The sequence below is a fragment of the Eubalaena glacialis genome, chromosome 7 (assembly GCF_028564815.1).
Source record: "Eubalaena glacialis isolate mEubGla1 chromosome 7, mEubGla1.1.hap2.+ XY, whole genome shotgun sequence".
Taxonomy (NCBI): domain Eukaryota; kingdom Metazoa; phylum Chordata; class Mammalia; order Artiodactyla; family Balaenidae; genus Eubalaena; species Eubalaena glacialis.
This window is the reverse complement of record NC_083722.1, coordinates 29,911,309-30,488,024: the sequence shown is the minus strand read 5'-3', so window position 1 is coordinate 30,488,024 and position 576,716 is coordinate 29,911,309. Positions and strand designations below refer to the sequence as shown.

Genomic DNA, 576,716 nt, shown 5'->3' with positions numbered 1-576,716 from the left:
TCATCTTAACCTGATTACATCTGCAAAGACCTATTTCCAAATAAAGTCACATTTACAGGTACTGGGGTTAGGACTCCAACATATCTTTTGGGGGGACATAATTCAACCCATAACACATGGATATGTGAAAAAGCAAAGATGCTATTCATATGATTTATTGCATCTATTGTCACTTCAACTTTGGGTTCATCCTCTAAGAGAGGCAATGGCTTTTTATTTTTGGCTTTAATTTCAAAAAAGAGATAATCTGGTATGATGTAATATAATGTATAATAAACTCAAGTATAATGAAATTATAATACAAATATAGAAGGGGGCTGTAAACCTAAGGGGCAGGGAAGCTACTAGGGACCTAATTGTCACATGAAGTATTCTTAGAAGAGGGGGAGGAGGATTGGGAAGAGGGAGAAAAATGATCAGAGAAGCTTCATGGACTGAATTCCCCCAGTACCTTGGGCAGGTTGTAGCATGACATTGACGAGGGAGCATGGTTAGAGAAAAACAAACAAGGCAGCACCAGCTTACAGTGTGTGGTCCTAACATTCCAGAAGGTCCTAGTGGTGGGAGACTGTGGCGTGCTTACAGAAGTCATGGTGCCAAGAAGAGGACTGAGGTGAGAGCAGGTCCATGGGGTTCCCTCAAGGGGTGCCCGTGGGGCATGAAACACAAAGCAGTGCCTGGTTCCATATCACACATGGGCCAAGTGGGCGAGGCCTTGCAAACCAAGGCTGCCCTGGGATTCCCCACAGCCAGGCATCATCTCTTCACCTGACCTTGGCTCTGATCTACGTGTGATAAAGGGTATTACCTATCGATTACAGTTCTTAACTGAATTCTGTAGAAGGCTCTCTTAGCTGGTGTTTCTAATGTTCCTAGGGTTCCAGGAAGAGGGGCTAACGCTAGCAATATTAAATTAACCACCTGGGGAAGAAAACACATGACAATCGATGCGGATGGTCATGCTACAAGCCAGGTTGAGCACTAAGGGCTGAATCTGGAGGAGAAGCATTATGGCCATTTATAACTTTGCTTCTGGAGCCTAAAGATGCCGTGAATGGTCTTGCTTTAAAAAATAAACCCTATGAGTTCATCCGAACCTGTCCTAAACAGATTTTGACACATATTACCTAATTTTCAAAATTGGTAGGTAGCACTGCAGCATATTCACACGATTCAATTAAAACATATAAAAATGTGTACAGAGAAAAATTTCCTTCCTACCTTTTCCGCTTCCGTTCAGTTCCTATCCTATTTATCCTTCCAAGGAATTATTACAAATTTGCCAGCCAACACAGATATATAATTCTATTTCCCCTTAATTTTTTACACCAAGGTAGCATGCTATATGCTTTTTCCTACAACTATTCATATGAGTGTAAAATGGGGTGTGTACATGTTTATTCATTACAGTGTTGTTTGCAACAGCAAAAATTTGGACGTAACTCCAGTGTCCATCAAAAGGAGACTAATTAAGTTATGGAATAGCTCCACTATGGAGTAATACACAGTTGTAAAAAAAAATAATAATAATGAGGATGAGCCCTATGTACTTATATGAAAAGATCTGTAGGATGCATTAAATAAAAACTTTAATGTATAAATAATGTATTTAGTATGTATTCGGGGTAAGAAAGAAGGAGATAAGAATAGATATATTTTCATTTTCTTGCATCTGAATAAAGAACAATCTGGAAGGATTCACTAGAACCTAATAAAGTCTTTACTTACAGATGGTGAAGGAAGTAAAATGATCAGAGACAGGGAAGGGGGTGAAATTTTCCAATATTTATTTTGTTATAGTATTTTAATTTTTGAACCATGCAAAGTGTGTTTTCTCTTTAAAATAAGACATACAATTAAAATAAATTAATTAAATGCACATCCCCAGCATCTGATAAGCATACCACAAGGAACTTACCCTACAAATATTTCTCACACATGTTCAAAAATACCTTCAAGGAAGTTCACTGTAGCGTTATTGCAACAGCAAAAGACTGGAAATGACCTAAATACCTATTAAATGTAGACTGGTTACGTGAATTGAGTTACATTCAAATAGTGAGACACCATGCAGATACTCCAAAGAATGTGAAATACGTATTGATATGGAAAGCTCTCCAAGATATAAGTAAAAAAAATGCAACATAAAAAACATCATGCTCCCATTTTGGATAAAATAAATTTGATGCATGCACATACTCCCATGTATCTTGTATTTCTATTAAAAAAAAACTTGACGTGCAACGTTATGTGTGTGTGTGTGTGTGTGTGTGTACACACATGGAAAATTTCTGGAAGCAAATACAAGAAATTGCTAATGGTGGTGGCCTCTGGGAAGGGGGTGAGAGTGTGTAGGGTAGGAAAGTCACCTATTTTTCATTGTAATGACTTTTGAACTACATGCCTTTTACTGTGTGCATTTTTTTCCATTAAAAATATTTACAAATAAATCAACAAATAAAGGTATATCCATACAATGAAAACTGCAGCTGAAAAACAAACAACTGAGGAAGATTTTTATGTACTTATACAGAACAGTTTCCAAGATACGTTGTTAAACAATATATTTTAAAATTTTAGCTGCTTCAGGGTTTCCCATACTATGTGTTACTTGGTTGACACTTCTACCTGGTGTTCAACCCACACCAATTTTCATTACTTGGGGTATGAACATGTCATATCCCTGCCTTTCAGATCAAGGATGACTATTTTTTGTTCTGGTATGTCTTCCTCACCTCTAAGACTTGATATCAGTCTTTTGGGTTGAAATCCTAGCTCTTACTGGCTTGTGAACACAAGCGACTTAACTGCTGTGGGCCTCAGATTCCCCATCCATTAAAAAAAAAAAAAAAAAAAAGAATACATTATGGGAATGCTGTAAGAATTTGCAATAACTATTTAGCACATAAGGACCCAAGGGTAAGCATTTTTCAAGATGGTGGCTGTTACCATCATTAATATTCCTTGGGATGTGGCCATCGGAAGTGTAGACAGGAGGGACCACACCCTGGTTTTGCACCAGTAGAGGCAAGGCTTTGTGTGTCATGGCCAAGGCTGTTCCAGAGGAAGCCTAGCATTTGGCTGGTCTTTTTGGCCACAGTAGCCTTGGGCCTGTATCTCAGAGAAGCAGCTACTAATAATAGTTCAGAATTCAATATTCTCTGGGTGCAACTGGGGCTGTGTTTTGCTTATACCGTGCATTTACAGCCCCTCTTAGGGAAGCTTATTCTCATCTTTTAAGCATGAATTGTATCTAGTGGCTCCTCCCCACCCCCGCAAGATGCCTCTTGTTGCCTTCTGTTGCCCTAGGCCCATTAGTCCTATTTGTGTTTGAGTCTCTGTTTATAACAATGTCTTTCAGAAGAGGAAGTGAGGATGCCCATGCTGTCTTTCTTCACTTTTACAGAGTTAAAAAGAAAAAGAACTGCCTCTCCACTGTCTCTCCATTTCATCTCCCAGGGCAGCTCTGGGTCAATTGGTCTCACTGATTATCTAGTAGGCTTCCTGCCTTGATGCATTGACCAGGGTCTTTTATTATCGGCTTTGGAGCTCCTTGTAAGGTACTCCAAAAAAGCATTTTAAAATAGTGTCTAGTGGGCAATTTACATTTTAACTGCTCCTTTCACTACCCCTCACAACACCCTCACGTAGTTCCCTTTTCTAGAATTAAATAACCACATCATAGCTTTTGGGCTCCATGTCTCTTTTAGATGTTGAACTTGGTCCTGTTGTGGTCTTTATTTATATAGTGGTTCAGTTAGAGTCTCATGCTTGTTCCCATTCCTCATCTTTCTCCTAGTTTGTGTTTTCAGGTTATACGGCATCTTGATAAATTAAGGGCCAGATAGTGCCATCTGGGCTTGTTTTTTTGAGAATCCCTCTGAGAATTGCTGACGCTGTGATAAGAGATTGTGCTCAAGGAGTCATGTGATCATGAGAATGTGGTGGGTGTGAAAGGAAAGACTGAAGACCACCGTTTTCCAAAAGTCCTTTGGTTCCGGATGAATGTCAAGTGTCTTTTCCCCATTAATTAATCTAGGATTTAAGATCGAAGATCTGTCTGTCTCTTGGGTTTTATTTTAGATGTCACAGTACTTTGGAGACCATTACCCTAGAAATACAGACCTGGATTTCAGGTTCTCTCTTGTCACTTTCCTACCACACTTTTACAAATCCCAGTGGGGGACCTGCCAACTTGCCATTTTCCTTTCTCTTTACTTTATCCACACTCATCTTCCCTAAGAGTGGGCCCAACCTTATTCTGAAGGTCAAAGGCTCAATGAATCGTGAGAAATTCTTGTGGAAATTTCTAGTAGAAAATAACACTTCACAAGTCCAATACTAATGTTTCCAAAGCTGTAAGCCAGCGAGGACCCCCTGTCTTTCCCCACCACCAACACACAAATACACCTTCCCATATTATGTTCCCAATACCCTGAAGACGATACTGGCAGGGTGTACACTTGGCTTAATCTTATGTGGCCTCAAGTAAGGATGTGTTTTTTATTTTTTAATTTTCTTTTATTTAAAGGAGGAATTCTACATTTTTTCCCCCTTCTACTTTAAAACTATACCAAGAAGTCACAAGGGGATCAGCAACTTCCTCAAGAAACAGTTTATACTCAACTCATTCCATGATGCGGCAGCCTCATGGGTATGTAGCAACTGAATTACAGAGGAAGAAATGAGCACAATTTCTTGTGCTCTCCAAGAGAGAGAAAACCTAAAGTCAGTAAAGAAAATGGAATTGTGCACTTGGGAGAGATCTTCAACAAGTAGATAAATAGATAGCAGTCAGATATATTTCACTTCTCAAATTGAGAAGAATTGAAAAACAATACAACCCAATACTGGCAATGATGTGAAAATACAAGCACTCATATTCTTCTGGTGAGAGAATAAGTTGGAACAATCTGGAGGCAAAGTTAGCAATAGTATATATCAGGAGCCTTAAAATCTGCATGCCTTTTGATTTGGCAATTTCACCTCCAGAAATCTATTCTAAGGAAAAATAGAGGTAACAGAGAATCTCGCCAATTGGAACTTCATTATAGCATTGATTATAAGAGTAAAAAATTAGTAATACCCTAAGGACCAAGTAATAGGGAATTGGTTAAATGGATTATGATACATAAGAATGATGTCATAGATGAAAAGGGGCTTGGAAAGATGTTCTTGCTATATAAGCAAGAAAAAAACATTAAAAAAACAGTATAAAGAGTGTTAGCTGACAATTACACCCCCCCTCAAAAAAAAACCCCAAAGCAAACTAAACTAAAACAAAACAAACAAATAAAACACACTAGAAAAACTTGATTAAGAAAAGCTAAGTTTATTAGATTTATTTCAATAAAGAAGAATACAGAGGCTTCGTAGTAGAGCAGAAAGGGGAAGCTGCAGGAGGAGGATATTTACAGGGCTTTACGCCAGAGCTGAGTGATTGATTATAAGGTGGGTCTTACCAGGTGGGGAACTGGTGGGGATTGAACGATATATGACATAATAGCTTTGGATTGATGGACACAGTAAGGTACGGTCTTGAAACAAACATTGTTGAGCAAACTGTTGATCTTGATAAGTAAGCAAGTATTTTCTGGAGCAGGTTATTTGTGCCTAGTCCTGGTATAGTTTGGCACAGAAACAGGAATATATGTTTTGCTCATAATTGTTTATCATAGAGACAAGAAAGTACTTTGATTTCAGTTGTCAATAATAGCTCTTTTGTTAAAAAAATTGTTTATATTTCAATCTCACTAGAAAATGCCTAGAAAGATAACTATGTGTAAATTAAAGGTGGTTATCTCCTGGTGGAGGGGTTACAGGTATTCTTTTAGTTTCTTCTTTTCTGCTAGTTTGTATTTTCTAAGTTTTCCCTAACTAACATATATTCAGAAAAAAAGATGCATTTGTTTAACTCATATTGAGCCAGATAATTGCAGGACTATAGCATCTAGAGTCACCCTCATTTCAAAACTCCTAATCCATTTCTAAGTACACCAAATCGAGACAGCATTTTGTGGCCAACTTGGGGAACTGGCTAAATCATTCCCTAATCACAACCATGCGATTCAATGTGCATTAGACGGCTTTTCATCTTTTCAGACAGATAAGCGCTGTACAGACTGTATTAGAAGGATCCATTCTTCAGATGTATAATGAAAGCATACTTAACAAACACAGACATGCATTTCTGTCCTGGACTCTGTTATCATTCTATTTTCAGAATTATGATACAGTGGGGATCAGGGACTCCAGGGAAGTGAGGAGTGAGATCCGAGGTGAACCAGAAGTCTCGAATACTGTCTCATGACTCTCCAATCAACCACTGATAAATATTTTTGAGCGTCTAATATTTGCTGAGTGCTGGACAGGTGAGGCATGGCACAAAAATTGGATAACCTACGTTCCAGTCCTTAAAGGAGCTTAGTTTTTCATTGGGGAAGGGGCTATGAGGAGTGATTGACACACAGGGAACAATTCCAAGTAGCTACAAAATGGCATATAACCAAGCCACAGGTGGATCTGGACTTGATTCTATGCTGGTCTCTATTATGACATTTGTATTATGCATCTTGTGTGGTCTAGACTCCAAGTCCTATACAAATTCACTGGTTTGAAGGTTTGGGACATTGAGATATTCTAGTTAAAGATGGGTTAAACTCAAATTTTTAAAAATGTCCTTTCCTTATATTGAAAATCTTTCCAAAACTTGAGTCTGCTTTACTTTCTGCATAAATAACTGTAGCTCAGTGAACCTAATTGCGGGGCCCACAGTCATTCTCATTGCATCTAGATGATTTCATTCAGTGTAGATGAGAAAGATGGGAGGCTGATGTGGATGGGAATTGACTCCAAAATAGCCTGAAATTTACTTTAAAAGACACCCCCCCAAAACACACACACACACACACACACACACACACACATTCCTAGTATCCATGTGTTTTCTGGTGATCATCTCTTTCCATTAAAGACTGCAGTGAGACCTTCCAACAGATGGAAGATTCCAATTGGCCAAAATGTCATTCCACTTGAAATAACCCTTTATTATTCATAAATACTCTTCATCAGGGATTTCATCATCTCATAGGCAAGAGGCCTTAATAACCCCTGGGGGAAACTGAGACTCAGAAAGGGACTTTGTGCCAAGTCACATAGTAACTAAGTGATGGACCTACGATTAAAATCCTGATCTCCTTGTTTTTAATACTCAGCCTCCTACCTCTCTAGTCTGGTACCCCTTGCCTTTCCCCACAAGGCAAAACTTACTGGGGACTCTGGCGATCTTAAGCTACTAGACATAAAAGTAAAAAAGACACGGCTCACAACACCTTTGAGTATATGAGATGCTCTCATCTCCAAGTCCACCTTTTGGAAGCTTCTCTGGAACAAGGCGCAGTTCTCCTCAATGCCAAGCACAGCGATTGCCACTCGCATGCCCCTTGGTTTTGCCATAGCATAGGGAAGGAAACAAGATGCAGAGAGATGAAGACCCATGTTCCCAGCCCTTGGTCAGCCTGTAGAACAGACCGTCTGCACGCAAACAATAGAAACACAGAACACCTCCTGGGTGAACAAACTGATGATCTAACTGGCTATTAACAGCAACAACAAACTTGGTTAATATACCACTTAGGATGTTTTGGCCACTCATAATAATAAACAAATAAGCAATAAACATCCTCAAACAGTCTAGGATGTATTACAGGACAGGAAGTGCAGAGGTAGAACCAGTCTCAAGATTTGACATTTCAGCAGCTCGGGGTCCCATCAAGGACCCAGGCTCTCTCCACTCTTGTTGCATTTTGCGGTGTATTACTGCCTTTGCCTGAGGCTTGCCCCTCATGGTCTCCAGAGGGCAGCAGCACTTCCAGACCTCACACCCACATTCCAAGGGAGCACCAGAGGCAGTGACTTAGGGAGTCACTTTCTGAAAAACAAGGAAATCTTTCTCAGCAGTTCCTGAACAAACCTCCCCTCACAACACTGGGTGAAACTTGGTCCAGAGTCCACTCTGAAACCAACCACAGCCAGGTGGACAGGCTCAGACCATTCATGATTCACCCCTGAACCTGGGGTTGGAACCATTTTCACCTGAGTCACAGGAGGGTGGGGAAAGAGTGGGCAGGTGGGGAGGAGGGAGGAATGGGGAAGTGGACTCCTGACCCTATCAGAGATCACCAGAGGAAGATAGGGGTGGTCGGGATGGAGAGATGACCACCAACAGTGTCTTCTCTGAGCTGGTGGCTGCCTCTCCCACCAGGACTTACTCCCTGAGTCAAGGGTCTGATCTCTTCCAAGGGATGAGAAGCTGTTCTGACAGAGCACGGAGAGCACAGAGGACTTCCGGGAGCTTTGCACCTTTCAGCAGTGTGAATGCTCACAGAGGTCCTCCTCAGGTGCTACGTTGACTACAGGTAAATTCTTTTTTATTTTAATTTTATTTTAATAAATTAATTTATTTTTTGGCTGCATTGGGTCTTCGTTGCCGTGCGTGGGCTTTCTCTAGTTGCGGCGAGTGGAGGCTACTCTTTGTTGCGGTGCGAGGGCTTCTCACTGCGGTGGCTTCTCTTGTTGTGGAGCACGGGCTCTAGGCACGCAGGCTTCAGTAGTTGTGGCATGCGGGCTTCAGTAGTTGTGGCTAGTGGGCTCTAGAGTGCAGGCTCAGTAGTTGTGGTGCACGGGCTTAGTTGCTCTGCAGCATGTGGGATCTTCCCAGACCAGGGCTCGAACTCATGTCCCCTGCATTGGCAGGTGGATTCTTAACCACTGCGCCACCAGGGAAGCCCCTACAGGTAAATTCTTACTGAGGATTCTGGGGACCTTAATCCAGAGTCAGTGACATGATGCTAAGGGTGGGAATTTCAGACCAGGAAAGCTGATAGGGCGAGGCCACCGAGGGCCAGGAGAGAGCTTTGGGTGCAGATAGACCAGTCTTCTAAGGTGTTCCTTAAATCGCACCTACACTGTCACTGCTGGCCCACTCCCAGGTACAATACACATAGGAAATTGAAATAAGACCCATGAAGGAACATCAGTATATTTTTTTCACCTGGGCCATGCACCATGATAGAATTTTTAGCTTTGCTAAAATAAAAATCTGTTTTTGGATGGCTGAGTCACAAGCTTTTTGCTTTTCCTTCTGTTCTTCTTCCTCCTTTTTTTTTTTCTTTTCTTTTTTTTAATTGAAGTATAGTTGATTTACAATGTCGTGTTAGTGTCAGGTGTACAGCACAGTGCTTCAGTTTTATATATATATATATATTCATTCTTTTCCAGATTCTTTTCCCTTATAGGTTATTACAAAATACTGAGTATAGTTCCCTGTGCTATACAGTAGGTCCTTGTTGGTTATCTATTTTATATATAGTAGTGTGTATCTGTTAATCCCATCCTCCTAATTTATCCCTCCCCCCCTACCCCTTTGGTAATCATAAATTTGTTTTCTATGTCTCTGGGTCTATTTCTGTTTTGTAAATAAGTTCATTTGTATCTTTTATTTTTCAGATTCCACATAGAAGCGATATCATATGATATTTGTCTTTGTCTAGCTTACTTCACTCAGTATGATAATCTCTCGGTCCATCCATGTTGCTGCAAATGGTATTATTTCATTCCTTTTATTACTTTTTTTTTTTTTGGCTGCACCATGGGGCTTGCGGGATCTTAGTTCCCCAACCGGGGATTGAACCCAGGGCCTCGGCAGTGAAAGTGCCAAATCCTAACCACTGGACCACCAGGGAATTCCCTATTTCATTCTTTTTTATTGCTGTGTAATTTTTATTTGCTTTTGATTTTTAAGAAGAATGAACATATTTTCTTTTATAATGGGAAAATAAAATAACGTTTGGGAAAAAAGAGGTATTTCGTACACATTTCAAACAGCATAGGAAATCCCCACCTCCAGTAAGAAGTCTGATGATCGCCTTTGTAATATTTGAAAATAAACCAACTTTATTTGAATCAGTCAATATCAATCAAGACTGGAAAACAAATTTATAACTGGTTCAGCTTCATGAGGAAGACACTCAGCAATATCTTCATTAAAAGGCATTTTACATTATTAAGGCTTGAAAGCAAGACCTGTTATTTTATCACCACAGTTAAAGGTCTTGAGAAAATCAAGTTACCATCATTGGGAGTGTCTTTATAAAATGAAATGTTTGATCTTTTATGAAAGCTAGGCTTCTTTTGCTAAATTAGTTAGCTCTCCAGCTTATAAAATGGGGTAGGCAGGTGGTCAGGAAAGATAGACAAATTCAAACATCAGCTGGATATTTTATATTTTAAATATATGCATAGTCAATATTGCAAAATCTCTAATTATACATAAATACCTTAGACAACTGTATCCTTAAAATTGCATTTTGCCAAAAAACAGATTGCTTTTCTACAAACACAGATTAGCCCAAACCCTACAATGAGGCAATTTTTAATTTTATTTTTGGTTGGGGAGGGGAGCATTGGATCCATTTCCTTGAGTAACATTAAGTAAGATTATGCACACTTTGGATCATACCTAATTACGAAATGAAAGTATCCTGAAACTAAACTGGGAGGAGAATATTGACAAAGGGAGAGGAAGATGCATTCATAGGAGGGCACGTGTTGTTTGCATTAAATGCCAAGGGGAGTGGATAGAAGATAATGGGCCTTGTGTGCTAGAAGGGCCCCAAAGCCAATGATGTGATCACTTCTGTCCTAACATCAGAACCAGGACGCTTCACAGGCACACTCCTTTCTCTAATGCTTTAGGTTCTTTTTAATGTTACATAAAAAATAAGAAAGTGATCCCTTGTGAATCATCGAGCTTAGTTTTAACCATGAGTTAATGCTTCATCTTTCCAAGGAGGAAGACACCAGCATCTTGATTCCCTCTGCTGTTGAACTGGCTCCTGGTCAGTGGAAATAGGAGTCACAGACGTACCTACTGGATGTCTGCTGCCCCTAGACCAACTTAATTTCAGACAGACTCTCCCTGTTTCCTCCTGATGGAAAACTTACTAGGTAGACCTGCACTTTGCTGACTCTGCCTCCCTTTTAATTCTATTTGTCCAGACCTTGCTGATTTCTAAGACTCTTAGATCTTCAGGGTCCATTCTGGGCATGATGCATTTTGCAACAATTCTAAGATGCTTGGTCTTGTCTTTCTGCAGAGTGGCCAGTGGGCACAGGTGTTGTGAGCTTCTGTTATTTCATCCAGCGCTAGAAAATTCAGCCCAGGAAACCTCACTCTTGCCATGGCCCCTTTCTAATGAGAAGCTCAAACTCCTCAATGGCCCCACCAGCACGAGAAGTGAACGCTGAAGACAGTGCCATTTCCTAGGAAGCTGAAACCGGTTTGAGATCCTGCGGTCGAACAACCCAGTGGAGTGTGGGTTTCACTTTTCAACTCATGAGCTTGGTGCCAGGTAGCTGTATCCTTGTTCAAAACAAGACAGCCATACTCATGCCTGTGATTCTGAATTGTCAGGTGATGAAGGCGTGCGATAGAAGAAACTATGCTCTGGACCAATCCAGATTTTACTGACCCAGCTCATCTTTTACAGCTATTAAATTCTTATCCCATACCCTCTTGGGGCCACCTGAGAGGCAGGCAGGACTGAGAAGATGGGTAAATTCAACACAGTCGTTCTGAGTATGATTCTTGTTTCTCCCCCACTATGCTACTCCACCAAAAAAAGCCACAGTGATGTGAAAGTCGAAGGACAGCGTTAAATCCAGAGTAAAACAGGATCTTAACCCAAATAAATCCCCTTTCAGCGTCATTGAAATGCTTTCTGAGGCATCGATACGCATTCCAGACCAATGACAAAGGTCACCTCCCATCTTAACACTCTGGAGTCCAGGGTCAAACTGCAGACCATCAATACTCCCTGAGTTGGTTCTGGGGACACCTAAGGACCTCTCCACACTGTTGCTGGGAGATGATAAGCTGTGTACGTGACAAGGTCATGGCCAAAACCCAGGGAGGCTGAAAGATCTGGAGAAAAATCTCTTTGGAAAAAAATAATCGTAAGGCAATATTATTATTATTTAAAAATATTCTGATAAATCTGGTCATAGACATTAAAGCTTTAAATCAATAGTCAGTTGCATCACATGATAATCTCCTGCTGCAATAAAAAGAATCCTGGATTGAGTACCAGAAAGTGCCGTCTATCTATAACTCCTCTCCCTCTTCTAAGTGGTTACGATGGATCATATAACTGTCCCAACCCCACCCCTGTGCCTTAATATTGCTATTTATGTAAAACTAAGTCAACCACAGAAGGAGCATCTAGAAGCAACAATGTTGATTTGGTTTGGCTTGCTTGTTTTTAAAGGCTGTGTTTAAAGACTCACCAATTGCTGAATTCTGAATATCAAAGCAGAGTCTTGGTGTGTAAAAACTCCTCTGGGGGAGCTACTCCACTTGAGCGTCCTCCTGTTTTCTCTGTCGCTGGCTGGCTATGCTTCTCAGATGTGCTTTAAGAAGAGCGCCTCTCTGGGTCTCAGGAAAGTAAACTGCCTCTTAGATCATCATGCCTGTGCTGTGACGTTGAGGGAAGGATTTCTGGGACAACAGGATTGCACACTACTTAAAAGGCCTTTGGGATCATTCAAGCTTTCACCTCCCAGGAGGCCAGTTTGGGGCTTTTCCCTACAGTCAAAAGGACTGTTTCCTTACCAGTTCTTTTCAAACATCTCCAGGGACAAAATTACCAGGGGGTCTGTGGAAAGGTTCCTTAGAGGTGAAAATGCATCCATTCCTTCTGCTTTTTGAAAGGTCTCAGGCTTATAGGATGTCTTACTGAGAAATGTCGTCTTCCTCCCTGGGCTAAAGGAGACCCTCCTGCTTCCTCTCCTTGGCTCTGATCAGTGGGCCCCTTTTATCTCCAGAGATCCCTGGAGGCAGGTAGGTCCGGGGATTGCTTGGGTTAGAATCTGGTGATGTTTCTACAGGAAGGCCCTGTGCCGTGCTGCCCTCACTGAGCAGTGAGCCAAGTCCTGGGGCTTTCGGGCACTTGGAAGCCTCACTCTCCACCAACAAGCAACACAGAAGAAAGGATAGTTGGAGGTGAGGGTCTGTGGCGGGTGGACTTTCTCCCAGGGTGTTCGTGGGAAGAGGGAGCTGATGACTAGTTCATTTTTCTTTGTTTCCTCTGCACAGGTCCCCGTCCTCAAGCAGGGTGAGCTTTTAAGGAGGTGAAATTCAAGGAGAATGACTACAGAGCGAAATATTAGCTAAAAAACAGTTTCTTCTTTTTCATCTGGCAATTGAGTCAGATGGTAGGAAAATTTACCCAGATGCGTATGTATTTTCTGTTCGAGTTTAAACCACATGGTTTCCCAATCAGAAAGGCCCATGGACTTTATTCCTAAGGCTCCGCCCGCGATCAAGCCACCTCCTAAACGTATCTCTCACCCATCAGAGGCTACAGGTGATTCAGAGAGCACCCGGCTTAGCAGACTCACATCCAGGAACAACTTGAAGAGACCGGACAGTCATTTTTGGCCAATTCTTGGATTTTTGTTATAAGGTGGGTAGTTACATGACATCACCAGTTCAAGACTTAGTTAGATCATAAGAGAGAAGACCTATCTAAAAGATTCCCGGGAAACACTGAGCCTCCTAAAGACCTTTTTTGATCCTCACCCATCCCTCCACCCCCCACTCCCATCTGCTTTCTCAGAGACCAAAATTCACTCGTGGATAAACAGAGTCAAACCCAGGCATGTAATCTCCAGTGAAACCACTCCCGTAAGCAAACCCCGTGGCTGGTAGACCCCTTGGGCCTTTTGGCATTGACACTGCTCCCCTCCCCTCCCCTTCCCAGTCACCCCAGCTTGGAATTACATGCCAATTTCCCTTCCCGGCAAGGCCTGGACAGATAAAAATGGAGATCAGCATCAAGCCAGGTACTTGATAGCATCAGACTGTGCCTGGCACTGCAGCGAACTGAGACTGTGTCTGAAATAGTTTTCCAATCTGGCCTTCAGTGCCCGAAGTGACAGGAGTGCCAGAAAGTGGTGAGTGACTGGAGGTGTGTCTGCCAGATGCCCAAATCCACACCTGCTCCATTCTTCCCATTCACTCTCTGTCTCCCCCTAACAAAGCACTGCATCTCTTTCTAATGAGAACTAAGATGGCGTCTGGCCTTGGCCTCGGAGTTACTGACAAAGAGGAGAGTGGACGAGGACAGGGTGTTGCACATGTCTAACGCAGCCTAGGAGATATTTTGATATTGGCAAAAGGGGCCAGTGACAATCCCACAGACGGGTTCGTTCTCCCGCACCGACCCCAAACACACTGAACCCAGCCCAGGCCCGAAAGGCTGAGAGCTTGACCGTTTCTCTCATTTCTGCTTGCAGATTCCTGCCTGATCAGATGGGGATGGTGCCGACCTTCATCAAAGACAGCAGGCTGGGGTTCCAATGATGCCAGCAAGATGCGGCCTGATAAAAACAGAAGTTTCTGGAGGTGACGTGGAAAAGGAGTCCGTGAAGCTGGAGTCCTTGGGGAGATGGTGAGTCTTTCTGCAGCAGTGATGGGGCAAGACGGCCAAGTTCAGGATCGGCTGAGGCGCTTGGCCACATCCGCATAGGCCAACTCGATCTCACTGTCGGCCGCGCAGGTGTTGGTGAACTCGTCGCGGGCGTAGGCGTTCTTAAGGTACCGCCACAAGCCCGTCATCTCAGCCGGGAAATTGTAGTTGCGGTATTTCTTGGCCACAATCTACAACAGAGATGGCAGGATGGAGATGGTGTTAAAGCATGAAACAAACCACCGGGAAGGTGTTAGTGGTGTGACCGAGTGTGTGCACAGCGGGAAGACCCTCCATGCAGCCCAAGGGGCCAGCAGCAAGATGCCTGTCATGCAAGGTGGCAGTGCTGCCTTTTTTAATGCAATTTTGTTTATTTTATTTATTTTATTTACTTTATATTTTATTTATTTTTATCTTATTGTATTTTCTCAAGCAAATATAATTTGCCCTTTGACTTAGTAATTCTGCTTCCAGGGATTTTTTTCCTTAGGAAATACCATGGGTGTACAAGAAGATTTAGCTACACACATAGGACCGTAGGACTATTTGGAATAGCAAAAAATGGTATCCAACACAAATGTCCAACAACACATGAATGGATAAATACATTATCATACATATCTGGAGAGCCATGAAAAATGATGCTGCAGAGGAAATCCCAGTGACTTGGAAAACGCTTCAAGAAAGACCGTTAAGTTTGAAGTGTAGTATAAGGCATTTGGAGAAATACATAGGATGACTAGAAGTATATACACCAATCTATTACCAGTGGTTATGTCTGCTTGATAGAATTATAGACAACTTTTTTTTTTCTTTTTTCCCTATCCACTTTGTTTTACGAAGCATCCTTATTTACAGAAGAGAATACAAAGCATAAAACGTAAGTTAGGTATAGGAATGTATATGTAGGTTCAGGGTATGTGGGAGTGAACAGACAGTGATGTCTGTTCTCTCCTTAGTTTACCACACTCGGGGCTGTGGACTTGGGCGTTCTGAGGGAGTGGTGCTTGTATTGAGAGACACAGTAGCATAGTGGTTAAAAGCGTGGGCTCTGGATCCCAGCTGACTGGATCTGCAATCCTGACCCCACTACTTGACAGCTGTGTGACCTTGGACTAGTTACTTAACTTCTCTGAGCCCCAAATTCTTTTCCTCTAAAATGGAGGTAATAAGACGAGCTACCTTGGAGTAATAAATTAGTTAACACACATAAAATGATTGGGGGGGGGGCTGGCTCATACTGAGTGCTCAAAAAAGAGGACCTGTTGTCGGAATTCATCGAGACCCACCTTTTGCCCATTGCATGCATTTCTTCCTAGGTAGGGGCTGCGTGGTCTCTTTAATAAGGTCTCTCTAGCCAGGGAGGGCTTCAAAGACATGAGACCTGTGAGTCACAGGGGGTCTCACACTCAGAAGGGCCCTGCTCTTGGTTTAACGCTCTGCTGTCAACATCTGGAAACTGAAGACTTTTTTTAACGGGCAGCCTTTTAGTTTCGTTGGGCACTGGGGCCTGCACATTGGCTAGTCTTGCCTCTACCCCTCGGGAACTGGGGGGGAGAGAGCAAAGAGTAGCCTCTCTCCTACAGCACTGACTTCTGACTCCTTTCCTTGCTTTCTTTTTAAAGAGGTCACCAGATCACTGGCCCAGGGATCCTCCCACTCAGGGAACCCCCCAGACCAGCCACTCCGGGCTTTCATCTTCATCTGGGTGCCAGTGCTGTGAAGGGTTCCCCAGAAAGCAGTTCTGAGTGAGCGACACCGATGACCTATTGTATGAACAGCTCAGTCGCATAGACACGACCACGTTCCAGGGAGGATGCATTTCCCCGCTCCGATCTCCTCCATCGGTTTTGAACTTCCATTACGGCCCTAAGCTCTATTCTACTCCGAATCACAGTCAGTTCATATCCTCCCCCTCTTCCCTAGCTTGTGAGCAGTATGAGGACAGGAACCGCAGCTTCTTCATTTCTGTCTACCTTGATAACCTCAGTAATGCTGTTGATAAGAGTAACAACAATAGCAAACATCTATTCCCTCTGTGCTCTGCACCAGGCACTGCCTTAAGGACTTGGCAAGCTACTGAAATCTCTAAATAGCTCTACAAGGAAGAGTGTGTTATAGTCCCATTTTACAGTTGAGAAAAATAAGGCAGAGAGAGGTTAAACAAGCAGGGAGGGATTCAATAAAAAGTTGTAATTAATCTTTACCATCTTGTTATCCAAACATCAGACAGAGTGCATCTAGTGTCAAACGTATATGATCACTTAACTTTAAAGCCTGAAGATCCTTTGCAATGAGCAAACCGGAGTCACAAGAGATTTAGTGGTTTATACAATGTTACACAGGAAAATAATTAATTCAACCAGTATCTGTTATCTGTAATTTTCTATTAATCACTAATATTTATTACAGTCTCTGCTGTCTAATCCAATTCTTTCTACTTTGCCACTCAGCCTTATGTAAATGATAAAGGAATAGCTCTACTCAGAATCCCTCCTGTGCCAATTATTCAGCTACTGTTGCTTTATCTCCAGACGGACTAGTGTAGTTGTACCGGCTTCTTTGTGATGCTGAGACTGGGACTGCAAAGCTTACCTCTGCTTTGCCGGCAACTCCCCTGAGGCTCTGACAACAGGGGGTGCTAGAGAGAGGCTGCGCGTCTGGAGGAGGGAGCAGAGACTGGCCCCTTCCTGTGGGTTTCCTGTTCCTGTGAGAGTCTCCTTTTCTCCAGTAGCAGCAGCTGAATCCAGTTTGCAATTTTGCAAACGCTCGCAGGACCCGTGTCCTCACACCAGCTCAGAGAGGCCAGCACACAACCGTGAGCCCACCACTGAGCTTGGGTCCCAGCCCCACGGGCCGCTCTGAACTCTGTCCTCAGCCCCAGCTAAGCAGCGCCCCACCTCGGAGGTCCAAGGTGTAGCTCTGCAGGATCCCTCAGGGAGTTCAAGTTTTTTGTTTTTTAATTTATTTTGTTGAAGTGTAGTTGATTTACAATGTCGTGTTGATTTCTGCTGTACAGCAAAGTGACCCAGTTATACATATATATTACACATTCTTTTTCATATTCTTTTCCATTATGGTTTATCCCAGGATATTGAATATAGTTCCCTGTGCTGTACGGTAGGACCTTGTTGCTTATCCAGTCTATGTATACTAGTTTGCATTTGCTCATCCCAAACTCCCAGTCCGTCCCTCCCCCACCCCTGCCCTTGGCAACCACACGTCTGTTCTCTCTGTCTGTGACTCTGTTTCGTAGATAAGTTCATTTGGGTCATATTTTAGATTCCACATATAAGTGATATCATATGGTACTTGTCTTTCTCTTTCTGACTTGCTTCACTTAGTATGATAATCTCTAGATCCATCCATATTGCTGCAAATGGCATTGTTTCATTCATTTTTATGGCTGAGTAGTATTCCATTGCATATATATATGTACATATATGTATACACACATATATATATTGCATCTTCTTTATCCATTCATCTGTCAATGGATATTTAGGTTGTTTCCATGTCTTGGCTATTGTATAGTTCAAGTTTGGATCATTCCAACCTCTTCCTTCTGCCCTGCTCCCCTGAAGGAGGAACCTCAAGGTACATTTTGTCTTCCTAGTTCTTAGTACTTAGCACTTCTTCATATTAAATTATCTCAGTTAAAATAACTGGTTTGGGGTGGTCACTACAGAAGCCACCTGGCAATGTCTGTCTAGCATAGGTGGGGCCGATAACACAGGTGATGGAATCAGGGTCCTTCAACAGAGCTCTCTGCTTGCTGCAAGACGGCGGCTCCTTGGGTTTGCTCGCGAACCTTTAGAAAAGGCTGTCTTGGGTAATGAGAAAATCCACCAAGGGGTGGAGGCTCCACCAAGGGAAGCAGCTGGAAATTGCCAGAGTGAATGAAAAAGGCCCACACAATGTAAAGTGATGCAGCCCCTGTGGAAAACAGTATGAAGTTTTCTCAAAAAACTAGAAATAGAACTACCATATGATCCAGTAATTCCACTCTTGTTTATACCCTAAAATAACGAGAAGAGTATTTCAAAAAGATACATGCACCCCAGTGTTCTTAGCAGCATTATTTACAGTAGCCAAGATACGGAAGCAACCCAAGTGCCCATCAACAGATGAATGGATAAAGAAGATGTGGTCTATATACAATGGAATATTACTCAGCCTTAAAAAAGAATGAAATAATGCTATTTGCAGCAACATGGATGGCCTTGGAAGGCATTATGCTAAATGGAAGAAGTCATACAGAGAGAGACAAATAATGCATGTTGTCATTTATATGTGGAATCTAAAAAAGAGAACAAACTAGTGAATATAACAGAAACAGATTCATAGATACAGAGAACAGACTAGTGGTTACCAGAGGGAAGGAGCAAAATAGGGGTAGGAGATCAAGAGGCACAAACTACTATGTATAAAATAAGCTACAAAGATGTACAACACGGGGAATATAGCCAGTATTTTATAGTTAACTATAAGTGGAGTATAACCTTTAAAAATCATGAATCACTATGTTGTACACCTGTAACTTATATTGTACATGAACTATACTTCAATTTAAAAACTGGAAAAAACAGAAAGAAAAAGGCCCACAATAAGGTCAAGGCATCAATCAAAAAATATTTTTCAAAATTATAAACTGATCCATGGGGCAGCCTCAAGTCTCTACATCCTGGAATGTATTTTCAAGTTTTTAAAAGATATATATATAATATGAGCTTGAAAATGGCAGAGATGCAACTTATGAATATATATTTGTATTTATATATATAGCTCCCTTCCTGTTTGCTTCAGCAGCTGAACAGGTCCCTGTGCCATGTGAGGGTCCAGGGGCCGCCACAAGAGTCCCGTGTGTCCCTCCCTGCCCGGATCCGCGCACCATGACCTTGGCCAGAGCTGGTTCTTTCCTCACACGTTGGCTTGTGTGGGGAGATGAGAATAGAAGGCGGCCAGAGAATGAAAGTTCAAACCAGGCTGTCAGTGAGCAGCGGGGCCAAAGCAACTCAGCCCCCAAGGATGCAGACAAACTGAAGGAGAGCCAATGAAAGAGAGAGGGAGAGGATGCACACGGCAGAAGCTCTGACGTCCGCAGGAACCTCCATGCTCATGTTCTGAATTTGCTTTCATATGAAAACAGTCAGCTCCCCCAGCCCAGATTAAGTCTTGGCGTCTGAAGCCAAACTGGAGGTCTGACTTGGCTCCCCCTTCGCGCTTTCCACACTTCAGAGGTTTGCCAGCGCTCTGGGATCTGATAAGCTGGGTCAGCAGAAATCCAAGGAGACGGGAGGTGATGCCCAGCCTTTGTCCCCTCGCAGGCCATCCTCCCTCCGATCCCCAGCTCCTGAAAGTAAATGACACACTGAACTTCATCCCAGGACAGGAGTGTAACTTAGTCGTCCAGGGCTGGAAGGAACTGGAGAAACCAGAGGATGAAGCCCGGGGCCTGGAAGATCCATTTGTTCACCTGATCAGACACATGATTCTTGAGTGGGTGGTGAACCCACGTGTGAGTGAGAGGAGGAGGGACGGAAGTGAGGGGAAGAGGCGAGAAGGAATGTAATCCACATCTCTTCTTTTGGGCATGAGAGAAATGATTCCCCGAAAGGGTAAAAGACCTGCCCCAACTCCTGCTGCTCGTTGGTGGCATCCACACGACCAGAACTTGGGGCTCCGGACTTCTAGAACAGGGTTCTTTCCATTACCTCACTCTGACAGTGTGACTGATAGAATCATATCACCCCTAATGGTGCCACTTGTTCCTCAGGAAATGAGAATAAAAGATGTTTTGGAGGTGGGGTGGGCACGCAGTAATTAATAACTTCAAAGACATATAGCTTGGCTGGACCTACCAGTGACCATTGGCTTGGCCCAAACCCAAAGTGTCTTCCTATTTTTTTTTTTTTTATTTATTTTTGGCTGTGTTGGGTCTTCGTTTCTGTGCGAGGGCTTTCTCTAGTTGTGGCAAGCGGGGGCCACTCTTCATCGCGGTGCGCGGGCCTCTCACTATCGCGGCCTCTCTTGTTGCGGAGCACGGGCTCCAGACGCGCAGGCTCAGTAGTTGTGGCTCACGGGCCCAGTTGCTCCGCGGCATGTGGGATCTTCCCAGACCAGGGCTCGAACCCGTGTCCCCTGCATTGGCAGGCAGATTCTCAACCACTGCGCCACCAGGGAAGCCCTGTCTTCCTGTTAATAGACTGAATTTGCTCTGCCCATCAGCCCTGGCAAGCATGATGCTCTCCCAGCCTCCAGCCCTGACGTGTCCCGCAGGAACACCAGTGTGTGCACAGCTAACATTTCAACTCAAGCTGGCGTGTGTTCTGATTGGAGGGCTCTGATTTCCAGCTCAGGACATCAGCTGAAAACCAGTAGGCAGATATCCAGCTGATAAATGATTGAATCTGATTCTCCTTAGTGACAGGTGGAAAGAAACTGGGGATCACAAGCTAGGTGATCAAATGGTCAATCAATGAGTATTTATTAAAGGGCCACCACGTACCCACCATCATGCTTGGAGAAGACCTGTCCTCACAGAGCTTTTTGTCTGAGACAGTAAGATATTAACACATGTAAAAGTAGAGCGCAGTCTAGCTCTACGATCACACTGTAATTTTCTCTGGTCTCGTGAGGGTCAGAAAAGGATGTGATAGAAAACAAACTTATGGTTACCAATGGGGATAGTTGGGGGGCGAGGGGTGGAGATAAATTAGGAGTTTGGGATTAACATATACACACTACTATATATAACACAGATAGACAACAACAGTATAGCACAGGGAACTATACCCAATATCTTGTAATAACTTATAATGGAAAAGAATCTGAAAAAGAATATATATATAACTGAATCACTTTGCTGAACACCTGAAACTAACACAACATTGTAAATCAACTATACTCCAAGAAAGATGATTTTAAAACAAACAAATAAAATGGTTAAAAAAATAAAACTGAAAAAAAGGATGTGAGAAGAAATATTAGAGTTTAGATAAATGTGGGAGACACAACTGCTCTCTTCAAATGAGATGAAGAGAGCAGCCCTGTTTCGTGTTGCTCCAGAGAACCAAGGGAGCAGGGAGGCACGTTTGGGCTCCATATAAAGGAGGATGGTTTAATAACTGGAACCGTCCAAAATGGTAGGGCTGGCTCTGTAGGCAGAGGGCTCTTCGTCATCAGAAACGTGCAGTCACAGCTGCACAGAAGCCTGTCACAGACACACAGGAAGGGGTCCACTTTGGGGTGGGAGATTAGGGTGACCTCAGAACTTCCCCCTTCTTTCCAATTCTCAGATCCTAAGGCTGGTATAGGAAAGGATTACACTGCAGGTTAACCTGTGATCAGTAAGTGCAGCAGTAGCAAGAAAATGCTGTCACTTCTTGCAGCCTCCAGCTCTTCAACTGGTAGATGAGGAAGATGCCTGCCTGCCCCAGAGAGTGGCTACAGGGAATCAGAAGGTCCATCTGCCCACAAAGCAAACATGCATATGAGGGCACGCTTAATAGAGATGTCGGGGTGGAGGTGTGGCCAGTGAAAACCTATGAGGAAGAGGTAAGGAAGAGGCCTGTGGAGTGACAGGACTATATATAACTATATATAACAGGACAATAATAGCAACTATTACCTATTGAACCCTTACAATATGGCAGGCACTTTCAGGCCACACTTAGTCTCCCAACAGCCCTAGTTAAACAATATATGCCTATGTTACAGGTGTAACCTGGAGCTCAGAGAGGCTATACAGCCAGCACGCAGCGGAGGCTGACTTGGGGTCCCAGTTTGCGTGACTTCCGAGCTCTGACTCTCCATCAGCAGGCGGCACTGTCCTCACCTCACCTCCACAGGTGACCCGGGCCTTTGATGGAGCTGGATCTGGGGAGCATCTGCGGATAGATAGAGCGCTTTTACCTTGACCACATGGAGCTTGGGCAGCAGGTTGCAGTCGGCCAGGGTCAACTCGTCTCCATCCAGGAACTTGCGCCGGGAGCCCTTGTCATCGTCCCCGCGGGTGTTGGCGTCGATCTCCTCTGGCAGAGGGGTGTTCAGGTAGTCATCCAGTTTCTTCAGTGCCTTGGTCAGGCCTCGCTCAAGGGCTGGCGTGGAACAGCAAAAGAAGTGCCTTTAGTCAACCTTCCTGCCCCTGGATACAGCCACGGGGTCTTCAGAGCAAAGGAGCTTATCCAGAATCCTGTCCCCCTCATCATACCGGCTCCCCCCACACTACAGAGTACCTGACAGCCAGGTACACGATGCCATAGAAGAGTATTAAACAGCCTGAAAAAGCAAACCTTAACCAAACAATAAACATTTGCTAATCCTTGTTTTTGGAAAAGATCATATAAATACAGAAATACAACCATCAGGATATCTATCAAAGCTTGTACATACCCCTCTCCAACAGATGCAATAATAATTGTCAGTTTTCATTTTCTTCTTTTGCTCATCTAAATTTTGCCGATATTCCGCAATTAACCCGCATAATAATTTTGTAGAAAGAAAGAACTATTAAATAAGTAAATAACAACTGTATAGAGGTCCTAGGACAGAGATAGGCACCAGATTTGGGGGCAGCCTTAGCTATGGCTAACCCAACCTGAGAAGGAGAGGTGTGAAGGCTTCCAGGAAGACGTGACCTAGGCCAGTGAGCACCCATGTCCGGGGCTGCCCCCAGAGAACCAGTGGGTATCAAGGAGGCATCCTTGAGTTTAATCTAGAGGGGTTGTTCTAAAAATCAGAGCGGTCCAAAATGGAATGGCCAACGCACCGGGCAGCAGGCTCCGCCAGAAATGTGCAACCCTGCCTGCATAGAAACCTGTCATGGATACAGCTCAAAGAGTGACAATCCGAGGGAAGACAATGTGGCAGAAGATTTTTCCAGTCTTGCCCCAGTGATTATCTATCAAATAATTCACTTACGTATAAGAACAGAACAAAATACTCAAAAGAGCAACTATAGAAAATCACTATCACTCAGAGTCATTCCACCCGGGGAATCTCACCGACCACTCCAGTCAGAGAACCCTAACCTAGAAACTGTCCACCTGAGCTGGAGGAGATGGCTGGCCAGGTCATGGGCCAATGCACCTGTGTCAACAGCCCCACCCCCAATGATTGTTTCTTCCAGACTCTGGTTTAGAGATTGACACCGAGATGCTGGGAATCAGTCCGGATGTTAATTTCAGCAGCTAAAAGGAGGGAGCTGCCTCTGGAGGAAGAGCCCACAGGAGCTCAGATTTTTCCCCAACGCGCCTTCTGTTAGCTCCTCCTCACATAACCCATGTTTGTCTTTTCATAGAAAGACTTTGTCTGAGACAGTGAAACAACACCAGCCCAAGATACAGCAACTGAACGCTTACTGGAACATTTGAAAACAGGCTGGAGGTTGGATGCGGTTTCTCAACACTTCCTTCTCCCTGGCATTTGAACTTGGACTTCATCATCTGCTTTGTGTTTCCAGTTTGGGAGAATAGAGTGAGCGGGGCTGGGAAAAATGCTTGTATTCCCCTTAGTAATTGTCTAGACTGGGATGGGACTACAAGCCTGTTCAAGAGCACCGGCAGAGGGCGCCAACAGTACTTCTTAGCACCCCAGCTCACGCCCACGGAAGCAGCTGTGATTCATATTGGGTCTGTTTGCTTCCACAAATCCCGCTACCCCTTTCAGTTATGGAGATGATGACAAAATCTTGATTCTAATGGAGAAAGGAAAAATCAGATAGAATGCCTGCTGAAATTTGATGAGCTGATATCATCCGAGGGAAAGAGACATTGATGGGATACGAGACATTGCAGGTTCTAACCCCAAATGTCCCCAGACACCTGAGCAGGTCCCTGCCCGAGTGCCCAGTCTTGGAAACGTGAAATTGGGTAAGAGAGGCCTGGAACAGCAACTGAAGCTCTTTGGGCGGATAGTTCTGGAGAAATTTCAACTCTCTCTCCAGCCGTCTCTTAAGGTGGAAGGGTAAAGTTTGGCAATGGCAGAGCACGAGAGATTCTAAGCTCCAATTCTGAAGCCCAGTCCCTAGAGGAGGAAATTCAATGGCTTGCAGCTTGGCTTCTCTTACTGACTGAATGTCCAGCCACAGCCCTGTCCCTTACCCTCCCTCGGGATCCTTCTCGGTGACAAGCTGTGTTGAGAGGCAGGGCCAGAGGGAGATAGACTCGACGTGCCTGTGTGCTAACACACTGCTGTGTTGTTGAATGACAAAGGCCAGCACCAATACATTCTCTGCTGGTTCTTTCCCCCCCTACCTGCCAACTCATTCATTCTTCTGACCCCGGCTCAATCTGGCATCCGTAGAATTTAATGATCTCTTTTGGCTGATGGTACCCAGGTCATGAAACCGTTGCTGTTAAACTTTCTGCTCTGGTGAGAGTGAAGGGCATGTGAAAGAAACCAGAGCAACAAGAAGATGTTAATTCCTTCTGTGTTGGCATTTGAAACCCTCCCTCCAAAAGACTTCCTCTGAGTAGCAGGACGGCGTTGGGCGGGGGGGGGGGGGGGGGGGGAACCTCAGAGAGCAGCAAGCAAGCCTGAGGCCAGGGGACCCCAAGACCCGGGACCACTAACGTCCCAGGCACTTGATGGATCCCCGGTCCTTGAACTGCTTTCTTCCCCTCTCCACCCCACCCTTCCCGTAAAGATTTATTCCGTACCACACACAAACACACTGGGTAAAATATGTGATGAGGAAACAAGGGGAATAGTTCATAAATATTCTCAGCCATATGCAAACAATCTCAAATTTATTTTTCTCTTTTTTAAGGAGGAAAAAAAAAATCCACCCATTCCATGATCACTTCCAGATTCACTGAGGTTGATATTACATAAGACCCAATGTTGTTTTCTCATCGTAGAGAAATAATGACTTGGAAACGGCAATTTGAGCTAAGAAAATAATATACTCTTACCCGGGCATGGAGGCTGAATGGGGACCAGGGAGCCAAGACTCAGCCTCCAACAAGCTCCTGCAAACAGGGCTCAGCCCTGGTTTGCTGGCATGCTTTGTGCAGCGGGGATATCAAGGAGCAAAGAGCCATGCAGACCCCTGGGGGCTCAAAATTCACTTGGAGCTGAGCAGATGTCACAGGTGGCCTTTGAAAGGACAGGAGCAGCCCTGTGGGCCCAGGTTGCTATGTTCTCAGTTTCTCGTATGTTATTTTTCTCTGGCACGTGAACTTGCAGACAGATAAGAACCAGGGGTCCACCTCTGACCATGGTCCGCAGCCTGGATGGGGGTCTGTTCACCTCTCCCGTGGAGAAGGAGATGGTGGTCATTGGGAGCCTACCCCAGAGCGGGCACCCCGTACCCTGCTGTGTTCCTTTTCCTGCTCGAATCTTGTTCCCCAGCACCAGCACGAAATACACTTACTGATGTTCTGAAGTGGACCAGGGGTATTTATGCCACTGATCATTTAAATATACACAACGAAGCTATTGAGATGAGAGTTATTATTCATCCCCATTGAACAGATAAAGACATTGAGTCTTAGTCCCATCCAAGGCACACAGGCCTGTGCTAGCAGGCTGTTCAAACGACTCCTGGGACGTACCATGAAAAACGTACCTTGTTTTGTTTTTAACCCCTTTGCTCTTCCTGACAAGCTCCCAACCCGTGGGTCATGGGAAAACGACAACTTTAATTTAGTCCATTCTGGATTAGAATCTAGTTGATGTAATAATCTAAATAGTCCCTCTAGGGAATTCTCAGTATCTTTTGCATAAAAATGCTCAGTTACTCAGAGAGCCTCCTCTCCCCTTCTCTTCCCCCTGAGTAGATGGGGAGGGGGTGGGGGAGGAGGACCCTGGGACCTCCTGGCACTGGGGAGATGGGAATCCTGAGGTCTGTCGGGTGGAAGGCTTGGGGAGGCTACCACAGGGGCTCTGTCTCTTCTCTGTGATGCTGACCCTCCACATCCTTCCAGAGTAACCGTGGGGATGTTGACCCTTGGCTGGTGGTCAGAGGTGGGATGCTGCTTGCCTCTGTCCAAAACTTTGATTGGGAAGAATACCCGAGCAAAGCACCCCATGGGGCTCCCCAGACACGTCTCTAGTTCCCTGTCTCCCTGCCTCTCTCTCCTGCTTCAACCCCAAAACCCCTGTTTCAGTTTCTTATGTCAAAGATTCCATCAACCACAGAGCAGCTATCCTCCCTGTGAGCTGAGTCCTCCAGGCCTGGTTCCTGATGTGCTAAAATTGAGAGAAAAAGGCATTTAGAACATTTTAAGACAATAGCTTGGCTTGCAAGGCTACTGTCTTGTTGAAAATGCTATTTTGAATATCAGAAGCTAAATATTAAATTCTTTTTTCTTTCTTAGAATTCCTTCTATAGAAACCCTCATCTCTCATGGAGTTGATGGAGGCCTAGGACAGATGAGAGTTATGTACTCGGGAAAATATTTTCAAAATAGTAATCCTATCATATGAATTAAAAGCAAAACGAGGATTTAAAACCAGGGCTGCGGGCTTCCCTGGTGGTGCAGTGCTTGAGAATCCGCCTGCCAATGCAGGGGACACGGGTTCGAGCCCTGGTCTGGGAAGATCCCACATGCCGCGGAGCAACTGGGCCCGTGAGCCACAACTACTGAGCCTGTGCGTCTGGAGCCTGTGCTCCGCAACAAGAGAGGCCGCGATAGTAAGAGGCCCGCGCGCCGCGATGAAGAGTGGCCCCCGCTAGCCGCAACTAGAGAAAGCCCTCGCACAGAAACGAAGACCCAACACAGCCAAAAATAAATAAATAAATTTATTTTAAAAAAACAAAAAAAACTTTAAAAAACAAAAAAACAAAAAAACCAGGGCTGCTGGATTCTAAAACTTAAACTTCTTCTACTCTGCAAGGCCATGTCTGGATGCTAAGGACTGGCCCACTGCTCCTTGGGGTTCCACCCAGCCTGCCATCTTCCTTCCATACTGCAGACCTTTCTCACATACGCTTATCCTCTGACAAGAGCGTGGCTGTCAGGATACCATTCCTCATGTCCTAGCTTCCAGCTATTTGATAACATATTTGTACTCTGCTATTAATGGGTTGATTTTAGCTATAATCCTTGGTGCTCTCAGTAACCATGATTGGCTCTAGAAGGAGTAATCTCTGAAGAGAGAGCCTACCAGGGCCCTTTACATCATTCCTCAGTAACAAATAGCAACTCTGCCTGTACTCGGGGCCAATGCTGTCCCATTGCCTCAGTGATAGCAAAACATCTGGGTGAAGAAAGAAATCCATTTGGGTTTTGCCTATGAAGGAAGAAATATCTAGATATTGAGAAATACCTGGCTGACTGAATGAAGTTTTTATTTTCGTCTTCTCATTTGAGACCATGTCAATATAAAGGATGCAAAAAAAAAAAAAATGTTGCTGTGGTTTGAGGGAGAACGCAACAGAGATGTTTCTGGCCATCACATAATCTTGGAGGGAAAATACAAAGATGGCCTCAGCTTGTTGATATTCGATAGCTTTAAGCATGAATGAAATTGTGATGGGAACAACAACAACAAAAAATCAAATAGTCAGAATTTACTATCACTTCTTCCTCACCTTTTGGAGAAAGAAGGCTTTCTTTAGAAACCAAGAGAGGTCAAATTGTTCTTCCGTGAGATGCCCAGGGCCAAAGATCCAGGGGACAGGAGGGGGCGGGAGCCACAGAAAGGCCCAGGAGAGTTATGGGAGGTGGGGGAAGAGGAGCGGTGGGCCAGGTGAGCAGAAACGTAGATGCTGTCATAAAGAATACAATTTTGAGGAGAGAAAAAGGTGTTCTAAGGGCATATTTAGGACTTTCAGCTTTGTGACGGGCAGTGTAATTTCCTCTCACTAAAAACCTTCTTGGAGGGAAGATCCGAATTCCTCTTCCAGGTTTTGGAATTAGAGTCATGTAGCTTTTCTCTGTTGCAAGAGTCCTTAAAGAGAGGAAGGTGGCCCAGTTATATTTGGGTTACATGAGTATGAATGACCAGAGGGAAAATTATAAAGCAGGTAGAAACTGGGGGCCACACCCACTCTGATTCACAGTGACCCTTCTAGAACACAAAGCAGGTAAGGGGTGGCTGATCTCCACGGTCCCTTAACTCTTAAAGCAGTGTCTCTGCCGGGTCCTTAGACCACAGTGAGGCAGAAATGGCAGCAGGGTTGTAGGAGATGGGAACGGCTTTCCTTCCGGTTTGGTGGGCCCTTCTCTGCTGTGCCTGGGTCCTCTGGCTATGTTGGCGTATCACTGGTATCATCAGGGAAGGGACGGAGAGAGCCTGGGTCGGGGGTGTCAGACAGCCCTGGACCAGGCTGCCCGAGAGGGCCTGTGATAACAGGCGTGATACCAGGCAAGGTGGTCCAGAGCTCCGGTGTTCAGGAGACCTGGGTTTGAATCCTGCCACTGGTTCTACAGAGGCCGGTGGGACTTAATGAAACATCATTGTTATTATACTAATTATTATCATTATTATGGCTGTAGAATGTAAGTCTATGAGAGGATGGAGCAAGGACAGAGTGGGTAAAAATGAAGAGCAAGAGATAAACTCAAGGCAGAAGCTGGCTGTCTGAAGTGAGGCTTATCTCATCACCCCAGAACTTCGCAGGTCCAGGGAGAATCGAGGGAGCTCAGTGGGTGAAGCCCACTCCTGCGTTCCCCAACATGCTCGGGACCCCAAGTCTCCTGGAATCATCTCTTTGGGTTGAGCGTTTTTCTCTCTGGGCTATTTGGGTGCGTCCAATATTCTTGGTTTGACGGTTTGGAGAATTCACGTCCACTTTGGCATCAGACCAGGAATGGTGGACATGGCCTCACAGAGTGGAGGGTGCTGTCAAATGGGCTCTGTCTGTGACGGGCTCATATGTGGGAAGCAGTTCCCGGGCCCCCATTTCTAGGCACTGGTGAAAACAGGAAAGGCAGCAAAACAGTGGTTTATGAGAAAGCAAAAAGCAATGACAATTTCAGCAGACCCCCTAGGGTTCCCTTGTGTGGCTTCACCTGGTCTTGAGAAGAGTCTGCAGCTCATGCTGCCATGAGTATTATTCCTCCATTCTAGAAGGGATTTTGGCCTTGAATGAGAGGGATTTTAAATGGCAAATTCCTGTGGTTCTTCCAATAAGAGGCCAGTAGATAATTCTCTACTCCCAAGGCAGGATTCAACTCTTACAACTATGGTGGATTGGGATCTAGGACATCGTTGGATGCATCCTTATCCCCCTTTCATGGAGAGAATCACCCAGTGAATGGGGCACCCTCTGACAGATTTCCAAGGAATTCCAAAGGATTTTCCTTGAGGAAGAGACAGATCCTTTGCATAGCTTCCTCCTCAAGCCCTGTAGGGCATCATTGTGAATAATCATCTTATTTATACAACTCCACAAATCAACTGCATATTTGCCCTTTGTTCAGAAGTATTATTCCCAACAACAACAAACAACGGTAACAAATATTTTTCTTTAAGAAAGATGAGTCTTTGGCAATTATCTGGCTGTGTTTAAAACACCAGCGTGGTAAAGAATTTAGGACAATCCAACATGCCTTTCATAAGCTATGATTTTAAAGTATGAGGGGAGGTATGGATCACATAGACAATTCCAGATTCAGATAATTTGCTAAATCTCCTAAAAGCCGCAGTAAATTTGAAGAGAAAGATTATCACTTAGCTCTTCACATGTAGGTTTCCTTTTGTGGACACAGTCTGTACCATGTAAACGCCCCAAATGTTTATTTATGAACAGGAGGAGAAAGAGAGACAGAGAGACACTGAATGCAGCCAGCTGAAGAGGAAAATGCAGAAACTCACCAGGGAGGGTAAAAACTAGCTGGAGCCGCCAGGAGAGAATGTGGTCCCCATTAGGGATCCTGGCCCCGACTTTTGTGACGGGGAGGTGGCGCCCCCTACTGGCTGAAGGAGATTTAAAAAAGAAAAAAAAAAAAAACCTCTTCTGCAACTTCCACAGAGAACACGTATGTGTGTTTTCTATTAGGCTTTCCAGAAACTCATAAATGGTTGTAAAACCCATTGTGCTAATAGGAAGAGCGACATAAATGCTGACTAAAGCTATTAATGCTGGTTGTACTTTATGCAGAGGACTGAATCAGGCTGAAAACTGGGAGTTTTTTTACAGTGACTTTCTAACAGGTTATTTTTAAGTATCAGGCCATAGATTAGCTGGAGTGCTGATGTTCAAACATTTGGAAGGAGCTGGTAAAGGGAGATTCTAACTTTCTCAGTCATCTGTTCCAGCGTTTAGACCTAGAGACTTTCATTCTCAACTCTCAACCCCTCCAAACAGGCTGAAATGATTTAACCACATTCTGTCTAGCTTCATCCTCAAATGGCCACATCTTTTATGTAAGCGCTATTAACAGCTTTAAAAACGGCCACCCTGCTGTCACAGCTCTGTATTTAAATGATTACTGGTTCTAGTCTTTTTGTGATTATAAATTCCTTTCCAGTTGGCCCATTCTTTCATTTGTTAAACGGGTATCTATGGAGCGCCCTCTATGGGCCAGGTTTGGGACTCCTAGTCCCCCACGGATTGCTGAGTTAGGACTCTAGAGGTGAAACTGGGATGGCTGGGTATATATAGCAAAACATACATGGTAGTTGTTCAATCAGTATTTGTTCTTTTATGAGTTGATTTGATCCCAGTTTGCGAAACGACCTACCTACTCTTGTTCAAAAACTCCGTACCACATGCCTTTTCAATAATGAACTGTATTAAATGTATACTGTGCCCAGATCAAGTGCACAGACCATGGGACCAGCTGCTTGGGTTGGGATCCCAGCTCTGCCACATACTACCTTAACCTCTGGTGTCTCAGTTTCCTCATGTGCAAAATAGAGATCATAGCACAGCACACCTTATAGGGTGGCCATGAATAATGCCTGCAGAAGGCTTGGGGCAGCTCCTGGCATGCAGTAAGTGGTCGTTATGTGTAGTGTGTGATGATGCTGGTGTATAAGGATCAAAGCTACAAAACAGCTAATAAATTCTTAGAGTTGCAAGGAAAGGAACTGCTTGATAAATATTGTGCTTGACTGGTCGTCTGCCTCGAGGAAGTCACCCCGGATGAATTAGGCAGAGTCTTTTTTTCATGTGTTCAGCTGGTCCTTTCACTCTGACTCTGCTGCCGTGACCACAGACCCACCAGAGTGAGCCTTCTGCCTAACAGTCATGCAATGAGGCAAACTTAGAGGCTAAGATGAGCGAGGGTTGGGGGTGACCGACACTTTTGCAGAATTTCCCAGATAGGCCACAATTACACCCGCCCCCTCCCTTGCTCAGAGCAGATCTCTGGGTGCCCGCTCTTGCCCCACCATGGATAACAGTCTTGGGGGGGAAAATCTCCACTGTGTATTATAACTTTTACTAAACAGCTTTTGCTACATGAGTCTTGTATCTTCTAAAGTTTGAAGTAAGAGTATTGCAGATTAAGTGTGCAATTTTATACTTCTGTTGCCTAAAATCTAGGTGGGGTAATGATTCAGAATTGGTCAACCCCAAGGGAGACTTTGAAATAGTATGCTTTTTTTTGGCATGGCTAGCTGAGATATTTTCACCGCAGTTTTTTAAAAAAATCATAATAAATTGAAAGTGAATTATATGCAAGAATTCACTCTTACCTTTTTTGTTACCAAGAGAACCCAGATTTTTTCAGAGTAGCAACATGCTGGGTCACAAATACTTACTTTCCCAGACTCCCAGACTAGAGGAGGCCAAATGATCAAGTTCTTGCCAATGAAATGTTAAGTGGAAATTGATGGATACACTTCTGGGAAAGAAAAGACAAGACATAGCTGGCAGTGCCTGAACTCAGATGTAATGTCTGGAAGTGGAGCAACTATCTTGTGACATGAGGATGGGAGTCACACACTCAAGATGGAGAATCAGGTGCTCTAAGGAGCTGGATCCATGACTTCTTGAAGAACTACAACTGCCTGGAATTCTCTCTTCTCTGGACTTCTTGTGATGTGAGAAAAGCAAACTCCTATTAAGAAGTAAACGTTTATAAAGATAAAGAATAAAATACCCAGGAATAAACCTACCTAGGGAGACAAAAGACCTGTATGCAGAAAACTACAAGACACTGATGAAAGAAATTAAAGATGATACCAACAGATGGAGAGGTATACCATGTTCTTGGATTGGAAGAATCAATATTGTGAAAATGACTATACTACCCAAAGTAATCTACAGATTCAATGCAATCCCTATCAAATTACCAATGGCATTTTTTATGGAACTAGAACAAATAATCTTAAAATTTGTATGGAGACACAAAAGACCCCGAATAGCCAAAGCAGTCTTGAGGGAAAAAAACGGAGCTGGAGGAATCAGATTCCCTGACTTCAGACTATACTACAAAGCTACAGTAATCAAGACAATATGGTACTGGCACAAAAACAGAAACATAGATCAATGGAACAAGATAGAAAGCCCAGAGATAAACCCATGCATCTATGGTCAACTAATTTATGACAAAGGAGGCAAAGATATACAATGGAGAAAAGACAGTCTCTTCAATGAGTGGTGCTGGGAAAACTGGACAGCTACACGTAAAAGAATGAAATTAGAACACTCCCTAACACCATACACAAAAATAAACTCAAAGTGGATTCGAGACCTAAATGTAGGACCGGACACTATAAAACTCTTAGAGGAAAACATAGGAAGAACACTCTTTGACAAAAATCACAGCAAGATCATTTTTGATCCACCTCCTAGAGTAATGGAAATAAAAACAAAAATAAACAAATGGGACCTAATGAAACTTCAAAGCTTTTGCACAGCAAAGGAAACCATAAACAAGACGAAAAGACAACCCTCAGAATGGGAGAAAATATTTGCAAACGAATCAACAGATGAAGGATTAATCTCCAAAATATACAAACAGTTCATGCAGCTCAATATTAAAGAAACAAACAACCCAATCCAAAAATGGGCAGAAGACCTAAATAGACATTTCTCCAAAGAAGACATACAGATGGCCAAGAAGCACATGAAAAGCTGCTCAACATCACTAATAATTAGAGAAATGCAAATCAAAATTACAATGAGGTATCACCTCACACCAGTTAGAATGGGCATCATCAGAAAATCTACAAACAACAAATGCTGGAGAGGGTGTGGAGAAGAGGGAACCCTCTTGCACTGTTGGTGGGAATGTAAATTGATACAGCCACTATGGAGAAAAGTATGGAGGTTCTATAAAAAACTAAAAATAGAATTACCATATGATCCAGCAATCCCACTACTGGGCATATACCCAGAGAAAACCATAATTCAAAAAGACACACGCACCCCAATGTTCATTGCAGCACTATTTACAATAGCCAAGTCATGGAAGCAACCTAAATGCCCATTGACAGACGAATGGATAAAGAAGTTGTGGTACATATATACAATGGAATATTACTCAGCCATAAAAAGGAATGAAATTGAGTCATTTGTTGAGACGTGGATGGATCTAGAGACTGTCACACAGAGTGAAGTAAGTCAGAAAGAGAAAAACAAATATCGTATATTAACGCATGTATGTGGAACCTAGAAAAATGGTACAGATGAACCAGTTTGCAGGGCAGAAGTTGAGACACAGATGTAGAGAACAAACGTATGGACACCAAGGGGGGAAAACTACGGGGGGCTGGGGATGGTGGTGTGCTGAATTGGGCGATTGGGATTGACATGTATACACTGATGTGTATAAAACTGATGACTAATAAGAACCTGCTGTATAAAAAATAATAATAATAAATTTAAAAAAGAAGTAAACATTTATAAAGGGTGCTTAGAGCAGGGCATGGCACATATTACTGATAAAATGCTACATAGGTTTTTGCTAAGTAAAATGAAATAAATATTTGCTTTAGGTTCTGTGATCAGGTTTGTATTATATGCAGCCAAACACAACCTTTGCCAGTACACATAGATATTGCCAATATTTCATTATTACATTATTATTCTAGCACCTTGGGCAGTGTCTGGTACTGAATACGTATTTGTTGAAAGACTGAGCTATTCAGTGGGGTTTGAGGAAAGATGAGAGGCCCTAAAATGTAACTCCATGTCTCCCTATGTTTATGCAACTGGCTTCCTGTCCTTAGAGGACCTAGGATGGCTCCTTTCTTTGTGTGCTGAGAGCCCTTGGTTTCTGGGGGATGGATGCAGGGATTCCATTTGTTTGGCCTGGCATGCCCTCTTGCAGGGTCATCAGAGCCAAATGAGACACAAAGGACATCACCAATCTGCAGCCCCCTGCCAAGTGACGCAAGCAGTATGGAGGCCAGGGCCACACCTGGGCAGAGTGTTGAGGAAGCTTGCTTTGAGGTCCCCACCATGGAAACAAAACATGGGTAACTGTCAATGCAAACGCCAGCGGGCATGTGAACATCAGAGTTAGAGCTGGGTGGGGGGGGTGGGGCTCTGAGAAATCATTGGGTGGGACCCTCTTCTCTGGAATATTCAGGAATGGAAGGCGTTCTGGACATGCGCACAGAGAAACGCATTTCTTACTATGATCCAGATCATTAAATGCTTCTTCAACTAGGAGTTCCTAGAAAAATAATTTGACCCCTGGCTTCTGGCTGGAAGAACACTAGAATTTAGTCTTGGGTGCTTACTCTTCCCACTCTTGGTGACGTTTCACCTTTAACACCGAATATAACGTTCCTTGAATGTAGTTATAAAAATGAGGGTGACAAGAAAAATACCATTTAAGCCAACACCACCACCCACATTGACAGTCTTCGTGGGGGGAACTGTTCAGATTTTTACACTTTTATTGATTGGTTTTAAATGAGGTTCTTCTTTTTTTTTCCTACCATGATACTGGATTTAATATAACAGAGGTTATATAAGCATGACATGTTCTCAGCTGAGAGACAGTTCTAGCCATAGAGTATCACAAAATTTAAAAGGAGACTGGGAAGTGTCAGGGGTAACCAAGAGAATGGCAGGGGCTGTACAGTGGGACAGGCTTAAAGGTGAGTGCGGGACGGGCTGGAACAGGAAGCATCCTTGAGGAAATGCTCCTGACAAGGGTGAAGCAGGGTCAGCCCTTCCATCCTTTCTCAGTAAATAAGCAGAGAGGGTTGGGGCATCTCGAGGTGTTTGTGATATGGTTCGTTCATTCATTTAGCAAATGTTTATTGAGCACCTGTTCTGGGCTAGATGATGAGCTGGGCTCTGGGGATGATGATGATGAATGAGACACAGGCAGCTTGTCTCCATGGAGACTGCTGCCTAGACCCTACTTCCCAAAGCTCCCTCCTAGACCAGCAGCATCAGGACCACCTGGGAGCCCTCAGGCCCCACCCTAGACCCACTGCATCAATATCTGCATCGTCACAAGACCCCTGGGGGATTCAAATGTACGTTCAAGTTGGATAATGGTCTGGATCACAAGGTAAAGTGAAGTGCCACTTGAGCCTTAAGTGAACTTACTTGTCTCTTTAGTTCATGAGGCTTCTCAGGCTGAACTCACCAATAGGCCAGAGGTGGGTTGTGATGCCTTCCGGAAAGACAGTTCTAGAGCAGGGTTTTAAAGAAAGCTAGAGGTTTTAAAGTCAATATTCTGTGTAGCAACTTTGTTTTTCAATAACTTATCCTCGGGACTTCCCTGGTGGTCCAGCCAGTGGTAAAGAATCTGCCTTCCAATGCAGGGGGAGGTGGGTTCGATCCCTGGTAGGGAGTTAAGATCCCACATGCCGCTGGGCAACTAAGCTCGCGCACCACAACTACTGAGCTCAGGCGCCTCAACGAGAGAGCCCGCGTGCTGCAAAACTACAGAGCCCACGCTCTCTGGAACCCACGCGACACAACTACAGAGCCCAGATGCTCTGGAGCCCAGGTACCACAACTAGAGACAAGCTGCACGCCACACGAAAGATCCCTCGTGCCTCAACAAAGATCCTGCGTGCCGCAACTAAGACCCGATGCAGCCAAAAAAATAAAGAAAATAAATAATAAAAAAAGGAAGGAAGAAAATAAAATATTTTAAATAAATAAATAAATAAATAAACAAATAAATAAATAAATAATCCTCTCTAAGTTGCTGATAAATACCAGACTGGATTTAACCCCTGGTTTCAATTCTTATGTTTTAGTATAACTGGTTTGTAGCAAAAGAGTTTAAAAGCTGAGAAATGCCTGGTTTGCCCTGCGTCCATCTCTGGCTCCATCACGTCTTCTGAACAGTTTATCCACGCTTCAGCTTTTCTCGTGTGAAACGGAGAGAATGTTGCCCATCCTGCCTGGATAAGATCGCAACAGATTTGACAAGGAGGATTCATAATTGGGGTGAATTTGAAGTTTTGGTTAGAAGGTTCTGCCCACTACCTGGATTTCACATCTTGTCATTTTCAGCCCCAGCTCCACCACAAATGGGGAACCCATTCTACGAGCTCATTTCCCCGGAGCCATTCTCCACCGAGAGTCAACAGAGAAGAGGGGGACTTTTCCCTCAAAGCTACGTTCTAATCGCAGATGAGGGACTACGTGAGTGCAGTCACCGTATAAACCAGCTACAGCCCTCCAGACCGGTACGCGCACAACGACATGTAGACACCTGCACCCACACGCACCCCACGCTTCTGTGGTCTGAACACCATGGGGCTTAACCGCAAAGCTACCCCATCATGTCCTGGCACTAATACAACTTTACACGCAAGCACTTTTTTCTTTCAGATTAATTGATCGATGACCCTGTTTATTTAAGGAGCTATGTAATGGCCTCAGCTGGTACACAGAAATATCAGAACACACACTAGCTGTTTATGTGTGTGTATATCTGCGTGGAGGGGGAGAGAGAGAGAAAGGTAGAGATTGAGTTCCCACGTGCAGACTGTGAAAGAGTCTGTATCCCTTGCACAGGATAAAGTAACGGTAGCCCGAGGTGCAAGAGCTCTGAACTCGTGTTCGAATTAGTCATTTAATGTTCCTTATTCCCCAGGCCTTGATCCGAGGCCAGGCCAGGCCAGGCCAGGCGAGCTCGTTCTGGTCAGACGGCGGGAAATTCCAGCACATGGAATGGTGTTGGTGGTCTCGGCTCTGCTGCCGGGAGCCCACACAGCTAACGGCGGCTCTCTCCACTAATGAATGCGCCCACCCACGCAGGATCCTCCTCGCCATCCCCCTTCCCCCCTCCTCCCTCCCCAGGCCTGCCGCCTTCAACAGCCCAATGCCACCAACCGCCTTCCTGAAGACTGCCCAAGGATTCATTTCAGGAACAACATCTGTGAAATTAGACATGGCCAGCATCGGCCTTGATCGTAAGCCAAATCAAAGACCCTCTGGAGGGATGCTCTGGGCAACCGCTGGTAGGTGCCCAAAAGGAATTGTTCGACCCTGCCCCTCCCTCCAGCTCTTAGTCTCAAGGACCCTCCGTGGGTGTGAAGACAGCTGAGCATCTCTGCAGGGCGCTCCACACCTCGGAGGTGGGTCCCACCGAGCCTAGGTTGTTTTTCCTCGTAAGACTGTTAATCAAAACAAAACGTTAACCCAACAAACAAACAAACAAAATACCCCAAGTTGGCCCTGGGCACGCAAGGGTGGCCAAGGAAGGCAGCCTGAAGGGCTCCTTTATGACCAGAGGCATTTTTGAAATGAGACAGCAGCGGCCGCTTTGTGAGGAAGTGGGAAGACAGTCCCGCTCGTTATCCTCCGCACCTCCGTGGTAGTCCAGGGACCACCCCGGAGCCGCCCTCGTGATAACAGCCTGGGCTCGGGCCTCCTTCCAGGGAACCCGTTGTCCCGAGTTGGACACAGCTATCTTCCTCCAAAAGAAAACGCTGGGGTTTCTTATAGAATAGATCTGGAAGCCCACGCCACCTCAGGACCTCTGTCTCTGAGCAGCGCGATGACAACGCACGTTCCGTCTCCTTTTGACATATTGCCTTAGCTTTCACCTCTGAGTATGAGGCTGAATAAGGGAGGGTCGTGCCCATCCCCTTGGGAAGGCCTGGCCTCCAGCCTGGGCCCACCGTGACCTGGGGCTGAGGGCAGGAGGGAGGAAGAGGTGAAGGAAGGAAGGGCCTGGGATGGAAACGGTTGGCTTGGAATAATAAATGCACACACTGGCTTCTGAAAGCGGCTTGCCACATCCTGGGGAATCTGGAGAAATGCTCCACCCCTGCCCCCCACAGAAGTTGGCTTTCACGAGGCTGCAGGAAAAAAGCACAGGGGGCTTTGATAGTAAGGGGCTTGTTAGTTCTGGGCTAACAGCCCTCCCAGGCTGCTCTGACTCCTTTCAAATACTTTCCTATTTTAGGTCAAGGAAGTTCATAAAAGCAAAGATTGGAGGTGATGGAGTGGGGAGAGGCAAGGGAGAAAGAAATAGTTGATGGAGGACACCTTATCACCAGGCAACCAGCGACCTCTGGAGGATCCATCAGGCCTGGGAGACATGCCCCATCCTGGGTGCAGGGGACAGATAAAGCAAGATGGCTTCGAGCCCCCGAAGGAGACCTGGCCTCTTCTGGAACTCCCAACTAAAGCTCAGGATAACCGAGTCCCTGAACGCAGAAGATGCTGAAGAGTCCATAGGCTTCCTTTACACTAAAACATGATGAGTTGTCCCTCGCGCTGATTCCTCCACCTGCCAGAAGAGGGCAGCACATACTTCCACATTACCAGGAAAGCTGGACTGCCCAGCCCAAAGGGTGGGTACCGTGGAATCTGGGGGAGGATTCATGAAATGAATAGCAGAAGCAGTAATAGCCATCACCTATTGGTGCCTACTGTCCGAAGTGCTTTAATGCATTCATTCATTTAATTAACATGACAATGCAAAAAAAGGACACTATTATAGTCTCTATATTAGAGATGAGGAGGATGAGAGGCATAGAAATTAAGAGAATTTGCTATTGTAGCCCTGGACTGCCTAAGACAGAGCTCAGCAAATTATAGTCCAAGGGCCAAATCCAGCCTACTGCCTATTTGTGCACTGCCCTGAGGCTACGAATGGTTTTTACATTTTTGGATGGTTGAAAAAAAGTCAAAAGAGAATAATACTTTGTGATCCCTGAAAATGTTGTGAAATTCAAATTTCAGCGTCCATAAATGAAGTTGTATCGGAGCGCAGTCACGCCCATTGGTTTACGTATTGTCCGTGGCCACTTTATTCTTCCAGCAGCAGAGTTGAGCAGTGGCGACATCCTGCAGAGCCTGAAAAGTCTAAAAGTTTGCCAAACCCTGAGCTAAGAGATAAGCACTACTTGTTTCCAGGCAGGAGAGACAAAGGGATATGGGGTTAGGACAGCCATCCCAGAGGGATCTGGAAGCAGTATTGACCTCCATTCACTTTCCTTCCAACAGGGTAGCTCAAGGTCAAGCAGAAGGGAGGATTTGACATTTCATGCTTAGCCTCTAGGAAGTAACGGAATGTTAGATTTAAAAAGGGCTATGGGAATTGCCTTCCATATTTCATCGAGACTAAGATGCACATTTTTTCACATTTGACATCTTTGAAATCAGACTGCGTCTTACCATGAAAATCTTAGAGTTTAAGTGAAAGCGTTTTTTGTTTACTTGAAGGCACTTTTTGTTTCTTAGTGGTACTTAAAATAAGTGTCTTATAATAGTCGACCACTTAGGTTAGGCAAAGGTCCAGCCTCTGAAGGTCCAGTCTCTTTTTGTACCCTTCCATTGACGGGACCCTCTCTTCTTTAGTTGGTGGCCCATTCTGCAGATTTAATTGTAAACTTCTTAATATTGAGCTGAAGTCTGTGATCCTCAATTTTCTATACATCCAATGGGGATTGTCTTGTTTAATATATGTACTTAAGGGGTCTTACAGATCTTATTAAAAGGGAGCGAGGGGCATGTGCTAGGGAAGAGGCACTTTGACGAGGGGGTAAGCAGGGGCAGAGCTGGATGCAGAAGGAGTCTGTGTGTTGGTCTGATGGAGCCAGGCAGGCTGTGGGCAGGGGTGAGCTCATGCAGACATGAGCCCTGGAGAACGTGGCAGGGAAAGAAAGATCGCCAGTGCTACAGGCAGATTCTTTTTCTACCAGCATCTGCCCGGAGCATGGCCCACTTCGGGGGGCACCTCTTAGAAGAGAAGACAGGAGTGATTTGAAGATTCGGGCCTGAATGGAGGAGGGAGACAAGGAAGGAGTAAGGAATCCAGCTGTGGCTGGTTTGCTCCAGCTGCCTTTCTTGAGGGCTCCGGGAGATGCTGGGGGGCGAGAGAGGCAGGATGAGAGTAATTGATATTGTATTGATAACCACCATGTAGGCCTTCAGTCACGTGTCCTTCCAGAGAGAATGACCAGCCCAATGATGAGATCAGCTCACCAAGGTTTCTAGATACCCTGAGGGCCTTCTTCAGGATACGTGGCTGTGACTATCAATTTTCTCAGAATAAACCCAGGGCGCCTGCTACCTGCTTCCAGGTCCCAGGAAGTGAAGCCGCTGACACAAGCCTCAGGAAGGGAGGAAACCTTGACCCTTATTTGGAAACAGAACCAAGACTGCTCAGAGAAGCTTATGGCTAATGGAGACTCATTTGTCTGGTCAAGGATCTGGGGCCAGGAGGTGGCAGGAAATGTGATGCACTTGCCTTCCCCCCCGCAGTGGCAGCCAGGTGTGGATTTGGACTGGGGACCAAAAAGCCAGGTGCTTTTCATTTGGAGACATATGTCCTGGATTTTCTGGGACAGTACTGATTTCTTATAATTTGATTATTTTCAATGAAGGCAATTTGTTAGACATGCGATTTTTCAGTTTGGAAAATATGCCACTGCACTTACAACTAATAAAGGTCAACAGCTAGAGAGACAACTCAGTGCAAGCATGGGACTCTAAACACATAGCACTGGGGCCAGCACATCATGGGTGTCCAAGGAAGGGGCTTTAGGACTTTATTTAGGAAGTTAGAAGTATCTTACTAGGGCAAATATTTTAGCAGGAGTATGTTAGGATATCCCAATGTCTTCCATAGGTAGAAAGGGGGACATCTTTGCAAACACAGCACAGGGGCCCATCAGTCATAATAAAAAGAGACAGGCATGATCCAGCAATTCCACTTCTGGGTATTTATCCAAAGAAACAAAAACACTAACTTAAAAAGATATCTGCACTCCCACGTATATTGCAGCGTGATTTACAATAGCCAAGACATGGACACAACCTAGGTGTCCATCAACGGATGAATAGATAAAATGTGATATATATGTGTATACACACACACACACACACACACACACACGCTGGAATATTATTCAGCCATAAAAGGAGGAAATCTTGTCATGTGCAACAACATGGATGGATCTAGAGGGCATTATGCTAAGTGAAATGAGTCAGAGAAAGACAAATACTGTATGATCTCACTTATATGTGGAATCTAAAAACAAAACAAAAAAAAAAACAGAGCTCATAGATAACAGAGAACAGATTGGTGGTTGCCTAAGGCAGGGGTTGGGGAGCAAGCAAAATGGGTGAAGGGGGTCAAAAGCTATAAACTTCTGGTTATAAAATAAATAAGCCCTGGGAATGTAATGTACAACATGGAGACTATAGTTAATAATATACCGTATTGCATATTTGAAAGTTGCTAAAAGAGTAGATCTTAAAAGTTCTCATCACAAGAAAAAATTTTGTAACTGTGTGTAGTGATGGATGTTAACTAGACTTATTGTGGTGATCATTTTGCAATGAATACAAATATTGAATGATTATGTTGTCTACCTGAAACTAATACAAGGTTATGTGTCAATTAAAAAAAAGGGAGGGGGAGGGCTAAATTGGGAGTTCGGGATTAACAAGTACACACTACTATATATAAAATAGATAACCAACAAGGACCTACAGGGAACTATATTCAACATCTTGTAATAACCTATAATGGAAAAGAATCTGAAAAAGAATAGATATATATACATATATATATATCTGAATCACTTTGCTCTACACCAGACACTAACACAACATTGTAAATCAACTATACTAAAAATAAATTAATAAATAAACTAATTAATTAGTTAATTAATTAATTAAATGCCTGTTGGATTTAGCCCCACGTGCACCACTGATGACACTTATGAAGGTTGGTCTAGGCCATCCTTGATTGGGTTGCATGGAAACTGAATAAATGGAGCTACAGAGTGTGGATTTAAGAATCTGTCTATGGGGCTTCCCTGGTGGCGCACTGGTTAAGAAAACGCCTGCCAATGCAGGGGACAAGGGTTCAAGCCCTGGTCCGGGAAGATCCCACATGCCGCGGAGCAACTAAGCCCGTGCGCCACAACTACTGAGCCTGCGCTCTAGAGCCCGCGAGCCACAACTACTGAGCCCATGTGCCACAACTACTGAAGCCCACGTGCCTAGAGCCTGTGCTCCACAACAAGAGAAGCCACCGCAATGAGAAGCCCGCGCACCGCAATGAAGAGTAGCCCCCCACTCGCCGCAACCAGAGAAAGCCCGCACACAGCAACGAAGACCCAACACAGCCAAAAAATAAAAATAAAAATAAAAAAAATAAAAAAAAAAAGAATCTGTCTATGGGGGACTTCCCTGGTGGTCCAATGGTTAAGACTTCGCCTCCCAGTGCAGGGGGTGAGGGTTTGATCCCTGTTCGGAGAGCTAAGATCCACATGCCTCGCGGCCAAAAAACCAAAACAGAAAACAGAAGGAATATTGTAACAAATTCAATAAAGACTTTAAAATTCGTCCACATCAAAAAAAAAAAAAAAACGTAAACAGAAACTTAAAAAAAAAAGTCTGTCTATGAAGGAGATTAAAAAAGACAGAGAGAGAAACAGGCCTAGGCAAGCTGCTCCTAGTCTTGGAAATAACAGAAAGGAGGCAGGAAAGTTGGTGACACAGGCCTGAGGCTGCAGGGAGGTCTCATGGATCTCTAGAGAAGATGACGAGGAAAAAGAAGAAAATGGATGTCAGGTGTAGTGCGGGCTGAAGAGGAGATGGGCAGGGAGGGGTGCAGCCAAAGGGCGGGGTGAAGACGGAGAAGTCATACTGGCATGAAGTCAGTGGGCCTGGGCTCCAGGAGAACAGGAAGGGGAGTCACAGGAGGGAATGGACAAAGAAGATGACAATAATAGCTCCTCTATGACTAAGACTCAAGCCCCAAATCAGGAATACTTGTCATTCTCCTGGGAGGCTGGTTTGCTTTCATCTTGACCAAGGTCTCGTGGTCTGCCGTCCGCGTTCAGCACTGGGGCTCTGGGAGCTGCCTTTCCTGTCTTGCTCGCCCTGAGCTCGTTTTATGACCTGCCTTGTTTTTCTTTCTCACCTCCTTCTAGGGTATGTTGCTTTGCAGAGCTTTACATGGCCCTGTGAGTGGCTATAAAGCCGTTCTGGGACAAGTGGAGTATACATTTTAAAATTAGAAAGAAAGCCCCCAAAACCGACGCATACAGAGGCGGAAATAAGAGAGAAAGCCAGACTTCAGGGGGGATGAGATGAGGGAATTTTGAGGGAGCGCTGAAAGACGAAAATCGTCCGAATTGGGAAAAACACCACTTAGCACAGAAATAGGTGGTACAGGCAGCCTGTGTCAGATGTGTGAAAAAGGAATATGCAAATGTAGGAAGGAAAAGCCACAAGGTTGCATATGATCTATGGATTAGATACAAACAGAGGGGTTTGGGACTTTTTAGACCTCTTAGCAGGGGAAGAGAGCCCCGTGGACATGGGCTTGTGCAAAGGATAAAGGAACGACGATGGAAAATGGGGGAAAGTACATGAGAATGAGACATAAGCCAAAAATGAGATGGTCACATGGGCAGGGATATTAACTATATCTAGGGACACGTGATAGGGCTGGAGGAATTAAAAAAGGACTTTAAAAATAGCGAATAAGAATAGAGAACTAAAAGCACACATGAGATCCATTTGTTAACTGCCTGGACCCTGCAGTATGTACAAAAAGCGAAATAAACCAGTAGAATGGATAGGATCGAAGCAGAAGGAAAAAGAGAGGTTGGGGGAAAAGAAAGTAAAATATAGTATTTATGCCCGGACTAGAATAAATAGCTAAAATGAGTTTCTTGAAAGCCGAGGGGTTTGGCAGAGGTTTTTAAGAGTCTGTTCAAACAGCAGCTTGAGGGTAAAAAATGCAAGATACAAGATGGATATTCAGAGAGAAAAGCCCAGGTCCTCTTGCAAGATGACAGAGAAGAGTGGGAGTGACAAGGTAAAGTAGGGTGTCAAAGAAACCCCTGGAGGGAAGGGATACACCCGAGGAGCCAAACTGACATCCCAGCGGGCAGAGCGCTGCGCAAGATGTGGGGTTGGGAAGCGAGGGGAGCCGGAACTGATGAGTCTGGGGGCTGCTGCCCGGTCTTGGGTCGCCTGGGGTCTGTGTGCCATGGTGGCATCTCTGAGGAAGGTGAACAGAGAAGTGCCAGGATGGGTACTCGCAGAGAGAGAGGGAGGACATTAGGGATGGGGCCACCAGCATGGCTGAAAGTGGCCTCTGCCAGGCAGAGGCAGGATGCAGGATGCAGGATGCAGGGCAGAGCTGAGCACGGCTAACTCCAAGCTTGTTACCGGACATGCCAAAGGTGGGATGGATGACGCTCGCGCCCTCCCCCCATCCTTCTGCTTCAGAACTCTATAAACCTTCAAGACTCAACAAATGACAAAACCTTTCCCTGCAAGATTGAAACACGAATGTGCGGGGCCCAGGGCAGGGACTCCTGCAGCCAAATCTAAATGCAGGGCTGCTCTCTCCCATCTCCAAGACGCCCTTCCTCGGGCCATGTGGTTTCTTGGTCTCTCGCTGCACACCTCCGAGTTCCAAGGGAGAAGGGCCTGTGCTCCTGGTCAGCCTGACTCTCCTGTTGAGTAGGGTCTGAGTAATGGGCTGATGCAGATGACAAAAGCAGTCGGAGAAGGATGCCTGAGGACAAGTCCAGAAAGCTGAACACAAAAGGCAAAGTCTCCCATGACCCGGGCAGTGTCTTATATCATAGATCGATCTTTTTCGTAAAGTTTTTCTTCCTCGTCTTCACGATCCCCCCAACCCCCTGCCCCCTTCCTCACTTGCTAGTCCTTCTAAATCTTCCTCCCTGGCTCCGCTCCCTCAGATCCTTCTGATTCCACAGATGTGGGTGATCCTTGGGTGTCATCCCTAGAGCTCGTCTCACTCACGAACTCCCTCGGGTATCAAAAATCCACAGATACTCAAGTCCCTTTTATAAAGTGGCACAGGACAGTCAGCCCTCTGAATCTGCAGATTCCGCATCCATGGACCAAGGGAGCAACTGTGTACTTTGGAGAGGAGGAAAATGCACCAAGAAAATGGGAAACAAAATTAAACAAGTAGAAAAGAAACTAAATGTGTGGAAGATTTGGAAGTGCTGGTTAGGGGTCAGAAAGTAAGAGCTGAAGCAGCAGTTTCTGATGCCAATATTCGTGTGTGTCTCATTTTTGCTCTAGTAATAATCAAAGTTAACATTTAAAGAGCATTTATGATGTGTCAGGCAGTGTGCTAAAGGATTTACATGCATTAACTTATAAATACATGACTCTGCATGACAAACCTTGGAGATGCTATTAATGGCCTTATTTGTCGGATTGATGAAATTGAAAGCATTACTAAGTATGTTTTACAGATGTAGAAACGGAGGCTCAGAGAGAAGTCTCTCAGGCAAAGTGGTACAGCTATAAGTGGCAGATCTGGGATTCAAACCCAGGTCAGATCTGGGTTTAACTGCATGTTTGTATGTTTCACGGTCCCCCGTCGATGGTTAGTTTATCGAAGACAATGATGTTGTCTCATTTGTCTTGGCAACTCCAGAACACAGCCCGGTGCCTGGCACACAAGAAACACCCTTTAAACATTAGCTCAGACTTGGATCCACTTCGTGTAATCTGTGTTTGTTGAATGAATAAATGAATGACTGAATGTACTAACTAACGGACAACTCCCTTGGGTGCTAGCTGTGGATGGCTCCTCCAGGATGGGGTCTTGGGTTCCAGTAGCTGGGGTCTTTTTTGAGGATTTGTGAACAACAGGGGAATTTTGAATGGTGGTTTCTGTATCCACCATGGGAGTGGAGAATTGATCCATCATGTAGAACCAGGTCACAGTGTGGGGTGTTTTCACGCTTTGTTGTTGAAAGGGCAGAAAAGGACCAAGAAGACAGTCAGTGTGTTGGGGGGCTGGGTGGAGGGTGCTGGGGTATTATGTGGAGGGAGGGCTCTGCTCAAGAGAAAAAAAAAAAATTGAAAACACAAAAGGGACAGTCTGAAGAGAGGACGTTGGAAAAACAAACGCAGAGCTGAAGATGCAGAAGGCTGTCAGGGGAAGCCTGGGGGCTGATGTTGATGCCCTTGCAGAGACCTGTGAGTACAGAGCTCGGACAAAGCAGAGACAGGGTGTGGATGGTCTCACGGGCCGGCGGCTGGGTGGGGTGGGCCACGGTGCCAGCTCTTGAAGCCCAGCGCAAGAGGGATGCTGTTCTCTGTGCAAGGACGGGCCCACCGGAGCTCCGGGTGCTGGCTGGCTGAGCCTAAGAACTTGTGGAGCCAGCTGACCAGCTGACCATGACTGAGGGTGCGGGCTTGGGGAAGAAAAGTGAAGGGGGCGGGAGGGGAAGCTATAGTCACACTGAAGGAAGAACTTGGTGTCTTGTTAAAAGGCGGGAGAGAACAGCACAGAGGACCGTGATCCGGGGGACAGGCAACCGGGGACAAGAGAAACACTGGCGCGTTGAAATGTGCAAATGAGTTTTAGGGGAGAAGGAGTCACAGGCGCAAAACCCATCACAGAGAAAAACGGTGAAACAGAAGAAGGGGAAACAATGAAAATTGCAGAGTGTTCAGTTTGTGAGAGACTGATACATGATGTTCAGTGGTTGCTTTGGCTTTGGGGGCAGGAGAACTGTAAATACGGCTCATATGTAAATACCACTCACAACCTGAGAAGTCTGGAAGGCTTGGCTAAGACAATCTTTCTGCTGGCACTTCAACGACTATGAAGGAAGATATTTGCGGCTGAAAGGACCCTGGGTGTGGAATCTGAAAACTGGAGTTGAGAGCCAGGTTAGCCCCTGGGGGCGAGGACCAGCCACTGTCGTCCCATTGCTTCTGTGTCTGCAGCAGGGCAAGGGCAGGGGTTGCCTTTCACACGATCGATGCCTGTGAGGGCTGCATTAGCCACCTAGGGCTGCCACCTCAAAGGACCACAAACCGGGTGGCTTAAAACAACAGAAATCTCTCCTCTCCCAGTTCTGGAGACCAGAAATCCAAATCAAGGTGTCACAGGGCTACGTACCCTCCCAAGGCTCTGGGGGGATGCTTCCTTGCCTCTTTCAGCTTCTGGTGGCCCCAAGCGGTCCTTGGCTTGTGGCTGCAGCACTGTAATCCCTGCTCTGTCTTCACATGCCCCCACCCCCATCTCTGTGTGTCCGCTTTTCTTCTTCTAAGGACACCAGTCATTGGATTTAGGGACCACACTAAACCAGTATCATCTCATCTCGAGACCGTTACCTAATTACATCTGCAAAGACTCTATTTCCAAACAAGGTCACATTCTGAGGTCCCAGGTGGATACAGACTCAACACACCACAGGCTGCAAACAGCAATGAAGCAAAAGCACTGAGTAAATTTAAAAGATTTCCCTCATGCTTCTCCTTTTTCTTGTCCCTAAAAGGCCACTCTCCCTGTAGTGCCTCTTCATGCACCTCTAATGACTGCCTTGCCCACAGGATAAAATCCAGTCCCCCAGCTGGCACTGCAGACTCCAGATGCTTCTCCTGGTCTCTGTCACTGGAGTTTTCTCACCCTCCCCACGTCTTCCATCCTATGTTCCCAGCCAACTGACTTCCCCTGGATCTTTACCACTCAGTTGAAACCCCTTCAGGAAATTTTCTCAAATGACCCAAAGGTGAATCCTTCCTACTCTTGAACCCCTTTGGCAGATACTCTTTCCTCCTCTCATAGGGCAGCTAATCAGCTCTCCAGACTCCCTTTGATGAAGCCACCATTTACCTCTTGTCTTGTTATTTTTGTGAACTTAAGCCTTTTCTTCTGTACCAGTCAGGCCTTGAAGACTGGGTGTCTTTTTCTAGTTCTTTTTCTAGAATCTAGTTCTGTGCCTGGCACGATCCAGGTCCACAGCAGCTGTTACTGAATCATTTACTTCCCACCACACCACTGTTCCTGCCAAAAGTTCATCCTGGCTGCCTTTCCTGGTCACTTTGGTCCAAAGAGACGCCTTTCTCTTCTGAGCTCCTGGAGCAGTTAGCTCCAAGGTGGTCCAAACAAATGGACCACCTTGTTTCAGGATCCATTGTGTGTTCATCTGATAGACATTCAGTTCCTTGTTCATTCGTGAAGACTCAAGAAGTGCTGTTCAACCAATCACCATTCATTCACTCACTCATTCACGAAGTTTTCGTGATGCCCTTGCTCTGCCTGGCTCAGCACTGGGCTCCATCCTCCTATTCGGAGGGCAAGCAAACTTCCTCATCCCTCTTCCTTCTCCTCACAGGTACTAACACTGTTCAGAAGTTACACGTGTTCAATGTGACAGTTCTATTCAAATTGCTTCAGCTCATGCTTAAAGGACCAAGTCAAATAAGGGACTAAAAATGCTATCAGCTTAAATGAGGAGCTCAAACCCCTCTGAGAAGGCACCACAAGAGAACCAAGTCTGAGTTCTATGGCCAACGCTAGAAATTAAGGGCCGGGCGGAGGATGAGCCAGGCTTGGAGAAGAGGCTTCCCAACACCTTCTGCACTTGCCGTGGCGGGGAATGCAGAGGGCCGGGCTCTGCCTTGAGCATTTACCACCATGGTGACTGCCCTGTCCCACCATGGGCTCTGGTCAACCCCCTGAGAAGTCTTTCAGGGACCAGAAGGAAGCTGCAATGTGTTGTTCCAAACAGGACTTCCTGTGAGCGCAGCAGGGTCATGAACTGGGGACAAACAGACAGTAGTACGGCCGAGGCAGGACCCTGTGTGCAGTGTATCATGATGTACACTAAGGCAGGCTGAGAACACAGCTGCATCCCTCTTCCAATTCCACAATAAGGCTCACTGGCCGTTTCTCCTGCACTGGCCAGAAAGCAAGATCTACCACCCACTCTCCTGCATCAAGGGGGCCTCAGGGTGAGTGAATAAAAGCACTGATTCCAGGTGCTTCTCTGGCCTGAGTGTCTGAAGATGCCCTGGGCAGGGGACAGTGCCACCAGGGGCTCTGGGTAGAAGGGAACCACTTACCAGCGTTGCTCTGCTGCTTTGTGTTTTTGATGTAGGCGGAGAACTTGGAGAAGATGTCGATGCCCGCTGTGTTGGATTCCCGGTGCTTCGCAGCCAGTCTGGGGTACCTGGAATGCAAGACCAGTGTTCTAGGGTCAGTGAGAACTCGGAGGTCCTTTAAGGGAGAGCCCCTTCCCATCACCTCACGATGGCAACACTCTTGTTTCTAGCAGGATCTACAAATCTTTTGGGGTTTTTCCAACCCATCCTCTAGGGAGGGTAGGCACTTGCATCTCTAGTTCAATGATAGAGGAAACTAGAGTCCAGTGAGGCGTGGAGAACTGCCCAGGAACGCAGTCTGTGGGCAGAGAACCAGAGCACCACTCAGAGGGTCCAGGGTGTATTCTCTTCCTGGGACCACCAACAATGATGCAGCAATGCCCAGGCCTTAGTCATAATTCTGAATGAGTTCGCCTCTGCATCAGGTGGGGTCCCAGACTTTTCCCCAACCCATGTTAAAATAACTATCCACTGCCAGGCCTACGATTATAATCCTAGCTGCATGGAGCTAATTCTGGAAACAAGGAGGTGCTAGGCACCTTGGCACTGAGGCCTCGAAATCATCTCTTGAAAGGAATGCTACTCATGGTCCTCTTGTGAAATATTCTTCTTATTTGTGTGCAGGAATAAGATGCAGAAACTACCAGGCTACGTCAGTGGGACGAGCATTTACAATTGTTTTCTTTCCAGGCGTGGAGATATATTTGCAATGACCCAGCGCCTCTCCCTCACGCATTCTTTCATTTTGAAGCCAGAAGAATATAAGAGGCAAACTGGGGTTAGGGCTCTTTCCTACTGGCCTTGAGACCAAACGAGGCAAACTTGCTTTGACCCCACTGGCACCATCAAAACAAGCCATTCTAATTTTCAAAAAATATTATTTCACAAACATTTTACATGGATGGCCAGGCAAGGGTGGGAGGAGACGGGGGATAATTGCTTGGTCATCATTATCACCAAGTATGTGGACCTTTGTGATCTCTGGGTGAATAGTGTGGGCTGCGAACTATTTGGCTACTTTATGTTTAAAATGCAAAATCCTTTTTTTTTTTTTTTTGGTTTAATGTTTTAAATAACTTGAACCAAAATGCCTGTAACAAGTATTTGTGTTCTTTCATTTTTTGGCTTCTCCACTGACCATTAGCTAGGACCGCCCACTCTTGGGCCACATTAGGTGGCTGTTAAATTTCAGATACTGCCATTGGACGAGTCCACAGAAAGTCACTGGGTCCAGCCCTCTGCCGAGGGTCAGATACAGAGGCATTATCGTCCTCATTTTATGGGGAAGCAACTGGAGACTAGAGAGGTTAAATGGCTATTTGAGGGCTCATGGGTAATAAATAGTGGAGGGACCCTGAGAACCCAGTTTTGGGGCACTGAAGCAGTGATCCTCCCACGCCATCACATCACTTCTCCAATATCAGCAAAAGCTAACTTGTACTGTGTCCACTACGTGCCAGACACTGCTCTAACCCCTTCGCAGTTTCATCATTTACTCCTCACAATTTCATTGGTATCGTCATTAGCCTCATTTCCCACAGAAGACAAACGAGACACAGAGAAGCTAAGCAATTCGTCTAAGTTCACGTGGCCAGGTGGCAGACCCAGGAGCCCAACCCAGGCAGTTTCACTCTGGAAGCCCAGATCTTAAGTTCCATGTCTTGTGGCCTCTCACCTACTCTGCTGTTTACCCTCCAAGCCCCCAAACACCCCTTGGAGCTGGGCTGAGCACCATGGAGGAACTCCCCTCAACCACCAGGAGGGGGCGCTCTGCACAGGTTCTGCACACATATTTTCCTGAATACCCTGGGAATCATCAATTCATCTGCTCTGACTTGGGGTACAAAGCAATTGCTCCTGCAGGATGCTAGGTTAATCTTCCAAGACAAGGGAATTTAGGATCATCCATCCCTATTTTGGCTTTCTCACATAGAATCTGGCATGCTCTTAAAATGGAATGCCTTAAATTATTTTAATGTATACCAAGTGCTCCTTGTTTTTGCTTGATAAGGTAATAATGTAAAGAGAGAAGGGCCTAGATAATGCATTTTTCCTTTGGGTTTGTTGGGTTTTTTTTAATTTATGCCATCATTTGATCAGACGTCCACTAATCTGACCATTTCTTCATGGCCAGTGTGGGCCAAACATGATTGGGTGGTAGCAAATCCAAGACAGGCAAAAAAGGGCCATGTGTTCAGGGAGACCATGCGAGTGCCATCCTGTTTTCTAAGCGCTATGATTCATTGAGATTTGACTTTATAGCATAATGTCCCACTTGAAGACTGTCCTTGTGGGAAGTGTGTCTTCAAATATTAATCTTACAGAGTTTGGTAACTAGATTTGGGGCAGCTACTGTACAGGATGTTAAGTGCTTTTATTTTAGCTCCATATTTACACTGCATTTTAAATATGCAAATAAGTGGGTTCCAGGGTACATTTTGTTTCTCTAAAAGGCTAACAAATAGTGCTTCATTTATAGAAACATCTTTGAAATAAGATTGTGATGTCATCTGGTGACAATCAAAGAGATGGGCAATTTCTCTCACTCAGGGGTGAGCAAATGATGGCCTATGGGCCAAATCCAGCTCAACATTTGTTTATGTACCTCCCGTGAGCTAAGAATACTTTGTATACTTTTAAATAATTGAAAAAAATCAAAAGAAGTATATTATTTTGTGACATGTGAAAATAATATGAAATTCAAATTTCAGCATTCTCAGATAAAACACAGCCACATCCATTTACTTACGTTGTCTATGGCTGCTTTTACTCTACTAAGACTATACGGCCACAAAGTCAAAAATGCTCCCTGGCTCTTTCCAGGAAAGTTGGCCAACCCCTGCTCTCAATAATGAAAATTTCTCCCCACTCTGTTTTTAAGATATCTTATTTCAAATGCATTCATTTTAGATATGCACTTAAGCTTCATTCTGGGAAGTAAAACAGTTGGCCACTCATCAAAACAATTTTTTTTGTAAATAGTAGCAAAAAAAAATAAGATATGATTGCAGATGGAAATGCTCTGATTGGCTTAGAGTCCCAAAAGACGTCTCACTGACTAACCATAGGCCACCACGCCCCTGAACAAAAGGACTCCATGCAACTAAACCAACATGCAGTAAGCACCTACCAGGGGCCAAGCCCTGTCCCTGGCATTGGGGATACACTGGAGAAAAAGAGAAACAGTCATCTTGTCCTCATGGGGTGACCTCTGCTGATTCCAGGGGCTCTTCTGGCAGCCTGAGTGTTGACCCTCTGTTTTCAAATAAGCTAAAAAGTGGAAGGAAGTCCCCTCTCTCCCTCCTCTGTTATTCCTGCTTCCTCACCTCACCAAACCCTCACTGGAGAAGCAGATTAATGCTTCTGACTTTTCTGCTCCTGAACTGTGTGCTTGCCTTGTCTTGTCCCCGCTACTTAAACAAATGATCCCTGGAGGTGGATGGGGTCTGGCTTATTCATAAAAAGACAACCACTGGCATCTGTGGATTTACGACCTAAGCTCACCAATTGTTTTTATGATTACACCTGGGAGACGGTCACAAAAGAGGCACTGACCGCTCTAGCTCTTCAAGCTGCCACATAATGAGCTCTGACTCTATGTCAGGCACTAGGTTAAGCAGTATCATCTTCAATAATAGTCCCTCGAGATCAACATGACGGTCATCAGTTTATAGATGTGAGAATTAAAGATTAGAGACGGAATGAGTAATTTATCTGCAGCAGAGACCACACATGCTCATTAAATATCCATGTGCCTCTCTGCATTTCCCAGCTCCTCCCTCTCAGATAGGTTGGGGTCATGTTGACTGGATTCTGACCAATAGTATGGGAGGAGAAGTGATGTAACCACTCATAACCCTGGGCTTTAAAAATATTTTGCAGGATCCTTCTCCTCCCTCTTTCCCTGCTGAAGGAGTCTTGGAAGAAATGTATTTCAAAAGCTACAAAATGGAAGAGGGCCACACTACCCACTCTGACTCCGCATGAGTGAGAAATAAACCTGTATTCTGTTAAGCTACTGAGATTTTGTGGTCAATTTGTTACTTCGGTGTAGCACAACCTGGTGGTTCAGATTAGAACCCAAGGCATTCTGACTCCAAAGCCCATACAGTAAGTCCCCTACATACGAACCTTCAAGTTGCAAACTTTCAAAGATGCAAACGTGCATTCGCATGTCCAATCACGTAAGTTAGTTCACGTGTCTGGCGTACACTGTCACGTGCATGCATCCTCTACAAGTGGTTGTACTTTTGTGTACTTTACTGTATAGTATTGTAGAGAGTACAGTAGTACAGTATCTTTATTTCAAGCCCCGGATGTCCGGAAGCAAGCATAAAAGCAGCAGTGATGTAGCTGGTACCGCTAAGAAGTGCCAGCTGTTGTATTGTACTACTGTACTTTTCAAGGTACTGTACTGTAAGATTAAAAATGTTTTATTTTTTGTGTTTGTTTGTTTTTTATGTATTATTTGTGTGAAAAGTATTATAAACCTATTACAGAACAGTACTATATAGCCGATTGTGTTAGTTGGGTACCTAGGCTAACTTTGTTGGACTTATGAACAAATTGGACTTAGGAACAGGCTCTCAGAACAGAACTCGTCCATATGTAGGGGACTTACTGTACTTTCAGCCACAATGCCATCCTGTCCTTGGTACTGAGGCTGCTTCTCCACCTCCCAGAGGATCAGAAGAAACTTCGTGATTTTTACTATCGTGAAATATCCATAAACATTTCTTAAAATAATGAATTCACAGTGTCTTCCAATTCTGGTATGGCTCTGAACACTGTTAATACTCGTGTGATAGTTGACTGACTAAATGACAAGACATGTAACTAGACTCTATCCGTTCACTCCCCTGAATTTTTATCACTGTTTATTTCAAACCGCAACCAGCTCTGGGAAAGCACTTTGAAAAATTCGTGGAATCATAGACCTTCTGCTGAAAGGCATCTTAGAGACTATGTAGTTTCAGAGATGAGGGAATGGGGAGGGTCTGAGAGGGCGCGAGGCTTGGCCAAGTTCATACAACAAGCACTGTGTAGAAAGGTGGCCGGACTTTGGTCTCCTGACTCTCACTTCTGGATCCCATTAACTCGGGCCATTCCACGAGGATGAGGATGAAAGGTAAAGGCAGCATGTCAACAATAATCCCGACGCTTCCCTGTGGAGCATTAACTGGGTCAGTCTAAGGAGAAGGATGGAAGTTCGTCTCATTTGGAAACTTCTTGAGACTTCCTAGATTCCTCACTTTGACACCAAATGCTTTGTGGAACCAAATGTGATCTTTTAAAAAGATTGCTGGAGTGTTTGTATGTGGGTTTTTTCCTTTAAAAAATAAAGCTAAGGGGAAAAAGGCTCCCACAATTTCTTGGCTCTCTGGCAGCTTTTACAAACAGCAGTGTGATGAGAAACACATGCCGACCAGCGTTTGTGGAACAGAAACGGGGGTTTTGCTGCCCCCTAGAGGACCAGAAGGCCAGGCTGCCCTCCTCCTGGGGCCTCTGGACATCGGCCACCTGACCGACCTCCCAGCTAGAGTTGGTGGGAAGCCAGCCGAGGTGGGTGGCTTTGCTGTGGGCAGAAGAGCCGGTCTCCCTTTGCAGGGCTGAAGCACAGGTTTGCTGACATTTCCTGGGAGGTAATTATGGCACCTGCCCCAGTCTGATCCATACAAAGGCATCTAAAGGACACTCCTGGGGGCTCTGCAATGGTTGATGGTCTCATCACTAGGGCCCCACCTTGGTGCCCTTCTGGAGTTGTGCATTTTAAGAGTTTTGAGGTTCTGCTACCGGGGCGTGGCGGACCGTAGGGTCACTGACACGTCAGGAATGGACTTAGTAAAACCTCCTACACACACTGCAGTCCAGAGGGACCTGGACCAGATGAAGCAGAGCTCAGGACAGGTGGAGAGAGAAGTGAAGAGGCAGCGTCTATGTCCTGCACAGCTTAGCCTGATTCGGATCATGGAAATTTTCCAGAATCTGGTGATGGCCCTCCTCTGGAAGAATCTACCTGTACACATGGGCATACAATTCCAGCGGGGGCGGGGGGTCTCATGGGCCCCCTTGGTCCTGTTGGGGATGTAGATTAGAGAGCCCTGAGTTAGAGAAACAGCCCCGCAAAGGCACCGCTGGACGGGGATTGAGGGAGCCTGGCTAAGATGGCCGTGAAGGGTCATCCTTTCACAGGGGAGGGCATGGAGGCCGAGAGCAAGAAAGGGACTGGTTTGAGGGGTCACAGTGCATCACTGGCAGATCCAGGAGTGGACCTCAGGCCTCCAGGCCCAGCCCAGCCCAACCCTGCACGCCTCCACCCACCAGTCTGGCTATCTATCCTCCGCATTGTTTCAGTTTCCCATTCCCTACTGGCCTTGATGGAAGCAAGGACTCCTGCGTGCGGGTATTACTTCTAGAAGGGAAAATGTTAACTTCATCGTGGACTTTTCCCTCTGGATCTCCCAGGCAAAGTCCAAACTCTATTTAGTTATTGAAAACAGCATTCATTTTCTGTTGTTGGATTTCAAACCAGAGCCAGCAATGAGGTTAAGTCCCAAGGGAGGAAGAAGGAGCCTGAGCCCACTGGGGGTCTTTTCAGCAAAGTGGCTGGTCTGGTGTTACGGGTGGGGCTGCCCAGCTGATTTAATCCATGCATTTATTTTAAAGTCTATTGGACTTGAGGCAATTTTCCACACTCAGTACGGAGATAAACTGTCCTAATGTGGATGACTGAGAATACATTTTTAGGAAGAATGTATAAATGGTTGAGGCTTAATTAGATCACGACTGGGAGTTCTGATTTAACAGTGATTTGCTAGATGTGTGACCTTGGGCAAGTTACTTAACCTCTCCAATCCTCAGTTTCCCCAGCTATCAAATTAGGATAATGATAGCACCTACCTTTAAGGGCCCACTAAGTGAGGGCTATATAAATATCAATTAAAAAATAAAACTTCTGGGCTTCCCTGGTGGCGCAGTGGTTGAGAATCCGCCTGCCAATGCAGGGGACACAGGTTCGATCCCTGGTCCGGGAAGATCCCACATGCCACGGGGCAACTAAGCCCATGCGCCACAATTACTGAGCCTGTGCTCTAGAGCCAGCAAGCCACAACTACTGAGCCTGCATGACACAACTACTGAAGCCCACATGCCTAGAGCCCGTGCTCTGCAACAAGAGAAGCCACCACAATGAGAAGCCCACTCACCGCAACGAAGACCCAACGCAGCCAAAAATAAATAAATAAAATAAATAAATTAAAAAAAATAAAACTTTAAAATAAATGCAAGATGGTCATTTTTATAGTCAATCCCACTTATTTTACCTACTAAGTATGTCCTAAAATCCTTCCTACCCCTCTCCCCCCATTTCACTGTCACTGCCTTAGCCCAGCTCTCCAGTCTGTCTTACCCGGAATGTCACCAATTGGCTCCTCCTAGTTGATTTCTAGGAGCTTTTCCTCCTCTGCCCTCCCCCTCTTCCCGCATCCCCCAAAGTAAGCCTGAAAACTGATTCTCCAACACTTTTGCTTAAAGCTTTTCAGTGACTATCCTACAGGATAAAGTCCGTGCACACCTTACTCTATATGTAATATTATTGTTCCAGTCTTTTTTAAAACAGTGATTGTTTGAATCCCTGATTTCAGTAGAGTACAATGAACAAGTCTAGTTTCCAGCAGCTTTTAGAATTCACCTCTCTTCTCTTCACTCCTCTTTCCCATCAGGAGCAGCTTATCTACCGGACAAGAACCCACAGCCCTCTGGCCTCTCCTCTCCCTGAGCTCGTTTTCAGAAGAGGAACTGCTTTCAGTCCGTGTTTTTCATGTTTAATTACGGGCTCCGACCTGACAGGGTCAGATTTATGACTCTTATTCATACCTTGGTGTGGTTTTAAGTCATGGGATTACCTCTCTCCTGGCTGACTTTTCACTTCGTCGGCCTTTCAGCTCTTGTTCAGCAATGAGGGAGCCTTTGCTTTCACTCAGGCAGAGGGACCTGGCGTTAAGGGGCATCAGCTCTTGGGGTTGGACTTTGTGGAGCAGGTTTGAGACTGGCATCCCTTTGGGGGTGGGGAGGGCCATGTGGGACTCTCTCTTTGCAAAGAGGGTCCTGGGCTCTGGATTGATGAGGATCCTTTGGAAATCTCCCCCAGGATCTAGTAAAGCACAAGGACCCCCCCCCCGTCATTAGCTCAAGAAACAAGCAGCTCATTACTTTTCGGGGGTCAAAGTCTCCTCAAGGAACTCCTCGATCTTATTGACGTCCGTCTTCACGTCCCCGTTGAAGGTCAGGAAGGGCGGATGGGTGCCAGGGGCGAGGTTGTGCAGGTCGGCTGGCTTTCTGTGGAGAGAGCAAGGTTCAGGGGGTGGCTTACACCAGGGCGCTTCACGGACAGGGAAGCCCAGGGTGTACTGTCCATTAGACGCCCGTCAGCAAAAACAGACCCGGTGTGGGGTGTAGGGCAGAGGAGGTTGGAGAGATTCTGGAAGGATGTGGTGTGACACAGGATATCCGACTGGTGGAATTCAGTGAGAGAGGAGCAAGTCGGGATGGACTTTGAAAAAGCAGTGTGATCACAGGTGAATATCTAAGCTAAAACCAAGCTTCCGATACCCAGGGAGGACGTTGGGCTTTGCTTTCAAAAGGTCCTTCACCCATTAGCTTTACAAAAATGCACGAGGCAGAATCCCAAACTTTAAATATTCATGAATTCAGTCACGCTTTTACACTAAGAACGATCTTCTCTGTACTTTAAGGTTTGCGCAATGGGAAGGAAGTGACCTTGTGTTTGACATGGGCCCCTATTCACGTCCAAGGGTGAGCTTCTGGGCTCCCCACAGCCGGTCAGAATGGAGGTGCAGAGACGGAGCAAAGCAAGGGGAAGAAGGGCTGGCGGATGGATGGAGGGAAGTGGGCAGGGAGAAGGCTGCACAGAGGACAGAGGGAGGAAGAGGAGAAATAATGATGGAAACTTCCCCGGGCAGGGCTGGAACACCAGAGTCACCCAGAACGCTCTCTCTGAGAATGCCACACTCCTTGTGGGAGGCAAGCGTGGAAAACATTAGATGGAGGAACCGAAAAGGAGTAAACAACGGGGAAAAGGAGTCTGTAATGAAACACATTCCTGGCGTAATCAGCTTGGGAGGGGAAGAGAAGAATTTCAATTAAGGTGCCCCTCCCACGTCCTTGCCCAACACACACACTCTCCAGCTGCCTTCTGTGGCACTTGGAACTCCTCAGACAATTGACACTGAAAGCATTTCTAAAATCTAATTTCCTTAGTCCCTGTGTTTATTTTGTGAGTGTTCTTCCTTTCACACATTCTTTACCTTCTCCTCCTGTTTTTGAAAGCTCACCTAAGGCAGCAATGCTTGGGTTCTCAGCAGGGAGGGAAAATCTATACTGATTTTATTTTTCAGCAATGACTTCTCTGTGGCTTAAAGATCCAGAAATTATTAAGGATGTTTTTTTTTTTTTCTAGGACTCAAGAGAACAATGGCCTCTGGAGTCTGGCATCCTTGGGAAGTACTGCCCTGACCGCTGTAGCCCAGCTGACGTTGCCAATGGACACTGGTCAGGGGTGGCCCCCTCTCTTTGTTGACCCTCTTCAGTAGTTATGAAATTATGTAATTAGAACTTAATTACATATTGCCAAGTCTAACTTACAGATTATTTAATGTATATCAGTTCTCCTTCCCTGCCTGGATTGCCAGCTCCATGAGGGCAGGATGATGCTAAGAAGAGCCAACATGTGTGGTGCTCTTGCTAGAAGCCAGCAAAACACAATGCAAGTGGTCCATGGCCTGCCTCATCAGATCCTCACAATAACTCTAGAAACAAGGCATAACTTTTATCCCCATTGTACAGGTAAGGCAACGGACTCAGAAAAGAGAAGGTTCAAGGTCACTCCACCAATACACGGTGGTGCCAGGATAAGAAATTAGTTTTATTAGGAATTGCTAAACTTCACTGTATCATACATTTAAAAAATTCCTTAATTCATATACATATATATATAATATATATATAAATTTTTTTTCCAGTAAGAAATTCTCCTTATCTATAAAACTGGAGTCGTGATACTTGCCTGGCCCACTTCAAAGGGTGTTGGCAGGATCGGACGTGATAACAGCTAGGAAAGAGCCTTGTAAGGATCTAAGGAATGCTGGGGTGGCTCCCTCTCCCATTCTGATCCCCAGCCAAATACGAGTCTACTTTCACAGATGATACTCCAAAGACCTCCTATTCTCCACTGAAGGAAGCCATCCTTTCCAACTGTATGCAAGTCTGCTCTCTTTAGTTGTCACAGACAATATCTGCATTTTGTGTGTGTTTTCATTCATTTGACAGAAATTAGTCAGGGCCCCGAATGAATGAATTGGCTGCTATGGCAGATACAAAGAAACTTAAAACATGATCTCGACTTGCCCTTGAGGAATTGAAGATCTGATGCGAATGACAAAACAAACTTCGCAACTGATGTGTCCTGAAGAACGTGGCATTTGAACCAAGAAGATCGGTTTTTAGTGGCAGCCCCTCCAATTCCAGGTGGGCACCTTGGACAATTCATTTAAATGTGTCTGTCTTGGTTTCCTCATATAGAACGAAGAAATAAGATCTCCTTCACAGGGTTACACTTTATGTGATTTTTTATGGGAAAGCACGTGCTAGTTGTAAAGCATCAGGATTGTAGATATCGTAAATTGGTGAGATGCAAAATGGACCATAGGTGAGTCTGGAGGGAGGCTGAGTGATAGATTTGCCTGAGAGTGGTAGGGTGGGAGGGGGAAGCTTCTCAGGGGAGGGGGTTGCTTCTGGGGGCTGGGCACCATCTCTCCGTTCAGGAAAAACAGAGAGCCTCTGTGAGACAGAGGAAGCATCCCAGGCAACGGCTGGAGGCCAGAGGGACAAGGGCAGCGGAAGGTGGTCCAGCCTGCCAGAGGCAGATAGGTCCTGGGAGATAATGTTGGGAAGAACCAAGGCAAAGACAAAGGAGGGCTGCAGATGCATTTATGCTGCAGGCAATGGGAAATGTCAGGAGGTTTTCTGAGTAGGGTGAGCCACATGATTAAAGGATTATTTTAGGAAGAATATCCTTATGATAATATAAAGGATGGATCAGAGAGAGACAGAGAGAAACCAGAAGGATGAAGACCAGTTTGAAGAACAGAGAAACAGTCCAGCTGCCAGTGGTGGGACCCACACCATGTGTGGGCTTTGGGAATGGACAAGGGAGCCTGGAAGTAAGAGACAGCACGGTGAGAGAATGCCCTGGGCTTGGCGACTGACGGACAATGGGGGTGGCAAGAGAAGGGAGCTGGAAACGTTTCAGTGCCTAGAAAAATGGAAGAACAAAGGAATTCAGGAGGGGACCCCAATTCAAAGGGAAAATGAAGGTACAATTTTTGACACACAGATTTTAAAGTGATAACAGAAAATGCAAGTGGAAATATCTAGAAGAGAGCAGGGTTCTGGGTATGGAATAATTGACATAAAGGTGACAAGGAGAGTATGCTAAGCTCACTGGGGGAAAGCTGTGGCAGGAGATAAATACCCAGGGAGTGAGCCTGAGCCAGTCCACATTTAAAGGACAGGCGGAGGAGAGGAAAGAGAAGAAAGATGGAAACAGTGTGGCTTGTGATGGTGAACAATGCCCGTATTTTTAACGGCCATTAAAACTGCACTTTAAAAGCAGAACGCTAGTAACTCTCCATCCCGGTCGCTAATGCAGAGCTCTCACACAAAGGAGTTCTAAAGATGGGAACATAGTGGGAGAAATGGTCTGGATCCCAACGCCTTGGAAACTCAACCTCTCACACCTGAAGTCCGGCTGGGGTCCCCTAGGTTGGGGGCACTAGTAGGACCAGAATGGCTCACTCCCAGATTTTTAGATGCCGTGCCCATCTCTGTGCCAGACACTCTCAGTCGAGATACCCATTGTCCATTCCCTCCTTCTTCCTTGCTAATCGGGACTTGCTCTGTTCCAAGGGTGTTGCTGGCTTTTGCAGCCTCCCTTGTAACTAGGGGTCTGGCCAACAAGGTGTGAGCAGGAGGCTGCTGGGAGCCTCGAGGTTTTCGCCCTCCCTCATGGAAGAGTCTCTCTTCCTGCAGAGAAACATATTGCTCATGAAGGCAGCATCCTTTACCTTTTCAGATCCACAGTGGTGACATTGAACACAACTCCCTTCAGCCAGAGGATCATGAAGAGGCGCTGAGAGAAGGGACAGTTGCCGATGCTTTCCCCATCGATCCCAGCCTAGAAAGCAAAGCACCAGAGTCCTGAGTTAGCTTGTGCACATTAGCCAGAAGGAATATAGGATTATAACAGCCAGAGCCCAGTCTGAGCAGAACCGAAAGTCCATGCCCCAGCCTTCCTTTAAAGTTGCCCTCTAAGATTTATCCTTGTCTTCCGAATGTTTATGCAAGGTGACACCTGGCACAGGGTGAGGACTCAATAAACACGTGCAGAACTGAATGTGAGTTTCCAGCATGGTGATTATGGACAGTCATAACTTTCTGAAACCATTGAACCCTTGCATCTCAGGGTAAAAAGAGACCTTCAGCATCACATAATCTTAACACAAATGATGTCGGACCAACTTCTCTACTCCCGAGTAATCATCTCGTCTATGCTTGAATATCTCCACTCACCGGCAATGTGTATCTCTCAAATCAGTCCATTCTGAGGACAGTTCGAACTATTTCTAACCAGTTCAAACCAAAGAAATCCTTTTCTTTGGTTATACCTCACCAAAGTATGTTCCTCTGTAGTTTATCTTCTACCCTTTGGTCCTTGCTCCATGAAGATGTCATGAGTACAGATCCTCAGATTTTGACCCTATCGCTTTCTATCTTGTCAGCAGGCTCAAGACTTTAATCAATGTCCCACTTAGTTGTGACTACTACTTGACCTAGTGTCAATAAACCATTCATTTGTTAAATTATCCTTTTACTCAACGAATACGTATTGACCATGTACAAGGCACTGGAAGAAATTACACAGGGGATTCAAAACTGCATTTACTCGGGAGCTAATGGCCTCCCGTGGGGTGGGCTGGGGGATGAGATGGGAACACATAGAAAACCATGACAGATAGCATTATTGAGGACCTCCACACTTCTGCTCCCCACATTTCCCCTTCTCAGTACCCTCCTCAAAACAGCAGATTATTTTTTTTTGGTCTGAAAGGCAGGTCTATCTTTACCTCTGAGTAGGCTGCAGAGATGTGAATTTTATAAAGAATACACTTTCAGCAAACATACGAACAAAAAGTTTGGGGAACTGATCTCTGTGTAATTTTTTTTTCCAGTGAGTGGTTTATTGGCCCCAAAATGGTACTTGGAGGGAGAAATCACCCACTCATTCTAGTTTGCTGTTGGCTCCCCTGGAAACCGTGGTGGCATCAGGACCAGGCTCCACTAACAGGGAGGGTTCAAAGAGGGAAGGCCCCCCAGCCTTGCTTGCAAAGCTGTCAGCAATCCAACCAACATCCTGGAATGGGGGCTTACTAAGATTTCTTTTTCTTTTTTTTGAAAGAGAAGGAGAAAAAAACTACCCTCCAAGCTCAGCACATTAGTTTTCCCCTCGAGGTTTGTTTGCTGTGGGGTTCGGGTGGGAAGGCAGGTTTGTGTCCTTATTTCTACCTGGCTCATCGCTCCCAGCAGAGGCTCAGGTTTATAATGGAAAACTGGCGCCTTTGATGGTATTGCTTGTAGGTAATTGCTATGAAATTACAGTTATTTTACCTCTCTCTTAACTCCACCCAGAACCCCATCCTGATTCAGTTCTCACTTTCCTTAGTGCTGGAGACAGACCCACCCTGAGTGTTTCAGACACCACGGCTAGGTTATAGAAAATCAGAAAGGTGGAGGGCAACAGGGTGGGTGCCACCCCTGCCCACAGGGCTAAAGTTACTGATAAAGCCACACTCAGACAGGCGACTATGAATTTAATAATAGCTCGTTGCAAAACTTGAGTTGATGACATCAGTTCCCTATGACTTTCTTTCCCAAGAAGCACTCATCTGACAGGTTCCTGGTCCTTTAAGACATCCTGACAAAGGAACTTTTCCCCAGGGCCGGTTATGGTGTAAGTGACAAGTGGAGAATTAAAAAAAAAAAAAAAAAAAAGCCACGGTCCACACACTCTCATCTGTTTTACCTCCGGGGGTGGAGGTTGGGGTGGAGGTGGTCATAAGGGGATTGAAGGAGGTACTACTGAATTATTGGAATTCTTATTAGCTGGACCAAAAATTCATATAATAATGTTAATAATACCAACGAATGTCTATACAGTCAGGCACTGTTCGAAGTGCTTTACGTATATTATTAACGCATTTATTCCCCATGCGAAACCTGTGTAGTGAGATAGTGTCACCATTTTACAGATGTGGAAGCTGAGGGGAAATTACAGAGAGGGGAAATCACTGGTCTGAGGGTCCCTGGAATGAACCCAAGCGATCTGGCTCCAGATTCTGAGCTCTTAACTGCCATACTCAGACTCCACCCTGAGGACCCAGCCCAGACGGGTAGCACGTTCACCCAAGGTCACAGAGCAGGAGGCGCGGGTGCTGGATGTGCGTGATGCATCCCAGCCTTCAGTCCATGTGCCACAGCTCTGCGGGCTGGTGGTTGTCACAGCTCCCCACATTTCCACTATTGTCTTATATTATGATTCTAGACCTAGTAGACAAAAATTGCCAAAAGACCAAGAGAAATAATATGCGAGGATTTTATGATTTACCCTTACTGTCTTTGCATCTCTCTTGAAGCTTCCCCTTCCCTTCCCTTCCCTTCCCTTTTCTTGTGCTAGGAACATTTAACATGAGATCTACCCTCTTAAAAAATGTTTCGGTGCACAATGCAGTATTGTTGACTGTAGGTCCAGTGCTGTAAGCAGCTCACTTTGCTCAAATGAAACTGTATTCCCGTTATTAGCAACTCCCCACTCCCCCCTCCCCTTGCCCCTGGCAACCACCTTTCCACTCTTTGATTCTATGACTTTGGCTATTTTAGTTACTTCATATAACTGGAATCATGCAGTATTTGTTTTTCTGTGATCAACTTAATTCATTCACCATAATGTCCTCGAGATTCACCCATGTTGTTGCATATTTTAGAATTTCCTTCTTTTTTAAGGCTGCATAGTATTCCACTGTGTGTGTATACCACAGTTTCTTTATCCATTCATCTGTCAATGGACATTCAGGCTGTTTTCATATCTTGGCTATTTAAATAGTGCTACAATGAACACAGGGGTGCTAAGATCTCTTCCAGATTCCAATTTCAATTATTTTAGCTAACTACCTGGAAGTTGGATTGCTGGATCACATGGTAGTTCTATTTTTTATTTTTTGAGGACCCTCCATACTGTTTTCCATAGTGGATGCACCACTTTGTATTTTCACCAACAGTGTGCAAGGGTTCTAATTTCTCCACATCCTCACCAAGACTTGTTGTCATTTGTTTTTTCCAGAATAGCTACCTTGACAGGGGGCGAGGTGAGATCTCATCATGGTTTTGATTTGCATTTCTCTCATGATTAGTGACGTTGAGAATTTTTTCATATACCTGTTGGCCATTTGTATGTCTTCTTTGGAGAAACATCTATTCAACTCCTTAGCCATTTTTCAATTGGGTTATTAGGGTTTTTTTTTTTTTACTATTGAGTTGTTTAGTCTCCTCTTTTCTTCCTTCACAACTCACCAGTTGCCCATGGAAACCATCTGCTAAACTCATGGGTTAAATGTGGTGAGCTTGTGGCAACCACTTAAAACATTAACCAAAAACTTGGTGGGGCTCAATGGGACCCCAGGCCCTGAAAAGTATGAGGGAAAATCCAGATGGGCTGTGGTCCAAAGAGGCTCTGAGCAATGTGGGCTGGGGACAGGCAAAAACATGGTGTACTGGGTTGAATAATGTTCCCCCCAAATTCATGTCCACACAGAACCTGTGTGCATGACCTTATTTGGAAACAAAATCTTCACAGATGAAATCAAGTAAAGATGAGGTCACGCTGGATTTGGGTGGGCCCTAAACACAACTGGTGTCCTTATAAGAAGAAGGAAATTTGGACACAGACATAAAGGAGAAGGTCATATGAAGAGAGATTGGAGTGATCTGTCTGCAAACCAGGGAACACTAAGGATGGCCGGCAGACCCTAGAGGCTAGAGGAGACAAAGAAGGGGTCTTCTCTAGAGATTTCAGAAAGAGCATGGCCCTCATGACAACTTGATTTCAAACTTCCAGCCTCCAGAACTGTGAGAATACATTTCTGTTGTTATAAGCCACCCAGTTTATGGTCATTTATTTTGGCAGCACTGGGAAACGAAAGCAAACAGTAGGGTCAAAGGAGAATGGTGTACAGCTACTGGCAAACTTCCCAAGTTCACAGTTCTGCTTTGCCATGGGCCTCGCGTGCACACAACTGCCAGCCAGCTATGACCCCAAAGTACTGTCTGTTCCCTAGATATAGTAAATTTATTTACTATTAAGCGTATATACTATACTATACCTTGTTATACTATACAGTATTATATACTATATTAAGTTGTAATAAAACATAAAATATTATACACTGTATAATATTACATACGATAATAGTAATAGCATGATGTAATTATATAGGTTGTATGATTATACTTTATATGTTGTATGCCAGCTAAGTCATATTATATGTTCTGAAATATTGCCTTCCACATAGTCTCTCCCCCATATGGTGAGCTTGGCTTTCCCCAAAACACGACTATGTTTTATTCACGTTACCTTCAGCAGCAATAAGCACAGGTACCTGAAACTGAGTTGATATTCAGTGCCTGTTAGAACGGATACATGTTGAGGGGAGGGTGATATTGTTCCACTTTTGTGGCTTGAGTATCACAAAATTTTGATGTTAGCCCTCTGAAGAGCATCCTGAGAAGAAAGCTTGGGTTGTAGAAGACATTATAGCAGGAGATCACGGTTCTAGACCCACCTCTGCCTGTAATTCACCGTGTGACCCTGAGTCTCAGTCTTTGCGCTTATAACTTCCCTCAGTGTTGTGAATTCAAGTGCCTAATGAAATTAAGCAGCTTACGACAGCAGTTCTCAAACTCTTTGGTCTCAGAATCCTTTTATGCCTTTCATGATTGGTGAGAATCCCAAAGAGCTTTTGTTCATGTGGGTTATAGCTATCGATATTTACTGTATTATAATTAAAGTTAAAAAATATTTCAAATATTTGTTTACTCATTCATTAAAATATAATACTAATAATAAACACATTACATGTTAACATAAATAACATTTTAATTAAAGAAACCATATATTTAAAAAAAGAAATTTAGTAAGTAGAGTGGAATTGTTATATTTTTACAAAATCTTTAAAGTATGACTTAACAGAAGTTGGCTTCTGCATTCAGTCTTTTGCTACTTGGTTGAAGTATATGAAGAAAATCTGGCCTTACCCAGATATGTAGTTGGAAAAGGGAGGAGTAATTTAATAGCCTTTTCAGATAATTGTGGGTATTTTTCTTTTATACCACACCTAAACTCAACAAGTGGTAGTTTCTTAAAGGTTAGTTGATAGGTGGAATTTGAAACCCTATCAATGAAATTCTTCTGTTCCACTAAAACCCATTCATCTATCTCACACTTTGAATGGGTCTTTTACCCATGAATGATTTTGTCACATCACAAATTCATCTTTTGGAAAATAGCATTTCACGGAGTTAAACAGACCTTCCAAATGGTGATACATCTCTTTATACAGTTGCAAAATATCTCATTCAGTAATATCACCACTAAGCTCATCAGAAAAGTTTAAGCAAAAAGAGGCTCTCAAGATCCTGGTGGCAAATACCTGTTTTCCAATATTCTCATTTTCTCTTGAAAGCTTGTCTTTTATCATTGGCAATGAATACTGTCAGCTGTTAGTCTTGAAATGACAAGCTCATTTCCTTGATTTCCCAGGAAATGTCTGGCAAATAAATACCAAGTAGTAAAAACCATAGTTTTTCTTTTTTTTTTTTTAATATTTATTTATTTATGTGGTTTCACCAGGTCTTATTTATTTATTTATTTATTTTATATTTATTTTTGGCTGTGTTGGGTCTTCGCTTCTGTGCGAGGGCTTTCTCCAGTTGCGGCAAGCGAGGGCCACTCATCATCGCGGTGCGCGGACCTCTCACTATCGCGGCCTCTCTTGTTGCGGAGCACAGGCTCCAGACGCGCAGGCTCAGTAGCTGTGGCTCACGGGCCCAGTTGCTCCGCGGCATGTGGGATCCTCCCAGACCAGGGCTCGAACCCGTGTCCCCTGCATCAGCAGGCAGACCCCCAACCACTGCGCCACCAGGGAAGCCCAAAACGATAGTTTTTCTGCTGGTTGTCTTTCAGGCAAAAACTGTTCTGCGAGAGAAACTTCTGGTCACAGCTCAATCGCACAAGTGCTTCTCCTGAGACAACCATTGTGCTTGGCAGGGAGGCCAAACAGCTGGATGTGCATTTCCCATTTCATCTGCCAGAATGTTTAAAAGACATGTACTTGTGAGTTGAGATTTAATTACATGAGATAATTTTTACTGCTTCATCAAGATCATTCACAAACGAGACTGGCTTTTTTTTTTTTTCTGTCCATGCATGACTCCTCTGTTATACCACTGCCTCTATTTGCCCTAAAATGCCAGCAAATTTTACCCACAAAATAGCAACCCCAGGGAGAAATGATGATTTTGAAAACAGTTGTGACCTCTCAGCACCCCCCAAAGGATCTCATGGACCCAGGAGTCCATGAACAACATTTGAGACCTGTTGGGATAAGATACCCCATGAACAGACCAGGTACATAGAGCTTCCTCTCCAGACAATAGAGTGAAGTTGATAATTGCCCCCAAATCATTTGAGGGCACCAAGGTCCAGAAGAGGGAAGAATTATTCAGAAAGGATCCAAAAAGGAATAGCAGAATGGGGAGAGATGACATTTAAGCTTGACAGATGTCGTGTCCCTTATCAATTTATTGTTTCCCAGCTCTGAAGTCACCCTTCAATAAATGCTGGGTGAGAAAGAGTGGCAATTCCTTTCGGCATTTCTAAAGTGAGCATGCAGGTAGGATTTCCCAGAAGAGAGGACTGGAGGGACCCTGCAGGAAGAAGGGGCTCTTCTGCTGCCTCTGGCATGGGCTGGGGGTCAGCAGTGAGCCTGCCCCCGCCCCAGCCCAGAATGTGATCCCTCCAGCTCCCTGTAGCCTCATCCTGCTGCTAGCCCTCTGGACACAGAAGGCAAAGCCTCCATGTAGCCTGCGTTAAGTCTGCCTGCGGCCGGGGTGTCCACACAGATCTGCCACTTACTCTGCAAGCCCCATGTGGCCTGAAGCCCCCGTGTTCCCACTGGCACCTGGACCCCACTGCACACCTATGCCCCCATTGCTGACCGTCTGCGCCCCTCCTGAACTCTGGAGGGTGGCTATTGCTTGCCCAGCGACTCCAAACCAGCTCTGGCCTTGCCAGACCAGTGAACGTCTATGCTTTCTGCTGGGCTGACCACACTTCTCCTGTGAGAGTTGAAACCCTTCTAAGTTTGTCATCCCTTGGCTATTCTCCTTCAACTCTAGGGTACCATGTAGTGTCCTTATATGTAATGGTTACTCTTTTATCATAGTTAACTACTGCTTTATGTTAAACTCCTGCTAAAATCACTGTGTGGTTTCTCTCTCCTAATTGGACCCAGACTATGACAGATGCTTAAATGTCAGATATTTCAAAATGGAAGATTTTTAGGCTATTTGTCTGATTCCCTTAAAAATCTCACAAGGTTAAGTCCTAAATGAGGTACTAGAAGAAAGAAACCTGAATTTTCTCCAGAAAGTTAATTAAGTCACCATTTATGTCACATTTCAACTTTTTGTTACTTTAGTCCATGAAAACTATCCTTGAAGACTCAAGTGATTAAAAATTTTTTTCAAGTTACAGATAAAAATTCTACAACAGTTGGACAAGAACTGACCTCAAGGATGATATGGTCCAGCTCTTTCTTTTTACTGGTAAGGAAATAGGCCCAGAAAGTTTAGACGTTTTGCCCATGGTTGCACAGCCTGGTCCCATGGCAGAATCTGGGATACAATTTTTGTTTTTAATGCTGCGCTGTGGCTTATAGGATCTCAGTTCCCCGACCAGGGACTGAACCTGGGCCATGGCAGTGAAAGCCCGGAACCCTAACCACTAGGCAACCAGGGAACTCCCAGGGATACAATTCTTGATTCCTAATTCCTAGCTTTTCTCTGTGCCAGGCTGGTTTTTCTCTTACGGAAAGAGTGTTGAAGTGACAAAGACCACAGGAAGAGGACTTTCTTTGGATATAAAATGACTCATCTTTATAGCACTAGACTGATTCATATCACGTGGAAGAGAAAATTTTTCTTCATAGTAGCAATATTTGGATCTGCCCACTTTCTCTTATTCATGTAAGTCAGATAATATTCCTTACTATGACTATTTTTTTTAATACCAAATTATCTGCTGTTCCAATAATTTGGTTGGTCAGCCTCCCATGAACAGAGATGGGATTTGGGGCGGTATGTGGTCCGCTTGAAGATGGCGAGTTCTACCCTTGAAGAAACAACATTCTTTTTCTCAGCAGTCACATAAGGCTTAACTCACTGGGGTCACTCAGGCATTTTTCATTCAATAAGCAGTCAGGTAATAAGTACACATTTGAGGCTTCAGAGAGTCTCAGCATTTATCTGAAGCTGATTATAAAGGCTGAATCAGCTCTATGCAGAAGGCTGCCTATATAATGTCATATGAGGAATTTCAGGTGTATTAGTCAGGGTTCTCCAGAGAAATAGAACCAGTAGGATTTGTGTGTGGATAGAGACAGAGATAGATAGAGAGAGAGAGAGAGAGAGAATTGTCTCCACCCAATTGTGGAAGTTTGGTGAATCTAAAATCTCGTGGGCTATGTCATCAAGTTGGAGACTCAGGGAAGAGTCGCAGTTCAAGTCCAAAGGCAACCTGCTGGCAGAATTCCCTCTTCCTCAGACGTTGTCAGTCGTTTCTCTATTAAGGCCTTCAACTGACTGGATGAGGCTCACACACAGGATAGAAGGTCACCTGCTTTCCTCAAAGGCTGCTAATTTAAATGTGAATCTCAGCCAAAAAAACACCTGCCTAGAAACAGTCCGCATAATATTTGACCAAATATCTGGCACCACAGCCTAGCCAGGTTGACACATAAAAATTAAACATCACACCAGATGAATTTAAAAATATTACCTGAGACAGGTAACCCATCAATTTAGTATGTGTCATCTCAGCTTGCCAGATGGTTTTATAAACAACTGAACATAGTTATGTAAATATCCCCTCCCAAAGGAACTCGTAGGCTCCATGCCCAGAAGGCTACTCAGCTCAAGTGTCTGACTAAGAGAGCAGGGTCCAGTGGTACCTTGGACCCTGAGTTACCGGCCTGGTCTGATAGTGGCTTTGGGGCCAAGGCTGCCTACAACCCAACGTGTTGCATAATATTACTGTGCTTGAGGCCTCTTGGGAGTGACCTTCAACCTACGCTGAGCTTTATGGCTTTCTGCACTGAGTCTGTACTCACCCTCCTGTTTGTTCACACACCCTCCGAGAAAGACCTGCCCTCTCCAGCCCAACACCACACCCTAACACCATGCCCCTTCTTTCCACTGCTGCGTGTTTTCCTACCTATTCTTTCATGTCCAAACTATTTGAATAGGTTACTGTGTCTCTCTTAAAATTCTTGCCAGTCCTGCTTCTACTTAACACCCTCTTCTAAAGCGATTCTCTTTCAGTCACTTTCTGGGACTAGGCAATTTCCCTTCCTTCCTTCCCTCCCTCCCTCCTTCCTTCCTTTCTTCCTTCCTCCCTCCCTCCCTCCCTCCCTCCCTCCCTCCCTTCCTCTCTGACTTACCCTCACTTGACTCTGGTAGCTAGAACTTTTGATTATCTCTTCCTCTTAAAACTCAGCCCTCTACTGCCTGCCTTGTCACCTGGTGCCTCTCCTGTGTCCGGGGCTGGCTTCACACACATGCCATCTGTGCGGATGCACGAGACCCTGAGCTCAGAAGGGCCTCACACTTGGCTTAATGCTCTGTTTTCGCTGTCTCGAAATTCTTTTTTTTTTTTTTTTAATTTATTTATTTATTTATTTTTGGCTGTGTTGGGTCTTCGTTTCTGGGCGAGGGCTTTCTCTAGTTGCGGCGAGCGGGGACCACTCTTCATCATGGTGCACGGGCCTCTCACTATCGCGGCCTCTCTTGTTGCGGAGCGCAGGCTCAGTAGTTGTGGCTCACGGGCCCAGTTGCTCCGCGGCATGTGGGATCTTCCCAGACCAGGGCTCGAACCCGTGTCCCCTGCATTGGCAGGCGGATGCTTAACCACTGCGCCACCAGGGAAGCCCTCGAAATTCTTAATCATTTTTGAACAAAGGATCCCTCGTTTTCATTTTGCAGGGGGCCCCACCAGTTGCAGCCGGTCCTGCATGTGACTCTCCTGTTCCTTTACTGACATCCTCCTCTTCCCGACCTTTGCCCTCTCAGCTAATTGCTCTTCCCCCGCCATACTTTGTACCCTTTTGAGAACTCATCTACTCCTGAGAACATGATTATTCCCCCCAAGACAGCAAGAACTCTGGCTTTTCGACCTATAAACATGCTATTTACCCGGAGCTTAAAAAAAAGGAAAAGGAAAGAAAGGGAACGAAGAAAAAGAAAAATGTTGAAATGCTGCAGGGCTTGCTTGCTTTAAGTCTTCCTTGTTAGTTCCTCCTCCTTTCCTAGTGTTCTCACTCTAGTGTTATGTATTATTCTAGAATTTGCTTCATTTCTATTAGATAGTTTTGCAGTTACTAGATACATGAGGTTTTCTTATTAGTAAGTCAGACACTATTCTGTATTATTTTTTTTGATACCAAATGATCTGTCCTTCCAACCATCTAGTTGGTAAGCCTTCCACTAGCATGGATGTGACTTGGTGACTTGTTTTATTTTGGTTCTTTATTTTACGAAACCCTAGGAACCCAGTAAGGGCTCAAGAAATGTAAATTTGATTGCCCTGGTATGTCTTCCAAATGACTCCATCATGCTTAGCAAGGCAGAATGGCTCTCATTCATATCAAAAACCTGCACCAAGGCTTAGAAGGTCTCAAAGTCCAAATCCTCTGCCTCTAAGTTTGACTCTTCTGCTGCCCTGGCCCTACGTGTAACATTTAAAAACTAAATTCCATTGCACTAGAGGCAGGCTTGTGTCCTTGACTTCACAGAGTTCAGTAGTACAGTGTAAAGGGCCTGGTGTAGAGCCATGCAGACCTGGGTTCAAACTCCAGCCCTGATATCAACCAGCTGGATGTGGCAGATTTTATTTTCCCGAAGTGGCTACAGTACTATTTTCAGTCCCATATACTCTCCAGCGGAAAAGCCTATATTTTATTTCTTGAAATTGGGTGGACCTTTGTGGCAGTGTAGATGAATAGAAGAATGTCACAGTGTGAGATCTGAGACCAGATCATTAAAGGTGATGCAGATTCTGCCTGGCCCTTTCTCTCATTTGGGTTGCTTACCCTTGGAACCCAGCCACCATGTTGTGAGGAAGCCCAGAGCCCATGAAGAGGCACTGTGTAGTGTTCTGGCTGATCCCCAGCTAAGTTCTCAGTTGACAGGTGCCCTCAACCACCAGACACATGAATGAGTGAGATTTCAGATGATTCTAGCCCCCAGCCTTTGAGCTGTCCCAAATGATACCTAGTGAAGTAAAATGAGTCATCCCCACTAAGCCCTGGCCAAACTGCAGGTTCATGAGCAAAATACATGTTGTCATTGTTTAAAGCCACTAAGTTTGGGGTGGTTTATTATACAGCATATAACTCACATACACACACAGCCTCAGGTTCCTTATCTGCAAATTGGGGGCAAGAAACGTCTACCTTGCAGGGTTGTTCCACAACTAGATGATAATATGTACAAAACACATAGTTTTCATTTTATAAATTTAGAGCTATTGTCATCATGAGCACAGAAGATAAACATTTAGGAAGATCTAATTAAACAACCCTGTTTGTGAAATGCTATGCCTTAGTAAAGAGTCAGTAGACCGCTCTTTTTTTTTTTTAACATCTTTACTGGAGCATAATTGCTTTACAATGGTGTGTTAGTTTCTGCTTTATAACAAAGTGAATCAGTTATACATATACATATAATATCCCATATATGTATAACTGATTCACTTTGATGGCACAAAAATTCAGCAATACCTCCATGTTCAGGGTTTTGTGTGTGGAGCAATACATTCAATGGAGAAAGTAAACACAGGAAGAACTATGGCCACTGTCCATTGACCAGAGATGGGTGATCCTAAGCTAGGGCAGAATCCCATTGACCATGAAGGGGAAAAGGGAAAGTGATTCATATTTGGTCAGCTGTTGGTACAATGATGGGCACATGCACATCTGTTCTCCACAAGGCCATTGAGTTTCTATGCAGAGCAATATTCTACAACCAAACAAGGTTTTCAAGTAGTTCAGGAACCAGACTCAAAGGTCTGGAATTCAAGGAAGATGGATGGGGTAAAGCTAAGGGATCAGGTCTGTGACAGATTCCTGGCAGTTTTATATTGAAGCCCAGTGGAAGCCTTTGTGTCCTCTGAATATCCGGGAACCTTTGCCACAAATATTTATGGGACCGTCATGCTATTCTTTAGGCCTGATTATGGCTCTCTATGCTCGGATCAGGAGAACTGAAAGCTGGAATTCTTCCACCTCAGAAATGTACCAAAGCACAGGAAACCAAAGAACGACACAAATCTACAGCCTCATATAAACAGAACTCCTTCCCACGTGGGTTTAATTTGAAGAAGACATCTTCTTACTTAAGCCTCCCCTGGAGAATACCAGTTCCTAATGGAGGAAACATGCCTTCCACTTAATTAGGCCGCTGTCAAAAGTTTTGCTTTCCTCCCTTGACATACTTTTTATTATTCAAGATGCTATAGAAACTAGTTCCAGCTTTTGATCATGAATCCATTCCCCCTACATTCATGGAATGAGCCTGCAATTCCTATAATCTTCATACCAAATGAGGGTATCTTGATACTGATTCTCTGACAAACAGAATGGTGTTTGGGATCCTGTGATAACGGAGATTCTGCAATTGTTCTTCATCCTGCCCTCTGCTCTGGTTGTCTGCGTGTTGAGTTTTTAATCGAACATCTTAATATCACAAAATGGTCTGAAAAGACTTTAGAGAAATCACAAAATCTGTCACCGGGCCTCTCAGTTGGGTTCACTAAGCTCTCATCTATCCAAACCTCTCAAATATGAGAGATTAAAAGCCTTGTGGCACTAAAATCAAATCTGAATCATGAGATTTACTAAATAGGGTGATGTAAATCCAGGACCCTATGGAAGATTCTTTGCAAAATTAGTATTTTATAATATGTCAGCGAAGTAGGGCTTATAGAGCTTGAAAAGTCTATTCTAATATTCATTTAATAATGCCATGTCCAGGTCCCATGCTCAGATATTCTGATTTATTTAATCTGGAGTAGGACTCAAGTGAGTTTTTTTTTTTTTTTAAACTCTCAAAGTGATTCTAATGTTCAACAACGCCTGGCCATCTCTGACCCAGTGGTGTTCAAAACTGGGGATGGACAAGAGAATCCCCTAAGGAGCATGATAAAAAAGAAAACTGGCAGAGCTCCCAGAGCCCACTCCAGACACAGGGAGGCCAGAGTCTCAGGAGACACTTGAGGTGCCCTCCGCTCTGTTTGTTCCCTATTTCCCTACCTAACTTGGAAACTCCTTCAGATCACAGCCCCCTTCTACCCCCGACCCCACTTCTACTGCTGTTCCTCCCCACCATCAGTCCTTGCCCTGGAAGAAGTGCACCATTTTGAGTCATTCAGGGAATGGAGGACACATTTTGGATGAGAACATTGGTAGAATCTCAAGTCAACACAGCCACAATGTCAGGAGCTTCACTCACCGACTGACATCTTTCTAGTTGCCCATCCACACAGAGCTCTGCAGGTGGGTCCTCCCTGAAGGTGACAGCACTGTAATCAGGCCCAGAAATCCTACCCGCTTGCACAAACTTCTCACATGGTCAGATGCGCTCAAACACCTTCCTCTCCCCAGGCACTATCCTCTACTATCCTCTAGCCAACGGTGGTGGGAAACTTCACTGCTTCTGCAACACAGGATTCCATCAAGTCCTATGTTCGGCTTTCCTGGCCGTTGGGGGCACTTAGGAGGCTTTAGCTCCACCCTCAACGATGGGCCATCACCCAGCCATTTGGGCAAGGTGGGTCCTCGCAGTGAGGGGGACAAACATTTTCACTAAGGGCCTCCTCGGTGCAGAGCCCGGGAGGGTGGTGCTGAATGAGACCTGGTCATAAGTGGAGTGATAGAGCCTGGGTCGAGTGGGAGCAGGAAGGAGACCCCCTGAGACCTCAGGGAAGGTTTTGGGGCAGCAGTGATCCTTGATATGAGACTTGAAGGGTAAGAGGATTTGTTCAAGCAAAGTGGTGGGGCAGGACATCAGAGCAAAAGTGACCAAGTAAGAATGGGTCTGGAGGCTTGATTACATGATGTGGGGTGTGTCGGGAAGCATGAGCAGGTGCTCTTGTTCTTCGTGCTGTGTCAGGAAAGCCCACACAGGACTTCTCCAGTTCCCTTTCTTCCTCCAGCTTGAGGATGCCAGCCCAACCACACGCCAAGCCACAAAGCAGTCAAAAGCCTATCTTCCGGGAACCACCTGTACCCTGGGTCTGCTATTCCTACCCTCACTAGTCTCTAACCCCGCCAGCCACCCTTGGCCAACATGGCATCTTTCCCACTTTCCTTTCTCAAAGCCAACTCTGAAAGTATTCCCACTGAAGTATGAATTCTGGATAACGTCTCAACGTTGATCGTGGACCAGACGTAAGCAGAGGGGATAAGCTCCAGTGGTAGGGTTTCAGGCCTCTGGCAGGGGAGTGAGGAACCGAGAAAGGAGGAAGAAGGACTGCAGGAGCTTCCTGGAGTCTTGAAACAAGACACATGGGCTCTCACCTATCACATCCTATGTGAGGTCCAGTCAGTTCTTACCTCTGCAACTTACAAGGACAAGCGTCTCTAATGGGTGCCCAGGCCAAAGGGCAGCACTTCTTATTGCAAAGCTGCTTTCATTTCCATTCAAAATTCTCTATTTAAAATCACTTCAGGGCTGGCTGGAAGGGCAAGACTTAAAAACAAAAATAACACATTCCTTTCTAATTAATTTGGAAGTGGGAAACTATAGGCATATTAAGTGTTGCCTTTAATATGAGTACTGTGAATTTGGGATAGTTATGTTTTCCTATACGCTGTGCAGTAAGGCCTTAGTCAGAATTTTTGGAGAAGCAGGATGGTCGGGTGAACTGAATGCCTTAGGTAGCCCTTTAAGCAAAAGAGCGTGTAATGAAAAGCAGAGGATCCAGAGTCCTGTGTTCTAGACCTAGTTTTGGCACAAAGAACTGTGTGATCTTGGGCAAGTAATTTCCCCCTCCCTGGGCCTTAGTTTTGTTATTTACAAAGTGGATGAATTAGAAGAGATGATGTTGAAAGATACTCTGAAATATTTCTGAAGTGTGACTGGGAGAAGGTGAATATCACTGAATCGTTTATTTGCAATTAAGAATTCTGATGGCGGGGCTTCCCTGGTGGCGCAGTGGTTGAGAATCTGCCTGCTAATGCAGGGGACACGGGTTCGAGCCCTGGTCTGGGAAGATCCCACATGCCGCGGAGCAACTAGGCCCGTGAGCCACAACTACTGAGCCTGCGCGTCTGGAGCCTGTGCTCCGCAACAAGAGAGGCCGCGATAGTGACAGGCCCACGCACCGCGATGAAGAGTGGCCCCCGCTTGCCACACTAGAGAAAGCCCTCGCACAGAAACGAAGACCCAACACAGCCAAAAATAAATAAATAAATTAAAAAAAATAATAATAGCAAATGTTCAAGTACAAAAAAAAAGAATTCTGATGGTACACCTGAAACTAACACAACATTGTAAATCAACTACAATGGACCTGCGGGGTAGCGGCCAGCACTGTAGGTTGGAGGGCAAATGAAGACATAAAGCAAGAAGCCTCTGTGACCACCTTCAGAGGCTCCTTCAAGGCTCTGCCTTCTCACAGCTTGCCTCTAACATCTCTCCATAGTATTCTCAGTACATCACCTTCAACAGCAGTTAAAGAAGCATCCCTTTGGGAAGGCTCCCCACACCCACCCTGATCCCTCAAGCTTCATCCAACCCTCTTACGTTTCAGACCCGGCCAGCTGGAGGTCCAAAGACTTCAGATGACTGTCCAAGACACCGACAATCAGTGGGGGTGGAGTTTGCAGTAGAATGGAGATGGTTGAAATCTCAGTCGAAGTCATTAATGTAAGTAATTCAGCCATAACCATCAAAGCCATGAGAACTGAATCCTTTCAAAAGTCATCTTAGAAACATTCCTGCCAGTCCTCCCTTACCTGTCGTCCTTTGATTCTCTTAAGAGTAAAACGTTGAAGACATGAAAAGAGAAGTTCTGATTATTGTAGGCCACAGATTCTAATCAAGGTTTATTCTGCTTTAATGTGGAGGATTCCCTCAAGGTAAAGACCAGAAGCCAGTCTCACACTGAAGTTCCTGATCCCCCAGGGGGCAGATAGAAGAACAGCTGGGTAGCTAAATCCCTCCTCTCCAGAGTCCTTCCTCCCCAGAGGTGATGGGGAAGATTAAGGAGATAACACAAGTAAAACGCAAGGGCAGGGGCTGGAAGAGAGCGAGGGCTCAATACATCAGCTGTCGTCATTGTCACTCTGCTTTCTGGACCATCTCTCCTTCCTCCTTCTCACACCCCTAGGTCACTAAAGGTCATGGGCCTGGAGGCTCTTCTCTGCCACCATGCAAGACAGAAATATTCTACTAACCAAGTGCCTTCTGTCCCATGAGCCCACCCTACTCATTTCTTTCAAGCTCCTGCAGAACTTACTGTAAAGTGTCGTTCTGGATGATTATATTTCCTGCTTCAGAGGGGGGCTTTTTACAAACAGCATCCCAGCTACAGACACAGAAACGGAGCCAGGTTTTGCGTCAAGGAGACCTCATTTCATTTTCTCTGCCTTTAAAAACTTCAGTCTGAGCTTGCTCTTGGCTGAGTTATATATTCAAGCTCAAGCCAAGCTATAATTGAAAAGAAGTCTGTCTTTTGTAATTCCCTAGGCCCAAAGGGAAAATGAAAAGCTTTCCCAAATGGCAGACTAAGGCAGGAAATGTTCTATTTATTGTACTCCCATAAAAAAAAAAAACTCACCCCAGTAATTATGCCACACACACAATAGTCCAGGTCATCACCCAGGAAGCCACAACCTGAGATGGAGTCTGCGTTTCTCTCCAAAAAGGGAATCATTCCAAGACCTACCATATTTATGTATTTTTCACAAGTTCTACAGTTACAAGAGACAGATTGCCCACCCTGCTTTCTGCCTGGCCAGTGGGAGTCAGAAGAATTTTCGGGCTGGTCCCAGATGTTCTGCAAGGTAAATATGCCTTTGAGAAAGTCACTGCCTCAGTGTGGCCTTGTGCATCCTCGCCTGTAAGATGAAGGGATGACTGGACAATGTCTAGCTCTGAATTCTCTGCTTCTCTCCATGCTCACTTGTTCAGCATTATTAATTGGGCACCAAGAAGTTAGAAATAACCCTTGCTTGTGAAGAACTATAATGCAAATTCTCCACTTCACGCCTAGGAGAAAACACTGAAAGTGGCCATCATAAAGATAGAAAACTGCCCCAAATAACTCCAAAGTAAGTGAGGTGCAGAAGTTTTCTCTTCTTTCCTTTCTTTTCCTTTCCTTTCCTTTCCTTTTTCGCAGAAGTTTTCTTCTCCTCTACTGGATCTTTTCTGTACATCTCAGAATTTGGTGTGATGCTTCTGGGTACCTCAAGTTCACAAGTACCACAAAACCCCTTGTTCTGGCTTCTGTATCCTAATACTGGGATCCACAGAGAGAATCCCTCAAATCAGCCATTTGGTAGTGCAGAAGATGTGAAGACACGTTTCCAGCTCTAACAGAGATCATCCATGGAAGTGTATGTCACTGTAGATAGTCATCAAAGCATATCACTTGTATTTCCATTTAGTTTGAAGGTACCGAGTAGAATTGTTGCACCTGTGTGTTAAAAATTGTACTAATGCCATGTCCTCCACACCCCAACCCCCATCAAACAGTATCCACCCTTATAAGCCAGGACAAACCAAAGTCACAACAGCTTCCCTTTACTTGCAAAACCTATCTAAGGAAGGAAGCCTGCTATTGTTGGGCTATGTTTAGACTAGATGATGCTAAGCAATGGCCTGCAGGGATTAATAGCAAATAGTCTTCTAGCTAATGTTTAGGATCAACCCCTTCCAATGATCTTTTGATGGAGGCTCAGAAATGACAAAGACTTTTCAACTTTGCTTCATCTCCCAACAATTGGAAGAGGCTGCTGGAAGCATGATGAAGAAAATTCTGAGGTCTCAGCTAGGATCAGTGGGCAAGAATGTCAGTGTCATTTGGTGATCACGTGTTTTATTGATCATGCTAACATTAGATGGAATTCTGCAGACACTTCCACATGTACATTTGAAGAGGTAGAAGAAACAGGGCAAAGCTAAAAGAAGAAGCAGCATTTTCCTCTGTGTTCTCCCAATTGGCTCTTATCACATCTTTCTTTAACAGAATTTCTTTCTGCTAAGTCATAAAACAGACCCTGTTTTATTTTTCTCTTTTCAGTCACGTGATGTAGTTAAGGGCCAGATATAACACTCTAGTTGTTCAACATATAGCTTACATGCAAAGACCACAGTCTTGGAGACATACGGTGGGGCTGAAGAGAAACAAGACCTTAGGAACAATATAACATGAGTAGAGTATACGATTATCCAGGACTTTTGCTCTGTCATATTTGCAGTTCTGGAACTAGCTTTGAGCATGGCATTTCTTCTCTCAATTGTTTCTCCCAAAGGGGAATAAAAGATGGCTTGAACTGGCCTCAGAGCTCTCTCCCTCATCTGTCACTGGGGATAAAAACAGCTGCCCACCTGCTTCAAGTTCTCTGTGAAGTTCAAATGAGATGATGTACATGCAAGTGCCCTGCAAGGAAGGGGCACAAGAATAACACTATGACCCCACATCTGGTCCTTCATCAGCAATTACAGCTAGACTAGGATGCCCAACAGCTCGACAGTAGGGGAATGAACATGCCCCCAACCCTCCACGGAGTCCCAGTAAGAATGTCCTGTCTCTCCCACAGAATTCCCAGCAATGGCCCCGAAGGGAACAACTGTCTTCATAGGAGGGAATTCTAGGCTGTCTACAGCCATGCTACTCAAAGTTAGGTCCACGGAGCAGCAGCAACAGCCTCCTCTAGGAGCTTGATAGGTATGTAGATTCTCAGGCCCTACCCCAGACCAACTGAACACGAGTCTCCATTTTCAACAAGATCTCTAGGTGACTTATGCCTACTAGCGTTGGTGAAGGCTGGTCTTCAGAACCTTTGGATGACAAAGGCCTCGTAGATCAACAATGCAAAGACGTTCACGATCTGTGCACTAGGTCAGTGATGTCCAGCTTTTCTGTTTGATCTTAAAAGGTACATTTTTGCACATCTGGATTTGACATCACTCCTGTTTAGGGGAAAAAAAAAAAAATCTCTACTCTTGTATCTAGGAATCTGGCCCTACTGGGTTCTAGAAATGTGAGTGAATCTCAGCCAAATTTCCATACCTTGCGCAGAGGAGGGGAGCCTGAATGCAAATAGCAATGGCAGCCTGGTGCTGAAAGTGAACACTGCAGCTGAAACTGGAGCCAGGGCTAAATTATTTATTGAAATTCCATGATGTGGCTTGTCCGTCAGGAGCCAGCAGAGCCTAGAGTCACTGAGCCTATCCATCCCGTGCAGGCCTGATCCCTGTGAAGCCCCCTGCCTCTTCGCCTGTGGGGACCAGTCAGATGTTGGACCCTCTCCTGAGAGGTTAAGTTATGGAAACCTGACAAGTCGTGGTTTGTGACCTGGGCTTTCTGAAGGCGTCGCATCAGCGCCCATTGCTGTGTGGTGCAGGCTTCCTGCCTGCCTGCAACCCCTGGGGCATAAAGAGCTTACACAGAGAGGGGCAGAAAAACAAGAAAGCCAGTATGTTGCAACTTACTCTTAAAAAATAAAATAAAATAGAAAATAAAACAAAACCAAAAAAACATTCTCTGCCTCAGGGTTTCTACTTATACAATGGAGAGAAAAGGTTTCTTGGCCAACCAACGTGCCAATGTTTATAAAACAAATTAACCTCTGTCGATAACTTGTCCTTTTATAGTCACGAATATTCGATCCCCAAAAACAACATACGGTTAACAACATGTCCGTTGATAGCAGAATGGTTGATTACAGGACGATCCGGCCGTGTTTAATGCAATAGCATATGGCTAGTAAAAGGAATGAGTTTGAGTCATAAGTCTTAACCTGGAATATCATGGTGGGGGGAAAAACGCAAGTCCCAAAGTGATGTGAGTAGTATGATCCCTTTTTATTTAAAAACAAAACGCTGTGTTACACATGAACACACACACAGGGCTTTGTTTTTAAGTTAAAAACGTGTACGTGTGTATGTGGTGTGTGTGTGTGTGTGTGTGTGAGAGAGAGAGAGAGACAATAGACGGAGGGGAGTGGAGGGCAGTACTTAACACCAATAACATCAGCTTTTCTCCAGTAGGAGGCATTTGAGGGGTGGGGAAGGGAGAGTCTTCACATTTTCTTTATGTGGTTTATGTGGTTTCAGATAAGGAAATATCTGAAAGCCTTGGGCCGGATATGTTTCAAAATTTTAAATATTTTGGCATGTAGAAAGGTAACAAGATGCATGTAACCTCATCCCATCCTCAGCAGGCTCTGGCACCACCCTGTAATCAAGTCCATTCACATTTCTGCAGCACAGAGTGGGACACATAGAGGCAACAAATAGCCTCCAAAAATTTAGGTCAGTTTTGCCTTCAAATGAATTAGCCACAGATTTACAAAAGAACTTTCAGGTGTCAGAGCTTTTTGAATTTCAGGATTCTGGATCCGTATATCTCTTTAGGGTCTGACTTGCCACACTGATCGTGTATTTGTAATTTAAACCAATAGAATAGAATAAAAGGGAAGGGACAAAAGAGAAAGGAAAAATAAAGGGGAACCCCCTTTGATGTACACTTGGGTACTTGCACTTGTGCCTCCAAAGGGCTCTGACTTAGAACTTGAGAGTGATCCCGTGGACGCAGGTTTGGTGAAACACAGGCAGAGAGTGGGTTTGTGCATTTGAGACATTAGCAAATTCAAGCCCACTGGACTGCTGTGTAGCAGATACAGGAGAACACAAAAGAAGATGAAAGAAATAGTTTTAACAAAACAGAAAAAGTAACTTAGGTGCTAAGGAGTAACCATCTCCTAAGATGTGGTTCCTGTTATTCAATGTGCAACTGAAACCAAAGCACCTGTGTCAAAGTTAAAATGCACATTGTGTGAGGTCAACAGGGAGCGGCCAACATACGTATCCATGGCAGCCCCGGTGCACCATCAACTTGTTCAGTGATGGTCTCAGATTCTCACCGGGGCAGGTAAGTTTTTGCTTTTTGTGGGTCTCCATCAATCTAGACATTTCTTTTAAAAATATAAATAGTTATGCTGTTGATCTTTAAAATATCTTCAAAGGTGCCAAGTGTCCAATTATGCCAAATCACAAAGAACAAGACAGTATTTTAACTGTCAGTCTCCAAGCTGGATACTGGATAAGTCCTGGATAACCTAAGCCAGGGCAGTTGGAGCCTTTGTTTCTCTTACTGTGAAATGGGGGTTAGTACCATTCACCACGCTCACCTGGAAGGTAATCAGTAAAATTGAAAGGTGTTTAAAAGCCTTTGGATTAATACATGTTGTAAGTTCTAAATGACCTATTTCTCTACATTATGGAGGTGAAGGATCAGGGCCTGAATGTCACAAAGGGAATACAAATGATCAGTGGTGGTGAAATCACTGGACCAGGAATCAGAGATCCTAGGTCTGGTCGAGATGCTCCCCTAAAAGTGGGAGCTGCTTTCATACCTGGGTCTCTGACGCCTGCCCTGTCCATCTTTCAGAGTGACAACAAAGGTCAAATGAGACCATGCAAATGGGAAGGGCTCTGATCACTGGAAGTGGTTCCAGCTTCCAGCTACCTATAAAAAGATGAATATAATAGTAATAATAAAGTTATATATAAGGCAGAATGGAATAAATGGTAAATACAGTCCCACCAATGTGTTCTATGTATCCAGGGAAGCAGTGTTTACTTCTGGGTGGGAGATTAGGAAAGTGTCCTTTCATTTTCACCATCTCCTACCTGGATTTATTTCTTGTCTGCTTGCTTGTTAAATGTGTAGGGTGACCAGCCATCCCAGCTTGCCTGAGACACAGGGGATTTCAGAGCCTTCAGGGCTTAAAACTGGGAAAGTCCCTGGCAAACTGGGATGAGTTGCTAACACTACATATGCACATTTCTACTTTCAAAATAGGATTTAAAGGGACATTTAAACATAGATGCTCAATTTAAGAAACTCATTCATACAAAGCCTACGTGTAGACAGAGTTCATTCACTTCAAAGCAGCTTAGAAATTTCAAATAATCCTTTCTTAGCACTTCTGGTCCATCATCCTGCAATTTTATCCTTCATAGGATCAAATCTAGTGATTCTCAGTATTAAGATTGGGAGTTTGGGACTGACATGTACACACTGCTATATTTAAAATAGATAACCAACAAGGACCTACTGTATAGCACAGGGAACTCTGCTCAGTATTCTAATAACCTAAATAGAAAAAGAACTTGAAAAAGAATAGATACATGTATATGTATAAGCGAATCACTTTGCTAAACGCCTGAAACTAACACAACATTGTTAATCAACTATACTCCAATATAAAATAAAAATTAAAAAAGTAAAAGATTAAAAAAAAAATTATTCCAGACTTTGTTTAAATGGGTGATGGACATTGTAGTGGCTCAGACCTATGAGTTTTCCTACAATAACTAGAAGAGATAAAAGACAGCTAGTCAGGAAAACAACAATAACAGATGGGTATTATTGATTCTCTCGAGAGGTGGATTTTCTGAGTGTGCCATGTGTATGTGAGCTGCATATTGTATTGCCATATTCGCTTGACTTTTGACTGAATGGGCAGTGTAGTTCAAACAGATCTGCCCACATATCAAAAGAGGAAGTTACTTCCTTTCAGAGCTTTCTGCTTTGCAAGGAAGCTGTGTTTAAGCTATGTGATGATTGATAATAAATATTTGTAATAAATATTTATTTTAAATAAATAGATTGGGTAATTGCTTTTATTCTACCCTTGAATAACAGGGATTATAGCAACGTCTCCATTCTTCATTTTTGACCCTGTGGCCTTTTGGATTTTGCATCCCTCTTTTCTATGACAGCCCTTCAGGCTTCAGAAAAACCTCATTTTTATCAAATGCCACTGCAAGCTTTACAGACAGGCATATTGTAATTGTTATCACTTCATGCAAACTATAGTGAATCAAAATGGCTATGCGACTCTTTTGGAAAGATTATCTTCTTGCTGTCATGCCAGCAAACTCCCCCAGATCTGTAGTCCAGCTGACTTCCCTCTGTCATCTGTAAAATTAAAAATAACAGACATATATACTAGAATGTTCTAAGTTGTTTCCTTGGCCCTTTGGAGCCCATATTCAGAACCCTCTGATGACCTTTCACTGATAACAGGATAAAGTCCAGCTCTGTGGGCTGCCTCTCAGGGGGTCCCATTCTCTCTTCCCAGTTTTAGCAATAGTCCCCTTTCAGGACCCCTTCCCTTGCCTCCTCACTCCTCCAGGCAAACCGCTTGCCCACCACCTCTGTTGGAACTTGATTTGCTATAGTTGTACTGTTATCTGTACCCTTTCTCTCTTCTGGATTGTATTTTCCCTACATTTCCATTTTCAAATACCAACCCCGATCCTACCCTCCCTGGAAAGCTTTTTATGCCCACTCCTAATAGAATTATTTTGTGAATAGTTCATTTCATTCATTCACTAGACACATATTAGGCATCAACAGTGTATTATGTACTGTTCTAGGGACAAGGGATGCCCAGTAAGTCTCCACTCAGCATCTCTCCCTGTGACTTGCTACAGCGCTGATGTTCTCTGGAAGATGCAGAACACGAGGAGGCAAAATACAACAGTATGTAAGCTCCTGAGCTTTGGAATCTTACTGGGCTTTGCCACTTACTCACTTTGTAATCTTGGGCAAGTTTCCTGGCCTTGGTTTGTTCATCTGTAAAGTGGGAATGCAATGTGGTACACACCTCATAAAGTTCTGGTGAGGAGTCAATGAGATAGTTCATGTAAAGCATTTAGGGATAGTTTGTGGTACAAACTAAGAGCTCAATAAACGTTATTTACATTACGTTCTTCTATCTGGTCTGATTCGCGCATCCATATCGTCTGTGTCTGTGATGCCTTCTTTTCTCTCTGTACCTTCCACACAGAGAAACAGGGCTGGGCCTCGTCTTCACTGTATGATAAAATACTCCTCTCTCCCACTGGGGATTGGTCAATAAGGGGGTGGTTCCTCGAAGTCATTGGAAGTTTTCAAATAAAAATATAAATGGGAGTTCTTAAATATTTTAAACATGTTAATGAAAGACTATTATTTAAACATGCTAATGAAAGGAGTTCTAGAAAGTATTTATTCAACAATATTTATTGAAAACTTTTAGAACAGTGGCCCTCAAACTTTAGCATACCTCAGAGTTATCTGGAAGGCTTGTTAAAACACAGTAGGTTTGGGGTGGAGCCCAAGAATTTGCATTTCTAACAAATGCCCAGGGGACGCTTCTGGTCTAAGATCCACACTTTGAGAACCTCTGTGCTGGTGCCAGAGACAGAAAACAATTCAGCCTTCCGAAAAAGTCACCAGCCAAGGTCTGAGGAAAACGCACAGCAGAGTGGGACGAACCCTGGACTCAGACAACCCAAAGTCTAGCTCTGGTTCCATCCTTCATTGGAATATGACCTTGGACAAGTCATTTACCTCCTCTGAGCCTTGGTTTCCTTATTCATAGAGTTAGGATAAGAATATTCCCTTTATACCTCACAGTGCTGTCAGGACCTGGGACAAATGTAAAGTATTATATGTACGGACTGGAGATCAACTTAAGAATCATGGGAAACACAAATAACACATGTTGGTGAGGATGTGGAGAAAAGGGAAGCCTCGCACACTGTTGGTGGGAATGTAAATTGGTGCAGCCATTGTGGAAAACAGTATGGAGTTTCCTCAAAAAACTAAAAATAGAACTACTATGTGATCCAGGAACCCCATTCCTGGGAAAAAATAAAAACACTAATTCAAAAAGATACATGCACCTCAATGTTCATAGCAGCATTATTCACAATTGCCAAGATATGGAAGCAACCTAAGTGTCCATCAAAAGATGAATGGATAAAGAAGATGTGGTATATATATACAATGGAATACTACTCAGACATAAAAAAGAATGAAATTTTGCCATTTGCAAAAACATGGATGGACTTGGAGGGCATTATGCTAAGTGAAATAGATCAGACAGAGAAAGACAAATACTGTATGACATCCCTTATATGTGGAATCTAAAAAATACAACAAACTAGTGAATATAACAAAAAGAAGCAGACTCAAAGATATACAAGACAAACTAATGGTTACCAGTGCGGAGAGGGAAAGGGAGAGAGGCAACATAGGGGTGGGGGAGTGGGAGGTACAAACTACTGGGTATAAGATAGGCTACAAGGATGTACTTACTGTACAACATGGGAAATATAGCCAATATTTTGAGGGGCCATATCTTCCCCCTTTCCCAGTCCAAAATGACCCCTTGAGTGGAAGAGATACCCTCTAAGCAGGTTGCATTCTTTCCCACTTCACTGAAGTATTATTTAGTATCTTAAAGACCCAACTCCTTGAATAGATTCCCCAGTAACTCAAAACCTTAAAGCAGCTTTGAATCAAGAGCCCCTCTGGAAAGGGACATTTAGGGAAGGTGCGTCCAGGGCTACAAGCAATCGGTCTACCCCTCCGGCCTTCTGCCTCCTCTGGAATCACCTTGCACTGCCAATAGTTAATTAAACACTTCTACCGCATAAGATTAGCACCTGTGAAAATCACCCTCACTAAATTACATTTTAATGTCATGGCCTCAGCCTTTGCCAGCTGTCACTAGACGAAATCATCATACAAAGCCTTCTACTGCATTTACTATTTTTAAAAAGTTGATGACATTATTAAATTCTTCAGTGTTTCCCCACATACAATACATAAAACATCATTTGAGAAATGACCTTAAGGCCCAGTGCCACATATAAAAAGACACTTAATGTTCAGGGGAAATGCAAGTGATATAATGCTGTGAATAAAAGCATCCTGCTAAATGTATAGAATATATGATCCCAATATTAAAAAAAAAAAGACTGAAAGAAAGAAACCAAAATGCTATCAGAAATTATCTTTGGGTGGTGGATTATGAGAGATGGTCTATATATTTATCTGTTCCCAATTTTCTTCAAAGAGCATGAATTACTTTTATAAATAGAAAAAAATTAAATTATTTTTCGAGGTAATGCAGTGGTAGGGAATTTTATTTAGATGGCTTCTTCCACTCTCAAAAAGAGAATTCTATAACTGATTTTGTTTTCTTTCCTCCCCTTGCCTTCCAAGAAGCTCAAAATCATATTTGAAACACACTCTCAATAGCTATTCTCACTCTGCTCGTAGGTTCTTAGAGTCCTTATTTTCATTTTCTATTTTCTTGCAATTTCCTACTATAAGCTTTTACTTACTAGACAAGTAGAACCTTCTTGTCCTATATAATTTCTGAAATTTCTAAACACTCTGGAGTTGAACAAAATGCAATAGGGAGCCACATCAAGTGAAACATTTAATTCAACAAGTTAAATAATGCAGCTTCTAAACACCTGTTTCTTAAAGGCTTATGTTTGCAACCAGGGAGAATCTGAAGCAGTGGGCAAATCTGAGTCAATGTTTTCGATTGTCAGAGGCCACAAAGGGTATAACATTCATCTTCCGTACGCGGGTGATACTCAGATGGGGTACAATGAGGGCTCCTCTGACCATGGACTCTGCGGGGCTGCACGTCGCTATGGCTGTTGAGTTTTGATGGCGTCAGCCAAGAGGACCACTCTGAAGGAAGACCTGCTGTCTGACGGAACACGGAGAGCAGTCAAGGGTGACCCTGAGACTTTGCTCTAGGAACCTGGGGGATGGCAAAGCCAACATGAGGGAGCCTGGCTTTGGGGGAAAGTTCAGACGTGAGATGAGGTGGCCACACAACAAGCAGTTTGGAACAATGAACAAACACCAGACCACAAACCCAGTGGGGGCTCTTGTTCTTGTGCCAGCCCCACCCTACCCATTTGGGTGGCTTGGGGGAAGTCCCTCCTGCCCCCGCCTGGGACTCAGTTTCCTTATGAGTTGAACTAGTTCATCTCTAAGGCTTTTCTGGTTCTTTTGGTGGATGAGTCTATGACATTATATCCATATAAGCTCACGAGAGACTGCACACGTGGAGATGCAGACTTGGGTCCACTCTGTTTGTCTCAGATTGCCTGGCTGCGTAGATGAGTGGTTTAAATAAGAGACATTTAAGAAGGTAATGATTAGCTTTCAGCGCTGACTGGCATTTTTCTCTCTCATTTATCTCAGACTAAATGACAAGCCATTGGAGTTGGGAAGAACTGAAAAGAATAACGATATATCCAGAAATGGAATAGCCTTGGTAAAAGATGAGAAATAATTCGAGGATAAGGTGAATTACTGAGACTGGTTGCCTAATTTTATGGGCTGTCCAGGGAAAAGCCTGCATGTTCTAGGACAGGGAGAAACATGGAAAAGCAATAAAAGAGAGGAGCTGAGCATCCTTATGGCATATATTCGGTGACAGCCCATAATTCTCAATAAATCTGCTAAATACTCAGACCTCTACCCAGGGACTCTCTCACAGCCTGATCGCACCTGATGGAAAGTTCCTGCAGCAGCGCAGGAAGGGAGGAGCAAAGGGAATCACAGGGTAAGGCTTTACCAGCATTCTCACTGGGAAGCTGTAAAAAGCCAGACCTTAGGGAGGGGGTGTGTGCAGTCATGCACCGAGCCACCAAAGTGTCACTGAAAGAGTAATGTCCCTCCTACCCTCCTGAGTGGGGGCTGGGCTGGTACATGAAGTCAAGACAGGAAACGTTCTTGCACAGCATGTGGTCCTGATGCTTTCATCACAGCCTGCTGGGCAGGTGACAGTGGCATCCCCCAGAGCCCAGCTGGGGTCACACTGTTCCCCTACTCAGCTCTCCACAGGGAGTTATGGGATTACGGGGCAGAGGGAGGGTGAAGAGCCACATGGAAGAGTTAGGTATGGACCAGCTGGGACCAAAAGGCAACAAGTAGGTCAAGGTGGGTTGAGGGCATGTCTGATTTAAAAGAGAATACAAATAACCATTCATTCATTCATTCATTTTAATTTATGCATACATGCATTCATTCACCAAACATTTCCTCAGCACCTAATAAGGGCTAAGCCCTGAGTTCGGGGCTAAAATATAGTCTTTCCCAGATAGCTCTGTACCTTCTTCCCCATTCTAAATTAGCCCCCTACTTATTTCCTTCATAGCACCTTATATATATATTTTTAAAAATTTTTTATTGAAGTATAGTTGATGTATATAACATCATGTAAATTACAGGTATACAATATAGTTATTCACAACTTTAAAGGTTGTACTCTATTTACAGGAGGAAGAGGGGAGAGGGAAATATAAGGGTGGGGGATTAAGAGGTACAAACTATTAGGTATAAAATAAGCTACAAGGATATTTTGTACAACAGGGGGAATATAGCAAATATTTTACAATAATATAAATGGAGTATAACTTTTTATTTATTTCTTTATGTCCCATCTCATCCACTAGAATATAAGCCTCATGAAGGCCAGGACCCTGTCTACTTTGTTCACTGCTGTACTCTGGCACCTAGAACAGTGCCAGGCACATAGCAGGCCCTCAAAAAACTGCTTTTTGAAGGAATGACTCACAGAGATGAACAGACCTTGGTCCTTCGAGAAGAGATTCTAAGAGAGTGCGGAAAAGCATGTAGTGAGGCAGAAAACGAAAGGGAAAACCAGCACAGAAACTGAATTCCACCACCCTCTCCAAATTTAAAAAGGTACTTGGCATCAAAAAACAAAACATCAGAGGAATCATCAATGCATTGGTTCCTTGTGTTTGAGATGAAAGGGTTGAGCAGAATTAAGTCTGCAGTACTTTCCAGGCCTCCTGGTCTGTGATTCTACTGTCTTCATCTAGATGATGCCAACACTCTTTCACGTGGCCCGGGCCATCCTTAGACCCACTGTGCTTGAGCGGAAAGGACACTGGCAGAAATCAGAAGGCCTCTATCAATAAAATGGGGATGATGACATTTGGACTAAGTGCCCCCCCCCAAGTTTTGTTTTGAAGGACACATTAGATAATGTAGTGCCTGTGCTCCATAAACTGTGACATCACGTGTAGACAATCACAATTTGACTGTCACCAAGATGCCTTCCCCTGGGACTCACTGCAGGCAGAGCCCTTTGCTAGGGCTGGTTACTCACAAAACGGGGTTCTAAGAGTGGACTTTTAAGGAAAAAAATCATGAGGAGTTGAGTGCCTTTGTTTACAGCCATCGCTCAAAACCACTCATGAAGAATTCATTGAGTTTCCCATGATACTTTGTTTTCAAGGGTGAGAAGACCAGGATGCAGGAAATCCTTTCCGTCCGCAAACGCTCACTGAGCAGCTCTGGGTCAGGCACTGTCCTAATACAAGGGCAATAAGGTGAATAATCACCATCCTTGACCCCACGACTGCCTCAAGGGCAGACACAGAACATTCAGTCTTTGGTACCATTGGACAAAGCCACCCAAAGGATGAAGAGCACTGGCTAGGAGTCAGGAAACCCAGCTTCCAGTCTCACCTTGGCCCATGAGTAGCTGTGTGACCTCAGACAAGTACAAATCCTACTCAGCATCAATTTTGATGAAAGGACTTTGTTGCCTTAGAGGGCAGTGGTATCTGCAATTGGAAAGGGTAGGCATGAATTGAAGGTTTTGGACCATGGTCTCTGGAGTTCCAGTGTTCTGCGGAGGTACCTCAGGGCCCCTTGGGGTCGGGGGGGAAGGGGAGTCAGAGCTCCCCTCCTTTTATCTTTTTTATATATGAGGTTCCATATACGATTTAGTGAACTCCAAAACAGTGGAATCAAAAAAGAATTCCTTGCCACCAGGAAATACTTGAAAAATACTTGAAGCTGCGAGGTCCTTTCTGATTTTTAGAGCTGAGATTTCCTCTGCTCATTCATTGGGTAGAGAACCTCATAAGGATGCAATCTCCTCTACAATCCACAGGTATTGTGGCCAGTAGCTCAAGCATGGATGGCATCACTTAACTGCTTAGATTACAAAGAGACAGTAACTGTGACCTTGCCCAACATAAGGAGGCTTGTGCAGGGACAGACGACCTGGAGCCATATTGTTTGTGCACAATTTCAGAACAGCATTAACATGAGTCATTTTCCATGAACTACTCATACGTATCAGTGGCAGTTGTGTCTTACTTGAAAGTCAATGTGGCTCCAATGATGCCATGAAACTGGAGACCTGATACTCTTCCATTGGCAGCCAGTGGAAGATGCTGAGAATAGCAACATGAGTGGTACTGTGGACTTCACCCAAGCATTTGACCCCGTTAACCTAGCTGGTATGTGGGAAGCTCTGCAAAAAGTTTGCTTCCTAAAGACATTTACTAACAGCACTTCTCACTCTACAAAACCTGTCCTGATAATGTCCCTGCCAGACATATCCTTCTCAATTCAACATTTAGCACGATCTTCTGCTGCTCTTTGCAGTTAGATACCTGTGGGTGTCCATATCCACATTTACCTCTTCTGCTGAACTGCAGTCTCCATTGGAGAAAGGAACATGATGTATACATCTCTATATTCTCTGCAGTGTTTATTGTTTATTGATTTTAGCTGATGGTAAAAGTTGGTCAGAGAGGGACTTATAGAATGCTTTTTTTTTTTTTTTTGATAATCACAACACTAAGGTTTTAAAGGGGTGTCTTATTCTGCTTGGGCTGCTATACAAAAGACCATAGACTGAGTGGCTTAAACAACAGAAACTTGTTTCTCAAAGTTCTGGAGGTTGAGAAGCCCAAGATTAAGATGCCAGCGCATATGGTTCCTGGTGAGGGCTCTTTTCCTGGCTTGTAGATGGCCGTCTTCTGACTGTGTCCTTACACAGTGGAGAGATCTCTCTCTTTCTCATTTTGTAAGGCCACTAGTCCTATTGGACTTGGGACCCACCCATATGACCTCACTTCACCATAATTACCTCCTAACAGCCCTATCTCCAAATACAGTCACGTTGTGGGGTTAGGGCTTCAACATATGAATTTGAGGGGGGCACAATTCAGTCCACAGCATTCCACCCCAGCCCCCCGAAATACATGTCCTTCTCACATGCGAAATACATTCATTCCACCCCAATGGCTCCAAAAGTCTTAACTCTTTGCAGCATCAACTCTGAAGTCTAAAGTCCAAAGTCTCATCTAAATATCATCTAAATCAGATATGGGCGAGACTCCAGGTATGATTCATCCTAAGGCAAAATTTCTCTTCAGCTGTGAATCTTTGAAACCAGACAAGTTATGTGCTTTCAAAACACAATAGTGGGACAGGCATAGGATAGACATTCCCATTCCAAAAAGGGAGAAATACAAAAGAAGAAAGGATGATGGGTCCCAAGCAAGTCCCAAACCTAGCAAAGCAAATTCAGCTAGATCTCAAGTCTCAAGAGTAAACCTCTTTAGCTCGATGTCTTGCCTTTCAAACCCACTGGGGCCGCAGTCTTGCTCCCACGGCTCTGGGAAGCCTCCCTCCCAAGGCTCTGCAGGGCGATTTCACCACCACAGCTCTGGTTGGAGGCTGTCTGACCTGCAATGACTTGGGGAGAAAGCTTAAAGGCCAGTCTCAGTCCGTAGGGCCCTGGCTGTGAGTTCAGAGGTAGCAGCATGAATCTCCGACCCACCTGGGTAGAACTGCTTTGCAGTCTGGAGGTGCTGATGTGCATGGGGGACTTGGTCTGCCTTCCTAGGCTGCATTTGACATCCATTTGAACTTGTTTCATTCCGTCAAAATGTCGGAAGAGGGTATATAAGTATGATTGGCTTTAACTCTGAATACTCTCCCTGCCCCCATGGATGTTTTCCAGGTGTCATTTTACATGAACTGTGTCCCCACTCCTGACTGTCATCATAAGACCTCAGAGACCCCTTTCCAGGTTCTCCTGCAAGTAGCCCCCATCATCCTGCTAAAGCTGTATTGTTCTGTAAATATCCTAATTCCCAATACTACCTCTGTAAAGAAGGAATAATTTTGGCTGACAAAAGTCAGGGTTACTTTGAAATTTGGGGAAAAAGTATTAAGGAAAATACCCAGATTCAGATGTAGATCAATGGAAGTAGTTTTCTAGAGTCACCACTTTTCTGTGCCTAACATCACTGCTGGACCAGTATCTCGGGCGCTGCCTTCACAACATCACATTCACAAAGTCAATAAACATATAAATCAGGTATATAGTATAACCTGAACGGGAAAATGAGAAAGGCCCATCTTTCTCTCTACAAGGATTCTCAGCTTTGCCTCTGTTTTGTAAATGAGGGATATTAAAATACACAAAGAATTAGCTTGAGCAAGCTAGGCATCCTATTAAAGGTACCCAAATCCCCCAAGGATCTCCCAGGGCAAGTCACACTGGCCTCCAGGATGGGAACCAGTAGCAAAGTACCAGACCTGGGCTAGCGTTTTGAGGAGTTTCACCAACAGGATGATGGTTGAATTCTGGGGTCAACTCTTGGGTGTTTCTGTGGGCCCAGGATGGGATTTATTTCACATCCGTAAGCTTTCTTCAATGACATCTCCCCCCATATATCCATCTGTGCTCATGAGAGGGGAGTAGATGGGGAACTTGGCAGTAAATGCCTAGGCAGAAGACCCAGCTCTTCCTCGTACGCACTGTGTGACCTTGGCCAAGACACAGAGCCTCTCCCTGAAACCTTCCCCCATGATATAATTACGCAAATCTTCTTTATAGGCTGCAGTCTGTTTTACAAACAAAAGGTATGATGAAGATAAGCGAAACCAGGTAGATTCTTTGCACTCCTCTAAAAACCTCACCCTCTCTGTCATTGCAGGCAGCACCAGTGTTGGACCATTATTTTTTAAAGTGGTTTCCATTCATGCTTAAGTTACCAGTTTCCATTCCAGCAAATGGGTCAGTGAGTTACAGAGTTGGCTAAAAATATAACTGTCTAAAGCAAACAAAAAGAAACCTACATCTTGACTTTTGTTTCCATTTGAGCTGGCCCATAAGTGTCCGATGGAATGAAGTGTGATAGACAGATGGTGGGTTTAACATCTCACTCCCAACAACTGTACGTGGAATGTCACAGACCCTCCCTGAGCCTGTGGGGGAGTTTCCTGGTAGGGAAAATTTGGATAACAACATTTACACTGCAGAATGTTTATGAGAGAATATATGCAAAAAAAAATAAAAATCCTGTCCCATAGTAAGGGTTTCCTTCCTCTCTCAGAAAACAGATTCATGCCAACTCCAAGGTCTTAGATGCGACCTCATCTAAGCTTGGGAAGAAATATAAATAAAGTTGGTGAGCATCTAGCAAGGTCAAAGTAAAACCCGAGTTTCCAATGCAATAGTGTCCTCTGAGTACCTAAGACTGTCAACTCCCTTAAGAGGCCCATAAGTTTTTGGGTGATTGGCTTGATGTATGACACACCTGAATTCAAGACCAGGTTCTGCCCCTTAGAGCTGTGTGACTTTGGGAAAGGGACTGGATCTCTAAACCTCAGTTTCCTTTCCTATGAAATGGGCCCATATCAATTCCTTCCTCATGCAGTTGTGACGATATGAGAAGATGGTGTATATGAAGTGCTGGGCTGTATTATTATGTGTAGAGGAAAGTAAGTTCAACCTACCTGTGACAGACCCTAAGGTGACAGCCCCATGGCCCCTGCCTCCTGGCATTTATGCTCTTGTATAATCCCCTCCCTTGAGTGTGGATGGGATCTAGGACGTGTTTCTAGCCAACAGAATATACTAAAGGTGAAGGGATTTTGCAGGTGTAATCAAGGCTCCAAATCCGTCGAACATAAGTTAATCAAAAGAGACTCCTAAGCGGACCTCACTTAATCAGGAGAAAGCTCATGAAAGAGAGGCTCTCCTGCTGGCCTTGGAGAAGCAGGCTGCTGTGATGTGAACCGCCCATGTGGAGGCCATGTGGTAGGGAACCGTGAGGAGGCTCAAGGGGCTGGGGGCTTCAGTCCTACTTCTGTCAACCCCCGTAAAGGCTTGGGAAGGACTCTGAGCTCCAGGTGAGATGCAGAGAAGAGGACCCAGCAAAGCAGTCAGACTCCTGGTCCACAGAAACTCTGATATAAGAAATGTATTGGTTTAAAGAAGATGTGGTACATATATTCAATGGAATATTATTCAGCCATTAAAAGGATAGTAATCTGTAGAGACATGGATGGACCTAGAGACTGTCATACAGAGTGAAGTAAGTCAGAAAGAGAAAAACAAATATCGTATATTGACGCATATATGTGGAATCTAGAAAAATGGTACAGATGAACCAATTTGCATGGCAGAAATAGAGACACGGATGTAGAGGACAAACATATGGACGCCAAGGGGGAAAAGCAGGGGACAGGGGTGGGATGAATTGGGAGATTGGGATTGACATATGTACATAATATGTATAAAATAGATAACTAATAAGAACCTGCTGTATAAAAAAATAAAATAAAATTCAAAAAAAGAGAGAAATGTATTGGTTTAAATCACTGCATTTGTGGTAAATTGTTACACGGCAATAGAAAACGAATACACCATTGCTTCTGGAAATCACTTCTAGAGACAGGCTTGGATGGAAGGAGGACAGGGTTTTACCTTTATCCATCTACAGAACTGTTGGGTATAGGGATGAAGGAAAAGAAAGGAAGCTTCCCCAGACACATCAGTCCCTTTTTCAAGGACTGTGCCTGGTGTGGCCGCTGGGAAGACTTCAGCACTCTGGAACCTCACCTGGCCCTTGCCACCCCAGTCATGCCCAGGTCTCCATGAGGCTGCCCAGTGGCCACCTGGCTCTGGTTTGCTGACCTGCCCTATAAAGTTGGGTTAGTCTCTTATTCTCAGCTGTGTGTGGGGGGGGGGTCTTAGTTTCCACATCTGCAAAATGGGTATAATTATATGAATTTTGCTCAGTTCAGAAGGATGTTGTAAGGATAACATAAAGTAATCACTGTGGAAATAGATTTTGTAAAATTAAAATAAAAAAGAGTGGCAGCAATCATTCTTCTGAAGAGGGGGGAGAGGCAATCTCTGGCCCCTTAAAGGGCGGGCTTCTAATGGAACCTGGAAACATCCACTGCTCTCACCCACAGGGGAGAGTCAGGGTCAATAGCTCTGAGGTCTCAGTAACTCAAAGCTAAGTAGAGATAGTAGCTGTAAACTGTTTAGGAAATTTTTAAAAATTAGTCTTTAATTTCATGTTATTGATTTTATATATTCCACCAACTCCCCCCAAAAGTTTTGTGGGCACTCAAAATCAAAACAAGCTATGATCATAACAAAAATAATTAACAAAAATAATAATTCCAAACTCCTCTTCCTTATATTCAAGAACCATCATGACTTGGTCACAAACAGAGCAGATATTCAGGCCAGTTGTTCAAGGGCTGAAGTGTCTGCACTGGTTGGTCAGCCACTGTTGCAGAGCACCTCCCCCCGCCCCGACCCCACTCAGGACCCCCCTGATTCCCCAGCATCCAGCATAAATGGATTAATGGCAGACATGGCATGGGGCAACCCAGACCTTGCCCCAGCGCTGTAACTGATGCTAAACGTTAGAGCATCTATTATCTAGACAACCAAGCTTTCTAAGTGTAGCTCTTACTCATCCCCTGGGCATAACCAAATGGGTTTCTCACTGGAGGCTCCCACACCCACCCCGTGCCCTACACTCTCCTGCTCTGTCATATTTCCACTGCTGCCTCTGCCTGGAATGTCTTCTCTACTCCCCACTGCTCTCTGCCTGGAATCAGTCTTCTCCACCCGCCACTGCTCTCTGCAGACCATATAGGAATATGGCTCTGAGATACCGAGTGCTGGCAGCCACCTCTCTAAGCCTCAGTGTCCCCATCCGTAAAGTGGGACTTCTAAGGGGACCTACAGTGTAGGTGATGCCTGAGCACAGTTCTAGGTGCAAAGAGGTAGAGCGTGGCCTGTTCGTATCATCAGCACTGCTCTTCCCAAGGCTTCTCCTCTAATGCAGGCATCCACGCAGCCTTCCCCCAGCCCCTCAGCCGGAAGTGGCCGCTCCCTGCTCTGAACCTCTACAACCGTCTCCATCGGCCTTCCACCTGGCTCCGGCTCCTTCCATCTCCCAGCGTCAGGCAGGTGTGGAAGTGGTCTCCCCCTCCAGTCTGATCAAGAACAGACACCCTGATTCATTTTGTCATTGCTAAGCCCAGTGTGGTGACCACCTGGGATGTTGAAAGCGCTCAGTGAAGCTTGGTTGACATAAGATGAAATGCCGAGATAAGTGTCTGTTGAAGGAGTAAAGGCCAGAAAGCTTTCAATAAGAAATGCCATGGAGCTTTGTAGACAGGAGAGCAGCACAGGGTCACGGACAAAGCCAGAGACTAATGACAGTCCAGCTCTACTGAGCACTTTCTAAGAGCCAGGCACTGTCTGAAGCACTTGGCATACTTGAACTCACGTACTCCTCCCAACAGCCCTGTGAGGGAGGTCCTGAAATTGTGGATCATCTGCTGCACACCTCACAGGAAGCGAGCTTACTGTGGGCAGGGACCGTGTCCTTCATCTCCTGCCCTGTCTCGACACAGAGCGGCGGCTCACCAGCCAAAGGCAGGCATGTTCCCTTCCACCATCCTGGACGCCTCCCTTACCCCACCTTCAGGGTCCTGTCTCGTGATGCACCTCCCCCACCCGTACCCCACATCTGACTTCAGATGCTCCACTCACACTAAACCACTGAAGTCTCCAAGGGGCGGCAGCACCATTTGGGAAAATGCGGGAGTTTTTCTTTGTGTCCCTGAAATCACACCTATTTTAATCATACGTAAAGCTACTACTGCAAATCCATATTCTATCTACTAAGAAAGAGGGTGCAGGAGCCAGAGGGATGCAGGAGAGTCTGTGTGAATCAGAAGGGGGTTTCTTTAAAGCAACACAATCCTGAACCGGTTTCTAAGAAGGTAAAGGGGAGAGAAGAAGGAGAAGAGCATTTTAAGCAAAGAACAGGGTGCATCGGGGGCCGAGGCTGTCATGCGAAAGTCTGGAATTAAGGCAACAGTAAATACAGATTTGTTCCCATACCGGAGTTCCTGGGTGGAGCACAGAGGCTTGTATTTTTCAGAAGCTCCCTGAAAGGTTCCGATGTGCAGTCATTTGAGGACTTAACGGATTAAACCAGGGATGCCCAACCCTGGTTGCATTTGGAACCCCCCGGGGAGCTTGTAAGAAATGCTGAAGCTCGGGCCCCACCCACAGAGATTCTGATTTCATTGGTCCAGAGCAGGGCCAGGCATTGGCGTTTGTTGAGGCCTCCCAGGTGCTTTCTAAGGAGGGTTGGGAATACAGCATCAAGGTAACAGGCAGGGATGAGTACGAACAGAGGGTCAGGATAATGGCAAAGGAGCTTAATGAGATAGAGTGTGAGGGATTCAACATGGGACACTTGACAGCCTGGTCAAATACGGGTATTAATTGAAACTGTTTTTAATAAGATCTTTAAAAATTTGACTTTTATGGATTTTGCATATACCACCTATTTCCAAAAAGGTATGATCATCGCAAAAAATAATTAACAAGAGGCCTCAGAATAAGGTAGATAAAGAAAGGGTAGTGATGGAAGAGAAAATTGGATCCAGAGTTCCAGAGGATGTGAGGTAAGCCCCTTCCCCTGTCTCGGGCTATTCAAGTCATCAACCAGCCTTCAGCAGCATCTGGGGTGCTCACATCTGTAAGTTCCATCCCTCACCCTCACCCTGCACTGGGTCCCTGACCCAGGGCCCTTGCCCTCCATCTTTTCACGTCCCGTGGGAGACACTGCAACTCCACCCACGGAGGCGGTGCTTGGCAGGTGACTGGTGAAATGAATTGTTGACCCAGCTCATTTTTTAACAGGCAGCCTTTCCAGAGAATGACAGGAATACGGATTATAACATGGATTATCTGCGTTTGGAGACTGTATGCCATGTTAACTGAAGTGTTTGCAATTTAAAATGAGAATGGCAGTTCATGAAAAATCATGAAAGTGAATGCAAATCCTTAGTTGCAGAAAGTGTCAGAAAGAACACGGAATTCAGTCCTGCCCCTGCCACCAATTCAAACTTCTAGGTGAATCTGTTATAGCATGTGTTATCCCTGATAGGCACACATGTATGCATGGTATACATATGGATGCCCACATCCATGTGTATTTATGTGTCAGTCCATCTCCTCTATATCAGTGTGTCTCAACTCTTTTTTTCATTATCACCTCTTCTAAGGAGACTTTTTAGACATTTTTTCCCCTCATTAACCCCCCATGAAAAGTTAATACCACAGATATACTGTCTATCTGTTTATGTGCGGTGTGTGTATTTGTGCTTTATATATAAGCAGAGTAAGATTTTTCACCCCTCAAGAACCAATTTTATCCCCCTTGGGGAGATATTGCCCCCCGTTGAGAATGCGTGGCCTATACGTTCATCTGTGCACACGTGCAAACACACACACACACATGCACACCACTAGCCAGCTAGCTAGCTGGCTCCTGGGAGAGAGACCTGCAAAGCATGTTGAGCTCCTAGAGAGGAGGCTCCCCACCAATCACAGCCAAACCAGAGAGCAGCCCTGGTCCAGTGGTTCCTGTAGGAAACAGACACCAGCAATTAGAAAACCGGGGAACTCTAGCCAGTTCTGAAGCTCACTGGGCATGACCTGGTTTCCGGATCTTCAGAGTTGGGAGAGATTTTATAGGCCACACAAGCAGAAGACATTTAATTGTTTATAAAAAAAAAATACCAAAATTCTAATTTTTGCATTGCCCTTGCAAACTACTATGTTCAAATGCCTATTTTAAAGTAAGCGAACAAAACACATTTGGGGCAAAAAGAACCATCAGCATATTTATCATTTTATAGATCTGATCACCAGGGTAGGCAAGATTTTATTGAACAGTCAACCAGTCAATCTCTGAAAAACTCATTAAGTATCTGTCAAATGTTTAGTTCTGTGCAAAGACTTGCAGGGGGTGTGGAAGTAATGGTCAATGTCTTCAAATGTCTTATAGCCCAATTTTGTTGTAACTTAAACCAGGTATAATATCTGAGGGGTAAGGAGGCTCTCGGGAATTATTGTAACCTGTTTCCACCCAGTGAAAAGGCTTTACTTTGGTGGTACTAAAGGGGGTGAGGAGGGAGGAGAAAAAACTCACAGTGTGATTTGCTTGACCCCAGCCTCTCCCCCAGTGAGTCAGATGCTCCACGTTCATAGCAAGAACTACATAGGATCCTGGATCTACGTTTCTGTCAGTCTCCAATAAAATCACCCCAAAGAATTTACTGAAGTTATAAAAGAAATATTTGGTGTTAAATATCCTAATAGGACAGTCTAAGTACTCAAACTAGGTATTATAATTAATATCGTAGGATCAGTAAGACTTAAAAGAAGATTCTGTTGCACAATTTTTTCTAAGGAAATACTGATAAGGTAGCAAACCACAGGATTCACTGTAGCTAATTCAAGCAGAAAAGGAAATGGGCTAGAAAGTCAATTTCTGGCTTCTGCCTTGAAGAAGCAGGGCCCAGAAGAAGAATGTTCAAATGGTGCTGGGTCGCAACAAAGCAGGACAAATGTCCCCTATACGTGTCAATATTGAAATCAGTTGAAAATACTCTCCAAAATATAAACATATGAGTAGTGAGCAAAAGTACCCTTTATTATTACTTTGTTGGCATTCGAAAGAACCAATTTCCTGCCAGATCACTGTATCTGAGACTGCTGAAAAAAAAAGACCTTGAATTTGAGGAAAAAAGGCATACACGGACATACACACAGACACACACAGATGCACAGACACACACACAGACACATGCAGACACACATTCAGACACATACAGATACACACAGAGACATACACAGACACACACACAAACACACATAATGAAACTGGCCAATGCAAAAGTTAATCAAAATAAGTCAACAGTAGCCAGAGACCATAAGTGGATTCCATGAATTTATATAATTTGAATTGAGGCCAGGATCTAACAGGTCCAGGAATGTAGTTCCACCTATTTCATAGTTGAAAAATTCCCCAGAGAAGCCAAGTGTCTTGGTCAAGGGCCCAGGGGAGTCAAGGACATAAACCACTCCAAGTGTTTACTGTTAGGAATGTTTGCCTTATAAGACAACATTCTCATTTCTCAGAAAATCTACCTCTTGCAGCAGATGTATGAGGCCTCACAGATTGGCTTGCCTGTTTGAACCGCTCACCTATCTCATGTGGGTGCAAAACTAGTTGGGAAATGCAGTCATTATTGTATTTTTATCCAGTGACGTTCCTGGACAGACCCCGTAGTGACTCCCCATTGCCAGGTGGCCGTGTCCTAGCACACAGATGTCAGGGCACTGCCCAGAGAAGCAGCATGTGTCAGCAGCACGGGGCTTGGTGGAAGGCAGGCCAAGCAGAAAACGTCAAGGGGATCATTTGACAGAACAACACCCCAAGTGCAGGGCATGAGAGGAAAATCATGCTGGCGGTGGGGGTGGGGGGGAATGAGTTCTGTTCACACACTGCTCTCCCACACAAGGACTCGAGTCCACAGCCACAGAAACCTTTTCCTGGGTCTGGTAACAAAGTCTAGAGCCTCAGTTTCCATGAATATTTCACCCCATGCAGAATAGGAATATTACTAATTTGGATTCACCCAGGAAGATTCTCTAAGAAATTCAGAATGCTTCATCTTACACCTCCACTCGGGGGTGGCCAGATCTCAGTGCTTAGTGGCAAGGACAGTGACGGGTGAGTATAGGCACCTCCACAGAAGGCAGCCCCTCCAACCTCAGCACATGACAGCAAAGGCCAAGCCCTTTGCTCTGGGTAACACACCACGGTCAGTTCATTTCCTTGTCAGCTGGGCCCCTGGGTCAGGGGTCAGCCCACCACCTGTTTTTGTAAATAAAGTTTTATTAGAACACAAGCATGCCCATTATCTATGTACTGTCTATGGCTGCTTTCTTGCTACGGCAACAGAGTTTGGTAGCTGTGACAGAGACCGTGTGGACTTGAAGGCCGAAAATATTTACTATGTGACCCTTTTTAGAAAAAGTTTGCTGACCTCAATCTAGGTTATGGGAGCACGAAGACCTCTCACCAAGTAGATAGTAAACTGCTTGAGAGGTTCCTTTTGGAATCTCCCACCAGGCCTCCCACGATGCTCAGTACACGGTAGAATCCCATCCAAGAATCAACTTGTGAGCTGAAAGGGACCTCAGATATCATTTCATCCAATCCTCTTATTTTAGAGATGAAGAAACTCAAACGACCAGTCCAAAATCCTAGAGTGGCAGGAAGCAGTAGCAAACAGCAACTTTCCTGAATTCCATTGTATTGCTATGTTCCTCAGTAAATATTCATTAAATAAGGAATAAATGCAAAGATACATGTGGATCTATATAGCAATATCATTAGTTGAGCATATGGTATATACCAAACACCATAGGAATACAGGCATTTCAGTCTTGGACCTCAAACCTTGGGAGAAGAGTGTATACGTAAAAAGTTTATATGTGTATTATATATTATGTATACTATAAATATGATAATATATGTATGTATGTGTGTGTGTGTGTATAAAGCAATAATAAAATGATGGCGCACATGCTCCCTTGTAGCAAACAGCCAGCCATGAGGAAAGGCTCCATCTGATCTGTGACTTCAAAGTAACCATGTCAGTTGGATACTGTCCTCCTTGCTTGAACCCAACAAAAGGAAATCAGCACGAGCCCAGGGGGCAGAACCATGGCACGAGTGACAGTTGTCTTCCATCCCTGGCCTCTTTTCCCAGATCCTTGTAGACCATCCTCCCCCCACATTACAAGTCCTTCGTCATCGAGGGGCATCTGATAACCGCTCCTTTGCCCTCCTCGGCTGATGTCTGATCACACATCGGGAGGTACTCCTTCACCCCAAAGTGTTAACCCGCCAGACTTTCCCTCCGAGGACCCTTTATCTCCACTCTGGAATGAAAGGTGCCTCACCCTTGATAATGTAGTTCCTGGCACACAAGTCGAAAAATGTTTTCTGAAGGGCATCAGGCCTAGATAGGCTCCAATTGCCCTTTACGATGACCTAAAGTGGGAGCGGGGCCAGAGGGATAGGCCTTGGGCTTTCTGCAGCGGTGCCCTGGCTCTCCTGGTCAAGAGCGGCGCCCGGGGTCCTGATGGGGTGGAGAACGGGAGGCCCTTCACTACCTGCTCCTCCAGAACCTGCCCTGGCAGCAGGTCTGTTGCGGGGAGAGGTGGATGGCCTCATCCCCCTTCTTTGCCTCAGCTTAGCTGGGAGTATCCCCTCACACCCTGCCCCTGAACTGAACCCCAAACCCTTATCTGCCTATGCCACAAAGCTCAGCTCAGTGCCTTCCTAATACCAGGTTCCCTTGCTTCCAGCTCCCATAGCCTTGTACGTGCCCTTGGGTCCCAGTCCTCCTGCATATCCAGTGGCTGCCCTGCCCACCCCTCCACCCCAGACTGCAAATTCTGCCCGGGCCCGACTGTGTCTGCCTTGTGTACCTTATTCCCTTCCAGACCAGGGGCTGGGCACCTGGTCGACCTCATGCAACAGCTGCCACGTGGAAGAGTGCATTGCAAGCACGTTTGACTTTAATTTTGTTATTTTTCATTACTAACATATGTTACAAGATGTGGTGTTGTAGTCAGTCAGACCTAGGTTTGAATTCTAACTGTACTACTTTCCATGGGACCCCAAGTTAAGCTCTAACTTTTCCAAGCCCTAGATTTCCCATCTGTAAATCAGTCACAAGGCACCCACCCCATGGCATGTCTGCCTCAGGGATACTGAATTAAATGGAGTGGCGAGCACAATGTCTAGTGCATAGGAGATGTTCAAAAAATTGAATTTATTATAAAAGCCTCCCACTGTGTTGCTACCTTTGACTATGTCATGTGTCTCAGAATGATTCAGAAAGAGCCTAGCATCTGTGAGGCTGGGCCCCCATAGAGTGAACCACAGCCAATAGCTCTATTCTCCCTGCTGACTTCAGTCTGCTGTGTGGCAATATAATAGCCTACCCTCTCTGGGCCTCAACGTCCTCTTAACAAAAGCACCATCAGGCTCCTCAGAAGCTGCTGGAATCCCGTGAGGACTCAATGGAATCCACTGAATTCCAGAAGTAACACTGTTAAATTTATTTTGATGTATTATTTTTCATCTTTAGAGGGCCCTGGCAAATTGTCTGTAATTATTTTTATTGTAGGGCTCTACCGTACCTCTTTAAATGAGTCTAGTTCTTAGTAATGGAGTAGGGGCAGAGTAACTGGAATAAACACAGGTTTCCTTCAAGCCAAGGGTTCCATCCTTGCAAAGATGAGTTTCAAAGCTTACCCTAGAATCCTGAGGCACTTTGGCCAATGGCCATCTCTTGGCAAGGGGACGGGGTCCGCCCTGGGTAGCTACCCCCAGATCGCACAGCAAGCATGACCTCTACTCCTGGCCTGAAAGGTAGCAAGCTCAGTACACAAGCTGTCCTCCTGGTCTCTCTCTGCCCCTCCTTCTGATGCTCTTCCTCCTGCATCCTGACCTGATAAAGCAATCCCAGCCAACGAACGTGGCAGCAGGGGCAAAAGTGTCCAGGTATAGCCCATCCTGGGTAACACTCACATTTTAAAAAGGACCTCTGGGGGACAGGCCTTAAAGCAAAGAGGTTGATCAAAGGGTGGGAACTGATTGACATCAAAGGGTGGGAATTGATTCACCGTGGTAGAGAAATAGGAAGAAGACTTGAGAACAGGTGGGTCTCTAGGCGGCTCTACCTTCCATGTCTGGTCATCGCCTGGTTTGCCTAAGTGTAGAGATCTGACTTGGCCTTGGACTATTTGTTGTCACCTATGGAGAACTAAGGAAAGGCGAAGCCTTGGGCCCCCCACTCTAGCTGGCCATTTAAAAAAATGTCTCTTGACTCAGCACGAGCACTTTCTCTTCACGCAGCTGGGAGGGTCTGGGTGCAATGAGGCAGCAGAAAGCACAGATCCCATTGCCTGGGGATGGGGGCCAAAGCCTAGTTCTACCGTGTCCTAGCTCTGTGGCCTTGGACAGTGGACTCGGTCTCTCTGAGCTTCACTTTCCTCATCTGTAACTGGGGAGTAATAATAGGACCCACCCAGAGAATTCAAGGAGCTAAATAAGCAAGGCATTCGGAACAGCACAGAGCCATGGCTATTGTTATTCAGTTTCCAAACGTATTCTCTGACTTCTGAGAGTGCAGAGACACTCATGGGACCAAAGAGGACTGGGGACTGAGGGTTGATTTTTCTACTTCATAAGTCAAGTCAGCTCCCCTCTGTTTATCTCACCTTATTTCCCCTGACATCCCCCCCACCCATCAATTCCCGACATTTTCCACTTCAAGCGCATTATATTCCGGGGATGGGGATGAACAGCTGTGCAAAAAACACAAGCCCATGACTGTTTTTTAACTCCAAAGGCCATGGAGCAGGTTCTAAAGTCAAGGGTCAATATTTAAGATGATTGGAATATAAGGTACACTGAGGTGACCTGGAAGCAGCTGGAAGACCCGCTGCCCCTCAGATTTCTCTCCAGTGCATGTCACGGTCCTTCACATTCCCACCGTTAGACTCACTTCTCTGGGTTCAGGGTATCCACATGGGCCCTTGTTAAGTCCTGGGCAGTGTTCCCATAATGCACTGTGCATCGGAATCCCTGGGGCACTAGTTAATTACAGATGCCCGGGACCTCCTCCCCACAAGACTCTGATTCATGAGTGTGTGCCAGAATTTGTAAAGCGTCCCAGGTAGATCGTGTGATCATGCGAGGCTGGGACACCCTGTTCTGGTTGAGATCACTCAGGTCTGGGATTAGGATCTCCGGGTTTCTTCCTCAGCTTGTGCAGAAGAAACCAGAATACAGGCCCCAGAAAGTCATCTTGTCTGTCATGAGGATTAAACCTCTTCCTTCCTCCAAGGGACTGTGTGAGGATAAAATCAGATGAGACTCGAAAATGCTTCCGAAACCGTACGGACACATAAGGAACCGTTTTAAGGGAGCATAGGAAATCAGGCTGGGAAAGGGAATGCAGGCCTGGTTAGAGTGTCCTCGATGTCAGGTAGAAGCAGGGGAACTTGATCTAGCAGGTAGAGGAGTGGCTATGACAAAGAGAGTATTCCAGGAAGATTAAGCTCATGGTATCAAACATGGCAGACAGGAGAAGAGAGAGGCTGTCGGCAGGATGCCGTCTTAGGGAGTGATGAGATGACACAGTGGTAGGAAACAAGGAAATAAATCATTTCTACGGTAGAGACTGGTTTGTTGTTTGTCAAGCCTGCTTCCGCTTTTCCTGAAAACACAGCTCCATGACACTTGAGTTCTGGACTATGGAAAGAGGCTGGAAGTGATTTGGCCACTTCCAGGCAGGGACCATGCACGCTCTCCATGTGATCTTCCACCTCTTCCCCATGATGCTCCATCGTTCCCCCTGTGCTGGTCGAATGCAGAGTCCAGCAGAGGAGTTGGCAGCCTTAGGGAGTGGCAGGACCGCAAAGCAGAAGGAGCCAGAGGAAGGCAGATCGTTCACCAAACCCTCCACTGAGCTCTTGTGGGAACAAGGTGATGGGTGCATACCGACCAATACAATGCCCTACACTTAAACAATGAAAACTCTAGTTTACGAAAGGAGTTCATGTTTCTGATTTTATTTGACCCTTATAATAATCCCACCAGACAGATAACACCTTCTACGTACTCCTAAAGTACTCCAAGGAGGAGAGGTCACGTAACCTTCCCCACGTGGCATCCTTCTCTCCCGAAAGTCCTGTGGTCCAGCCCTGCTCAGAACCCTTTATCTCCACAGGAAAAATCTGAGGCATTTGTGATAAAGGACCACAGACATATGGCTCCTTTGGTTTCCAAGGCAAAAAAACAAAGACAGAGTGGATGCTAGATTTTATGATATGACTACAAAACGCCACAGAATCCAAATGTGAAAATGAAAAAAAGGCAGGTGAGACTGCCCCCCCTCCGCTGCAACCACCCACCTGCTGTGTTTCCTGGGTCTCTGCTCCCTGTCAGCTTTGGGAAGCACAGGTGGGCAGTGAGGGGAGAAGAGCCTTGGGCTGAGTCAAGAAGTCTTTATCTGCTGTCATGCCAACCTCCCAAACTGAGTTTTTAAGCAATAGTAACTGGGACGTGGTTTTCACTTCCTCTGCATTCTAGGTAATGGGTTCGCAGTTGGCGTCCATTCACTACACACCCTCCCCTCCTTCACCTTTTGTGTTATCTCCAGTCTGATACTTGAGTCTTCCCCGCTTACCCTAGAATAATGATAAACTGAAGTGGAAAACGTCACCTTGAGCTCCGTAGAGGTTGGTATAGGGTATAGGGTAACCAGCACCAAACTTCTACACACCACAGCCTGGGGGGTCACCCAAGACACAGTGTGATGAACTCCACTTCAGAATACCTCTCCTTAGATACAAAGGGGCCAGGCACGCCACCTTCAGATTATTAAGTACTTTCTTCGCTTTTAAAATATAATTGCCCCACAAGCAGGAGGTAACACATGCGATCTTCTGCATTTTAAATAAAAGCCCAAATCGCTCAGTTTGCCTCACAATCCGACCCAAACTTATATATCTGTCTGCCTTCCCCACATCCCTTCACACGCTTTGCCAAAGAACCGTAGAATGCTTAGTTCTTCTAGACACTTCCTGACACTTCTTTGCCTCTACAAGCCTTCGTCCATACGGTTTCCTCTGTCTGGGACATCATGTTTATTTCCTACCGCTCTGCTTCTTCATCACCTTTGCTAAATCCTCCTGGACCTCATTCCTCCCCCTCACATGGACATTTCCTAAAGCACAGTCCTTACCTCTTTACCCCTTCTCCAAGCTCCCTCGTCCAGGGAACCCGTGCCTTCAACGGTGGTAGGAAGGAAACACGAGTTCAAATCCACACCCCTAGCCTGACCTTTATCTCATTGTTAGTTCTGCTTTTCCAGCACTCCAATGGCCATCTGCCCTCAACTAGCCTGTCATCACCTCAAACAGAACAGTTCTAAAACCAGAAGATTAGTCTCATTACCAACAACAACTCCCTTCCTCGCGGCTCTATTTCTATCCTAGATCCGTAGGGTTTCCAGGTTAAAAAGGAACCATAAAGCTGAAGCTCAATTCGTTCATCTGCACTCAATCCACTTACAGCAGCTTGGACAATAGTGGTCAAGCCCATCAATAGCATCACCATTCCAGACCCGGAAACCAGTCTCTCCAGAGGTGAACTGACCACGAATCTAAACTGGGGCCCCCTGCCTGTGTTTGCACAGGCTTCTTCCAAGGCCTGTGCTCTTTCTGCACCCACGTCACTCTTCCCCAGCAGGCTCTTCCTCTCGGCCCCAGCTTGAGCTCACGGTGGCCTCCCCACAGCAAACCCTGGAGGAGCCTCCCCCCGGCCTCTGCTGCAAGGCTCTCCTTCTTCATAATCACCGTGAGCACAGTCATAAGAGCGAAGGCAGAAACGGTGGCAGTTCACGCGTCATCTCGCTTCTCTTCCTTAAACCCATAAAGCAGGTAACCGGAAATGTTAGACTGTGAATTTATCCGACAAGAGGGGGGTCAGACCACATGACTTCTAAGAGGTTTTTCCCAATCAGAAATTCTATGATTTTATGATGGTTGAGCCCATCTTACAGAAGAGGAAGCTTGGCCTTAAGGAAAGCCACACAACCAATATGCAGCAGAGCCAGACCTGGAATCCAGGTTTTCTTACTTTGAATCCATTAATCTTCCCACCACATCGTGCAAAATAGCATAGGAACCATTCTAACGAAGCAGGGACCAAATCAAGCTCCTACCCTGGGTAGAACCCTCTGGTAGCTCCCCATTACTTACCAGGGGGCAAAAACCACTTACCTGCCATTCAAAACCCCTTCCCACTGCTGTGTTTCTATCTTATTTCCAACTGTGGCCCTCCACATACCACTCCCTTCAGCCAACCTTGTAGACCCACTGGGCCCCGCACATCCTCACCTCCATACTGTTTTTGGACCTGACGTGCTTGCCCACGCCTAGTCACTCAGTGACTCTCATCACTCTTCAGAGCACAACTCAGGCCCCACCTCCCCGCAGACTAGACCTGGAGGCCTCATTTGAGCCACATGGGTCCCTTCGTCAGCTCCCCTCATTTCATTTCCTACCACTCACGGGGCATGATGTTGGCATTTTTACTCCTCAGCTGCAAGTTCATGGGCTGCTGAGACCCCATCTTCTTTGATCTCCCCACCCTGATTTCAGCTTTCACTGAGCCTGGCACAGAGTAGGTGGCTCCATAAACATGTTTGTTAATTGGTTAATTGATTGATGGATTGTTTTTAATCTCTTAACTCCTTCCATTTCTTATCTTACTAATACTTCCTTCATGCCCAGCTTTTTAAATTACTTGTCACTCCTATATCATAAAAAAATTACAAAGGAAGAAAAGCAAGTTTAAAAGAAAGGTCAAAAGCATTCCTTTCCTCCCTTTTCTGGTTTATTTAGGGTCAATCTGGGGTGATTCATGCTAATAAGCATATCTGCCTCAGCCTCCTCCATCCCAAGAAATGCACACTTCCAGTGGGGAGTCGACTTTCTCTTGCCCTTTGGATCCTCCACTGGGTAGGTTCAACCCTACTTACCCATGATCTAGGCCAATGGTTCTCAATCTTTGATGAATCCCAGGATCACCCAGGGGTAGATGCCTGGGACTCACCCCCACCTCCTGAATGTGAATGTCTGGGGACAGGGCTGGGCAGGTCCATATGAAAAAGCTTTGCAGTGACTTTTTCATGCCCCAAAGGTTGTAGGCCAGTGGCCTAGCCATTGTTCAACGTGAGTGCTGCAATAAACATAACTCAAAGAACCTTCCCGTGCTAACAGAGCTAGAGGGGACTTTGTTTTAGAGGTTAAAAACTCCATTTCTTTTTACCAGAAAGAATTCATTTTAGTTCTGACGGCAGATTATCTATCTTATTTATCCTTAAAGCACTTCACATCTCAGAACTAAGATACTCCTTGAATAAATATATGAGTGTGCAAAGTAGATTCTCACTCAGGGAGCTGGCAGAGACACTTCCTTGGTAGTTGGAGCTGACCCCTCACAAGCAGCATCAGATCTAAGATGCCCCCGGGGTGGAGACTCACACCTTCAGGAAGCCCATGCTTTAAACACTTCGCATCTTCACTATTTCTGGTCTTCCAGCTTCGATGAAAAAGACAACTGAGAATGTCTCCTGGGTAACAGTTTTTAAAGATACAAGATATTGAGAGTCTCTTATGTTTTTCCTATAGTCCAGATAGATAATACACGTAAATGTGTGTGTGTGTTTTCTAGGAGAGTAACCATGGCTAGGCAGAGCTTGAAGTTTGCAAGCAAGTGAGAAAATCTGCATAGAAATCCCACGGGTCCTCTTGGAACTAAAGGACCTGGACTCCAGAGCCTTCTCCTTATTGAAGGGTCAAAGTTGTAGCACATACGGATGAGCCGGGGAGGTCCCACCTGGAATCCAGTGACAAGAAGGGGATAAAACCCCGGAAGTATCATCCCCATGGAGCTGAAAGGGGAGGGGCACCCCCAGTGGTTTGATGCATCCTGGTCCAGCCCCTCGAGCTATGTGGGAGCAACTACAGGAGGAATCAACATCCCTTGAGTTGGAAGAATCCACCCATTGGTCAGAGATCTACACTCTCCCTGTGGTTACATTACTTCAGACAGTGGCCTATGGGGGACTCCAGCTCCTGAAGCAGCAGCCCTGTGGGAGGCGATCAGATCCAGAGACAGCTGCCCTGTGCTCGGGCTCCCAGCGGCCTTTGTCCCAGCTCCAGCAACGAGGCAGCAGAACATAGGATTGAGTGTCTGACTTCTGGGACACATCAAGGAAGGAACATGCAAAGGCTTGGCTTCTCACTTTTTGGGCTATACTGGGCCTGCAGAGGAGGCTTTACTTAGACCCCAGATTCATACACAGCTTGTTCAATGCTCACACTCACCGCAGGAAATAGGTATTGCCATTATCAGTAGTGGTAAGAAAACTGTGACCCAGAGAGGTCAAGCAGCCTGTCCTAGCTCACACAGCAGATGACCCTCAGTCTGACACCAAAAACTGCACTTTTCTACTACACCTCCCGTCACCACTCACGTGGGCCCAGCATCTGGAATCTCAAAAGGAACCAAGAATGGAAAGCTTTTGACCTGACCGTCTAAATTGATGCGCTCTTTGCCCTGGGTGGAGAGAGCCACCAAACACCCAGAGAAACAGCCCAAGTCGGCAGAGAGGCAGGACCTGACACCACTGGCTGTGGGCTTTAGCATCTTGAGACCCTCAGCCCTCACTCCCACCACCTGCCAGGGAACCTGGGACGTATATGAGTCGCCCTTTGACATTAGCACTCCCATGGATGTGTTACCAGGTAAGGATGCATTCGCTGACACAGCAGGGCAGATGAATTGGTGTATTGGATTATTGACCGAAGATCAAAACCAAGAGGTAGTGGGAAAGAAGAACAGTGGCATAATGTGATAAAAGGAACTTCAAAACCTGATAAACCCATGCTTGGGCAGGTGACCAGGCAGCCAGTGGGCAGCTGGGGTCTGAGAGGCAACACAACATTTGATCCTGTCTGTTCTGGAAGTCAGATGACCACACCATGGGTCACCATGTCTTGACTTGTGCTCTGCACCACTGTCAGAGCCTTTCGGATCACTCAGTAAATGAAAAGACTAGTCATTTCCATCAGACAATCAGCAGGACTCCGTTCTGTTTCCCCCAGGCTGAATTGATGATTATTTACTAGACCGACCCCATGCACGGATTGTTCTGGAGCCCTGCAGATAGGGCTTTAGAGTCCGTCAGCATCTGTTCACGGAGCACCGGTTGGCTGCAAGCTCTCTATCAACAACGCTCCTGATCGGGATGACCACGATGCCCAGAGGCTGTTAGAAGTTCTAGACATTCATCTGCACTAACAAGGCCGCCTAGTTCAGCTGTGGCAAAGCTGACTGCCTCGGGACCCGCCTCTGATGAGGACGCAGTGGCTCTCCACCAGAGCTGCACGCCGGAGTCACCTGGGGGTGTGGGTAAAAATACCACTTCTGGGTCCCACCCACAGAAACTCTGCTGTAATTGACCTGGGGAGCAGCCTGGCATCAGGAGTTTTAAAATCTCCCCCAAATGATTTGAATATGTAGCCAAACTTGAGAACCACTGGTTTCTGTTGAAACTCACACCCTTGGCCCCAAGAGACATTTGTTGCCAACTGGTGCACCATCATCACTTCACTTTGGTGGCTTTCTACCTCCGGGGTCTAGGGGTGGGACTGGGGGTGAGGGAGTCCATACAGATGGAGATCTAACTATGCAGCACATCCTGTGTTTGTCTTCCCAAATCACTTTCTGTTTTGCTTTTATTTCCGTGCTCTTTCTTCTTTCAGTAAACCACACTCACTGCCACTATCAACTCTAACCTGTTGTCCTCCCTTTGTGATCAAAGTCCCAGCTGTGTATGATCTCATTTATTCTCAAAATAGCCCTGCGAGTGAGGAATCAGCCAGGCCATTGTTCTCTAAGGCAAATCAGGGACCTGCAGATCAAGAAAGGTTCTATCTGCCATGGAACTCATATCCTTATCGAAGTCCATGTGTTCATGGCAATTTCCAATTTACAAGATGCTTTCCTCTATTTGTTCCTGTGGCATCCTCACAGCCAGTCTGTGGGGGAGGTATTTTCATAACCAGGGTGGCCACACGTCCTGCACAACATCGGTGACACCTGTTGTCCCAGCCTAACCATTGGAAGCACCTCCTTTCTCTCTCAGAAGTGTCTTGGTTTGGACAATTCAAGATACGGGCACCTTATTTGTAACCACCCTCTTGTTTTAAGAGGGGTGTATTGAGACTCATACACTTGTTCATACACTCTGAACTTGTTCAGAGTCACTCGACAAATGAGAGGCAGAGACAAGATTTGAACCCAGGTCTCTGTCTCCTTTTTCCCATCCACATTAGTTGGGAAATGAGAATCAGAGCTGACCTCCTCAAACCTCTGTGATCTCTTAAACATCCCCATTAGAATGTTCCCTGGACGGGAGAGACTTGGAGTACAGAGCAGGGATGGGCAGGAACTTTGACAGCATTTTATGACCACATTAGAATGGACTAGTAAGTTACCAGGAAGTGTCATCTTGGAAACACTTGAAAGCCTGACTTGGCAAAAGAAGGTGCAAGACCTGACATATGGGTGTTTGGAAAAGAGTACGAAATTTAGAGTCTAAACTGCTAGTTGAGGACTGGATCTGAATGCTATTTACTGCCATCTACTTCTGGGCATTTCTCATTAGCTCCCTGAGCACCTGAGTTATTCAACCATAAAACGGGACAAATCATCATCCTTAGTTCCTGAGGTTGTTACAGGGAGAGCAAACGGCCGCTTGCCAAGTGCTCTGACAGCATCATGTCTCAAGAGGTACCTGGGAGCCACATTTATTTGTTTACATCACTTTTCCTGAGTGAACCAAGGCTCACGAACAAGGATGCTGGGGATCTGATGAGATAAGGTATTTGAATGTGCTTCCTAAGTCCTAAAACGCTGCCATTTAGTAGTATTATTAGCAGCGGCAGTAGTAACAGATAATGATTATCAATTGATGTGGCACAGAATCGTATGTCCTTGAAACTCTCTGGATTATGGAGGTTTTGAATGACACACCCAGGGGACAGGCCAGGTTTGCGGGGGAGTCCCTTCATGCAAGTGTTGAAGATGACCACATCACAACTCTTACTGGGTGAGGCAAGCCTGCCTGGGAGGCTTCCTAGAAACCAACCCGCTGGGTCTGCAGAAATGACCTCGGATACCTGACCCCTTCAACAAGAAGGACCTTCTTCTGATGGGAATCATACAGCTAAGAGACACGGCAAACTATGGAAATGCCTGATTCTATAAATCAGGACATTGCTTCTCTAACACGAAACCGTTCAAAGCCTGGGCAGTGTCTTTATTTTCACAATTTTTTTCAGCCTTTACTTGTCCCTGTAAATGATAACTACTAACCAGAAGCTCAAAAGGGGGGTGGGGGAATCAAAAGAGCTTTCCTATCTGATTTTTTTGTTCCCTCATCAATCTGGTTTCTGCACTGACCAAGAAGGCCTGCCTGGCTCTCATGGGTTCCTTTCCTTTAGGGAAAAAAAAAACAAATGACAACACAGGTACTTTAGAATTCTTGTGGGCACCGGGGGCTGCGAAGTGAGCTTTCTATACAAATGGAGAAACCCTCCAAGCTGCCAACGTGAAATTTAGAAGGTGCAGGTAGAATGGTCTTCTCACCTAGGAGCGGGGCAAAGGGCTCCTTTGGCTCTAAAAGAGTCAATTTGTGTTTCAAATATCTTTCAGGAACTTGACACCGTGAAACTACCTGCTCCCAAGGAATCTGAGAAAGTCCTAGAATAGCTTTCCTCAAGAAGAACAGCAAGACTCCTTGCTCTGTAAAAGCTCTCCGTATTCACTCCCTAGACCGCAGGCTTGGACGCTGGGGGTCAGGGCAGACCTGCCGGGCCCTGGGTCCAACACTGCCCAGCCTGGGAGGACATGACCTCTTTCATTACCTGGTCTGCCAGAGAGCCTGGAAATACTCCCAGAGGGGTCCCAGAAACCAAATGAGGGAGGCAGAAGCCTCATTTGGGGGGAGAGAAACAGGTTGAGGAAAGTAAGTCTCACTAAAAAACAAATGTAATATCTATGGATAATTTTGAAAAATAACCCTCCAAAATGAAAAAATTTAACAAAGCTTCGTGGTAGGCTGGGCCAACTGAGACAGAGCAATTTCCCAGTGTAAGGTAAGTCACAACTGGTTTATTATTTTTTAGGTGTCAAAAGGTACCGAAGACCAAAAGGTCATACAGATCTTATACTTTCTGTGAAAATCTATTTGCTTAATTAGTTTGTATCAGATAAGGATCCTTTGGCCAAAACAAATTTAAAAGACGTGTATATTCCCCATCCCTGGGGAATATATATGCCTTTTAAATTCAGCCAGGAGGCCCCTGACAGGCACCAAGTTCTCTTCCCTTCTCAGTTACCTGTATATGTCTAGGGAAATTGCATTCTGAGGGTTTTTCCCTTTTGTGAAAGGTCTCAGCGCTCAGGCAGCCTGCCGACGCCCCCTCCCCCAAGTCCTGGCGACTCTCCACCGCCCCGGAGGCAACTTCCCTGCGCCTCAGGTTTCCCCGCTTCTGCTGCACGAAGACCTATCAAATGTTTCTTTCTTATTACGCTCGAGGACCGGGAGACGCTGCCTCGGCCTCCATCCTTCCCCCTCCAGGTTGCAAAGGAAGTGCAGCAGGTTTGGATGTTAGCCCGTTTCTGCCCAGGGAGCGAGGCAACTTAATTTTTTCCCCTGTGCCCCTTCCTCCCAGTCTGCCCCAGGTTACCCTTAGCCTTTCCTGCTACAACCCCGCAGAAGCGTAATTATGACAATTACAATAATGTGGGCGAGTGGAGTGTTTGGTTTCTGCTTTGCAGGTCACAGAGCAAGAAAACGTCTTTGTTTCCTTTTGCTTTTCTTTTAATAGCTCTGAGTAAAAGAGAAAAGGCGGATTTTAAGAAATGTTATTTTTGCTTTGCCAAAGGTCATATTATTAGTAATGCTTTCTTTTCTCTCTCTTCCTTCCCTTCACCCCCCAATTTTAGAAGAAAGTTTCAGGGGTCCAGCCAGGTTCCTGCCATCTCCCTGCACCTGGAGATGCCCCTCAGGACAGGCCAAAATCTCGCCGGGGCAGGGTGACGGCTGGTCCTGCGGTGGGTTTGACAAACTGCCTGGGAGACTCTCCGAGAAGACAGCCACCTGCCAGACTGCAGCTGACTCCATCCCTCCCGGGAGCCCCGAAGCAACAGAAAGGCCACCCAAGGGACCGTCAGGGCTGGGCTGCGCTCCCTGGGGAAGGTCCGGCGTCCCAGAGCGCTACGGCGCCCGGGCACGTGAGCCTCGAGCCTGGCTGGAGGCGCGGCAGGTGCTGCGGCGCCGAGACGCCGACCTACCTTCACGAAGAGTTCGATCTCGGGGTCCCTGTCGTCCCCGTTAGCCGTCGCCGCGTCCGTCATGCCGTCGGAGCCCGGGGCCAGCGTCCCGGGCCGGGGAGGCGCCACCTCTGCGGCGCCCGGGCCAGCGCTCCTGCTCCTGCCGCGGCTGCTGCCCGGCTGGGCCCCCTGCGGAGGAAGTTTATCTCCTTTAATCTATTTATCTAGTTTATCTCCTTTAATCTATTTCTCCAGCCGTTGACAGCGGTGCCTGAGAGATCAGTGCCCCGGGCGATCACACGGAAAGGAGGGAAGCCAGGAGGGGACAGGGGGGCGGCGGGGGAGAAAGGTGGGCTCAGGGATGGGCGGCAGGTCCTGAGAGCAACAAGTGCAGCGCGCTGAGAGGTGTCACCGGATCCGCGCCCGGCAGCGATCCAGCGGTCGCCGCCCGCGCCCAAAATAGCCGGCGCCGCGGGGCGGGGTCAGCCCCGGCGGGCGGGAGGGAGGGGCTCCCCGCGAGCGCGGCCCCCGCCCCGCACCCCAGGCCCCGCGGGGCGCGCGCAGACCCGCCGGGCGGCACCGCCACTGGGGTAGGAGGATGCCCTGGGAAAGGTAAAGGGGGATGGGAGTGGGGGGGTGGAGAGGATGAGAGAAGAGAAGAGAAGAGAGAAGGGAAGATGACTTTAAGCTTTACGTTCATTAACGAAGCATCAGCCCCTCCAAGTTACTCTCCTAGCAGCGTTACCCACGAGGAAAGCCCCTTCTTGCCTTAGGGATGCTCAGAGTGAGGAGGAGCTATGGGTAGCGGGGAAGAGAATGGAAGGACCCTGAAAACCATGCATTGGCCATCCTCGTGCTGGATCGATAGAGTAGGGCTGGGGGGAGAGGGAGGCAGGGGTGGGCAGGGAGTGGTGCGTAATGTAGAGAGAGAGGTGAGCTAGCCCAGTCAGGTGCAGCCAGAGCCAAGATCCTGTCCTTCAACCTTCTGGGCTGGTTTGCTTCCTCTTTCTTTCATTTTGTCTTTTGCATTCTTTTCTTTTTTCTTTCTTTTCTATTCTTATTTTACTTCTTTTCTCTCTCTCTCTCTCTTTTTTTGTTTGTTTTTTTGTTTGTTTATTTCTTTAGTGAAGTATAATACACGTATGGGGGAAAAAATGCACATCTTGTAAGCGGACAGTTAAATAAGTTTTCACAATCTGAACCCATCCATGAAACCAGCACCAGATGAAGAGGTAAAATGTTAGCTATCCGCCCAGAAGCTCATCCTGGTCTCTCCTCTCTAGCTCTCCTCCCTCTCCACGGCTCTCACCCACCTGGGGTGAGACTTGTAACAGCACAGGGTAGTTTTGCCTGGAATCTTACAATAAACGTAGTATATACTCCTCCGTGTCTGGCTTCCTTTGCTCACCAGTACGTTGGTGAGATTCATCCATTCTGCCGTGTGTAGTTGGAAACCACCCATTTTTATTGCCTCAATTTATTTATCCATTCTTCTGTTGATGGACATTTGCATAGTTTCCAGTTAATGACTACCATGGGGCTGCTATGAACATTCTATCAAAATCCTTTCACGACACATGGACACTTTTCTGTTGGCTATATACTCAGGAATGGAATTGCTTGGTTCTAGAGTATTAGAATGTTCTTGAATAAACATTGCCAGACAGTTTTCCCAAGTGGCTGTACCGATTTACATTCCCACCCTCCATTTCTTTTAAAAACAGGTGCTAAGTCTTTTGCATCTGGAATCTGGTCAACTTCTATTTGTGTTCTTTGCCTTCTCTTTAGCTGCTCCTGTCTGTGGTCTTTCTTGCCTTACTTACAAATATATATTTGTTCCACAGCTTTCTAAGAAAAAAAGTAATCACTTAATAAAAATAAGTAATACTTATTAGGTACCAGGCAAAAAAATGCTAAGCACTCTACTTGTCTTAACTTATTTAATTTTTACAGATAGTGTTATTATCCCAATTTTACAAGTGGGGAAAGTGAGGCACAGAGTTATTTAAGTAACTTGCCTGTAGTCATTCAGCTAGGAAATGGTGGAATCAGGATTTGAACTCAGACAGACTAAGCCCATGCTTTTAACTACTCTACTAACTGCCTCTCTCAAACTTCAGGCACACTGGGTAAGGCACTTTGGGGAAACAAAGGCACTGCCCTGGTCTTAATGTAGATTAAAATCTATTTCAGGAGAATAGTCCCATGAGAGGAAGACTAAGGCTGCCACACATGGCAGATGGAGGGGCTACATAAGTCAGCATGTAGAGAGATTATTCACCACAGTTGGAGTGGCCAGAAAGAAAGACCTCATAGAGGAGAAGGCACTACAGCTGAACCTTCCTGAATAGTCAGACATCTGATAGGCAGAGAAGATGGCAAGGTATCCTGACCACCCTTTATGGCAGGCTGTTACCCCATAAACTCCAAGTGCAAATGTCTCCTACTCACTGAAGAAAACAGTCACCAAGCCTAACTTGCAACCCTCATGGTACACTATAGCTTCATCAAGGTGAGGCTTAATTGCTCTCCTCCTCCTTGTGGGCTTACATCACCAAAGCCTTTAGAGAAGCAGTCACCTTCATAGCTGTACATTCCAAGCCAATGACTGCATACTCTGGGAAGGACAAGGTTACAGAGGGAGACTGCTACGTTCACTGCATGCCACACAGATTCATCACTTTCCTGCTCTGGAAAGTGGACAATATTCACAATAGCAATGTGAAAGAGGTAAACAAAATTATATGCTAAAGTGCCTTTGAGGGTTTGTTTTTTTTTTTTTGAATGAACGATGCTTTACACATGTGATTATTTTCTTGGCTATGAGCTAAACAATGTGTGGTATGACCTCTACTTTCCCTAATCCCAAACCTAGCAGAGTTAGCTTTTATTTCATCTTCTCCAAAGATCTACCACTTACTGAAAAAAGGAACAGTTCCCTTTTAATTTCTAGATAATACCTCCCATTTGGACATCCCTGCAGATAACTGATAGTTTTGATCTTATAAACTTTCATTTTGCAAAAAAAAATTTCTTCTTTGGTTATAAAATATTTCTGTGCATATTTCTAGTTTTTAATTCCACATTCTGCTTTAGTTCATGACAAAAAAGACCTTATTTTGTACCCTTTCATGTCAAAGCATAATTGGTTAAGCAATTCTAGCTTTCTTCAGAGAAACACTTCCCTGATCATATAGACTGTACTTCTAATAATCATAGTTTCACAAACTTGTTGCAAGTTTTGGATAAATCCTTAGTAAGAAAGCACTTCAAAAACATATTCAATGCTCACTTTAGCAGCACATATACTAAAATTAGAACAATACAGCAAAGATTAGAATGGCCCCAATGAAAGGATGACATGCACATCTGTGCAACACCCGTATGATTGTTGAAATAAGAAATTATAACATATGTGATTGGGTTTCCAATATATTCGATTTAATGATATGACATAAAGGGTGAAGGCAAAGGAATTTATATAGCTGTAATGTTTCTATACTTTACTTGAAGTGGTGAACTATGAACTTTAAGCAGATTGAGAAAAGTTAGGTATGTATATGGTAACCACTCCTAAACAACAGCTATAAAAGTTACACAAAGAGATATAGTTTAAAAAACCCAATATGTAAATTAAAATGTAATGACAAGAAATATTCAAATAATCTAAAAGGGGGAAAAAGAGAGCAAACAGAAAACTAATAATAAAATGGCACATTACAGAATCTCACTTCAAACATAATGATATAGATAAAGTAAAAAGATGGGGAAAAATACCATGCAAATGCTAATCAAAAGAAAGTTAGTCACCATATTAACACCAAACCAAATAGACTCCAGAAAAAGGAAATCATCATGAATAAAGAGACGGGTATTACATAATGATAAAAGAGTCAACTCATCAAGAAGCTATAACAACCCTAAATGTGTATGTACCTAATAACAGAGCTTCAATATACATGAAACAAAAGTGATAGAACTGAAAGAAGAAAAAGACAAATATGCAATTACATTTGGAGACTACAACACTCCTTTGTTAGAAATTGATAGCACAAGAAGAGAAAAAAATCAGCAAGAGTATAGAAGACATAAATAATACTATCAAACAATTTGATCTAATAAACATTTATACAATATCCCACCCAAACAACAGAATACAAACTATTTGCAAGTACACACAGAACATTCACCAAAATAAACCATATTCTGGGCTACAAAATAAACCTTATTATTTTTAAAAGAATGAAATCATACAACATATATTCTCTGACCATAACAGAATCAATTAGACCAATAATAAAGATACACGGAAAATCCCTAAATGTTTGGCAATTAAGCAATACAGTTTAAGAAATTCACTTGTTAACAAAGAGGCCTCAAGGATAACTAGAAAATATTTTGAACTAAATACAAATGAACATAGAACATATCAAAATTTGTGAGATGCAGCTAATGCAGTACCTAGGAAGAAATTTATATGTAAAGTGTTCTTTTTAGAAAAGAATAAAGGTCTCAAATCAATAATCTAAGCTTCCACCTTAAAAAAATTAGAAAAAGAATGGCCAGCTAAACACAAAGCAAGAAGGAGTAAAATAATAAATATAAGCACAGAAATTAATGAAATTGAAAAAAAGATAAAACAATGGAGAAAATCAATGAAACCAGAAACTGGTTCTTGTAAAACATCAATAAAATTAATAAACTTCTAGCTATATTTACAAGAGAAAAAGAATATATTATTATGAAACAATGATGATCCTTATAAGGAAATTTTCCAAAAATGTTCACCTTACAAAGTACCAGAGTGTATCATTAGTTATAGGCTCTAACTTTTATGTACCTAATGGTATTTAGTTGAATCCGCTCATTCTACCCAAGGTAGCTATTTATATAGGAATCAGGTTGTTCAACCCTTACATTCTCTGCAGAGGATCTCTTGGACAAGCTCAAGGGCTTCAGGTTCAAGCTGAGGAGACTGGCAGATTTTGATGACAGCTGCAGAAGCACCAGTCATATTGTGTCTCTGTAGGAGGATCTAGTGAGGGTAGACACAGAGAGATGAGTGCTTCCACCTGCATGAGGTCACAGGTCGGGCCCTGAGGAGGATGGGGTGGGTTGCTAATTCTGTTCCTTCATAAACTAATGTGCTCTTGGGCGTGCTCAACATCGCCAGTGATCTTTGTTAGAAATTGCCTACTGCCTACTTGTGCTCAGCAAAGGGAGAGGCCAGGGAGTAGGCTGGACTGAAGCCAAGAGTCCTTGTCAACAACTGTCACTCATCCCACTGATTCACTCATTACTCCACTAGAGTTTTGGGAGTGCCATGCTCTTTCTAGAACCCTCTGAGAACATGCAGTGTGCATATCACTTCCTGACAATGAGCAGATTTAGCTCCTGCATTATTTCTTCGTGGAATTCCTTCGTGGATTGAGTCATGTCTTTCTCACAAGAGTGAAAGCTCCTTGAGGAGAGGAATCCAGTTTTATGTCTCTTTTGCACAACCCACAGAATGTAATGGCCCCTGGCTGTAAACTTGCAAACAAACTGATAATATTCCCAGTACAGTGTACATGCTCATTAAATAATGGTTGATGGAATCAGTTAATAGATAACTGGCACCTATTTTATTCACAGCCTCTTCTTCCTCTTGGACTTCTGTACTCATATCTCTCAAAGGCTGACATTAGTGAAATGGACATTACAGTGTGAAGTCTTTATAAGTATTCTAACTTTGAACTGAAACATAGGAAAGGGTTCTGTAACAAAAATAATAGTTAACATTTACTAAAAGGCCACCATGTGTGGGAACTCTGAATCTCTTATTAGCTTGCTTCATCTTCATAATAACCCAAGGCAGGTGCTATTAGTCTCATTTCGCAAATGAGGAAGCTAAGACTTAAAGAGGTTAAGTAACTTGCCCAAGGTCACATAGATAATTATAAACAACACAGCTGGTATTCTGACCCAAGTCTCTCCATCATTAAAGCCTATTATCGTAACCACCAGAATTTACTGTGTATGTGAAGTAGGATGTGGCTGGATGAGGTTGAGATGCTGATAGAGATTTAGAAATTGCTTATTGAATTGGTAGGATCAGTGAATGGCTGGTCTTAGATAAGGAGTGACTGGATTTGGGGACTCTGGAACCCTAAGAGACACCCAGAGATAAGCTGAAAAAAGAAATCGGGACCAAGAAGTAGCACATCAAAAATAAAAAATACCCAGCCCCTAGAGAAAGGAAAACCACAGGAGACAAAAGGCAAGAGAAAAGTGATCTCAGGTCATGTTCTATTGCATCACCATGCATTTCTGACAGGGTTTACTACTCTGGTGATTGTCCTCACTTAATGGCAAAGCTCATACTTCAGTCACAGCAAGATCACATAAAAACACAACTGTTACACAAATGCACTTAAAAAACCTTGGTCCAAGGTAAATACATGTAACAAAATTCCAAAACAACTGTTGACCCATATTACTCTTACCCACACATCTGATTTTATTTTGGCCAACAGGTTCATTTTGCCAATTGACCAGAGACAGCCTTTAATAACTCAAAAAAGGGTGTGCTGTTAAAGAGAGTGAGGGTTGGAGAAGAAGCAAGGTGAGGGACATTGGGGATGGAAAGTCAGCATCTATACAAGTGGGAGCAGAATATAGAATGTTTTGAGGTAAGTGGGCAAATGTCCATTACCAAACAGATTACAGTTCTGAAAGGAAAAGTTAAGTGTTGTTATAATGACTGACAACTAGAATCCATCCTTTTTGTTAAAGGGGCCCCTAATTTTCCTTAAGATCCTACACCTCCTCCATTCACAGCCTGTTAGCTTCAAGTGGAGTTTCAGGGGTGGGTAGGTGACTCGTGTTGGCCAGTGGGAGCCTCTGAATCCCTCTGAGCACAGTGATTGGTTCAAAATGGACACATGATCAACTTGGATCCAATGAGATCCAATTCTGGGACTTTTGTCAGAAAAGAGACAATTTTTTGAGACAATTTTTCCTTCTGCTGGACTTACGGAGAAACTAGGATATGATCCTGGAGCTCCTTGCACTATCTTGCCACCACTAAGATGAGTCTCACTGAGAGTAAAGCCAACAGAGAGAAAACAAGGGCCAAGAGATGGAGAGAGGAAGACCATGTTCTGTGGGGGACTGGACGTCTTTGTGCCTAGAATTTCCTGTCCTGATGGTCAGTAAAATCTCTTTTTGGCTCAGACCATCTTCAGTTGGGTTTTCTGATGTTTGCAACTAGAGATTTATATCCATAGCAGTTAGAACCTGCATAGACTAAAGAGGGCCATGGGCAAGAGATGGTCCATATGACAGAAATAAGATCTCAGCAACAGAATGATGCACTTTAAAAAAGAGGCCACATCCTGAGATGAATAAAAAGTATTATTTTTAAAGGTCTAGTCCTCATAAAAACACTGTGTGGTCTTCTCAGGCTCATAAGCTAAGGTATAAGATGAAAATAAAAATATGTTCAGAAATTGACAAAGTTACAGAGAAAAGTCCTATGTGTAGATTGAAGGTGATCATAGATAGCTACAGAATAAAATGACAAAATCATAAAAAATGTCTCCAGGAATTGATTTTTTTTGAATGTCTTACAATACAGTGAAAAGAGCACCGGGCTTAGATCCAGAAGTTCCAAATTGAAGACTTGGCTCCTGCCGTTTTCTAGCCTTGTAACCTGGTCATCCAACCCCTCTAAGCCTCAGTTTCTTTACCTGTAAAATGGGGATAACTGTACCTTGTCTCAAGTTTATGTAAAGTTTAAATAATTCTATTTATGAATATACATAATGCAGCCAACATACTGACTGACCCATAAACAAAGGACAAAAGAGCTCTTTTCCCCCAAATGTATATAAGGCAGCACTGCATTTCACAGGCAGTTTCTCACTTAATCCCTCACTTCAACCCTACACACAATGTAGCTACTATCATTACTCCATTTCACAGATGAGGAAACTGATACACACAAATTAGTCAGTAAGCATAACTAACCACAGAGATCTAGAGCTGGGGTTTGAATCGGGTCTGTCTGTTTGACTCCCTAGTGTCTACTTTTAATGACCTCAATAAATAAGCACTATTTAATATTATTTTATTATTATACTTAAATGCATAGAAAAGTGAGAGAAAGAGAGAGACAGAGACAGAGACAGAGAAAGGAAGTAAACACCAGGTTGGGAAGTGAAAGCTGAAGATCAGCTACTGGCACATTCAAAAAGCAATGCTCCCAGGTGAAGAGTGGAATTTGTACCCTGTAATTACCCTGACTACGCTTGATGGCCTTCATCCTTTATCTTTATCTGACTGTCTCCCTGCCATCGTGTCAGCTCTTTAAGCTACATAAGGAATTATCTCCTGACAGGCATAGTATATTATCTAGAAAATTACAAGTTCCTTCTTGGAAATGGGCAGAATTGATCTAACTGAATTGTTATTATTATTTTTAAAATAATCTATCCTAAAAGTGGGAGCAGCAGTATGTCTTTTCTTCTCCTAGAATTCTAGGAACATATCTGTATTTGAGTCTTTCTTCCTTTCCATATATTTCCTTGTATCTCTCTCTCTCTCTCTCTACTTTAGGAACCCAGAGAAATAGAACATAACATTTCTGTGCATTATTACCTGGTCATAGCTAGGCAGATACAGAAGAAATTTATTTCTGCAGCACAGTAATAAGTGGTTCTCTTTAATCTATATTCAGGGAGGAAGATTTGATTCTATTTTTGTCATATATTTTCGCCAACTGTGCAATCTTTTACAAGCTGCCAGGAAGATGAACCCTACTCCCACAAAGCTTGGACAGAAAAATCAGAGAATATTACCTTGAATTGCTTCAGTTTTCTTCTTCCAGGGAGAAGGCAGAAAGCACTTCAAATATCTCACTTTGGTTAAATTCAGCAAACATGGTCGGCTGTTCTGTGCCAGGCACTATGCTCAATGCTAGGGATAAATTTACGAATAAGACCCAGCCGCTGTCCCAAGGAACTCACAGTGCCTAAAACAAGTGTGTGTGTGTGTATGTGGGTGTGGGTGTGTGGGTGTGGTAGGGGGGGTGCTCCCATTCCTCAGCCCTTCTAGTTGAGTAGATACAATGTGTTTTTAGGAACACAGAATCAAAATAGATCTGATAGTATTGAGAAAAGATGCTCATTACCTACATTTTTGTAACCAGATAGCCCTTGAATCTATACCAGCTGCCTCATGAATGAGTCCTCTTCCACTGAGACTTCCATGGCCAGGGTTACTTTCACATTCCTTTATCTATTGAATACCTATTATATACCAAATACTCTTGGAAACACTGGATGTACCTTGGGGAAAAAAACCATTGTGCATGGCCCTTGCCCGGTGGGTCTTGCAATTCACTGTGGGAGATAGAACAAACATGTAAACAAATAAATAGATGTATAGTTATAAAATTGCTCAATATTATCTGGGAATCTGGGTTACAATGCTAAAAAGTCCCAGTGAGGAATGAGGGAACCTCCTTCGTAGGGTGTTCCTGAGGAAGGCCTCTCAGGGGAGGTGACATTTAAGCCCAGATCTGAATGATAAAATGGGGCCAGTCACTTGAAGACTGAAGGGAAGAGAGAAAGGAACAGCATGTGTGAGGGCCCTGAGGTAGATAGAACAAAGCATTTTACGTTGAAGAACTGAAAGTCTAGCTTGATATCCTCCATGATATCCCTATGTGACTTTGCGGGGTCACATTTTCACCTTTTCTTATTTAGTTACATTATACAACCTTTGTAATTTCAATACATTATTGGAATTATTGGAGAAAATCTGCCTGGAGGTTTTCATTCAGTGAAAAAGTTCCAGCCTGAAGAAATAATGACAGCTCCACTGAATGTATATTGAGTTTGCAGCCAATACACTTTCTGTATTGCTCTGTAATGATGCATAATTTCCTCAGTTAAATACACTTTGGAAAAGTTTGCAATGCACCCCCATACAAAAGGTAGACATTAGTCTAAGACTCCTTTGCAATATCTGTTTTTCACCTCAAGATCTCTCCCACTTGGTTTGGCTCATTGGCTGCATCTATACCAGGCTAGGACAGGCTAGGGGTGGGATGGCAAACCCACTTCCAAAGGCTGATATTTTATCTAAGTGATTTTATGTTTAAAAAATGCATTGAAATTCATTCAGTTACAGTGGAAAGAATTCTTTTTTACCTTGCTTTTTTGGAATCTTGTAAACCCTACCGTTGTCACTTTTCCTCAGTCATAAAATTAAGCCCCCAAATGAATAGAGCTGAATATGGGCTCAGTCACTGATCCTCTGTCCACATAGCACAGGGTAATTGCATCACTAGACACCAGACTTAATGCCCTTAATGGAGCCTCCCAATGTTTAAGGCCCAAAGGGACAAACGCTGACCTAAGCTCTGCCTTCCTCTCCACACCCGGCTCCCCATGGGAAGTCATCAAATTAAAGGGCAGAGGGATGCAAAACAGCCACGCCAAAGTGGTCTGGCTGAGTTCATCCGTCAAGGCCAACTCCTCTGTTCCTGCCCTCTGGGTGTAGGGCTGCTGTGCACCCAGCCTAGTGGATGCTCTCCACTCGGCACCCCCCACCCCTGTCTCGGAAGGCCACAGGCATTTTGAAGCTGCTCGCCCTGCAGTAAATAAGGCTGAAGGGGGTCCTGTCTGAATGATAAATAGTACTGACCCTCTGCATGCACCTGTCACAAATGAAGACAAAATATCAGAACAACAGAAAGGGAAGGCGCTTGCTTGCACTGTATGCATGCAGGACTTACTCCCGTTTATCGACGTCTGAAGATCTGCATATGCTCCTCTCTCCTCTAGTAAGCTGTAGGGGCCTAAAAGGCACACAGCATCCATTCTCTCTCTCTCTCTGTCTGTCTCTAGGTTCACTAAAAAATTGAGCAGTAAGTACAGAGTTTCCATGAACCCCCTGCCCCCACTCTTGCACAGCTTCCCCACTATCAGCATCCTGCACCAGATCCGTGCATTTGTTACAATCAGAGATGCTACACTGACCATCATTATCACCCAAAGCCCACACTGACATTAGGGTGCACTCCTGGGGTTATATATTCCATTGGTTTTGACCAGTGTATGATGACATGCATCCACTATCGCAGTATCTTACAGAGTTGTCTCACTGCCCTAAACATCCTACGTACTCTCCTAGCCTCTGGGAACCACTGATCTTTTCACTGTCTCCATCATCTTGCATTTTCCAGAATGTCATATAGTTGGAATCGTGCAATATGTAGCCTTTGCAGACGGGCTTCTTTCACTGAGCGTTATGCATTTAAGGCTCCTCCAGGTCTTTTCATGGCAGTCATTCTCTTTTTCACTAGCAGTGAGCACAGAGCCTCACACAGAGGAGGTACTCAACTGGCATTTGTTGAGTAAATGGGTTGATAAAGGAGCAAACGAATGAGTGTAGTTCTTGGAGTTCCTTTGATGACTGCTGACGGAGGCCTGGTCAGTGCAGGCCCTCTGCCGGGCATCTTCAGACAATAAGAATGTTTGCATGGGCCCTCTAAAAATATTTCTCATTTTATCATACCAGCAGTCATGAAAAGTAGGAGAACAGGTATTTTTCTTATTATCCCCATTTTAATGAGATCAGAAAACTCCGATTCAGAGAGGTAAAATAACTCATCCAAATTCCCTGTGCTGGAGAGCAGCAGAGGCAGCGCTGGCCTCTGGAACGCTCTGATGTACTTGATGTCTTTATCCTACACAGAGTCTCCCCTGAAGCCAGGCTCTTGGTCATTCAAACTAGCGGATAGTAAACAAGAAACTAATTCATGCTGAGATAGTGACAGGTGAGGGCTAAAAGCCACCCAATCCCAATCTTGTTATTCAGGGGAGCGCATCTTCTCACAAAAAAAGAGAACCCCAATTTTCCTTTCACCACAAGCAAAACTATTGTTGGGCTGTGGAATTGAGCTCTGGGGAAGGAAACTTGAACAAGGATCTATGAGCAGCTCATACTCATTCAACAGCAAAGAATGCACTGCTGGGCTTCCTCTGCTCGTGTTAGAGATCAAAAGAGCTTCAAGGATCTAGGCCCAAATTCATTTCAGATATGCAGTGTGATGGGCCATCGGGGGACAATGAACTTCTGGGAGTGATGCCTGGTTATGAGTGAGTTATGAATGAGGCTTATGAAGGTCCCTGCCGTGAAATCCAAGGCCATCTGGAGTTCCTTCATTCATTCCCAGATCTTAGCTGTTAGCCTTTATCTCGTCCCTGAGAGCCTCATGCTAATATATAACTGTGCTGTGTAAATCCCGTGGGTATCCCAGTTTCCTCAAAGTCAACATTTCCAAAATACCACACAAATAATCCTCTCCTTATCCTGTATTTTCTTTCCCTGCCAGTGACATCGTCATCTATCCAGTCACCCAAACCAGAAACCAAGCCCATATTTTTGTTTGATTCCTCCGTCATCCCAAATCCAATTAGTCACCAAGTCCCTACTCTCAAATCTCTCCACTTTCCATTTGCATTGTCGCGGCTGCATTGCCTCCTGCCTAAACGGTCATAGAACATTCCTAACTGCCCTCCACCTCGGCCACTCACCTTGCCCTTAAGTCCATCCTCCACCCAGTGGCCAGAGTAAGCCATCTACAAACCTAAATGTCCATCGACAGAGGAATGGATGAAGAAGATGTGGTACACAGATACAACGGAATACTACTCAGCCATAAAAAAGAAGGAAATAACGCCATTTGCAGCAACGTGGATGGACCTAGAGATTCTAAATGAAGTAAGTCAGACAAAGACAAATATCATATGATGTCACTTATATGTGGATACTAAAAAAATGATACAAATGAACTTATTTACAAAATAGAAACAGACTCAGACTTAGAAAACAAACTTAAGGTTACCAAAGGGGAAAGGTGGAGGAGGGTTAAATTAGGAGGTTGGCATTAACCTCTTATAACTACATATACAATAGATAATCAACAAGGACTTACTGTAAAGCATAGAGAACTCTACTCAGTACTCTGTAATAACCTATGAGAAAAGAAACTGAAAAAGAATAGATACATGTATAACTAAACCACCTTGCTATACACCTGAAACTAACATAACACTGTAAATCAAATATACTCCAATATAAAATAACAATTTAAAAAAAAGCACATTGGGTCACACCAGCCCTTGCTCAAAACTCTTCAGTGTCTCAGTGTGGACCATGATGTGACGGGTTGTGACCTGCCTGCCCAACTGGACTCATCTGGCTTCAGGCCCTAAAGATTCCGGGAAGCCTATGATGGTTGATTTCCTATATACACACCCTGCTGTTTCTTATCTCCGTGTCTTTGCTCCCTTTCCTTGAGATACTTTTGCACATTTCCTCACCCAGCAAACTCTTTCTCATCCTTAAACTCATGCTTCCATAACCCGTTACGCAAATCTCTCTTCTTGTTCTACTACATTGAAATTATTTGTTTATGTATCTGTTGCCCTCTAGAGCTAAGATCTTCGAGTACAGGAGGCATCTACTCATCCCTTTACTTTAACCACCTTTTGTATTGTACTCATCACTTTACACAGCGACAGCCCCAACAAATTTTCAAGCTTTGAGAAAGCAGGGTGATGTTTCTTACCTTTGTTTCCCCTCATGCCCAACACATGGTATATGTTTGGATCTATCTGTCCACATCTACTCATTTGTTCAACAAATCCTTATTAAGGTCCTATTTTTTCCATCACTGTTCTTTGCAGAATATAAGATGTTGCTCCAGTTCTTGAAGGTCTTACACACTAAATAATATAAGCAGCGCTTTTTAATACTGAATTGGTGGTTCTGATATCTTGATTAAGTGGGAAATGGCTCCCTTGCCCCTCACCCTCTCCATGGCATTTACTCTTTCCAACACAAGACTATTCACTCTTTGCCAACAGATGCCATAGTGAAAATAAGAAAACACGATGTGTGAAAACACAAAGGTGAGCCTTGACTCTGGGTAAAAGATATGAACAGTTAGTTCACAAAAATAGGAAGTCGGGGACTAATTAATATTAGTCACATTAATGAAAAGGCATACCACTTAGCTAAAAAGCTGAAATTGCACCAATGAACACTTTTTCTCACTTATTTCGTTTGTAAAATTTTTTAAAGATTCATGATAAAAATTGTCGGTAAATATGCAATATGGGTAGGGAGTGTAAATTGGTACATCTTTTTGGAGGGCCTGTTATCCATCAAATTTGAAGACAAATTTGGGTCATATGAAGACCCAACAGGTCCACTGATAGGAAATTCTTATGTGAGCAAAGATGTTCACTGCATCATTGTTTGAAATAAGGGAAAATTGGAAGTGAACTAAATGTCCACCAGAAGGAGACTGGGTACATTTTGGTGCGTCCACATAATGAAGGCTATCACAGGAAAGACACAGATTGTGTGACATGGAAAGATGTCCAGGATATATTGTTAAATAAAAAAAGATAACAAATTGTGGAAAAGTGCATGCATTTATTTTGTTTGTTTATTTTGTTTCTGTAAAATATATGTCATTCTACACAATTACACATATTGTTTGGAAGGCTATACACAAAACTCTAGTGATTATTTCAGAACAGTGGGATGAGGGAGGGAGAAATTTTTTATGTTTACTTTTTACAATTTTTGCTTTGTATGTTGCTGGAAATATTTTTTTCAGGCATGTCAGGAGACTGTCAGAGCTCCCTCGGGCGATGTGGGTCCCCCATTGCTGCAAAGTCTATCACGTTTGTCTTTGGGAAGCCAATTCCCTCTTCTACAGACTTGCCCTGGATTCAGGACCCTCGTCCCCCACAGACATCCTCACACTCGAAGATCCTACTTTCCTCTGGAGACCTTCCCACTGCCCTTGTTCGTACATCTGCGGGCAGCACAGAGGAAATTAGCCAATGGCTCAGTCCCGTCACATCTGCATTTACAAAGGACAATGCAGGTTGATGGCCATAAATAGCACAAAAGCCAGCCTTTCAAGAAGGGCGTGGGGCCAGCAGTTTCCTAGGACAGTCCGTTCCTGAATCACTCAGGGAGCATCTTAAAAATGGGCTCCTCTGAGCCCCTCCCACAAACACTGAATCGGAGGGTGGGGTCTGGAAATCTGCATTTTATAAGCTCCCCCCACCTCCCCTTGTGATTCTCTTGCCCACTGAAGCTCTGTAGCCCCCGCAGCAGAGGAGGGGAGGGGAGGAGAGGGGAGGGGAGGAGAGGGGAGGGGAGGGGAGAGGAGAGGAGAGTGTGGCGGCTGGACACTTTCCCGTGCCCCTCCACAGCTTCTACCTTTATTCTGCACACACAGGAAGACCCACCCTGTTTCCTGATAATACCAGCCCAGGAAGCTTTAAGTCTTGACTTTGAGAGTCCCACAAAGACCCTGTATAGAGAAGAGAGAAGAAATGCCAAAGGGTGGGAAACTAGCATCACTTTGTAACAATAAATTTCTATCCATAGATGCATTTATCTGTAGATTTATCTATATCTGGGGAGCATCTTTCCAGCATGGTCCTTTCTGCGCTGACTTCCATCACGATAGCCAGAAGGGCTGATCACCACCAATTATCTATTTAATAGGAATAAAATTTTAAAACAATCAACATTTGATCCTTAAATGGCATCTGAAGAGCCAGCTTTGACCATAACTCCAGTGGATGGCCATCAAATGCTATGTTAACACAAGAGGCTCTTAGTTTTTAAAGGCAACAATGGCATCTTAGAGTAAGAAGACTAAGGGTAGAGCCCTGGGACTGCTACTCTCCACTTGCTAATATATCAGAAACAAACAAACAACAAACAAACAAAGCTACTAATGGAGATGGTGCCAGAGTAGCTTCTCCCCGTTTCTGGAGGGTCTGGATTGTAAAATACTGGAAGCTCAGATTTGCCCTTGGGGAGAGCCTTCCTTTGTTCTCTAGGTCAGTGGTTCTGAAAATTGGCTGCATTCGGGGCCTATCAAAATATTTATTCCCATCTTCCATCACCAGAGACTCTGATGTCCTTGGTCTGGGGTGTGGTCTGGGCACTGGGATTATTTTTAAAGCTCCCCAGCTGATGTAGTGCAGCCCAAGTTGAGCCAACTGCATTTAAGAGAGAGTCTTTTTAGATCCACAGAAGGAAGGCAAGACGTCCCCTCCAGGTAGCCCTGAGCCAGGGGATAATTCTAACACAGTTGCTTCAGGCTGAGCGGGTGAACACATCGCAGTCCATGCTGGGGGCACTCCATGTCACATCCCAGGAACCCACCCCCTTTTTCTGCTGTAGCTTCATCGGGTAGTTCAGTGTGAACTTGACACTCCCACCTCAAGGACTACACTCTTTCAGCATTCTGTCTCACCTTCTCGGAGCAAAAGAAGCCCCCAGCTGATGGAGGAGAGAGCAGGCATGCAGTGTGCGGGCTCAAACTGTGTCCTTTGGACAATAAAGGGAAGAGTGACTCCTAAGGTTTGGAGAACTGGGGTTGCAATGGCTGTGTGGCTTTTCACAAATCCTTTAACCTCTCCAATTCGTAGTCTCCTTATCTGTGAGTAGGGCTAATCATATTTAATATGGACTCTTGCCTTCAGCATTAAACGACATAAAGAATGTGAAAAAGTACTTGGTTAAAAGGAGGTGCTCAAAACATTAAAAATGTTTACCTTACTTCCAACCCAAATAACCCTGTAAGATAATTAAGGCAGTCCATGTTGTCATCATCTTGTGGGGCTAAAGCAAATCTAGAAAGTTGAAGTGACAGATCTCAAATTTCAAAGGGTATCAATGGCAAAACCAGGTCAGGAACTCAGATCTCTTGGCTACTACCAGTCACTTCCTTTTCCCTATTTTGTATTGTGCTGGGATCTTTTCCTCAAAAGACAGTAGGAATTTTCAACTTATTGACTAATATTAGAAGAAGAAAAAACAAAAAAAGCTAATGGAACAGAAAACATTTTCCTTCAAGTAAAAGGCACTTTGACTAAGTGACAAGTACAGTCATTTGGTTTAGGATATGTTATTTAAACAAACATGCTGTTTAATGAATACCCGGCAATTGCCCGATGCTTCAATTCCTTTTAAATGATATAACCCAGCCTCAACTCCCCTCACAATGCCTCCATCTCTACAGTTCTCTGGGTGTGTTTGCTTCTGGACATTGAATCTCTCAGAATTGTGTTTGAAAAACTAGCATTGACTTACATCAAGCCTGTGCACTATCTGCATCTACCCCGGGCTCTCACTTGGGGCCTTTGGGCTGATGTAACTGGTCAGTTTGCACAATCAGTCAAGTCACTCTAAGGGCCACTTGTCTGATGGGGGCACCAGCCGACCTGGTGGCTGCATCACAACCAGACTTGGCTCTTAATAAGCCCTCTCCACTCAAACAGCCTGGTCTATATCCTCCTTGTGTTCAAATGCTCAAGTCTCACCTCTCCAGAAAGGCTCTCCGATCCCTTCAGCTTGCAGTGATTTTTGCCTTTTGAAACTCAGAGTCACTTTTATTGTTTCATTTGGCATTTATTTAGCATTTGGCGATTTATTTATTTTTACCCTTATTGTTTAATCCTAAACTGTGTTCTATTATTAGTTTTCCTTTCGCTCTGTAAATCTTGTCTCCCCAACGAGACTGCAGTGTTTTTGAGCTTAGAATAATGTCTTACAGTTCTTTTTATTTCCCCACAGAGCACCCACAGTGCTAGAATCATGCTCAGGAAGTACTTGTTGAATAAATGAACGGATGGTGACTGAATTCAGTGGCATTGCAGAATAGCAAGTATTTTATTAGTGGATTCCCAAGGGTTCAAGGTTTATAAACCTTGTGTGTTTTGCAGTATAAGAGTTATGATAGCTTGTTTTGAAAAGAATGTGGGAAGTTTCTTCTTGGAAATCACTGCCCTCCAAATTCTGTCTACCATCTTACTCCAAAATTAAAAATAAAATAACATAAAATCTCCATAGTATATTCTATAAAAGCTGAAAAACTGATTTTAAGATTCCTGCAGAAAAAGAAGCATGGAAAAAAATACCCCCCCAAAATTTTTTCCATTCTCAGTTTAACAATTCTTATTTAACCTCAGGTCTTAACATTTAAAAAATTATTGAGATATAATTGACACAACATTATATCATCTTAATTTCAGGTGTACAACATAATGTTTCAATATTTGTCTATATTAGGAAGATCTTAATATTTTTGCATGTACTATATTTTATCTCCTTTGCTTCCCTTATGAGTATTCAAGGGACCCTCCCCCCAATAAGAAGAACATCCCTGTGATTCTGGTTGGCGACTGACTATGAATTATTCCTCCCACCCCTTACTCAGAACAGTGCTAAGAAGCTCTTTTGCAAATGAATACCCAAACCTCGGTTTGGTTCAAAAATCAAAAGCACAAGCTTTTGATCACAGTTTATCAACTGAATGACATGCCTTGGCCAGTTTGAAAGAACACATTACTTCAGTTGTGATATTGGGCAGAAAGGCCTGAGGGTGTGGGCACATGGGTTGTGCTCACTAAGAAATTAATGAAAGCACAAGGACTAAATAAGTAAGTGCATGGACCATCTGCAGAATTGTCAGAGGGCCCCCCCCCCCCCGGTTTGCTGAACGGTGCTTGCCCATCTTGTGTGTGTACTAGGGATGTGGTCATTGCTGGGTGGCTGAAAGCACAGGGGAGCATATAACTGGAGAATCACAGGAAGGATTGGTATTGGGTTACAGACAGGGATTCCCCAAAAGGCAGACTGCTGAGTCGGTAGAAGATACTGAAATTGTATTGAGAAGATTAAGCCAGTGACAATGAACCTCAGGATTAGAGGCTGACACCTGGGCCTCAGCCCGAGCCCGGGACTTACTGCACTCAGAGGGCCCACTTACCAAGACTAGCTTTTTAATTGGCAGAACGCACTGGCCAGCCCCTCGGGCAGCCATTCTGTGATATCAGACATACTAATTCTAAAGTGAAGGGGACCCAGGAGCTCACCCGATCCAATGCCTTCGTTTCCCCCCTTTCACTTTTATCGATGAAAAAAAAAAAAAAAATCGAAGCCCAGGTCCATAGTTAGTGGCTTGCGAGACTCAGTAATATTTGTTGAATCAATGAATGGATGTTGGACTCATCTATTTTTGCTGTGACTGCAAATCTAGTCTCCAAACTTAAAGACCTTGCCTGTCAGAGAAGCATTGCCCACCCAGGTGGGACCCCATACCCCCAGGATCTCATTAGGACCCAGGGGCAGGGCTCCATCTTTGGGAGAAAGGGGGCAGACAAGGGTGGAGTGGGTTGACTTCTCAGAAGCCCTTCTCTGGAACCATTTTTCCAGCTTACACCCCAGTCTTGACTGTTACTCTCTGCCAAAGTCAGAACACAGGAGCCCCAGACGATGGGAAAGGAGGGAACTGGGATAAACGGAAGTTTAGTGGCATCAAAATCCCACTTCACATCACAGTGTTGTAAAAACTCAGCCCTAGTGGGCTCAGCTATTTACATTAGTGAGTATCCATGTGCCAGGAATCTCTCCCCCCACCACCACCCCCAAATGCCCTCTCTCTCCCAGAATGGCTCATCTGGGGGCCTTGCCTTTCTGAACTATTTTGGCTTTAAAGAAGATGTCATTGCTTTTACTAATTTGAATGTTGTTTTTCAAGAAACACAGAAAATTGTTACAGCATCTGAACCATTTATCTTCCTAGATTTTGCAGTTACAGCAAAAGTTGATGAGCTGGGAACAGATAAATTCACTAAAATTAGTTGTTTCTGGATACTTAGGTGATGAGTAACTTAATAATGCTATAAAATCTATGTACTGTGGTGATAAAAATACCATTAAATGCTCAGATAATAATTTAGCTCCAAATGAGAAAATTATTTTGAAAAGAAAAAAATCTTATAAGAGAAAAAGAATACTATGAATAAATGAGAAATGAAAGCTTATTCATGGATGGAAAGCCAAATATCCTTAAGATAACAAAACTCTATTCATATGATAACAATTTGTCTTCATAGTATTTTTTGATTTTATGTTTTAGATTTTATAAAATTTGAAACACTGGTTTTAAGATTCCTCCAGAAGAACAAGCAGGAAAAATATCAAAATTGTTTTTTCCAAAAGGATTGATAAAGGATTTAGTGTTTAGGTTTTAAAACAAGTGACAATTACCAAAACTATATGATATCGGGTTAAAAGCAAGAAAAAATATGGTATAGAATAGATATTTCAATGGTAAATAAAATTATTATAAGAACTTATTAATACATGAACAAAAGAATATACAAATGCAAGAAATAATTATTATTTAATACATGAGGCAATCAAGTCACAGTAAGGAGAATATATTAGATTCACACCTCATATTGTATACTATAATACATTTTGGTCAAAGTAAAATGATGAACATATAAAGAAAGCTAGAAGAAAGTAAGCATATTCTTTCCAATTAAGAAAGAAATACTTTTGATTCCTAATATATAATTAGATGTAAAATAGTTAGAATATAAAAAAGCAAAAGGGCTTAAAAGATAAAATATAAGTGAGAAAATTATATGTTCTAAATGTTAAAAGAAAAGCTTTACCACAGAAAATGAAGAATTGATCTAATTATTTAAGATCAATATTCAGCTTTCATTCAAAATGAGGTCACAGGAAATAAATGGAGAGTTTACACACAAGGAAATGCAGACAATAAATCACCACATGGAAAAATGTTCAGTCTCCATAGAAACTAAAGAAATGCAAACAAAAGAACTTTGCAACACCACGGTACATCGATTAAAGGAAGCAGAGGCATTGGCTGTTCAGAGAATGGGCTGTGGAGTAGACAGATATAGATATGGATCCTGGCCTTGACACTTTTCAGCTGTGTCTTTGATGAAGGGTCCTAAACTCTCAACATCAGTTTTCTAATCAGTAACAGGAGGCTATTATATACTTACAAGAGTTACTGTGGGGACAAAGTCATTAACGTCAATAATGACTACAGTATTCAGCACATATTGAATATTTCCATTAATAGTAAGAGCAGTGATGGAATATAGTACTGGTGGTATTGGTGCTGGTGCTGGTGAAGGTGTTGATGGTGTTGGTAGTGAAGATGATAGTAATGGTAGTGTTGATGACAATCTTGGTGTTGGTGCTCTTGGTGAAAGTAATGGCTGGTAGTGCTGGTTTTGGTGGTGGTGGTGTTGGTGATGATAGCTGATCATGGTGATGGTGCTGGTGTTGGTGGTGAAGGTGATGGTGGTAGGGGTGGATGAGGGCTAGCGATGTTAAAGATGGTGGTGATGGTAGCAGATCATGGTGATGGTGGTGGTGGTGCTGGTGTTGTTGGTGGATTTGATGATGGTGATGGTGGTGGTGGTTTTGCTGCTGAAGGCGATTGTGGTGATGGTGACATTGGTGCCATGGTGGTCGTTGATAAGGTGATGGTGATGGTGGTGGTGGATAAGGATGCTGGTGGTGGTACTGATGGTGATAGTAACTGATGATATTAATGGTTCTGTTTTTGCTTGTGTTGATGACGGTGATGATGATGGTAGTGGTCGTGATGTTGGGGGCAGTGGTCGTGATGGTGGTGTGGTCAAAAAAATGTTAAAATAACTACCATTCTTGGTGGATAAATCAGAAAAAAGAAGTGTTAAAAATTCAGTGCTATTGGCCTCATAATTTATTCTGTAGTCTTTCTGGAAAGCAATCTAGAAATATATAGCAAAAGATATAATATATTGTACACTTTGATACAGAAATTAAACTCTTGGGAATATACATCAGAAAAATATCTCCCAAATTAAAAATGGTCTGGAAATGGGATAGCAGTGCTCTTTATAACTGGGAACAATCCAAAGCCTCAACAACAAGGAAATGACTAAGCAAATCATGATACATCAAGATGATGGAATAATATCATGCAATTATTTAAAGTGAAACATGAGGAAATATGCATATAAAAAACGGCATTAGACCAACACAAAACCATGTGTTTAGTCAGTGTGCTTTTACCAAAGAACAGAAGAAAATATAAATACATGTGCTTAGAGCTCAATAAAGGTTTACGAATTAAGTTTTTCCCTTTTTATATTCGTGCTCAATAGACTCAATTTAGGAAAGGTCATGATTAAACTCAGGCTATACCTCACTCCAAATAACTGGTCGCTAGCTGACTGGTTCTGGAGTCCATTTACCACCTGTCTTAGTCCCCATCCCAACTCTCATTTTATCCTCACAGTGGTTAGAAAGAGCTTTCAAAACCTAACAATTCTTTTGTTTCAAAGCCCCACCCCAAAAAAAGAGGGCAGAAAAGAACCTAGAGGTATGTATGTATGTATCAATTCAGTATGTATCAATTAATTTGAATGTGAGTTAGGTTTGTGGTTGAATATAAAAATCCCACAGGTATAGCTAAGTTGTGAAATTGGGAGTACTTACTTGACTTCTCTGTGCCTCCATTTCTCCAGCTGTAAAATGGTAATGACAATAGTAGCAAATTCATTGAGCTGTTGCGAGGGTTAAGTGAGGGGCTCCATGTAAAACATGGCAGAGTACCTGGCACAGAGTAAGTTAATGTCCACTATTATTTGTATTGAATACAATCATTGCTATTATTATATGTACTCTTCCAGAAAGTACCAAGAGCTCTAGACCAGAAACAAAAGCCTTGAGTTTCCAACTAATTTATACAATGGGAGGGTTAGTTCAGGTGATTTGTGACATTCTGTGTCTAGGAAAGAATAATGTTTTCTTTCTTTTTGCCTCATGTCAAGAAAAATAATAAACTCAAGAAATAGAAACTAAAATGGACTTCCCCCCAAACTCTTATCTTTAAAAAATTAAATATTGCATTAATAAAATACTAAAGTTTACCTTGATTAAATATTCTGAACATTTTCTTTACTCTCTTAATGGAAGCACCAAAAAGACTGTATATCTTCTTCAAATGTTACTTATCATTGAAATAAATAATAGCTGCTTTCTCTGAGTTGGACTTAATAAGTTTTTTCAATAATTTCCTGCTTGACTTGAGTTTCTGTATCTTCAATTTTTCACCAGAGTTTTTGTTTTTTTCTGGAGTTTTTTAATTTTTCAAAACAAATTCAATTTCAATTCCCATCAAGATAGAAAAAAGGATGCAAGGACCGCTTAAGAAGCAGGCAGGTAATGTAGGCCCTAGGAAGTACGGCGCCCCCAGGTGTTCACCCAGGCGTTTTTCATACTCTTACGTCCTCAATAGAGACATGCCTCTGAAAACCCCTAGAGGGCGCTGTTTTCCGACTTGTTTTCACCTCCCCCTTGTTTTCTCAATTGCAAAAGGAACATATATACACTACCAAACGTAAAATAGATAGCTAGTGGGAAGCAACCGCATAGCACAGGGAGATCAGCTCTGTGCTTTGTGACCACCTAGAGGTGTGGGATAGGGAGGGCGGGAGGGAGGGAGATGCAAGAGGGAAGAGATATGGGAACATATGTGTACGTATAACTGATTCACTTTGTTATAAAGCAGAAACTAACACACCATTGTAAAGCAATTATACTCCAATAAAGATGTTTAAAAAAAAAACGTTGAATAAAATGTTGAATAGGAGCCGAAAAAAAAAAGGGGGGGGGGGAAAGAAGAGTGAAGTAAACGAAACACAGAGACTGTCCACACCCAAGGGGAACGAGAGTATGGAGGCTAAGTTTCTGTTTCCCCGGTAAGGATGCAGAAGCCCAGAGAAGTGCGGTGCTGGGCCAAGGTCACTCTGCTATTCATTAGAAGTAGACAGGAAGCTAGAATCCAGACCTCAGACCCAGACCTTCTCTGCTCCACCACTTGCCCATTTCAATGGGTAACACACAATATCCATCAGGCGGGAACCCTGAACACACACTTTGGGTGCACATTCTCCCTTGCTTTATAGTTTTTGTTTCCAAGGAGCACTGTCGATGACTGACAAGCAGGGATATATTTAAAAGTGTATAATTCACGGGGATTTTCTACCTTGTGACTCTACCCAGCCCGCTCGTAAATCACACCTAATGATTTTGCCTCATTAGCACCAACAGAGTTGGTTGCTGCTACTGGATGGGATGGTGATGATGAGACCATTGATGCTGATGCTGATGCTGATGATGCGGATAGCTAACATGTACCGAGCACCTTCCGTATGCCAGGTACTGGGCTAGGTGCCTTACATACCTCTCTAGAAATATACATAAATTTGGAAATTTCATGCTGTGATTCTGAATCCTTTTGCTTTCGTTACTGTTATAAACTTTCAGGGCACAGGTAAAATGTAAATGGAGACTTGCCGCCCACCTGGAGAACTGGGAATCTAGATTCCTTCGGGTGACCTGAACGAGGATGTTTGGGGAACTGGATTCTCTCATTAAACAGTCATAGATTTCACAGGGTTTGTCCTTGGGGGACCATAGAGGTACTGAAGGTGTAAAAATGCATCTCCAGTAATTCCTAGGGTTACAACACAATGAATAAAAGCTACAATCTAAGTTTTATCCTATTGAAGCCAAAGAAAGTGAGAAATTCTCAGCTTGAATTCGAAATGGATCTGGAAAAATCATCCAACAATGAAAATCAAATGCAAAACTCTCTCCTAAATCATCAAGGCTGTGGGAATTCATTTGCTGTGTTTGAAGACTTCATTCTTGGGCACTCAGCTTCCCCAGAACCCCGCTGGCACCTAGCACACTTTCTATAAATAAATAATTCTGAGTTTGCTGACCTGGAGCAGTGAGGAGGCAGCTGCCCCTTCTCCACCCGGCTCTCCTCTGAGAGTAAAACGCCCTCTTACATTTTTAATGCCACTCCCAAGACTCTGTGTCAAGTTTCCACAAAGTTTGCCAGAGTAATTAGCTGCCTCTTTTTAATAGGCAGTTCCAAGTGTTCAGAAAATAAACAAATTTGACAAGAATTTTTTTTTAATTAAAAAAAAAATCATGACTCAACACAGTTGATTTTACACTTTCAGAAAGATTGGCTTCAATAATTTTACTGCCTGGCCTGACACACTGAAATTTACTTTATTTAATACAATAACAACAAAGTTATTATTATTTTTCTTACTTCCTTCTCTTCCTTCTGCTCACAGATATGGGAAGCATGACTCACCCTAGACTGACTCAGAGCAAGTGTGACCTCATAAAGCACTCACAGAGTCGGGGTCTCAGGGGCTCCACTCTCCATGATGCTGGGTATCAAGAAACCACTGGCCTTCTGGGCAACAAGATAGTGTTATGTGTAAATCTGGGGATCTTATGTGTAAATTTACTTAATGCCGTTGGGTCCATGGTTCCTTGTATATCAAACAAGATAACCAAAATCAGAAGCACTAAGCCAGATAAAATGAATTTCATTATTATTCAAATTCAAGGTAATTTTATTTTATTTTTTAAAAAATATATCTAATTTTAAAAATGTAGTAAGTAATCTATAAATTGTGAATAATCTAAAAATTATAGAGAGATACAAAGAAGAAAAAAATGGCAAGGGCTAACTATGCAAATATAACCCCTGTTAACAATTCTCTCTCTCTGTGTTCTACACAAGATTTTTTATTTTTTTACATGCTGCAAAATTGAAATCATACTGTATTACCAGTTGGTATGTATCAAGATCCCACTATCTTCCACATCTTCTTCTTTCCTATTAAATAGTATCCATAAAATTTCTACCACGCCCTAGACATTGGAAGCCCTGAATAATTGTGCGATGAATATAAATATTTCATTATTAATATTTCATTATTATTATTTCATTATTACCTTCAAATACAAATTTCACAATCACCTTAACTGTGTACAGACAGGTGCAGACACTTTGGGGTAGGTAGGTGGGAGGAGGGGTGGGGGGATAGGGCTGAGAAGAACAGTGCCTGAATTACCCCCTTAGTTTCCTGAATTATCTTCTCTACAAAGACTCTGAGTGAATGCCAGTTTGCATTGAAGGTAAACAAAGTGGACTTGATTTCCAGAGAGGACTCTTGCCTCACTTCCCAATAAGTGTGCCAATTTCGTTAACTCTGACTTGTAATTTTGCCTGTGGGACTTTGGTTCCCTCCACTGTGCCATGAAGATTATCTCCAAGGCTCCTTTCTCCTCTGACAGTCTCTGCTGCCATCTGGTCTGCCTCACTTAAAGACCTTCCTAGTCAAAGTAAAGTTATCAGCAAGACAGGCTCATGAATTCTACCTTAATGGAAACAAAAGAAACATGATGAAGGATTAATACAGTGTCCCCAAGGCAACCTGTGACCCTTGTCTAACAGTGCCAAGAGGGTGGAAAGTCAAAAGCCTCTTTACTGTCTGACCACCTGGGACTGACTGCCTGTTCTGGGATTAGACATTTTACATCAGCCCGTATGGTCATCAGTGTGGTCCCCAGAGACCCCATTGCTCACCTGAAAACTGTGTTTTTTACGTTTGGTTGGGTGTATTCCCCAGGCAAAGCCCTTTGAAGCAGAATCCATTTAAAGTAGTTTTAATGTCCTTCTTTTAATAACAGTGATTTTCTTAAATGGAAGCATGTGGCAGTGAGATCTCTCACACAGGAGGCATTTATTCCTAACAGGCAGCACGGATTCGGGCGGGAGGCACCTGTCTTTACAGCGTGCCTGGAGCAAGTGTGGAGTCCACGATGGCCCAGCCTTCGTGTATGTGATTGTTGAAAGATCAGGACAGAGACAATCTGGGTCTGTATACTGGGTCGGTATAGGAAGATGCTTAGCACCCTGTGACCTAACCCAAGCAGTTTTTATTGTGACACTAATAAAACTCAAAATCCTTGACACCCTCCCCCTACCCCTTGCATTTGTCTCTTCCAAGGCTCAGAAAGGACCTACCATAGTGTTCACATGATCTTGTTTTATAAAATTTGCAAACATAAAATATTTGAGCTGCAATTGGGTGAGACCAGTGTTTTTCCATTACAGCTTCACCTCTGTTACATTTTGTCTAGTATCAGGTGATACTGAAATGGCCACGGTCATTTTGGGGACTTCACTTCATTTTGGGGATATATTTAGTTTGGGTTTAGTGGGAGATATTTGTGTGGTCCTAAGTCATTTCTGGTAATATTATTGTTAGCTCTCCTCATGAAGGACTGGCTTCTAGTAAGACTCTTGCAGTCCAGTGTGCTGACTTACCCAGGTCATGACACAAAGGTGCAAGGTCAGAGGTCATATTGCGATATAAATGTGTGCTAAGGCACCAGGCATCAGAGGTACGCGGGTGATAGAGGAGAATCAAGGTTTGAAATACACAGAGTCACAAGGTAGTCTCTGGTAAGTTCCCCCATCTATCAGATGCGTAAAATTGCAAGCAGAGGACTTTGTTCTCACCAATGCCTGGTCAAACAGAAGTTCTCTCCCATCAGGAATATACTCAATAATGCAGCATATACAATAATAAATTCGCTATACATTTTTAAGGGGAAGTAGCCAAAATAGACTTTATGTATTTATAGCATGTAAACCTGTAGTAGTTCTATAACTAGTTGCATCTTTGCATCCCAACCATCAATACTAAAAATCATATATTGATCGATTGTTCTAGTGGAGGAATTAGATTTTCTTTCATTTCTCCCATAAAAAAGTATATTTACAAAGTCCCTGTCAAACGAGGAAGCAATCAAAATGTGTGCAGTCAAAAAAAACCCAGGGAAAAAAGTATCGTAGGTGTGTGTTAGGGACTTAATAAAACATGGTTACTTTTCTGAATTTTTTGATATCTGTGGTATTTGACAGCTTTTTTTTAAAGTTTCTCATTTGTTTGATTTTTCTTATTATAAATAAATACTCACTTCTGTGTCTAGTTTTATATTTGTAAATTTGGATCCGTTTGTTGAGGACGGTTCCCTGATTAGACAAGCTTCAGGCCTCACGAATCCAGGATCTGTCCTTGCTCCTAACCTAACCCCTGGTGTGGGAATATTTTCAAGCTCAGCCTCTTCTCCATCCTCCCAATTTCAAATGCTCTTTCTACCTTCTCCCTGGCCTCCTGTCCAGCTTACATCTCTCTCCTCCCAGGCTCTTTGCCTCCTTATTCCAAATCTCACTTTTGCTGCCTGCATTGCACCACCCAGCAGGGACCCCTGCCCCACGCTCTTCCCCAGCTCTGTGGTTCCAGTCTAGCTCCTGGAACCCAAGCCCCGGTCAGGGTCTTGGATTCCCTCCTTGCGTGGGAGAGGAGTTCAGGCTGGCAGAGGGGACAGTTCAGGAGAGTTAGCCAATGAGAAGTGGACAGCTTGGTCAGGGGCCACTTGTCTCCAGGGAGAAGAAAGGGCAGAGAGCCTGAAACATCATCTCAGTCGGTCATGCCACGGTGGCTTAGCCGTCAGAATTCGTGGTCCAGACGATGGCAACAGCAAGGACAATGGACGCTTCTTGGTTGCAAATGATGCTAAAAGTCATACAAAACTTAATTTGAGAATTCAAATTTGAAAATTTAAAAACCAGAGTGGTCAGAGGCAAGGGAGGAAAACAAAGGAGCTTGTTGTTCAAAGGCACTTTCCTAAATGCCTCCTGTATTAATAACCGCCGCAAGTCCTAGGGTAGGTAGATTTGATAAAGATAAGAAGCTGATTACATTAATACTATTTTGCTTTGCAAATGAAGGCTGAGAAGAACAGCTTAGGGGCTGCTCCATGGGACAATCTTTCAAGAGTCACCCTAGACCATTTCATTCACAATCATCTTTGCCATCCTCTCCCCTTCCTGGGAAGACAGATGTTTTTCATCCTGTAAATAATGATGTTTTTAACCTATGTCCAAGCATAACATCTCCCAGGGAGTTGTGATAGTTGTTAGAAAGTGTAATAAAGAAACAAATGTTACAAGTGCTCAGAAGTATTCCTGTGGCAAAGTCCTACCCATGCTTCTACAAGAACTTAATCTTCCATTCCTCCCTCCCTCCCTCCCTCCCCCCTTCCTTCCTTCCTTCCTTCCTTCCTTCTTCCCTCCCTTCCTTCTTCCTTCCTTCATTCCTCCCTCTCCTCCTCTCTTCTTTTTTCATTTCTAGCAGGGAAGTTGGATAATGTAGGAGAAATGAAAGTGCTCAACTATTACATGGTCTTCAGAGAGAAGGGGTTTATATGCACCCACATATCAAGTAGAATAACATATAGTTAAAAACATGGGCTTTGGAAACCAACAGATCCAGGTATGAGACCCAGTTTCAATAGAGCCTTCAGACCCAGGCAAGAGCCATCAAGCTGGCTGTAGGAATAGGCAGAACTAATTTCATCAAGTGACAAAACACTGGGTTGGCTAAATCATCTCAAATAGATTTCATGTAAACTAAATTTTCTTTTCTTTGTCACTAATTAGTTTTTTTTAAATATAAATTTATTTATTTATTTATTTATTTATTTTTGGCTGCATTGGGTCCTCGTTGCTGTGTGCGGGCTTTCTCTCGTTGCAGCGAGCGGGGGCTACTCTTCGTTGCGGTGGGCTGGCTTCTCATTGCGGTGGCTTCTCTTGTTGTGGAGCACAGATTCTAGTTGCACGGGCTTCAGCAGTTGTGGCACGCGGGCTCAGTAGTTGTGGCTTGCGGGCTCTAGAGCACAGGCTCGGTAGTTGTGGTGCACAGGTTTAGTTGCTCCTCGGCATGTGGGATCTTCCCGGACCAGGGCTCGAACCCGTGTCCCCTGCATTGGGAGGCGGACTCCCAACCATTGCGCCACCAGGGAAGCCCACTAATTAGTTTTTGATGTGCTGTATAAATAGCTTCAGTCAGAAAGATTAAGATGCATTGATTCCACTATATGGGATGTTATAGTTACTGTTTCCTAAATATTGGGAAATGCTGGGTTAAACAAGGTTCAAGTTTTCTTAACTAATTTTTCTGCTCCTTTATAGGCTAATGTGCACTGTGGATTTGCAAGAGGAGGAAGTAGTAGGTCTTGTTTCTCAAATTTTTTTAGCCAGAGGATCCATTTTTGGGTGGAGTATGTCAAGGATGTGTGTTCCGTGGGATATACCTTCAGACATAATCACCAGTCTTAGGAGATCACACTATGACTATTGCCCACACATATCCTCAACAGTAAACCATTTATGAGCCACATGGATCTCAGCAGGGTATTTATTTAGTTGCCCATTAATCTGTCTCTGTGTTTCTCTGGGTCCCTGTGGGTCCCTGTACCACACCCCTATGCAGAGCCACCAAAACGAATCTTCTCAACTGTCCTTGCTTTGTGGGCAGAATACCGCAGGGTGGTACACCCACCCTTCACACTGTTGAATGTCCTGCTCTGGTTCTGGTTCTTTGGTTAAACTGAATTTTCCAACATAAACTAAAAAGAGGAGTCTTTCTAAAAAGATTTTTTAAGAAATGGAAACCAAGACAATATGCCATTTGTCCAAACACAGAATAAACTTGGCATCCTGAGATGTTCAACCACGTCACTTCATCACAACTCCTAATGGGAGAGAGTGCCCACTAATTGCCAAGATTGAATCATCCCATCTTAGGGCAGAGTTACTAACAGATGCCAAACCAATTTGCTGCTCTGTTTAGAAATTAAAACACTAATAGATGCATGGGCTTTCCAAACACAGGGATAGTATTTCAATACTAAATAAACGTTGTTGCCAGGGAAAGGGATGTTTTCTCTTCTACTTCTTTGCCACAAAAGAAACATGAACTCTGAGGCACTTTGCCTCAGGTGGAAACAAATATTTTTAGGCAGAATGGACTCCACCAGCAGGTCCCCATTTCTCTTGGAATTTTTTAAGGTCAAGAAATTTCCCTTGACATTTACAACAGATTCTTCAGCTTGCATCTGTATACATCTCAAACTATTCTAAAGATAACCAAAAAGGAGAAACAGGAAGAATAATAGCCTCCCAAAATCACATGTGTCCCATATGTATGTGAAATTTAAAAGTGTATATATATTTATATATGTATATAAAATAAAAGTGTATATACGTATGTGTGTATGTATGGGATATATAGTCTCCTCATTAAGGAATCTTTGAGGTAAAGGGAAGAATTTCTGAAAATGGAAAATACCAACTACAAAAAAATTTCCGTCTATCTCAGCTATCAACAATGACCCTTTCTCCGAACTCCTAGAACACTTAACTGAACAGCCCACTTCTGCTCTAGTGTTTGCTGTTACTCTCTCCTCTGAGCACTTGTGAGCTCCTTCAGGGTGGAAACCTTGCTCCACTTATGTGTCCTCCAGCCCCTGGGGCAGCGGCAAGCCAGTACCAGAGGCTGGGTAAATGTTTGCCAGGTTAAGTTATGTTGAACTTGGAGACCTGCTTGCTAGCACTGGCTATCATTATTTCAGTATGATTGGAGGCAAACTCTTTATCCTCTCTGGGTCACAGTTTCTATGCATCTAAAACAAGCAAGTTGGATCAAATGACATCCGAGATCTTCTCTAGATCTGAAGATCCCGGAGTCTGTTTCTCTACCTCAGGGTCTTCACTAGCGAAGTGAGGATGAAGTCCTGATTTAGCTCTGGGTACAGACGTAGAAATGAGTAGGGTTTCTCTCCTCTTTTCCTAAGTGCTTCTCCCTGTGACCCGTGACTCTAGATGTAGGATGAGGAGGTCACCAGCCCTAGGATATGTTTAGAGAATGTTCAAATGTTCCCTTTCACATTCGAACTCCCGTGACATAGTGACTAAATTTCACCACAAGAACTATAATTCCTTGTGTTGGTTTACTGTTTTATATTTTATAAATACTGGCTCATATAATTTATGTTTTGATACTCACAACTGCCTCACAAAGTAGGAAGAGTAGATATTATTCCCAGATATGGAAATCAGGACTCAGAGAAGTTAATTTGCCTGAAGGTACCCAGTAGTTATGCTAGTGAATTCAGCCTGGGTGTCCTTTCCACTGTACTCAGTCTCTGAAGTTAGGCATCATGGCCAGGAAGTAAATCTGTAACTTGGGTGGGGTGAGGGTGGTACTTAGGACCCATCCCCTCAACCTCTTTTTGCACAAGCATTCAGCAAACATTGTCAATGTCTCGTGTATTTCAGTCCCAGAGCTAGTATAATGCCAGTAAATTAATCCAGTATTTTCCACAGTGTATTTCATGAAGCATGGTGAGATTTCCCTGAAAAAAAGAAAACCTTACAGTCAAATAATTGGGAAATACTCCATCTACACCCTTTCTTAGAGCTTTGCAGTAGGTATTTGCAAATGAAAGGGCTGAGAAGTTCTGCAGTAAAGAGCCCTATTTAAACACTTGTAAATTCAATAGTTCCAAACTATATTTAGAACCCTTGTACATGAAATATTGCCAGGTTTCTGCCCACAGACCCTCCTGAGATCCTGCTGAAATAACAGTATAGACCTATGAAAGGGAATAATCTCACAAGAATAAAGGAAGTGAGACAGGATCACCAATGGATAAGGGATTTAGACAAACTTCTGGAGGAGAGAAGGCAGCACATTGACTGATGATAGAGGACAGAGAAAGCTATAGCCCAGAATAAATCCCAAGGGGGCTGCAGAGGAGGTGGGGGCCATGTTCTCTGCCAGGACCCCTGAGAAGCTGTGGGCTTGAACTTGGCCAAATCCACAGCAGGTGGGAGGTATGATGTGGTGCTTAGGTGGAGTGACTCACTAAAAGTCTATCTTAGAACAGCTGTCCCAGCTGGAGGTGGAGTTTAACTCCAGGCTCTAAATGGAAGGTTCTTCTCCACAGGAAGCCATCTGAGGAGCTGGGGAAAGATGCTTCCAGTGTGGGTGTGGCAGCGCCCCCAATCCTTCCTTTTTTTGGCATTTGGAAATCCACTTCCTTCCTGCTCACCCAGAGGTGGCCTCCTCTGTCTCTCTTCCCTTGTAGGGTAGCATGGGAAGCTTTGAAAAAGGAGCAAGTAGAGAATAAAACCAGAGTTATGAGGAATTAAGAATGTCACTATCAAAAATGAAAAATGTAATAGAGGAGTTGGAAAACAAAGAAAATCTTTCAAATGCTGCCTGCCATATCAGTAAACGAAGGATGTTGTAGCCATCAAGCCATCAGCCACTGCAGCCCTGAGGAGATTTAGGATGGAGAAAAGCGGGATACTGGCCCTAGATAGTTAAGGTGCATATCAAAGGAATCATTTCAATGAACCCAGACTCTTGCATCTTCCCATATAGAGAAAAGCGCTAAAATCATTAACTTGAGATGTCTGCGGGGGTTTTGTTTTGTTTTTTGTTTTGTTTTGTTTTTTTAAATTAATTAATTAATTTATTAATTTATTTTTGGCTGTGTTGGGTCTTCGTTTCTGTGCGAGGGCCTTCTCTAGTTGCGGCAAGCGGGGGCCACTCTTCATCGCGGTGCGCGGGCCTCTCACTATCGCGGCCTCTCTTGTTGCAGAGCACAGGCTCCAGACGCGCAGGCTCAGTAGTTGTGGCTCACGGGCCTAGTTGCTCCGCGACATGTGGGATCCTCCCAGACCAGGGCTCGAACCCGTGCCTCCTGCATTAGCAGGCAGATTCTCAACCACTGTGCCACCAGGGAAGCCCCTGTTTTTGTTTTTTTAATTAACAGCAATCTTTTGAGGTTCTGACTACCTGGCCTTTGTTGCAAAAACTCCTATACATCCTGGTTCCTCCCCTACCTCTTGGGAGTAGTCCCCCAGAGCCATCTGAGAGGCTGTCTTCCCGGCTTAAGTCCATGGAATAAAACATAGTTCTCAACTTTTAGGTTGTGTATTTTATTTCAGTTGACAAAACATAGAATAAAAAAAAGAGAGACAGATAACATGCGAGAAGTAACAAGAAGTAGAGGCCAAACCCAGAAGGACAGCACCCAACTAATACAAGTTACAGGAATAATAGAGGGCAGGGCCACGCCTGACACACCATATACTCAGCACAGCCATTCAAGAGCTAGACCCCAAACAGGCAAAGTCCCTGCCCCGGGAGCCAATCCACCTTCTAGTAGGGCAGACCGACAATAACAAAGTGCAATGGCAGGGGCATAAAGCAAACAGGGAATAAGGAAAAAGATTGGTAGAGCTCTGTTGTGGATGGTGAGGAGGTGATATTTGAGCAGAGACACTGAATAAAGGAATTGAGCCTCATTCAATCAATATTTGCTGAAAGAAGGAAAGAATGAAAGAATGTGGATGGAAGACTGATAGGGCACTGAGGAAGGCAGACTTCACTGTTCTCAGGTATAACTGAGCAGTTCCACTAGATAATCACCGAGGCCCGTCCATTGTAATTAGAAAGCAGCCTTCAATCTCACCCAGAAGATCCACTCTAATTGTTGAGGCCGGGCATTAGTGAGTTCAGGGAATATCCCATCTGACGATGTGTTAGGAGACCCGAGGCAATCCTTTATCACAGTCTGGGCTGCTTCTCTCAGCAAATTACCTCCCTAGCAGTCCTGGGAGCTGGGGTTTTATACTGGGGCTATTTTTAGTTGTCTGCAGTGACTGCTGGGACCTACTGCCTCAGGAGGGGCTGATGAGAACTTTACCCAGGGGAGAGGCATTGCATTCTGTAATCTTGGCCTGAAGAGCTCTCTAATGACATTTGAGGATTTATAACCTCTGAGAACTGGTTGCCTCCCTCATGAAATGCAAGATCAGGTAGCTCTGCTGTGTACCCAGTAGTTAGCAAGAAACCGTCCAAAGTTACTTTGGTCAATGGGGCAATAGTTCCCATTCAAAATCTTTTGCTCAGATAAAAAGGACTGTTTTGCTTTGGGATTGATGCTTAGAAAGTCTTGGTTGAGGGTAGGTCCAGAGAAGATGCCTCCCATATTGATTTTTCACAAGGGCACCCCAGAGTCAGTGTCCCAAACTGCATGTTCTTTCCTTACCAGTCAAACAACGCACTGACTGGTGTTCAGAAAAGCAACTTGGAAGGTCTGGTTGGGAGATTCTGAGCTAGGTACTTAATCTGCCAGTGTTTCCACCTCCTTCTCTGCTCCAAGATAACAAGGGCAAGACTGGCTGTAAAACCCATAGCTGCCTAAATCATCTTCCCAAAGCACAGTTCTGAACTTGCAACTTCCTAGTTTAAAACCCTAGATACTCCCTGATGCAGACAAATTACCCTCTAAAAGTCTTAGCTGTCATTCCAGGCCTTCTGTAATCCAGGACAATCCCAAGGTTTAATTTTGCTTCTCCCATGCCTCCACTTTCAGCCCCTCTTATGCTCCAATCAAACTATATCATCGAATGTTCCTTATAAAGGTATTTTCCACCTCCAAGCCTGTGATGGACTTAATTTCTGTGTCCTCCCCAAATTCATATGTTGAAACCCTAAGTTCCAATGTGGCTGTATTTAGAGTTGGGGCCTCTAAGGAAGTAATTAAAGTTAAATGAGATCAGAAGGGTGGGGTTCTCATCTGATAGGATTAGTGTCCTTATAAGAAGAGACACCAGAGAGCCTTCTCTCCTTCCTATGAGGACACAGTGAGAAGACTGCCATCTGCAAGCCAAGAAGAGGGTTATCGTCAGACCTACCATGCCTGCACCTTGACCTTAGATTTATAGCCTCCAGAACTGTGAGGACATAAGTGTCTGTTGTTAAGCCTCCTAGTTTGTGGTGTTTTGTTACACAGCCCAAGCTGACTGATACAATGTCCGTGCACATGTAGTCCCTATTTACAGAGTGTCCCTTTCACTATTTCCATTGGACCAAATCTTTCAAACAAATGCTTCCTTTTCTGTGAAGTTATCACTGATCTTCTTAGCCAATAATAATGCCTTTCTCTTCTAAATTTCAAAAGAACATTGTCAGCACTTCTCTTTTGAAAAATTTCACTTTTTGACTTAGTAATAGTTACTTGTAAATATGAAATCTTTCCTACTGAGCTGAAGGTCCCTGAAGAAAGGGACTGTGTCTTGTTTACCTTTGTGTCTCCTATAATAATCTAACAACATCTTTAATATATTAAAAATGATAGCTGTCCATTACTGAGTGCCTGCTCTATGCATGTGTAGAATGCTTTCCATGTCTAGTTGGAATCCTCACAATCACCTTACTAGGTAGATACTGTTATCCTCATTTTAAAAATGGTGAAACTTACTGTATAATTCTACTATACGAGGTATTTAACACATACAGAGGGTTTAAAATTCATAGGAAATCTCATAAATGCTATGATGAGGTCACAATAAGAAGTGAACAGGATCCCAATTAGAAGGTGAGGCTTGGAAATTCTATTTTTCCCTTATCTCAAGCTGTAAAACCACTGAGACCTTGGGCAAACCAGAGTCACCTCATTGTCACATCCTGGTCAACATGTTCTTCAGCATCATTACAGGGCACAGCTCAGCCGCATCTGGGAATGGGAACTCTTCTGGCCAATCATAATCCAGATTGAGTTCAATGGTTGTTTTTTTTGGCTGAAGGTGTTGTGTCCTGAGACTGTAAGGGCAGTGCGATGCTTTACAAGGTTCCGCTACATATCTTTCCCTTAGGAGAAGCAAAGAAATAATAGACTGGTCTCATTAACCCCATGACAGGGGAGACTGTGCCTGACTTGCTCACCACTGGATCCCAGCATCTGACACTAAGCCAGGCACAGAGGGGACGCTCATTAAATGTGTTGAATTGAATGGAATTGAATTATGTTACCCTATAGGAGCCAGGGGGAGTTAAGCATCACTAGCTCATTTTACAAAAAGAAGTCCATTTAATTCAGGCATCATGGACCAACTAGGAGATGGCAAGTGCTATTCAAGATGCTGGCTGGGCATCCAAGGATGAAAAGGCCCAGTCTTTGCCGTCAAAGAGTTTGGAGTCTGATAGGAAAGAACACTGATGCAGCACAGAGGTCTTCCTAAACCAAATAATCCCTCTTGTATAATTTAGGTATAACCCTGGGAAACACATTAAGACCCAGCCTCAAATTTGGTGATGAACTCGATTCTACCCAGGGCTCCGATGACAAGAGTATTTTGATTAAAAAAAAACCCCAAAACTGAGATGGCCAGTAGTCACATGAAAAGATGCTCAACACTGCTAATTATTAGAGAAATGCAAATCAAAACTACAATGAGGTACCACCTCATGCAGGTCAGAATGGCCATCATTAAAAAGTCTACAAATAACACATGCTGGAGAGGGTGTGGAGAAATAGGAACCCTCCTACACTGTTGGTGGGAATATAAGTTGGTGCAGTCACTGTGGAAAACAGTATGGAGGTTCCTCAGAAAAATAGAATTACCACATGATCCAGCAATCCCACTCCTGGGCATGTATCCAGACAAAACTATAACTCAAAAAGATACACGCACTCTTATGTCCATAGCAGCACTATTCACAATAGCCAAGACATGGAAACAACTTAAATGTCCATCGACGGATGAATGGATAAAGAAGATGTGGTACATATATACAATACAATGGAATACTACTCAGCCATAAAAAAGAATGAAATAATGCCATTTGCAGCAACATGGAAGAAACTAGAGATTATCATACTAAGCGAAGTGAGTCTGAAAGACAAAGACAAATACCATATGATATAATTTATATGTGGAACCTAAAATATGACACAAATGAACCTATCTATGAAACAGAGAGAAAATCAGGGACATAGAGAATAGACTGGTGGTTGCCAAGGGGGAGGGGAGTGGGAAAGGGTAGGACTGGGAGTTTGGGATTAGCAGATGCAAACCCGTATATACAGAATAAACAACAAGGTTCTATTGTATAGCACAGGGAACTATATTCAATATCCTGTGATAAACCATAATGGAAAAGAATATGAAAAAGAATGTATATATATGTATAACTGAGTCACTTTGCTGTACAGCAGTAATTAATACAACATTGTAATTCAACTATACTTCAAAAAAAAATAAATTAAAAAAAAAAACTGAGGCATTCACCAGGACAATTCTGTGGGTTGGTTTGTCCTAAATAAGGTATATTTACTTATTGCAAAAATTAAAAATCAGAAAAACCAAACTGAATAAAGTCAGGGAAATATCAAGTCAATATGAATTATTGAGGCTTCTATTAAAAGAAGAGATATTCAATATAAATATAGGTAAAAGCAAATAAGGCCTGAGAAAAAGAGATTGGAGTGGGAGGGGGCCACTAATAGTTATATGATGTTTATTTTGTACCTAAGACTTTTACATATATGAGCTCATTTCATCCTCATAATAATCCAGTGAAAGGTTAAATAAATGGCCTAAGTCTACATAGCTAATAAGAGACAGGATCAGGATGTGAACCACACAGTCTAGCTCCAAGGTTTCTGCTGTAAGCCACTATGCTAAACTGCCTCCCAGTGACATAGGATTGAGAAGGATGATGTGATTGCTGAGGCCTGGCATCTTGTCCTTCGTCCTGTCTGCAACCTGTGTGCCTGCATTTCCTTCAAAGTTTAAGGTCTGCCCCTTCCATGAAGCCCTCCCTGATAAGTCCAGCACTCTTCCATCTCTGAACACCTTCAGTGCTTACGTGATACCATGCATCACGTATTCTGGCAACTGATTCTCTCTCAACTCTCCTATTAATTTCTAAATGCTTCATGGTGTGTGTTAATCCTTCCTTCTGGCCAGCAGGTCAGAGCCTCACAGAAAAGGCCCCCATCTTAGACTGCTTTTCTACCTCTCACAGCATCTGCACCCCAAGTGCAGTGCAGGCTCCATACTCATCAACCTGTTTATTGGAGATGGATTAAAGGGATACACAGGAAGGAATAGGCAATAGACCTGAGCTCATTCTTGCAGCAATACAATGTTTATTATGGAATAAGAACTCACCACACTTACAAGAGAATTGTTCAGCCTTCACCCTCATATCTTCTCAGTAAGCAGCCGCCTTCCCCCACCCCAGATAACCCTCCCTGCTTTACTATGACAAGTTGTTTTGATTGAGGAGAAGGACCTTGATCTCTGTATCTGGGTTCCAGGCTTAATGCTATGTTTGGCCCAAGTGGCTGGTGAGGCAGCATCTTCAGTCCTCAAAGTTACTGCAGCTTTGATGGATAACATTGCCACAGAGACACCTTCAATGGGTTTGGGCATGGCCAATGGTTATTGACAGATTTACTGAGATTCACAAGTGCTGGTTATGAGTTGTAGAGCTTTTCCTAAACAGTTGCCATTTTAAACCAATTGATTCATATGAACTTGTAGCACAGATACTATTTATCGATGAGAATAAATTTCACTGGTGATTTCTTTATTTTGTGGGCATGACCACTCTTCTGTCTCACTAAACGCAATCATCCTACCTCTTATTTTTAGACAAGGGGATAAAGACCCAAGGAAGGGCCTGTGACCACATAAATGATTGGTCTTCATGCCACATCTGAACCCAGGCCGCTCTACAGTAGCACTGTCCTATAGAACATTCTATGATGCTAGAAATGTTCCCTAGCTGTACTTTCCATAATAGTAGCCAGTAGCCACATACGGATAGCATGACTAAGGAAAAGCATTTTTAAGATTTTTTTCACTTAAACTAGTTTAAATTTAAATAGCCACACAGGGCTAATGGCTAGTGTTTTGAATAGTGCGGTTCTAGAAGAACCAAGCCAGTTTATAGAGGGTTGCTATTGTAAATATAAAAAGGCTATCCACCAAATTCTTTCCTTTCTTGCCACCGTAGGAGAACAGGACAAAAATACTTCTGTAGGGGGAAGAAAATATGCAGTTGTACTCCAATTAACAAAAGGCACTCATGTCAGTTATTCATTACCACCTTACCTATTTACCCTGCAATTGTTATCATTGAAACCTCAGAACGTTAGTGGTTTCCTAAACAATGCATTCTCTTGTTTATTTCAGCTGTTGCCATGTTACTGTTGTGCACCAAGTCCAGGCAATAATGAGAGGCTAGCACTTTTGCAAACCCACAGGCTCAAGAAAGGAAGCTTCTGCTTATAAAGCATAAAAATGGGGCATGGCTTAAAGCCCAGGTTCTTAATCTTTGACCTCACAAGATTACACAAAATATTTGGTTTGAGGGCTAAAATTCATGCTCCACTCACAGGGAGAGTCATCTCATATTTTTAAGGGAGTGTCATTCGGGAGCAGAGCTGCCAGTCAGTGCATTTTCCCACGTACACAATACAATTTATACACAAATCCATTCTGGACACTTTGGGCCTGGGTATTGGAAGGTAGCTTAAAAACAGGATTCCTGGGACCTCCCTGGTGGCATGGTGGTGAAGAATCCGTCTGCCAATGCAGGGGACATGGGTTCAATCCCTGGTCTGGGAAGATCCCACATGCCGTGGAGCAACTAAGTCCATGCACCACAACTACTGAGCCTGCGCTCTAGAGCCCGTGAGCCACAACTACTGAGCCCACACGCAACAACTACTGAAGCCTGCACACTGTAGGTCCTGTGTGCTGCAACTACTGAGCCTGCATGCTTCAACTACTGAAGCCTGCATGCCTAGAGCCCGTGCTCCGCAACAAGAGAAGCCACCACAGTGAGAAGCCCGTGCACCACAGCGAAGAGTAGCCCCCACTCACTGCAACTAGAGAAAGCCCGCGCACAGCAACGAAGACCCAACGCAGCCAAAAATAAATTTAAAAAAAAATTTTTTTTTAATATAGGATTCCCTTTTGATAGTAGTGAAGACCTCTTTTCCTAGGGTCATCCAAGGAACACATGGAATCATCAGAGGCTTGAATGGTAAGAGGCTAAAAGATGAGAAGATGGAATTGTATTATGACTTATGTTGGTGAATGATTAGCTGGGACATTTGTTTTCCTGTCTTGTCATTACTCAGAACTTAAGGTACAAAATAAAGACTTTGCAAAAGACAACATAGCCTTAAAAGAAAATGGAAAGATGGAAGGTCAGCAAGCAGTCTTTGCCTGAAGGCCAACATACTTGCGATAGCTGACTCCTACTATATCACTTTAATGTCATTATCATTAGACTTTAGTCTAGTTGAACTTCATAGCTATATTCCAAACTCCAATTCAAACTTGACTTTAAGGGGCCAATATCTGGAAAGAAAGGAGAAGCAACCCAAGTGAAATGAGGATCTTAAAGTCAATTTTGACAACCTCCATTTCTGGCCAGGATGGATTAAAAGGAACCAGATTTACACTTAACAATTGGAAGATTTCTTTAAACAATGAGTAAAGCAGACAAACTTCACAAAGTGATGGTTTTCAGACATTGGAGACAGGTAGCATAGAACCCAAATAGAGGCTGGTGGTCTTTCTGAGTTGAGGAGACAACAGAGTTTGGTGTTTCAGAAGGTCAAGGCAGCTAGAATTCGCAGATCTAAATACCAGAAGGGATGGAGCTGCAGAAAGAGAGAGAGATTGTGATAAAGTTAGATATAGATAGATAGATAGATAGATGCAAGCCATATTTGCACACTATGGAAAATTAGCTCAAAATGGATCATAGAACTAAATATAAAACCTAAAGCTGAGAAACTTCTGGAAGAAAATATAGGAGAACATCTTTGTGACCATGGACTAGACAAATATTTCTTAGATAGAACACAAAAAGCACAAACCATAGAAGAAAAAAAATTGATAAATGGACTTCATCAAAATCAAAATCTTTAGTCTTCAAAAGACACTTTGAAAATGAAAAGTCAAGTCACTTTGTAAACTATTTCCAAAATACTTACCTGATAAAGAAATTGTACCTTGACCATGTAAGGAACTCTTAAAATTCAATAATATGATAATGCTAAAATAACAATAATAAGCAAAATATTTGAACAGATACTTCATCAAAGAAGATCTAATGATGGCTAGTAAGTACATGAAAAGATGCTTAACATTATTAGTCATTAGAAAAAATGTAAATTAAAGCTGCCATGAAAGATCATTATACATTTATCAGTATACATAAAACTTAAAAGATTGAAAATACCAAGTACTGGAAAAGGAGCAACAAGAAATCTTTTATAAATTCTTACAGCCACTTTGAAAATAATTTGAAAGATTTTTTTAATAAGGTTAAGCATTCACTGACCATATGACCCAATAATTCCACCCTTAGGTATTTGACCAAGAGAAATGAAAACACAATCAACACAAAAGCTTATATGTGAATGTTTATAGCCATTTTATTAATAATAGCCAAAAACTGGGAAAGAACCCGTGTCCATCAACTTCTGAATGAATGAACGAATTGTGGTATATTCACACAATGGAATACTACTCAATAATAAAAAGGAACCACCTGCTGATATATGTACTGACATGGATGACTTCAAAAGCATTATGCTAAGAGAAAGAAACCACATACAAACGATTACAGAGTTTAATTCTATTTATATGATACTTTTGAAAAGGCAAAACTATAATGATAGAAAGATGTGTGGTTTCCAGGATTCAGGGTGTGGCTGGGAGGGGACCCATGGCAAAGGGTCAAGAGAGAACTTTTTGAGATTATGGAAATGTTCCATATCATGATTGTGATGATTGTTACACAACTGTATATATTTGTTCAAAATTCATTGAAGAGTACACTTAAAATTGCTGAATTTAGTGTATGTAAATTATGTCCCAACAAAACTGACTCTCAAAAAAGGAAGGTACATAATAGGATATATAGTATAATACCATCTGTATTAAATAAAAGGGAAAAAAGATAATTTCGAATATACAAACATACATATATTTGCCAGGATGTGTGTAAAATGTCTCAGGAAGCACATACATGAAAGTTTAGAATAAATCACCTCAGAAAATGGAAATGGGATGTCTGAAGGAGTTTGGTGGGGGAGAGACTATCTTTTGTACCTTTCAAATTTTGAACCATGCAAATGGTAAACCTATTCAAAAGGGGAGAGGAGTCAATTGGGCTCCAAAACCTGTTACTATTCAATATGAGTTGAGTCAAAATCCTGTTTCTGTGTGAGAACATCTTTTTCTTTGTTACTCACTATCTCCCTTTTCCCCCATTTAACAAGTCACGGGGCTGTCTAAGAGTATGTTCAGTATATAGTTCAGAGAGCTTGATGATAATATAAATTTAAGCTGTGGCAGGGGGTGTGTGTGGGAGGGAGACTATTTTACTGTAGGGGAGAGTGAAGCTTCCACGCTCCGCAGGTTAGAACCAGTGGGGGCTCTTGGGCTCAACTTATTCCAACTGTTTATTTTACAGGTGAGAAATCTAAGGACCAGAGAGTGCAAACGACTTCCCCAACATTGCATGGTTACCCAGTGTCAGAATCCAGATGCGGACCTTGTTCCTAAGTCCTGTTACAGAGATAATTTCAATAAAGCAGGTGACTTACAGCATATAGTTCAAAGAAAACATTCAGTTAATATGAATTTCTCCTTCTCTTTTCTCCCCCATATCAACTGGCTTCTTACCATGACTCACCATTCACCTATCCACCATCCCCCATCAATGGATGCAGGGACATAGGGCCTTTGCTTGAAAATGCTGATCACATTTCCCAGAATACACTAATAAGCTTTCCCTTCAAAAAAGAACTTAACTACTTTTCCCATAACAAGTTCAGTTTAATTCAATTTGAAAAATATTTATGACTATGGGCCAGCTTCCACACTAATGGTGGGAATACAAACACAGGTGAGTAAGATGTGGCTAGAGAACACCTTCCCTGTGGGGCTTTCAGTCTAGAGGAATGGGGGCAGGGGGAGAGACACACCCTGACCCAGATAATTGCAATATTAGTGACAAATACTAAGATGGAGGTAAGCACTGAGGGAGTATCACTCAGAACAACCTGAAGGTTCAGAGATGGCTTCCCAGGAAATATGAGTCCAGAAAGATGAGGATTTGGTCAGACGACAGAGGGGAGAAGGTGTTACAGGCAGAGAATCTGCATAGGCAAAATCGGGTGAGACAGAACAGCAGCCGATTTGTGGGGAGCTCAGCATTCCTGGGGCATAATGAGTGAGCAGGATGTGGTGGGAGAGGAGGGACCAGAGAGGCTGTTAGGCTGTTGGGGGTGGGACATATGGCCTTGCACATGATGTGCAAGGGTGGACTTGATCGTGTTGCCAATGGTCAAGGCTTAAGGGAGAGGAGTTAAGTATCTGATTTGCAATTTTGTTCCAAAGGTCGGTCTTCACTCCATCAGGTGGGTGAAGGCTACCTGAAGGGTCAGTTCAGTTTGTCCAACATTTATGGAGCCCCCTACAACAAGCCCAGCACCCCACAGGACAATGCGTTGTGGAAATAAGGAAGACATCATCCATTCCGTCAAGGAGCTGACAGCCTGGTGAGTTACCCTCTAAGAAATGGGAGTCCAGAAAAGGATCCATCACCCATGTCACTGTCCCTCTCCCCAAATATTCTGATTGGCAGCCCCATCCCGGTCAGTTGACGTTCTTTCTCCCAGTGTTGACACTACTCACCTTCTCTTGGTCACTGTGTTTGATCTGGCTTTCATGTCTATTGTCAGAACAGTGTTTGGTCAATTATATAGATGCAGAAACACAAAGCTAGACCCAGGAACCAGGACATGTTGAATTAGCTATGGCAACACTGTTTCTGCAGGCCATTCCTTACACTGTTTCACACCAACCGCTGTGGGAATCCTCAAGTCCTTGGACTCAAACATCCCTTCTAAGCCCAGCAAATGACCTTAAGCACTCAGTGGTTGGCTTCCTGCCCAACTTCAGGGTGACACTAGGCACGTGCCAGGCAGTCTCATGAATGCCGCAGAACTAATGAGATGAAGGTGCAAACAGTCCACTGAATTCTCATAGAACCCCTTGCATTGGGTGGGATATGTGGATCCCAGGAGTGGCTGTCCGTGTCCACAGTTCCCATGCTTCAACTCAACTCAGTCCTACCTTCAGGGGCTGTATGTAGTGGGTTGAAGTGTTCCTCCCTCCCCGAAGCTATGCCCAAACAGACTTGTAAATGTGACCTTATTTGGAAAAAGTGTCTTTGTAGAGTAATTAAATGAAGAATCTTGAGATAAGATCATGCCGGATTAGGATGGGCCCTAAATCCATTGACAAGTCTTTATAAGAGAAGAGAAGAGAAAACAGATACAGAGACGCAGGAGAGAAGGCCATGTGATGATGGAAGCAGAGATCGGAGTGATGCAGCCATAAGCCAAGGAATGCCAGGAGCCACCAGCAACTGGAAAAGGCAGGAAGGATTCTCCCTTAAAGCTGTCAGAGGCAGTGTGACTCTGCCTATACCTTGACTTCAGAGTTCTGACCTCTAGAACTATGAGAGAATAAGTTCCTTTTGTTTTAAGCCGCCAAGTGTATGGTAATTTGTTACAGCAGCTCTATGAGACTAACACAGGGGCTTGGAGCACCGTTCTCATTACAGCTGCAGGCCACTGGGACAAGCCTTCCTCCTCCCCCCATTGCCCTGAGGCTCTCTAGGAGTAACTTATTCCCTCCTTCCTTCCTAATTCAATCATCATTTAAGTAGCCACGGACTGTGTATATGAAAATGGATAAAAGACAGATGCTCCTTCAGTGAGAGAGAAAATTATAACATTAAGTGTTATGGGCTGAGTTATGTCTCCCCAAAATTCATATGTTGAATCCTAATCCCTAGTGCCTCAGAATGTGACTGTATTTGGAGACAGGGTCTTTAATGAGGTAATTAAGGTAAAATGAGATCATTAGGGTGATCATTAGAGTGGACCCCCTAATCCAATATGACTTGTGTCCTTATAAGAAGAGGAAATTAGGAGACAGACACACACAGAGGAAGGACCACGGGCAGACACAGGAGGAAGACAGCATCTACAAGCCAAGGAGAGAGGTTTCTGAAGAAACCAACCGTGCCACACCTTGATTCTAGCCTTCTAGCCTCCTGGAGAATTCTGGAGACTTCTAACCTCCAAATTGAGAGAAAATAAATTTCTGTGTACTTTGTACCACCCAGTCTGTGGTACTTTGTTATGGCAGCCCTAGCAGACTGGTACATTGAGGTAAGACCCAACCCAGCCCTTCCTGGAGGGGCCAAGAAAAGCTTCTGGAAGAGGTGACTTCTCGGCTGGGTCTGAAAGGATGGTAGGCTATCCCAGGAAGGGAGAGCACTGAAAGAGAACAGCTTGAGCAAAGACCCAGTGTCATGAAATGGCATGAAGTATGCAGGGAAATACAAGTCAACATTTTTCAAGGCAAAGGGTGAGTGAAGAATAGCAGGTGATGAGGTCTTGGCTAAAAGCCTGATGAGGCATGAAGACCTTTCTGTACATTCTCTCATGCCAGCCTTTTTCCTGGGGGCAGTGGGGAGCCACTGTATAGCTTGAAACAGGGAATGGTGCGTTCAGATGCCATTCTGGTGACTATGTGGGGCTTCTTAGGAGGAAGATAAGTCTAGAGGCAGAGCGACAAGTTGAATAACTGTGGTCAAGATGACCGTGGCCAATGGTGGCCAAGATGGAGAGATGAGAACACTTTAGGAGGTGAAATTGACTGGACTGTTGGGCAGTAAAGAAGCAGAAATCTAAATTACTAAAAAGTTTTAGCTTGTACAATTGGTGACACTGCCCACCAAGGTGGTGGGATGAGGTGTGGTTGAGTTGACATTAAGTTTGCAGTCCCTTTGGGGAAAAAATGTCCAAAATTTCCCTTGGAAAATAAGTGGATTCTAATTTGGTGGTACTTATTTCAGAATATCACATCACCTTCCTTTTCAGAGTGGACATAATCCCCCCATGATGATTCAGGTAATGCATCTTTATTACTCTTTTGTCAGTGTTCCTTTCCATGGTTTCTCAAGTTGCTAAAAGGCTTAGAGCAAGCGGCTGACTCCACAGAAAGGACAGGAGTTAGTTGGGCTGCTCGGAGTCATTCTCCCCCTCCCACATGGAGACACAAGGCATGAGGACCCAGGTAGGGAAGCGGAATGCATCACAGAGATAGACAACAGCAAGGGTTCATGGACCCTCCTGGAAGTGTCTTCCACAAAAAATTTGCATGGAGTTTTAGAATGTTCCTGAACCTCCTGTAGCACATTCATGAGCACCCAGCACCCCAGGCTAGGAATGCCAATAGGAAGGAAAGTGCCCTGGAAGCGGGGGCTGGTCAAAGCCCTGGCTTTGCGACTAATTTGCCATCAGCCTTGGGCAAGTTACTTGACTCATCTGGTTTTCAATATTCTTGTTATAGCACTAGGATTCTGTTCTCTCTTTGACTGATGGCATTGATTCACAGAGCAGAGTAGTTCATACGCGCACCTAGAAAGTGATTTTGAATAAAATTTGGACTTGATTGTTCCCAGTACCCTAATTAAGAGGACATTATGACAAGAAGTAGAAATCTTTGTTCAAACCTGCCCCTTGTTCCATATTCATATGTTTCAAGGGTTCCACGAAAGCATAGTTGGGCACATGCAACAGGCTCAGACTTCCACTTTCTCACAAATGTTCCAAGGACATATTTGATGTGTGCTTATTACTGACATTAGAGCAGGCTGTTCCTAGGGGTTGTGAACAGGAAGCCCCTTGCAGGGCTCCAGCTATTTCCAGGCATCTAAATGTAAAATTTTGAGTAGTCCAGCAGGCTAAGACAGACCTCACAAACACGTTTTTTTATTGGGAACTGTACTAAAACAACATCAATCAAAACTTTGTGCCAAATCCACATTATCCCTCTCCCCCAACCAAATATAAAGTACCTAGATACCCATATAGATAGTATATAAATCAGCATCACATTTGGTAACTTTTTCCAGAAATTTGTCTGTATGAAATCAAGGATCTAAATACTTGGACATATTCAGACAGACAGCTGAATGAATAAATAACTAAAAAATAAGATAGTCATTATACACAATGTATTTACATTCAAATGCTTGAACTAATCTTATAAATGAAAGATGGTAGATGTCTGTTTTGCCCTGTTCTACACCAACAGGTGGAAATGCTTTTTAATTTGCTTATCCGTCACCCTAAACATTGCTTCGCTAATGATATTCTCTTCCAAAACATTCTGTTACGCTTGGTTGCCTTCAGGATAGAATCCAAGCTGCTCAGTTTGTCATGAAAGACTATACCCAATATTTTGCAATAACCCATAAGGGAAAAGAATCTGAAAAAAATTATATATGTATGTATAACTGAATCATTTTGCTCTATACCTGAAACTAACACAACATTGTAAATCAACCCTACTTCAATAAACAAACCAACAACAAAAAACCAAAGATAATAGGAGAATAAAAGATATGATTAAAAAAAAAAAAAAAAGACTGTACTCCTGGTTCTTCAGCCTCAGCCTCTGCTCTGTACCAATGTGGACCTTCCCTCCATTCCAGCCAAATATATCTCCTCACATATACATGCATATTTGCTGTGCCTTTGCCTCTGCTGAGACCACCGCCTGGCACATCCCCACTGCTCCTCACCTGAGTCAGATCTCAACATGCAAATCTAGCTGCACGTCCCTCATTTCCTCAATATGATTTCCTAGTTTCTCGACTGCAATGGTGAATTTTTGTTTGCCTCCAAAACAAATGGACTCAGTGTGTTGCTTATAAAAACTCCCGGGAAGGACCCGGGAGGTGAGGGGACCTATTCTCCCTTGTTCTTGGCTGAGGAAAGAGTCTCAGACCCCAGATGGTGGCAGAAAAGGAAGGAAAGACTATGAGTCAATAAGAGTGTAAAAACTGAGCATCCGGGCTTCCCTGGTGGTGCAGTGGTTGAGAATCCGCCTGCCAATGCAGGGGGCACGGGTTCGAGCCCTGGTCCGGGAAGATCCCACATGCCGCGGAGCAACTGGGCCCGTGAGCCACAATTACTGAACCTGTGCGTCTGGAGCCTATGCTCCGCAACAAGAGAGGCCGTGATAGTGAGAGGCCCCCGCACCGCAATGAAGAGTGGCCCCCGCTTGCCGCAACTAGAGGAAGCCCTCGCACAGAAACGAAGACCCAACACAGCCAAAAATAAATAAATTAATTAATTAATTAAAAAACAAAACAAAAAACAAAAAAAAAAAACCAAAAAAAAACTGAGCATCCCTCTCAATACAGAACCTAAACATTTACCCACAATATATGTATATTTATTCATTTACAAATTATATTCATGTACTACTGCAAGAGTACACTGTACATGTGATGAAATATATAAAATAACATTTAAGAGGACTAGGTTAAATAGAAATATTGCTTAATATTTTTTATCCTAATTGCAGTATTCTAACAGCCCATGGATTAGGTTGAATACTCTATTCGGATACCATGACCCCTGGAACAGCATCAGGCTCCTGTGCTACAGCAACAATAACAATTTCTACTGACAATTCTGTGACTCTTTCCATTATGCTGAACCAAATTATAGGGAGTCACTCTTTTAGACAAAAATACTCCAGGCTATGAGTCTAAGAAACATTTATCAGGGCTCATATGTTGTCTGACTCTAGAAGGACACCATTTATATTTTTTGTGAATGGGGCCCCCTAACTTTGCTCAGGGCACAACCTGTGCAACTCTACATGGGGACTCTGTGAGTGCCCAATCAGAGACAGACCCTGAGGATGCTTTCCAAGGGACAGGCTTCACGTGAGCTGAGGGTGGAAAGGCGTGTTGATTTCCTGCTGGCTCTCCCTACCACACCCAAATCTAGAGACCCTAATCACTATCAAGCAGTCTGCTCGAGTGGATAATAGATGGTGCCAGACACGTGACACTGATACAGAGCTGGAGCCACATAACTTGGTCAAAGACTGTAAGAGCTGGAATGGACTGCATTTCAGAGATGAGGAAACTTGGGTCTAAGAATGTTTCATAGTGAATCATTGACAAAGTCGTGTTAGAATTTCCTGACCAGTGCTCTTTCCACAATATTACACCATCACATTAATATCAGCTAACAGAACACTTATAATGTCTACTAACTATAAGGCATGGTGCCTAAAATAAAAATTATTATTTTACGGATGGTTCAAATTCATCACAATAAACAATAATAATTTAGGCTCCTAAATATTGAGCATTTACTATACGTCAGATACTATACTAAGCAATTTACATGGATTCTCTTATTCAGTCTTCATGACCACCCTATGGGGAACATATCATTATGACATCCATTTTACCAATGAGAAAAGTGGTAAACAATTTAACAGAAATTAATTTGCTAAGCCAGGATTCAAACCATGCAACCTGACTTGAAAACGTGCTCTACAGCATACATATATATACTGCCTTCCATAATCAATGACATCAATTATGTGCAGGACAAATGGTGTTCATTTGTACCATTTTTCTTTGCAACTGTCATCGTCAGAATACTTTTTTCCTTTGTGTTAAATACCAGAATATTTTTTCTCTCTCTCTCTCCCTCTCCATCTCCATCTCCCTCTCTATCTCTTATCTCTCTTATCTCCATCTATATCTCTATCTCCTTTCCTCCCTCAGTCTCTGTCCCTCTCGTCCCTCTCTTTCTTCCTCTTCCATACACACACACACACACAATTAGGAAAACATCTACAGGTCCTTCAATTTTAGCAGAAAGCAGCAAGAAATTCTTATAATCCTATCAGCAAATTCTGAACTGACAACTCCTCTTGGTTGCCTTACGACATGAATTGCAGCTCTCACTAGAGACTTTTCCTTCACTGGATCTCAGCCAATGACCAAGAAGCAGTTATTTCTTTCCTCTTATTATTTTCAAGAATTGTGTGTCTCTGTCTTTGCCCACAGGACAGTTGCACTTGGGTTGTGCTGCATTCATCTCTTACATCCAGTACCTGGCACGTAGTAAATATCTTGTAAATGTTGGAAAGAAGGAAGGAAGGAAGGGAGGGATGGATATATGAATGACTGTGTGAACACATTTTCCGGACCATATGTTCCTGGAGAAGAGGTCCACAGGTGAAGTGAGAATAACATCTCCATTCACTCAGTAGCTCTTGTCTAAACCCCTAGAGTCAAACTTGGCTCCTTCCCTTCCTTATACTACACATCAGACCCACCAGCAAAACCTCTGGGCTCTCTCTTCCCAACAATCCCAATCTACTTGGCACCAGCTCCACTGTTGTCACCATAGTCCAATCCACCGTCCTCCCCTGCCTAGTTTTTCAAGGGCCTCCAACCTGTCCTCCCTGCCTCTACCCTTTCTCTGATGTAGTTTATCATCAAAAAGGCAGCCAGAATTTTCCTTCCAAAATCCTCTGATGACTCCCCTTATCACTCAGAGTAAAAGTGAAAGTTCTGTCAATGACTCATCAGGCCTAGGCGTGACCTGTGCCAACCTCCACCTCTCTGATCTCCCTCGCCACCATCCCCCCCCCACGCCCCAGCTACCCCTACTCCTCCCATCCCTACTCAGCATCATTCTCATCCCACTGTGGGAAGCTGAACAATGGCTCCCAAATAGGCCCATGCTCTAATTCCCAGAAACTTTTGAAGCAAAAGGGACTTTGCAGAAGTGATTAAATTAAGGATCTTGAAATGAGGAGATTAACCTGGATTATCTTGCGGGCCCAAGCTAATCACAAGTTTCCTTATAAGAGGGATGCAGAAGGAGTCAGATTGGAAGGCAAGACGAAGCTTGGGGCTTCCCTGGAGGCCCAGTGGTTAAGACTCTGCGCTTCCACTGCAGGGGGCACGAGTTCGATCTCTGGTCGGGGAACTAAGAGCCTGCATGCTGCATGGTGTGGCCAAAAAAAAAGGTGAAGCTGGAAGCCAGGGAGAAAGGGAGATGTGACATGGGCCATGAGCCAAGAATGAGGACCACCTCTAGAAGACGGGAGGAAACAAATTCTCCCCTGGAGCCTCCGGAAGGAGCGCAGCTCTGCTGACTCCTTGTTTTAGCCCCTTAAGACTCATTTCTGATTGATCTCCAGAAGGTAGGAGAATAAATTTGTGTGGTTTGGAGCCACTGTGTTTGTAGTAATTTGTTAGGGCAGCAGTAGGAAATTAACACACCCGTTGTTTTGTTTTATGTTTCTTTATGGCACTATCACCACTTGGCATATTTTATATTTACTTCTCTATTTGTCCATCTGTTGTCCCTCCCACTACGATGCAAAGTGCTGGGGAGCCAGGCCTTTGTTTTCTTCATTGTTGTACACCCAGAACCTGGCGCAATAACTCTCTGTTGAATGAATAAATAAATGACATATTTTGACTAAGTAAGTAACAGGTCAACACCCTGAAATGGCCGAGCCTCAATAAAAAGTTGGTTGAACACAGTTATTAACCTGCATGACATTTTCTCTGACTTGTCCAGACAGGTGGAAACATACACAAATGAGTACAGGTGTAGCTGCAGCCCAAGTGGTCTACACCAAAACAGCCCAGGAGGAGAACAACCCCAGAACACCAGCAACAAGCCCGCTAGGAAGATGGTGATCCCCGTCCAACGCGGGGGTTCCAGCACCCCCTCTGCAGAGCTGGGAGGAGGGAGGAGCCCGGGCTGGTCACACACACACCCTCCACTCCCACGCAAGCCCTGCAGCCCTGTATCACCTGTTTTCATATTACGCATTTCCCTCCCCATTGAATAAAGGACCGCAGTGGAGGTGGGCTGGGGGTGGAGAAGCCAGGATTATGACTGCCCTTCTTCTCACTGAGTGATGCTGAGAATCTCTAAAAAGGAGTTCACACATAGGAGCTGAGGTTGATGGTACATTCTATGACCACTTAGTTAACATAATTATACCAAAAAGAATGTAAATGTAAAGAGTTAATTAGATCCAATATTTACTTTAGGGAACTACGGATCTTAAATAACTTAGGAACCGCATGGTACTATCAAGTAGTTTTTCCTGTTGCTGGTACCAGCTGGAGATGCCAACACTTCTATTTCCTCCTACTTCTGTTTGGTTCAACGGCAGTGGCAGCCTAATTTCTGATGAAATCAACACTTTGCCAAACATGCAAATAATGGTTTGATGTGCCCGTAATGATGATGATGATCATGACGATGATGATTGATTCATCTTGTCTGTTGCAGGAAGTTGCAGGGATGCCTCTGTCTTGAGGAAAATACACCTAGTCTTCCCTTTTAAAAAGGTGGGGGTTTTTTTTTGAAACTAACACAACGGTCATGTGACTATAATGGCTGGAATGCTGCTTGAATGCACCTGTTTGAATGTCACCTCCTCTGTGGAGTCTTTCCTTACTCCTTCGTCCACCCTTGGGCATTCCCAGAATACCCTCAGCACAACGCTCTCTCACTCCTCCATTTCACCAAAATTCACAACTTGCAAGTCTGTCTCCTGTACCACATTGTTATTTCTTGAGAGCAAGGGCTCTGTCTACACACCCTTCTTTCTCCCAAATGCTCAACAAAATCCCAGGCAAGGTTTGCCAGGTACCTAAATATGAACCAAATGCTCTTGGTGCTTTTGAAAAGGACCTTGTGTTAGAATAAAGGAGACATGATTTATACACCAAACAGCTAGGGAAAAATAGAAAATAATTATGTATTAAATTAGAAAATAAAGTGCATTTCATTAAAGGAGTTAATTGGAAACCAGAAAGGGGAGAAATGAGTGTGGACTGGGGTTTTTATAGGTTCATAGAGTAATCATTTTTGTTGTCTTCACATAAAAATTTGTGTAAATATGTATTTGGGTGCGGAATGTTGGGGAAAACATCATCTTGATCTATAAAGATGATTTGTTTAGCCCTGAAATGATTTTTATGTTTTGATAATATTCATAACCATAATCTTTATTAGAATATCAGTCTAATACAAAGATCACCAAAGTTCTGTGTTTAAATATCCTACGGGTTAAACATTAACACTGACACGAAGTGTCTTACTACTAGAGAAATAATCTTATCTCATCAGATATTTTAGTTATATTAGTGCCCAAAGGGCAAGCTTGGTGACAGAGGTAACATTTATTCACCATATATACGAAGTAATATCTGTGACCTTAGAAACGTTAAGAAGGACCATCGATTTGACTTCAACAAGCATTAGTTTCGTTTTTCAAAATCATGATGATGAAGGAAATTTAACCAGACAGGAAAATGCACTTAACGTCTGTCACAAAGGATTTGAGCAACAATGTCTGCTCCCTCATAAGTGAACTCTTAAAAAATACTTTGCCTGTGGTATAGAGAAGTCAATGATTAGACACACACTTTAAATGCACTTACCAATTCTTGTTATTTTGAGCAGTCCTGGGTGAACTATGGAATGACTCATTCCATCAGCCCTACTCTTTAATATATATTGACCCCCAAGGACCATGACACCATGCATCTTTCCCTGGTCACTCAGAGCAAAATAAAACACTATCTGCGTGTGCAGGTGTGTCTGTCAGAGGCAGCCCTTACCTTCACAAAGAGGTTAATCTCAGGGTTAGTGGCAGCTGATTCGTTTTCTTCTGAAACATCATCAGCAGAATAGCTGGTAGGGGAGTCCTCGCTGGTGGAGAAGGCTCTGCTGTGCTGGATGGTGAAGCTGGAAGGAGAAGGCAGATCTGCTTCCATCTCACTTCCATTCTCCTGGGGCTCCCCAGGTTGAGGATGCTGAGCCTCAGGATATACTTCTTCAGGCAGGAGGTATTCTCCTATTTCTTGTTGAAAAGAGGCTGAGGTGCTCTCCTGACCAACAACAGCATAAATGGCCACAGAGTCATACCCATGGGTTTCCAACTCAGTGGCATATAAATTGTCTTCTGCCTTCAAGTCTTCATGGACATCATTGTAAAGGGGACCTCCGTTTTCTGCTGGCTGGTCTGAATTCTCATATGTCCTCTCTTTTTGGATTCTGTCATAGATGGTGCTGTAGTCTTCATCATTCATGTTTATTGATTTGGTGGATCCTTTTGCAGGCAGACCTGAGTAGGTCTGAAATGAGGAAAGGGATAGAGGATGCTGTATCACCTTGCAGAGGTATCAACGGGCTTTTGAAACACAGCAACTAGCAACAGCTATCAATGACAGGTCTCTAACAATCATTTACCGGAGAATTTAATCGGCAAACCACAAGTCCATTGGACATGAGATAAAGCTTACACACTCAGTTAACTCCTTCACTCCTAAGGATATTTTCAAGCAGACTCTATAGTTTTCCTCATTGCCAGTAACTCCAAAATTCTTCGGATCAACTAGAGGTTGACTTGAATTATCTTCCCAGTATACATTGAAATTCTGAATATTTAGCCATTTGTCACTAAATAGGGTTCCCTCTTCCAATTGCCTCCAAATGTTGACAACATTCAAGAAGTCCCTGTAATTCAGTGGAGCACAATTCTTCACAATAGTAACCCATCTGTGAATAGCTGAATTCATTACACGAAACAGTTGTTTGAGTATTGATACCCTATGATAAATGTGCTACACATGCTCCAGTTAGGTAATGAATGCCATTTACGTTTCTTACCTGGAAACACCACTAGGTGATTAAATAACAGAAGGAAAAGAAGATAAATGCTCTTGTTTATGGTCATATCAGTACAGATCACCCAAACTAAGGGACTCAAAGATTTATGGCTTTGAGTTTTATTATTTTCTCTTCGACCTGTGTGATCATCACAGTCAAGACACCTTCACAAATATCCTCTTATGTACAGGGTACTGAGTTGAGCACTAAACATTTGAGTTAGCACATACATTCTCTGTCCTCAAAGGACTTCTAAAGCAAAGAACTGTATGCACAAAGTTGTCTAGTTGATGTCATCTACAGATGCCACGAATACACGGGCTCTTCGTTTTTTAAGCTGGTACTCTATCCTGCTAATTCCTGCATCCCTTCACCCACCACGTACATCGTTCTCTTTGAAGAGACAACCCAGATGGATTTTAAAGGGACTTTAGTGTCTAGAAATCATGTGAAAATTGAGAAGCAATGCAACTCTGGTTGACAGGTTCCAAAGCATGTGATGAGCATCTTATTGACAAAACTTCATTGTACCCTTGCCTCCAATGTTGCATCCAGGAATCTTCTGGAGCGAACTAAAGCAGTATTTCTAGAATTCAAGCTTTTGGGATAGATTAAAGAATAGATAAAGGGAAAGAGACCAGAGACAGACTTTAAAGTCTATTGATGCTATCCCTTTCTTGTATTGAAAGGTGAGGTTTGATGGGTCCAAATACCTGATAGATTACCATAGTTCCCATAATCAGGTGTTTATAACTCAATGGAGAGCCAGCTCAAATCCTTCTCATAATTTTAGCACTGCAGAAAACCTAAAAGGTCATACAGTCTAACTGATCTTACATTTGAAGGCAGGCTGGAACCTAGAAAGGGGAAGCAAGTGGTCCAAGTTCACAAAGAGAGTTAATGATGGAGCTGCTTTTGGCTGTGATTTCCTAACCTCCAGCTCAGTGATCTTCCTGCCACTCACTCCCTTCTTAAGTCGGTGTTTTCCAACCTTTTTTATGATCATACAACCTTCCACTCCCACCCCATCCCTAAAGGATCCTTTTTAGGTATCTTTCCCATGAAATTGAAATACTGCCAATATATTACATATCTGTTACATACTGTATGTACATCTGTGCTTTATACATCAAAAAAGAGTAAGTTTTTATCCCTTAAGAACAAATTTTCACCCCTTTGGGGATGATATTGCTCCTTTTGAGAATATGTGCTTCCACTGCTAGAACACTTCTAGATTATGTGCCATTCTGCAACAAGATTATGTGTCATTCTGCATCACTTCCAAGGAACAGTATTCTACAACGTGAGCTTATATATACCGCATGCTACCAGGTCCGCACCAAGATGACACAGTGAGTCTGAGGAGGCTAGCTAAGCTTAGGGCCCAATACACAGGTATTTTATAAATTTGGTCCCCCTGTTATCCCATTTCAGAACACACCTATCATGATTTAGTTACAGGTTGTAACATGGAACCGGTCATCCCATTAAAGCATAAATCAGATCATCTCTCTCCCTACTCAGACTCTTATAATGGCTCTCCATTTCCTTCAGGAAAAGCCAAAGTCCTTACAGTGACCCTCAAGGCCCTATAAAATCTCCACAAACTCTCCTACATCTGCTTTTTCCCCCTTGCTTACCCTGCTTCAGAGGATATGGCCTCGTTGCTGTACCTGGGATCCTCCAAAATGCTCCCATATTAGGATCTTTACATTGGCTGTTCCCTCTGCCGGGAGTACACTTCCCTTGGATATCTGCATAGTCAACTCTCCAAAATTCTAAGTTTTTGCTTATGCATCCCTTCTCAGTGAGACCACTCTAACTGTCTTGTGTAAAATGACAACCCATCCCAACTCCTATCTGTACCCCCTCCTCATTACTAAAAACCCTTACCTGACTTTCTATGTCTTTTTCCATAATACATATCACCTTCTAATAAGATATATACATTACTTATTTATTGTACATCTAGAGTTTGTGTTCTGTCTTCTCCCACTAGAATGTAAATCCTGTATGGGCACAGATCTGTCTGCTTTTTCATTACTGTTTCAAGCACCTAGAACAGTGCCTGGCACATATTAGATTCTCAATACATTATTTGTTGAATAAATTTTTGTGATTGTTTGATGTCTTTATCCTCCATTGGACACACAAACCCCATGACTATTTTGCTCATCAGTGCATACCTAAAGTCTAACAGATATCTGACACATAATAGGTGCTTATTAAATATTTGTTTTTATAAACAACTAAAATGGAGGAGATGTATCTAGAATTCAAGTCCTTTTACTCCTGGTCCATTTTCTTCCTGTGTTATGTGCATAAGTGTTATTTCATTACTATATTGTAAACTCCTGCAGGAAGAAAACTAATACCTGGGTCTTCCACAGCACTTTGTATAAAACAAGTTGGCTTGTTTACTGATAAAAGAAAGAGTCTGTCAACCAGTTAATCAATTGAAAGTATTCTGAGGGTTCCATATGGCTGTTACATATAACCTAAGAAAGGAAACAAGACATATATTCACTTGATTGAGAAGTTCTAAGAATGAACTTGTGTGCTTTCTGAAATACAAGTTTGCCTATATCACACCCATGTACGGAAATTTTTGATGAAAGCAGGTACAGGAAGATGTGTGTTCCAAGACCTTTCACAAATGAAACCAAGCCTATCTGTCCAGCCAGCTTCTCCCTCAGCACTCCTTCAAATATCCTACTCTGCAGCAGAAACATTGCTCTTCCCTGAATATACTATGCCATTTCCTGCCCCTATGCTTCTGCACATATGTTGCCTCCACTGGGCAAAATGCTACTCATTCTACTAGATACAGGCTATAAATACACATAAAACGTGATCTTACTTGCATGTACAACTGAGGAAATTTACAAATTAGCTATTCCACAGAAAGGATCCAACTGGGACTACAGCAGCCCTACCCATTGTCTTGGATAACTGTGGGGCCAATGTCTAGTCTTCTGTTTTGCATGTACAAAGACTCAATTTGGTCAGTTTACACAGGGTTTTTCAAACATTGTAGAACTGAGTCACTCTAACTAAACTAAAAAAAAAAAAAAAAAAATTCAGTTTAGCAAAATAAAGGCCAATTTTAAAATTTACCCCCCAAAACATAACTGCCACATTGACTTGAATATTTGCTTGAGATAATAAGCATGATCTCTTCATGGTAGCAAAGTCTACATAGGGAATCAGTTAAGGTAATATCCTCATATTACTTTTATGTGATGTTTGTAGGATCTGAGGCAATACCCCTATTAAAAGTAGGGGTATTTTTAAAACCCAAAGTGATTTGTGCCTTTTCTTCTTACCTTGATCAGTCTTATTAGGGATTTTTAAATTTTCTTCCTTTTTCTTTTGAGAATATTTGACTTTATTAATAGTCTCTAGTGTGCATTTCTTTGCAATTTCATTATATTCTGCTCTTATCTTTATTATTTCCTTTCTTCTCTTTTTGGTTTCACTTGTTTGCTGCTGTTTGCTTTTTATCCCAAGATAATTGTGATGGACACTTAAATCACTGGTCTTCAACTTTTCTTCTTTTCTAATATATGCATTTAAGACTATTAATTTTCCTCTAAGTACAGCTTTATCTGCATCTCACAAGTCTTGATATGATTTATTTTCCTTATCATCCAGTTGAAAATACTTCCCATTTCTGTTTAGATTTTTTTCCTTTATCCATGAGTTATTTATAAATGTATTGATCAGTTGGAGATTTTCTAGTTATAGTTTTTGTTGATTTTTAGCTTAATTTCACTGTGGTCAGACAATACAGTTGTTATGATTTTAATCTACTGAAATTTGTTTTGAGATTTGCTTTATGGCCCAGCATATGGCCAACTTTGGAAATATTCCATGTGCATTTGAAAATAACATGTGTTCCTCCATTGTTAGGTATAGTATTCTGTAGATGATAATCAATTAGTGTTTGTTTATTTTTGTTACTCAATTATTTCATATTCCTATTGACTTTCATCTGCTTCTTCTATTAGGTATTGAAAAAGGAAAGTTAAAATCTTCCCTATGATCATGGATTTGTCTAATTCTTACTTCAGTTATCTCATTTTTTGCTTTATATATTTTTGAGGCTATATTATTGGATGCACACAGATTCAGAACTGTTATATAATCTTGGTAGATGGACTGTTTTTTCAGTAGACAATGTCACTCTTTATCTCTAGCATTATTTTTTGCCTTCTTCTGATATCAGCTTTCTTTTGGTTAGTGTTTATGTATATATTTTCCCAAGTTTTTACTTTCAATTTTTGTGTGTCCTCATATATAAGCATTAGATAGTTATATTTTTATCTAGTCTAACAATCTTTGCCTTTGACTTTCACTAGGAGTACTCACTTGAGTTTAATATCAGTTCATTCCAGCCAATTTGAAATTCATCAAACCATAGACTTCTAGGACAGGAAGAGATAGTGAGGCCAGAGCTTATAACAGGTCCTGGAATGAGTGACTGGGCCCTGATATACCCAGTAAACCAGAGACTTAAAACATGACCCTCTAGGGACTTCCCTGGAGGTCCAGTGGTTAAGACTCCACGCTTCTACTTCAGGGGGCATGGGTTCGACCCCTGGTTGGGGGACTAAGATCCTACAAGCCACGCATGTGCACAGCCCAAAAACAAAAAAGAAAAATGACCCTCTAGCCTGAGATACAGAAATTAGCCAAACGAGCTTCAGGAAAATCAGCACAAATGAAACGGCTGGCCTCAGAAGAGCAAGAAAACAGCTACAGACGGGGAAAGACTGGTGAGTTATTTTAAGAAAGGCAGGTTTATCTCCAATGCCAGGAACTCAATTTGCTCTTCTGCCCTCTTCTCTCCACCTCACCCCTCCCCTCATCTCCGCTTTTCCTCTCTCAGGAGCCACATACTGTCAACAAGCTAATTACTTACTCTCTCAGTAATAATTTCAATGCAAAGTCTAACCCAAAGGAATGAGTGGCTAGTGGTGAAAACTTGTTTTCCACTCTTCAGAGAAGATCTATTTCTCACTTCCTGTCTTCTCTACTTATTCACAGTTGTCTCATATGTAAAGTGAGAATAATAGTATGTGTTATTGAAGGATTTACTTAAATAATGTAGGTTAGAAGCTTATTGCAGTGCCTGGCTGGCTCTTAATTGGCCTTATTATTGGTACTATTCTAGGCTTTATTCCTTAGATAACAATATAAATTCTTCTGTTATCTTTTTTGAGGAATAAGCAAACATTCTGGATTCATCTAAAGATATAAAATCTGAGATTATAAAAGGGCCTTATACCTAAGGGTCTTATACCTAATCTGAGGTTATGAAAGGGCTGTTAAGATATGGCCCATGAATTTAAGAGTTTAAAATCTGACTGAATGTAAGATATAATATTCCAGCAAGAAAAGTTAATTAACAACATGAAGTACTATGTTCAGTGACAAATAAGTGGGACTGATCTTAGGAGCTGTAGGATTTCAGAAGAGGGTGAGGTCATCTCGGCTGGGGGTGAGGAACAGGGAAAGTGAGTACCTTAGGTGGTAGAAGAGACCCAGGGACAATGAAGTGGAGAAGGGGGATTAAGGTATGAAATATGATGCAGAATCGAGAATTCACAATGATGGAGATAAACCAGATTGGACGGAGTATGTGGATTCCAGAAAAAATAGAGAAGATGGCAGTACTGGGCTAGACTGTGGATAGCCTTGAATGCCAAGATCAGAAATCTGAGTTTTATGTTCATAGGATGATATCAAGGATGGGCAGACACATAACACAGAAAGTCGTTCAATTCCACAATCATTTACACTCCAGCTGGCTTCAAGACAGAGACAGGTGCTCGGAGAAAACCATTTCCAGTAGCTGGTGTTGCTTACTGGAGCATCTTGGTCTACTGTCACATCACAACGTGGCAACCACATTTCAATATGGGCACAGGGAGGGGACTGTGTAAAAGGCACCTGAGAACTTCAGATGGTTCTGCTGATTTATTTCAGTCACTGTGAATGTACCCCGCTCCCATTTACCTCTCCTGGCACTCTCTCCTCCTTGGAGCTCCCTCAAACACCATTCCCAGCTGGTCACTGCATAGCTTTATTTTCGTAACCTTCATCTAGTTGTTCCAACATTTTGAATTTCATTCCTCACAATTCTGACTCTTCCATTATACCCACCATAGGTATCTCTTAAAATTTTACTGCACTTTCTTACTTTTCAAATTGCGAACAGTCATCCATATCTTGACTCGTCATTACATTAGTTGGTTCACCTCGGTGCTGTCTACTTTATACAACCTGGGAAAGGTCCTAAAGGTCCTAGAAGCCTGAGTAGAAGTCATTTATGATGTTTTATTACTTAGAGGAAATGAATACAGAAAATAGGAAAAGGGTAATATTAAACATTGGGAGGATGAGACAGATGGGATGCTCTTCACTCAAACAATTTAACATAAATGAAAGGGACAACAAGGTTATTTAACTAAATTTGATTTAAAAAATTGAACATGGAAAAATGACATCATTTTTAAAATTGGATGAACTATATACCCTTAAGCCCTCAGGCAGGGAAACCCTTGCTTCATCCTCTCCCTGCCCCTGGCACTGTCGACTTACCCAGGCTGGGACTACACACTCAACCACAGGGCCCCACCCTCAGGGATATCTCCCAGCTGTCCCCTTGCCCCTCCTCTTTATTCAGACTGGGTCTAGTTTTCTCACTCCACTTCCTCCCTCTGCTGTCTCCAACAAGACCAAAGTCTGACCCCTTAGTAGCTGTCTATCACTTCTCTAGAACCTTCTATCACTTCTCTAGAACCTTTAGTACAGGAAAAAAGCAACTTGAAGCAGATGAATTTGCAGATGTCCAAAGACCGAAATGCCCAGATAGTCCATTGAGAAGAGAGGAAAGGAGAGATGGGCATCCCTTTAGCTGGGCTTTTGCAGACAAGGATAAAGGCGTGCTGCATCAGTGTTGAAGGAACTTGAGGAAATATCAAGTTTACTTAGTAACTTAATGGAGTATTACTGGGCTATTTTTTTAATCTCCATCATTCTGCCTAAAGGGAATGTGCCTTCTTTCCGCCATAGACAACTTGACTCCACTGAGCTCTCTCACTCCACTTTCTTCCAGTACATTTCCCCATCTTTGGAGATTTTACTTTGTGGTTTGAGGGGTTTTAAGGTTTTACCATTTGGGGATTTTTTTTTTTTCTCCAAAGACATCCGGGAAGTTTGATTCTGTATTATAAAACCAAAGGCGATCTATCTCAGTAACGTTCTGAGTCATCACTCTGTATATTGTGTACTTCTCTAGATAGTCATCCCTCGGTATCTGAGGGGATTGGTTCCAGGACCCCTTGGGGATGCTCAAGTCCCTTATGTAAAGTCCCTTATGCTCAAGTCCCTTATGTAAAATGGAGTATAGTCGCCCTCTGCATCCTTGGATTCTGTATCTGTATAACAGATACAGAGCAGACTGTATAACAAATATAATGTAAATTGTTACTCTGAGCCATCCAGAAAAGATGGAGAAAGAGCTGTGGGCTTTGAAAATGAAACTTGAGGAATAATTCCACTGGCTTGGGTACAAATGCCCGAGTAAGCTGTCCTTTCATACTTTGGTTTTACATTTTCTAAACAGTATTGCCCAAGGACACTGCCCTTAAGTTACTCCACAAGAAACACACTTACTGAGAAATAAGTACACAGCGGTCATTTTCAGCTTCTTAGGTTCTTGCTGTGACATCAAAGATGTCTGTGTTCTTTATATTAAGGAGACTTCTTTCCATTATGTCATTCATGCTTATTATAAAAAAAAAGATGATAAGAATCATCTGTAATTCCACTACTCGAAGGTACTTATATTAATTTTCTCTTACTCCTTTTCTACCTGTATGTTTATATTTTCAATTGGAATCATAGTTGTCTTTGTATTCTGCTTTAAAAAAAATTGACATTATACAGTGTATATACATGGAATTTAAGCATATTTATATAAGACCAGTATTTTTCAGACAGTCAACTCAAATATTAGCTGATGTAATTTGTCAGTGTAGAAGATTCAAAGATATTTTTCTTTACTGTCTAGCCGAAAGACTTTTTAAAAGGCAAGGGATTTTGTTTAAGTAAGGGGTTGGCCCAACTAACGGGACAATAACATGGGAAACTCTTTCATTCTTCTTGCCTCCGTGCACTTCCCAGGCTGTGACATGGTGACTCTACAGTAACACTGGGTGATACTCACAGCAGGGCAGGGCTCACTGAATGCTTTGCAAGGGATTTCGAGACTGCCTATGATTTTCCTTTAAATATCCCTATCTGCAGATAACATACTCAATTTAGCTACACACGTTTAAATTCTCTTTTGGTTTTAGTTTACATTTGGGTGCAAAGTGGGCAGACCTGGGGAGCAGAGATGGGAAATTATGGAATTGTGGGGTGAGAAAAAACAACTTGAGGTTAATTGAAGTGTTTCTTGTTTATAAAAATTATGAAGATGAAGGGGGAATGTTTTAGCAACATGCAACATGGGGTAAGGGAAACTTTGGTGCCAAACAGACCTGGGTGCAAATGTAGACTCTGCCACTTACCTTTTCTGAGGCTTGGTTTCTTTATTTGTAAAAATGTAAATAACTCCTTCCTCAAAGTGTTGGTGGAAAGTCTAAATGAAAAAGATACGTGTGAAGCCTCAGAGCCTGATAGATTAGACAGGCGTGTTCAGTGTTAGTTTCCAATCCTTCTCCCACAGCTAAGCTGCATTGGTTTGAGAGCTCAGAATGAAGAGATTCTGGAGGGGAAAAAAATATGTATAAGTAACATCATGACATGTTAGTATGTTAATAGAACTTAGTTCTACTCTGAATTGTATTTATTATTATGTATTTTTGGAGTTATTTTCTTTCCATAACCCTGATACCTCCTCTAAATCATAATTATATTTTGCATTTTGTAGTAACTGCAAACTTAAAAGACATTTACGGACAGTATTTTGCATGATTTGGCCAAGAACGCAGAAAGGCAAGTATTACCAAATCCGTTTCATAGATATGAAAGCCATGGCTCAGGCTGCTTTTCTGGTGCATGTTTATAACACTAAGATTAGGGCCCAGGTCCCCTAACAGCTGCCACTGAACTTCGTCCATAGCTCAAGATTGCTGTGATCATTAAAAGTTTAAAATGTATGCTCTGAAAAGTATCTCTGTAGAGTAAGGGAAAATATCAGCTGTCTATAACTGAACCAGAATGATAGATTATGCAATAAAAATGAACATGTTTTTACCAAAGGCAAACACAATATGCAAGAAGGATCAAGTTGAGAAACCCTCAGGATTTGGAAAACTGAGTGTTTTCTTTCATTCATAGTCCACTAGGGGGCACTGTTACCCGCTCTCAGTGCGGACCTGGCACCACCTCATGAGCTGTATCCTTCTTTCAGTCTAAAAAGCTAGGTAACTATTGCAAGTTTACAGATTCCCTGGTCTAAGGGCTTTTTTCCCATTTCCTTATTATTTTGCTTTGAGGATAAGGTGCCTCAAATTCAAAACATATGTTTAAAATATTTTATCTATATATGTCCTATTAGAGCTCAAGTCCCTCCCTTTAAAAAATTCCTTACAGTTCATTTAACATGTATTAAATTTTAAAATAAAGAAGAAAGGAGCTCATGAGGACCATTTGATCTTCACAACAACCCTATAGGGCAATTCGTTTTTCTATTTTACACCCGAGGAAACAATTTCAGAGAAATTTTCCTAGAGTCAATCTACAAACTCCCTTTGAATGTGTTTTACTCCTGCTCTGGTTCATTTTATTATCTAAGTAACTAAGCATTCATAACATTTTACCCCAAGTCTTAGCTCCTAACACTGATAATGTTCAAATCCAATAGAAAAAAAGTAGTGATAACTGTCTAAATTCTGGATTGTCCACACCAAAATTCGAATGGTTTCATTTTGTGTATGTGTATACACATTTGTCTATATACACATAAAATTACATTTGTACCCAATTTCCATACCAATATTTTGTGGCACTTTTGGTGTCCTGGGTCTTGATGTTTGCAGTTTCTTTACTGTCACTGAAGAAAATCTGCGTGATTTTCTTCAGTACTAATAATTATGGCACATAGTGTCTGTCTTATTAGTTCTACATCCTGAGGTCTCAAACTAAAAGCTAAGGAGTCTCCTTGAATGAATGAACATTATCTATCTATCTATCTACACAATCTTCTATGTGTACAGCGTACAGGATTGGGGAACATGAGGTCACTGTATTTTCCATCTTTCTCTCTTATTTGGACTGTCACTCTAGTCCAAAGGTTGCTTTCTCTCTCTCCTACCACCACCTCTCAATCTAACTCCTGCTTTTTAGCAGGGCAAGTAACCTACAATGCAGCTAAGGTTACGTGTCTTCCTCCCTCTTTCCTATCTATTGCTCATGATCCAGATAGGTGATGCCTTTCCATGAAGCCCTCTCTCATCTCTCCAGACTTTGTTTTCATGTCTGATGGTACAAGCATCATATTCTACCTATTAAAATAGCCTCGCCTTATTTCCCTCCCCAACACCTTTTTTATCCTGCACCACTTCTTGAGGACAATAGCCATACCTTATTTATCTTTACATCCCCTAATGCCATGTTTCTTAAGCTTGAATGTGCATAAGAACTCTATGGGGATCTTGTTGAAATACTGATTCTGATTCAGTAGGCCTGGGGTGGGGCCTGAGACTCTGCATTTCCCAGAGAATATTAGTACTACAGGTTCAGGGGCCACGCTTTGAGCAGCAAGGCACTTGCATAATGTTTTGCACGTGGCAGGCGTTAACTCACATGTACTAGAAAATTAAATGTTAGAAAGCAAATGCAAAGACAATGAGATAGCACTACACAACCACCACTATGGCAACATCAGTTGTTGGTACGGATGTCTGAGTGCCTGGATTCTCATAAAATGGGGATTTAAAATAGCGTACCTACTTTAAGTAAAGATCTGGCTGTCCTTTTTTTTTTTACAAAATTATCATATACTCACCCTATATCTAGTAGTTCCTCTCTTAGATATTTACCAAAGAGAAATGAAAACACACGTCCACAAAAAGACCTGTACAAGAATGTTCAAAACAGCTTTATTCACGACAGCCAAAAACTGAAAATACTCCCGGTGTCCATTAACTGGTAAGTGGATAAATAAATTGTGGTATATCTGTACTGTGCAATGCTGGCTACTATTTCAACACCATGGAATACTGGCTTGGGTTCTCCCATGAGGTTGCAATTATGTAAGGTAGAGCTGCAATCATCGGAAGGCTTGCCTGGGGCTGCAGAACTTGCTTCCAAGATGGCTCACTCATCTGGCTGTTGGCAGGAGGCCTCAGTTCCTTCCCACATGGTGCTCTCCATGGAGCTGCGTGAGTGTCCTAATGACATGGCCACTGACTTCTGTCACTGAGTGATCCGTGAGAGAGGACTGCTGTGGCCTTGCCTGGCTCCAACCTGCTGCCAGGCCTGTCTTGAGGCTTTCTTGGTCAATGTTGGGCCAAAGACTCCTAATAAAAAGGTATGAAGTACTGATACACACAACAACATGGGTAAATTTCAAATGCATCATGTTAGGGAAACAACCAGACACAAAAGAGTACTTATTATATGATTTTATTCCCTTTATATGATGTTACAGAGGGTAAAACAAATCTATAACTTTTTAAAAAGTCAAACAGTGGTTACCTGGGGACAGGGGTAGACAGGAAGGGTTATAAAGGTACTTGTCCAGGGGAATGAAACGCCGTGTGTTTTGACAGGACTTTGAATTACACAGGTGTACGTATTTGTCAAAACTCAGAACAGTATGCTTTAGATTTGTACATTTTAGTCTTTGTAAATTTTATTTAAAAAGAATAACTCTAAACAAATTCTGTACTACCATTATTGATATGCTGCTGCTGAAATGTTTCTAAGTGAAGTGTACTGATAACAATGACAACTGACATTGAAATGCATCAAACAATAAGATGAATTGATGGATGAACAGATGGCTAGATACATGGGTAAAGCAAGTACCGAATATGTTTACAGCTGATTCTTGAACAATGTCAGGGTTAGGGGTGCCAACCTTCCGTGCAGTCAAAAATCCGATTATAACTTCCTTTATAACTGTATCCATGGTTCCACATTCATGGGTTCCATCAACTGCAGATTGTGTAGTACTGTAGTACTATTTCTTGAAAAAAGCCTGTATATAAGTGGACTCACGTAGTTCAAAGCCACACTGTTGAAGGGACAACTATACTGCAGAATCTAGATGGTGGGCATATGGGTGTGTTTTAAGTTTTCTGAATGCTTGAAAATTTTCATAATAAAATGTTTAAAAGAAAACAACCTACAACAGTGAGGAGACACTTCTGCTTATATCTGTACCCCTGATCCCAGCTCAGGGCTGATGCCTCTAACATCCATTTGGAGAGGCCCTGACAGCACTGTGCAGCTCACCACCTGTGCAGAGAGAAAAAAATCAGGTGTGCACTCGGACAGATGGAGAGCAACATGGCAAAGGTCTAGAAATACTGGTCGACGTGGGACCTTCAGTTACTTACAGAGGATCTAAGCCTCCTGAAGAACACAGACCAACATGGACTGAAGCTGTCAGTGGCAACCAGAGTGGCTGGGAGAACAGGAGAGAGAAAATCCGAGACCTGTTCATCATTCCAGGCCGTACATGATTCACAAATACCCTAATGAAATGTCTTGGTGGTTAAAATTTAACATATGTTGACATAGTTAACTTAGAAATGTCTGCAATTCTATGTACAAATCTAACTCTTTAGTACTTTTTGTTCATTTAATCCATAGTCTTTCTGCTGGGTTAATTTGAAATGGCAACCTTCTTTGTTAATTGATTTCAGGTAGATATCAGCGATGTCATTCATTGCTGGATCATCCAATGGGGTGTAGGCGCCTCTTCTTACTGAGTGGAACACTGATCCCCAAAGCTGGCTTACTACTAGAATCACCTGGGGAGTTTTTAAAGCCAGGGTGATGCTGGCCCCCCTAGGACAGTTGAATCCACATGGGAGGGCGGGTAGGAGAGAGGCCTAGGCATCTGTACTTTTAATTTTTATTTGTTTTTTTATTTTTTGGCCACGCCATGCAGCTTGCAGGATCTTAGTTCCCTGACCAGGGATCAAATCTGCGCCCCCTGCAGTGGAAGCTTGGAGTCTTAACCACTGGACCGCCAGGGAGTTCCCTCCCCTGTACTTTTTTTAATGCTCTTCTGGTGAGTTTAATATGCGTCACATAACTAGACCTTAAATTTTCAAAGTTAAAAAGTTTTCAAAGGGACTGCAAAGAAGATAAAATTTTACTTAAAAAATGCTGTTTTGGGTAAAGGTTTTTAAGTTTTGTGGGCATCTTTTTCTTCCAACTCTTAGAGATACATATCAAAGTGCAATATAGGTTGATGAGTTCTCATTAAAACAGAACAAACTTCAGCTTTAGATTCCCAGAATTAATAAGATCTCATTGGCAGAAATTAGTTTAATCCTATGGAAACTGACATCTAGGAGAACGCTACCAGTGTCCCAAATTCTGATGTGTGTATATCTGATCACCATAGCTGGATTACCTTCAAGGTGGGCTCAGCACGTGTTTAGGGCAGACGTCAAAATATATACCTGGAAAAAAATTTATATTCGCTATTTCAAAAGTTGTGTGGGAGGAGTCATTATGGTAAAAAAGAAAAGAATATAATTATATTAGCATTGATTACAGTTATTCTATCTATGGGAGGCTGGGAGGAACCACGGCCGTTGCCAGGATTGTGGACGTGAAAGTTGCCCCCAGCCTGGCTGAGGGAGGGAAGGTGATCCCTGCACCGAGGGATCACCTTGCTTCCCGCCCTCTGTCCTCCTTTGGTCCCCAGACAGGAGTCAGCACCAGTCAATTAGAAAGTCAAAGTACCCAAGGAGGAGGAGGGCGGAGGGAGCTTGCGCCTGGCCCAGCAGGTTTTACACTGTGAACTCGATTGAGAACAATGTGCTAATTGTCCTTTGTTTGCTGAGCAGGGCCTGGAGCCAGTGCAGAGCTGGCCCTGAGAAGCTTCCAGAGCCTGGGGATCAGGTGTGGGGAACTAGCACTGGCTGCCTGGGGGTAGGGGTGGGGAGGGCACACAGCAGGTGTTCCACAGACGGTTAGAAACTTCACGGAATTTACAGGTTTCAGAGTTTCTCTTATTACAGAAAGGGACAGAAAATGGCTAAAAAGTCAGGCCAGTAACAACCAAATCAGAAGACTAAACTCCAGGAAGAATGCACTAAACTCCACTGGACTAAATGTGCAGACACCCCTCCAGAGTTAGGGTTTTGTCCAAATGTCAAAACTCTTCTTGGCCTTCAGGATGTCTGACCTATAGTAAGTAGGAGGGCCAGAAAAACGACCAGACCTAGTTCTCCAAGTTCTCCCTCCCGGACAACGTGGAATAATCCCTTCAACTGCAGGGCAGCCCCCTGTTGTGAATAAGAGAGAGTAAATAGGACTTCCCTGGTGGTCCAGTGGTTAAGACTCCGTGCTTCCAATGCAGGGGATGTGGGTTCGATCCCCGGTCAGAGAACTAAGATGCCACATGCCGCGTGGCCAAAAAAAAAAAAAAAAAAGAGAGAGAGTGAATGAGGCAACCTCCCTCAGAAGCAGGACTTTCTGGAAAGCAGAACAGAGGCTTTGCTCCATTATCACTATGCATTAAAAGGGTAAAAACTGTACAGCTATCATCTTGCTATTGGTCTTTCTGATGTATCAATGCAGGAAAAAAATTTAAATGTATGCAAAAGAAAACACTTTTCAAAAACACACACACACAAAATTGTCACGAGCAGTTATCTTTGGGCAGTGGGATTGTGGAAGAATTGTACTCTTTTTTTCTACATTTCTAGAACACCTTACTTTATGTGTGTACACATGTGTGTATTTATTTATTTATACAAAGACCGTGAACATCTAAAACTCAGGAAAACCATGAAGTTAGTTCTATAGTAAAATCAGTTTAAAAATTGCAGATATATTTACAGCAGCCAAGACCCAGAAGCAACTTAAGTGTATGTCAACAGGTGAATGGATAAAAAAGATGTGGAATATATATACAGTGGAATATTACTCAGCCATAAAAAAGAATGAAATAATGTCATCTGCAGCAACATGGATGGACCTAGAGATTATCATACTAAGTGAAGTAAGTCAGACAAAGACAATTATATGATATCACTTATATGTGGAATCTAAAAAATTGATATAAATGAACTTATTTACAAAACAGAAACAGACTCACAGACATAGAAAACAAACTTAAGGTTACCCAAGGGGAAAGGGGAGGGGAGAGACAAATTAGGAGCTGGGGATTAACAGATACACACTCCTATATATAAAATAGATAAACAACAAGGACCTACTGTATAGCACAGGGAACTATATTCAATATCTTGTAATAACCTATAAGGGAAAAGAATCTGAGAAAATATATATGTATATAAATCACATGCTGTACACCTGGAACTAACACAACCCTGTAAATCAACTATATTTCAATAAAAAAATTGCAGATGTATGCTCTTGCCCATGCATCTAATTATGGATGCATGTATGGATAATTTGGTCTTTGAGCTGGCATTCTCTGGGCTTCCCTCATGAGGAGAGGGAAGGGAAGAATTTTTAAGTGTACATTTCCTCATTAGCATGACTGGCAGAAGAGTGGTCATTTTGATAGTATTTTGTTTATGGAGTTTTCGGATAGAGAGATTTATATCTCAAGAAAAGTCTCCACTGCTTTCCTGTGGTCATTTAAAATTCATAAGACCATCAAAAACAGGGCTGAGCCCTCTCTTCTGCCATTCTGACAAAATGCCACTAGCTTTCTTTTCTTGGAAACGATGGTGTTTAGGTCCTGTTTTTAGCTCTCCGGAGATGCCAGGCAGAAGTAGGTCATTACAACATGTATCAGGTCGTTAACTCGTCCCACCTTGGCTCCAGTCATTTTGTCTGCCTTTGACCCTTCACCTTGTTTCAATATCCAATCACTATGTCCCACCCACAATGCATGGGAATATCAAGTCACCAGGAAAGAACAAAACCAAAGAAAAAAACAAAGCCCAAATCCTGTGAGTTAGCTGGGACTAATGTCATCGCCCCTATTCCCATTTTAAAGATGAGGAAACTGAGGCATGGAAAGGTTCTGGGGGTTGCCCTGAGTTAAGAGCTCCCCAACTCTGCTCTCGTGCTGCCTGCCCATGGTGGTGCCAGAGGCTGGCCCGTGATGCCATCTGCCTTGGCACCAGCTGCAAATTTGTACCCACCGTCTGCCCTGCCCTGCCCCTCCTCGTGTGCCAGTTCCACGCCATTAAGACCACGGTGGCAGCGATTTATCGGGGCCCAAGCAGACCGGTGCTGTTCATGAACTCCATTTTATTCTAATTTTTACAAGTCATTTTATATATTTTTAATTTTAAATTATGTAAGAAATACATGAAAGCAGGCACAATGTAAGAAATTCAAAGGCTATCAAAGAATACAAAATAAAAAGTGAAAAGCCTTCTTAATCATCTCCCTGTGTTCATCTACCTCTTGCCTCAAGAGACATACTCGAAGACTCAGTCTGTCTCCGGAGGCGACCACAAGGTCATTGGTGCGCACTGCCCAGCAAAACAACTGTCAAAACGCTTGCCATGGTGATCGCTATATGCCTCCTGTTCTAGCTCTTTCCAGTTTCATGTTCCCGAAGCATGAGGCCTGGGCTGGGACAGCTCGTAAGGAGGACAAGTCAAGGTAGGGGAGCAGCAATGCAGGTCTGAGCAAGAGCGGCGGCCGTGGAAACAGTGCAGAGGGCACAGGTGTGAACAGAGTTTATTCTGGCGCCGTATGTCTGGGATCACCTCGTGGTCTGCCTCATCTCCTTCCTCTCGTCTCTTCTTTTACCACAGACCAGCCCTGGAACACCTCCTTTCTCATTCTCTAGAACCAAAGCTGGCTTAAGAAGGTTTTTAATGAGCTCTCTCCCAGCCCTCTAAACCTCAGCATCAACTCTGCTTTTGGTCTGGGTCTAACCAGGGCCCAACTCTGATGGTGTACCCTAGACCTGATCGGTGGGTCCATGATACATCGCTGTATTGGTAACATGCTCAGCAAGCCAGATCCTCTTAATTTGGTGGGCTGTCCTGGCCCTCAAATGTCCCCCGCCCTTGAATCCCAGCCCAAGAGCAGAGCCTGAGAGCCTGCGGTGGCCCCAACACAGGGCTCTGTGTGCCACAGTGAACTTCCTCCTGGCATCCACAACCTGGCTTATCTCTTTAGCAACCCCCCACCCCCATTGTGAATGGGTCCAGTTAATGAGGTATATCCTAAGATATGGCAAGTCACTAAAGCAGGAAAATGACGGGTAGCAAAGATACATGCTTCCAGGTACCTTGGCTACATCAATTGACATCACAGGCAGGGGTGGCAGGGAAGACCTGTCCAGAACACTTGTTCTAAAGCTGGGGATGGAGCTTAGGTCACTGGCCACTCTCAGCTATTTCTGTGCACACACCCTGCAGCCGTTGGCACCAGCACAGAGGTGGGGCCAGCTGACCACTGATGTCGCTGGTGGTATTTTTCTTCTCTGTCCACCTGAATCCTGTGGTCCATGCACAGTACTGTGGGACAAGCAGGACATGGTGTGCTAAGACCGGTGTGAGCTATCAGCTCGGGAGCAACTTCAGAGTGCTTCCATCCTAAACTCTACCTTTTAAGATGAAGAATACAACCCAGATCGTGAATCAAACAAGGAGATCTGCCATATGCTTTCTCAGGATGCCTGAACGTTGGTGAGAATCCCCTACATCTCTGCCCTCTGGACCTCAACGTTAGCTGCATCAATACAATTGCCCCAGGGCACTGAGCTATTGCTTAAAGGCACAGTTAGTCCTGAGGACATGGAGAGAGGGGAAGAGGGCTCAGGACTTGCAGTGGGAACCCAGCTGGAGGTTCCGGGTCTGACAGTAATGGGCTGTGAACTCGAACCTGCCCCCCCTGGGCCTCAGCCTCCCTACCTGGACAGCAAATAGGATGGACTCATATACCTTCTAAGGTCCTTTCCAACTTTCACATTTGATGAGTCTATGTTTGCCTCCATTACTGAAACAGGAGAAGCCACTTAAGTTTCTCACCCAAGCCACTGCGCCACATTATTAAGACCAGGAAATGGCTTATTGCCATGTTTAACCAAGATGGTGCACCTGACCACCATCCAGGCATTTGCTTGGTGACAGTCTCCTAGCTGGACTGATGGGTAACTAGACTACAAGGTCCTGGAAGAAGCAAACTCTTGACTATTCTTACCTGGGTTAACACAGAATTATGCACACAGTAGGCCCTCAATAATGCACTGAATGAAAAGAGTTGGATTGAGACATCCTACCCTTCTCACCTAATCCACCATAAAACAAAGAATGTCCCGTGGAGGCTTTGGGGGCTTGAAATGCATCTTGTAGAGGAGAAAATTCTCTGTGCTCAAAAAGCTGACCCAGGGTCCATGTGCACCCCATGCCAATCTGTTCAGTGAACAGATCCAGACACACGAATCTGCCCAGATGGAAGATAGTCGGGTTACAAGACTGCTTCAGTGCTTAGGAAGTTCCTAAAGTACCCAAGAAGCAGGTACAAACATGCCTCAGAAGGCTGTTCAAAGGAGTATGATATAATCTGACAGCTTTATAATGCCCTGAGGGAAGACATGAGTGTTTCAAATTTGCTATTCAGAACTAAGTAGGTAATTAAAGCTTCTTACATGTAAAACGCAGGCTTGAATTCAATAATCTCTGAGGTCCTTTTTGGCTTTAACTTTCTGTAGTCATTCATAAACTTAAACACCTTGGAAATAATCAATTCATACATTACATACCATGCTCAGGTAAGAAATATTTTTAGGTTCATTCCAGATGCGTTCTAGATACATTGAGAAATCAAAAAGAAAAACAAAATGTGTGTGAGTGGGGGTGAAGAATGAGATAACAAAAGGATAAACTCACATCCTAGGTTATTTTAATGTTTTCTGCTTCCTTATTTGCAAAATGACTCCAGCCATCTTCAAGTTATAGGTTGAAAAGAAAGGGCTAATATGTCACAGAGCTCAAAGTGTAGTTGAATTTTTAAATTAATTTTTTAAAAGCATGATTCCAGTATACAAAGGATGAGTGCTGTTTTAACAATGTATTTATATGTAACTTCAACTTATTCCAGAAAGGACTTAAGGTGGCATAATATAAACTAAAAGTAAAAATCAGAGAAAAGAAAAACAAGGTTGGGACAAACTCCAACAGAGAATGCCATACGAAGGGCCAGTGATAATGGTCTCCATCTCGCCCTTATGGATGGGCACACATTCAAATATAGCATGAAATATCCAGATGAGTTAAAATTTTTATCTCTTCTTTAACTTGCTCAATACCCACTCAACGTATTCTCTCATTTGAGCTTGCCCCATGTGTGTATCACACAGCTTCTTAAGGATGGCAAAAAGAAATGCTTCCATTTACAAAGGACTTGGAGAGATTAACTAATTTGCCTGTAGTCACATAACTAGTTTTGGTGGAACACATAATTAGGATCATTGAGGAAAAGAATGGGCTCCTGAAAAATTGTATACAATCTCCCTTTGTGTAGGACTTTGAGAAAGGAGATAAATAACCATCTACCTAGGGTGGCTTAAATGTCATTCTTCTTGAAAAGACCACTCATTAGTATAAATTTTATCCCTGTAATTTTAAGTTTTTACAACACTGCAGTCTTCAAAACATCTGACATTATGAACAACTGTATAAGCTCTATTAACCAAGTGAATTTCTATATAAGCAGAGATTTCATGAGTATGGGGAGAGAGGCGTGTAAAGCTCATGTGGAGGGTGATACGGGCAGTGGGAATGGGGCAAAAGTTTCAGGGTGGGAATGAGATTTGTGTCTTTGGGAAGAAGAGAGGCCCATGTGTCAGGAATGATGTGCGTGAGGCAGTGAGTTGGAGGGAACCGAGGTCCTAGAAATACTCGGGTGGTACAAAGCAGCAGCAGCAGCCCTAGGAGCCTGGATGGGTTCGGGATGTGATGAGAGCCCACTGGCGGGGTCTGAGCCATAGCAAGTGATTTTCTAACCAAAGCTCCAGCTGGCTGCTGAGTGAGGACTAGACAGCAAGGGGCAGGAAGGGAAGCAAGCTGCCCAGCAGGGGGCGTAGCAGAGTCCAGGGAGGAAGAGAAGGCGGCTGAGGTACTGCAGGAGAAGGTAAGAAGCAAACTGGGGGGGGATCCTTCCAAGCAGGTGAGGTCAGGGGTCAGGCTGTGGTGTCAGGAAGCCGGGGGTTTCTTTAGGGCAAAGGTTGGTCACCCCGGCACGGGGGCGGGTTCTGTCACAGGCAGGTGGGTGATGTTAGCAAGCAGCCACATGACCCTGGCCAGCAAGTATGGGACACTGACCAGCAGGTGGGGCACACCTGCAATCAGGTAAATTACTCTGGCAGGTGGACCAGCCACCTCTTTGAGTAGGTTATGAATTGTGTCCCTTGCAAACTCAGAGGTTGAAGTCCTGACCCCCAGCACTTCAGACAGGGCCTTTAAAGAGGTGATTAAGGTCAAATGAGGTCCTAAGGGTGAGCCAAATCCAAATATGACTGGTGTCCTTACAAGAAGAGGAGATTAGGACGCAGACACGCGCAGGGGAAGACCATGGGAAGACAAAGAGAGAGAAGATGGTCATCTACGAGTCAAAGAGAGAGGCCCTCAGAAGAAACCGACCCTGCTGACACCTTCCGACGGCTAGAAGTCCAAGAAACTTCGACTTAACTCGAAGTTTCTCACGGAACTTAAAATCACGAGAAAATAAATTTCTGTTGTTTAAGCCACCCAGTCTGTGGTACTTTGTAATGGCAGCCCCAGAAAACTAATACAGGTGGATAACTTCCCTGAATCTCTGGGAGGTCCTGCATGGTCTGAGTCCCACATCCAGGTAGCTGAGAGAGGCTGCTGAACACATGGAAGACGTGGAGGGGTCATCTGAAGTGCATGCGCTACAGGGGGGATTCGGCCAATCAGTGGGTGGCCTGGCAAACATCCACGATGAGAGCAAACCAGCTCACTGGCACCAACAGTATCTGAGTGTTGCAGGTGCGTTACATGCAGAGGAAAATGAGAAGACACGGGATTTCGGTGAGCAGCACGGTGACTCCACTGAACCCCTAGAGGCTGGACCATAGCAGGCGATCCTTGAGGACATCGGGGCCTGTGGTTGAGAAGCTTGTGTGGGCAGCTGAAAACCATGATGCTGGGTGTCCTGGGGGGAGCTGGGCCTGGATGCCCTGCGGGGAGTCAGTAACGGTACCACTAGGACCTAAAGCAGCAGCGGTGAGGAGTCAGGGTTCCACTGGCTTCTGGAAAAGGGGCCAGAAATCCACCCACTTCCTCTCTGAGGCGGTATGTTGGAGCTGAGTGCATGATCTGACTTTCTCTTCTTCCCAGCTATTTAGCTTTACCACATTTCTTGCTCCCTCACCTGTTCCTGTGTCTGCAGAATCTGTTCGGACCCAGACTGGGCCTGGGAGGGAAGCACAGATGGGCTGCCATGTGCGCTCATCCAGCCCGATGATTTTATAAAGGTCTTTTTTTTTTTTTTCTTTAATTTCGAGTTATAGTATAAAGAGTGACATTTCATAAAAGATTCCATTTTGTTTGTTGGTATGATTTGACTTTCAGGAAGCAATAACCCAATTAAGTTTTGCTAACCAATTTTGTACTCCTTCTAGAAAAGTGACTTCTAGGAAACAGAAGCAGCCTTCAGTTTATTTCCGACAAACTGTGCCAACGGAACAAGTACATCTTTTATTTTAAGGGGTGTCAGAAAGCATCAGAATATCCAGGGCTCCTGTACCTGGAACAAAGATAATTCACCTAACGGAACCAATTACATAACAGATCCAGATGCCTTAGGTTAAGTAAGGCAGATTACATTCATGACCAGTCAGAAATAGGAAAGGGCACAGCCAGTTTTGCTCATGGCAAAGAATAAAGGATAGGTATCTTCAGGAATGAAAATTAGCCTGAAACAATCCAAAGCAGTTCTGCCTGAATTATTTTTGTTAGACTGTGTGCCTCAGCATTTAAGAGAGCTGGGCCCTGACCCCAGTAGTCTGAGCTTTAGTGTAGAGCCATTACCAAAACCCTAGAGTCTGGAGCAGCTGCAGAGACAATTTGGGGCTGGATATTTTCTGTTGATTATTAGTTTGTACCTTCAGAAGTTAATTCCAGTCTCAAAGCTCAAGGCTGGCCTGTGCACCGGTGAATTGGGGCATCTTAGATCCGTGGGCTGCCAGCGCTGGAAGGAGTGGCAGAGGCCACGTTGTCCAGTCCCTACGATCTGCCAGGCCTGAGTTTGAATCCTCACTCAGCAGCTGAGCAATCTTGGGCCAGTCTCTCCACCTGTTTGAGCCTCCATGTCCTCATCTGCAACACAGGCCTTCTTACAGTACTAGCCTCTTCGGGTTATTATCAAAAAATGAGACAAAACAAGTAAAGTACTCAGCACACGTGCTGAGTGTCAGTGGTTGTTATTGCTATGACCAGAAAAATGTTCCTCAACGTGAACAATGGTCAGGGGAAAGCTGAGCTCTGGGGGAAATTACATGACATACAACTGAGTTAAATTGAAACGTCCTGGCATTTGGGGCGTAAGATTATGCATGTCCTGTTTGTTCATTCACTGGGTGCAAGACTGCTTAAAGAGGAGACAGAACTGGCTGCCGTATAGGTCAGATGGTGATGGAGACAGCAGCTGGATGGGCATCAGGAGACAAGGGCTCCCTTCATTCACTTCATTATCAATAAGTAGGAATATTTTGAAAGAAATATTTTTTCCTGAGCAGTTGCTCTCAACAGTAGGCTTAAGGTATTCAGTAAACCATATTTTTAACAGATGTGCTATCATCCAGGTTTTGCTGTTCAATTTATAGAGCACAGGCAGAGTAGATTTTGCATAATTCTGAAGGGCCCTAGGATTTTTGGAATGGTAAATGAGCTCTGGCTTCAACTTAAAGTCACTAGCGGCGTTAGCCCCTAGCAAGAAAGTCAGCCTGTCCTTTGAAGTTTTGAAGTCAGGCATTGACTTCTCCTTTCTAGCTATGAAAGTCCTAGATGGCATCTTCTTTCAATAGAAGGCTGTTGCATTTACATTGAAAATCTGTTGTTTAGTGTAACCACCTTCGTTAATTATCTTAGCTAGATCTTCTGGATAACTTGCTGCAGCTTCTACATCACTACTTGTTGCTTCACCTTGCACTTTTATGTTATGGGAAAAGATTCTTTCCTTAAACCTCATGAACCAGGCCTGCTAGCTTCAAACATTTCTTCTGCAGCTTCCTTATCTCTCTTAGCTTTCACAGAATTGAACAGAGTTAGGGCCTTGCTCTGGATCAGGCTTTGGTTTAAGGGAATGCTGTGGCTGGTTTAATCTTCTATCCAGACCACTGACACTTTTTCCATATCAGCGTTAAGGCTATTTCACTTTCTTATCATTCATGTGTTCACTGGAGCAGCACTTTTAATTTCCTTTAAGAACTTTTCCTTTGCTTTCACACCTTGGCTGTTTGGCACAAGAGGCCTACCTTTCAGCCTACCTTGGTTTTCAGCGTGCCTTCCTCACTGAGCTTAATCATTTCTAGCTTCTGATTTAAAGTGAAGGACGTGGGAATCCTCCTTTCATCTGAACACTCAGAGGCCACTGTAGGGTTATTAATTAGCCTAATTTCAATATTGTTGTGTCTCAGGGAATATGGAGGCGTGAGGAGGGGAAGAGAGATGGGGGAACAGCTGGTCAGTAGAGCAGTCAGAACACACACAACTTTTGTTGATTGAATGTGCTGTCGTACATGGGAGCAGTCGGTGGTGCCCCCAAACAATTACAAGAGTGACATCAAAGGTCACTGATCACAGATCACCAGAACAAGTATAATCATGATTTAAAAGTTTGAAATACTGTAAGAATTACTGAAATGTGACACACAGATATGAAGTGAGCAAATGCTGTTGGCAAAATGGTGCTGATAGAGTTGCTCAACGCAGGGTTGCCACAAACCTTCAATGTGTTAAAAAACGCAATATCTGTGCAGGGCAGTAAAACGAGAGATGCCTGTATTCTACTTATTTAGCTGCTCCTGCTGAAAGACTGACTCTCAATTGTTTCAACAAACGTTTCAGGATTGAATCTTTTTAGTCTGGCCTGGGGCGTGTCCCCACCACCCATCACGGAACTAATTCCTGTGGTCAAGGAAGCAGAATTCGCTCTAACAGGCCAGGCTTGGGTCAGAGTAAGTGTGCCCAGCTCATCGCAATTTGCCTGAGACTTTTCTGGTTTCGGCACTAGAAGTCCCATGCCCCAGGAAACCCCTCAATTTAGGTCTAAATTTGCCCTAAAGAAGTCCATGCCAGAGCAGAGGGGAGTGTTTTCAGCCCCATAAGACTCTAGCGACTAGGAGTGAAGGTGGGATGGTTTTCTGGAGGAACCCCCAGAAGGGGAAATGGATTCTGGGAAGGCCAAGTAACAAAGTAATATCTTCTCCATGTGCCTTTCTGGATTAGAGGTACCTTGAGGACAGGGATTGAATCTTACTTATTTTTGCATCTTTCCTAAAATTTAGCACACTGCCTTCCACATAGGAAGGCCTCAAAAAATTTCTACTATTTCTGGCACAACTTTATTAAATACTTTTAAAAATTCCTGGGCTTCCCTGGTGGCGCAGTGGTTGAGAATCTGCCTGCCAATGCAGGGAACACGGGTTCGAGCCCTGGTCTGGGAAGATCCCACATGCCGCGGAGCAACTGGGCCCGTGAGCCACAACTACTGAGCCTGTGCGTCTGGAGCCTGTGCTCCGCAACAAGAGAGGCCACGATAGTGAGAGGCCCGCGCACCGCGATGAAGAGTGGTCCCCGCTCGCCGCAACTAGAGAAAGCCCGCGCACAGAAACGAAGACCCAACACAGCCAAAAATAAATTAAAAAAAAAAAAAAAATTCCTGTGGAGGGAATAATGTCTAACACTAAGTAGTTCATGATGGATAATACAGGATCACTTTTAACAGGAGCATTTAAAATAGTTTACAGTCTTATTTGATTGAGATTATTCAAATGCAATCTTGCTGAAAATGGGGTGGGTGCAGAGTTTGTGTTAAACTTTCAAAATTATTAAAGTACTATGATTCCTAAGGTCCTTTCCCCATCATATTTAAGAGAAAACCTCTATTATGTTTTCTTTACATTAACATCTAATATATATTAAAAAGTGAAACTTAAAATATATTCCTTGCGACTTGAAATTTGATTCACTAGTTTCAGTTTTGTCATTAAACCAGACTGAGCAGTGGACAGGAATTGTTTTTCTTGGGGCAGGGTGTGACTTTTATTGTGAAACTTTTTTCCTGTAATTTCTAGCTTCTGACCCATTCCTGCCAGCAATGAGTGATGCATCACAATTAGGAGTTTAAAAGAAAAATAACTGCATGAAGAGCTATGTCGTTGATTTTGAAAACAGTATAAAACATTTAAAATATTTTACACTAATGAATAAATGCTAAGTCTTGAGTCTACTTAATGGGGGGAAAAAGATACTCCCTCTAACATGCTGCTTCCAAACTTGACATTGGCCATGGAGGCAAAGACTCTAGTTGTAATTCGTTTGAGTGAATTTAGCCAGGTCGGTTCTCTTGGGGGCACCACATTCATTTGTACATGATGGATTTAGACTATAGCTCCTAGTTCATTTCAATCTCCAACACAAAAATGGGTTTAAATTTCATCCCTATTTCTAAGATTTATATGAAATCCCTTTTTCAAAAGCTGAGCTGAAAGAAAATTATAAATGAATGTTATTATTTTGTCTATCTATATAAAGCAATATATCAAAAAAATCACATTGGAAATGGAGAATTTGTTACTGTTATGTTTTCTTTTATTATCATTAAATGCCTCCAATGACCCTATAGTGGACTCTCTGGTGGCCTTCCCAGCACCCACTACACCTCACTTCCATTGACAGAAGAAGTGCAGTTTGGGAAACAGAACTCAGCTCGAAGTACAGACTGAATTGGTCTGCTGAATTTCATATGCTGGCTTAGGTTTGGGCATATGGCACAATTCTAGAGTGATTGAAGGAGATAGTTGCTGGAGCCAAACACAAAAAACAAAAAAACCTAGAAGTCACGTCCATTGCCCAGAGGAAGTGAAAAATGAATCATATCCCTGCTGCTACTGTTACCTTTACCACTAGAGGAACCAGAAGCCAATTCTGTTAATAGCTCCTTGAGGAGTTAGAAAGAACTCAGGACTGTATATGTATAACTGATTCACTTTGTTATAAAGCAGAAACTAACACACCATTGTAAAGCAATTATACTCCAATAAAGATGTTTAAAAAAAAAAAAAAAAGAGAGAACTCAGGACATGGTGACATTGTTGAGCTGCTAATTCAACCAGTTCTGAAGTCTGCCCTACCTCTGGACTTCCTGTTTTGTGAGATGAGAAATATCCTTATTATTTAAGCATCTGAAATAGGTTTTCATTTGTGGTTGACATAGTAAATATTTGTAGGATAACAGATGCTTGGGACAAAAAGATCCTTATGAACCATTCTATCCCTCTGTTCTTGACCACGTTATCTTACAGAGGAGACCAGGCTGCATAGGACTCCCTGATCTGACCCAGTCACATGGGCAGGGGCAGGGACAGTGAATGAAGGGAGCCCTTCTCTCCTGATGCCCATCCAGCTGCTGTCTCCATCACCACCTGACCTATACGGCAGCCAGTTTCTGTCTACTCTTTATGCAGTCATGCACCCAGTGAATGAACAAACAGGACATGCATAATCTTATGCCCCAAATGCCAGGATGTTTAAATTTAACTCAGTTGTATGTCATGTAATTTCCCCCAGAGCTCAGCTTTCCCCTGACCATTGTTCACGTTGAGGAACATTTTTCTGGTCATAGCAATAACAATCACTGACAGCACGTGTGCTGAGTACTTTACTTGTTTTATCTCATTTTTTGATAATAACCCGAAGAGGCTAGTACTGTAAGAAGGCCTGTGTTGCAGATGAGGACATGGAGGCTCAAACAGGTGGAGAGACTGGCCCAAGATTGCTCAGCTGCTGAGTGAGGATTCAAACTCAGGCCTGGCAGATTGTAGGGACTGGACAACGTGGCCTCTGCCACTCCTTCCAGCGCTGGCAGCCCACGGATCTAAGATGCCCCAATTCACCGGTGCACAGGCCAGCCTTGAGCTTTGAGACTGGAATTAACTTCTGAAGGTACAAACTAATAATCAACAGAAAATATCCAGCCCCAAATTGTCTCTGCAGCTGCTTCCAGACTCTGAGATCTTGGTAATGGCTATACACTAAAGCTCCAGACCCACACGCATGTGTTAAAAAGAAACGCCCATTTCTCAGCTGGTAGCCATTCCTAGTTCCCTACTGCAAGGACCGTGTTTCTGTATTTCTTGCAACCTTACTCATAAACTGCCTAGTACTCAATTCGCGTGTAATACGGTGATCACTTCTCCAGCAACACGGACACATACTGCTTTGGTAGAGCCACACTGTATTTACCCCAACTAACTGGAACTGGCTAAAGCTGCTCTAGACTCGTGCTGGGCCATGGGGCTGCCAAAGTCGCTTTTCCTGCAGACACCTTACCGCAAGATGCATGTTAACTAGGGGCGAACTGAGAATGGCAGTAAGCCTGAGGGTGGCAACAGCCAGGTGCCCTTTCAGGGACTCGCTGTGTTTCAGGTCCCCTGAAGGGCACCCAGCACTGGGACGCTAGAAAATGGGGCGTGGCAGGAGAGTGGAACGAACCTCTCCTACTAGATCCAATTCGACCCCCCCAAGGCCTCTGTCTCCAGGTTGTACCTGAATCCAACCAATCGGAAAGGGAGTTACATCGACCGCGGCTGAGGTGTCCAATCCGAGGACATGTCTCACACTCCGTCGCCCGCTGAGTCCCCGCGAGCTGTAAAACTGTTCCGCAGTCGCGCGCTGGGCAGCGGAGCACCCTCGGAGCACCTCGGGTAGCGCGTAGCTCAGGGAGGAAAGGGCTGTTAACAGCGGGGGGCGCCCGGTAGTGCGCAGGCGCCTCAGGAAGAGCTCGGTCTGGCTCCTGCGCCTTCAGGTCTCCGTCGCTCCCAAGACCCCGGAGCGCCGGGTTCCGCGCGCGCCGGGTTCCGCGTGCTGCAGAGAAGCGGCGGCAGCGGGTGAGTGTGAGCCTAGCGCGCCCGGCGTTCCGGAGGGAAATGCCACCCCCTCCCCCGTCCACTAGGGGCTTTGAAAATAGAGGTGGTGAGATCCCCTACCCTTGATACACACACACACACACATCCCCCTAGCGGACAGCCGCGAGGGACCCCGGAGCGGCCGGGAGGTACCTGGATGGGGGCGGCGGCGGGCGGGGTGGGAAGAGGAAAGGAAACTGAGCAGGTAGGCGCGGCCTGGGCGGGCGGTGGGGTATGGGGTGGAGGCGGGGGGCGGTGGCGGGACTGAGGTGGAGGCCGAGGGGGCGGGCGGGGCCGGCGGGGCGGGCGTTTGATTTTACAGGAACGCGGTCCAAGGTATCGATCGACATGCCTCCGCCTGAGTATTCGATTAGAGTTGATGGGAGTGACACAGCCAAATTTTAAAACGAATTTCCTAGAAAACCTAACAAGAAAGGTAACACTGAAGTGCTTTTTATCGGCCGGACACTGTGTTAAGCGTTTTACAAACAACGCTTCCTTTTCTGGGCACTGCAACCCTGTGAGATCACAGCGTCCCATTATACAGATGGGGAAAGTCCTGCTCAGAGACGTGAAGCACAGCTAGTGACCACGAGCAGATTCAGGTTTATACCAGCCTTGACTCCACTAGGGTTTTTCTTTAACCACCAGGCCATCTGGTGGACCCAAGCCGGAGACCTTGCCAGTACTATAGGAAGTCAACTGCTCCTTTTAATATTCCGGTTTTCTTTTCTTTCTTCCTTTTTTCCAGAGGTTGTTCCAAGCTATTTTAAGGAAATGAAATGAATTTAAAAGCAGGGAGGAGAGATTTGTAACTAAAATATATAAAATATAAATATCTCCTCCTTGCTTTTAAATTAGCTACAAGATATAATTTGGGAGAAATTTGATGAACACAGAAGAAGTACACAAGGAGTTATTTTGTAGAAAGAAATAATATATGTAGAAAGTAAGATTAAGTGTAGCTGTTTTGAAGATGCCGGAAAAGTTTGTATGTGCTGGAAAATTGAAGAATACTTTAGAATCCTAGAGTTGTTAAGAAATAGAGTCTTTCAGAGAGTAGTTTTAGTTTTTCTTTAGAATATCAAGAAAATTAATAATAATAATCTAGGGAAAATCACCAATGTTATCTATGTGCATAGACAATGCTATTTTATTTTTATTTTATTTTGAAGCTGTATAAGAGTTTCATTGTAAATAGTATTTGTGAAGTGTTTAGAATAAGGCTTTTGTATTACAGAGCAGATGGCATGCTAATGGTGGCAAATAGCTTTCACCAATATCCTTTAACTGTCACACTCCCCCAACTTCAGCTAAGAATGCCAGTGAGAATTGCCCGAGATACATTTCATCCAAGTAAGAAAGTCATCCCAGATGAGGTAGAGTGTGTTTTGGCCCCTGAATTGAAGAAAACTACACACAACTTCTGTTGGGGTTATCTGGGTATAGTTCCAGTGACCATGCTTTTTTTCCTTCCCTTTGATATCTTTTTGGTTTGAAAAATTACAGAATTTCTCCCAGTGCTTTGTAATATAGCAATTAGTGATTTTTTTTATTCCTTGGAAATACTTGAGAACTTCTCACTGGTGTTTTGTTTATAGCTTAACACTCCTGTTGGAATGAAACAGAATGCAGTAGACATAGATACAGGCACCACTAATGAAAGCAGGAAAAGTTCCGTTCATAGTTTGGAGATTAAAACTAGACTTGTAAACTCGCTGTCACTAGACTTATAAACTTGTTAAGGACCTGAAATTAGTAAGAGTACAGACAGTAAGGCTACGAATTGCTTCCTGAGTTTGGCCAATCCAGGGACTTCATCTTCATCCTGTGTAAAAAGAAGAGGTTACACTAAATTATTTCTAACTACTTTATAGTTTCACAATAGTATCATTCCGCCTGTCACAGTACAGACTTTTTTCCTAACGTAACAGCTTTGTAACTGTGGATAAAAAAGAAACTAAATTTGAGGGCCTATTGTTTAACACTTTATGTATCCGCATTTTACAAACACGGAAACTGAAGCTGGTAGATCTGCCCACAGTCGCCCGTCTACTAAATGTGAGCTCAAGTTCTGGGATCCTTCTGATTTCAGAGCCTCTAATCTTTCCACTTCGTCTGTGCTTCTAAGTCTGGGGACAAGAATCCAGCAGTGTGCTAAGGGGTTAGTGAACCCCAGGGTAAACAGCACGTGTGCCTTGACCCTCCTATTCACTCAAGATTTGGGGAAGAAAGATTTTGATTTGTATGTATTTTGTGTGAGAGAGGGGCAGACACAGGTTTTTGTTTTATTGTTTTGCATGTGGGAAATGGGGTAAAACACATTCACGTTAGAAAACTCAGGTCTGTGGTATAGAGTACACATTTCACATAATTTTTGAGGTAAGATGAAACATCAGAGGTGTTTCCTGTTTTGTGGCAGGACAATCCAGATACTTTTAAGATTACAATTTCATTTCTCTCTACTCTTTTTTTTTTAACATAATGGTTTTATTGAGGTAAAATTCACATACTGTCTAGTTTACTCATTTAAAGTGTACAGTTTTACGAATTGTGCAACCATCACCACTGTCAATTTGAGAACATTTTCATCACCCCAAAAAGAAAGCTCATACCCATTAGCATTTACTCCTCATTTCTCCTCAACCCCTTGCTCCAGACAAATCTAATATACTTTCCGTCTCTATAGATTTGCCTATCTAGGCATTTCATCTAAATAGAATCATACAAGTGATCTTTTGTGACTGCCTTTTTTTACTTAGCACAATGTTTCAAAGGTTTATCCAACGTATAACATATATTTGCACTTCATTCCTTTTTATTGCCAAATAATATTCCATTGTGTGGATATACCACATCTTATCCATTTATCACTTATGGACATTTGAGATGTTTCCACTTCATGGCTCTTACAGATAATGCTGCTGTGACCATTTGTGTACAAGGTTTATCGTTGACATGTGTTTTAATTTCTCTGAGGCATATGCCTACTAGTAGATTTTCTGGGTTGTATGGTAACTCTGTTTAAACTTTTGAAGAACTACCAGAATGTTTTCCAAGTGCCTGTACCATTCTCATTCTCACCAGCAGTGTATAAAAGTTCTAGTTTCTCTACATCCTTGCCAACACTTGTTATTATCTTTTTTATTATATCCATCCTAGTGGGTGTGAAGGGGTATCTCATTGTGGTTTTGATTTGCATTTCCCTGATGACTAATGATGTTGAACATATTTTCATGTGCTTATTTGCCATCTCTATATCTGGAGAAATATCTTTTCAGATCCTTTGCTTATTTTTTAATTGGATTATTTAACTTTTATTATTGAGTTGTTACAGTTCTTTATATATTCTAGATATAAATCCTTTATCAGATATATGATTTGCAAATATTGTCTCCCGTTCTGTGGGTTTTCTTCCTCTCCATGATATCCTTTGAAGTGTAAAAGCTTTCGATTTTGGTGAAGTCCAGTTTATTTATTTATGACTTTCGTCACTTGTGCCTTTGATGCTGTATCTTAGAAGGCTTTGCCTAACTCAAGGTCATGAAGACTTATTCCTATATTTTCTGCTAAGAGTTTTATAGTTTTAGCTCTTAATCTTGGTCATTTTGAGTTTATTTTTGTACATGGTATGAGCTGAGGGGTCCAAATTCATTCTTTTGCATGTGGATACACAGTTGTCTCGGCACCCCTCTGCTCTTAGAGGAACTCCGTTGGAAAAGTTTTAGACATACTGTGACATGATTCCTCAAAGGGCTTAGTTTTAAAAACAATACTTTATGATGTATGGGTCTCAAGCGCAGCATTACAAGAAATTGTGGTGTTGTAGAACAGAGTTCATTCAAGCTCGTCTTTGTTCTTCCAAGATGACAGCCAGATTCGTTGTTTTGATTATTTATGCCCCTACTTTGAGTATTTTATGTTTGAAAAGTATAAAGCCCTTGTCCTCTGAAAAATGGCACATACATAAATTTTGGTGTTATAGACTTTAGCTATATTATTTATTGAATGATTTTTTTTTTTATTGACCTAAGAGAGTATTTGGACAAAGAATTCATGTGTAGAAAGTAACTTTAAGAGGTTTGGAAGCACAAATTATTACTGAAGAGCTGCTATAGGTCACCTATAGGTCACCTTGATAAACGATTATTGTCTCTGTAATGCATCTCAGACAGACTGTGACAGCAATGTGTGGTAAAAGGGAATTAAGGTTGGCCATGATTTCTGTAACTGTTTCATAGTAATTTGCACGTGGGTTGTGCCTGGGTAATGGAGGGACTTGAATGCCAGGCAGAGGTGTTTCTGTATAGTCAGGGGGACTTTGAATACTGATTTTATTAAGGAAGTGTCATGGACAGGGCTATTCCTGGGAAGGTTAAGTTGGGAGCGGATGTTGGGTGAGTAAGGGGAAGGTGATCGAGGTAGGAAGGTCAGTTAAGAGATGGAAGGGCTCCGGACAGGAGGCACTGGGGACCTGAAGAAGTGTGGCAGGGGACTTAACCTGGCGGTCCAGTGGTTAAGACTCTGCACTTCCAATGCAGAGGGCACAGGTTCAATCCCTGGTCAGGGAACTAAGATCCCACAGGCCTCTTGGCGTGGCAAAAAAATTAAAAAATAATAAAAAAAGAAGTACGGCAGCAGTGGAGGCTCACTCTACCTAAATTACATATCCTATTTTCTTAGGAACCAAAGAAGATAGAGTCTGAAGGCAGGGAGATTTGTTTGGGGAAATCTGTTTTTTTGTAATCAGTAGATTGTTAAAAAAGAACCAAAAAATCAGGGAGCGCTCTGAGCCTAGGGTGTTAGGCAGGATAGTTACAGTGGTCCCTCATTATCCGCAAGGAGATTGGTTCCAGGAGCCCCAGCAGATACCAAAATCCGCAGATGCTCAAGACTCTTATATAAAATGGCATAGTACATGAATACAGTCAGCCCTCTGGATTTTCCATCCACGGTTGGTTGAATCCATGGATGTAAAACCCGTGGATATGGAGGGCCAACTGTATGTCTTTGACAGTAAAAAGGAAGTTTAAAAGGGATGTGGTGATGAAATGCATTTCAACAGCTGTTGCATTTCTTCAGAAATTACCGTGGCATCCAAGTTCCTGTAGGCTTTGTCTGTTTGTCAGCCTCCTGTGAATATTGGACAGGTTCAGATTGAGGTGGGACCTTTTTCTCAAGTAATATTTATTACTTACTCCCCTTTTTCATGCCAGTATTTTTCAGCAGGAACTGATGATGAGCCAGTATGGTAGAGGTTCCACCCCCTATTTCTGTGGATTAAAAGGAACTATAGGGTACCAGTCATTAAATTAGAAAAATAATTGCCCTCTCTGGAGCCTCTGAAAGCTTGACGTTATTTCTATTTTGTGCAAAAGGATTGTTTTTGTTTCTTCATTTGTTCTTATTAAACCTTTAGAATAACTTTTGCTGCTGCAAACAAACAAGGCAGCCAATTTGTATGGAGCATAAGAATGGCCCATATCCCCTTCAGAGCATGAAAAATGGGGCAGGACATATAATTGGACAAGTAAAGGCAATTTTTATTTTTTCCCACTTTATTCAGTTATCTTTCAGTAAGTGACGTTATTTAATTTTCAAGTTGATGTAGGTAAAGCTGGTGTATAAAAAGTTTATAAATGTTGGTTTTCTTCTCCTGATGACTAAACTTTTGAAACCTAATCCAACTCAAATAGCATTACTACTTATGACTTGTGTTTTTATATTTTAGGAACCCTGACTGCCCTCCATCAGCATGTTCACTATGAAGTTATTGCTGGTATTTTTGTTTTCTGGACTTATAACTGGTTGTAGAGGGAACTCTTCCTGTACTTTGCCACCCAAGTTACTACTGGTATCCTTTGATGGCTTCAGAGCTGACTATCTACACAACTATGAATTTCCTCATCTCCAGAATTTTATCAAAGAAGGTATCTTGGTAGAGCAGGTTAAAAATGTCTTTATCACAAAAACATTTCCAAACCACTACAGCATCGTGACAGGCCTGTATGAAGAAAGCCATGGCATTGTGGCTAATTCCATGTATGATGTCATCACAAAGAAACATTTTTCTGACATTAATGACAAGGATCCTTTTTGGTGGAATGAGGCAGTCCCTATTTGGGTGACCAATCAGCTTCAGGAAAACAGATCAAGTGCTGCTGCTATGTGGCCTGGTACCGACGTGCCCATTCGCAATACCACACCTTCCTATTTCATGAATTACAACCCCTCAGTGTCATTTGAGGAGAGACTCAGTAACGTCTCCACGTGGCTGAGCAATTCGAACCCACCGGTCACCTTTGCAACACTCTATTGGGAAGAACCAGACGCAAGTGGCCACAAATATGGCCCTGAAGATAAAGAAAACATGCGCCGAGTGTTGAAAGAAATAGATGACCATATCGGTGAGCTAGTTCACAAACTCAAGGTGTTAGGACTGTGGGAAGATCTTAATGTGATCATTACAAGTGATCATGGGATGACGCAGTGTTCTAAGGACAGGCTGATAAACTTGGATCACTGCATCGACCCCTCAGACTACACTCTTATAGACTTGACCCCAGTTGCTGCAATACTTCCCAAAATAAGTAAGTAAACGTTTAGCCAAGGAATATTCGAATGGGGCAGTTGATTGAGGAGGAAGGGTTTTGTAAAAGAATGAAGCTCAGACTTTTTGTAGTTCACAGCCATGCACTCCTATACTCACTCAGAGTGGGATTATGTTTTTCCCCTGAGGTATAAGTTTTTAGGCGATTAGCTTAAGGTTCAGGTTCAAAGGGGTTATTTCTTTCCTTTTTTTTTTTTAAGTTAATTAATTAATTTATTTTTGGCTGCGTTGGGTCTTGGTTGCTGCGCGCAGGCTTGCTCTAGTTGTGGCGAGTGGGGGCTACTCTTCGTTGCGGTGCATGGGCTTCTCATTGCGGTGTCTTCTCTTGTTGCGGAGCACGGGCTCTAGGCACGTGGGCTCAGTAGTTGTGGCACGCGGGCTCAGTAGTTGTGGCTCACGGGCTCTAGAACGCAGGCTCAGTAGTTGTGGCGCACAGGCTTAGTTGCTCCGCGGCATGTGAGATCTTCCCAGACCAGGGCTCCGAACCCGTGTCCCCTGCATTGGCAGGTGGATTCCCAACCACTGCGCCACCAGGGAAGTCCCTCCTTGCTTTTTGATGTATTTCTTTTTTTTAATTTTTATTTTTTTATTGAAGTATAGTTGATTTATAAGGTTTCTGGTGTACAGCAAGGAAATGCAGTTTTACATATATATATATATATTCTTTTTCAGATTCTTTTCCATTATAGGTTATTACAAGATATTGAATATCGTTCCCTGTGCTATACAGTAGGTCCTTGTTGATATATTTCTTACTTATTCACACTAATGGAAAAAGGAAATTTTTATCCTTAAAAAACATCTTGGACTTTTGTGTGAGATATACCTTTCGTCTACTGATCTTAGAGTTAGTAATTAGCAGTAATATGTAATTAGTTTATATTTACTTAGGAAGCTAGATGTGAAATTTGTCCTCTTTGTATAAAAGTCCACCAGGGATAATCACAAAATGAAAAGAGAGATATGTGAATGCTTGGAAAGGGGTGTGTGTGTGTGTATGTGTGTCCCCAGCACTGTTACACCATTATTATTGCTCTGTTTTTTTTAATGATTAAAGGGCTTTAGTAGATAACATTGTTCAGGACTTATTTCCAGTTATTCTAGTTAGAAATATTTTTTCCTTATCAGTCAACATGACTTTTTTCCTTTGCTGTTTCCTTTTCTTCCAGACAGAACAAAGGTTTATAACAAACTGAAAACCTGTGACCCTCACATGAATGTTTATCTCAAAGAAGACATTCCTGCCAGGTTTCATTACCAACATAATGATCGAATTCAACCTATTATTTTGGTTGCTGATGAAGGCTGGACAATTGTGCTAAATAAATCATCACCAAAATGTAAGTATTTATTTAGAATTTTTCTTTTGTATCCTAGGGATAAATCACACGTTGTGACATTGTTCCATAACAGGATACTTTGATTTAGAGATGTTCACACAGTATAATTAGTTTGATTTTCAACTAGGTGATTCTCAGGTTTTCATCTGAGAGCAATTTTTAGAAACCACAGTTTCATCCTTAGAATAGAAGGTTGGGTCATCTTAAGGGTGAAGGAGTAGTTTTACTTTTCTACAAAAACTGCAGTTACTGTCAGTAACTTTCAAGGCTGGTTCTCTTGATTTGTAAAAATAAGAGAGTAGTAAAGAAACAAAATAAAAGAGAGAGAAGTCAAGAAACAAGGTAAAGGGGGAGAGATTAGCTAGTTCAAATTATTTTTTCTTTTTCTGTGTTAAAAAAAAAAAAAATTTGTCCAAGTAACCTTAAGTCTTTCCCCAGTGATGAAATTGTTTACCTGAGTGCTACAGCTAGTTAGAACACTGGGAAAGAACCAGAAAGTATGCAAACAAAAATCGACCAAGTAAACAAAACAGATGGATCAAAATCTCTCCTCAAACTGAAGAAATGTATAGGGGAGAATTACAGGTTTTTACCCATACGGTAAATTCAATTCAAGTACATTTTTCAAAAATCTGATTTTGTAAACCATAGCAGGGGTCAGAAAATTTTTCTGTAAAAAGCCAAATAGTAAATATTTTAGGCTTTGTGGGCCAGCTGGTCTCTGTCTCAACTATTCAATCCTACCTTTATAGTGGGAAAGCAGCCACAGGCAACACGTAAACAAACTGACACGCGGTGTTCCAATGAAGCTTCCTTTACAGAAACAGGCGAAGGGCTAAATTTGGCCAGGTGCTGTAGTCTGCAGATCCCTGATCTATAGCAGTTCAGACGCATCAGGCAAGGATAAGACTGAGGGCCATTAGAGTTTATATATTATTGATATTTATGTTGTAAACTAATTATTGAAAACTTGGAAAATACAGAAAAGTTCAGAAAAGAGAACAAAAACTATCCATAATCCTTCAATACAGAAGTACAGACAGATGTTAATTGTGGGCGTTTTCCTCCTCCTAATCTTTTTCTCTGTTACATACAAATGCATATTTTTATTATTAAATCATATAGTTTATATTATCCACATTATAATCATATTCATTTAATTACTGAAATCATAATACCTATATATATAATGTTATATTGTGCTTTTTATTGTATTGGTCATGTGAATTGTTTTTATTATGAAATATTTCAAACATACGATTAAAGAATATGTAACACTGATACACTCATTACTTAGTCACCTGCACTTCATATGGAAGTAGGAGCTTATTAAATGTAACTGGTCTGCATTAAAAGGCAATATTTTAAAAAATAAAGCGAAAACTTGAGAATCTGGTATTGGAGTGATATCAGGGACCATCAGGTTTCTCTTTGAGTTAGACTTTTACTGGAGTTACAAGCTGGAGTCACCAGGTTAGACTTCCCATTCAAGGCAAGAATCCCTTCTGTTACGTGCTCAGTCCCCTGGCCCTCCAGATGTTGAGGCGTCCATTAGCTGTCAGCAGACCAGTGGTGTATTCCACATCCTATGTCTTGTCCGGGAGCAGCTGACATAGGTCAGGCTGCAGGCTCACTTCCTTGCCACTCACTGGCTTTACTCACTTCTGCTCTCCCCGGTTACTCAGGACCCTCAGGCCGACCAGTCGTTTTATCACCGGTGCTGTTTGCAGTGGGCTTGTGCAGACAGTGCTGGACACTGGCAGGTGAAATACGTGGGGCTGGGACTGAGAGAGAAGCACATCAGGCTGAGAGAGAGTTTTAAAGCCTGAGGTCATGACCGATCGGGAAAAGGTAGGGGGAGTGTGTGTGTGAAATAGGGGACATGGCTGACTTGAAGAAAACAGAAAATTTTACTTCCAGCACCTGTTTGGCCCAACTAATCAGAATTTTAATGGGAATTACACTGGCAAGAATCCAGTGTATTTACACTAGAAGCAAGTTATTTTGTAGTAGAAAAGCTGCTCTTATTTACTAACATCATCTTGTTCTTCTCCAGTAGGTGACCATGGTTATGATAATTCTTTGCCTAGTATGAATCCATTTCTAGCTGCCCACGGTCCTGCATTTCACAAAGGCTACCAACACAGCACCATTAACATTGTGGATATTTATCCAATGATGTGCCACATCCTGGGATTAAAGCCACAGCCCAATAATGGAACCTTTGGTCATACTAAGTGTTTGTTAGTGGACCAGTGGTGCATTAATCTCCCAGAAGCCATAGGAATTGTTATCGGTGCGCTCTTGGTCTTAACCACTCTGACCTGCCTCATCATAATCATGCAGAATAGACTCTCTGGACCCCGGCCATTTTCCCGACTTCAGCTACAAGATGATGATGATGATCCTTTAATTGGGTGACATGTGCTGGGGTTTATACAAAGTGGCTGTGATTAGGACACACCCAAGGAATGGTGTTACAACTATGAAAAAGTATGCTTTGAAAGACAAAGAACTTAGACCAAGCATGCTACAATTATTTTGTTTTTCCTTGTGTTTTGTTTTGCAGCATTAGCTAATACAAAAAACTCTGACCATAGAAAAAATTGCTAGTAAATCATTAGTTAACACCAACTGTTTCCCTAACTAGAAAGGTTTTTTTTAAGAAAAATACTGCCTTTGCCTTTTTTTTTTTTTTTTTTTTTTTTTTTTGCAATGAAGATTAGACACATCTTTAGATGAAAATATGCAAAAATTTACTGGGTATGCTTTTTGAATAAATTTTTACATTTGTAAATTATACAACAGAAATCTTTATAAAATGTGTGGATTTTGTGTATCAGGAAGGAAAAGTTTCCTATATTTTTATATGTACCTTTAATAGAGTTTGTATCCCAAGTAAACCCTTGAGGTAGGAAATTCTCTGTGATGGTTAATTAAAATGGATCAAGCAGGCAGAAAAGATCTAGCATATGAAGAAATTATTTTAAGAAAAACTATTATAAAAAACAAGCAAAGACCCCGTGATACAAAGCCTAAGTCTTCTTCACCAGTGTGTCTTTGTTAAGACCCTTAGGCTATTGAAGCCTCAAAAGTTAAACCTTTTGAAGAGTATTGCTAAGAAGAAATTAAGAAAATAGGGAAAAGTGGTTTTCTCACGTTGTACTCAATGCCTTTGTGTAAGTTATTTAGTTGTGTGTATGTACGTGCCAGTGTGTTGCATGTATGGGTGTACAGACTTTGTGTGACTTACAGCAGGTGGTGGGAGGTGAGTGGCCTGGGGGCAGGCTCCCACATCCCCATAGAACCCAGCTCTCAGGAAAGGTTATAATTGCACTTCATTTTCGTGTACTTTCTTCTCACAAGGTAAAATCATAATTTTTAAAAATTCATTAATTTTTGTTACCATTTTTAACTTTCTCATGTTGTTTTTTGTAACCAGAGGTCTCCAGATGCTGCCGAGAAATGTATGACCTGACTACAAATCTGGTTTTGATTGGGTCAGAATGAGGAAAAGAGATTTTTCTATTTACCTTTGGGAATTTTATGCCTTGCTTTTTAGGCTATAGGGTAGCTAAATTTAAAATGGAATTTAGCATTTTTTGATCTTTTACATGAATCATATGTTAAGTGGCTGAATAAACTCTCAGGACTCTTGTTAACCTTCAGTAGCCTGAATGCTGCCTCTGCTTTTTTCTCCCATATTTGGTTCATAGAAATAAACACTCTGCTCATATTTTTTAAAACATACTTGTTCAGAGCGAAGGATTTGTTGTGAATAACTGTTATCCTAGCTTTGCTAAGTGGTACCTTCTAACAATCAGAATTAGTAGGAAGAAACTGAATTATGGCAGACGAGATTCCATCTATTAGAGGAAAAACTGGGTTCAAGAACCATTCATCAGCAGCTGAGGCAAGCAATTAATATTACTAGTGCGATCTTTAAAGTTTTGACAATATAAAATAAACTAGGGAACTGTTTTACAGATACAAAGATAATCTACAGTAAATATGCAGCCCACTTAAATGCTGATTATCTGTGGTGGTCAAGAACAGTGGTGCCAGTCATCAAACATATAATTCATCCTGTGGTCACTGCTGATCTCCTGATCCTGGTATTTGGTGCCTATTGTACTTGGGGTTCTTGAGAAGCATTTCCACACCCTGCATGAATAGTCCATGCATGCAGTCGTAGGTGGCTGTATTAAGAACAGCATAATAAATAAATAAAACCACCAGGACTCATTTTGCTTTTTTGACAGATTTTATTTCTGATGTTTTTGCCTCACATAAAAGTTATCCTAAAGGTTAATAGTTGATCTGAACAAAATAATAGAAAAATTTCTTTCTACTTCCATTTCCATTAAAAAAAAAAAAAAAGGAGGGGAGAACAGTCACATTTAAAGCAGTGAGCATTTTTTTGAAATGTCTAAAATACTAATTGAGGAGAGCTTGGTCTTTGCAGTGGTGTGAGCTTTAGTGGTTGTACTGGCTTGATTGGCAGTTACGAGTTTCAGAAATCGGTCCATAGCATCCAACCTGTGAGTGGATTTTATGGAGGATGGAATAGGAAGGGATGCCCCATCAGTGTCTCAGCCCTTTGAACAGAAGACCTATTTGTCTTGTTCTTTATTCCATTCTCAAAATACTAACTTGAATTAAAATTGTAAATGTTTTATGTATATGTTGATGGGACAAGAAGAGTATTTATTTAATCAAAGAGACGTTTATATATTATTATATTGAACTTTATGTTAATTCAGTTGTATCTTTAAAAATGATCACTTAAAGCCAATGACTCCTCTAGTACACTGAGAAAATATTTCAGTAAAGCCAGCCTTTTTCACTTGGTGTGTATTTTGTTAAATAATTGACTAAGATGCTTCTGTGTTTTCTGGGTGGTAGAAAGTATTTGGCTCCAGGAAAGATTTAACTGTTTATGACAACAATACTCAAAGGTAATAGGAAAACTTTTTAGTAAGTTTGTTAATTCAGTGAGTGAATTCAGAATAAGTACATTTACTTATGTAAATGTTGGGACAGTTCTGCTGCTATTATTAATGTGCAAGTTTTTCTGGTAAACAGCAATAGAATAAAAATTATTTCAATGCTCTGTACCACTGGTTTTGTGTTATTGTTCCATTAAGCTTGGTATAAGAATTGAAAGATACTTGGAACATTAAAGGATTAAAAAAACCTTTGCCTTGTTCTTGGGTATTTCGTTCTCTTGCCCATATCTGTTAAGCTTTAAGGATAATTGCATTTAATACCTTTTACTTGGAGGTTTTTACTTCATTGTGAGTATATAAAGCTACAAATGAAGGACAAAGATGAGATGGGAAATGTGTATTTATTGTAAATTCCTAAAATACTATGTAAATAAATGACATGAGTGTGCTTTAAAGAAATTTGTGTGTAGTGCCTTAAGTTAAATATATTTTGACCATATTGTTTGAATTCATAGTTATGACTTTGTTATGATTTTAAAAATTTTATGTGAATAAAATCTACCAAAACATTTTAACCATAATTATTCAATATACAATGTGATGTCATTGATGACTTTTTAATTTGTCACCTTCTCGCAAAATATACATCCTGTGATAGATGTTGACATGACTTAGTAATACTGCAAAATCCACCTAGGCATTCATTACAATTTTTTTTAAACCAGGATTAAGTTTGTAACATTTAACCAAATTTTTAAAGCAGTGTATAAATATGCAATCCAACATAAGGACATCACTGGAAAGAAAGCCAAGATAAATTTTGCAGAGTTTCTAGAACTATAATTTATTGACTTACAGTAGACAGGAAGAAGTTTGAAAAAAGGTGATTACAAAACACTTGGGGTGAGGGCGGGATTACATTATTTAAACTTTGTTTTGTACATAGCCAGAGTATTTAATGTCTTTTCTAATATAGATTCAACAAAGTTTCCTCTAATAGAGCAGTGATTAATTTCCTATTTTGACATTCATTGAATACTTCTAGGAACTGTGGGAAAACAAAAAAAAAGGCACTTTACTTTGGAAGAGAGTTCTGTAGCATTTCAAAAGTGGTAAAACTTTATACTAACAGATTACTTGTGTCTACTCATGGTTTAACTCCTGGCCTAAGATCCTTGGATCCAGAACCATTTCCTAGGCCCTGTGCTTCCTGAAGTTTGGATGCCAGATTTACTGAATAAAATTGATTCCAATAGAGAAAGAAAATTAAAACCAATTTCTTAATTAAAGATTGAGAAAGTTATAAACTATTCTACAAAAAAGTTTCAGGCCCCCAAAGCAATGATGTTTTTTAGTGCCCCTTGGTTGGGTTTGATTATCCCTGTTATACTTGCTTCATTAAACTAGCGTTGTAGAAAAAAATGCATGAGTTTTTGAGGTGAATATAACATTGATATCAAACCTGATAAAAACAGCATTAAAAAAAGAAAACTATAGATTTTCTAGAAATAGGTTCTTGTAAGAAACTGAAACTAATAATAGAATCGATCCTAATTTTACTTAAGAGGACAGAAAGCATTTTGAAAAGCAATTTTCAACTTAAATAGCAGGTGGCAAAGGGAGAAGAAATTGCAAAATACATGCTGAACAAGAAAAATCGTATCAACTAATCAACTTCAAAATAGCCGACAGAGGGTGTAAAGCAAACATGTCAGTGTTGTGAGGGGGGGATTCCATTGCTCGGAACTTTTAAAAGTTCTTACTTACAGTTAGGAAGATTAGCTGGTCTACATGTTATTTCTATGTGCTAATTTGTGTTGACTGCATACAAAGTTTGACCACAGACATGCAGATAAAACCAAAACAACAATGAAACTATCGAAAAATGATGAGTGACTAGATATTTCCCCAGCAAAGTTTAAAATTTTATTTTCCTTCAGGTAAACTCTCCTGCTGATATTTTACAGGAAAATAAGTACCTGTAGATAAAGGAAACCATTCAATAATCAAATCTTCATATCAGAATTTTAATGATTTCATCAGTGTTACAGAATCTACTCTCTTCTTACTACTAAGGTAATAGCACCCTCTAAAATGAATTTAATGCAACAATTAGTTTAAATATACAGATAGCACTTGAATAATAATGCTTTTAAATAGACCAATTTCATCTTTCAGTCATTAGATTGGCATCTCAATAACGCAGATAAGTTCATCGCTACAAAGCAAGCCAACACGAGTGGTCACACGTAAAATGTCTAATCCAGAGTTCAGACCTCTTGAGGAGTTTGGTATCTACCATCTCACTTCTCAGCTTTTTAATCTATAGTACATTTCCAGCGATTCCATTCTATCCCATTTAGAGGTTGTATTAATGACATGAGAATTAAGTGCTAACATTGTTTACTGGTATCATCATTTAAAAATAATTCATTCACCTGATTTTAGGAAGCACTTCAATTATATTTTTCACTATGCCACTTTTGTTCTTTACATCTAGTTTATCCTTTCTGGAATACCTTTACCACTTTACCTACTTTTAGCGAGTTGGTGCATGAATATACACAAAATCAGTATTTTCTATGGGCCACGTGTCTATAAACTGGTTTCTATTTTCTTCAAGGAAAGCTATTCTTTCCAGGGCTTCCTCTTTCCTCTAAGAAACCATAGGTAACGCTACCCTCTCCCTAACCAGCTTACTTAAGAGATCTAAGGCACAGCTTTCCATGATGGGATTGGGGAGCTGAGATGACCAGGCAGGTGAAAAAACCTACCCAGGAGGTAAAGTCTATTTGTGAACCTGGATTCATCTTTGATTCCACTGAGCATTTGGTGAGTGGATATTCAGATATTTCAGGAAACAAGGCTATAATCTCAGCTCCTCTTGTTTCAATCACCTGTTACCTCTAGGAGTTTCACTATTTTTTGCCACCAGGCACCCTTTAGCATTGTCCTGGGTACATTGCAAACAACAATGGTCCTGCCTAATTTTTTTCCCCAAGTTTCTGTCTAATTTTTTTTCCCCCAAGCTCTACACGGTTCTTTTCAAGGATTGCGTGGCCTACATTTTCCCTAACGTAGTTTGTGCTCTCTTGCAATTCTGGACCTTCAAATGCTGAAATCTAAAAGATGCTTGTGCTCTGTCACTACAGATTACCAGAAAGAAAACATTGTTTTATCTAATCTGATTTTTTAATGCGATTAATAGTGATTTAGTTTTCAAGGAAGCAAATAATTACAGAGCAAGAGAAGATATTGCTGAGATGGTGCCTGATGCCTTCTACTCAGACGAGTGCTAGACTCGAGAGGAAAGAAATGTATATTCATGGTGTCTTATTTTTTTTTTTCAAGCCTACAGAGTAGAGGTCTCATGGTGTCTTACTATTAAAATCAGAGTAAAATGACTAATCAGGAAACAGCAATAATGAATTTCACGATGGAAACAACATACCTGGAATGAATCCGTCAGTATTTGGATCTCTTTTTTGGGGGAAAAATAAAATGAAAACCCATGTCCATTGGAAAGAAATATGACAAGGAGTGCCCACAGATGCACCCTGCTGTTGGGAATGCATCTCTCCAAAATTCAATGTTCCAAGGTCATCACATTTCATTTTCAACGGTTTTCACTTTCTTCATGTTCTCCCAATTTAAGAAGATAGATAGATTTCTACAGTATTCAGGAATTATTAGAAATTTCATTCCGTTTGAACAAGGAATAACAGGTATTCTGGGACATGGGTGCAAAAGTTGGCTTTTTCAACCGAGTTATCAGACGTAATTGTCAATAAAGTGCATTTCACATAAACGTACCCATTAGGAGAGTAATTTAAAGTGCAATATGTAAAGTACTTCAAATAGTGCAAAGTTGTTAAATATAATACATTGTATGTGCCAAATCCAAATAAAGCAGGATCTTACCTACCAGAAGCCAGAGAGGACAATGGAAACATACTTCCCCATCTTTCATCCTTTGCAGGTATGTGTATTTTGGTCCATGTGCATGGTGTGCATGAGTGTGTGTGTGTGTGTATGACTGCCTCTGCATACGTACGTAACTGCTTAATGGTCTGTGCAAATGTTTGAAGCTGGTTTCCTAGAATTTGGAACCTTTAAACACTGACATAACTATGCAATCTCCACATCAAAGGAGCATTAGGCTTGTAATAATGGTTGAGATATTTCAGCCTGAAAATCTGGTAAGGCAGGTATTTGACTGCGAATTAAATGTTTAATGAAAATGATTAAAAACACAATAACTATAGTGCTACCGAGAGAGACCCCTATGAAATAAGCGTACGGCTCCTCTTGTTCATTTTCTCTTGGTTTGACACTACCATGGAAGAGAGGAGGGCTCTGTGTATGAGGACTCGCTCTTGGAGTTGGTGAACTCAGCAGATCCTGGACGTTCCTGAGTGATCCGTTGTGTGGCACTGCAGTGATATTGAGGAGGTGGCAGAGCAGGGGGTACAGATCTGTTGAGTTCATGGCTTCTTTTGTGAAATTCTTTCGGAAGGCAGGACCGTGGGCTAAAAATATGGGATGCATTTCTGCTAATGCATTATCATAACCGTGGTTGCCTACTGTGAAGATAAAATGCATGAACAAGTTAGCCAACCAGATGGTATTAAAATGGAAATAATTGTATCATCAAATTGTGAACTTAAATGCAAATGTTATCTACTTGGACTTTTAAATAAAAGGGTCTTTTACAAATAATCTCTGCTGTTGTCAACACCACCATTCACTTCAGGAAACGAAAAGTCAAATGATCACAAATCTTTCTCTCCAGGCAACACTACCTTCAGTAGCACAGGAAGAAGGGGAAACAGCAAAGCTGAGGCAAGTCAGGGGAACATGAAAGTGATATTTTTTTTCGTGGCAGGTAAACTAATATTCAACACATCCTTGTTAGGTACCTACTATGTTCCAGCTTGTTCTAAAGATAAAGGGATAAAGGTGCTCTTAGTCATGAAGCCAATAAATTCATAAGTACCAATAAAAGGAGGAAAATAATAAAGGAAAACAAAAGACACCACAAAAATCAAACTTCTAGTTACAGTTACGATCTGCTATCAAAAAAGTCAGGACTTGTAGGTAAAATCTTGACTTTGGTGGTTCAGATCAGGATCCAACTTAGCGTTGCATGCTTTCGTGCGGCTACAAAGAAGTAAAAACTTTAGGAGTCTCCTGACTTATCAAGTCAGACGATGATACAAAAATGAAGGATGAAAACTCCTGCATAATAAAAGCTGCCTTTTATTTTTATTATGTTTTTGAATTTTTGAATTTTATTTTATTTATTTTTTTATACAGCAGGTTCTTATTAGTCATCCATTTTATACATATTAGTGTATATATGTCAATCCCAATCTCCCAATTCATCCTACCACCCCCCCACCCTCCCCCCCCCCGCCCGCCGCTTTCCCCCCTTGGTGTCCATACGTTTGTTCTCTACATCTGTGTCTCTATTTCTGCCAAAAGCTGCCTTTTAAAGGCATGTGCGTCTAGCATAATATCAGGGTGCTACTGCTGATGAGACCGCAACCAAAGAAAACTGAAAGGCTTTATTTTTAAAGGTGGTGAGAAGGACTAGCAAATTAGCCTCTACTGCTTGTGTTTGCTACCGGGAAATATGCAATGAGAACACAGCATTGCAAAAAAGAAAATCCTAAATTAATTCCCCTGAGAGTCATCTCCTCAAAGTAATTCCAAATCTGCCTGGCAAAATCCACCTAAAGAAGTCATTCTTAGTGCCATGATTCTTTCGAGTTTATTATTCAAGTGAAAATAACGCTGGATTTATGAATCACTAGGAATCATCTGACGGGACTGTGCTATTCTAGTTAATTAATCGATAGTAACCTTGGGAAATGTGCCATTATATAATTTGTAATTGATGGGATGACTGCTGTGCTCATGTCTATGAAAAGTTGGATCTAGAGTCTAATCATGAAGGCAAAGATCAATCATATCACACTTCTTACTAGAAAATCAGATTTGAAGTGAACTCATTATGACTTAGAAAACTTTTCCCATGAAGAGGGACTTTGTTTCATAGTGGTAGCCCCTACAATAAATGCTGGATCCAGTAGACAGTATTTAGTAATGGATGCCTAAGGGCAGAGGTTCTCAAACTTGAATCTCAAACTTGAGACCCCGGGGTAGGGGGATGGGTGCAGGTAAAAACACAGATCGCTGGGCTCTACCCTCACAGTTTCTAGTTCAGTAGATCTGGGTTGGGCCCAAGAATCTGCATTTCTAACAAGTTCCCAGGTGATTTGGATGCTGCTGGTCCAGGGAACACACTCTGAGAACCACTGCTTTTGGACATTAGGGCTGAATTCTCTGATAGAACTCAGGCTGAGAAGGACTGTAGTAGCCAGTACTTAATTATTTGTTGAATAAATAATTATGTTGAACATCATGTAACAGAAATAGGAGCACTATTAAGGTTTTCTGCTCAAAATAGGTGTGACTCATCTAGTATGTGTAGTTCACCAAACCAAAATTTCAAGAGAGCCACTTACATTTATGTTAATTGTAAATTGTAATTCAATCTCCTCAGAGATAGCAGCTCTTTTTTGAGCAACCCCTCTAACATAAGAGCTACCTGCACAATACATGAAAACCTGAACATATAAAGGTGGCAACTATTCTCCTGGCCAAGGAAATTACTTTTAAAGGCCTTCTTAAAACAGCTCTCCTGGCCTGATTAAATATTGGTTTACAGATTATTATCTATATGTAAAACCTGTTTTCAGGACCAGAACCCATGTACCTGTATGCATCTGCCAATATGACTTACATATGCTCTACAAATGCCATGGCCAGGCAACTGCTTTTCTCTTTATCAATAAACATGATGGGAACCCAATTCTAGCTAAAGGGACATTTTGTTCATCTCTTATATGTATCAAGGACCAGTGCCTAAAAGAACATTTCTATATAGTGTTGACACCATGTGCTTGCTTCAACATTCAAGTAACAGAATGGAAACAACTCCCAGTGAATTGATTGGTAGTGCATGTTAATATCTCTATCAGCTGGGAAAGTGGAACCCATCCAAGAGAGAGAATTTCAGATGGGGGCTAGTTACAAAAGTGCTGAAGCTCAGAAGCAAACATGGGATGGCAAGGTTACCCAGTGAGTAGAACAGTGGGAACCTCCCATGGTCCCCAGGGCTGGAGGGACAGAAGGAAGAAGTAGTGTCCCCAGAACCCCAAAGCCAGGACTACCCAGTAGGCACTGAGGCCATAGAGCAGGAAGTCGTCCAGAGCTGGGATCACAGAGGACATGAAGTCACTGTTAGAGACACAGCCTGGGGCAGAGAGAGTGGGGGGAAAATACCCTGGCTTTCTCCCAAACTCCAGCCTTCCACACTCCTGCAAAGGTCCTCTATTGGCCAAACTGAACCAGAAACCAGTTCGCAAAGGAGCCTGGGAAATTTAGTCTGTAGGGATCTGTCACTGCTGATACAAAGCAGAGCTGGGTAAGGGCGGGGAGTTTGAGAGCAAATATGCAAATAACAGGCAAAATAAAAATGAGTGAAATCCTGTGGATGACTTTTCCATTTGACTAACTTGTTAAAAGCTATATGAGAAGGGAAAACTACACTTAAGGATAGCAGGGGGACCTCCCTGGTGGTCCAGTGGTTAAGACTCTGCGCTTCCAGTGCAGAGGGTGCGGGTTTGATCCCTGGATGGGGAGCTAAGATCCCACAAGCTGCGTGGTGTGGCCAAAAATAAATTTTTAAAAAAAGGATAGCAGGAAGCTCTTTATTTTGCATGCTTTCATTTTAAATAGGATTTACATTATATTCTAAATTTATTCAATGGAAATATCTCCAAAATTATACCACTAGGTATTCATTAGGAAAATATATCTTGATATATTTTTATCCATGCCAATATGCACTTCTTTTCAGAAATGTTTCCAAGGTGTAAAGCAAAGCTGGCCTATATTTGGTAGAGCCAAAAGCGCAAAAGAAACTAGAAAGCTAACAACTGAAAAGAAAAATAGAGATTAAACTCTTGAAAACAGATGCAGAAAATGATTCAATTTATAAAATTCAGTTAGGTTTTCCTCTGGAACATAATGGTTATAATAAGCAGTACAGGGCACTGTGCTTATCTTTGGTCTGAAGGCTTCAAGAGAAGTAAATGTTCCACTTTTAGGAGGTTACCTCATTTTAAAGCCCCAATAAATCTTTATTGGGATCTTTATTGGATCTTTATTTAGCTATTAATGTGTGACACTAGCTAGTTATTCGATCGTAAACGGACTGTTGAATATGGCAGAAACAACTCCCACTTAGCCTCCACTTTAGCAGACAACGATGCAGAACGGGGGGAAATACTATAACATACTCACACAGAAAGTCATCTGACTTATTCCGCAAAATATACCACCCTTCGTCAGCCACTGCGAGAACTGGCTGAATTCGACTGTTGTATTTGTAATGCCATCTTTCTGGAATCTCTTCTTTTTTGTAAACAGTCAGATTAGGATGAGCATGAGCTAGTGCTTCATAGACCTCATCAAATTTGCCTAAAAGAGAAGGATGAGGCGAGGCAGTCAGAACAAGACACTCACTGCTACAGCCAAAGAAACAACCATGGCAACAGAGGTCAATCAACGCAGACATCTTACTGACGTAGACAGCCAGCAAGTGCAAGGTAATGAAGCCTCGCCAGACAATTTAGAACTCCCACCCCCTTTGAGGAAATAATCTTGTGGGGGAAACTGAGAAATAATCTTCTCTTAAAGTAAATTCACCTTAAGAGAAGACATTTTATAGAACCAGAAATCTCTAATCCCTAAAGATTAAATACACACACACACACACACACACAGAGGTACTAATTGGTGGCACAAAGTAAAATGTCAAGGGCACTGCAACATCCAAACAAAACCAAAGAGCTAAGTTCTGGTAGTTCTGAGTACAGAGATAGAGAATCTCAAGACAAGAAAATTCGGTAAGTGGAGGGTGAGGGTTGGTGAAACGTTCTTTGAAACCCTGGAGGCGTTGCAGAAGTACTCCCTGTAACTTCAAACGCAGTAAACCTGGGCAATATCTTTATTCCTTTTCTTGTTTTTCAAATCCATTTGTTGGGGCTTCCTCCCTGCCAACAAGGGAACACCATACCAACTTGATCAGGGGAACTGAAGGGTTAATGCAACTTTCTTAACCACAAAAGATTGCTATTTTGTATTGAATTGATAGAAATGTTTGTGTGCAGCTGCACGTGCCTATTTTAACATTCACTGTTTCTTATGATCCTCTTAATTCCCCTGCGAGGGATCTAACTCTCATTTGTGAGCTCTTCAGCTTTTCAAGATCTGTTTTCTCATTTCATACCTAGACTAACCCCAGGAGGTGATAAAACAAAAGTCAGGAGTGCAAGTCTGAGTCCTGCTCTGCACTTACTTTTTGACCTGGGGATGTTAAACCTTTTGAGCTTGTTCACCTATCTTTAAAACAGAAATAATGAGAGACAGAGTTGGTGTGAGGCTTCGAGGAGAGGTTTGTAAAAAGTTTGAGGTACTGTTACTTCTTCCCCTGTTTACAGATAAGAAAATTAAATCTCAGGACGACCAAAACTCTCTCCTTCCTGTACCCCACTGCTTTCCTATTAAGCAGGTCCTAACTAAGGATCCATTGAAGGCTTTAGGGCTTCCATAAAATCACTGTAACTGCAGGCACATTTTGTATATATCTTCCCATCTCAATTTCTCTGAGAATGGAGGCTGTAGCTTTCACCATATCCAATGACTCCAAAATGGTTAAATGCGACTACCATAAATACATAGAGAGAGCATCAGTTTTAAGATTCTAGCAAAAAGTGAAAAATCAGACTCTGAGAAAAGAGAGTTTGTCTTTTCAGAGACTAAGGATTAAGTCCCAGAATATTACCATGACAAAGGCAAGCACACTTGAAAGACACAGAAACAAAAATCCCCCACTCAATCGCACTGGGCACAGGCAGACCCGGCCCCAGACCACCAGTCTGTTCAGACTTACCTTCTTTGGGCAAGACGGCTGCCACCGGTGATTGGTCAATCAGGGTATAGTGGTCTTTATCCAGATACTGGTCAAGCTCTATGATCCTTTCCTCAGAACACTGCGTCATTCCGTGATCACTTGTGATGATTAGGTTCAGAATGTTCCACAACTTTGCCTTTTTCAGCATTCGTATGAGATACCCTAACTTCTGGTCAATATCTGAAATGACAGGCCCCATGAGTGGGCTGTCTGGTCCCAAATGGTGGCCCATGTCATCAGGTTCTTCCCAATAGAGAAGACCAAGATTGATGGGCTCTTTCGATGTAAACCATTCAATAATTTTGGCAACTCTCTCTTCAAATGAAACGGACTCATTGTAAGGCATATAGTAAGTAGGAAAGCTTTTATGTATTTTGACATCTGTTCCGGGCCACATGGCTGCACCACTCGTATGTCCTGCCCTCTGATTCGTGATCCATATTGGCGTCGCTTCTTCCCAAAACTCAGAATCATAAATGTTCATATTATCCAAGGAGAAAGATTTGTTCAGAACAGGATCAAACATGTCATTTGCCACAATGCCATGATTCTCGGCAAAGAGGCCAGTTACCAAAGTATAATGGTTAGGGTAGGTCTTTGTAATAAAAATATTAGTAACTTGCTTCACATGGACACCATATTTAATAACATGATGAAAATTGGGTGTTGGAACTCTGTATAAGTAATCCCAACGTAATCCATCAAATGAAACTAGTAGAACCTTTGGCTGGTCTGGCTGGAGAGAAAATGTAATTGAAAGTGTCAATGCAGCAAGTATGAAGGACACCCAGAGAAGTTTTGAAGTCATTTTCAAAGTACTTGATCAGTTCAGTGTAAGATAATCTGTTTAAGAAACACATAGAAGTTAATGGCAATAATTTTGTTTTGTATACTTTACCCAAAATGGAGAGGGATGGTGCTTAGTAATCCCAGTTATATCATAAATCACAGCCTGGAAGGATTATGCTGCAGAACTTCGTCTTAAACAAGAGACCTGGGGCTCCCTGTATAAATAAAGCTAAAAATTATATTTGCATTTTAGAAACTGTTTTAGTTTCTAAGAATTTATTGAAACATTCCTCAAAGAAATTATTTAAATAAGCTCCTCAAATATCATTTTAGAAGATGATATAATTTACGTACAACTTTTCAGAAACATTTTCAGGTTGACTCAGACTTCTGACTCCTGGTCAGAAACATTTATACAGTCAAATACCTGTGGGCATATTTATCATTATGGTTAGATGGGCTATAGGAACCTAGCAACAAGCAAATTTGCACTAGCAAATTCAAAAATAATACTTTTTAAAAGTACATGTGTACACCTCTGTTTTTCAAAGGCAAGGCCTTATGTGTGGTCCATCATGGTAAGAGATGTGAGAGATGTCATGAGAGAGAGGAGAAAATAGATTAACTTGGTATCCTGAAGTGACAAAATTTGTGACATTCAAATATATTTGTGAAATGTAATTTGCATTCATGTATTAATAATCAAAGCATAGCCTTCTTTAAGCAAAACAATTAGATTCTGAACTAAGTATAAACTGAAACATAATTCTAAAATTTGATGTTGACCTTCCTAATCTTAAAATTCATCAACATTTAATCTTATCAGTGATGTGTGTAGAAAAGGCACTTCCCAGGATTAAATAATCTCTTGGGATCAAGGTTGTTGTTATTGTCGTTGGTAATCTGTCTATATTTCTAAAAAGCTTTTATTCTATTCAAGAAAGCTAATAAGAGATAATATGAAAAAACAATACATATGTAAATTTGGTCAGTTCCCATTGGGTTTGCAAATCCAGTAAGGATCTTTTGTTCTCTCCCTCTGCTGTCCATTCTTGCATGAAGGTATTTATAAGCCCACCGAAACCTGGATCTAACCGTATTTTGTGCCAAGAAATCTCTTGAGGGACTACCCTGGTGGCGCAGTGGTTAAGAATCCGCCTGCCAATGCAGGGGACACGGGTTCGAGCCCTGGTCCAGGAAGATTCCACATGCTGCAGAGCAGCTAAGCCCGTGCACCACAACTACTGAGCCTCTAGAGCCCGTGAGCCACAACTACTGAAGCCCGCATGCCTACAGCCCGTGCTCCACAACAAGAGAAGCCACTGCAATGAGAAGCCCGCGCACAGCAACAAAGAGTAGCTCCCGCTAGCCGCAACTACAGAAAGCCCACGCACAGCAACAAAGGCTCAACGCGGCCCCAAATTAAATAAATAAATAGATAGATAGATAGATAAATAAATAAATTGATATTAAAAAAAGCAATCGAATTCAGCTTTTGACATCTTCCTAATTTAAATATGCTGAAGACATATTTAAACCTCAAAATTAGACCCTGTCTTGCCTTGCTGTAAGTGCAGGTAAATAAAAACTGCTTGGCATGCTTGCTTTGCTATCAGGGGCAAGAATTCTGTTTTGTTTTTTAATTGATTTCAGCATACCTAGAACTGAAATTGTTGCTTAAACTGAAATTGTTTTAGGTATTGGTCTCCAGACAATGGTTCAAAAATTAAATTTAAAAACTATTTCTCAAACAGCACTAAACTTTCCAAACCTGGAAGGAACGTGAATAATCAGTTCCCATAAGGAACTGCAAATATACTTATTAACATTTCTGGCTAAGAATGGTGATCCTTTTCTCTTTCTCTCCTTCACCTTCCTAACACAAGGAAGGATACTATGAACGAAATACAATTTAAGGCTAAAAAAGAATCAACTACATGAAACATCTGATTTTCCTCTATTTTAATAAATTAATTCAGCAACTGTGGTAAGCAGGAAAGAACTGCTTTCCTGGGACAAACGAAAATAAACAAAGGCTAAGTGTTGCCTCAAGCTTAGGAATGTTTGGTAAGAGGAACCAACATCATCACATCGATGACATAAAGCAACAGACTGGGAAGTGGGGGTAGGGATGGAAGAAGATCTGATTTCTTTCTTCTCCACGCACAAAATGCTGCACTGCGCCGTGGAATCCCTAGCTCTGGGTCCAGATTTCACTGAGCTGCTTTCCAGTACCTCGTCCCCTCCAACCCTTCCCCCACAGACAGCATTGGAAATCTGGAGGGACAGGGCGCCAAGAAACGAGAGGGAGGAAACTGAAGGAGGGGTAGGTGTGTGTAGAGCGAATATACATCAAGAGGAGGGTGATGCATCGCCCCATCTTCTTCACCGGGATTCCATCCTAGCTCCTGGAAGGATCTCGGGGTAGGGTACGTTCCCAATTCGCAAACCTCCCGCCCACCGAGGCTGGCAGATCCCCTAACGTGGGCTCTGTGTATGTGTGCAGTGGAAACGGGTGGGAGGGTAGTTTGGGGGGCCCGCAGGAGGCGGGTGGGTCCCCGGCAGGCCAGCCTCCCACACTCCCGGACTCTTACCCTCGCGGCGATCCGCTCAGTCCGCATCTGCTTGGGGCAATGGGAGGGAGGGCCTGGAGGGGGCTCCCTCCCGCAGACCGGGGGCAATAGCGGGGAGGCGGCGGCGGCAAGGGGCGCCCCCCACGAACCTGCAGTCCCTGACCTTTAAGCCACCTCAGCGCAGAGCACCTGACCAGCACCGCAGGCCCGCCTCAGGCCCCGCCTCTTGGCTCCCATTGGCTACAGCTCCCATTGGCTATGGTTCCTGCTGGGGTGGCGGAGCAAAAGCCGGGCTCCTGGGATCGCTGCCCCGCCTGTCAATCAGCGGGAGCGGGGCGGGCGTTGGGGGGGTTCGGAGGATGGATGGGGCGGGAGCAAGGGGAGGCGTGGACCCGGCCGGGAGGCCCGAGGGCGGGGAGGCGAAGGCGCCGGGCGCTCGCTAAGGTCTTCTTTGTCGGGTCACGAAACCTTTATGCGCTGTGCTTTTTCTAGACGGGCAGTTGTGCCTGTAGTCAGTGATGCAGAGAGATCATAGTGCGCTAGCCCATTTTTTTGTTGTTGTTTTCTTACCACAAATGGGTGGCACCATACCCTGGACTTTACTCTGAGGAACACCTGAGCACCCCAGGATGTCGATAGGACGATGCAAAATCTAATTTAAAAGGATTTAATTTAGTGAGCTCTGCAGCCTCAATGTTTATTGTCCAGGTTTTGGCAATGTCAGGTCTCTGAGGGATCTGCAATAGTGTGGCACCTAAGAATGCACATATTACACCAAGCCGGGTTCCGAATCGGGTTAATTTACACAGGGTGAGAGACTGAACAGCATGGGTGCATCCAGGCGCCAGACTCTGCTCCTAGCTTTGTTTCCAAATGTGCAATAAAGCTATGAACTTCGGGTCTGATGCCTCTTTCAGGAAGTCTTCTTTGGCCTTGTTTCTTCTGCTCCCTTACCACAGTGGATTAATTTTTCAGGTTTTTTTGTAATCAGTGGTATTTTTAGGTCAGAGGGAGTGCAGGCATGTGCACAGTTTGCCAGTTTAATCGCAACTATATTTATCATAAATTGTAGCAGTGACTCTGAGCTCCTCTGAATTTGTCCATCTACAGAATTCCCAGGCCTAATTCTGACCACCATGCAATGGGCAATAGTATCTGCTTGGTTGTCACAACTTAAGCTTCAACAACTTAAGCCGTTAAAATGGAGAGCAAAGCCAGTAGCTCTGGGTCCCCTCCAGGGCTCACCTTCCCTGTCTGGTATACTGGGACTGTAAAATGAATAGACAGTCCTGCTGATATTTAATTAAATGAGGCAAACATTTTGGTCCTTGTTTTTTCTCTTTCTCTCAACTTCTCATAGAGAGACAGTCCCTGCCCCAAAGGCTTCCTTCCAAATGCATCATACCATCCCCAGGGGTGTCTGGGCCCTCTTCCATGGCCTTTTATTTGTAGTGACTTGAGTTTATGGTTTTCCACGTGTGGGATGGGGATTAAGAGGGAAGCTGGTGTCTCTGTTTACCCAGACCCAGTGACAATGATGTTGTACAGGTTGTTCCAAGTCTCCAGAGCCCTGTCCATTGAAATTGCCCCAACTTGGAACGGGGTGACCCAGGATTATGTCTTTGTCCCCCTAGAATAAGCTCCCCTATGTTCTCCCAAAACAGTCAGAGAACAGCATATGCTGATTAGAGAGCAGAGTAGTGAAAACAGGCCTGTCTGTTACATGGATCGCTGAGCATTGTTGGACTCTGTTCAGATGACACTGCCTGGCTCTGCAAACTTTTTATGGAAGACACGATTGTATTCACGACCCACCCCTGTGAAACAGGCATGGTGCAGCTGTTGACCACAGTGCACAGCACGGAAAACGATGCATGAGGGGGCCAGCGAGTGCCAGAGACACTGCCCAGATCCCCATATAATGACATCTAGTGTCAGCTGGCAGGCTTATTATATAACTTATGTCTCTAATGGTAAAAATAATCTGGCTTACATAGTACAGCTACAGGAGTGATTGTAAAAACATGGAATCCCTGCTTCCACATCTGTACCAGCCCTTCTGTCTTCCCTGTTACCTTGATTTCTGTCCAAATGCAATCACTACTCAGCCAGTTATGGTCGCCTAAGCCACAACCTGTTGACTGTAGCTATTCCTTTGTTTTATATTATTGAATTAATATATGTAATCATTGAGCTAGTAATATTTTTCTGAATAATGGTGTAACCGAAGAATCAACTTCTTTCATGGGTTTTGGGCTGGAGATGGGGGTCCCTCTGCCTGTCTAATAGGGGTTGGAGAGCTGAATTATTTTCTTCCTCAGGAGCTGGAAGAGGTTTGTGGTAAAACTGGAATAGGATCTTTTTTTTTTTAATGAAATAGCCAAGACTGGCTCTGCCACAGATGTTTTGTTTTCAAAACTAGTCTATACCATGTGGTAGGGAAAATGAGCAAATTATTTCACAGTTTTAAAAATCTTTAAGGTTGTAATATATTCCACCACAACAACTAAAATAAACAAAGTCTATCCCTTAATCCTTTATAGAACATTCTGCAAAATATGGGTCTCACATATTGAACATCCATAGATTAGGAACCATCAGGATTCTCGTTCTGGACAGAGCTTAATTTTTTTTATTTTTTTTTTTTTGATTGACGTATAGTTGATTGACAATGTTTCAGGTGTACAGCAAAGTGATTCAGTCATATATATATATGTGTATATAAATATACCTTTTCAGATTCTTGTCCATTATAGGTTATTACAAGATATTGAATGTACTTCCTTGTGCTATACAGTAGGTCCATGTTGTTTATCTATTTTATGTATAATAATGTGTATCTGTTAATCCCAAATTCCTAATTTATCCCTTCCCCTCCCCCCCAGGACTGACCTTAATTCTTGATAAATAGTAGGTCTCCACTAATTTGGACTCATTAGCAGAAGTTCAACCCAATGAGTGAAAAGTTAAATTACAGATTATTCAAAGATTTAGTCCAAGTAATTTTATGCCTATTAGTAATTTAGGCTGCTAATGATATCTTTGTACTAATTAGAACTATATTTTCACACAAACAATTAGTATGTTTTATTCTCAGAAAGCTTTATGTCAGTCAAATATAACTGTATAAACTTCTTTGCATTACTGGATTTTGCAAATTGTATCCACAGTATATTATTTTCCTAGGGCTACTGGAACAAAGCACCACAAACTGGGTGGCTTAAGTCAACAGAAATTTATTCTCTTACAGCTTTGGAGGCTTGAAGTCTGAAATCAAGATGTCGGCAGGGCCACCCTCCCTCCAGAGGCTCTAAGGAAGAATCCTGCCTTGTCTCTTCCAGCTTCCGGTGGTTCTGGTGTTCCTGGGCCTGTTGCAGCTCCAATCACTGCCCCCCTTGTCACATGGTGTCCTCCTCTGTATGTCTCTGTGTCTCCACATGGCCTTGTATGAGGACACCAGCCATTGGAATAAGGCCCTCTTTAATCTAGTAAGACTTCATCTAAATTTAACTAGTTACAGCTGCAAAGATCCTATTTGCAAATAAGGTCATATTCTGAGGTTCCAGGAGAATGTGAATTTGGAGGGTTGAACGCTATTCAACCCAGTATATGTGGCTAGCAGAATGTTTAATTTTACGGCTCATCCTAGATCCAAAGTCCATGAATTATGATTAAAATGGCTCAAATCAAGGAAACTGACAACATCTATTGCTGATGAGGATGCAGAGCAACTGCAACTATGATACATTGCTGGTGGGAATGGTACAGCCATTCTGGAAAAGTTTCATAGAAAGTTAAATGTGCACTTATATAACCGAGGAATCCCACTCCAAGAGAAATGAAGATATCCACTCAAAAAGTTATAAGCAAAGTTTAATAGCTTTATTCATTATTAAAAGCTAGAAACAACCCAAAGGTCCTCAACAGTGCATAGATACACAAAATTCTGGTATATCCATAAATGGAAGACTATTCATCAATAAGAAGGAATGAAGTACTGATACATGCAACAACCTGGATGAGTCTCCAAAGCATTTTGCTGAATGAAAGAATCCAGATACAAATGGCTATGTACTGTATGATTCCATTTATATGACCTTCTAGAGAAGGCAAAACAATAGGGACAGAAATTAGATTGGTGTTTTTCAAGGGCCGGTCGTGAAGGGAGGGGATTGGCTACAAAGGGCCACAAGGGAACTTTCTGACGTGAGGGACTTTTGATTGTGATGGTGGTTACATGACTGTCTAAGTTTGTCAAAATCCAGAGCACTATATACCTGAAAATATTGAATTTTACTATATGTAAATTATACCTCAATAAACAACAGTAACAAAAAACTAACCCCTGCTTTGTGATCTTCCCCCACGAAGTTCATGAATTAGGCCTAGTGGAGACTGACTTTTAGTGGTCACGTTTCTGTGTGTAGCAGTGAGCCGATCAGCTCAGTCTACAGCATATAAGAACTTGAACTTGCAAGTCTAGGGACTCCTTGGGGCCCCTGCTCTGCTGCTTTTCATGTTCTTTCACTTTATGAAGCGAAGTCTGGAAACCATACAGCAAAGAAAGGATTATTTTCTAGGCTAGAACTGAATGTCATTTGTTGAATAACCAAATCAGTTTAGGATGTGCTAATGCAGGCAGGAGGGACAGTTGTCTTTTGGTATCTGGTTTGAGGTCTGTCTTGAAACAAGAAGTTCTCAGAAGAAGCCAAATACAAAACTGCACGCGTGTTTGTGGTGTACGGGGTGAAAACATTTAGTCAAAACCACATTCTCAGCTCTTCGTGGAGAATACAACCCTCAGAAGCCTCTAAGTAGTACTTGGTTTAACCTCACCATTTATTTTGAAAAGCATTAGCTTATCATGGGAATTGTAATTCTGCAGATTTACTCAGTGTGGGAGGACCTAAACATATTGTCCTCCTTCCAGACCAAAAAGACACTCTAGGTATTTATATTTAAAATGTACATATAAACATCCTTTGCAACTATTATGTAGTTTGAGTATGCCCTGGGTTCTTTTGTCAGTATTACAGTTTATGAATAGACAAAGCAGGTAGAAATTGCTTTTACGGCTTCATGCTTTCTTGGCGTGGAAGAGTAGGGAAAACCATGGGAGGGTTCTCCCTGCCCCATTCCCCGATGGCTACAATTTTATAATTGGAAAGTCATCTCTTTGTGTTAAGGCTTTTCTTGCAGGCGTGATGCCAATCCACCTCTGTTAGCCATTGGCTTACACACGTGTGTGACTAAGTCTGATTCACTCAGAGGAGCATAGTTTGTAGGAGGGAAAGGCCCTTAGAGGAATGGGTCAGTAGGATGGGCATTTTCTTTTGAAAGGCGAGTAAATAGACTGGTCACCCTTGTGTGCATGAATTAAAATTAGTATCTTTTTCTTTTAATTTGTCTTATGTCAATTTTATTATTAGTCTGGCCACACAACTCACGAAGCGTAGAGGGGATAATCTCCCCTCCACACAGCACCATGCCTTTTGTGTGTCCTTCTCTCTCTGTCACGTGACTCTCCTGTGAAGCTCTTTATGTTGCCCTGTACTCTTTGAAGAACAATTTTGCCAACTCTCATGATTAAGGGCATCTCATGACGTTTAATTTCCTCTGTGGGATCTTAGCATTATCGGGTAGAATAGCCAGTGATGTGTTTTGCATCCCACAGCTGGCGAGAGAAATTCCTATTTTTTTCATAAATGATGTTAGATGAGCCCTCTGGCCTTCTAGATCATGGCTGCGTGACTATATTGGGAGCACTGTTTATACTCAGATCATGAATTATCTTCCTCGATATAAGAATGGGCAGAAAAAATAAGCAGGACCAACTTTATGTCAGGAGTCTCACATCTTCTATCTGTTTGTAATTTAACTGAGGAATTCGAGGGGCCATACGTTAGACTCATTATCTGATGTTCATTGCATCAGCGTTAGAAAGGGAAGGGATCTGTCCCTGGAGAAAGATAGGGATGAAGTCAGGAAGTAAGTAATGCTCACACATAAAAAGGGCTGAGTTAGCCAGTGCAGTCACTGGCTCAATAAAGTATATAGGAAACCCCATGGGTATCATCTGGCAGGAGTGAATAAAGAGACTGGCAACGATGACTGTGGGTATTTGAATTGAACATGACGTGGGGAAAGTAGACTGCTACTATATCTCCCCTACTATATCTTGGACAGCTTGTGAGCATGCATGGTCTAAAAAAAAGTACAACCGCAGCATAAACTCACCAAGGGGGCCCGGATAATCCCCCAGAGTGACCTGACTGTGCTCCAATCACTGCATTCCATCCCCATTCCTCCACACGGATAGTATTTTAGGACCTGGAAATGTAATTTGCCGTGGAATTTGATAAGATCCTGCTGGAGAAACCTGTTCATTGATTTAGTCATGATAGAAAGTTGGTATCAAACACTTACTTAAGCCGTTTCCCTCTATTAATTTCTTTAGTTCTCACAATGGCCCAGTGAGGTGGGTACTATTATTATTCCTCATTTTATGTATGAGGACCCTGGCCCAGAGAGATTAAACAATTTACCTAGTTCACACAGCTCGGTGTTGTCAGAGCTGAGATTTGACCCTAAGAAGTTTGGCTCTAAAGTATACACTCTTAATTCTATACTGTCTCCAATATATCCTAAGATCCTAATAGCACAATGATAATTAATTTTTTGCACAAAGATAATTTGCAAAGTAGTTCACTGGCTTGCCTTTTTAAGTCACTACTTTTGGCATTTCCTTTAAGTCTATTTATAGTTAATTTTTTTTTTCTTTCTTGAAATGATCAGTTCTCAACTTAGCAATACCACAGGGACGAATGTAGGAATCTCATAGTCTCACTGGTACATATTTAACTTGGACTTATCACTTATGGCAAAAGATTAAATATACCAAAGAGCAAGATACATTTTCTGTTGTCAAGCCATGCAATCTAGTGAAAGGAAAATCGAGAAAAAAGAACCCCAACCCCTTCTACAACATTTCCCCCTATTCTTGGACAAGCATGGTACTTCCAAAAAGCAATAATATTCACAGCTATAGATGAAACAGCTGAGGTGAGAAATCTAGTCTGGACACTTCTCTGTCTACTCTTTGCCTGGCTACCTCCCCTAAATTTTTAAAGACCAAGGTCATAAGTACCTTCCTCCAGGACACCCACCCTTTTGCAGCCCTGCCTGGTTATGTGCCCCCATGTACCCAAGAGGGCCCTGCGTTCCTCAGCCATTGCACTTGTAATTGTTGGTTAATGTTCCAGGTGGCTGAGACGGGGCCTGATGACTTGTGTGTGCCTGATCACTGCAATAAAAGTTTACTGAATGAATGGATGAGTGAATGAGGAGGAAAGGAGTGTTGAGAGATCCAGAGGTAAGTTTGGGTTCTAAACTTTGATGTCTTCTGAGAACAATGACTGTGCCTCAGCGACAGCACCAGGCCGGACACATTAGTCTTGTTCAATGCTCTGAATTCACTGTCCTTTAATATTTGAGGATGAAACTGTTCACCATGTTAAACAAGACTTGTATAAGAATGGTTTGTCACTTTCAGCCACCATGTATTCATAACAGCTTTTCTATCAACTCATTTTATTTTTAGTGGAAATATCTGGAGTGTTTTTCTAAGATACGAGATTAGCGTGTTCAACAGAATGAATAGAGCAAAGAACAACTTATGTTTGGATTATAATGAATAGCCCAGCTGATCCTGTGTAGGGTCCCTGTGGGGAACTAGTGGGAGGGGAGATTAGGAAGACAGTTGTGGAAAGCCCTAAAGCCGGCCAGGCTAAGTAGTTTGCACTCTGTCCTGTAGGCAAAGGGAAACCATAGAAGACTTTTAAGTTATGAAATAACAAAGATGCATATTTACTATCAGAGCGATTTTTAAAAGGAAGCTTAAATGAGTCTAATATTTGTTTGAAATATATCTTTAAGCCACTGGACTTGGGGCTTTATTGGTAATCACAGATTTGTTTACCCCAAGTAGTATCTCAGTGCCTGGAATGTTGTAGTAACTCAATAAGTATGAATGCATGACTGACATCAGAAAATTAGTCACCACAAAAAATAAATCCAAGGAATAATGTTACAAGTGTTTTTAGATCAAAAAGATAGACCAAATAGAAAATGTAACCTCAGCTGAACAATCTGAAGATGACTAGATTAGTGATCTATCATGCCAGGAGAAAAAGGACACATTGGAGCAGGGGTCAGCAAGCATTTTCTGTAAAAAGCCAAACAGCAAATAGTAAAGCTTTGCAAGCCATGTAAGATGTCTGCTGCATTTTTTCTCTGTTTAGGTTTTTCGGCGGTTTTTTGTTTTGTTTTTTTGCAATTTTTTCAAAATGTAAAAATATTCTAAGACTGTAGAAAAACAGGCTGCTTGCTGGATTTGATTGCGACCTCTGTTCTAGGGATTTGGGCCACTAATAAAATTATTCCTGACCTCCCTTTTTTTAAACATAATTATCCATGTTCTTTTATTTTAACGGGTCACAGAAAATTCAAATTTTATATTAACCATGTAGTCTTACTGAAACCCAACAGTAGTGACCTTATGAAAACCCAATAACCTCGGGGACAGAATCTCAAATAGGAAACAAGGACGCAAGAGAAATGTCAGTCTTTTTAAGGTCTTTGTAAAGAAGGGGGAGAAGGAGACAGAGAAGGCAGGAAAAAGAAAAAGCAGCAGCAGAAAGAAAAAACAAATGAGCCCAGGACTATTTACTAAGAGCCCCTGAGTGTTTATTTATAAAAGAAAACAAGGAATTATTCTCTCAGGTTGAATTTTGCCCTGGAAACATATATCCTTGTTCTTCTGACCCTGCCAGAGCAGTCCCATTTTTAGAATCATGGAACGTATTTGCACAGGAAGCTGTTTTATGATGAGACATTTTAAACTCTATTTTGTAAAATCAGCTCTGATTGAAGGTGAATCACGAAAGTCTATAAACCTGCCCCAATAACCAATTCCAATTCCACAACTTAGTTCATAAGAATAGTAGATAGAAAAAGCAACCTAGTCCCTGTCAGAGCCTTTTCTATAAGGAACTGGGTTCATCGATGTCAAATTTTTGGAAGATGCTATAGGTGAGAGAGCAAGTATTTTTGCTAATGACCTTGATGGCCCGTCTTGGATTGACTGTCTACGGAAAGTAAACAAGCAACTTGATGTGCTGCATTTCAAATGTATCGTGGAGCTGGTCTCTTCTCCTCATCCTATTTTGAGTACCCTAAATACAATTTCTGGATTTGGTTGACCTTTCAGGTGGTGTTGATGCTTTGAAAAATGTTTCCCTGGTCTAAGGACTGAAACAAACAAGAAATGATACAGTGAAGTGAGCCGGAAGGACGCTGAAAACCGTCTTTGAGGAAGAGGGGTGACAGTGCCCCTGAGTGAATTCAAATTTCACGGCCACCACTGGATTCTTACCTAGGTTCAGAAAGTTTTTAGAAGACTCAGATGAAGTCTCTGAAATCATACAGCCTGAAGGACAGACTTTGATAGTCACAAGGAATATGGAAGAAAAAAGTGGAGGAGAAATATTCAGAGAACAAAAAGAATCATCCTGTTTCAAATAGGCTCCATTCTGAACTCGCTCGCCGTAGATGCTGGTGATTCTAACCCTTTTCTTTTATGAATGGCTCACGTGCAGGTGCTTGTATAAATACACAATTGGTCCAGCTGGCCTTTTGCTCTGCTAAGAGAGAAATCATAAAGAAATCCAAGAATCTGACTGCTCATCTATCCTTCAACTATCCAAGCACAGACTATTATTCTAAAATGCCCTTGAACAGTAAGAAGCTATAAAGCCTTATCGTGATAGTTCTTAAGAAAAATCGCAGAGGAATGTTTTAGAGGTGTTGGGGATATGAGTCCTGAACAGAAAGGAAAAATGGAGAGTAAACATAAAATAATAAAAGCAGAAGTTGCAAAAGAGATGCTAGTAATGGTCCCCCAGCTCTGCATCCTCCTTGTCCCATTTGCCCTTTCTCCAGCGGCATCCCAGGATGCTTCATGTTTGTACATTGCACATCTTATATGTGAGTTTTAAATCATGCTGGACTAACAGAGCCAAGTAAACCAGGCTGAGACTTGGCTAAAGATATAGAGGCCAAAGGAAAGACTCACTAGAACTCCACGGGACCGAGGGTGATCTGTCTGGAAGCTATATAAGGCACAGAAAGAGGTCGTTACTCCTGATTTTGGGGAAAATATCCGTTAGGATTTGGACATTGGAATTTATGTAAGTATAAATGTCGTACTTAGTATGTTCCAGATATTTACCCATAACTCAGTAAGTGGACTTCCCTGGTGGCGCAGTGGTTAAGAATCCGCCTGCCAATGCAGGGGACACGGGTTCGAGCCCTGGTCCAGGAAGATCCCACATGCTGTGGAGCAACTAAGCCCGTGCACCACAACTACTGAGCCTGCGCTCTAGAGCCCGCGAGCCACAACTACTGAGCCCGCGTGCCGCAACTACTGAAGCCTGCGCACCTAGAGCCCATGCTCCACAACAAGAGAAGCCACGGCAATGAGAAACCCGCGCACCGCAACGAAGAGTAGCCCCCACTCGCCGCAACTAGAGAAAGCCCGCGCGCAGCAACGAGGACCCAACGCAGCCAAAAAATAAATTAAAAAAAAAAAAAAATAACCCAATAAGTTTTCTCAATTTCTCCATTTACAAATGAGTTAAGTGAAGCACAGAAAGGTTCAGTAACTTGCCCTAAGTCACACAGCTAGTAAGTGACAGAGCCAGAATTTAAACTGTCATGTCCCACCTGGAACCTCAGAGTTGGGATAAAGATTATTTTAAGCTGAAGATATTTGAAATTCAATAGATGCAGAAACAAGTCTTCTCAGAGCTTCCCTTATCTGAACAAAAGCAGAGACTTCTGAGAAATTAGGGCTGCCATAAATTCCCTCTAAGGGGCAACTTCTACTCCCAAAAGTAAACCTACCATAGATCCCTCTTTGGGGTAGATCTGTGGTCTTGAAGAAGACAAAAGACCACTGACACCTGTGCAGACAAACATTCTCACAAACTTTATCTCCTATTTTTCTAAAAACCCATTTGTCTTCCTAAAGATGCCTATTTGTTCTTTCCCTAGAAGCCTTTCTCCCCCTCCCTTTCCTCTGCTAAATTAGGTGTACATATAAGCCTTTAACTGTAACCATTTAACGCAGCAGCTACTTCTTTTCTAGACCCCTGTGTGCAATATGAATCCCGCTTTTCCTCCTGTTGATCTTTTGTCAGCTTAATTGGCAGCCTCCTGTTATTAAAACTAAGAGAGAAGAGAAAAAAGACTTCCCTCCCCTACAAAACCCAGGCATTTTGGCTACAGAATCCACGCTCTAAATCAGGGTTTCTCAACCCCAGCACAATTGACATTTGGACTGGACAGTTCTTTGCTGGGGGCCATGCTGTGCATTGTAGGAAGTTAGCAGCATCCCTGGCCTCTACCCACTAGAGGCCAGTAGCATTCACTGCTCCCCCCACCCCCCCGCTGCCGCAGTTGTGACAACCAAAGATGTCTCCAGACGTTGCTAAATGTCCCCCCGGGTTGAGAAGCTCTGTTCATTATGCTGCCTCTCCTTGCTCTGGTGTCCCATTTTCTGGGAAGCCTTTCCTTTTTTTTTTTTTTGCCGTGCTGCATGGCTTGCAGGATCTCAATTCCCCAATAACCAGACCACGGATTGAACCCAGGCCATGACAGTGAAAGCCCAGAATCCTAACATTAGACCCTCAGGGAACTGGAAAGCCATTCCTGATTCTCCTCTGTCAAGGCTGATATTTATTGAGCTATTACTATGTGCTAGGTGATGCCTAGCTTTTCACATGTACTTGCTTGTTTCCTCCTCACAAGGAAACTGTGTGGTAGGTCTTATTATTACTTGCTTCTATAAACGAGAAAATGAACTCAGCCCAGTTAAGACCCTGCCCAAAGTCACAGGAGCCCTGAAGCTGGGATCCACCCAGGGTCTGTCGCTTTCCAGCACATGTGCTCTGAACCACCCACTGCCTTACATCGCCAGGCCCTGTTTAGGGCTTGGTCCTCCTCCACTTGCCTGGTTGTTTGAGAGCAGAGACCAGTGTGTCCCCGACACTCAGCCACCGCACAGAGCTCAGCTCAATGTTTCTAAAGTGAGTAAAGAAGAAACAGTAGATTAGAATCTTCCCAGCTCCAGAGGGGGACATTGTGTAAACCACACACAAGTTCCCGACCCAAGAGAGGCTGCCAGGCCAACTGCACAAAACAGAGTATCCAGGACCTCACTGGACTCAGAACTCAGAACATCCTTCATTAGAAAAACTTCAGAAACGATTCAGGTTGTACGTCTGAATGTTTCTCTGTTTTCAGGCATCTCTTTAAAATTAAGTCAAATGACCTGAGAGAGAGGACCCAAATAGACGGCACATTCTTTCTCAAAATAAACATGACAGGCCTTTAGGATTAAATCACTTCATCCCCAAATTGTTGAATACATGACTTCATTCCAAATGAAGTTTTATAGGTAAATGTCGTTTAATAAAATGCAACAGAGGGTTAATATAATTTCCCGTCTCCCAGAAGTGAAATATTTTCTCTCATGTCAGCATCTCAGCCCTGGATGTGATGCTGAGATGGTAACCAGGACTTGAAGGCAGGCCTATCACCCAGTGCTTTGTTACACACTTTATGTCATTGCTCTTCTCCAAGGCTCTACATGCCCCTTCTGCCCCTGACAAGCCCAAGGAAAGAACATTAACCTTGGCGTTATAACTAGCTTGAGTCTTGGCTCTGCCACTTACTAGATGAGGAACATTAAGTAAATCTCCACTTTTCTGATTAGTTTCTTTATCTGTATGATGAGAAATGTTCCATGATCTTTTTCTCCTAGTGCTGTTGTAAGATTAAGTAATAAAGGAACCTATTAGTTATGTTTTCAAAAGTGATTTCCCTGCCTCAGGAGAGTTGCCCTCTGTTGGGGTTCTTGAAGCGGCTACTGAGTAGTGTTTTTCAGGCAGCTGTCTGAGGGCCTTTGTGAGGTTCTATGTCCCTTTTTTGGGCCGTTCTATCTTTGCATTCATCACTCCCCCTCCCAGACGCTATCAGCACTGCTGGGGAAGGCACAGAACCACTCTTGGGGGTGTTAATCCAGGGAAAGTCACACTGGGTTCTCTCCTGTCCCCAGCACTCAGCAGTCCCCACGCTAAGGGAAATGTGGTTGGTGGCCTTGAGGAAATAAAGGAAACAACGCTGAAGTGTGTGACAAAGGGTCAGTGGGGAAGCAGGGAGGGGTGGTCCAGTGGCCTTGCCTGGAAGGTTTGGACCACAAGGTGGTTTCTGAACCAACTGTGTGCACATGTGCCTTCAGGGTTTTGTGGTTTTTTTTTTCTTTTCAGCCCATGATGTCTGGGTAACTTCATCATTAACTTGATTCCAGAACTAAATGTTCTTGCTTGGGCAAAGTCATTTATGCTATACGTAGGAACATTTCTCTTATCCTGTCCCTACTTTCTGGCTTACGTCATTCATCATGGACTCAGAATCTATTTGATTTTTTAAAAATGAGATACAACAACCCCTGTGAATGTCTGACTCTAAATGTGACATTCTATTTGAATGGGAGAAGTTAGAGCAGGTTAGGAAATGGGCCAGTGGGGTCTTTGTTTCTGAAGAGATAGGAAAAGAGCTTTGTATACAGCTGGAATTATGAAGATTATTTTTCCTGATTTTACATGTATTGCTGTTTTTCTCAATGGAAGGTGAAGGACATATTTACAATATTGCTCCTCTCTCATGGTGAGGACTTTTAGAATTGTGAAAAAACTTTCTACATTGTGGTTTCTCAGGAAATATGGGAAATAAGGAGAAAGGTCTTTCTTCTCTGGAAGATAATGGTAAAAGGTGTTTGCATCGACACACAGGCATATCCCAGGCAAAGCCTGTCACACAGTATCTAGCCATGCTTTGGGATGGAGACACTTCTCCCCAAGCAGAGACCCTTTGAATGGATAAAGAAGTTGTGGTACATAGATATAATGGAATATTACTCAGTCATAAAAAAGAATGAAATACTGCCCTTTGCAGCAACATGGATGAACCTAGAGATTATCATACTAAGTGAAGTAAGTCAGACAAAGACAAATATGATATCACTTATATGGGGAATCAAAAAAAATGCTACAAATAATTTATTTACAAAACAGAAATAGACCCACAGACATAGAAAGCAAATTTATGGTTACCAAAGGGTAAGGGGGGAGGGATAAATTAGGAGTTTGGGATTAACAGATACACACTAATATATATATATAATAAACAGCAAGGACCTACTATTTAGCACAGGGAACTATATTCAATATCTTGTAGTAACCTATAAGGGAAAAGAATCTGAAAATATATATACATATATGTGTATATATATATTTTAGTTATATAACTGAATCACTTTGCTGTACACCAGAAACGAACACAGCGTTGTAAATCAACTATACTTCAATTAAAAAAAAAAAAAAGACTCTTTCTTCCCAGTAGAACATTCATTGTTGCTGTCCTCAACTGGGAATCCAGAGAACCGTTTCTCCTCCAGTTACCAGGAGCATTGGAACACATTTTCTTTTTATTTGTACACCCTGGATTTTAGAATCACCATCTACGGGAGAAAGGAAAGAGGGGAACATTGTGAAAAACTGTGTCACAAGGATTAAGTGGCCACGTCAGGGAGAGGTTTACTTGCTCTTATTTCTCCCAACCCTACCTGGCAATCGGCAACCCCAATGAAGTCTAGGAATGAAGCTGGGTTTGTTATTGCTTTTCATTCTGTGGATTGTGACTCATTAGCGAGCCCTGAAATCAATTCAGCCTGACTCACTTTGGCCCCATGACTCCTCTGGACTGAAATTGTTGAGTTAAAGCTGAGATCCCCATCACCTAGCCTGGACTAAGAAGCTGGCCGCTGTTTCATTAGATTCTCCGATTTCTATAGGTGTATCTCTGAGAGAGTTTCCTAACCTGGGGTTTGTGGTCCACTGGTTGTCAAATTCATTTAGGGGTTGGTAACTACATTTTAAAAATAATGAAGGGGACTTCCCTGGTGGTCCAGTGGTTAAGACTCTGCACTTACACTGCAGGGGGCATGGGTTAGATTCCTGGTCAGGGAACTAAGATCCCGCATGCCAGGCAGCCAAAAAAAAAAAAAAAAGAATACAATGAATTGGAATAGAAATATCAGAGTACACTACATGTAACAAGGGTAGTCATTATTTTATGAAAACTTTCAGTTTATACACACACACACGTATTCGTGTACTGAGACTCAATGTAAAAAGTATTTTTAATTGTGGGTCCCAATATAAACAGATTTTAAAAATCAGGTGGAAGAGGGCAGAAAATGTAATAGCTGTCATTACAAGGTCAGCAACCCTCTACCCAGCGGGGCTCCCCAAGCCCACTCTCAAACATGCAGTCTTCTCTTTTACAGGCTGGGGGTGGGTGCCACGGTAGAGGTTACAAGCCTGGTTTTGCTATTTTGTAACTATGTAAATAATGTGCCTAGTACCTTGCTTTAGAATGTAGGGCTGCTACATTCTCGAGAGTTATTCTCAGAATTGGGGCTTTAGATGCATTTGGGGAGACAAATGGAAAATAAACACTATGCCAGGCACCGGGAGTACAAAATAAACAAGGCTCCCAATTCTCTACCTTCCCAATAACTGCTTTCTGCAGAGTGGGAGCGGGAACCCCCAGAGTGGCCTCCGGGAAACTGAAAGGGAAAATGTCATGTAAGAGCAGCCGTTCACAAACCCTCACCTACAGTTGTCCTCCTCGTGGTCCAGACCAGAATTTGGAACTTAATCCTATTTAAGGAAACAAATTTAACTTTCAAACTGGTAGAGGTGTGCCATCAACTCCCCAAACGACCACTGGAAAAATCTACCGATCAAGCAAAGCCAAGTTTATTGGACCCACTCCAGAGAAGGGGAACTCCATTTTGGCAGAGTCTTATGTCCCAGAGGGGAGGCCCCCAGAGGTCATTTGCAGGATTTTGTTGCTGGGGGGGCGGCTACCAAGGGGTTTAAGGCAGGTCTTTCAAGGCAGAGGACTGATTGTGAACTGGACAAAGTTTATGACATCATATATTTTGGGTTGGTAGGTGCAACAAGCATGCGTCTTGAAGTGAATCTAGAAAGTGAACTGCTGTGCGATCAGTGAGGGGGTTGCCCAGGTGCGCCCTCTATGGTCTCGATAGGGGAACTGCTTCTCCATTTCAGCAAACTGGACAGATGTATTTGCAGGAATTTCCTTACACAGTCAAATTATTATTAAAGAGTCTCATTTTCCTGGGAAATAATTTTCTGGAATAAATAGTTAGGTCACACTGACTCATGAATGAAAGGGTTTACTTATCTTGGTTATTGAGAAGCTGCTGAAACAGGATTTCTAGACATAAATAATTTATGAATTTTTAACAGTTAATTTCCATCCTGTCTAGTGTTTTGGGAAGGAATTAGAGCCAATGATATACTATCAGGTACCGCTATTGTGTTTAAAAACCGGGTGGGGGAACATGTGAAAGGAAAAAAAAATGCTTGGAATTGGGATTAGGTTGTTGAATTTTCTTGGAATTTGTAAGTTTTAAAAATTTCCAAGGGAGAATAAGGAAAGTGAACACAGAGGCAGAAATTGGAGTAATGTGGCCACAAACCAAGGAATGCCAACAGCCTCCAAAGCTGAAAGAGGCAAGAAACAGATGGTCCCCTAGCAACTCTGGAGGGAGGTGGCTATGTCAACACCTTGCTTTTGACCCAGTGATGTGATTTTGAACTCCTATCCCCAAAGCTATGAGAGAATAAATTTCTCTTGTTTTAAGCCCCCAAGTTTGTGGTCATTTGTTATCGCAGCCATTGGAGACTAATATAGGGAATGAAAGGGGCATTTCTTCTTTCACAGGGAGAAGAAACCTTCCTCTGAAAACCCACTCTACACTCCCCCTAAGTCCTGTGAAATAAATTCTGGCTTCAAGGATGCTGGAAAAGAAGCATCTGGCACTGTTAGCCTTTATAAACCTCTGCCAGCGAGGAAAAGCTACTGTGTAACAGTCTGGGGAAGAGCAAGCAATAGCACCTGCCACATGATGCAGTGACCACATCATAGACAGCAGGAGGGGGATGCAACTGTACTGGCCAAATCCCAGAGCCCAGCACTGGTATCTGAATTCAAGAGTTGACTGCACTCTGCAAATGAGTGGTTTCACCAGCATCGGGGTATGACTGTCTTTCTTACCAAGGGAGTCAATGGATCCCCACGTTCTTCCTTGGCAGTGTCTGGCCACTTTTCCCAGGGTGAGTTCTTACCCCGCCGTGGCTTGACCAACCTTCCCAAGTAGCTCCCAGCCAGGGATATCCTTCTTGAGGTAGGTGAGTTTCCTTAGCAACACTCAGCCACAGCATTCCGTGTTCTGACTCTTGGTTCCATCTTCCTGGAGGCTGTCCACAGGCAAAGGATGTGTGCTCTTAGCTTGCTGCACCTCTATGGATGGCTTCCCTGCAACTCCAGATTTCTAATTCATATACAGGAGTCATCTATGTGACCTTCCTGGTGGCTGGTCACCAACTGACTTTTCATTGAGGTGGAAGTAATCTTTCTTCTTGCATTCAGGGTTTAGTGTTTGTGTGACTATTTGCCTCCCCTTCATGCTAGCTGAGCTGGCTGAAGACTTGAAGGCCTTGGAATAGCTTGGCTTCTCCTCCGAGGAAAGGGAGAAGCCCTTGCCAGGAGACCTCTATACTTAAGGCATCCACTGGAGTTAAACATCCTTCAAATCTGACTAGTAGCTCCAACCCCAAGTACATATATTTTTCTTTTTGCTACATTAATTTTAAAAATGTGGAAGGTTTTGGGTTTGGCTCACAGGGCATTATAAAACACAAAGTCCTGTCATCCGGAAAATGCCTTTTTTGATACTCTCAAATAGGACTAAATGTAAAAGGAACCCACACAGAGACCACCAGGTAATGTAATGGCTCTTTGCCCAAAAAACATTTGGAGGCAAATTCTTCTGCTGACCCACAACTTGGGACTTAGTGGGGTTTTAAATCTATTACTTGTGGGATTTTCACTCTCCCACTGGGCTGTTAATCTGATTGTTTATTGAAGCTCTGCTGACTTGTTCATTTAATAGGTTTCTCCAGAACAGCCAAAGTCCTTCAGAGAGTAAGTGCTATGGGACTCCAGGCTTTTAGTGGAAACTGACAATATATCACAGGGGATGGAGACTTGGAAGGCTTCAAAAAGAAGATGGATGAGAGTCTCTTAGCAGCTCATTTCAAGACTAGCTCAGGAATTCCATGTTTGAGCTAACTGATTAGGTCTCTGCGGTGCAGAAAAACATTTGTCATTTTGGTTCCATTAACCCACCTTGCAGCTAGAATTCTATAGTAGTGGCCCCAGGGCATTAAAATCCTTCATCACATTGGGAGACCCGGAAGGGACTCCAAGAAAAATAGCTCGTGGAGACCAAGTGTCCCTGAGAAGGTGACTGCGGTGGACAAACATTACAAGAAGCGGAGACAGATGGAATGGGCCCCAGGTGGGACTGCACCATGGCCTAAACAGGATTTTGGAGCCACTGTCTTCCTTAAGGATTTTCCCTTTTCTTCCATCCCCCCAGCCTCTCATGAACCTTCATAAGCGTGCTTCATTTGTCAGAATCACGCCCACTTTCTGCTTAGACCCCTCCTTTTCAAACTTTCTGTCCTCCACGTGGAAATGTCCACATCCTGTCATTAGTCTGTTTAGACTCATTTCTTTCAATCCGGTAAGTGAAGTTGGGTCACACTCATGGCCAACGAGAGCCATCATGTTCTAGAGGGATACTCTCTGATAAAAATATAGTGAGAACCACGTGTATATATATATATATTTATTTTTAAATTTAATTTATTTATTTTTGGCTGTGTTGGGTCTTTGTTGCTGCGCACGGGCTTTCTCTAGTTGCCGTGAGCAGGGGCTACTCTTCGTTGTGGTGCGCGGGCTTCTCATTGCAGTGGCTTCTCTTGTTGCGGAGCATGGGCTCTAGGCACGTGGGCTTCAGTCATTGTGGCACACGGGCTCAGTAGTTGTGGCTCGCGGGTTCTAGAGCTCAGACTCGGTAGTTGTGGTGCACGGGCTTAGTTGCTCCGTGGCATGTGGGATCTTCCCTGACCAGGGCTCAAACCTGTGTCCCCTGCATTGGCAGGCGGATTCTCAACCACTGCACCACCAGGGAAGCCCCACGTGTATAATTTTAAAAATTCTAGTGACCATGTTATAAATGAAAAGAAAAAGTGATATTACTTTTAGGATATATTTTCTTTTATCCCAATATATACAAAATATTTCCATTTCAACATATGGCACCGGCCACATGTCAAGTGCTCTATAGTCATGGGTGGTGAGTGGCCATTGCACCTCTACAGTCAGTCTCGTGGCTGTATTATCTGTACTTTAGTAAATCTCATGACAGTACATTCAGCCAGGTCTTGGCATTTCTAGGCAGGAGTGTAGACCAAATATTTTGTATCAGTAAGTTCTTCCTGGGCCCTTAACTGACTTTGCATGTTGTGCATCTGATGTCTACATATATGTCTCTTATGATCCTAAAATACCACTCTTGGGGATTCTTAGGAAGAGACAGAATGAGGAAAAAAAAAGTCTCATAATAAATTTACTCCAGTAGGCAAAGTCTAAGGTCAATACTGTAAAAACTTCAGCAATTCAAGGCTGATATTACATACAGTTGTATCAATACACTTATCTCCTTTTCTGTTTGTTGTCTTTTTCAGAGGCTCTGCCTTTTTTCTGCTCCCACCTTCCCTTTTTTCCTTTACTGCTTCTTTGACATTATATTAAAGCCTTGAATGTGTAAGCTCTTTTCATTGTCAGGAATATAATTTTAAAGTAAATATACTAAATTAATAAGAAGAAGAACAAACGGAACATATTGTGAAGTCCACACAATGTTGCTGCATTTATACGATCTATAAGATGTTATTCAATGTGGAAAAAGACAGAATTTCAAATCTTGGATTGATATAGAAGTTGTGACCTTGGCGAAAATATTTCTGTCCTAAATTTTCTGATATTTGAGTTCTAGGCTATTGAAACAGGTATCTGTTAGGTGTGCTTTCAACTGCAAATAACAGAATACACGTAGAGGTTTCTTTCTTTTAGATGACGAGAAGCCTGAAGGTAGCTGGGTGCTGGCATTGGTTCTGCTGTTTGACAATGTCGCTAGGAGCACACTCTTTCCACCATCATTAGTGTGTTGGAATTCAACCACATGTTGCTACCTCATGGATGCAAATGGCAGACACTGAATCCTTATTCAAGGAAGGAAGAGGTTCTTATCAGAAGACTTTTTCTTTCCAAGAACTATGTCCCCTGGGCATCCCCAGCTACAAGAGAGGTTGGGAAAATGTGTGTTTAGCTTTTTAGCCTCTAAAGTGGAAGAGAGAGGAGACTGCTGATTTAGTGAACAAACAACGGCAGCCACCATGTGGTTCTCTCATAGCTGGTATGGTAGCTAACATATGGAGGGCTCCCAAGACGTAAAATGATAATCTAAGCATTTTACAGATATCATTTAATTTGATCCTCATAGCAACTCTTTGACATATGTCTCCCAGTATTATCCCATCGTTTTTTAGTAAAGAAAACTAGATCATAGGGAGGTAAATTAATTCACCCAAATCACATGGGAATTTTTTTGTTGCCCTACCTTCATCATCTCCAAATAACTACCCCTATAGACATGTAGGTCCCCTTCTACATAACTTACCATAACTTATTGAACTACTTATTAATATTTTATTGTGAAGGCAGAGTAAAGAGGGGAAGGAGTCAGGGCTCACTTCTTAGTTTCTGGCTTGAGAACTTGGGATGGGATGGTCCATTTCCCAAGACAGGAAGAGTGGTGTTTGGCAGACATAATGTAAGTTCCATCTTGGACGCATTTAACAGGTGGTAACTGTCAGTCGTTCAAGTGGCTGAGGGTAATAGGTATAAGGAATATGGAGATATTTCATAGACAGAATTGACATGGCTTCTATAAAGTCGATCACAATCAAATCAGTATCACCTTCCTAGATTTCCTTTCCTTAAGAAATAAGAGAGTAAGTAGTCCTTCCAGGGGTGTGGAAGAAACATAGAGATGACCGTTGGCTCAGAGTGGCTCCTTTTCTGCTCACCAGCACTGCGGTAGGTAGCTTCTAAGATGACCACCTCCACATAGCCACATCCTCTTGTAATCAGCTCACACCACCCTTGAGTAGTCTGGACCTGGTGACTTGTTCCTGATCAATAGAACAATGGTAAAGACGATGGGATGTCATTCCAATGATTAGGTTACAAGAGATTGTCACCTCTGTCTTGCAAGCAGACTCTCTCTATTTGCCCACTTGGCTTTCATGGTTGGCTGAAGTAAATGCACATGTTGGAGAGGCCCATGTGGCAAGGAACCAAGGGTGACCTCTGGTCAACAACCAGCAGGGCACAGAGGCCCTCAGTCCAGCAGCCGTTAAGGAACAGCATTCTGACAATAACCCGAGTGAGCTTGAACGTTTATCCTTCCCCAGTCAAGCTTTCAGATGAGACAAACTGATGCAACCATGTGAGAGGCCCTGAAGTAGAAGACCCAGCTAAGCTTGGATTCCTGGTCCACAGAAATGAAGATAATATATCTGTGTTGCTTAAACAACTAACTCTGTGGTAATTTATTAAATGGCAATAGATAACAAATGCAAACACCCCAAGTTTAGCCATGTGAACAGGGACCAGGCCCATGTAGCAGTTGACTGGGGTATATGCTTACCTAATTCCAAGACGCAAGGGGGGGCAGACTGTCTTTGTGATTCAAAAAGACTGCAGAGAGATTGCTCATATATGGAAATAAATTACCCAGGTGTCCAATTAAAACCAGAACTGGGAATCAAAGCATTTGGTTCACAGGAGAAATGAGAAAACCCTGAGTGGGATGCAGCTATATTTAGGCCAGACTCTGAACAGCAGCTGGCATATGGACTAGGCTGAGACTTGCCATATGGGAGGAGGCTGAGTCTCAGGAGGTAGATAAACAATGAACATAACCTTGCAGCGAAAGGCTTTAGACAGGGCTGAGAAAGCCAGGTAATCATCAAGAGGAGTCTCAAGAGAAGCAGATATTCCTTTACTGGAATCCCTAAAAGAATAGGAGTGATCTTAACTTGTTAGATAAATAACAAGGATTCGAATTGATGATCAAAATCACTCAGTATTCCTGTCCTGTGAGCAATTTTCTTTCTTTCCTTTCTCCTCTCCTATCTTTCACAGTAACCACTGATGCTTTGTGTATTAGTCAGCCTGGGCTGCCATAATGAAACTCCATAAGCTGGGTGGCTTAAACAACAGAAATTTATTTTGTCATAGTTATGGAGGCTGGAAGTCCAAGGTCAAGGTACCAGCGGGGTTCAGTTCTGGTGGGGGTTCTCCTTCTGCCTTACAAATGGCCACCTTCTTGCCGTGTCCTCACATGGCCTTTCCCCTGTGTGTGGGGAGAGACAGAGATCTCTGGTGTGTCTTCCTCTTCTTCTTCTTTTTTAAAATATTTATTTATTTATTTGGTTGCGCCAGGTCTTAGTTGCGGCAGGTGGGCTCCCTAGTTGCCGCTTGCCGGCTCCTTAGTTGTGGCATGCATGTGGGATCTAGTTCCCTGACCAGGGATTGAAGCCCAGGCCCCCTGCATTAGGAGCGTGGAGTCTTATCCACTGTGCCACCAGGGAAGCCCCTCTTCCTCTTATTATAAGGACACTAGTCCTATCAGATTAGGGCCCCATTCTCTTGACCTTATTGAATACTTATCATCTCTGTAAAGCCCCTGCTGCTAAATACAACCACATTGGGTGTTAGGGCTTCAACATATGGATTTTGAGTGGGGGGACACAATTCAGTCTGTAACACTTTCCAACCCCTAAATACCTATAAAAAGTAAGCTCAGTTAGGGAAGGAACTTGGATTGTCTTTTTCACCAAGATGTCTCATTTTTCCAAGGCCTATTACAGTGCCTGGAGCATAGTAGGTCCTCAAAAACTGTTTGTTGAGTGAATGAATGATGGCGTCTTTTTTTCCCATCTGACTAGGATCGCAATCGAGGAGTCTGTGAGAATAAGCCAAGTAGCCAGGTATTTATTTTTTCATTAAAGGTGGACAGTTTTCACATTGTCTTGTATAAAGTCCTTTTCAGTTTTATTATATGATTTGTGTATATCATTAGGATATCGAATCAGATTTATTCACCCATTTCATTCATCTAAGATTTATTGAGCACCTAATAGATGCTCAGCAAGGGATCAGGGTGCTGTGGGTCAAGCTAAGGAGGGTAAGACACCTTCCTTACTCTTAAAACATTTGCCACGTGCTTATTGAGGGATGTGGAGAGCTCGGGGAGCAGTTATGTAACCACAGAACTATAATATATACAAAAGAACCATTGAAAGAGCCCACTTTGCTTCCCTGAAGATTAGTAAGAGAATCCAGGCCTAACTAAAACAGAAAGGATACCTGCTAGAAGGTGGAGCTTTCTTGATGGCAGGACTGCGTAAGAACTGGTAGAAGTAGTTCAGGTAAGCTTTGGAAGCACTTTAAAACTTATCCGCATAAAACTCCATTACAAGGCACCTGAGAGAATAAGAAATGAGTGTTTTGTGATTGCCTCTCACCTTCTGCCACGCTCCCATACACGAATAGGAGCAGGCTCCAGTATTTCTCTTCAAAGGTGCAGGGAGGGGAGAAAGGAGGCTGAGGAAGGGAGGGAAGGACTGCAGGTGCATGGCAGGCAACCCGGCTCTGGAAGCAGGCAAGGGGCGGACGGGTCCCTGTGTTTTTAGGACCCTCCTGACTGATCTTCCCAGACTGTGCCAACATCTATAAGGAAATTCTTCAAATCTTTGCTGCCTTTCCTGGGAATCCCAGGCAGTCACAGGACCCAGAGTTGTCCCCAGCGGTATTTAAGCTGAAAAGGATAACCACCATGAGGTGGCATCAAATTACAGCCAGACCTGCTGAATCTGAAGCTGGCCAGCAGCTTGGGCTTGCCCAGTCACTCCTTAATCCCCAAATAACTTGACCCACGTTATACACATTTGCATGTTTGGATCCCACTTATTTTGTTATGATTTTCCCCAGTATTTTCCGGTATTTATGAATTGGTTAGCTCCCAGTGGGGCCTTGCATAGATCAGCTACGGACCTATCTGAGTGTAGGAGACTGAACCTGTCTTGCTCATGCTTCTCTCTGCTCAGGGATCTATGAATCCAGGGACTCAGGGCCAACTTCCACTGTCCAATTCCAGAAAGAAAGAACGACAAGAGACCAAAGATTGGAACTGTCACTACCTGAGCCCATCACTCCTGGAAAGGTCTGCCTACCCTTCTGGGAACAGAAACAATGTTAGACACAAACCAAGACTGTGCACTTTGCAGGAAATCACTGAGCTGGTGACAGACCCAGAGTGGGGCTGAGAAAGTCCTAGGACAGGAATGAATAGTAATACAGAAGCAGTCCTGCCTCCCTGGAGAGTTTCACACTTTGTGTTATTGTCCCTGCCGTCTATTCGGTGTTGGGTATTTCACCTGTGGCATCAGCTAGTGTCCCGTGAGCATTAAATGAGGTCAAATAATATAACATGTGTGCCAGCACTTTATCAACCCTCAGGTCCAGCGGTGAGGTATGGGTTAGCTCTAGCTGCCGCCACTGTGCCATCATTACTACTACTACCCCAACAGGGGTGGGGTGCAGTGTCCTGTAGGCTCTAGACACAGACTGCCCGACCTCGAAGCTCAGCACTTTGGGCTATTCATTTAACTTTTGTTCATCTAGGCCTCCTCCCTGGAGAGTCGGAACTAGAAAGCCTCGGGCATCAGGGGTACCGGGTACCACTGGGGCACGTGGCGGTGGGAGTGAGTGTCTGCACGAAGGCAGCTTGCAGACTGAATGGCTGCCTTTTCTGTGGGCTCCTAGAATGCAGGCCGCCAGACTTCAACCCTCTAGGCAGGAGATCAGCTCCTCGTTGTGAATTTTAGTTAATGATAATGCATTAGTGTTGGTTCATTAATTGTAACAAATGCACCTTAACTAATGTAAATGATTCGTGGTAGGGGAAGCTGGGAACAGCGTTTATAGAAACCATCTGTATTCATTTCACAACTTTTCTGTAAATCTAAACTGTTCTTAAAAATAAAGTCTAATAGGAAAAATGCCTATTAAGTGTTGTATCGAACTCCATAATTGTGTAATTAAATTATTCCTAAACTCCAAAAAAGGGGCGAAACACATATGCACACTACTGTATTTAAAATAGGTAACCGACAAGGACCTACTGTATAGCACAGGGAATTCTGCTAATATTCTGTAATAACCTAAACGGGAAAAGAATTTGAAAAAGAATAGATACATGTATATGTATAACTGAATCACTTTGCTATACACCTGAAACTAACACAACATCGTAAACCAACTATAGTCCCATGTAAAATAAAAATTAAAAAAAATAAAGTTATATTGTCTATAAAAAGAAGGGAGGGATACAGAGGGTTCGAAGCCCTACAGTGAAACTGACATCCAGATTAACCTGCAGTGAAGTTCATAGTTAATGAGATCCACTTATAACCACACAAGGAATCCAATCACATATTCTTTGTTTCACCCAAAATATGAGCAAAGCACCAAGGATCACAAGACCTTGGAGAGAACTTCTAACACAGAGTTTCTCAACCCCAGCACTCTTGATATTCGGGGCCAGATAATTTTTTCTCGTGGGGGCTTACTGTGCATTGTAAAATCCGCGGCAGCATCCCTGGTCTCTACCTATCAGCTATTAGTAGCACAAGTCCCCAGCTGTGACAACAAAAGTGTCCCCTGGGAGCAAAATGTTTCTCTGTAGAGAATATCTGCTCAAGTATAAGATGGATAGATAGAGAGAGAGAGACAGAGAGAGAGAAAGAGAGAGGGAGAGAGAATTATCCAAATAAATAAATAAATAAACAGGAAAAAAGGAAATAGGAAGAAAAGAGAATGTGGTGCAGGAAATAGTAAAAATAAGCAAAAAAATAATATCTCCAGAGTGAGAAGATAATGTATGCATAAAACAAGAACAGGAGGCAATAAGAAAGAAAAATTCTGAGAATGAAAAATAAATAGAATACATGTTAACAGAAAGAAAAAATTAAATAGAAGGTTAAAGAGAAAGTTGAAGAAATTCCCTAGAAAATAGAATAAAAAAGGCAAAGAGACAGAAAATTGTAGAGAGAAAAGAAAAAAATTAGAGGATAATTTCAGATGATATAAGATCCAATTAATGGCTCTTCCAAAAGAGAGTGCATAAAAGATACAGAGGAGGGAAGTTTCAAGTAATTAGTTCAAGAAAAATGTCCATAATTGAAGAATATGAGTTTCTATATTGAAAGGACCCATGAGGAATCCAGTATCTGAATTTTCTGAACAGTTGGGACAAAGTAGTCCTAAAAGCATCCAGGGAGGAAATACAGGTTACATAAAAGATTCAGAAATTAGAATGACATGGGGCTTCTAGAAGCTAGAAAAGCAATGCAGTGATGTCGTCACCATTCAGAAGAAATTCCAACAAATCAAACTATCATCAAGTGTGAAGGTATAATAACGCCATTTTCAGACCTGTGAGGTCTTGTACAATGTACTTTTAATGCTTCCTTTGTTAGCGAAGCTACAGAAAAATATCTTGTCAAAACTAGACACCTTTCTCCTCATCCATGAGTTCACTGGAGGTCAAATGTGGTTTTGAGGCGCTGATGGACCCACCAGGAATCTCTTTCACTTGGTGAAGAAACAAGTCTTGGGGACTTGGCTGTGAGGCCATTCTGCAGCTGTGGCCAGTGCTGGTGGTGTGGAGGGGCTCCACTGGCCTCAGCTGTTCCCAATGCCCTCCTTCCTCTCCCCGCCCACTCCTCTCTATTTGCTGGCTCTGAACTCTGGATTTCTCTTAGGCTCAACTGGAAAGAATGGCTCCCACCTCCACGGTCGCCTTCACCTGTAGGTTTTCTATTATGGCTTCATCAGGTCTGGTTTCTCTGTGGATCCGCTTTCTGCATTCCACAAGTGACTCATTTTCTGGACAACGGATGATACCCTTTATTGGGTTTCAGAGCTATTACGTATATTTTCTTTTGCTAACTTTTGCTGTAATTTCCAAGCAATTTCAGAGGATCAGTTGGGCAGTAAACATACGTGTTCCATCTACCATTTTAAACAAAAAGACTCATAAATAGGAGATTTTGCCCCTCCTCCCACATTGACACATATTGAGCCTCTGCTCAACTAAGGCCCTCAAATGTTTATCATATTTTCCTTCTTAATGTTGATCTTTTTCTCCCTATACTTGTGTATTCTTTTACACAATTAAATATAGGACTTTACATTTATACCTATTACATTTTCTTTGATATTTAGCTGGTCAGTTGAAAGTGAAGAAATCTCGCTTATACTGGATTAAATAAAAGGGAAGTTGTTTGTATCTGAGAAGTGTGGAGGATTTCAGCGTCAGGTATAGTTCGATCCAGCTGCTCAAATAATGACATTAAAATTTCTTCCCAAACCCCCCCACACTTTTCTTGCAGTCTTTCGGCTCTCCTTTCCTTTGGATTGTCTTCATTCTCAGGGAAGAACTATCCACGTGGTAGCTTTTGGCCCTTCAAGTTTACATTGTCCACTTTAGTAACCTAAGTAGAAAATATTCACCTTTCCATCAGTACCAGCAGAAATCCTGGTATTGGTTCTGATTTACCTAGCTTGGATCATGTGACCATTCCAGAACCATTCATTATGGCTGGAGTACTGGCCAGACCTGGGAATGTACTGAAACCTGGTGCTATATGATGTCAACTGAACTGCCAGGACTTAGAGTAGGAGGGGGTGTGGCTCCCCACAAGAAGTCCAGATGCCACTAACCAAAGGAGGAAATAGGTTCAAAAACAACCTAAGTAGGGAAGACACAAAGGGGGTGCAAATGGTATACCAGACATGATACGTGTTAACACTTTACATAAACACAACCTTACTCCCAACTTACAGATAAGGAAGCTGAAGTTCAGAAAGTTCGAATAACTTGCCAGGCTCTTGTATCATAGTTTGACAAAGCCAGATTTAAGGCCTATATAAAATATAGATACAGGAGACTTGCCCAAAAGAGCGTAGGGGTTCAGGATGATCTTGAAAAGAAAGCTCGGCCTTCCTAGCATGGGAGAAACCAGGATGGGAGAGGGTTTGGTTTGCCCAGAAGTAGAAATGCTTTATCCAGAAGCAAAGGAGATTATTCATCGCCGAGAAAGTTCAGCATCAAGTTCTAATTTCAGAAAATGTCCAGCATCTATGCTCTCTCATATACTGGCAGTGTAGGTGATGTGGTTGTTGGCTCTGAGAGGTGGATTGTCCTCCAGGTGGGGTGAGCTGGGGGTGGCCAGGTCCTGTGCTTAAACCAGCACAATTGTATGTTGAAGCCAAGACACACTTCTAACTTATAAACAGTGGTAAGATTAACATTTATTTGCGTGTTATCCTCATTTGAAGGTTCTCCTCTTCAATTTTTTTTTTAAATTATTATTTATTTATTTATTTATTTATTTTTGGCTGTGTTGGGTCTTCGTTTCTGTGCGAGGGCTTTCTCTAGTTGTGGCAAGCGGGGGCCACTCTTCATCGCGGTGCGCGGGCCTCTCACTGTCGCGGCCTCTCTTGTTGCGGAGCACAGGCTCCAGACGCGCAGGCTCAGTAGTTGTGGCTCACGGGCCTAGTTGCTCCGCAGCATGTGGGATCTTCCCAGACCAGGGCTCGAACCCGTGTCCCCTGCATTAGCAGGCAGATTCTCAACCACTGCGCCACCAGGGAAGCCCTCCTCTTCAATTTTGTAAAGCAAATGCAAGATTTAGTTAATCCTAATAATAGGAACCACCCCTCTGCTGAGTTATGGCAACAAGTCATTGAAATGGGGTGAAGCGTATTTAAATAAGATCCGTTTGTTGAAGGTAAAGGGAAGAACTGGTTATTATTTGTAGTGCATCATCTGCCCTTTGTTTCAAGCCTTCTGAACTTTCTGGAAGTGGGCTTCTGCTGCCACCGCCCAAAGGACAGTCATCACGGGTTCAATTAGGTTCTGGGTTTTGGAAGCATTATGTTTCCCTGTGTTGGAAAAGGTCATGGAGAGGGCGGGACTGGGACCCAGGCAATCTGAGGCTCCTCACTCCCTCCCCGTCCTTGGATGGAATGTACGTTCTGCCCACCTTTCCCACAGTGGAATCCATTTTCAAGGATGCAGCCTTGAGAGAGCAAAGTGTTGAGACCATCTGGACTGAAACACGACTGAACCCAGGTAAGGCCTCTACATTAGACTTTTATGATTCTGGCAGGTGGACGTGGAGATCAAATCATCTCGCAGCTGCCCAGGAACTAGCCTCCTACATGAGCTCTCTGGCTTATTAAACCTGCCACCTGCCACTCTGGATGCTCTGCTACTTTCCTCTGTCTCTTCTTGTCCTCTGTGTATAGGGACCAATTTCAGATATCGTCCTGGGAACTTGAAGGTTGCAAACCAACACCCTACAGCCAGGCTCATCAGCATAGGAACAGTATCCTAACATGGCTTCCCACATTTCTAGCATGATGTTTGAGAATAAGAATGAAGGCAGTGGGGGACTTCCCTGGTGGCGCAGTGGATAAGACTCTGCACTCCCAGTGCAGGGGGCCCGGGTTCCATCCCTGGTCAGGAAACTAGATCCCACATGCATGCCGCAACTAAGAGTTTGCATGCCGCAACTAAGGAGCCCACATGCTGCAACTAAGGAGCCTGCCTGCCGCAACTAAGACCCAGCACAACCAAATAAATAAATAAATATTAAAAAAAAAAAGAATGAAGGCAGTGGTTTTCCTGGTGGTTTGCTTCTGCCCCAAGTGGAGATGACCTTATTTGTGTGCTTAGCCCAGTGTACTCCGGCAGGCCTGCCTGAGACCTTATTCCCAGGAGTTCCGGGCTTGGCTGGTTCTCAGAACTCTGCTGTGTTCCTGGGGTGAGTGCCTTTCTGGAAATCACACTGTAGCTTATGCAGGAGCACTTTTACTGGAGATCATTGGAATGGCCACGGGCAGAGCTTGATTTGAGGGGAGCATGGCAGCCAGAGCTGGGATTTCAATCAGAACAGCAAGGGCAACAGAACGGAAAGGATGAACTGTGGGTGGGAACAGAGAAGGTGCTTGGTCTAACTGATCGTTACTGGGGGAAGGGAAATTATGTCCTGTGAGCACGTTCTTTGGTGGGCACTATATCCCTAGAGGCAGTTGAAAGTACATGCTCTGCAGTTACAGCTCTGCTAGGGCTACGATTTGGCCCTTGACCTTGAGTGTTTTTTACACTGTAAACAGCATAGGAATCCTGGGCACGAGGATCTTGCTGAAAGGCAGATCTGACTCAGTCGTTCAGGGGAGGGACTGAGACTTTGCATCTCTGCCCAGCTCCTGGAAGGATGCTGATGCTGACGTGGGCAGCCTGCAGAACACCCTTCGCGTATCATGGGTGTAACTCTTCCGGGCTTTGGTTGCCTCACATGTAAAATGGGGACATCAGTACCTTCCTCATAGGATCATTAAGAGAATTCAATGAAAATGCAAAGAACTTAGGAGACCAGCTGCCATACAGTGAGCACTCAACACAAGATGCCTATTATTTATGAGAAACGAGAGAAATGAAAGCTCCGCCGTGAAGATGAAATGAGAGTATAAATGTCAATCAAGTGCTCCCCGTGGGGCCCGATGCATAGAAAGCACTGGCCGTGGACATCCTATGTGCCCAGCTCTTGAGTTACTTTCTCCTTGAGTCCCTCCTAACTCCAGGAGATGGGTGCTAATGTCCTGTCCTCTTGGCAGATGTGCAAGCCAGGACTTAGGTTAAGAAACTGTGCAAAGAGCACAAGTGTGCTAAGCAGCAGAGCAGGGGGTAGGGGTTGTTTAAACCTGGGTCACTTGGCACCAAAATCTGTGAATTCAGTCACCAGTAATAATTGCTACCGTTATTAGTATTATCTTATTAAGTCCTCATGACAAAGTGGGTTTTTATACCCATTTTACAGGAGAGAAAACTGAGTTTCAAAGACTCAAGTAACTTGTCTAAAGTCATAGACACGATCTCTATCCCTTTCTCAAATACAAGGGTGGCACACAGCCCAGAATTAGGGTGGGTCCTGCCCTCTTTACCACAGGCCCCTCTGTGTTTTTCATAAGGACCCCTGACAACTGTCAACTACAAATTGGCACTTGCCATCTAGGATTAAATCAGGGCCGCTGCAGCTGCTGACCTTCAACACCCCCTGAAAGGAATTCAGGGTGGAGATCAGGAATGTGGAGATCAGGAATGAGGCACTCGGTGCTCTCAGAAAAACTGGCAGAACAGGTCTTCAGCTAGTTAGATGCTTTCAGGAGCTGACTTTATGAGCCCAGTTCTTGCATCTCCTTGTATCTAGAAAAGCACTAAGTTCCTTCTTGGTGATGTCTGCTCCTCGTGACTAGCAGTAACCCTTGTGAGAACCTCTGCAAAAATATGTGCTTGATTGTATGTACTCCCCCTTCACCAAGATCACATATATATTGACCTTCCCCTCACTACATCTTTGGAGCAGTTTCTCAGAGCTATCTGAAATGCTATCTCCTGAGATGCACTCCTCATTTTGCCCCAAATAAAACTTAACTCGCAACTCTCATGTTGTGCATTTTTTTTAAGTTGACACAACAGACAAAAACAGATGTTCACTGTCCTTCTGCCCCCGCAGGGGTGATTGGGAGAAGCTCTCCTTTCTCCACCACGGGAGGTTGGGCTGAGTTTCCAGCACATCTACTCCCCCAACCCTGAACTCAGCCGGACAGACGGCACAAAGGAAGCACGGAATGGAGCTTCGCTGGGCTGCTTTTAGAGAAGCTACTAACCCCTGGTATATAACTGATCCACACAGGAATGCAAAGGCAGCGGGACACATGGAGAAGACTTGTACAGTTCCCAGAACTCCAAGGATGGAGAACAGGCGGTCCAGGATGTGTGAGGTTAGTTTCTCTGGGACACAGACTCAGAGGGAGATGTGCGTATAGGAAGTTTACCAGGGAGCCTTTAAGGTCCACACGTATGGGGGAGTGAAGGCAATACAGTTAGGCAAAGAAAAAGAGTTGAACTGAGATGCAGAGACCTTAGCCAACCCCGCAGGGAGCTCTGGAACTGCGGTGGCCTTTCAGAGCTGCAGGATGGGGTTTTCCCTCTGCCACATAGCTAGTCACTGCATGCAGGCTGTCCCTGGGGTGCGGGTGTGACCTTGGGTGGGGGAATCTTTCCAGCTGAGTGCAGTGCCTGGCCACTCAGTGGAGGGCCACCAACACCACGGCATCTGGGGACGGGGAGTGTCTCCACCCAAAAAGGGGTAGGGGCTTGGGAAATAGGCTATCAGGGGCTGAGGTTGGCCACATTAGAGAAACAGCTATAAATCTTGCTTTAAGAATAAAATGACCCCATAGGCAAATCCAAAGTCCGTTTGGGGAACAATAATTTCACTAATGATTACAACTAGTCAAAGATGCCCCACAATCCTGCCCAGCCCTAAAGTTTTCAAACCCAATTATTGGGTGAGAATGGAAAATAAGGCAAGAGAGTCAAGGAGGGATACTTTTTTGTGCAAAATATTTCAATCATTTCAGCTTATTCTGGGCTTCCTATTTCCAACTTCTACCAAACGCACTTGGGTTCACTCACACACACACACAGACTCTCTTGGAAAGGAGCAGATGAATGAGTTTGACAGAAAACTTTTTGCTTGAGATTTTCAGTTTCTCAGATTGCAGATTTAAGGGGAGAGCCTGCCAAGTGTTCCATGACGCTCTGCATGGTGGCTTCTGGCAGGGACACTCTGTACCAGCTGATAAATAAAGGTTTCCCTGCATCACTGACTTATTCTTCATCACCTGCTCTGTCTCCCCTTTCCTGCACCAGGGCCTTGTCAACGACTTGAGAAGGGATAAGAACAAAAACAAACTTTTCTAGAATCATGAAAAGACACTGCGTACTGACGTTGGTGCTGAGTTCGGTAGATAAGACTACAGTGATGAATACAGCTATTCAAAGCTATCTTTTTCAAGGATAAAGTGGGCAGTAGAGGGTCAGGTCCCTCACACTGGAGTATCTGGACACTTAGGGCTGTGGCTTTGTGTTAGGAAGTGTCTATTAAAGCAGGATCTGTCACAAGATGAAGTGGGTCATACATTTCCTCTGCTGAAAACCCTTCTCATTGTGCTTGAAATGAATTCCAAGCCCCCTAGGTTGGCCTCCCAAGCTCTATGGAGCCTAAGCCCTGCCCCCTTTCCCAAACTCATCTGAGACCACACTTGCCCTCATCCTCTGTACCTCTGCCATACTGATGACACTCTCAAGTTCCCTCCAAAATAAAGAGGCATCTCCACGTCCCCCGCCTTCCCCCTGCTGCCTGGAACTCTCCGTCAGCACCTCGATCGATGGCTAGGTTCTTCTCTGTTCAGCGTCAGTGTTTCCTTTTCAGAGAGGCCTTCCCTGACCCTGATCCTCTACTTTTATTCTCTGTCCTCATGTAACCGAGCAGGACCCTATGGGGCCTTCCTGGGACAGGCCTTCCACCGTATCCTCTGCTTTAGCTCCTCTATGAAGTACATAGATAACAGTATTGATGCACATTTCCTGAGTTGTTTTACAGATGTGAAAAGCCCCACCACGTGGAAGATGTTAACTACTTGATGACCGTGAGCACACAGCCCCGAGGCTTCCTGGAGCCTAAGGACTGATAATGTTGACCCCTGTGACACCACACTGTTACCTCACCATCAGCCAATCAGAGAATTGTGCATGAGCTGATCACATACCCTGGGACCCCCCCTCCCTCACCTGGCTTTTCAAACTGCTTTGCCGAAACCCTTTGGGGAGCTCGGGGCTTTTTAGGGCGCGAGCCACCCGTCTCCTTGCAGGGCCCCGCAAGAAACCTTTCCCGCTCCTAACTCCAACGCTGTTCGTTCGGCCTCACTGCGCGTTGGGCACACGGACTTCCCCTAACACTCCTACTGTGTTCTGGCTTTTCCTCACTGTGCCCACCTACCAGAATTTCTAATTATTGGTTTGCTTACTTCTTTGTTTATTGTCTCTTTTCCACACTAGACTCTACTCCCTGAACTGGCAGGGACAATATCCACCTTTTCCACCACTGGAACCCAGGGTCAGGCACATAGTAGGTCCTTGGTACACATTTGCCACCTGAAGGAACAGTGCCTCACCCAGGGCTTAAGTACTATGCTTTCTAGTTTATAAAATACTTATTTATAGATTGTAAAGGAAGGCTTTGTGCATATGGAAATATCTCACCAACCTAAGATCCATGAGATGTGCTGTTAGGGTGAGAACATTCCAATCCTTTTTTACAACTAATGGTTCCTTCCCGTTTTCACGGTGGTTTTGTTTCAGCTGAGGTGTAATTTACATATATACTGCATGCATTTTGAGTGAATTTTGCATATGCACACGTGCGCAGAGGTCTAGATGGAGATGTAGAGAGATGTAGAATGTTTATAGCCCCCAGAAGGCTCCTGTGTGCCCCTTCTCAGTCAATATCCTCCAAAAGGTAGACACTATTATAATTTCTATCCATATAGATCAGTTCTGACTGTTTCTTAACATCATAAATGGAGTCTTACATCATGGACACTTTCATGTATTTTTTTGCTTGAAAGTATGATTTTGAGACCCAACCATGTTGTGGTATATCTCTGTAATTTGTGTTTTTTAATCACTCTGTAATATACCACAGTTTATTTATCCACTCAACAATTAAAGGGCATTTGGGTTGTATCCAGTTAATGGCTATTATAAGCCCTGCTACTGGGAACACTATTGTACGAGTACTTTGGTGGGTGTGAGAACTCAGATCTGCTGGGTGTCTGTCCTGGAGTGGAATCCCTCCCAGATCAGTCTCTGTTTAGCCTTGGTAGATATTACCAAACCGTATTCCAACGTGGTAGTACCAGTTTATACTCTGCCTTGACCGATACCATTAACACTTTGTATTTCCCCATACTTAATTTTGGCCATTTTGAATTGTGTATAGTGTACCTATTTGAGGCTTTGATTTGCCTTTCTCTGATGAGAATTGATGTTGGACACATTTTAACATTTATGGGCCATAGGGGTATTTCAAGTGTGCGTGTGTAAGTGTGAATTGCCTGTATATTTGAAGTACCTGCTTAAGTATTTTGACCGTTCTTACAAAACGAATTGTCTGTCTTTTTCGTATTAATTTGCAGAAGTTCTTTTTACATTTTGGATGTGAGTTATTTAACAACCCTATGTAATTAAGATATTTATCTTCTCCCACTCTGAGGCTTTCCTTTTCACTCTCCTAATGGTGTAATTTGATGAACAGATACTCTTAATTTTAATGAAGGACAATGTACCCATCTTTTATTTTATGATAGTGCTTTCTGTGTTCCATGTAGTAAAATTTTGCCTGCTTCAGGTCTATTACAGTGTTTTAAACTAAAGAATAGAGTGGGGGTTATATTAAAAGTGTCCGTGTACACTTGGAATGGCTTTTAGGACCAAGCTGGCTGAAGTGTGACAATAAACAGGGAGCTCTCCCAGACCCCTTATCAGAGCCCCTCCCACCCCTCCAAGCCTTGAATTCCTCTTCCTTCATGAGATGCTGCCAACCAGCTCCCCCCAACCCCATTTCAGGAAGAGCTCAGATGAGTTAATTTCATCTCTTGGTAACATCTAGAAAGACTATAGGTCGAATCGCCCTCCTCCACAATCACCACTCAGAAATATCCAACTCAGGCGGAAAACACAGAAATTACACTACATGGACAGAGTCATTCAGCAGGTATATTTGAAATCTAAGCTCTTTGAGCTATACACGTGCACAAATGATTCAGTTGGTGGCAATCTCCCCCTCCTCCTCCATGTTTAAACTTTTCAAACTTAAAATAGTGCTGAAGAGGTTTGCATCCTGTGGCTCACGGAGATGCTGAGGCAACTGTGACTTTCATGGTGCTCGGAGGGGCCACCGAAACCCTTCAAGGAGTCCCCCGTTTCTTCTCCCTCTCCTGGGACACGTGCTTCTCCCCACCTCCTCAAACCCAACCTCATGAGAGAACTACTTGATCTGAGACAGATTAACATTGACACTTTGCAATTAATGTCACCAAGACTAACCACTTGGGTCATACACACCACTGAGGTTTTTTTTTTGATGACACACAATGGTCATTTCAACTTTTACTAAATTTTGTTGGAAATGTCTGATGGATCTGTTTTAAAACATTGAAAAGTCATTTCCAAATAGTTTCTCTCACCCGGATTTCTCTAGAGCCCGCCTTCTGAAAATTCTGACGCTTGAGAAGAGAATCAGCACAAAATGGACTGTAGTTCTCACCTTCTTCCACTAGAGGGCAGAATTCTCCACTATTAAATCTAACCTTTTCATTTGTCCATGAAAAACCAAAAACCTTCACAGCAAAGGAAAGTCAAAGCATTTGCTTGTTATATACTCCTCAGATTTTATTTTTCAAAGGAGCCTTCATTTTTCTTATGGAAACTCAGGATTTTACAAGCAATGCTGTCTGTCCTCAGTTTCACCTGTACTGTATCCAGTACTATATTGCTATATTCACAGTAGAACGGACTTTTGTTTCTGAGTAATCAGTCTAATGTTTTAAGTTTCTGATGAAACTTACACCTTAATCAAAAACCACAACAATCCTTCCATCAGGTGGCTGTGTTATTGTTCTTGTGTGTTTTTCTGAGGCTTGGGTAATGAAAGTATTTCCCCACTCCATCGTAATTGGCATCTGCATCTAAAGTAATTCATGAATGTACAGGAGTAGATGAGGCCTGGCACATATAGCAGAAGGTAATGGTTCTATAGGTGTATCTTCTATAATGCACTTTGGGCTAGAGAAATAGAAAAATCACATGTAACAAAAACAAATAACGTTTTTGAGCAATATGGCATTGCACGAGTAGGACTTGCATACATTTATCTATCAGTCTTTCCCTTTGAATATGCTCAGTGGCTGCTACATTGATTTAGCTGCATTCCAACTGTCTGCAACCGACACTTGCTTCTTCGCTTTATTTAAAAACAACTGGTCTTGATAGCAAATCATTTATATCATTGGCTAATCATTTATATATTGGCATGAGAAGTTTTGTGCCCTTTCAAAATTCAGCATTATCCATAATAGAGTGTAATATTATCAGATTACCTGTATTAGTACATGAATGCATTCATAAGCAATGCACATATGTTTTAAAGCAGCTAATGGCTGAACAATCCCTAAATAAAAAACATCCAGATTTTTAAAAGCACAGCTGAAACATTTGTACAAATATACAAAGAGAAAAAAACAATCATTCAGACACCATGAAACTTTTGTGATAAATAGATTTGTCTGAAATCGGTCTCTATCATCCTGGACAAGCCTCCCCAATGAGGCTGGGAAACTTCTACAATGAAATCGTGTTCAAAATCTACTGAGGGATGTCTTTGGGGCCAAGCTCAGTTTTTCCTCCAGGAATTTTAACAGAGCTATGAAGTCTTTGACTCAAAAGAGTGACTACACCCAGACTTGTTAAGCTGGAGGATGCTGATAATTTTGCTAATCTAGATAGGACATGACTGGATGCTGACAATCTGTGACTTATAGTATATCGTCAAATCATGAAAATAAATGCTGGTGATCATGCATGTCCTGGGAATGTCGGGATGCAGAGGACTGAGGAGACCAGATAGGGATATCTCATGCAGTCAAAGTCAAGTTTACTTATGGTCCTACTTAAGTGGCCAGGAAAGAACAACGCACACACGTCAGGACTGGGACTGAAACGGCTCACAAACAACACAGGTGCTATTTGTCACTGATGTCTCCGGCTTGGATCAACATGAGAGCATGAAGGTTGTTAGGCTGTGCTGATTGTTTAATAAGAAAATACTACTTTTTTTTCTAGAATCTTCTAAATAATGTATTATACTTGATGGGTATGATATGATCAGGAAACATATCACCTTTGCCTAGCCCTTTTGTCCGAGAGGCTTGATTACAAGGAAGGAATCTCAAACAACCAAACACCCAGGGATTTAAAGGCAATTATTTTTTTTTTTTTGACAAACAAACAACGGGCGGGGGGGGAAAGCATGATAAAGAGGAGACGAGTATTCTCTTCGAGGTGGAGCAGTGAGCTTAGTTGGACACGGAGGGCGGCGGGCCGGGACGCCGGGTCTGGATGATTTTTGGCTTTGGGGACGTCTTTGGATCCTCTTCTTCCTCGATGTCACTGTCACACACGTGCACGACGACACTTGGGGTAGACTCAGTCCCTGCGTGGAGCTCATACTTCTCTCCTGAAAAGCAAGAGAAATGGGGGTAAGAAAGCGGGAGGGATTTCTACACAAATGATTTGGTGAAGTTTGTTTAGGAAGTGAGGGCGCATTTTACGTGTCTCAGGAGATGCTGAGTCTTCTCCAGGGGTGGTGTTGGAAAGTGAAATGAGATTGATCCGTCTTTGCGTCTCAGCTCTACCGCCTGTCACCCGTACAGCCCTGAACAGGCCCCTTCACCTCGCTTTGCCTCAGCATCCACAGCTGTAAACTTCAGAATGGTAATAACTACAGTCCAAAGGATTGGGGTGATGACTCAGTGGGCCTGGCAGTAAGTTACCAGTTTCTCTTCTCTTTCCCAGCATTGCTGTTAACGGCTGAGTAATTTTGAGCCCATCACCTCACTCCTTCACCTTTTGGAGAAGTTCTCCAAGTTCTCCTCCTGCTGTACATTTCTTATGGCAAGAGCTGCCCCAGGATGGAATAAGGTGGAACCGCCGCTCGTCTGGGATTTGCAGTGGTTACATGGTAACAGGATTTGATGACGGTCAAGTTCCCTCCAGTTCCAAGAGTCTAGTAGTCTATTCTTGACTGTCTCTTCTTGTAGTCAATTCACTATTAGCCAGCAGGCTTCCTGTCTGTCTCTGTTTCATTTCAGGGTGTATCTACTGAGCATCTCCCATGCTCTGGCCCATTGCTAATCATAAAGGATACAAGGCACATTCAAAAATCTTTGTGTCTTCCACAAGAGCACAGCCCAGTGACGGCACATGGAAACAGAAGGTACCACAAAATACTATGGTAAGCGCTGGGGTGGCAATATATGTCAAGGACAGTGGTACCAAATTGCAAGGAGCAAGTAACTCTGAAAGTCTTCCCAGTGGAGGCGACAGCTGACCTGGGTCTAAAAGACAAGTAGAAGGTGTCCAGGAGGTGGGAGGGTGCAAGGGGCATTCTCAATCTGCATGCTTGTAACTTCTCAGGTTAACTGCTGACACACTTAATCTTCCGACATCCTATCTTTCCTTTCCCATCCTTCAGGAATGGGAAACACCTAAAAGCAATGTCTCCCAGACACCCTCCTGGTCAGTGGCTCTCCAGGTCTCACTAGATCAAGTCCTCATTTCTTAGACTAGGACAAAAGACTCTGCACAATCTCTCACCAATCATGACAGCCACATTTGTATACTCACCAAACCAGCTCCTTTTATTTGCTATAGTCTCACCTAGTTTCCGAAGTCCTGCCCTCCCTCCAGGATCAAAGCCAGACACCACTCAGTGCAGGCATCTTGCCTGTATCCTCAGTCTGCAGTGGACAGTGCCCTTCCGGAGGGCCAGGGCCAGGACTGTCAGCGCCCGAGCTGGGGTAGCATTTATGTGCTCCTGTGTGCACCTTGGTAAGTGTCCATGGTGAAAACAGCAAACGCTTGCAAGGCACAGTTTTAAATTTTGTGCTGACATTAGGGACTGAGAAGCACTGACAATGCAATAAGCATCGAATCTCTTCTAAGTGATGCTGAGGAGGATGTAAATATTCAGAGTCATCTGTTGCTATGGGTTGAATTGTGTTCCCCACCCCCCGCCCCTGTCCCCACCAATGATGGTGAAGTCCTAACCCCCAGTACCTATGACCATGACCTTATTTGGAAATAGGGTCTTCACAGATGATAAGTTAAAATGAGGCCATTAGGGTGGGCCCTATTTCAAAATGACTGGTTTCCTTATAAAAAGGGGAAACTGGGACATGGGCACTCATCCAGGGAGAACTCCATGTGAAGACTGAACTTATGTTGCCACAATCCAAGGAACGACCAGAAGCTACAAGAGAAGCCTGGACCAGATCTTCCCCCAGCACCTTCAGAAGGAACGTGGCCCTGTGTTGATCCAACACCTTGATCTTGGACTTCGAACCTCCAGAACGTGAAGCAATACACTGCTGTTGTGTAAGCCACTCAGTTTGTGGTCCTCTGTTACGGCAGCCCTGGCAAACGGATACAGCCATATCTTGCTAAGAGAGTTCTCTCTCTGTTAAGAGTCAGAGAAGTCTTTACTGGACCTCCACCCTGCCCCGAACCAACACCCTGGATGAGGGCTCCGGATATTTCACAAGAATGGAGCATTACACCTCCAGCACTTCCCTGGATCTTGGCAGCAACAAGGAGGGGCAAGAACTAGCTAGAGCTACAGAAATCCGGCCGTAAAGACTCTATAACTTAAAGTCGAGATTGGATGAAATCGTAGGTAGAGAGAGTTATGTGAATAAGGTTGACTTTTTTGATACAGAGAGCTGACGGGGCCGGTGTGGATTCAGGAGAGGAGAGTGACAAAAACAGGGGGACATGGAGCAGAACTCATGCCAGGCTTTGCTTCCCTGCCGGCTAGCAGGGATGGATAGTCTGCCCGAACCTAACTTCCCTGTAATCAACACTGAACTTATTATCCTACATGCCCTTGTAGTTGGGATGTACACATTGACGCTACTCACAGCTCATTTAATTGTGTTTGTTCCGTTCTCCCTAAAGCAATTTGTCATTTTTATCAAAAGCCCAAGGGAGAAGAACCACTGCAGACCTTGCTAAGGAGAGGAAGCTGTGTGCAGCCGGCTTCACCTGAGAGTTCCATGAGAGGCTCTGGGCAACAGGTGGGCAGACCTTGGGTGGTGGCTTCTTTGAGCAGCGGTTTTCAAACACTTGACAGCTTACTGGGGGTGCTTGTTGCAAAGAGAGTTTACCAGCATGAGGATGCAACTCTGCAACTTCAGATGTAGTGGCATCTCCTTTGGTGCCCAGCATCCCTAGGTGTTTCTCCGTGTTTCAGTGTCTGGGTGGGCACTGTTACACGGTTTGGTGTGACAGGCCGGGGGCAGTGGTCCTGTGAGGATGCTGGTGTGCAAATAACTTGCCCCCTCCCTTCCTCCAGTCCGCATCATAATTTTTCATTGGAAAATGATAATAGTGTGGGGAGAGGGTAGCAGAGGGAGGGATGCTGAAGATGCATAAGGGAGAAAAAGCAAGCATCCCAGATCAGCTCTGCAGCCCCTCCCAGCCGCCAGCACTCTTCATCCTTGGCCTTCTCATCTTTGCTTCTGGGAGAACAGCAAATCCTGTGGACAATGATGGCGTTCATCGTACCCAGGGTTTCTAGAATTTTCTCTTTCCTCCCAGAACGCTTTGCAAGTCTGAATGAGAGACACCTTCAGACAAGAAACAGAGAAAGAAATAATTTCTGAGTAATCAGATGAGGGGGTTCTTCTTTTTCTGCACAGGATTTCTTCGACGTCCTCCTGTTTGGAGAAGCAGTGCCTTTTGCAGAGACACTAGTGGCCGCCGTGGTCCCCTCTGTTGCCCTGTTGGGTGTGATGCAGGGATGAGGCGGGCAGCAGCCTTTCATCTTCTGATGGGGGGATGACAGAAAAGAATCTGCCATGGCAGATGGAGACCAAGGGACCTGTGGGGTGACGTGGTGACAGCAGGGACTCCAGCCAGGGGACTGACCAGATGTTGCCCTTTCTTCATCTGTTGGAAAGAAGCTAGCTTTAAAAAAAAAAGTAGTAAAATATGCATAATGAAGCTAGCTGTTTGATGAAACCCTTTCTCTGCCCTGGCTTGGGTAAAGAACATTCTCTTAAAGGCACCTCTAGTTGCAGTGTGTTTATCGATTCGAAAGGAGACGCTTTCCTCTTGGACTAGGTGTGCTGGGGGCACGCTTGGGACGCGGGCCACCCTCTGCAAGGCAACTTTCACATTGAGTTAACAAAGTCAGACTACTTGGTAGTAGAGCTGTTTTACTGCTGTGACCCTATTAATGCTGACATTTCACTGTTCTATTTTTGGAAACTTTCTTACTATCAAAATCCGGCAAAGCCCAACAGCTGCTGAGAGCCCACAGAATCAAAAGACATAGCTTTGGTCTTGCTGGATTGAACTTTTCTGTTTTTGGCCTCACTTTCCCTTTGGGCTTCAGCTAATTCCTCTACCATGAAGGCTGACGTCAGTGCCGTCACCCCCTGGGGATCCACTGGGCTCAGGAGGCGACGAGGAGCCCATGGGATGGCCAAGCAGACCAGTGTGTCTTTTCAAGGACAAGCCAAGGCTCACCCTTCACACTCGCAACTCCTCGAGTCCGTATTCAAACGGTCCTCTCCCCGGGCCTCAGAAAAGAGGCCAGGACCAGAAGCCCTCAGAAAAGGCATTGGTTAGGGTTTTCTACCTCCTTCCATGAAACAAATTCCCAGCCAAGCAAGTGTAAACTCCTCTGGCACGTGGGTCACACGTTAAATTCTCATCCAGGCCTTTGGAACTGTCATGGGCTTGGGCACAGTTCAAAAGACGTGTGTAAGTGTTAGCTTTTCCACTAAGCTAAAAACCATTGAAGGGCAGGTATTTGTCCTATTTTCTGTGAGCTCTCAGTGCCAGGACATAGGAGGTGTCACAGACACTTGCCATCTATCTGAAACACAACAGCAGCCATTTACTGAGCCCTTAGTAAACGCCAGACACAGCTCTAAGTACTTCACATAAATTGGATATTTAATTACGGCAACAGCTCTGTAATGTGGGTTTCATAATGTCTCGATGATACAGGAGGACATTGAGATCACACAGGTAGTGAATGGCAGAGCCACGATTCAAAGTCAGGTCCACCTGACCTCAAAGAATGCGCTCATAATCCCTCTCCAGCCCTGCCTCTCACGATTCTACTGCTTTCAGATTCTACAAGAGAGTCTGCTGAAAGTCCTGGTTTTAACTTTTAATATTCTTTCACGGCAACTCATGTTTTTGTGAACAGTCTGTAGCTAAAGTTGGGCATTTATTCCTTCTGCATCTTGCCCCTTTTTGTTTTGGCCCATTGCTAGTTATTCTAGGTAAGATCTCCTTGACAATGAACCTTTTTAGAAGACAACACTTAGTAAATTATAAAAAATAAAAGGACTATAAATTATAGACTGAGATAATTTGCATCTCTTATGGTAACTTTGGACTCTCTGGAAATAGATCCTCCATGACTTCTTGTTGCTTTACCTTTACTACCTCTCATATTCAAGGTGAATTCTCAACAGGAAAGTTACGTGTTGTAGTAGATCGACTGTGTTTTGCAAAGATGGTCATAATATTTCCTGCCCGACATTACTCTTCAAGAACCTTGCCACTCCTGCACTGAGGACTGCTCCCTCTTTGCCCTTTCCCCTAAAATCTGGGCAGGCCTCTAGGATGTCTTGACTAATACAGTATGGCAGAAGCAACCAGTGTGACTTCTGAGTTAGGTCACATGAGCTCTGCCAGGGTGCTCATGCTTGGAACCCCGCCTCCATATTATAAGGAAGCCCAAGCAGCGCACGAAGTGGCTCCCATGGAGAGAAACCACAGCCTATCTGGGCCACCAGCCAACAGCCATGCCAACTCGCCAGCCAAGTGAGTAAACCATCTTGAAACCTGATTCGCCCGTCCCCAGGTGAGTGGTCCCAGCAACGCTGCACGAAGCAGAGATGAGCGGCCCCCCCTGGGCCTTGATCCAATAGCAAATTCGTGAGCAAAATAAATGATTGTTGTTGCTCAAGCCCTACATTTTGGCGTAGTTTGTTATGTAGCAATTGATAAGTGGGGCACAGGTCATGTAAGTTCTTTGTTCAAAAGCAAGCTAACCCCCTACAATTGAGTTGAAATTCATTGCCTTTGGTGTTTTTTCCTCTTTTCATCCCTGCTCACCTGCTATGTTAGAATGGATACTTCACCAGTTCCAGTGATTCCTTCCAAGGGGAGGGAGTTCCATTAGCCCATCACTGGGACCCCTCTCTCTGGCCCCTCTTTTACTCCTCCCCAGTGGAAGAGGAGTGACATCTAACGGGTACCTTTGGGGAAAGGAACTGGCAATGCCAGCTCACCCTTTTGCCACCTCTCTCTTAATCCAGCCCTGCCTGCAAAGGGCTTGTGCTCTGCCGTGCTCTCGGCCACGTGCTAAGCCCAGCAGAAAAAAAACCCTGCACTGTGGGGCAGTCTGACTGTTTCCATCTCTGGGACGGGCTGGGTAAAACTTCATGGCTCTGGGTTTCACTACTTTTTTTTTTTAATAGGGTCCCTTTGGCTAGTTTTTTTGGTTTTTGTTTTGTTTTTTGTCTGCACCGCAAGGCTTGTGGGATCTTAGTTCTCTGACCAGGGATTGAACCCAGGCCCACAGCAATGAAAGCGCAGAGCCCTAACCACTGGACCGCCAGGGAATTCCCTGGATTTGACTATTAGGGAGCCCTGGCTGTCACTCATCTTGGCCACCTTCTCAGCGTTAGCCTTTCATCAGAAACAAAGCTGGCATTATTAATCTCATCTACCTTATTTCTTATCTAACCCTCAGCAAGTTCTGAACCAAACAGGAAAAAAGCAGGTGTCAGTTATTAATCTATACTGAATTTTAAGAATGGATGATGGCTTATCAAGGCAAGTGCCAAGAGCATCTCTAACTCGACCCTTGAACGCCAGGCCACGCTGTGTTGTGTGCTGAGTGCTACACTTCAGCTTGGATTAACAGCCCTTTACATTTGATTAAGAAGAAAACTGAAAATGCCAGTAGTAAAACCATTTCAGGCTTGGTTATGTTGAGTTGACACTGCAAACCCCTACCCCCAATTTTTTAAACTGTAAATGTGATTTTTTTTTCAAGAGGAAGTAGCGGGCATCAGTCCTGATTTATGGAATAAGTAAAATGGAATTTCCATGTGGGTTATTTTTACTGAACATGCTGCCTGTTGGGAGATTGAACACAGAGACTGAGGGAAGGGTTCAGAATGATTTGAAATGTGTTTGAAAGGGTTCACATTTGGATTGCCTTTTTTTTCAAGTATTAGGGTTAGGACTTGATAGCATTTGGCCTGGAGGGGAGGGCCACAAACCCTGGATTACCATTCTCTGGTCAACTGTGGAGACGGAGGCACCTGGCCCTGGTCCAGCTCTCAGATAGGGGAGAGGTGGGGAACCGGGAAGGGGTGAGGGGTGACTTGTACCTCCTTTCCTCCACCCCAGGCACCAGCCAGTATTTGAGCTTACTGTCTTTTAACCCTCTCTCAATCCTGGCAGGGCAGATGCTGGTTTGGTTTGGGGCCCAATGGGTTCCTCCGTAGAAGGACTGAGTTATAGTGAAAAACATCATAAAGTTTCCCAAAGCTACACCCCTCCCTCCCACAGATATGTTATTTAACGATATCTTTAAGTTATTTGCTGGCAATCTTGTCTTCCCCTAGTTTTCCAAAGGGAAGGAAAGAAAATGTGTGTCTGTGTCTGGGAAGGGGGCAGGGAACACGTCTCTGTACTGTTCCCCCTCTTGCCCCTCTTGTTTCTGCTCCCACACTGGTACCTGACACCTTACTAGGCACTCCTGGCCTCTGTGTCTCTGATGACTCTTTGCCATATTTGAGAACCACCTGATAAATACCACCATAGTGTAATTAGTGTGCTTCTCAATCAAAGGTGCTACATTCCCAATGGTGTCTGGAAATGTGATGTGGATTTTTTTTTTTTTTTTTTGGTTGTCATAGGGACTGGGTAGGGTGTGGATACTGGCATTCAGTAGGTGAGGCCCAAAGATGCTAAATGTACTGCATTGTCAGTTCCAAAGTGTCACACTGAGAAACGCTGAGCTAAGAGCTTAACATGGGCACTTACATTTCAGCAGGAGACTAAGATATGGCTTGAAAATCAGGTGACAATAAGTAGGTAATACACACTAACCATTTACTATTATCTCATTTGATGTTTGCAACAATCCGATTTTACGGTTGAGGATGCTGAGACACAGAGAGGTTAAGAAAGTTGCTCAAAGTCACACAGCTAATAAAAGGTGGAGGCTGGATTCAAACTCACATCCTGAGTTTTAATCATCATCCTAAAGCAAGAGAAATACCTCTCTTCAAGTTGGAGCTTGATTGACAGCTACAAAATAAAAGAGGAGATGACCCAGGGCAGAGGGACTTACTGAAACTTTAAAAATCACAGCTGGGAGTTTCCTGGTGGTCTAGTGGTGAGGATTTGGCGCTTTCACTGCCGTGGTCTGGGTTCAATCCCGGATCGGGGAACTGAGATCCTGCAGCCATGCAGTGTGGCCAAAAATATAAATAAATAAATAAATAAATAAATAAAATCACAGCTATTTGTTAGCCACCTATTCATCAGATCAGTCTGAGAGTGGAGGAAGAACTGATTTTCTAAGCAGAAGGAGAAAAAGGGATTTAGAATTTTTTTTAAAAATCCAGGGAGGAAGAAGTATTTGCAGAGAGGGAAGTCTTCTGCAAATTTTTTCTCTCTGATTCCGTAGTGATTCCACGAGCTCATATTTAATTTTGGGAAACCTCGGAGAAAAATGCAGTAGGTAGACTTGAGGGCAGGATGAATCACTGAAGAGCAACTCTGTCCCTTTCCTTTGTGCAGCAGCTGTTTCTGTCAAAAAACGCCCTCTAAGCTTGGGTGGCAGAAGGTATAAAGCAAAGCCTAGACCAACCCAAATATTTCACTGGCAGTTCCGAGAACAAGTCCATGTAAATAACAACCAACACCTCAAAGGACACACACCTTGTTCTTACTGCCTGGTAGACTCTGTAATTCATGTACTGGCAGAAGAAACAAGAAATCTCTCTGAGGATGCCTTGCTAAACAATACTGCTCAGAGCAGAATGATCATGAACCCACTACGGATTTGATAGTTCTTATGTGCCAGGCACTGGGCTAAGTGCTTTATGTATATTACTTATTGTATCTTCATAATGAGCTTGCAAGTTGTCAAATAATCACCATTAAATAAAAAGAGGTGCAGAGGGGGAAGTAAATTGCTCCAGGTCACCACAAACAAGTGGTAGAGACAGGACTCCAATAGAGGTCCACCGAGTGCGAAAGCATGACCGCCATATTGCCTGTGATGTTCAGGAATGAGGTTGGGAGGGCACAGAAAAGACATCAGGGCTACACATGGACCTCCCTGCCTCAGTAGGTCTGGAATATGTGCATGTTAGGAAAAGATTATCCATGTGAGTGATCGGGGGTCTTCTTCCTCACCCACCCCTATCCTCAGTCCTGATCCTCATCAAAGTAGGAAAACAGAAGTGGTCTTCGGTAAGATGGAGGAGGGATAAGGGGAGGGAGAGGAAGAGGGAGGTGGGGAGAGGCAGAATACTTCCGTAGTTTTGTTTTAAGAGGTGCTCTATTTCAATAAAAGAAAGTTTGCCTCACACTTGTCAGAATGGCTATCATCAAAAAGTCTTACAAATAACAAATATTGGTGAGGATGTGGAGAAAAGGGAACCTTTGTACACTATTGGTGGGAATGTAAATTGTTGCAGCCACTATGGAAAACAGTATAGCGAGCGGTTCCTCAAAAAATTAAAACTAGGACTACCATATGTTCCAGCAATTCCACTCTTGGGTATTTATCTGGAAAAAATAAAAGCACTAATTTGAAAAGATACATGCACCCCAATGTTCATAGCAGTGTTATTTACAGTAGCCAAGATATGGAAGCAACCCAAGTGCCCATCAACAGATGAACGGATAAAGAAGATGTGATACACACACACACACACACACACACACGTGCGCATGCAATGGAATATTACTCTGCCATAAAAAAGCATGATTCTGCCACTTGCAGCAATGTGGATGGACCTAGGGAATATTATGCTTAGTGAAATAAGTCAGGCAGAGGAAGACAAATACTATTTGATATTACTTATATGTGGAATCTAAAAGATAAAATAAATACAGATAGCAAAACAGAAACCAACTCAGATACAGAGAACAAACTAGTGGTTTTCAGTGAGGAGAGGGAAGGCAGAGGGGCAAGAGGGGGTAGAGGATTAAGAGATACAAACTACCATGTATAAAATAGATAAGTAACAAGGATATGTTGAAGAGCACAGGGAATTATAGCCATTAGTTTGTAATAACTTTTAATGGAGTATAACCTATAAAAACATTGAATCATTACGCTGTACTCCTGAAACTAATATAATATTGTAAATCAACTATCCTTCAGTAAAAAAAAAAAAAAAAAAAAAAAAAATTTGCTTATCTTCTGTGGCTTTTCCTCTAAGACTGGATTAGGTGGCCATTTATCTTCATTCCCTCCTGAGTCATTTAGGACCTGAAGGGACTTCATGGGGACAACGGATTGAGGCCCCTGCATTAGTGGTTGAGACAAAGGAGTGGAACCCTAGGTGGAGGTAACGGACCAAGGGAACCAGAGAGGGAGAAGGTGGAAAGATAAAGAGAAACCAGGGAGACAAGGTCCCCGGAGCCTGTGAGGTGGGGCTTGTGTTCCCGGGATGAGAGGAAAATGCAGACGTGAGGAAGGGAAGAGCGTGTGGACGCACTCTCTCTTTGTGTTTGGCCATAGAATCAGGAGGTTGTCCAATCTGGGAATGATCAACCTGTTCCTCCTTTCCCAAGATTAGCGTCCAGGCTATGGGACTATGGGTATGCGCTTGGCGCATGCGCACACACGCCCACGTTTTGGTCCTGTGTCTTTTCCGTTTTCCTACAACGTGCATATTCTACCTGTGAAATAAGAAGAGGAAATATTTCATCTTGCTACTCAATAGTGATTGAGGATAATTGTGGAATATACGCTAAGAAGAAAAGCCCCTTTAACATCACCCCCCCACCCCCGGGAAAATTCTTCGAAAGTAGGTGTAAAATAAGGAGCGCGTGTCCTGGGCTCACAAATCTGTGTCCCTCGGGTCGGGGGTGACGTGCAGAGGCTGCGCTACATGGAACCCTGGGACTGGCTGTTTTACTTGCTTTTCGTGTCTGTGATCAGAGTATAGCAGTTGTCGAACAAGAACTGGGGCTTAGCGGTCATGCTACAGGTACCCCAAATATAGGTGTTCATCTATATTTTAAAAATGGAATTTTCCCTACCTTGGAATCAATGAGCCTGGAATAGAAAATGTTTCTTCCTTATAAGTGACACATATTAATGAAATCTATTTTCCATTTGGGGAGAAACAATGTATACTGAGAAACAAACCAGCAAAATTCCTTTACTATGACATGTTTTGATGGAGAAGAATTCGGAAAAAAATCTAAATATAGCCGATGTACGCAACTTGAAACTCGAGCACCATTTTAAGCCCTCCTCTGCAGTTAACTAAAATTGATCTCTCTAACAAGAGCTAAAAATAGCAGGAGGAAAAAAAGGACCAGACAATGACTTTCCATATTTCTCCTTGCAGGCATTTCCAGTGACAATGAACTTGACCTTCCAGAGCCATCCTAGAGAGCAGAATAAGCTGACATTTCACATCCCACCTCTGACTGACCACCCATCTAGTGCCACGGACATCTCTATTTTGCCATTTTGCTAATGAGTACAGATAAGCTGTTTTGCTGGGCTGGGTTTTGTGTTTCCTATTTTGTTTTACATCCAAAAAGAACATAGGATTATACCCTTTCTGGAGTCAGGAATAATAGGCATTATAAAATAAACAAAAGAAAATATCCGATTCATTCTCCACCAGGACAAAGCTCATCTTATTTTGTCCAGGTCATTGTTAAATGATGGGTGTCTGTAAATTCACTAGGGGAATTAATATAAATGTAGAAAGCTTCTGTTTTGTTGTTGTTTTTTTTTTAATTGAAGTATAGTTGATTTACAATGTTGTGTTAGTTTCTAGCATGCATATATATATAATGTTTTTCAGGTTCTTTCCCATTATAGTTTATTACAAGATATTGAATATAGTTCCCTGTGTATAAGTAGGTCCTTGTTGTTTATTTTATATATAGTAGTGTGTACCTGTTAATCCCAAACTCCTAATTTATCCCTCCCCCCACCTTTCCCTTTTGCTAACCATAAGTTTGTTTTCTGTGTCTGTGAGTCTGTTTCTCTCTCATAAATAAGTTCATTTGTATCATTTTTTTTAGATCCCACATATAAGTGACATCATATGATATTTGTCTTTCTCTGTCTGACTTACTACACTTAGCATGATAATCTCTAGGTCCATCCATGCTGCTGCAAATGGCATTATTTCATTCTTTTTTATGGCTGAGTAATATTCCATTGCATCTTCTTTACCCATTCATCTGTCAATGGACACTTAGGTTGCGTCCATGTCTTGGCTGTTGTATATAGTGCTGCTATGAACATTGGGGTGCATTTATCTTTTTGAATTAGTTTTCATCTTTTCCAGATATATGCCCAGGAGTGGGATTGCTGGATCACATGGTAACTCTATTTTTAGTTTTTGAAGGAACCTCCATACTGTTCTCCATAGTGGCTGCACCAATTTACATTCCTACCAACAGTGTAGGAGGGTTCCTTTTTCTCCACACCCTCTTCAGCATTTATTATTTGTAGACTTTTTGATGATGGCCATTCTGACCGGTGTGAGGTGATACCTCGTTGTAGTTTTGATTTGCATAGAAAGCTTCTGTTTTATATAGACCTGTCCTTTAAAAAGAGCAGAGGATGGTGAATTCTGATCCACATGTCCTGCTTGACATTAGAGGAAAGCATCAAACTTGCCTTAAAGAAGCGATGCTGTGGATACATTTTAGGAGGTGCCAATAAACAGAGAAATGAAATTTGGAGGAACAAATGTCTAAGTTCTTTTGTATTTTTAAAATGTCCTTTTGCAACAGTCTGGAATTTCTTTCGGAGAAATTAATTTTACTCTTCAAGAGATCTCCCTGGTTTCGCAAACTTTGCACTCTTCAAGGTAAGGGTGCTGGCTTCATTAATCCTTTCTGTTTCTCACCAGGGGCAGAGGGACATATTTTAACTTACCAGCTGTGTAGCCTTGGGCAAATTACTTAACTACTCTGTGCCTCACATTCCCCAGCTGTATAAATGAGGAGAATAACACCACCTTCTCGTAGAGTCACTGTGAACATTAAATGAGATAATCTATATAGTAAAGTGTTTAGAACAATGCCTGACACACAGTAAGCCCCATATATAAGTTTTAACCATTGTTTCTATTTACAGCTTTCCCCTTATTTATCTATTTTACTTACTTTCTGGATGAAAAACAGAACATATAGTCATGGAGACAGTGGTTAAAAATGTTTGAAATTGTGCCTCTCATATATTTTCCGGACTATGAATTTGTTCTCACTATAATAAATAGTACAGAGAGATGCTTCTCCAGTGTTAGGTGGCCCTGGTCTCATGTCATAACATCCCATTAAGGATTTCAAAGGATCTCAAAGGAAACCCACAAGCTTGGGTTTGATCATGGTCCCTTTGTAATTGCACTGTTCCCTCCATGCTCGTTTCAAGAGCTTCTTTAGAAGTTCCGGGGGGCACAAGTTGCCCCTCTCTGGAAGAGGGTCACCAGTGTTCCTTGCTTAAAGAACGAGGTGCTGTTTTGCCCCTTCCTGTCTGAGCTAAGGCCTGTGTCCTCACTCTCCCATTTATCCTCCATGAAAGGGGTCTAAATAGAGCACATGATTGCCTTCCATGGGCAGCTAGACGTGCCAAAGCTCCCACAAGTCAGCTGGTTTGCCGACGTGATCCCGGGCCCGAGGACCATCTCACCCTGGATCCCTGCTCCGAGATGCTCTTTCATTAGAGTTACTTTTCTTCAGCATCCTTAGATTTCTGCATCCCTTCTCAGTCACTCAGCTCAACCAGCTGAGCACTATTAGTCACTCCTCCGAAGGAAGAAGAACACCATTCCTTTGATCATTTGAGTTGCTTTTCTCTGCTCTCATTCTAATTTATTTCTCTACTCCTGGAATTGAGGTAGTCATCCTTAACATAGAATGACTTATAATTTGTTACTGAAATGATTCTGCCTAGGGAATAAAAAATGAATTTTACTAAATTATTATTATTTTTTCAAATGGAAATGCTAGAAGTCCTCTTGGTGGAGAAAACATTAATTCAGTGCTGCCTGACTCAGTCTGGCTAAAGCCATAAAACAGCAGCAATTTGCTAATGAAGAATTATCTCTAGGGGGAGCTCATTCATTCATTCATTCATTCATTCGATATTTATTGAGCATCTACTATGTGCAAACTGCTATCAGGCCCTGGGAATACCAAAATGAATGAAACCTGCATTCTCCCCTCAAAAAGCAGAGGAGACAGAAAGATGAACAATAGAAAATTACCACAAGGGGAAGTGAGCATTTGTGGAAAGTTCCAGGAGGAGACTGAAGGAGTAATTCCTTGCCTTGGCACCTGGTTGGGGAGGGGGCAGAGGTGAGGGTGGGGGGATGCAGGCTGTGGCCCTGCCCTCTCATCAGTGCAGCTGAAACAGCTGCCAGAGGCCCAGGCCTCTACTAGAACCTCTGTGATATTTTCGACTCAATTGTTGGGTATAAATCATTCATCTGTGTGGGGTGTAGAAGCTTCAAGGACACTGGAACAGGACACGTGGATAACTAAATAAAAAGAAACAGCCTCAAAGTGCTGGCAAGGAATGGAGAGAAAGATAAAGATAAAGAGAAGACACCCAAACTGCAGCTGTTCTATGGGACACTGATATCAGTCATCTGTAAAGAGCCAGGAGAGTCTCCACATTCGCTCTTGCCCACATAGCGCACAGATCTTCATTTGCACACTTATGAGACCCTGGATTAGACTTTCTGGAAGTTATGATGGTGTTAGAGGCGATTGTCAAGGGAGGGTTGAGATAAATGTTCTGCCCATGTCAGAAGTCCACCCAGGCAGCTAGGATCCTTAATAGAGACCATTGGATCTGGCCCAGTGATGGTCAGAAGAGCCAGGGTTGACATTTGTCTCTGCCCCCAACTAGCTGTGTCACCCCGAGCAAGTGTGTTCACCCCTCTACAGCTCGGTGGTCAGATCTGGAAAATGGGAATATTAATAGTGCCTACTTCTGTGTTGACTGCACCACAGGGCACTTCAAAACTGGTAGATTTACTTGGTAATGGAAGGTGAGGCTCATAGGTTAGCTGCACAATTAAGGCAAAAGGCATGAATTTTTAACACTGTCGATAAATTATTCACAACTCTAGAAAGAACCCCCTTTTTTCTGCCTCCTTAAGACCATTTCCTTCCTACTTTCTCACTCCTCCGAACCAGGTTCTGTGAGCTTCCCTCTGAGACCTGGTTCCCATTGCCTCTACCCCTTCTGCCTCTGTCAGTCCCAGGTCACACTGGTGCCTGGCAGTGCCCTCCAGACCTGGGACTCAGCTCAAAGAGCCAGTGCAGGTGTCTGAGACTTGTCCTTATCTTGCCTTTGCATCAAGCTTTGAGAATATTGACTATAAATGAATTTTCTTTTAGGCTCTGGATAAAAAAATGATTTGAATTTACTGGATTACAGTGAGTAGACCAGAGGCCAGCTGGGATCCGAAAGTCTGATTTAGCCTGGACTTCCTTTATAAAGAGTGAAGCAGGAAGAGTACTGCCTCAGGGCCCTGGCCCTGTCACTGTCAAGTCATTCTGCCCCCCTCTCTAGGCTTCGGTTTCCCCTCCTGTAAAATGCAAGTTGGCCAGTGACTCCTAGGCCCTCTAGCCAAGACCTTAGTGATTCTATGTAGAGCTCTGTTTGCTGACATTCAAAACAGCTGTACCAGATGTTCAACTGTGTTCTTGTTAATATCTTGTTAATATCTGCTTGGGAGTCAAACGAGCAGCTCCAAGGACAGCAGCTTTCATTGGTCCTGCTTCTGAAGTATGCTGAATTACTGGGAGAAATGGGTCATAGCCTTGACTTGAGCACACTTGATTTATCTTATACACGCTACAACATTTGCACATACCATGCACATGGGAGTGCATATGTCCAGGATTCCTGTATGTGGACTAGACTTTCAAGGAAATCACATTCCATAAACATGTCCCTTATTATTATATTGCTTTTTTCCTCAGCCCATCTTAGTAGTTAGACATCTACTGCTTCTCAGTAGTTGAAAACAATGGCTATTTTAAAGGCTCCGGGAAGCTGAGTGACTGGTCCGTGATTACAAAGAAACCCCCAAAGACCCTGCCCTTGAAAGTGCTGTAATCTGACTTTAATGCTACACATGGGACAGCCAGTAATTCTCTCGCAGGGAGTAATTATTAATCAAATCAGCCTCATCCCAATCGGAAGACCCAGTAGAATGGTCAGCTTTCCCTGAATTGCTTGGGAATTTCTCGGTTTTAGCATCACAGGTTCCCAGGACCCCTGACTCTGAGTGAACCAGGATAGCGGGTCACCCTCATATCCAGGATTCTTAAATTTCAGTGTATGCAAGAATCAACACGTGTGCTCATTAAAACTGCAGATTTCTGGGGTGGGAGATTCTGATGCCAAATGTTTTCCTGACCACACTAAGAAATACTGATGTGAACTTATTATAAATTTAACAGCCCCGGCATTTGGCTACCAGTGGTTCTTGAACTCATCTGCACATCAGAATCACCTGGGGAGATTTTTTAAAATGCCGATGCCTGAGTTGACCCGAGTCAATTAAATTAGAATCTCCTGGGGTGCGGTCAGCCCCCTCTCACAGCGGGAGAACCACTGGAAGAGAGAGAAGACACAATGGCCATTATTTACCTTTGGATCTGTGGTGCCTAAAACCTCAGCTGCCACCCGGTTTCGGACCACCCACTCTCCACCACTTCCCCTCCTGCTATAATATAGGGAAACTACTTTGGAGTACAAGGTGGCACCATCCGCTGAAATTGAGGACAGTATCACTTCTAGGTATAAAACATAAGCTTTTGGATAAGTGCGTAGGAGATATGTACAAGAATGTTAACTGCAGCTTTGATCTTAATGGCAAGAAACTGGAAACCATCTAAATGTCCGTCAACAGGAGAGTGGATGAATACAGAATGGTGGTGGAATCGCCCAGTGGAATACTACACTGCGGTGAGAATGAGAGCATCCAAGCTACGGGTACCAACACTGGAACAAAATGACCGTAGATTTTTCTAAAGTTAGAGGCCATTGTGACTGGCTTCTTGGGGACTTAGAGGCTTCACTTTGGCAGGTAGCTTGTCTTGCAGCAGAAGATTTCTGGGCACACTCGTGGCAGCAGTAAAACAAGGCTGCACAGCGTAGAAGCCTCGTCGTGCTAGCTGGTAGAGCTCATTTTGCCTGTTTTGCAAACTTAAAATATCTTCCTCGCAATCCAGAAGTTGCACGGACTGACATTTTCGCGCCAGTTTCTGAATTGTTTTTGAACAGGTACAAAGTCTGACGCTGCATTTTCATTCATGATTCCTCTCGCTGGCCACGTACAGCGATAAATCCATTAGAAATGCAGATGTTACCGGGAACCCAGGATTTCAGGATTGTTATCTTGTTTGGCTTTTCTAAGTTGCTGACAAATATTTATTTTCAGGAAGGCCCACAGAGCTTACCTGGTCCTAGCTTGGCCACGGCATAGAGGAGGTCATAGTTAAGGACTGGTGTGGCATCGCTGATGGGCTGCCAGCCGACAGGAGGAGAGGCAGGGGGTGAGATGAGAAACTGTTTGGCGGGCTGTGGTGGAGCCAAATGCAGTTTGTCTCCGTCTGTCTCTGGAGTCTGAACCTTTCAAACACAGTAGAAATGAAGACACATGATTCATTGTGGCCTCGGATGTGCCACGTTGTTCCACTAAGACGCACAGCCTGGCTTTCAGTCTGTGACAAGTGAACCAACGAGCCAGGCTATAATAATAGTGACTACTGACCACACACCATGTGCTCAGTTATCTTATCTGATCCTCAAATAAGTAGATCTCAACATTTAGCTGCATAAGAATGACCTGGGAAGCTTACTGAGTCAGATTGCTGAGCCCCGCTCCTGGAGTTTCTGAGATCGGCAGCAGGGCCTGACAATCTGCATTGCTAACAAGCTCCCAGGTGATGCTCATGGTGCTGGTCCTAAGACCTCTCCTTTCCTTCCTTTCTTTCTCTCCCCTCCTTGTCCCTCTCCTCCCCCTCCCCTCCCCATCCTTTCTTCCTTCCTTCCCTCCTTCCTGCCTTCCTATCTTTCTCCCTTCCTCTCTCTCTCTCTCTTTTCATTGAGGTGATAGTCACATAATTTGAAATTAAACCCTTTTAAACTGAACAATTTCAGTGGCATTTAGTATATGCCCAATATTGTGCAATCACCACTACTATCAAGATTCAAAGTATTTTTATGACCCCAGAGGAAACCCTGTACCCATTAAACAGTTACTACCATTTCTGCCTCTGGTCAGACCGTGGCAACCACCCATTTGCTTTCTGTTTCTATGGATTTGCCTATCCTGGACATTTCTTATAATCAATTCATAGAACACGTGATAGTTTGCATCTAGCTTCTTTCACTTAGCATAATGTTTTCAAGATTCATCCATGATGTAGCATGTTATTAGTACTTCATTCCTTTTTATGGTTGGATAATAGTCTACTGAATGGATAGACTACAATTTGTATATCTGTTCACCCATTTTTGAACATTTGGGTTGTTTCTACCTTTTGGCTCAACCAACCCTAATAACCTGATTAAAAAGTGGGCTAAGGACTTGAATAGACATGTCTATAAAGAAGACATACAAATGGCCAATAGGTCAAAGAAAAAAGGATCAACATCACTAATCATCAGGGAACTGCAAATCAAAACCATAACGAGATATCACCTCACACCTGTCAGAATGGCTATGATCAAAAGAACAAAAGACAACAAGTGTTGGTGTGAATGTGGAGAAATTGGAACCCTTGCACACTGTTGGTGGGAATGCAAATTGAGCAGCTGCCTTGGAAAACAATATGGGGGGATTCCTCAAAAAAAATTAAAATAGAACTACCATATGATCTAGCAATTCTACTCCTGGGTATTTATCCAAAAGAATTGAAATCAGGACATTGAACAAATATTAGCACTCCTATATTCATTGTAGCATTATTTGAAATCGTCGAGACGTGGAAACAACCTAAATGTTCATGGACAGATAAATGGATAAAGAAAATATGATATATACATACAATGGAATACTATTCAGCTTTAAAAAGAAGTAAAGTCTATGTTCATTTCATTGTGTCATCTCTTCAGAGTCCAAAGGTGGAAATGATCCTTACAGACCAATAACAGATGGATTGAGGTAACTAATAATGAAATGAAGACACTAATGAAACATTATGGACATTGATTTTCTACTGCTGTGGACTTCATAAATATTGCCAAGACTTACCCGTGCCTTTTTATAATAGCCAGAATTTATTTTTGGATAAAATAAAACACAAAATTGATTTCCATATGTTTGTAAATTTTTCTCATGGATATGAATCACTGAAAAGGTATACAGTCCATTAAAACTGTCATATTATTTAATTATGACGCTGCTAGCTAAGTTGTGATCAGAGCATTCTTATTACAAGTACTAGCTGGCATTCATTGTGCATTTACCGAATGCTAAGCACTTTAACACACAGTAATTCATTTAATCCTCATAATGACAGTGTAGGGAGTATGTTATCATCCCCATTTTACAGATGGGGAAACTGAGGCTTAGTGAGGTTATGTAACCTGCCTAGATTAGAACCAAGACTGTTGGCCCTCAGAATCTGCTTTCTAAACCACTATGCTGTCCCTGCCTGGGAATCATGATATAAGTTTGTTTCTCAGTGAACGAATTATAGACTACAAGCCAATCTGAAAGTAGAAAGGGCTCCATTTACATTTTGAAAAGGTAAAGAAAAATAATGCAGGGCAAAAGGATTAACTTTGGTAAAGAATGATCTTACCTGTGCAAAGTAGAGTTTTAATTTTTTCCCTCTAAACTGGGTTTCATGAAGCTCTATCCTGGCTCGGGCTGCAGATTTGGGATTGCTGAAGTTTATTCGGACACGTCTGAAACTCTTAAATAGCTGGAACGTCACACAGTCATCATAAGTCCGGAACAGACCCTCAAATTTTTCCTGTTAAAGACAAACACAGAGGAAAGTCCATTGGCCATATATCTTGTACAATGCCAGATCTGACAAAAGCAAATAACTAGGTAAATAAATAGGCTCTTCCTAACATAAAATTAAAACAAAACACTGTAATGTATTTTTTCACCTGTTGGTCTGTTACCAGGTACTAAACATGCCTGTGGATTCTGTCAAAGGACTCATAACCTGCGTCCAGGGATCTGTAGGGGGACCAGTGAATGGGGTTTGAAATGCATGAAAAACCTGACAATTATGCAAAGTGTTGAGTGTTTCAACATATATGTGTTTGTTTCTGGGAGAGGGATCGTAATGGTCATAAGATTCTCAAAGGAGTCCATTATCTCCAAAATATTATAGCTATTGAGTAAAGCATGTGGTGGACATTGCTAGTGATTATCAGGCTTGGGGGCATTGTTCTTGCCTACATATATGGGAGCCCACACGACCCAAAATCCTTCTAGTCAGGCAGTGCCATGTGATTAGTTCTGGTCAATGAAATGGGTACAGAAAGCAGGAAAAAAGCCCTCGAGAAAATTTTCAGTCTCTTTCCCTGAAGATGCCATGTGCTCCAGATGGTAGCGTAGTCAGAAGTAGGATTGTCCTCAGCCTGGGTCTTTGAGTGACCCTGTGGAGCAGAAATATCTTTTTCCCAACTCCCACCCCATCCTATAGCTGACTTTGCCTTGGCAAAGGAAAAGAACTCTCTATTGCATTAAACCACTGAGATTTGTGGATTATTTTATTTCTGCAGCACAACCAAGCCTATCACAATACAAAGCAATAATTTAAAAATTTTGATTTGATACAAATTTCAATTCAACTGAACACATATCTATTCAATGCTCACTTTGTACAAAGGATGGTCTTTAGGTTTTAGAAGGCTACAGAGATGAGGATCGTTTTGTTCTGAATCTCAATGATCTAAGAATCTAAGGTGAGAGGCAGACACAGACACAAATAAGAGAACACCTGCAAGAATGGGGAAAGACATAAAGGAAAACTAGAGAATTTTTAAAAATACATATATATATTAACACCACCTATCTAGCTCCTCTTAGCTTAAAAAAAAAAAAGATCCTATTATAACAAAACCAGTGAATGTTAAGTTACTCTGTGTTCTTAAAGGAGAAATTGCCACTAAGGAAATAACATCTATTAAAAAAATAAAACAAAAAAAACGCTGATTCTTTTATTTCTACAATAAAAGGTATTTTGTCATAAGAGTGAGTTCAAGTGGGAATGAAGATGAATGAAAGATTAATACTGCAAGATTCATTGCATTTGGATTTGTAAGGGACATAAGGGATAATTAACTCAGCCTTTCCCTCCTCACCTCCATCATTTTACAAATCAGGGCTCTGAGGTCTGAAGAGATGAGGACCTGCCCACGGTCACATGGGCAGTTATTGGCAGAGCCAGGACCAGAATACAGAGATGTTTTCGATTACATCAATAATTACCCTGCTAGACTGAGAGGGAGAGATCGTTGCATTAATAAGAGCAAGAGATGGAGAGCAATAAGCTGCCCCAAGGCTCCTGTGTGACCACATCTAAGAGAATCAACAAGGTGATTCCAGGTTAGAGAATCACTGCCCTCCGAGGCTGCATGGGAAGAGGAACTCAGATGTCCGGGAAGGTTTTCCTGCCTCTTGGACATCCAAGTGAACTTGTCTCAGACCCTCAAGTCCAAGGTTTGTGATTCTTCCAAAGGCTGCTGCCCATTTCTGAGATTCCCCAGTGTGTGGCCCACCATAGCTTCTCCCATTTTTGACTCATGTCTACACACACTTGTTATCTCTTTTTCTTTTTCTGTATGTATGTTTTTTGTTTGTTTTGTTTTTATTTTTGTTTACATATAAGGATGTTTATTGAAACCTTGGTGGCCATGGCAATTTTTTTTAAAGAATTTGAATGTCATTAATAGGGAATCTCTTTTTTTTATGTATTTTTTTCCACATTTTTTTAATTGTGTGAAAGATTCTTTACATTCTATAGAACTTTTATAATTTTCAAAAGTTTCACACACACGATTTCATAATAATCCCATAATAACCCTTTTCAAAACAGCTTTTGTTTCAGTTTCATGACATTTATGGAGAGATTTGAGGGGTTCTTTCTCTCCTTTTCAGGCTCTGTTCTTATTCCTCTTTCCCTAGCAAGAACAAAACAGGAATCTTTCCTTGTTTGTTCCTTGGATAGTTTTTATTCTCAACTCTCAAACTTTGGGATCAGCCAACTCCCAGGCCTGGGGCTTCAGCCTGGGGCTTCCTAAGAATTTCTTAGGAATTCTTTCCCAACACTACTGTGTTTTCCTGAACAAGAATCCTGGTGAATAAAATGCTTTCTGGTTCCTCACAATGGGAATAGTCTCGGCTGGTAAAATCAAAGCTGGTGGTTTGACTAATCTGAGAATTTTCAGGAATGGGAGGAATTAAGAAATTAAAAGATCTTATTTCTACGTGGAATATCATATCTTTTAGGACAAAATTCGTGGGTTTCTTTGTGGCTCTATGTTTTTCCATTACTAGTGTGGGAGTTTCCTTCCTGTCCCCTCCCCACGACCTCAGCATAGCCTTGGGGGAGTTGGTGTTCTTTTCCTTGGAGTCTAATTCCTTGCTTTTTGTTTTATGTCTTCTTTATGCTTCCCACCTCAGCTGTTTGGCCTCAAGAGCCTGGATTAGGAGAAAAGAATCCAGGAGGCCAGGCTTTAGGCTTAGGGCAGGGGTTATATGAATGTCAGATGTCAGTGATGACTGCAATTGTTTTCTCCACTACTGTACTCTTCAAAAGAGGGCCGCAGGCAGCTAATACAAGCAGCAAGCTGGAGATGGCCGGTGACAGAAGCCTCTTTGATATCACTTGTTTTGGGCTTAGACCAAAAGCAAAAAGAGGTCTTCCACCAGACCTGGGGTGCAGCCCAGGGCTCAGAGACCAGGGTTTTCACTGGCCCATCTGGGACCCATCTCTATAATGATAATAATAATAAACAACTAATTTTTACTTAGCTTGTCCTCTCTGCACAGGTCTTTTGAGAACTTGTAGTGGCGGGGGTGACAGCTGGCCAAGCACTGGGAATTTGCTGGCTATCTCTATTTTTTTTTCCACTAGTGACGTGACATGACAAACATTTCATTTGCTGAGGCAGCGGGATACCAGAGCAAACTGGTGAGAGGCAGATCCAGCACAGAGAACGTGCCAGGTGTACCCTTAGGCAAAGCAGTGACTTGATCAGAGCCAGCCCCAGGGGTCTTCCACCTGCCTTTACAGCAAATTTTCTATGGTTTTGATGCCCAGGCTCCCACCAGGCACACAGTAATATTTTCCTGACCTTTGGCTGCCAGTTTCCTCCAGTCTGGTACGCCACAAACCCAATAAGTTAATTTCCTCTATAGTTAATCTCTTTTTAGCCACTGGTCTCTGGACCTCGCTACACACAAAAATGATGGAAAATCCTAAAGAACTTTTTTTTAAAAATTTATTTTATTGAAATATACTTGATTTACAATGTTGTGTTAACTTCTGCTGTGTAGAAAAATGATTCCGTTATAAATATATATACATGCTTTTTCATATTCTTTTCTGTTATGGTTTATCACAGGATATGGAATATAGCTCCTTGTGCTATACAGTAGGACCTTGTTGTTTATCCATTCTAGATATAAGAGTTTGCATCTGCTAACCCCAAACTCCCAATCCTTCCCTCCCCTCCCCCCACCCTCCCTCCCCCTTGGCAACTACAAGTCTGTTCTCTATGTCTGTGAGTCTGTTTCTGTTTTGGAGATAAGTTCATTTGTGTCATATTTTAGATTCCACATATAAGTGATATCATATAATTGTCTTTCTCGGCCTGACTTACTTTGCTTAGTCTGAGAATCTCTAAGTCCATCCTAAAGAACTTTGTTAATGTGAATTTTATCTATTTATGTTTATTGTACTAGAAATTAAAACTGAGAAATTGAAAAATATTTATTTATAAATTCATCTCCTAGTAACAATCATAAATCCATCATATGACAAAATAATCTTTTTATGAAAAATAATTGTTTTCCCCAACAAGAAAACATTTAATGAGAAGACTGACCTGGTTTTAGATTTTTGCAAATCTCTTTCACTTCTGACTTAATAGAAGAGACCTGGAATCTCATATCTGCTTCTCTTACATTATGCTGTTTTGTCTGAAGGGTTTGAAGAAAAGCTGGCCTCACCCAAATATGTGGTTGGAAAAGGGAAGAGTATTGCAATAGCCTTTCAAATAATTGTGAATATTCTTCCTTGACACTTCATCAAAACTCAACTAGTGGCAGTTTCTAAAAGTCTATTGCAATGTTGAATCTGAAGCCGTAATCAAATAACATTTTTATTTGATTATATTAAAATCCATTTATCTACTTTGCACCTTTAGTGGATTTTTTACTCATGCAGGATTCTGTCATAGTGTACATCGGTCATTTGGAAAATATTGGTTCCTTGAGTTATACAGCTTTTCCAAATGTTGACACATTTCATTACACAATATCAAAAATCACATTCATTAATATTACCACCTATCTTATCAAAAAGTCTTTCCATATTGGAAAGCTGTCATATCCCTGTTGGTGGATACAAGTTTTCCAAAATTCTAATTTTTGCTTGAAAGTATGTTCTTTATTATTGGCAACAGACACTGTCAGTTATTTTCCTTCAAGTGACACACTCATTCATTCGTTTTTGATAAAATGTCCGCCAAATATCTATGTCTGCATAACTATGGTTTGTCTGTTAGTTGTTCTTTCTGTGTTCCAGGAGAAAAATAAGTATCTAGTGCAGCTTAGAACATCTTAGAACATTTTCTCAAGTCACACATTGTATTTTGGTATGCCACAGAATTGCTTTATGTGTACTTCTCATTTCGTTATTCAGATTATTAAAAAGGCATGTGCTCAAGAATAAAGAGTTAATAAAACTAAAAGCTTTAACTGCTTCATCAAGGACATTCTGAAGTTAAATAGGTATTTTTCTTTATTGCACTTTTTTTTTTTTTAACTGTGAGTGTGTGGCTGTGAAGAATACAAATACTAGTAAGTACAGTTAGATGCCACTGCACTGATTAATACCAAAGTACCAGGAGTTTTAAACACTATTGCTTTCGCACCATGGGTGTAAATGTCAACATGGTTGAAAAAGCAAATAATGTCTTAGTATTATTATGGAAATAGTTTTGACCTCATGGGAACTTCCAGGAGTCTGTAGACTACTCTTTGAGAACTGCTGCATGATAGGACTTCAGAAAAAGTAAGGATTTAGTTGGCATGGGGTGAAGACAAGGGGTCTAGTGAGAATCTTAAGGGTACAGCATGATGGAGGTCAAGGAATGGTCTGCCTCCACTTGAGTGATGCCCAGGGGATAAACGTCGTCAAGAGTAATCTAGGATTGGTATGGGGAGGATGTGGAGGAATTACTTTAGAACACAAATTGTACTCTTAGAAAAATTAACAAGGGGCTCTAGAGAAGAAAGTGAGAGAGGCTAGGAGAGGATGTTGGTAGGAGAAGAAGCACCAGGGGTGAAGAGTGGGGCTGGATGAGCCAATTCTCAGGGCCAATAGGGTAAAGATGAGCCTGGTCTTAAAACCAGGCAGAAGGATCTGTCCAGGGTCCTCATAAAGAAGCTCCGGTGATGTGGAGAATGCTGGCTGCAGCGGCTACAGCACACAGACCAAGTAGCAGGTGATTCATTATAGTTTCCAATCAAAATGGAAGCAACAATTATTTTTTAAGTCAATAGTCTTTAACAGCATCCTCAGGACTTAGGAAGTGCTCAATGGATTCTACTTGATTGGTTGATACAAAAACCCCAAGGTATATTGTAGACTATTAGAACGTTGAAATATTACCTTCAGTTTAATTCTAAACCAGACAGGTTGCAGATAAACAATATTGTCTAATATATTATCTCATTAAATCTTCACTATAGCCCTTTGAAGGAGAGTTGGAATTACTATTATCCTTGAGTAACACATGAAAGCCAAAGAAGTGAATGACCTCCGCAAAGTCACCCGACTAACTAGTTAGCAAAACCAGAACTAGTAAGGTCAAGATGTTTATACTACCGATATACCATGGATGACATGCAAACAAGTGAGAAGTCTGAAAAACCAAAATGAGAAAAATCAGCTTTCCTTGTCCATCCAGAAGAAGAGTGCTGTCCTGGAAAACGTGGCTGCCAGAGAAATCCAATGGTGCCTTTACTGCGTTCCAAACAATGCTTTACGCCTTCATATGTTTTTCAATTTTCTCACTTACGATCCCTTTGGGTATAAATTATCTTAATAAGAAATTCAGCTTCCCTCAAAATCACAAGGCTCTCATCTGTCAGATAACACCTCCCAGAAACTGCCAAAGAATGAAACAATTCATTTAGGTTTATCACTTCTCAGTGGATGCTCTGGGTGAGCCCTGTGCAAATCCCATGTTTAAGGATCATACTGGATTTTATAAGCTGCTCAGGAGGGCCTTCTGTCAAAAGGACTGTTATTGTAAATCTTCCATAATGCAGGCTCCTTACGTGACAGGCATAAGCAGGCCTGCATGTAGGGATTTTTTTTCATCTGGATTTTAACGTGTCAGGACTTCTTAGGCCAGGCAGACTTGTGTTAAATCATGCTTTGTTCCCTTTGTGGTCCTGATATTACTTAAATAAAAAAAATCATTGTGAAAGGAGGCTCTCAACTCTTCCTTGCTGATAAAAGAAGAGGACAGACCTCATGTCACATAACAGCTCAAAAAAAAGATAATTCACTGGTAAAGGCACAAAAGACTTTATCCCTTCTCAGTGGAGTCCTTGTGAGAGACAAAGATCTAAAACTCAGACCCAAACTCCAAAAGGAGCTGCTTTGTCCTAAAACCTCATGAATTCATCCCACGCCTTTCTCGGCAGAATGCTTTCCGTGGTCTGTGTTTGGTTCTGTTCTTTCATTCCCAGCAGTGACCCTAAAGTTCAGAGAGGCTGGATAACATTGCCATGCGAGCATCCATTTTTACTTCTCTTCAGTTAAGGAAATCTCTGGTTCTCTACTTCCACTAAGCCGCCATCTATGCATTTAGAACTGGAAAAACAAAACTCCCCAAACTCCTCCAAAACTAAGAAACTGTACAAGGGCTAGAAACTTGAATGACCTTGGAACAGGGGTGAATCTAAGCATTGTGGAGCCTGAAGGTTTTACAACTTCGGAAGCCCTCCTGAAGCAAAATAATACAAAATTAGGCACGAAGTTGGAATTTTTTTTTTTGAATGAGAACCAAAAAATTCATAAGGAATAACTTTTGCAAAATATACAGACTATATGTAACCATGGGAACAGGTCGCAGAGCCCTACCAGGGCCTTGGTAGAGACCCATGCAAGTGAGGGGCCCTTAAGCTGCAACTTCATTCACTTCCCAGGAAGTATGACCAAGAGAATCATGAGTCACCTGGGCCATCACCAAGTAGTCAGGAGTCTAGGCTTTCAGAACAGCTAAAACAAGTACAATGCTTATATAACTCTCAGCTGATGACGTTCATTTCCCTAAATGTTTGAATCACCAGGATGAGAACCAAGAAACTAAAATCTGCAAAGTTTCAGCCCAGGTCTCATATTATAGATGACTGAGTCCCTGCCACACTTGAACCCATTTTGTAAATACCCAAGATGGAGGCCTGAGGAGGAAGAACAAGTAAGGGGGTTGCTTGGACCCTGTCCTGCAGCTGCTTATTAAGGGGTGGCAAGTGCTAGATGGGGGGACCAAGAGAGGAGCTTACAGGTGGCACTGTCTGCATGCCTAGGACCCTTGTACAGCAACTGCCCATGCTGTGGGTGAGGAAGACCCTCCCAGCACCTGAATGCAGGACTGGTTCTGGTGGGTCTCACTGCCTCCACCAGTGAGACCAGGGGACTGTGGAGCCTGGCTATGCCAAGCAAGATACCATCTGTGGATGCCTGCATGCTTCCTTCCTGCTCCAGGACACTTGTAAGCCTCCCAAGGGGTCTCTGAACACCTAGGGAGTAGCGGGGAGGAGCACCCCTACCTGTAAGGGGGATGGGCCAGGAAAACTAGACCTCTGAGAAAGTGGTTATGAGCACAGTTGTCTGTTACGTGCCATAAAGTTGGACGTCTCTGCATGGTTATAAGTATAAAGGAAGCATCCGACAGTCCTTTTATAGCTGCTACATTTCAGTTTACAGTATCAATGGCTGCCTGGGTTCAAGGCATTTGCTGAGAGCTAATGACTGCTACATCCTTCTCTGGGCCAGCAACTCTTCTTCTCTGATGGTTAATCTGCAAGAATGCCTGTGGCTATTATCAGCCCTGATTAGACACAGGCTCTAATTGCGCATGCGTCATTGATGAACTGCACGGCCCCCTTTACAGCTTACCCAATCATGTAAGAGGACAGGAATTGCATTCTAAATTTATTTAAATATTGATTTACCCATTAGAGATTGATAAAGAGAGGCAATATAAAGCCATGTTACTAGCACAGACTCTAGACCCACACTGCCTAGTTCAAATCCCAGAGCCAGGATTTGTGCAACCTTAAGCAATTTACTTACCCAACACCTCAGTTTTCTTATCTGCAAAATGGGATAATAACAGAATCTACCTCACAGGGCTGTTCTGAGCATTAAGTAAATTAATATATTTAAATCACCGAGCACAATAAGTTTATTCGAGCTGTTATTATTATGATTCCCACATTTGAAGATAAACAATGTTTTGTTTATATGTATTTGGCCCGCTGGCTCTAGCTGTACAAATCTCCCTATATCTAAATCCAAGTATATAAATATATCTATGCCTACATCTATCTATATTTATATCTATACTTGTACCTGTATCTAATCCTTAAAATATTAAGAGCAATTATAGGAATGCTCAGAGTGATAGCTCATATAAAATTAAGTCTAATTATACTAAGGTGATTTTATCAATGTTATTATCTACTTAAAATGTAAAGCCCCAATTAACCATCAAGATTTCTTTCTTGGCTGCTAAGCTTTAAAAGTTTCCTTTAATAAAACAATGTGGTTAATTAAATAATTCTAAGGAGGAAATCAACTGGGTAATTGCCTTTAATCTTTGCCTTTGGAAATCCTGCACCATCAGCAGGGGCTGAGGCTCAGAGAGACAGTGAGCAAATCGCAAAGACAACAGCCACTACTGGAAATATCTGAAGCTCAGACGAATAGGAGATTTGTTAAGCCCTTCCCACCTGTCTCCTTTCACCTGTCCAAATGCACCTCAACTATCTTTTAGACAAACCCCATATTCCACTGTTGCCTGGACATTTCCTTTGGGATATTCAATAGGCACCTTAAACTTCATGCCTCTAAAGCCACATTCTTTGTGGGGGGAAACCTCTAAATCTGCTTCTCCTCTTTCTCAACAAATGGATCCCATCTACTCAGTTGCTCAAGCCAGGAAGCTGAATGTCATCCTGGTCTTTTCCCTCTCCCTCACCCCACATCCCAGCAGTCAGCCTGTGTTCTCTCAATCTTCCAGCATCTACTCTTCATCCTCACCAACTCCCTGGCTCGCCACAGCTCTCCCGATGGCCGCACTAGGTCCCCCTAGCTTCAGTCTGGCCACCCTCGAATCAACCTTGAAAGTCTACTGCAAGACAGGTCTTTCTAAAAAAGAAAATTCTGATGATATAGCTCTTCCATAAAATCCTTCGGTGGCTTCACATAGCTTCTAAGAATATGGCGTGGCTTAGCATGAAAGGCCCTTTATGAAATGGCCATCACTCACCCACAGATCTCACATTCTACCCTTTGCCTAATCTGTACTCCAGCAAATTTCCACTTATAGGTTCCGAAAGGCAGCCTATTCTGTATCTCCAAGCCGTCTCTCGCTTGCTCTCTCTTCTGCCTGTGACACCCTTTTCCTTCAGATAACTTCTTTTCTTTCCCTTTATTCTTTTCCAGTTTTATTGAGATCTAATTGACATATTGCATACGTTTAAGGTATACAACATAATGATTTGATAAACATATATATTGGAAATGATTGCCACAGTATGTTTAGTTATCACCCATTACCTCACATAGTTACACATTTTTTTTTCTTGTGAAGAGAACTTTTAAAATCTATTCTCTTAGCAACTTTCAAATACACAATACAGTGTTGATGACTACAGTTATCATGTTGTATATTCCATCCCCATCAGATAACTTCTAATTGTCTCTCAAGTCCCAGCTTGGGTCTCATCCGAGAAATCCTTCCTGAATCCTACTAAGGTTTACACAGCCTCCCACGGTGCTCCCATAACAGAGTTATCTAGTTAGTGAGGGTAACTGCTCCCTTATTAACTAGACTGTAAGAACCTCAAGGGTACGAACGGCTCACGTTTTTGTCCTGTGTCCTTTGCTCATGGATTCATTATTGAGTGCCAACTGTGTACCGTGCATGATGGCTGCTCTATGGGATGGGCTCACTTGGTCATGAAATGAATAAAACAACGTGGATAGAACTGTCCTCCTCACCTCCCCCTGCTACCTTTTGGTGAATTTTTTCTTCTTTTCAAAGCTACATTCAATAAAATCAGCAAATACGTACCAAACACATGGATTAAGATCCTCCACGTTATAATGTAACAGGGAAGCCTAAATCAAATTCTACACATTTCTTTCCTGAAACCTTTCTTGACCCCTTCCCCTGACATACCCTTCCTCCATCTAGGTTTAATCTCCACTTCCTTTGGTTATTTAAGACACTCTGAATCTCTTTTCAGAATAATGGATCATCAAAGAGTGCGTGTGTGCACGGAGAAGGGGAAGAGGTCAAGTAAGACTTCAGGGAAAAAATGGTAAATGAAAGATGGATAGAATTTTGATGTGTGGAAATGAGGTGGCAGGAGACTTTAGATGAAGCTTTTTGTCCCAGACAAGGACAACATTATCAAAGGATTTATATATTCCTATTAATCTGAGGCCACCTCTAAGAAAAGGGACTTCAGGGGACTGAGGACAAATGTAATAGTCCTAAGCCACATTTCCATGGGCGTGGCCTTGCTGCCCGTTCACAACTGTCATTAATTACTCGTAGAAAACGTAAAACAAATAAGCTTTGAGATTGCATTATTTTAAGGGTCAGCTCTTACATGTTTCTTAAGACATTTATTTTCCTAGCAGTCTGTTCCACTGAATACATTTCATTTGAACCCTAAACTACAGGTCGTGGGCCTACTGAGCCAGACAGGACAAACTGCTCACCAGCTCCCACGCCAATTTAGGAAATGAGCCCTCTTGAGAACATCATGGAGTGTTGTAGTTGAAAGAGGGAGGAAATGTGTTTCTAGAAACAAGCAGTGTTCTCTCCTCTCAAGATTGAAATGAAGCCTCTGTTTTAATATTCGGCTGTCAATAATTGATGAGGACATTTTTAGTATGTTTAATCTTAAATGAAAGGGCTAAATCCTAAATACGTTCCATATCACATCCTTCTGAAGATAGGCAATTTCAAATTAAATCCATTCATTTTGCCATTTGGCATACGATCAAAGCAAACTTTTCAAAGCCAGCGTGGTATCCTTAACTAATTCTTTCCCTGAAATTGAGATGGCATTTGCATTCTTTTGAGATGCAGATATGAGCAAATTTTTATGACTCAATCTTTAAATCTAGAAAGAAAACACAGTTTGTTATGTTCCCAATCGTCTTCCTCTCTCTTCCTTTTCCTCCTCTCAGTTACACCTTTTCTGTCTTATTTGGGTTCTATCCTCTCTGCGCTTTAGATAAAGACGTAAGAAGGATACACGTTATAATAAAAACCTTATATAAAATGAAATCTCTCATGTTCAGATTCCTTGAGATTTCAAACTAAAATGATTGTTTCAACCTGTCACAAATTTGGGACACAAGACACCTAAAAGAAAGCCTTTTGGAACTAAAACATGGCAGTCAGCACGGCAGCTAACACTGAGCTTAGTTTTGAATGGCAGTTTTGCACAGTGGCTAAATCTTCCCTTGGACATTTAGGAGACAGCAGACAAGTACCGCAGGTACGGCTAAGGATGGGTAAAGTCTGAATTCTTTTGGTGGGCCAAGCCCTCCCTAAGCCCCTTCCGTATGATAACACATTTCAATCTCACAATAAATTTAGGAGACAGATGAAGAAATGGGCTGAAAGAGATTCAACCATTTGCCTAATGTGGCCAGCTGGTCGGTCAGTGACAGAATGCAGATTTCATCCTGGTACCTGGAGCCACAGGCTTAACCTCCAGACTGCCCCACCTACAGGCAGAGAGAAGCTGGGTTGACATGACTTCATCCCTTTCTTGCATTTCACCCAAGGAGATGGACCCATCTTTTGTCTTCAGTCAGTTTTGCTCCTGTGTATCTCACAGGCCAGCAGCAGTGTGAAGAATTCCTGCGTAATCCTAAGTAAGATGGTTGGAACCTGAGAAGCAGCTCCTCCCGTCAAAAAGATGAGAGCTTCACATGGGCAGTTCAGACTAGAAGCATCTGTAAATTGTATCATAGTGATGAATGATGAAACTGCCATGTCTCTTCCACAACAGACACATTTGTGTATATGTGCTACATACAGAAGTTCAGGATTGTTGAACATAAGCCTGATTTAGGGCCAAAGCTGTTGCTAGCCAAGAAGGATGATTCGACTGAGAATTCCCTTCTCTCCATGTGGTAGAAAGTTTGGGGAGAAATAGGCAAGCTGGATGAAGCCAGTAACATGTCATCATTGTCCTTTATAATTAGGATCGCTATACAACGTGTTTTTGAAGCCGGTACAATTTGAAGGGGGCAGTGTTACAGGTTATGCTGTGACCTGAGGACTGTCCTGGGTACCCTGGATATTTGGTCACCAACTGGATGGTCCCCCAAATCACTGATTCCAAAACTGTGGTCCTCAGCCCACTAGAAGGAAATGACAGTCCTTCTGATGGACGGATCCTGTCCAAATGTGTAAGCCTCCTCTGCAGTTTTTAGCAATAACTCATGCATATTCCATAGACTTTCTTTTCACCACGGGCTACTTATTTGTAATCTTGGAGAGAGTTCCAGAATAAATTTTTAAGGGTTACTAAAATCCATAAATGAGTTTATAAAAGGATTCTAGTTAGTACAGTTGGCCCTCAGTATCCATGGTTCTGCATGTACAGATTCAACCAACTACAGATCAGAAATAATCGTAAAACAAACCAAATTCCAGAAAGTTCCCAAAAGCAAAACTTGAATTTTCTGTGCTCTGGTGACTATTTATATAGCATTTACATCATATTTACAACTAGTTACATAGCATTTACATTGTATTAGGTATTATAAGTAATCTAGAGATGATTTAAAGTATGCAGGGAGATGTGTGCAGGTTATATGCAAACACTATGCCATTTTACACAAGGGACTTGAGCATCCATGGAATCTGATATCCATGGGGGTCATGGAACTGAATCCCCATGGACACCGAGGGATGACTGTATTCAGCAAAAACCGTGGTTGCTGCACAACTCTTATTACTACTGCACTTGAACACAGGAAGAGTTGGAATTCTCAAACCTCCCAGCAGTAATAATAATCACTATCACTTAGCAGGACTCCCTAAGTGCAGACACTATTCTAAGTGCTGTATGTCATTCTGATAGTCTAACCCGTGGACCACAGGCCAGCAGCAGCAGCCTTGGGGGCTGATTGTCAAGTGACCTACTGATTCATAATCTGCATTTCAGCCAGATCCCCAGTGATCAGTATCCCTTTTAAGTTTGATAAGTACCAGGTTAGAAGACATGGGTTGGACCATTTGAGATTTAAGAGCTTCCTGACTTAGTGCATAAACTGATGTATGTAATTGCACTACTGGGAATTACCAGCGCTGCCCTCAGGTATTAGCGGTTTTCGATTCTTTGCATTAATTAATACATTTATAGAATTACACTTAGCAATTACTCCTATTGATGGCTTTGTTCTTATAATCACCGCATTCTGTTTGCTCTGGTTATTATCTTGTTCTTTGTTTTCACCGGGTTCTTTTCTCATTACAAAGAGGAGACCCATCGGGTAGATGGGGCACTGTGTTGGAGGGTCCCATGAACAAGGGAATTACAGCAACGTTTAGAATGAAGAATCTCCTCTGATATATTTTGACCTTGTGAATGATGCCAGCTTTGAATAACCCAACGATATTCAGAGGTGTAGTGCTGGAAATGAGATATTCCCTAGGAAAAACAGGTCTGCAATGATAATTATTTTTTAGAAAGCCTCAAATATAAATTTCATCTCAATTCTCCATTTCAGAAAACCAAGGCCAAAAGAAGTTAAGTGATTTGTTAAAGGTTATGAGCAAGTGATGGTGATAAGAGGCCTCTAATTCACAACTGTTTGCCAAGTTCTATCTCTGATCCGCGTTGTAACTGGAAAGGATTACTGTTACTCTCTTTAGAAAATACCACTGTCATGGTAGACCAGTTGGAAAAAGACACACAAATTTAAGGGACAAAACGACCCCATGCATCAAAGATAGTCACTGTTAACTTTTAAATTAAATAACAGCATTACATTTATCAATTTTACTTAAATTTATCAGAATAAAAGATTTAAAGAAAACTTAAAAATGGTTGACTTTCAGAAAAAGGTTTTCTCCAAAACAAGAACTATTAATCTCCTAAAGGAGTCTTCTGAAGTTTTAAAGAAAAAGGCTTAAGAAAAGTAAGTTTATGTTTCCAGGTATAAAATTTCTAAGTGATCTGTCTTATGAAAATCAGAAGATAATGCTGATATCTAAACAAAAATTTTAAACCTCTAGTGTTTAATTTAAAAAAGAACCCAAGCCTACTTAAGGGGAAAAAAAGAGAAAACGGCAAATTTGTAAAATATCATGTAAAAGTAACAAAAGCAAGCCTGGGTGGGGAAAAATATAGCAGCATAGGGAAGTTACTGCAACCAGTATGTAGAATAGGCATAAAATAAATTGACTAGAACTATTCATGACACTCTTAATTCTCCTTACTGTTCAATTTCTTGACCGATGGGGGTTTGGATTTGTTTTAGAAAGCTCTATTTCTTTCACTTCATCAATGGCACAGATTTTTTGCTTGTTTCATTATAGAATCATGTCTGTCTCAGTTTTCTCCTTCCTAGAATTTATAAATGCCTTTCTATTTTTATTGAAGAGACAGAAGCCTTTATTTCATTAGCAACACCACAAAATTGTATTTCCAGGTTCCTAATTATATAATTTGTGTTATCATATAAAATGTCTTCTTTAAGTCATTCATCATAGAACCCTCTGGATTGCTGGCCCACTTTCAATCGATTAAGTTTTAGGCCTGTTGTACAATGGTCATAACAGAATTTCTTCTCATTTTAATCTTGGGCTATTTCTGCTGTTTATGGATCTCCCTCTTTCTTGGAGTACTATTTTCTGTTATATGGGAAAACATCTTTGAGTAGACCCCCTTCCTCCACAAAGATGGCAGGTGGTAAACATTCTGAGCCATTGCATTGTCAAATATGTGTATATTTTGCCATCATACTAGGCTGATAGTCCCAAAAAAGGCTTCAGCAGATCCCATAGCAGCAATGGGGGAGAGGTGGCCCTTCAGAGGTGTCCCCAGTTCAGGACCTTGCATCTTCTGGAGCAGTCATTGGATGAGAGCCATCCCTAGTGAAGGGGCGTGGCCCTGGCGAGGTGACCCCCATTCTCCTTGGCTGAAGGCTATTCTCACAAGGGGACTCAGCTGAGCTCCTTCAGCTGCCATGACCCCAGAGACTGGGAAAGCATGTCTCAGGCATGCTGGGAGGACCCAGAGGTCTCTGAGGGCTCCTGGGTGGGATGTCTTAACCGGCTTCAGGACACAGAAGCTAGGAGGAGTCAAGTGAGTGCAGGATCCTGGGATGAGCCACTGGGGTGACCTCACTCAAGTTCCCTCAGGCTCAGCTCTGCTTTTCCCTGCAGTCCCAATGACCCTCAAGAAGCCACATATGGCTGATTCTACACTTTACTGAATGATTATTTTCTCACAGGTTTCGCCTGGGAGCAAATGCTGAGGCTGAGAGAGTAAGGAGGGGCCCCATTCCAACCCAGGTGGCTGCCCTGTGGAGCCTGCACTGCTTCACCTGGTCAGCTAGTATGATGCTCAGAGAGCTGGGTGCTCCCTGGGGGTCCAAGACCACCACAGCCAACCCTGCATCCACCTCTCCTGCCCATAGGATCCCATCTGCTTGCTGTCTCCCAGAAGGATTTCTGATCTGCTCCTGACACTTTCCACTATTTCCAGTGCCACGGACTGCTGCTTCTCATTATATTTTTCTCCTGCCATTTCAGAGACATTTTGGCAGACAGAGGAGTTAAACGTTTTCTCAGTCTGCTACTTTGAGCCAAAAATGCACCAGGGACTTCTTGTTGAGATTATATTAGGTTGAAGCGCATGGAATTGTGTTTTATGGAGGTTAAAAACCATCAAATATTGGTACTTTCTTGTGGTTCAATCCAATAGTCCACGAGGCATTGACTAAACCAGATAAACCAAGGAATATCTCCATCACTCCCTTAAACGAAATAACATGAATCATCAACTCTTTAAAAAGGTATCTTTTTTTGTTTTATTCATTCCTTCTTCAACGCCAAGGAATTTATAATGTAGTTCCAATGCAATGTCAGATGCTGTGCTAGACATTTTCTCCTTGGTCATTTCATTCTACGACACTGCTGGAATGAAGGCATTCTGACTGGTTAACGGGGGCAATGCTGGTGTCCGTGGAGGGTATCTCAGCACTGGGAATGGCTCAGGCTCACAGGGGCTCCGGGCACACCCCGGGGGAAATGGCTGTGTGTAAGCGTGGGGTCCAAGAGAGAGATACAGAAAGCTGGGACAGCTGTCTCGCTGTGCTCCCAGCTGTGTGGCGGCACCCGATTACAGTGAGCAAACACCAGCCTCATTCCCTCCTGCCTCCTGAAGAGCCAATGCCCACCAGCGAGCGTAGCGTGTGTTCTGTCCATGCAAAACAATGCCCTCTTACTTTCAACAACGGTGCTGCCAGGAATAGAAGTCCAGCACCAGCCGCCTTTTCCACCCTTCCCTTCCCTTGAGGTGAGACTCACTAGAATGGATCCCATGGACAACTGAGTCTTGGATGCACTGGAGGAGGAGGAGGACTCCGAGAAGAAAGTAAGCTATTCTCACGGTAGGAAGCACAAAGCTCCGGAGTCTTGAATTTGAAGGAATGTGGTCACATTTTGTGCCAAGAGGATGAATGCAAATGCATTGATTACATCCCTCTGTATCAAGAAGGAACGTGTTTCCAGAAAATACAAGATGGAGTTAAGGTTGACAGGGCAGGTTTCCGCCGTGTTTACCAGGGTGTTTCAGAGGAGGGGGAAACAGACCCAGAGCTGTGAGAATGCTGGCCGGGACTTTGCTGAGCGGCGATGGGCCTCACCATGATCTGGAGGATTCCCTTTGCTCTGGTCACCAAGCGATCCTCGGGTTGCCCATTCCTGCTGAGGAATTCCCCCAGGCTCTCCGAGGGTGGGCTCTGGACTCCGACGGAGCCTTGTCTCACCTGTGAGGGGTACTGACCAGCTATGTCTGGCGGGCTCCCTTCTCTGGTGGCTCCCGTGATCCTCACATCCTGGTGTTCATGCCCTGTGTGATCCCCTCCCCTGAGTCCAGGCTGGATGCAGGCATTTGCTTTAGGAATAGAAATGGGAAAAGTGACGGGACATCACTTCTGAGATTACTTTACAAAAAGCTGTGCTTTCCGTCATATTCTCTCTCTCTCTCTCCTCTCTGGCTCTCTTCACTGGCTTGCTCTGATGAAGCAAGCTGCCATGTTAGGAGCTGCTCTCTGGAGAGCCCCACATAGCAAGGAGCTGAGGGTGCCCTCCGGCCTCCAGAGAGGACTGAGGCTCTCAGTCCAATAGCCTGTGAAGAACTGGGTCCTGGCAACAACTACTAAGTGGGCTTAGAAGAGCTTCCTTCCCTGGTCAAACCTTCAGAGTTGTGTGTTTCTTTTGTGACCAAGCCTAACCACTGCATTTGGTTCTTTGGGCAAAGTTGGCCTGTCGTCAGCTCTGTGAAAGGCTGGATGCATAAAATGATGATAAAGATGATGACGAGAGTTTTGGCTGAGTGGGACACAGCATGTAGGCTTCCTGTGGATCCTGCAGCAAGCAGAAGGTGGGCCGTGATTATTTTATCACTTACTTCCCAGCAGCATTTTAGCTGCCTTCCTGTTTGTGATTCCAAGATTAACACAGAGTTTAGTTCAGACAAGAAGCTGTTCGACCTGCAGACCTTTGATTACACAAACAAAGCGTTTGGAATGTTAGTTATATTTATTGAGGGATGGATTAACTGATGGCTTCTTTCTCTGAATCTCATTACTCTACTCAGGTAGCCAAATGTGGGTCGTCTACTCCCTCAACTGTGGAAGCAGAAAACAAAGAGGTCAAATTCTCAGCTTTTGAGTTCAAAAGCTAAGGTCCAGATGCTAATGTGAAATATTTAGAAGAATATTTGCAGAGTCAGTTGTTTCTGTCAAAGGAGATAAAAATTCTCCTCTCCTTTGGAGAGGAGAACAATGAGCTACAGGCTGGTGTGGGTCTCCGAGGAGGGGCCTGATATCCTACTCTAATCTTGGTCAAAAGCTCCAACAGGTGGGTAGAATTCTGGGATCCCCAAGTGTGTTTAGAGATCTGGAATAGACAGCATCTGGCCCTCATTTCCCGGGGGGAGGGGTGTCTAGGAAAGCAGCAAGGCCCTAGAATCCCCCCACACACCCTATTTTGTACAGAAGCAATAGAGTGGCTGTCTAGGCAGAGAGGGCCCAAGACAGCCCCAGTGGATTTCCCATTCCTCTAGAGTCATGGAAGAGCTTCCAATACTTTCTGGTTTCTCCAAGAAGAGTGCAGATGTAGGCAGGGAGGGCAGGAGACCCGAGGACCCACTCTGTGGCTGGGACGAGAAGAATAGAGGGTAACCTCATAGACTTTACCAGGGCAGCAGATGGCAATCTGGGTACTTCATTCCAGGACAGCTGGATGCAGATGACTGGAGATCAGCAGCCTGAGGGTACAGCAGTCGCTTGGCTAAATTTAAACGAGGCCACCCTCACTCCCAACAGCCATGTTTCAACACTCTGACAAGGTGTAGGCTTTTTAATTCAACACCAGTTTACAGGTGATCTAAATTGACTGAGGAAACCTTGCAGTTGACTACAAGAAAAGCCAGAAATGGCTAAGATTATTATTATTATTTTTTTAAATCTCTACCTTCCTCAGACCACTTTTTTGTTAAAGGCCGCAAGGCACGGCTTGTGGGATCTTGGTTCCCCGACCAGGGATCGAACCCAGACCCTCAGCAGTGAAAGCACAGAGTCTTAACAACTGGACCGCCGGGAATTCCCAGATTATGTTTTGACCATCAGCACACTAAGGTTTTACAGTAGATATCATTTTGGCTACCAAAAAGAAAGGGCATTGTTGCTTGTATCTTTGAGTCCATGGTCCATGAAGTCTAGACCTTCTCTGCCCCTCTGGAGCTCATGATGAGAATGTAATCACAATGCAAAACAGTTGGTGAGTTTGCCAGAACTGGACTTGGCTCCACCGTCTTCTCCCAAACACAGACCTCCCATAAGCCATCAGATGGCACACAGAATCGCTGTTGTTCTTTTAACAGCTGGTCACTAAAAGTCATGAGTGCTTTTTTGTTAGCTTAGCGTAAGCATCACCTACTTCGTAATTCTTAAGAAAAGCTATCTGGATGTCAGAGACCAGGGATGACACAGGCTTATGGAGTGACCACAGAACGAAGACCTTCACTTTGCTACACAGCTATGGAGACACAGGCTGTTCCCCCCATTTGCTCTGACAGCCTGGTTCCTTCCTCATGCTCTATCCATGCAAGTGACACATATAAAATGGTAAAGTCAGATTAGAGTTTCCTAAAATATAAAAGATGTTCCACAAATGTAACAACAGTGGAGGAACAGTCACTATGAGTTCATCACCATTTCTGGGAGCTGGTTTCTCTTCCCAGATAAAAAGTTTTCAAGTGAAAAAAATATGGGGTCAAGGTTCGATGTGTAGAATTCTACTGGATATCTTAATATACCATCAAAAATTCCCTAAAAGGTCAGACCAGAGCTGGTGACATCTGCCCTCAGTTATGGATGTCCAGCAGTGTCCATCGTAGGACATATTTTGGCACAATACAATCTTTGAGGACAGACAAGCCGCCTGGAGTGGCCACGGTGTCCACGAGCCTATGAGGTGTGGCCACAGCTATGGGCTCTGTGGACCCAGAATTTAAATGTTCCTCCATCAAAAGAGGCATCCGTGAGACCTGTCCTTCGACCTCAGCCAAAAGTAGAACGTAGTTAAACTCAAGTAACAATCGAACGGTTCCTCTCGTGGATCTCATGAGCTATACACAGTCTTTCTACAAAATGCTGCTTTAGGGAACACTTGAAACATGAAAGCCCGTTTGTGTTTGAAAGAAGCCATCCCACACACTCATAAATAATTTAAACGGCAGTCACACTTTTTCAAAGCTCAAGCAAGGGGCTGAAATTGCGCTGAAAACTCTCCGGACTGCATTAAATCATCCCTTTGCGTGTGCATCAGCTACAATTTATTTCATCTTGATGGAGCCTTTGCTTCCTGGACGAATTGACTAGAGCAGCCAGTGGGAACGTCATTTTGTGAGCTGGACGGGGACAGAAGTGGGTGGAAAGCTAAAGACGTGGCGAATGGCAGCCTCCCACAGGTACCTGGGCTGACTTCCCCTGAAACCAGATGTGAGTTTCATGAAGTTCTTCAGCTGATACCATCAGTACTATCAGGCCCTTTTGTGAAAATGGAACATAAGTGAAATGTGCTGAGATTGAAAGGCTCTGCCTGGGGGAGGGGCAAGGAGGTAACACAGCTTTGTTCTATCAAAAAATAAAAAAAGAAATTTAGAATGGTGGTTGAAGAAAAAAGAAAGGTCAGCAAAACTCTCTGGTTCAGCTGACTTTCTGTTCTCAGGTCTTTTACTGTTTCCTTTGTAGAATGTATTTTCTATTTGTATGTCCATCTCTGTTCTGTCTCATATGGGCTCAGATTTCCACATTGTAATGTACCCAGATCTGATGAAATTTTCTATGATGAAGTCCAGTGATCTGAGTCAAATACCACTCTAGGTGTAAATTATTCTTCCATAGGAGGGGAAATGGTTTTTTCTACAAGTAGGTGACTATAGAATTTAATATCTAAACTGGGACATTGTCCAGTATGATAGGAAGTGCTGATAATTATGCTAAAAGGACTGGGCAAATTGAGATGTGTGGTCACCTACGTAGGGATCACAAAGAACAGTTAAAAAAAATCACTTTCTCCAAAATCGACAATGACCTTGTGCCCAGAAATGCTCACCTACTTCACTTTTTTCACTTTCTTTCTAGAAAGTAGCTTTTAATTGTATTTCATATTTTATTGTCTATAAAGAAAGAACAGCCCCCCCCCTCCTTTTTCTCCATCTAACTTTTAATTTATGCCAGAGGGAGGCATAGGCAGGGCAGTGCGATGGACTGGATGTGTCCCTCCAAAATTCACAGGTTGAAATCCTAATCGCCAGTGTGATGGTGTTAGGAGGTGGGGCCTTTGGAAGGTGCTTAGGTCATGAGAGTAGAGGGCTCTTGAATGAGATTACTGCCCTTATAAAGCAGACCCCAGCGAGCTCTCCTGCCCCTTCTACCATGTGAGGACACAGCAAAAAGATGGCTATCTATGAACCTGGAAACTCTCACCAGACACCAAATCTGTTTGCGCCTTGACCTTGGACTTCCCAGCCTCCAAACTGTGAGAAATAAATGTTTTTTAAGTCACTCAGCCTGTGATATTTTTGTTTCAGCAGCCCAAAGGAACTAAGACGGGCGGGGTGTGATGGGTGTGAGGGAGGGAAGTGTCGCGGAGGATTATATTTAATTGACTATTTAATCTATTTCTTTCTTCCTGAGCAGCCCCTCCTCCATCCCCCCACCCCACCTCATGAATAAGGGGTTTAAAAAGAGGAGGACTGCATTCTCTAAGACAAAGTGCTAAAAGCAGTGCAGCCCTTGGGTGGCTAGGTCACCACAGCATTGACTTAGATGAAGTTGACTCAACATTAGATGTTCAAAGAAAGAGGCGCTCTGAGGAGATGACTTGGCGTTACCAGGAGACCCGCTTAGGGGGATCTCCTAGCTTAGAAGTCACAAGGGAATTTCCCTGGTTGTAAATAAATCACCTCAAAACTTTCAGACCACCTCATGTCCATTTCCACTTATTCCCTCTTCTTTGCACTAAAGATGTCACCTAAGACATCATGAAATACAGGCATGTATCTTAATCGCAAAGGATTCCAGAGACAGGAATCCTTCTAACACCCTTTGGAGTATTTTAACTTTGTATTTTGGCATAATTTCTAGAATTCCAGAACAGCTGCAAGAATAGAATAGTGCAAAGAATACCCATAAAGCCTTCATCCAGATTCCCCAGATGTTAACATTTTTTCACATTTGCTTTATTCTTATCCCTCCCATCCTACACACACACACACACACACACACACGCATGCACACATGCACACGTGCACACACACACACACACTTCTTTTCTAAATCATTTCATTTACTGTTAAAAGTTTTAGGTATATTACTGAAAACAAGGTCATTCTTTTACATAACCACCGTATGGTTATCAAACTCAGGAAATTAACATTGATACAATACTCTGGTCTACAAACCATTTTCACCCATTGTTCTATTAGTGTCCTCCATAGCAAAAGAAAATCCCACATCATGTTTTGGATTCAGTTATCATTTCTCTTTAGTCTACTTTAGTCTAGAACAAGCCTCAGTTTTTGACATTGACATTTTTGAAGTGTACATGCCAGATGTTTTATAGCATGTCAGTCTATCTGGGTTTGTCCGTTGTGTCCTCCTGATTTGATTCAGGTTATACATCTCTGGAATGCTGAGTATTTTAAAGTTCCCTTGGACTGGATGCTTATTTTTTAATGGTCAATTCATCTCTATAGTTGCTGTTTTATCCAAGTTCTACTCATCAACCGCCCACCTTGATAACAATATAGCCAGTGACTCAAACCCAGGCTGTGCATGGGACCATCTAGGCCACGCCAGACCATATTAATCAGAATTTCTTGGGTTGAGACCTGAGTACTGGTATTTTAAAAAGCTTCCTAGATTATTCTAACATACAGCCAGGGATTTTTTGTTTGTTTTCCCTTTGCATAGGTGCAAAATTTTCTTCGCACCTTAGAACTCACAAGGTTGGAAGACCTTTCCATTCAACCCATCTTGCGTTACCCTTGATTAATAAAAGCCAGAGTCTTGCTTGCTGGCAAGATCCGTTGATTCTCACTGTATCCCACGTCCTGGTAGTTTGAATTCTACATGACCTAATGGAAAAATGTGGGTACTTTAGCAAGCAGGCAACACCCAAAGAGTGCCCAGTTGTCTTCTTTGGAGATGCCAAAGCAGAACAGTCCTGCTTTAGAGCTAGCAGTTTCTCAACCTATGGACATTTGCATCCAGATAATTCTTTGTTGTCTCGGGCTGTCCTGTGCATTGTAGGATGTTCAGTGCCACCTCTGGCCTCTTCTACTAAATGCAAGTAGCCTTCCCTAATCATGACAATAAAATATGTCTCCAGACATTGTTGAATGTCCCCTGGGGAGGGGGGAATTGCCCCTGGTAGAGAACCACTGCTCTAGATCTTCCTGCCCCCAGATCTTTGGTCAAACTAATATTCACACCCATCTCCTCTTATCTAAACCCTACGTGTCCTCTAAGACCAGCCAGATCAGGGGCAGTATGGTATATATGTGGTTATAAACATTGGCTTGGTCATCAGACGGGACTGGGTTCAAATTTTTGCTCTGCCACTTATTGTAGGAGAGCCTTGCTCAAGGAACATGGCCTTTGTAACTCTCAGTCTTCTCTTCTGCGAAATGGGAATCATAAGAATAGCTTCTTCACAGAGCTGTTGTGAGAATTCAATGAGATAGTGTATAAAATGCATCTGATGAATAGTAACTGCTAAAAAAAAAGACTGTTGAGTGAAATAGTTCATGTAAAGTGGTGAGCATAGTGCCTGGCACATGATAAGAACTCAGTAGATACTCATGGTTGCTTTCATCATCCTCAATGATGAAGAAATTCCAGCACAGAGTGATTACGTCTTGGTCAAGGTCACAAAGCTGGTCAGTGGTAGAACTAGAAGCAGAGCCCATGCTTTAGGTTTTCCAGTGAAATGCTCTTTACCCCACACAGAGCTTTGAAAGATCAAGGACAATTCCAGGGAAGATGAAACTCTTGGCCGGACAGCTCTGGGCAGTGCTGTAATAAGCAGGACTTGGCAGTATAGGTGAGGTGATTAATCATTCTAAATTGGGTAAGGCTAAGACTGTTCAATGGAGCATTTAAAGGCATATAGTCCCTTAAGCACCATCCCCTGAAAATAATTTTTTTTTAAAAGGGAACAGAAAATATTAGAAAAACTTTTAATCTCTTCAAGCAAAGAACTGCCATACCAGAACATGGAACCTGTATAAGATATCAACCCTCAATTGTTTTTTTAAAAATTTTTAATTGAAGTATAGTTGATGCGCAATATGTTACATGTGTACAATATAGTGATTCACAATTTTTAAAGGTTATACTCCATTTATAGTTATTATAAAATATTGGCTATATTCCCTGTGCTGTTATGATATAGCCTTGTAGCTTAATTTATACATAGTAGTTTGTACCTCCTAATCCCCTACCCCTACATTGCCCTTTCCCCCCTCCCTCTCCCCACTGGTAACTACTAATTTGTTCTCTGTATCTGTGAGTCTGCTTCCTTTTCGTTATATTCACTGGTGTGCAACCCTTAATTATTAAAAGGACCTTTGTCTATGAGGACAGAGACAAACGAACACAGTGAAGATGATTACTCCAGGGTAGAAGACTACAAAAAAGAGCAGGCATCCCCAGGCACCTACTAAACATGTTATAAAGTAAAGAATGAAGGGGCTTCCTCTCCCTCCAGAGCTGTATTTTAACAGGGATTCTAATTCTGTTGGTTCCAATGGAGACTTGGAGAATTACTTCTACTGCCAAGAGGCTGTAGCTCCTTATGAAATAATAGCCAGAAAAGTTCATTCATCATAACCAGTGGGTTGGCAGCCTTTGTCACCCTGTTCTTTCGCCCCTTCAGTAAAGAAGTTGGGTATTTATTACACGGAAGGACTCTTAGTAAAGTGGTGAGCAAGTGATAAATGCCTCTGGGAGGTGTGTGGGCACATGAGTGTACATATGTGTGGTGGGTATATGTGTGGTGGGTATATGCGTGTATGTGTGTGTTTCATCCAGAAATAGAGCTGCCGTCTTTTCCCTACAATCGGTCATTTTCAAGGGCAATGTTCAAAAACCATTCATTAATCAGTCCCATTCTAGAGCAGACATCAGCTAGCTCCCTAGAGCAGAGGCCCATGCTGTGCTAGGCTCTTGAGTTGCTGGTGGGTTGGAAGGTTCCTGGGGGAAGGTCAGGCAGCTGGGGCTCGGGCTGGGGGCGGGGGTGAGGGGGAGCTGAAGGGCACTCAAGGACTCCGGGCAGAAGCTAGTTAGGAATGGCAGTAGGGAATTAGCTTGATATTTTAACGGGTGTGTGCTGGCTAATACCAGCCCTGGATGCATGTCCAGCTTACAGCATCTGCCATTACTTTATAGGCAGAGGTTTGCAAGGCGTGTGTCCATAGTTGGTTTATGCATAAGAATCCCTTGGTTTGTTTGCCACAAACAAAGATTCCTGGAATTGCTGTCCAGGAGTGTGTGTTTTCATAAACAAGCTTCCCAAGGGATGCTTGAGCAGCTATCGGTTTTGATCTATTCCTCAGAAAATGTATTCAAAGGATAAGAAGATGCTGGTGGTTCAGAAAAATGTCATGACCCTAAAACAAGTGAAAAGGGAGATCTCAGTTATTTAATCAGAGGGAAGGCCCGGGTGTGATGTAACAGCTTTCAGTTTCAACTGGCACATGCTCGAAAAGGAGCTTGAGGGAGAGAACTAAGGTAAATCTTTTTTTTTTTTTGCTCTTGGTTTATTATTTTCCTGTTTATTCTTATCAGTGCTTCTACTTTATTAACAACCAGAAAAAAAGAATGAAATAATACCATTTGCAGCAACATGGATGGACCTAGAGATTATCATACTAAGTGAAGTTAAGTCAGGCAGAGAAAGATAAATATCATATATCACTTATATGTGGAATCTAAAAAATGATACAAATGAACTTATTTACAAAACAGAAATAGACTCACGAGATAGAGAACAAACTTATGGTTACCGAAGGGGAAAGGGGAGGAGGGATAAATTGGGAATTTGGAATTAATAGATATGCACTACTATGTATAAAATAGATAAACAACTAGGACCTACTGTATAGCACAGGGAACCACATTCAATATCTTGTAATAACCTATAATGGAAAAGAATCTGAAAAAGAATAGATATATATGTATAACAGAATCACTTTGCTGTACACCTGAATCACTGTAAATCAACTATACTTCAATAAAAAATAACAGAGATATCATGTACTAGCACTTACTCTATGTCAGGCATTATTCCAAAGACATTATAAGGCATTGTATTTTTTTATTTGATTAACAGACTTGCAAGGTAAATATTCTTGCCCCCACTTTACAGATGAGGAGACTAAGGCTTAGAGAGGTTAAGTAACTAATCTGACCAAGGTCACAGAGTTAATAAGCAGCAGTCTTTCCCCTGAGCCTGTAATATTAACCACTATACTAATCTGCCTCTCATTATCATCTTTAATAACATCTTCCTTTCACTGAGTTACAAATATACTGGAAGCACCCTGAGGCCAGGAGCCATTTCAGTCTTGTTTACTTCTATTTTTCCAGGGTCTGGCAGAATCCTGAGGTGCCCAATCAAAAATTTTTAATTGAATAAAGGAGAAAATTTCAAGATGCATGTATTTTGGAACAAATAATCACATTTCCCTAATGATTTGAAAATGCTTATCAAAAAGAAACCACTCAAATAGCCAACATGCAACTTAGGTTACTGCTCTATTCTTGTGGTTACTGATAACTCAGATCACATGATGTATTAAGAGAAAATGACGCAGTCTTAACCCTTAGGTTCCTCTGCAGAGAAGTTCTCTGTCTTCATCTATCGAAAATGTTTGTGTTCACTTTCTAAATTACACCACGAAACCAAAGTCTGCTTTGTGGGCCACTGAGCTAGAGCCAGGAGAAGCCATCTGTATTCAGACGCATTGATGGCGCCATAAGTGATCTTACACTGGGAGTTATTGATGGGTCAAAGCCTACAGCTTCATTTGGCTCCATTTGGCTGCAAACTGCTTTGAGGTTCTTCATAGCCTTCAATGCAAATAGAGTATCACACCCTTTCCCAAAAGCCAATTCCAGAGGCAAAGGCAGAGTTCTGGCTCCAAGTGAAGCCTGTCTTTTCCTCTTAATATTAATCATGTAAAATAAAACATCAGGATTTTAGAAGGAAACTTACGGTTGTTTCATCTAAATCTTCATATCAAAGATAAGAAATATTAAGCCTGGAGCAGGGGTGATGCTCAAAATACTCAGAAACTTTTCTATGCAGGCACTGCTCACACAGGAGGGCCGGAAATAAGCCTTTAGTGACTGGCTCACAGGGAAATCCAGGGAGTTCCAGGAAAGTAGTCAAGGAGGCCTTGCAGTGGGCTTGGGCAAAGGCTGCCCACCAACTGATATAAAAGTATTTAAATAATTTAAACAAGAGATACAGGGAGAGGGTGTGGAGAAAAGGGAACTCTCTTACACTGTTGGTGGGAATGTAAATTGGTGCAGCCACTAAGGAGAACAGTATGGAGGTTTCTTTAAAAACTAAAAATAGAGTTACCATATGATCCTGCAATTCCACTCCTGGGCATACACCCAGAAAAGACAAAAACTCTAATTTGAAAGGATATCTGCACCCCCATGTTCATAGCAGCACTCTTTATAATAGCCAAGACATGGAAGTAACCTAAATGTCCATCGAGAGATGAATGGATAAAGAGTGGAATATTACTCAGCCATACAAAAGAATGAAATAATGCCATTTGCAGCAACATGGCTGGACCTAGAGATTATCATACCAAGTGTGCTAAGTCAGACAGAGAAAGACAAATAGCATATGATACCACTTACATGTGGAATCTAAAAAAGTGATACAAATGAACTTATTTATAAAACAGAAACAGACTCACAGACATAGAAAACAAAGTTATGGTTACCAAAGGGGAAAGCAGGGGAGGGATGAATTAGGAGTTTGGGCTTAACAGATACACACCACTATATATAAAATAGGTAAACAACAAGGACCTACTGTATAGCACAAGGAACTCTACTCAATATGGGAAAAAAACAATAACCTATATGGGAAAAGAATCTGAAAAAGAATGGATATATGTACATGTATAACTGAATCACTTTGCTGTACACCTGAAACTAACACAACACTGTAAATCAACTATACTTCAATTTAAAAAAAAAAAGAGGTACAGATATATTAGTATGTACTGACTAATACCAGCTGCAGCTCACAGGAAATGTGACTTAACCACAGGAAGTCAGAGGCAGGGTCATGAACTCTGGTTTGCTGACTCCCATAGGGGGAGATGCATGTGTGGTCTTAATTAAGACCACTTTGTCTCTTTGTCCTCAATATTTGCCTACCTCGATGGTGGGTTGCCATCAACATGACACTTGGGCTATAGTCTGAACACTTTGGTTCCTGAGAGATTTTAATCCTTTTTCCAGTTGATTATGATGTTTTAAAAGAATTCTTTACTATTGTAATTCAATATAATTATGACTATTACAAAATCATCATGGAATTTCTAGTGAATAGGAAAAAAGCGGACCTTCCTAATTGCATAAGTAACATAATGATAAGTACGGACCCCAAACCTACTGTGTGCCTGGTTTCTTTCACTCTCTACAAACCTTTCTAGAGACCTAGACACTGAATCCAGGGGATGGCTGGTCACATTGCAGGTGCCAGGTGATTTAGAAAAAAGGGGAAATGAGACTTGTATGTATTTTTTTAATTATTTAATTAAATAATAACAATATTTAATTATTAATTATTTAAAAATTAAACAATAACCTTTAAATTTAATAATTAACTTTAAAGTTCTGGTTAACTTAGTTATAATATCAAGCTCCTTCAGAGTATACTTTATTTTTTTTTTAAACAATTGAGGAATAGCTTGAACTATATGTAACTCTAAAGGATAAAGAGATAGAATTAATATGAACAGGAGCTGTGAATTTGTCCCTTCTCACTGCAAACATGGTGGTGAAGGGTTAAGAACTCTAAATACCAAAAAGAAGGGAGCACCTCTTAATCTCCTCCTGAGTTCCTGCCAAATAATTGGAAACAAAAAGGAGAATCCAGGAGACTACCATTAAGATATTAGTATGGGGATGGGGGAGGGGATGGGGGTGGGAGTGAGGAGAGTTTAGCTGAGGTCTATGCAGGAAAGATCTGGAATCTGAAGTAACCACAGCTGCATTTGGAAGGAGCTGATTATAAGCCTTTTGATCATAAGTAGCCTCAGGCAAAAGTTACCCCCATACCCCAGGGGATTTTTGACTCCAAGATGGAATTCTCTAGTGAGAGTTAAAACAGGTGCTTGATCAAAGCTTGGGGGTAGGAAGGAGGGTTGGATTAACCAGAGTTGCCACTTTATAAACTGTCAAGTGTGAAAGAAATGTGTGTTATTTATTTATAACAAATGTCAGAATATTTAGTTGAAAGGCTTAAGAACCCGAAAGTGGGCATTAGGCCAGGGTAAGGCTATTGAGTCCTGGCAGTGTGGGCCTCACTACCAAGATGCCAAGGACTGGGGGGAGAGGAGAACAAGGGCCATAGTGGTGAACAATCCAGCCCAGTGAGGACACTCCAATTGTTCCTCCCAGCCCAGAAGGGAGAGAGAATGTCACAACTGTCTAGAAGGGAGTAATTTGCAAACAGGGACTTCAAAATTGGTAAAGGGAAGGAAAAGAACTAATTTTAAAAACATTCAATAGACCAGAGTCCATAGGTACGGCTGCATCAGACACTTGGTAAAGGAGAAGCTGACATTTGAGTTTTGACTATTGCTGAATGACCTGAAGCTCTAGGACATGGAGCAACTGAAATTTTGCTGAGGGAGGAGCCTGAGTCATGAGTGACGCAAGGCTAGTGCACGGATGAGGCTGAATGAGTCATCCAGGTAGGGAGCTGGTGGCCACATGGCATCCACAACCCACATCATTTCAGGATTGGCCACTCCTGGTTTACTGTATTCTTGGAACTGACTTGGAAGAGCTGACAAAAAGATTCTTTACTGCAGTTTATTTGGGAAAAACAGTATGCTGTTGCAATCTTCATGAATTAGGGGATCTGAGAAAGTATTAAATACCCACCCTTTAAGATGCATCTTGAGACACCCAGCCTCCATAAAAACAACATATATTCTTTCAACCCTCATTAATTTTTCAGTTATCTGCTTCTATTAGAATCAGATTCTATACCACACAGTATTTGGTATACACTGTCTTATAGTGTATATTTGTTGATCAATATGCATTTGCCTTCCTTTCTCAAATATTTATCTGTTCTCTAATGGAGACCAGGTCTTAATTTCTTTACCTTCACCTGCACATACATACACACACACACACACACAACCTAGACCCTACTGAACCCCTTGTTCCGTGTGTGTGTAAATTGTGTGTTCACCCACCTTCTATACCTCTGTAACCTTGGATAATTAGAGGTTGATTGGAGGATTCTAACACTGGATGATCTGCAGTCTAATGCTGAGGATCTGGGAATGTGGTTACTCATCTAGAGACTACATATCCCAGCCTCCTTTGCAGCTAAATATGGTCATGAGACTACGTTTAGGCCAACAGAATGCAAGAGGAAGTGATGCATACAAGGTCTCAGTCTCATTTTTAGAAGGAGAAAGAAAGAAACCTGCTTGTCCTCTGCTTAACATTTTTCCCTCCCCTAGCCTGGAAAATGGAGAAAACTGGAGCTACCAGCCACCTTGGACTTAGAGGTGGAGCCAAGTATGGGATATAGCAGGGCTTGCTGCCAGGATCCCTGCATGACACTGTGGAGCAAAGCTACTGACCCACCATGGACTATCAGCTACCTCCAAGCTGTTATGCAAAAAAATACCCTTCCATCTTATGTAAGGCATACATTTTTAGTTCTCTTTCTACAGTGCCTTAGCCTGTACCCTAATACAAGATTTTATTCATTCAGTACGCTTGGGATATGCAGGAACAACATAACAAATTGGGAAGTAATGCAAATTAGGAAAGAAATTCCAACATTGTAAACAGAATTAACCATCATGACATCTTGTGCAGGAAACATGATAAGTCAGTGCTGAGATGGTAAATGATGAGAAAGAGAAAAATACTGAAAGCCTAATTTGGACGAAGCTTCCAGAAGGCCACTTTGTCTATTCTTGGTTGATTGTTCCATTCGGTGACAAATGCAACTCTGCAGCATTTGAACTATATTTGAACTCTTTCTCCCCATCTCATAACAGTCATGTCACCCTTACATTGTCTATGGCTGATGGTTCCAGAACAATTTTAAATATCAGTAAATCGTTGTGCCTAAAATAATTTTTTTTAAGGAAAAAAATGTCTATCTTGCAAATCCAGGAAAAGCATAGAAGGAAATAAATCATTAGAGCAGTATTAATATGGTGCTGTTAAGTTAATAGGCACTAGTCAAAGATATAGGACTTAAAAAACATGAAGATGGAAACCTGAAAGAAAGAATGATATCTCATATAGTCCACATAAGTATGAGGAAGTATGGTAGCAAGATCATGACAATAGGATTTAAGTAAAATTACTTTGAGGGAATGATGAAATTTCTGGGTGGAATTTGGAATCCTGATTAAAACTCATAGGGGATAGTAAAAGCGTATTCTACTACTTCCTCGTAATCTCTGCCCCAAAAACAAAAGTTTCAGCATGACCAGGACTGGCCCACAAAGCAATGTCCAGTAACTGTGGCCCAGTGACACGCTGTACTCAATGGACAAGATGAAATTTCATGAGTTGGAGGAGTCAAAGGTTCAGGGGTATGAAAGGCAGCTTGCTGGGGTCCAGAAAAGGGGAGAAGAGAACAAAATGGGGCTTTGATGATGTAATAAGGAGAAGAGTTTAATCACTGTGTTTCTAAGAAGGCTTTTATTTGTATCTTAAAAACTCAACAATAGAATGAAGAGTGCTGAATCCAGCTGAACTCAAAGGCACTGAATATAATTAACTAGTTTTTCACTGGTGTAATTTTTGCTTTTTAAAGGAAAGCAAGAAGGGTGGGAGGAAGGGAAGGGGGTGAGAGAAAATGAGAAGAAATGAGTGTGTCTTTATTATGCTGAGTTACAAACTGATGTGAGGTATGGAGTGACACAGGGCCAAGGATGGAAGGACAGAGCCAGTGGAACCTGGTGCCACTAGCTTCAGGGATCTTCCCCTCCAGGTACCACAGAGCTTTGATTTAAAAGCTCAGAGTTGTGGGTGCTTCAGGAGGGAAACTAAATAATAGCTTGTGTCTTTTTCTTGATCGCTAGAAAAAATTCACACAAATATGCACCTTAAATTCTGTTTCCCCCATAGGCAAGGCCACCTCTACTTAGAATGAAACATTCCATCCCACAACCACAAATGTTCTGTGATTCTGCAGCCTTACTTTGCTAGAACTCCTGTCACCAATGTCTTCCAAGGACACTCCTGTCCCTGGGCTTTGCTGTGCTCTATGCATGCCTAAGAAGGAAGCCGTCTTATAGGGTGGCATATACACTTGCTTTACCCACTAGGAATCACTAGTGAATAGGGAGGGAATTTAAAGTGGTGAAGGGTTGTTTTAGGCAGACAGGCCAGTACTTCCAAAAGCTCAGAGGCATGAGTGAGCAGAAAAGTATTCAACACAAATAGCTCAGATCTTTCCGATGCTTACTGATGCCTAAAATTTCTTACACTCCAAAATTGGAATTAAAAGGCTTAAAATGGAAATACCTCCTGGAACTGCCCCTGTCAGCAACCTTATTACACTAAATTGTGATTAGTCTGTCAGGTAACTGGTATAATGCCGACCTCAGTTCTTTCCTGTTCTGTTGGGAGAAGAAGATAAAAGGGTAGTTCTCGAAAGCTATGAAGAAGTGAGGCTATAGACACTGACAAACTTGGCCGACTCTATACTTGAAAGATTGGTTGGTCTCCAAATCATTAAGCAAACTGATCAAGTAAATTATAGGCATGCAATTATTATTTCAATTTTCTCCAAGACAAATGCATTTGAAAAGTGAATCTTGGCTTCCCAATATAATTAATTGATTTAGGGATGTTCTCATTATGCTATCTTTTTGACAGTTTCTTGGGAAAGACTGTTTTTTTTTTTGGTTTTGTCCTAATTGCACAGCAAAATGTTGTCAGTTTCCCTTTTAGACCTTTAGTTATTATTTTTTATTTTAGCATGTAAATTAATTGAACCTCAAATAGTCTGAAATGATACAAAAGGATTCGTAGAGAACAGAAAGCTGTGATCTGAATATTTGTGCCTCCCCCACCCACCCCTGCCCCGGCAACTCCCAAATTCGTATGTTTAAACCTAATGCCCAATGTGATGGTATTAGGAGGTGGAGCCTTTGGGAGGTGGTTAGGTCATGAGGGTGGAGCCCTTGTGAATGAGATTAGTGTCCTCATAAAGGAGACGCCCAAGGAGCTCTCTAGTCTATGAAGAAGGAGGCTCTCTCCAGATACCCAATCTGCCAACACCACCATCTTGGACTTTCCAGCTTCGAAAACTGTGAGAAATAAATATTTGTCATTTATAAGCCACGCATTTTATGTTATTTTGTTATATCAGCCTGAATGGACTAAGGAAATAGATACTGTATATTTATAAATGAACATGTTTTCTACTCAACACGTAAAATATTAGATCTATTTTCCATCCATCCATCCATCCATCCATCCATCCATTCATCCATCCATCCATCCATCCATCCTCCTGCCATTCTCTATGTTTTTAGCATCTCACTATGTTCTCCTTAGAACTGAGCTGTGACATCAAATACTATGATAATTGACCTCATGAAGTTATAATTTCTAATTCTTCGTGTTTAATAGTAAATGAATTTTGGAGATAATCAAATCTGTGCCAAAGAATTCTTTTCATACAACTTCATGAGAAAGTATAGACACTAGATGTGTGGTAACCATACATACTATATATAGGAGCTTTAATAAATTAGCAAAATACTAGAACTCTATCTGCTTGAACAAATGAAGGGCCAGAATATATTATTATATTATTCAAATAAGAAATTCAAGTTGAGTTTGGGATTGACATGCACCTACCGCTATATTTTAAATAGATAAACAATAAGGACCTACTGTACAGCACAAGGAACTCTGCTCAATACTCTGTAATAACCTAAATGGGAAAAGAATTTGAAAAAGAATAGATACACGTATATATGTAACGGAATCACTTTGCTGTACACCTGAAACTAACACACATTGTTAATCAACTATACTCCAATATAAAATAAAAATTAAAAAAAAAAGAAATTTAAAATGAGATAAACTTCCCATGGCAAATACAGCCCTTTTTAAGATGGAGAACAATAGCTTCATTCATTCTCCCCTCTGTTTCTTCCATCTTTCTTGTGTATCTACTACAATCTTCTAGGTATTGTTAGGCCCTAGAGAAGAAGAAACAAAAGACTTGCCCTCTTTGAGAATAGGAAAGGTAATATAGTGTGGGGAGGGCTAAGAAAAAGGCCTTCCCAGATGCTATAAGAGCACAGAAGAGAGACACATAATTCAGACCAAGTGGTCTAGAGCAGTTCCCACCCAAGAGAAAGAACTCCTGAGTGAGTTTGAGGATGAGTGGCAGCTCACTCGGCAAAACAGGGGGCAGGTAGAGACTAGTGATTGGGACAGAAAAAAGAGTACGTTGCACAGACATGAGGCATAAAGAACAAACACATTATTTTGAGAACTGGAAATAGTTCAGAATAGCCTATGGTGTATCTGTGCGCATCTTGGTGCAGAAGGGCAGACAGTCAAGTCAGGATAATAGGGGCATTGTGTGCCAAGCTCGGGAATTTCAACTTCACCCTGAGAGTTAGAGGGAACAACAAAGGAGTTTTACACAGGGCTTGAATTTCAGAATGACTGCTGGCTCATACAAAGAATGATATTAATGATAATAATTGAAAAACTAAAACCTTAATATAAAAACTGAAAATAGGAAGAGGCACTTCACAGAATAACAACTAGCTATAGCTAATAAACATATGAAAACATGTTCAACGTCATCTGGAAAATACCACGTTTTCATTTTTCAATTACTGAATCAGAAAATATACTACTTAAATGCGAACGTTCAATTCTGGCAAGTGGGAGTGAGGCATGCAGTCTCCAGCATTACAGAAGGAATCATTTGTTACCTCTTTTCTGGGAAGCAATTGGGTAAAACACATCAAAAACTTCAAGAATATTCATATTCTTTAACCCAATAATTGCACTTCTAGCAACTGATCCAAAGGAAATAATGAGAAGTAAGAGTTACAGATTAAAACCCAAAGCTGTTTACTCAGTCTTAATTAAAAAGCTTTTTTCAAAAAAAAGGACACAATCCAAATGCTCCACCATAGAGGAATAGTTAAATTATGGTTCATTTGTTTTATTTTCTAGTCTACAAGGTGGTCATCAAAATAATATTTTAAAATAATTTTTAATGATATGGGGTAACATATTGTGCATTGCGTGAAGAAATCAAGCAATAACGTGACACAGGGAGCACGATCCCAATGATGATTAGAAAAAAAAAACTGTACATGCATTTTTTTTAAAACTGCAAGGAAATGCATCCATATGTTTAAAATGGTTATATCTGAGTTTTAAGATAATGAAAAAGTTTTACTTTCTTCACTGTGTCTCCAAGGCAATTTCCAAGATTTAACAAAAATGGTATGAGCATGTATCACTTTTAGGGTCTAAAGTTATTTTTTAAAGGGAAATATTAATTTATCTGCAACATGGAGGCTGAACTGGAAGGTGAGAGGAAAAGATAAGAGGAAGAGCACATTCAGGGGTGGCTGTAGTGATGCAGAGAAAAAGGTGTGGGCCTGGGCCAAGTTAGCGGCAGGCAGAGCATAGGGAAGAAAAGAAGGCTTCAAAGGATGTTAAGGAGGAGAGAGTCTCAGCCAAACCCATATTGCTTGGAATAGAGGCACAGGAGGACAGAGGAGTTGGGAGGCTCCCAGGTTCTCAGTAAATCAGGGGGAGCAGCTGATTTGCAGGAATAATGATATGAAGCCCTCCACTTGGGACGTGTTTTGTCTTTGGTGCCTTTGGAATATCCTCGTGGAGATGTGCAATAGACAGTTCCTCTTGGAGAGCTGGGCCTGAGAAACAGATACAGAAGTTATCAGGATCTATGTAACACCTGGAGTCAGAATTGGGATGAGGAAGACAGAGATGAGCAGCTGGCTCAAGGCAGAACCTGGGAAGATGGACATTGAAGGGAAGAAGGAAAGGAGGGAAGATTAGAATGAAGATGAAGAGGAGCTGGAGGAAAGAAGAAAACCAGAAAACAAGAGCCTGACAGGAGCCCATGAAGAAATGCATTTCAAGGAGTGGAGAGGGGTTGCCTGTGTGAAAGGCTGAGGAAGGGGTCAAGGTCAAGGCTGAGAAGTGTCCATTGGCGTTGTCAGGAAGCAAAGGCAGTTTCCATAGTGAGAGGATAAAGGCGGGACTGCAGTGAATTGAAGAGAGAAGAGATAGCAGAGGAAAATAATCTACTTTGTAAAGACCCTTAATAATGCAGAGAAAAAAAAAGAATGGGAAGCTGCTGCGGTGAGCCTGGCATCAAGACTGCATCCATTGTCAGGATAGGGAAAACCTGTTTGCAGGTTGAGAGGAAGAAGCCAGGAGAGAGGGAGGGTTTGAAGGTTCAGCGGTAAGAGGATGGTGATGGATCCAGAAAGGCAGCAGGGGAGAGGATCCCGTCTTAATTGTTAGCTTAGGCCAAAGAAGAAATACTTCTTCCAATGGAACAGGAGGGAAGGAAGGAAGGAAGTAGGATAAGGAAAAGAAATGGGGCAAACTTTTATCAACAGCAATAGTCATTGACGATAAGGCAACCTCTTGCACAAGGGTTAAGAAAGATCTGCCTGGGTTGTATTCCAGTTTCTCCATTTGGGGTGGGGTGAGGTATCAGAGGAGGAGGGGCTTGTTTTTGCTAACACTTTCTTTTTCTTTTTCGGATATATGTTTTTATTTCTCTTGAGTAAATACCTAGGAGTGGAATTGCTGGGTCACATGGTACATGTACATTTGATTTTGTAAGAAATCCCAAGTTATTTTGCACAGTGGTTGTGCCATTTTACATTCCCACCAGCACTATATGAGAGTTCTGCTTCCTCCACATCCTTGTCAACACTTGGTATTGTCAGTTTTTAAAAATTGTTTGCTAACACTTGTTGAGCACTTACTATATGGTAGCGTTCTAAGATGAGAACAATCTCACGATCTCAAAATAACAATCTCCTGTTATTTATCTCCACTTTTACATACTGGCATAAGTGAAGGACTTGCCAAGATGGCACAGCTAAGAAGCAGGGAGATATTACTAAGTGCTCAAGCTAAACAACTTGGGTGCAAATCATGATTCTATCTCACTGAGCCTCTCTGGATCTCAGTTTCCTCCTCTGTCAAAAATGAGTATGATATTGAACTGGCGTCTTATCTTGTCATGAGGACTACAAATGAGTTAATACATGTAGAATACTTAAGAACAGTACCTGGAACAGAGTAAATACTCCATAAATGTTGGCCATTATTATTGAAATATGGCTTATAATAGTGAGATATTGAATAGAATCATAAATAGACATTTACTAGAATAGGACTGTTTAAATAAATTATGCAAGGATAATAGCAAAAACCTGCTCAAAAGTTAAAAATGAGGAGAGCTTTCGAGGATGAAATTGTGGAAAGTCACTATTAGCCAAGCAGTTAAGCAGGTAACTGAAAACTACCCCCAAGCTGGAGCCCGAAGCATAACCGTGAACATATCTGAAGCTGCTGCTTTCAAAATGAGATTGGACACCATATGCTACAGAAACTGTATGTTAGTGAGAGGCAAGGGTTTGCTAGCCCTCTCAGCACTGGTTAGAGCTGGGTCTCCTGCAGGTTCATCTCAAATACGGAAGTGGATACACAGCAGTTATGGGTTGAATTGTGTCTCCCCCCAAAATATATGTTGGAGTTCTACTCCACAGTACCTCAGGGTGTGACCTTATTTGGAAGATAGGATTTTTAAAGAGGTAATCAAGTCAAAATGAGGTCCTTAGGGTAGACCCTAATTCAATATGACTAGTGTCCTTATAAAAAAGGGGAAATTCGAAGACAGACACACACAGACACACTTCACACCATTTGAAGATGAGGGCAGAGATTCAGATGCTATTTCTTCAAGCACAGGAATGCCAGAGATTGCCAGCAAACCACCAGATGCTAGGTGAGAGGTATGGGGCAGATTCTCGGAGGCCTTGAAAGAAAGCAACCCTGCCAACACCTTGATCTCAGACTTCTAGCCTCTAGAACTGTGAGCCAATACATTTCTGTTTTATAAGCCACCCAGTTTATGGTACCTTGTTATGGCAGCCCTAGCAAACTGATACAGTAGGTATAATGCTAAGCCATTAAACACAGAGCCATTGCTGTGGTTTATGATCACCAGGGAATCTTGAGATTATCTTTAGCCATATTGACCTCCCAGCAAGGAGGGTTGTCAGAGTATCTGGATACCAGTTGCTTTGGTGGTTCTATTTCTTACTGCATGTTAGTGAAATAGCCTTCTGATTTACACATCCATCTCCTATGAGTTTGCTTAATATGTATGTGGTCCAAAGAGATTGAGCCACTCTTGGTATATTGACAATACCAACTTTCTGAGTCAAAAAAATTGGAGGGCCATTTGTTGGAATGTAACAAAGACTTCACCAACAAAATGTAACCTGGGGACACCTCTTGTTGCTTTCTCTGATAGCATATTTTGGGATCACACATTCCCTTTTCACCGAAAAATAATTACACTGGGTAGAGGATTTGATTAATCCTTAGTGGATCCCATCTGACTTTGGAGACACCTAATAAACAAATAGATGCTTATGTTTCTTTTTCCTTCCTTAAGACCGCATTTACTCAATACATAATTCTTTGTATCTAATTGAAGTTCATATTTTATTATAATTGTAATTATATAAATTATAATGTTATATAAATTATATAATACACATTGTAGTATACAAATAATATATAATTTATATATAATAGTATATAATTATTATATATCTAATTATATAAATTATAATATTATGGCATAAGAAAAATTACCAACCACCTATGACAAGATTCATTCCAACACTGAACCATCTTCTTATGCAATAAGTTAAAAAAATGCATCTCCTGTAAATCTTCCCCACTACCAGTTTCTGCTTTTAATGGAGTGGCCACATAGGTAACCAGTCACACAGAAGATGCAAAGCCAGGACCTGAAGAGGTCAAATCCTGTCTATTTCCTTTATACTCTGATGTATTCACCAAAAAATACTCTAAATTTCTTCTTCATTTTCTTTCCCTACAGTGAAAACTCTCCTAAGTTTTTTTTTTTTTTTTCTCATTTTTGACTCTTGAAGAGAACTTTGTGATAAAGCCTCGATACTACTTGTACTGTCCCTTTATTATGTTTTAAGGGCCTGATCATGAACTTGCATGACGCTGCAGAGCTGGCACCCTCTTCCTGCAGCAGGCACCCCAGTGGGGCATCCAATTTGGCAAAAAAGGATTTCAGTGTAAAGTTTCTGCAGACACTGATTGGCTCAGCACAGGCTCTGCCAGGCCTTGGAGATGAGAAGATGCAGCCTCCTGTCACATGAGACAGAATGAAGAAGAATGAGGCTACTCTCAGAAAGGAAATAATCAGAGTACACCACCCTCGCCTTGGAATGGTGAAATTGGGGTAGAGAACCAGCTCCTCTCCTTTACCTCCCAGAGAACCTAGGCGCACTTAACCAACCCAAAGTCTGAATTCTTACTGAACAGTCCAGACAGGAAGAATCAACCAAAACCAAAATCACGTAGAGGACAAATGCTAAGAAGTGCTAGGATTTCCTGCTGACAGAGGCACAGAGCGCATACAATGCTCTCACATTCATGAGGCCAGAGCATCTTTGAACCAAAGGGTCCATAGACGTGTATGCAAGGAAGAATTCTCAAGGCTCTCTAATGTTGACTTCAATCATTTTTATTTTAATGTTATTTAAATATTCATGAATGTAGAATGGGGTATAAACACCTTATTCTTAAAGCTCTTCTAAAACTATTTTAAAAAACCCACAAATGTTCAAATTGGACACAAATTACAAAAGCAGTATAGTTCAAATTAGCAGCGGCTCACAGCCCTAATGGGGGGCTGGCCTCTCTACAGGACTGTGCCAGTGTGGCACATCACTACCATTCTGTCCTGAGAATACAGCTTTTCCTCCTTTCTTGCACGGAAACTTGAGCAACTAAGAAGCCTTCATTCCCCTCTCCCCCTTTTATGGATTAAATCCTATGCTACTCTTTTCTCCTAAAATAAAAGTAGTATTGCCACTTACTGCCTTGTAACCTGGGGTGAGTTATTTGCCTTCTCTCTGCCTCATTTTTCACATCTGTAAAATGGTGATAAAGAGGACCTATCCACATTGGGTAATTATGAGGATCAAATAAGTCATAAATACAAAGTGCTCACAGTAGTGTCTGGTACCCAGTAAATGCTCAATAATTGTTACTTAGTATTATTATTATAAATATAATTAAGAAAAATGTAAACATGGGAACTGACAGCTTTGATATCCAATTGGGTATAAAGTGATCATACTAATGATCAAGAATCTAATGAAATTTTTATCATATACGGGAAGATAAACTAATTAAAAATTTATATTGTACGTATAGTATAAGCTCTAGGGCAACCAGTAAAAATTTTAAAAAGAGGTATTAAAAGCAGCCAATAGTTGAGATAAAGTGAAATAATTAAAAATGCTAAACTAATTCAAAAGCAGGCAGGAAAAGAGGAAAATGGGAATAAAAAGAGAGGGAACAAACAGAAAACAATTAGGAATGTAGTAGACTTTAATCCAACCATACTTATAATTGCATTAAATGTAAATGATCTAAACAAATAAATTAAAAGACAAAGATTATTAGATTGATTAAAAAAGCAACACCCAAGTATACGCCATTGACAAGAAGTCCACTTTACACACAAAGTCATATATAGGCTTAAAGTCAAAGAACTGAAAAAGATATAACATATAAACACTAATCCAAAAGACAAAAGAACAAAAAAAACTGGAGTGGCTATATTAAAGTTTTATTATCATAGAAATGAATACATAAAAAATTTAAATATATAATAACTGTAATCATATCTAGATTTCCTATCTCTGTCTCTAATTCTTTATCACCCTATTAAACAACTCACAGATAAGCTCTGTGAAAAAAAAGACTAAGAAATAAAACAGAATTAATCTTACTTAATACTTTGCTTGATATGCTCTATAGATACGATATCAAATTTATTAATGCCTTTTTATTTCACTCTTTGAAAGCATATGTTATGGCACTTATTTCTTTGGATGGAGCTCAAATAGAATAATTAGTGAATAGGAATGTTAGACTGAAAGCTGTAGATGAATCCTAACTAGCTGGAAAAAATTTGGATTCTTGTCACTGATTAGGCACATATTTCACTATTAAATGACCACATTCTAAAGATTTCATTTAGCTAGAAGAAGAAACTAAAATGGGATCCTATTTTCAGAATCTACCAGCTAGTGCTAAGCCTTAATTAAAACAAAACAAGACAAAATAGCTAGCTATGTAAACTAAGATTTTAGCAACTAAAGGGACAGCAAGACTCAATTGTCATTAAAAAGAAATTAGAAGTGCCAAATAAAGAAAAAACAAAACAAGAAACCTGGCATGGGAAAGCTGAAACGTCTAGTCCCACAATGAAAATCTGGGCCATGTTTCTTTCTTGTAGGAGGAAATGAGAATTCCAACACTGGTGTTAAAATAGAGTAGGTGTAGATGAAGGAAAATATTTATCAACATGTAGTTAACACCACTGATTTTAAAAGATAGAGATATAGAGATGTCTCAACTAGAACAGATTAAGCACATTCTGCTAACATAGAAAATGACAGGATTCGATAACTGAGAAAGTCTCTTATTCCCTCTGGGCCTCACTGTCTGCATCTGTAAAATGAGGATTAAGCCCTGTTAGAATGGCTGTAGGACTGCAAAGATACACAGGGATGGGCCTCCAGGTGGCCATACCTGTGATCAGGGACCTTGGCCAGACATGAGTGGTCCAGTGATAAACACTGTATCCCCCAAGCTGGGACAATTAGCTTCTCTCTAGCATTTGACACTTCACAACCCATTTAATGCATTCATTCATTCATTCACTCATTCATTCATTCAACAAGTATCTACTGAGTGCCTACTAAGGGCACTGTTTTAGTCTCTGTTGAACAAGATTTACAAAGATATTATTGTCTTAGAGCTTAGATTCTATTGGGAGGCACAGACAACAAACACAAATAAGGAAATATCAGATCTTATGCAATGGCAAAAATATAACAATGGTGCAGTGACAAGGAGTGACTGAGTAAAGAAGCAGCTACTGCACGTTGGGTGGTGAGAAAAGCCTCTCTGGGGAGGTGATAAAAAGGAGTCAATTACATAGAAAATCTAGGGAAGATCATTCTTGGCAGAAACAGAAAGGAGGCCAGTGTGACCTGAAGCATAATGAGTAAGGGGGTGAGCAAGTAGAGAATAAGTGTAGCAAACAGATCAAATCATGCAGGGCCTTGCAGCCGCTGGTAATGCATTTAGACTTTATTCCAAGTGCAACAGGGAGCCACTGGAAGGGACTGTGCATAGAGTCACATGACCCAGTTTGTGATTTGGAAAGATCACTCAGGCTGAGGGATCTAGAGATGGGCGTAGAGACTGGATTACAGGAGAGCAAGGGTGGAAGCAAGAGACCTGTTAGGAAATGACTCCATTGTCCAGAGGAAGGTGATGGGACTAAGGTTATAGCAATGGGGGTAGGAAGTGGAGTTGGAGGTACAACCACTAGGATTTGCTGAGATGGAGAGTATGGGAAAGAAAAGAGTCAAGGAAGACTGCTATGCTTGTGGCCAAAGTGACTGGATGGCTGCTAGTACAATTTCCTGAAATGGGAAGATTGTGAGAGAGGCAGGTTTGGGGGGGTGTGGGCAAAAGCCTAGAGTCCTGTTCTGGCCCAGTAAAGTATGAATGCTATATTAGATAGTGAATGATGTGTTGGGTCCTGGTGTTGGGCGACATCAGAGCTGAGGGACACTAACGGTGGATGGTGTCCAGGAGAGGCTCTGCAGACCCTGCTGTCCACAGGGTGGTCCCGATCCCAGCCATCCTGCAGTCTTGTTGTTCAGCTTTTCCTGTGATTGCATAAGATGCTCCTGCATCCTTTCAATCAGTTGCCCTTTTGCTTAAGCTATCTTTTCAGCATCTATTGTTTGCGACCCAAAAGGACCTTAGCCAATCCTTGGTGTACAAGATCATTTCTAAGGTTCTTTTATGTTTCACTACTTTATGAAATTAAGAAGCTATTTTATATCGAAACATGGTGTCAACCGAAACTCAGGCATTGATTGTGGGCCCAGCAGGCACTGGTTACACTGAGAACAGTGGCTGCACTTTACTGAACACTGGCTATGAGAGAGGCATTGTACTAGGAGTTTTGACATACTTTATCTCATTGAATCCTTATAATGACAACAACTCTGAACTGGTAGTGACTACCCTGTTTTACAGATGAGAAAATTGAGGCTTGGGGGCTTATGTGACCTGTCTAAGGTCACAGAGACAGTAAGTGTTAGAGCTGGGTTCAAACCCAGGTGAGGTTGACTGCCAAAGTGTCTCAGTGACCACTGCTCTGCACTGTTGGAAGGAGATTTTTACTGCCATGACTGGAGATGATTCAGTGAGGGCCGGAGAGAAAATTCATGATCTTATGATAGTGGTACAGGAACTGTAGCAACCTACTTGCTGGGTTCCCTGCAGGGCTGGTCACTACACAATCTGTCCACCTCTTCAGCTGGGGGACCTGTGGTCCTCAGTGTCATTCAGCAGAGCAGAACCAACACAAGACATATATCTTCATACTGGCCTTGGGTGAGAAGGCAGTCACTGGGATCTTGTAACTTGGGAGGGCACAAGATACCCTCGTAAGTCAGCCATTTTACAGATTGGGAAATTGAGGCCTAAAGAGGTTACTTTTGAGGATTACATGGCTAATTAGGAAAGAGTTAAAATTTGAAGATAAGGTTTCTTGAGTCTATATCTGATAGAATAATTTCTAATTCATTATGGTGCTATCTCCTCTCCCACTGGACAGTGAGATCTTGGAGCCCTTCCTGGTGGGTTGCATCATCAACTTTCTGTTCTCAACCTTGCCCCTTCTTAATTTATTTTATTGAGGTGTAATATACATATATAAAATGCACAACCTTAAGTGTCCAGTTCAGTGAATTTTTACAACTTAATCACCATCAATAAAACTATCATCCAGCTCCAGATATAAAATGTTTCCAACACCTTAGAAGGCTCCATTCTGCATCTTTCCTGACAATAACAACCTTCCCCACTCCCTGGGGATAACCACTACTCTAACATCTATCACTATAGATTAGTTTTGCCTCTTCCTAAAGTTTATGCAAATGTCATAATAAATATGTACTTTAAAGATCTGCCTTCTTTTAGTCTACAATACAATTGTGAAATTCATCCATACATAATAATATGCTGTATAGCATTCCATTGCTACATAGCAATATAAAAAAGTAAGTTACTATATGCAACATGGATGAATCTCACAATTATAAATATGTGCTTTAAAATCTGTCTTTTTACTCTGTATTATAATTGTGAGAATCATCCATGTTGCATATAGTGACTTACTTTGCTATGTTGTTTTGTAGCATTCCATTGTGTGACTATATCTAAACTTACTCAGCCATTCTCCTGGATGGACATTTGGGTATTTTCCCCTTTGGGACCTTTATGAATAAGGCTGATAGAAACATTCTTGTGTGTGTTTCCTGGTGAACATAGGCACTCATTTCTCTTTAGAATTACTAGATCATCAGGCAGACATATATTTAGTTCTAGAAGACACTGCAGTTTCCCAGAGCACTGTAATAATCTGTCCTCCCACCAGCAATGTATGAGAGTTCCAGCTGATCCACATTCTTGCCAACCCTTGGCATTGACTGTGATTTTGCTTTTAGCCACCCTGTTGGCTGTTTAATGGTATCTCGTGGTTTTAATTTGCACTTCCCTGATGAATCATGGTTTTGGATATCTTCTTTTTCGAAACGTCTATTCAAATATTTTGCAGATTTTTACTTTTATTTATTTATTTATTTATTTATTTAATTTTCGGCTGTGTTGGGTCTTCACTGCTGCATGTGGGCTTTCTCTAGTTGCGGCGAGCAGGAGCTACTCTTCATTGCAGTGCATGGGCTTCTCATTGCGGTGGCTTCTCTTGTTGTGGAGCACAGGCTCTAGGTGCACGGGCTTCAGTAGTTGTGGCACGTGGACTCAGTAGTTGTGGCTCGTGGGCTCTAGAGAGCAGGCTCAGTAGTTGTGGCGCACGGGCTTAGTTGCTCCGCGACATGTGGGACCTTCCCGGACCAGGGCTGAAACCCATGTCCCCTGCATTGGCAGGCAGATTCTTAACCACTGCGCCACCAGGGAAGCCCTATTTTGCCTATTTTTAATTGGGTTTGTTTGTCTTTCTCTTACCGGTGTTTAGGATTTCTTGATATATGTTGGAATTGGTCCCTTTGTCAGACGTATGTACGGCGAATATCTTCTCTCAATCTGTGGCTTGCCTTTTTATTCTCTGAGTGGTGTCTTTTGATGAATACGGGTTCTTAATTTTTAGTAAAGTTCAATGTATCCATCTTTTTATTACGGTTAGTGCTTTTTGTGCCTTGTTTAAGCAATCTTTTCCTACTTCAAATCTTGCCTCTTTAAACTCAGGAAGCTCAGAAGCCATTAAAAGTTGTGTATTTGATAGGTTTGGGAAAATGGGAACGATTAAGCTTTTTTTCAGGCACAGGGAAGGAAAGGTTTTAAGAGGTCAAAAGGGAAGAGGCACTGTGGTGCCGAAGTGGGTAGAAACTTATGGGATTCCCTTGGCAGTGCGTGGGGGGAAGGCAGTAATCAAGGACTTATAATTGGAGTTGAGGAGTGAGGAGACTTTTTCTTGTGAGAAAATGACAGTAGCAACCATCAGACAAATTTGATCTAAAACAAGCCTCATATTGATACCATCCCCATGCTTTTGCTAAGAGCAGTAGTCACCTGACCAGGTTTAGAATAAGGGTCCCAGCAGAGTGCTGCACAAATGGAAGGTATGCAAACAACCTTGTGCCTTTCCTGGGACAAGGTGGACTGTAAATCAAGAGTTAAATAGTCCAAAGCATCCAGTGCTATTATTGGATACTTCAGCGCCTCACTTCTGATTGGTTGGTGGTGAGGTAACAGGGCGGTGCTCCAGGAATCTTGTGCTCAGCCTGAAGTTACCACCTTCCACCTGGGAGGGGGCCTTAGTTCCTGCAGAAGAACTCAAAGGTATTGTTATGTGTATTCCTTAAGGAGGAACCAGGACCCTGCGCCATCGCTACACTATTGTTTCTTTCTTTCTTTTTTTTTTTTTGATTAATAACTTGGAATTTTATTTTCAACTGTCACTGCACTGAAAGTCTCTTTTTATCATTATTTATTTTCTAATTGCACAGATTTTTTTTTTCACATCTTTATTGGAGTATAATTGCTTTACAATGGTGTGTTAGTTTCTGCTTTATAACAAAGTGAATCAGTTATACATATACATATGTTCCCATATCTCTTCCCTCTTGCGTCTCCCTCCCTCCCACCCTCCATACCCCACCCCTCTAGGTGGTCACAAAGCACCGAGCTGATCTCCCTGTGCTATGCGGCTGCTTCCCACTAGCTGTCTATTTTACGTTTGGTAGTGTATGTATGTCCATGCCACTCTCTAACGTTGCTACACTATTGTTTCTTGACTGCTCCTCCTACATTTCTGCCTTCCCTCCCTTCACAGATTAGCAACTGTTTGAATCTGCCCTTTGGAATTCAGGGAAGGTCAAGGAGGCTGAATGAAGCCTATTTCCTATAAACAAGAAAGGGGGGGGGGCTGGTGATGGACACAGAAAGGATTTGTACCCAGGAGGGTCCCACAGGGTCCTGCTGGGTTTCAATAGCACAGGTAAATCTGGATGTTTTTGTCTCTAAGAAAGGAGTTTTTGTATAAAGGATGACTCAGTTGTCAATTATGATAAAGATCTGTTGTTTGCTGGTGTCTTTAATAAGACACCTGTCTCATACTCCCGCTCCTGCAGCAGTGACCAGTTTTGTGTGGGTTCTAATCAGCTTCATGCAGTTTGCAACCCGAGGGCCTTGCTTCACCTCAGTACCTGTCTCTTTCCATCCCAAGCTTCTCTGCTGACACAGAGGCAGCAGGCAACCCAAGAGCCTGCTTGGTACTCATGCATACATAGCCCTGAAAGTCAGGGGGGTAACAATCTATGGGGAGAAATTTTGGCCAGTGTGGCTGGAAGCGAAAGGATAAAGGCTTCCCCTTTTCTTTGCCTGGACAGAAAGTTCTGTACCATATTTATACAGCTGCTCGGGCTTTCCATGGAATCCAGCAACCAGTCACCATCGCAGGGGCCAGGTTCCCATTACTCATCTTTGCACTGGTTCCCCCTCCTTCCCTGCTTCTCTCCACCTGGCCCCCACCCCTGCTCCTTGGCTCCCATTCACCAGTGAAGCATCTGCACTTAAACTTCATCTCAGTCCCTGCTTTCTGGGGAACCCAGGCTAAGAGGGCACCGAATAAGACTTCTACTTGATTGATAGTGCATTAGATTTCAAATGTGGATCGATTTTACACTTCTATAACTCCCAAGGAAGACTCAGACCTTTCATAGGGAAACTGCTATTATGAATTAAATTCCTCCAATCAGCAGCACACGTCAGCTCCATGGGTAATTTATTCAAGAATCAACAGGATTCTCTGTTAGCCACAGAGCTGAAAATACTTCTCCATAGACCTCTGTTGGACAGGGGCCAAGACCAGGATCCAAATTTATGCTGGTTCATGAGCTAATCAAGGCATCGAACTCCGTGGAAACAATTCAATAGATGAGAAACGTAGGAAAAAGCTGACTGCTCTGCAAACGTGAACTGGACCTCGGCTCCCACACCAAGGACGTAATCCTGTTCTCAACTGGAGGCCTTTTCGGTCAGGAACGCCTGGCACCACTCCTGGTGGCCGAGGTGCTCAGGACATGCTGCTAAGGTGGTCAAGAGGCAGCCTTTACAGGCACCGCCAGAGGCAGTAATGAAGTGCTGTGGATCAAGCCAGCATGCTCCAGAGAGGGGCTCTTGCGTGCAAAAGGCCACCCGATGGAAGGGAATGTGGTAAGAAGCGTGTCAATAGCAGCGTGACGTCTGAGGGGGGCTGTGTGGCTCCAAGATTGGCTTATTTCCGTGTGCAAAGAGCCAAACGATGAGAGATGTCAACAGACGGTTCAACTGAAATCACCTTCTCCCTGGCCCGCTCGGGGCCTCTCTCCTCCAGGAATGCCAGCTCAACGGCGGCAGTGTGTGTTACTGTTAGTGGCGCAGTCACACCGATGCTTCTAGACCAACGGTTATCCCCGACACCCTCAAGGATCCTACCACCCCAGAGAACTACACTTTATAACTCTTCCGAATGAATGGACATGTTTCAGAGTTACCGTCCTAGTACCGTAAGCAATTTTAAAGGCTGTGAAGCAGTGTAGAAAAGGGCAGGGGAGAGTTAAGGAGAGATGAGGATGATGATGGCCAGGGTGATATTTACACAGCATTTTGAAAGCCAGTTTGGTCTATTCACAGAGCCTGCTGGCATCCCATTTTATTTCTGGACGCTCACGTTTATCATACTCTGATTGATATGACAATCTTCTCACCAGTGTCTGAGGTCCATTTTGGAATTCTCAGGCTTCCACAGAGCGCCTTGTTCATTGTAGGAATGCAGCAAGGGTTTCTGGAAGGCTTCTGTGGGCTTCTTTTCGGTAAGAAGACTATTGAAAATTGACATTTTCCTGGCCACCCTATTGAAGATTCCACCTCCTTCCCCCACACATAATCCCCCCTTGTCCTGGCCCGCTGTTTCTTTTCCTCTCCAGCACATATCACTCCTAACATACTCTGCAACTCATTTATTTATCATATTCCTTATCTTCTCTCGCCTCCCACTAGAATGTTCCATGGTGGGCATTTCTGACTGTTTTGTTCGCTGACGTCTCCTTCTGTCTAGACCAGGACCTGGCATATAATGGACACTCAGTAAATACGAATTGAATAGAGAACTTCCACCCCCCCCAATGGCAAGTTCTGGTTCTTAACCACACTCAAAGCTAGTTTGTGCCTCTCCTTGTGGTTCCAAAGCTCCATTATGAAAAATAGTATTTTTAATTCACGAATTAACTATTTATTGAGCACCAACTCTATGCCAGGCACTGGGCTGGGTGCTGGGAGACAAACATGAATAAGAAGACCCCTGCCTTCAAAGAGCTTAGGGTTAGTGAGGAGATGTCTGTCTGCAAGTGCAGGCTACAGGGATACAAAGCAGGAAGGACAGTGACAGAGACAAACACAGGGTGACAAGGAAGCACAGAGGACGGGCATGTGGGCCTCAGGGAACAGCTAAGGCTCTGGTGGAAATCCAAGCCCAGGTGAGCTGAGGCTTCAAGGCTGAGTGGACATTAGCTAGAGAGTGTGTGTGAGGATAAGGGTGATGGAGGCAAGGGGGTCAAGGTGATTGTCAAGAACAACAAACCTCGAAGGTCAAAGGTCCATGTTCAAAAGGAGGTGGAATGCTTTCTTGCTGTATCGTTCATTCAGCATATATTTACTGTGCTCTTATTCTGTGCCAAGCTGAGGACGCAGCAATAAGCAAAATACAATATTTTTGCCCTCATGGAACTTACATTCTAGTGAGAGGAGACAGATGCTAAACAAAAATAAATAAGTGAATTATATCATACATTATAAAATAGGTGCTATGGACAAAAACAGAGCAAAAAAGGGGAATGAGGAGAGGTGGGGAAATGCATTGCAATGCTTAGGGTTTGAATATATCCACCTGCCTTTGGACCGTCCCGTAACATCCTCTTAGAAATCTTCCTGAAGATGGTGGTGGCCAGGCTATGGCTTTAGAGGCTTTTATTGAAACAAGCAGGAGGAAGGAAAGAAGCCTTCATGCATGACAGTAATGATTACAGTAATTACACTTTCTATTAAATCTTGTGAAAGCCCTAAAGTAATTATGCAACAAATAAACAAATGAAAGGATACTCAGAAACAGCTCTCAGACAAAGATGCTGAGAGGAGGCCCAGGGCAGTGATGAGAAGCACAGGCTCCGAGCCAGGCAGCCTGGGTTTGATCCCAGCGCTGCCACTTGAGCGGTTCCTTCACCTGCAAAGGTGCCCTCTCCCCAACTGTGAAAGAGGGATGGTGATAACAGTACTGACTTACGTGGGAGTGTGAAGATTCAGTGAGATGATATGGGACATACGCTTAAGTACGGGGGTAAACACTCAATAATGTTCAACATTATGAGTATGCCAAATACGGCTCCATTAATGACTCTGGAGATCATGAACTCTTATCTTAGACAAATGGCCCAATTTAAAGCACGGGATGTGAGAAGTTTGAAGGAAGGGAGAGGTCAGGCAAATGTGGGGGCTGGGGTGGGCTAAGGGTGCTCTTTTGGCATAGTCCAGGGTGGGATGAGACCAAGGGTCTAAGTGCAGAATGGTTGGATAAGGAGGGGAGGGAAGGGAAGAGCAGCTGGTGATGGAAAGATGGTGTACGTTGGGCAGAACTTCAGGATGGGAGGGGGGACTTGTGACCATGTCATACAAAGGATAAGCCGGAGAAACTGCAAATTTAATCTGAAGAGGAATATCCGGCAGTGGGGAGCGGGAGCTGATAACTGTCTTCAAAGAACAAGAGCATTTTTCTGGCAAAGAAACAGCAGACTTGCTCTGTTTGCTCACAGAGCACACGACTACTAGGACAAATGGGTTGAAATTACAGGGTTTCAGTAAAAAAAATGAATAGTCATGAAAACAGTCACAGTAAGGAGTAAGGGCTCCGTTCCTGGAGGGGTTCAAGCAGAGGCTGGGATACTGGAGGGGAGACGGCTACAGCAAGTAGGGGGCCCTTAGTTGTCCTCGAGTCCTTTCCACCCTGAAACCCTGACTTTAAGCCTCAACTAAGAAGGCAAAAATAAGGAGCAGCTCAGGAGGAATCCAAGCTGGGAAATAATTTGAATAAAGTCAAAGCTGATCAATAGGAAAGAGATGGGGGTAAGCCTGCTGATATGGAGAAGTTTGCAGATGAATGAAGTCAGAAGGGGGTGGTAATATAGTCCATGAAGACCGTCCAAAATGCTGTGTTGCTTAATCCCCACCATAATCCTGGGAGGTCAACGTTACCCTCATGGCTCCCTTCATCACGAGCAAAGGGAGGACTCGAAAGCCCAAATCTTGCCCACGCACTGTGCTAGCTAGCAAGGGCAGACCTGTAACTGGAGCCCAGTTTTCTGACTTACTGTCCAGCATTCTTTCTAGTTCAGTCTACAGAATTTCCATGTAGGATTAAGAAAGAGGGATAAAAAAATGGAGACGTGGGTTTTAAAGAATGATAACAACCTCCTTACTGATTTCCCTGTCCTCTCCCTTCCCTTGTTTTCTCCTTTCTCCTCTCTAGGCTGGATGCCTGAGGCACTGTGATCTTCCTAAATGATGGCTCTTAACACTCTGATGATCCCTATGGTTTATGGAATTAATTGCAATGCTTTGGTTGGTGCTCAAGGGCATCCACAGCAGGACTATTCTCACTCCTCACTTTACAGCATTGTCCTCCACTACTCCCTGCCCTAGACTTGGGGTAGGCAAGTGTAGGGCAACAGAGAGTGGTGGGGATTGGACAATGCTTGTTCTGTTGAAAAGGGCAACCTCTTGAGCCAGTTGTAGCTGGTGGGAAGGGTGACTCAGTGATGCCAGCTCTGCCAATCTTTTAAGAGAAGCAGGGATATAGATTTTAAATATAAAACCTCCCCAAATTTTAAAGGCTAGCAAAGAATTCAATTTAACAAAACAATGCTGTACAAGGCCAAATAAAATCCATCTGTGGATCTGGCTCACAGGTGGTCATTTTGCAACTTCTGATCTAAAAAAGTTACATTTAGATGAAGGTAGTCCTGAGGTGCCCAGTGTGAAGGGAATCATTCTTCCTGGAAGCCCCATGTTACTAAATTTGCACCTTTCTCCTGGCACTGATACTAGTCAGTCCTGCTAGACTGTAGGACTTTGAGTTTTCTACTCTTTGGAGATTACACGGTGCTCCATTCAGATTAGGTACTTGAAATAGCCTTGAACTTGGATTGAATAGAAAGACTTGAGAAGATTTGTTTCTGCTTATGTGGAAAGTCAATAAAAGGGGCTGATGAGTAAAGATTGTTCCAGATTCCAAGCCCCGGTAATGATGATAATTGCCTGGAATAACTGTGTAGGTGGATCAAGCAGAAGGTTCAAGGGAAAGTTGAGGCATTCAGGGTTGATTATATTGTGCTCATTCAGAATTCAAGAGCTTAAAGTACTTTTTGAGTTTATTTCTCATTCATGCACAAGAAAGAATCTGGAGCCGGAACGTCATCAGGAAGTCATTATAAAATTTTTGTGCTCGGAGCTTCTATTCTATAACACAAATGAGAAGGAGGATTGAATGGGGGCACATACTGTCCTGGTCCAACACACTTTGTTTTCCAATATTTGTAAAAAAGAATAAAGACTGATTCATGGTTCCTCCAAAGAAATCTCTTAGTTGACCTAACACATGATCTCTGCCTGCTTCTCTCTCCTCAGTACTGGCAAATAAATAGCTGTTCTGAACATTTTTTTGATTTTTGTCACAGTGTTGAACCAAAGGACGCAATTGATATCATTAATATTAATGACATGGGAGAATTTGACCCGAGTTATTATATTTTTTTTGCAGCCTTGAAAGACTTGATGGATTTTTATTTTATTTTTTCACTACAATGGATGATGCCCTATGCAGGAATGTTACTCAGAAAATTGTGTGGGTTTCAGAAAAATGACATATAATTCTGTGGATGGAGCTAATAACGTTATCTTCAATATCGCAGAACCACTGCGTTTTTAACAGAGCTAAATCTCACTATTGGACTCGGTTGAATTTAAGGTATTTTCATTATCAATGTTTAGAGATGAAAGAGACAAGAAAAATAATAGCCGCTTATTGAGTGCCTTCATTCTTTACATTCTTACTCTACTCTGTAGAGCAGCATTTTTATACCCACTTTACAGATCAGAAAACCATGACTCAGAGATAAAGAAAACTTCCCACAGCTGCAAAACCAGTAACTGTTAGGGTTAGGGCTCCAGTCCAGACTGGTTTGAATCCAAAACCCATTCCCTCTGCATGGCGCCCACTGCTTATCTAGGCATTTTTCATTCCAATGAGAGAAGTTAAATTTCTTGAGTGGCCTGAAGACCTGCACCTTGGGCTTCTGACTCTTGGTTCAGCCCTCCCTCAGTCTCCCCGAAGCCATGGCCACATCATGGGCTCTGTTGCATCTATGAAGGGCAGAGGAAGGCTGAAGACATCTTAGTACCCACCGGGGTAGAAACTGGCTAGCTTATTCAGCATAATACCAGCCCTAGCCACTGACTGCAGGGGATCTGAATGATACTCTGGATCTGATTAGAGATGGCCTTGCCATCTGTCAATACAGACCTATCTTCAAACAGACAGAACTACCCAAGAGGACAGCAGCTGTACATAAAGCAGGGAAGTGTGTGGGATGCTCAGTCAGCGTGGAAGAACGGCAAGTGCCAAGTCATGGAGATGGGATGGGAGAGGCAGCCTGCTGGGGCTCTAATCTCACCAGCTGACCTGGAAGGGAGCAGCCAGGTTGGAGAGAGAGAGTCTACTAGTACCTGTCACGCCTTTCAAACCCCAGATCGAAGATTACCTGTCTCATGAAATTCGACAAACTTCTTCTAGACTGTGTGTTTTGAGGATTCATGAACTCCTTCTGGGCTGTCATTTAACATAGGTGAGTTCTGCAACTTGAGTTCTCAAGCCATTTCTTTAAAGCGTCCATTTGTCACTAGCACTAGAAATTGTGGGTCCCTCCATAGTCACCTTTCTCCCCTTCTTTTTATAATAGAATCCTGACTTTACCTGGGCACGGGGCCACCAGGAACAAGGTGCTATCCTCAGCCTCTCTTGTATCCAGATGTGCCCGTGCACCCAGGTGTGGTCCAGCTGAATCTGAGAGGAAGTGATAGGTGCAGCTTTTGGAGTCTGTCCTGACAGGCAGAGAAGGCTCCCCGTTCCTCCTCCTTCCTCCATCCTGTCGCCTAAAACAAGGCCAGCAACAAACGCAGGCCCCAGTAATGCATCCCCTCATCTAACTTTTATTCAGCATCTGTTATATATAGACTACTGTACTGGGACAAGACCACTGGCATGATGGCAACAGTTAACTAACAAGAGATGGCATCAAACTTTTCTTTCCCTCTCTCTCTCTGTTTTTTTTTTTTGGCTGGGCCACGAGGCTTGTGAGATCTTAGTTCCCCAACGAGGGACGGAACCCAGGCCCTCGGCAGTGAAAGCGCCAAGTCCTAACCACTGGACCGCCAGGGAATTCCTAAACTTCTCTTGCTGTTTGATTTGTGTATGCTACACTGGGGGAATTTTAGCCCCTAGGAACATATTTTAGCAAAATATTGCAGGTTTTTTTTTTTTTTTCCCTGTATGTGTATTTGCTCTCAGGAGGAACCCAGAATATTCTAGGTCCAGCATTCAACATCACTGAATTTCTATTTCCCAGTTATTAGAAATTTGAAGAAGCAATAGGGCAGACTTATTGGATAAAAGACATTTGCCTGTTATTCTAAGTCAGCCTCCCTTGTCCACAGACCAAGTGATTCCCCAGGGCGGGGACCAGGGTTTGGATTCCTGGATTTTCGACTCCTGGCCCTAGAAAACAATCAGTATACGCCTGCTGAATCGAACGCATCCCTGAATATCCTGGGTGTGGCACTAACATATATGCCCCTCCCCTTCCAACTCGTCGAATGGCAACCTAATGACTTCCGCAAGCAGTTGCTTTCCTGTTTTGACCTCTTTCCTCTTTAAGAACACGAGACAGGGAAAAGATTATGAGCGTAATTCACGGATGCTCGGACTCTGCAGATTCCCATTCTGCCTGGCTGGCTGGCGGCAGCTCCTCCTCCATGCTAGCCTCTTTGCAGCATCAGCCTTGGTGCAGCCACAGTCATACTAGCACCAGGGAGGACCCTGTGTCACACCAGGTGGACAGTTGCTCCCCTGTTTAAGATGTTTCCCATGGCCCATCTGATTGGACTTGAGCGTAACATCCAAATTCCTTCACAAAGTGGGCCGAGCCTCTGTACAATCCAGCAGCCACCCAGGGCTCTACTTCCTAGGAGTCACCACTCTCCTGGCATTTCTGCTGTGGTGCAGGTTCCTCTCTCTCTACCAGGGAGCCCCTCTCTGATTTCCATCTTTCGTTTACTTGTCGAACATCTACTTAACCTTTAAAGCAGTAACTCAAGAGTTACTTCCTTGGGGAAACCTTTCCTCTTCATTCCAGACCTCCCTCCCAGAGGCTTCCACAGTGTACTGGGCTTATTCAAACCATGGCCTTTTTTTTTTTTTATTTTTTAACATCTTTATTGGAGTATAATTGCTTTACAATGGTGTGTTAGTTTCTGCTTTATAACAAAGTGAATCAGTTATACATATACATATGTTCCCATATCTCTTCCCTCTTGTGTCTCCCTCCCTCCCACCCTCCCTATCCCACCCCTGTAGGTGGTCGCAAAGCACCGAGCTGATCTCCCTGTGCTATGTGGCTGCTTCCCACTAGCTATCTATTTTACGTTTGGTAGTGTATATATGTCCATGACCATGGCCTTTTCTAAACTCTATGTATCTATTTATTACCTTCACTCCTCCATCAGCTATGAACTCCTTGAGGGCAGGAGGCATGCTTCCATCCCAAATACTGAAGCAGCGCCTACTACCTAGCAAATGCTCTGCCATGTTTGTTAAATGTAGAATGAATGGATGAGATGCCCCACTCATGCTAAATGCAGGCATCAGCAATACTTTATTGATCATTTACATCTCAACAGCCCTTAACCTAAATCTGTATATTTTTTTAACATATGAGGAGAGTCATAAATAAGACATAGCATGAATTCAGGTCTTTCTGCCTCCAAAGAACAAGCCACTATACCACTGTCCCAAGTTGTACCAAGTTGTTTCTTGGTTTCGCCTCCAAGAATTATGGAATAAGAATGTGAAGTAACTATATGTGGAATCTAAAATAGGACACAAATGAACATATCTACGAAACAGAAACAGACTCACAGACGTACAGTGTAGACCTTTGTTTGCCAAGGAGGAGGGGGTTTGGAGGAGGTTACGATTGGGAGTTTGGGATTAGTAGATGCAAACTATTATATATATTATATATAGAATGGATAACAAGGTCCTACTGTATAGCAACTATATTCAATGTCCTGTGATAAGCCATAATGGAAAAGAATATGAAAAAGAATGTATATATATGTGTAACTGAATCACTTTGCTGTACAGCAGAAATTAATACAACATTATAAATCAACTATACTGCAATAAAATAAATTTTGAAAAAAGAATGTGAAGTAACAAGGAGCAAACTTGAATCTCTCTATTGATTGGGTTTGGAGAACACTTCTAACCTGAATTTCTGATTGAGAGAATAATACTTCCCACCTATAACAGAGGGGTGGCATGGGGATGCACTCATTGAAAGAGGGTTCAAGTCTTCTGAGGCCTACATAAACATCAATTGTGGTTAATCATATGCTAAGTGTTATTTAAATATAGAATATTATTTTGCTGAGCACTACAATGTATGGAACAATTCCCTACAGAGAAAGAACATAAAATAGATCATCTACTATCCCTCTCATTAATAATTCAGGTCTACTGCTTATTCATCCAGGCAATGAATAGTAGGGCTTTAGCTTAGTTTTTATTTTGTTTTGTTTTAAGTATCACAGGATGATTTGCTAGTTATGATACAAGTTAATAAGCAGTCATAGGTAGGTGTGCATGGCAGAATACAGAGTTTCTAGGGCAAAAGGCCTATTAAGCAAAAGAGAAATTGAGCTTAGCCTGGACAATTAATCTAATTTCCACCTATCACCACAGTTTTAAAGTAGATATGGGAAGTGAAGGTCAATATTGAAAGTATTGCAATTATGGTTTAGCATAACTGTGGTGAAACTAGTCAACAACTCCATTTAAAATTCCTGCTCAGAGAGAGGTGTTTAAATGTTTTGAAGAAATGGGTTCTGAGTTCAACTTCTCTTTTCCTTAATGGGCATCCTGCCTTAAAGCCTCTGTATTCTGCCATATACCCTGTTCTCTGAATGCTTATTAAAACTGGCCTTGGGTCTGGAAGTCAAGACCAACTGTCTGGGTCTGTGGTTCCTCACTCCCCTGCTGAACCAGTTGCTTCCCTCTCTGGTTCTGTGACCTCAGAGTGTCGCTGAGGTAGGGCACTGCTTCCTCTGTGCAAAGATGAGTTGAAAACCACAGGCAAGTGTCTGATATAATAGGGGCAGTGCCCCTATTATAGGTGAAGTGCCTTGAGAAGAAAACTCAAAACTCTATATGAGAAGTTTACTAATACTGATGATAATGATGATGATGATGGATGATGATAAAGGCTAACATTACCGGTGCGTGTTCTGTCTGCCAAGTGATCAGGTAAGCACTATTATTTTCTTCCTTTTGTAATTGAGGAAACTGAGGCACAGAGAGGTAAGGCTCCTTGCTCAAGGTCACACAGTAAGTGGCCAAGTGGCCAAATAGAGAATTCTAACCAGGATGTCTGACTTGGAGGCTGGACTTGCTTCCTTCTCACGTGCCCTAAGTCAGCAAAGGAGGCCTCTTTGGAGGTCGAAACAGCATTGTCTTTTTTGGGAAAAATGGAACTGAGTGGAATAAAGGCCAACACTGCATAATGACAGAGCACAGACTTTTGCGTCCAACAGAACTGTTACCCTCTGTATCTCTGGAACCTAGTGTGAGGCCTTGAGTATGGAAGGCACTCAATATATATATATATATATATATATATATATTTTAAACATCTTTATTGAAGTATAATTGCTTTACAATGGTGTGTTAGTTTCTGCTTTATAACAAAGTGAATCAGTTATACATATACATATGTTCCCATATCTCTTCCCTCTTGTATCTCCCTCCCTCCCACCCTCCCTATCCCACCCCTCTAGGTGGTCACAAAGCACCGAGCTGATCTCCCTGTGCTATGTGGCTGCTTCCCACTAGCTATCTATTTTACATTTGGTAGTGTATATCTGTCCATGACACTCTCTCACCCTGTCACATCTCACCCCTCCCCCTTCCCATATCCTCAAGTCCATTCTCTAGTAGGTCTGTGTCTTTATTCCCGTCTTGCCACTAGGTTCTTCATGACCTTTTTTTTTTTTTTCCTTAGATTCCATATCTATGTGTTAGCATACTGTATTTGTTTTTCTCTTTCTGACTTACTTCACTCTGTATGACAGACTCTAACTCCATCCACCTCATTACAAATACCTCCACTTCATTTCTTTTTATGGCTGAGTAATATTCCATTGTATATATGTGCCACATCTTCTTTATCCATTCATCTTATGATGGACACCTAGGTTGCTTCCATGTCCTGGCTATTGTAAACAGAACTGCAATGAATATTTTGGTACATGACTCTTTCTGAATTATGGTTTTCTCAGGGTATATGCCCAGTAGTGGGATTGCTGGGTCATATGGTAGTTCTATTTTTAGTTTTTTAAGGAACCTCCATACTGTTCTCCATGGTGACTGTATCAATTTACATTCCCACCAACAGTGCAAGAGGGTTCCCTTTTCTCTATCAATATATATTTGATGAATGAATGAATGAACGAATGAATAAAAGCACTTTGTCCAGTGCCTGACAAATAGTAAGTGCTCAATACGCTGTGGCTATTATTAAGTTTGCTCATTGCTTACGTATCCTGTTCCAGGAAAGGTGGCCTGAGAGGTTTTCTTAGTCAATACCTAAAGGCACAGTGAAGTCACAGAAGATGAAATCAATTCTCTTAGATGTACTATTGACGCAGGCTATAATAATACACCAAGAGATCTTGTGCAGTGTTGTGAACAAATCTCAGTCCAAGCTTCCCCTGAGGAACTGTGCGGTCTTGTTTAACCTTGGAGATCTCCAGCGAGAAAGCTGAGTTTTGTATAATTTGGAAAGCCCTGTCCGAAAGTAAAATATTATTATTGCAATTAAAACTTTCAACGCTGCTGTTCTACAATTCTTCAGAGATCACCCTTCACCCCGTCCTGGAAAATGTTCTCCGACATGCAGAAAGAGGTGGTGGAGTTGCCGTACCAGTTATTTTCCGTCTATTGGTGAGCTCCTGGCTTTTCCAGCACTTTTTTTTCTCCCCAACGAGATGGCATTATTAGATTTTGAAACAAATTTTCAGATGAAATCCAAAACAGAGGTTATGCTTAGAACTGTCATCATGTTAGATTTATTGCGAAAAGTAAAATGATCTCCACTACTGATTTATGTAAAAGTAGTACTCCCTAACCTGATAAGTAATAGAAGACAAAAACAGTGTTTTGAACACTAGAGGAAATACGACATATGAGTTCAATGTCTTATCCTCTGAGATATATATCTTTTCTTTCCCCCCAATAATCGATTAATGGCTTGTTAATCCTTAGGGATATTTCGATAGGGGAAAGAGTGAAGCAAACCACAGTTCGAGTCCCAGTTCTGCCAATTAATAGCTGTGTGATCTTGTGCAAAAATTTAACTTCTCTGATCAGGAACCTGTTTAAAACAGGGCAGAAAAATAGATGCCCCAGGCTATTATGGGGATGACAAGGAGTACCCTGGTGTGTGCCATGTACTCAGAAGTATTTAGTGAAGAAGAAGGGTTGTTAGAATTTTTAGAATTGTCCATCTTGATAACATAAAATATCGATCCATGAAAATGACTATCTCTGGGGGGTTACATTTGCCATCACGTGAGATGGTTTAATGTTCAACTTAGTAAATTCCCCCCCCAATCAAATCTTTGGGGCACAGCATAAACACTGCTTGCATATTCCTTTAGACCCATCAGAGATGCAGGAAATAAATCTTACAACTAAGTAGCAAACAATCTGATTGTTGGGACAAGTAGAATATTAGTGAATATGTTATTTGGGTGAAGGTGGGGCGGGGAACGAAAGCTGGTCTGAAGTCCAATATAACAAAGAAGGATAAATTTGTTAAAATTATCTTTCTGGAAGCCGAAGGGTCAAGATCGTTTTGAAAACCTTTTAAAAAAAAAATCATAGTTCAGAGCTGGTATATTAGATTCTGGAGAGTAATTGTGCTACTGGACTGTAAGGACGTAAACATTTCCTTGGCATGTAACAATAAAAAGAAAAGGCCATGAATTTCTTCGTGTCCCCCTGCCACCTCCACCCCACCCTGGAGAAACTGTTTAGCAATTGTTTAGACTTCTGTTCAACTTTTTGCCAGGAGCCTTCTCTGGGCTCTTCATCTCTTGACATAGTTAAGAGCCCACAGTTTCCAATAGCTGGTTAGATAGGGCTGGAGCAGAACAGAAAGAAACCTTCCAGGGTTACGGAAGAAAAAATATATTTATACATAGTATATACATACAATACATTTTCATGTGTGTGTGTGTGCCTGTGTATATTTCTCCCCCTGGATACATTTACCCCAAAGAGGAATACAAAGGCACATCCAGTGAGTATTTTCTAGGGAAGATCTAAGTTGGTGGATATTTTATTCTCAAACAGTTTTAAGATAAATGATCCATTCTAGATAGAGTGAAGAGTTCACAACTTCTTTTTACCTGCTTGAAGACCTCATTAAATAATCTCTCAATGTTCTTTTGACTAATCTTTTGGAATCAGCTTAGATTTAGAGCTTGGAAGAGATACATTCCCTTTATGTAAAGATACTGTCCCCTTACTTTAAGAAATTCTAGGCCAGGAATGGGCTGGAGGTTTGATGACCTCCCTGGAAAGCTGGGTTCTTCACCACAAAGCTGTGATGCCATTTAAGCTTACAACCTAAATATACCCAGTGATAATAAATGTTTCAGGTATCATTTTCCTTTCTATTTGTCAATTTTAAGCTTCATCAGAAAGTACTAAAACAGGCTATTATAAATTATTGATAGTTGTACTCAGAATCACTAAGGATGCAAATGGTACTCTCTGAGTTTTACATTAAAATCGGTTTCTTTAGGAGAATGATGTTAATGAAGATACTGTTTTGTTGTTACTGTTTTGAATAAATCTGACATTCAGGTTAGAGGTAGCAACTGTCAATGTTTGAATTACTTTCCAACAGTTAAAAGACTCTAAACAGAGAAGCAACTTTTCAGTTGGCTTTCCTGCTTTACAACGTCATTAGTTGAATACTGTACCTTGTGTTTCCCTAATGTGACAGGTGGCTGAGAAATCTGCCTGTTAACCTTCTCAGGGAGATCTGTCACTTGCAGAAAATCTCTTCTTCCCAGTCTGTGAAAGGTGTTTGCTACTTTCTTCAGAGGCAAGATAATATTCAACAGTGCGCTTTTAAGAATGTTAAGTTTCTTAAAGTATTTTTTAGGGTTAATGTCTAACATTCAGTTTTGTATTAATTCATTTGTTTCCAAAATGGCTTCAATTCTAGTCCATTTCATTAGCAGAGGAAGAACACGCTTTTGTTGTGCTGGAGGATTAGAATCTGTTATGGGCAGGCCACCCCCTCCCCCTCCCCCATCCTCCCCACACACTCCCTTTTGGTTTTCAGAAACTAAAAGTGGTCTGGAGACATGTAACGAATATTATTTAAAATTCCAGTCATTGAACAGAGAATAAGAGTTTCTGTTAACTTAACATTTTGGTTTCTAAAAGTTGCCATGAATATCTCCAGAGGGTTTCAGTGTTTGAGAATGAAATCATACACAACTCAAATTCTTACAAGTTACTGAGTGAACACAATGGTTTCTGAAGATTCTGAAAGACCTTTAGAGTTCTACAGAACCAAAAAGTCATGATTGCAGCCAGATCCTCTGCCCAGCACTGCATTTTCAAAAAGCATAAGAAATAGGCATGAAGCTTGACAAGCTCTCCTAACAAATACCCACAAGTTTCTCTTCCAGATCAATCCCGATACCCAATATCCACATCTTCATTTGTGTCATCTGTCTCTCCCCAAAGCAAAGGGCAAAGCGTATCACACCAACTCTGCTCCATCCTTCTCCTCCTACGAATCCCACCGAACAAAACAAATCGTGAAATTTCCAGTGGTTCAAATGCCAAAGAGATTTCTTTGTACTAAATGGCCAAGATGTGCTGGGTTTGTTTTTTTTTTCAGAACTCACACAACAGCATGACACAGACTATGAGTCAGTCACATCACACTGTTGTGTGAAAAAGGAAAACAAAATACACAAAGCATTGGCATTTTTCTCAGCATAATCACCACGCGTCCAGAAAGGTTAAGAGACTTGCCCAAGATTGCATGGATTGGGAGGATATTGGGAAATTCTCAAAAGCAGAGGAGAGAAAGTAGGACTTATGAGTCACCTTGCAAAGGCCCTAGACTTTTAGAAGGGAAAGAAAAGCCCTACAGCGATCCTAAGATTTCAAGCGTATGAAAAATTATCATGCTGAGAACAAATTTCTGCTTATATTTCCCCTTCCTCCAAGAGAACCACCAGGCTTAAAACATAACATGAGGGAATTAGCTTAAGCACAATTTCTAAAAATGAGCAGCGTTAAAAAAATAAAAATTATGGCATAAGATCTTGACAGCCTCAGTAGGTCCCTGAATGAACGAATGATGGAAATAGGTTAAATCAGGGGTCCCCAACCCCCGGGCCATGGACCAGTACTGGTCCGTGGCTTGTTAGGAACCAGGCTGTACAGCAGGAGGTGAGCGGCGGGAGAGCAAGCGAAGCTTCATCTGTATTTACAGCCGCTCCCCATCGCTCGTGTTACCGCCTGAGCTCCGCCTCCTCTCAGATCACCAGTGGCATTAGATTCCCATAGGGGCGCAAACCCTACTGTGAAACGCGCATGTGAGGGATCTAGGTTGCGCGCTCCTTATGAGAATCTAATGCCTGATGATCTGAGGTGGAGCTGAGGCCATGATGCTAGTGCTGGGGAGCGGCTGCAAATACAGATGATCATTAGCAGAGAGGTTTGACTGCACAGAGACCACAATAAATCAATTGCTTGCAGACTCATCAGAACCCTATCAGTGAGTGGCAAGTGAAAACAAGCTCAGGGCTCCCACTGACTCTGCATTATGATGAGCAGTATAATTATTTCATCATATATGACAATGTAATAATAATAAAAATAAAGTGCACAATAAATGTAATGCACTTGAATCATCCAAAACCATCCCCTCACCCCCGTCCGTGGAAAAATTGTCATCCACGAAACCCGCCCCTGGTGCCAAAAAGGTTGGGGACCACTGGGTTAAATGGCAGGGCTGAGAAAGAACACATCAGATAAGATAGCCTCTCTTTGCCTCTACTGTTCCCTCTACTGGAATGCTTTTCCCTCAGATCCATACATGGTCCTTTCACTCACTTCAGATCCCTGAATGACACTGGAACAGTGACGTTTCAAAAACTGTCGTCTCGCCAGAAATGCTTCTACTGGCCATCCATTCAAAAGTGGCCAACGGAATTTCTGGAGAGAGACAAATACAGAGGAACGCCATTTGCCTGATTTCTTCCTCTTTTGGGGACTATTGATCTGGCAGTCTTGGCAACATTTAGGAAATAGGAGCCCAAAGGGCCCCCAATGCAACCTCTCCTCCAGCAATTCACCCCCTCACTCTGCTTCATCTTTCTCCAAAACCCTTATCACGGCCTGAAATTACAGTATACGTTTATTTGTTTACTAGTTCATTGTCCGCCTCCTGTGTTAAAACATGCACTCCGTGAGGGCAGGGATGTCTGTCTTGTCTATCTCCCAGTGCTTAGAGCATCATCTGGTTAGGAGTTAAGAGCACCGCACAAACGTTCTTGTTTTTGTTTTTTTATTGAAGTATAGCTGATTTACAGTGTTGTGTCAATCTCTGCTGTACAGCAAAGTGACTCAGTTATACATATATATATATATATATATATATATATATATATATATATATACATTCTTTCTTTGTATTCTTCTCCATTATGGTTTATCTCAGGAGATTGGATACAGTTCCCTGTGCTATACAGTAGGACCTTGTTGTTTATCCACTCTAAATGTAATAGTTTGCGTCTAAATCTACAGTTCCCAGGGTCTTTGACATTTCTGATCTTCTTATAAGACTTGCCATGTTTCCTGCCTGTCCTGAGGAGTAGAAAGAAGCTTTATGAGCTTCCTGTCTCCTGTCTGGCTGACCATGGAGACAGGACTGGATCCCTGGGATGTGAATCAGGAGCTCTCCAGCCCAGAGAGGAGGCATCCACCCCTTTTCTGTGTGGGGAGCTCCCAGTGCAGAGAAGGGGCAGCCCCAGGCTCGGATGTGCCTGGGAGAAGGGGGGACATTCTGCTATAGGCTGCAGCCAGCAGTGGACGAGGGTGTTTACCACCAGCTCGGAACCGGGTAGAGGGATGGCAAGGGTGGTGAACTGGGCCAAGAGTGTTGGGTGAGCCTCAACATTTCTGGTAGCTTAGAGACATTGCTTCTGAAACTGCATCCATCAAGGCTTCATTCGGGTGAATGGATCAAAGTGTTTAAAAAGAGGTTATTCTAGATAATTCTGGACTGACTTCACCTGTACCTACCTGTGTCTAGAAGAGACAAGACGCTGACTTTATATAATCATCTATGCCCATCTCCACTCAGACCAGCCAAGTTAGAAGTTCTGGGCGTGGGGCCTGAGCATCGTCAATATTTTAAAAGCTCTCCAGGGGATACCAATGTGTTATCAGGTTTAAGAACAACTGGACTAAAGTAAAATACAAATGTTATTACCCATCTTTGGATCCCTTTCATTTCCTCAAGTGTCTGGCTCTTGTGGGGTGGGGGAGACTATTTTCAGAATATGAGAAGAACACTGGAGAAAATCAACTCTGCCCGTGTTCACATACACACACGCACACGTGCACGCACACACACAAACTCTACAGTTCACCATGTCATTTTCCTTCTATTAAGGGCTTCAAATTTCTTTATCTTTCTAAGCATCCTTTGCCATCAAACAGACAGCTAAGTTCACAACACTACCAATGGAGTTTCCAGAGAAAGACAAATATGGGGATGCATTTGCCTGATTTCCTCTTCTATTTGGTATTACTGCTCTAGCAGCTTTGGCAAACTTTAGGAACTTGGAGCCTGAAGGGCCCCCAAAGCAACCAGCTGAGATCCCCCATGGAGGACAAGGTTTTCTAAATTGCTATAAGTCACTAGATTTGCATTTTCTCCACCCCCTTCAAATTAACCACTGTATTTGCTAAGAAAGTCTCCTGGTTGCATAACCCTGGTGTGGTTGCTTCCCAATGGGGCTCCAGGTAGAAAGGGAGAGTCTGTAAAAAGCAAAAAAGAGCCTGAGATCAAGCAAGCTGGATGCAGGCAGGTGAAACAGACCCCCAACCGGTGCCTTCCTTTTCTCTGACAGGAAATATTGGACTTGGAAGAAAGGAACTCCTGGCTCCACTATGGATCTGAAATAGGTAATTAATGACGTTTACCTTTGGAGAAACTTTGGTGCCAGAATTTGACATCTGAACGTCTCTTCATGACACTAAGCCATGCTCACTTTTGAACGAGGAACATATAGGTTTTCTCAACAGACCTCTTTGGCCTGCCTTAATTTTGCTTGATAATAACGTCACTGATTTACGTTAAATGATTAAATGTCTGAAAGGAAGGGCCGTGTTTTCTAAGTTGCTGGGCTGTGTTGGGGGGGGTGGGGGGGGATGGGAGTGGAAACGCTTTCTATGTCCTGGACTGCCATTGTAAAGTCAGCTGGAGATAGGACATTCCAGTAAACTGGGGAAAGTAACCTATAACCTTTAGAGAATGTCTAAAAAGATGACCATGACAATAATGGTGACAGCTAATATTTATTGAACACGAAATATGTCAGGCGCTGTATTAATTGTTTTACATGTATAATTTTCTTTAATCCTCCTACCAAGCCAACAAGGTAGGAACTACTATTATCCCCATGCTACAGATGAGAAAACTAAGGCACAGAATGATTAAGTAACTTGTTTCAAAGAAACAAATCAACTGTGATTCGAAGCTATTTAGCAGGAAGGACATGTAATGCATCTTTCTGGTGGGAGTCTTCCCAGAAAACCCCATACATTTCTGATGAACAGGGTGAGAGGCTTTATAATCTGGCCCTGACTCCCCTCTGCGCCCCCCTCCAGTCTCTCACAGAGATCCTACTGCAGTCAAAGGCACTGACTCACCTGACTGCAAAATGGAATGCCTTCCTGTTCCCGTGCCCTCCCTCTTCCTGTATCAAAATCTACCCATCTTCAAGTTCAAGTACCACCTGCTCCATGACACCATCCCAACCACTCAAGTACAACCAGCTCTAAGAATTTTGTGTCCCCTGAATTCCACAAAATAGTCTGTCTTTAAGAAATATTGGGCATGTTTGCAACAACATGGATGGGCCTAAAGATTACCATACTAAGTGAAGTAAGCCAGACAGAGAAAGACAAATATCATATGATATCACATATATGCAGAATCTTAAAAAATGATACAAATGAACTTATTTACAAAGCAGAAATAGACTCACAGACATAGAAAACAAACTTATGGTTACCAAAGGGGAAAGGGGGAGGGAGGGATTAAGTAGGGATTTGGGATTAACAGATATGCACTCCTATATATAAAATATAAATAGCAAGGAACTATTGTATAGCACAGGGTATTATATACAGTATCTTGTAATAAACTATAATGAAAAAATCTGAAAAAAGAATATATATATATATATATATATACACACACACACACATATAACTGAATCACTTTGCCATACACCTGAAACATTGTAAATCAACTATACTTCAATAAAAAATAAGTAAAAAAAGAGCAATGATTAAAAAAGGAGAAATATTGGGTAAGTGGTTCTTTGTATGTCTATATGACAAATACCTACGTCATCTAAGCATATTTTAAACTCCTTCCTGTAAGAGCACAATGCCTGGCAGACTGCAGATCCCTAATCAATATTTTCTCACCATCATTTCTTGGACCAAAAAAGTCTAGATTATTTATTTTATGATGTTCACAGGTCCAGCACGTAATTAAAAGGGAACGGTTCAGAAGAGAAGGGAATCGTAAAGTGTTACTTTATGTACACATAATTCTGTTCCAGCAGGTGCTGGGAGATGGCTCTCTACTCAGTTACCCACATCGGAATTTAAATTGGTTTTGAACTGCAGGGGCTTTGAGGGCTGCTCCCTTCTGGAGTGTACACAGCGTGTACGGCCAGCGGGGCTGTGAGTCGCTACACGCATGTTTCCATTCGTGGACACGACCACAAGCAGCACCAAACCATTACCTTCTAATTTTCGGAACCTCAGTATGACAGGTGGTCGACACTTCACAGCACCGGCCTAAGAATTGGTAAACGCAGGCCACACATTTAAAATATGCAGAAACAACAAAACAGATTCTTGAATTCCTTTCAAAAGGGTGTTCAAAACTGCAGTCTTGAATGACAGAGCCATGTGTTATGCTAGTGGACACATAAATTCCCACCTGGGAAGCACCAGGGTGTCATCTGCACACCCCAAAATAAAGAACTCTGGGTCTTCCTTTAAGTAAAGACTAAGGGGAAGGTGACAAATGATTATGCAGTGCAATTCCCCTTTCCTTCCTCCCATCACACAATGAGCAACTATCCTTTTTGTCGTGTGTGTGAACTGTTTAAATAAGAAGCTTCTGCTAGTTCTTATGTTCAATATGAGAGAAGAAATCAAAATGCCCATTTCACAAGCATGACATCTTTTTCAGAACATAAGACCAAAGGGGAAAAGCAAAGAGAATGTATGTCATCAGGAGACAATTACCCATGACACTCAAACAATTGCTGCAGACAGTCACTGAGGACCAGCGCCCTAGAATACTACGCAAAATTTATTTATGCCTGAACTTTCTTTATGGACAACTGTTCAGGGAAAATGACTTGCTTCTTTTGCCTGACAAAGGAAATTTAGACAGCTGCTCTCCAACTCTGACTTCCAGAGAGCTGGGGATTGAAACTGCCATCTGTAGAATAGCTTTTGTTCAATGTGCAGACCACATCACGGCCTATGTAAGTGACGTCCCATCAAGGGGTTAACATCCCACGATCAGGGTGTCCTGGGTACGATGTTTATTATATGTGCTTTCTTCATTGAATCATTGATTTAAAACCCCTCTCAGCATTAAGGACCGGCAAATTCTTATTGACACAGAGACTATGAAAACATGTCTACTGTGAAAAGGATGACTGGGGATCACCTAATAGAAAAGGCAAGAACAAACAGACAGTGGTTTTTCAAAGCTTATCACGTTTAAAATGAATGTGCGCCAGTCCCTCGTTAACTTATTCTAATTAATAGAGTCAGGCACTCACCACATGCATTTCTAGCGCAGATCGTGAGCTGAAAACTATGAACCAAAGTCTTGTTCCCTTAAGCTAACAAGGCTCCAAGCAGCTTCAGCAACAGCAACAATGAAACAGAAGATGGCAGGTGCGTACCTTAACCTCCTGATTGGTAAAGACCTCCACGTCCACCATGCAGGCAACCAGAGTGGAAATATCACAGTCCATTCTAGGGGCTGGCATTCCCCCTCCGGAATTGACAATAAAGAGCTAGGCAGCCTCCGAGTCGTGCGGGCTGGGGAGAGCCTTCCAGGTGGATGTTTCCGGGCCGGCCGGGCGCTGCCCTGCCCTGGGGATGGCCAAGCTGGGCACCTGAGCCCACTCCGCTGCACGCACACAGCCCGCCGCGGCTCAGGCAGCAGGGCAGAGTAAGAGCGGCTGGCTCTCTGATGGCAATGACATCACCGCAAAGACTGACACAAGCTGGAGCTATTTTTTTTTCCCCCAGCCTTTTATCTCTAGGCAGTGCAGTGGAGCAAATTGAACATGATTATGTGCTAAATCTGAACTCAGACTAAATCAATTCAGGCGGCGTTCGCTAGGAACTGAGTCATAGCTGTTGTTCCAGCCGAGTGCTTATGTTTGCAAAAAGCAAGGGTGGGGAGGGGGGAGAATCTGACACCAGAGGCTCTCTTTGGGGTGGGGGTGGGAATTATTCTGCTGATGAGCCTCCTGAGGTTAAGGTGTGACAATTTTCTGCCTCAGAAATGAGCAGGAAGTTGAGGCATTTTGCGAATTGCGTGGCTTCTGTTAATTGCCCTGTGCCCACTCAGAGCAGCCACACATGTTCTGGGCATCCTAATGCATCCCGGGTGGGCACAGGCTACATAGAAATCCATTCTTGCAGTGACTAAAGAGCTGGTCGTCAGTCATGTAGGCAGCCTGCTAAGAGGAGATAATTAGAGGTTTGTGAATTTCTATTTGAAGCACATATGTGCAGAACAGAAACTCTAAAAGCTCGGGATTTCAGGCTGTCTCCAAGGTCATTCAAACCAAAAGCGGGCAGTGGAAAGGAGTTACAGCAAACATCTCATGCGGGGACAGATGGCAGAATCTAGCGGGCAAACGCACTGATGTGGGTCATTATCAGAGCCTCGGGGCTTGATTTCGCCTGAGACTTTGAACATGTCTGATGGCTTTTTCAGTCTCTTTTCCTAAATGTGAACCCCAGGAAGGGCAGGGCTGTGGATAATTCATCTTTATATCTTGAGACTTTAGCCGAGTGTCTGGCATGAGAAGGCAATAATTGTTTAATGAATGAACAAACCAAACAGGGGCAGCCTTCTTTTACAGTAGAAGTGAGCAAAGGAAAAAAATCCGAATCGTTTTCATTTTATCATTGGTTATAAAAATACCAGTAGAACTTACATCCTCCTGGTGCCCAGTAGGAATGCAGGATCTGTGCCCAGTAGGAATGCAGGTGCATCTTCACTGGCTATCAGAGGTCATGATTTGTGACAGATTGGCACCTTTCTAACCCATGACTGGACACGGTGGTCCAATTTTGCGTGCAGATGAGAAAGGTGACATTTTAGACTGAAGGTAGAAGTTTTGTGGTTGATCCTCATTTGGGGCTACATGTGAGTCTAACGTTCCCCTTCAACAAGGCATTTCCAGGTTAGATGAAATCAGTCCACAAATAGAAATATTTAGACTGATGAAACTCTGTGTGTGTGTGTGTGTGTGTGTGTGTGTGTGTGTGTACAGCACTTACTGTGTTGTCCAGGGCACTGTGGGGAATATGAAATCATGTCTGCAGATAATTCAGCTAACACTTACTGCGTGGTGACTATGTACAAAGCTCTATACCAGCTGCTCTAAAGGATAAAATGATGAATAAGTAAAATTCACTATCCTCAAGGAGCTTAAAATCCAGGGGAGGAGATAAGACATGGAGACAAACACCTATAAAACAAGGCAATGGTGATGGTGGCAAAGGAGGGACAGATGGCACTTGGTGGGAGCACTGTTGAAAGAGCAATGGATGCTGAAGGGAGCTGGGGCAGATGAGCCTCAAGGAGCAGGACATGACTTCTGCTCTGACCTTGAAACATGGGTAAGACTTTGTCAGACAGAGAAGGGGTGAAGAGAACCCCCAAGGCAGGGGCCGCAGACTAGAAATATCCAGAGCAAAGAAAGAATAGGGTTTTTTTGGGGGGAGGTGAGGCACATTTAAGGTTAAATTTGTCCAGAGCCAGGGATAAACAAGGCAGAAAGAGCCAGGTGACACAAAGCCTCGAGGGGCCCTTTGCGTCTATCTGGTCAACCATGGAATGCTCGGCAAAGGTTTTTGAGAAAGTGAACGGGTCTATCTATACAGAAATATAGCTGAAATGTAAAGTATACAAGAAGATGAATACAAATTTAAATATCACTAACATCGGTTCAAGAGGCAAAACCAAAACAAGGCTATTTTTTCATATGCCGTGGTATATCCCCAAATTTATTTTTTTAAGGGTCACAGCAGCAGTGTGCTGGTAAATATTTAACAATCAGCTCTGAAAAGGAAAGCCTGATGTGTAGCATTTGCCGATTCCTTTGGTGTAAATATCCTCATCATGGCTGACTTTAAGCAACCAATATAAAGTCTCCGAATGCAAAGTTGGGAGTGACTGACCTGCTCACCCCAGCCATGTGAGCTGCCTCGGGGATAGAATGGTCTCATCGTCGTGAAAGGGCTACACTGTATTAATGACAGTTCCTACGGTTCACAGAGTTTAAGGTTAACCATTGCTCTGTTCACTTAAAGCGCTCTGTGAATTACTGCACACTTTCTGTTTAGGAAAGAGCTATAGAGGGTATACATGCGTTATTTCAAGAGAAAGAGCTTTGCTCTGACACATCTTGGCAGGACATTAGTCTATCCAGGAAGTAGAGCCTCACTCCAAACTGTAAAATAAGTAGTTTTTTCCTGATGCATCTTCAGTTTCTCCTTGTTGATTTGTTTCTTCCCTGGAGATCCCTTCTCGTACTCTTGAGTCCACTAACTTTATGCTTTTCTTTTTTAAAATATCTTTTCAAGGACACAGCTCTCAATTCATTTCTATTAGCATGAAATGACTGATAACTTATAGTACTACCTGGCATAGAGGAATCTGTATGATGGGTAATACTATAGGGGATCAAATCTTAAATTGAGCAAATAGTGTACTTAGGGTGAAATCATAGGCATCGAGAGCATGTAGTGATTTTGAAATAAAATTATAGGATTTTTAATAGGTTGGTTCAACAAATTGGCTATATTATACTATTCAGTTGCTTATACAAAACACTTTCCTATAGATTAGAGTCCCTAGGGGCCTTCCCTGTTAAAATTGTGCCCTATTTCTCTAGATAGAATGTACTTTTGATAGCTGGGGGATGGCTGGCAGCCTGGGAGGTACTTGGGGTCTGTATATAAGCACCCAGGCTATGCCTGCAAGGTCCTATGAACCCTAGCTCTTGTCTGTTCTCCCTCCCACCTGAGTTCACCATTTCTCCCTTTCCTCTCCACATCCCAGATTCACTGGTCTTCTTGGGATTCCCCCCCGCAAAAAAACGCCAAGCTCTTTCTCATCTCAGGGCCTTCCCACTTGCTACTGCCTTTGTCAAAAAGTATCCAGATTTCCGCATGGCCGGCTCCTTTTTACCATCCAGCTCTCAGCTCACATGTTATCTCCTTGGAGAAGTCTTCCCTGATCACCTAAATAAAATACGTGGACCCATGTGTGCACATGCACACACACACGGACTCAATCACTATCCGGCATCTTCTCTCTAATTTTATTCATAGCACTTTTCACTATCTGAAACTGTTCACTTATTTCTTGACTTGTTCTTTGTTGTATCCCCAACTAGAATGTAATCTCCACAAAACAGAGATTTTTGCCTATTCTGTTCCCTGCTGTATTCTCAGGGGCTAGAAAAGTACCTGTCATTTAGGATGTACTCTAAGGAATATCTGAAGTGTGAATGGATAAATAAATAAATGAACCTAAAAAGGCAAGTAGAAGGACTCAAACCCATAGAGGTGCCTCCTGATCTGGAGTTTGAGAAAGGTCCTTGCAGGATACATGGGCATCTGAGCTCAGTAATCACCCCCACCACTGACACAGCTCTGCTCAGAAGCACCCTTTCCAGGTGAAGTGGCCAGAAAAATCTTAGGATTCATTCAAACCATGGTTCTTCCAATGATTGACCACATTAAGGAAATGGATGCAGCACGATGCAGACCCTGAGACAAAGACCACTTCCCTACCCCTCAGGCCAGGTAGTTCTCCAAGAGGACTGACAGCTGAGCTGAGGCACTAACTCCCAAGTGGGCAGGAAGAGATGGGGACCTTCCAGTCCCAGAGGCAGCAGCCAAGTCTGGTTTGCTAATGAGTATAGATGTTCCCATTACAACTATGGGTCATCAAAGGCTTTGCTCCCTCTATGTGTCCTTCTGGATCTCTCTTTTTTTTTTTTAATGTTTACTGTTGAAAATCTCAGACGTATTCAGAAGTTCAAAGAATACTGTAATGAGCTTTCATGTACCCACCACCCAAGTACAACAATAGCTTGGGATCAACCTTCCTTCCTCTCTGCCAGTGGGTCTCAGAGTGTGGTCTCCAGACCAACAGTATCAACACCACTGGAATTTGTTAGAAAGGCAAATTCTTGGGCCACTCCCAAGACTGGGTAGGTAGGACCAGTATTTGTATTTTAACAAGCTCCCCCAGTGATTCTGATGCAAGCTCAAGTCTGAGCACCAGCGTTCCATGTCCCCAACCGCTCACACTCACTCCCGGTTATTTTGAAGCCGATGTCTGACATCATATCATTTCATCCATAAATATTTCAGTGTCTATCTTGGAAAGACAAGGGCTTGTCTTTTGAAATCATAATACCTATCATCACACACACTCAAAAGCAAGAATAGTTCCTCAGTATCATCAAATGTCCTGCCAGAGTTCACATTCTTCCAGCTGCGCTACCAATGTTCTCTTCCCTCCCCACCCCCTCTCCATCCCCTCCCTGGTCCCATCCTTCCATCCGTCCTTTATTTAACATTTTGTTTACTTACGCTGGCATCTAAACTACTATGTCTCTCATGTCTCTTTTAGTCTATAGAGTCCTCCTCCATGTCTTCTTTTTTCTTCCTTGCAGTTTGTTGTTGGTGATGATAAAACCATGTTATTTGTCCTTTAGGATTCTCCTCAGTCTGGATCTTCTTGATGAATTCCACATAGTGTCATTTAATTGGTTTCTCTCTTACCTGTAGGTCCTGTTCATTAGATCCAGAGGCTTGATAGATTTGGGTTTGGCAAGACTCCTTCATGAATGGTGTTGTATACTTCCATCGGGGGTGTGTAATGCCTGGCCATCTCTTTTTGTGGTACTAGCAGCCCTTCATGCTCAATGCGTAGATTTACTCTTTCTTTATAAGTTGCAAAATGATGGTATTCCCTCTTTATTTATTCACAGAGTACTTCCATGACAAGGAACTACTTCTCATCTACTATGGAGTTACCCTGAGCTACATTTTTGTAAGACAGGCAAAATACACACTTGATTCTTTTCCTTTATTAACTAGCTTTATTTTTTTTTTTAATGACTTGCTTCACATTATCCTTCAAAGAAGATCACTGAGGTTTTTTACTTTATTGAGCATCTTTATGAACTCGTGGACTAAACATATTTGATGGGTTTAAATCCACTGTTGTTTTATCTTTTTTTTTTGAATTTTTGAATTTTATTTATTTTTTTATACAGCAGGTTCTTATTAGTTATCCATTTTATACATATTAGTGTATATATGTCGATCCCAATCTCCCAATTCATCACTGTCGTTTTATCTTACTGATGCTTAAATTGCTGGTGAGAATCTCATCAGGTTGGCTCCTGCGTCCTTTTGACACAGTCTCAGTCGTCTTTGAGGGCTACCTCACCTTCTGGCAGGACAAGATGTTCCAGACTCATCCTGCCCATTTCCTGCCCCAGATAAGGAATCAGTTATTTCTTTCTCAGTTTCATTTAGTATTTCAACATATTTCAAGATCATAATCTATAGACTTAGAGGTGTTCTTTGCACTGAGTCAGCTATTGTTTACAAGACTCTTTAGTGGACTGAACTAGAAAATATATAAGTGTGTTTTTTAAACTTTTTTTAAATAATAAGGCCTTACTTTTATATTTTTATTTTTTTAATTTATTTTGTAATTGAAGTTAGGAAACCAAGTTAGGTTCATTTGTTTCCTTCAAATTTGATTCCTAAGGATTGCCTTTCTCTGTAAATTTAGTTTTATAAATATAAAGCATATTACATGGTTCAAAACTCAAACTACAAATCTACAAAGAAATCTAGCTTCTCTCCCTGTCTCCTCCAGCAAATTCCCTCCCTCCCTCCCATACAGGTTACTGTTATTTCATCTTTATTGTTTATCTGTTCTCTCATTTAAAAAAATATAAATATATATGTGTATTATTTTCCCCCCCTTTCTTTGACAAATGATAGCATACTTTGCACATTTTTCTCTGTCTTGCTTTTATCACTAGAAAACATGATCCTAGAGATCATTACATAGTCATATGTAAAAGTATTCCCATTCATTTTTACAGCTGTATAGTATTCCACCATGTGCACTATGTGAATTTACCACGCTGGTGCAACTGAGCCCCTACTGATGAGTATCTGGGTTGTTTCCAGTCTTTTGCTATTAAATAGTGCAGCAATGGATAGGCTTGGCTTATATCTACTCACATTTTTCTACTGTAACTTTGGGACAGATTCTAGAAGTGAAATTGCTGGGTTAAAAGGCAAATGTATGGATAATTCTGCTAGATTTAGACAAATTCTCCTCCATTGGGGTTGTACCATTTTGCATCCCCACCAGCAATTTATGAGAAAGGGGGTTTCCCCACAGCATGTGTTGTAGAAATGCCTTGGACATTTGCCTATCTGGTGAGTGAGATGTGGTTATCTCGGTGCATTTCTCCAACTATGGGGACATCTAAGGATCTTTCTATATGTGAACTAGTATAGCATTGTCCCAGTCAATACCTCCCTGGCTTTCCTCCAACTAATTCAGATTCTGTTTCTGACCTGAGCAAGCAAAAAGTCTAAATAACCACAGCTCTCAATGGGTTTTGGTTTGCATTCTTCTTATTATGAGCCTGGTGGGGCATTGGTTCATCTGGTCAAGAGCTATTTGCATTTCTTCTTCTCTGATACCTCACTTAGGTCTGGTCATCACGAGCCAAACACATTCTCACCTCCAGACCCTTGGCTTCCCTCGCCTGGAAGTCCATTTCCCCCATCTCAGCAGGGCTCACCCCTCCACAGCATTCAGGCCTCAGCTCAAACGCCCCCGCCTCAGAGAAGCCCACCCTGATTAGCCTATCTAAGTAGGACCCTTCTTACTATCTCCCTGCCTTGTTTTATTTTTCTTCAAAGCACTTACCACTAACTGATATCACATATTTATTTGTGTAGTTTCTGTTGATCTCTCCATTGGAATGCAAGCTCCATGAGGGCAGGGCCCCTCTACCTTGCTCACTGTGTTTTCCCCCAGGGCCTACAACGGGGGCTGCCACACAGTGACAGCTCAGGGAAATGTGTGGGTGACTGGATAATGGAATGAGTGGCATCCTTTAGCTGTGGGAGCCAGCTGAGAAGAGGGGCTGCCGGGGGTCCCTTTAAAGGAACGTGAACCTGGCAAGGGAGAGTGAGGCAAATGAAGGGGCCTCGGGTCACAGGGTGATGGGAATGGTGCAGTGGGAGCCAGGGGGTCCATAAGAAGTGAGAGGGACACTGACAGGGGAGAAGGAGGGACACAAAAGGCCAGCTCCCCATCCTGCACAAGTCCCGGCTAAGTGGCAACTGCAATGCCCTCGGTCAGACTCAGGGACCGTCTTCATTCCTCCACTGCCCAGCGAGCACCTCCAGAGGCCCCACAAATATCCTACAGTTCATGCCCGAGTAGTGCTCTGAAGAAGCCGTCTCACTTCTTTTCTGCCTCACCCTCCTCCCCAGTTCTCAGGGTTTCATCCCTGCCTCGATCCACCTTTAGGAAGACCTATCCCCCTTCCCATCCTCCCCGTCTGAATCGGCTTGTGGGGGGATTACAGCGGGCCGTGCTATGTCTAAGAAGCCGACACACTTGAAAAATTACAGGGATGAAAATTAATAGGGTGTTTGCTTAGCACCCCTGTCTCTCTGGGAACTGTTCTTCCTCCCCGCCCTGGGTTCATCTGAGGGAGGCCCTGACCAGTCCAAGCCAGTCAGAGCTCCTGCGACGATTTCCCAGACCCTAAGTGGGTCAGGGGTGCCCGTCCCCTGTGGTGCCGGAAGCTTGGGACTGTGGCTGGCCATGTGTTTTTCACCATAAAGCCACCTCCAGACAGAAACTGAAAGAAAAAGTAGAGGAAGGAAGTCCTGGAAGCATTGGAGTCCTCGTTTCCGGTTGCTCCTGAGACCTGGGGGCACCTTGTACTTCCATGGGTCTCCTCAGTCAACTCTTCCCTTGGTGATGTTACCTATTCTAGTATTATCTCAATCAAGGCCTCCCTTTTTCCCCCAAGCTAATTCAGATATTGTTTCTGTCACTAACAACCAAAAAAGTCCACACACACAGCCCTAGAGTTAACAGGGGACACTAAAGTGGGAGTCATTCATCAGGGACCACAGATTCAGGTCTCCAAACTATCCCATGGAAATGCCTCCTGCCCCCAATTAGACTTGAGGTGAGGGAGCTGCCACCGTCTAACCCTCCCGCCTGAGGTAACAGCAGGAGTCCCAGGATGGATTTCTGCAAAGAAAACCTGCTCACAGAATCATCTTTCCATTTCCACTTGCTTCTCCCTCCTTCAGGTTTCAGAGCAATCTAACTAGTTTTGGGCCACCTGCTTTGAAAATCTGCATATTGGTCTGATACCTATATGCAGAACAGACCTATTGGTCTGTTCGAAATGTCGTATTTACTATGTTATCATGTCTCAGTTGAAACTTGGAATTTATCATCCCATCACACTATCACTGACTTAGGGCAAAACTTGTGAAGTCACTCTGCAAAAACTCCAAGCATTGTGTTATTTAAACTTCACAATAGGCCCCATTTTGAAATGAGGAAGTCATTTGCCCAAGGTCAAATAGCTAGAAAGTGGTAGAGCCAGGTTGAATCTTGAAGGGCTTATCTCCAAAGTGTGAACTCTTCACTTCAACGTTCTAGAAGTGAGAACATGAACACATCTGCACTTTTGAAAGGAGTCTAGTGCTGATGTGAAGACTGGATTGGAAAGTAACAAAGGCAGAAGGGAAGAAAATTGACATCTCAAAGGAAATTTAAGAGAGTAGATACTTGGCTGTATTTGACTGGATTATCTAAGCCAGTGGCAATGAGGGACCAAATTCGTCAATGAGACATTGTAGAAATATGAGAAAGAACTCGGTGACTAGAAGGGGGGTAGGCGGTGGGGGAGTTAGTTGGGGGGTGTGTGGTCAGGAAAAGGAATGGAGGTGTTGCACAGTTAAGGTTTCAAAGTCTTATCTCTAAGGAGAAGATGGTGCCAGTGACAAGGGTGGGTCTCTTAAAAAGATGAAAGATCCCATCTACCAGCAAAATCAAGAAAGCCTTCAATGAAAGAAGAGGGCATATGATATGGACACTGAGTAGAACTAATATAGATCAAGGTCTTGTGAGCAAGGTTGGGGTTTGTTTAAAGACCAGCAAATGGCTCATTTAGTTTGAATGGCAAGTCCGAGCAGGGCCACGGTGAGTTGTAAGATGGGAAGAGAGGTTTGTAGCCACAAAGGTGAGGAATTTGAGTGCCAGGGCGAAGAGTGAGTATATTTCATTCAGAAAGATATGGTATCTATCAAAAGCTTATGAAAAGATCTAGGTTGAATCAGAGTGAAGAGGGATTGGAAATTTTTGTTTCCAAACTTTAGCCAGAAGGTGATGAGAGGCTGGATCTTGGAGATGTTATAGTAATATAAGGAAAGAAATGGATATGAGAAACACCATGGAGATAGAATGTTCAAGATTTAACAACTAATTGGCTGTCAAGGTAATGGTCTGGGGATGGAGAGTGAAGTGCGGAGGCATCGAGGTTGGAAGTACCAGAAAAAGGAGAAGGGGAGGCAGGGAGGGAAGGAGATTCTAAAATTCCAAGCCTGTGTAGACAGTGGTAACTTTATCTGAAATAACTTCACGATGCAGGTGACAAGAGTAAATTGTGATCAGATTTATACACCCACGACAGTGAGATACACGTCCACATTTGTTCATTTCAATAGTTAGCTAGTAACATTAATCTTTACATTAGCAGAAAAGGGTAAGGGTAAAAACTGAGATTACAACTTACAGTAGTAGATACTAGTCTCTTTATTGGTATTAATTAGGAATGGATATTATTGAAAAACTGTCATGGTTCTGACTAATCAAAACTCTAGAAACAGATTCCCTTTCAGCCTAGCCCCACTCTCCCTCTCATGCTAAGACCATAGCATGGAACCAAATCTATGAGTAGTGGTCTTTCCATGCAACTATGTCTACTCTCTTTTAAAAAGGCCTAGACTTTAGTTGAGGTGTAAATACATGAAAGTATTTGATGAATCTTACTCTTTATTTGAAATTAAAGAATTATGAAGCAAAAAAAAAAAAAAAGCAAAACTGTCTAAAAAAGCAAATGTAGCATTTTTGGACCTGAACTTCTTCTAATCCTCCCACTAAGCCTGCTACTCTTCCTGTGCTCCCCGTTTCAACTGTGACACCACCCTCCACCCGATAACTTACATCATAAGTTCAGTCATCTTTGATCCCTTCCATTGGCTTGACTAGTGCACAGCTTGACTAGGGTTCAGGGCTGGTTGATCCTGAGGCTCAGTGAGGTTGTCAAAGGGCTTTGTTTCTCTGACTCTGTCTTCTGAAGCTCAGTGTCATTGTAAAGCTGATTTCCAAATTGGCTGCCAGTAGCAATCACAGCCTGTATTTCATTCTACAACTAGACCATTTAGGTCACCTGTTCACTTCTGAACACGCTGCGGTTGGGGTAAGGAATGTGCTGATTGGCTTAGGTCAACTTGAACCCACTCCTCCAGCAAGGAATGGTGTTAAAAAGCTAAAGTATGTGGCTTGCATGAGAATGGATGGATACGCAAGCAAAGATCTGGGTTAGGAAGGGAATGGATGTTGGGTGGGCATCCATCAATGTCCACCACTCTTTCAACTCTGTACCTGTCAGGGCACTTGGCTGCAAATGATAGAAACTGCTCTTGGCTAACTATCAGAAAAGGAACATACAAGGAAGTTATCAGGTATCACAGAATTAACAAGAATTTTGAGAAAAAGCTTCAGAAATTAGGTAGGAACCAAGAGGGTCTAAACTGCAGAAGACAACCTCCAAGGTGATGCTACAGGAACGAATGTGGATAGGACACTACCACCGGAACCTACAACTCCAGGACATGTCCCTCCTCCTCTGCTGCCATGAGTGATCCCTAACTGTCCCTGTGACTTTGTGCAGTATTCTCTGGAGTCAAAGTTTTGAGTGTGGTGTCCAACTGGTCACGTCCTGAATCACCCTAACCCCAACAGCTAGGAGATCTGGGTAGGAAAATTTTGGTCCCCATGGCCTCTTAGTGGAAGGTGATATCCTCACCATGGGTGATGGAGGGGAGACTTCCCCAACACAGATGGGTGTGAGGATGCTGGAAGCTCAAAAATAACAAAGGTCCACTATCAGCCTCCTACCCACTCTGCCTCCCTGCCTGCCCCATCTTCTTATTTGGTACCACCAGATTCATACTTGTGAGAACTGGTTCTGACCACATCACTCCCCTGGCTCAGCTACCTTCATTGCCTTCCCATTGATGGTAGAATCAAATGTTTTTTTGTTGTTGTTTTTTAATATGGTGACATCAACCTACTTCTCCAGCCATTTCTTTTCTAACTACTCCTCTGCACACATCCTACTGTTGAAACAAACTGAACTGCTCAATGCATGCCATATTGTTAAAAACACTCTGCTTCGTATGGGTGGTTTCCTACAATTAGAATTCATCCATCCATTCATCCATTCAATGTCTATTTAGTGCATATACTATGTGCCCAGTACTCGCAAGGCACTGGCCATAGAAAGACGGCAAGTCACTATCCTGTTCCTCAAGGAGGTCATTGTGAAAGGGAGTAGAGAATCACAATATGATTGATATGATATGATATATGATATGAGGATGTGATATAATATAAATTATATTTGCTATAAATGATGTTGATAACAAAGTGTGGTATGAGCACAGGAGAATGAGTATCCAAGTTTGCCATATAGAATAGGTGTTAGAGAAGCTTTCCCTAAGCAAGGAACATTTTGCTAAACATTGAAAAATAAGTAGTTTTCCAGTTATCTAGATGGGCAGACAAGTAGTAAGATGACATTTTAAGTATAGGCGGGAACATGGGATGATGTGGTAAGGCAAGAGAAACTATGAGTGGTCCAATATTGCAGAAATTCCCAGATGGAGTTAGGGATGATAGATTGGGAGGCGTGGAAAATGCAGCTAGACTGTTAGGCAGGGGCCTGACCATGAAGAGCTTTGTGAGTTACGGGTAGAAATTTAAATTTTATTCCATGGGAAGAATGACCCAGTGAAGGCTCTAACAGTAGCTTCTTGGCTCCTCTTGCCTCTAATTTCACTGCTACTGAATCCATCCTGCAGACGATCTGTGGCCAGAGAGATCTTTCTACTAAGAAAAATAAATCATATTACTACACATGAGAGTGGAGTGCAAAGTTGGAACCAGGGGCCGCGAATATGCAAGGGATTATAGTAAGGAAACATTAGAAATCTAATGCACAAAGAGACCTCTGAGACCTTGTGCTGGGAACTTCTCGTGCTATCTTAGTGGAAGGCAAGTCTCCTCCACTAAAATAATGCATATTACTTCCACATACATAATGCACATGAATCCTTTATAGCTCTTATCCCACTGTAGGGATAAATGTTTTATTGTGTCCTCAGCACTTAGTATGTTGCCAGGCATAAATCAAGTAATCAAGATCATGTCTGATCAGTGACTGAAAGAATGCATGAGTAAAAGACCAGACAAGTTGAGGTCATCCTCGCTTCTTTTCATGAATGGGCTATTTCTGAGCCATCTATCCCAGTAGCAGTTCCATCTGCTTTAGTCTTTGGTGCTTAGCATGAATTCTCCTACCCCACTGCCCTATTCCTCAAGCTTTGAGAGTCCTAGAGATGTATACTGAAGAACTAATAAGAAGCGTAGCCATGAAGCCTCAGATATACTAATGTGTATAAGGAGAGATGGCTGAAAGTCTACTGAAGCTTGTGCTCCTTCCATGGTGCAAAGCTGTTTCTGGAAAGTGGTTCCTCAGTCAGGGCTACAGTACCCAGTCTGAGTTCTGTCCATTGGAGTGGGGACAGAATGAATGCCAGGTTCAGGCCTGGCCCATAAGAACCTCCAGCAGACCTCATTTCTTTTCTGCAACCTGATCTTTGGAGCTAAGTATTTGAAGATGACAGAGCCTTTATCAGCCTAGGTCTCTGAATGACTGCATGAACCACACTCTTATTTCCTTCCTCCTCTTCCTCATCACACTGCCAACAGGGTTTTACATGAGTGGGAAACAAGCCTCTCTTCCGGTAAGCCCCTGAGATTTTAGGGCATATCGGGTACAGAAGACAGCATTACCTTAACTAATACAGCATGCGTGTACATGTCTGTGTTGAAGTACGTATGCTGTGAATGCAAAATCCAATTTTATACAGAATCAAAAACCAAATGGGGACAGGACCAGAAGTAAGAGGATTTAATCCTTAAATGTGGAAAATCTTTCATTTTAAATTGAATTTGAATGTCTTAAATTAGCAAATGAGCAGGTAATCATATTGTTATTTGACATATCATGATTACTCTGTGTCAAGACAGAGACCAGGGAGTAAATGGAGCTTGAGAAAAGAGCTGAAAAGCAAAAAAGATCAAATGAATAAGATCAGAAAAGATTTTCTGGTAAAATTCATAATTTTTAAAAATAGCTGAATTAGTAATACATGCTGGTTATGATTGGTGAGATTTCAAATAAATAAATAAATCATCAGGATTATATGTAAGAAATATAAATTAGAGGGCTTCCCTGGTGGTGCAGTGGTTAAGAATCCGCCTGCCAAGGCAGGGGACACGGGTTCGAGCCCTGGTCCAGGAAGATCCCACGTGCCACAGAGCAACTAAGCCCGTGTGCCACAACTACTGAGCCTACGTGCCACAACTACTGAAGCCCGCGTGCCCTAGATCCTGTGCTCCGCAACAAGAGGAGCCACCGCAATGAGCAGCCCGCGCACTGCAACAAAGAGTAGCCCCCGCTCGCCGCAATGAGAAGCCCGTGAGTAGCAACGAAGACCCAACGCAGCCAAAACTAAAATGAATAAATAAATAAATTAAAAAAAAAAAGAAACAAATGTTTAAATAAAAAGAGAAACATAAATTAGAAATAATTAGAAGTACATTATGATTACGTCAATGGATCTTGTCAAGCTGCAGACTACTAATGCACTGTACTTGAAGAAGATTCCATCTGCCTAAAAACGGCAGGTAAGGACACCAAATGACTGGCTCTGTATTTCTAACAATTCTAGGGCCAGCCTGAGGAGGAAGGCATCTAAAAAAGTAAATCTTCCTTCATAACCCCTATCTTCTTTTATTTCCTCTCCCTTTTCAAGGAGGGGTTTTGGTAAATCAAAAAGCTAGGATGGAGCAAGGTAAAGAGAGAGAGGTAAGAAGCCAGGTGGAAATGCACAAAATGGCAGTTTCTGGTATAACATGGCAGGCTGATTATACGCATTCATACCACCTAGATTGGGGTTTGGGTTGTGTGTGTCTGTTGGGCAAGGCCATACCTTTGGAAATTTCCAAAGCGTTGAGAAATCAAACTCTTTCTTTGATGGAGATATGTTCATTTGAGTGTTTTCATAGAGCTGGAGAGTCAGGAGTAGAGAAAATAAGAAGCTGGCTATGGAGGACTGTCTCTAGGCTCAAGGCAAGAAGGGGGAGGAGATTTTCAGGTCACTTCTCAGGCAAGTCAGACTACTTCATCAAAATAGGTAAGGAGGAAGAGTTTCAGGACAAATGCTCTACAAAAGAATAAAAACTGCTTTGGGGTGGAGTTTTCTTTGCGCTGTGTCTCTGGGACACCTGGTATGGAAGGCATGATGGAGAAAAATGTAGACTTCCAATAGTGGAATCATAAATAAACTTATCAAAGAGGAAGTTTTCATTAAGCATGGCTCTGGGATATGCATTTGAAATTTTGGTGTTGCTATTTTTGGTATAAATGGAGTTTTCAATACTCTGTTGGTGAAAGCGTAACTTGAAACAATCTTTCTGGAATGAAGGCACCTTTAAAAAAACAAATGGAGCACACAGAAATTTCCACTTCCAGTTAAACGTAAAAGTTGCAGGAAACCATTGTGCTACTCTCTCAAAAAGGATAAGCCACATGAACTACACAATCACAGATTTTTAAAACCCCCTAAGAGAGCTGATGAAAAAGAATCCTAAGGGTACTAAATTCCATATAGCGATAAGCCCTTCTCATGAGAGAAGAGGTACATGTCCGCTTTCCTCTTTTGTGTAATAGTGAGAGAAAGAAGAATTCACTAGGGACAGGTGTAAGGAGGAACCAGATGAATTCCTAACAAACTTTTATGGTTTTATGTGGGCTGGAATAATGGATTAGAATCCCGAAGAGCCCCAGACAAAGAGCCAGTCTGTAAAGGCACTGCTTTATCCAGACCAAAACTAAAATAAAGAAAAAGAGATCTGTGGGATAATATATTTTAACAGATGCATAATTGGAGTCCCAAAAGTAGAAGAGAGGATGATGCAGAATAAACATGTAAATAGATAATGGCCAAGATTTTCTCCAAATTGATTAAAATATCAATACATAAATTCAACAAGTTCATTAAACCCCAAGATGACCAGAGCTAGACATATCATAGGTAAACTCCTAAAATTCAAAATTAAAGAGAAGGTATTAAAAGCAGGAAGAGGAAAAAGACATAACACAACAATAGGAATTAAGACTCTTTTGTGAAACAATAGTGGCCATAATACAATGGAACAACATATTTAAAGTGAAGGAAGAAAAACAATAAACTGTCAACCTAGATTTCTATATCCAGCAAAAACGGCTTTCAAATATGAAGGCAAATCCTTATCTGTTGCTCGTGAGAAAGTAATATAGTGCAGGTACTTTGGAAAACAATTTGATAGTTTCTTAAGAAGTTAAACATACCATTAAAATACGACCCAGAAATTCCACTACTTGGTATCTATCCAGGAAAAATGAAGACCTATGTTGACACAAAGACTTGTATAAAAATGTTCATAGTAGCTTTATTATAATAGCCCCCAATTGAAAACAATACAAATGTCCATTAACTGGTGAGTGGATAATTGAAATGTATATTCATACATTAAAACACTTACTATTCATCAATAAAAAGGAATGAACTACTGACATATTGTAACATGGATAAACCTCATGAGCATTACGCTAAATGAAAAGAAGCGAAAGATCATATAATGTATGATTCCATTTATATGAAACATCCGAAAAAGTAGATTGACGTTTGTCTGCAGGTGTGGGTGAAAAAGAGGGTTGCCTGCAAATGGACATGAAGGACTTTTCTGGGGGATGGAAATATGTTAAACTGGATTGTGGGGATGGTTGTACAACTCTGTAAGTTTACTAATAATCATTGAATTGTATGCTGAAAATGGATGAACTTTATGATATGCAATTTATGCCTCAGTAAGGTTGTTAAACAACGTGAAGACAAAATAAAAACCATATTCAACAGAAAAAGTACATGAGAATCCATTTACTGCATATCTGAACTACTAGAAATGCTAAAAAATATTCTCTCTACTGAAGGGAAATAACCCCCAGTGGAAACTCAGAATGGCAGAAATGAACCAAGAACACCAGAAAGGATAAATTCATAGGTAAATATACAAGACATTCTTATTATATTTATTTAAAAATTCTTTGAAAGAGTATTAATTATTTAAAGTAAAACAACAATAACGGATTGTAGGGTTTACAGCATAGGTAGAAGTTAAGTAGGTGACAATAAGAGCACAAAGATAGGGTAGATGAGAAAGGAATCAGACTGTCGTGATGTTCTTACTTTGTGAAGTAATAGAGTATTGGTTGAAGGTAGGCTGTCATATGTTAAAGATGCATATTGTAGTCTCTAGGCTAAAGCAACCATTAAAAATAACACAAAGAGGACTAGCTAAGAAGTCCACAGAAGGGAATCAAATTGAAAACTAAGAAAATAATGGATTTACCCAAGAGAAAGCAGAAAAAGAGTAACTGAGGAACATAATCCAGATGGAACAGATAGAAAACAAATGCCAAGATGGTAGCCTTAAACCCAACCATATTGATAATTACTTCAAATGTAAATGGATTGTAAACACTTTAATTAAAAGGCAGAAATTATCAGACTAGATATAGAGCAAGAAAGCAATACTCTTTCTCTTTCTTATATATCACATTTTAAATCCGAAGAGGCAGACTTCTTAAAAGTAAAAGATTAGAAAAATATAAACCATGCAAAGAGTAAGCATAAGAAACTTGATGCATCTATATTAATATCACACAGAGTAGACTTTAAGACATAGAGAATTACCAGAGATAAGATTATACATATATAATTTTAAAATCAATACAACAATCTTAGATGTGAATGCATTTAATATCAAAAATTCAAAATACATGAAGCAGAATTTGACAGAACTAAAGGGAAAAATACAGATCTACAATAACAGTTGGATATTTTTAACATCTCCCTCTCAGAAACTGATAGGGAAAATTAAAAAATCATTAACAATAAAGAACATTGGAACAACTCTACAAACCAGTTTGACCTAACTGACATTTACAGACCACTGTACCCAGCAGCTGCAGGATACATTCTTTTCAGATGAACATAGAACATTCGCCATGACAAGACCATGTACTAGACTGTAAAACAAATCTCAATAAATTCAAAAGGATCAAATTCATGTAGATCAGAGGTTCTCAAAACCTCCAGGTCCATGGGGTCCCTGAGACCCTTTTAGGAGGTCCATAAAGTCAAAGCTATTTTCAAAATATTGGGACATTATTTGCCTTTTTCATTCTCATTCTCTCATGAGTGTACAGTGGAATTTTCCATAGGCTGAAATATTTCTGATATCACAACAGATTGAATGAGGAAGCAAATGTGAAAATCCAGTTGTTTTCAGACATTAAATAGGTTTTCAAAAGTATAAACCAATCTCAGTCTGTTCACTACTTTTGTTTGCTTTGGAAAATACAGTTGTTTTTCATTAAAAAATGTTATTTACATTAAAATACTATTTTTAAGAATGTATATATATTTATAACTAAATCACCTTGCCGTATAGCAGAAATTAATACAACATTGTAAATCAACTATACTTCAATAAAATAAATTTTTAAAAATATTATTTTTAAATGATTTAAGAAATTAAAAGAAACTTCTCAGTTTTAATTTCTAATATGGTAAATATAAGTGGATGTAACCCACATAAACAAAAGCTCTTTGGGTCTTCAATAGACTAACAGTGTAAAGGTGGTGAGATCAAAAATTTTGATAACAACTGATAAAGAATGTTCTTTGACCGCAATGAAATTAGAGATCAATAAAAAAAAGACGCCTAGAAACTCCCACGTATTTAGAAATAAAACAACACTCTTCCGAATAATCCTTCGGTCAAAGCAGTAACCCAAAGGAAAATTTTAAAAATATTTAAGCCAAATGATAATGAAACAATATATCAACATTTGTGGGATATAGATAAAGCAGTGAAGAGAGGGAAATATAAAGGGTTAAATGCCAATGTCAAAAAGATGGGTAAGATTAATAAAATAAGCACCAATTTTAAACAAAATCTTTCAGAAAATAGAGAAGGAAGAAACAATTGCCAAGTCGCTTTATAAGGGCAACATGGTCCTAACGCCAAAATTTGTTAAAGATATTAATAAATATGCATAATTTTTACTGGTAATATGTTTAGAAATCTCTTCAAAGAAATCATCAGAGGTATGGATAAATATTTATGTGCAAGAGTTATAACAGTGAAAAACATATGTCCAACCATTAGGGACTAGTTAAATGAATTATGATAAATCTATAGGATGAGATATTATGTACCTATTAAAAGTATGTTCTCAAAGGAATTAATGCCATGGGAAAGACATTAGTAAAAAAAATGTAGTCTGATCCCATCATTACGTGTAACATGCATACATGTAAAAAGACTGAAAAGAAACGCACCGAAATATTAGCAGTGCCTAACTCTGGATTGGAGGGACTGCCAATAATTTTTGTTTTCTTTTTTTCGTTTGCTGTATTTTCCAAATCATCTGCAATGTAAACGTGTCACTTTAATAATAGAATAAAATGATAATATGAGAAAATAATACTTAATAGAATAATAATTTAATAATAGAAAAAATCTAATCTGTTGTAAGAAGAAAAATTTGAATAACACAACACTATAATTCACAGAATGATAATTCTCTGAAGAACCTTTGAAATGAATCAATCCTATGCCTACATTTTACAGATGGGGAAATTGAGTTCCCTTCCTGGGTGGATATATATACTGTACATCAGGTCATGCATCAAGTTAGTGATAGAATCAAATCCAGAATCTTCATCTCCCTCCTCCCAATACCACACCTTTCACTTTGGGTCACAATGTGAGCAAAATGACATTGTTATTAGCTGTACGAAAATTCTTCAGATTTAATCACTGTTCTCCAGACCGTGACCCCAAGAAATGAATCTGATTTACACCTTAAGATCAAATGTAAAGTATCTAAACTTATGATTAAAAGCACAGTATTAACAATCTCAACAAAAATGTAAGGGCTAAGTAACTTCTGCATATTTTATAAGGAGATGGGTTTTTTTGGCTATCTAAATTTTAATAATATTTTCCTTATTGTCAAAAATATACGAATTCACTAAAATCTCAAATTAAGACAATCATTAAAATTAGAATTATCAACTGCATATAAAGGCTTCATAGTCTATTAAAGAATTCTGGCCCCCCCAAAATGAAAACCAGTCAGGTTTCACTCAGTGGAAGGTTCAGCTTAAAGATCATTCTCACGTCCAAAATTTGGGTTGTCTCATTTAAAAATATCTGTTTAATAGAAACGTTTCCAAAGAACAACAGGCCTATTTTTTTCTTGGCACGTTAATAAGCCTGTGTGAGAATAAATAAGCAAGACGTTTTATTGTTCCAAATCCGGAGAAGACAGCTTGGCTACAAGGAAGACCTGAGCAGAATACTGTATTGTGATTTAAATCAAAGCATCCATCACTTTCAACCATAAAGGCTAGATTTCCAGTGACAGCACATCTAGAAAAACAACTGAAATAATGTTTGTGTCACTTTATGTGTTGAGGAAATTAAACAGCCATTTTGTGGTCGATCTAAGGTGACTGAACCCAGATTCAGCAGGCAGTGAGAGAGTGCTTTTTAATTCTGCAAATATTTAATAAAAGGAGCAAGAGAACATCCACGTTCAGTGCCAGGATTAGTAGGCCGGATCACATCCTCCATGATTTGATTGGATAAAAGAGGCTAACGGATCCGTCCTTTGTCTTTAAGTAGACAGATGTTGAAACGAGAACCCTAGATGACAGCAAGCTTTTCCTCTGTCGGGGCAATGGGCTCTGGGCTCTGGGACCCCTTTCTACTCCAAGCCTGTTTTGAGGGGCTTCCCTGCCTCTCAGTCCACTTTGGAGCCCCACACCCTGCCCTTCACGCACCCATAAGCTTCCTCCTATCCTACCTGACCTTCCCCACATAAACCCTCCTATCATTCTGTCACTATCTGCTGGAAAACACATTGGACTGGGAATCAGAGTTCAGGTTCAGGCTCTGGTTTTGTCCCCACCTGCGAGGGTGGACTCGGGCAAGTCATTTACTATTTCTGGGCTTTGATTTCCTCAACTTTTAGATGAGCAGATTGGATTAGATCAGGCAGAAACGGCAACTTGAAGGGCTACATTAAGAAACATTCTGAGGCTTTTTCCAGATATTCCAGGAAAGAACACTTAATTAATTAACACTGTTTGCCAGTAACATAGTGGGGTGTGGTGACAATCAACCCTCCAAGTCTGAAATGCAAATATGAAATGATACCTCAGTAAGACATTCTCCCCAAATTATTTTCACTGTTCTTTCTCCCTTACTACAGAGAACTGAGGACTCTCTATCCCATACTGTTTACCCACTATTAGGTATATTGACACTGCATTTACATGACAAAGGCAAATATGATGAATCCTATTTCACAATAGGAAAATTCAGTCAGAAAGTGAGCCCTTTCCCCCAAACAATACAGCAAATCCAGAACAAACAGTGAAAACGAGGGCCACGGACTCAATAGTAAACATCTTAGGCATTATAGTTACCCATTTCATAGCTTTTATTGTGCATGTACTATGTGCAAAGTACTAGGAGAGTCACTCCCAAGAGGAGAGAAAGACAGAATAAGGATTCCTGGTCCCAAGGAATTTTAAATCTAGTAGGCAAGAATGATATTCACAGATAACACAAGTAAATAAACAAATGTCCATCTCAGAGGACAGCACTGTTCACTCCAGAGTGAGTCCTCCTCGACCCCCCTCCTTCTCTCTCATCCACATCCAACCCACTTGCAGATCCTGCTAACTGAGCCTTTGGAGTCTCTCTCAAGTCTGTCCCTTCTTGCCTCTTCCGCTTGTATCACGTTGATTCTAACCACTATCTTCTCTCATCTGGACGAAGGCCAGAGCCTCCTGGCTCATCTCCTGGCTTCCCCTCTGGTCCTGAGACGATCTATTCCCACCCAGAAGCCAGAATGATCCACCTTTTGAAAAGCCAATTAGTTCAGGCCATTCCCTGCTCTCAACTCCCAATGACACTCTATCACACTGAGAATGAGATCCAAAATCTTCATCACAGGTTATAAGAACCTATCGCATCTGGTCCTGGCTCCACGTGACCTGGTTTTCCATTGCTCTTCTCCATTTTTTTTTTTGCTTTCCTCCATCTTTATTGCGTTTGAGCCCTTAAGCTGTTCTTGTTGTCACTTTAACCCACCAAACATAATACTGCCCCAGGGCCTTTGTTTCCTTTGCTTGGGATGCTCTTCCCCTAGAACCTCACACGACTCCCTCCCTCACCTTACTCAGGCCTCTCTTCAAATGTCAGGTTGGCCTTTCTTTACCATCCTATCTAAAATAGCACCTCCCATTCCCTAATACATTCCCCTGCTTTATTTTTCTCAATAGCCCTTATTACCACCAACCACATCATATATTTTTTTTTTTTACTTTTTTATTGGTTTCTCCATTAGAAGGCAAGATCTGTGAGGGCAGGAACACCAATGGTCACATTCACTGCTGTATCCCCAGCATCACAATAGTATGTGGCAGGCACATAGTAGCTCCTCAATAAATATTTGTTGAATGAATGATGAAAGCAGTAAAAGTTAGCAATTGGAGAAAAACCTGATATTGAACAACATCAAGGAATACTGATTATAATGTGTGTCCCCACTTCTAGATTCTGTTTCAGAGCAATGATTGATGTTAAAAGATTTTTCTTGGTTTGTGAGCAAGTAAGCAGGCTAGACAGAGGTGTCTGGAGAGTAGTTGAGATGCAGGAGGTTGTTTCATGATGAGGGCAGGTCCTCCTGGGTCTGGGGCACACAAACCCATCAGCTCCAGAGTAGGAGGAGAACAAGTGATCCCAGAGATACAGCGTTTGAGGAGAGCCATTTGGTATAAATAACATTATTTCTGGGCATTTGGGTCTATCTCCCAAGAATAGGAATGGTAAAACTCATCTAATTCTTCACTTGCTGAGGCTAGCTAAAGGCTGAACAAAACCACCGAAAAGGATATACAGGAGTCACTACTGCTTTAGGAATTGAGTTGAACAGCTCTCGTTTCTGGAATTAGAAATTACTGAAATCAGCAGACACTGCAGGTGTCAATGACAACAGGGAAGATTTCGCTTCCCTCGGGGTAAAATACTACATGGGAGTTTTCATGTAGCAGGCAATATTCTGGCCCTTTGCGTAGCTGGTTAACAGCAGAGCTGGGAGTCAAATCTAAGAAATTTGGCCCTGGAGTCCATCCACGTAAACACGGGCCAGGCTGCCTCTCATCAGAGTGCTAACTCACCCTGGGGCAGGTCATCCTCTCTGTGCCTCGGTGCCCTGTGGACAGCAACAGTATTGTCTCTTAGAGTTGTCATGGGGCTCCAATGAGTTAACATACAAACATCCTACCTAGTATCATTGTATCTGTACCATCGGTTCTTAGCGGTGAAATTACTGGATCAGATATAGATGTTCAAGAACTTTCCCAAAGTCACCTAGCTGGTCAGTGGGGTCAGGATTTTAACCCAGCTATGTTTGGCCCCAAAGTTCTTGTTGGCACACCCTTGCTAGCTATCATCAGCTGTTTCCAGTGCTAGAATCCTTCTGGAACGTGACAATTCTCAGTCAAAGCGTTCCCTTTCAGGCATTCTCTTGAATCTGAGTTTTAATTCTGCGTGTAGAAGCTGCTAAGGATCTAGCTTTCCAGTCAAAATGTCTCAAGCCTGGAGCATGTCTTGTTACGGCGGAGTGCTGAAACCCATCAGGGAGGCTAGGGTGGCCTTTGATTTTGATTCTAATCTGAGATTCCTGAGCAGGGATTTGAAGGAAGCCATGCTCCTGAAAATCTCTCGTGTACCAATGCTCCACACGCCAAGAGGCTTTATCTTCTAGCTGCAGCTCTCACAAGACACACAGGTGAGAAATTTAATAGCTCCTCTAAGTAAACAGCACACACGACCAAGCTGGTGAAATAGGCCAGCTCAGGGACAGGAAAATCAGTGATTCAGCGGGACCCAGGTAATAAATACCTTGGCGATGATGGATGAACAACACAAAATGCATCTGCATGCAGTCCTAGATGGTCTGGGGAACTGATGGTGCAGATTGGTTTTGTTTATTTTGATAATTAGGGCGGGGCAGGTGGGAAGCCAGGAAGTTGAGACAGGTGACATGTTTCTGTGGCAACCAGCCCTCCAGACTCCCCTTTCTGTGTCCTCCCCCCCGTCTAATGCTGCCTTCTAGAAAGGGTCAGATGCTTCCTGTTACACTGTGAATTCATGGTTCTTAGCTTTAAAATAGTGCAACCCATCTCAGATGACAGGGTCCCTCCAAGCATAAGCCATGGATGTCAAGGTGAACATTAGGGTGTACCATTAAGGCATTCCCCAGTGGGGGAAGGGAATTCTGGAGTATGCCCCTACTGGGATCTCTGAAACCACAGTAACTGGCCAATCACTCTCTCTGCTCATAGGAAGGGCTTGAAGTGGTGCACATCTAAAATCCTGATGTCTTGATTCAGCTGACCTACGATAATCAGTATGTTCCAAACACTTTACCCGGATGCTACAAGTTCACAGCTTTAAGTAAAAACTGATGGATCAAGAGATAGAATAAAGAGGAGGGAAGGATTACGTGTATCAAAATCTTTGACAGTGGCCCCTTTCCCTCCATCCGTCCCATCCTGCTTCTCCTCCCAGGACTGAGCTCGGGGACCTGGGCCCAGGGCAGGAGAGTTACAGAATTCAGATCTAAAGCCCCCATCAGCCAAAACCCTTGGCTGAAGCATACAAGGCTTCATCACGGTTTTTCCAAGGTCTTCTGCAGGCTTCCCCGAGCTCCTGTAAATGCCACTCCAAACTAAACCTCTCCCGAAATATTAGGTAGAGAGAATATTCTCAGAACTCTGACTCAAATATTCATGGTGCTCTATAACTTCATGGAACTCATCCAAGTAAAATTCCTCTGGGAGAGCCAGGCTCAGGGCTAGGAACAGGAAGTCGTCAGGGTAACCTGGGGACACAGAGGGATCAGGGGGAGAGAGGGGCCCTGAAAAAGAGGAAGACATGCAGAAAGTTCGTCTAGGGAGGCTTCTGAAGACAAGAGTCAGCCACTCCACATCTGGAACATTTGGCCATATTCTGCTTCTTGGAGGGGGACATTCTGAAAGACCCCAAGACACCAGAAAATACAGACAGTGCAGCTGGAGGTGGAAGCAGGTGGAATCTGACCGGTCATGCACAGACAAGCCTCAGCAAATACATCCCAGACCCCATGGCAAGGTTCTTCATTACCCTGATGAAGTTGCATCCCAAATAAAGGGAAACCTCCTTTTTGTGTAAGGTGAGCGTGAGTTTTATCCTCTGACCCAGGTTTGGCTTAGAGCTTGTTATGGTTATAAACGTCCCTATTTAACCTCACAGTAGACACTGTATTTAACCTGAGAGTAGACACTAGGATGAGATGTGAGGTTTATTCATTCCTCCCACTGCTTAACTGATTAAGGCCTATTTCAACTCTTGTTAAAGAGAAAAAGGATGGAAACTTGCCCAGGACAGTATTTAAGTTCCCAGGTGGCAGAGGAAGAAACACTCATTTATTTACAGAGAACAATAGTTTTTTCCATGCACTGACAACATGATAAATGGGAATTTTTATACATAATTATGTACATCAGAAGTCTCTTACCATGTTACCAGACTTTAAAACTTAAATTGTGTCTATAAATAACATTTTCCAAACCCATGGGATTTTCTTCTCATTCCTCACGTGGACTTTAATTCTGAGAGTCATAAACCCTAGTTTACTTTCTCAGGTATGGTAGGCATCTTCTGTTTGACATAGGATCTAAACCAGGATATATTTGGTACGATTGTGAAGTGCAGTTTTCCGGCAGTTAAGTTTGCTTCTAAATGTCAGTCCCTCTTACCCTGCAATTTGTTATTAAAAGTTTTAAATATTTAGAATATGTATGGTGAGTGTGGTCTACATTTACACACATGCAAATATGTATATTGTGTGTGTGTGTGTGAATCACAGACTTATGGTTGGAATTGATCTTAAATGGCACTCAGGGCAGAGGTGTGCAGTGCTAGCTATTTAGGAGAATCACCTGGGAAGCTTTTCAAAGTCCTGATCTTCAAACTGGTGAAATCTAAATAAGGCTCCTGGTCTTCTATTAACATTATGATTCCAATGTCAATTTCTCGGCATTGATGTTGGACCACTGTTATGTGAGATGTTACCACTAGGGAAATCTGGGTGAAGGGTGCAAGGGACCTCTCTACATTATCTTTGCAACTTCCTGTGAGCCTATAATTATTTCAGAATAAGAAGTTAAAAAATGCTGATGCACAGGCCATACACCAGCACAATTAAACCAGAAGCTCTGGGGGTGGGATCCTGGAATCAGTCTTTTTTAAAGCTCCCCAGGTGATGGCAAAGTAAGGTCCATGTAGATAGTCACTGATCTTTTCCAACTGTTTACTCGATGTTTAAATGTTTTAGACTCTCCTAACACATTGCTTATTATTTTAACAGTAATAAAGCACATTTCAATTACTGAACAAAATATTTATTATGAGCTTTCTAATATTCTAGGAAACCCACAGAGATTTCTCAGGGGAAAGATTAAATATATGTTGCAGGTAGAATGTTAACTTTGTAAATAATTCCTAAAGTGTTTTGAATGAACATTGGCTAACCCTATGAATTTCCTAGCAATTGTTCATAGTGACAGGAATACAACATGTTACTATGGCATAAAGACTTAATTACCTTTGTAAATAAAAATACAAATACTTCTTCCACAATTAAATAAATAATAAAAGAGTGTCCTTTTGTTGTTTAACGGGTATGCTTGAACTTCAAAATTTTTGCAATGCATAACCAGAGTTGTCTCCCCAGACACCCTCATAATAAAGGCAAAAGACCTTACTTAGATATCAGCCTGAAATGAAGACGAATTGTCATAAATTTATTTCTTAATCGAAAATTCAATGGCTCTGGTCTTGAATGCTGTGTATCAGCCCTATGTGATGTTAGTTATTAAAATATTAAAATATTAAAAACAGAAAATCCCCTCCATACATCCATATGCATGCAGACTGAGAAGAAATATTGACAGAAAGAGAAAAATCTTAAAATGTACACATGAGAATGTACAACTTTATAGGAAGTAAGACTGCTCCAGAGGAATAAAGTGAAAATGGAAAAAGGAAAAAGAAACAGAAATTCTTTTTCCACAATAATAACTGCCACCTGTGTGTCCACATATATGATTTGATGGGTACACAATGTAAAAGAAAGAAAACTTGGTATCTACTAACTTATACTTTATCATAACCTACAGCCTACATTGACATTGGTCATCAAACAAGCCTGAGGACAGTGAATGGCCATTAGATCACCATGGGAGCAGGCCCGCTATTTTTTTCTAATTTATTTTATTGAAGTATAGTTGATTTACAATGTTATGTTAGTTTCTGCTGTACAGCAAAGTGATTCAGATATATATATATATATATATATATATATATATATGTTCTTTTTCATATTCTTTTCCATTATGGTTTATCACAGGATATTGAATATAGTTCCCTGTGCTATACAGTAGGACCTTGTTGTTTATCCATCCTGTATATAATAGTTTGCATCTCTAATCCCCAACTCACAATCCATCCCTCCCCCATGCCCTCCCCCTTAGCAACCACAAGTCTATTCTCTATGTTTGTGAATCTATTTCTGTTTTGTGGATAAGTTCACTTATGGCCTATTTTAGATTCCACATATAAGTGATATCATATGGTATTTGTCTTTCTCTGTCTCACTTACATCACTTAGTATGATTATCTCTAGGTCCATCATGTTGCTGCAAACGGCATTATTTCGTTTTTTTTTTTGGGGGGGGCCGAGTAGTATTCCATTGTATATATGTACCACATCTTCTTTATCCATTCATCTGTCGATGGACATTTAGGTTGCTTCCATGTCTTGGCTATTGTGAATAGTGCTGCTATGAACATAGGGGTACATGTATCTTTTCAAATTATAATTCTGTCCAGATATATGCCCAGGAGTGGGATTGCTGAATCACATGGAAACTCTATTTTTCATTTTTTGAGGAACCTCCATACTGTTCTCCATAGTGGCTGCACCAATTTCCATTCCCACCAACAGTGTAAGAGGGTTCTCTCTTCTCCACACTCTTTCCGGCAGTTGTTATTTGTAGACTTCTTAATGATTGGTCCACTATTTTTAACTCGGGTCCTCCACCATATATACAGATGTGCTTCTCAGGTTTCACTGTGCCAAGATGCACCTCAGATTCTGATTCAGGAGCTCTGGAGTAGACCTGAAATTCCACATTTCTAATCAACTCCCAGGAGACGCCACTGTTGCTGCTCCAGGACCACACACTGTGGCACCCCCGCCCCACAAATCTGGCCAACCACCTGGCTGAGTGGTGCCATTACGCTAGTAGAGTGACCAGGCGAAGGCTGCAGTTGCCCTAAAGATCTCATCACAAGCACCCTCACAGGGAGTGTGTCTTGTAACAGTGGCATCAGTAGAGTTCTATCACCAGAAACAGGGCATGGTGGAAGGGAAAACGATAAAGCTATACCCCAGTGTCTTTTTGTATTTAAATAACTTTAAATATGTTTTGTTTCCTCTTAGGAACAAATGAAGAATGGTCTCCTTTTAAAAAGTAAAAAGTAAAAAATCTGAAATGATGGGTTTTAAAAATCTTCTTGACATTTTCATTGAATTCTGTGCTTTGATTTCTTAGGTGTTCTAGTACTTTGGGATGAAATAGCCCACTCCTGGCCCCCAAACAAAAATAAGGAATGTTTTATGACTTGTAGAATTGGCCTATAATGTAATTCTTATCTCTTTAATATGCCACAAATATGTCTACTAACTGCTATGAATGAAATTTTAAACTTCTTATATTGCAAAGGGCTAGACCACTGGTTATTTATGTTTTGGACCAAAGACCACTTTGAGAATATGACGAAAGCTAGAGAGTCTCTCCTCCCATAGGAAGATGCAGAAACAAGTGGTTCACTGATCCTCAGTAAGTTCCAGAAGCCTTGGAGTAAAGGCTGCAGGATTCTGGACTCTGGGAATGAGGCTCTGGCTCCCGAGTCAACCAAGCCTGACACCCAAGCTGATGGCTTCCCTACGCCAGCCCTTGACATCCTCTTCTATAAGTTAAGATGTAACAATGCCCATGGCCCTTTTCCCTCTAGGAAGGCACGACTAAATCCAAGCTCATTCAGTTCAGATGCTTCAGCTTAAAATGCTTTAAAAAACCAATGATTCTCCCCAACTAGTTAATACATCATGCAAAGCTCAGTGCCCCAGAGCGGCCAGGCATTAACTCAGCTTTGGGAAACTCTTGATATTACCATTTCCATTGTTCACTGGGTAACCTGAGAGAGTAATCAGGTACTTTCAAGAGAGCCAAGAAGGCAGAGAAATAAAAAGATGTTGAGCAGCGACTCACAGCTCAGTAAAGCTTGGCGTGATCTCCAGAGGCAGATCCAAGGAATCTAAGAAAGCCCTCTGTTAAATTGCTCCAAAATCAAAGTGAGGAAGTAACACTCATATTTCCAGGCTTGGCCTGAGTGGCCAAGAGGCCAGGGTGCTGCTCCATTTGGGCTGGTAGAGCCCTTCCTTACTGACTCAGCTGGCCCAATCACCCCATCCTGCCACCTCCAAAGAGCTTCCTTCGAAAGGGGAGGGTGCAGAGTCGTTTTAGAACATCTGTCATAATGACACAGAAATGAGCCATCCTGAGGGCCAGGAAAGGCTCATGTGGTGACCCTACTTCACGACGCATCCTTGGAAGCTGATGCAGCGAGTCAGAGACTAAGTGAAGAAGCGGGATGCATGGCAAGAAGGATCAGAATTATCCTCCTATTCACATACCTGCCCAGCTCAGTAAACTGAACTGACAAATAGAAAAGGCCAGGTTTGGTTCACATTTCTTCTCTGATCTCCTTGCGGGACCCATGAAATCACTGTCCTCCCTTGTTCCTGCTCTTTGGGTCCTCCCTCTAGCCCAGTAGAAACTTAAAGTGATCCCAGGGCTACGCACCCCCATCCCCGAGATTTTGATTTCACTAGGCTGGAGTACAGAGCCTGGATGGTGGTGTTTTTGTTTGTTTGTTTCCTCAAATGCTTCTGATGTGCGTCCATGTTAGGACTCTCTTTTCCAGCCCCCCAGGAATCTCCTCTCGGATGCAGACGCACTCCACATGGTCAGGGAAGACGCACAGAGGATGTGAGCCCCTGTGCAGGTCTGGGCCTCCACTGGCTGGCAAGGCTTTGCAGGGGAGATGCTGGGATTCCCAACGTCATTGATGAGAAAAGCGAGGCTCCGAGAGGGAAGGGACCTCGCCAAGGGTCAACAAAAGAGCAAATGGGAGAAATGGGATTCTAACCCAGGGCTTGGCTTTAACACGCACCACCTGCCTCCCTGCAGTGAACACTCACCCAGGAATAGATCCCCTACTTCCCCACACACTGTGCAGACCAGTCTTTTCAACCGCCCTGCAAGACACACATTATATTACAGCCATTTTACCAAATAAGAAAACTGAAACTCAGAGGGGTTAAGGGACCTACCCAAGCTCAACAGCTAGATAAATAGAACATCCTAGTCTCCCCAGGATCTACTTTCCGAGGCCAGTCTTTACCCATTCAGTTCTCCTTGTAATTCTGCTGTGATGAACTCGATCTTCTCTCAGTATACAGGCTGGTTTTGCCAGAGATTTGGGTACCTCACAGTAAGGAATGAGCAGGGGGGGCTATCCCACCCAGCCAACACTGCCAGGCCATGCATGCCCAGGTGGCCACAGGCTGAAGAGAGTGAAAACTCATCCTGGTGCACTTGGGTCTGTCCCAGTATTAACACCGAAAGCCCCTCATTCTGGAACCCCCTCAGTCTTGGGGAAAACCAAGATGATTGGTCATCCTAGCTAAAGACAAACCTGCTGGCAACGAAACAGAGTTCAGAAGGCTAGGTCTGAGGCTTCCCACAAGAAGACACATTAATCAGACTCTCTCTGGTTATGCCTTTAAAATTCATGTGGAAATTTGGAGACGGTTCATAAAAGAGTCACCAAGATAAAATTTACAGAATGGAAACTAGGCCTTAGTTAAGGAGTTACTTACTGGTGAATGATATTTCTGTTAGTGACTGTAAATATATAATGGGACTAAAACATAAAACATTCATGAATATTGCTTATTGCATGCCAGGCACTGAATGCTTTAAAACCCATATTAACTATTTAATCCTCTCAGGAACCCTATGATGGCGGCGGTCATGTTCTCCCTGGTGTAGAGATATGGTTGCAGAAGCCCAGAGAGGTTGACACATTCAAGGTCACACAGCTAAGTACGTGTTGAGGCTAAGATGCTTTTAATTGTTCACAAGGACTTCTTAACTAGGGTACCAAACTTCAGGCAGGTGTTAGCAACAGGAATTGCAGATCGCTCGGGAAACACAGGCAACCTAAAGAAGAGGCTAGGACAGGACAAGTGTTTAAAGTAGTTTAGTTTTCACCTTGTCGCGGGCAGGAAGAGACTCAGGGGAGGTCTTGGAGTCACTTCCGACTCCCGGCCAAGATATCATCTTTCCCTTCCCTCACCAGAGAAGGCATCAGCTTAATATGAACTGGAAAAATCTATCCTGTCACCCCAGAACTAATTTTTGGATAAAATCTTTAGTTTATTTTTACAACATGCAAATCAGAGGTACAGATGGAAAATTCAATAACGTTGTAATCCGGGTGATGCCCTAGGTCTAGGATGACATTTATCTAAGCAAAAGCACTCTTGTGGTCCTAGGAATGATGCTTGTGGCATTTGAAAGCCATATTAGACCCTGCTGCAGAAATCCCTTCCCCTACTTTTGTAAATCTTATGGGGTAAAACAGAATTTATCAAGTCAAAGAAAAACAGTCTTCCATAATGATCATACTGTGTGTTTTGGGCTGCAGCCTACTTACTCACTGTCATGAGCACACTTCAGAAGGGCTCTCTGTGGCAGCTTGTTTGAAGCAAGGATGATGGGGGAGGAAAGGAAGACACCCCCCCACTAGATGGGGGGAAGCCCCAGGCCCCCTGGGATCTCCAAGGGCAGATCAAAAGACCTGGGATTGTCCCATCACTGGCCTTCCTCTCTAGCCTCAACTGAGACACCCCCTCCGGCTAGAATGGGAGTGCCCAGAGCAGCGGCACATTAGAAGACACTGACCCCTGAGCATAGAATTTGGGGGAGGAGTTTTTCACATTTCCTCATCTATAAATCAATGCATTAAACTTGATGAGTGATTCTCAACCTCCTCTGTGTATCAGGGAAGAGGCTCTTTTACAACCAACAAATGTCCAGGCCCCACGAGATTTGGTTTCAATTGCTCTAGGGTAGGGCCCAGGTATAATAGGTTGTGTTAGACACCTCCCCCCCACCCCAGGTGATTTGAACCCCCTATCAGCAGCGGTCTCCACCAATGGTTCCCAGCCCAGGCTGTACAGGAGAACCACCTAGGAGATTAAACAGAATCCCAGTGTCCCAGCTACACTCCAGGCTAATTAAATCAGAATCATCGGGGCGAATCCAAGCAATTAGTACTGTTTAAAGCTGCTAGGTGATTCCAACACGCAGCCAGAGTGGAGAATCACTCAGCTAGGTGCTGACTAGGGGACCATTATAGCTGGGATATCCTGCTCTGTTTACAGTTCTACAGTTCCTTCCCCTTCTAGAATTCTATAGCTCTTTCTAATGCAGCTGGTTCCCCGAACTGAGCACGTTAGAATCACATGGAGAACCTGGAAAAACACAGACTTCTGGGTTCCACCCCCAGAGGTTCTGATTCATCAGTTCTAGGATAGGACGCAAGAATTTGCATTTCTAACAAGTTCTCAAGTGATGCTACTGCTGGTCCAGGGATCACATTTTGGAAACCACTCCTCTAAAACAGAATGGACACCCGGCTTCAACAGCACAGAGAACAGAACCCAGGACAAGTAACTTTTGTTGGAGAAAAAATTGCACAGGGCTGCGAGGATCAGCCATACAGGCTGCTTCTGGACAGTTAAGGTTGATGTGATACAGAGACACTGATTGGGCACTAAAATGCAAAGAAGATGATGGGCTGAGAAGTGAGAAGATAGCAAAGACATACTTCATCTTCATCAACATTTGGTCCAGAGCCTAGAGATATTTGTCAGTCTAATCACAGGAAGGTAGAATGTAGGAGCATGTGCTGATTTCATCAATAATTTCATTCTGTCAGAACTCTCCAGTGTATTTGCTTACAATCTTCCAACTATTCGTATTTGATGAATTGGGTTATTTACGATCTTATTTTTCTGGATACATATATTGAGATATATTCAAGCTGGGCCCAACACATAAAAAATGCATAATCATTGCTCTGAATAATTGGAGATGCTCAAAAGACAAAACTATCAAGAATGGGGAAAAGGCACATGACAGGGGATGGAGGATGAGACCAACATATATTCAGCATCAGCTGAGGGTGAGTGTATCCTGTTTGCGTGAACGCATCTTATTTCATTCTCATCAAAAAATAGTTTGATAATAGAAGTTACAAAATACAGATGCTAGAGCCAAGGCTCAGAGATCACAAATCATTTGTCTGAGTTCCCAGATCTCCCAGGAACAAGAGCCAAGATTTTTTTTTTAAATTTTTATTGGAGTCTAGTTGATTTACAGTGTTGTGTTAGATTCAGATGTACAGCAAAGTGAATCAGTTATACGTATACCTATATCCACTCTTTTTTTTTTTTTTTAAGATTCTTTTCCCATATAGGCCATTACAGAGTGTTGAGTGGAGTTCCCTGTGCCACTTGGAACAGGGATGGTCCAACATGGATGGACCTAGAGGTTGTCATACTGAGTGAACTAAGTCAGACACAAAAAGACAAATATCATATGATATCACTTATATGCAGAATCTAAAAAAAGAGGGTACAAATGAACAAGAGCCAAGATCTGAATCTGGGCATGTCTGACTCAAAAGCCCAAGCACTTTCCGCTGTATCTCTTGGCCTTCACTCCACGTATATCCTATCTCTTTGTTTCACCCACCAGAGGCTCTGGAAGATTGCTGGCCAGTCCTCATCTAGTGCTTCTCAAACCTCAGTGTGATAAGAATCCCGGGGGCGGGGTGTGGAATCTTGGTAAAAATGCAGATTCTAGGGTGGGGTCTATGATTCTGCATTTTCAAACCAGCCTCCAGGTGATGCAGTGCTGCTGGTCTATGAACCATACTTTTCATATCAAGGTCTTAGGAGATGTGGGTTTAAAGAGAGCTTTACGTAAACAAAAGAGGGGGACAAAAATCTTCCCAAAGAACTACTTTGAGGAAGACATCATTGGTTTAAGAAATGGAGGATACACAAAAGCAGAGGCTGGGCTTAACAAGATACAAAAACGATTGGTTAATATTTTGCTTTTAAGTCATCAATCAACCGTCTGTTTGGTACCAAATAGGCAGATGCATGAAAATCTGTATTGGTTCAATCTAAAGAACTCTCACTTTGTTACACTGGGGAAGGATCCAGAAAAGTGGCTTACCCATTGATAATAGAGGGAGAAGCGCATTCTTATATATGGTTCTAATGTATGTTTTAAATTTGTCATTAATTTTGTACAATGGTGTTTGCAGAGTGAAGACATAATAACAGGCCTTGCCCCTGCCCCCATGTATGTGTAAAACTTGACTTGGATTTTCAGAAAAATGATTGATCTATATACAGCAGTAGGGTTTGATGTCAAAGCCTCTGGATGTTCCTTAAATCACGAAGTGGTTTTAGGCTTGATCTTGCTCCAAACCAATGCCGGTATTTTCCAGAATTTGCATATGGACTGCAGCCCTGACATGGTAAAGTGGAAATCAATTTGGTGCACAGCAGGTCCAGCATATAAGAAGTGACACAGAGAGCTATCCTGGGGGAAGGGCAAGAGAAAATACAGCTGCCTGTAATGAGACTGGAAATCAAAGTGAAATAAGCTGAAATCTCTGCGGGCAAGAAGCCAAGGGAGTAGCCAGACATGGGCAGAGTCTGTAGGAATATAAAGGAAAAGGGAGCTATTTGACAAGCTGGATTTTTAATTAAGAAATAGAGAGCTATCCAGCTTTCATCTGGGCTACCCTGACTTGAAATTCACACTTGAGTTTCTATTATGTCACAAGTCCAGATGAAAGGTAAAAAAAATCAAACTTTTTTTAAAGGAAAAACTAGTTTGAGTACTGCTTGAGTCTGAGTATTGTTATGATCTGAAATAACGATTGGACAAGCCATTTAGAAGTTACATTGATGTTGCCTTGGGCTTTTGAATTTACCAAGGAGCCTGAACATAAGTCTAGATTATAGTTAAACAAAATGACATGTCTGCCTAAAGAAAGAAGAGGATCTTTTTTTAAGTTTGGTAAATTAAGACTTTTTATAGCATGCTTTCTTCAAGAACAAGGTGCTGATTTTCCCTGGGGTGAACTGACACCTAGATTTGTTGACATTTGGATTAGTTTGAATTTTCTTGGCAGACATGATGTCAGGAGATTGGTTGTCATTATGCACTCCCTGCTGCTAAAGGTTTTATTTCAGAGATTAGAAAGACTGGTGATATTGTTGGTGCCCAAAGAGGGGTTTATGGTAATCCCATGGTCATTTTTCTTCAGCTGGATTAAATAGTGAGAACTTACATATTTTTATCTGAACTTTTCCAACACCTATCATTATGGTTTGGGGATTTCAGCAGAGATAAAGTTTTAAGAGACAAAGAAAAATATCAATTAAAAAAGGGATGTGAAATTTACATATTTATTCAAGTCTTAGAATTTGAAAAATGTTTGATCTCACAAACCGACTCTGATGAATTCATATGGACTGGTGTGTTGAGAAAGATTCTGAGGTCCGATATCAAACAGCACCATGATTGAGAAGTGATGTTTGCCATAAATCCAACTTAGGGAAATGACAATACAGTGGCCATGAATGCATCACTCCATTTTAGGAACCTAAGTGATAAAAGGTTTTATACTTAAATGGGAAAAAGTTATTAATAATTTTTTTTCCTGCTCAAAAGGAGTGACTCCCAGCAACGCAGATTTATTTTAGAGAAAATGTATCGACTAACGTTTTCTGCAGATTGTGAATGCTGTAGGACCTCCAGAATTTTCTGCAGATCATAAATGCTGTAGGAGCTCCCCTTCCTTATAAGGTAAATTGTACATTCACCATAAGGAAATGTTAATCAATGGGATGATGAACCACATAAATCCTTAAAGAGGTGGTAACCTTACATCACCACAAACTCATCTTGCTGGAGGCTGTTTCCTTTATTAGAGCCTGCATTACACTAGCAATTTGATTATGTCACAATTCTGTATTTTCATTTTGTATCTGTTCCCTCTCTAACTGTAACTTGGATTCCAGAGGGAAAGTCCAAATAACCTAAGGAAAGGCATGATGATGAGACACATAGACCCAGTTGATATTTTCTTAATGATCACAGAGAGAAGATGAGTTACTTTGCAGGAATTCTTTCCTTTGTATGCATTTTCATTGTTCATGAAAGAAATACAGTTCTTTATGCCAAAATGCACCCACAGCATCCTGCTCTCATGCAGACCCATGGATAAACCAGTGGAGCCTGCTTTAGCCCATTCTTCCTCCATCAGGGTAGGAGGTCCTGATGAGATGCAAATTTTGAACTATCATTTATTATATCTGGTTCTTGTATTGTGTGATGCAGAAATTATTAAGCTAATTTTAAAAACAGACACTCTTTAAGGAGTTGGCCTCCTATTCAATGGGATGCGATGATAATTATGCCTTTTGAAAGAACATAATAATTAATTCTCTAAGAAAAAGAAATCCAGTAGCATAAAGTGGGAATTAGTAGGAAACTCAAATTACTATGAAAACCATCACCTCTTCTTAAGCAGAAGTGGAGAATTCATCATTTACTTTTATGATGAAGAATACTACCAGTGTCTGAATGTACTGTTTCATTTGGTTTTCTTTTCCTGTGTGTATCATAAGTGTACTTCAAGGTTCTGCCACGTGTGCGTCACATAACTTAGCTGAGCACAGGCTGCAGCATCACGTATGGTACTTTAGGACTTTGAAGAGAAACACATCATTTCTAACCTTACAATTTTCCAATTAAATGAATTTCAGTTTAGAAACACATTTTTCTTTAAAACCAAAAAAAGCTAAATTATACTCAATAAGAAACTAGGATAGTAAGTAAAAAACAGTGAGAAGTAAAAAGAAAATTCTAAAGACATAAACAGGAAAGAAGAAACTAAGCTGAAATTCATAGACAAAAAAAAAGGGGGGGGAGGGGAGAACAAGGGTGTGACATGAAAAATCAGATCACATTTCCACAATGTAAATTTCCTCCTGGATTTTATTGTGCAGTTAGATACAAACCCACAACTGGCCTGGCCCTTCACCATCACTTCCAAGAGTGCACAGATAAAGAAAGAGGAAAAGCCTGGAAATGTGAACTGATCTTCAAGTGAATATGGAGGGTTAGCAGTAAATTGCAGAATCCGATATAACTCCAGGTTCTCCAACACTCACTAGCCCTTTGGTAACTGGTAAGTAACCAGGTAAACCGAGTAACAGAAATGCTTGTTTCTTGTTTCCATGGCTTACATGGGACTTGAGCTGCCTGCTTGGCCTCACCTGAAACTGAGCAGGACCCCATGGGGCCCTCCCGAGTACAAAAGCCCCTGCATTTCCCCTTTTCCTTGTTTGCAGGAAAAAGGCTTTAGTCTCCTAGGCCTTCCCCGAGTTCCAAAGAGCAGATACAAGTAGTTACTAATTAGGGAAGTGACAGAATGCAGAAACAAAGGAAAAGCAGTTAAGCAGTTAAGCAAGAAAAGTACACTAATGACAATAGTTCAGAGATAAAACAGAGCCCTACTTCCTCCTCAAGAGATACACATAACAATCTGACACATATCTTTGAGTTGTTCTGCAGAAACTAAGCCCCCCCCCACCCCCCACCCAGCCAGGTGCATAATGGCGACTACATGATTAGCACAAGCACATAGACCCCAAACTGGTTGGAACCAGAAGGTTGATGATTAAGATTTCTAAAATATCACCCTGTTAGCTCACCATCAACCAATCAGAAGAAAGTCATATACTCTGCAGCCCTCACCCCAAATGTTGCCTTTAAAAACTCTTCCCTGAAAGCCATCGGAGAAGAGAATTCAGGTCTTTTGAGCACAAGCTGCCCATTCTCCTTGCTTGGGGCCCTGCAAATAAATGCTGTACTTTCCTTCACCACAACCCAGCGTCAGTAGATTGGCTTTGCTGTACAGGGGGCAGGCAAGCAGACCCCAAGTTTGGTTCCATAACACACCCAATTTAGCTTGAGACCTTAAGGGTTGTCTCCCCAAACTGCCCCTTCGGCTCTGCACTATGCTGCATGCTTTCTCTTTTCCTCTGGCTCAGCTGGAGGGGACCTGCTGTCTGATATGTGCTTTGAGACCTTCTCACTGCAGTCCCTGTTGCTGATACACAGCTTGGGGTTCTGATGCTCCTGCCAGGGGTGCTATCACCAACAGCCCCCCAAACGACTAATCTTCAGGGGCCAGGGAGGCCCGATGTCCTCTGGAGTCCTTGGTGGTTCTAGGTTCTAGGAAGAAATGGCCTCATCTCATATCATTCTTCCTCTTGCTTACTCTGCTACAGCCACACCAGCCTCTTTCTGTTCTTTGAACCTGGCAGGCACATGCCAGCCTGTTCCCTCTGCATGGACCACTCTTTCTCCAGGTACTGACATGCACTGTTCCCCCATCTCCTTCAGGTTTTACTCAAGTGTCACCTTCTCAGCGAAGCTTTCCCTGGCCATCCTTCCTAAAATTGCAACCCTTATCCCAAATTGTCACTTCCTATCACTCCGTCCTTTTTTTTTTTTTTTTTCCATTTATCAGTCTAACACAGTACATATTTTAATTATCTTATTTCTTGTCTGATGAAGGGGAGCAGAATATACCACCCCAAAATATGTCTCTTTGGCATAAGGATTACTTTTGAGCTGACTGTGTTTTGAGAAATAGCAGACATGGGAGAATCTCTGCAAACAGAGTAGAGGTTATCCTTTTGTAAGGGAAATTTACATTAATAAAGGAAATCTCCGTTTATAAGTGTCTCCCTCTCTGGACCTGGATGACTCTAAATGACAAGAAAATCTAATCAATGAAGAAGGCACTGACTTAAATCTGCATCACAACCTCAGCCTTGTTTACTGTGCTTTTCCTGGTAACCTCCCATAATCAGTCAGCCCAGCCCAACGTCCTACCTTTGTCTTTAGCCTGAGATGCTGTTTAAGGTGGTGGCTTGGGCCGTCTCAGGGAGTTTATCATTTTTCCTGTATACATGAGGTATACATGTTAACGAACTTCTGTTTGTCTTTCTCAATTTAAAAGTGATTTTCTCTTGTTAATCTATCTTTTATTACAGGGGTCTCAGCCAAGAACCCAGAAAAGTAGAGGAATATTTTTTTTCCTCCCCTACACTGATTTCCTCCATTAGCATATAATCTACATGAAGGCAGGAGTTTTTGTTTTGTTCAGGGCTACTACATGCCCAGCTAAGCACATAATAGATGCCCAGTTAGTACTGGTTGAATGTTGAATACAATGAGAAGATCCCTCTCCCTAAGCACTGCCTCTGTGTGTGTGTCTGTGTGTGTGTGTGTCTGTGTGTGTTTAATGGAACACTCTTCATAAAAACAGCTTCTTCAGTGTCTGTAGCTGAGTGGCCGGGGCTGAGCTGGTGACAGTCACCATAGCAGGGAGGCCGCCCTTCCTATCTTTTCCCAGAAGGCACCTTCCTCCCATCCAGATGGACTCATGCAAATGTTTGCCTACAGGTTGCCTGCCCTACCAGCCAATCCAACAGACCAGTCTTAATGGTTTATCTCAATATGAATAAGAATCTTGGGCATTTCTTTCATTTTTACTATAAGGCATATGAAAAAATACTGGGACCCTCAATAGGAAACTGTCAATTTCTTCTAATGGTCTCCCTTCTACTTCCTTCTCTAAGAATTTAAGATATTTTACAGGTTTAAATTCTTTACTTTCAGCTCCACATATTTCTTTGTTCTTCCTTTCCCTTCTGTAATCATGAATCATCAGATAAAGCTCACTTAGCCAGTTGCTGGATGAGAAAATAACCAGTTGACAACAGTTAAAGGAATTTGAGAGTGTAGGTTATTATAGGTATGTTTTAAATAATACCAGCTCCCACCATTGGTGACTTTCTCGGAGTCAGGCATTACGTTAGGTGTTCTTCTTGCATTCTTACTTAACTTTCAGAACAACCCTCTTAGGTGGGTACTTTATTGTCCCCAGTTTAAGGATGAGGAAATGAGGTACAGAAAAGCTGAGGGAATTTACTCAAGATTATACAGCTGGAATGATCAGGCTAGGATTTGGACATGGGTCCTTAGACTCTAGAGCCTATGACTGTAATGACTATTTCCCAGGGCCACAGAATCAACAGTGTGGTTCCTGCTCAGCTGCTTTAGCTGCCGCCTCAAGAAGCCTGGTTTCCTTTCCTGCTACCTTGACTTTCATTCTGCTTGAAATAAATCTCACTTTCATATCTTCTGAACTCTGAGAAGGTCAAAACCTTTCCAAATGGTTGCCCAGGCAAAAATCCTAAAATCCAGGATCCTAAAGTATCCAGAGCTCTTCCTGACAGGCTGGGAAGAGGTCATTTCTTTCAGGTCCCTCCAGGCAAAAATCCCAAAGACCATTGGCCATCCTCTACCTCCCCCTTTTCTAGTCAATTCCTTCTTTGTAGCCCACCTCCCCACCTCCTACAAGAGTTTCTCTTTTTTCTTTTATTTTTAATTATCTTGGACATATCTATCCTGGCTGATTGTCCAAGCTTTATAGAATTACATGCAAATTTAAATGCAACATGCAAGGGGATTTGTGTTTATAACACAAGGGAGGCTCAGCTGGAAAGAAGTCACCATCTCAACATGTAAATTATTACTGATACAGTTTAAGGAATGGCTTAAGAATGGAAAAGTCTTACAGATATACTATCATGTGTGCATTTTATTTGGTTATTTTTCTTCACAAGGCATTGATAACTCTAGACTTGTCAAAGCACACCATCGGATGGAATTATTGTGGTTATTTTTTTAAAGGAGAAAGTTCAAAAGAACACCTGCTCTTCCCAACAAATATCCTAAATATCTAGTGACAGCCTGAAGATTACATGAGATGCTGACCTATTTAGAAAGCTCTTGAAAGCCCCAGTATTAAAATGATGTCACTGTGGAACTTCAAAGGCTTGGCGGGTTATGATGAATTTGAAATGTCAGTTCAAGATCAGGTTAAATCATTTCATTATTCTGACCCATTATTTTCGTCAACATGGAGAGTCATTCTTTCATTTTTTTTTTTTTTCATACTGATGAATCTCTTATCAACAGTAACAGATGATCTAGTCGACATATCTTTTAAACTAAGTATGGGGATTTCTCTTGCTGATTTAATTTTTCTTACTCTTGAAATACACATAATCTCAGATTATAAGATGATAAAAATAAACTACATGTAGGCTGATAACGTTTTTCTTCTACTTTTTTCTGTGTACGTTCTAATTTCTAATGTTTGCTTACGTAGCTGGCAATTAATCCTAGCATTTTGAAATGAACGTATGAGGCAAATGATAATTAAAAATAAATGTATCTTGGCTTTTGTATTCTCCTCAATTTCTCTTCAGACTCAACTAGCTCCAGGAAACTTTTCTCTATTCTCCGCTCTGAACTGCATATAGTATCCAGATTGATAATATGAGTTGTTTATCTTCGGTCTAGAGCAGAGCTGGGTAAATTTTTTTCTATAAAGGGCCTCTTGGGGGTTTGTTCTTCTACACTCAGATGACCTTCCTCCTGGACATGGTCCTCAGCACAATCCTAGTCTACATACAGTGACCAAGGTCTGGTCACTGCCTCCCCAGCACCCATGTGCCTTACTCAGACTCCTAACCTTGCCGGTCTCTTTAGTTTTGGCTGATGCTCTATCCTGGTTATTCTCTCTTCGCCTCCTGTATTCCTTCTCTACTCTTCTTGGCCTTGCTTTGTGCCCAGGAAGCTGCCCCCATGGAATGCATCCCGTCAGCTCCCTTGTCTCCTGGCTTCCAGTTGAGGTTGGCCAATGGGAGAGGCCCCAGCAAGAGATCAGGGGTCAGCGAGAGAAAGAGTTGGGGGCCATGTTTGCATTCTTGTGTGACACCACTTCCCCCTGGCAAACTATCTGAGCTCTTGCTAGGCCTAGTAATAATATTTCTTCTCCTTGTTCCTATGACCCTGAAGGTGGCAACACATCCCCACCATTGCCAGCCTCTGAGTACCTCAACCCCCCGGTTAGTTATCCTAATACTCTTCAATGGGGAGTCTCTTCATTAAAGTCTCTTTGTTTAAACCTTCTAGGTGATTCTGTCACTCAGTCAGTATCCAGCTAAAACACATAGTTCACTCTCCACATTGGATGTGCTTTCCCAGGTACCACTACAAGTCACCTGCAGTGTCACACTCTTTTTTTTTTCCCCAGGCTTCTTTCTTTTTCAGTTTAAACCCACTGCTCAGTGAGTTATCTTCTGAGGACTTAACTCAGGAGTCTTAACCTGAGATGCATGGACACACAAGGGTCCCAGGGTAGATTTGGGGGGGATACATGCATACCCTGACATTGTATAAAAATTGCATTTGTGCCTTTTTCTGGGGAGAGTGTCTGTAACTTTAAGCATCAGCTTCTCAAATGGCTAAGAACTCATTTTAACTGAAGGTGAAAAAGAAAATAAGCAAGCTGGGTCCAGCTCTACCATTTTAATTAATGAGGCATGATTCTTCCAGTGTTTTTACCCTAGGCAGTGATTTCTGACCAGTCTCTATTCATCATGAGAATCAACTCTGTTGTGTGTCCAAAAAAAATAACCTTGGTTCTAAACAATTTGGGGAACAAAATAAGCAAGTAAAGATGGTGGCCAAAATACCACTCTTATTAATCACCGAGGCTGGCTGAGTGTAAGCTAAGTAACTTAGTAAGAGTAACATGGGGCTGGCCAGACTTCCTCATCAATCACAAGCAAAGCTGTGCCAGGGCAGACTTTTCCACAATGAGTGTGTGTGTCCAGGTAAGGCTCACAACACGGAGGGTAGAAGAGAATTCCTGCTTCCTTTGGGCACGCCCAATCCCAAGAGGGAGAAGAAAAGACGAGCTAAGCTAAGCATTTCCCATTTCCCCCCCCCAGATCTACCAATCAGATATGTCATTCTACCTCCTCAGGGGTAATTAAGAAGAAAGGTATGGAGGAGCAGAAGAATTCCCTATCAACAAATTATACCATTTTTTTCTACTCCTTATCTTAAATTACATGAGATTTTATGTTATATCACTTAATAACTATCATGTGACACTTCTGAAATATAAGCACCAGTCTCTTGGCCTTGCCTGTGACTTTGTAATGGGCTTTAGTCAGTCTATCCCATGCCACCTCTAGGCCAGTTCTACGGGTCAGCGAATCACCACTCAGTATTGAGGGCAACTTGCGAAAGGAATAAAAAAGCTAAGTCAGGGAATTTCCTGGCAGTCCAGTGGTTAGGACTCCATGCTTCCACTGCAGGGGGCACAGGTTCGATCCCTGGTCGGGGAACTAAGATCCCGCATGCCACGCAGCACAGCCAAAAAAATAAATAAAATAAAAATAACAATAAAAAAGCTAAGTCGGAAACTCTAATATTTCCAAATAGAATTGATTCATACTAAGTGGATGGGTCAGAATACTTTTGACTCCAAACCACAGAAAACCCAACTCAAATTGGTTTAAACAACATGTAGATTGTTTTGTCGACATATCTTGAGCTCTGGATGTCTGTTAGTGAGCCAATCACTGCCAATCGGGATAGGCTTGCTCTTAAACTCATCAGACTTTGGATGGAGATCAAGATGGGGTCAGCTTCTCCTTAGCCACCTAGGCTGACTGTGGGAACAGTGGCTATGCCTGAGAAAATGGGGTTCTCTTAGGAGGAAAAGGAGAGTGGATGGTGGATCACTAACACCCAACAGAGTTGTCACGTGCAAAGCTCCACCTTTTAGGACTGCATGTCCCTGTGTAAGTAACATTTTCGTCTATCAATCATTGAGATCTAGTTTTGATCGGTTGAGTTTCATAAATGGGGAACAGAGCATAGAGGTTCAATGAACATGTGTTGAATAGAAACCAAATGTACTGAACCATCATATGCGTGGCCCGGAACCAGGTAGACTAGGTAACCAGAGACCTCTTCCAACTCTAGTTGAAAATGAACTTACGGGAACTATATGGAATACAACCAAAGGCAGAATTCTCTCCCAGGCAGCATGCCCAAGGGTGTTTCTTATTATTCATGCAAAAGATAGTGCTGAAGAGTAATGCATGATTACAATAATCAGATTTCTTAGCAGTCAACTGGGACTGAAGATGCAAAACAGATGGGATGGGACCAAGGGGTCATCACCACAACAGCAGCAACTTGCATTTATTGAGCACATCATTTGTACCAGGCTCTGTGCTGTACATTCAAATACATTTCATTATATAATTGCAACATGGCAACAATTCTGAGCGAGGTAGTATTTCACCAGTTTGCAGACTAGGACATTGAAGCCTGGAGATGAAGCACATTGCCCAATGTTAAACAAGCATGCCACTCTGCAGCCCTCACACTAAAGTGGATATAAACCAAGACCACATCAGACTCTTCTTATTTTCCTGCCAATTGTCCTGTGAAGTCAGAAATCCTAAAGGATTCCTTTTCCTAGGCAAGCTTTCTAGGCGTCATCATTCTATAAATTGCAAAGTGCTCGGAATCATTTGAGATACGATCAATTCAGGAAGCGCCCTTGTCAATTGTTCTTGGATATTGGCATTTGGAAAATGAGGAAAAGGATTTGGTCTGGTCACACTTACAGGTGGAGCCCTTCCAGTTTGGGAGCAAAGCCTACCCAAGACTCTCCTTGGTCGTTGGCCAGCCATGAAAACAACTCCTCAAAAGCCAGGCCAACCACCAGCTGTCAGAAGAAGAGCTACTTGTAGCTTTAATGTCCTACTGGGTCCTGTAACTATTGGAAGTCTAGGTGTTCCATTTGTAAAATAAGGAAAATAACATTTGCCCCAAGGATACTGCAAGATAAGCGTCCTGAGCTTACAAGAAAAATAAAAACAAAGTGGTATTTCAGATCTGGAAGACACATTAGAGTTACTGAGGTCATTAAAAAAATGAGTCCTAGAGAGAGGGCTCATTGTCTCCCATCACGTTCCTGGAGAATCGAGGAGCTGGGGTCAGCATCCAGGTCTCCCACTGTTGGGCCATTGTTCACTCTGGACGTCATCAGTCACGGACACACCCTAGCGGTGAGCTACAGGGAGGTCAGCAGACAATTCAGTGTTTTCATGAAGACTGCTTTCTTTGAGTTCCTAAGAAATCACTGCGAATTTAGTTCTGTTGTTTGACAGGCAGTTGGGTTGTTGGCAGGTAACTAAACTGAAGCTATAGGGTCAAGGAACGTAACACCTGAAACTCTCCTGATTTTATTCGGTTGGTATTTTGTTTTTCATATAGTGAACTAGTCCTTAAGCAAGGGAAAATGCATCACTGCATTTGGCCCCATATTTTTCCTTATCTTAATGAATAATCAAAGACGGTAATACCGTACTTTACATTTCTAGTAAAACACAAACAATGGAGACAGGGGTACCTAAAAACAGCAGCAAACATAACAGTCTCAAGGTAGAAGCTGTTGACCTAGACTCGATGTATGAGAAGATAGAAGATAAGTCAGTCTCTGTCTGTTTCCCTCCCTCCCCCCCCCACCCCCCCCTCCTCTTCCCCTATCTCCTCTCTCTCCTCCCCTTAGAACCAACCCCACACCTGTCTTGGATACTTCAGGTGAAGTCTATCCCCTGATGTTCCAGCCAACAGATGCTGTCACAGCAACATCCCTAAAACTCTATTTCCACCATGCCAACCCAGCCCATTGACGCTGCCTGCATCACAGAACTCAAGATATGTTGTAGTCATTTCATTGTTTGTTCCCCCAGGAGACTGTAAGCTCCTTGAAGGCAGGGATGATGTCTTATTCATCCTGATTTCTCCATGGTGTAACAAAGTGCTTAGCACATAGAACACATTTACTAAATTACTGGCTATGTGACCACCCTAAAACCTGCCACAGCTTCTCCAGTGCCTGTTACATCAAAACCCCTTTTATTTTTCATCTGCTCTACCCTCTACCACAGCATCTTCCCCTGGCTTTTCATGCTAAACATCATCCTGTAATCTATCTCAGCCCTCCCCAGTTGCCCCCTCCTCTTAATTCCTATGGTGCCTGATCATATTTTATCTTATACAATTATTTTAACATTTTGTAAGTATCACTCAACTCTTAAGTAGAATTTTTTAAAAAATATTTTTTAGTATTCCAAAGAGCCTACTATAAATAAACAAACAAATATATATAGTGATGCTTGATACTTGTACAAATGAATGGATAAAATACGAGGCTGATAGACTATAACACTCACCACCATTTTCAGTCCTATGAATCTAGAATTAGATATTTTTAAGTGATTTCTAGATTCCACAGGTTTAACGCTTTTAAGAAAGCCTACATTTTGACAATGAAACTAAATAAAACAGTGAGAAAATTTCACTCTTCCTATTGTAAACCTAAATGCATCAATTCATCAGGCCTCCGTTTGCCTGACACAGCCCAGCACTTTTCCTTACCAAACCGTATTTGTAAGAGTGCAATTTGGAAGCCATAGAAACACAATGCATATTTTTCAAATGGCTCAGTCACAGAAAGATGAAAGAAAACCCCTTTGCTAGCAAGGAAAAAATAATTCTACTTCTGTTACGCACAGTTTAAAGTTCAACTCGTGAGATTCCATGAAAATCACCACATGGTTATTTGGAAAATACAAATGGCCCTAATACTCTTCCCACACGTATCACTTAAACTTGACCTCCTCCTTCAATCCTGCCTGCTCTCGGCCTGTAGGGTTTTCTTCCCAACTCAGATATTATATCTTTCCCCAGGTTCGTATGTTTCCCCAATTCGGAATCCTTCAATAGAGACCCATGACTTATGAACTAAAGTTCTGAAGACACGCCTTTCAAAACCTTCACCTTGGCCTCTGTTTACCTTTCTGGCATAGTCTCTGCCCCAGGCACCAACTTCATCAGCCAATTTGCCATTCTAAGAAAACAACACCCCATATTTACGCTCCTTCATCAGGGATCACAAACTTTTTCCATCAAAGACCAGAGTAAATATTTTAGGCTTTGCAGGCCATTCAGTCACTGTCAAAACCACTCACCCCTGCAGCTGTACTAGTGCAAAAGTCAGCAGACAATATGTAAAATAATGGGTGTGTCTGTGCTGCTAAAACTTCATTGACGGAAATTTAAGTTTCATATAATTTTCACATTATGAAAATACACTTCTTCTTTTTATTTTTTCAATCGCTTAAAAACGTAAATTAGCACCGGGACCCTACATAAACAGGTCGTAGGGCAGATTTGGCTCATGGGCTGCGGTTTGCCAACCTCTGTTCTAGGACCTCCTACATGTTCCATCTGCCATGTCCTTCTTTCTTCTCATCTATAAATTCCTTTTCATTCTCAGTGTCCAGCTCAAATACCATGCTCCCCGGAATATGTGTCAATTCCACTTAGAGGTGATTTCATGTTTCTTCCTCACTGCTCCCCGGAACCTTCTGGTTACATCCCCAAAGAAGAACTTGATGCAGTCGGCGTTGGTTGCCATTATTTTTGAGCTCATGAGATAATGATTCTCTGTGATCCTTTGTCGAATTCAACCCCCCTTGAAGATCACACCCTCATCTCCCTACTACACAATGCTTCGTGCAGAGCTGACACTCAGCAAACATTTAATTATAAAAATCTATTCCTCGCCTCTTTCCAAAACCTGCGTAGCGTATTGATAATGAAATCAAACTAGAGCACTGAGACCATAAAAGTTGAAGGGAGCAGGTCATAAGGATCGATGCCATCCCTGAGAATGGGCTCTGGGCCTCTGTGCTAAAAGGCAAAGATGATAGTTACAAGGTCCTATCAGAAAGGAGGAAGCAGACCACATCTTCAACAAAAGCAAAGTTTTGTTTCTTTGTTTCTTCTCCTTGGCATTAAGTTACGAAAGTAGCTGCTTGCGTGGAAATTTGTGTAGGGCATTTGGTGGCAGGCTGGATACTGTCCTCCGCGGCAATTAGTACTGCAAAACAAAGACGTGATTTTCATATGGCTGCGTCTCAGAACAACTTTGGAAATGCAAAGGCAATTCCATGAGGAGAGATGGTCCCAGGATACTGCCTTCTGGAGTTCTAACTTGAAACAAAGACCGAACTCAGAATATAACCAAGGCAGAGGGGGGGCCCACGCCCTCCAGCCTATCTTCCCTAATGCTTTTTCTTCAAGGTCATAGCGCCATGTTTCATAGGCTGGAGGCCCCAGACTAAGTGTCTGGCAAGGGCTGGCATCTAAATGAGAAGAAGGTAGAACCACATTCTCTCCTGAAGAATGGAGGGGCTGAAACACACTCTCCCCCCATTGGATGCTCAGGGGAATGTGCCCACGAAGTCACCAGCTTGCTCCAATGCAAGACTGGCTACTCCCCAAGCACTGGTTCAAGGGCTTAATTAAGACCCTGGAGATCTCTTCCAAAGAACCTAGTGGAAATGACTTTAGCTTGGAAAACATTCAGATGTGAGTGGTGCCCTATCTTGGCAGTAGGAAAACTCTCATAATGCTTTCTTACATGACTAAACAGAGGAGCATAATTCCCAGTGGAACCAGCAGGGTGAGTCAGCTGTGAAGTGTAGCCCCAAGTCAAAGAACGAGGGACTTAGTGTACAGAGTTATTTATTATTTACTAACTGAAGAAGACCATTAAAGCCCAGGGCCCAGCTGTCTTTTTCTGGCAGAAGTTAGCTAATGGGGCAGAGTGCCTCTTGAGGTCATCCCCAATTTGCGCCATCAATACTATGTAGCTGGCCTAAATAAGGATCTTACTTCCTGCTTGTTATAAAGCATTTGCAGTCACTTTATTTAAAATCATATTAGTCTGTTATGGTATGAGTTATAAAGATGGGGCTAAATCCTGACCAGCCTGGGAGGTCAGGGAGGGAAAAACAGTAGAGGATACTGGTTCAGACCACAAAATTTGGAGTCAGAAAGCCTTGGGTTCAAACCCCCATGGGGTCACTTATTAATTATATGACCTTGGGTTATGCTATCTGCTCTATGCCTCACTTTCCTCGTCTACAAAATAGAGATATTAAGAGTGACCTCATAAACTTATATGATTAAAAGAACCCCCCGCACGGGTAATGCATGAGAACTCAGAAAACGTCAGCTGCCCCTCTGATTATCTGCATCCCCACAGCATCCCGCACACAGTAGGCACTAACTAAACACATGCTGACTGATTTCTTGCAATTAAGCTGACCGCCATTCATTTGTTAATATCCACGGTGCCAGTTCAGAGAGGCTGAGGTGTGCCCCCCAGATGCCCTGGGTTTCCTGACTTGTTTATAAGCAGTCAAGACTGGTCATTTATAAATGGCTTCTTTGGAGTGAGTAAACACAGAGAGGGAATGCAATGGGATGAAAGACAACTTAACAAACATCACTCAGCTTTGACAGCTGCAGCAAAGCTGATGAATACCTGGCCCAGGGCCTAAGCCGTTCAAAACAACAAGGGCAGGTGTTATTATTATCATCGTCTACCGCCGGAGCCTGAAATCTGGTCTTCTGGTAGTGATCCTGTCCAGACAGAAATGCAGGCTTTACAGGAGTATTCATAACCTGGGATTTAGGTGAATCCCGTACATCTTGGGACGTATGGAGCCAATGATGCGTCAGTGAGTCCTGTCTCCTTGGAATCTTTATTCATAAAGTGTGAAACACTGAAAAGAGCTGCCACATTTGGTTGTGCAGGTTGTACACTGCACAAGCCTCAGGGCACCAGTCAGTCACATGGTCCAGGATGCCCTGGGCTTCTGGAGTGTACAAATCAAGGCTGCAGTAGCCCTGCTAAACAGTGCTCAACTCAGGTATCTGAAACCTTATTCCTTACTGAAGACACTGAACCCAGAATAGAAGTTTCTGAAGAACAAAACTGGTATATACATTTTGGGAGAAATTCAGCCAACTAATTGCTTTGTAGTGTTGATAGAGTGGAGAGTTATTCTTTTTGGAAAATTGGAGAGATTACACTTTGGGTCTATCTAGAAGGTTCTGCAACTAAAGTGCTCATAGAATCAAATCGTTTGAATAGGTGGCCTAACGTACAAAATAGACCTCCCAGAGTACAGTTGCCAAATGGGGACAAAATAAGCTTTATAAGTTTGCTAGGTTTAATCAAACAAATTAGTTCTGGCCCTAGTAGAGGAGTGTACATGGATCTAGAAAATAGAAGGCAGGTGAATGAGAATTATACCCCTGGGAGAAATAAGTGTCCAAGAGGGCAGAGGAAGTTTGCTGGTCATGTGGGGACATGGACCCTGCCGGGCCAGAAACATAGGCAGCAAAGAGCCTCTTTGCCCCTGGGAGGGAGAGGCTGACTGCTTCCAAGCACAGTGCTCTCTGGAAGATTTCTGATTGACAATATCAATCGCTGAAAATGATGAACTCTTCTGAGTCCGTTGAGCACCATCCAGGAGAGAGGGACTTCTGGAAAGCACGGCTAGGGGACCACACCTACCTCAGTTCAGTGGCAGCAAACCTCAACGATTCTGGGACCAGAACACAAAATTCCAAGCTCCAGGTAAACGAATTGTGAGGGTTTAAAATATTTTTTGCTCTGTAACTCATTTTAGCTCGGGCAATTTCATGTAATCCAGTTACAATCTGTGTTAGCGTTTCCTGATGAATATGCTTTTTATGATTTTATAATAGCTCTAAGAAGCATTCTCATTTAACTGAAATGAGGTTTGGGGGATTTGAATAATTGTCTCATGACCTCAGCCTGATTCATTATTAAATAAAATGACTGAGCTCTCCTCTCCTTCCTCCTCACCCAAATCTGCAGCCTTAACGGAATCTCATTCCCAGGTAGGAAATAAAAGCTCCAGAGGGAGTCTGATCCAAAGCTTGAATGTTCTTATTGATGGCGTATTTAAATGTAATTAAGCTTTAGGAAATATCCATTTCAGATCACCATGACCTTGGGATTTGCCCAGGTAACTGGGGGAAGGACTACCCAACCCTTTTTCTTACAGATCAGCAGGCTGCAGTTTTCTGCAGCTGAAGGACAGAAGCTTTTGAAAAATCCTTCCAAAAAGATGTCTCAAAGGGTACATATTGAGTTCAAGTGTGAGGACTTTTGTGGCTATCTAAAAATGGCATTTTTGCAACATCAAAAGCAAAGAGTACAATCCATTTTGTCAGTTGAGTACAAATGTACAGTCCCTTATCTGAAGTCTTAGGCACTAGACGTGTTTTGGATTTCAGGGTTTTTCAGATTCTAAAAGGAATTACCGTGTGTCTGCCATGGAACACCCCCCAGAAAGGTCTCGGGCACCCCCTGTAATCCAACGTATTAATGTTTCTGCTGCAAACTGTATGAACTGTCACACCAGGGGATAAAGAGAGACTATAAACAGCCTCACCTCAATTCAGGTAGGGCTTTGCTGCCCCATGAGATTGCGCCAACCTTCAGGGAAAAACGTTTAGCGTTTGGAGCTTTTTGGCTTTCGGTATTGCAGAGGCGGGACTGATTATCTGCCAAATGCTCAAAGACGTTATTACAAAGCTCTGGAGCTGTGGTTCTCAACGTGCGGTCCCCAGACCAGCAGCATCAGCATGCCCTGGGGACCTGTCAGAAATGCGGATTCTCGGATCCCACCCCAGACTTACTGAATCGCCATCTCTGAAGGTGGAACCCAGCCATTGGTGCTTAACAAGCCTTCCAGAGGATTCTGAAACTCACTGCAGGAGAGAACCAGAGCTGGAGAGCCTAGGCCTAAACACTGGTCTAGAAGTAAAGTGAACCGAGTCTTGTTAATCAGCTGTGACACATAATCCTTTTGTAATTTGATTTTCGATTTGCAAAATGGAGATTGCGTCTTCCTGTCCTTTTTGTTTAGTAGGCTTGTTATGAAGATGATGCATGGAGAAAGGCTTTGTAAACTATCAGGTACTAAAATATCAGTTGCTTTAAATAAGAATAAAATAACATCATTAAGTGGAACAGAAGTTAATTAGCAGATCAATGATATATAATAAGAGAAAGTAAATAAATTAAACATGTAAAAGGTATTTCCATACCTGGAAAAGCGACATAAGAAAAATATACTCACAATGTTATCTACCCTCAGGTTTCCTGTCTCTGGGAGACCTGGAGTCATGATCTCAATTAGTTCACATTAAAACATGGCAATATTGAAAAGATTGAAATATTCAATGAAGTATATATATATATATATATATGAATGAATGCATTTTCTTATGTCCTGCTCCATCCCATTCCAGAATGGATTTCAGATAATGTTGAAAGACAGATGACGTGTTCTGCCTTTGGGATTTCTGTGCTATGAACAGCAAAGAGAACAATCCAGAAAGGCAAATAATACGAGATAATACAGTTCTCTTGAATGGAGAATCAGGAAACCTGAATTCTCACCCCAGCTCTGCCATTAATGGACTGCATGACCTTGAGCAAGTCCCTTAACCTCTCTGGGGATCCATTTCCAGCTCTTAGGACTGCTCTTTTAGTTCAGTTCTCTTATCTGCTGCTTTTTTTTTTTTTTTTCCCAGTCCCTGGAATTAGATTCTATAAACTGAGGGTAAGCCTTATTACACACGAATCCAGTGAGAATGAACATGAAATGAACTTGTCTCCCCATCTACGAACACAGGTGGGGAACAGAAATACAAGCCGAATTGGGTTTCGGCATATCAAGCCTTTATATAGTAACCCTATGGGATATTCCAGTTCTGCCTTACAGGCAAAGAGTTTTATTTGCAGTGGGTTTCCTATAATGGCTATTATGACCATTAAACAAAAAGTCTCACTAAAGTCCATACAGAAATTCCCTTCTTTGCTGTGGCCACATTCCAGTGATTACACTCAACCAAGGTCACGGCACCCTGCTCCTACCTGCTTACCTTGGATCAGAGGTGACAGCATACTGCTGTCCTATCCAAGCTCTTTTTGGCACCTTTTATCTTATCTGTCAAGGCCATTCTTCGGGGGCTACTTGGCTGGAGCAGCTACCCAGCGAGGTAAACAGTCCTCCAGAGGCATCGGCTTATATTTTCCAACACATGGTTTCCAATTTGCATGCACTCATGTAAGAGGCAGTGGAGTGAGGTGATTAAGGACAGGGACTGCTGGGCCTCAGATCACCTTCCAATAGCTATTCACATCTTGGATAATTCATTTAACTTCTCCATGCTCTGATTGTCACACCTGTAAACTGGGAATACTAATCATTCTTTTCTCAAAAGGTGACTGGGTGTATTAAATGATATTCTTCTTTTAATAGAAGTAGAGTTGATTTACAATGTTGTGTTAGTTTCAGGTGTACAGCAAAGTGATTCAGTTATATATATATGCATATATGTATATGGAACATATATATGGAATATACATAGATTCTTATAGATATATAGAGAGAGATTCTTATATATATTCTTTGTTTATAAGAATATATATATTCCTATATATATATATATATATATATATATATATATATATATTCTTTTTCAGATTCTCTTCCATTATAGGTTATTACAAACTATTGAGTATAGTTTCCTGTGCTATACAGTAGACCCTTGTTGGTTATCTGTTTTATATTTAGTAGTGTGTACCTGTTAATCTCCAAATGATATTCTTTGTTAAACACCTAGACCACTACCTAGAATAGTACCTTCCAAGTAGCAAGAGATCCCAATCAAAGTAGGATCCCCATTCTCCAGCTCTGCTCTAGTGTAAGTAATGGAAACCACAGTCTCCTAAGCCCTGGAACCCTCAGGAAGCCATGGTGGGACAGAAGTATTTTCCCTTCAGCAGAAGAACACAATTCCCAGAAGAACAAAAACAATTCAATTTGCGCTCCACTGAACTCAAGCAAATGCAACAGCACGTGTGCAAACAGTGCCAACCCAGCAAAACAAACCCCAGGTGAGTTTAGAAGAATCGCATTGCCTATCTACAGTGGTTCTATTAATAAAAGTGCTTTAGGGCATGATTTAATTTAAAATACTGCTATAGTCACCCTGTGTTTTTATAAGATTCCTGGGTTTTTTTTTTTTTTATATAAAAAGGGTTGGTTTATTGTAGTTCAAATACATAAACTGAACATTCAAACATCTTAAAATTAAACTTTAGAAACAAAAATTTAACATTCAAATAGGAGTACAGTTTACAGGGAACACCCAAGAAAGGTAATTTGTTGTCTAATCCAGAATATTGATAAAGATTGCTTAATGGTGAATAAAATGTGTTTAACAGCAGTCCTAGTCTGGTCAACATGTTAGTTATGACCATGGTTCCATACCTGAGAAGAAATTACTAAATAAATCTTCTCTTAGGCTAAACAACAAGACTTGGCCTATAATTCAAAGGGGATAATCAAAGCACATAAGTGAACAAATAAAACTAAAGTGTTCTTTAGAGACAAAGGTAAAAGTATGTCCATTATAATAATCTTAGCCTCTGGAAGATAAGAATTCAATTTTCAGTGTTTTGTCTTTTACCCGCTTTAAAAAACAAAATCAAAACAAAACAAACCCCAACTTAGGTTTTTTTGGAGTCTGTGGTATCTGCATCTTGCAAGTTCAAACCACAAATGCTCTTACGTCTTGCATGTATTATAACACTGCTAGAAAGAACGTCACCAAAAGTCACTGACTTCCACACCTCATAAAAGGATAATTTTTTAGCTTCCTGGGTTTTTTAAGTAAAGTGAGACCACATAGAAATAGTCTAGAATATTATACCGAAATAAATTGTAGTTGTACATGAACAGAATACTCTGTATGTGGAAATGGAAATGGAAATGGAAAGCAGATATTTCATTACAATTGCCTCCTGGAAAAATGTCACAAAAAACAGCCCGAGAAAAAAAAAAAACCCTTTCTCCTTGAGGCCCAGCATGAAGTTACTTGCTATGGCCACTAGATGGCGGACTTGGGTTTATAGGGTAATTTGCTCACCCATCCATCACTACGGGGGCAGAAACTGACCAGTCCCTGACCAGCACAGTGTTCAAACAGTACAAGGAATCTATTACAGTTGACCCTTGAACAACATGGGTTTGAACTGTGAGGATCCATTTATACGTGGATTTTTTTTCAATAAATACACACTACAATGTATGTAATTTTACTTTGCAAGTAGAGCACTGAAAAAATCGTCTAGTGGAGCACGAGGAGGGGGTGGAGCTATGGATGGACTAAGAATGGCAGGATTCTGATGACTGTTGAAGCTGGGCGAAGGCTACAAGAGGTTCATCACACCTATTCTGTTTACTTTGTACATGTATGAAATTTTCCATGGTAAAACATTTTTAAAAAAATCATAAACAGGGCTTCCCTGGTGGCGCAGTGGTTGAGAGTCTGCCTGCCAATGCAGGGGACACGGGTTCGAGCCCTGGTCTGGGAGGATCCCACATGCCGCGGAGCGACTAGGCCCGTGGGCCACAATTGCTGAGCCTGCGCTCCACAACAAGAGAGGCCGCGGTGGTGGGAGGCCCGCGCACCACAATGAAGGGTGGCCCCCACTTGCCATGGCTGCAGAAGGCCCTCTCACGGAAATGAAGACCCAACACAGCCATAAATAAATAAATAAATAAATAAATAAAAGAGTTAACATCACTAAAAAAAAAAAAATCATAAACAAAATCCCTCTAGTGTTTTCTACCACTTGGCTTCGAAATTTTTTAATGTATATTCAAACACAGGAGGACAATTCCAACCCAAGGAAAATACAAAAGAGAGGCCCAAATCCCCAAAAGGAGAACTGGGCAGTCAATCTGAGAAAAAGCAGCATCCTACAAGATGCCAAGGAACTGCATCCGATAAAAGAGGCACCATCACCCGCCTCCTGATTTGCATCTTTTCTGTCACTATAAAAAGTATCCAGGCAGGAAAGAGCAGAGCTCCATTGGGACAGGGAAGTAGAACTGCAAAACCTATGAAGACATGCAAATGAATCAAAATTCTAGAGGCAGGAAATTCTTTGATCAACTTTGGAGGAATTGGGGGGAAAAGAAGAGCCAGAAGACAGTCAGGCAAATATTGTCCTAATTATTTAAAAGAAAAAAGAGTCTGAAAAGCTCCCTGTGACTACAAGGTAGAGTCTGGATTCCACAGGAGGAAGGCAAGCAATGTTCTCTCTGAACTGCTCCAGCTTCACCTCCCTCTCGCCTGGCTCCTCCTCTGCACTCAGATGATAGGGAAGTTTTGTAGCTACCTGCGCTCAGCAGGATGTTTCAGGCCTCTACAGTTTTCTTCATGCTGTTCCCTTGCACTAGAATGTCCTTCTCCTCCTACTTATTCTTTCAGACTCAACTCAGGAATTACCTCCTTCAGGAAGTAACCCCAGAACCTCGGGCCCCTCCTTGACACTCCCACAGCACCTGGCCCATTTGCCTCCCATGGTACACTGATGATGCTGCAATTATCTGCTTAGGTACCAGCCTCCCTGCTGGTCTGCCATCAGCTCCTCCAGGGCTGGATCACATGCTCTTCATCTCTGTATTTCAGTACCTAGCCCAGGACTCTGCAGGTGCACAGTCAGTGCTGGTTGCCCTGCTCTAAAGCTGTTCCGGAGCTAGGGATTCTATGTGGCTTGTGAATACAAGGAAAATAAAGTGGTGGTGGTTTTACAGTCTCCCTGAGCCTGCTCAGGACTCATCCCTGTCCCCCACCTAGTGTCTCCACTGAGACCAAGGCTCGTGCCTTCTCATGCCTTTGAGAGAATGATCTTCTCGAAGTGGAAAAATCTAGACGCGAACCCAGGGTGGAGAGTAAAGGTAAACTCTGTGCCACAGATTCTGTAACGTTGTGAAATTGTTCTGAGTCCCACTTGACAACTTTATTCAAAATTGTCAACAGTCAGTAAATCATTGACAAATGGAGCATGAGACACAGTGAATAAGGATAACGTTTCCCACTGCACTCGTGGTCCTTTCAGGGTACAGATTCAAAACCCAGGGCTGAACTATTTACAGTAGCCAAGACATGGAAACAACCTAAATGTCCATTGACAGATGAATGGGTAAAGAAGACGTGGTATAGATACACAATAGAATATTACTCAGCCATAAAAAGAATGAAATAATGCCATTTGTGGCAACATGGATGGATCTAGAGATTATCATACTAAGTGAAGTAAGTCAGAAAGAGAAAGACAAATACCATGTGATATCACTCATATGTGGAATCCAAAATAGGACGCAAACGAACATATCTACGAAACAGAAACAGACTCACAGACATAGGGAACACACCTGTGGTTGCCAAGGGGGGTGGGTGTGGGGGAGGGATGGATTAGGAGTTTGGGATTAGCAGAGGCAAACTATTATATACAGGATGGATAACAAGGTCCTACTGTACAGCACAGGGAACTATAGTCAATATACTGTGATAAGCCATAATGGAAAAGAATATGAAAAAGAATATATATATGTAAAACTGAATGACTTTGCTGTACAGCAGAAGTTAACACAACATTGTAAATCAACTATACTTCAATAAAATAAAATAAAGTAAAAACCCAGGGCTGAGCCTCCCCAAGTAGAAAACCAAGTCTTTTTTACTTTGCTTTGTCTAAAACACAACTATAGGTCGGCTCTCTGTGGGATGTGACATTTGGAACTTTCCTATCTTCTTTGTAATTTTTTTTCACAATCCATTTCTGTCAGTTACTGACCTGCTATAATTAAAAGTCAAACACGGCTTCCCTGGTGGCTCAGTGGTTAAGAATCCGCCTGCCAATGCAGGGGACACTGGTTCGAGCCCTGGTCCGGGAAGATCCCACATGCCGCGGAGCAACTAAGGCCGTGCGCCACAACTACTGAGCCCAAGTGCGGCAGCTACTGAAGCCCGTGCGCCTAGAGCCTGTGCTCTGCAAGAGAAGCCACCACAATGAGAAGCCCATGCACCGCAACGAAGAGTAGCCCCCGCTCGCCGCAACTAGAGAAACCCCACGTGCAGCAACGAAGACCCAACGCAGCCAAAAATAAATAAATAAAATATCATTAAAAAAAAAGTCAAACAAACCAACCAGTATGATACCACAAACTTCCACTGCTTTACAAAACTCCAGCTGAGTCATGTTCACTCCATTTCTGTTAGGATTACTAGAACAGGGAATGCCTTAAACAGAGTGTTGGGAATTATTTGGAATAGAGAACTAAGGCATAGAAAGATGAAAAGAGTAAAATTGGTTCCTGGAGCAATGAGAGTGAAGGCATATTGATCTTGGGAAAATGACTTAACCTCTCCGTTTCCTGATATGTAAAACAGTAATAACAAGAGCTCCCTTGTAGGAGGTTGAGCAGGGAAATGTATGTAAAGTAGCCAGTAGAGCATTTGGCTGTCCTGGCAGCCAAAAGCATGGCGGGAGGGATAAGAGTGTTTCAGGGCAGCCCTGGGTGAAGAAAGTTGAGGCAAAGGCCAGCCAGGACTTGACCCCGCAGCTCCTGTGTCGGAGGGGAAGGTATGTTCTGTGGAGTCGGGCAGCCTGGTGTATATCCAGCACCATCTCTCCCACGATAGTCTTTGGGCGAGTGACACAGCTGCTCCGAGCCTCTGCTTCTTCATTTGTGAAATGGTGATAATAACAGCACCTATACTTCATGGAGCTGTTGTGAGGATGGATTGAGGTCCTGAACGTGTCTGGCACAGAACAAGTTCTCAAAAAAGTACGGCAGCTTCACTGCAGCTGAGAGGCAGGAAAGGCAGGGCTAGGGCTAAGGCAAGACGAGTGATGACCTCAGCACAGAGTGTCTGGGAAGGGTGACAGTGCCTGACTCTGCTTTTTTTTTTTTTCAATGTTTTAAATTGAAGTCTAGTTGATTTACAATGTTGTGTTAGTTTCAGGTGTACAGCAAAGTGATTCAGTTATACATGTACATATATACATTCTTTTTCAGATTCTTTTCCCATATAGCTTATTACAGAGTACCTAGTAGAGTTCCCTGTGCTATACAGTAGGTCCTTCTTGATTATCTATTATTTATATGGTAACATGTATATGTGAATCCCAACCTGCTAATTTATCCCTCCCTCCCCCCCCACCTTTCCCCTTTGGTAACCATTAGTTTGTTTTCTAAGTCTGTGAGTCTGTTTCTGTTTTGTAAATAAGTTCATTTGTATCATTTTTTAGATTCCACATAAAAGTGATTATCATGATATTTGTCTTTCTCTGTCTGACTTACTTCACTTAGTATGATAATCTCTAGGTCCATCCATGTTGCTGCAAATGGCATTATTTCATTCTTTTTTTATGGCTAACATTCCATTATATTTATAGATAGATAGATAGATATAGATATAGATATAGATATAGATATAGATATATATTCTTTTTCAGATTCTTTTCCCATATAGGTTAATACAAATATTGAGCAGAGTTCCCTGTGCTATACAGTAGGTCCTTGTTGTCTACCTATTCTATATATAGTAATGTGTATATGTCAATCCCAACCTCCTAATTTATCCCTCCCCCCCCTTCCCCTTTGGGAAGCATAAGTTTGTTTTCTGTCCCTGACTCTGCTTTAAGCATGTATGTATAAGGCGAGCTTCTTTGCTTAGGAGGCTGACATGGGCAGTAGAGTATGTTGTCATCTGCCTCCTCTTTTTGTGGACAATTTGCTCTGTTCCCAAGGCCACAGTTCAAATCTTCAGAGCAAGAGCTAACAAAACCATCTCTTATTCTATCCTAAGGTCCAGGGAGGGCCATATGGCAGTGGAAGTTGGGGGATTTATAGCTGATTGAACTACCAATCACAAGAGTATGGATTATTAGAAGACGTCAGCTCAGAGGATTGTGGCAGGTCAGGGTGATGACAAATCAGAAAGTGTGTTTACTGTGATCACTGGCAACACAAAGGCAGAGGGGAGTCAGGCTTTGAAGATGGGGTCTGACATGTAATAGATTCTTAGTAATTATTGGTTGAACGAATGAATGAAAGAAAAATCAAGATGTAAAGCTCTCAATAGGCTAAATGGTAGGTCAAAACTCAAGATGAATTGTATAGGGCATAAATGTTACGTTTTGCCAAATGGTGAAGATTTTGCCTAACAAGAATAGATGCGACAAAGACTTAGGGAAACGGAGAGAGAAAATCACTTTCCCAAGACGTGGCGGGTGTCATCAATTACAAGCTTAATAGGTAACCATACGATGTGACTTTAAAAATGTAGACTTAAGCCACATTATGAGATTCAGAGAGGAAACAGACCCCCTGGAGCCAGCCTCAGCCAAGTCCCATGGTGTCTTGTCTTCAGTTTTAGGGCAATGCTTTAGAAACTTCATTTATGCTCTGGAGTGGGTGCACAGACAGATCACCAGCAAGAGTCTGAAAACCCTATCACAGGGAAAGCAACTCAAGGGACTGATAATTCTAAATGTGGGAAAAGGAAGAAGATTTATTGGGAACATGAGAGCTGACTTCAAACATTCAAATATTTGAAGTAATATCAAGTAAAAGATGAATTAGCCTTTCTAAACTGAGCATATATTTATTGAATGTCTGTATTGACAAAGTACTCACTTTACAAATATTGATTGGCCACTTATTCTGTGCCAGGCACTGTCCTAGATGCTGGGGAAAGGTCTCAGCCCTCACGAAGCTGACACTTAATAAAGGGTGAGGAAGACAAGCAAACAATAATTTTTTTTTTTTGGCCGCACTGTGTGCGTCTTAGTTCCTTGAGCAGGGATGGAATACTCGCCCCCTGCAGTGGAAGCACAGTGTCCTAACCACTGGACCCCCAGGGAAGTCCCCAGAATAATTTTCTGATAGAGGAAGGACGGAACTGTATGTGGTGTCTGCCTCTCACACGTGGCCTTCAGATCCAGTGGGATATTCTTATTCTTTATTGTTGCATTAATTAGATAAAGATAGATTGTAATTCAATAAAAGGAAGAACTTTCTCCCAACAGAGCAAGGACTCCGTAAAAAAGTAGTGAACCATCACTGGAAATCTTTTTTTTTTTTTTTAAAGGAACCATTTTTTTAAAATAAATTTATTTATTTTTATATACTTATTTTTGGCTGCATTGGGTCTTTGTTGCTGCGCGCGGGCTTTCTCTAGTTGCGGTGAGCAGGGACTACTCTTCGTTGTGGTGCGCGGGCTTCTCATTGCGGTGGTTCGTCTTGTTGCAGAGCACGGGCTCTAGGTGCACAGGTTTCAGTAGTTGTGGCACGCGGACTCAGTAGCTGTGGCTCGCGGGCTCTAGAGCGCAGGCTCAGTAGGTGTGGCGCACGGGCTTAGTTGCTCCGTGGCATGCGGGATCTTCCCGGACCAGGGATCTAACTTGTGTCCCCTGCATTGGCAGGCGGATTCTTAACCACTGCGCCACCAAGGAGTCCATCATTGGAAATCTTAAAAACAAAACCTATTTAGCTATCTTTTAGGGCTGTTGTGGAGAATTGCTGAGTAGGGGATAAAGCTGGATCACCGGTCTCGTGAACTTTGGATTTCTCAGACCAATACATTTGAAAAAACATGGTAGGTGGCAACATAGGGTTGCCAAGTTTTTATGTTTCTAAGTACATTAACAAAAACCCTACTATCATTAAAATCTTTTCATTAAAGACAGGTCAATATTTAGGGACCTACAAGGAAAGAATGACAGAACATCAGAATAAAAAGGTTCTCTAAGTTAAGCAAATTTGGTTATATTAAAATTTCATAACATTGGCCTTACTTTTCCGATTTTGCAACAGACCATGAAAAATTTCCTTGTCAGCCTGAAATAATCCAGAGACTGGAATCTGAAAACAGAACTAGATGACCTTTACGTTCTTCCTAATCTGTTCACATATTGTCAAAATTTAGTATATTGTTTAAGTGTGGGGTTTTGGGGTTGACGTTTATGAATATAAAGTCAAGACTCAAACTAGCAACAGGAAAGTTAACTTCCCTGAACCTCAGTTTTCACTCCTGTGATTTGGGGATAATATTCCCCACTCCTGGCACTGAAAGAATTCACTGAGATAATGCAAATGAAGTGCTCAGTGCAGACAGTGGCATGTAGTATGTGTTCAATAAAAATGATAGCTTGGTCCCACTTTTTGACAGCTCTCCTGCCCCCAAAGAGATGGTGAGGTGAGGGGCCTTTCTTAAGGATGATGGTGTCAGCACACACTATTTTCTAAACACTCTAATTTCCCACAAAGGAATCGATTTCCTTATTTAGCATAAAATCCTTGAACCCTGGCCCCTACTACCAGGGGAATAAACAAGTGTCACAGCTCGTTACTCAAAGGATGGTATTTCTCTTCCCCTCCTGTAGTTTTCATTTTCCTAAGCTCTGACTTCTGACTTCCACTGCCCACCTTCTCTGGCACTTACGGGCTTCTCCACGGGATGCCAGACCACTTACTACTTCTTCTCCTGCCTCTTGGAGCCTCTTCCATTTTCTCTCCCATCTGCTTGCTTTCTGTGCCTACCGATGGTACCTCCTCCCAACCCTGCCTGTCACCTCCAGTGGGGCCGACACTCCCAGCAAACTTTTAGAGTAAATGAGAACCTTTGACATCAATACCAAGAAATCTTGCTCCATTTCTTTAGCAGGCAATAGGACGTGTCCAGATGCTATGGAAACGTATGTCCTTAGGCCTGTGACTTCAAGTCTGAAGGCTCAAGTGACATGAAAGATGACTGACGTTTGAAAGCTGAGCTACCCATCAACCTTCCAGGGCTCATGCTTTGTGACAATGCCCAGCAGTGTCTGTTCAAAAGAACGTGTTGTTCTAACAATAGCTAATGCTTCTCTTGCTTGGTAAGGAAGCGATGTTGGGATGTCATGAACAGCGATCAGGTTTAAGTCCTTGGCAGATGCTGCGCACCCTAGAATTCAAGAACTCTGTTCTTCAGCAGCAGTAAATCTAGACAAAAAGATGCTGAAATAAGGTCTTTATAAACAGGTCTTAACAGAGGGATGTCAATGGAGCTCCTATGATTTGGCATTTGCATAAACTCAAATGTGCTGAGTAAGTCCTGAGTTACTTTTCATTACTGCCTATGCCAGTTCCATGTCTATGACTTATTTATTTAAAATGTGGCCAGGCACGCTAGAGGAATAAAAGCACAGAGTGGTATAATTATGGAACAGAATCCAGAGGATAAAAATCTGGTCCAGAAGTCAGGACATTCGGACTCACGTTGGAGATTTCTAATTATAGACATGGGTTCCGTCTAAGTGATTCTTCAGGGTCTGAATAGATAAGTGGAAGTTCTTCCCTGATTGAGATATTGTTATACTTCTATTCATGCCCTCCATTTTTCTTTTTCTTTTAAATTTTCTCTATCAAAAGATCACCTGAGGCCTTGCAGGCTACTGTAAGGCTTTTGTTTTTATCCTAGTGAGTTGGGAGCCATTGGAGGGTTCTCATGGCCGTGTGGGGATCAGGACAAAGAAGGAAGACCAGTTACTGGGCAGTTGCAGTGATCCAGGTGAGAGGTGATGGTGGCTTGGTCTGACCAGGGTGGAAGACAGTGGAGATGGTGAGAGTGGTAGGAATTATTTATTTGGAAGCAGCACTAAATGAATTTATTGATAGATTGGATGTGCCGTGCAAGAAAAAGGGAAGAATCCTGGATAAAGACAAGACTTCTGGCCTGAGCCACTAGAAGGAAGAGTTGCTAGTTCCTGAGATGGGGAAGGCTTGAGAGAAATAAGTCACCGGGGTGGTGATGGGGTGGTGGTGGAGATAAATCATGAGTTTGGCTTTAGATAGCTGAAGTTTGAGAGGCTTTCATGTCAGGTAGGGATGTCCAGGAGAGAATGAAGATTCAAGTTGGGAGTTCAGGGCAGAGATCCAGGCCAGATACGTGCATTCTGGAGCCATCAGTGCATTGATGGTGTTTAAAACCATGGGGTCAGGGAGAGAGGCAAGATAGGTCCAAGGCTGAGTCCTGGGCACTTCAACTTGAGGTTGGGGAAAGAAAGAGGAATCAGCAAAGGAGCAAGAAGAGGCCATAAGTGAGGTAGAATCCCAAGAATTAGGTGAAGAAAATGTTTTGACAAAGTAGGAATGATCAGCTTTGTCAAACGCTGATCTCTTAAATATTCCAAAACAATTCACAGATATAACCAAATTATTTTACTCCTCTCAAAATAAAAATAACACATCTAATATTCATCACGCATGCCAGATAAAAACTCTCAAGGCGAATTTGTCAGATACTCTAATATGTCAGACTGTTTCAAACACCTTTAATAACAAATAACCACAAATAAAATTAACGGTGACAAGATGTATTCCTAAACTTACACAAATGCATTCAGGCTATGAAGGTTGGCTGATTTCATCATCCCGCTGCTTCCTTTAACATCTTCCATGGGTTGTAAAGTCATTTTTTCCAATTCAGGAGGAAACATTTACTCTATCAGGGGTGCCATGTTCCTCAGGCCAAAGATTCAGGACACACTTATTTATCTGTCAAATTCAGTACCAAGACACAGGATCTGGGCACAGTGTCATTCAAAGCTGAATCTCCCCAAATTCCAGGTGAACAAGCTGATTCCTTTATAATTCCTTTGAGATCTGTGTGCTATGTCAGCAGGGACCCTATGACCCAATCCTTCCAGCTGTAGTTTAGTTTCACAGCTCTGCATACCACACATTTTCTAGAATGTATTTCAAGTTACACCTTCACCCAATTTTTATCATAAGCTCATGTCAATGTTTCATCTAATTTAGGTAGAGGAAATTCTGCACCTTTAGCCAAGTTGCAACAAACTTCTTTTATCCCTCAATTGGATTCAACAAAGGTCTTTGTTCCCTGATTGAATTCCACATTCTTTTCCTCTTTTTCTTGTCTTGATCTTGGCCATAATTCTAGAATCATTTTTACTGACAACAGAAAATTGAATTTAAGGTCCATGGAAGCAGGAGGATCCAGCACAGATTGGATTTCTTTATTCCGGTGCATAACACTGAGGGTTACTGCCCCAGGGTTTGTTAGAATGATGTTCAGACTGTGAAAGATCTACAGCCTACTCTTGCTTAGCTGTGAGAATACCACCCAGAAGAACTGCAGTCTCAGGAATGAGGGCTAGAGGACCCATAAAGGAGGATGCATACGCCTCATTCATTCAAAAGACATTTATTTGGCACCTTGAAATGAACTCAATGTGTCTCCCCCAAATTCATACTTTGAAACCCTAGCCCCCAACGGGATGGTATTAGGAGGCAGACTCTTTGTGAGGTAATTAAGTCATGAAGGTGGAGCCCTCACGAATGGGATTAGTATCCTTATAAGGAGAGACACAAGAGCTTGCTTTTGCTCTCTGATCTCCACCATGTGACGACACAGCAAGAACACAGCCGTCTGCAAACCAGAAGTGGGGCCTCACCAGACACTGGGTCCGCCAGCACCTTGATCTTGGACTTCCCAGCCTCCATAACTGAGAAATAAATGTTTGTTGCTTAAGCCACCCAGCACATGGTATTTTTGTTATAGCATCCTGAGCTAAGACACACTTACCATGTGCCTGGCACTGTCCCACATACTAGGCAGGGTTGAGACACAGCTGCGTCCACTTGGCAGGTGCTGATAATTTACAGCTGGTGTCTATTCTGATTGGTCAGTCATTGTTCCATGTAGGCTGTTACATATAATGAATATCATCCATGATACTAGAGATACTAAAGTGAATAGAATACACTTCCATCTTTCAGGGATTTTTGTTTGTTTTAATGATTTCAAGGAGCTATCTCTCCCTTCCGATACCCATTACAACAACCTCGATAGCCAAATTGTAAACAGTAACCTAGGATATAGTTTCTAGGCTTAACAACAAATGCCCTAGAATGACTCCATTTATGTAACGTTCTAAAACTGACAAAACTTTAGAGATGGGAAACAGATCGGTGGTTGCCAGGCATTGGGGGATGGGAAGGAGAGACTATAATGGATCCTCCCAGGGAGTTTCCTTGCAGTGATGCAACAGTTCTCCAGGGTGGCTGTGGTGATTTGTGTATCTCATGCGGATACACAAATCTCCACATGTGATAGGATTTCACAGACCTACACACACACACACACACACACACACACACACAGTGAGTGTATGTAAAAATTGGTAAAATCTGAGTAAACTCCGTAATCTAGTTAATAGTATAATCCCAATGCCAATTTTCTGGTTTCGATAATGTGCTATGGTTGAATAAGATGTTACCTTTGGGGAAAGCTGGTGGAAGGGTACACAGGACCTCTCTGTACTATTTTTACAACTTCTTGTAAGTCTATAATTATTTCAAAAAATTAAAAAAAAATTTTTAAAGAAAAAAATCATGTATTAATTCATTTAACATAATAATAGACCCTTTACATGTAAATAAACTAATGTTCAATAATGTTAAAAACTTTTCATTTTAAGTCAAAATAAATGACTCTCCCTATCCCAAAGTAGCCAATAATGAACAAGCAGGGTTTGATGATTACTTAAGCTGTACATCCTCATCCAGTTATGAGTTATCTTTATCTATTTTAACATGTTTGATTCAGAAAATTAGCATATGCAAAAATCTTTTAAATTTTGCATCCTCTTTGAGACAGAAGTTCTAATACTAGGAAAAAATCCTACGAGTATATAGGTTCATTTATGTGCACCAAAATTCGGGAATAAGTACGTTTATCACAGCATAGTTTATGATGGCAGAAAACTGGAAAGAATCTAAATATTAAGAACAGGTAACTTTTTAAGTACATTTCGGCAGACACCCAGAATTGACAAATTGAAGACAATCAAAATGTTACTGTTGAAGAGTTCTTAGTAATTTGGAAAGCTGCCCTCAATGTTTTGCTAAGTGGAAAAAAATTTTTAATGGGGCATACAACAATATATATATGTATGTATTTGCATAGGGAAAGAACAGATAATTAAATGTGGTTTTCTCTGTATGACGGCATTACAAATAATGTTTATATTCTTCTTTTAAATTGTCTCAATTTTCTAAAATATCTACAGGAAACACTTATTACATTTGCAATAAATGTAAAATGAAAAAAACAATGCATATATTAAACCCAGTTCTTTAGAGACCAGTGTTTCCAAACTGTGGTGAATGAATGAAGTTTCAAAGACTTATTCATAGTGGTCCACGACTACTGCTATGAGAATGTTTAATGTGGTATTTTCATCAAGATGAGAACCTTAACATAATACTATGGACATATCCTGGGTTAACTGGATGATCACAGTGTATCAGAGATGGCAATGCCCATACCTGCATTTCTTTTTATGTCTGCAAGGTTGACAAGCACTACTACTCTAAATCTTCCAGACTAATGAGAAAAGAAACAGAGTCCAATGTAACAGATGATTTATCTGTAGCTAGTAAAAACCACAGCCCACTGCACAAATTGCAGTTTGCAGCATTTCTAATAGAGGAAGTTCTGGAGAACACCAGGCATGTCAAACTCAGAAGAATTTGCCCTCAGCAGTCAGCAACCCATCTACCCTGTGACCAGTGACTAAACTCTAGCAAAGACTTAGTATTTTCAACAATAAGCTACTTAAATGAGTACAACACAAAAATGAAATAGGCACAAACTCCCTACACTTACTGCTTTCGTCTAAGACCAAAACAGATCTACAAATTAAATACCATAAAATGAAAACACGCACTTTTAAAAAAAACACTGATTAATTTAGTGTGAGTGTTGATACTCTTTGCTAAAGTTTAGTCATTTACCCTCCAGCCAGGTCAAGAGTATCTTACTAGCTTTATACACAATTCTTAAATATGGGTTAAACCAAAAATTATTCGAGAAATATAATAGAACCCACAAAATAAGTGAACCTTCAATACACTTTAGACATGTAGTTCTTTGCTATGAGCAGATATACTGATTTTGTATCTGCCAATTCCTTTCTAAATGTCACACACACACAGTGTTGGATGCTAGATGTTGCTAAAGTAGACAAAGCCTAACCTGGTAGATAAATAGAGGGTGGGGTCCTAGAAATCTGAATTATATGACACTAAGCTTATTGCTCACCACATTGCTCTATCAGCTTCCCCATGGAAATCTGTCGTAAAAAGCTAATAACCCATATAATACTGTACCACAGTTCTTACTTCCTTTTCTGCATACCAAGATTAAAGCACTTTCCCAAATTTTGAGCAATTCTTTCTTCTGAAGAATTATGTTCTTATGAGTATATTGCAAAGATTAAACAATAGCTGAATGCACACCTTTTTGCAATAAAAGATGGCATATCGATAAATCATCATCTGCAAAGATTCGTGCTACCATCTTCTAACTGGCTTGGGGAATTTGGATGAAAGGGTCTCCATGCAGACTCAGTGTGAAAAATAGATATATTATCTAATTTTCTCAAATAAAGCCATTCCTCCAAATCTCATTATATTCTGGCAGATATTTCTTGGTCTGTTTTCATTTCTTTTTTAGGCTTCAGATGTATTTATCAAAGCAATAAACCTTTCGTTCAGTCCTGACTTATCACTCAGCCTTCTCGGCATTCATGATTTTGACGGGAGACCAAGGACAGCCGTTTGAGTTTTAGGGCAATTTAAAGCAAATGTTTCTGTCAGCTCTTTCTTTTAACTCTTACAAATGAATGATTCGTAGAGAGAAACAGGTTTCAGCGCCCAGCTTTTAGTAAACCGTTTGCTTTAACATAACGTCGACCGTGAGCACTTTGAAAGTCACATTTTCTACTTATAAAGGCTACTGCCCTGAATGGTTTGGCTACAAATGATTGGGGAACTTTCAGTGTCAATAACAGCACTTTAATCCCTGATGCTTTAGGCTTCATTCCCATAACTTTGTATTTCAAAAAACTACACAATTAGCTGACGGTTTCTCTAAAATAACAATTACAGTATTGCGGTTGGAAACTAGGTATACAATTAGGTGCCCGGGGGATTCAGCAACAAATACCCCTAAACTGTGTCCCCAAACCTTCACTGCCTACTAAAGGTGAGAGAGTCCTCCAAAAGTAACTCTAAAACCCCAAAGTCTGAGCTCCTAGAGCCTGGAACTAGGACTCAATTTTATCCCAGTGCCAGAAGGCACTCATTAGCTCTTTACCTCGACAGCTGATGCTGTCTGGTAAGGTAGCCATAGACGGGCCTGGGGGTCGGTGCGGGGGAGGCACCGAAGGAGATATAGACACACCCAGAAATGCAACACAGCCAGAGCTCCCTTTCAGCACCCTCAGGATAACGACATTGACACAAAACTAGGTCCAAGGCTAATGCTGTCAAGAGTCAATAGCAGTGTACACTATTTTAAAAAACTACATAGAGAATGGACATGTGGACACGGGGAGGGGGGAAGGGGAGGGTGGGACGAATTGGGAGATTAGGAATGACATATACACACTACCATGTGTAAAACAGATAGCTAGTGGGGACCTGCTGTATAGCACAGGGAGCTCAGCTCTGTGCTATGTGATGACCTAGATGGGGGGGAAGTGGGGAGGGAGGTCCAAGAGGGAGGGGATATAGGTATACATTTGGCTGATTCACTTCATTGTACAATAGAAACTAACACAACATTGTAAAGCAACTATATTCCAATTAAAAAAAAAAAAAAAGAACGCATCTGTGGGACTTCCCCAGTGGTCCAGTGGTTAAGACACCGTACCTCCACTGCAGGGGGCGCGGGTCCTATCCCTGTTCGGGGAATTAAGATCCCGCATGGCGTGGCCAAGAAATAAAAAGATAAAATTTTTTTTTAAATTAAAAAATAAAAAACTACATCTTTCCCATACAGGCAGCAACCACCCAAATATAAAGATCTTAGTGGAAATAAAATCTTAATTTCTCATGAGAAAGCAAGAAAGTAAAGATTTAAACATTTTTAAATGTTTTCTCTAAGTCCCCAAAAAGAATTTGAAGAAGACTCAGGCAAAGCCCCCATCTTGAAAAAGTCCACGTTCAAATAATAGTAAGACAGGGAAAATACAATACTCTGAATGTTCAGAAACATGAAGAGCTCCTTTGGCTGTGGGCAACTGCTTCATGGAGGGAGGGCTAGAAGGATGAGGGTTTTAAAAAATACAGGTGGGGTTAGGGGAAGGGAATCCATTTCAAGACTGATAATTTCTGGTCGTTTTTATTTTGTATATGTCAATATCCTATTTTGTGACAATATCAAGAAACTTGTATTGTTGCGAGTTAGTTAGGTGATTTTATGTTCAACGAAGTTTGGAAGCCCGTACCTTGACCTACAGCTCTGGTTCTCAAAGTGTGGTCCATGGGCCAGCGGCATCAGAATCAGCATCACTTGGGAACCTGTTAGGCAAATGATCAGGCCCCTTGGCAAACCTATTAAAGCAGAATCCCTGGGGGAGGGGCCCAGCAATATGTGTTTTAATAAGCTGCCAGGTGAGTAGGATGCAGCCGAGGCTTAAAGCCACTGGCCACTGGTAGAGATACCAAGGTTCCCCAGACTCTTCTTTAGCTGATTCCTGAGAATTCTGGATGAATGGGTAACTTACCAGTACTAGATAAAAATAAAGGTGAGATTACAAAATTTTACAGAGGGGCAGAACTTTAGAAGCATGCCTCCTAAGGGAGAGGAAAAAAAGAGAAAAAGATTGATGGAGGACTACATAAAAACTGAAAGCTTGCCCAAAGGAGTATAAACAGAATAAGAAATAGGAGGTTAAAATGGACTCATACAAGCCAACCCGGAAATTGCCCATCTGGAAAGGAGCAGCTCTGATTTTTAAAAGCCATCAGTATGTTGAGATTGATATTTTCAAAAATCCGTGATTATTCTCTCAGGAGGGGAGCAACTTCTGAGGATTTTATGGTCAGAGTCCTTCTGCAACCACGAATATTTTCTGTTTCCTCCGTGGCCTCTGTCAGCTCCCTCGAAGAGGTAGCTTTCCAAAGTTGTTTGACAATGTTCCTATTACTTCCTTGCGGGCAGCTCTCACCTCTCTGCTCTACATTATTTTGCCCAGGTACCTGTTCCCACGTTTAGAGCCATCGGATATGGGGCTAAACAGCTGTGATGCCTGCAGGCTCTTCTGGCAACCTGCTGCAGATGGGACCAGCTGGGTCAGCCTGCAACCCGGGTTCTCTTTGTCCTGCCCGGAAGATGGTGACTAATTAGCTAAGCAGTTGAGCTGGCCTCCCTCTGCTGTTAAAAAAAAAAAAGAGCTGGATGTGCTGCCCTTCATGTATAGAAGATTCCGCTGAGAGGGAAGCGGGTATAATTTGAAGATTTCCTATTTCCAGTAATGGTGACAGATTGATGCTGAATGCTACTACTAGGTCTCCTAGGGCAGCGACCAAGATTAGGATACAGGTCCTGCCAGCCAAACAGAGCAGAGCTGCCAGCCCATGCAGAGAAGGAACTCAGCTCCGTGGCTCCTCTATCTTGGTGCTCTACCCGACTGAGTGATTCAGCCACTTTGAATAACCAGATAATAAGGAATATGAAAAAGACTGGTTAGGGGCTTGGCAAGGAAATGACGTTTCTAACTTGCCTTATTATTGTTTTTTTTTCCAACTGGAGATAGTGTGACCAAGAGAAATGCCATCCTCTTAAGAATGCCTGTATCATGTTTGCTCCTCCTTATATGCAGGAAGTCAAGAGGACAAGAAAGGGTCAACCATCACATAAAATCCTGGGTTCTGGGAGACATTCCAGGTTCCATGAATTTCATTGGGATATACCAAACCGTGAAATCCAAACGAAGATCATTTGCCACTCAGATGTCTTTTTAATTATGCTATCAAATAGATTCCTTATATGCCAATTTATTTGAATGAAAAAGTTGTCTTGGAGTTTTTAGGAGCATTGGGCATAAATATTAGGAATTCTGTGTAAAGAAAAGGAATAGTCTAAAATGATTTCTCAAGGTTCTCATCAACCCCAGAGTCCTACAGATTAACTCTCTTTTGTATACAATTCTACAAGCACATATGAACGCAATAACTTAAAAAAATCACATTTTGTAGGTACAGAAGTGTTATAGGAGGAAATAAGGAATTGAAACTGAGTTTGTTCTTACACCTTTTAAAGGTTTATTAATTAACCATGCCAACATTTTACTCTCTCGTACATTCTTTAAAATTTTTTTCTCCATGTACAAGTTCATATTTTTTGACCAAAGTTTAGAGCTACCAGTTGATGTGAAATATATCAATACTAGACCCCATTCTCAATGGCATATTTGAAGTGGATGAGGACACGCTGAAAAAGCTGAAGAGGATTTGGTGAGATTTTTCCAGAGTAGGAAACAGCACATGGTATGTCGCCATCTGCTGGCCACTAGGCAAAAAGACATGCCCAAGAAATATCAATAGAACAGACCAGCTCTTACAATGGGCATCTCTTGCCTGTCACTACAGTATCCAAATATTTCCTGAATGCCCAGCAGAGGTGAGGTTCCAGATAAGAAGCAGATTCATAAGAGCAGCCTGTAGAATTATGATTTTCTTGTTTTGTGAAAAATCCTACTTATAGAGCAAATCTTTGAACAATTCAAAAGCACAGTAATTAATATTATTTGGAAAATACGAAATGTTAACAAGGGTGATATGATCTTAAGATATTTGTCAATTTGGGGTTTCAAAGTTCTCTTATAACCAAGATGTTGGGCATCCTTACAATAATTGAAAGGTGGCTGGTGCATGCAGGAAGCCGACAGCAGGAGGGAACTCACAGGGCTAAGTTTGTTCATCAGCAACTCCATTTCTTAGCGTGTAACCTTGAAAAAAATACCTCAACCTTCTGAAGACACATACTTCAAGTATCAAGCAGTGAGAAGAGTCTATGGTTCTTCGGAAGAACACACAGAATATTTTCCATCAAGGATGGATGAAGGGATAAACAAAATGTGGTACATACATACAGTGGAATGTTATTCAGCCTTAAAAAGAAGGAAATTCTGACATACACTACAACATGGATGGACCTTGAGAACGTGATGCAAAGTGAAATAAGCCAGACAGAAAGGGACAAATACTGTAGGATTCCATATATATATGAGGTACCTAGAGGAGTCAAATTCATAGAGACCGAAAGTACAATAGAGATTGCTAGAGGCTGGGGGGTGCGGGGAAGGGGGGAATGGGGAGTTACTTTCATTGGGTATATGAAGTTTCAGTTTGAAAGATGAAAAATTTCTTGAGATAGAGAGTGGTGATGGTCGAACAATATGAATGTACTTAATACATTTTAAAATGGTAAATTTTATGTTATGCATATTTTATCACAATAACAAAAAGTTCATAGACACCTCGTCCATGGTAAGTGTCAGGTGATCGGGAGCTCCTAGAAGGTGTCACAGCTCTCATTCTCTGCTATGTCCCCACCATTGATCATTCAACAAATGATGAGACTAAGGGTGGGATTTCAAATGATGAGCCTAAGGCTACCCCCTATGGCAAAGCTCCCTCCAGGACCTTTCCACTGGGCTAACTAAGGTGTGTATTTCTACGAGAGATTTTAACATTTAGGAACAATCTAACAGCTTGCACCCTGATATCAGATGTGATGTCCAAGGAAACACAGCTCATGCCAACTAAAGGCAAGTTTTAAACTTTCCAGTCAATTTGAAAAGAATATGGCTTCCATTGCTTGTTATAGCTTTGCTTTAGGTAAGATAGACTTTAATGTAATAGACCATCTCCAGGACCAAGGCCCTGACCCATATAATGAAACACGATATAGTTCTATTATCTACTGGCCGACATCTCTCTCCGCCATATGTAAACTCAAGTTTTCCGGCAAAGTCTTCGGCTGAGTGTAAGATGTGGCTCACCCCATATTATACTAGAGTCCTACAAGTTTCACTTAATCATGGAATTAGGATTAAAAGATTTCAAAATAGTAATAAACTGGACTAGGTTTTATGAAGAGCCCAAGTCCCTGAGTAAATCTTGAGTAGCCTGGTAGGTTGTCAGGAAAGTCACGGATCTGCGTTGCTCTCTGCAAAGGCTGGGGATGGAGAGGCTGGCAGGTGGTAGAAAACGGAGTGGAGTGTATCTGCAGCATTTACTCAAGGTGGCCAAAATATCCTTTCAGTAAAGCATCAATAGGGGTTGAATAGGATATTCAGTAAAGTCCTCACTCACATGAAGATGCCCAAAAATTTCACCGTAGGATTCTAAGATTCTATATAGAATAAGTGAAAACCTCAGAAGGCCTAAACTAACCAACCCCCAAACCAACCCAATGAACAACAAGAAACACAGAGTAGAGTTTGCTATAATTCTGTTCATCCATGTATTATATGGTCTGTTTAAAGAATTCTTAGTGACCTTTCAATATTCAAATAAGAGTATCAAAGAACAGTTATTTCTTCTTTTAATTTTAGCTACTATTTACTGAACACTTATCCTGTGTACTCTTCCTACATTCTAACGCTCTTGACATTTGACATGCAAAGGACCCAGGGTCAGAGATATTAAGGAATTTTGTAAGGCTAGACAGTTACAAAGTGGCAGAGCTGGGTTTTCAAGCCAAGTCTGCCCCCAAAGCCTGTGCAATTATCTACTGGGTCTGCCCTTGTTTTTTAGTGTAAGAGTCAAAGCATCCTTAGGTGTTCAAAAGATCTGCAGTTAGGAGCCACGAGGAATCATGGCGGTCCTCACTGGAGTTAATTTCAGAAAGCAAAGGCAGAGTCCTCTTCCCTCTGCATGTGTGCATCCAGCTCAGTGCCTGACGCGAAGGGAAGGTTGGCATCAATCGACCTGTCAATGGGCTCCACACAGCTAAATGAAAAGGTTGCTGCAAGAAAATATTGATCAATATGGGCCATGAACAGCCACCTCCATAAACCAATCAATGGCTAGAGTTACAGTCTCCGCTGGGACATATTGTTATGTTGGAAAGACATTATGCACTGAAGCCCTTGCTCAGGGACAAAGTGGTCTGAAAAGTGGCACTGGTTGGGGGACCTGAAGGAGATGAAACAACCGGGTAGGAAGGGAGGCAGCGCAGTAGCCCCAGGCCTGGTACAGTGCCTGGCACATGCTGAGTGTTCAACGAACATGTCAATGAGTCGATCAACCTGGGAACAATGGCAGGTCTGCCCTTAGAGAGATAATAAGGGCACAGGAGGCAGAAGAGCATCATAAGGGCCCCTATTCCTCCTACAGGACAGAAGCATCCTCCTTGACATACTGGGAAATGGCACAGTTTAGGTAAGAAGCCCAGTTCAGGTACCTGCATCTGCCCAATCCACTCAGCTGATGCTCCAGGTGCAACAGACAGCAAAGTTAGAGGCGAAGTTTTTAGAAATTATCATAAATCCTCAATTACGTAAGGACTGATCATTTCATTTGTGGTCTACTTGAGTCAGTGTTGCTTTTTTCTGCTTGGGCCATTTCATTTTTCTCTTTCGCCCTCCCACCACAATAGGGAAACCAACTTAAATTACATCTAAATTGCCAGAACACAGCAGCTATTTCAAGGTGGTTCTCATCGTATCAAGCCCCTCCCCAACCTTACTCAGTAATTCAGAATGGCTGATTGTTTTTGTTATTTTATGCATTTCAAGCTCTTCAAACTAACATGTAAGACACTGGCTTAGTTTCGTTGTTTCTGGTACCAAACCATTCTTTTTGCTGTGCTTTGCTATCCCTGAAACAAGACTTGTGAGTACAATCTCATCTGGTTCACTAGCCTATTCATTCATTCATCCCCAAAAGGGATACAGGGATCGGGAATAGAGCCAGAAAACAGCTCAGACAAGGCTCTTCTCTCATGGAGCTTGTTGGGAGAGATAGAAATGAACTAACCAATCAACCAGCAAATCAACAAAATAAGCCATTTTTAAAGTCAGATTATTTTCAAGTAGAGAATGAAAAAAAGAGGGATGTTGAGAGTAAGTCCTACCTCTAAGGATAAGACATTGAAGTTGAGATCTGAATGAAAAGTGGTACCCAATCCTATAATGATTTAAAAGAAGAGCATCCCAGGAAGAAAGAACAGCTGGTTCAGGATCAAAACAAAAAAAGAGAGAGATAGTTTGGCAGAAACATGATGGGTGAAAAGGTGAATGGTTATAAGGTAAGATTTGAAATGTTGGCAGGGCATAATCAGAGTCAGGAGTTTGAATTGTACTCTAAGTATGGTGGGAAGTGATTGGAGGGCTTTAAATAAAGAATTGACATGATCATCATATTTGTGCTTTGTAACGATCTCTCTGGCTGCTGTGAGGAGCGTGGGTTGTAGACAGCCTGATAGTAGATGCAGGAATATCCACTAGGAGATCACCATAGGCAAAAGAAAATGGCGGCTTGATCTAAAATGATAGTTGCAGAGACAGAGTGAAGAAGTCTGATCTAGTATTTTTCAGATATAGATCTTATAGGACTTGATATGGATTATATGTTAAGGAGAGTGCTAGGAAGAAGGATGCCTCCTAGATGTTTGACTTGAGTAACTGAGTGGGTGGTGATGGTGTTTACTGAGATGTGGTGGGGTAGCCCAAAGCTTTCTGGTGGGGTGACCAAAAGCTCTGCTTTGCCAATGTTAAGTCTGAAAAGGAGAAGTTCCAACTTCCATGGGAATGTCCAGTAGACAATTAAATCTTTGAGTCTGGAGTTCTGGGGTATGGTCAAGGCTAGAAGTAGAGTTTGAAGGAGTTGTTGGCATTGAGATGGCATTAAAAGCTATGGGGCTGGATGAGATCACCTATGGAGAATGTATAAATAGAAAGTGGCCAATAACGTACCTATGGGGTTCATCAAGTTCAGCAGAGGAAAAAGAGGAGAATAGGACTTGGAAAAGAAGTAGGCAACAAGGAAAGAGAAATAGAGATTACCGTGTCACGAGCATCAAAAGAGTTTCAAGAAGGAAGGAATGGTCAACTTTGACATATGCCCTTGAGAGGTCAAGAACACTATGGAAAAAGATGACTATTGGGTTTGGCAACATGAAGGTCACTATCACTTTAATGAGAGCTGTCTCAGTGGAGTGACAGGGAGAGAAGCCTGACCGGGAGCAGGAATCAATCTGAGGTGGGGAGACAATGATTATAGGAAACTATTCCAAAAAGTTTTTCTGTGACGTGGGTAAGAGAAATAGTTGGAAGAAGACGTAGGGCAGAGATGGGACTTTTCTGTTTTAAGGACAGGAGCTATCTTCACATGCTGATAAGGATAACCTAGTAGAGAGAAAGAAATTCATCATTTAGGAAAGAAGGCTCATTGTAGGTACCAAAAGTTTTGGAGGCAAGAAGGGTTGGGACCCTGGGCACAGTGGAGGGTTGGGTCTTTGCTAGGATCAGAGATGCTTCAGCCTTTGCAAGAGGAGGGAAGGCAGAGAGCATGGGCTAACATGAAATCAGGTGGGTAGACTTGGCCGTGGAAAGATGAGGTGGGGAGTCTCTGCTTGTTTCTGGAATCTCAATGACGTATGAGGCAATATTATCATTTGAGATGGGGATTGGAAAAAAGATGAAAAAGTGTGAAACAACCTTTTCAGAGAGTGGAAAGGGGAACACCTACAGGAGAAATGCCAGTCGTACTGAATGTCCAGTTGTAGTCTGCTGTATTGTGTGTAAAGTGAGAACAGTCAGCCAGTTGTGTACTTTTCTCCAGCAACTGCTCAGGGACGGACTCATGAATTGAGTTAAGCTAGGGTGAAGCCTCTTGCAAGGGAATATAATAAAGACAGCAAGACTACTAAGGGCATTCTGAAGGAGGCTGTTATAATGGTGGGCCATAACACTTAAGCTGGTAAGGAGCGTAGTAAGGTCGTAAAAGGGATGGATTGGAGGTCTATCCTAAAGGGTTTAATGGAGTCACTCAAAAGTTGCTAGAGTGGAACTATGGGCATAGATAAAGGATAATAAAAAGCAGGATGCTTGGAATCAAACTTTTAAACTCAGGACATGCTCTCAACAAGGAATGACTTGTTTATCACCACCTCCTAGTGTAGCCCCAGTTCTAAACCCTATGAGATTGAACTTGGCTTCTCTGCTTATTTTCTATATGCCTTTGAGTAAGTCATATGACATCTCTGAGTTCTTATCTATAAAATAGTCATCACTTCCTATTCTTTTGAAGGTCAGGGATAACATATGGAAATCACTTTCATATATGGCAGGTACTCATTCGTGGTTGCTACCTATAATCATGTCCACTGTAATACACAGACTGGTGGCTGTCCGTACATTATGGGACCACAGATTACTATTCTCCTGTAATTCATGTTCCTGATTATTTTCAGCCTTTTCATCTTTTCTTGTCAGACTCGTAGCTGCCGCTTCTATGGTTACTGCATATAGAATAACACCAAGGACCTGGAAACCAGATCTTCAGCATATACAAGTGCAAGCAGTAGGAGATGGGACCCTTAGGGGAGCCATGCTTTTTCACACTGACTTTGGGATGCTTCTTCCCCTCTTCAGAGGTCTATTTTAATGACTTCCTGGTCCTCCTGTGTTGTGCCAGATACTTGAGTTTTGGACTTGGGAAGAGTTACTTTTGTTGTTTCTCACTATCCTGCCACCTGAAGCAGGATCTTATACAGCTTTGTGGCAAAAAAAAGTAGGAAGTGCCTATACCTTGTTGAGTATATTTGATTTCATGTATATTAAAATAAACAAAAAGGAACACTGTAATGCAAGGATGAATGAAACGGAGGTATTCCATGCTGGCCAAGAAAGCCTCTCATTTAGGCTCTCTGTTGAGTGTCCCCATGGTCATTCTTATATTATCAATGACATTTTAAGAGCTCATAGAATGGGAAAGAAACTAGGCTTCTCCCAGTCCACTATCGACCCTTCTCCATTCCTAGCTGATAATATAATTCATCCCTTTGATTTAAATTTAGCCTACACAGTTATCAAAAGGATTGATAAAGTTATACAACCTACCTAACTCTGCACATTGCTTTTCAAATTTAGAATTAACTTAGCCATAAGCCAAGAATAAGTTATTAAGCTATCTCTTAATTTTATGTTCTTATGCTTACTCTTAATCCTTTTTTTTCATACGAGAAACGATTCTTTCTCTTTAACCAAAATGGTGGCTCTACTGAGATGCAATGAATAAATTGAGTGGCATTAAAGATTTAACTTCTACTAAAGAAAAGCACTTTCACTGATACTGGCAGAATAGAGAAGTAGAAAAAAGAGAAACAAAAACTTTATTATATTAAAAAAAAAATTCTCCCCAAGAGGAGAGAGGCAGCATTGAATCAAAGATTCGCAGAGACAAACTGAATGAAAAGAAGAGCAGAAGTGTGTGTGTCTTTTTAAGAATAGATTACATCCTGAAAACATGATAATAATTAGTCAGTACTTAAATATATTAATTAGGCTAATTAAACTAGGAAATGTGAGCAGTTCTCTTGAAAGATAGATTTCCTGCTAAGATTTTTAGATGGGAAATTCCCTCCAGTTTTGTAGGGCAGTTAAAAGTCCTCTTGTGACTTGTGGATTAGCTAAATTGGAAGATATCATTGAAGGAAATTGTTGGCATGCGTCAACAGTATGAGTGCAATTTCAAATATATGAGGTTTTTTTTTTTAACTTGGGGGTTATAAAAAAATTTTTAAAGCATATGATCTTAAAAATATAAGATTTACTATGGGTTGATGGATCTTTTGGGTCAGAGTTGACTCCAGTGGTGAGCACCAAATGCCCCCTCTCTTTTTCTTTGCCACCTGCTAAGGATGCTACCACATGAAGATCCTGGGAGATGAAGTCTCTTTATGGTTACAGAGCAAAGCCCACAGCTCTGAACTACGTCTGCTCACCAAACTGGGCAGATCAACCCCTGGCAGAGTGAAAGTGATGCTTTGTTTAATGACAGAAGTGCTACCAGATTCACTGGTAGATTGGAATCAGGAATGGACTGAGGCAAAGCATGGTGACAAGTCCTAGAGTTTTTTTTCTCCATCAGTTTGATTCTGATCATAAGACCATGAGGCCAGCCACTCAGCCCTCAGTAATTAAGTAATTATGTGCTTGCTTAGATTTAAAAACGTTCAGAGATATTAAAGGCTGGCAGGGAGGTGGGGGTAATCTGCCTATTGGTGGAGGCCTTGAACATTGTGTATTAGAAACCAAATTAGAGATTAAAATACCAGGATGTTGAATTCCTTTTCAATCTAAATATATTTATTAAGTGCCCATTTTGCATAGCATCCTATGCTAGAATCATGAATTACACAAAGATAAAGGAGGCCCAGTGGCTGCTATTAGTGTAAGTGGGAGATAAATACAAGTGGGCAAATTGCAATGGCCTTGTAGAGCATGGTAAGTGCTTGAAGTTTCCAGACAAATGGCGATGGGAGTGGAAAGGTGGGAAAGGTTAAAGAAATGACAGAGGACTTCCTAGAAGCTGGATCATTTGAACTGTTTTGGGAAGTGGCCCATGTATTAATTAGCAGAAATGGAGGAAAAAGGGAATGATGGAAGTAAGTGCACCATGATGGGTTCAGTGAAGGGGTGTGTCCCTTCACTGAACCCATCATGAATTCTCAAATCTGGCTGGACTGTAGGAGAGTCACAGGGCTCAATAGTGGTATGTAGCCCTGGAAGAGTAGTTCGGGGCCAGGTCATGTATGTCTTTGATTACTGAGCCAAGCAGCTTGAGCTTTATACTGTAGAAAGGTTTTGGAACAGAAGAGGGACTTAACCAGGACTATCATGAGGAAGATGACCCTGGCGACAGCGTGGAAGATAGAGACGGGATCCCCAGAGGCGACTGCACTGTCCACTTGAGAGGGGCCGAGCCAATGAGGGTGAAACCAGGGCATTGGTTACGGGAATGGCTTGAATGGTACAGAATCAAGATCCTTAAAATAGACAAGGCGGTCATAAAAGAAAATAGTCGGAACCAAATGTGTCTCTAGGTCTTCTATCGCGATTGACTTGCAGGACCATTAATCAGGATAGGAATACAGAAGCTGGTGCAGGAATGGAGCTGTGTGGCAAGGGACACGGAGAGATGAGTTCAGCTGTAGACCCGTGAGCTTTCGGGCATTAATGGTACACATGGGTAAAGAGATTCAGGAGATACACTGGGCTGAGGTGAACTGACCGGCTAGTGGGGACACTGTGGCTGAGAGAGAACAGAGCTTTACGGATGTTGATTTTTGAGAGCTGGGCAGAGGAAGAGGACCTAGCAAAGGGGACTAAAAAGGAATGGCAGAGTAAAGTTAGGGGAACTAGCGCCTGGCACATAGATGGCTCCTGATGACCCCCAATATGAATGAATAAATCAGGGTAGTGTCCAGACACAGCAATTTAAGAAGGGTGTTTCAAGAACAAAGAAGTGATTGTGCATTTTAAAATGGTGAATTTTACTATGTGTAGATTACATTTAAATAAAGCTAGTATTAAAAAATGAATAAAGGATAAATCGGTTGTGTAAGCTATGCTGAGAAATTAAGTAAACTCAGGGCTGAAAAGATGCCTGTGGAGTTGACAATTTCAGGCACCAAAACCTCTAAATGAACAATTCCAGTAGAGAAGGGATGGCAGAAATCTGACTGCTGAAAGCACAGAAAGTGTGGAAAAGTGGAAGGATCTAGCATTGTACCCTTTTCTCAATAAGTTCAACACCTTTTAATGTTTTGTTTTTCATATAAAATAATATATTGTTATTGTAAAGTATCTGGAAAATGTAGAGAGGCTTTAAAAAAAAAGGACAAAATGAAAATCAACTGACTTTCTACTGTACTGAAATAACAATGGTTAAGGTTGTGATAGATCTATTTCCATAAAATTTTCTGTGCTTATTATTTATAGAACTGGCATCAGGCAAAACCTTCAGTTTTATATCTTGTATTTTTAAAAATTCAATCTTATAGCATTTACCACTGTATGGGCATGCCATCATTTTAAAACCATTCTCCTACTGCTGAACTTTAGTTTATCTCACCTTTATTTATTTTTATTTTCACCATAATGAATATATTTATTCCTAAATCTTTGCGCAACACTGTTTTACTATTTCTTTAGAATACATGCCTGGGGGGAATGGCTGTGTCAAAAAACATGGGCTTTTTTTATGACTCCTGATGTATTATCAAATGATTTTTCAGAAAGATTGTACCAATTTACAGTCTTCAAGCAAGGATTCACTGTACATTCCCCCCTATTGAGTATCATCATTTTCTTTTCACTCACTTGGCCCATTTGAGAGATAAAAGCCATATCTCACTGTTGGTTTAATTTGCATATCTTCGCTCAAGGAGCCCTCAAATGAGATTTCTCCTTTAAGATCTGTGATTTGTTTCGAAGCCTCCTGATTCAAAAGGCAATAGAGAGAAACAAATTGATGAAGAAAGATTATGAAAATGAACTCAGATTACAATTTAGTTCTATAAAACCATCGAAAGGACATATCAATTTGGACAGAGAGAAAGAAGCTGTTCATTTATAAGTACTGCAGGGAAGTACTCCCATCCAGTGGCCATTAATCCTTCTGGCCATTTTTCTGGAGTCTCATTTGTTCCCCAGACAATCATGGGAGCTGATGTAAAATACAGGTGCATCCATTTTCTCTGATTCCTTATATGTATCTCATTGTCATAATTCAACATATTCTATTTTACTTGGGGTGGTGTATTTCAGAGAAACAAGCTATAACACTTTCCTAAGTATTTGTATTGAAGGAATAAAAATAAAGCTGCCATGTCCTAAGAACCAGGCACCAGGCCAGGTGATCTATATACATGATTAACCCTTACAACACTACTTGGAGGAAACTATCAGGCCCTTTTCACTGATAAGAAAACTAAGGTTCAGAGAGGTTTTGCTAAACCCCAAGTCATGCAGCTGTTAAGTGAATGATCTGAAACTCACATCCAGCTGTCTGGATGCTAAGCTTAGTCTGAGGCTAAGGCCAGCGCTCTCTCCCAAAACCCCACTCTTTTGGATGTCATTTGACATTAATAATCTGTGAGAGGGCTTCCCTGGTGGCGCAGTGGTTAAGAATCCACCTGCCAATGCAGGGGACACGCGTTCGAGCCCTGGTCCGGGAAGATCCCACATGCCGCGGAGCAACTAGGCCCGTGCACCACAACTACTGAGCCTGCGCTCTAGAGCCCGCGAGCCACAACTACTGAAGCCCGTGTGCCACAACTACTGAAGCCCGCGTGCCTAGAGCCTGTGCTCTGCAACAAGAGAAGCCACCACAATGAGAAGCCCGCACACCGCAACAAAGAGTAGCCCCCGCTCACTGCAACTAGAGAAAGCCCGCGTGCAGCAGCGAAGACCCAATGCAGCCAAAAATTAAATAAATGAATAAATAAATAAATTTATTAAAAAAATAATAATAATAATAAAATAAAACTTAAAAAAAAATCTGTGAGACAATTTATTATCATTATCTTTATTAATTTTTTTCAACTTCAAGAAAGTTATGATAATATGCAATTTAACAGTATCTCAACAAAATATCTTAAATACTGTAGCTGACAAAAGTCTATTATTATGACTAGATCAGAAAAAAAATAGCCTGAGTTTTTAAAGCAAACACTTCAAGCATCCCTCTCTCTGGCCTTTCCAACAATTCTTCCATTTCATTCAACCCTCCAGTCATTAAGGCTCTGACTTTTCCACTATCCAGAATCAAAGCAACCCCACGTCCTCAATTCCTCGCAAACCTTGGATTCTATATCCCATGCCTGTCATCAGTGCCTTGCCAGTAGCCACAATAACTGCAGAGATCTTTCTCCATCATTTTAATCTGACCAGCCTTAGGCTTCCCAATCACCCACTCCTCTGCACCAGCACCCTGGCAACTCAGTGTTACTAGAGAAAATGACATAACCATGCCAACTGCTCTCACTTTGCATTCATAACCAAAAGAATCTCAAACGGCCAGCTAACATTGCCAGCAATTCGAAATATGTTTCCTTAGAATATTTATTTTTCTCCCACTGCAAAATGACTATTTCACAAATAGGTGTCTCAAATATACAATCCCCTTCCCCATCTCATAGGCTGATGAAACTGCCTCATTCCACATGGAGAATCTAGCTTCAGTCATGCGGGGACGGCCTCACCTTCACACCCCCGTAATAACTGCCTGCATGTGGAGCCCACCGTGACCTTTCCAGCTGCCACACTGGAGGAGGTAACCCTGCTCCTACCAAGGCAAGTCCTACCTGGTGCTCTTGATCCCAGTTTTTCCAAGTCTGGTGTTTTCTAACGGTTCAGGGCTCAGCTCCAGTTTTAGCCTTTCACAGAACCTCCCTCACTTACCTAGACTAACCAAAGCACCCGGTCACTTTCCAGTGCTGTTTTCTAACCCAGCGGTTCTCAGTGTGGGCCATGGGATAGCTGTATCAGCATCACCTGGGGATGTCAGAGATGCAAATTCTCGGACCGCACTCCATACCAATGAAATCCTCGCAGCCACACTGGGGGTGGGGTCAGCTGTGTGCTGGAGCCAGTTCCTACCCACACTGGAGAACAGATTATTAAATTTCCAAGAATTTCGTAAGCTGATTGTTAAACACAACCATGACTAAACCTTAAATTACATAAACTTTCAAGTAAATAAATTATATTTAAAATGGAAATAATACATGTTTGAAATTCAATGTTTCTTAATAAAATAACTACATTTTACTGTCATCTATGCTCTTGAGGTTATTTGTAGGTGCAGGTGAACGAGTGTAGGTGGGCGGTGGAAATGCTACGTAAGAGATGCTACAGGGCATCCTTCCTGACCCCGCATTTAGTGATACCATGTTGGTGGCTTGAAATCAGCCATGGTGGGAGCATTCACCATGGAAATCAGCAACTGCTACAAAGCAGGGTCTTTTTTCTCATGAACCAGTTCTTAAGCATTTCCCAGTACATCTCTGGATGAGGCCCCACTAATCTTCATTTGAACAAGCCTTCCAGGGGATTCTGATCCCCTGGAGTTTGAGAATCACTGTTAGAAGGCCTTTCCAGCCCATCTCTCAAAACCTACTTCCCTCCCCCACCAGTAACCAGTCTAACTTCCCCCTCACCCACACACAGAGTGCCTGATTTTGGAGTCTGCTTCACTTCACATCTATCCCAGCTTCACACAACCTGATTTCACTGATGGAAGTCTTTTTTTTACAGGGAAGATAAGGGCTTTTCCTGGGACCCAGGGTAAATCCCCATTTTGTTTTATATTTATGTCCAAGATTCTATAAAAAGGCATTTTTTTCTAAGTAGTTGTAACCTAATCTCATTTTAATATTCACTTCTATTCTTTAAAACATGGTGAAATTACAAAATGATTTTTTTTCCTGAAAATAACATCTTTTTTTTGCTGTTTCTTTTTTTTTCTTTTCTTTTTTTTTTTGTACATAGCTTCTTTTTTATTGAAGTATAGTTGATTTACAGTATCATGTTAGTTTCAGGTGTACAGCATAGCGATTCAGTTATACCTATACATATATATTGAATATGAATATACATATATACATGAATATACATATATATTGAATAAAAATATATATATTCTTCAGATTCTCTTCCCTTATAGGTTATAACTGAACCCTGTCATCCATTCTCCATTTAGCAATTTGCTGCTGAATCATAAAAACCAGCAGATGGCAGCAGGGGCTCTTGGAAAGAGCGCCTAATGTGTTCAAAGCATTTTGGCTGAGAAAGAACATAAACTGTTATTGCAAAGTCAAGCACATTTCTAAACAGTTTTTTGATTCATCATATTCTTCATGTCAGCAAACTGCCTTTTAAAAGGCAAGATCGATTATGTTCTATGGTTTCATGAGAACATTAACAACCCCAAAAAAGTCATTGACTCTTCTTATGCAAATTAGTCCATGCCAGACCAGAGGGAGAGTATTTGGCTACTCTTTGTTGCCAGGTTGAAGCATTTCAAATTCTTACAGATTCAGATTTAGATTATTTTACTTCATTAATATTTTAAAATGTTTTTTACATTATGGCTTCTACAACCAGTTTTCCTGTAAATTCAGGAGACAAGATATGCAAATAAAGAGTACAGATTATAAGCCACAGACACCTACCCCCCATTTTTAAATAAACATGAAAGACCAGAGTGTTTAAATAGACCCTCTAGGTCTGTAATATCATACAGCATCACTGAAAGCCATGCAAGGCAATTAAACTGAGCCTGGTATTAACAATGATTTAAACAAACTATTGTGTACATGGTGTCTTTGGCGGCATAATTAAGGAAAGCGGTTTACGTGGAGTGGTTCTGCATCTACATAGCACTGAATGTTAAAAATCCATTAGGGAGCTTGAAGTTCAAGAATTCTGCAACAGTGGCCATCACGGCATCAGAAGGTGGTTCTCTGATTGCTGAGCAGTGTATGGAGACACAGCACCAGCCCTGCAGTAAGGGGGAAACTGTCTTTTTTATGACCCCATTTCAATGTCTTCTGATCGAATTTTTTTTTTTGATCGAATAATTTTTACTGGTCACATAAAGATGTGCAGACACAAGGGAGGAACAGATACATAATACAATATTTATTGGACCTCATTTATGAACCAGCAGTGTAAGAGGTACTGAGGATGCTGAGATGAACAGAATGTCATCTCTGCTTTCCAGGAGCTCACTGAGTACCGGATTATACATTTCAGAGAGATTCAGAAAAGTATAGCATTTATTTCACCAGATTGTTTTGAGAATAAGAAAACTTAAAGAAAACACTTCACAAAGTAAGCCCTGAACAAACGTCAGTTTGCCATTATTTTTGAATAGGTGAGTGACAAAATCAAAATGATGGTTGTAAAAAATTGATGTGGCAATGATTTAAAAGACAGATGAAATGGGGAAAATAACCTCAGGCAGATTGACCTGACAGTAGGGCAATAGAGAGAAAAGAGACAAAAATCCCTAAAATATATTCCCTGGATGATTGTGGGAATAATGAAATAGGAAAGTCAAGTGGGTGACATAATTTAGGGAGTAAGGCAGAGAATTTGACTTTTGACATGTGAAGTTTGAGGTGACAGCAGAACATCAGAGCAAACCAACAGAGGGAAGTTTAGAGAGGTCACCGCTCACAAACTCCTACTCAAACTTCAAGACCCACCTCCCATGTCCTCTTGTCTGTGAAGCCTTTCTTTGATAGCCCTCAGAGATTTAGTTAACTCACTTCTCCATGTTCTAAAAGCATATTTTTTTTAATATTCTATCTTAGCACTTGTCATATTGGGTTGGTTTTATCAGACTGTGTGTCTGTCACTTCAGGTAGACTCCATGTGAATGCTGGAAGTAGAGAAAGTCACCCATCTTTACCTCCGTAGCACCAGCACAGGATACCATTCAAGGTGCTCAGCAAATGTCTAGTGAATGATAGAAGTAAGTATCTGACGAAAAAGCTATCTAAATATCAAAACATAAGATTCGGAAGTCATCTGCTTAAAGGGGATATGAAGTTGTTAATGGATACAATTTCCAAGGAAGACTATTTAGAAAGAAGAGGTGAGCGCTCAGGATAGGACATGTATAGGCAGTCAAGAAGAAAGAAAAGTGAATGAAAAGGAAAAGAAAATGAGTCAATGCCTCCTGGTAAAAGGATGCTGTCACTAACAAAGGAGGACATATTCCAGGCAAAGGCGTAAAATGCTATTGCCTTCTCAGTGAATGAAGCTAAAGAATGAACCACGGAATTTCAAAGCCAAACTTATTGCCAAAACTTCAGGTTTATTTCACCAAGAACAAAAATAACAGCAATGAGTAAATGCACTTAATTTAGTGAAGAAGCCAGGGATATGGGAGTAATCTATTTTTGTTATTTATATGCTGTAAAAAGGTTGCTTGACACTAAGTGCTGGCTGGGTGCATACCTCAAGACAGAGACGTTGAAAATATTAAAGGGATTAAGAAGCTAATTTTAAAACATGACAAACAAAGGAACACTAGCACAGTACGACTGCAGAGGTCCTGACGAGGAGGTGAAGAGGATGCACGAAGCTCTCCGGGCATTTTTCACAGGGAATGATGGCGGTGTCCAGATAAACAACTTCTGGTTAAGCATGAGTTGCTTATGCAGACTCACCTCAGGCTGTCCTCCCACGGCTGCCAAGACAGAGGGTCAGGGGGACCTTTGCTCCTGGGGCTCTCCAGATGTTTCATTTGGGATATCTAGTGCCTGGCTGAAGGGGTGGGCCTTAACATTTGTGCTAGACCATCTGGATTCCTAATTTCATTCCAGAAAGTCCCTAGATTTCTGGGTAGCTTAAATGAATTCCAAGGATCTGCCTAGGTAAGGTCTTTTAAAATAATTCAATTTGGCCTTCTTGTGTCCAAATGAGGGTACTGAGGTCCCAAGAGATCGAGTGTCTTCTCTGGGGTCCCACTGTTGGATGATGGTAGATCAAGACACAAAACCCAGGTCTTCAGACTACCAGTCCTATGGATTTTATGTTTTATGCTTTTCAATATGGTGGGGGATGGAAGAAGAAAAAAAGCAACGAAGAAAGGAAAAGAGAAACAATGGGACCTTCCTACCTACTGAAGGCCTGACCTCCTCACCACACTCGGGCCCAGCCCTGTCCTCTTCCTGGGACATACTGGGGCCATCAGCTAACAGAGAAGACGGGCCCTTTATCTCAGGAATCTACACGCAGAGTTTTGCCTTCTGTATACATTTTCTATCCATTTGTGTGCAAATTATGGGAGCCCTACTTTCTCATTGTTTTTACTATGCTGAAAGACCCTATTGTCTTTTGTTTGACAAAATCCTATTGTCAAAGAGCTATGATTTTTGCCACTTCTTCGAATGATTTTTGAAGCTGGACAGAATTTCTGTTCTCCAGTCGCTGAAGGCATAGTTTGCTTTTACAGTGTGACCTCAGTCAAATAATTATGATGGTCCAAGTCCTCATCTAGGCAGCTAATGTTCATTAGCCCACTATTATCCATAATTGATTTAGGTGAGCATTCTTATCTTCTCCATTTTACAGAGGAAGAAGCTAAAGCACAAAAAGGTTAGCTAATAATCCAGCCTTATACAGCCAATAAGTAGCAAAAGTTTGGTTCCAGAGCCTGCGTGCTAACCACTCAGCACCATCACCCCAACAGCTCTGCCTCTCATTCTGTGGGAACCTGGATTCATCTCTTTTGTTCTTAATCAACATTTATGAGTCCCAGACAATCACGAATAAAAAAAATTGCTCACATTTACATAGATGTATATAGAATGTACTAAGGGCTGGGGACTGTCTGAAGGGCTTATTTTATAAATTCATTTAATTTCAAACAATCCTATGAGGTAGGTGAGAATATTATCATCATATTCACTCTATATAGAAGACTAAGGTACAAGAAGCTTAAGCAACTTGCCAAAGATTATGCAGCCCCAGGGGAAGAACCAGGACTCAACTCTGAGCAGCCGAGCTCGAGTCCTCCCTTCCTAACTACTCTGGTGTCCTGCCTCACAAGCAAAGAGCATAAAATAAGTCAGGAAGCCGCCTGCCTTTCTCATGGACCCAACACAGCCAAAAAGAAATTAATTAATTAATTAATTAAATTTAAGAAAATTGAAATCATATCAAGCATCTTTTCCCACCACAACGCTATGAGATCAGAAATAAATTACAGGGAAAAAAACATAAAAAACACAAACACGTGGAGGCTACACAATATGTTTCTAAATAAGCAAGAGATCACTGAAGAAATCAAAAATTACCTAGAGACAAATGACAACGAAAACATGATGATCCAAAACCTATGGGGTACAGCAAAAGCAGTTCTAATAGGGAAGTTTATAACAATACAATCCTACCTCAAGAAACAAGAAAAATCTCAATAAACAATCTAACCTTACACCTAAAGGAACTAGAGAAAGAAGAGCAAACAAAACCCAAAGTTAGTAGAAGGAAAGAAATCATGAAGATAAGAGCAGAAATAAATGAAAGAGAAACAAAGAAAACAATAGCAAAGATCAATGAAACTAAAAGCTGGTTCTTTGAGAAGATAAACTAAATTGATAAACCTTTAGCCAGACTCATCAAGAAAAAGAGGGAGAGGACTCAAATCAATAAAATTAGAAATGACAAAGGAGAAGTGACAACAGACACTACAGAAATACAAAGCATCCTAAGAGCCTACTACAAGCAACTCTATGCCAATAAAATGGACAACCTGGAAGAAATGGACAAATTCTTAGAAACGTATAACCTTCCAAGACTGAACCAGGAAGAAATAGAAAATATGAACAGACAAATCACAAGTAATGAAATTGAAACTGTGATTAAAAATCTTCCAACAAACAAAAGTCAAGGACCAGAGGGCTTCACAGGTAAATTCTAACAAACATTTAGAGAAGAGCTTCTCAAACTCTTCCAAAAAATTGCAGAGGAAGGAACACTCCCAAACTCATTCTACAAGGCCACCATCACCCTGATACCAAAACCAGACAAAGATACTACAAAAAAAGAAAATTACAGACCAATATCACTGATGAACACAGATGCAAAAATCCTCAATAAAATACTAGCAAAGAGAATCCAACAACACATTAAAAGGATCATACACCATGATAAAACGGGATTTATCCCAGGGATGCAAGGATTCCTCAGTATACGCACATCAATCAATGTGATACACCATATTAACAAACTGAAGAATTAAAAACACATAATCATCTCAATAGATGCAGAAAAAGCTTTTGACAAAATTCAACACCCACTTATGATAAAAACTCTCCAGAAAGTGGGCACAGAGGGAACCTACCTCAACATAATAAAGGTCATAAACGACAAACCCACAGCAAACATCATTCTCAATGGTGAAAAACTGAAAGCATTTCCTCTAAGATCAGGAACGAGACAAGGATGTCCACTCTCACCACTATTATTCAACATAGTTTTGGAAGTCCTAGCCACGGCAATCAAAGAAGAAAAAGAAATAAACAGAATACAAATTGGAAAAGAAGTAAAACTGCCACTGTTTGCAGATGACATGATACTATACATAAAGAATCCTAAAGATGCCACCAGAAAACTACTAGAGCTAATCAATGAATTTGGTAAAGTTGCAGGATACAAAATTAATGCACAGAAATCTCTTGCATTCCTATACACTAACAATGAAAGATCAGAAAGAGAAATTAAGGAAACAATCCCATTCACCACTGCAACAAAAAGAATAAAATACCTAGGAATAAGCCTACCTAATGAGGTGAAAGACCTGTACTCAGAAAACTATAAGACACTGAGGAAAGAAATCAAAGATGACACACACAGATGGAGAGATATACCATGTTCTTGGATTGGAAGAATCAATATTGGGAAAATGACTACCCAAAGCAGTCTACACATTCAATGCAATCCCTACCAAATTACCAATGGCATTTTTTACAGAACTAGAACAAAAAATCTTAAAATTTGTATGGAGACACAAAAGACCCCAAATAGCCAAAGCAATCTTGACGGAAAAGAACAGAGCTGGAGGAATCAGGCTCCCTGACTTCACACTATAGTACAAAGCTACAGTAATCAAGAAAATATGGTACTGGCACAAAAACAGAGATATAGATCAATGGAACAGGATAGAAAGCCCAGAGATAAACTCACACATCTATGGTCAACTAATCTATGACAAAGGAAGCAAGGATATACAATGGAGAAAAGACAGTCTCTTCAATAAGTGGTGCTGGGAAAACTGGACAGCTACATGCAAAAGAATGAAATTATAACACTCCCTACACCATACACAAAAATAAACTCAAAATGGATTAAAGACCTAAATGTAAGGCCAGACACTCTAAAACTCTTAGAGGAAAACATAGGCAGAACACTCTATGACATAAATCACAGCAAGATCTTTTTTGACCCACCTCCTAGAGTAATGGAAATAAAAACAAAAATAAACAAATGGGACCTAATGAAACTTAAAAGCTTTTGCACAGCAAAGGAAACCATAAACAAGACCAAAAGACAACCCTCAGAATGGGAGAAAATATTTGCAAACGAATCCAGGGACAAAGGATTAATCTCCAAAATATATAAACAGCTCATGCAGCTCAATATTAAAAAAACAAACAACCCAATCGAAAAATGGGCAGAAGACCTAAATAAACATTTCTCCAAAGAAGACATACAGATGGCCAAGAGGCACATGAAAAGCTGCTCAACATCACTAATTATTAGAGATATGCAAATCAAAACTACAATGAGGTATCACCTCACACCAGTTAGAATGGGCATCATCAGAAAATATACAAACAACAAATGCTGGAGAGGGCATGGAGAAAAGGGAACCCTCTTGCACTGTTGGTGGGAATGTAAATTGATACAGCCACTATGGAGAACAGTATGAAGGTTCCTTAAAAGACTAAAAATACCATATGACCCAGCAATCCCACTACTGGGCATATGCCCAGAGAAAACCATAATTCAAGAAGACACATGCACCCCAGTGTTCATTGCAGCACTATTTACAATAGCCAGGTCATGGAAGCAACCTAAATGCCCATCGACAGACGAATGGATAAAGAAGATGTGGTACATATATACAATGGAATATTACTCAGCCATAAAAAGGAATGAAATTGGGTTATTGTAGAGACATGGATGGACCTAGAGATTGTCATACAGAGTGAAGTAAGTCAGAAAGAGAAAAACAAAATCGTATATTAACGCATATATGTGGAATCTAGAAAAATGGTACAGATGAACCAGTTTGCAAGGCAGAAATAGAGACACAGATGTAGAGAACAAATGTATGGACACCAAGGGGGGAAAGTGGTGGTGGGGGGAGTGGTGGTGTGATGAATTTGGAGATTGGGATTGACATGTATACACTGATACGTATAAAATAGATAACTAATAAGAACCTGCTGTATAGAAAAATAAATAAAATTAAATTAAAAATTTAAAAAAAGAGAAAAACAAATATTGCATATTAACGCATACATGTGGATTCTAGAAAAATGGTACAGATGAACTGGTTTGCAAGGCAGAAATAGAGACACAGATGTAGAGAGCAAACACATGGACACCAAGGGGGGAAATTGCAGGGGGGGATAAATTGGGAGATTGGGATTGACATATATACACTAATATGTATAAAATAGATAACTAATAAGAACCTGCTGTATAAAAATAATAATAATAATAAAATTAAATTAAAACAAAACAAAACAAAAAGATATTATATCTGAATAATAATAGAAGTAGCACATAGTAAACAGTTTATAAATATTTCAATGTCTTGGTTTTATTTTTTCTGCTTATCAGATTTTTTTCTTTTTTATTGAAATATAGTTGATTTACAGTGATTCCGGTGTACAGCAAAGTGTTTCAGATTTATATATATATAACCATGAAAGAATCTTGACAACCACCCAGGGTTTTCAGACTATACTTTGAGAGATGCTGTTCTAACGAATATACATCTAGACTGGTACCAGCTTAAAAAATTATATATATATTTACTTTTCCCTTTCTGCTGATGTCTTCTTGCTTATTCTTCTCCAATCAGAAGCTGAAGAAAACTAGATTACAATTTGAATAACATCAAGTATGAATACCTGTGATTAGTTTCTTCAGTTGTATTTTTAAGGGCCTACTTACCTTAAAAAAAAAAAAAAAAAAAAAAAGCAACTTTCAAAACCTTAATTCTTGATCTTCAGAAGCACAGCCATCCTTATGACATAAAATTTACTTCTTTAATAAGGATTATATATTAAACATTTCTCAGCAGTTCACCTAGCAGTACTGTTAACTCTCCAAGTTGGTTCAGAGAGAATAAAGGTGTGTCATATTCCTTCCCAAGGAAATTTTATTGTTATTTTATAGTTATTTTTTTTAATTGGGGTAGAGTTGCTTAAAATGTTGTATTAGTTTCTGCTGTTATTTTTAAATGAATAAGATTCTTCAAAGTGTTTCTAAACATAGTTAAAATGATTTCATAATTGCATTTCACTATTCTTAAAGGATCTTCTCTAAGTTTCATCTGCAATATTCCTATAAAATAATGGTTTCTAAAGACAACAGGGTTTTTTGGCAACTGTAATCTTTTCACCATCAAGCAGTTTTTAAAAAGCCATCCTATTTCACTATTTTTAGTACTAACCACTTTAATCAATCTGTATGGGAAAACAGCAGTCAGCTGACCCTCTGTGGTTCATAGACAGTCTTGAATCAAAAGAGCAGCTGGCTATGCAAATATGTAAAGGTATTTGGGGCTCTAGAGCTTTAGGACTCTAGAATGAAAAACTAAAATCCCTTCTCAAAACAAATCCTCCCAATTAGCATACTGGGAGGGAAAAGAAAAACAGATATACCAGTGGGTATTTTTTATTGAGCACCTACTATGTAACATGTCGTGTTCTCTGTACTTTATGCAAATTATCTCATGTAATCCTCATTCTTAGTTAATCTTATTCTCATTTTACAAATGACAAACCTGAGGCGCAGACATATTAGATAACTTGCTCAAGGTCACTCAGTTAATTGGTGATAGAGATGGGGTTTGAACTACAGCAGACTTGTGACAAGCATAGCATAGGGTCTGAGTCAGCAAACTTTTTGATACCATTTATCAGCTATGTGACCTTGCAAAAGTTACTTCGCTGCTCTAAATAGAATGTAGATAACAATGCCCCTTCCATGTAGGATCATAGGGAGTATTATAGAAGAAAAAAATCACCCTACTGAGGGGGATGAAGGGGGACAAAGGGGAACTCTATCACCAGGATGGTTTCCTGAGCCCTTGAAATAATTAGAACTGTTCTGAATAACTTGAATTTAGAAATCCAAAAATAAGAAGCCTTGGTTAACGTTTAAACGTTATTTAAAGACTGACTAAATGAACCATGTAAACGAAAATCTCAGGGAAATTAAATGGATAACCACAAAAAATTTTACAGTTAATTTCTTTTTAAAAATCACATTATCATCTATTGCTATGTCCATTTGGCATTCCATAGAATCGCTACTTATCCTCTCAGTAGGCCAGCTTAATCGTTGTGTGCATGGGCATTAGAGCCAGATTCTCTAGGTCCACATCCATACTTGACCTTGGACTAGTTACTGAACCTATGCCTCAATTTCTTATTGGTAAGTGAGCATTGATAGAAGTACCTTCTGCATTGCATTGTTATTAAAGTTGTGAGTTCACATATGTAAAATTATTAAAGTAGTGCCAGGCACATAATAAGAGCTCAATAAATATTAACAATTATTTTTCATTAAGTTGTTTCCCAAGGGCTTGGCACATATCAGGACTAGATAAATATCTGTAACGAATAAATAAATGATGACATACCCATCAGATGAATACAACAAAGAGCATTCTGAATGCTTACTAATATCCTATTTCCTTAACACAGCTTCCAGAGTCACATGGTCTTGAAAGCAATATATCTGTACTGATAATATGATCAACAGTAGGCTCTGGATTTTCAAGGGAAATAGGAGAAACCAACAAAAGGACAATTGAAAATTGCAGGCAATCCAAACACAAGTTTGGGGCAGACATTATCAGCTGATTCCACAGAAGACATTCCTTTCTTCTCCCTTGACAAAAGAACCCCAATTTACTCAGGTCCCAATTCAGCTGCAGATGAATCCTGCTAGGGCTAAGCCAGGCTCAGTCATCCCATTCCTCTTTGATAGATGCTTTCCCAGCCTCCTTTGAATCTAAGAGTGCCGGCCAATGAGACAAAAGTCAAAGTCCACTGGAGGGAAGGGGAAATGGTTCTGGGAAAGATTTTACTCCCCCATCAAAATGAAAATGGTGCAAGGTGATCCATGTCACCTCGTGGCATTTATTCCCACTTGAAAATCAGATTCTTTCTTTTTTTTTTTTTTTTACCTTTTATTGATTTTATTACTGTTTGATTTTGCTGTCTTGGTTGTTATTTATTTCTTTATGTGTTACTTGTCTCTCTCCACCAGGAGATAAGCTTCATGAGTGATGGTATAGTTTATCAGTCTTGTTCAGTGTCTTGAACAATGACTAGAACATAGTTGGAGCTCAGTAATTATTTCTTGATTGAATAATTAAATAAATGATCTGCCTGCAATTTTCTCTGGGGCAATGGCTTAGAATTTCTAGAGAATTTTCAATCTCTGGCCTAGAAAGTAATCACCAAGCTGTGGATGTTCAGGACCCAGGACAGGGGAGAATGGTTAAACCTTCACTCTGCTTCCCTTTCCAGCCATGCAACCCACACATTCCCTTTCCTGTGTCTGGTGTTCCAGAGCCCAGAACACTCAGAAGTTCTGTGGGCTTGTTTTTTTAATAGCTTCTCCCCGCTGCCGGCACCTTAGCTGACAGCTTTCTCCATTCTACTAAATCAGGTACAATTCTTCCATCTGCTTTCTTCTCAAAATGTGTTGAAATCTCTTGACAGGTGATATTTTCTTTCCATTCTTTTCCATCATGTAAAGCCTACCCTATTATATCTTTACTATCAAGAGTAAGAGGAGATAAATCCATGTGGTCAAGGGGTCACCTTTAAATGGAAATAAGAACATAAATATTTCGATGGTAAAGGCAGATGACCCCAGCCTCAGAGATGATATCAGGCAATCAATTAATGAAAATCTTATACTACAGTATAAATTAGATTTATAATTATTTTAAAAAGCAAACCACAGTGTGAGTAGTAGGGAAAAACAAATGATGATCTAAGATTATGGAAACGAGGGTCCATTATGGGACTGTACCTAAAGCATCCCATTCAATATAGGGAAACACGCTAAGCAAACTACAAATGAATAGAATTGCAAAAACACTTCCATGGGGTACATCCTGAACTTGCCACTTAAGAAGCAACTTAGCACCACAGAGGCATTTGGACTTGGAGCTGAAAGACATGGTTCAAGCTCTGATTATGCTAGATCTGTGTGCATATTGGCAAATCACTGCAGCACTCCACATGGTGTAACTCACACCTTTGCTGTTGGGGTCAAATGAAATAACTCAGGGAAAGTCCTTTGTAGATGACAACAAACTCTTCAAGAGTTTCCTTAGTTATTCCACTGGAAAAGGAAAATACCTTGAGAGTAATCAAAGTTTTCATTTCTGAAAGAAATAGATCAGTTCCACGTGAAATGTCTCTATTAGTACAGCGGGATCTAGAGGGACTCTAGAGGGACTGTAAACATATATATATATAAACTTTATACAAAGGGTATCACACATTCATTTCTTCAACAGATGTATGATCCAGGCACTTTGCTAAGTGCTGGAGAATGGCAAGCAAGGCAGACAGGTCCCTGCTGTCATGGACCCTAGATTTTAGTTAACGATCACGGAAATAATGTATCATTTACGGTGAGATAAGCACTCTGAAAAAAAGAAACAACATACTAAGAAGGTGTATAACAGAGGAATTCATGGGGAGTAAGGATGGGGGTGTCTATGAGAGATGCTAGCAGAGGCCACAGCACATGTAAAGGCCCTGGGGACCTGACAATATTCACAGATTGAAAGAAGAGACCGGTTAATATGGCTGGAAGCAAAGAGCCCAGGGGGCTACAGGGTAAGGGAAAAGCTTTGAGATGGGTGGGTCTTGAGGACCCGGCTAAGAAGACTAGGAATGAAAGGATAATCTCTTTACCCTCAAAGGAATGGGGAGCCTTTACACATACCAGATTTGAGCTTTGAAACCAAAAGCACAAGAATTCCGCCTATAAAGTGAAATGGATTGAGGAGCAGCCAGAGGGAACCAGTGGGAGACAGAAGCACCTGTAATAGTCCAGATGAGAGGTGGCTGAAGGCTGGACCAGGGACAAAAGAAAACAATCAAATAGGAGAGAAGCCTATGAGGTAAGAGCATCAGGATTACTTAATGATGGTGAGGGTGAAGGAGAGGAGAATTTCTGATTTGAAGAACTGGGTGCAGGACGGTTTGGTTCAGGAACACAGGGAACAGTGGAAGGGAACCTGGTTAGCAGCAAAGAGGAAGAGTTGAGTTTTGAACATGCTGAGTTTTCACATCCTGAGTCATCAAGAGGAGAGGGCAGATCCCTAGCTCAGAGAGGTGATTTAGATCAGGGATACCATTTTGGCAGTGATGAATTAGGGTGTCGATGGCAATTAAAGACTTAGATAAAATTGCTTGGGGGGAGAAGAAGGAGATAAGAGGACTATAAGAGTGAAAAATGCACTCACATTTTTAGTTTAATTCAATCTTCCCAGTCCCCTTAATTTAGTTTAAAATTTGCCTTCTCGTGGGGAGTTTTTATTTGCAACCCCCATCACCTACTATGGGTGGTTTCACTTTTATTTCTGACTGAGAAATAAAAGGTTGCTGTCTTCAAAGAGATAGGCAATAGCAAATTCCCAGCACATTTGTTCCAAGAATATGAAATAGGAAACAACAGACAGGGGAACTAAGGGAGGCTATTAGCTGTAGAGTCTAAGGGTTATTAAAAATTGAGGGAGGAGGAAAAAGAAAAAATCACCTTCCCTGACACAGCCTTTTTTTTTTCTTCGTGTGTGTGTGTGTGTGTGTGTGTGTGTGTGTGTGGAGGGCCCCAGAGGCCATCAATCAGGAAAATATCTCTGGCACAGAAGAATATGGCTGGTGTAAATAATTAATGAATGAAGGCAGAAACAGAATATGAAAGTGGGAGGGACTCCAGGAGGAATTTTCTGCTGGAAAGTTCAAAGCAACAGCTAAACGATTTTCTTCTCTTTGATTGTCTTCCCAGCTTATATGTGTGTGCGTGTATATATATATATATGTACATGCACACACATATATAAATTAAAAATATATATTTATTTATATATGTGTGCTTAAAATATATTTTATATAATATATATAAAATATAATTAAAGCATCTATGTATATAAAATATATATATAAAGCATATATATATAATGTTTTTATTTTCCTGGTTGAATTTTAGATATCACGGAAGATCCTTATTTTTAAAAAACTGTTTGCTTTTAATGCTAATGAAAATCTCTAGAGAAAAATGATAGCTTTATGTCAAAATTATTATTTAGTACATATCTGTCCTCAGTAAATTCACTCAGGGAAAAACAGTCTAAGAAAGTGAACTCCTCTTCCTGGTTAGCACTCAGCCGCGAATGCCAGCAGTGATTCATATGCCTTCACGGTGCTCTCAGGTGTTAGGACAACTCAGAAATATTGGTTTCTAGGGATGATCAAAGCTACTCGTGTGACATTATTAAAACTGTTCCCTAAATCCATAAGAAGTACACATACTGAAGTCCTCATGTAAGTAAAAACAACAAACTATTTATTAACTGGTCCTTTTATTTTCACTATTTTCAAAAGTTAGTGTTAGAAAGGAAAAAAGCCCACACCCTAGAGTTTCCATTGGTTCCCCCAGCCCAGCAATCGATCTGACAATGAAAAGCGTGATTAGTATTAGAAGGAATTTCTACTTTTATGGTATCAGAATAATTTTGTCATTTCCAATTAAAATAGGAAAGAAAACCCCTGATATTTATTGACTACGTATTAAGATACACCTGTACATTTATAGATCAAAATTATGGCAATTTTATTCAAAATCAGATATAGAGAAGATACAACACAGAGACAAAGATGTGACTGAGACAGAAGGTTTACAGTAAATGCTCTCAGTTACCCTGATACCCCACTTTCCAACTAGACTTTGTATCAGCTTATGGAAGCTAATTCACCATAATAACTATTTGTGTGTTAATTGTATCACCTGATGCTATTTATTTTGTGTGCTTCCTCAAAAGCCATGAATTTCTTTAGAAACAATATCTGTACATGAAACATGAAAATGACCAATTACCGGCAAACCTGGCCAATGTGTTCATTGATTCAACTAGCACCATAATTAGGCAATTGATATATAACGAGATATTAGCAATACAAAAATCCTTATTTGTAATAATGAACAATTTAGTTGAGGGCTCATCTGATTTTATCATTTTACCACTTAATCAAGAAGAAGTGGGATATATATATGTCATTCTGCTCTATCACCTAGTCAAAATGTTCATTTAGTATAAATGTGAAAACCCAGGAATGATTTGTGTGACATTTTGAACAAAATTATCCTTGAATCTTTAAGTATACTTGTTATTTTACTTTTGGGGGGAAAACCCATCTTGGCTCACCAATTACGAAAGTCCTAAATTATAAGCATTCTCTAGATGGACTGGAGTAAATAACTAACTTCTTTAACTCTATGTGTCTCAAAAATTAGGTTAACAATTATAATAATAATCAGGAATACAATATCAAATCTGAGTGTTCCTTTTTACAGTACTGAAATTGTGGGGTGGGAGGAAAATGTGGAAGAGGGATGTTAGTCTATGTATGATACTCAGATTGGTCTCTACTCTCAAGTCCTAAGAAACTCCAGTACACAATATAGAAAAACTCCCAAATCCAAAGACACTTTCTGAAAGTCACTGGTAAGGGATTTTCAGGGTGTGGTAGACAGAATAATGCACACACACCCCCGCCCCCCCGACCACCACCCCCACTCAGCAACCAGAGATGTTCATGTCCTCATTCCTGAAACCTGTGGATATGTTACCGTACATGGCAAAAGGGACTTTACAGATGTGATTAAGTTAAGGGCCTAACTATGGGGAGAGTGTCCTGGATTATCCAGGCAGGTCCAGTATAATCACAAGAGTACTTATAAGAGGAAGGCAGGGGGGTCAGAATCAGAGAAGGAGGTTTGATGATGGATAAGGGAGAGAGAGTCAGTTAGTTGTAATTTGTTACAGCAGCAATAGGAAACTAATACTGTAGGAAAACAAACCTGATTTATAAAACTTGCTTGTGTCTGTGATGCAAATACTCCCATGGCCAATTTGAAGCCGTATTATTAAATGGGGCTCACAGTCGGCTCAGCCAGTAAGAGCCCACTTCAACCTACCACTGGGCATAACTATAAAACAACACTAATAACACAGGCTACCTGTGAACACCGGACCCAAGACTTTCATGTGATTCCCATAAGGTCATTAATTTATCTTCAGTACTTCCAAATTTCCTCCAATTGACCAATGTGCTCCTTAGCCACTGTCCTAGTATCACCTTTCTCCAAGCCCCATTCACACTACACACCTGACAAAGACAGTTGCTCTTCCTGGGATACTAAGTATACACTAAAATTATGAAAGTGTTGAGCCTAATCTCATGGATCCTTGCTCCAATGATAACTCAGTGAACAAATGTTCTCAGACAGAAGTCTTCACTGGCCTGAACGCCACGATGTCTGGCATTCTGAGTGGGGGCAGTAACAGTGGCAGCTGGGACGGGGGGTGGGTCCGTGAAGCCATCTCAAGAACAGGCCTCCTGTGGTCCAGGGAGAAACGTTCTCGGCAAATCTTACAAAACAGTTTTTTGGGGAGTGAGGAAGGACTACTCAGAGGGCTGCCTTATGGGAGCCTCCATGTCATCAAGCCAGAAATTGTCCAAAGGAGGTTTATAAGGAGAAGACTTGAAGAATTTCAGCCTCCTCGTTGAAATGAAGGAAAGAAATGAATCAGAATAAGATGTAAGGAAGTAGATTATGACTTGTGTTTTAACTGCTGCTCCCAGGGACCCATACAAGAGATTCTTATCCAGTAAGATGAGGTTCTAGAACTGATATTAAGACATGCCGGGCTTCCCTGGTGGCGCAGTGGTTGAGAATCTGCCTGCCAATGCAGGGGACACGGGTTCGAGCCCTGGTCCGGGAAGATCTCACATGCCACGGAGCAACTAGGCCCGTGAGCCACAATTACTGAGCCTGCGCGTCTGGAGCCTGTGCTCCGCAACAAGAGAGGCCGCGATAGTGAGAGGCCCGCGCACGGCGATGAAGAGTGGCCCCCGCTTGCCGCAACTAGAGAAAGCCCTCGCACAGAAACGAAGACCCAACACAGTCAAAAATAAATAAATTAATTAATTAATAATTTTTTTTTAAAAAAAAAGAAATGCCGAGGCAGTTCCTCTAATCTGTGGTTAGGAACAACCAACCAAGGTGATTGTGTCCTCTGCGGGACATTTGGCAATGTCTAGGGACATTTTTGGTTGTCACAACTAGCAGGGGTGCTACTGGCATCTACTGAGTAGAGTCCAAGGACGCTACTAAACATCCTATAATGTACAGGGCAGCCCCCATAACAAAGAATGATCAGTCTAAAATATCAATAGTGCCAAAGTGGAGAAACCTTGAACTGCATCAGGCCTTGAGAGGTTCTCCGCCTCCCATATTATTTCTCTTCCTGGCAACAAAATCTCTGACAATTAAGTATGTTGTTGCAATGCATTATTTATTAATGATGACATTTCTATATAGATCAGAATATAAATCCTCATACTCTGTCTGTGCCAAGCAATAATTAGTATTACATGAATGATAACTTGTGTCGAAGGAAATTTTAAAAGGTTACCAATAAATGGCATTAACTATAATTCTGATGGACTTGAGGACACAGGGAGGGGGAAGGGTAAGCTGGGACGAAGTGAGAGAGTGGCATGGACACATATACACTACCAAATGTAAAATAGATAGCTAGTGGGAAGCAGCCGCATAGCACAGGGAGATCAGCTCGGTGCTTTGTGATCACCTAGAGGGGTGGGATAGGGAGGGTGGGAGGGAGACACAAGAGGGAAGAGATGTGGGGATATAGGTATACGTATAGCTGATTCACTTTGTTATAAAGCAGAAAGTAACACACCATTGTAAAGGAATTATACTCCAATAAAGATGTTAAAAAAAAACTATCATTCTGTCTACAACAATTATAGAGGATTTTCCAAAAATTATTTTTTCAAATCATTTCTTTAAGTGTAATAAAGTCATTCATACAAATTCAAACCCTCTTTATAATGATGTTTTTCTTCCAAAGAAATGACACTTTTTATTCATCTATTTTGTTATGATGTTTCTTGTACTATTTTCTTCAGAAAAATATGCTTAGATTAAGTGAAGAATCTTCTAAGCAAAACTCTTAACATACTTAATGACTATGAAAAAAATATATTCAGACTTTAAAAGGCTCTGTTCTCATTTACCTTCCCTTTCTAATGTAAATGTTAATCTCTTCTTAAGGAATTGGGCCCACTTAAATTGCCAATCACAATAAACACACACTCAAAATTGGCACCTAGCGAAGATGTAACACCAGCAGAGAAAAATATCTTGTATTCAGTAGACATTTGTTTCCTGAAATTAAAATTTGAAATGACTTTAATTGCTCACAAACTGCTTGACCAATCCAGTTTTCTCTGGAAACTGATGAAAAGATAGATCAAATGAAAAAGAAAATCATGAAGGCAAAACTGACTTATCTTTTCAGAAAACTTCTAAGGACATTGTTTAAAGTGTAACTTCAAGCCCAATACACACCAGGCTTCTCATCGACGTGTATAAATGGGATTTCCAAATGACTATATCTAGTCTTTTTAACTTTACATTCAACGTTAAAGAAAATGAAGCTCTCTAGTGAGTATTAGGGGAATGAGGACATAGGATTGGCAATTTATTGGTGCAGGATAGAAATGTATGCTTGGGGACTTCCCTGGTGGAGACTCCGAGCTCCCATTGCACAGGGGCTGGGTTGGATCCCTGGTCAGGCAAGTAGATCCCACATGCATGTCACAACTGTATGCAGGGGAGATAGCACATGGGCTTTCCTCCAGGTGGGTTCTTTTTTTTTTTTAACATCTTTATTGGAGTATAATTGCTTTACATTGTTGTGTTAGTTTCTGCTTTATAACAAAGTGAATCAGCTATACGTATACCTATATCCCCATATCCCCTCCCTCTTGTGTCTCCTTCCCACCCTCCCTATCCCACCCCTCTAGGTGGTCACAACGCAACAAGCTGATCTCCCTGGGCTATACGGCTGCTTCCCACTAGTTATCGATTTTACATTTGGTAGTGTATATATGTCAATGTCACTCTCTCACTTCGTCCCAGCTTACCCTTCCCCCACCCATATCCTCAAGTCCATTCTCTGTCTGCGTCTTTATTCCTGCCCTGCCCCTAGGTTCTTCATAACCATTTTTTTTTTTAAGATTCCAAATATATGTGTTAGCATATGGTATTTGTTTTTCTCTTTCTGACTTACTTCACTCTGTATGACAGACTCTAGGTCCATCCACCTCACTACAAATAACTCATTTCGTTTCTTTTTATGGCTGAGTAATATTCCATTGTATATATGTGCCACATCTTCTTTATCCATTCATCTGTTGATGGACACTTAGGTTGCTTCCATGTCCTGGCTATTATAAATAGTGCTGCAATGAACATTGTGGTACATGACTCTTTTTTAATTATGGTTTTCTCAGGGTATATGCCCAGTAGTGGGATTGCTGGGTCATATGGTAGTTCTATTTTAAGTTTTTTAAGGAACCTCCATACTGTTCTCCATAGTGGCTGTATCAATTTACATTCCCACCAACAGTACAAGAGGGTTCCCTTTTCTCCACACCCTCTCCAGCATTTGTTGTTTGTAGATTTTCTGATGATGCCCATTCTAACTGGTGTGAGGTGATACCTCATTGTAGTTTTGATTTGCATTTCTCTAATAATTAGTAATGTTGAGCAACTTCTCATGTGCTTCTTGGCCATCTGTATGTCTTCTTTGGAGAAATGTCTATTTAGGTCTTCTGCCCATTTTTGGATTGGGTTGTTTGTTTTTTTTGATATTGAGCTACATGAGCTGCTTGTATATTTTGGAGATTAATCCTTGGTCAGTTGCTTCGTTTGCAAATATTTTCTCCCATTCTGAGGGTTGTCTTTTCATCTTGTTTATGGTTTCCTTTGCTTTGCAAAAGCTTTTAAGTTTCATTAGGTCCCATTTGTTTATTTTTGTTTTTATTTCCATTTCTCTAGGAGGTGGGTCAAAAAGGATCTTGTTGTGATTTATGTCATAGAGTGTTCTGCCTATGTTTTCCTCTAAGAGTTTTATAGTGTCTGGCCTTACATTTAGATCTTTAATCCATTTTGAGTTTATTTTTGTGTATGGTGTTAGGGAGTGTTCTAACTTCACTCTTTTACATGTAGCTGTCCAGTTTTACAGGCACCACTTATTGAAGAGACTGTCTTTTCTCCATTGTACATTCTTGCCTCCTTTAACAAAAATAAGGTGACCATATGTGCATGGGTTTATCTCCGGGTTTTCTATCTTGTTCCATTGATCTATATTTCTGTTTTTGTGTCAGTACCATACTGTCTTAATTACTGTAGCTTTGTAGTATAGTCTGAAGTCAGGGAGCCTGATTCCTCCAGCTCCATTTTTCTTTCTCAAGATTGCTTTGGCTATTTGGGGTCTTTTGTGTTTCCATACAAATTGTGAAATTTTTTGTTCTAGTTCTGTGAAAAATGCCATTGGTAGTTTGATAGGGATTGCATTGAATCTGTAGATTGCTTTGGGTAGTACAGTCATTTTCACAATGTTAATTCTTCCAATCCAAGAACATGGTATGTCTCTCCATCTGTTTGTATCGTCTTTACTTTCTTTCATCAGTGTCTTATAGTTTTCTGCATACAGGTCTTTTTTCTCCTTAGGTAGGTTTATTCCTAGGTATTTTATTCTTTTTGTTGCAATGGTAAATGGGAATGGTTCTTGTGAATAAACTATTTGTTCAGATTTCAAGAGGCTGGTCCCCCCTTCCCATCTTGATTTAGAAGTTCTTCTGAGGGTGGCAAGAATAGACAATGGGGCTGACCAGTACACTGCTCTTTGGTGAGTTAGGCAACAACCACAGGCAAGGAAATCCAAAGAGTCCTATGAGTTTTTATGATGCAAGATGCAGAAGATCAGACTGATGAGCAGAAATTATTATTCCTAGCCAACATGCACAGTTACTGTGATCAAGGCATCCTGGATTACACCACTTATATCCTCACAGCCACCTTTGAGGTAGATGCTATGACTTGATGGTATTTTGTAGGTGAAGTCACTGCTGTTTGGAAAGATGAAATAAACTGCCCATGGTCACACAGGAATAAGCAGCGGATTTAGGGATCTGGACTGAAATCACGATGATGCTATATACCATTTCCCTGATTAGAGACAGGATGACCCAGGTGGGGAGGAGGTTTGAGCTCTGAGACAACAGAAGCAAACCCAACCCTGTCAGACCACCTATAGCTCCAAATGCAGGTCAGCCTTCCCAGCTTGCACCCGGCAGCCAGCCCATCACATGCACTGCTCCTTTCAGCCACACTTAGACCCAGGTCATGTGACTGCCCTTCTATCCCCTCCAGACACAAAAGGTACACTATAATATTAAACGACTGCCTCATTTTATTCCAAGTAGCTGCTTCCCTTGATGCTACAGTTAGAACAGCATTAGGCTTGGCTCACAAGCCATTAGTGCTCTTATGGGCTTCGAAGTGCCACATAAAATAAATTGATCATATCTGGGCATATGCTCTGAATAGGCAATGGGAAAACCAGTCGCTATACTGACCCACAAAATTCCATTTCTGGGCTTGCTCAGTCTGCTTTATTGCCCTGTCATCAAGTTCCAATACGGTTTACAATTTATATGCTTATTTAGTTTAACAACCTACAGTAACATTTATTTTGGCCTCTTTTAGTTGATCCCGCAGAAATGCCAACAGTAGCACCCCTAGCCCAGGTCCTCATGTGAGGGATCTCAAGTCACTTAATCCATAAAACACAAGGCATAGAAATAGGTCTTCAAATGTTGAGAAATTGGGTGAAGTCACTGATGAAGGTATTCACAAACCAAGCAGGGCACTGAGTGAAGATGAGGAAGAGCCTTTAAGAAGGAAGGCTTTTTACTCTGTTGTTCTTCCTGCTATTGTTTACAACAATAAGTATGTTTGACACAGGTTTGCACAAATTCAAGTGATAGCTCCTGACAAAGTTATCACATTGACTACGGAAAACCTAAAAGGGCAGAATGTTTGGGAGGTAAAATTCTAAAACGTGTGCCCTGGATCTGGAAATTAAGAAAGCATTCCATTCCCACTGTGGAGCAGTGACAGGATCTTTATTGAAGTGACTTTCTGTAGCGTCCAGACACCAGGGCTATTCTTAGAACAACCAAAAAAAGCATGGAGCTGCCTAAAAATAATGATGACTCAACACCTAGAGGCTTCAATGATGTAATGTTGTCAAAGAACACCCCCTCTCCTCACAGGTTGCAGTTTTTAAAATAAGCAAGCTCACAGCTCCTCTTCGGAGGAAGGCAAACATTTCACACTCCGAAGGAGAAAATGAGGACAGGTGGGTCACAGAATGTTCCATCCATGCAGCCATCCAGCCATGCCTGTCTCCATGGCTGGATTTACTTGGCGAAGAGCAAGCTACTACCAAAGTCAAAGTCAGTTCTTCCCCTCTGCTACCCTCACTCATCAGCGGTCCTGTCCAAACAGGCCCCCATGAGACAGGACAACGATGCTGATTACACAACAGGGAGGCCTGAAGAATCCTGTCCACAAGTCACCGCAGCCAGCACATTCCATGGCAAAGGATGGGTCCATTTAGAGACGCTTGTCTAGGTGCGAGGTAGAGTTCAAAACAAAACACAAAAATATATCCCTGAGATTCCAGAGCCTTCTCTTCCCCTCTGAGGTGGCCCATTCTCTGGCTCCTATAATACGCTGTATCTACCTTAATCTCTTACTTCAGCCAACTTGTACTCTAATTATCAGATCCCAGTCAACATTAAGCTTCCTGAGGTCTTGCATCTCATTCAATCTTTGTACTCCCAAGGCCAAGACCAATACTTGGGACACAACAGATTTTCAATAATTGTTAAATAATCAATGGATGGATTGAGTGGATTGCTTAAGGTGGTACTCTTTCCCCTAGCTAGCATATTCATGAGTCACTGCCCTGCCCTGGGTACGTAGATTAGGTATCTTAGGATATCTTAGCATATATCTTAAGGATATCATATCTCCTGAGGGTATGTTCATTAAAAAAGGAATTCTCGATCAGAAAATAGTCTTCAAGTTCCAAAAGACTCTAGGCCACTGTAGGAGATATTTGGGGACAGGATGATCCTCATACCATCGAGCCTCTGTTCAACGAAGCCGGAGACAGGGGTTTGAGAGTCAGGGCTGAGGGCATTATAAATAGGCATAATGAAACAGCTCTGCATCTTATTTAATATACTTAGGTCTTACATGTGCAGTGAGTGTTTCTTTTTCAAAAAGGTGACCTTGTTGCAACCATGCCTTCATCGTGCATTTCTGGAATTCCCAAGAGTCCCAAGCTCGAGAAGAAAAGGAGCCCTTTGAAAGGGACCCTACTTGCTCAGACGTGTGAACTCAGAGGTGCTTGTTTAGGGGAAAGACAACCTCGCTGGAGCTGGGAGTCCAGCTGTCGACAGGAAGCAGGGTAAAGGCCGGGTGAGGAAACCCAGTGTAGACTCCCTTTCACCTCCTCTTTCTAAATCACCATGTCCCCATCCTCCCGACTCCCACGTGTAGAGCAGGACTATCTGTAGGAAGCAGATGTAATGAAAGCCCGTTATCAGCGCCAAATTTCTGACACTGAAGACTCTCCTTTCTCTGAAATTTTCAGGAGAGGTTATCTGAAGAGCTAAACTCCTTCCTCTTCTATGCTCCTTGCAAAGCCTTGAACTTCACTGACACAGTGATTCATTGCAAGTGGACTTCTGTCCCAAGTTTTTCCACTGGAGAGAACACAATACCAATACCAGTCTGTTTGAAGGAAAGAAGAAAAATCTCAGGTGTCTGGCCTTTAAACTGCAGTACCTTCCCATGAAATAACTTGGCTCCAGGCCTTTAGGGTTCAAAAGCAGTGATTTAGTATAAGAACAAACTTAAATACACATATTCTCAAATGGCTTATACATGTTCATTTTCTCACAAATTAATAGTAGCATAAGGATCAGCTTTAAGAACCAAACTTAAGAAACAGTGATGTGACCAGGTGCTTTTCTAAAAACACGCAGACCCCACGTGCTGTGGAAGATGCTGTTGTTAATTGTGATGGCCAAGCTTCATTTTTCCCTTGAAGATGTTTGAAAACTATTCTTCCAAATAACATGAGTTATAGCAAAAAAATTGTGTATGTGTGTGTGTTATTCTAAAAACATATAATTTACTCATTTAGGTGGTTTTTTTTCGATTCACGGTGGAATTTCAAACATCTGCAAAATACACCTTAGTAACTCCTGGCCAGCCTCCTTACATGTTGAAAGATGACTGTTTCATAAAACAATATGAACAAATAAAAATATGAACAACATTTGATCAGATAATTCAGAAAAAATTTTTGCACTGCACATACACACAATTAGGTTAATGCAAGAGAAACAGAATATCAAGACCAATAAGAATAAAAAGAGTGGCTATGGCTGAGTATTAATTTTTATTTTGAGCTCCCTGGGAAGATGTAAGTTACATAATTCTCCTAATGAGAAAAATACCAGTTCCCCAGGGTCAACAGAGTTTTCTTGGCACTATCTTCTAAAAGAAACGTATCACCTGAACTTTATATGGGGAACAGTGAACCACATGTGTCCTACAACAAATGCAGAAACAGCTTTCATGTGGCAAAAACTGAGATTAACTTTCCTGAAACTGAAGGCTATGGTATAAAAGGGCAACTTCATTAGGACTCTACAAAGAGTTGCCTAAATGAAGCCTTTCTTTCACCTAGGTTTACATGGTTTTAGAAAAGCTCTTCCTTCCTGGAACCAGAGACAGTCACAGGTTTATCTGGTGGGGAGAAGAACGAAGGAGGAAGAGACCAACGTTTACCAAGAAGATCTAGTCTTATGCCCCTCCTTGATCCATGTCACCTCGTTTAATCACACAACAAACCTATAAAGAAGGTATGGTGAACTCATCTCATCAAAGAGGGAACTGAGATTCAAAGGCGTTAAGCTGGTCAAGATCACGTAATTAGGATGTAGATGAGGCAGGAATTGGACCCAAGTGCATCTGAACCCAAACCCTCTCTCTGCTCTCCTGCCTCCCTGTCAGTGCCCCTGTTAGGTCCAGAGCTGGACAGTGCAGGACGCAGAAGGACAAGGAGCTTGGTTTGCTGCCCTCAAGATACTTACAATCATCCAGCTGGACTAGGCAATCCATGAGGTGGTGTACTCTATGTATAAACAATATACTAAATAGTACGGAGTTCATAACAGCTACAAATCTGGTGGGAAACCGTAGGTTCTGAACAAAGCACAAGAAGCGATATTTCAACACATTTGATGAAAAATCCTAACTATGTCATCTGATCAATGGGTCTCCCCCTCAAAACATTGATAGAGATGCTGGCTTTTATGTTTAAAACAATGGTTATGCTGTAAAATATAACATTCCCAGTAAAATATAACATTCCCAAAATATTCCCGGAAACTGATCAAACTTAAAAAGACTAACTACATGTTATGTTTCTATATATTCTATATAGGGGAGTATGGTTGAGTAGACAATAATGAAATACATGCATAAACAGCGCACTAATAACGCCACTCTCACAGAGTAAATGTCACGTGATACTAATGGAATCGGCACTTGGCTCATCTATATCACACTGATCTCATCCATTGAGCTAAATGTCAGGCCTGCTGTGAAAGATACCTTGGCAGAGTTTTAAAGTTCATGTCCAAACTCTCTGACTTTCTCTGGTTATCTCTAAGTTGGCTAAGAATTTCATGACCACGAAACTGGGACCAGAGTCAAAAAAGCCGAAGAAGGCCAGGTGAAACCCAGGCCAACTTTAGCTGGTGAGCGCAAGGAAAAATAATAAAAAATCTTATTCTTCCCCCGCCCTTCCCCTGGGCTCCATCTCCAAAACCACCTCTTAAAAAAAGTAATGTTCTTAGGCAAGAGAACACAATAGTTATCCTTGAACTTATAAATCCTTTTAAATTGGAAATAATTGACAATGATCATATTAGACCAGGAACACTGTGATGGGTGTGCCTTTTGTGCATTTCTCAAGAGCTCCTGGTCCGGGAAGACAGTGGAGGATGAAATCCAGCCTGCCCTCCACCTGTCAAGCCAACCACAACTGCTCAGGCCTTCATCTACCCCATCAGCTGAGAGGAAAGGGTGCCATTTTTACAAATTCACCTGACTTGCCTCAGGCAGTGTGCCCTAAGACAGCTTCTGCCCGTGGGAGCCCCTTCTAACAAGTCACAGAGTCACTGAACGGGCTACGAGTAGCTCTGATGGAAACCATATGAACTGGGTTCCAAGCACCTTCATTTTTCCAAAAAGGGAAGAAAGCTCCAAGTCCCTCTTTAATAGCATCCCAGACTCATCAGAACATGGCAGCCATTTTTCTCCAGGTTCCATCAGGAATACACACTCACCCACTCTTTTGGCACAGAAACCAAATACTCTCAGCTCGCTGTGCTTCGGGCTTAATTCTTCCCATTGCCTCAATTATTTCCAGGTTGTTAAGTGGGGCATTTGGAGTAGCTTGTCAGGCGCCTGAGCCCCAGGGGGTTACTCAGTGCTGTGGAGAAGCAAGCCACTAAATCTGCCTCTGGAATATTTTAGTCACATCAAGGAAGGTTAAGGTTCCAGGGAATGTCCTACAGCAGCTTTCAAATCTGCCCCATGCTGGGCTCTCATCTGGCAGGTGTCCCCAAGTGATTAGCGGTGACTAATTATGGTTCCCAGTCATCGTCCAGAGAAAAGAGAAAACAGGACCAACTTACTGAGTACAATGATAGGCACTGTCTTTTTACAATTTAAACATTCTTGAAAACAACAAAGAAAGCTGTAAATGTCACCTCCACCTGTAAAGGATGGCCCAAGAGAAACGGTGACACTCCTAAGTATATTCCTTGAATATTTGGTATCTAATTTAACAATTTCCTGCTTTAATATTTAAAATTAATGCTTGTGGACATATATACACTACCAAACGTAAAATAGATAGCTGGTGGGAAGCAGCCGCATAGCACAGGGAGATCAGCTCGGTGCTTTGTGACCAACTAGAGGGGTGGGATAGGGAGGGTGGGAGGGAGGGAGACGCAAGAGGGAAGAGATATGGGAACATATGTATATGTATAACTGATTTACTTTGTTATAAAGCAGAAACTAACACACCATTGTAAAGCAATTATACTCCAATAAAGATGTTAAAGAAATAATAATAATAAAAATAAATAAATAAATAAAATTAATGCTTGGTTATCCTTTCCCCACCCTTAGGTCACAATAGTTCACTTCATTTTTATTTTTTGCAACCTATATTCAGTGACACGAACTACAGATAACAACTGAATCTGCTTGTTCGTCCTTTGGTACGTATCCTCAGCATGAATTTTTCAACCAGCTTTAAACTATCCCCATAACAAGATTCCCAAGGTCTTCTAAAGCACTGGATTTCATCTTTCCTTGCTGCCTTTTCTTTTTTCTTTTCTTATCTCTCCCTTTTCTTCTCTAAGAGTGATTATGGAAACAAATGTGTTTAAGACACTTAATTTTTACTCTCTTGGCTTAGTAAATAGGTCAGTCACCTCTAAAAACTTAAAATACCATGTAAATATAAATTGACATGTAAAACAGGTTTATTCGTATGAGTGTCGTATCTTAACTGCAAGAGTGATACGGTCTCAATGCATTGACATTTAATTTGAATCTTGCTGTTGAATCACCTGAGTTCTCTCTGTCTTACATTCAATATGTTTTGGCTTGAATGTTATGCTGATGGACAGCCACCTTTATTTCTAGAACCCGTTTTCCATGGTAGAATTTAGAGATGGAGATGTACGGTGGGTAATGAACTAGACTTAAACGTCCAGAAGCCTCACTCGGCTCTTTACTCGGCTCTTTGGTTTCTCTAATTAATCAGCCAATCCTGGCAAATTCATCCCTCTGTATCTTCATTTAGTCACCACTGAACTGGAGGTCTGATTCAATATTGATTACCTACAATGTGTGAGATCCAGCAAGGTGCTGGAAATACAACGAAGGAGAATACAAATTTTGACTGCCTTCCAGAATTTCAGGGTATAGAGAGGAAAAATACAAATGAAGAGAAGCAAAACACGTGGGGGTGGCATAAATGCTTTACAACAGAAGCTCCTCTGAGTTAAGAAAACCACTTGCATGGAACAGTAACTCTCTCCCTGATGGGCTAGGAGTCTTTCCTCTGGACCCAGACCAGACCATTAGTCAGGAACCAGGTGAAGGGATGAGGGCAGGATGAGCAGTGACCGCAGGTCAAGGTCAGAGGCTTTCAACTGTAGACACTCAAAGAAGGAGACTCAGAGACTGTCAGAGTTTGACTCAGGAAGGTCACTCAGGCAGTATCCACACCAAAGGGTTGTCATGGCGATTAAAGGGTTTAATGTCTAGAAAGCATTCTGAAGAGTATCTGGCACCTTGCTACATGCTATGTAAGGTTTGCTGCTGCCATAATTAATATTATTGTTATTATTATTATTAAACTAAGTGAATGGGCCCATCTTGTGTTCAATGTGTCCTTTATTTCTAATAAACACAAGATCTCATTATGGGAAAAATATATTTAATCACTCTTCTTGATGGCATTCCAGATTTCAGTGATGCATTCATCCTTCTTTTTGAACACGTGGTGTGAGTGCATTTTTATATATTCTACAGGTCCACAACCCACCGTCTGAAGTTCTTAGGGCCTGATATGTTTGGGATTCAGAATTTGGGGATTTAGAATGTAATATGGTATGCATACCTCATGTTGTGTAATGCTCCATCAAGGTCTGGGGCAGTCCCCGGTTGTTAAAGACAGGAATATTTTTGCAAAGAGATGGATGAATATTCACACAAGAAGAAGCTTCTCACCAGTCCTGGTTAGATTCTGAATGAATTAGGTCAAGTGAGGTTTTGTCTTAAAATGGGTTATAAAGAAAGTTTCCAGAGCTTTTCAGATTTCGGTACTGCAGATAAGAGATTGCGGACCTGCAGTTGTAAAGTACAAAGGGAACATTCACATCCCCCTACAGACTGCAGTAAAGGCAAATCTTATGTGGGGAATCAAGTAAAAATTGCAAATAACCAGATTAACCTTCCAAAATCCTTGAGAGTGGCTGCATAATGCTGCCAGTGTTAGCCTAGGTCACCGTGTCCTCAGCTGAGCTCTAGAAGGAGCTGGTTTATTATATTAGTGGTGATGTTGAATGAAAGGTATACATCTTTGAACCTACAATCACTCCAGCCACTCACAAGGCATTGAGATGATCTATTTATGAGAAGCACAAAGCCTGAGAAACCCAAAGCACTAGGCCTCTGATCTTATGCCCTTTCTGGAAGAATACAGCCATTAATGGTTGGCAGAAATGCCCGCTTATTTAAAAAGCAAAACAAAACATAAGAAAAACAAGAAAATCTTTTGTGCATGTGTACGTGTGTGTATATAAGGCACCGAGTATAGTTGAAAATATATATTAAATGCCCTTTTGATTTTAGCATCACTGGATTTATTATGTTTGTTTTATTTGAATTGTTTTCTTTGGTAGACTTTAAATTCAATGAGTTTATGCCGTCTTGTTCGCCACTGCATCCCCAGAACCAAGCATCATATCTGTTTTCAACAGATATTTGTATAACAAGAGGCAGTATCGCATAATGTTTAAGATCACAGACTCTGTAGGTTTGAATCCCTGCTCTACCACTGCAGCTGTGAAACCCTGGGCAACCTCTCTGTGTAATCACACTTACTGTATCAACCTAGGTGGACTAAGTTATATTCTAACAACAAACTCCCAAATTCCAGGGGCTTAAAGCAACAAAGGCTTTTCTTGCTGTTGTAGTCACGTTGCATGTTTATCACAGGTCACCGAGGACCCTGCTCTGTGTCATCCTTGTCCTCAGTCCGTGAGCCAAACTGTCTGAACGGCACACCTGGCACATTGCCAGTTGCCCGAGCAGAGTGAAAAGACCATTCTTCAGTGTCAAATATTGGTAATTAAATGCTTGGCCTGGAAAGTGACACAGGTCACTTCTGCTTATACCAATACATTGGGCGGAACTAGACAGAAGGGTCCAGGGAATACAACCCTGCCACGTGCCCAGGAGGTAGAGAGGCAGAAAGACACCCCCCTCATAGGGTTGTCATGGTGATTAAAGGGCTTAATGTCTAGAAAGCATTCGGAAGAGTATGAGGCAACTTGCTACATGCTAGGTAAGGTTTGCTACTGCTGTTATATTAATTATTACCATTGAACTAAATGAATACAAATTTTTTGGAGGCCGATAGCAACTCACCTTTCAAGCTTCTCTTTATTGAACTGAATTTGGCTAAAGGTTTCATGGTGGTTTGATACACTGTTGCCCTTTAGCTACCAGTGACTGCCAGTGTCCCATCGAGCAGAGCCTTACTTATCTTCAGCACAGACACAGGGCAGCCCGCAGGGTGCCCCTCCAGCCTCACCTGTCTTAAGATGACTTTTGCAGCCCACCTGGATCTAGAAAGGCAATCCAGGGGAAAATGCCAAAGGTTAACTGACCCCCTAATAACTTTTAGGTGTTGCCTGCTGTGAAGCTCCGGGTTCTAAATGTGTTTCATACAAAAATATTTATGTTGCAAGCTGTAGCATGCAAACAGCAATCTGCATTATTGGTTTCAGATGCCAATTTCCTCCAGCTCTGGTTCTCTTTTGTGTTATGTAAACAGATCCCAACCATCTGGACCACAACAAGCCACACTGAAGTATGTGCTCACTCCTTGCAAAAGCATCAAATCAAAATACAATCTCACAGAATTCTGCCTAACGAAAAATTGGAGTGAACATCACGGTCTCATGGAGCTGTTTGAAAAAAATGTTCTGTAGGTGTCAGAACTTAGAATTTAAATAGGATAGCAGAAATGAGCATCTCAGCATATTTATCATACTGATAAGCAGAAACAAACATAACCAGAAGATCATCTCCTATGGTGTTACCTACATTAAGAGCAGGCCAAGTCAGTACTTTCCAAATTACCTCAAAAAGGAAAAGGGCTTAGGAAACGTGTCTCAGACAGATAGGAAAATTGAGAAGAGATTACTGCAAGACTTAATCATGATAGTCAGAAAACAAGAGCTTTATAAATTCCCACTCAGCTAAGGAAGTGAAAATGTAGGCTTTATAATAATTGAACAAACAAGCTAAACTCTAGTCCATCAATATCAAGAAACAATGAATCAAAAGTCTGTTTGCCAGAAAAGAAAACTTCACCCAAGCAAGTTACATATGTTACCACCTAACCACCTGGACCTCTGAAATGAAAACCAAGCATCATTTCTGATGTCTTATCTCTCAGATAATTCCAGGCTGCTGAAGGCATCGTCCCAAAGCCAAATACTTTAGACAATCCCCATGGCCAGCCTTGCCCACAGGCAAATACAAGTGCTGGAAAGCATTCTTGATTCTTTTCCCTCTACCTAAAAATATCTGCCACCAGCTTTGCACAGTGCCCCCAATGTCCACCCTTTGGGAAAGATAAACATCATCAGAATTCCTGGCTCAGATTCATGAACTTTGAACACTGTGGGAAGGATATCCTGAGAGAATGACATACAAGGCAAGTTAGCTTTATTAAGATAGTGGTGGTGGTGGTGGGGGGGGAATGGAGGTAAAGAGAGGAATAGAAAGGTCTGGAATATAAAGAGAAACATGTGGCAGTAAAAATGGGAGGCATGAGCCTCCCCAAACACTTTTTTTTCCTAGAGTCCCAGTGATCGTGCCTCTATTGTCAATTCATTTGGTATCTGATCATCTTGCTTTGTCACCCTAAACCCTGTATATCTAATTAAATCAAAACTGAATCTGGATCAGATTATTTGATATCCCAAAGACCCTCCACAGAATGGGGGCTATAAAATCACACCAAGCCGGAAGACTTTGTGTCTCATTTAATAACTTTGATTAGGTAGGCATGGGCCAATTATAAAATTCACATCCTTGGTTATAAAGATGTAATCTAAATCATTTGAAACTGGTTCCACTGAACTACATCTTATTGATTTCATCTCAATATTTTATCAAGGTCACTTTAAAACCCAATACTATTGGTTAAGCTGCGATTTACCAACTTCGTATACAAATTAAATGAGAATATTTGGTAATCCATTATTCAGTCACAGATCAGAATATCAAAATAGATGTGGGCAGATTCCCGTGAACTCCCCCCAGGCCCCTGTCTTTCTAGTAACCAATTCTGGTTCAGCTGATAAACCATTCTTGAGCAGCCTTCCTGACTGAGATTAGCTCCTTCCTAAATCTCCTTGTTTCAATCTACTGAGAATGATTTAATCAGGAAAGAATCAAAACCCCCATTAAACCTCTAAGGGGGAGACCTTCAAGATGGCGGAGGAGTAAGACGTGGAGATCACCTTCCTCCCCACAAATACATCAGAAATACATCTCCATGTGGAACAACTCCTACAGAACACCTACTGAACACTGGCAGAAGAACTCACACTTCCCAAAAGGCAAGAAACTCCCCACGTACCTGGGTAGGGCAAAAGAAAAAAGAAAAAACAGAGACAAAAGAATAGGGACGGGACCTGCAGCAGTGGGAGGGAGCCGTGAAGGAGGAAAGGTTTGCACACACCAGGAAGCCCCTTCGCGGGCAGAGACTGCGGGTGGCGGAGGGGGGAAGCTTGGAGCCACGGAGGAGAGTGCAGCCACAGGGGTGCGGAGGGCAAAGCAGAGAGATTCCCGCACAGAGGATCGGTGCCGACCAGCACTCACCAGCCTGAGAGGTTTGTCTGCTCACCCGCCGGGGCGGGTGGGGGACAGGAGCTGAGGCTCGGGCTTCGGAGGTCGGATCCCAGGGAGAGGACTGGGGTTGGCTGCGTGAACACAGCCTGAAGGGGGCTAGTGCGCCACGGCTAGCCGGGAGGGACTCCGGGAAAAAGTCTGGAACTGCTGAAGAGGCAAGAGACCATTGTTTCGGGGTGCACGAGGAGGGGGGATTCAGAGCATCACCTAAACGAGCTCCAGAGACGGGTGTGAGCCGCAGCTATCAGCGCGGACAGCAGGGATGGGCATGAGACGCTAAGGCTGCTGCTGCTGCCACCAAGAAGCCTGTGTGCAAGCACAGGTCACTATCCACACCTCCCCTCCCGGAAACCTGTGCAGCCCGCCACTGCCAGGGTCCCATGATCCAGGGACAACTTCCCCGGGAGAACACACGGCACACCTCAGGCTGGTGCAACATCACACCGGCCTCGGCCACTGCAGGCTCGCCCCGCATCTGTACCCTTCCCTCCCCCCCGCTTAAGTGAGCCAGAGCCCCCAAATCAGCTGCCCCTTTAACCCCCTCCTGTCTGGGCAGGAACAGATGCCTGAGGGCGACCTACATGCAGAGGCGGGTCCAAATCCAAAGCTGAACCCCAGGAGCTGTGCGAACAAAGAAGAGAAAGGGAAATCTCTCCCAGCAGCCTCAGGAGCAGCGGATTAAATCTCCACAATCAACTTGATGTACCCCGCAACTGTGGAATACCTGAATAGACAATGAATCATCCCAAATTGAGGTGGTGGACTTTGGAGCAACTGTAGACTTGGGGTTTGCTTTCTGCATCTAATTTCTTTCTGGCTTTCTGTTTATCTTAGTTTAGTATTTAAAGTTTATTATCACTGGTAGATTTGTTCATTGATTTGGTTGCTCTCTTCCTTTTTTTTATACATATATATAGATACATATATATTTTTCCTTTTTCTCTTTTTCTGAGTATGTATGTGTATGCTTCTTCGTGTGATTTTTGTCTCTATAGTTTTGCTTTTACCATTTGTCCTAGAGTTCTGTCCGTCCGTTTTTGTTTTTTATTTTTTAGTATAGTTTTTAGGACTTGTTAAAATTGGTGGATTTGTTTTCTGGTTTGGTTGCTCTCTTCTTTCTTTTTTTTATTACTTTTTAATTTTTTTCTTTTTAATAATATTTTTTATTTTAATAACTTTTATTTTATTTTATTTTATTTTACTTTATTTTATTTTATTTTATTCTTTCTTCTTTCTTTTTTTCTCCCTTTTCTTCTGAGCCGTATGGCTGAAAGGGTCTTGGTGCTCTGGACGGGTGTCAGGCCTGTGCCTCTGAGGTGGGAGAGCCAAGTTCAGGGCATTGGTCCATCAGAGACCTCCTGGCTCCACATAATATCAAATGGAGAAAGCTCTCTCAGAGATCACCATCTCAATGCTAAGACCCAGCTCCACTCAACGACCAGCAAACTACAGTGCTGGACACCCTAAGCCAAACAACTAGCAAGACAGAAACACAACCCCACCCATTAGCAGAGAGGCTGCCTAAAGTCATAATAAGGTCACAGACACCCGAAAACACACCACTGGACGTGGTCCTGCCCACCAGAAAGACAAGATCCAGCCTCATCCACCAGAACACAGGCACAAGTCCCCTCCACCAGGAAGCCTACACAAACCACTGAACCAACCTTAGCCACTGGGGGCAGACACCAAAAACAACAGGAACTATGAACCTGCAGCCTGTGAAAAGGAGACCCCAAACACAGTAACTTAAGCAAAATGAGAAGACAGAGAAACCCACAGCAGATGAAGGAGCAAGGTAAAAACCCAGCAGACCACAAAAATGAAGAGGAAATAGGCAGTCTACCTGAAAAAGAATTCAGAGTAACAATAGTAAAGATGATCAAAAATCTTGGAAATAGAATGGAGAAAATAAAAGAAACGTTTAACAAGGACCTAGAAGAACTAAAGAGCAAACAAACAATGATGAACAGCACAATAAATGAAATTAAAAATGCTCTAGAAGGAATCAATAGCAGAATAACTGAGGCAGAAGAATGGATACGTTACCTGGAAGATAAAATAGTGGAAATAACTACTGCAGAGCAGAATAAAGAAAAAAGAATGAAAAGAATTGAGGACAATCTCAGAGACCTCTGGGACAACATTAAATGCACCAACATTTGCATTATAGGGGTCCCAGAAGAAGAAGAGAAAAAGAAAGGGATTGAGAGAATACTTGAAGAGATTATAGTTGAAAAATTCCCTAATATGGGAAAGGAAATAGTCAATCAAGTCCAGGAAGCACAGGGAGTCCCATACAGGATAAATCCAAGGAGAAACAAGCCAAGACACATATTAATCAAACTATCAAATATTAACTACAAAGAAAAAATATTAAAAGCAGTAAGGAAAAAAACAACAAATAACATACAAGGGAATCCCCATATGGTTAACAGCTGATCTTTCAGCAGAAACTCTGCAAGCCAGAAGAGAGTGGCAGGACATATGTAAAGTGATGAAAGGGAAGAACCTACAACCAAGATTACTCTACCCAGCAAGGATCTCATTCAGATTCATGGAGAAATTAAAACCTTTACAGACAAGCAAAAGCTAAGAGAATTCAGCACTAGCAAACCAGCTTTACAACAAATGCTAAAGGAACTACTCCAGGCAGGAAACACAAGAGAAGGAAGAGACCTACAATAACAAACCCAAAACAATTAAGAAAATGGTAATAAGAACATACATTTCGATAATTACCTTACATGTAAATGGATTAAATGCTCCAACCAAAAGACATAGACTGGCTGAATGGAAACAAAACAAGATCCGTATATATGCTGTCTACAAGAGACCCACTTCAGACCTAGGGACGCATATAGACTGAAAGTGAGGGGATGAAAAAACATATTCCATGCAAATGGAAATCAAAAGAAACATGGAGTAGCAATTCTCATATCAGACAAAATAGACTAAAATAAAGACTATTACAAGAGACAAAGAAGGACACTACATAATGATCAAGGGATCAATCCAAGAAGAAGATATAACAATGGTAAATATTTATGCACCCAACATAGGAGCACCTCAATACATAAGGCAAATGCTAACTGCCAAAAAAGGGGAAATTGACAGTAACACAATCATAGTAGGGGACTTTAACATCCCACTTTCACCAATGCACAGATCATCCAAAATGAAAATAAATACGGAAACACAAGCTTTAAGTGATACTTTAAACAAGATGGACTCAATTGATATTTATAGGACATTCCACCCAAAAACAACAGAATACACTTTCTTCTCAAGTGCTCATGGAACATTCTCCAGGAAAGGTCATATCTTGGGTCACAAATCAAGCCTTGGTAAATTTAAGAAAATTGAAATCGTATCAAGTATCTTTTCCAACCAAAATGCTATGAGACTAGATATCAATTACAGGGAAAAAAATCAGTAAAAAATACAAACACATGGACGCTAAACAATATACTACTTAATAACCAAGAGATCACTGAAGAAATCAAAGAGGAAATCAGAAAATACCCAGAAACAAATGACAATGAAAACACGACAACCGGGCTTCCCTGGTGGTGCAGTGGTTGAGAATCCACCTGCCAATGCAGGGGACATGGGTTCGAGCCCTGGTCTGGGAAGATCCCACATGCCGCGGAGCAACTGGGCCCGTGAGCCACAACTACTGAGCCTGTGCGTCTGAAGCCCGTGCTCCGCAACAAGAGAGGTCGCAATAGTGAGAGGCCCGTGCACCGCGATGAAGAGTGGCCCCTGCTCGCCGCAACTAGAGAAAGCTCTCGCACAGAAACGAAGCCCCAACACAGCCAAAAATAAATAAATAAATAAATAAATTTATTTAAAAAAAACAACAACACGACAACCTAAACCTATGGGATGCAGCAAAAGCAGTTCTAAGAGGGAAGTTTATAGCAATACAATCTTACCTCAAGAAACAAGATACATCTCAAATAAACAACCTAACCTTACACCTAAAGCAATTAGAGAAAGAAGAACAAAAAAACCCCAAAGTTAGCAGAAGGAAAGAAATCATAAAGATCAGATCAGAAATAAATGAAAAAGAAATGAAGGAAACGATAGCAAAGATCAATAAAACTAAAACGTGGTTCTTTGAGAAGGTAAACAAAATTGATAAACCATTAGCCAGACTCATCAAGAAAAAAAGGGAGACTCAAGTCAACAGTATTAGAAATGAAAAAGGAGAAGTAACAACTGACACTGCAGAAATACAAAGGATCATGACAGATTACTACAAGCAACTATATGCCAATAAAATGGACAACTTGGAAGAAATGAACAAATTCTTAGAAAAGCACAACCTTCCAAGACTGAACCAGGAAGAAATAGAAAATATAAACAGACCAATCACAAGCACTGAAATTAAAACTGTGATTAAAAATCTTCCAACAAATAAAAACCCAGAACCAGATGGCTTCACAGGTGAATTCTATCAAACATTTAGAGAAGAGCTAACACCTATCCTCCTCAAACTCTTCCAGAATACAGCAGAGGGAGGAACACTCCCAAACTCATTCTACAAGGCCACCATCACCCAGGTACCAAAACCAGACAAAGATGTCACAAAGAAAGAAAACCAGAGGCCAATATCACTGATGAACATAGATGCAAAAATCCTCAACAAAATACTAGCAAACAGAATCCAACAGCACATTAAAAGGATCATACACCATGATAAAACGGGATTTATCCCAGGGATGCAAGGATTCCTCAGTATACGCACATCAATCAATGTGATACACCGTATTAACAAACTGGAGAATAAAAAACACATAATCATCTCAATAGATGCAGAAAAAGCTTTTGACAAAATTCAACACCCACTTATGATAAAAACCCGCCAGAAAAGTAGGCATAGAGGGAACTTACCTCAACATAATAAAGGCCATATATGACAAACCCACAACCAACATCGTTCTCAATGGTGAAAAACTGAAACCATTTCCTCTAAGATCAGGAACAAGACAAGGTTCTCCACTCTCACCACTATTATTCAACATAGTTTTGGAAGTGTTAGCCACAGCAATCAGAGAAGAAAAAGAAATAAAAGGAATCCAAATTGGAAAAGAAGTAAAGCTGTCACTGTTTGCAGATGACATGATACTATACATAGAGAATCATAAAGATGCTACCAGAAAACTACTAGAGCTAATCAATGAATTTGGTATAGTAGCAGATACAAAATTAATGCACAGAAATCTCTTGCATTCCTATACACTAATGATGAAAAATCTGAAAGAGAAATTAAGGAAACACTCTCATTTACCATTGCAACAAAAAGAATGAAATACCTAGGAATAAACCTACCTAAGTAGACAAAACACCTGTATGCAGAAAACTATAAGACACTGATGAAAGAAACTAAAGATGATTCAAACAGATGGAGAGATATACCATGTTCTTGGATTGGAAGAATCAACATTGTGAAAATGACTATACTACCCAAAGCAATGTACAGATTCAATGCAATCCCTATCAAACTACCAATGGCATTTTTCACAGAACTAGAACAAAAAACTTCACAATTTGTATGGAAACACAAAAGACCCCGAATGGCCAAAGCAATCTTGAGAAAGAAAAATGGAGTTGGACGAATCAGGCTCCCAGACTTCAGACTATACTACAAAGCTACAGTAATCAAGACAGTATGGTACTGGCACAAAAACAGAAATATAGATCAATGGAACAGGATAGAAAGCCCAGAGTTAAACCCATGCACATATGGTCACCTTATTTTTGATAAAGGAGGCAAGGATATACAATGGAGAAAAGACAGCCTCTTCAATAAGTGGTGCTGGGAAAACTGCACAGCTACATGTAAAAGGATGAAATTAGAACACTCGCTAACACCATACACAAAAATAAACTCAAAATGGATTAAATGTAAGGCCAGACACTATAAAAATCTTAGAGGAAAACATAGGCAGAACACTCTATGACATAAATCACAGCAAGATCCTTTTTGACCCACCTCCTAGAGAAATGGAAATAAAAACAAAATTAAACAAATGGGACCTAATGAAACTTAAAAGCTTTTGCACCTCAAAGGAAACCATAAACAAGACGAAAAGACAACCCTCAGAATGGGAGAAAATATTTGCAAATGAAGCAACTGACAAAGGATTAACCTCCAAAATTTACAAGCAGCTCATGTAGCTCAATATCAAAAAAAACAAACAACCCAATCCAAAAATGGGCAGAAGACCTAAATAGACATTTCTCCAAAGAAGACTACAGATAGCTAACAAACACATGAAAGGATGCTTAACATCACTAATCATTAGAGAAATGCAAATCAAAACTACAATGAGGTATCACCTCACACCAGTCACAATGGCCATCATCAAAAAATCTACAAACAATAAATGCTGGAGAGAGTGTGGAGAAACGGGAACCCTCTTGCACTGTTGGTGGGAATGTAAATTGATACAGCCATTCTGGAGAACAGTAGGGAGGGTCCTTAAAAAACTAAAAATAGAACTACCATATGACCCAACAATCCCACTACTGAGCATATACGCTGAGAAAACCATAATTCAAAAAGAGTCATGTACCAACCACAATGTTAACTGCAGCTCTATTTACAATAGCCAGGACATGGAAGCAACCTAAGTGTCCATCAACAGATGAATGGATAAAGAAGATGTAGCACATATATACAATGGAATATTACTCAGCCATAAAAAGAAACAAAATTGAGTTATTTGTAGTGAGGTGGATGGACCTAGAGTCTGTCATACAGAGTGAAGTAAGTCAGAAAGAGAAAAACAAATACTGTATGCTAACACATAGATATGGAATCTTAAAAAAAATAAAATGGTACTGAAGAACCTAGGGGCAGGACAGGAATGAAGACACAGACGTAGAGAATAGACTTGAGGACATGGCGGGGGGATGGGTAAACTGGGACGAAGTGAGAGAGTGGCATGGACTTATATATACTACCTAATGCAAAATAGATAGCTAGTTGGAAGCAGCCGCATAGCACAGGGAGATCAGCTTGGTGCTTTGTGACCCCCTAGAGGGGTGGGATAGGGAGGGTAGGAGGGAGATGCAAGAGGGAGGAGATATGGGGATATATGGATATGTATAGCTGATTCACTTTGTTATACAGCAGAAACTAACACACCATTGTAAAACAATTATACTCCAATAAAGATGTTAAAGTAAAAAAAAACTCTAAGGAAAATCCTTCTAATTGTTGATATTTAAACAGATGAGAGAACAAGAAAACATGGAACTTTGTTTCATAGTTAACATCAGGTAGATTTCAGGGGAAATCACTTGCTCTGAATAAATTATAATCTGTGTTATAACCTGGTTATAATCCAAGAGCAAAATTCCCAGTTTCTTTCAAAAAGGCTATGTGTCATTTTTTCACTTCAAATAGTCTGCTGATGATAGCTCGGGAGGTTCTAATCACATATAATTCCTTGGACTTCAAGTTATTTTTAGCCCATCATTTCAACTGTTCAACTCCAAAATTATACTATTATAAAACTATCTTTATATGGCTTGAAATAATTCCTAATCCTCTGGGCTATCACGATTGCTTACAAAACCAATAAAGTTCAGAACAAAGACTTCCAGTAATTGTGTTCAGGCAACAGAGTTTGGACTTCAGCAGTTGGCAAAAACAGTCCAAGTTTGTGAAACAGCGATCATAAATCCTCCTCTTAATCTCACACAAAGCCATACTTTAATGTAGGAAAAAAAAGGCTCTTTCCCCAAAAAAATGTTGGCCATGTTTTACAACATAACCCAGTAATGGATTTTACAATTAGAAATCCACATGCACAAGGGAAGGTTTGATCCATTTAGACTCTGCTGTTAAAAGGTCAGAGAAATCCGAAGTAAACTTTCGAAAGACCTCCAAAAGGAATATTTACTCTGATGGCCAAGAATGCTTCCACTAAATCAAGCTGACTCTTAAAATGGAAGCTTCATATTCTGGAAAATGCTTGTACATAGACAACCTCACTCCCTAATTATTTCAAATCAAGGAGTTAAGCATTTTCACGCAAATTCTTACAACACACCCAAAACAATTCTACCCACTTGAGCAAAGCAAGTCTCATGTGGCCAACCAATTTACCTTTCTAATAAGTGCTGCAGGACTTGGGGCCCAATTTAAGAAACTATTGTTAGAACAGTCATCAAACTGCAGGAAGAGTAAGGGGGAAAGAGAGCTTGTGCTGCGTAGGGAAAGGCAAATTAAGTTTTGGGCAGAATAGGGGAAAATAAAACTTTTTTTTTTTTAACAACATCTGCTTCCTAGCCCAAGGGGTATCCCCTGCAATCACTATTCCCAACACCATTGTTAGACAGTCCTCTGAGTGGCAGACATCGAGATCTGATTCAACACAGTCTCCCATACAACCTTGTTGTGTGTACCTCCAATGTCAACTGATAATAGAACAGCCTTTTCTGCTCTTGCTATGCATGCCAAGAAGAGTGCCAAGTAAACATTTTCAAAAACTTCCAAACATTAACCACAAAGAAGCAATGGAAATATTTGGGGGATAATGCCACATCTTCCCCTGTTTCAGGAGCAGAAAGGCTTCTTACCTTGCTCTCATCCCCTTCAAACACCGACTGGTGGACGTTGCATGCAAACAGTGAGTTCGGGAGGTCCGTGAAGTCTGTGATTGCTTGAAAGGCCTCCTCCGTGAAACACTGAGTCACAGCCCAGTCTCTGTCTATGCAGCAGAGCAGGAAGAGTCCTCCATCTTCCGGGATGTGCCCCTGCTGCCCCAGGCTCCTCATCCCAATGAAATAAGAGTCTCCCCTCATTCCTGAGGATACAGAGACGGATGCATGTTAGAGTAGGATTCGATTCCTTAAAGCTTGGTTTGAAGGTCGCAGTTCTGGAATGTCTGGGGCAGAGAGGGGAGGATGATTAGGAAGAGAAGCAGGGGCTATTAGAAGGGGGAAGACCCAGCAAGTTCACATTTTCCCCTTGATCTCTGAGTTACAACTTCCCACACAGTTCTGCTTCTGGGCAAGAATCCAGTCCCAGCTATGGGCAAAAAAAAAACCCCACTTGAGCAGGACTGGAGTTGGAGGCCAGGGGCTCCAGCCTAGCTGTTCAGTGTTTACTAGGCTGGGAACCTTGGAAAGTTACATAAGTTCTCTGAGCCTTGCTTCCTTAAGAGAATCAAATGGATTCAGACAAAAATGCAGATAGGAAAGTGCTTTGATAAGTTACATGATGAATTATATAATACCACGATCATTACTGCTAATGCTTATCACTTCTTGAGTTCCAGGAATGATTCTAAATGATTTGAGTGCCTTAACTGACCTATCGAATCTCCATCTATGTGGTTGGTACCAATATTATCCCCATTTTACAGAGGGGAAAAACTAAGGAACAAAGCAATTAAGTAACTTTGACAGGGTCCATGACAAAATGGCAGGACTAGGATTCAAACTCAGGGAGTTTGGCACGAAAGTCTGCTCTCCTATACCACGGAAATGAAGCAGATCAAAATTACTGCAAGTCTATATTTAAGGAAGTACAACCTATTTCATCATCACCACCTGAATCCTGATTAGGGTAACTCTAATAGTCATCTATCCAAATGAGGACACACAGACACACACAGACACACAGACACACAGACACACACACACACACACCCTCTTCTGCTTGGGGTAATTACTCTAATTTGTGAACTCTGGATCTTAAAAAATCAGTACTATCTTGGCTGATCCATGGTATACAGATGCCCCACCTTCAGAGTCCCCATTGTGAAGCTTTCCAGTATTAATCTCATCTACCTGTGTTCCATGATTCTATTATTTCATCACCCCTTACATTCAAAATTCTATCCAACTGCAGCCAGTTGGAGACTTTTTCCAATTTTTGATACTGGTACATAATTCAGTAGATTTCATCAGCCTTCCTGCATACTTCAACAACAGTCAATGTCTATATTTTTCCTTTGTATCTATTTTCATGTCTATCATACTATTCTGTTCAAAGATCAGTGATTAAAGTCCCAGAAGGTGAAATAACTTGCCCACGGGTACCCAGATAAGACTGCCTGGCAATTACCATGTGGCTGCTGGATCATCCTGTTTCCCCCAATCCCAGCAATGCAGAACCTCAGGGTAAAAGACAGAAAGGCAGTACTACAAAGTGTCACTCTGCCCTCATCAAGTTTAGGTAAGACATAAATTCTAGATCCCCAGACAAGTATGAGTTTCTACTTATATCTCTCTTGAACTCTGAATGTAGTACTGTGATGAGTTTGTTTTTTCATTTTTCCTAGAAACAAAGCCTAAATGGCATCCTGATAAACAGTATTTGATGGCAATATAAATGATGCATTACACATAAAATCTTAGGCCTGGTTGGGAACAGGAGCCAAAAATTAAAGAATGTGAAATAATAACTCAAAAATCAGATCACTACAATTGTGGAAAATAAAAATGTCATTCTATATAAAATATAATAGAACCATTCCTGTATTCTAAAGTTCTCAAAACTCCAATTAATGCAATATTTTCTGTATTTAAATCAAAAAAATACATATTTTAAATAAAAATATGGTACATGGTTTAAGCTTTATTTTTTTCCATAATGAATCCAAAATATATGAACATTTTTATTTTTTATTCTTTAAAAATTTTTTTATTATTATTTTTTGGCCACACTGTGCAGCTTGTGAGATCTTAGTTTCCTGACCAGGGACTGAACCCAGGCCCTTGGCAGTGAAAGTGCAGAGTCTTAACCACTGGAGGAATTCCCTATGAATATTTTTAATTAGAAGAAAAAACTTCAATGAAATACTTAAAAGTATTTATTTCCCTTCATATTCATTTACACTGTTGCTTCAGATATTTTAGCATAATATGCATAATGACTATCACATTATTATTAGAGTACTAATTATTTTAGTAGTAAAAATAATCACTAAGAACATTAAGACACTTTTACAGGTGACCCTTGAACAACGCAGGGGTCAGGGGCACCAAGAGACCACACAGTTGAAAATTCAAGTATTAACTTTAGCGTCAGCCCTCCTTATATAGGGTTCCACATCTGTGGATTCAACCAACCTCAGATCCTGTAGAACGTACTCAGTGAAAAAATTCTGTGTATAAGTGGACCTGCACAGCTCAAACCCATGTTGTTCAAGGGTCCACTGTATTTTCATCAATGGATTACAGGAAGACCTTTTGATAATAAAGTTACAATCATCCAGTATCATAAAATATAGATATTGTCAATTTTGATTTCATTTTTAATCCTGTCCTTCTTAGTTAACATTTTAAAAATTAATCAGAATGGATCCCATAATGTTCTTAAATGGGTCTGAGACTGTTTCAATTATTCTTTTTTTCAAAGAGAATTAAAATCCATTGCTGAACAAATTAATTAAATAGACCAAATATTAAGCCTCACTCAGGACTCATTTTAATCTACCCAAATAGCCTTAACTTCTGTTCTAAGCTGTAACAATACGATTACCTTTGTAAGACTTTATTTTAAGCTCATTACTTTCAGTCAAGATTTAAAAGGTGAATGCATTTTTGGCAAACAACTTATTCTACTTACATGGAGAAATACTTTAGAAGTCAGAGCGTTGAACAAAGAAACCCTGGTTTCTCTTCCCAGTTCCACTGCTGACTCACCTCATAATTTGGAGAAATCTATTGATCATTCTATGACTCCGTTTATGTTTGTAAAACAGGAACAAAAAACCCTATCTGCCTCCCTCAGCTAAGTAGGAAGAGGCAGAGGAATGAAGTAGGGATGAAAAAAAGTGATCAAAATCAGTGTTAATCACTCGTAAAAGGATATGTACTCGGAAACACTATAAAAGCACATCATTAGGATCATCTCAGAGCAAGACTATTATGCTTTGGTATAACCACTAACCTTTAGTAAACCCAAATAAACAGACAGAAAGGAAATGCTGAAGATTAAAAGAATTCCAGCAACAACTGCCTACATAGCTTAAGAAGATTTACTTATGTTGTCATTATTTCTAAATCTGAGGTTGGTCATCCAAAAGAGAACAGCTGCTTTCAGCTCAAAAGGCAACTCTTCCAGGAGGGTTCCCCGACCTCCCCCAGGACCCATGAATTTAGCATCCTTTCTTTGCAGTCCCTGAGTACCAGCCTAGCCCTCGCACAGTGCATTCTACACTGCGACTACTGTTATCTCCAACCAGAATGGTATTTCTTGAGAGCAGAGACTGAGCTGCCTTTATCCAAGGTATCTTCAGCCTGGTACATCTAGAAAGCCCTCAAAATGTTTGACTGAGTTAATGAATTATGTAAAAAGGGGTCACTGTCAGGAAAAAACAGACCAGCAAATGAGTTACAATGATCGACTTAAAATATATACACTAAAAATATGTTATTTATTTCAAATGTATACACTAATAATAAAAATTAACCCACTCATTTCAGATGTAATTTTAAAAATGAAAGATAACAAGAACCATTCAAAGGATTACTTTAGCTAAAACTAAAAATTTGTGGAGTATAGCTAAGGTAACATGTATGTTTTTTTGATTATATGAGTTCACTGAAGAAAACACTGAAAAAATCAGAAAGGTATAAAAAAAGAAAAGAAAACCATAATCTTACTATCCAGAAAACTCCATTAAGATTTTGGTATATTTAGTTCCAGCGTTTTTTTTTCATGCATAATTCTGAAACAAAATTGGGAGCTTGCTGTTTAGTACCCCACACTGATACAGCCAAGAGCAGTTCCCTGTATCATTACATATTCTTTGAAACATTAATTTTAATAGCCACATAGAATCCCAGTGTATAGATCTGTCATAATTTATTTAACTATTCTTCTTTTGTTTGACATTTAGAAAGTATATATTTCCATCGTTACATTCATCTGGAAAAGAAAAACCACCATCCACTTTTAAAATATAAAGTCTCCCCTGGGAGAACCTCAAAATTTCTTGAGATGCAGAGAAGAGACATCTATGTGAAATATTGGAAAGAGCTCCAGGGGCCTACTTGGGCTCTGGTCCTTCTGTAAGTTGCATGTTTTCTGAGCTGTGGTTTCCATGTTAACAAAATGGAGAAAGACTGCAGCCTTGTCTACTGCGAATATCAAGCGAGAGGAAGCAAGTGAATGTCTTTTGAAGGCTCCAAAATAATACGTGAATTAAAGCCACTTATTACTATGTACAGGCTTGTCAAGATCAGAGGAACCTGGCACTACAGAGGTGGTTGCCATCCACCACTAATAAGGCTGTAAACAAGTTTCAGACTTCAGTGAATGTCCATGATGTAAGCCCATGTCACTAAAATGAGACACAAGTAGGGGATGCCCCTGAATATTTGGTATGGGTCTGGTTGGAGAGCCAATAGAAAGGAAAGTTATTTATAAGGCAAAAGCGAGTCATTAAAAATTAAAAAAACAAAAAAGTTGCCCCTCCCCCAACACCACCAAGAGCAAAAATAACTGTTTATTTAAATATTACAAAGTAGGTGGCAATGAGAATATAAATGATTGAATTGGACTCCTTTTAATGGAAGAGGAAGCCTGGAGAGAGGAAGCTTTTCAACTGTTTCATTACTTTGCTATAATGTGAAAATGATTTCATCCAAGATCCTCAGAAAACCCGACAAAACTTCTTAAATAAACATTAAAAGACCTAAAATGAAGACAGTATGGTTCCTACCATGAAGACTAGCCACTTGACACTTAAAGATGCCTGATCAGCATCAAAGAAGTAGCAACTGAATAAATATTTGTGGCGTAAGTGAATATATTCTCTCCCCCTCAATAAAATTAGATGATCTAGACATTACCGGGTTTCTACACAAGGAATTAATCTTTCCAAAACTCCCACTTTTCACTCCTGACAAACATTTTTTTTGATATGGTACAAATCCAGGGAAAGGGAACTCAAAGAGACATCTGATTCTGTTGGATACCATTACTGTCACCGTGTTAACAATATGCGTGAGATTTAGATTTCTGAATTGCAGAATCCTAAAAAATACGACCTTTCTAGGAATGGGGTGTAGCTCATGAGAATGGGGAGCCATGCATTTTGCCCATGGGAGTTCTGATCTAGAAAATCTTAAACTAGATATAGAAGGAGAGGGAAATCACAAATAAGCCCATGAGAGCAGCAGAGAGCCATGGCAGGAAAAATAAAATTGTAAGTATCCATGGAGATGTTCATACTAGTTTCACTGTCAAGTAAAATCACCCCATTAATAGTGTGATGTGTGATCTATGAAAAAGGCAAATGGCACCTTGGAAGGGGTGGTGTGATGATAATCTTGAGTCCCCTGAACGTGCAGAAACTAACACGGCTGATTCTGAGTACCACCTAGGACAGAAAAACTGGAATTCTTTCCTAAGGAAACTATCCCGTCTTAAGGAGGGGTCAAAAGTCATGTCATCTAAGAAACAGGGGCATGGGTAGACATAACATAGGGAAGCATAGGCAAGAATTCTTGAGTGAAATCCCAGTTGCCTTCAAACTCTGAAAGAGGAAATATTTTTCGTGTGTGGCACTAAGAAAGCAGAAGTCAACCAGGGAAAAAGAATTCAGTTTAATAAAAGGAGCCATGGACCTTTTAACAATTCGGGTTAAAACAGAAATGTCTTGCCTCGTGTCTAAGTGAGCAACTTGTCCCAGTGACAGCCAATGAATAAGCTCCACAGAGCAGGTGATATCGATCTTGTGGGATGTCACCGAGGGAATCCAAGGACCAGGGAGATGGCTGGCTGACATTTATTTTTAAGGTCCCTTCTCACCTTGATATTTTTATCTTTCCATGACTGGAAGAAAATACACAAGAAAAGAGACATCTATTTATCTCTGGGCTTAAAGGTACTCAAGAAAGGGGAACTTATATATAACCTTTAACAAAAGCTTTCTCCAGGGTTGAAACTTTTATCTGATGCTCATAACAAACCTGCCTATATTTTTTGTCTTCCAGGTTATTCAAACTAGAAAGCAAGAATTTTTAAACATAGGAAATAATGATCTACAAAGGAAGAAAACTGAGTAGGACATACTCCAAAAGCAACTTAAGTTTGAGTTTATTTTTCCTTAGACAAAAGAATATTTAAGATTCGACTCATTTGCTTTTTAAATTAAGAACAAGAATGTAAAACTTTTTGCAACAAGGGCAACAAATAGGAAAAAGTGTGCCTTGATTCCATGTTATAGCCAGCTGAGGAGGATAAATAAGGAAACAGGATAAATGGAAGTGATTAAGGAATAATTCCTTCTGACTTTAAATTCAGTTTTCATTGAAAAACAAGTAAATGGATTAGGGGAGATGTGTTAGTTTGGAAGAAGTTAAAGGTGACATGTCAGCTTGAATATTAACGATCAAAACTAAGAATGCAATGTTGCATTAATAAGTAGTAGAAAGAAATGCCTATAGCTATTTTTAAATAGAATATAAGGGTAAATAAATCCAATGCAATTTTTTTTAAAGAATAGAAACCTCAACTTATAAGTTTTACAGTGTTTAAAACCCCTTTAGCTCTAAAATTAAATGATTCTTCAACGATACCTGGGGCAAAATAAGCTGATTAGAAAAAAATTTATGTGAATAATGATAATCATTTTACAATTAAATCATATCAGCTTCCAGTTTTGGTCTGGCCTTATGGATGAGGTCCTTTTGTCGCCTAGCTAGACCCTCTTCGGGATAAGCCAGGCCTTTTCCTCATTTTGTCCAACTTATAGGGAGATTGAAGTATAATATTAGCAACATCAAACTATCCCAGCCATCCTGGGATACAAAGGAGAGACATGATATTCTTAGGCTGTGCTCCAGAGAAACCCATTAGAGCTCTTTTTGAAATATAATGGAGCCTATTTAATTCAGCCACAGAATTTTCACACCCGCCGAGCTGTGTGAACCTCCTGCTATTCTTGATACCATTTGGGATGAGTCTTGAAAGAACCAGGAGGACGCAGTGTTCAACTTGTGGTTTTTCAAAAGAAATTATCCACATTCCTTGCTCATAGCTCCCTTCAGGACATCTTCTGGGACCACTGTTCCATTGGAAGCTCCCACAGAACAATAATTCAATTAATTCAATTCCCCAAGGAAGCAGCTTCTTATACATTTTTATGAAGTTAAAAAAAAAAAAAAAGCATGCTGTTGCCACCATCTCCTTTTGTACTGGATTCTACAGCAGAATCCAGGACTATAAACTCACCCATCATAACATCTTTACACCTGTAGGGTTTTAATGCCCATGGTCTCCCTGGAAGATTTGCAAATCCTGTATATTCTTCCAACTGACAAAATAAAAAGGGAAGGAAGACCCTCACATCTACGCAGGGTCAGATGGGACAGGTAGGGCCTTTGTAGTCCATTTCCACAGCCCTAACTGACAACATCCAGAAAATGGGTTCCAAACAGGCTTCCTGCAAGGGTAGAGAGTCAGAGAGAGGAAACATCACCTTTTAGGAAGGGTATGAAGGTGAGAAGGTTGTTCTTAAAGATCGGAAAATCTGTTTCTACAAAGAATAACCTACAATAAACCAGAGCTTTATTCAACAAAACAAACAAGAACTATTGGAGCCCTCACCCAAAAGAGAAGAGCTTCATCATTGTATTAGTCAAGGTCCCAGCAGGAAACAGATGGCATGCTCAAGTCGGAGAATTTGAAGAGTTTAATAATGGAACTGTTGACAAAGGTGTGGGCAGGCTCTAGGGAAACCACAAAAGAGAATGCAAAAGCCTGGGCTAGCGCCATCCCTAGACCAGAAGAGGTGAGAAGAGGGGAGAGGTTTCCAGAACCGGGACACAGAGGGCTGAGTGGAAAAGGCCCCCACTCAGGTTGGGATACAGCCCATCCTCAGTGCCATCACAGAGAGGGTGCCAGGGGAGTTAATATCCCCACCTTGCTCTCTTTTTCTGATCTGCTGGCACCTTGCATTGGCCAAACCCAACTGGGAACCAGAGGGCAAGGGAGCTGGGATGCGGAATATATGGGTCAGGCCCTGGGGCACAGAATGGAGAGGGATGGACAGAGGTTCCCTGGGACCAAGTGAAGAAATCAAGCACGGTCTTCATAACTGGGTGGTAGTCTAGAAATGTGATAGGTTAATTTCAGTGGAACTCAATCTAAAAATGTATAATGTCACAGATTCACCATTTCTGACTGCCTTTTTCTTTTTCTTAAGAACAAAAAGACGGAAAGGGGAAGGAGCAACTGTGTTTCAGGACCAATGCCTGCACCACTGTGGAAGGGGTATTTCTGAGCCCAGGAAGTAGGCACAAGTCCACCCTCTCATCATGGCTGTAAGAAGAAGCTTAAAAGAAAGCCCCAAGTCTCCAGAGGAGCCAAGTAATTATATGCAAAATAACTTCACCGGAGGATGACACTTCTAAAGGGAGCAGCAAGGCAGGTGAGGGTTGCTATGGTAGCCAAAGTAAGATGTCATCTTTCCCCTTCTGCTGTCAGGGGGGACTTAGGGGGCTGGAGCGAAGGGGCAGAGAGTAAGAGAGGCTGCACCTTTGAGGGAAATCCAGCCAAGAAGCGTCTGGGTTATTCAGATATTCTATTAAGAAAGGAAAGCCAGACTGGAAAGCTGCCAGAGGACAGGTGGTTTGCGGAGAGCTGCTCAGAACTCATTAGGAGGCCAGGAAGGCTGGTGACACTCTCTCCAATAAGATTAGCAGATAATGATCAGCTCAACTGTAAGGTCTTTTTAATGCAAATATAAAGGAACCAGGAAGAGAAAGATAAATATCCCTATCTCAGTACCCAGCATAGCCTGTGCGACTTTTTTTCTCAAATACAGCTAAATGTTCAGGTTACTTCCACATTAAAAATCTTCCGTAACTCCCTAAGATCTAGTAAGTTCAACAAAAAGAGTTCTTCCACCCAGCAAACCTGGACACCCACAGGAAGATGACGGTCTTCCTGTCCAGATGTATCTCACTCTCTTGTCGGTGTGAGAAAAGAGTTCTAAGTCTCAGGATCAGCCTCCGCATCTGTCAATAAGGACAATAATAATAACAACAGCAGCAACAGCAATTATGAAGGGCTTCCTTTGTTCTGAGGGCTTTATCTATATCAAACGTATGGACAGCTGTGTGGTCCTGACCCACTGACTCAAGCTTTCCTCGCTTCTAAGCCTTTGTGTTGGTCCCCAGCCCCTCCTATCGACATCTTGCTCATCCTGAAAGCCACACCTGGGGCCACCACCTTCACACCCCACTCTGAGCCCCACCTGCACATGAAGACATCACCCCTCACTAACCCCAATCACCCTGTGTCTGACCTCTCACAACACTTACTTTGCTGTGCCTCTTGTGAAATAGAATTCGTATTTCATGGCAATACAAGAAACATTGAAACATAAAAAATTCTTCTCTGCCCTTTGGTCTCCCCTCTCCCCCTACTGTGCATTGTGTATGTGCACTTGGCATCGACCAAACCTCCCCATTGGCAGGAATACCTGCTCAGCCATAAAGAGCAACATTCTCCTAGCATCAGCAAGACAACTCCTTAAAAGATAACATTCCTTCTTGATCTTATAAGGGGTCACATGACCCACCACCATGACGCTTAGACCTGGATGATGTAAACGGTCAATAAAGCATCATTTGATGTACAGCCCTCTGTCTCAAAAACTTATAGAACTGTTCCTTGACTTCGAATGGGCGGAACGGTTCTCAGGGCTTTCTGCGATGCTCTTCCCGGGTTATAATCCTCAAATTCAGCTCGAATAAAATTTTCCACTTCTTTCTTAGAGCAACTGATTAATTTTTCATCAATACTCTCCTTGTACTTTTCTTATTCTTATCCTCCACTTCCTCTTGAGGGCAGGGGCCCTGTGTCCTCCACCTGGATAACCCCTGTCACTGCTAAATAAGATCTTACCCCTAGAAGGTAACCTCTGGCATTTCTTGAATTGAATGGATTTCAGGAGTCCTGCCTTCGACTCTCAGCTCCCCAGTATACTTGCTGTCTTTGGGCAAGTTACTGAATCTCTCTGTGTTCAGGGTCATCACCTCTGCAGTAGGGATAACAGGAGTGTTTACGCTTTAGAGTACTGTTTTGAGGATTTAACAGCTAACACAATAGGGCATTTAGGACAATGGGACACACAGGCAGTGCTCAATAGATGTAACTACTATTAGTATTGGCCATCTTAGTTCTTTCACGTGACATAGGATCTCGTTCCCTCTTTCCTAGGGTCATCAGTCTTTTCACACCTAGAGAGGCAGCGAGCAAAGTGCAGACTTTGGAGCTGGTCTGTTGGGTCTGGCACCAGCAATTCCTAGCTGTGTGACCTTGGACATGCTACTGAACATCTCTGGGCAGTGTATGCAACACGGGGGCCATCCTGGTACTGACTTCATAGGGTTGTTATATGGATTGAAGGAACTCTAAAGACAGACAAACCCAGATTCTAATGTCAGCAATCCAGTCCCAGTGCTGGGTGACCATGGCGGGAAGACTGGGCTGGCAGCGGAGGCCTGGAGCCTAGGTCTGAATCCTCCTTCCACCATCATTTTCCATTTTCCTTGGTGATTTTAGGCAAGTTAGTTTCACTCACAGAGCTTCAGTTTCCAAAGCTACAAATCAGGATGATGGAGAGGCTCAAATGAGATTATCATGGGCCCCGATTGGTCCAGAGTCCTGCAGCTCAGGAGATGTTAGCATTTGCTGACGCTGACGCTGACTGGCACTTGTTAATCTCACGGTCATCCCACCTTTATCTCTTCGTCTATTCTCAGATAACTGTTTACATTCCAAGAAAGGCATATTTTGGGGTAGGCGCGGGGTTTGACATAACTTCGGGACCAAGACTAAGAACCTTCCTTCAGTTTCTCGGCCCATGGACTTGGCTTCCTAACCCATGTTCCCTGCTTGAGACTTAAGTTTTACTTGCCATTCTCTTTCCTTTGAGTACCGTTTTCCAACTTGGATAAAAATGCCATCAAGTGCTTAATCAGAGGCTCCGGGGTCCTTCCCAGGAAGGCCCCTCCCCCCACTGACCCCCCACCACCGGTAAAGCACCCTCCACCCAGGGAGGGCCACTTAGCGTCTCCTTTCTGCTTCCGGTCTACACATGTGTTGTTATTGACAACATTTGGCAAAGCGAACCCATTTACTGATGTTTTTACATCTCCTCCCATATGGCGAGCATCCTTGCTTCCGCCTGTAATAGCCTGCACCCAGCACGGCTCCTGGTCCATGGCACTGGCAAGACGAAAGCAATGTAACATCACTACCTCTACCCAGAGCCACTGCTATTCTCTCGCATTCTCATTCTCATTCTCTCTCTCTCTCTGTCTCTCTCTCTCCCCATCTCTCTGTCCCTCTCTCTCTCTCTCCTAATAGATGTTGCAGAGCCCCGTTCATCCTTCATTACCACTTTCTCAACTGAGTAACTTCCTGAGTCCCAGACTTTCATTGGGTCTCACCCTCCCTTTTCATTGCTGGTGCAATTCACCAGTTCACTCTTGATCTGAAAGTAAGTCACTGCCCTGAGGGCTTCAAGTCACTTTTTAAATCCTTCCCTTCTTTTTATATGCTTTGGTTGAAGATGTTTTCTTTCTCTCCCTCCCTTCCTTCCTTTCTCGCTGCATCCCTCTCTCTCTTCCTCCCTCTCTCTCCGTCTCTCCCTCCTTCAAGCTTACAATCACAGTATCTGTTAGGTCCCTAAAGGAGCAAATGCGGATTGGACGTGTGCCTTGGAAACTAGAGCACACCTCTTTCTCTCTAGACGGAGCTGCCTGCCCGCAGCCTGCTCAACCAAGGCCCCTGACTGAGAAGCTGACCCAGGCGGAGCAGTTTTGCTCCACATTGTCAGAAAGTCACAATTCCGGATGATCCATAATTAGTTCCTCACTTCTGGTGCCATGTGTTGTTTACCAGAAAGAGCTGACCCAGATTCTAGCTTCAAAAAAAACAAGCTGAAACCTTTATTAAAGTCCTTCCTGGGGCTTCCCTGGTGGCGCAGTGGTTGAGAATCCGCCTGCCAATGCAGGGGACACGGGTTCGAGCCCTGGGCTGGGAAGATCCCACATGCCGCGGAGCAACTAGGCCCGTGAGCCACAACTACTGAGCCTGCGTGTCTGGAGCCTGTGCTCTGCAACGAGAGGCCGCGACAGTGAGAGGCCCGCGCACCGCGATGAAGAGTGGCCCCCGCTTGCCACAACTAGAGAAAGCCCTGGCACAGAAACGAAGACCCAACACAGCCAAAAATAAATAAATAAAATAAATTAAAAAAAAATTAAAAAAATAAAAAAAATAAAAAAAAAAAAAAGTCCTTCCTGGCTGGCTGCAATTGGGATCAGTTGCTTGGAAGGGCCAATTCACCTCATCTCTCCGTCTTCCAACAACTGATCAGGGGCCAGGCCCACGAGGATAGAACCTGGTTGGTAGGAAGATTTCTGGGGAAGACCTCCAGAGGGTTGAGGGAGAGAGACTTGGGGAACACCTCCAGAGGGCTGAGGGAGAGAGACTTGGGGAACACCTCCAGAGGGCTGAGGGAGAGAGACTTGGGGAACACCTCCAGAGGGCTGAGGGAGGGAAACCAAGCCAGTGGAGGAGTCAAGTAGTAGCAGCCAAGTGAGATTAATCACTAACTGACCTTTTAAGAACTGGTGACAACCTTTCCTGGTCTCGATACTGCCTTACTCCAAAGAGCGTGCTTGAAATGAAGTGGGAGGAAGATGTATGTATATCATTCCTCTACTTGACCAAAAGAGTAGATGGAAACACTTGTAACTTTAATGAACTGAACCATCATGGCGGACACCATGATAATCAAGATGGCAGCTTCACCACTGCAGGCGGCAGGCTCCTGACAAGCACAACGGGAACAGTGTGAGAGGCCTGCCCAATGTCCATCCAACGTGACACTGGAAGCTCTTTACGTCAGAGGAGAAAACTAGGGCCCCTTCCCCTTCCTGCTTGCCTAACCAATCCCAGCACCACTCCATATGTTTAACTGGAAAAAACAGCCAACGAAATAGAAGCTTCTTATTAAGATGTCAAAGACCAGTGTTTACGACTGGATTCCTAAAGCTTGATTCAGTACCAGGAATGCGGCAGTGTGAAAGATGAAAAACAGTATTTTAGGTTAGCTTGTCTTTTTGAGAGACTGTTGCTATTTGTCTCTTTATATAGCTACCTCGTTCTACCTTTCAGATGACAGTGTGTGTCACATAGCAGATGCTCAAAAATATTTGTTACATAAATCTTAGACAATTCTCTTTTTTCCTTCTCTCCACCAGTTCACTTCCTTTTTCATCTTCTCTATTTTCTACATTTCTTAAAATTTTTTTTTCCTTCTTCCGAACAGAATCTCAATAGCCTTTTCACTTAGAATGTAAAATGACTTCAAATCCCAAATATGAAACATTAAAAACTGTAATAGGTGTATGGATATGAAAAAAGGACCTGGGAAGTGCATAACAGGAGGGGAAAGGAAAGCAGGTGTAATTGACCACATCAGCATGGTCTGCCCTTGGCTTTGATGCGGGGAGGGTGAGGTCTGGTGCAGCACACACAGTTCAGTCTTTGTGCCCCGCCTGATGGAGCTGTCATCCCTGTGCACCAGCCGGCACAGCCATCCTGCAGAGTATCTGCCAGTCTATTAAAATCTGTGGGGCTTCCCTGGTGGCGCAGTGGTTGAGAGTCTGCCTGCCAATGCAGGGCACACGGGTTCGAGCCCTGGTCTGGGAAGATCCCACATGCCGCGGAGCAACTGGGCCCGTGAGCCACAACTGCTGAGCCTGCGCGTCTGGAGCCTGTGCTCCGCAGCAAGAGAGGCCGCGACAGAGAGAGGCCCGCGCACCGCGATGAAGAGTGGGCCCCGCTCGCCGCAACTAGAGAAAGCCCTCGCACAGAAACGAAGACCCAACACAGCCAAAAATAAATAAATAAATAAATAATAATTTTAAAAAAAATCTGTGTAGTGGGACTGCAGGACAGGGCATTTGTTATTCTGTATATTTCAGGTAGGAATGTCAGAAATATGTCTGTGATTAAAAAAAAAAAAAAAAGGAGGGGGTGAGTCACGTAGCTATCGGGGGAAGCACTTACCAGGTAAAGAGACTGGCAGGAAAAAAAGCCCGACAGCGGCTGAAGTATGATGGGAAGGGAGGGTGGGAAGAAATGAGCTCCGAGGGAAAGCAGGAGGCCAGGACGTAGAGCGCCTTACAGGCTACGGAGAAGACTCCGCTTTTTACTCTGAGATGGTAAGCCGCTGGAGGATTTTGAATAGAGTTTCATAAACTGACTTTTCCCTGGCTGCTATTTGGGGAATAGACCAAAAGTGCAAGGAGAGAAGGAGGGGACCAATTAGGAAACTACTGGCAGCAATTCAGGCAGGAGGTGATAGTGATGGAGACCAGAGAGGTGGCAGGTGGAATAGTGAAAAGCAATAGGATTCTGGATATTTTTAATGTACTAGCAGCATCTTGTTGAAGGACTGGATATGGAGTAGGGGAGGATTCAAGGATAATGCTGAGGTTTTGGTCTGAGCACCTAGAAGCGGGAAGTTGCCATTGACAAAGATGGAGAATGCTATGGGAAGGGCAGGTTTGAAGAGAGAAAATCAAAAGTGCAGTTTAGGACAGGTTAAGTTGAAGATTCCTACTATTTGTCTAAGCGATGAACAGTTGGTGCTGAGTCCACAGTTCAGGGAGGAGGGCGATATCATAAGTGATACTTGAAATCATGGGACTGGATGAGGGGGTTTAGTGAGAGAAGAGGTCCAAGGTCTGAGCCCTGGCCCACACCAGCATTTCAGAGCAAAGGTAGCATCTCATGGGTGTGTTGTAAGGATTCAATGAAACGATACACGTAAAGCACTTAAAATGTACTGTGAATCTTCATCAACCATCAACAACCTTGCACACACCCCTCTGACCCCCTGCTAGCCCCTACCTCCACTGGAGCCCCCATCCTACATCCCAGGGACCTGGACCTGGGGGAATTCTTCATTGTTCAGGAAGGAGGCAGATAGGGAAAAGAAAATCTTGTTCTCCCCATCAAGGCTACAGAGGGAAAGCTTCCTTGCTTATTTTCCAACTTGGAATACTGAACATTTTCCCACGGTAACATAAACAGTTTCTAAGATCTCTCAAAGCAGAAACCCAGTACTTTATCTCAAGTACATCATGCATATAATAACCTTTTGGGTTAGCCTAGGGACCTGGTCATAATTTATGAGGTTTCTCTGAGAAAATACCTTCCAAATTCCAAACGACTCAACAGAAACCTAGATTTAAAAGGTGGCAGATTGCCCCCTTACATAAAAGCACACATATAAATGCTAAAGATGGACATATCAGGACTTCCTTTAAAAGCAGGGTTCTGTAACATATAGCTAGCTATATTTTAGGTGCCCAACCAAGACCAAGCAAGTCCAGCGATAGTCCCTTTGTAGCTCCTGTGTCAGTTTAATCCTTGTCATATCTCTCTGCGACCCTTCCCCACATCACTTTCTAGTGCTCAGCCAGGCAACAAATAGGTTATTGAAAAATTTTAACTCTAAGATAAATTCCCCATCAAGCTGTATTTCTCCATCATAGTCCTTATCTTGCTATACTGTAGTTGTTTAATTGCCTCTTCCCAATTAACTCTGTAAATGCTGGGGGGGATCTATCTTGTTCACACTGTATCTCTAGAGCCCAGCATAGTACCTGATACCTAGCAGAGACTCACTAGAACTTCCTGAAGGAAAGAGGAAATCAAAAATCTGCCTTGGTCCTAGCCTACTCCATGACACATAAGTCTCCTTGAAATAAGAAGGAATACAGAGTGTTGTTCCAAATGAGGTAAACCAATCAATCTGAGAAGAGAGTTCAGGAGCGCTGGGCTTCTTCTGAAGTAATAAGATAGGAGGATTTACCCCCCAGAATAGAGCTACTCAGCGCGGAGTGGAAACCCATAGAGAGGGAAAGCCTCCATAGGACTAGCCTTAGGGCTGCCTAAGAGAGCTGAGCTGAACCTTCAAGTCTCCCATTTTCTGAATGGTCATGCTCTTTTGCTTAAATGATAATGTTGTTTCCCAGGCTCCACAGCCCTGAATTCTTAGGAGTCATGTTTGAGGACAGTTGGATTAGTTATTTGCATGAACACTTATCTGTTTCTATAAATCATCTTTAGAATGTACATATATATTTGTGTTCTGTTAATCTGTAAACTCTTAAAGCATACTCATGCTTTCCTCTCTTTTCTTTTGCTCTATACAATGTCTTATGGTACACTGTTTGATTGTCCATGATGATCGATTATGACCCTCCTCTATAGCTTCTCAATAGCAAGGATTTTTTTAAGATTTTTTTTAATTGAAGCATAGTTGATTTACAATATTGTGTTAGTTTCAGGTGTAGAGCAACAAGATTCAGTTATATACACATATTCTTTTTCAGATTCTTTTCTATTATAGGTTATTATAAGATACTGAATATAGTTCCTTGTGTTATACAGTAGGTCCTTGTTGTTTATCTATTTTATATAAAGTAGTGTGTATCTGTTAATCCCAAACTCCTAATTTATCTCCCCTCCTTTCCCCTTTGGTAACCATAAGTTTGGTTTTTATGTCTGTGAGAGTAACAAAGATTATATTATGCATACCCCCCCCCAACACACACACACCTCTATCTCAATACCCAGCATACAACAGGCACTCAATAAATGTCTAGGGAACTGAATTGTTTGGCTGCCTGGGCTATTTTCTTCCTTTTCTTTATTCTTTTTAATAATAAACGGTAATTTATAAATCATCAATCAAACCTCAGGATTCTAATGGGCTGAACTCTGCCACATCACCACCAGGAGCCAAACGTTAATAACAACAGAACATAAAGCCCGGCGATGGCAGTGGGGCACAGTGGAAGCCCAGCCAATCTATGGCCTCAGAAGTACCTTTACAGAGGAAACCACATGCTGTTATCCAAAACTAACTTGGAAATTTTTTTTAACCTGAGCATTGTCAGATCAATCACTGAAATATTTTTATAGTGGATAATGAAAGACTGCTGGTTACCATTTCAGGTGTGAATTATTTATTTAAAAGATCTATGAGGATTAAACCATTTCCTTCTGTAATTTCATCCTTTAAGGGCACTCTTGACCTAACTCACCATGAAAAGATTGGGGATGAATTTACAAGACAGAGATAATATTTTAATTTTTGAGCATTACATAGAAGTTTGTAGATTTCTCCTTTAAAGTTATGTATTGAGAATCTGCTCTGTGCAAACTACCGTGATGCCGCTTAGATGACTGATTCTGAGTTGGACAGAAAGACCCGCTTCTGAGCAGGTGGCAGAGGAGGGGCACCAGGATTATGATGACACAGGGACACACAGGTCCCGTATGGAGGGAGAGGGAAGTGGGTGGCAGAAAAGGTGAGCAGGCAGTGTTGGGGACTCAGAGGAGACAGGGCTCCAGCTGGAGTGAGGAGTCAGGCAGGGATTCCGGAGCAGGCAGTACTGGAGAATAGATGGTGAGGAAGCAGCCTGCGTTTAGAGGAGGGGCAGGGGGGGGCAGGGGGGGTGCATTCCAGGCTGAGGGAAAATCCTGAGCAAAGGCATGGAGGAACGACAGCTGGGGGAACAGTGTTTAGAAAACTACAGGAGCCGAGAGTGACACATGGGGTGGGGGAGAGGCCATATTGTCATGCACCTTTCCAAGATGTCAATCTGCTGCCAGTGAGGAGGAAAAGCCAGGGGTGAGGTATGCTGTTGAAGCAGCAGAGTGTGATCAACAGATATGCACTTTAACAAAATTTCCAAGCAGCTCAGCTAAGAGTGAGAGGGTTATACAGCTGGAACACCACCTAAGTAGCCACCAACAGGGTTCTGCAAGAAGTGAGTGCTATGGACTGAATTGTGTCTCTCCCCCACACCACCAATTCATATATTGAAGCCTCAAGCCCTACTTTGTACTTGGACATGGAGCCTTTAGGGCACGGGTCCCCAACCTCTGGGCCGCAGACCGGTACCGGTCCGTGGCCTGTTAGGAACCGGGCCTCACAGCAGGAGGTGAGCGGCAGGCGAGCCAATGAAGATTCATCTGCCGCTCCCCATCGCTCCCATTACCGCCTGAACCATCCTCCCCAACCCCATCCGTGGAAAATCTGTCTTCCGCAAAACCGGTCCCTGGTACCAAAAAGGTTGGGGACCACTGCTTTAGGGAGTAATTAAGGGAAACTGAGGTTATAAGGGTGAGCCCTAGTCCTATAGGATTGTTGGTCTCAGGAGAAAAGGAAAAGATCTCAGTATCTCTGTCTGTCTCCCTCCCTCTCTCTCCCCACACAGGTACAAAGAGGTCATGCAACAACACAGCAAGAAGACAGTTGTCTACAGGCAGGAGGAGAGTCCTCACCAGGAAATGAATCAACTGGCACCTTGACCTTGGACTTCTCAGCCTCTAGCACTTTGAGAAATAAACTTTTGTTGTTTAAGCCACTGGCTCTGGTACTTGGTTACCTGAGCTGACTGAGTTGACTCATACAGTAAGTGATGGCAGGCTTGAAAAGTGAGAAAGGGGTGGGGATAGATAAGGAGAAGAATCAGGAGAAAAACCTCCCACAGAGGCAAGGGGAGGGGGTTTCAGGCAAGGAAGAGTGGTCGCTGGCATCCATGCCATGTAAAAGTTTGGGGAAGCTGAAGACGAAGCAATCACTTTGGTTTCCAGATTGCAGGTTCCATGACCTTCAAAAGAGCAGTTACAAAAAGGAGGAGCAAAGAGAAGTTGAACAGGATTAAGAAGTGAGTCGCTGGGAAAGAACACATACAGCAGAAGGTGTAGATCTTCTTTTAAGAAGGGATATGCAAAGCCTAGCCTCATCCTTAGGAGAAAGGCAAAGCTTATATTTCTCTAGGTGACCATATCTGTCTTATCGTTTTAATACATTTCTTTGTAAATCAGGAAATCCTTTTAGGCACTGTTAGGGACTTCCAAGGTTGTGTTGAGGTGTTTTGCGACATTGTTCCATTTCTGACAAATACTAGATTAAAATGACATTACGGGTTTTCCACCTGAGAATCTCCCAGAAGCTTTGAAAATGTTTCCCCTTAGTCCAGGTAAATATCTGAAAACCTTTTACTTTATTGAGGTTGATGTTACAGCAATTTTCAGAAAATCCTCAGAAAGCCCTGCGAAGTATCCATCTCATTCGGAGATGAGTAACCTCAAAAGCTGCCTGGGGACACAGTGCTGCTCTGACCTTAGCCCCTGGCCCCTCACACTGAGCATCATTAACTTCCAAGCAGGTTCCAAGCAGGTTCATTCTAAATATTTCTTTTACCTCTGCTTCAGTCCATCTTCCAACAGCGAGTGGCCCCATCTGACCACAGAGGGAACGCGGTTCGGGTCCACATTTCATCTCTAGCGCCTGGCACACATCTTAGAGGGGACTCAGGAACCACCTGTTCATACCTGGTCACCCAGAAACCAGGCCAGAGGAGAGGGCATTCTGCACGTGACAGAGGATGCTTTCTCAGGACTCTATTCGTTAAGTAAGGGAGAAACCCTGTAACCACTGCGTGTTACCTCCCACAGCTTGTATGGCAGAAGTCAAGGGTAAGCATGGACAGAACACCATAGATGTGTCTCTGTGCCCGTTTCCAAAAATACTCATTTGAGCATGCTTCTGTCCTTGAAAAGCCATGTTCTGCCCAGGCTGATTAATTTCTTAACAATAAAGATGAGTGGCTTATTTTTAACTTGAGGCAGGCAGTGAATGGTTGAGTCCACTGGGGTGGGGTCAGGTGGGGTGTGAGTGCTTTTTTTTGAAAGGAGATGAGAGCAGGTCGCTGATTAGCTGGTCCTCCCCTCACTTCCCTGGTGTCATCCACCAGATGACATTTCTTCAAACAGGCAGAACAGCTGTAATTCAGACATGCTTTAGCTATTGCAACTTCAAATTTATTTTGCCTTAATCACTTCCCTGCCTCCACTCTGGCTTCTGTAATGACATGAAAAGAGAGTAGTTGAAATGCTAGACCCTCCGGCATCTGACTGTTGCCTCTGCTCCTGCGCACAGCAGAATAGCTCCTTGATTCCATGAGCTAATACTGGACATCAGGAGTTGTGCTTATTCATTCAGCAAAGAAATATAGAGGGTCTACCATGTGCTGAACAAAACAAAGCAAAATGAACAACCACAGTGTCTGCTGTCATGGCTTTCAGAGTCAAACGGGGATGTCATGAGTCACCAAAAAGAGTCTTCTTTCTCTTTGCAGTGTTTGTCTAACAGATGTTCTCATGAGCTCCTTTTCAAAGTTTGAAAAAGAAGCAACATGAAGATGGGCTAAGTGAACAGAGAGTATATAATGGGAAAGCGCTGGTGGGTGAAGCTGAGAAGAATAATGCTTTTCATCTATTGTCACCAAAGCTATTATGCCGTTTGACCCTCCACACAACCTTATGAGATCACAGGGCAGTTATTCTAATTCCCATTTTGCAGAGTAGAAAACTGAGGCTCAGAGAGGTTCAATAACTTGCCCAAGGTCTCATAGTTAGAATAGCATAATCAGGACCAAAATGAAGATCTCCTGAAACTTGATCTATTATTCCCTCTATCTCACCAGGGCAAAATAATGAGAAGAAAACCAACCAAACAATATTTTTTTGTACATTGGCATCCATAAAGTAAAACAAATGATCCATAAAGCTAATGAAACACTGTTTTGATAAGTAGAAAACAACCCAGTGAATATTAGTAATAACGTAATCAGAATGCTATCAACAGTCACCTAATCAACCCCCAAATTCCAATAATACTTCTTGAGGGCTTGTCACACGCGAGGTACTCAGGCATGGTGGACACAATGGGTGGATCACAAAGCATGGTGCCAGCCCCCACAGACTGTAAGACTCCTGAGGGTAGAAGGTTCTCTGGCTCATGCTCCTTGCCGGGCCCAAATTACGCACTCAGTAATTATTTACTGATTAAGTGGTCACTGCCGGCCTTTGTGTGCCACCGAAGGCAAGAAAGCAAGAAGGCAAAAGAAGGCGGTGGCTGCAGGAAGTGCTCAGAAGCATCCCCATGCTCGTAGAATCCTCTCCTTCCCCTCCCCAACCCTGGAACTTAATGATACGAGGCCTCTATGGGCTCTTAATAGTCTATTTACCAGACATAAAAAGTCAAAAATGGGAAAGCAGGGGCAAAAAGTCTGAGCATTAGTTGATCCTCTTTAGGATAAAATTATTGGTGAGCGCTTTAAGGCTCAACTCATAAAAATGATACGATTGAGTCCATAACATTTGTGTGTAATACATACAAAAGCTAGTATCAAATAGTGTTAAAACCACTAGAGCATTACTGCCTGGCTTCAAATCCCAGCCGTGCCATTTATCAGTTGTGTGACCTTGGCAAAGTCATCTAACCACTTTGTGCCTCAGTTTTCCCATCTGTCAACTGTGAATGAAGGTACTGTGACCATCAAATGGTATGCTACGGGTAAAAGTCTTAAAAGGACACCTTGCAAATAATAAGAGCTTATGAATACAATATTATCTATTGAAAAGAGATTTGCCAGATAACACACCCAGAGCCATGACAAAATATAAAAATAAGGTAAAGTTAATGATTCCTACAAAACCAATGCTCTCCTTTTCTCCCCACAGTCAGTTGAAGACTTGGCTGGGATTCAGGATCCATCTGTCTCGCCATCCTGAAGATGGAAGGACCCTTGCAGAAAGTAGTACAGTTAAAAATAACCTTGGAGAAAGGAATGGCCACAGCTCCTACCATAAAACCCTAGTCATATGGAAATGTTTGATGAGCTTTTGGTTCAAGCTCTTCCTAATGATGTCCCAAAGCTACTGAATACCTCTATCATTAGAGATGCCAAAAGAAAGAATTACCATAGACCCTGCCTAAGAATAGCCCTGCATTTAAAGATGAACATTAAAAAATAATAATAATAATCAGTGGTCATTCTCATTAATGAAACACATTAATGAGGCTCTAAGGATGCTATGGATGCTATGATGGATGCTATCATGATCTGTAGCAAAGACTAGAATAGACAAAGGATGAAAGAGCTGGCAGGAACCTTGGGGACCATTCTGTCCAACCCCTTAATGATTTAAACTAGGAAGCTGAGGTCAAAGGGACTCAGGAAAAGTCTTGTCTCTCATGGGGAAATGACAGCCAACCCAGGACGCAAGCTCAGCTCCTCTGATTCCAATCTGCACACAGCAGTGTTCTCTCTGCACCATTAGGGATGTCAGAGAACGCCAATAATGATAGTGTTAGATTGGGATTGACATATATACACTAATATGTATAAAATAGATAACTAATAAGAACCTGCTGTATAAAAAGTAAATAAAATAAAATTCAAAAAAAAAAACAAACACTAATTGGGCACTTTGATGTGTTACACACTTTTCTACACATTTTATTAAAATAGGGAAACTTTATTAAAATTTTAAATAAGAGGAAGATGGTGACTTGTACACAGAAAAAACATTCCCTCTTTTAGAGGCTACCCAAGGCTACTCAAAGTTGGCACTGCTCATATGCAGCCTTGATCTCCAGGCTTCCTAGACATTAGTCCATAAGCTGCACTGCATGCCCACATGCTATAAATTTATCCTCTCCTCTCTTTGCATCAAAACTCACTGTCCTCTGTTCCAGTGCTCCAAAATTTTACTAGGAATTCATCAGAAACAATACTAAAGCACTAAGGATAAATATACTGTCATATATTACCTTCTCTCTGAGTGTCTGCATTTAACAGGGCTTTCCTTTTCTTCACCCAAAACAGTAACTGATGTAGTCATTTTAGACAGACTCAGAGATCTTTCAAACCAGAAGCCTTTTAAATCCCATTACACTGTCATTATCTTCTCTACCTATGTGGGGCTGGTATCACTCCCTAGCCCGATTCACAAATCTTTAAGGTGGTGATGAGAAAATGCTTACAAACCATGGGTGATGTGCATACACAACTGTCAGTCATCAGAGTCAGGACCAAGAATGACAAAGAGTCCAAAGGCACCTTGATTGACAGGGCCAGTCCCAGGAGAACCACAGCAATGGAGAGTTTCTCCCAAGGTCAGACCTTAACCTTCCCAGACACTATTTTCAGGTTGAAAGGAAATGTCAATGCCTTATCCCAAAAGAAAGACTCGGGCAGGCTAGATCCCCAGTGAGTGGAGGAGCATATTTTTGCGGGGCAAGTTTTCATCATGCAGTGCAGAGGCATTTAGTTTGCTCAGATTTGAAAAATGTACAACCACTTTTTTTAGGAAAAAAAAATCACCCTGCCTTCCCTCCCAATTTTGACTTAAATGGTTTTCTCTATAATGATACTTAAATATGTACAGACATAAAGCTGAGTCTTACAGTTTCAACTCCTCTAAAACCATCAAACTGCAACTAAATGCTCTAACAAAATACAAATGAAATTTTAAAACCAATCCAATTCAAACTAACAACACTGACTTACTATTCAGAGGATGATGATTTGCTAAATGTAATCCTCCATCCTCATTATGATTTGGTATCAAAAACTGTAAGGCAGGTGTTCAGAGTTCAGAATGCTCCCACCACCCACTTTGCAGTAGGACCCTCCTCCCCCATTTCTTCATTCACAGCAAAATTAAACATTACTGGACTACCACATGGCCTTCGCTGAAGGCAAGTTACATCGTAAGTCCACCAGTTCATTTCCATAAGCCCACAGCAACTGAAGTAGTATTGGCACCAACTGGATTGTAAATAAAAAGCACAAATTCAGGCACCAAAATCACGTGGCAGTATTATTCATTATAAGCTGGTCATCTGGATGATCCAGAATGTGCTAATATTATTTCAGATTACCACTGGAGAAATCCCACAAAATTTAAATGTTATCATTCAGAAGTCCTATGCCCCTCCCCCATGAATGCCCCTACGAATCCCACTCTGACGAGCAGTGGTGGGCAAGAGAAGCAAAGAGACCATTGGTGAGTCCTGGCTCCGTCACTTCTTGCCTGTAAGACCTTAGACAAGTTACTCAACTTCCCTGAGCCTCAGTCTCCTTGCCTAGATAAACCGGGATAAAAATGGAACCTACCTCACTGGGATGTTGAGAAGACTGTGTGATAACATGTGGAAGGTGCTTGGCCCAATGCCTGGTGCTTCATAGGTGCTCAATCAACAGCCAAGTCATTCCTGCTCAGTTACTTGACATCCAAGCTCCACAAAAAGAGGGAAGGATGCACTAGCATACCAAAACAGAAGCATTTCAAAAGAATTTGAGTCGGAGGTGGAAGCCTTTCCTATGACTGCCCGGGGAGGTGGGGGGGGGGGCCCGTTCAGACAAGGCTACCAATCACACTTGTGAACAAGGGGCCCTTGGACAAAGTGAAAGGCGTCAAACTTACTGGGTTGGCCAAAAAGTTCATTCGGGTTTCTCACCTCTTACGAAAAACCCGAACAAACTTTTTGGCCAACCCCGATTCTTGTGGAATTACTTATTTTTACAGTTAAACAATTGGGGGAGGAGAAGAAAGGCTTTAAAAACATTTGAAAGTGTTCAACCGTCAATCTTGTGCTTCCGAATTCTTTAGCATGGATCCAGTGATCAGTTCATCTTACCACTGACTGGGTGCCCACCATATGCAAGCCCTTGTGATGAGTACAGGGGGGCTCACAAGATGGTCTTCACCCTCAGGGCACTTACCATCCAGAGGAGAGGTAGGTAAACAAGAGGAAAGCTGAAAGCTTAGACTCCAAGCTTCACTAAAGACAGGGACTATGTTCTACTGGTTTCTATACCCCAGAGGCTAGCACCACACCTGGTACATAGTAGGGGTGAACAAATGAACGAATGAATGAATGAGTACATGAGTGAATGAGCTATACAGGTTAGACTATGTTTGTCTACAGATACAAAAAAAAGACTAAAAAAAAAAAAAAAGACTGATGGCTCTGCTGAGGGTTCAGGGATTGAGGAAACCTGGAAAAGATAGAACCTGAAGTGCAGGGCAACAAAACTTGCCACTCCATGACTCTTTGGCATGGAGATTATTTCCAGCTAGAAACAATCAAGGCCCAAAAGACTCAGGAAGAAACTTTGACCTTCTCCCTAACTGCCTGAAGAATTTAGACAGAGGGCCTCTTACAGGAATAGACTGTCACCAGAAATATCTGCAAAGAATACGGACTAAGTGTAGGGGCGGAGACCCTTAAAGATCAGAGTCCATTCTGTGTCCCAGTGAGTCCGCATGACCCAGCAAACGTTTGCTTTTCCATCTTCATGTGAATTGCCATCCTCCCTTTTGAGGTCCCAAACCATCACCCCCAACATCCTCTTTTGTCTTTAGCTGAAGGTGAGGGTTTAGGCCATTTTGGCGAGTTATTCAGTTTTCCTGGGTCTCTCACAGTTGCACATGTTATTAAACTTTTGTTTCATTTTCTCCTGTTAGTCTGTGTCATGTCCATCTAATTCTTAGACCTGCCAGAAGAAACTAGAAAGGCAGAGGAAAATGTCTTCCTCCCTGGCAGGAAAAAGACTAGAACTTCAAGAAGCAAAGATAGGAGATGGTCCAATTATAATTTTATACAGTTGCCATGTGCTGTAAATTAGTTCTCATAAGTAAAAATGTCCTCATTCTGATGATTATTATGTCTAGAATTTCTACAGCATCCTATATCTGTAAATTGTATGCAACTGCTTTTTAGTTTGGTATTTATTACAGGGATGTTTGATTTATTTATAAACAACCCGACGGTTCATTATTTATTTGAAAAGGAAGCTGAAGAAATAATATCTGGGGTCTAGCAGTCATGGCTTAATTATTACTATTGGTCTCCTGGGGTTCTCTAATAAGTAGCCATAAAAAAGTCAATTTGCAATTAGGAAAAGAAATGTGTATATTTGGCAGCCTTTACATTGACATGATTGACAACAGGACTGACAGAAACTCTACAATGTAAGAAGAATAAATTCTTCATGCTATTAGCATATTGTCTTAAAAATAAACCATTGTCAATCCTAGGATGAGAAAAGAGTATAAGAATGGTTTGTTTCAGCAATGACTAGGATACCATAAAGGCTGCGTACAAATATCTCAAGAGTAGAAGCCCAAAAGCAACAAGAGACATCATTTCACTGATAGTTTGGAAAATCACTAAAAGGGCTGGCCTGATCAAAGAAGGAATAATTAAAACTGAATAAAAATCATCTGGCAAAGAAAACCATTATCTCAGAGATGATCTCTCACCAAACCAGATAATGAACCATTTCTACTAGATGTTCTTGCGTCTATCTGGATGACCTCAAATAACTACTAGGTTCTTTTTTTTTCATATTAAAAATATTATCCTTTAGCTAAGTGTTTATGTTCTCCTGTCTGAACATCACTCCTCTTCTTTTGCAGGAGGAAGAATATCTCTATCTTTGTCTGTTTTTCCATTCTTTTGGAAGGAAGAAGTATTATTTTAGTTTTTCAAAGCCTTCGGGTCAATGAAATGAGGGTGTCTGAGAAGAACTTAGGGACAGATTCTAAAGGGAAAGTTCCCAAACTGAGTCAGAGCGAGGATTCTGCCACGATCTGGAGTCACTCCTCTGGAAATGGAGTAATTCAAAGAGAGCTCCTGGTGGATGGGGGGCAAAGCAGGAAGGCTGCTGTCATGATCTTTTGGGAAATCCACCACGTCAGGCCTCCAGATACACTGAAAACAGCCCCAAACACCAGTTAGGTAAACATCTCTAACCTTTGTCATTCTTGGATTTTCTTTCCTGTAAAGACATGCCCTCGAAATTTATACTGCCACAAAAAGCCCTAGGACTGGATATCCACTAAGGTACTTCTGATTTCGTTCAGATAAAATAACCTTCACAGAGTATCACACATTGGCTTGAATTGTAAGACAATAGCCAGGTATGGTCGTGAGGACCTCGTCATGGTTGATCTGGGAGGAAGAGGTTAAATTAAAGGTGAGAAGAAGTACTGAAAACATGGTATATGTTTGGTCTTTCTCACTCCAGACAAAGCCCTTGTGATAAGTATCGTTAAATATGAGATTTTAAAAGCAATTTTTAAAGAATAAAACTAGAAGACTCACGAGGAACCACTCCACGTGGAGATTCCCACAGGTGGAGAGCGTGAAGGCCATGTCATGAATAATACAGGGTCATTTCCTCCAGGGCTTGTCCCTGAGGCCTCCAGGGAGCTGCTTAGGTTAATAAAAATGAGCTTGACGGAGCAGAGCCTCACAGGCAAAACCATGCAGCTGGGTCCTCCCACAGGGCCGCTGTGGCCTGTCCCCCTTGTAAGCTGTTAATGACTTTGCTAGCACGTAACTGAGCCCACCTAGAGCCATCCTAAATGTCTTAATGTCCTAAGTTTCCAGCTTCATGGCAAGCCTCAAAAAGTGGTTGTGGGCTGGAGTCAAAGTAATTTGGATCTAGGGGCTGTTTGGGTTTAACATTTATCTCACCTCCACCCGGCACAACCTTTCCAAATCAGTCTGCACATCTTTGGGGGTTGCAAAAACCTTCTGGACCTTGCAGAATGATACCGGACCTCTCAGTGTGATTGTGAACCAGAACGAGAAGGAGATCCCCTCTCCCCATCCGTGATATCTCAAGAGGCAGAACCAAACCAAGGTCCAGCTTGTAAGCCAAGAATCTCCACAGATATACACTATTATAGATAAAATAGATAAACAACAAGGACCTACTGCATAGCACAGGGAACTATATTCAATATCTTGTAATAACCTATAATGAAAAAGAATCTGAAAAAGAATACATATACATATATATGTGTACGTATAACTGAATCACTTTGCTGTACACCTGAAACTAACACAGCATTGTAAATCAACTATACTTCAATTAAAAAAAAAGAATCCCCACGTGAGCTGTGGCACTTGGACACAAGGTCAGAAGGTATGCCTTGAAAATCTGACCAAGCAAATATTTCAATTCAGAGCTTCACCTAAATGTCACCTTGTCAAATTCTGAAGTTTAATACTAAACAACAGCTGTGTGTGGAACAGAAATCACCAAGAGACAGAAAAATAAGAAAATAAAGGATACCGACTAAACACATTTATGATATGTCAGTTGCTGAATATCCTCCCTGACCAAAATTTAACCTTTTTATAAATGGTTGTTTGTACATCAGAAAAGATCAAATGAATATCATTAATGCCCACAGCAGGAAAAAATTAACATATTCATGAATTAGTACTTTGCTTTCTCTTGCCTTGTCAAGGCTGAGACTTTGCTTTTAGACAAATAAAATTTTGTTTGAACTACCATTAATTTAGCTGTATTTACCATCCTTCATTTCAAAATTCATATGATGATACCTGTAACCAAATAAATAATTTATTTCTGTACAAAGGATTAAACCTCAAAAGAGAAGTATAAATTGTATTTTGTTTATACAAAACACTTGGCCAGACCCCATCACTTGGCTTTTATCTTTAATTAGCTACAGAAGTCAAAATAAAAATAAATTATATTAATTTAGCCTGTATTTCAGATAATTTTATGGGGGAAAATAATTCACATTGGCTGTTTACCTCAATAAATTGGTCAATATAATCGACATAGTTGATGGTAGCCTAAGAATGAATGCAGAGGCTTTCTGGGGAAAGACGAATTTGATTAGTCATTAAATTAAAATCCTAGAATAATGACCAGTTAAGTGACTTTTAAGAAGATTCCAATTGATTATTCTAGTTATTTCTTCAAAATGATTTACTCTGCGTTGTATCTCATTTCATGGAAGGTGAAAAAAGAGACATACCTGTCTGCAGCTTGCCCCAAAGGCTCTGCCATCAGTGGAAGGGGAACCAGTCAAAACCAAGGAAAGCAACAATAGAACTAATGCAAATAAGCATGCATATTTGCTGTTAATTTTTCAGGATTTGAAAGGCAGGCGGCACTATTTCTCACTTAAGCAGAGGTTGTTTCATTCTATTTAGTTTAAGTCAGCTTTACTAGCTCGAGTTACACACATCCATATGCCAGGTCTCTGATAACAGAACCACCAGGAAAGAAGCTAATCCACCCAAGTCAACTCTCCTACAAACACTCAAGCATGTGGAATCTACCAGATGCTGACCCACCCATCCTCAACTGCCACAGAGAAAGCCCAGCTTCCTTGAAGTGCTGGGTAAGCAGTCGGGGTCATCTTTGAAAAGCGTGAATACCAGCCACCCCTTACATAAAGAGTGCTTACAAGCGGGGCAGAGGTGAGAACTAAATTCTCATGCACTGCCTGTGGGACCGTCAATTAGTACAACCTCTGGAAAAACAATTAAAAGCAACGTCAAAATACAGAGAAAGCCTTAAGAAGGTCCATCTATTTGAGCCAATAATTCCACTTCTAACCATCTAGCCTGAGCAAATGATCCAAAATATAGAGAAAATGACAATCAAAGATGTTCATCAAAGTATTATTTTTGATATTCTGGATAATTGGTAACCATCTAAGTGTTACAGGGGAGAAGGTAAATGAATTTGGCAATATCATCCATGGGAATTCTGTGTGGCTACTGAAAACGATGCTCATAAAGACTGTTGACGTGAAAAGTTATTTAAAATGTTTGATGAAATGCACAGGATGCAAAACTCTATACTCGGTATGATCCTGATTTCACAAAAATATGCATATCAAAAAGACTGAAAGGAAATACACCAAAATATGAGTAGTAATTATCATTTGCTCATGGTAATATGTGTGATTTTAATTTTCTTTTGTTATACTATTCTATGTTTTCCAAAAATTTTACAGAAAGCACATATGTCTGAGAAAAAGAAAATATTTTTAAAGATCAGGGCAGAGGGTCCCTGGTTTTCCTGCTGAGTGGACAGACCGCAGCAGACACTAGGAAATACCTCTAGCCTTCTTGAGCAGATGCCATTTCCCACCTGTCACTCACACTTTATGTAAAACCTGGTGATGATTTCCTGCCCTCCACATCATGCCTATGCCTCCCTTGACCCTGTCTTTGACTTTCTGCCTTCCTTGTTTATACTGAAATACCCCTCTGGCAGCTATCTCTTCTCTGTAAGCCATGCTCTCTACACCCCTTCATCAGCAGGACCCAGTTCCACGGCCTGGTCAGCTTCTTCCTGGCCCAGCCTGGTTAGGTCTTGGCACTGAACAAGCAAGTTACCCTTGAAAGAAGCAGGCATCATAACACAAACTACCAAAGAACAGGGCAAGGAAATACAGTTTTCTTAATGCATTCTAAGACAAATATCATATGATATCACTTATATGTGGAATCTAAAAAAAAGATACAAATGAACTTATGTACAAAACAGAAATAGACTTACAGGCATAGAAAACAAACTTACAGTTTCCAAAGGGGAAAGGGGTGAGGGATAAATAAGAAGTTTGGGAGTAACATATACACACTACTATATATAAAATAGATAAACAAGAAGGACCTACTGCATAGCACAGGGAACTATACTCAATATTTTGTAATAATCTATATGGGAAAATAATCTGATAAAGAATATAGATGGATAGACACATATATATGTATAACTGAATCACTTTAGTATACCTGAAACTAACACCACATTGTAAATCAACTATGCTTCAATTCAGAAATAAATATAATTAAAAACTAAGAAAAAAATGCATTCTATAAAAGCATTTTATATATTGCGGACTTCCTTCCCCTCACAGACCTGGTGCTATACCAGACCCACCTGTATCTGATCTCTTGGGAGCTCCCTACTATGACAATCATCCTTAACACATTCCGTGTTTCAGTGCATCTTCAAAGACCCATAGCATTTCACCCTCACGACTCTGTAAGGTGGGGAGATCAAGGATTATTTTCCTAATTGTACCGATAGGAAAACTGCAACTCAAGAGTCTGGGCTCTGAGTGGCTCAGACCCCCCATCCTCGAGGCGTGCTCCTCTGTAAATAGTGATGATAATACCCATGTGGGGGAGTTGTTGTAAGGATTAAATGAGATATCGTATGCAGCCTGCTCAGCATCGTGTTTGGAACAGGGGCAGCATTCAACAAATGCCAGCTCCTATGACTGTTAGGTCAATGGGAAGCTCAAGGTTACATAGCTGGGAAGTGACAGCGCCAGGCTGTGAAGCCAGGCTGTGAAGCCAGGCTGTTTCACACCAAGTCCACACTTTTTATACTTTATTCCCAACACTGTAAGAGGAGTATTAAGGCATGGCTCAAGCCCTTACAGAACTTATAATACTTTGTAGCAGGCATATCTCAACCGCATGAGACAATAAAGCAGTGATTCCCACAAAGAACTAAGGCAACAGTAATAAAGACTAGGATATAGCTCTCAAACTACACAATTCTTTTGTCCAACAGCTACCATTCCAGCATCTTCTTATGTGTACATTCCAAAGCTCAGGAACCCCATGTTTCATCCCTGTTTCAAAGTGAGTAGATATGGGGAAAACAGATATGAAAGTAAGTCCCTTCCCATCCCGACTATAGAAAACATTTTCTGTGGGCATTCTGAACTGCAGGAAGTTTGAGCTATTTTTGGAAATTTGTCTTTAACTTCTAGAAAGTACCATTCACAATCACACATATGTTTTAAGGGACTTCAAAACAGCTTCAACTGAGTTTAAGTCTGTTTCCACCTTATGAAAAACTCCTCAACTCGATTAATTAATTTTACCTACAACATGACACCTGGCAGTTGGTAATATAAAAGAAAAGACACAGGACAGTGAACATTTTATAGGCAAAGGCAGAAAGTTCTCCAAGTTAGAAGCACAGCATGGGCAGACACACACAGCGTAGGAAGTCACTCGGTCTCCTTTACATTTGGTGCCATAATCGGGGAATCCAGAACCACCAACCCTAAGCAATACTATTTCTTTACAGCAATCTTGGCCTATTTATCTGACAAAAGAAGAGTGTAAAACTTTGTGTTGTGGAATGTTGACACTTTTTCATATCTAAGAGGGTACTTTATCAATGAACACTTGAGATGCACGTTTTGAAAGGTATTTAATGGGCTGTGTGTTTTCATATTCCCAATATATACTACTTTCTAAGAGAGAGAGAGAGAAATGATGATCACTAAAGGGTGGTCCTTAGCATAACTGTGAAGTAGGAGGAGTTTATCTTTGGAAATACTCTACCTCCCTTTTCTGCATGTCTGTTATCCTGGGTGGCAAGGGGTGAGGACCCCCCCACACTCACTGAGCATCTTCAATGGGGCAGACTCGTGTGCAGTGCTTGCTCTATGTAATCTGTTTTGATCCTTACAACAAACAACCTTACAACACATGTATTCATCACCCCCATTATTCAGAGATAAGGAAACTAAGTCTCATAGAATTTAAGTGACACTTAATTTAAGTGTCTAAAATACAGATACTAGACAGTGATTACGGAGATTCCTCCACTGCGGTGCCCTCTGGGTTTCCCCTGCATGAACTGGGCTCCCCCAACCTTAGGCACCCCCATCAGCTCTGGCACTATGGACCAGTTACCAACAAGCTGTTAAGGACAGGCCACCACTTGAGTTCATCCTCTTAGAATAGGAACAGGTCCCATTCCTATTCTGAAAGGGACCAGGCAGGCATGATTTTAACCCAAATCTATGGCTCGAGTAGTAAAATTTGAGACAGGATGGCAGGACTTCAGAATGCCCAGACTCTTTAGAGATCATCTAGTCAACCTCTTCCCCCATGAATATGCAGATTTAAAATAACTAAAGCCTGAGAGGGGATGGGACTTTGCAGAGGTCACCCAACAAATCAAGTGCAGGGCCCGGATGAGAGCCAGAACTTCTCACTCACTCCCATTCTCTTTTATGGCATCAGCTACAAACATTCAAACACATGGTAAAAATACACATTCTAGGCTAAATAGGAATGATTTCAAGGTTATTAATTCACACTGCCTATTCAGGGTGCTGGCCAGACTGCCTGAGCTTGAACCCTGGGTGCCCTTCTTACTAACTGTGTGACCTAGATAAGGTACCCTCTCTTTGCCTTGGGTTCCTTATCCATCATATGAGAATAACAATAGTGTCCGCCTCATAAGGTTATCATGAGGATCAAACATGATAATCTGTGTAGAGCTCCACCTTCTTTATGCTTGGCATAAAGTAAGCACTGAATAAATGTTACATATTGTTGTTATCGTTTGAATTATTACCATTATTACTACTACTAGTTCAGATAATTGAGAGTTAATACTTTCACTCTGGGGGAAGAAGGCAGCAACAACTTCCTGCTATCAAATCATCTCCTTCTTCTCCAAAGGCAGCACTAGACAGTCTCAGGAATGAAGGTGAGTCAGATGAATGGAAGTTAGCACCAGGAATGAAGAAATTACCTTTGAAAATAAAAGTGCCTACAAAGTATTTTTATTTGGATGTTCAAAGTCAAAATTCCCCATCTTTCTCAAAACAACTCTTTCTCATTTTATAGTTGACCCTTGTACAACTCGGGGGTTAAGGGCACTACACATACCCCCTTCCAAGAGGAAAATCTGAGTCTTGCTATCTCTGCCTTGAAAACAAAAGAATTGGTAAATGACTTGCCCAAGGGCAGGAAGCTGAAACAGTTTGGAGAGAATCAGGACTCAAACCCCAGGTCTTTTGATTCCATACATTGTGATCTCTGATCACAGTTCAAACCCATGTTGTTCAAGCATCAACCGTACTTCCTTTCTCCACCCCCCCCCGACCCCCCGCCCAGTTTTACTGAGATATAATTAACATAAAACACTGTATTAGTTTTAGGTATATAATAATTTGGTATATGTAAATATTGTGAAATGATCACCATAATAAGTTTAGTTGACATCTACCATCTTACATAGTTACAAGTTTTTTTCCTTATAATGAGAACTTTTAAGATCTACTCTCTTAGCAACTTTCAAATATACAATACAGTATTGTTAACTATAGTCACCATGCTGTACATTATACCCCCAGAACATATGTATCTTATAACTGGAAGTTTGTACCTTTTGACCACCTTCACCCATTTTGCCCATCCTCCACCCCTCGCCTCTGGCAACAACAATCTATTCTCTGTATTTATGAGTTTGGTTTTTTTAGACTCTACATATAAGTGAGATCACACAGTACTTATCTTTCTCTGACTTATTCACTTAGCACAATGCCATCAAGGTCCACCCATGTTGTTGCAAATGGCAGGGTCTCTTTTTATGGCTGAATAATATTCCATTGTATATACATATATACCAGATTTTCCTTATCCACTCATCCATCAATGGCCATTTAAGCTGTTTCCATAACGTGGCTCGTATAAAAAATGCTGTAATGAACATGGAGGTGCACATATCTTTTCAAGTTAGTATTTTCATTTTCTTTGGACGAATACCCAAAAGTGGGATTGCTAGATCATGTGGTAGTCCTGTTTTTAGTTTTTTGAGGAACCTCCATACCGTTTTCCATAGTGGCTGCACCAGTTTACATTCCCACCAACAGTGTAGGAGGGTTCCCTTTTCTCCACATCCTCACCAACACTTATTTGTGTCTTCTTCAGTTTCTTTCATTATTGTCATAGTTTTCAGGGAACAAGTCTTTCACCCCCTTGATTAAATTTATTCCTAGGTATTTTATTCTTTAGGATGCAGTTACAAATGGGATTGCTTTCTTAATTTCTTTCTGATAGTTTGCTATTTTAGTGTATAGAAATGCAAATGATATTTGTGCATTGATTTTATATCCTGCAATTTTACTGAATTTGTTTATTGGTCCTAACAGTCATTTAGTAGAGTCTTTACGGTTTTCTATGTATAATACCATGTCATTTGCAAATAGAGACAGTTTTACTTCTTCCTTTCTGGTTTGAATGCCTTTTTTTTTCTTGCCTAAATGCTCTGGCTAGGACTTCCAGTACTATACTAAGGAAAAGTGGCAAGAGTGGGCATCCTTGTCTTGTTCCTGATCTTAGAGGAAAAGTTTCAGTTAAAAGTCCCCATCTTTCTTAAACCTAATCGTTCTCCTTGCCTTCCTATCTCAGTACAAAGCCTGACCATCCGTCTAACATCTTAAGCTTCTCCTTCCACACTACCAGCCACTTGGTGACCTAGAGCCACTGATTCTCCCTCTGAAATGGTTTTCTGTAGATATCTCTTCTCTTTCCCCATTCTACCTGGTTCAGGCACAATTAATTGTACTTAACTTTTTTTGGGTCTGGACCGCCTTAGTGGTCTAAAATCTGAGCTCATTCCTCTTTGCAACCCCACCTACTCACCGCCTCCAAAGTCACTTTTGCAAGACGAATTAGATCAGATCATTTCTCCCATACAGGCTGCACGGCTTCTCCTCCTCTGCAAGGTATATTCATAGCCCAGGCTCACTGAAACACCCCCTCCCAAACTCTCCTGCCACCTCCTCACTGCAGAACACCTACAAGTTCTTTGAATGTGACTTTTCCTTCAACGTGGAACACCTAGCTGCTTTTCTATAGAGATCCAGTCTGAACATGAACTTCTCTGCAAGCTCTTCCAGATTCCCTGCACCCTTCCTTCCCTGGGCTCCCACTGAGCTTGTTCCTATCTCCACTAAACACTCACCATGCTGATCATTACCACTTAATTTTCTTATCCTTTTCTGCTAGATTGATTTCTGAACAACATGGGCCTCATTCTTGTAGCCTCTGGCACAGGGACTACATAGCACACAGTAGGAACTTAACAAATTAACTGCTGAGTAAACTGAGTGGATGGTACAGAAGATAAAAGGAAGGGGAAAATGAGACCTCAGCGACTAGCAAAGTTGATCTCAATAAAGCTAATTTCTATAACATACATGACTAACTGCAAACGATTATGCAAGTAGTTTTTAAAAGAGTGTGATGCGTACTTGCAAATGACAAAGCTCTCAAGTTCCCACTTATGCCTGTTAACTGTTCATCACTGGAGAGAGAGAGCCACATCCTCCCTAATTTCGTTGGGTTCTGCAGGAGCTGCAAACAAGGCATTTGGAAAGCTCTTGGAATCCTGCAGCTTTAGTTGAGGACACATTCCCTCATAAAATTCTACAGACTGGACTCAAGTAGTAGGTGACCAGTAAACGCTGATTCGATTTGCAGTGGATTTGAAAGCAAAGCGCGACTCACATTTTAGACTAACTCAACGCAGTGACTGATTGTACTTAAGACAATAGCTCTAAGGCTAAAGAAGATCAATGGGAGACTGAAAAGCAGCCAAATGTTCACGCCCCTGCCTTGTTCCACAGTCGATGCTTATCTGCTTCTTGATCCTTTCTAGCTTCTAGGCTTTTCTTACTTCATTGTGTTCCTGGAATGGAGGGGGCCAGTTAGCAAGTGTTGCCCTGTGCCTGTGATACACTTGCCCTGTGTTTTGTGTGGATGTAACATGTGTGAAAGTTGAGCTGCGTTATTTAAAATGTCCTGCTTTTCCTAAAGCCTCCCCTCCGTATGACAAGTGGGATTCTGGCTCAGGGAAGAGAGAAGGATGGACTGGATTGCTCTAGCATCTTTCATCTCCAGTTGTGGGACACAGGTTCAAGGGAGCTCAGAAACTTTTGTTTGTACTGAAAGGATACTTCAAAAACAAAAAACAAAAAAAAAAAACAGCGTAGGCAGCAGACTCATTAGATGTCCACTGAACACTTCTATCCTAATGTACTAAACAGGAAAGATTCAAAGCATGCACTCTGCTATAATTCATTTTGGGATAAGAGAAAGACAGCAGTGCCTTGGAGAATAAATCATTAACTAAAAGTCAAACGGAGACACCCTGGAAACCAGTGAAACCAGGAGGCAGCCCAGGATCAGGCGGCTGGGATTTGCCTGTTCCCTCTAGTGACTTCTAGAGAGAAGCATCCCACAGGCAGGAGGAACTCGGCACACTGCGCTTCCTTCTATTTCACTTTTCAAACTTGAAGTTATTTTTAGATGACCCAAGCCCGCTAATCCCAGGCAGGACAATTCCCAGCCCGCTGCGTCTCAAAGCACCTTCCCCTCCCCAGCACTTTCCTTAAAGCACTGGGAAAAGAGGCTCCGATTTCCCGTCTGCTCTCTGCGTTCAGACCACCTCCCCTAATCCCCTCTCCAAATCTCAAGTCCCGGGGACCACAGGCGTCATTCCCGCTCCTCCACTTATGCACCTGCTGCTGCTGCTACTAGAAAGACGAACCGGTGGGCCACTAGGACTGGGGAAGGGGCTCCTTGAGACCCGCGCCCTCTAGAGGGGGTCAAGGGACCTCGGTCCCCACGGCCGCCGCGGGAGCTGAGAACTGGATCTGAAGACCACCCGCCGCCACGGCCACCGCCCCCGGCCCAGCCCCTTACCCCGCCCGCTCTCGGCCGCCCCCCGCCGCGGTCCCCCGGCCCGGCCCGGGCGCCGCGCGCAGCCGCGGCAGGACAGGACAGGACAGGACAGGGTGCCGGGGCGAGTGGGCCGGCGCCGTTACATAACCGACCTGCTGGTCGTCCGCGATGCGTCGGTGGAGGCGGAGGCGACGGCTGGGCGGTCGGCCGGTCGGCGGAGCCGGCGACTGCTGGCGTGGCGCGGCTGCTCACCTGGCGGCCGGGCCGAGAGCGCGCGGGGACGGGCGCGGTGCCCGCGGGCCTGGGCGTGGGGCCGTGCGCGGCGCGCCCCGCCTCCCGGGCTCCGGCTCCGGCTCCGTGGGTCCGTGGGTCTCTGCCTCCCACCCGCTCCTCGCCGCAACCTCAGCGGCCGTCACCCGGGACAAAGCGGCTCCGGGGAGGGGCCGAGCCGGCGGCTCTGGCAGGAGCCAGCGGAGATGGGCGCGCCCCCAGCTCCGACTCATCGCGCCAACCTCCAATCAGACCCCGGGAAACCGAGAGCCCGTGTCTGGCCTCCTCCCCTCCCCTCCCGCCTGACCCCGCGCCCTTCCCCGTCCCCCACGCACTCCCCTTCCCGGGCACTCCCCCTGCCCTCCGCCCCGGTGCCCAGGAGGGAGTGAAGACCCTCTGGGGACCGAGCGCAGGAGACGGTCCGTAGGAGTCCCGGGGGGAGGGGCTCCTCGGGGTCACGGCCGGGGTGGTGGCCTCCTTGGGGGTCGGAGTGGGCAGGGGGCTGATGCTGAAGCTAAGGGTGGCTGGGCAGCGACAGCCGGGAAGAAACTGATAGAGAAGCAAACTGTGGGTGGGGAATACTGAGCTGATGGAGCCCCCCTACTCCGGCTAACTGAGGAAAGGTCGAGAAGCCCCTCGAGGGAGGGTCCTGGGGCGCTGCGCCGGGTGGGCGCAGGCACCCGATGGCTGGCTCCCCGGCCCCGGCCCGCCCTCGCGGGGGAAAGTGCCCTGCGCGGGCCGTGGCTTTGCCAGGTTTCCCAGCCACCAGACCTGGGGACTGAGGGCTTCAAGGACTCCTATTGTGTGAGAGCCTGTGACACAGGAGTGGGTGGCATCCTACAGTATCGTACAGTAAAAGGTTGAATGTGAAACAGAATCTTGGGTAGATCTGTTGCTCAACAAACTTAACCCCGGTAGAGGTCTCTGCATTACAAAATAAAGCAGTTCAGAGCCGTGGCTTATGGGTGCCACCCGTACGGATAGAGTTGAGTCTCATGGCAAGAGAATGCCAATAATGTAAAAAAAATTATAATAAGGGAAGTGGGAAAAACTGAAGGAAGAAGGGCGGCGGGGTGAGGGTGGGGGAGGGGCTGGGGTGTGTGCACCAACCTGAGGGAGGGAATGAATAAGATATAAATCAGTTTTGCGTTCTGTCATCTTTCTAAATGCTACATAAATAGGCCTTTTTCCTTGTGCTTTTTGTGCCCTTTTGTTTCCTGATAACAATGTTAAAATTGCATCGAAGCAACTTGTAAGTTTCACAATTATTGTTTGCTCACCCAGATACCACATTGTTTTTTCCAAGGCTGACACAGAATTGCATCCTCTTTGAAAAACAAAACAAAACAGAAAAGGTAGACCTTGGCTCTTCTCTCTGATTAATATGCATTAAATATAAATAAAGACAGAATTTCAGAGTTGAAAATGACCTCGGACTCCTACTCTTCCAAACTTCTAGATGCACAAATCCATATATATTCACTGATTAGATGAATTACTTTTTTGGATAGAATTGTTTGGAAGAGCATCCCTACGTTAAGGCCAAAATTACTTTCCTAGGATTTTCACTCTAGTTCACTTTTTGAAGCGATGAAGACAGTGTCCAATTCCTTTTCCAACTGACTGTCTTTCAAATATGTGAAGATAGCCATCATCACTCACTCTAAGCCCCCATTTCCAAGTAAAATATCCTCAATCCTTTGAACAAAATTTCACAGTAAGTAGTTCCTAGAATCTTCACCAACCTGAAGACCTTCACCTTAATAGGATCTATTATGTACATATATATTTACAAATAAAATTTTCTGGGTAGAGAAGTAATGTATTTATTGTAGAAATTTTGCAAAGTTGGAAAAACGCAAGATTTAACGTGAGAATTCAATGAAGTAATACATGTAAAGCACTTAGCCCAATGCCTGGCACACAGTAGCACTCAATATATGTTAGCTGTCACAAAAATGAACATGGTCATTTTCTTACCACTCAGATACAGGTGTTCATTTTCTTACCACTCAGATACAGGTGTTCTTATTTTCTTAATAGACTTTTTTTTTTTTTTAAGTTTAAGGTTCACAGCAACATTGAGTGGAAGGTACAGAGATTTCGCATATACCCCCTGCCCCACACATGCACAGCCTCCCCCATCATCAACATCCCCCACCAGAGTGGTGCATTTGTTACAAAAGAAGAACTGACATTGACACATAATTATCAACCAAAGTCCAGAGTTTACACTAGGGGTCACTTTTAGGTGTTGTACATTCTTTGAGTTTTGACAAATATATAATGACACAGACACCATTATAGTCTCTTACATGACAGTTTCACTGCCTTAAATATCCTCCCTGCTCCTCCTATTCATCCTTACCTCCCCACTAACCCTTGGCAACCGCTGACATTTTTAACCCTCTCCATAGTTTTGCCTTTTTCAGAATGTCATATAGTAGGAATCATACAGCGTACTGTATAGAATTTTCAGGTTGGCTTCTTTCATTTAGCAATATGCAACTAAGTTTCCTCCATGTGTTCTGCGTGAACATAAGTTTCAACTCACTTGGGTAAATACTGAGGAGCGTGATTGCTGGATCATATTATAAGAATACGTTTTGTAAGAAACCACCAAATACTGTCTTCCAAAGTGGCTATACCAGTTTGCATCCCTGCCAGCAATGAATGAGATTTCCTGTTGCTCCACATCCTCACCAGCGTTTGGTATTGTAAGTATTTTGGAATTTTGCCATTCTAATAGGCATGTGGTGGTATCTCATTATTGCTTTTATTTACAGTTTCCTAATGACATAAGATGTGGAACATTTTTTCATATGCTTATTTGCCATCCATAGATCTTCTTTGGTGAGGTGTCTGTTCAGATTTTTCACCCGTTTCCTTACTGGGTTGTTTGTTTTCTTATTGTTCTTATTGTTCCTTTTTGTTTTAAGAGTTCTTTTATATTTTGAACAACAGTCCTATATCAGATATGTATTTTGTAAATAATTTCTCCAACTCTGTGGCTTGCCTTCTCATCCCCTTGACAGTGTCTTTTGCTCAGCAAAAGTTTTTAATTTTAATGAAGCCCAGCTTATGGATTTATTTCATGGATCGTGCCTTTGGTGTTTTATCTAAAGAGCCTTCATCATACCAAAAGTCATCTAGGTTTTCTTCTATATTATCTTCTAGGAATTTTATAGTTTTGCCTTTTATGTTTAGGTCTATGATATACTTTGAGTTAATTTTCGTAAAGTGTATAAGTTCAGTATCTAGATTATTCTATTTATTTTTTATTTTTTGCATGTGGATATCCAGTTGTTCCAGCACCATTCGTTGAAAAGACAACCTTTTCTCCATTGTTTTGCCTTTGCTCCTTTGTCAAAGATCAGTTGACTATACATATTTATCTGGGTCTATTTCTGGACTATCTATTCTATTCCACTGATCTATTTATCTATTCGTTCACCAATATCACACTGCCTTGATTACTGTAGCTTTACAGTAAGTCTTCAAATCAGGTAGAGTCAGTCCTCTGATTTTGTTCTTCTCCTTTAAAATTGTGTTGGCTATTCTGGTCTTTTTGCCGTTTCATATAAACTTTAGAATCAGTTTGTCAATATCCACAAAATAACTTGCTGGGATTTTGATTGGGATTGCATTGAATCTAAAGATCAAGTTGGGAAGAACTGACATCTTTCCATACTTAGTCTTATTATCCATAGACATGGCATATCTCTCCATTTATCTAGTTTTTCTGATTTCTTTCACCAGAGCTTTATATTTTTCCTCACATAGATTATGTACATATTTTATTAAATTTATGCCAAAGTATTTCTCTGTTTTTTTGACCTTTGCCCATGTTTTAATTGGGTTGTTTTTCTTTGTTTGTGTGTGTGTGTGTGTGTGAGTGTGGAGTGTAAGAGTCCTTCATATATTCTGGATATGAATCCATTGTCAGATACATGATTTGCGAATATCTTCTCCCATTCTGTGAGCTGTCTTTTTCTTGATAGTGTCCTCACTATGAAGTATAAAAGTTTTGAATTTTGACGAAGTCCAATTTATCTATTTTTGTTATGGTTGTTGCTTATGCTTTCAGTGTCAACAACATTATTTTTTATAGCTACATAGTATTCCTGATAGCTGTACTTCTTTCTTTTTTTTTTGAAACAATTTCAAACTTACAGAAAATTTGCAAGGATAATACAAAGAACTCTTATACACCCTTTGTCAGACCCGTTTTATAAAAGGATCCAGGAGAGGATACTGCTTTTCACCCAGTTGTCATGTTTCTTTAATCTCCTTCAATCTGAAACAATGACCTTGACAGCTTTGAGTTTATTTGCTAGTCATTGTATAGAATGTACCTGTACTTGGGTTTGATGTTTCCTTACACTGAGGTTATAAGATGTACTCCAGAACATCACCAGAGTGGTGCTGTGTTCTTATTGCAGCCTATGTATTGCACGTGATATTGACTTGTCACATTCATGTTTTTCTACTTCTATCATTTCTTTTGCGTTAGTTAGCATTCTACTGCAAGGAAAAGTTTTTCTTATCCTCATTTAACTATTTAGTAATATAAATGTGCACTCACAGACTCCTAGTTTATGTAATGGGTCATAATCTGTTACTATCATTATTTATTTTGATGCCCATCCCCCCAGATTTGGCCAATGGGAGCCCCTTCAAGCTGACGTCTGTGTCCATTGGCACATCGCCATAACTGAGTGTTTTCTTACTCTCTGGTACAAGATAGTCCAGACTCAACTTATTCTTTGTCACTTGTGACCCTGGAAGGATTTCATGTTTTCCAAAGAAACATGCTTATATTTTTTTCAAAGAGAGGACTTCAGACTCTTTGCTTCTGCGCTAGGAGAGATTACAGGGGTTTGGATTTATGAGGAAATTTGAAGATTACATATCACTACTAATAACCAAAACAATAACATTAAATATGTTTTTAAGTGGTTACTGAGTACCAATCACTCTGCAGTTCGTATTTATACATTAATGTAATCTTCATAGTACCCTATGAGATAAGTACAACTATTATTTCCATTTTATAGGTGAGGAAACCAAAGCACAGATAGATTGCCTAACCCTGGTAAGTTGAGCTATTGTGAAACCCAAGTAGCCTGGTTCAAGACCTCGGGGTCTTTTGTGTGTAGGAAAATGCTGCCACTTTCAGTGACCATGGAGGGTGAGTCAGGCTTTCCTCCTCAGGGCTCCTGGAGTTCTTTTTCACATGTCCCTTTATTATGCCTGTCACATTGCATTGTTTTCAAATGACCTCACGGATGGCCCAAGCAACTTATCCTACTACCTGGCATGGAGTATGCTTTCAATAAATGTTTAACCGTTGACAAGGAATTTAGGCTAACAGACTATGGCTTTCCTGAGGTCAAAGTGATGGTGTGTTTAACACTCCAACTAAAATTCCAGTCTTCTCAGTCTCAGTCAAGTAACCGTTCTTTCTCCTGCATCAAGCTCGCTCATCTGGTGCCACATTTATTACTAGAAAAGTACTTTGTAGCCCATCTCAATGTCAGGCTATTCCTTATAGATTTAGATTAGTTGTAATGCCATGTAAGCAAGATGCATGTTCCTTTATATAGTAGTCCATGCTTTACAGTAGCAAAAATAAAAATGGGCTGGATTTTAAATTAAACTGGAGCAGGACAGATCTGGTCTGAAAGTGGAGGCCACCATATATATCATTCTGGGTTTACAGTTTCTCATGTCATGGAAATGGAAGTGGAAAGAAGGGAAGAAAGACTTTTCCAAGCATTCTAAGTTAATCTGTTTTATTCTTTTCTCGGCAGCCTTTAGAGTAGGGTGGAGAGGTGGAAAGGGCTCATCAAAGCAGGGAACAGAGAAAGTGATCCTATAGCAAAGTATTTGGTTGCTCTCAATGACTTGAGAGATATTCTTGGGTGGGGGAGAACACACACACTCCCTGGAAAAAATAAAGTCAAGATGACTGAGTGTGTTTCTTATAGCTCAAGGAATCTCTGGTGTCAGCGACCTCCAGCCAAAGACCATTAAGAACACACCTGTAATTAAACAAGTTGGGTCTATTGCTCTTTGCAATGAGGGAGGACACACACCATGGAGATGGTGGGGCATGGCAGTAAGACATTAGGAAGGACTTACAGGGTTTGGACTTGTCTTAAGTGATCTGGGGGAGGGTTTAAGGAAGCCGTACTTTGCTCTAGATTGGATGCTATTAAAAAGCAGGGGTACTGTTTTCCTTGGGTATATTAATAAATCTTATCTATAAGGTGGGAAGAATGAAGTAAGGCTATCACTGGTATCATTGGTCAAGAAGCAGCCGTCACTCATATTAGTCAGAATAGGGGAACGTGATCATTTTTGGAGTTTGGACAATGTTCACATTTTTGTCTCTGTTTAGCTGTGAGTGCAGAAGATCTTGCTTTTATCTTGATCCCTCGTGGTCCTAGGATATTTTGTGAAACTGTGTATATTCAACAGGAGAACATCAAGGCCAAACTGATTACACCTGGCAGATCATAGCTGTCGGGGCTGCTCCTTCCTTTCTCCCTAGTGAGATAAGGTACCTGTGATAGATGATTCCTCCCTCATCTTGGCAACCTCACACAATAACCAGCCCATCGACAATCCCCAATAATAATCAATAATACCCAGTACCTAAGAATGTCTACCACATTTTCCACAAGTGGAAAATAAGCAAAAGTAATATGAGTTCTCTCAAAGGGCTTTTGAAAGAAAAATTAAATAAGTGTCAAACTCCCAAAACAACTAGAGAAAAACAAAAGATGGGACTAGATGATGGTCATTGAAAGAAAGGAACTTTGTATGAGTACTGGAGTGGTGTGGGAAGATATAGAGATGGGGAGACTTGGGCTGGGCTTCAAAAATGAATTGAATTTGGAGAGGAAAATAAGAAGGTGGTGGACCTTTTAAGTGGGGAGAACCACACTACCTCTGGAGAGGTCAGCTTTGGCCCTGTTGACACAAGGCAGACAGAGAGGCAAAGGTTGACCGAGCACGGAGATGGGAGAATAAATGAGGGCAGAGGAGGAAAGAGATTGGCTCTAGCACTGGTCAAGTCCAGTCCAAAAGGCCCTTGTGGTCTCAAAATAACACCACAGCAGACAAAAAAAAACTGTCCAAGCACATTGTTGTCATCAAGAAATCTCACATAGAGAACCTGGCTTATCTTAAACAAAAAAAGCTTGAAGAAATGGAATCCAGGACAAGACAGAGACCCCATCATCAGGATCCTAAGGTGGGGACTGGTCCTTGGAAACCAAGAGGCTCGGGAGACTGTAAGGACAGCTTGATAGTGGGTTGTATCAACGAGGCTGAAGCTCCTAACAACATCCTTCTCACTTAAAGTGTTGATCAGTTCTAGAGACCAGGATGGGGCTAAATTTCAGGCAAGAGTCAAGTGCCCCAGGTATGAGAAGTGAAGGGCTGGGAAGCCTGGGGCTTAGCACAGGTCTCAAGTTTGAATCTCACCTCCTCTTTTTACTAGCTGGATATCCTTGAATAAATCAATCACTTTACTCCTCTCAATGCCAGTTTTCTCATCTGTCAAGTCGAGATCATGGTAATCATACCCTATATTGTTGTGAAAATTAAATACCATGAGGCTTATAAAGCATTTGACCCAGCGTCTGGCCTCAATCCATTTTAGCCGTCATCATCGTTATCATCATCATCATCTGCTTCAACATCGTCATCATCAAAAGAAAAGAATGCTCTAAGGTAGAGGTCATGAGATTATGGCCCCCAGGCCAAATCCAGCCCCCACATGGTTTTGCCAATCAAGTTTTACTGGAACACGGTCACACTCCTTTATTTATGTATTTTCTATGACTGCTTTAGCAGTTGTAGTTGCAATAGAGACCTCAAGACCCATAAAGCTGAAAATACTTGCTATCTGGTTCCTTCCAGAAAAAGTTTGCTGAGTTCTGCTCTAAGGCAAGAGAAGTCCAATGACCATGCCTATGTTGGAAGCTATGAGGACTTCATGTGAACAAAGCACAGGGGTAGCATAGGAAGTAGGAAGAAAAGTTTCACCAGGTAAGTTGAGGCACACTTTTGCAGGAGAATAGTCTTTTGCAATTAAGAATATGAAAAAAAAAGTATGCCCTTTTTCAACCATCTTAACTCAGTAGAGCTAACTTTCTCTCTGGAACCCGCTACATAATTTGGGGGACCCAGGGTCCCTGGATCAAAAAATATTAAGCATTTCAGGAAAATGACAGCAGAGCATTAAATCAAGTACAGGGCCCTTCTGCACAGGTTGTATGGCTCTGTCTCTTTTTCTGTCTCATACACACACACACACACACACACACACACACTCTACACCTACAAGAGTATTCTACAGTTGAAGAGCAATCGAAAGGCCATCAGTTGCAAACTGAGACTTGGGTTTTCTGTCTCTTTCCCTACCAGAGCATTTTCTCCTATAAATGATTCTTCTACACTCACAACTTCCTCCTCTTTTCATTTTCTTGCAACAGTAAAAGCAGTTTCCCTCCATCTAACTCTCCCTCTTCGTTTTAGCATGACACATCCGTGTTATTGTTCAGATGGCAGAGGAAAACTGCTGGTCTCTGATTTCTCTTTTTCCATTCGTTACAGCATGCCATGCCCAAAATAGTTGAGTCTGCTTTCACCGTGGCCCCATGCTCACCACGCCAGGATGAAAGCCACCGTTGCCCGTGTTGGCTCTTACTGGGCTTTGGAGTGTCTGGAGTGTGTAAAGTTGTACAGATAAAAGTGTTAGGTAGAATGACATGCACGGGAAGAGCCACAGGGCAGCTAAGCTGATCTGTGTTTCCTTCATAGAAACAAGAATGTGCAAGGGGCTGCAGTGTGGGAATGGTCTGTGAAACTAAAACTCATGAAGAACTTGGTTTGCCCAAGAGGGAAAAAAAAAATCCCACACCCACAAAGATGGATGGGTTGTGTTTTGTTTTTAGCTCTTTTGATAGTCCATGGAGTGGAAAATGTGTCTATAAATGAGTTTTTTGTTGTTCATTGTGTGGAAAACATTCACAGATAGGTAGACAGATAAATATGATATTATAAGCCTTCCAAGGTTATTGTATTTTTTTTAAGTCTGCAAGTAAAAGCAAGATGGTTTGGGATATCAGGAGTATGAGTGTACAGATGCCAATAGGTTGATACTAGGTATGATCACAGATCCACAAGTCCCCTGGTGAGGCAGGTTCCCCCACAGGGACCTGGACAAGTGAGCGCCCTCAAAGATGCCTGGTGTGTGTTGATTTTCCAAAGGAGGACCAATCTATCAGGGTCATCCTAATTTGCCAGGCATGAGTCAGATTCCTCCAGGGTTTGACAAAGTGACAGACTACTCTGATAAATTAATTTGTGCTAAGGTGCTAATGGCTGATAATAGACTCTCTGGTTACTCTCGGATAATATCTATACTTACATGGGGCCAGGTTCTTCAGAGTCTGGAGGCCATAGTGCGGTCCATCTCTCTGCCAACCTGTTTCTCTCTGCTCCTAGCGCATGCCCTCTGCTTTTAACCTTCCGGGCTATGCACTGGCAGTTCCCTCTGCCTGGGTGCCTTTACGTGACACTCTCAAATTCTTCCACCAAAGGTCAACTGAAAATAATAGTAACAAGTGCTGCTTACTGTAATTCTAAGTATTCTAAGAGTTGTCCCAGGGCCAACATTGGCATCCCCCCCGGGGGGAAATTATTAGAAATGCACATTCTTGGGCCCGCCCCCAATCTATCGACTTGGAAACTTGGAGTGGGACCCAGAAACTCGTGTTTTAGCAAAACCTCCACGGGGTTCTGATGCTTGCTAAAGCTTGAGACCACTGTGCTAAGCACTTTACCTACATCAGCTCATTGAATTTTCACAACTCTCTGAGGTAAGTCCTAAGATTCTCTCCATTTGACAGATGAGAAAATTGAGGCACAGAAAGTTTAAGTAACTTGACAGAGATCCTAAGTTGGTGAATGGTAGAGCTGGGCTTTGAGTCCAGGCAGTCTGGCTCTAGAATGTGGATGACCTACCGCTCAGCTTTGTTACCTTTTCAATCACTGCTTCTGCAAAGCCTTTTGTAATTGCAATCTCCCAAATCCCACCAGACAATATCAGCAGCTCCCATATCACTTTCTTCCTTTATAATGCTTGTGTTTTTCTTGTCCTTCTGTCCCCAGTACCCAATACCTATATTGCATGAGCAAACTTTGCTATATGATGAAAGAATGAACAACTAAGGGGACTGATCAGTGAATCAATAAATGTCTTGACTCAAAAGTAACTTGATTAGAATTTTCCAGGGAACTTTAAAAAAAATTTCCAGATGGATAAACAACAAGATCCTATTGTATAGCACAGGGAACTATATTCAATATCCTATAATAAAACATAATGGAAAAGAATATGAAAAAGAATATATCTATGTATAACTGAATCAATTTGCTGTACACCAGAAACTAACGCAACCTCATAAATCAACTATACTTCAGTTTAAAAAAAAGTTTCCAGAATCCTATCCCTCACCTACTGAATCAGAGTCTCCAGGAGGGGGCTTGGGAATCTGTATTTTAAAAAGTAAAACCAAAAACAAGAACCCTGATTTAAGAAAGAGTTGTGCCAACAAATTGATTCTGCCCACGTTGAACCCCTGCCTTAATTGGCACTGATGACTGTGGATAGTTTTCTAAGACTAAGGGGAGGGCATGAATGGGGAAAGAGGGGGGCTCTTTGGCGCTTAAATCCTACCTCATGGGGAGTTGCTAACCCTTTCTGGAAGAAATCTGGTACATGCTTCAGATTTTAGGCACATTATATGATAATCCTTGAATAAGAACGATATAAGAAACACCTGCCTTTGGTACCACCAAGCTGTACATGGGCAGTATTTTTACCCCAGAACAGGCAGTCCTTAGCGTATATATATATATATATATATATGTGTGTGTGTGTGTGTGTACACACACACACACACACACACACACACACACACATATATATATATATATATATATATATATATATATATATATATATATATATATATATGGGTCATCTTCCAAAAATGTATTTGTAAGTTGAGTTGTTTGGAACTCAGAAAACACTTTCCCACAGAAGTAATATTAGAAAAGAGGGTTCCATTCCTCTGCCAAAACACAAGACCTGATTTGGAACATTCTGTCTCTGAAATAGCAGTTCAGATGCTCTGCACGGACGTCCGTGGGAAATGGAATTAGGACCCACCCAGCCTGGAACTGGGGACTATGGGAGCATAGTGACTGCTGGGGGAGCATCAGAGACAAGCCTTGGTTCTCCTCCATCCCTACACACACACACACACACACACACACACACACTCATACACACACACTCATACACACACATAGACACATGGGACACACACACATAAATACACACACACACACAAACACACGCACATACAATCTGGTGGCTATTGGTCGCATGGTAGAAAGACACAGTTATCACTGAAGGAAAACTACTCGCCATCCAATGAAATCTTTACTCCCTTCACCAGTGCAGTCAAGAGCTGCCCCAGACCTTAGCTCAGAGTTTCCCGGATCAGGTATAGACAATCAGCAGTGCTTGTACCCTTCCCTCTGATATCCTTTTACCCGGATTTTGGGAATACTATTACACAACCTCTCCTTTGAACTTTAAGGCAACTGCAACTACCTTCCCTAATATACCTACAATAATAGTTGGAGGATGAATATGAAATGAGGGCCATAAAAAAATTGCTGCTAAAAGGTAGAAAAGAGAAATTTTTTTGTTTCTCCTTGGCCATTAATTAATTAGCCATGTGACGTAAGGCTAGGTTCTCTGAGCCTCAGTTTCTTCATGTGTAAAACGTTGGGGAAGGGGAGTTGCTCATAAAATCTTTAACTTTTTTCTAGATTTAATATTCTAGATTTCAATAAAAATAGTTCCCTCTACTTCCTTGTGAAAAGATTTTCCAGGTTGCCAACTGTTCTACCTTTTCCATACTTGGTAGTAAAATACTGAAAACTCATCTCATCCCTGGCCCAAAGATGCACCAAGAAGAACCAAGGCTGATAAATTACAGTTTCATTTCATTCTTATTAAATTAAATGTATTTCATTTAATTTTTACTTGCTCACCAGCAAACTTCATTTGGGAAATAGCTCATTGAGTTAAGCTGATAAATATCAATGAGATATTTATCAGCACATAGCATATTAAGGATCAAAGTGCTAAAATAATAATAATAGTAACATTATTAATAACATTATTATTAATCAGAATTTTGACATGGAAAGCAAAAAGAGGAAAAGAATAAGATAATTTAATAGGATTTGAAGTTATTTCAAGAAAAACACCTTTAAAAGGAATCAATACACAATCTTTTTTTAAACTGAAGTATAGTTGATTTACAATATTGTGTTAGTTTCAGGTGTACAGTATAGTGATTCAGTTATTTTTTTCAGATTATATTCCATTATAGGTTATTACAGGATATTGACTATAACTCCCTGTGCTATACAGTAAATCCTTGTTGCTTATCTATTACGTATAGTAGTGTGTATCTGTTAAACCCATACTCCTAATTTGTCTCTCCCCCCGCCACTTCACTTTGGTAACCATAAGTTTGTTTTCTGTGTCTGTGTGTCTGTTTCGGTTTTGTATGTAGGTTCATTTGTCAGTACACTTAATCTTAACAAGCACAATCATAGGCTTGAATTTAACTCAGAGCAAAATATATTGTTTCTTTGATAGAACCCCCTTCTCCCCAAGGTAATACTATGTAGAAGAAAAGAAGTAAGGAAATGTGGTTACTAACAGCTAGTTTTGGTTTGGGATTGGTGATACCTGATAGAATTTGATACAGGTCCTCTCTTCTGTCTGTTAGGATAGTGTGTCCCTGTGATGTGCTGGGGGTGCATCTGGACTTGGCTTTAAGAACCTCGAGAAGATCTAATTAGCTTCCACTGCCATATAACTTTAATGAGATTCAGTTCTCTGACCAGGATACGAATAGAAACTTTTGCTTCCACTGACTCAGAAAAAAGAAAGTCAAACCGAAAAAAAGAAAACAAAAGCAAAAATTATCCCAGATAATACACAACAAAAATTCCCCGAGCCCCAGCATCTTCCTAGACAGCTGTATAAGAATACTGGGGAATTGTTTGGGGTAGGGAGAAAAAGGAAGTCTGGTTCTAGAACCTCTGGTTTTTGGGGTCTCAGAAACAACCATTTAAAAAATAATAGTTTTCTAGACCTCCTGCTGTGTCAGACAGTATGCTGAATGTTTTATATGCATTATTTAATTCAACCCTCAAAAAAAAAAAGCACATAGTGAAGTATATATGTTATTTCCACTTTGTTTAGTAAACCCTTATATTCCCATTCATAGAAGAAAAAAATCAAGAGAAGATGGGAAAATAACTCAGTAAAGAGACAGGACTGCATGTATATTCCATCCCAGTTGTTCAGACAGCACAGTGGACAGGTAACAGCCTGAGATTTCAGTCCTTGCTCTACGACATCCTGCGACTTTACGGAAGTTACTCAGTTTTCTTACATATAACACGGAACTAATAACAGTGCTTACCTTTCAGACTTGTTATAGGTTTCCAACTAGAGCCTACACATAACAGACTTAGAACAGCTCCTGCCAGATGGTAGGTAATATTCAATGACTTGGTATTTTTATCTGGTCCAGCAACTCCCTGTGTCCTTACCCCCTGGAAGCCTGCCTATGTCTGGGCAGGCTCCTATACAGCCCAAGGACAAAAACAGAACACTGACAACAACTCATTCTTACTCTCTAAGAGTAGATCTTGATTCTCCAAGTGCTGTCCCTGGCACAGCTGCATCAGGATCACCTGGAAACTGGCTAGAAATGCAGAGTGTCAAGACCCACCCCAGACCTCCTGAGTCAGATTGTGCATTTTACCACCATCCCCAGGTGATTTGTGTGCACACTGAATTTGAGAAGCTCTGCTCTCAGCCACACGCAGTAGCCGTTCTCACTGGTCCTCTGACAGTACATGCCTGGAGGTTCCTAGCCCTCAAATTTCAGTAGAAAGGCAGAACCTCGTAGTGTATGCAATATGCCAGGCTGCCGGGCCTCTCTCTGCCTTTTCCATTCTGCTCTGGTTAGTTCAGAGTATCTTTCATCTTACAATCCACCTGGTGAACCATTATTTAAGACTTAACTCAGGCATCATGGAGACTCTTCCTATCTGCCCTCCTCCTATTCCAAGAGGGACTTCGTCACTTCCACCTTGGTTTCCCCATTGAAAACCAGACCATCTTCCATCTCTTCCATCTTCTTTGACTGTAATCCATGGTAAGAAACATTTTATAGACACACTGGAACATACACACACACACCTGTATGTTGCTGAAATGAAAGTTTCACGAAAGAATATTTCACGTACTCTGTGCAGTGGACTCAGATATTTTCAACATTACTCTATTCTATTTCACGCTATATGGGTCATAACGGACAATTTGTAAAACCCCATATATAACTATTTCTTTCAGAGAAACTACAACACTAGATTGATGACTTAGTTTCATGTCTATCACTTCTTCTAGACAGAGAGGACGTGGCACCATATCTGACATATATAAGGATTCAGTATTGTTTGTTGAATGAATAATGAATGGGTGGGTGGATCTTGTTATGATCTGTTTTCACAGCCTGTCACTACTCCATCCCTTACCTCCTTGGTTCCACTGCCATCATTAAAAGAAAAGAATACAAGGACCTACTTATGCAATAACTCATCAACCACTAACCATCACTGTAATTCTATACAATGAATTATGCTCTATGCTCCCAACGGGAATTTTCAAATGAAAAGCAGTACTACAGATTACTGTGTTGAATAATAAGAGGGAAGAAAAAAATTTTGAGTTTAAAGAAGAGTAGTTTTGTTTTGCATACTTTTGGATTTGGGGGGCTGTTCATGGCTGATATTTTATTAGTCTCCCTATTGTAAATTACATGGAGCTCGTGTTGCTGTAGCTAAGACATATTTAGAACATCCCGTGTCAGGAGGTACCAGCCTGCCACTTGAGCTTCTCCATGAACTCTGCCAGCTCACCTCCATTCTCTCTTTTAACACCTCAGTTCTTCCAGGGTGAGAGCCCTTGGGCAGAGGTTTATGATGGGAAAAGATGATGACGAACCACATTCATTTATCATTTGTATCCCCGGCTTGGACCTGACACTCTAGTTCATTCGACAGGAAGGGAATTTGAGGCTAGGTGTCAGAACCTTCAGTTCTGTTTTCCTGAGTCATACGGCCCTGCCTGGCAGGATGCCCTTCTTTCATTCATAAGAGGACAATGGAAAAATTGAAGACCCAGAAACTAAGTCTGGAAGGAATAGCAACTTTTTCAGTCTTACCTTTCACTACAACACAATAATAAAACAAGCTACCTAATAATCGTTTCACCTCTTTACAGCTTATTCTCAAATATTACATTTGTGTATGACATTTGAGAGTCTGACTGTCTGGGTTTTAATCATGGTTCTTAGTAGCTAACTGACATGCATGACCCTTGGTTTCCCACCCATAAAATGGAGATAAAGACCTACCTCATAGAGTCTTTGTGAGGAAAAAAATGACAGTCCCTATAAATCACTTAGAATTGTGCCTGTCACAGAGTAAGAACTTAAATTCCAGCTATTTTTAAGATTATTATCACACATAGAAACTGTATATACATATATGATTCCTTTCCCACATTTAGACATTTAAAGTAATAAAAGCTCTTCAAAATAAAATGCTACCCGTACTAAGTGCCATGTGATATCCTGAATTGGATCCTGGAACGGAAAGGGGCATTAGTGGAAAAACTAGTGACATCTGAATAAAGTCTGAAGTTTAGTTAATTTAGTACTAGAGTTAATGTCTTACTTTTGACAAATGTACAAAGATTATGCAAAATGTTAACACGAAGAAAACTCAGTGAAGAGTGTGAAGAACACTCTGCACCATCTTTGCAACTTTTCAGTAACTCGAAAATTATTCCAAAATGAAAAGGTTTTTTTTAAAAAGGCCACACATAGTTCTCAAGTATGCAGTAACTACGAAGTTGAGTTAAGCACCGCGGAAAATCGGGAGATCAGGAAAGGAGGACTTTGGCTTCAAAGAGCTTACAGTTTCGTTCTGAGAACAGGACAGCAATGAACTTACTATAAACTGGCCAGAAGGTAATACACGTCTTAAAAGAAGTGGAAACAAACTCTTATCAGCCTAATATGAAGGGTCAGCCTCACAAAGACCTTGTTCTCTATGGTCCAACGCACTGGTTAATTAATTAACACAGCTCCATCATTCCTGCCCCCTCCAGTGGTTACTCTGCTTGGCTGGTATTTCAGTGGGGGAACTCCCTCCATGTTGGAGGTGCTATCTGATGCCTGACTAATGCAAATGTAAACTTCTGATTTATTAAATTTTTAAGTAGGCTGTGGAATGCAGGAGAAAGAGCATGGATCATGTAATCGAGCAAAACTGAGATCAAACCTAGTTTCTCCCCAACTTGTTAATTGAGCCTCATGTTCCTCTAAACTGGGGGAAAGAATACTGAACTTGCTGACTGTTATCTCAATCAGATGATCAAGTGAGATGATATCACAAGGATCTCTGGCGTACAATAGGCTGGGTTTATTATCACTGTTACCATCAGTAATTATGCTCTAGGGTTGTGCCCCGGCAACAACACTCAAGGACTTATCCATTTGTCAGGCCCCCAGTTCACTTGCTCAAAGCCCTTACCTTGGAGAGTCCAGGACTCTTTGCCAAATGGAGAGGGTAGCAGACCCCGGTGGGGGAAACCGGCATGGATGAGGGGTTAATTGCATAGGCTTTAGAGCCAGTCAGCCTGGATTTAAATCCTGGCTTGTCTACTTACCAGCCTGCTACCTGCGGACCATTGGAAAAGCAACTTAACCTCTCAGGGCTTCTGTTTCCCTATGTGTGAACTGTGGGTAATAGTACCTACCCCATAGAGGTATGTTATGAGGGATTCATGCACGCAAAGTCTCCAGAACAGTGCTTGGCACACAGGAGCCCTCAGTAAATAATAGCTATACCTGTTAGCTCTTATTTTCCAACGACCAGCTCCTCTGTTCCCTAGATGTCCAACACCCCATTTTGTTCAGATATGGGGGTGCAAGGTGCTCAGGGAAGGGGGGGCTCTTTTCTCCAGCCCCAGGGGATGAACTATGATTGTTACAAGTGATCTCTTCTCTTATTCCAGTTTAGGTATGGGTAAGTGGCTGAAGTCTGGCCATTGGCACCTAAGGGGAAATCTGCTGGTAGCTTCTAGGGAATTCTGTTTGCCTCCTGTATTGAATGCTGCACGAGGGGATGTGCAGCCATCGTATGGCCGTGAAAGGAGCCAGGAGAACCACAGAGAGGCTACCTCAGAGCCCAGACATCACTGAGCTGCAGAGCCATCAACAACAACCTTTGTTGTTGTTTTTTTAGCATTTCTTTCTTTTCATTAAAAATTTTTTTATGGAAGTATAGTTGATGTACAATAATATTACACATTACAGGCGATTCACAATTTGTAAAGGTTATACTCCATTTATAGTTATTATAAAATATTGGCTATATTCCCCGTGTTGTACAATATATCCTTGTAGCTTATTTTATACCTAATAATTTGTACCTGTTAATCCCCTACCCCCATATTGCCCCTCCCCCTTCCTTCTCCCCACTGGTAACCACTAGTTTTTGTTTTTTTTTTTTTAAGGATAAAGACTATCTTTTACATTGTTTTTTTAAATTTTTATTTATTTATTTATGGCTGTGTTGGGTCTTCGTTTCTGTGCTAGGGCTTTCTCTAGTTGTGGCAAGCGGGGGCCACTCTTCATCACGGTGCGCGGGCCTCTCACTATCACGGCCTCTCTTGTTGCGGAGCACAGGCTCCAGATGCGCAGGCTCAGTAATTGTGACTCACGGGCCCAGCTGCTCTGCGGCACTTGGGATCTTCCCAGACCAGGGCTCGAACCCGTGTCCCCTGCATTGGCAGGCAGATTCCCAACCACTGCGCCACCAGGGAAGACCCAACCACTAGTTTTGAACCATCTACCTTTGGACATCTTGTTATGTGAGATAATACATGTCCTGACTCTTTAAGTCACTTTCAGTCAGGGTTTCTTTTACCTGCAGCCAAAAGCAACTTGACAAATATTGAAGGTCACAGAGTGGGAGCAGTTATCATTATTCCCAGTGTTATGGATAAGGAACTAAGTGTCAGAGAGATTAAAATCACTTTCCACAGGGTTATACAGCTAGTAAAGAGCAGAGAATGAGAAGGGAGTAAATAAAATATATTTTCATCTTTGCCATTGAACTTGTTCTCGGTCTATTAATTTATTTCAAAAATATTCATGGAGTCCAGAAGACACCTTTATAGACCCTGTGGAATTTTCTGTCTTGAGGGCTTGGGCGGAGCTTCCAGTGGACAGAGAAGAGTGAGCACGAGTCCCAAACTGTAACGTATGTATTTCTAGTCCTTGATGACTTGTTCAGGGAAAGGCGTGCCACTGCATAACTGAGGGAACAGTCTCTAGTAGGATGAAATATTTCCAAGAGGTCTGAGTTGAGAATTTTGTTTCCCACGTATTTGAAAAATCAGAGCCCACAAGCTGTTTAGTAATTAATTATTAAAGCTAATGCTAGTCTGACAAGATACTTGATTTGACGCCAGTATTTCTTAGGCACGTAAAAAGGCAGGATCAGAGAGAAAGGAACCAGAGTTACCCGGTGTAAGCCCTTGTCTTCCTTCCCCTTTCCGGTATCTCTATCTTTAAAAATAACTTGGATCCACCAGCAGGCTTATAGCTTTTCGTCTTATTCATTTACTCATTCTTTTACTTATTCATTTATTCAAGGAATATTCTAAAGCAGCCACTCTTTCCTCATCAAGTTGGGGAAAACAGTTAATATAAGCAAACCAAGTAAATTAATATCACAACAGCTATGCTTTCCTCAGGTGCTTTACAGATGTTATGATTAACCCTCTAAACTATTTTTTCAGGGGACACATCATTTTTTCCCAAATTATGAGGAAACCAAGTTTTAGAGAGGTCAAAGCCATTTTCCACAGGGTCATACAGCTAGACAAGGGCGGACTGGGGTTTGAATCTGGGTCACTTACACTCCAAAGGCAGAACTTGTCCACAGCATGAAAGTGGCATGAATACGGTGAAGAGAAGGGTTTTGGGGACCAAATCTTGTTGGCAATGCTGGGACCAGAGTGAGAGCTATAAAATGGGAAAGATGTGTGGAGGACAGGAGAGAAATGAGTATGAGAGGAGAAAGGGTGTGTGACAGGGCAGTTCACCAGGAGAGCTTCGCTAAGGCAAAGATATCTAGAGTTAACTTAGGCCATCATCTGTCATAGTTGGTTGTTATATGGAGAGGATAAGCCCCCCTTTTCTTTTTCTGAGACATCAAGAGAATAAAGAAGGCAGGGTGGCAGGATATACACCAGAGAGGCCAACCTACTAGCAGCTCCAAGACCCAAGAGGGTCCAAAGACGTGAAGTCTTTGCCCAATATAAATTTTTTTTAAATTTAATTTTATTTATTTTTTTATACAGCAGGTTCGTATTAGTTATCCATTTTATACATATTACTGTATATATGTCAATCCCAATCTCCCAATTGCCCAATATAAATTAATTGCCAGTACTTAATAAGGTTTCTTTTTTTAAAAAATGTTTATTTATTTATTTTCCCTACCCACCCCCACCCCCACCCCGGCTGCAGCGGGTCTTAGTTGCGGCACGCGGGATCTTTCATTACGGTGCATGGTCACTTCGTTGTGGCTCTAGAGTTTCTCTCTAGTTGCGGTGCTTGGGCTTCTCTCTAGTTGTGACGCACAGGCTCCAGGGCACGTGGGCTCTGTAGTTGTGGCCTGTGGGTTTCAGAGCACGTGGGCTTTGTAGTTTGCAGCATGCGGGCTCTCTAGTTGAGGCACACGGGCTCAAAGTTGTGGCTTGCGGGCTTAGTTGCCCCATGGCATGCAGGATCTTAGCTCCTTGACCAGGGATCGAACCCACGTCCCCGGCATTGGAAGTCGGATTCTTTACCACTGGACCACCAGGGAAGTCACAATAAGAAGATTTCTCATAAATTCTGCATATACAGTATCTCTTGAAAAAAAAATCAGAATATCTGGTTCTGGTTTTTTGGAGCCCTCATTTTCAGAGAAAAATAGGTCGCCCTAGCTGAGTAATGTCTGCCATCTTTCAATGGCAATAGGCCCACCCACGCCCTACTGTTTCACTCTCAGTCTGCTTCGCAAATTTACAACCCCTGCATGGATCCTGTTGGCATTGTAGTTTGCCACCCTTAATAATCATAAAAGTATTAGTTGCAGGTATCTCTGGGTAGTGAGATTGCTGCGGATTTTTTTTTTTTAATCAGCAAATTACCTGACTGCATCTTTAAAATTTCCCCCAATTATTGTGTATGGCTTTTATAATAAAAGAAAATGTGAATGTTATTTTTATAGCTATCAATTCCACAAATATTGAGGGGGAGGAGCTGTGGCTTGGCAGGCGTCCCTGTGAAAAGATCCAGGGGTTTTATTGAAGTCAGGCCCCATGTGAGCCAAGATCATGACACAGCAGCTAGAAAACAAAACAAAACAAAATCCTAACCCATCATTGGACACCATGGCCTCATGGTGCTTGGCATGGGTCAGGCCTCATGGAGCATAAGCCACATTCTGTTGGAGAAAATAATAAACCAGAGAGCGTTTGCTGCTGGGAAATCAAGTTAGAAGGAGTCTAGAAGTCAAGTCACGTGAGAAACAGTTACGAGAAAACGGACATTCTTAGATTGGGCTTCTTTAGAAAAACCAAAGAGACATATGATAGCTATGGTCAGGATTTGGAAAAATGACATGTGGTCAAGACAGTGCCTATATTTATCCAACATTGATGCGATAGACAGGGAAAGCACTAGTGAGAGATGGAAAAGGGATTCCACTTTGACCAAAAAAGAGGAATTTTAAAATATGAATTTATGCAACAGTGCACCCACCACCTTGTGAATTGGAAAGCTCTACCTCATGAGAAATCTTCAGGCAGAGATCATATGGCAGCCGATTTTAGGTCGAAGTTTGGACCAGGCGACCTCAATGTGCCCTCCAGATCCAGGGGTCCTTGCTTCCTCTCAGTTCAGGACTGTTTACAAACATCCAAGTGCAGACCACTGGGATGATGACAAGAAAAGCTGATATCAGTCAACCTTCAGGAAGACATGAAGCAAGACTGCTAATGGCTAATCTGCCTGAGTTTCTCCAAAACAATCTTCCTTTGTGAAGCAGAACACAAAGCATTTTCTAGGCATCAAAATAAGCACAAGGCTCTCCCACCATATCTGTGTCGAAACATGAAAATACCCTCAATATATCTATGGGGGGAAAGCTCAGAGAGCTCACACTTTGTTAAATTAGAGGTTATAGTGTCCATACTGCCAGGAAAAACAATGGTCCCAGGTTTAGACAGCACTGGGCATTTGCTTCAATGGTCAGAATTCTGATTTCATTTCCTTAAACCCTAGAGCCTTGTATTTTTAAGATACAGCCAAGTAGTCTGTCCTCGCTGGAGCACAGATCTCAAAGGTTCCTCAAAGGATAATCAATGCATCTCCTTCAGATGGAAGGAAGTGGACCATACCCGAGAGGTCCCTGCTAACACTCCTTCCAGTCTAAGCAATTCTTTTGGTGAAGCGCTGAATGAATAAAATCAGTGCTAAGTGATGAGACCAGCGGGTACTGTGGGGAGGTTTTGCCACAGGGACAAACAGCTGAAGCTACAGATTCAAGGTACCTGGGCGCCAGCTGCAAAGGGAGAGTTGCCAGTCAAGTTTGTAGGGTAGCAGCGTCTTATCTAGAGTTTCTTACCTGGAGATCTCTGACCTCGCAGACTCCTCGTAAATATGAAAGGTGGGTAGAGGAGTCGATATAACCTTTCGGATCATGTAGAGCTGGATTCAGAACCTGACAGAGCTGTGGAGCTTAATCAGTCTCCCTTTTTTCTTCTCCATCCATTCCTGCCCTTCTCTTTCTGGCTCTGTGCCCTGGCTGCATCCCGTCCTGGCTGGTGGCTGGTTCCCAGTGGGAGGTACTGGAAGAAGATCAGAGTGGAGCAGAGATAAGTCAAGGGATCTCATTTCCATTCCATGCTCCCTCTGCACTTTGCACTTTTGGCAGAGGTGGTGTCCCTCCATCACCACTGCTATGGTCAGTTGGCCTCTCTGCTTGGGATCCAGCTCTTCCCCGTCAGACCTCAAAGTGGTCCTGCTGTGCCTGGGTTCCCAGCACCTCAACAGCTTTTGCTAGTTCCCTTAATACTGTCTGAACGTCTACAAATAGTCTCATCATTAGTCTCTAACTGCCTGAGCTGAATTCTGTTTCCTGCCACATTCTGGCTGGTACAACTGCTTCCCGGCTGTGTGACCTTAATTATTTTGAGTCTCAGCTATCTTATTAGTGAAACTGAGATCAAACTTGTTAGGATCGTTTGATGCCTAAGTCTCTGTCCTGTCTCTTATTGTAAAAGCACCCTAAATCTCTGGGGGAGAATAGCTCTTTCCAGAATGAACTTCGAGTATGTAACTGAGAATGTATCCATGATCTGGCCAACAAGAGCATCAAATTCCCCTGGCAGCAATGATTGGATCTGGGATGACCACATGACCCATTCAGGGCCAATGAGATACTGTCTAAAATTTGGGCAGAGGGTTTCTTAACCCACTAGACTGGGAGCTGTAAAGTTGTAAGAATGGAGCTGCTGTAGGTCACAATGTAGAGAGAACTGCCTGAGAGTAGCTAACAAAGAAAGAAAGCAGGACCAAGAAATTAAGAGACACAGGATGCCAAAGAGCTTGTTTGGACCCCTGGATACAGCCATACCTGCACTCCACAAACTCTGGGCTTTTCACTGATTAAACCAATGAATTACCTCTTTTTGCTTAAAGCAGTTGGAGTTGAATATTGTATCAATTGCCACAAAGGGTCCTAACTGATATAACCATACATATTTTGTAGATTTGTAGTGAGGATTAGAAAGAAGATATATAAAATATCCACTTCAATACTTACAGAGTTCATTATCATTCTTTCCAATGCACAGAGACCTTATCTTCTATAATAAACAACTGTATATTAGACATTTTGAGTAAAAAAATAGATCTTAGAAATTATCTGGATTTGTAGGGCAAGGGTTGAATAGTGTTCCCTAAGGTAGCAAGAAAAATCATTATCTCCTGGGTGGGCTCGATTTGGAGGCTCAGATCTGAAATTGTGACCTGTCACCAGACCAAGATTAATATGCTCAGTGGAGGAAGAGGCCCAAGGACTCTTCAGTTTCTAAACTGTCTGGGTAAGAGTGCTGAGGAGAACACAGTATCTGCAGCAGCACCTCAGTGGCATCATTGACAGTCGTGGACAATTTGAGAAAGGTCCCGCCAGTGCTTCAAAACTTGTTTAAATCTCTCCTCTTTTCCAATTCACCAGATCATTCCATCCAGCTTCTTCTCTCTCCTGCTCTCCTAGTTCACTTCCTAGGAGCTTCGATTACAGCATTGTTGCAGCCTGTTTTTTTGTTGTTTTTTTTTTTTAACATCTTCATTGGAGTATAATTGCTTTACAATGGTGTGTTAGTTTCTGCTTTATAATAAAGTGAATCAGCTATACATATACATATATCCCCACATCTCTTCCCTCTTGCGTCTCCCTCCCACCCCCCCGTCCCACTCCTCTAGGTGGTCACAAAGCACCGAGCTGATCTCCCTGATCTCCCTGTGCTATGCGGCCGCTTCCCACTAGCTATCGATTTTACATTTGGTAGTGTATATGTGTCCATGCCACTCTCTCACTTCGTCCCAGCTTACCCTTCCCCCTCCCCGTGTCCTCAGGTCCATTCTCTAGTAGGTCTGTCTTACGTTCCCAATAGGAATGGGAGCCTGAGGAGGGCAGGGCAGCACGGTGTTCTTCTTCATATCATTTTCTTTGTTCATTCACTCATTCATTCAACCATTCATTCAAAACACATTTGTTTATAACCCATCACCTCCCAAGCACTACAACAGACAATGGAGCTACAAAGGGAAAAAGAATCAGAGGTCCTGAGTCCATTACCCAGTGGGGACAGCCAAGGTAAGGGAGTGAACTAAGAGTTTCGGTTGCATGACATGGGCTTTGCCTCCAGAAACCATTTTGAGAATGGGATCGATTTGAATTGGAGCTCAGATTCTGTTTCTAAAAGACTAAACTCCTGGTTTTATCCAGATACTCCTGTGGTGGTGTTCCCAAGGCAGCCAGACACTTGAGACCAGAAGAAAGACTCTCATTATCAAAGCGGATTCTGGAGCCACACTTGGAGGCAGGACATTTGGAAGCCGAGAGTGAGAAGGGGATTGATCTCTGAGGTCAAGTGTTCAGAAGAGAAGGGAAAGAAAACAATCATCCAGGGTCAAGGGCACGGATTGTAGCATCATTAAAGTATGGGAGAGGGGGACTTATGTCTTGGAAATTGTCTTCACCCAAAATACGCAGTTTTCTGGGCATCCCTGGTGGTGCAGTGGTTAAGAATCCACCTGCCAATGCAGGGGGCACGGGTTCGAGCCCTGGTCCGGGAAGATCCTACATGCTGCAGAGCAACTAAGCCCGTGCGCCACAACTACTGAGCCTGCGCTCTAGAGCCGGCGAGCCACAACTACTGAGCCCACGTGCCGCAACTACTGAAGCCTGCACGCCTAGAGCCTGTGCTCCGCAAGAGACGCCACCGCAACGAGAAGCCCGCGCACCGCAACGAAGAGTAGACCCCACTCGCGGCAACTAGAGAGAGCCCGCACGCAGCAACGAAGACCCAACGCAGCCAAAAATAAATAAATAAATATGCAGTTTTTACATGGCCAAAATATAAATTCATTCAATTTACAGATCAGAATTTAGGTAGCTGATTTCATCAACTTCTGACATTTCTATCATACTTTTGATTTTTTTTTCAGTTGGAAATTACAGTGTTGGATCTCTTGCCCTTTACCTGCTCCCAGCCTCCCACCTCAGCTGAAAATTCCTCTTCCTCTGTACCCCGGGGTACAGAAAATGGGGGGAATTTCCACAGCTTCAGACTGCTGGGCAGTGGCTCGGGGGGACACTGGTGAGAAAAGTCTCAAGCATTTGGCACGAATATTAACCTGGGCTTCCCCTGCATAGCTGGGCAGTCTACCCACAGTCCTTCATGTGTTCCAACAAAGTGTGTCAGACCCAGTAAGTTTATGCGCTGAGAATTGCTGACATCTGTGCTCTTCTTTGGCCATTTAGAGTGTTCTTTATTTTATTTTCCATGTGATTTCACTAAGTGATTGGGCAGAGGGCATGGGGGGAGGCATGGAACGGGCCTGTGCAAGCTCTTTGCCTCACGTCTCTCTCTGACATGCAGAGATAGTCCAGGACCTCCCTACCTGCTGACTTCTCTTTCCATACGGGGATGTCCACAGCAAGCATGGAGGTCTGAGCCTTGGAAGATCATAAAAACAATAATAATAATTGATAATGATGATCATGGCGCTAACCCTTATTGAGCACGTAGTCTGTGTTATGCCAGACCCTGTTCTGAGCGCTTTCCGTGTGGTCTTCTCTAGAGCTCTATGAGGGGGGGTACAATCAGGGGGAAACTGAGGCACCCAGAGGTTCATGACTTGTCTGGAGAATTGGTGAGGTGGCAGGATCAGACCCCATCCACTCTGTTAGCACCCCAGCTACCACCCCCTCCTCCCCACCCGCCATACATCATCTGCACCTTGGTCTCCTCCCCCAGCAAACACCACTTCAGAGCACTTCCTCCGTGGGTGGGTGGCCATCCTCTCTCCCACCCAGACATGACGTGCTTACACTGGGGCTGGGGTTAGACTCCCAAAGAGCTGGAAGAACGTACTTGCTTTTGTCAGATCATGGCTAAATTTGTAAAAGTGTTCAAAGCCCTAGTTCAAAATCTCCTTGTTCTTGGAATAAAGTCTATTTCTTTTTCTATAAATAACCATGAAACAAAAAATGAGGGAAAATAATTTAATGCTTTATTTTATAAAGTTGAGTAATCAAATTCCTCCTAAGAGGAGACCATGGCTAGATTTCTAAATGTCCTCAATGCTATTTTTAGCACTTTAAAAGCTCTGTGCACAATCTCTTGTCATTTCCTAATTTTACTGTCTGAATATTTACAGTAGAAAATTACATCTTTCTCTGGTTTTCATTCTCCTTATTGACTCATATGAAAGACGTTTGATACTTGAAACTGCCAAATCTGCCCTGATTGGTTTAGTTGTTTTTCAAATAAGACTAGAACATCTTAAAATGTTCATCTACATATTTAATTGCATAAAACAATGTTCACCATACTGTAAGTACAAAAAGCAAGTTTATAAAGTTCTCTTTAGTATGATACCCTTTTTTTGTAAAAAGTTAAAGTATGTATAAATACGTAGATACAAAGATACAGAGAGAAGCACATTTTTTTAAAATGTATTCAGAATATTAACAGTGATTACATCTGAGAGCTTTATATCTGAGCATTGAGAATGTGGAAGGTTTTTAATTCCTTATGTTTCCTTATAGCTGTTTGGTAAAGTTTCTGTATTAACTTTTACAATGAGAAAAAATACCCATACTATTCCTTTTAATAAGAACTAACATTTGAGTGCCAGGCACTATTCTAGGTGCTTTACATGTATTAATTTGTTTAAAGTCGCACATCAACTTTTTGAAGTGGACATTACTTGTGAGGAAACTGAGGCAGAGAGTGGCTCCATAGGGCCAAGCAGCTGGGTTTCGGACCTGTGCTCTGAACCACTTCAGTGTCTGGACTTACTGAAGCACTAAGTCTTCTACTGAACAGGGACTACTTTCTTGGCCCTACCTTAGGAATATGGCAACCCCTGTGCTCTCTGTTTCAGTTTTTCATTTAAAGTCCTTTGACCTGGAGCCAGCCTTGACCCAGTGTTGGTCAGGCAGTCCACTCCGATCTCTTGAATATTTAGCTTGCGATATCTCTGAGAAGCTGAACACTCAGATTCAAAAAGACGACTAATATCACAGAGCAGCAGATGTCAAGTTTCAAATGTGAGTGCTTCAGGGGTCAGAGGAGGGGGAGAGAGTTCAAAGAAAATAAAGATCACCACAACCTTACCGTTCAAAGATATCCACTGCCGATAGTTTTAGTATGTTTATTTTCAATTCTCTCTCTCTTAACCGGCCTTAACTTAATGTTGATCAGGCAGCCCACTCATATATTTCAAATATTTAGCTTACAATTTCCTTGAGAAGGCAGAATTCATTAATCTCTCTCTCTCTAACACTTTCTCTCTCTTCTATCTTTCTTTCCATCTGTCCATTATCTGTTTCATATCTATCTACCTACCAAACACATTTCTTTTTAATTTTGTTTGGAAATAATTTCAAACTTACAGAAAAGTCGTAAGAACATGACACTCTCATAATGAGATCCTATATGTTAGGTTTTGTAATCTACTTATTTCATTTAATAATCTACAGACATTTTTACATATTCATGATTCTTGCTTTTTTTTACGACTTAATCTGAATGTTAATGGCACGATGGTGTTTTATTATTTGGCTCTTAAGCTAATTTATTTTTCCAACCCCTTTCTCTTGGATTTTTAGTTGCTTCTGATTTTTTCTTTTTTTTTTTTTTTGCTATTACAAACAATATTATAAAGAACTATTTTGAGGATATTTCTTTTTATACTTCCATGATTTTGTTAAAATAATTCCTGGAAATGAAATTCTAGGATGTTGGATCATGAAGTAGAAGCCATGTGCTGATAATGGTGGAGCATCTGTGGGGGGATCCTCGCCCTGGCACCCCAGAGTCACTGTGACTGCATATTCCTGGACTACTCTTATGGGAGAGACAAATGTATTTGTATCCTACTTAAGAAATTGTTTTGTAAAGTTAAAAATGATGCGTGGCCAAATCTCATTGTAACTAATATAGACATCTACCCGACCACCCCCATCAAATTCCCTTCTCTCTTAAAATTAGTCTGAGTGTGTTAATGTCACTTGCAACAAAAATGTCCTCACTGAGTTAGATATATGCTGTATAATGTAGTGTATAATTACGCAAACTTATCTGTATGTGCACATGTAACATGTATCCATTCATTCACACTGTTCAGAATATAAGAGCATTTACACATATATGCAAATATGTGTGTGTGTGCATGTAAATTTGACTTGGGGAAAGAAGTAAGAATATTCAAAGCAACATATTTATTTCCAGTCTTGGGAGCAGGCTATGGGGTATTATAACCAAAGATATGTATAACAAAGTATATAGTTTTGAGAATGCTGGAAAGTTTTTGTAAGGGTTAGAATTTATAATCATTTTAGAATCTGGGTCACATTTTAGTTTTGGCCTTTAATGAAGGTCAAAGGAGCAGGTCCACTAGTCCATTCTGATGGTGGCTGTCATTTGTTGGGGCAATTTGTACCCATGTTCTTCACATTAAATCTCTTTCTCTTAATAACAACCTTACAGGGTTGGTGTTTTCACTACATTCTCAGAAGTGGAAACTGGAGCTCAGAGAGGTTAAAGAACTTTTCTAAGGTCTAAAAACTAAGAAGAACAGACAGGAATAGGATTTCACTCTCTTCCCTAAGCACTCATTAATCAACAAACATTTCCTGAGTTGACATCTTCTTTGACTTACAATGGGGTTACATCCTGAGAAACCCATCCTTAGTTGAAAACATCATAAGTAGAAAATGCATTTAATACACCTAACCTACACAACATCATAGCTTAGACTAGACCACCTTAAACATGCCCAGAACACTACAGTTGGGCAAAATCATCTAACACAAAACGTATTTTATAATAAAGTTGAATATCTCAGGTAATTTATGGAATACTGTACTGAAAGTGAAAAACAGAATGGTTGTCTGGACACAGAATGGTTGTAAGTGTATCAGTTGTTTACCCTCATTATCACGTGGCTGACGGGCAGCTGCCACTACCCAGCATCGCAAGAGAGGATCGTACCACATATCGCTAGCCTGGGGAAAGATCACAATTCAAAATTTGAAGTACACGGCTTCCCTGGTGGCGCAGTGGTTGAGAGTCCACCTGCCAATGCAGGGGACATGGGTTCAATCCCTGGTCTGGGAGGATCCCACATGCCTCAGAGCAACTAGGCCCGTGCACCACAACTACTGAGCCTGCGCTCTAAAGCCCGCGAGCCACAACTACTGAGCCCGCATGCTACAACTACTGAAGCCCACAGGCCTAGAGCCCATGCTCCGCAACAAGAGAAGCCACCACAGTGAGAAGCCCGTGCACCGCAACGAAGAGTAGCCCCTGCTCACTGCAAGTATAGAAAGCCCACGTGCAGCAACGAAGACCCAACGCAGCCAAAAATAAATAAATTAAAATAAATAAATTAAAAAAAAAACAAAACAGAATTCGAAGTACAATTTCTATTGAATGCGTATTGCTTTGGCACCATCGTAAATTTGGAAAGTCATAAGCCAAACCATCGTAAGTCAGTCTGTACTTAATCTGTAATATGTGCACGTTGTTGTGAAAAATACAAATGAAAGCTAAAACACAGCCTCTATCAACAAGGAGGCAGTAGGCTTAATGGAGATACAAAGTAAAGAACAGAAAAGGTGGCCTTGCTATACCCATCTGGCTTACTCTCAGAGCCAGTGAGTTCCCGGTGGAGGCGAGAGGTGCAGGATGAATCACCAGGAGGGCTTCCCTGAGGAAGCTGGTCCTGGAAGGAAGAATAGGGTTGGAATAAGAGGGGATGGATATTCCAGGGGAAGCCTTATTGGTATAAATATATGGAGGTGGGAACAAGATCAGTATGGGTGTGGGACAGTGAAGAAACACACGACAGAACCAAACGAGCAGGTCCACCAATACAAGGAAGTCAGGTAGGGCTGCAGGGTAAGGTCAGGTTTGCAGGGCTCTGAGAATCCAGCAGAGCCACATGGGTTTGAGGCAAAGAGCATAAGGTATCCAAAGATGCCTCCTTCATGTATGGTCAGGCAACCAAGTCATTATCATTTCATACTGTAAATAAAATGGACATTCCATGTTGACTCAGGTTGATGATAAATAAAAAAAGAAATTGACTGGCTTAGAGGTTTTAAAACATTCCAGAACTTGTTTATACAGGGAAGGATTTTTCAAAGGTCAGACTTCCACTGCTGTAATCACCTTTATATATCTATGTTCAGTATTACTCTAGTTCCATAAACAAGCTTAAAATAGAAGTTGCTAATACCATCTGATTTTAAAAGGGGAAGAGCTTCACATTTCTGCATATCTACAGCCAAATACATTTTTTGCAAGCAAGGTCAGTAGTTTTGAAGAAACTTTGCATTTTATGGAATGGGTTTAAGCAATTCACCAGGAATAGCTTCAATTTCCTTTTTGTGTAGCATCAAGAATGAGGCTTAAGAGTACATGTAGTTGCATGAAAACTTGCTTACAAACATTAATGAAAAAATAGCATACCATTAAAAGAGCAAATTCCCACTTTTAGATTAAAACTATGTACATAATGCATAGGAAGTATGTATAGAATATATAGCTATGGTTTTGTCTAGGGACAGAATTGCAGATGGTTTTAATTTTACTTTTTATTATCTGTAGTTTTTCATTTTCCACAATAAGTATTCCTTGTGAAATTTTTCTTCAAGTTAGTGTCCAAGGACATAAAAATTTGGGTACACATGAGATGTTAACAAATGGTTATATTTGGGACAGGATCATAAAGGGACTTTATAGTTTTGGGAGAGGGATGGGAAAACTAATATCAACATTTTTCATTTAAAAAAGAACATTATAGTAAAATTATAGCCTAACTGCTCTTATATATAAATGGTTGTGATGACCTTGGGTAAGTCACCTAAACTTCTGAGCCTTATTCTCCTGTATGTGAAATGAAGAGCTGGATCATCTTAAGTGTCCTTGAAAAAAATTACCATGACTGGCACCTTCTTCAACAACCTTGGGACATGACGAACTCACTCCTGCCACCTTTCCATCCTAATGCCAAAAGAATGTTCTGATCCTGACCTACATGCCCAGAAAAAAGCCACATTATCTAAGAGAGTTAACCTTAGTGAATCAAGGGCAGCCAATAGAATCTCTTGTAATCTGGATGTTCCTTAGGCCCTAGGATAAACTCTACTATTGAAATTTCTAGTGAAAGATCAAGTTAATTACTGGATTTTCTAATTTCAGAGAGCATTGTACATTCTTGTGTGAATTCCCTTTCCCTTTTGTTTCAGGAAAGTTCCTCATCCTTGGATGTTTGCCAGTGGGCTGTGCTTTGTCCTTGGAGCCACCGTTTGGCAAGGTTTGGTTCATAAGATGAGAAGATAACGGGAAAACAGTGCCCCTACCCATCACCTTCCCATATATTTTTTCCTCATGACTTTCCTCAATTGTTGTTGTATCAGCCATTTCCATCCTAATTCTTCCTATTCCCCAAGGTTCTGCATTCATTTTTCCCATGAAGCATTGACCAAGTTATTTTGCCCACAAAACCCACTCCCATGTAGGAGTTTCTATGTGCCTATTTCCAATACCACACAAAGTAACACATGCTATATTTTTGTCTGAGTTTTCATCCACTTCTTTACACAAGCCTTTTCACTCTACCTTGATTAGAAAGACCTCAGTAATAGAGACAAAGTCCTTAAGGGTTCTTACTATTCCAGTAATTCCTGACATATCCTTCAGGTCACAGAAGGTGGTAAGACATACTTTTTGATTGATGAAAAAGTCACCAATAAACGATTTATTTTTGAATATTATTTGGAATCTAATATGGTACCTGCAACAGGTATAGAAAAAGACCAACACTTAGAACTACAGGTTCAACCGCATGATTTTTGTGATTCAGGAAAGGGGGTTCTATTCCACCATCACAGTCAGTACCTAACCTCTCTCCTGATAATCCAGTAGGAGCCCTGTGGAGCCTGGGCCAACTTGGGCTTCTAGGTGAAGATTTAACAGAAAGCAAACTGGTAAAGAAGTAGCATAACAGTAAGATACCCGAATGCCTTGAAAAATCAGGAAAGAGAGAAAAGGTTATGAATTTGGGGCCATGAAGGAATCAGAAAACTGGAAGACATATTAGAAATAATCTATGAAATTATCATTTTACAGAAGAGGAAAGTAAAACTCAGAGAGTAAATTGCCTAAGGTAGTAAAGTAGTAGAATCAATACTGGACCCCAAGTCTCTGGCCTCTTACATTCAGGATTCTTTCTACTCTGATCATGATTTATTTTTCCTATAGTATTCTGATGCAACAGGACGCACTCAATAATTGTACCCATTTTCTATCAGGAGGCAATGCATCCTAGAAGAAGGAAGGATACGCAGTGGAATGTTTCTACTCCCCTACTTTCCATGATACGCTGCTCCCTTTCTTCATGCCAGTAGTATGATTCCACTTTTTATATTACACAGCTCTGAAATCAACATTAAGATTAAAACTAAACAATCAAACCAAAAGAGCATACCACTAGTTCAGCTTTGGGTTAATATTAGGTATGACACAAGAGGAAATTCCTGAGAACTGAAAACATTGATACAGGGTAGTGCTCTGTATTAGTGGGCTTTAAAAAAGTCCTTCATGGATGTTTCTTAAGCCCGAAAAATATGTTTCGTTAAGCCGTCTTCTAAAATAGTGTTCGTAATCAGTTATTATCAAAGTTAAATTGTTGTTGCATTTGGTTGTGTGTGGCCCACTGGAAATAGTGCAGTCATGTAAGACTGAGGGTAGCTGACTCTTCTCCAGGATGCTGTGGGGGGAAAACCAGTTGGAGACTATAGTCCATGGTTATTATTATACAGCTGACATAATGAATTCAACAATGGCTTGTTGAGATTTTCTCCATCTTTAGAACATTTTAGGGAGCTAAGGAGAGAGTATTTCATTAGCCAGAGACTCCTGTTAGCTTGGTTTGGGTGTGTTGACCAAAAAAATGTACAACCTAAAAGTTGAGAATTATGTTTTATTCAATGGACAAACTGAGGACTTAAGCCTGGGATACAGCCTCTCAGAGAGCTCTGGGGGAGGGGGGAACCAGGATATATAGGAGTTTTTGCAACAAAGACCAAGTAGTCAGAACATCAAAAGATTTCTGTTGATTAAAGAAAACCAGGCATCTCAAGTCAAGGAATTGACTTTTCTATGTATGGGAAGATGCAAGAGTCTGGGCTCACTGAAATCATTCCTTTGATATGCACCTCAGCTATCTGGGGCCAGTATCCTGTGTTTTCTCATCCTGAGTCTCTGGATGCACCATCGGGGTGGCTGCAGCTGCTGACTGCTTGACGGCAGGTACCCTGTTTCTATCCCGAGCTCCCTCAGGGCTCATCATCAGGGAGGCTGTAATGTGATGGCTCAATGGCTGCAACATCGTTTGTTTACTGATACGGGAGGCAACATTTTTTTATTGATTAGTGAAATACGATGGAAAGTGTCTAGGTAAGCTCTGGCTCAGAATGTTGCCTGTCATACACGATACTTGCTGAATAGTTCATTTCACACCCATAAAAGAGAACACTAATTTTACTTCTTCGCTAACTGAGTCAATAAATCAGCACTCTGTGAGTCATCATTGTGGAAACAAACACAAACATTGTTTTCCCCATTGAATCTCCAGGGGGAATTGAAAAGACTTTTAGGGGGAGAATACATCGTTCTCAAGCAAATATTTCAGAAAGAAGCTAGCATGACACGGTCCTCCAGGCCCTTTACATCAGCTTGGCTCCTCCTCCAAACAGTGGGATATAGCGATTACTATCCCTATTTTCAGATGAGAAAAGTGAAGCTTTGAGAGTTTGAGTAAGTTGCCTAAAATCATCTCTAGTAAGCGATGGAGTGATGGAAATGGGCGTGGTGTCCACATGTAAAACTTCATGAAGTTTCTGGCATATTCTACTGCTTGCCTTATAACTGAACCAAGCCAAACCAAAGGCAGATCTGCTGGAATGTGGTTAACTCTCATGAAACAAAAATAGAGGGAACCCCAACAGATCCCCCTTTCACATCAGAACTTAAAAAAAAAAACCTCCAGTAGCCAAAAAACTAAACCTAAGTAACTCTCTAATCAGTTCAATAGGTTTCGTCAAAGTGGGTAATGTATGTAAATATGATATCTAGAGTTTATTTTAAGTTTCTGTTAAGTCTGTGTAAATATCTCATTTTAGAATTACAAGACTTATGGGCAAAGGATTATCTTCCTCCTTTTCCCTCTGTGCCAAACCTTCATCTTTATATTTTTTTATTTTTTAAAATAAAAAAGTTTTTTACAAAATATATTTATATATTTCCCAAACTGTATTTTAATGTTAATAAGTGTACAGAAAGAGGGAAAAAATAAATTTAAACTACAATTTAAAAATAAGTTGAGAAAAGAAAACATCAGGATACATTTAACACATGTTAGTTACTCTGCTTTCCGATGTCTCTGAGACTTTAATACACCACTGTTCATGAGCTGGTTCACAAACATATTTGACCACAGGACCTCTTTCTTGGAAGGTGCATCAATGACTGTCTTATGTCTGCTAGGACCTACTTTAGAAAACATTGCTCAATACAACAATTTCAAAGTTAGTTCCCTGGAGAGCCCAAAGCCTGAGGATTTCCAAGTTTTGCAAGATCTAGGAAGAAAGCTGCATCTGTGACTATAAACCTTGTTGACTAATAACTGAAGAAAATGCTTCCAGAATGAACTAAATAGAGCTCTATGAATTTAAGTCAAATAAATGTAAAACAGTGCTTGTTGAAGAAATCTTCAACATCAAATCTAGATCGTCCCATCACTGGTTCTTCCCTATCACTCAGGACTTTTCTGATTATCTGATTGAAAGTTCTTTTTGCCTCCTTCACATTTACTGAGTCAATTTCTATCACATAATTCTGTTTAATTTTTCTCATAGTACTTAATCATTATCTGAAATCATCTTGTTGGTTGGTCCAAACTTATAATCTGAGATTCGTGAAAGTTGGGTCTTGTTTATACATCCAGCAACCACTTCAGTGCCAAATATATATAGAATAAATGAAAGTTGTTTCATTCTTTCATGTATTTATTCATTCAACAAATATTTACTGCATACATACCACGTGACCCAAACTATTCTGGTTCTGGATGTAAAAGTATGTAAAACAGACATCAGTTCACTCCTTGAATTGTTTGGACATTAAATTTTTCTGAAAATTGAATAAGACATTGCATTTCCTTTGGGGATGGAATATTTTAAACCATTGTAATTATTGGGTTGGCCAAAACATTTGGGTTTTTTCCATAACATCTTACAGAAGCCCGAACGAACTTTATGGCCACCTCAATATTATTAAAAATGCAAATTATCAGTAACTAACTTACCTACTTCGGTAAACATGAATTTCCATGACTGTTTTTGTTCCAGTTTGTTGTTCTTTGTTTAAGGTAAAAGGGCCAAAACATTTATGTATGTTACCTCATTTAATTCTGACAACCACCTTCTGGAATGGAGACTATTACCTCTATTTAACACATGAGGAAACTGAGGTTATAGAAATAGTTTACCCAAGACACTTAATTGATAAATAAGTAGTATCTGAATATAAGCTCAGAAATCTGAAATCAAAGCCCACATCCTTTTCTACCACACCCACTGCCTTCTTGTTACATCAGTATAGTCCAACTGTTATTAATAGAGGAAAAAGCCAAAAGCACCAAAAATGACTAAGTCAATGGGACCCTTGTGTCCCATTTCATACTCACGTAAATTCTCTCTGATTCCTTTGTACCTGGGCTCCCTTTCTGACCTCTGGGTGTTGCATCTTTTTTCCTCCCAAAGACCCTGTCCGGGCCATAATTAGGTGCCTCACTACCTCAGAGTCAGTGCCTTCTGTATTTCTGACACTTACTGTCTTCCTGATGAATAAGACCAAGTGGTGTATTTCATCACATGGATAGTGCAAAGGGAAGATAAAACCAGCTAAAGTAAATCAGAGAGAAGAAGAAGATAAGGAGGAAAAAAAGGCAAGTTCACAGTGAACCGAATTTAGAAATGATTTAGAGTTCCACTGTTCAAGTTAAAAATTTGTCTTGTTTTCCAGCTGTCCAAGTTCTGCCAGTAATTTGATGTGTGACCTTATCGGGTCTCTTTGCCCTTCTACGTGTCGGGTTGATGACACTATGGGGTGTCAAGCCAGTCCTGGACTGCTGACCTCAGGCATCCTTAATGTGAGATCAAGAGCCCTTGTGTGTTTACATTGCTGTTGTCCTGGAATTTTTCCATTATATGCAGCCAAACAGAAGCCTAATTGAGACAATTGGTGTACAGTTTTAGTATTAAAAAAGTACATTTTGAAAGAACCTCTTGAGACTTGATTGAACACTCAAGGAATTGGAAAAGGTGTGATGTAAATAATGATGAGGAAAAGAATAATAAGAAAGAAGAAGAAAGAGGAAGAGGAAGAAAGAAGAGGAGGCAAAGAGAAGCGTGAGGATGAGGAAAGAAAAGGAGGAGAAGTAGAAAAGAAGAAGAGGAGGAGGGGGAGGGGGAGGGGAGGGGAGAGGGAGGGGGAGGGGAGGGGGAGGAGGAGGAGGAGGAGGAGGAGAAAGGAAGAAAGGAAGAAACAACAACAGGAACAGCAACAGCAAAACCACAAGCAACAAAACAAAAGGAAGAAGATTCAAATACAGACTGAAACTCTTCCACTGACATTCGGATAATATTTGCCAAACTCTGAGTAACTTTGGGGGTCCCCTTATTCACTAAATACAACTTTCCCCAACAATTTTGTTATTAAATTCTCCTGTCATTCCCACCAAACCCCATAAAACCAAGGTTCAGAGTTCCTATTGTGTATTACAGACCAGTAACGCTTTATCTTTTAAGTTAACTTGATCAAACACAAAACTCATTCATTAACTACATTTTATCAATTACACCTTACTAATCTCAGTATTCTGCCAAGGTTTATACTTTACTCAATGAAGCCAAAATCTTCCTGAGATTTGTGTCTGGCTTCAATATTTCTCTCAAGCTTCAAACCAAAATCCCCTCCCTCTGGCTCTTTGACACTCCAGTCTGGAGTTGGTCCTCTCACTAGTCTACAGGCCCAATCCTGGCTACAGCAGATTAGTTAGAAGGAGGTCATGGCAGGATAATGGCCGTTCCCTAAGAGGGAACTGCAATGCTCACCGCACTGATATTCAGCTGGGGTCTGTGATTTGCTCTGATCAATAAAATGGGAGAAAAATAAAACTTGAGAAATAGAAAGGCTCTGTTCACCCCAACCCCCAGTTAGAAAAAGATTCTCTGGCAGTGGGAAGAAAAGAGGAAGGGGAAATAAAAGAGAGGTCAGAGGGGAAAGGGGAAATGGTGGCAGTATGACCTGAAGGGGGCTGAAAGAGGAGAGAGATCAGCATTTGAAGACGCCCAGCCTCTACTCCATCAACACCTTGCATTAGCCTCAGCCAGGGACCAAAGAGGAGCCAGCCTGGTGCCCTGGCTGTACATCTCCTATACTCAGGGGCCGCGCTAGCTGTCCCTACGGCTGGCATAGAATGAAGACGTTCCTTAGCAGCAGTCAGCACGATGACTGTTTATCAGTTAGCAGGTGAGATCTCATTTGAGCTCCGTGTCTTTTTTGCAGCTAAGTTTGACTTGCCTTGTGTGGAGAATCCCCTGCCCTGTTCTCTACCACCAGCATGTCTATGCTCACAGCACTCTTGAGCCCCAGGGGGCCCATCAAGCTTGCAGGATGGAGCTAACTGGTAAGGGAAAGCTTCAGACTTGGGACTTGGGTGGGCTCAATACACCCAGCCTGAGATTTTCCCTAAACTGGTGCCATGATCATACATACCTTTGTTAACCTTGAACTTACTTCATTGCTCAGTCTTTTGGTTTGGCAGCTGTCTTTGGGCTCGTGTGCCTACAAGTGTCTCTCCTGCAGTAACTGATCCTTGGCTTTGTTTGCAGGTTCCGCTGACCGGAATGACTACACAGAGTCATTTCTTTTCCTTCCATGCCCGTGGTCAGCCCAGTCCCGACTCTATCAGCCTTCTTCGCCTGCCAGGTGTTTCCCTTCTGCAAATGAGCTTTTTTTTTTTTTTCTAGAATAAGAATTGGAGAGGAGTTAATGAACCTCTGAGCACTTAACAATCACAACTTTGCACTTGTACTCTCTTCTTTACTAGACCAGAATCTCTTAGTAAAGAAGAAAAAAAAATAGAAAAAAAATAGTTCTGGGGGTTCACAGGCAAAGCCTCTGGTTTTTTCCAAATCAGAGGGAAATAATTCTAGTGCCCCCACTCCGACCCATCCTGTTTTCAGCTTTTGAAGTTAGTGCTTGTGTTATTATTAATTTGGACTAAGTGGATGCTTAGCAACAATCAAAAATACTGAATTAAATATAAAACTACTTTCTGAAGTAGGAGCTCGGAATTAAAAAAACAAGCTCATTGTGACCCATATAAACAAGTTCTGGAAGACCCATGTAAAAAGAACATAAACATTTGAAAAGTATATAGAGATATCTTGCCATCCCATTTGTTGATGGATGAAATACAGAAAATCAAATCGAATTAAATTTTAATCTGCTTTAAATTAATTTTGTTTCATTTCATTTTATGGTATTTGCACTCCAAACTAAGAAAACTCAGTTTAGTTTTCTTCATGGCATGGTAACAGAAATAATTTTCAAGTGATGTTGAAGCTTATTTAAATCTGATTCAAAGGACAGCACAGCATTTAAATTATGTTACACAATTCTTATGTAAACATAAAGTGTTGGTTATCTGGCAGAACTAACAATCCCAAAATTTTAGTGGTTTAACACTGTAAAAGTTTATTATGTACTGTCTTTACATTTCAATGCGCATTGGGCTGGGAGGAGGTCACCCCTCTCCGCACAGTCATTCAGCGACCCAGACATCTTCCATCCATGGCTCCACCATCCCTGAGGGACTCACAGCCATTCACTGACACCCTGATGGAGGAAGAGAACAAAGTGGTGCATAGATGGTTTTTGATAGGCCTAGAAGTGATGTATCAATTTTGTCCACATTTCATTGGCCAGGACTTAGTCACATGGCCACACCCAACTGCAAGGAAGGCTGGGAAATGCAATGCTGCTCTGTTCCCAAGAGGAAGGGAACACAGTTTGGGGAAAAGTTTCTGAAGGTGTCAGTGGAGATTGGAAATGGCTCAGCAAAGGAAAACCAGAGATAACAGAAAGAGGCACTTGTATGAAGGGAAAAGACACAAAGCAAGGGCTCTGCAGTTTCTACTTTTGCCTTTCCAGCATGAAAGAAGATGTGAATCACAACATTAAAAAAGGCTGAGGGCAGCTTCAGATGATAGAACTTCCTTTGTGTTCTAGAAGACGTGGATTTGATGCCCACCACTGAGGGGTGACAAGACTCTTCGGCCACTCTTGGATTTTGATAGCAGCAGTTATTTCAGCATCCACTGAGGTTAGTGATGGTCTATTATTTTCTATCATTTTCTACTTTTAAATGTATTCATTTAATCTCATAATAAGGATGCATGCCCTGTATTTCAGAAAGTCCCAGGAAGATGTGTTGTATATCTGTGTGTGTGTGTGTGTGTGTGTGTGTGTGTGTGTGTGTTGGTGGGGGTAATGGATGACTGTTTTTTTTTTTAATTTTAAAAATATATTTTATTTAACCCAAGGTACCCAAAATATTATCATTTCAGCATGTAATCAGTATAAAAATTATCAATGAGATATTTTACATTCTTTTCTTAATTTAAAATAATTTATTTAAATCAATAATGGTAACAATAGTATTGAATGCCTTTTCAATATCCATTGAGATGGTTCATTTTTTCCTCATATTTGATCTATCAAAGTGATGTTTTATTTCATTAGCTTGCCTAATATTAATCCATTCTTTTCTTCCTAGATAAAAATCTTCTCAATTATGGCAATGGATGACTGTTGAAAAGGGAAGCAGACAGTGAGCTGAGATATACTGGTAGGAAAAATATCTAATAGAAACTAGTTGCCTGGGAGAATAAGGTCGAATGTACTTCCCCCCCACCCCCCAGCTACACTCTCAAGCCTTATAAATGCTAGTCATTGCCGACCGGTAGCTGTTTTGTTGGAAATGTATCCAGATTTTGCAGCATTTACGGCACTTGCCATCTATCACACATTGAGTCGGGAGATTGATCCTGTGGGTCCATGGAATGTTGATGGAGTTCGGTAGATATTTTCAGCGTGAAATCACAGAAGCATCTTGATAACAGGGCTAACAAGCTAGACAATGTGAATGCTTTTTATTACTGTTTAATTCTCCTTCCTCTGATTATGTTATTCCTCCCAATGATGGCAGTGATAGGAAGTGTGAAAAGATTTAGGGAAAACAGATTTTTCAAGTAAGAACTAAAAAGGCACAAAATCATCCTCCTAGTAAACACTGCTTCATGAGATTTAAAAGGTCTCAGATATGTTTGGGCTTATAAAGCACTGGAAGAGATGACTGTCTACTTGATGTCTAGATAGAGGTGGGGGGATTTGAAAGCCTTCAACATAATATCTGAAAACTCTGCGTGACTCACTCCTTTGAGGGAAAGCACTGACAGTGACCATGGAAGAGGAAGCTAAGACAGTTAATAGCACAGGTCCTGGAGCCAAAACGCCTGGGCCGAATCCTGGCTCCCCACCTCCTCCCTGTCTGACTTAGGAAATTACTCAACCCTTCTGTGCCTCAGTTTCCTCTTTTGAAAAATGAAGATACTGTTAGTATCTACATCATAGGATTGTAATAGATACATCATATTAGAAGGGCTCTTGGGAGGGAGACAGTCTAACTCCTAATAAGGACATTCTTGAAGGCAGGGTGTGACTCTCCCTCTTTTTTTTTGCCCAGTGCCTGGCACTCTCTTGGTTCATTTTTGGTGATGAATAAATGAGTGAACAGATGAATGAATGAATGGATGAATATCCTCAAAAGTAGTTTCTGGCTTTCCATGAAGTCATCTTGAATGCCATATTATGATATAGAAAAAGCTCAGCAAAATCTCAACATGTAGAGTCTCTCAAATTGGATTGTGGTTTGGGGGCTCATCTAGAAACATTTTTATGAAGTTTAGTCCATTTATGTTTCAAACCCTGACCTATGGAGGATAATGCCTTACTTTTTTATTTTGGACTTGTTTCTCCTTTTGGACAGATGACAAATTAACACTACATGGGAAAAGAATGCTGGAAATGCAACTCAGAGGCTAGACAAGCTTTTTTGTCTTGTATGTTGGGTTTTGGTCTTTACCTCCCCACAAAGAGCATTTTCATGGAAAAGAAGGTTCCAGGATTCGCTGTGGCCTCTTCCACAAGAGAAAGAAGGGGAGATAGAAACCTTGAAAATTTAAGTTAGAAAAGAACTGAAGTTGTTCACAGCAAGCTGGCCGAGGAGAATATGAAGTACGTGGGGCTCAGATATGAGCCTTGTTGGCCTGAAACTGCAAGGAAGGGTCAGGACAACTGTGACAGGAAAAGCAGAGGGCGGTGCTTACAGCTACTGGAGAAAAACACAATTGAGTTTCCCCAGAATGACAGCTAGACATTTCCTAGGTCTAACAGTGCTGAGAGCTACAGTGAAAATTGAAGTGTAGGGGTGGGGAAGTTGATCCAGACATGTCTTTATCATGGTTGTATCTTGTAAGTGTAGGATACTTGGTGGGCAACAGAGTTCACAAAGTGAATCGTCCTAAACACTAGGGTAAGGCAGCTATTATCATTATCCCCGTTTTATAGGCTAGGAAACTGTGGCCAAGAGAGGTCAAGTAGTAAGAGAGCTCATAAATGCATGAGCCAGAACTGGGATGGAGAGGTTTGAGCCTAGAGTCAGGATTCTTTCCACTGCTCCAAGCTACTTTGCCCTTCATCCCCTTTATGACAAAAGATTCAGAAAGGCCTATAGCTGGGGCTTGTTTACTCCACAGAGTCTGCCTTTAATAGGCACCTACTAATGCAATATTTATTGCACAACCGTGTGTGCAGAGCAAAAAGAGGACGTGAGGCATGTGGAGGGTCTTGTGGCTTCTCTAGTCTAGGCCAGCCTTCTCATGCTGCAGAGGAGAACAAAAGGCCCAGAAGGTATGACTCAGCTGTGCAACTTGGACTCAGTTTAGAGCTGTATCTTCTAAGCCCCACTATCCAGTCCAGGAAGGCCCTCCCTTCTTTACCCTGGGCTCTCTCCATGAGACAGTGGATGATCTCTGTCGAGTGTTGCAAAGAAAAACATTGCCTTGCAAGCTCTTTTTCTTAAGTGAAAACTCTGCTTCCGTTTCTTTTGATGGGTAAATGAATTGAAAAATAAAATGCTCTTGCCTATTTTCACCAGTGTAAGCAACTATACAGCAAGCATCCCTGGTGTCTTAGCCAACATCCTCAATAAAGTATTGTAAACAATTTCAGGATGCTTATTTTATGAATTAGTTTGTCACATTTCTTGGAACTGAGGACCAAAATCAATATTTCCTTACTGAGTGTCGGTGTTATTTGTTCTCCTTGACAGAAGAAAGGTAAAGCATGGAAAGTGCTTACACCATGCCAAACACAAAGACTCAATTAATGTTTATTTTTATTATTATTAGCATTAACTTATTATTATCTGTAACTCATGGTATCATTATATCAAGGTATATATATATAAACCTCCAGAATGCTCTAATATAGCAATTTAACTATTCCGTTTGTTCTTTTCTTTGCTGTACCAGAAAAATGGAATGTAACTCTTTCTCATCACTTCCTGGAAATTTTTTAAGTTTAAGCCATTTCTGTCCTTAAAATTTAGCTAGGTTGTGAGTTTCATGAGCCATCAAGGCCAGCTCTTTAAGAACAAGTAGAATTGAGTTTCGGGGACACCACAGTGAAGCTTGGTCCCTAGGCTGGCGAGGGGTGAGATGGCCGAGCCCTGGAGGCCGGAGTCTGATGGAGATCTGAGACCCAGGAAGTCCAGGCAGAAGGAAACACAGGCTCCAAAGTCCTAGCCATGCTGAGCGAGGCACAGAAAACACAGGAAGTTATGGGATTTCAGTGGACAACAACATTGCTGACGAGGGGCACTTGCCCATTTTTCTACGCACCAGATATCATCCCTAATTCTACTCTGAAGCTTGGGAGGATAGAGGGCCTCAGAATTAATTATTCGTAGACAATTTACAGCTGGCTCAAAAGAACAGGGCCTCAGAATCAAGAATTGTGATGCTTCATAGAGTATTTAAAAAGTTGCATGTTTGGCCTTGAGTTCTAAGAGTTAAACTTATCCTACTGATTATTTTTCACAACAGCCTTTTTCCTTTTTTTGGCCGTACCACACATCTTGCGGAATCTTAGTTCCCTGACCAGGGATTGAACCCAGGCACTCAGCAGTGAAAGCGTGGAGTCCTAACCACTGGACCACCAAGGAATTCCCCGTAATAGCCTTTTAAAAATAGTCTTTGCTGAGCTATAATTGGCATAACACATAGTCACCCATGTAAAGTGTAATGGCTTTTAGTATATTCACAGAGTTGTGCAACTATCCCACAGTGCATTTAAAACATTTTCATCACTCCCCCAAAGAAACCCTATGCAAGTTAGCTATCACTTGCTCAATCATCCCATAGCCCAGAGCCCTAGGCAAACACTACTCTACTCTCTTTGTGGATTTGCCTTTTCTGGAAATTTCGTATAAATGGAATCATACAATATGTAGTCCTTTGTGTCTGGCATCTTTCACTTAGTGTAAATGTTTTCAAGGTTCATCCATGTTGTAGCATTTATCAGCACTTCATTTCTTTTTATTGCCAAATAATATTCCATTGTATGGAAATACTACATTTTATCTATCCATTCGTCTGTTGATGGACATCTGGGTTGTTTCTACTTTTTGGCTGTTATGAATAGTGCTGCTGTAAACATTTGTGTAAAATTTTGGTTTGAACATCTGTTTTCAGTTCTCTTCGGTATATACCTAAGACTGGACTTTCTGGATCATATGGTAACTCTGTGCTTAACCACTTGAGGAACTGCCAGACTGTTTCCCAAAGCAACTGTACCTTTTACGTTCCTGTCAGCATTATGAGGATTCTAATTTCTCCATATCCTCAGTAACACTTGTCATTCTGATGATAACCATCCAGGTGGCTGTGAAGTAGTATCTCATTTTTATTTTGATTTACATTCTTCTGACAGATAGTTATGTTGAGTATCTTTTTATGTAATTATTGGCTATTTTTATGTCTTCATCAGAGAACTGTCTATTCAGATAATTTGCTCATTTTTAAAATGGGTCATCTTTTTATTATTGAGTTGGAATAGTTCTTATGTATTCTAGGTACAAGTCCCCATTCAGATGTACGATTTGCAAAATTTTCTCTGATCTTGTATTAGTCCATTTGGTTGCTAGAACAAAATACTATAAGTTTATAAACAACAGAAATTTATTTCTCACAGTTCTGGAGGCTGGAAGTCTGAGATCAGAGTGCCAGTATGGCTGTCCTCTGGATGGCAGATGGCTGACTTCTCCCTGTGTCCTCACATGGTGGAAGGTGGTGAGGGAGGTCTCTGGAGCCTCTTTTATAAGAGGCACTTTATAAAGGGCACTAATCTCATTCACAAGGGCTCTGCCCTCGTGAAGCTAATTACCTCCCCAAAGCCCCACCTCCTAATATCATCACCTTGGGCATTAGGTTTTTAACGTATGAATTTGGGTGGGGGTGATGGACACACATATTCACACCATAGCACAGCACACATAGCACACTTTTCACTTTCTTGATGGTGTCCTTTGAGGCAAAGATGTTTTTAATTTTGATGATGTCCAGTTTATCTTGTATGTGCCTCTAGTGTCATATCTAAGAAAACGTTGCCTACTCCAAGGTAATGAAGATTTATACCTATGTTTTCTAGGAATTTTATAGATCTTATAATTAGTTCTTTGCTCCATTTTGAGCTTCTTTTTGTATATGGTGTGAGATAGGGGTCCACCTTTATTCTTTTGCATGTGAAAATCCAGCTGTCCCACACACAGTCTTCTGAATTAAGAGTATAGTATGATATTGAACTTGTGAAGAAACTGAAGCTCAAAGATCTGAACTGATTTGCCCACTATTATATGAAACTGAAGGACAAAGCTAGAATTTGAACTTGTATCTTCCCACAGTACAACCATTATTCTTTCTTTTATACAATAGTTTCCTACCTATTTCCTACTTCAGAGAGCTTTGGACATCAACTGGATTTTTTCCAGTTTTGAATTGCTATTTTCTTTACTTTTAAAAGTGGAAGAAAATAATCTCTGTTAAACTAGTTAGTTCTGCTACGGTTAGACTCATGTGTTAATGAACAGATAAGGAATATTACATTAGATGTGATGGAAAATATTTAATGCAATCCATGAATCTAATTAATTAAATATACAACGGCTGGTTAACAGATTGAAGGGGAAAGAATAAATCCCTGGTTGCTTTTAGACAAGCATTTCATATTGAGGTGATTAAATGAAGGGAGAGAGCAATTTAAAATAATATTCCTGATTACCATTCAATCGAGCAACATATTCTAACAGAACTAAATATTTTTCCTGTTCTTATACTTTTGCATAAGAAATTATTAGTGATCTAATAAGACATTTTTTTATGAAACAGAAAGAAAATTTCAGTCTTGATGATAGAGTTGGTTAAAGTCACCCAATCAATAATATTATGATACTTGGTTTGTACCTACCATGGCTCGACTTTGTATTGGAGTACTAATTCAAGCCATAGCAACCTTAAAGAGTGGGCCTTATTTGCTTCACTGTAGTCCCGAGGCTTAGGGAGAGGAGTAATTTGCAAAAAGCCTCACAAGCAGAAAATAGTGGAGTTGGATTTTGAATGCAAGTTATTGGATGTCAAATTTTCTATACTGAACCTGTACGCTCTATTCCCTATAATTACCTCATACACAGTAGGTGCTCAGCATATACTGGTTGTTATTGTTTAACGTCTCTTACATGAGTTAATAACCTATGTGACTCACTTAGAAATTATTTTGCATGAGAACCCTTTTCTATTTAATAAGCCAATTGATTGCTCAGAAAATAAAGGACAGCAGCCAAAATATAATTTTGACTGCAATGTTACAGCCATAAAAAAATGTTACTGCATAGCATATCCGTGAAGTCAGTTTAGTATAATCCACTGCCACTCTTGAGCTGGAATGCAGCACGCTGGAACTGTGTATTCCTCTGAAAGATATGATATTAGAGAAAAGAAGACTAAAGGCAAAAAAAAAGAACAGGAACTAGAGAATTCCATTTCTGAGATTGTTCGGATAGGCTAATTTATGCTGTGGCAGCAAACATCATTGTCTCTTGCTCACGTTGTACAGCCAGTGCAGACAATGGGAAGGGCTCTTTCCTCCTCACTGACACTCAGGGTCTTAGGCTGATGGAGGCTCTGCCTTCGTGTTGCCGCCTGTCTCCTCCATCACAACATCAGGGGAAGAGGGAAGTAAAGACAATATATAGCCTTATGTCCTTCTTCAGCTTGGAATCACCACTCATCATTCTACTTATATCCCATTGGCCCAAATTGGTCACATGACCTTGTGAAACTGTCAAGGCACTGCGAAATTTGGGGAAGCACCTAACATTCAAGGTTTATCTAGTTCAGTGTTTTTCAAAATGTGCTTTTTGACCCCTAGGGCTCTGCGGAGGTGTGTAATGCATTCTGCAAACAATGAAGTATACTCAACTAAATGCTGAGTTGGATTTATCAGCTTTAATCTGCTTTTGTCCTGGAGATCTACAAACTAATGTGTTGTAGGAAGAAAAGTTTTGCTGCCAAAAGAAGTTGGAAATTTACACATTTGTTCCATTTTTTCTGTCTTCAGAGAATCATTCATTTAAACCATCTCACCCAGAGGGTTGTCTTCACTAGTCATGGAACATCGAACAAGTGCACATAACATGACATTTCTCCCGCTTGGATTTCAGCTTCTTAAGCAGCAAAGCCAGGATGTTAGGCTGATATCTCTACTTCTGTATTATGATTCTAACATGTTCCTCTCCAGCAACGACAGCAGTAAAAATCAAAGGAGAGTTTACAGGCATCTGAAGTAAACATCACTCCCCTTCCCTTAAGTGCTTTTCAAAATAATTGTTTAACGTCTCTTACATGAGTTAATAACCTTCCCCAAAGGTTATTTCTTCTGCAAATTCCAAGTGACCGAGGGAGGGGCAAGATGGCGGAAGAGTAAGACGCGGAGATCACCTTCCTCCCCACAGATACATGAGAAATACATCTACACGTGGAACTGCTCCTACAGAACACCCACTGAACGCTGGCAGAAGACGTCAGACCTCCCAAAAGGCAAGAAAATCCCCACGTACTTGGGTAGGGCAAAAGAAAAAAGAAATAACAGAGACAAAAGAATAGGGACGGGACCTGCACCAGTGGGAGGGAGCTGTGAAGGAGGAAAGGTTTCCACACACTAGGAAGCCCCTTCGTGGGCAGAGACTGCGGGTAGCAGAGGGGGGAAGCTTCGGAGCCACGGAGGAGAGCGCAGCCACATTGGTGCGGAGGGCAAAGCGGAGATTCCCGCACAGAGGAGCGGTGCCGACCAGCACTCACCAGCCCGAGAGGCTTGTCTGCTCAGCCGCCGGGGCGGGCGGGGCCTGGGAGCTGGGGCTCAGGCTTCGGTGCTAGCCGGGAGGGAGTCCGGGAAAAAGACTGCAGCTGCCAAAGAGGCAAGAGAATTTTTCTTGCCTCTTTGTTTCGCGGCGCGCAAGGAGAGGGGATTCAGAGCGCCGCCTAAACGAGCTCCAGAGACGGGCGCGAGCCGCGGCTATCAGCGCGGATCCCACAGCAACAGGGACGCAGAGGGAAAAACGGAGAGATTCCCGCACAGAGGCTCGGCGCCGAGCAGCACTCACCAGCCCGAGAGGCTTGTCTGCTCACCCGCCGGGGCGGGCGGGGGCTGGGAGCTGAGGCGCGGGCTTCGGTCGGATCCCAGGGAGAGGACTGGGGTTGGCTGCGTGAACACAGCCTGAAGGGTCTAGCGCACCACAACTAGCCGGGAGGGTGCACGAGAAAAAGTCTGCAGCTGCCGAAGAGGCAGGAGACTTTTTCTTGCCTCTTTGTTTCGCGGCGTGCAAGGAGAGGGGATTCAGAGCGCCACTTAAACGAACTCCAGAGACGGGCGCGAGCCGCGGCTATCAGCGCGGACCCCAGAGACGGGCATGAGACGCTAAGGCTGCTGCTGCCGCCACCAAACAGCCTGTGGGCGAGCACAGGTCATTCTCCACACCGCCCCTCCCGGGAGCCTGTGCAGCCCGCCACGGCCAGGCTCCCGTAATCCGGGGACAACTTCCCCGGGAGAGCGCACGGCGCGCCTCAGGCTGCTGCAACGTCACGCCGGCTTCTGCCGCCGCAGGCTCGCCCCGCCTCCTCCGTACCGCTCCCTCCCCCCGGCCTGACTGAGCCAGAGCCCCCGAATCAGCTGCTCCTTTAACCCCGTTCTGTCTGGGCGGGGAACAGACGCCCTCAGGGGACCTACATGCAGAGGCGGGTCCAAATCCAAAGCTGAACCCGGGGAGCTGTACGAACAAAGAAGAGAAAGGGAAATCTCTCCCAGCAGCCTCAGAAGCAGCGGATTAAAGCTCCACAAACAACTTGATGTGCCTGCATCTGTTGAATACCTGAATAGACAACGAATCATCCCAAATTTAGGAGATGGACTTTGGGAGCAGGATATATTAACTTTTCCCCTTTTCCTTTTTTTTGTGAGTGTAGATGTGTATGCTTCTGGGTGAGATTTTGTCTGTATAGCTTTGCTCTCACCGTTAGTCCTAGGGTTAGGTCCGTCCGTTTTTTTTTTTTTTTTTTGGCTTAAAAATTTTTTTTTTCCCTAATAAATGTTTTCTTAATAATTTTTTCCTTATTTTCTATTTTTTAAAAAATTTTTAATAAGTTTTTTCATATTTTTTATTTTAAAAAATTAAAAAATTTTTTTTCTTAATAAATTTTTTCTAAATAAGTTTTTTCTTATTTTTAGTATAAAAAATTAATAAATCTATTTTTAAAAATTAAAAAAAATTTTTTTCTTAATAAATTTACTCTTAATAATTTTTTTTCTTATTTTTTATTATAATTGCTTTATTTTATTTTATTTTATCCTCTTTTTTTCTTTCTTTCCATTTTTTCTCCCTTTTATTCTGAGCCGTGTGGATGAAAGGCTCTTGGTGCTCCAGCCAGGCATCAGGGCTGTGCCTCTGAGGTGGGAGAGCCAACTTCAGGACACTGGTCCACAAGAGACCTCCCAGCTCCACGTAATACCAAACGGCGAAAATCTCTCACAGATCTCCATCTCAACATCAAGACCCAGCTTCACTCAACGACCAGCAAGCTACAGTGCTGGACACCCTATGCCAAACAACTAGCAAGAGAGGAACACAGCCCCATCCATTAACAGAGAGGCTGCCTAAAATCATAATAAGGCCACAGACACCCCAAAACACACCACCAGACGTGGACGAACCCACCAGAAAGACAACATCCAGCCTCATCCACCAGAACACAGGCACTAGTTCCCTCCACCAGGAAACCTACACAACCCACTGAACCAACCTTAGCCACTGGGGACAGATACCAAAAACAACGGGAACTACGAACCTGCAGCCTGTGAAAAGGAGACCCCAAACACAGTAAGATAAGCAAAATGAGAAGACAGAAAAACACACAGCAGATGAAGGAGCAGGGTCAAAACACACCAGACCTAACAAATGAAGAGGAAATAGGTAGTCTACCTGAAAAAGAATTCAGAATAATGATAGTAAGGATGATCCAAAGTCTTGGAAATAGAATAGACAAAATGCAAGAAACATTTAACAAGGACGTAGAAGAACTAAAGAGGAATCAAGAAACGATGACAAGCACAATAAATGAAATTAAAAATACTCTAGATGGGATCAATAGCAAAATAACTGAGGCAGAAGAACGGATAAGTGACCTGGAAGATAAAATGGTGGAAATAACTACTGCAGACCAGAATAAAGAAAAAAGAATGAAAAGAACTGAGGACAGTCTCAGAGACCTCTGGGACAACATTAAACGCACCAACATTCGAATTATAGGGGTCCCAGAAGAAGAAGAGAAAAAGAAAGGGACTGAGAAAATATTTGAAGAGATTATAGTTGAAAACTTCCCTAATATGGGAAAGGAAATAGTTAATCAAGTCCTGGAAGCACAGAGAGTCCCATACAGGATAAATCCAAGGAGAAACACACCAAGACACATATTAATCAAACTATCAAAAATTAAATATAAAGAAAACATATTAAAAGCAGCAAGGGAAAAACAACAGATAACACACAAGGGCATCCCCATAAGGTTAACAGCTGATCTTTCAGCAGAAACGCTGCAAGCCAGAAGGGAGTGGCAGGATATACTTAAAGTGATGAAGGAGGAAAACCTACAACCAAGATTACTCTACCCAGCAAGGATCTCATTCAGATTTGATGGAGAAATTAAAACCTTTACAGACAAGCAAAAGCTGAGAGAGTTCAGCACCACCAAACCAGCTTTACAACAAATGCTAAAGGAACTTCTCTAGGCAAGAAACACAAGAGAAGGAAAACACCTACAATAACAAACCCAAAACATTTAAGAAAATGGGAATAGGAACATACATATCGATAATTACCTTAAATGTAAATGGATTAAATGCTCCCACCAAAAGACACAGACTGGCTGAATGGATACAAAAACAAGACCCATATATATGCTGTCTACAAGAGACCCACTTCAGACCTAGAGACACATACAGACTGAAAGTGAGGGGATGGAAAAAGATATTCCATGCAAATGGAAATCAAAAGAAAGCTGGAGTAGCAATTCTCATATCAGACAAAATAGACTTTAAAATAAAGACAATTACAAGAGACAAAGACGGACACTATATAATGATCAAGGGATCGATCCAAGAGGAAGGTATAACAATTGTAAATATTTATGCACCCAACATAGGAGCACCTCAATACATAAGGCAAATACTAACAGCCATAAAAGGGGAAATCGACAGTAACACAATCATAGTAGGGGACTTTAACACCCCACTTTCACCAATGGACAGATCATCCAAAATGAAAATAAATAAGGAAACACAAGCTTTAAATGATACATTAAACAAGATGGACTTAATTGATATTTATAGGACATTCCACCCAAAAACAACAGAATACACATTTTTCTCAAGTGCTCATGGAACATTCTCCAGGATAGATCATATCTTGGGTCACAAATCAAGCCTTGGTAAATTTAAAAAAATTGAAATCGTATCAAGTATCTTTTCCGACCACAACGCTATGAGACTAGATATCAATTACAGGAAAAGATCTGTAAAAAATACAAACACATGGAGGCTACACAATACACTACTTAATAACGAAGTGATCACTGAAGAAATCAAAGGGGAAATCAAAAAATACCTAGAAACAAATGACAATGGAGACACGACGATCCAAAACCTATGGGATGCAGCAAAAGCAGTTCTAAGAGGGAAGTTTATAGCAATACAAGCCTACATCAAGAAACAGGAAACATCTCGAATAAACAACCTAACCTTGCACCTAAAGCAATTAGAGAAAGAAGAACAAAAAAACCCCAAAGCTAGCAGAAGGAAAGAAATCATAAAGATCAGATCAGAAATAAATGAAAAAGAAATGAAGGAAACAATAGCAAAAATCAATGAAACTAAAAGCTGGTTCTTTGAGAAGATAAACAAAATTGATAAACCATTAGCCAGACTCATCAAGAGAAAAAAGGAGAAGACTCAAATTAATAGAATTAGAAATGAAAAAGGAGAAGTAACCACTGACACTGCAGAAATACAAACGATCATAAGAGATTACTACAAGCAACTCTATGCTAATAAAATGGACAACCTGGAAGAAATGGACAGATTCTTAGAAATGCACAACCTGCCGAGACTGAACCAGGAAGAAATAGAAAATATGAACAGACCAATCACAAGCACTGAAATTGAAACTGTGATTAAAAATCTTCCAACACACAAAAGCCCAGGACCAGATGGCTTCACAGGCGAATTCTATCAAACATTTAGAGAAGAGCTAACACCTATCCTTCTCAAACTCTTCCAAAATATTGCAGAGGGAGGAACACTCCCCAACTCATTCTACGAGGCCACCATCACCCTGATACCAAAACCAGGCAAAGATGTCACAAAGAAAGAAAACTACAGGCCAATATCACTGATGAACATAGATGTAAAAATCCTCAACAAAATACTAGCAAACAGAATCCAACAGCACATTAAAAGGATCATACACCATGATCAAGTGGGGTTTATTCCAGGAATGCAAGGATTCTTCAATATACGCAAATCAATCAACGTGATACATCATATTAACAAATTGAAGGAGAAAAACCATATGATCATCTCAATAGATGCAGAGAAAGCTTTCGACAAAATTCAACACCCATTTATGATAAAAGTCCTGCAGAAAGTAGGCATAGAGGGAACTTTCCTCAACATAATAAAGGCCGTATATGACAAACCCACAGCCAACATTGTCCTCAATGGTGAAAAACTGAAACCATTTCCACTAAGATCAGGAACAAGACAAGGTTGCCCACTCTCACCACTATTATTCAACATAGTTTTGGAAGTGTTAGCCACAGCAATCAGAGAAGAAAAAGAAATAAAAGGAATCCAAATCGGAAAAGAAGAAGTAAAGCTGTCACTGTTTGCAGATGACATGATACTATACATAGAGAATCCAAAAGATGCTACCAGAAAACTACTAGAGCTAATCAATGAATTTGGTAAAGTAGCAGGATACAAAATTAATGCACAGAAATCTCTTGCATTCCTGTATACTAATGATGAAAAATCTGAAAGTGAAATTAAGAAAACACTCCCGTTTACCATTGCAACAAAAAGAATAAAATACCTAGGAATAAACCTACCTAAGGAGACAAAAGACCTGTATGCAGAAAATTATAGGACACTGATGAAAGAAATTAAAGATGATACAAACAGATGGAGAGATATACCATGTTCTTGGATTGGAAGAATAAACATTGTGAAAATGACTCTGCTACCCAAAGCAATCTACAGATTCAATGCAATCCCTATCAAACTACCACTGGCATTTTTCACAGAACTAGAACAAAAAATTTCACAATTTGTATGGAAACACAAAAGACCCCGAATAGCCAAAGCAATCTTGAGAACGAAAAATGGAGCTGGAGGAATCAGGCTCCCTGACTTCAGACTATATTACAAAGCTACAGTAATCAAGACAGTTTGGTACTGGCACAAAAACAGAAATATAGATCAATGGAACAGGATAGAAAGCCCAGAGATAAGCCCACGCACATATGGTCACCTTATCTTTGATAAAGGAGGCAAGCATATACAGTGGAGAAAAGACAGCCTCTTCAATAAGTGGTGCTGGGAAAATTGGACAGGTACATGTAAAAGTATGAAATTAGAACACTCCCTAACACCATACACAAAAATAAACTCAAAATGGATTAAAGACCTAAGTGTAAGGCCAGACACTATCAAACTCTTAGAGGAAAACATAGGCAGAACACTGTATGACATAAGTCACAGCAAGATCCTTTTTGACCCAGGTCCTAGAGAAATGGAAATAAAAACACAAATAAACAAATGGGACCTAATGAAACTTAAAAGCTTTTGCACAGCAAAGGAAACCATAAACAAGACCAAAAGACAACCCTCAGAATGGGAGAAAATATTTGCAAATGAAGCAACGGACAAAGGATTAATCTCCAAGATTTACAAGCAGCTCATGCAGCTCAATAACAAAAAAACAAACAACCCAATCCAAAAATGGGCAGAAGACCTAAATAGACATTTCTCCAAAGAAGAGATACAGATTGCCAACAGACACATGAAAGAATGCTCAACATCATTAATCATTAGAGAAATGCAAATCAAAACTACAATGAGGTATCATCTCACACCGGTCAGAATGGCCATCATCAAAAAATCTAGAAAGAATAAATGCTGGAGAGGGTGTGGAGAAAAGGGAACACTCTTTCACTGTTGGTGGGAATGTAAATTGATACAGCCACTATGGAGAACAGTATGGAGGTTCCTTAAAAAACTAAAAATAGAACTACCATATGACCCAGCAATCCCACTACTGGGCATATACCCTGAGAAAACCATAATTCAGAAAGAGTCATGTACCAAAATATTCATTGCAGCTCTGTTTACAATAGCCAGGACATGGAAGCAACCTAGGTGTCCATCATCGGATGAATGGATAAAGAAGATGTGGCACATATATACAATGGAATATTACTCAGCCATAAAAAGAAATGAAATGGAGGTGTTTGTAATGAGGTGGATGGAGTTAGAGTCTGTCATACAGAGTGAAGTAAGTCAGAAAGAGAAAAACAAATACAGTATGCTAACACATATATATGGAATCTAAGGGAAAAAAAAAAAAAAAAAGAGGTCATGAAGAACCTAGTGGCAAGATGGGAATAAAGACACAGACCTACTAGAGAATGGACTTGAGGATATGGGGAGGGGGAGGGGTGAGATGTGACAGGGTGAGAGAGTGTCATGGACATATATACACTACCAAATGTAAAATAGATAACTAGTGGGAAGCAGCCGCATAGCACAGGGAGATCAGCTCGGTGCTTTGTGACCACCTAGAGGGGTGGGATAGGGAGGGTGGGAGGGAGGGAGATGCAAGAGGGAAGAGATATGGCAACATATGTATATGTGTAACTGATTCACTTTGTTGTAAAGCAGAAGCTAGCACACCATTGTAAAGCAATTATACTTCAATAAAGATGTTTAAAAAAAAAAAAAAAAAAAAAAAAAAATTCCAAGTGACCTGAAGACAAAGCTTGAACTAAGACTGTTCAGATTTCATCTAGTTCCTGTCTCTGCCAGAAGAGAAAAATCCATATATATTCCTTACTCTATGGCCTACTGGGTCTCTAATGACCAGGGCTATTTTTGTGAAGGAACAAGGTAAAACACTGCTCAAAAAAAAAAAAAAAAGCTAATTGCTGTGAATAGACAGTGCATGCTAGAATATAGTGTTAGAATTTATAACATTTGTTCAACATTTACATTTATATGCCCTCGCTAAAAAGATGCATTTTTATCAGATATTTTTCTTCAAAGAGTGAATGGCCCCCTCTCACATCTGCTAGGTCTTATCCTAGGCTGGTCTACTGCATAATTCTCACAAGGAGGGGTGGTATTTGGGGGCTTCCAGAGAAGGAAGCTGAGGAGGAAGGAAACTGGCATACAACAGGAGTCCTTTTCCTCTTCCATTTGTAATGTAGGTTATACAACAAATTAGCCACTTTTCCCCTAAGACTTAAGAGAGAACCCAGAGTGTGGATTATGATGACAACAAAGTCAATGGTGCTGTCTCTTGTGGGTAACAATTTTCTCTTTAAGAAGGATGTAGCGCTATTTAGTGTTATGAGGACGTGCTTTGGGGCCAGGCTCCCTGGGTTCAAATCCTGCCTCTGCCACTTCCTAGCTGGGTGACCTGAAGTATGTCACCCAGTCTCTCCAAGCTTGATTTCTGTCATTTGTAATACAGGGATGATAATAATAGAAACCATCCTGACACACTGGATTATTGTGAGAATAAAAGTGGGTGAGTGAAATGGGCTTAGCAAAGTGCCTGACTCACAGTAATTGCTCAAGTGATAAAAGTTCATATTATTGGTTTCTAGAATGTAATAGGCATCTTATCAGGAAAATAAATAGTTTATAGAAGTTGTACCCTTGTCAGTAACCACCCATAGCCATTAATTAAAATACCAAAAAATAAGATTAAAAACTAACAACAAAACTCTAATAAGTTCATTTTAATTACCCAAACCCAACATTAATGGAGAAATATGGAGACATTTATTCTAAAAACTTTTTGAAAACAAAAGATGCTATGCTGATGAAAGCCAGGTGTCATGGTCCACTCCTGTGTAGATGCTCACAGAGACAATCCCAGGCTCCTGGCTGCTTCATCAAGAGATGGGGGGCCCCCAAGAGCAGGATTCATCTGCATTTCCAAGTGCTGTCCAGGGTCCTCCTTCAGAGCAAAATATATAGCTAGACCTCTACTACTCTACTTAGAAAGTTAAGCAACTGTGGAGGATTACTTCCTGCTGTGGTCTGAATGTTTGTACCTTCCCCAAGTTCACATGTTGAATCCTCCCAAAGTTGATAATTTAGGAGGTGGGGCCTTTTGGAGTCGATTAGGTCATGAGGGTGGAGCCCTCATAAATGGGATGGTTATTCTTATAAGAGACCCCTCACCCCTTCCACCGCGTGAGGACAAAGAGAAATTACTGACTATACCAGGAAGAGGGTCTTAGTAGAACTCAACCATACTGGCACCTTGGTCTTGATCTTCCCCACCTTCAGAACTGTGCGAAATAAATTTCTCTGGTTTATAAGCCACCCAGTCTATGGTATTTTGTTACAGTAGCCTGAATAGACTAAGACACTTCCTTTTTTTGCCACATTAAAATCTTGAAAAGACATGCCTTTTAATGAGTACGAAACTCTAACTAAATGCTTACACTTAAGTTTCAGCAGGTGACTTCCTAATTTAAGTTTTAATGGCCCCTCCTTCCCCATTTCCTGCTTTAATTACAAGTTTCCAACGGCACCACCATTTAGTTCTGCAATTCTGTCAGTAAATATGTGAACTCTTCCTTGTTTCAGGCTGCCAAGTAAAAATGAAGTTATAATCTGTGCCCCTGCCTGTTGCAGGACAAGAAAAAAAGAGGGTTACTATTAATTATTACACATGCCGTGATGGCTACCTGTACAAGGATGGTCTGCATATAGGTGATCTCACATTTGTATTAAAACAAGATCAAAACTACATTGAGAATTCCATGCTCGTCACCTAACCAGCACTCCAGCCACCCTTCACGTGCCCACACTTGAACGTGGTCCCCCCACCCCTCATTGTTTGTCCTCTGAAATAGGGGCTAGGACATCTACCTTGATAACATAACTCAGTTACGGTGTATTCTTTCCGATTCCTTATTTCTGCTGCCTGGGAGCACGTCTCAACTAAACTATCTGCACTGCACACAAGTCTGTCTCAGACTCTGCTTTCTGGAAAACTCAAGTTAACACATATAAATATATACCAATGTATGTATTTTTACATATATATATAAATATACATTATATTAATATACATAATATAGAATCCCAGGCTAGGGAAATAAAAAGAAATAGGGACCTCCAAGTATATTCCTCTCATCATGTATCATTTCAAAGGTCAGTAGACCTCCTGCATCTGCACTGTTTTTTTAAAGTGCATGAACTTGTCAGCTAAGGTTCATCCTTACCAAGCAATAATAAGGAGATAAACACTGCCCTGAGTGTCTGCAAATTCAGCTCAAGTATCTATTATTTGCAAATACAGTGTATGGCTGTGGACCTCAGCTGCTTGGCGGAAGACAAGCCTTCCCTGGGAACACACCTGCCATATTTAGAAGAACCCGCCAGGTAGTGGTCTGCCGTTCTCAGATCTCCTGTGGATTCTAAACTGCTTTCCTTAGTCCCTTCAGTCTCCAGACCTCCGAGCCTGCTAAGCTACGCTGTAAACTGCTAGCTAAGCTTCAAAATCACTGTATCAGTCCTGAAGAGTTAATGCATTCCAAAGTACTTAATTTTCTCCTAGGGAGTCATCTGCTCGTTGGTAGGAAATAGATGACTAAGCAATCGTTATCAACCCCACCAGATAATTCTCGCACAGGGGAGCAAATAATCCAGAGGACAACATGCACTCCAAAACTTACTTATTGTGAAATCAAGGAGGCAGGCGGCATTTCATTGACTGTTAG

The 576,716-nt window shown here is 42.1% G+C and overlaps 4 protein-coding genes and 3 non-coding genes across 10 annotated transcripts; 3 read left to right on the top strand and 4 right to left on the bottom strand.

Moving 5' to 3' along the window:
* Positions 1 to 5,312: 5,312 nt before the first annotated feature.
* On the bottom strand, positions 5,313 to 117,700 carry CLIC5 (chloride intracellular channel 5). Its single transcript, XM_061196129.1, has 6 exons — positions 117,274 to 117,700; positions 61,869 to 61,978; positions 57,937 to 58,062; positions 49,687 to 49,793; positions 22,443 to 22,627; positions 5,313 to 14,719 (listed from the first exon to the last, which is right to left on the bottom strand). The coding sequence occupies exons 1-6, from the start codon at positions 117,334 to 117,336 to the stop codon at positions 14,552 to 14,554; spliced, it is 759 nt and encodes a 252-aa protein (XP_061052112.1). The 5' UTR covers positions 117,337 to 117,700; the 3' UTR covers positions 5,313 to 14,551.
* TRNAE-UUC (transfer RNA glutamic acid (anticodon UUC)) lies at positions 9,671 to 9,743 on the bottom strand. The gene has a single exon. It is a non-coding gene; the product is annotated as a tRNA-Glu (tRNA).
* Positions 117,701 to 120,536: 2,836 nt separating the features above from the next.
* LOC133095803 (U6 spliceosomal RNA) lies at positions 120,537 to 120,643 on the top strand. The gene has a single exon (XR_009701666.1). It is a non-coding gene; the product is annotated as a U6 spliceosomal RNA (small nuclear RNA).
* Positions 120,644 to 200,473: 79,830 nt separating this feature from the next.
* On the top strand, positions 200,474 to 211,275 carry ENPP4 (ectonucleotide pyrophosphatase/phosphodiesterase 4). Of its 3 annotated transcripts, none has more exons than XM_061196128.1 (4): positions 200,474 to 200,680; positions 206,430 to 207,105; positions 208,478 to 208,648; positions 210,705 to 211,275. In XM_061196128.1, exons 2-4 carry the CDS (start codon positions 206,454 to 206,456, stop codon positions 211,067 to 211,069), a joined length of 1,188 nt encoding a protein of 395 aa, XP_061052111.1. In that variant the 5' UTR covers positions 200,474 to 200,680; positions 206,430 to 206,453; the 3' UTR covers positions 211,070 to 211,275. The 3 variants fall into 3 exon arrangements, with proteins under 3 accessions (XP_061052111.1, XP_061052109.1, XP_061052110.1); XM_061196126.1 differs by having other exon boundaries at positions 206,430 to 207,288; XM_061196127.1 differs by lacking the exon at positions 200,474 to 200,680 and adding an exon at positions 200,870 to 200,903 and having other exon boundaries at positions 206,430 to 207,288.
* A 4,225-nt stretch (positions 211,276 to 215,500) lies between these two features.
* On the bottom strand, positions 215,501 to 227,217 carry ENPP5 (ectonucleotide pyrophosphatase/phosphodiesterase family member 5). 2 transcript variants are annotated; one of them, XM_061196124.1, is made up of 4 exons: positions 227,154 to 227,217; positions 223,622 to 224,485; positions 221,971 to 222,147; positions 215,501 to 218,180 (listed from the first exon to the last, which is right to left on the bottom strand). In XM_061196124.1, exons 2-4 carry the CDS (start codon positions 224,448 to 224,450, stop codon positions 217,753 to 217,755), a joined length of 1,434 nt encoding a protein of 477 aa, XP_061052107.1. In that variant the 5' UTR covers positions 224,451 to 224,485; positions 227,154 to 227,217; the 3' UTR covers positions 215,501 to 217,752. The 2 variants fall into 2 exon arrangements, with proteins under 2 accessions (XP_061052107.1, XP_061052106.1); XM_061196123.1 differs by having other exon boundaries at positions 227,026 to 227,207.
* A 14,863-nt stretch (positions 227,218 to 242,080) lies between these two features.
* Positions 242,081 to 242,153, top strand: TRNAV-UAC (transfer RNA valine (anticodon UAC)). The gene has a single exon. It is a non-coding gene; the product is annotated as a tRNA-Val (tRNA).
* Positions 242,154 to 262,953: 20,800 nt separating this feature from the next.
* Positions 262,954 to 518,871, bottom strand: RCAN2 (regulator of calcineurin 2). Its single transcript, XM_061196122.1, has 5 exons — positions 518,612 to 518,871; positions 480,817 to 481,043; positions 285,107 to 285,280; positions 282,755 to 282,926; positions 262,954 to 265,472 (listed from the first exon to the last, which is right to left on the bottom strand). Exons 2-5 carry the CDS (start codon positions 481,039 to 481,041, stop codon positions 265,312 to 265,314), a joined length of 732 nt encoding a protein of 243 aa, XP_061052105.1. The 5' UTR covers positions 481,042 to 481,043; positions 518,612 to 518,871; the 3' UTR covers positions 262,954 to 265,311.
* Positions 518,872 to 576,716: the final 57,845 nt, after the last annotated feature.

Bases quoted from the DNA above. Each gene is read 5' to 3' on its own strand.
- CLIC5 (XM_061196129.1), bottom strand. From the start codon at position 117,336: ATGACGGACGCGGCGACGGCTAACGGGGACGACAGGGACCCCGAGATC. The intron at 49,794-57,936 runs GTAATGAGCTGC...CTTGCATTCCAG, and splicing joins GAGACTTTGACCCCCGAAAA to GTACCCCAGACTGGCTGCGA. The intron at 14,720-22,442 runs GTAAAAGCGCTC...TCTCTGTTGTAG, and splicing joins CCAAGCTCCATGTGGTCAAG to ATTGTGGCCAAGAAATACCG.
- ENPP4 (XM_061196126.1), top strand. From the start codon at position 206,454: ATGTTCACTATGAAGTTATTGCTGGTATTTTTGTTTTCTGGACTTATA. The intron at 207,289-208,477 runs GTAAGTAAACGT...CTTTTCTTCCAG, and splicing joins TGCAATACTTCCCAAAATAA to ACAGAACAAAGGTTTATAAC. The intron at 208,649-210,704 runs GTAAGTATTTAT...GTTCTTCTCCAG, and splicing joins AAATAAATCATCACCAAAAT to TAGGTGACCATGGTTATGAT.
- ENPP5 (XM_061196124.1), bottom strand. From the start codon at position 224,450: ATGACTTCAAAACTTCTCTGGGTGTCCTTCATACTTGCTGCATTGACA. The intron at 222,148-223,621 runs GTAAGTCTGAAC...CTTCTCTTTTAG, and splicing joins AGCCGTCTTGCCCAAAGAAG to GCAAATTTGATGAGGTCTAT. The intron at 218,181-221,970 runs GTGAGTATGTTA...TTATCTTCACAG, and splicing joins TAAGTCAGATGACTTTCTGT to TAGGCAACCACGGTTATGAT.
- RCAN2 (XM_061196122.1), bottom strand. From the start codon at position 481,041: ATGAGGGGAGACTCTTATTTCATTGGGATGAGGAGCCTGGGGCAGCAG. The intron at 282,927-285,106 runs GTAAGATCATTC...TGTGTTTGAAAG, and splicing joins TAAAACTCTACTTTGCACAG to GTTCAGACTCCAGAGACAGA. The intron at 265,473-282,754 runs GTAAGCTCTGTG...CTTGCTTTTCAG, and splicing joins CGTGGCCAAGCTAGGACCAG to GAGAGAAGTATGAGCTCCAC.